General features: G+C 30.4%; 8 protein-coding genes across 17 annotated transcripts in view; 5 read left to right on the forward strand and 3 right to left on the reverse strand.

Moving 5' to 3' along the window:
* Positions 1 to 38191: 38191 nt before the first annotated feature.
* On the reverse strand, positions 38192 to 75344 carry LOC142321966 (uncharacterized). Of its 2 annotated transcripts, XM_075360528.1 has the most exons (8): positions 75208 to 75342; positions 74919 to 74970; positions 59968 to 60026; positions 55691 to 55847; positions 52507 to 52687; positions 49514 to 49670; positions 40405 to 40556; positions 38192 to 38704 (listed from the first exon to the last, which is right to left on the reverse strand). In XM_075360528.1, the coding sequence occupies exons 1-8, from the start codon at positions 75275 to 75277 to the stop codon at positions 38696 to 38698; spliced, it is 837 nt and encodes a 278-aa protein (XP_075216643.1). In that variant the 5' UTR covers positions 75278 to 75342; the 3' UTR covers positions 38192 to 38695. The 2 variants fall into 2 exon arrangements, with proteins under 2 accessions (XP_075216643.1, XP_075216644.1); XM_075360529.1 differs by lacking the exons at positions 38192 to 38704; positions 40405 to 40556 and adding an exon at positions 45560 to 45663 and having other exon boundaries at positions 75208 to 75344.
* Positions 75345 to 75346: 2 nt separating this feature from the next.
* On the forward strand, positions 75347 to 328696 carry Frmd5 (FERM domain containing). 5 transcript variants are annotated; one of them, XM_075360520.1, is made up of 12 exons: positions 75347 to 76027; positions 260185 to 260289; positions 263013 to 263055; positions 271829 to 272005; positions 273679 to 273890; positions 274365 to 274517; positions 298594 to 298608; positions 301515 to 301603; positions 303397 to 303614; positions 315011 to 315145; positions 317332 to 317391; positions 328028 to 328695. In XM_075360520.1, exons 1-12 carry the CDS (start codon positions 75932 to 75934, stop codon positions 328462 to 328464), a joined length of 1740 nt encoding a protein of 579 aa, XP_075216635.1. In that variant the 5' UTR covers positions 75347 to 75931; the 3' UTR covers positions 328465 to 328695. The 5 variants fall into 5 exon arrangements, with proteins under 5 accessions (XP_075216635.1, XP_075216637.1, XP_075216636.1 ...); XM_075360523.1 differs by lacking the exon at positions 75347 to 76027 and adding an exon at positions 175784 to 175884; XM_075360522.1 differs by lacking the exon at positions 317332 to 317391 and having other exon boundaries at positions 328028 to 328696.
* A 53558-nt stretch (positions 328697 to 382254) lies between these two features.
* On the forward strand, positions 382255 to 417087 carry LOC142321965 (uncharacterized). 2 transcript variants are annotated; one of them, XM_075360525.1, is made up of 5 exons: positions 382255 to 382576; positions 395842 to 395958; positions 402263 to 402513; positions 410228 to 410520; positions 416540 to 417087. In XM_075360525.1, exons 1-5 carry the CDS (start codon positions 382558 to 382560, stop codon positions 416700 to 416702), a joined length of 843 nt encoding a protein of 280 aa, XP_075216640.1. In that variant the 5' UTR covers positions 382255 to 382557; the 3' UTR covers positions 416703 to 417087. The 2 variants fall into 2 exon arrangements, with proteins under 2 accessions (XP_075216640.1, XP_075216641.1); XM_075360526.1 differs by lacking the exon at positions 382255 to 382576 and adding an exon at positions 391188 to 391343.
* Positions 417088 to 446872: 29785 nt separating this feature from the next.
* Positions 446873 to 466738, forward strand: ND-15 (NADH dehydrogenase (ubiquinone) 15 kDa subunit). The gene is made up of 3 exons (XM_075360530.1): positions 446873 to 447027; positions 454964 to 455170; positions 466492 to 466738. The coding sequence occupies exons 2-3, from the start codon at positions 454967 to 454969 to the stop codon at positions 466591 to 466593; spliced, it is 306 nt and encodes a 101-aa protein (XP_075216645.1). The 5' UTR covers positions 446873 to 447027; positions 454964 to 454966; the 3' UTR covers positions 466594 to 466738.
* Positions 466739 to 476606: 9868 nt separating this feature from the next.
* On the forward strand, positions 476607 to 488091 carry LOC142321968 (protein FRA10AC1 homolog). 3 transcript variants are annotated; one of them, XM_075360533.1, is made up of 5 exons: positions 476607 to 476936; positions 480685 to 480852; positions 483074 to 483239; positions 486086 to 486245; positions 487734 to 488091. In XM_075360533.1, exons 2-5 carry the CDS (start codon positions 480734 to 480736, stop codon positions 488012 to 488014), a joined length of 726 nt encoding a protein of 241 aa, XP_075216648.1. In that variant the 5' UTR covers positions 476607 to 476936; positions 480685 to 480733; the 3' UTR covers positions 488015 to 488091. The 3 variants fall into 3 exon arrangements, with proteins under 3 accessions (XP_075216648.1, XP_075216646.1, XP_075216647.1); XM_075360531.1 differs by having other exon boundaries at positions 476611 to 476936; positions 480642 to 480852; XM_075360532.1 differs by lacking the exon at positions 476607 to 476936 and adding an exon at positions 476963 to 477174 and having other exon boundaries at positions 480642 to 480852.
* A 3222-nt stretch (positions 488092 to 491313) lies between these two features.
* Positions 491314 to 537166, reverse strand: RabGGTb (geranylgeranyl transferase type-2 subunit beta). The gene is made up of 7 exons (XM_075360534.1): positions 536920 to 537166; positions 531404 to 531511; positions 520647 to 520847; positions 516959 to 517117; positions 505796 to 505940; positions 501429 to 501628; positions 491314 to 491516 (listed from the first exon to the last, which is right to left on the reverse strand). The coding sequence occupies exons 1-7, from the start codon at positions 536920 to 536922 to the stop codon at positions 491331 to 491333; spliced, it is 1002 nt and encodes a 333-aa protein (XP_075216649.1). The 5' UTR covers positions 536923 to 537166; the 3' UTR covers positions 491314 to 491330.
* A 3016-nt stretch (positions 537167 to 540182) lies between these two features.
* Positions 540183 to 562669, forward strand: LOC142321970 (uncharacterized). 2 transcript variants are annotated; one of them, XM_075360535.1, is made up of 5 exons: positions 540183 to 540365; positions 546807 to 546928; positions 555523 to 555663; positions 559126 to 559212; positions 562170 to 562668. In XM_075360535.1, exons 2-5 carry the CDS (start codon positions 546829 to 546831, stop codon positions 562598 to 562600), a joined length of 759 nt encoding a protein of 252 aa, XP_075216650.1. In that variant the 5' UTR covers positions 540183 to 540365; positions 546807 to 546828; the 3' UTR covers positions 562601 to 562668. The 2 variants fall into 2 exon arrangements, with proteins under 2 accessions (XP_075216650.1, XP_075216651.1); XM_075360536.1 differs by lacking the exon at positions 540183 to 540365 and adding an exon at positions 540704 to 540722 and having other exon boundaries at positions 562170 to 562669.
* Positions 562670 to 573974: 11305 nt separating this feature from the next.
* The window catches only part of Ssb-c31a (single stranded-binding protein c31A), a 13188-nt gene continuing 10446 nt past the window's right edge, over positions 573975 to 576716 (reverse strand). Inside the window, exon 3 of the mRNA XM_075360537.1 lies at positions 573975 to 574289. Within this exon, the coding sequence (XP_075216652.1) occupies positions 574207 to 574289 (83 nt within the window). The 3' untranslated portion in view covers positions 573975 to 574206. The remainder of the gene's footprint in view (positions 574290 to 576716) is intronic.

Below are 576716 nucleotides of genomic sequence, written 5' to 3' on the forward strand. Positions count from 1 at the left end.
AAAGGAGGTATCTGATTTGGAAGTCAAGAGTTACAGCGTTCAAGTCCTAGTAAAGCCAGTTATTTTTACACGGATTTGAATACTAGATCGTGGATACCGGTGTTCTTTGGTGGTTGGGTTTTAATTAACCACACATCTCAGGAATGGTTGAACTGAGAATGTACAAGACTACACTTCATTTACATTCATACGTAATCCTCATTCATCCTCTGAAGAATTATCTAAACGGTAGTTACTGGAGGCTAAACAGGAAAATTAAAGAAAAGTAAAGGAGGTATGAGAAACCTTAAAAAGAAAAATATGCTATATTAGTACAACTGCAAATTAATAAAAGACAGTCATTTGTGTGACCTTATATGCTATAATTTTGTTTTATAGGAGAAAAATCGTATAAATTATTTTTACTACTTAGAAAAAACATGCAGTTAAAAGTAAATTGACTCCGTGCTCTTTTATGGTAAAATGTTATATTTTTTTAATTTGTAAATTGTAGAAATTATGTTGCCTGTTTAATAAAAATTGCACTAGTAACAAGATCAGAACAAGTCTAATATCAAAAACTTATGTTTGTGGATATACTACAGATCTTGATAGTATACCAAAATTTATATGGTCAGATAAAGTTATATGGTCATTTACCTAATATGATTTAGATTGTCATTGATAAAATTAATAAAATATCAGAAAAATAATCTCGCATACAGTAATAGAAGAAAAAGACCAGCTGAAGTTATTACACATTGACTGGTATAGATATAGATTTGTCATTTGTGTGTAAAATTCATATAGTCCACCCCAAAAAAAAATGATTGTATAAATTAGCTTACATAAATGTATATTCTTAAAATATGATGTGCTTTACATATTTTTCTGTTGTGTTGCTGTTAGCTATTTTGCTTCACAAGCTACTTTAGGTTTAATGGAACGATCAAGTAATAAGGGATGGTGGGTCTAGAAATAGCATGTTTGCAGTTATCAACAAGAAATGAATTTGTTTATACAGCAACAATGGGCAAATGCCTATTAACCATTACTAATTGGTGATAATGGATTTTGTAGAATGTGAAAAATGCTGTATCTAACTGGGTCTTTAACCTGTAACTCCAGGAGAAGGCAGATCAAGATCACTCCTGCCATGATAATTCAAAGATAATGTAGCATTAATTTATTTTCTTTCTTTTTGTGAAAATCATTACTGTCATGTGAATGATTAACTTTGTCAGTGAATGATTAATGCCTTTGTCATACTCTTTTCTTTGATAAGTAAAAATTTGCAACATTCATTTACAGCTTATCGTATAAAAGTGAGTCAGAACAGAAAAAAAATTTGAGACAAGAAACGGCTTTCATTTTCAAATTGGCCTATTATGAGCAGAATACTCAATTTTGTGCATAATAAATTTTACAGTTCTTAACCCTTCACCCTACAGTTGATTTTGTTTCTGGAACAAGTAACATGCATGATTGTGTGAGTGACAATGTATTATGACCATTAGAATAAGTGTTGATTAAGTGCATTAGAATTTATATGCATTAGGATCTTTTCTGTAAAATTATTGATCATATTGTTGGGATCCTTTTAGTTATAGTACTGCCCCTGTACTATATTTTTCGCTTTATAAAGCAACTGAAGTTTGTTATAAGTGAATGGTTTCTGATTTTGTCATTAAATCAAATTAACTTTACTTTTTACAATTGTAAAAAAAATGTTCTGTATGTTTTCATCTAAATTGTACTAATTTGAATTTTTGTAAATGTAATTTGTAAACATATTTCCCATTTGTGTTATTTTTTGTATTTGGTACAATTGAGTATATTTGTTGTAATTTAGATTTTTTTGCATGATCGATGCATAGGCTTATAATTTACTTTGCAAAATGATTAGTGCTTATAAATCTTAAACCACCAAAAATGGAATACTTGATGAAAAAATTTTAGCTGTGGAAAAAATTTTAGTAAAAACAAATCTTGAGATTTCTTAAGATGTTCTCTTGTTGCATTGGAAGCCAAACCTACCTTACTTTCCACCATCATTGTCTCCCAAAAAAAGTTGTTCAAGGCTTTCCAGTTCAACTTAGAAGTATTAAGATGTGTAGTTAGATTATTATTAAATTGCTGATTAAAATGTGTTTACTATTCTTTTGAGTTGTTAGAAAGATTATTAAAGATGCATAATCTGCTTAGTAAGAAATAAATAAACATAAGAAGTTTTACTTGCATCCAAAATCTACAAAGTCTTTCGGCAAATTAAATGCCTTTATTCTGCTGATGTCTGTTTTGTTTCTTTTAAGTGGAAAATTAAGGACTATCAACTGCTATTTCATGTTTTTTTATACATCATATTTGCAGTTATGGATAAGCGAACTCCTCAAGGTTCCCTAAATAATGTTGTGCCTGTTACTATTAATAGGCTGTATTTCCCAGCTTTTCTTGACCCCCAAAAAAGAGATGCATGATATGAAAAGTTTGATTTTTGATTAAAATTGACTAAAGAATAAGGTAAATTATATTGACGCACACAAATGTTACAAAACTAAGAAGAATATTGTATTTTTGACTATACATTATAGCCAAGAATTATAACTGACAAATCAGAGAAAAGCATGAAAGTTTTGGTCAAAAAAAATGTGCCAATTTTTTTAAGTACCACAACTTATTTTTGTACCTGTTAAGAATTTACAGTATTAATGTTAATAAATAAAATCAGTAAATACACAACTTATGATTTAACCTGAATTTATTAAAATTAAATAATTAGAAGTACAAGATGTTTCTGAGATTACAGGTCTTCTCTTTATGTGGGCATGTTACCAAGGAATTTGACATAAGATGTCTGATAAAAAGAAAAGATGGAAAGTGAGTCGGTGTTCTTTAAAGCTCTTAAGACAGCTAGGTCACCTAGGATGACACCACCTACAATTTGCAGATGTTTCCATGGCAGGAATTGAGACCTCTAAACTGAATGTAGGCATGAGGAAATAGGGAGGATAGTATAGACACAAAGTTACAAATCTTAATGAATGAAGTCAAGGTAATCCATCAATCAAGAAGACGATCAAAGATTTGGTGATTCGTCTTCAAAGTTATATGCCAAACATTTGGCTGGTTTGGTGCAGGAGATCACCAGAGTGTAATATCTACGGAAGACAAATTGACAGCCAGAGTGGAACCTGTGGTGCTTAGGGAGATCCTAACACCTGACTCCACTGAGGAACTCAATGAAAGTTATTGATAAAAGGTGGCATAACATTTTTTTTTTTTTTTAAAACAAGAAGAAAAATGATTCCCTGGGAAAGATGAGGTACGGGCCAAAGTGTTTGTTTGTCTTGAATGTACAAAGTGATAAAAAATGATCATTTATGAATGTCTGTAAGACCGCTGTGGGGGCGAGAAAACACCTCAATGCGGGTGACCTCCTGCCAGGTACATTAATCAGAGGTCATGACCACTGAAATGTTAGGTGAAGAAAAATTGAAAACTACGTTCTCCTTACCTCAGGTGATAGTAATGGGAAGGTTGGTCAAATGCTGGAAGGACTTAAAGTAGAAATTGTAGTAATCGTGGACGTTGCACCATAGTTGTGGCAACAACTAGTGGTAGGCTGGGAACACTCACAAGAAAAGTCCTTGAATTCTGGCAGTTGCCCCCCTATGAACACTGTGGTTGTCAAGAGGGGGGTCTTGCATGCTGACAAACTGAAGGCATCGACTTGGCCACAGACATTGTCTGTAAAAAAGGGTAGAGGCGGTGAACTCGAGGTTAAGCTGTCGTGGCAGGAGGCCTCCAAAAACTTAGGATAAATTAGCTGCAGCCACAGATGTTATTACTTTAGACAAGGGACGTGGATCCATGAGTGTAATCTTGCATGTTAAGAGATCAAGACATTGATGCTACAAAAGAGGAGGTCGTGGAGGCCATCAGGAAAACGTTGAAGAGAGATGTAGGAATGACAATTACGTCCTGCATACGGAAGCTGGCGACAGTTATTCTACTAGGTAAGGATGCCTCTCGGCTCTGGACTTAGTAGTAATCTGGCGGCATTCCAGCAGAATTGAAGTGATCAAGCCGAACTCCAATTGCTTAAAGTGCCGGGAGCCTGGCTTTACGTCGTCGTGGTGTACAGGCCCGGAACGAACTGGTGGGTCTGGGCATAGGAAGACAAAATATAAGGATCCCCACTGTATTACAGTGAAGCTCCTCGTCCGAGCTGTTCAGTACTTCTTGGTCCTTTAACTAGAATATATAATAGGTTGCTCTTCGCCGGCCACTTTCCAGCATGTTGGAAGCGTGAAGACTTTGTGTTGTTCAAAGGTGGCGACAAAGCTACTGCTGTTAGTTTTTATCGTCCACTAACGCGATTGGAAAGGTTTTTGAGAAGGTCCTATATTTGCGTATTAATGTTAGATTGATCACTGATCATTTGCTAATGAACAACCATCCGACCGGGAAAGAGCACTGAGGATGTCATACTAAAGATGATTGATATAGTGTCCTCTAGTTCATCCAAATATGTATTGGGGATTTTTCTGGACATATCCGGGGCATTTAATAACATAGTGGCCCTCTGCTCTGTTTCAGATGCAGAACCGCATAAGTGTACACGAAATGAATTAGAAGTGTTTGAAGTTATTTCAGCCCTCTGACCATTTCCCTGCGTGATGGCGGCTCAGAAGTTCGTAAGATATTAACTAAAGGATGCCCTCTGACAGTGTTCTAAATCATAGAATTCGATTCCAAGTTGCGTTTGAGGTTGCCATGTGGTTGTGGTGTCGTAACATATGACGACGTGCTACTACTAATTGAAGTGGATTCGCGTAACGAGGGAGAGTTCCGAGCCTGGAGTCTACATAAGATGATTTTCAGCCCAGAGAAAACCACAATGATGTTGCTTAAGGACCGCTTCCCGACGAATATGAGGATCCAAGGCTGGTCTCCCCATTCCGGTACGTTACGGTTCAAAAATACCTGGGTGTTATGTATGTGGCAAAAAAGGCCGCTGATGCATTTTATGGAATCCGAAGAGTTACTTATACCGATTGGAGGTTGAATTACCGTACCATGTGTGTCCTTTACAAAAGTATCAGTGAGGTTATATGCTGCACCTGTCTGGGCTCACCGCTTGGCGTTTAGGTGTTACACTGACATTTTGCTGCGGGTCCAACGTCTGCTGTTGCAGGCGTTTATAGAACAGTCTGTGTTATGGTCGGAGTCAAACCAATAGATATCTTGGCTAATGAGCTACGGTTATTTCCAAGGTAAATAACCTTTTGATGTCAGAACGAAAGCAGGAGATTGAAGACCGGGGCCTTGCGTCTTGGAACGTCAGATGGGACGAATTCGCTACACGCATGGTATATTTACTAAATTGTCTGATGTAGGTGCGATTAGATTGGTTTCCCCAATTAGTATCGCACAGTTTATCTCCGGGCACGGGGCATTTCGGGCGAGTTTCGTGAATTCGAGTCGATGCCCGGATTGTGGGATTGATGATACAGTGGACCACGTCCTCTGTGTCTGTCCGCTATATGAGGTCGAACGTTCACGATCTGTTAGGGAACTTGAGAGTACATTCCTTTCTGGATGATCCGCAAGGAGTGGCCTAGTGGCTGGTTTTCTTTGCGGTGTGTAGGTCTGCAGAGGGAGTTTAGTCTGGTATTTGATCGTGGTAGGTTTCCGGCCTAGGTATTGGATTGGTTGGAGGTAGGCGCATAGGTATCGTTCCACGGTTATATTGGAATTGTTTATGATTAGATTTGAGGCTCCCGCTGGCGGGGTGTGGTAGCCCGTGCGACTGGGGACGTGGCTTCGTTCCGCCGGTAGCGTTCCTGATTATAATGTGGTAATGCTGCGCGAGACTACATGATGGGACCGGGTGAGGGTGCAGGTTTTGTCCCCGGCTCCTGCGCGGACTGGAATGAGGTTACGTTTCCCTTGTTAGGTGACTTAATTTGGACATAGGTCTGAATTTCTATGTTGCGTAAAACATCATTTTGATTGGTGTGAGTGTGTAGCACTGATTTAACTTTCAACTCGTTCGTTTTCTGAGGCATTCACAGTCACAAACGGTGCTGTAAAATTTTGACTAGGCGCGGGGTCCGCGGTTTCGGTTAGTTAGAGGGAATCATGTTAGGTTGGATGTGAAGTGTGCGTTTGAGGCCTACGTGAAGGCAAAATTTGATTTGTATTTTACTGATGCAATGTCTGCCGAGGCATTTACATCTGTGGCATCCTGGCCGAGGGCTGGGTGATGACTGAGATGTTATCAGTTACAGGGTCTAAAGACGACCTCTGGTAAAGCCCCTTAGGTCTCGGAACGGCCCTAAGTGTTGCGATCGGTAACCTCACAAGGTGGGTGTCTTCCCCCTATGAGGTTGGGATGTAAGGTGCTTGAGGAAGACCATTGCAGCGATTACGAGGCTGTTCTATTTGAGATAGGATATCATGAACCTAGAAGTGTGATGGCTCATACAATATGGAAACCTAGTGACAGGCCGACTCAACGGATTCTCCGCGTCATCACTGAGGACGCAGAACTGAAAAAGTCGCAAGATGAACTGCAAGATTGAGTAAGCTTCTGCAGGAAGAATGCCAGCAGAATTCCAATGTGATAACAGGATCAAGTCTACTGGTGGTCCGATGAAATTGCTGGGCTGAGGAGAGCAACATATGAGGCTAGAAGAGTACTACAGAAGATGAGAGATAGACGGTCGGATGATATTCTTGGGTGAGGCGGAGTATAAAACCGCTAGGAAGAAACTAAGCGCTGCAATTAAAAAAGCAAAATCAGATGCTTGAAATTAATTAATTTTTGACTGACTTCGACCCTTGGGGAAGAGGCTTCCAGATAGCAACTAAGAAGCTGGGTAGACGGCTCCCCTGCTTGTCTAGGGCGGCGATATTATCAGTTTTCTGTGTTGTGAAAAAGGAGTAGACCAAGATTCTCAGTAATGAGGTACACAGGTTCTCTCTTGGGGAGTTACAGTTGGCAACTAAAAAGAAAAGCCCAGATCCGGATGGGGTACCAGGGTCGGCAATAAGATTGGCTGAGTGTCATCCCTGGGTTCTGTTAGAGATGTTGAATGTGGCTCTTGGAAGGGGAGACTTCCCTTACAACTGGAAAGTTGCAAGGTTAGTTCTGGTCCCTAAACCCGGATGCAGGAGATTAAGAATTTTAGACCTATATGTCTTATTAATTCAATAGGAAAGATAGAGCTCTCCGTTGGTTTCTCAGCCAATCAGTACGGCTACATCCGGGGGCGCTCTACTGTTAATGCCATTATCTATGTGATGAAATGGGCTGCAAAACAAGGAGGAAGAGACAAATCCCGTTATTTTTCCTGGACATACGGAACGCACTGTGAGCAAATACTGATAACTTGGCAGTCATCAACAGGTATCTGCATGAACGAACTCTACTGGTGGATACAGAGGAAGGACGGGAAGATTTACTATGTACGGTGGCGTCTCACAGGGATCGGTTCTCGTGCCAGTACTTTGGAATATGACGTACAACGGCCTTCTGCGCATGAAGTTACCGGGGGACCTTGATTTAGTCGCGATGACGACGATTTGACCCTGTTGGTAGCTGCAAACACAGAGGACCGAGTTGAAGAGTTGGCCAACGAAGCTGTAAGGAGAGTCAGTGGTTGGCTCAGAGAAAGGAGGAAGGAGCTGGCTTCCAATAAGACGGCGGTGTTGCCGATGGTGGCCATCGGAAATTGAGAGATATGGTTGTTGTAGTATACGGACAAATAATAAAGGAGGATAGGGTAGTTAAGAACTTAGGGGTATATTTGGAGAGATCCAGGAAATTTACTAGCCATGCCTGGGAGGCTGTTGTAAAATCTTAGGGGACCATGATTACTTGAAAGAAACTGATGCCGACAGATTCTAAACCCAGAGGTGGTGTAAGGAAGCTTATTTTTATCAGTAGCAACATCTGTAATATTATATGCGGCCCTGGCCTGGATATAATTATATTATATGCGGCCTGGCCCTGGCCTGGTTCGAGAAATTAAGAGGAGCTGTGGACTTTTACAGTCATTCCAGCGTAGACTGGTGATCGCGTCAGCTATGGCATAACGAACAGTATCCGGGGCAGCGGTCGGAGTAATAGCCGATGTGCCACTGATCAGCCTCAGAATTAATTTGATTTCCAGAATTCACAATGGGATTCCCAAGAAACAGGCAAACCAAATAATGCTGGAAGAATGGCAGGCATCCTGGGAAGCCTCAACTACTGGAGAATGGATCAGGCGTCTGATTCCCTAACTTGAACCCTGGGTCCAGAGGGGGTGTCATACTTCCTCACACAGTTCCTCTCGGGCCACAGTGGATTTGGGGCATACTTAAACAGGTTCAAAAGAAGATCCTCACCTGACTGTATATATTGTGGAGCGAAAGATACCAAAACATGTGTTCTTTGTGACACATGGAATACTTTTCAGCTGCCTAACTAGCCAGCTTGACACCAGAAAATGTGATAGAATTTGTGTTAAGAAACTAGTCAGTGGGAACTGGTATCAAGTATGGTAGCAAATATTCTCACCACAAAGGAATAGAAGAGAGAACTGGAATGCTGGCTGACTGAACTGAGTACTCGGTAGGATTTCTACAGTGCCTCCAGCGGAATGATAGTTTCAGGGAAAAGTTCTCTGAGAGAGGCAGAAGAGCACGACTGAAGATGAAGGGGTGAAGGACAGCTTCCTGCTGAGCTGCTGTTGGTCTGTGCTTGCGTGGATCAGCGACAGTGATGATACGGGGGGACTCTGAATCCCCTGAGTCTGAAGGCTTCTGCCAGGAATGTGATAATGCTTCAATGCTGGTCTGGCCCTGGATGGGGGGTTTAGGTTTAGTCGGTAGGGTGCAGGAACACGTACGCACTTTAACACCTTGTGGAACCTGTGGCGAGTCCGTCACTGCCCCTTATAGAACATATATAACTGGTATTCCCCCTCCTCAAAAAAAAAGTAGGTATGGAAACATTAAACTCTAAATTTAAAACATTTTCTGAAATGAACAACTATAAAAAAATTAAATAACTAATCCCCTAGACAGAGAGTGTGGTCTTAGTAAAAGACTTAGAACATTAGTATTTGAAAATAATTACTTAATTAGAATAGTAATTCTAATAATTACTTATTAGAAATCCAGCATTGATTTAAAAAAAAAAAATGTTATGGTAAAGGTTGTAACTCTTAAATTAAAACCTCTGCAAATATGCTTCTCAGGTAGATTTACCATTTCTAATTGTGTAGCATTTGTATGTGAAAAGCATACAGAAATGAAATACTTTATTTGCAATCGTTCAAACTATACTACTTTACATAAAATTCTTTCTGTAAGACAATTTTTGTTATTAAATGACATATGTACATCCCCATACAATAATAAATATCTTAGAGCCCCAACCTTTTAAACATGACCTCAAATCATTCACATATTAACTACAGTGGGCAGGTAATTTATTCTAAATTAAAGAAATAAAACGATTTATTTTTTAATGTTATGAAATGCCGAAGATCATCAAATGCTGTGCATTTTTTTAAAAATTGTTATTTATTCCAAAAAGAATAATAATATCCACTTCTTTCAAACTAGACAATAAAATTATCTCTGCTCCTTACTTATAACAATTTGGTGTACAAGAGGACATTCCAAAATTAGACCGTTACCTTTTATATTCAATTACAAATTCATGTAAAAGTTAAAAATCAAGTAAAAAATATTCTCGTTACCAAAACAATATTATTTTGTGATGAGTTAAGAAAAAAAACCACTAATCATGCTTGAATTTTATGCACTCTCATGTGTACCAAAATATCTGCTGAAATAATTTTCAATTAATGCCTGTAAGTTTTTATTACATTCTTCATTGATTAGATTTATTTTATACCTTCACATACTGAAATAATTATTTTACATATGTTAATGCCAACTGCAGCTGTTATTTTGTATTTTTGTGGTTAAAGTTCAAGTTTTTTTGGTTCAGTTTTCTTCTATATTTCCTGGCAACTATTAAAGCAGTTCTTTTCATTACTGTTGATTGTACTTTCAAATTCCTTCATCATTAAATTTTATTTAAAGTTACAAAAGTTTTCAGTGATATTTCTCTTAAATAAATTCATTTAGAAAAAAAAAATATTTATTTTTTTGGAACTGATAGCCTTAAATTTTCAATAACTTAAAACTCAATTTTAAGAATAAAGATATTTGTTACCTTAATTTTTTTATATTCAAATTTTTATTCGTTTTCTTTTTTTATGAACTCCAATCTGGCATATTTTATTTCTACCTTGTAACAACAGTTTTTTTTTTTAGTTATATCTTTTATTAAGAAACAATTTATGTCACTATTTTACTATTTTAAATTAAAGTTTAGATTTTCTACTAACATGAATTTAAACAGAATATTAACACTAATGGAGCTACCTATGTTATTGACATTAGTGGAGACATCTGGTCTCTTCGGCCAGTTTTTGTTTTTTACTCATTTGTTGGTTTATATACTACTTTATATATATATATTAATTTATAGTTTTGTAAACATTAAGAAACGTAAAGATTGCCTTATGTTTTTTTAGGTTTTATTTAATATAACTGAAAGTTTTATTAATTAATTGTTTCAAAATGAGCTGTATATTAATATATTTAAAAACAAAAAGATTTTTCATGTAAATTTCAAGTAATAGACCTAAAAAATACAAAAATTATTTTATAAAAAAAAATTACAAATAAAAAATGTAAAAAACAAAACATCACTTGCAAGTTTTTATAATTGTTTGCCTTCAATTGATTGTATAATAATACTAGAAAAACAAAACAGATTTTTCATGTAAGAATACAAAAAATAAATGAAAAACTATGAATTGTTTTATAAAAATACAGAAAATTACGAACAATACCAAAAAATTAAAAATATTTTTTTATCCAGGGTAGCAAAAAGAAATTACAAATATAAAAAGTGCCGTAACATTTGCTTTTTTATAGAAAATACATAAATCTCTTGAAGACATAGATATATTTGAACTGAAAAAGATTTCTGGTTTACACACATTCTACTGCACAGTTATTACAAACCTTTCGACTACATTCCAGACAAATAGTACTGGAATACTTTATACACTTATAAAGGGGATTTTCTGCAGGTTTTCCGCTTCTGTAATCAGTCAGAAGGACTCCCTCTGGAATTGCTGGAATGGTTTGTTATCTTCTAGAGCAATTATGATGCTGTGTTTTACATTGTGCTGTAGATTAGGTGTTTCAAGCCTTCTCTTAAGGTGTGGATTGATCAAATCTTTGACAAAATTGAAATGTGTGATCATTGAACATCCAACAAAGCACATGTACAAAATAAAACTGTTGATACTAGCAAGGTTGAGAAGCCTATAGAATACAGCCAGAGACCAGCGCCTTGTTCTTCTATTAGACGAGTATATTGCATATTTCATGTCCAAGATGTCAACACTGCACTTTGATTATAAAATGATATTATTTCAGGCTTCTTCTTTTCATAATCAGTTCTCATAGAGTGATGCATTTTTGAAGTAAGTACAACAGCTCTGTTTGATTTCAGTACATACGATAATAGTGTATTTTCTGAATTAAATCCATACAAAACCAATCCCACATGCCTTTTGAGGTCAGAAAGGAACTGGTGGGGTATTTCTCTCATTCTTTTTCATAGTTACTCCAAAGGTTAGACCTCTTTTCTTCAGTTCATCAAGTAATTGAAAACTAGTAAACCAATTGCCCGCAGTCACATTTTTGTTACTGTCTTGTATATAGGCTTGCATAATCGCAAGACTGCCTGAGTTGGTATAGCAAGGTATTTTTTGGTTTCCTTCAGGCCTATTAAGTCACTTCTTTTTGCCGATATATGTACATATACATTATAAAGCTAAGATGTTTTGGCATCAGCCAGACACATTACCTTGATGCCGTTTCTTCAGTTTCTTAGGCATATATACCTTAAAAACCTACCTTCCTTTAAAATGAATGAGTATTTCGTCCACTGTTATCGAACTTGTGACACAGTATTGCAACTGGAAGTTATTAATGAACTGCATAAATATCTTATGAGATATGAGAGCAAATATCTTATGAGAGCATATGAGATATCTTGGAAAGAGCATATGCTTTGTCCTGATTTTTACGCTGAGCATGTGTTGCTGTCATCAAATCTTAAAAAAGCTATTAGAATTCTTTTTTGACATTGTGGCATGAAAAATAGGCCGATAAGTAATGTCCTGTGCAGATAGCGAAGAAATATCTTCATCGTTCAATTTCAGAACAGATGACGTTGAGAGCAACCCAATTAATCCATTGATTTCTAAAACATCGGTGTTCCTATATGTACTTTTATTTGTTTTAGAGCCTAATGTTTGTCTAATAGCAGCTGGCTTTATACTTGTGTGGGTTACAATTTTATTTAGCATAGTATTGTCAAAGAGAAGCTGCCATACTTATAATTTTTCTGGCTTGTTACCTAAGGTATGTGCAGGTCCTCTAATGCCAGGTAATCCACCCCACACCTTATTGCGAGCTGGTGTTCTGACATGTCTCTGAGGTTCATAACTACTTCACTGAAAGCCAAGTTCCTCTACACGAATATCTTATATTTTAGATTTACCGTAGTAGAAGTCAGGTTGTTGTAAATCTACATTATGCTCATCTTGGATACAATCATGGGAGTTTTCCAACAGTTCGTCATCGGTTTCTGAATAAGAAGCAGCCTCTTCTAAGTCTATTTCTTCATTTGACAAAACAAAATCCGGATCGTCATCGAAGTCATAAATAGAATCAGACTCTTCCTCACAAACTGATTCATCACCTAACAATTCATTGTCTCAACATCTTACGAACGCGATCTACAAATTGCTCATCACGCATTCACATAGACTGATTCGTAGAAGGATGATACATTTTTTGTGCAAACTAGCATGACACATTCACACCGTTACTGGAGCTATCGAGTAGCGAGGCCAGTATAGTTTTAACAATCGACGTGTCACAGCTAAACGACTAATCACAACCAAAAAACATCTTAGGTAAGGTGGTGGGTGAATCGTAGTAAGAAGGTACTGAGACAGACAACTATTGCCACATAACAGTCACTACTACAAAACGAAATTTACCTCCGATCTCGCAGACCGGTAGCTCCAATAAAATGTTAATACATGTGGTATGCTATTTACTTATTGCGGTGTCTGTGACCCAACAGTTAAGAACTATATAGCATTAATGGTCCCTACAGTTTTTTTTTTGTCTTCAGTCATTTGACTGGTTTGATGCAGCTCTCCAAGATTCCCTATTTAGTGCTAGTCGTTTCATTTCAGTATACCCTCTACATCCTACATCCCTAACAATTTGTTTTACATATTCCAAACATGGCCTGCCTACACAATCTTTCCCTTCTACCTGTCCTTCCAATATTAAAGCGACTATTCCAGGATGCCTTAGTATGTGGCCTGTAAGTCTGTCTCTTCTTTTAACTATATTTTTCCAAATGCTTCATTCTTCATCTATTTGCCGCAATACCTCTTCATTTGTCACTTTATCCACCCATCTGATTTTTAACATTCTCCTATAGCACCACATTTCAAAAGCTTCTAACCTTTTCTTCTCAGATACTCCGATTGTCGAAGTTTCACTCCCATATAAAGTGACACTCCAAACATACACTTTCAAAAATCTTTTCCTGACATTTAAATTAATTTTTGATGTAAACAAATTATATTTCTTACTGAAGGCTCATTTAGCTTGTGCTATTCGGCATTTTATATCGCTCCTGCTTCGTCCATCTTTAGTAATTCTACCTCCCAAATAACAAAATTCTTCTACCTCCATAATCTTTTCTCCTCCTATTTTCACATTCAGTGGTCCATCTTTGTTATTTCTACTACATTTCATTACTTTTGTTTTGTTCTTGTTTATTTTCATGTGATAGTTCTTGCGTAGGACTTCATCTATAACGTTCATTGTTTCTTCTACATCCTTTTTACTCTCGGCTAGAATTACTACATCATTAGCAAATCGTAGCATCTTTATCTTTTCACCTTGTACTGTTACTCCGAATCTAAATTGTTCTTTAATATCATTAACTGCTAGTTCCATGTAAAGATTAAAAAGTAACATTTTATTCCAGTCTATGTTATCGAATGCCTTTACTAGGTCTATAAACGCCAAGTATGTTGGTTTGTTTTTCTTTAATCTTCCTTCTACTATTAATCTGAAGCCTAAAATTGCTTCCCTTGTCCCTATACTTTTCCTGAAACCAAATTGGTCTTCTTCTAACACTTCCTCCACTCTCCTCTCAATTCTTCTGTATAGAATTCTAGTTAAGATTTTTGATGCATGACTAGTTAAACTAATTGTTCTGTATTCCTCACATTTATCTGCCCCTGCTTTCTTTGGTATCATTACTATAACACTTTTTTTGAAGTCTGACGGAAATTCCCCTTTTTCATAAATATTACACACCAGTTTGTATAATCTATCAATCGCCTCCTCACCTGCACTGCGCAGTAATTCTACGGGTATTCCGTCTATTTCAGGAGCCTTTCTGCCATTTAAATCTTCTAATGCTCTCTTAAATTCAGATCTCAGTATTGTTTCTCCCATTTCATCCTCCTCAACTTCCTCTTCTTCCTCTATAACACCATTTTCTAATTCACTTCCTCCGTATAACTCTTCAATATATTCCACCCATCTATCGACTTTACCTTTCGTATTATATATTGGTGTACCATCTTTTTTAACACATTATTAGAGTTTAATTTATGTACCCCAAAATTTTCCTTAACTTTCCTGTATGCTCTGTCTATTTTACCAATGTTCATTTCGCTTTCCACTTCTGAACACTTTTCTTTAATCCACTCTTCTTTTGCCAGTTTGCACTTCCTGTTTATAGCATTTCTTAATTGCCGATAGTTCCTTTTACTTTCTTCATCACTAGCATTCTTATATTTTCTACGTTCATCCATCAGCTGCAATAGATCGTCTGAAACCCAAGGTTTTCTACCAGTTCTCTTTATTCCGCCTAAGTTTGCTTCTGCTGATTTAAGAATTTCCTTTTTAACATTCTCCCATTCTTCTTCTACATTTACTACCTTATCTCTTTTACACAGACCTCTTGCGTTGTCCTCCTCAAAAATCTTCTTTACCTCCTCTTCCTCAAGCTTCTCTAAATTCCACCGATTCATCTGACACCTTTTTTTCAGGTTTTTAAACCCCAATCTACATTTCATTATTACCAAATTATGGTCGCTATCAATGTCTGCTCCAGGGTAAGTTTTGCAGTCAATGAGTTGATTTCTAAATCTTTGCTTAAACATGATATAATCTAACTGATATCTTGCAGTATCGCCTGGCTTTTTCCAAGTGTATATTCTTCTATTATGATTTTTAAATTGGGTGTTGGCAATTACTAAATTATACTTCGTGCAAAACTCTATAAGTCGGTCCCCTCTTTCATTCCTTTCGCCCAGCCCGTATTCACCCACTATATTTCCTACCTTGCCTTTTCCAATGGTTGCATTCCAATCTCCAACTATTATTAAATTTTCATCTTCTTTTACGTGTTTAATTGCTTCATCAATCTCTTCGTATACACACTCTACCTCATCATCATCATGGGCGCTTGTAGGCATATAGACGTTAACAATCGTTGTCGGTTTAGGTTTTGATTTTATCCTTATTACAATGATTCTATCGCTATGCGTTTTGAAATACTCCACTCTCCTCCCTATCTTCTTGTTCATCACGAAACCTACTCCTGCCTGCCCATTATTTGACGCTGAGTTAATTATAATTAATCCCTACAGTTAGATGACCGATACATGTAGTTAGGCTTACCATACGTCCGGGATAAGCCTGGACAGTCCTGGTTTTTTAGTTCTGTCCGGGGTTTGAGAATTTTTTTTAATTTTAGACCTATGTTCGATATCACATTTTTAAGCATTCTCTTACAGCCGTGCATCTCAGCTGATCTTGAAACGAGCGCTGACGTCGATTTTGACCGAGTTGTACCGGTCTCGCCACAACTTTTTACTTAGTCAAATGACAACACAACAGGGCCAATGTGTTTATGTTGTTTTCGTGTGAGAAGTAACTTGTCTACATGTTTTTGATCATTTTGTCTCTTCGTTTAGCAATGGGCAAAAAAATGTGTTTAATGTTTACCTGCAACAGGAATTAAAAGTTTTGAATTTGTGTAAAGACAGTAACAATGAACATGTTTATTGCACACTATTACTGGAAAATTTTCTGTTGCATATAAAGGAAAGGGTAATATTGAAGACCATGTGAAAACAGCTACACATAGAAGTGCAATTAATGCTACAGCTTCAGCAAACATAGGAGATTTTTTTAAAACCAAAGATGGGAATAACAGTAACAGTGATCTGGAGTGTGCTGCTAAAGAAGCTACATTTTCATATCATATTGTTTGACACGAACTCAGTTTCAAAACATTAGACTGCACATCTAAACTGGTTTAAAAGTTATATGATCCAAAATGTTCATCTGCTAGAACCAAAATTGAGGCAAATATTGTTAATTTTATTTCGCCATTTATATTTGATAATGTGTTGCGTTCTTTGGAAAACATTAATTATGTAACAGTAACAATAGATAGCACAAACAGAAATGAAGTAAAACTTGTTCCGATTGCTGTAAGATATTTCACTCTGGAGGAGGTAATTCAAGTTAAATTTTTAAATTTCGATGAAGTGTCAGGTGAAATGCTCAAATTTTTACTCATCTTTTGCAGTATGTGAAAAAATGCAAACTTGAAGAAAATTTGCTTTGTTATACTGCTGATAACACTAACATTAATTTTGGTGGTGTGAAGAGAAAGGGGAATGAAATGTGTTCAGAAAAGTTCCAAGTGATTTAGATAGACCTATTTTAGGAATTGGTTGTTCAGCCCACATTGTACACAATTCAGTAAAAACAGCATGTGATTCTCTACCCCTGGACATAGAAGTTATTGTTATAAAAATGTATAAATATTTTCACATATATACAGTAAGATTAACAAAATTTAAAGAGTTTGCGAATTTGTGGAAATAGATTACAAAAAAGTATTATCTCATAGCAACACTAAGTTCCTTAGTTTGTTATTTGCAATAGAAAAAGTTCTTCCATTTTTGATGTCCTAAAATCATACTTCTTATCTTGTGACAAATCCCCAAAATTATTATATGATTTTTTTGAAAATCTAAAAAGTGAACTGTGTGAAATTTTTATATGGTACTCTACAGTTATTTAATAATGTATTTCTGAAATTGGAAGCTAATTCTATCACAGCAACACAAGCATTTCAGACATATTCTGAATTAATTTGTCAAATTCAGGAAAGAAAAACCCACAAATATATACTATCTTCTGCCAAAGAATTCTTTGCACTCTAAAAGAATATGATAAAAGAATACGATAAAAGAATATGAGGAACAAAAATTCTTCTCAAGTGTAGACAATTTTATAATTCTAGTATCCAATACTTAGAGTTGTGGAGAACCAGTTTTGATAAAGTTAGTTAGTAAGTTTCAGTGGATAAATTTACGAACTGGAACTGTCTGGTCTGATTTAGAAGAGAGTGCACAAGTTAATGAAATTATAAAAGATTCCATAAATATTGATGAATGTGGATTGTTGAACAAGGTAATTCAAACCAAAGGGTATGTTGTGGTTCAAGTTAAGAAAAAGTATTAGATACTATTGAAGACAAGTGGAAAGCAATTTTTAAGGTGTTTCAAAAGACTGATATTTCATGTTGCAATATTTCTAAAGTGGTCAACCACTTGAGATGTCTCCACTTGAGACATCGTAAACTCAAGTTTGCGATGTCCTTGGAGACATCTGCTCCAGTTGAGAGAGTTTTTTCAAGTACGGGGAACAACATTTGGTCTGCAGAAAAGGGTAGACTTTCAGTATCTACTGTTAAACATCTGCTAAATGTTAAAATTAATTCGGAACTTTCTTGTTGTGAATTTTATGATTTAATTAAAACAAACAAACCATTTCTGAAAAAAGCCATGTCTAGTAAAAAATACAACTGAATAAATAAAGTTTAATGTTTCAGTAAAGTGTTAAAACTTAAGTAATTTCAAAAATATATCCTGAGTTGGGCTCAAAATAATATAAAAAGCCTATGTGTAGTGTATGATGTATAAACTGACCTTAAGATGGTATGTTAAGTTTAAAGTTACAAGAAAGTTGTTTTTGTTGGATAGATGCAAAACCTGACTACACCATTACAGTTAGGCTAATCAACCAATCTGTTCAAAGAAGAATGTGAAGAGATAGGCAAAATAGATTATGTAATTACATATGATTTTTGTAATGGGAACTGGGATACCTGTTCAACTGAAAGAGAAAGTAATGAAACAGAGCAGAACCATGCCTCCAAGGCACTTCAGTAATCACAAGATGTGTTCATTGGTTATCAAATTAATAAATGGAACTAGATTTACCCAATTTTAAGTAATTCTGTTTGTTTTCTACCTCAAGTTCTCTATATGTAGAAAATAAGGTTGAAAGAGATTGTGCAAAGCAACAAATTAAACACTTTCCCAGTGACATAGCTAGGTTCTCAGAGATCCTAGTGCACAAAGTCCAAATGGGCCCTGTAACTGCAATTGCCAAATATGAATTCAGGAATTTTAAAACTAATTTTTACATACATTATATTATACATTAGATTTAATCATACATAAACAATTATGATTACATAATTATGATTTTTAGTTCTAAAAATTTGAAGAACAATGGTATCGAATAATGAGATGTCAATTGTTTGATTTAGCTTTTTATCTGTCCAGAAATTAGGTACCCCTTTATTACAATAAGATAAACAGGATCAGAATGGGTACGGGTTTTATTTAGGACTTAAGGTCTTATCAAACTAAAACAATAATGATTTGAACTTGCATGGATAAATTAACTGAACATTTTATAAAATTAAAATCGCTTAAATATTATTTAACTACATTATGAGTAGGCATATGTAGTAAACTTAAAATAGTTTTAAAATGACTACTTCAAATTAATAAGAACTAGGACTAAAATATAACAAAGCTTAAAGTTCACATTTTCTTTATATCAGGAAAATAAACTATTATTTAACAATAAAACTATTGATTGAAATATGAAGATTTTTTTCTTAACTTCATATTGGCAAAGATATCAACAACTTTATCAAGAAGTTGTGCCTTTTCATTTTCTGTTAATAAAGACAATCCACTTAGGGGCTCTTGAGTCATAGAATTTCTAAGGTAGTTTTTGATCAGTTTAATGTAGAGAATGATCTTTCAGCTTTGGCCACTGCAATAGTAACAGTTAGGTACATACATCAGGATTGCTAGAACTCAAAGAACTATGTTCAGTCAACAGTAGATTAGCAAGCCGTTTCACATCAGTCATGTTTTTAATCACAGATCTGAAGAAACTAATAATTGATCATATCTGGGATCTAAACAAAGGTGTTATGTTGTCAAAAAAATTTTCTACAAATTTTTCAGCTTCTTTTTCCAGTTGATCATCATTAGAGCCAAAAAGAAGGGTTGAATTACCCTATATAGATTTACACCTAACTTTATGCCCTTTAACCGGTTGTCAAGTTGTGAGCATATAGTTCAATCATGGGGTAATGTGTCACCTTAAAACTTGATTTTGAGTTAGTGAGTCTTTGAGCTTCCTTGCGTCCTTTGAATTGACTCTTAGTCACTTTAAAGTTTATCTTGGTGTATCATGTTTGAAAGCAGAATTGATATTTCCATTTTCAGAAGAGTTTGGCTGCCTTTTCAACTAATAAATCTAAAGGTGCATTTATCTCTAAAAGAGCATTATCTAAAAGGTCGTAGATGGCATTTACATCTAGAAATTCGGCTTGTACTGATTTTGAGTCAGTATTTATGTTTTCTCCAATTTTACACTGAATTACTAACAGTAAAACAAATCTGAAGGATTCAAATGCATTCTTCAGGCCAATAACTTCAAATTTTTGCTCTTCAATATTTTAAGAGAGCTTTTAGAATGCTATTGAATCTTTAAGAGCATGTACAACATTGTACATTCCTGCCCAACAAGTAGGATTAAATCTTTTCAAAGTTACACTTGACATTATTTCGAACAAGCTCTTAGATTTTCCACTAAAATGCTAGGTCCAAAAAAAAGCTATAGACATCTTGAATAGTTTCAAAGAATTGCTTTATTTCCCAGTTGACCTTTACTGCATCTAAAAATTAAATTATTTAAGAACTAAATTCAGGCTAAGCTGGTGCAATGGACAAAATAAGGATGAGGTGTGATTTGTTTTATTCTTTGCTGAACTTCATTGTAAACTCCACTTATACTGCAGCTCCATCAAATCCTTGACATTGGCATTATGTTTAGACCTTTTCCCGTAATAGATTTGATGATTTGTTCTGTAAGTCCAGAAGTTGTCTGACCTTTTACAGCCATAACAGAAGTAAACGATTCACATATTTTTATTTCACAAGGTTTTCTATTCTCATCACTAATTACTTTAATATAACAAAAAACTTCACTGAACTGATCAGTTGTACTTTATCTTGCATTGTGTTAATAATTACTGAAAAAAAGGCACACTTTTTACTTCTGATACAATTTCATTCAGAACTTCATCAGCCAGTATTCATTTTGAATAGTAGAGTTCAAGCAATTTACAAAGCCACAAGGCTTTTGTGATAATTCTTTTAAAACAGGTCATATTCAGAGAGAAGTTCAATAATTGAAAGAAAGTTGCCTTTATTTGAGCAATCATGTTTGTGCTTTTTCCATGGAATAGAAGATTACATGTGGCTATCATGAATAAGACATCAGTAACAAAACATTTCTACTTTGCTCTTATGCCATACAAGAATTAGTATGGTTTTGTGAATTCTTGTTGTCTTAATTCATTAGGGTCTTTCTTCTGCGGTTATTGAAGCCGCTCATCAATCCATTCCCTGAGGTACAGGTCGAGAGAGAGTAGCTGGTTGGTGAATTCGGGACTTGACAGCGATGAAGCAGACTGTGGGCCCGCTCAGGAAAGCCGCACAACATGAGGGCAACCTTGAACGGCGTGCAGCTCTGCTTGCGGACTATCGCAAGGAACAAGCCGAACAAGGACTGAGTACTTTCATAAGAATAGGTCTTCTAAGCGAGATTCCTTGCGTTATTTTGTGAAAGAGCAGGGAAATAAGGACCCATGGGGTGTATTTTGTAGAGTTCTCGTGCATAAGAAGAAAAAAGACGTCTTCTGTCTCTCTCGGTCTGTCTTCTTCTCTCTCGACACAGGACGGCATTGTAATTAGATACGTGTTCTCAGTCTTCTGATGAATGAACTACTTCCAGATGTACTGAGGTTGGTGAAACCTCGTATCATCGCCGAGTCCGAAGGGAAGTCGCAAGTTTTGGTTCTGGATTCAGTCTTCTGAGATCACCGAGCTGGAGGTATGTCAGGTAATCTGCAGTCTACCTAGGAATAAAGCCCCCGGATATGATTATATCACGTTGGAGCTCCTTGTTCTCACATTGCCCATAATCATTCGTCTCGTTACTAGGGTTTTTAATAGAATGCTCTTCGCTGGATATTTTTCAGTTTGTTGGAAACGTGGTGTATTGAAGTTACTTTTCAAAGGTGGCGACAAGAATCCCTCGGTAAGCTCATTTTAGAGGTCGCTTACACTCTTGCCTGTAGTAGGTAAGGTCTTCGAGAAGGTCTTATACCTCCGAATAAATAGTAGGTTAACTTCCGATCATTTGTTAATGGACGATCAGTATGGTTTTCGCCCGGGCAATGGCAAGGAGGATGCAATTCTCAAGGTGTTAGACATAGCATCGTCTAGTGTTTGAAAATATGTTATTGGTGTCTTTTTGGATATATCCGGGTCCTTCAATACTCTGTGGTGGCCCTCTGCGTTGTTTCAATTGCAGAGGCGTGGTTGCACGCAAAATGAAATAGAAACTCTCTCGAGCTACTTCAGCAACCGAACCGTCGTTCTTTGCGACGGTGATTTGTTAGTAGGAAAGACCCTGTCAAAAGAACGTCCACAGGGCAGTGCTTTAGGTCCCCTCGTCTGGATTGTCGAATTCGACTCTCTGATGCGGTTGAGATTACCCAGTGGCTACCGCATCATCGCTTATGCCGATGATGGGTTGCTGCTGGTCGAAGGAAACTCGAGGAATGAGATAGATTGCTGAGCATGTAAGGTACCAAGGTCGTAGAGTCTTCAGCATAAGATGGTCTTTAGCCCAGAAAAGACCACCATGTGATTCTGAAAGGTCACCGAGCCGCGACTCGTCATCCACGAGTCGTAATGGGCAGCCTTCTCATTAGGAATGTCACCATTCAGAAATATCTGGATGTAATCCTTGATGAGAAACTTTAATTCAATAAGCACCTACAGTATGTCGCAAGGAAGGCAATAGATACTTTCTTTGGTGTTCGTAGGGTAGTCCACCCTGATCGGGGGTTGAATTTTCGTACCATGCGGATTCTTTATAAAGGTGTCTGTGAGGCCATACTGTTGTACACTCCGCCCGTCTGTGTTCATCGTATGCAATTTCAGTGTTATAGGGATATTTTATTGCGAGCCTAGAGTTATCTATTGCTAGCTGTTGTCGGAGGCTACAGAACTGTCTCACGAGAGGCAGTCTCTGTAATCGCTGGCAATAAACCCATAGATATTCTGGCTAAGGAACGTAGCAAGAGGTATGTGTTGAAGAAGGAAGGCCTTCTACTCCAAGGGCGCATGCAAGAAATTGAAGACCTAGGTTTTAACTCTTGGTAACTTAAGTGAAACGAATGTTCTACTGGTCGATATACGCATGGTATATTTCCGGATGTTAGAGAATTTAGAGTGGTTAAGAACATAACATAACACAACAGAACCCAATCAGAACATAACACAACTTCTATCGGGACATGGTGCATTTAGGGACAGTTTGGTTTGGTCAATTCAGGCCTTTGCCCAGATTGTGGAGTTGATGACACTGCGGAACATGTCTATTATGCTTGTCTCAAGTATGAGGCTGAACATACCAGAGTTGTTAGGGAACTTGAGGTAGTAAATTCCTTTTTGGATCTGCAGGTCACTTGGAAGAACTGTAGAAAATGGACAATAGTGGCTGGCTTCCTGAAGTATCTCACACGAGCAGATCAGCTGAGAGGGTATGAGTAGAGTAGTACCTTGGCTGGCTAGGGTACCGCCTGGACAGTTAGATTGGCCGGAGGTAGGTGCATTGGCATTGGACCACCGGGTTGGTCTAGTGGTGAACGCGTCTTCCCAAATCAGCTGATTTGGAAGTCGAGAGTTCCAGCGTTCAAGTCCTAGTAAAGCCAGTTATTTTTACACGGATTTGAATACTAGATCGTGGATACCGGTGTTCTTTGGTGGTTGGGTTTCAATTAACCACACATCTCAGGAATGGTCGAACTGTGAATGTACAAGACTACACTTCATTTACACTCATACATATCATCCTCTGAAGAATTATCTAAACGGTAGTTACCGGAGGCTAAACAGGAAAAAGAAAGAGGTGCATTGGCATCGCGCTTTGGTAAGTTAGAAGTATATTGGGAATTACGTAAAGAATAAGCTGTCAGTGGGATGGCGACTGCACTGCCGAGGGCATAGGTATCCATGCAGCCATGGGGTGTAGCGCCATCTTGACGATGGTTGTTTTAGTTGATGAAGTAAATGTCACACGGGACTCTGTGATGGAGCTGAGTGGGAGTCAGCGGTCTGTCCACTTCTCCGTGGTAGACCAGACCAGAGTCTGTAGTTGTAATCTAATTGAAGGCTTACATCAGAAACAGATGAGAACATTAAGGGAATTAGGAATAAATTCCGTTGTTGCAATCAACACTGCTGGTGGTATGCATTATAATTACCAAATAGACTAATACGATATGAGACATTTACAATCACAAATAGCTTATTTAAATGTTGAACTAGGTGCGGGGTTCATGCTTCTGCAAACTCGGTTAGTTAGTTCAGAGGGCAACGATGTAGGACAGTCAAGATGTCCGGAAGAGGCCTGCAGCAAAGGCAAAAGCTGAGTTAAAGATCACTGATATAAACATCTATCGAGGCATCCCAACCGAGGCCTGACTTATTACTGTGAGGTGTAATCAGTTAGAGGTTCTGAAGACGACTCCCGTTAAAGCCCGTCAGGGATAGGAACCTGAGGGGGGGGGGGTGACGACTGGAATCATCACAAGGTGGGTGTCTTCCCCTATGGTGGTTGGGATGTCTTAATTCATTCTGTTAGATGCCTGCAAACTGGTTTCCCACAGATTATGGTTTCTAGAAGTTACATTTTGAGGAAATTGCCAGCATATTTGGCAATAAACACAATCTAATGTGGAAGAGTAACACAACCAAGATCTGTTGAGTTATAGATTGGATTGCGTTACAAAAGTATAGCAATTACTGGAAAAGTATCTTCCATTCTGTTTGTCACTTGGAAACAGCCAAGCAGGTTGACTTAGTCCTGAAGCAATAATACACTTTATTATCTCTGTGGCGGTAATGGAGTTAGGAAAGTCATTTTTTTCTACATGGGAAGCATTTTCTACAGCATCACAACGTTGAACAAGTTGTATCTGTAAATCATGCACCAACTATCAGTACTTCTTGGTTTCATTTTTTTTATGGTCTATTACTTTAACACAGTAATTTATTAATTAATAAAAATGTTATTGTTAAAATAAAAATAAAAATGGGAGAAATACGTAAAGATTGTTTATTTTTTATACTAACTTTCATACTTGCTTGGATTTTATTTATGATTTCCACAACAGTAGCATCTGAATTTCAGGTTGGCACTTATCTTTAACATTTGCATTTGATTGTTGTAGGTTTTGGTTTTGATTCGTGCCAAAACTGTCATTTGTGTCAGAAATAATTAAATTAACTGTTTCCATTAGCTTAGATGAAAAAACAAAGTAACATGATTTGTTGATCTCCCAAAAAATGCTTAAAACTTTGTGAGCTGAGCTAAAGGACAGAAGAAAGGGTTTTTTTTATTTTAAACCATCTATGATGATACTTAATTGATGTGAAGGTGGTAGGTGTCCTTTGGTGGTGGTGGAATATCCTTTATGGCAAATTAGCAGTCAATCTGTGCATAAGAGATTCAGGTCACCAGATGAAATGTACCTACAAAATACTATACAATGATTCAATGAAATAATTACTTTGTCACTAAACTCACCATATTCAATTTACTACGTTTTAAAGCTATATTACATATTTTACAACAGAAGGTCTTTCAAGATTGTTATTTCATATTTTCAATATGTATTAATTCTTATAAGTTAAATTGTCATTAGTTTCTATGATGTCACCAGAAGTTGTAGAGTAGTTCAGGTCAACCATGTCAAAGAAAAGAAGTTACCTACCTGCTTGTTCATTTTTTCTTGCCTTTTTTTAAAAACACTTTGATATGTATACTTCATTATATTAGATATATTTAAAATGCTGTTACATTCACTAATGAACAATTTACCTACAATAAGTCTACAGTTCATTCATATGCATCAGCATCAACAAATATTAACTGAGATATTGACAGGCTTAATCACAGTAGTGGTGCAGTGCCACTATGGTAGCTTAGCTGACTGTCAAGTGCATAGTAAACATGCAGATGATGCAGTGTGAATCCCCCTCACTCAACCTCTGACCCACCAATATGTTCTTTATTTTTTTGAAATAATTTTCTGACATGCAATTACAGCAACTTAAGGATTGATTAAGTTTAATTAAATATTCGGTTGACTTGTAATTTGTTAAATTAATTTATTTTACCACAGATACCTTTAAAATCCTTTCAAACAGGAACTATACCTTTATTGAGGGTCCTCATTCAATGTGATGCATCAGTTACATCAGCCTAGTTATGCCCTTGCATTTTCCTTTTGCCAGAAAAAGAGATGCATAAACTGTACTTGATAGGAGAAATAAAACCTAAAATGATTAATATGTTAATAAGCATTACACAATGAGTAAAAGAAGAATGTATATATAATTTATTCTGATATACCTTTGTGACTATTTTAAATTAAGAATTTCCTTAGTTACCACAAATTGAAGTTAATCTTTTACAGTGTACATATTTATTAACTGTATAATTTTATTTGAACCTGTACTATCTTTTTGCCAGTGTCATTCCTTTGTATATTACAACCACCTTTTGTGGAGATGTGTAACAATGAATGGTGCAAAAAGGTTTTATTCTTTACACTTAGAAATTATAGTTTTATCATTCTAAAAGTATTAAATTATTCAGTTTCGGGTGTAATATGTAAAAAATATTTCCAAATAAAGACATTATATTTATTACAAATAATTTTATTTTCAATGTACAATGTAAATTTTATCGGTCTAAATAGTATAGACCATAGTCAGGAAAGAGTCAAATGAGTTGCTTCCTCATTTCAGTGTCAATTATCTTATAAAGGAACTAGAGATTATTTTAGACACAATAGCAAAATATATTTCACAATCAATTTTAATAGAGTTGCAAAAATTATACTTGATTATTTCTAATATATTACCATTAAACCAAATAATCAGGTATTGTTTCTTCTAATCTCACAGTTGATATATAATTTTTTTTTTTAAACAATTTAAAAATATACATGAGACTGACTGATGGCCTACTTTCTTTTATATAATCTAGTAAATTTCATAAAATTTATTTATTTGAAGAATTATTCATAAAACAAATTTTTTCATTATGCCATTTGTTCCATTAACTTTGTAGTATTAAAAAAGTAAAAACTACCTTTAATAGAAAAGCATTAGTTTCTTACAGGGAAGTTGCTTCACAAAGGAAATTAAACTGTCAGTGATATGGCACTAGTGCTTTCCAAATTTTTAGCATGCTGATCAAAAGGAGATGAAATCCTAACTTACAGAAAAACATCTTAAAAAATACAGAATATTTTTAACTTTTTTTTTGACATTGTACTATTATGTAATGTAGCATATTCTGAGCTACTACTTTTCACTACTTCAGCTTCTTACAATTAATCAATTTACTTTTTTGCTTTTCCTACTGAGTACAAGCAATGTATTTTTTAAAATATAACCCTGATAGTTGACAGTGAGAATTATTTAAAATATAAACTTTTATAACAAACTCAACTGACAGTGGTTTGATCTATTATAAAATTTTCAATATTGCACTTCAATACTTTTTCAATCATCTTCGACTTGAAGACTAAGAATAGGTCATAGCACAGTCCTGTTCTTACAACAGATTGTTTTTTGTTTTTTTTTAATTAGGCAGACATATTTAGAATGTGGTAAAAAGTGTATTGGATTTAAATTGTGTCTGTCCTTTTAGTATATCATGTGTACACTACATATTTCATAACTTTGAAGTGAAAACAATTTTGAAGACGTCCTATGTATTTGTGTAAAATATAAAGGTTGATATTATTATTATTGGTAAATTTGTATTTATTTAATAGTTGTCATATGTTTAATGTCATAACTTTCAAATGTTCAATATATAGTTTAAACTATATTTGAAGATATGTTACATTTGTTTATAAATGATTTCTTTGTACGAAACAGACTAAATTTGAATAGCTCACAACAAATTTACTTTTTTAAAGAGAAGATAATGAAGCTTTTACTATTTGATCAAGAATTAATCATACAGAGGACGGCAATTTAAATAAATTATCAAGTAGATGTTTTATCTGCTTTGGGGCACCAGTAAGAGCCTGTATAGATTCCAATATATATATGTAGCAATAAACTTATTAATATTTATCCTATCAACTGAATCAGTTTAATAACTTACAAATTTACAAATAATGGGTGCCTATCATGTGAATGTGCATCATAATATGTAAAACCATAAAACAAGCTTCAATTTGGAAAACGTTGCTTTTTTTCTTAACTGTAAGCTATAGAATTGTAACGATTCAAATTTGTGTAACTAACTTTATTCACACTTGAGCACTAATGACTCATTAACACATCATAGTGAAACTCCACAAGGAACTGATAATGCATCAAATATTTATGATATTTTTTATTGCTGCTATTTTACCTTCGACAGGTGGCTTATGCTACTTTATGTTGTACCATCACTCAAAAAAGTTTTTTCAATGCAACTGTTAAAACAGTCCCATGGATATCTCTACCTGGCAATTTTTTTTCAAGTGCTCATTTCATCCTAACAGTTTTCATATTTCTTGTGATGATAAGTTCATCTTTGTTTCTTTTATATAAAAACATAATATAATTAAAATATTATTTTGACCATGCTAATCATATGATGGCCTTAAAAGATAATTACCAAATGAAAAGTGATTACACTGTACACAGTATAAGACTGAAGAAAACTTTATTATTACTAGTCAAATCCAGTATTTCATTTTGCTGAATCTATTACTTTCTTAATAAAAATTATATTTCAAACAAAAAACTGCTATATACAACAGAATATGGATATAAATGTGAAGAAAAGAAAGTTCACCATGATGCGTTAATTAATCTTACAACTTTTATAAAGACATAAGGCTCAGGCACATCAAATAGCTTGTTTTCACATGCAGTCCTGAACATATAAAAAGGTTTCAGTTTTTGTATCATTTTTGCTGTTTATTGCATAAGCTGTTGAACTTATAATGAATTACAAGTTTTATACCAGTAATTTACAGTTCAGAAATTTTAGGAAAAAAATTAACCCCATAACTCAGCTTAGTATGTCTGTCAAGACAACTAGACATTGGTTAAATTGGTAGAGTACAAATTAACTTTCTCAGTTACTACCCTGTAAGCCAAGTACTATGGAAAGAAGTTTGACCTCAAAAAATTTATATTCTGCAATGGCAATGGTAGTCTTGTTATCTCTCATTTGCTTTTCTTACTTTCCACACAGGTTTCTTTCTATAATAATAAACAATTTGTGCTTATGAGATAAAGTACATTATAATATTTCCATTTGTAAGAGGATAAAGTAAAATAAAATAATAAGCACACAAAACAATAAGGTATTAACAAATTTAATTATTTTAAAATTATTGTAATTACTATAATAATTACAAGTTGGCATACATGTTAATAAAAAAAAGTAAAACCAAACTTAAAAAGATTAATCTAGGAACATATAATGCTTTTTCTTCCATTACATGATTAAGTGTATATTTTATCACATAAGCTAAAAATAAACATTATTTCAATCAAAACCTGAATAAACAGCTAAAATTTATTAAGATGTGATGTTTTTTGTTGGAACTGTAGTATATAAAAAGAAAATTAAAATTATTATACCACCTTAATTAATTGTTGACTAACCTTAAGATCACACTTTCTAACTTCATAAAAAAAATTTAAATTTTAAAATAGAATTACATTTATAAAAAAGCCAAAAATTTTATTTATTTCCAACACCATTCTATGTAATACATTTTTTTTATTAATATATTTAATGGCTTTTAAGTTATTTTAAATTGAGAATACAGTTATTGTATCAAATATAATACAACAATAGTAGCCAATAAACAAAGATTAAATATACCTTCTCCATTAAGACTAACAGTAGTAAACCCATTGACATAAACATTATTATGTAACCACGATACTTACCTTTTGTCCTATAAGATTATTTATTATGAAAGTCTTCAGAATAACACAAATCATCCTCATTATTAATAATGAATTAAAAATGAGCTTGCTTGTTTACAAGCAAGTGTAAATTAAATATATTGTAAATCTTGCCAATAAATATCAAACCATACAATTTACTCCTTTACACCAAAGTTATTTCATGGTAAATTGATTCTGTTTTTATGGAAGATAAATTTTAAAACTATTATTTTCTTGAAGTTTTTAATTTGAACAATTTACTTTTGTAATGTAATTAATTAATCTCACAGTATTTAATGAATTTTTATCACCAGTTCAACTTTTTTATAAAAGTGAAGAAATGTAAGCCTAAAATTTTAATAAAATATCTAAATCACTATCTGAATTGATGCTGTTTTGACCGATATAAAACAAAGATTATTTAATATAAAACATATACTAATATAAGGGTTAACAGTTTCTCCATATGTACTAAAAGTAACATTTATATAAGACATTAAAACCATCTCAAAGTACAGTTTACAATGGAGGTAAATAAAGAAAACTGATTTTGAATGGGAATAAAAGTAGTTAGTACTGCTCTTTTCGTGACAATCTTTACTAACAGTCATAACAATATCATGATAAACAGTATGTATTATTAACAGAGCGACAGGCTAGGAACAGATTTCAATTACGGAATTAACTAATTCAGTCCAATACCATCCACTATTGACTTATAACACAGAAAATACAGATGAGACAAAATAAACTCAATAATCTAAATCTAATTGAAACAGTTATAAGAAAACCCACATTTTAAAACTGTTATAATTCCATTATCCTTCATAAAGAATTCAGAGAGCTTAAGTGTTTGTCTTAAGCACTCAAATGGTTTATGTTTTTGACATGTATTTTTAGACCCACCATACTGAAATTAACTTCAATAAAAAATATAAATAATAGTATTTAACAATATTTCATTTCAGATCTAAAATTATTAAATATAATTGTTTTATAAAATTACTACAAAAACTTTTGTAAAAAATTATTTTATTTTTTGTGTAAAAAATATGTTGACAGCCTTCTATGACAGCAAAATGGTTTCTTGAAAGTGCATTATTAAATGATTAGGTTCATACAACCATTATAGTTACAATTATTGTACAAATTCGTAATTTTATCTCATCTCTTAATAGAACATATACCTAAAATCAACATGTGAGAAAGATAAGGAACAAATATTTACATTAATCAAGAGCTGTGATAAAATAGCTGGCAAAATTAACTTTGGCAATAATGAACAGAAAAACTGGATAAAATTAAAATCAGATGAAAACGGTAAAACCCTGGTCTGATGGGGTCCTCCAGAACAATTGTTAAAGTCTCAGGATCATAACTTTCTTGATCAAGCCCAAGAAATTATATATTTTTATTAGTTTATATATATATATATATTTTTTTTTTAGTTCCATATTCCTTTATAACTAAGTAAAAATACATTAAAAATTAATACAATTATGAAATGATTCATTTTTAAAAGATTTAATTTATAACAAAAATCTTAAAATGAATTTAGAATAAAGAATTATAAAACATTTACATAACTGTTGTATAATCGTATTAAAAATATAATAACAAACAAAATAATGAAACAAATATCTAAGAATATAACCAAACTCAAGAAATTTAATTTAATTTGCTAACAAAACTAAATTATTATAAAATTGGACACTAAAATAAATGTCTTTTATTTCACAGCAGCCCACACATAAAAAAATCTCAATTTAACAACACTTCAAATGCTTTATCAACTTTAATAACATAACTACTCAAAATAATTCAGAAATAAAACACAATGATTAAATATTAAACAATTGAGTTGACCTTTATAAAAGAGCATGATCTCAAGAACAATGTAAATTGTTGAAGTCACAGTGTAGTATAGTTCTTTAGTTGTTTTAAATAACAAAACTGCAAAAAGAATAAACATATTTTAACAATAGAAATAATATTTTACTTATTATTTTGCTTAATGTGTAATAAATACAAGCAATGTAACACAAAACATTCATTCATTCATAATAACAATAAAGTAAGTAAATAACATAATTATTAAAAAAAAGCCAAAAGTTATTCATGATTAAACAAATAACTGAACAGTCAATGTAATAACTAAATTAAGGTCTGTTTATGAAAAACAATAACAAAGAAAACATTTTTCATATTTACAAAATATTATAATGAGACTATAACATTTTAATAAATAATATTACACTCAAGTAGATAATTTACAATACCATACATTAATTATAAATTCTAATGCAAAAAAAGAATCTTCACAAAAATCAATAAACACTTTAAAATTAAAACTCAATCTATTTTATTACATGAAAAACAACAAATTAAAAATAAATTTATAGAATGGATGATAGTTGTTGCGAATAAAACAGAAAATCTCTCTGGAAATAAGTAGTGCTTAGATACTGCTTGTATCTTCCAGTTTAACTCTACTTTAAAAATAAGTAGTTTACAGTTTTAAAGGATAGAATACATTTTTCAGCTGGTATAGTGTCAAATTTAAACAATGAATTAATCTGCTTTAAAAAATAGTTAATATATTTCCTGAGTTATTCTGTACTTATTACTTTTACACTTCATTTTACATTATTATTACTCAGGAGATGATTTTTAATAAGAGATTATATCTTAATAAAGGAAATGGGATAAATGATATCATCCTTGGCAGGATTAACCTTAGACAAATTAGTTCAGAAATCAGTATGCTAAAAATACACTAAGCAGCTGATTATTAAATATTATACAAATACGATCACGATATATCATAAATCTTTATTGATCAGGATCACAAAATGTAGTTAATACTATTTAAACAAAATTAAAATGACTTGCTTTCAGAGTAAACAGAATTTTGCTTCTAGATCTTTCTTTGGAACCATTATGCAGCAACTACTCTGATTAAGTAACAAAATAATAGATTCAAAAAGACTATCTACAATTAAAATTCTATGTATTTTTAAAGAATGTAAAAATAATTAGTTCTGTTTAATAAGTATTTGTGGTAGTTTTTGTTAATTAGTGATTTGAAGCAATGACTATTCATTATCAACCAATCAATTTTACTATGTATATCTTTACCAACAAAACAGTATATACAAACAAAAGACTTTTAAGGATCTCATACAAATAAGTCTTTATAAATACAACTTTATTAATAATTTATTCATTTTAAGTATAAATGAATCTAAATTTAAGTTAACAACTGTAAAGTAGTTTCACTAATTTGCATTAATCGTTTATATGATATTTATATATATCTTTAAATGATAGTGATTCACATTTGTTATATTTTAAATTGTGCATCAATACACCACTAGTTTACACTGTCGTTAGTCACAATTTTTCAATTTTAATTTCACATCTAAATGTTAATAGGCAGTATTAACAAAGTTAATAAATTCTGTCCTTTCACAGAAAAAAACGAACAAGATAAACTGAAATGAAAGCAAACAGGGTCAGTCAAAGAAATTTTTGGGAGAATTGGAAAATCCTTATAAACAAATGAAAATCAGAAAATTCTTCTGAACACCAAAGAAGAGAAACCTGATTCTTTTAACATTTAGTATAAAAAACGGTTCCTATATTTTTTCTTAATAATAAAAAGAACAAAAGTAAACTTAAGTAAAATCTAATATTACGGTAGATTTAAGTTAATCTTAAGATTAGTAAAAGTGACTAAAACATATGAACAAGAAAGAACATCACTAATAAAATATAACCACTGTACAAACTCCATTAGTAAACCATTATAAACATTGTGATTTTTCTTAAGCAACAAGAAAATACAACAAGTAAAACACTCTTAAATACATATATGTTACACTCAAAGTAAATCTAGCCTCTGGTTTCTTCATGAATAAACCTACCAACTATCATTTGCATTTTTTCTATTCAAATCACATTACTTATATTAAATTGCTGGGATGTAACTGTATATTTTTGTGATGGAAAAAATAATGTCCTTAAAATACAAGTGACAGTAGATTTAGTATATCTTACAAATATAAAAGTTTTACATCAAGTACATAATTTTTGTTAAAATTAATTTAATTTTTATTAAAATGAATAGGTAATCCAGTTTTTTTGTGTATATTAATACGCAGTATGTTCATTAAATAATATGTAAGTAAAAACCCATAAAGTATATTTTTAATCAATAATTATGTACAAAATTATTACAAAATAAAATTATTTAATTCTTGTAATAAACAATATCGTACCACAATATTGGTTCCTGACTAAATACACTGGAAGACAAATCAGTCTTATTAACAACGTACAATGATAGTAAATAAAATCATTACTGTAATAAATAAGCATAGTATAATTTAATGTTAATTTTTTAACATTTAACAAACATATACACCATTATAATTATCATTTTACATACTAACAACATAAAAAAAAGAATATCAATCATACAATTACCACCTTATCACACAAATAAATGCATAACAGTAATATTATTATCTGGTATATCTAAAAGTAAATTCCTACATACTTATATCTTGACAGCATTCTCTAAGGATACAATATAAACATAATAGTATACTTCATCTTAACTTGTTATGTACATTAAACATTTCTACAACATTACAGTATAGTTTCTACTATTTTATTTAAACTTTAACATCAATTGAAATAAGGATGGAGAATAAACATAATGTATGAATTAAATATAACAGCTAGATTTATTCAGAAAATATACCTTGGTAAACCATACCACAAACAATATATGCCAGTTACATTTTATTATCTAACAGCTTATAATAAATCAAATACCACTCAGAATAAACCTAAAATATTTCATATATTTTACATAAGGATTTAAAACACTGATGACAAATAAATTTCATTGTTGAATAAATGAAAGAATTTATTTCATGTTTTAAAGATTGTTTTGGCTAAAAACATTACATCTATCACTCCTCATAAATTATTTATTCTTAAAAAAAATATTGTTATAATTACAACTCAAGAATTATTAAAAGAACAAAAACCTATTTGATAATTTTTAATTAAAATAGCAATTCTGTCTAACACCATGTAATAATTATAGAAAAAGTTTATTTTTTTTTAAACTTTCTGTTCTAAAGAAAAAAAATCAGATTTTTTATTAATTATTTTCAATACTCTACCTGACAAGTCTTATCTTTTGAAGTAACTTAAACACAAATAAGAAATTAATTATGGGAGAAAACGTGGAATTTTTCAACCAGAAACCATTCATTATCCCATGTTAACTCAAGGACTGTGTGTGTGTGTGTGTGTGTGTGCGTGTGTGTGTGTGTGTGTATAAAACCACAGTTAAAATAAAACAAAATATTTTTATATCAGCAAATCAACTAACATAAAACCTGCTAGATATAGACAATCACTGATGAAGCTACACAGAACCAGGTTCAAATCTAAGCAAAGATATATATTCATTTTAATATTGATGTGAATATGCATATCGGTTAAGGTTAAATTAATAAAATTACTGTGGAATGCATCAGCCTGAGCTGACCTAAAAAACCAGAAGTGCATGAGCAAAATGTCTGTCATGAGACCGGATATTGTGAAATAAAAATAAAATAATTATCATTTAATGAAGTTTACCAATTCACAATCTGTAGGGACTCTTGTGCTGACTCAAATTAAAAAAATAACACAAATTAAACGAATTTCTGGCATACTATTTTCATAGAAATAAATGTAAAACCTTAATTATAATTCAGCACATAAGTGACTTTGAGAAAAAAGAAAACTGTATATATTTCAGTCAGAAAATGGGTAAACTAGTTTCGTTTTTATATTTAAAGCCAATTTATCTCAAGTTTTTTCTTGAAAGAAACATGATTTATACAAGAAAAAAAAGGACACTAACAATTTTTTTTTTACAAATATACAAAATATACTATGGTGTAAATATTCCATGGTGTAAAAGCTACCTGTTTAATGTTTTCTCAATTTAGTATGTTAATAACATATCTACCTCTTTTAAGTGGAACTTCCTTACAATTATAATTCTTTAATTAATGAAAAGTAACAGATTTATGTTAATATATTTTCCTAGATATCTGGAAAAACCAGAATTTACTTTCATTAGATACTTCTACTATATTAAATACATAAAATTGATGGTACTTTTGATAAATTTTAATTCAGAAGTTTCCTGTTAATAAGAAATTCTTCACATAAAGTATAAAATGAATGTCAGCTGCCAACTCACATGTAACACCTGATTAATTTTTAAACAATGGTCATAATGTAAATAGCGTCCTAAAATATATGTCTTCTAATTTCCTTTCCCTTACGTAAAATATAAGTTTTTTTTTTACAACAATATGATGTAATATAATAAGATGCATGAAATGTCATATAATCAAGGTGAGAGCATTATTATTTACATTATTTGAGAATGTTGATAAAACTTAGACGCATAGGTTCTTTGCTATGTCAAGATTTACTTGACAGAGAAAAAAAGGGCAGATTTTGTATGTTTGGAGAATGGACTATTTAAATTTTAGATAAAGGAAATAAATTTTAACTAACTGATATTTTAAGTGATGTTGCATTTCAAATGACTCTGATAAATAATGACCTCAAAAATTCAAAATCAAAGTAAATTGAAAGAAATTTAAATACTGAGAATAATACTATTTTAAGTGCTTCTTTAAGAGAAAATATGTGCTTCTTTTTAAATAAACATAACTTACGTTTGTTTGCTACATGGATAAATAAACTGTTGTAGGGGATCTGAATAAAATGTAAGCCATTATCAAAATGACTCAGCTACTTTAAAGAAAAATAACCACTCTATGCTAAGCTCATAAGTAAAAGAAATTTCCCATTGTCTTCTTCACAAAGCTGAGTATACAGTGAGTCTTAAGTTTTGTAAGTATAGTTGGTTGATATATGGTAGTTCATTTTGTTTGCCTCTGGCTATGTGTTTGTGAGTGAGTAGTGGGGGTATATAGAATGGACAGCGAAATGAACTACTATGGGTAAAGGCAATGTTCTGATTTCAGTCAGAAAAACACTACCCATCCACATACTCAGACTAGTGCATGTATGTGTTTTTTCCCTTTGCCACTGAAAAAGTACAGTTCCCTCACCCATATCTAAATTACTCTTTTCAACTTGCATCAAAAATAATTATAAAACTTAAAATTACTTAACTTTTGTATATCAGCATCCCTTGCCAAAATTCAGGTGATATTTAGTGACAAGTGTCACACTTTCATTATGTTTGCTGTATACTTCATGGAATTGACCATATAATGGATATCATTATTATCAGACAAAACTACTTTACTATTAACCCTTGAACCTCAAATGAACATGTATCACAGTCATAAGAAAAATCGGGTCAGAGTAAAGCAAAAAAAAGTACAGACCCTTTTGTTGACAAACAGTACCTAAACTCAGTAATAGATGCTCAGCCACACAGAACATTACACACAATGAAATAATTCCAGTTACAATATTTATTATTTATTTCTGGAGTTCCACCTCAAAACTGTAATATCATTATAGCATAATTTTGTTTTGGATATGAAGTAATATTTAAGACATACATGATAAAATTAAAATAGCTTTCTTGCTGTACAACATTATAATGCCAATTATAAAGCCATAATAGCTTAAACTTACCTGTAATAAAATTCACATTTAACACTGTAGATTAAAACAACCACATGTTCTCATTTGGCCTCATAGTAACTTACTGGCTATGGCCATAAGTAATATGCTACTTTTTTATTATTTTATAAAAGTGTCTATTTAAATAATTCTGATGTTGAAATATCACCCTAAATACAAAAATAAGAAGACTGTTTTAATAATTAAAGAAATATTAAAAACTAATCAATGGAGCAAAATATTTTTTCTGTTTTTTTTTTTGTAATATAAACAATGATATATGTTAAAAAAAAATCAGTTATTAAAAAGAAATTTATGTGCCTGGATGAAGTATGTATAATTCGTATACCATTTTATATTACTCTAAAGTGAAGAATACCTTTTTAATTCATGATGATTTAAATAGTGCATTCATTCATTTCAAACTTTAGAATTAAGTGTCTGTACTATGGAAATGCATTTTATTGAATAGGGTGTTGACACATTGATCTGAACGGATGATTAATTACAAGTTAAAAATATAATATGACAATAGCAGTATGGCAAAATTGTCAGCCATCAGTGCAATCTTCATTTTGAGATTTTAAATGAGTATAGATAACTCATAGTTTTTTAATAAGCCACAATCAGATGAGAAAAATAACGGCATTACTCTAGTACTCATTAATCTAGTAGTATTTAATTTTTATAATTACAGATTATTTATCAACTTTTCAACATTAACAAACATCAATAATTTAGTATGCAACTTCAAGATCAAAAAAAATAAGTGGCAAAAAAAATGTAAATCAATTATTAAATATCAAATTTTTTCTTTAAATATAATGAAACTTGAGTTGACACATCGGTTAGAGGATATATAAAAAAAATAAATAGCTTTATAAATTAATTATTAATAAATAATTGTTTTTTCTTATTTTTAAATGAATATTATAATATGGATATAATATATAATCTTATGCTGATCCCTATATATTTCATAAAATTGTTTAAATATCTATCATACATGTAATATAATTAGTACAGAATAATGAATAAGGATTACTTAATTAAAACTGATTAAAAAACTCTGATTCTAAATGTGTCAATTGTTACCCATTCTGTTCTATAATAACAGAACCATTAAGTGATTAAAATGACCAGAATTACAAGTTGAGAGAGCAAATGCTGCATGAAGAATGTTGGCTGCATGGAGAATGATGTGAAGATGATTTATCTATAAGCAGTCGATGTTGCTGTAGCATTTCTCCCATATATAGCCAAGGAGCTGGAGACCACTGCAGCAAAGGGTTTGCATCAGGAGCAGTTGAAGGACCCTCCTGTGGGACTCGCTGGGAACGTCCACTGCGCCCACCCGCCATTAGGCCTGCAGCTCCTCCACCCTCTACTCACATTACCTAAAAACAATTCCTTCATAGGTAATGAAAATGTTAAATTCTACAAATCTTGTAATATAACTTTAAAATAAATTGTTTTTATTTCATTATAAAATCCAGATCATCAAGGAATGAAACTCAGGATCATTTACTTTCAGACAATATCTCTACTAATTAAGCTACCATAGAAGTTAATCTTACACAATAATAGTTACATGATCAGATAGAAATAATAAGTAACCTCTAGATATAAGAGCAATTCTCTACAGCTGTTCAAGTCTGAAACTAAAAAATTTAATTCTATAATTTTCTTTTATAACATTTTTCAAAATCGATACAACTTTTGAATACAAAACACATAACAAGATATGAAAACAATTTAAATCTCTTTATTTTGGGGTCAACTTAGAGCCCAGCCTAGAGGTCCAATTTCAGTGAGCATGCAGCTCACTGTTGTCCTAAGTGTGAAATTTTACTTGAGATCTAGTACTACAGGTGCTAACATGTCATCGGGAGCTATTAGCTTTCAGTTGCATGGTAATGACATCAAATCATCCATTGTGACAACCGATTATGGTTTAGGCTTAAGGGTGCACTAGGAGCCTTTATAATTTTAAAAGTAACTGGTAGGTTGTGGTTTCAAAGCTCAGGGTTTTAATTTTTTTTAGGGAATTATATACATGGCCAAACTTTAGCTTACAGTAACTTCAGCTAATTAGTTTATTATGCAGCTATCAGTCAGGAAACAGAGCCACCACACTGTTCCAGCAGTCTCTTCCATAAGTAAAGAAATATAGCTCTATTATCCTCAGTATGGTGGGTCTTGCAGGGTCAGACCATATCTTCAGAACCAACAATGGGAAAGATGAGAGCAAGAATAAAGAGAAGGGGTATGGAGTACAGAACAGAAAAAAGAATGATCTACACATTAGAGTAGTTAACTAGCTTTCCCAGAACCCAAACCCAGGTGGTGGGTCTTGCTCTGACTGGGTTACCTCATCTTTCAATCTGAATTGCTGAAATTAGAGTTTCTACCTTATATTGCAACCACTGAGCCAGAGCTGCGGTTTCCCCTCATATAGAGGGTGGCTCAAGGTTGGGGAAAATTGGTTACACTAGTGTAATTATTATGCATTGTGTAATAAGTGAATTGGAACTGGGCAACTACCTTTTTCCAGGTGAGTACTTGCAACCTACAATGGATGAAAAATCAGGTCCCTCATTTGACAATAAGGCATTGAGTTCACTGAAGCACTACTGAGTGCAAAGGAGGCAACTTGCACATACAGTACTTGAGAATATTGAATGCATGCTATAATTTATTTAAAGCTGGAAACTGACTCTAAACTCAGACTACACCCAATCTTCTACAAATCCAATTATAAGGAAGAGTGCTTTTTATAAGGTATTTGAATAGACATACAAGTGAAAATAAAACATTGTAAATCAACTCTAAAATACAATATGTTTTTCAATTAGTTAATAATATGCTGGGGAGGGAGGTAATAAGTTATAAATGCAGATAGACCCTGATATTAAGATTTGCAGTCTAATCAAGCACTTCTTCATTGAAAATTTTGAACATACAACACGCCTTGAAGCAAGCTGTTTCATTTAAGATTAACAGACCTAGAAAGTAGGAAAGTTTGGTTTCTGAAATACAAAGTTTACTGAAAAGTAATAGTTTTATATGATTTAAAGAAATAAAGGAAATAACCAACCTGAAGTATCTGGCTAGCTTCAAATGCAGTACCTGGAAGGAGTATCACTGGGCTAGAAACATGGCCAGCTTCAACACATACCATATTTGGATATTCATCATCCCCGAAGTCACCTAATTCCTTAGATTTTTCAACCCATGGATTCCAAACAACTGCATAAAAAATAAATATGATAGAATATATGATATACTTTAAAAAATATTTTAAAATCAACTATACAGATATTTCAATAAATTTGTTTTTAAAACGACTTATATGGGTTGATTCAATTGAGTAGCTAATCCTCAACAATGAATTATTTTCAGTACTGAATAAGGTGCCTAAAACCTCCTGAAATGTATAATGAAAAGATCATCAAACTTTACAAATATTTAAACAATTTTAATGAATACTTTCAAAATATTTGGAAATTGTGCTTTGAAATGATCTTTGTTGATAGATTATATTGGCACACACATATACACACTTAACCTTTAGACGCGTTCTGCCGTGCTATTATGGCAGTGAAAATTAAGTTCCCTGGCATTTTGCCATAATAGTACACTTCGTGTATTGCTATCAGCTGCTGTTGTGTAAAATGACTACTCAATTTATTTAGTAGTAAAGTGCAATAGTATCAGACTATTGAATATTAATCATAGGCCTAATTTCTGTAACAATTGCCAAGAGAAACAGCTGGTTTGAACATTCCTTTACTGTAGCCTGTTCCTCCCACCAAGCTGCCATCATTCCGATTTCTGCTGTGTCGTTCAGTGTTGTTCAGTTTTTGTTATAAAAACATTGTGTTTACAGTAAGTTTTCTTTCCTTAATGTAATTTATCTTGTTTTTTAGTAATGTTGTGTTTATGTAACGTTTTATTTTTCCAAATGTAGTTATAAAAACATCGTGTTTATAATATGAGTTTCCTTTCTTTACCATATTTTTTGAAGTTATACTTCTTTAGGTGCTTTAGTAGAAACTGATTAGAGTGTATTTTCAGCAAGTTACGGAAGTTGTGCATGCTGATGTAAGACCATGAAGATCTGCGCAGACCAAAGTGGATCAGTTTGCACGCACATGCATGTAGTGTCTAATTCAGTCAGTCGTTCAATGCATGTGTTGTAAACATAAGATATTGAGTCATAATAAATATATATTCATATATGCATTTATATACATGGATTTCTGAAGACAGATATTTTAAACTATGAATATTGTTGTTCATATTCATAAAACTTTATTTACATTATAGCATATATTTATTTTTTCTGTGAAAATTGTGTATCAAGATTTGAGGTTATATTTAATAGGTATTATTTTTTATGAGTAAAATTATATTTTTTAATGACAAGAAAATAGCACACATCAGATAAATTCTTGATTTTGCATAAATAATTTTAAATTTACCAAAAACAAAATTTGTTATAAAATACAATATTATACAATAAAACTATTTGTATCATATTTTTCATATCATAAGCCGCTGATAAACCTCGTGCCTATTCAATTGTCATCCGAAGAATTAATGGAACTAAACTAAATAAATATATTTGATGAACTTTGTTTTATATGACAACAGATACTTCAATACTTAATTTAATACTAATCCTAATATTTAATTTAATATTTCAATCAAACAAATTTAATTTAATCTAATACTTCAATATTTAATTTAAGTGTTATTTATTCAAACTTTTATTGAGCTTTTTTTTGTGAATTTATATGCACTTGACTTGTTTTCAATTTGTGTTTAGGGGATATTTTTTTGTAGAAAGTAAACAGTTCAAACATGACAGAAAGTAGTACTTATGTAATTGATAATGAAGTAGCAAGGTTATTAGATGACTTAGCATCAGACTCTGATTTCTATGATGCTGAACATTTCCATATTGTTACATCAGATGAGACTGATGATGAGGATGAATTTGGTAGTATAATGCATAATGGTTCTGGTGATGCAGTAGACCTACAACATGACATTTTTAATAGAATGACTGATTTATTTTCTGGAGATGCATTACAAGTCACTGATAGTAATAACTTGGGGTTTAAGTTTGCTAGCTTGTATAATTGTAAAACTGGCTTGTGCATAGATCCACGTTTTGAGATCTATCACACTAACAAAAACTCGTAAGCTAACTGTATACCTCCTTTTTCATCCTAAAACATTTATTAATCAGTATTCTAGAATGCTTATTATTTAAGTTTTAAATATCATAAACATATCTTAAGTAGAAGTTAAAGTAAATTCAACTAACATGATCGTTTCTGTACTTTTATTTTTAAAAAAACCATGCACATAGTGGGTCACAGGTACCTGCATAACAAACATGTTAAAGAGTTAACTTCAGTAATGGAAGGAATTAGTTCAATAAATTTGGCTTAGCTGTCAGCATTTTACCTTACTTCAGATACTTAAATTTTGACATCCGCATTCCTGAAATATTCATGCATCAAAGTTTACCAATACTGCTACACTTTGATGAATGTTTTAATATTTTAGCATAATTTTCACACTCTTTACCTCCTTTAATTACTACAATTATTTCATAATTGGAAGGAATTTCTAGAATTGCACTTCTTTGTTCACTTCTTAGCCATATGTTATAATATGATAATAATAAATAATTAAATACTGTTTAAATAATTTTCTCTTCAATACTATAGAGCAAAAAACAAATCTTGTAAACAGTAACTTTTGATTTAAATACCACATCCCTATGCGAAAATACCCTTCAACAACATGTATACTGTAATGTTTTTGTTACTCATTTATTGCTTATGTTATTTATTTTTTTACAACCAATTTCTGTGCTATTGTCATGAGGCTAATATACGTATGACTTAAGAACCTGGTTAAGAGAGACAGAGAGGGAGAGGGAGTGAGAGAAGAAAGAAAGAGAGAGAGAAGAGAGAGAGAGAGAGAGAGAGAGAGAGTGTGAGAGAGAGATCTAACAAAAGTTTAACAAAGAAAATTTCTAAAAAAGTCACTAAAATTATCTAAGCCATTTGTAAAATGTTATATTTGTTTCAAGTGAACAATAAGATCTTTAAATGTTAAAAATATTTTTAATCTTGAAAAGACATTCATTAACTCATACAAAATTTCTACAGTAATAGCTCTTACGTTATTTGAAATCCTGAAATCAGAAAATTTTCTACTTACATAAATTAAATGTTAGTAAAATTAAAAAAATATACAAATCCGTATGTCACCAATAAGTTAAGAGCACACATATAAACCATACACCATTTCATAATACACTCAAAATGAACAATGGATTTATTACTACTTTATCTCTCATTCCTCTCAACTCATCACTGCCTCTCATGGTGTGAGTTTCTGCCTCGGGAAGAGATTTGCTACTCTCATCACATGACAACATTTAGGCTAAATAGATATGCTAATTATTTTTTTGAAATTATTACTACACCTATACTACTGTTACATAAATTCTTTTTGAAGTAAAGGATTAAAAATACAATAACCTACGTAGGTTATTGTACATGAGTAGTATAAATAAAACAAAACTCTTACACATAAAACAACAAAAGATGCAAACTTTAACACTTGAGTAACTAAAAATACACAAAAACAACATTCTGAGCAAACAAATAATTTAAAATCAAACAAAATTATGTTTCTAAATTCAATCAAATACTATCGCAACACTCAGCACTCCCAGTGGTAATTTCTAACTTTTAAATGTTTAAAATATAATGTACATCTTAGACATCAAAATTCAAATTTTTAAACAATGTCACAAGCAAAAGGCACTGTGATTTAGTTTTACATGAATTGCGAAGATAAGATAGTTAAAAACGCATTTTTGGCAATGTACTGACAGCATTTTAACTGCATAGGTACAGAGGCAGTATTTACTATGAAAAATTACAACACAATCTTCAATTTCTGAATATAAAAATAAAATTCAGCCTATGTTCTAAATTCCACTCATAGGAACCATGTAACTCTCTCTTACAGAAGGTGATTTAATCAGCAATTCAAAATATTATTAATGAAAGATATGACATATAAAATATGACATATGTTGTTTAAATTTTATTGCTTACTCAGCATTGGAATTAACTGGATAAATTTACACCCAAAATCATTCTCATTGTTTAATAAAAATACTGGTAAAAGAATCATTCACACTGGCCTAGCAATTACTAAGTTAATTACACAATGATTGATACATAAAAGCATGTATATGAATACTGTGATTTATATATTTATAAATACTTGAGTAATTCTATTTACTATATCCTAAATAGTAAAAAATGAAACCTTTCTTTAAAACCATGTGTCTCACCAATGTATATTTATAAAGATTTGATAGATGGCTTGTTTTAAAACTTGTAAGCTTATTGTTTTCTGAATGCACATATTTGCAGTATACTTTATAAAAGTTTCTGAGATCTTTAAAAAAAAGAAAATATTTTAGTTTTACCTTTTTTCAAGTAGGTTGTCTTTGAGACATGTAACATGTCAAATTCTAAAAAAAAATTACTCTTTAGAGGAGGTACTTCTACATAGTTTCAAATCATGAAATATCAGTTTTTTAGTTAAAGCAATTATAAAAAATAGCAACTAAAAAGTTATAGTTATAGCAATTAAAAAAATAAAAATAAATAAAATATATATATATATATATATATATATATATTTAATTATATATAAAAATCTGATGTGGACACCATATAACTTCCTTGTACACCTATTAAACTGCATATACACATTTTCTGCTGCACTTCATTTAGACTTATTTCATTTGAAAGTGAGATACAATCCTTCAATAGGCTAGTTGACTGTTTTTGAAAAACCAGTTTATATTACGCCTCATGGTCTATTTTATTAAAATATAAACCTTATAACACATAGATGATCATTTACAAAATGTATTTTGCATTTTTAAAAACCAATTAAAATTTTCTCGCCAAAATGCTCTAAACTGTCATGACCTTCTCGTATGACGTCACACCTTATAAAACAATCAGATGTTTAATGGATTGTTTCAGGTGTTTCAAAAATTACTAAGTCTAAAATGAATTCCAAGTTTTACAAGTACTGTATAGTGCCTCAGTGTGAAAGTACTACCATTAAAACTACAAACATACTGTTTATTTAACTATATACATGTTTATTTAACAAACTATACAATTTCGCACGAACTTTATGTTACAGACATATTTTACATTTGTCTGTACATATTTTGCCATCACATTTTAGCTGCACATAGCTTAAAACATCATTTCCATACGACGCTCTTGAGGACCTAAAATCAAATTTAGCCATTACTATAACGTATTTCGCCATTATTTAAGAAAAACGTATCTCATAATTAATTACATTATGAGATACGTTTTTCTTTTGACAACTAACTTCAAAAACAATATGGTCAAAATCTGTTATATGCCCACTTAATAGCTGTCAACCAATAATTAGAAAGTTACTGAAAGATGGTGCCACTGAAATGCTGTATTGAAATAAGAAAATAAATAAATAACATTATAAATATAATCTAACGAAACTTAACCTATGCTCACTAGTCAAGGTTAGTGAGTGAAGCAAATGTAGGTTAAGTTTGGTTAGATTAAATTTATAATTTTATTTATTTTCTTATTTCAATATAACATTTCAATGGCACCATGTAAGAACTAACTAACTAGAGGTTGACTGGGTATTAAGTGTTACGGGCATATAACAGATTTTGACCAATAATACCTATACAGCTGACTGTAATATGAGGTAATAATTACTTAATATTACAAAAAACTAATATATGGCAATGTTTATAGTAGTGTACTTACATATTGTCTTAGAAAAAGCCTCATGAATAAAATTTAATATAATTAATAGAGCAAGACCAATTTTTTGCACCCTGCTCCATTGCAAAGGCTTGTAGTTGTCGTACTATTACAGAAAATCATATAACATGCAAAAAAATATGTTTTAGAGTACAAAATCAACAAACCACATAGACCACCGTAAACAACAATCTGACGTTTTGCAAGACATGACTTCATGCGCTCTGACTGGTGTTTTATGTCAAGTGACCAACAGGCTTTATTTTTACTTACTTATTTCTTGAAAATATTAAATAATCTTAAATAAATTAACATATTAGGTTCACTTTCAATATTTTTAGATTAAGACCAATTATAGAAAACAAAATTCTATCAGATTTTCCCTTACTGTCATCTAGCCTATTCTTCAACAAAGGGCAGTTACACAATTGCATTGTGGTGGACATCACATTGTATCACATTTTTTTGTGGTGTCCACATCAGCATTTTATATTAGTTTATATATTTTATGTTTGTTTCATGTCGCTCAAATATTATAGTGTAAGTGAGAACGTGTCGGATCCGTAACCATGAACAAATCGGTTCAAATTCAACTTCATGTACATAAATTTTCTTTTAAATTTAAATATATGATTTATTAATAATTAATAACCTCCATAAAAATCTTTGAATTAAAATTAGAAGTAATAAAATTTTATTTCACTAATAACTTCTGATTGATTTTTGTTCATTTTTTTTTATTTATTGTTATTATTGAATTATTATTTGCTGTAAATTTTTTTTTACAATCGGATGTTAATAATTATTAATATCTCTATTTAAATTAAAAAAAAAAAAAAGATAAAATAAATATATGTACATGAAGTCGGATTTGAAGTGATTTTTTTTTTTTTTTTTTTTTTTTTTTTTAAGGGCGAAAAACGGTTGAACGTTATCATCGCCCGGAAAATAAATAAATAGATAAAAAAATAAATAAATAAAAATAATTTTAGGTTTTTAGATAAAATTAAAACTTAAAACTACTATCACAGAAACAAAATCCGGAATGGGTGTAAAAGGCCCATTCTCGGATAACAAAAACACTAATATGTAACTTAAAACTCTGTTAAAAACTATCACATTAAAAATAAATAAAACTTAAAACTATGTTAAAAACTATCACATTAAAAATAAATAAAACTTAAAACTAAAAAAGGAGATAAAACTTAAAACTAATATCACAAAAATCTTATAACTAATATCACAGACGAATTTAAAATACATACAAAAAAAAACAAAAAAATCCGATAGGGAGTGTAAAAGGCTCCCTACTCGGATAACAAAAACAATACATAGGACAATACATACAATTACGAAAGAACACATACTTATTAAATTTTTTGCATTAACCCTATACTATGTAAAAATATAAACATCCGGTTTAAAACCTCCTTATCGTCACGCAAGATACCACGGATGTTACCAGGTAATTTAAATTTACGACGCAATGCCGCATAACATATGCAGTCCACGAGTATGTGGTTTGAAGTGATGTGCCTTCCCCTAGTGAGATCTAAATATTTCATTAGTTAAAATTTTACTTGGTTATAACTCTGGAACTAATGAAAATAAGTACCACTTATGATATATCGTTGAAAAGCTCTCATTGAGGGCTGATTACTGCAGTTAAGAAAATCCAAAATCCAAATATTTTGGATTTTAGGCTTTTTTGGACACTTTTGGTCCAGTCGATTGCAATGAAAAGGGAAGTGCTCAACTAGAGGTTACAACAGTCCTAAATCCAAAATTTCAACATTCTACGGCTAATGTTTTTGAGTTATGCGAGATATATATGTACGTATAGACATCATGCTAAAACTAGTCAAAATGTATTCAGGGATGGTCAAAATGGATATCTATTGAAATTTGAAAACCAAAATTTGTTACAATTACAATACTTCCTTTACTTCATACTAGATTACTCATCATTTCATTATTATACATTATTTCTCACAAAATACAAGGGCTATTCAGAAAGTAACTTCCAATTTGTTGTAAAAAAAAAAAAACACCAACTGATAAAAAACAATTTATTATATATACAACTTATAGCTGCTTTTCTACATAACTGCCATTCAAATTAAGGCACTTGTCATATCTGTAAACAAGTTTTTGAAAACCCTTATCATAAAATTCTGTTGCCTGTTAATTAAGCAAGGTAGTAACACTACACTGCTTTTCAACTCCTTGCAATATCAAGGACCGGAAGTTAATTTCCAAATATCCCAGAACTGAAATAGCACTAAAACTTACTGTGAGACATTGAAGAAATTGAGAAGGGATAAACAAAACAATTGACATGGCATGCTGAGATCAGGTATTATTTTTCTTCATGACAATGCTCATCCACATACTGCAATATACACTCACGTCAAATCAACAGTTTCAAATGGGAGTTGTTTAACCATCTTCCATACAGTCCTGGTTTGGCTCCCAGTGATTAACAAATGGTTAGGGATTCCGAGTTTTGAAAATGAAGAGGAGTTGAAAAACGGTGTTGCTACCTGGCTTAATTCAAAGGTGACAGAGTTTTGACAGAGATATTCAAAAACTTGTTTACAGATATGACAAGTGCCTTAATTTAGACAGCAATTACATAGAAAATTAGTTAAAATTCATTACTATAAGATGTATATAATAAATTTTTTATCAACTGGTATTTTCTTTTAAGAATGAATCAGAAGTTACTTTCTGAATAGTCTTCGTAGATCAAACACATCATTCTTATTATAAAAAGGCAATAAAAAAAATTTGGAAGAAATCTTAGTATAATGACTATATATCCAAAAATTACATAAATAAGCAAATTGGTAAAGTCTAAAATCGAATAATTTGAGTTATTGCAAACCAATTTAAAATATTATCACATGCAATGCTTCAAATTTTGAAATAATATGGTTAGGGATTTTAAAAGATAGATCAATCAAATTAAGGGCTTTGAAATCAGAACTTTTAAAACAGACCCTTTTTCAGATTTACCTAAAAACCTCCTATATAAAGTCTAAAAATGTTAAAAGCCAACAAAAATCAAAGTGAATAAGCCAAAATTTTATTTATATTTGAAAATCTGAATCATATTTTTTTTTTAAATGATTATCATCAAACTGAACTGTACATAATTTAATCTTATTGTCTTAATTTTATACCATAATTTATCTAATAGTGTTATGGGAAGAAGAGAGGATGAATCTTGTGATTTAGGAATTGATTGTCTGCAACATTAGAGAATAAATGCACAAGTAAAACAATAATACAATAACAACACCCAACAACTTTTACCTGTATCAGGAAAATTGTACTTTTGTATCCTCATTTTTCTCCCAGAAACAACATTGGTAATAATATGTTCTTGTGGTGTGTTTTGGTAAACTCTATCAGTCCACTCACTAATTGTGACTGATTCTCTACCTTCCTGAAACACTGCATTATCTCTGGTCTGTAAAAAATGTAAGAGTACAAACTAAATAAGAAAAGTAGATAGAAAAATTCAGTTTAATTTCAATAGAAAAAACCATTATACATAACAACATTGCAAAAATTACAACTTATAAATTTATCACTTACTGTTAATCTATCAATTAATTCTGCTCAAAAAATTTTAATTGAGTTAAATAGACTATCAGTTTCATGTATTTAATCCTGCAGTTCTTAAATAATACAAAAATTATACTAGCTTTAATTAGTTAAGTATAAATAGTTTTTTCTTTAAAATTGTATTTTCATTATCTTCATGATCTATTGACAAATAATATAAAATTGGAGATTTATTTTTAATAGAAATACACAATATGTATTAGGATGACTAGGAAGTAAGGTATAGTATACTAGAAAGGTGAAAATCATTTGACTAAATGATTTAAAAAAATAAAATGCAGAAAAAATTCCCCATTTTTGAAGTATTTGATTGCCTTTAATTACAAAAGATGAAACACCAGGTAAAGTTTTGTGCCAAACATTTTTGTATTTTTGTGAATATTCATTAATTATAAGTACCACAATTGGAAATATTGCCATCTGGTTTACTTGATGAAGTTAGACATTCTTGGAGCTGTTTTTTAGTTTCTAGATTGGCAAAAATTCATTTTCATTGTCAGATCTTTGAGCATACACTAATCCCTTCATGTGTTCCCATGCAGAGAAATCTAAAGGATTCATATTGAAGGTTATGGTCACTACACTTAATAATAACTTCTTGGTTATGAACAAATTTCTTTACAGTAATGGTCTAGATTTCGGATTAATTTATATAGTGACAAGTAAAGCACAATATTGTAAAATAAAACTGGCAACAAATTGCATAAATTTCTTGGCTTTGGTCCCAAACATATAGAATACCACCTAATAATTAAATCACAACTGAATTAGTTAAAGCTAATATTGGTTGAAATTTATATATTTGATGCTTTTGGAGGAGGGGTGATTTTAAAAAACTTTTTTCTCACAGTTATTTCTTGTACTGAAGAAGCAAAACAGTTAAGAAAATATATACTAGTAATTTAATGTTATCAGTATCTCACAAACAGAAATTACTTTCCAAATTCCAAGTTTTTATGGAAATACTATTCAAGATGTTAAGCAATAATTGAACTTTGTTACCCCTCCCACACTTAAAATATTTATCAAAAAATGACTTCAGCATTCCTACAAATGATTATACACTGATAATTAACTATTAAATTACAATAGCATTTAGAAAAAATCTGATGTGGTTACCACATACATGATTTCCTTGTATGCCTATTAAATTACATATACACATTTTTTACAATCAGGGGTTAATAAATTATCAATAAATCAATATATTTAAATTAAAAAAAAAATTGTTAAAGTTAAAAAAATTAGTTTACAATCAGAGGTTAATAGTTAATCAATACACTAAATTAAAAAAAAAAAAGGAAATGAAGTCGGATTCAACAATATGCCTTTCCCTTGTATGATACAAATATTTCATTAATTAAAAATTTATTCGGCTGTAACTCTGGAAGCAATGAAAATAAGTGCTACTTATGATATATCATTGAAAAGCTCTTAATGAGAGCTGATTACTGTAGTTAAGAGAGTAATTACTTGTAGTTAAGTCCAAAATCCATATTTTTTTTGATTTTGGGCTTTTTTGGACACTTTTGGTTCAGTCAATTACAATCAAAAAGGGAGGTACACAACTAGATGTTAAAATAGTCCTAAATCCAAAATTTCAACATTCTATGGCTAATCGTTTTTAAGTTATGTGAGATACGTATGTACAGACATCACGCCACAACTAGTCAAAATGAATTGAGGGACAGTCAAACAGTCAAAATGGATATTTCCATTGAAATCTGAAAACCAAAATATTTATGATCACAATACTTCCTTTACTTCATACAAGGAAGTAGAAAAAGAGGAAAAACCAGCTTTTATTTAAATTGCTGTGTTCATGTGTGGATGTGGATGAAGCTTTCATTTATATTCCTATCTTTTATAATGAATGGTGTTGTTTTTTTTAATTTAATGACATTAGTGTCTTATATATAAAGTCATTTATAAAATTTTAAGTCTTTATGTCAAGTTCTTCTGAAATTAAACAAAATAGAGGGCACTCGCTCTGAATATGCAAAGAGAACATTCTTTTAAGTCACACTGCAAAGAATCTTTTTCCATTTGTAATGAAAGATTTTAGTTTTGTTTGGTTTTCAATAAAAATGTATTTTTGTAATCTTATTCTGTTTTTGTCTTTAATTACACAGTTTTTAAAATTTTTATTTGTTACTGGTAATTTAACAAAGTAAACATACACCAAACCTAAAAAAGTGCACGCGCTTTTTGAATCTAACTTTTTGGGTTTTTCAACAATTTTCACAGAAATTACTGGAGATGTTTTTTTCTTTCATGTAGGGTTTTATACAAAATAATAATTTATCTCCATAGAGTCTTACTGCAGCATTATTTGAATTTTAAAGAGAAGAAATCTGGTGAAATTTTTCGTTAGGTATAACTCAAAAAAGTAGCATTTCCAGACCTGTGCTTATTTGAACTTTTTCATTATTTTGGTGTGAGGCATATGACTGTAAAGTATGCCAGAAATATCCTGAAGCGTCAATACAAACTATATCTAGCTCTCTCTCATATGTGTGTAATAATGAATGACTACAAAAAATACTCAATTTTGTTGTCTGTTGTTAAAAAGAATAATTTATCAGAAAAAACCACAAAAATATTTTACAAGTAAAAATCTTAAATTAGTTAAAATTGTATAAGAATACATAATAGATAAATTTCAAATAAAATATCACCTTATCAATAAATGTGCAACCGTGTAAACCAGTTATTTGACATCTTCGTACATCGGGAACTTTGAAGTATGTATGCAAAAGTAAATTAAAGCTGAATGTAAGATCTTTACTAGGATTATAAACTCCAATATTAAAATGCAATTCTTTTTCTCTTAATATTAATCGATAAGTAAGACGAAACCTGAAATATAAGAAAAAAATATATATTAACAGTAAAATACTTAAAAATAATCTATTTAACTTTGGTATACAGTCATATATCATACAACATTGAGCTCTGGAGATGAAATACAGTTCACAGCAAACCCATAAATCGTATTTTATTACATTAAAAAATCAAATTTAAGAAAAAACGAGCTTGAGGTTTCATCAACAAAAATTACACAACACAAAGTAAATAGATTTAACTGATGTAATATAACATAAATACAGGACATTAATTTTTGCTGTTCCTATTATAGATTCACACGAATATATATCAAATTTCCAAAAAAACACAAGAAATAAATGTAAATAAATTTACTGTTAGTCATAAAAAGACTATTATCAGAATAAAGCCTTCAACATCCTTGAATATATTTTACACATAATTAAACTTTTGTGTTGTATTTCTGTTTTCACTATAATGATACTGTATTAAATGGGATGTAATTATTATATTTTATGTGTCAGTTAAAAAGGAATATTCAAAACAATAAAAATTAAACTATTATTTTTTAAATGTTATAAGTTTCCTGAGCAATAACTGACGCGAGTGGCTAAATTCTATAAACTCATTAAAATTTGGTATGACAGAACACAATTTCTTCAAACTCTTACAACCCAAAAACTCAGCCTATTCAACAATGGCCTTAAACATAATCTACATTATTTGAATACTAACAGCAAAAATGTAAAACTCATCTTCATTAGTATGAAAGGGCCTATTAATTTGGTTGTTGATCATGACACCCCCAAACAATCACCGAAAATCGTTGCTGGAGGAAATTTGATTCAACTACAGCAAATGGGTTTTTACAGACCACTGAATTTATTTATGCCATTATGGGTAAAAGTAGCTTCATCCAAAAATAGTAAGAAAGTATGACTAAGCTGTACCATCTGAAGAATGTTTTCCCTTATATCACCATGTACGGTTGACATTGAAATGAAGCATGAGCTCTGGGAATGTACCATTCTCACAATGATTATTAAACATTTTACAAAATACTTTATGGTTTGGAACTACTTGTCCAGAACATCTATGTCAGTATTTTTCCATAAGCTGGAGCACTTTGTGCACTTAATCGCAAGATCTATACACAAAAATCATATCAGCATATTCTGCATGAGTGAAGAGATGTTACATTTTATAAAACAAAGAATTCAAAATGGTATTTCACTTTTTAAAATTCGGATTCAATTGAAAAAAGTTAGGTATAGTTTAGGGTACAATGAACACAAATCATTACATAACTTGATTCTCAAAAATAATTAAACACAATTATATGACAATTAGAGTTGTCAACCTAATTTTTTCAAATGTCTCAATTTATTGTATTAAAAACAGCCATTTTTATTTTTTTATAAATTCATAATACTTCTTTGTTACAAATAAGTTTGTTCTGTTTTGTTTTTAGTAATAAAAGTTGATTTTTTTTATAGATTTTATTACATCAATTTTCTCAGAATTAAATTCCTTATAAGTTTTGTTAATAAAATTTACACATTTATTGGTCATTTATCAAAGCTGTACTTCAGACAAAAAAAAACTTTTTATCAATAAATTTTTACGTTTTACGTTGGATATCAGAAAAACTACCAGGAGTTACAGTTCTGGAACCTGTTTTAATCTATTTTTCAGATCAAAAAACATAAGAAACTATCAAGTTTACCCCTTATATAATGCCTTAAAAATTTCAGTATGACGTTATTTCACCGGGAAAACTGAAATCCAGGCAAAATTTTTCGCTAACCATAACTTTATAACAAAGCATATTCAGACATATATCTAAATGAACATTTTCCTTATTTTAAGCTCTAGAATCAGTTCCAAAATTATTTCCCTTTCCTCCTTAATCACCAGTATTTATGTACAATGTCTAACAATGATCTGACAGCCCATTTTCACATCTTGAAAACAAGTTCTGATTTTTTAAAGCATAACAAAGGGATAGTGAATTCAGATATACATACACAGGTATAATAGATACTTAATAATGATGACAAGATTAATGTTTTATTAAGGTGCTCCTAATGCAAAACAGAATGATTTAATTTTGCTACAGATGAAATCAATTTGCTCATCACATGAAAAATTATAAAATAGCAAATTTAACAAGATACTCACAAATCTCACACTATGCAAAAGGCAATAATTAATTAATTACCTGTTAACTAATCTACATATAATCAATCAGCTACTACTTTCCTGACCAGTAATGTTTTTATCAGCTTAATTCAATCATTTAGTTGTTCATGAATAATTTTTTATTAAACCACATAATACAGAAAATTCAAGTATTATGCATTTAAATTATGAAAGTAAAAGTTTACAAAACTTTTTAATCAAAACAAATCTATGAACTATAAATAAATAAATTCAAAAACAGAAAATACCCTAGAAACATTTAAAAAAATAAAATTCTAAATCAACTATTTGTGCTCACTTTTATCAATCCCTCTTTTAAGTACAAATATTGACTGAAAATTTATTTTTTTGTCATGATGTAAGGGATGAAAATTATTTTTATTTATAACTACAGATGCTAACTTAAATATAGTTACTGGTGGTAATGATGAAAAAGTAATTTTATAGCATGTGAAAAAATGCTATGGCTGGCCGGAATTCAAACCTAGAACCCTCTGGATGAAAGGCAGAGATGCTAAAGTGAAAAATGTTGAAATGGCAAAGTTAACTAATTTTATTAATATAATTTTAGTTCATAATATTACTTCAAAAGGTTTTCACTCTTGGGGCTATCTTCAGTGTTTATAAAATTTAGTTTTTGTTTTGTCATTTCAAAAATGTATAATCATAAATGACTGTTTAACATCAAATTAAATGTCTAGTTTCAGATTTTATAAACTGTTCTTGAATGTTTTCGCTTTGCCATTTTATTTTAATAACCAATTAGCTAGCATAGGTTTTTCTCTCCATTGTAAGTTAGTTGAAACATGAAAACAAGACAATAAAATTACTTACGGATAATTCCACATGGATCTAGTCAATTCACTGTCCATTATAGAAAATACAGCTTCAACATCACCACTTGGTAAACGATCAGGTGCTTTCTCTAGGTTCCATCGAATGATTCTAGCAAAACCATGTTGAGGACCAAATGTCCAACCACCAAACTGGGCTGAAATTAAAAAAAATAAATAAATTTCCTGTTTTTATTTTCTTAGATAAAAATTTAGGTTCTATGAATCACCATCCACAAAGTGATTTATGTTTACTTACCAAGCATCCTTTTTGCAAATACATTTCAATATCCATCAAGCTCAAAAATAAATGAAAGTAACCAAAATCACAAATCATTGTTTAATCACCTTTTTTTTTAAACAATTATAAAGTTTTTAATTGTTTTTTAATGTAAGGTAAATCAGTCAGTAAAGTACCAAAATATTTTTACCAATTATTTCAATATGTTGCCAAATTGTTGTTATCAATTTGGTGGTTCATCCATTTGTTTTATCTTTGTAATTCTGATTGTAATACTTTTCAAAGAGTTTCAGTTCTTTATTATTTCAAAATATTGTAAAATAAGTATAAAACATTATAATGGTGTACAAATAGAAAGTTAAAAAGATAACAAACAAGTTTACTTGAATGGAAGTTAAATACAAGTTTACAAAGATATGGTAAAATGTAATGATTTTAGTGGTATTATTAAAGAGAATTATTAAAAAGTTTGTTTCTATTTATTAATGGAGTTATTACTATTATATAACACAGTTGAGAGTACTACAAAATCTTTAAAGATCAGCTCCATAAATATGAACCCCCCCAACCCAACTTATAAAGACTGAAAATGATAAACTGGCCCATAACAATAAAGACAATGCGGAAATCCAAGCTAAATATTTTAACAAACTCCTAAATTGCGAAGAACTGACAGAACTCCTAAACTTCAACACCAGCACCCCAATAACATCAAAAGGAAACATCAACCCTCCCACAATAAAAGAAGTCTATCAAGAACTGGAAACATACAGGAAGATTAGCAAAAGTTTGTCAACATCTGGATCAAAGAAGAACTAGGATGACAGCCCTCAACCATTTGTTTCACAAAAAAAGGAGACAAAACAGAACCTAACAATTACAGGGGAATTTCACTCCTAGACACAACATACAAAATTCTATAAAGAAAATCAAGAACAAAAACACTGGCTTCACACTCACATGTAAAAACTCACAACATGAATATTTTCAACACTAGAAAGGGCATAAAGATTGGAATATATGGAAAAGTATGAGGAGGAGTGCAAGGTCCAAACAGTACTATCAAAGAGACGTGGATAATGGACTGACTAAAGTGATTCTATGCAGTCACAAAAGATAATAATAATACAAGTAATAAAGGAGCTATTATTTAAATATTGTAGGCACTAACGTAATAAACAATTAAGAAATTGCTTTCATTTTTGGGTGCCATTATAAACAAGCATTTAATTAAGTTAAAAAAAATTATTTATTATTAATAATAATTAATAATCTTATTACTATTAATTTTTTTTCTAAAAATTGAGAAATTATGTGATAAAACACTGATAAATACTCTATTTATCAGAATTCACTCACATATATTATTTATGTCTCACAAGACAAATTACTACTACTTAAATCATATGTTTGGACAGAAAAATATTAAATGGTGCTATTTCAAGAAAACAGCATCAAAAAAATCTATCATATATATAATTTTATAAAGGAACTAGCTCCCAGTCTTGCAGCTTCGCCCATGACACTTGTGTTTCCTGTAACGGTCAATCTTTTTATTTTATGTATTTTAGTCAAGTAACCGGAGGCAGATGCAGCCAGTCACATATACAGTAATGGAGGCAGTGGCTTTGTTGGTTGAGTCACACATACCTTCACACCCCTTAAAAAAATTGGAATTCAAAAAAATACTGAAATTGGTTTTTAAATAAATATTTACCCGAAGAGTATTTGCAAGCACAAATTTACTGAATATCTCATTTAATATAATTGAGATTGGGAAAATTTACAATCACTGTTCAACATTTTTTTTTTTACTTTCTTCACCCCCTCTCAAGATCGAATTTCAAAAATTTAGAAATTCGTTTATTCGCATGAAGATTATACTCACCAAAAATCATGTTGACTTCTTCATTTGTCACTGTGAGATTAAAAAAAATTGTAGGATTTAAAAAAAATTCAAAAATCCATTTTAACCTTTGAAGCTCAGAATTTCCAAAAATGTAGAAATGGATTTGTAGATCTTCACATGAAGATTAAACTCACAAAAAATCAAGCTGATATCGTTTGTTACCGAGAAATTTAAAAAATAATAAATTTCATTGATACTCCAATTTACCCCTTTAAACTCAGAATTTCAAAAAATCATTTTTTAGTGTGCAGTTACACTGTAAGAAAAACACGTATTCAAATTTTCATCAATTTATCTTCAGTAATTTTTGCTTGTTGCTGAGTAAGAATCATTCACGATATGTTGCCTTCAATTTCAATAACACCTCTATTGAAAATATCTTTGCTGAAAAATATCTTGGGAGCGGTTCACTGTAAGAAAGAAGCATAAGAATTTAGCAACTTGCCACCTAATGGCCCGAATGAGAAATGCAGCACTGTAACGGATTATTTATTATTTACACATTTTAATAAATATTTCCATTTTTAGATAACATTTCCAAATAACGGTGAACTGTTAGATCGAGAGTACCTGATGCATGCAAAAGTTAGCCTTAACGTACTAACAAATACCCCGTTTGAATTTTGAAAATCAGACGATTGTTTGCAGAGATATTATATGAGTGCCCCATTGCAACTCCCAAAACAGCACTCCAGGGGCATGCCGTTTGTTACTACTAGTTGATGGTGATGATCGGTCTAACCTCCAACGAGATGCTCACATACCTCACCACTCTAGCCTCACACACAGTCCCCAGAGCAATTATTATTAAATAGAAATGTTTTTAATTTATTTAATATTATTTTATTTAATGTATATTTAATTCTATTATTTTTGTAATATTATTCATTCGATTGAATCGAATCATTCAGTTCAAACCCTGTTCACGTTTCATTAATTCAATTCCTTAAAGTTTGTGCTTCAACCAGCAATCTCCAATACAACATATACATATATATATATATATATATTTTTTAGAGATTTTTCGAGATGAAATATATCTAAAAACCTTCTCACTTATGCCAAGATATAAGTAAAAATTTGGTTGCGATTGATCGAGTAGTTTTTCGTTTATCTTGAACAAACAAAACCCTCTTTCTCTTTAATAATATAGATACTTATTATTGTGTTATTTTGTTATAAACAAAATAACAGAATAAACCGATTTAAAGGAAAATTGCACATCCAACCTTGACAGTTTAACTGTTATACATGAAATAACATATTTTGCATAGTAATTAACAAAAAATTAAAATAAATAATATAAAGATACTATTAACATAAATTATAATAGTACAAAATATAAATGTACGATAAACTGAATAGGCTAATTCAGAAACTAAACTGGATTTGATAGAATGTTAATATTTAAATATAGTTTTAATACTAATAGTCAAATATATAATTTCAATATTTTTTAAGGGTATAAATATATATTAGTGTGATGAAATTTTATGTAAAAAGAAAATACACTTGTATGATGTTACTTGTACTTCTACAAAAATCAGTATATATCTACGAACATGTTCAGGTGTAAAACAATGATCATTTCCCAAATTTATTTATCAACTGCAACTTTATTTACACAAATATGTGGCTATAATTAAAAATAAATTTAATCAACACATTTATATAAATCATAAACATTTGTTTTAACATACTTAATACAAGTTCAAATAAATAACATGAATTACATGATTTATAGAAATATTTATAATAGAGAAAAATTTGTAAATTAAAGCAATAAAAGGTTCAAAAAACTAGTAGTCTTATCTACTGAATATAGACATAAAAAATTTACATTTTAATAAAGAACACTCACTTTAACTAGATAAACATAGAATTATCTTCTATTGTGCTGGATTACAAAATAAGATATGTCAAAATTAGTGTTAACAATATTTGCAATCATGGTAATTATTTTAACATAGTAACAATTGTTTAGTACACTACCCAAGAACTACAATATCATTTAATACAAATAAAACTTGAATAACACTGTTATTTTATAGCACACACAACATGTAAAACCATAGCTAAATACTAATAAAACAAATTTACATTTTAAATGTTTTATGAATATACTTACGAAAAACAAATGGGATACCTCCTCTGATAGCCTTTTTTCCATCAAACACTGCTTGTTTACTGAAATTAAATAAATTACAATATAGTATATCAGTAATAGATTAGAGTAGTTATATAAAATTTGTAACAAAAAAGATGATTTAACTTTTTAGCAAAATACCTTTTATGTTAGTATATTATACATACATACATACATACATACATACATATATATACCAAAAAAAATGATAAAAACAGTTTACCACCAAGAGTACAGAATTCAATAATGCTTCTTACCTTATGCTTATTATTTTTTTTGTATTAGCGTTTTTAAGGGTTTCCCTCATTATCAATTAAAATTTTTCTTTTAAAAAATCATACAGTAAATTCAAAACATTAAATTATAAACGTAGAAATATGTAGTTATAAATATTAAAAAATTATAAAATTTAAAAAAATGTTATGTGGCTAGTCACATATACAGTACGGTACTGAAGTTATTTGAATTTATTTAAATTATATAAATGTGCTACATCTAAGGTGGTTTTGATAAGAAAGTCATTATCAAATTCTGTCTGTACATTAATTTAATTAAACTTTTCTCTATACCTGTACATATAATATTTTTCTAAAATATTTAATTTTTTATTATTATTATCACATCCTTTTAAAATGTCTACTATATGTAAATTTGTATCCAAATCGGTGATTGAATGTTTATTAATTATTAAGTGGTCTGTAAGATTGGAGAAACTTAACTTCTTGTTTTGATAAGATCTAAATAAAATGTTCTGAAAACCTTGCCCTAAATGATCTACTAGTTTTCCCAATATAAATTTTGTTACAATCATTGCATGTTATTTTATAGATATCACACAAATTATTAGGATCGTTATCATCATTATTAATTTTTAAATGTTTTATTATATGATTATATGGTCTATAAGTTATTTTATATTTTTCATCATTCTAAACGTTAACCATGTTTTTCAATAATGTTGTTAATATAGAAATATTTTCATCAACACTTTTATCATTTATAGGTATCAACGTTGTTTCATTATTAGATTTTAATTTCTGTTTTTTATAAATATTAACAATTAATGTCGTGTTATATCCATTTTTTACTGCAATACATTTTATAATATCTATTTCTGAATCCAGTTTTTCTTTATTATTATGTAAGTAATGTATTGCTCTATTTAACATGTTTGTAAATGTATTAATTTTGTGTGCCCAAGGATGATTCAAACTTCTGCTAATAGTTATTTGTTAGTTGTTGGTTTCCTAAATACAGATGTTATAATTTTATTATTTTTATTAATTTCTATGTAAACATCTAAAAAATTTATTTTTCTGTATTTGTCAGTTTCAAAGGTAAATTTTACATTATTATGATAGGAAATATGTTTTTTTTTAATTATTGTGTTCATCATTTATAACAGGTTCATAGACTACCAAAATATCATCGTGTTAAACCCATAATTGAATTTTATGAATGTGGGTAATGCCATATACTATCCTATTCTCAAATTTATGAAAATAAATTTCTGCCATAACAGCCGATAATGGAAATCCCATGGGTAAAGTATTATCTTGTGTGTAAAATTCATTGTTAAACTCAAAATAATTTTGTTGACATATATTTTTGATGATAGTCAATATAGTTAAATTTCGGGTCTTCATTGTAATTTTCAATTTTTTTTTCTTATTATACTTATAATTTGATCTACAGGGACGGACATTAGGGTGCATGTTAGTTATTGTTATAACTTATCATTTTAATATTGTCTAAAACTATTTAATTTGTTAACTAATTCGAACCAATTTTTTATAATATACTTATTAGGTAAATTGATTTTAGATCTGATTATTTTATCTATTGTTTTAATAATAAAGTAACAAGGAGTGGATTTGAAATTAATTAATGGCCATATTGGGTTATCTTTTTTATGTATTTTAGGAAGACCAATAAGTTTGGGGGCAAATGGTCTAAATGGATATTATCTAGTGTGATATCTCATATTATTATTATTATAATTAAAAACTGATTTATAATTTATTATAGTTGTAATTTTTAGAAATTTACCAGTTGGGTCTTTTACTTTTGTAAAATTATTTTCACTTATATATTTTTTTATTATTATATTCATCAACTAGCATAACAACCGATGTGTTTGTTTTGTCTGATTTAAGTACATTACAATTATTTTAGTTTAATTCTTCTTTTAAATTACACAATGCTTTTTTTAAAGTAGTTTCCTATTTATAAGTACATTATTAATTTTATAAATGTTATAACTAATAACACTATGTAATGTTTCTTTATCTTCTTCACTATGGCTAATTCTGTTAATATTCATTTCTGTATCAATAATATTATTTTTTGATAATTTTATTTTTACTGTTATCAGGTAGATTAAATTTAAAAGCATTAGATATTATCGATTTCTCATTATCATTGAATTCTACATTTGTTAGATTTACAAAATCATTATTATCAGAATTATCTAAATTTTCATGTATTTCTATATCTTTAATGTTATACTCTTTGTTAAAATTATTGTTATATAAATTATTACTATAAAAATCTATTTTTCTATTATAATTTTTTATTTTAATCAAATTGCCTATATTTTTTTTATTATGAGAGGATTTTAACTTGTCTTAATATTCACCCTAATTAAATCCATTATTAATTAAACATGACATTACCTAAAACTTTTAATAAATAAAGTTGTATACTGTACAATTTAATATTTATATTGTTTCTTTTATAATATCCCTGTTTCACTTGTTTTACTCTATATCTCTCTGTGAACATTTTTGTTTTATTTAAGGTTTTATTATATTGAGAATTCTTTATATTTATTTTAGCACATATAATATATTATATATATTAATGAAATTTAAACCACAAAAAACACAGTAAATAAATAAGTTAAACTTACCATATTAATTGCAAGAATTGATTTTCGTGGGATCCTGCATCTTCAGTTGTAATTTAATTCTATAATAACCTTAAAATAGATTATTTTTATAATTTGTGAATTTTGAATTTGTCAAAATTGTTACCATTTTTAAGATTTATTATGGGTGAATAGGCAAATTCTGCTGTCCAGTACTAGACAATAAATAAAAAAGTAACAATTTTGACAAATTCAAAAATTATAAAAACTACTTTAATTTAATTATAGAATTAAACACCAACTGAAGATGCAGGATCCTGTGAAAATAGATACTTGGAATTAATATGGTAGGTTTAACTTATCTATTTACTTTGTTCTGGTGGTTTAAATTTCATTTTATATTAAATTCTAAAGCACAGTGGTCAATATGTTAATGAATTATTTGAATTTTCAAAATTATATATATATATATATATATATATGTTGGTGTTTGTAATACATACACATATTTCATCAAAGTGAAACCAGATAAAACTGAGCAAAAGAAGTATGTATCATAAAATAAAAGAAAGCAAAATAATATCTGTGTTTTTCTCTGTATGTAATTTCATAGTAAATGACTTCATAGCCATGCTTTCTCCTCTGGTTACTTTCTGGGAGAAGAAAGCTACAGTCCCTACCAATGTGCAAACACCATCAAACTTTAACCAATGATCCTGCACACTTTCAAGACAACACAGTATATATGCATTTTATTATACTAAATTACTACTCTTAGTACAACTTAAATAATAAAAAGTAAAAAATTCCTTAGAATTTATAAAAAATTTGTATTCAGAACCTGTATCCTAAAATCTTAGTCAATGCAGAAGTTTTATACTTATGATAAAATTTCAACAAAATTAAACAGTTGATAATCTACGATGATAAAATGCAAATAAACACAAGCATCGTTAGACACTTTATACAGACAATAAAATAAATTTAATTATAATGCTTAAAAAAAACAACAACAAACAAAAATATTCTGTGTTTTAACAAAATAATCTTATAAAGTTCATACAAACAGCATGGATTACATGATTCATAATTAATACTTCCCACATTAACAGAAAGATGAAACATGGCTAGTCAAAAGCAGTAATTCATCCTCAACAAGTATGCTAGTAAGTGGGTTCCTGGAAATGTCCATAAACCGCCCTGATCTCTGAGATTCAACAAGTTCTGTGATTTAGTTGTCATCTCCCACTTGATCCATTCTGATTACATATAATTTTAGGAATTAATGATAGAAGGCAATGATGGAGTGAATGGCTGGACTTTGCCAACAATTAGCTGCAACTATTTTGTAATCTAACTGGCTGTTTTGTAAAATAAAAAAGGAAGAAATTATAACTACGCCTCTTGTTTACTTGACAGGTACTGTGAGAATTTGGTCAACCGTCATAGCATCTTTTGACTGCAAGTATTAAAAGGCATACTTGAGGAGCAGCTACTAAACTAATCTTGGTAGGTAGGTATTTCTGCTTCTATGTTTGTCAGTTGCTATTACCAGTATGTTCCAAGAGAACCCAATGGCCAATGTGTCAGATAAGTATGCTTTCCTACTCCTCTTAAAATCTAATACTAGTTAGTAATATACTAATTAGCAACAGAGATCACCTAATCATTTTTACTACATTAAAAATATAATGCAGACAAACAAACTTAAAGAGTAATAAGTGGCAGTTGCATTAAATTGGTAACATTTCCATTTGTTCTGATAATATAACCAGTAGCTTGCTCATTCTTTAACTGCCTATTTCAATAATTTATATTCCTTTAATCAGTCTAGCAGTGTTCACAAAGTTCTGTAACTCTCTTGCTAAGAGAAGAATAGTGAAATTTAAACATGTAAATCAAATTATTGTAGGAATCCAAAGTTATAAAAAAAAAATAATAATAATAATTGCCAATCTTGTAGTAACTGAGCATTTCTTACATTCATACATTGCTTTTTTCATTCTTGGAACAATTTCATTAAATTACAATAGTATTTTTGTTGACAGTTATCTAAATAAAAATTCATCAGCTATCTAAATATCTAAAAATCAGTCAGCTATCTAAAAATAAAAAGTGGGTAACTATCAAAATTTAATTCTACTGTTAAACTATATACCATACTTAAGAAAAGTAAATAGGTATTTTTTTTACTATTCTTTTTAACTGAATTTCACTTACTTTTTATTTTTTTTTATTAAATAGATATACATTATCATTCATCTGTCAATTTACTTTGACAGCCCATTATACATCTGTTATATGGAAACTCACAACCCAGTAATGTCATGCTGCAAATAATGTTTATAATGGGCAAAAACACTGCCTGGCCATAAAATGTATATGCACTGAGAAACAATGCTGGCAATGTGCAATTTTAATCTAAAAGCTCCTTAACTTATGACCATCATAATAACAGCAGTAACATACTTTATAAGCATAGGAATTTTTAATGTAATATAATTAAAATTATTTTTAATTATAATTTTTAACATCAGCTAATTTTCCTATTTTCTGTTAGAATGACAGAAAGGAATTTTTAGTACTACTCATATGGTTGAAATAGACATACATCGGTTTGGAAGTCTTTTACAGTCAACTCCTGATTATCTGCGATAATAACCAGGAGGATCGCAGATAATCCAAAATCATAGCACAATTGCAATTGATCCCAAAATAATATTTTTAGAGTAATATGTGTTAAAATGACCTAATACAGAACCGTAGTTCAGTATTTACATGCACTATAGTATTAAGTTATAACAGTAAATAATAAAATAAAATACAGTACACTTACACTATTATGTACCCGGTAAAAGTAATATACAGACGTTTACTCAAAATACGTATTAACATATAACAAATTTTCACTATTATTAATACTACACGAAAATATATTGAACATACAGTAGTGTATGCACTATGTAATGCATTAACAAACACTTATTAAAACTACAGCACCTAACAAGAAAAAATATATACAGACATTTAAAAGAAAAAGATTAATAAATTGTGCATTTTACTCTTTCGTATGTTTTTTTTAATAAAACTTTTTTACTGTTGATTTAGTGACTGAAAACACTTTCTTTTAATTGAACTTTGTAGTTTGCATAGCATTATAATACCACCTCCCTCTATGAATCATGAGACCTTGCCGATGGTGAGGGGGCTTGAGTAATCAGTAATACAGTGTAGCTGGATCACAGGTGCAACAATATCAGAGAGGTATTTGTTCAGAGCCAGGCTAAGGAATGATTCCTGAAAGAGGGCAGCAGCTCTTTCAGTAGCTGTTAAGGGTGTAGGTCAGGAGGACAAACGGCTATATCAACATTACTCAATCTTCTGAGTACTCTACAGCTGAAAACAATGGAAAACTACAGATGTTTTTTTTCTCCAAGAAAATGTAGCTGTCTGCATTTTCATGTTACAAAGATGGAAGCGCCTTCCTTGGTAAAATATTCCGGAGGTAAAGTAGTCTCCCATTTGGATCTCTGGATGGGGACTACTAGGGAAGGGGTCATCAGAAAGTTAAAAAATAACATTCTCTGAGTTGGAGCGTGGAATGTTAGAAGTCTAAAACAGTAGGTAGGTTAGAAAATTTACAGAGGGAAATGGATACAAGTGTAGATGTAGTAGGAATTAGCGAGAGGTTCAGTGGGAAGAGAAAAATGACTTTTTGGTCAGGTGATTTTAGAATAATTAACTCAGCATCAAATAAAGGGCAGGCGGGAGTTGGTTTTGTAATGAAAAAGAAGAGAAGGAAGAGAGTAGAGTATTTCACAGAGCTTAGCTATAGAATCATTGTAATAAGGATAAAATCAAAACCTAAGCCGACAACGATTGTTAACGTCTATATGCCTACAGGTGCTCATGATGATGATGATGAGGTAGAGGTGATAAGAAATTGACAAAGTAATTAAACACATAAAAGAGGATGAAAATTTAATAATAGTTGGAGATTGGAATGCAAGCATTGGAAAGGCAAGGAAGGAAATGTGGGTAAATATGGGCTGGACAAAAGGAATGAAAAAGGGGACCGAGTTATTGAGTTTTGCACGAAGTATAATTTCGTAATTGCCAACACCCAGTTTAAAAATAATAATAGAAGATACTCATGGAAAAAGCCTGGTGATACTGCAAGGTATCAGATAGATTGACTGCAAAGCATATCTTGGAACAGACATTGATAGTGCATAATTTAGTGATAACAAAATGTAGATTGGGGTTTAAAAACCTGAAGAAAAGGTGTTAGATGAATCGGTGGAATTTAGAGAAGCTTGAAGAAGAGGAGGTAAAGAAGATTTTTGAGAACATCTCAAGAGGTTTGAGTAAAAACAATAAGGTAGAAAATATAGATGAATGGGAAAATGTTAAAAAGGAGATTCTTAAATCAACAGAAGCAAACTTAGGTGGAACAAAGAGAACCGGTAGGAAACCTTGGATATCAGAGGATATATTGCAGCTGATGGATGAATGTAGAAAGTATACAAATGGTAGTGTGAAGAAGGTGAAAGGGACTATCGACAATTAAGAAATACTTACTTACAACAGGAAGTGCAAATTAGTAAAAAAAGAGTGAATTAAAAAACTGTTCAGAAGTAGAAAGAGAAATCATTATTGGTAAAATAGTAGAGCATACCAGAAAGTTAAGGAGAATTTTTTGGTACATAATTAAAATCTATTTACCAAATTATAATTTTGTATTTATAATACAAAAGAAAAGGTTGATAGGTGGGTGGAATAAATTGAAGAGTTAAAGAATTGAATTGTCGAAGAGAATTAATTGAAGAGTCGAAGAGGATTAAAAGGGAGATACAATACTGTGATCTGAATTTAATAAAGCATTAAAAGATTTGAATGGCAAAAAGGCTCCTGGAGTAAACGGGATACCTGAAGAATTACTGCGTAATGCAGGTGAAGAAGCTATAGAGAGAATATACTAACTGGTGTGCAATATTTACAAAAAAGGGGAAGTTCCGTCAGACTTCAAAAGGAGTGTTATTGTCATGATACCAAAGAAAGCAGGAGCAGACAATTCTATTTATTCTAATCTTCAATTCTATTCTTGAAACAATTATTCTGATTATTATTATTATTATTATTATTATTCTATTCTTGAGACATCTATTCTTGTGAAGAATACAGAACAATTAACTTAACTACTCATGCATCAAAAATTTTAACTAGAATTCTGTACAGAATTGAGAGGAGAGTGAAAGAAGTGTTAGGAGAAGACCAATTTGATTTCAGGAAAAGTATAGGGGTAAGGGAAGCAATTTTAGCGCTCACCTTAATAGTAGAAAGAAGATTAAAGATAAACAAGTCAACATACATAGCATTATAGACTTAGAAAAGGCATTTGATAATGTAGACTGGAATAAAATGTTCATGATTTAAAAAAAAATTAGGGTTCAAATATAAAGATACAAGAACAACTGCTAACATTTACAAGAACCAAACTGCACCAGTAATAATTGAAGAACATAAGAAAGAAGCCTTAATAAAAAAAGGATGTTCTTGCGCTTTCAGATTATTAATCCATCCTCAGGAACAATGTGTTATACATTATAATAATTTACTTCATATATCATTAATTATAAATTGAATTTTATAAAAATATAAATATAAAAATTGAATAAAAATTATTGTTTAATATTTGTTTGAGTAATACATAATTTTCAAATTTTGTTTGTTCATTTATCAAATTTTTATTATTTAAGCATATATATCCAATTTTGCTAGACATCTTAGAAAATAATCATAATTACAACCCTGATAATTCTATTAATATTCTTGAGTATTCCAATAACTTTCATAAAACAAATATTATAGAAAAATATTATATATGGCATCCTGGAATAGTGAGTCACTTTGATATTGGAAGGACAGGTAGATGGGAAAAGTGCAGTCAGGCAATTTTTGGAATATGTAAAACAAATTGTTAGGGATGTAGGGAGTATACTGAAATGAAACGACTGGCACTAGATAGGGAATCTTGGAGAGCTGCATCAAACCAATCAAATGACTGAAGACAAAAAAAAAAAAATAATAATATCACACAATGAAATATTGTCCTATCACACCCACAATGAACTATAATACAGAATTATATTAAAATAAGCACATTCAAGTAGCAAATGAATGAAGTAGTAAAACCTATCACAGAATGATGAAAAAACTTTAAATTTTTAGCTTCTTTATAAACTTTTTTCTCAAAGAGGCATCGCGGTTAAACTGCTCGTGGATAATCAGGAGTTGATTGTATTTATAATTTATTAGCATGAACAACTGAAGAGAAAATGTATAAATAAATAAACAAAAGAATTTTAGTAATAAACAACTTCACAACCAAGATTCACAAAATAATTAAACAAAAATTCACTTCAGCAAAAAGAAATTAAAATATTTTATTTAAAATTTCATTAGAAAAACAATCATAAAATTTAAAAGTTGAAAAACTTTATGAATGGCTATTAATAAAATTTATATGGTTTATAATCATCAATAACATTTTTGTAAAAAAAAAAAGATTCTTGCTGATCTTTGCTATACTTGAATATATGAGTCAGATGTGTTCTTTTACAGATATTGTTGTTCAAAAGCTAATTACCATTACAATTACCAGTAACTCCAGTGATGAAGGTGCTATAATTAGCACCAACAGGTCATTTGGAGGAACAACTTTCATTATTTTGAAAGTAGATCATTTATAATATTAAATAATTTAAAACTTTCAGTGTGTTTAAAATGTAGAGTGTATGTGGAACGAAGGGTAGAATAAGAAAGGATAAGTGTTAAATTTGAACAAATTAGTAATTTTTCACTTAAAGGCAATATGGGTAGAAAACAGACACAACAACAAAGATAAAATACATTTACATAATGAAATTCCTTATCGATACATAAATATTTACATAAGGTATATATTATATAAATTACATAACAGAACACTGATTATTTCCATAAGACAAATTTAAAAGAAAAAATGCATTCACTATAGTGAATACACACAAATAAGACAGAATGTAATAAACAAAATTACCAGCTTCATAATTTTGCCACAAAATTTTCTACACAAACCTATTAGAATGATCAAAAGTATCACTATAATTACCAGTTGGATAAAAGAATAACTTTGTTGATAATTTATGAAATAGGTAAACAGAAAAAAACTTTATCTTATCTAAGTGATTAAAAAAAACTTGACAAGTTAACAAATTAAGTCTGAAATCCAACAGATTTATCGATATTAATGTACTAATTTTAAAATCATTAACTTAAAATTGTGATAAAAACATTAACATGTCTTAGGGTTTATTTAAGAAATAAAAAAGTTAATTAATGAAAAAGAATTTCCACAAGTTTCTTTTAAGCCAATTGAATAAAAAAATTTAAATATTCATCTCAAAATTTCAATCACTCAAAAACAATTCAGGTTAATATAATTAAATAAATTCAACAAAATTTTTTTTTCTTAATTTCATTTCATAAAGATTCCAATTATGAAAAACCCTGCAGGAGACTAGTGACCTTGAAACCTTCCATTTTGAGGGGTTCCAGATTTGAATCCTAGTCAGAATTTTTATTTTTCACACGGCACAAAATTTTCATACAACTTGTCTTACACAAGTTTCCTGCTTTTATATTTTTTTTAAAATAACAAATTTAAAATCTTTAGATTTTCTCAGTCTTTTATTCTGTAGAAATGTTTTTTTGGATACGGCCCTTACTGAAGATATTAATAAAAGTATACTTGCAGATGAAATTTGCATAACTTGGGACAAAGGGAATTAGTTTTAAAATTTTGTTCACTTTTTTAGTTTTTGGAAACCCCTCTAGTGACATATTTTTTGTTCAGCTGATATTAGAGCTGAATTACTCAAATTGAAATCTTGAATTCAGATGTGGTAGCACAACTGATTACTAAATACACAGAAAAAAATGACAGAATTGTGTTTTCAAAAAGTATAAGGTGTCAAAAAAAATTTTTCGAATTTTTAAAAAATGTTCAGTGTAGTACCAAATAAAAGAATTTAATTTGCACATGACGAAAACACTACACAACATGATAAATATTTCCTGTCCACCGTAAGTAAAAATATGTTAAACCCCTAATTTTATTTTCTATATCATAAAATTGTTTTGGTACACAATCTCCTCTCACTACAGTGTATAATTATACAACAGAAATTTCTAATCAGAAAAGATTAACGGTAGAAATTCCTAATTTCGATAATACATTTCTATGTTTTTAATTAATATTTTTTAAATAATTATTTGTCAAATTTTCATTTTTCTAAGCCATCGCGAAATACAGTTATTAGCGCCGTCTGAACTAACTGTATTTTATGTAGACCACATACTATTTATACATGTATAATATACTTACGAATGTGGTAAAAACGTTTTTTAAGACTTTTCCAAGAAACTTATTACTTTCGGTCGCGTAGTGTTATCGGCGGGGGGGGGGGGGTAAAATTAATTTTACGTTTTGAGGTATGAGTTGTACGAATATACTATTCATTTAAATCGGGGTTTTATATAAATACAAATCAATTATATACAAATCTATATATGCGTTAGTAATGACGCTAAAGTTGTGCATATGAAAATTTTGTGAAGATTGGTCGAGTCGTTCTTGAGTTACGCTCAATTTAAGATCGAAAAATTGAGTGGGGCAAGTTAAGTGTGGTTCGTTATGATGCTGCAAGTGGGAACGTTAACGTTTCTTTATCTGCGGTACCTATTGTTAGCAACATTGTTATTTTTTACTGCAGTGCGTTTTGACGTATAACTTTTTTGTGGATCAAATTTTTTTGTATAACTTAAGACTGGAATGAGAGATATTTTTTCAGAAGGAAAAAAATTAAATTACGAAAAGTCGGTTTTCTTGCGCAGAACTTTTTGTTTCATATGTTTATGCAAAAGGTTTTAAAAGTATGAACCTTTTGCATATTTCACCTAAAACTCTATCACTAAAAAGATAATCGAGCACTAAAAAAATAACTGTACGAAACGAAATGGATTGAGGCCTTCGTTACATCGTATGATTTTTATTGACTTACACGAAAGTAAGTTTCTATAAAGTTTTTTAATCACGGCTGATGTTTATTAAAAACAATTATTAAATTTTGCTTTTACGTAATACTGAATTAATTATTGTTATTGGATTATTATTATTGTTGTTTTACGATAATAAAAATAATATTGTATTATTGTTCAATATATTATTATTAAATTGTTTATTGAGAAAATTACAAAAGTTTTGAATTAATTACTTTTAAGAAAATACAACATAGTGAAATAAGCAACACACAACACAAAATAATAAGCATAAACTACATCGAGCAATAAATGAAAATGTGTTATAGCTCCTAACACTTAAGGTTTTGTGTAGCATTTATAAGTAACATGGTAGTAAAATATTAGCTCTTCCTTTAACTGAAGGGCACAAAGGTTTACATTTTTTAGATGTGATAAAACCTTTAACAGTTGAAAATAGATGTTATTCTGCTTCTGCTAACGACCGAAAAACACGTTTTTTACATTTCTTTTTTTATCGGGGGGGGGGGGGGGGAAGTCAATGCAAAAAAATAAACTAAGACTAGTCATATAATAAAAAAACGTATACTTAAATTTAAATAATAGGTGGCACGTAACACATTTACGTCCGATGGAAGTGATACATTATATGGAATTAGGGGAGATTACATGTTATGGATGGATTGATCAGGTTAGCAAAACAAACTGCAATCTAACATCAACAAAATTCCATTTACTTTTTAATGTTCAGTTTAATCAATTAATTTACAGTACTCTACTACGCCAGAGTAAGCTGTCAGTTTTACGTAATATGTGCGAAGCTACTTACTACACATTTCATAAATGAATAAAACCGAACGTTTATCTTATGTTTGTTGAAATATTTAACTTATATCCCTTGTATATGTAGGCTTGTAAATAGGCGCTAGTTATCTGTAAGATGTATTTCAAGAAAAAGCCAGCAACCGGTCAAAGTTTGTATGATCCTGATTACGGAATTTTGAAATCTTTACCACTTTTCACAGAGCTGCTGATAAGAAACACATATTTTGCTGCATTTTAAATTACAAAATTTAAGTTACATTTAATAATTTTATTAATCCGTTTATTTATAAGTCTCAAGTTGAAATTAAATCAATACAAGATGGTGTTATATACTGTATTTTGAAGAAGGGGTAAGAACGACAAGGTTGAGCGGAGGATTGTTTTTGCGGGGCATTAGTCATTTGTCGTGGTAGAGGGGGCAGTCACAAAAAGCCGAAGCGGAGCGCAATGCGCAGCTTCAACACCGCTTTTTTAAAGCTCGAAAGATGGGAAACGCGGCGAGTCGCTTTTTGTGGCCGGCCGGGATACCATTCCCCAGCCTCCAAGCCGTCAGCTCGCGCGCTCAGACCCTCTCCCACATAATAGACGATCTCTCCATCTCTTTTCTTGAAAATGACAGCTCTTTCTTGTTTTTTCAAAATTCACTACTATCACTAACGAAAAAGTTTACTACGCGGACCTATTATAAATAATTTTTTTTTAATAAACATAATCGAATTGTAATAAGCCATAATTAAAAAGTAATAATAGTAAATGGTTCATAAATAATGGTAATGTTAATTAATTATTATGAAATCAATTAATACTCAAAATATGAAAAAAGAAATATCGAATACTTTTAAATACATATATTGTTATACAAAGATTTAGAAAAAAAACTTTCAAAAATATCACAACTAATTTAAATATATGAAATATCAGGATTATTTGATTATAGCATTTTTTTATTTAAGTAAACATTATATATGAGCCAATCGTCTGGGGATCATACTCTCGTCTTTTGCACGACGGTACAGAGATTTAATTGAAGAAAAATTATGAGTACTAATAAATCGCAAAAAAATATAACTTCTAAGAACCTATAACCGTGAACGTAGTTCAATTAATTAACTTGTATATGGTACAAGTTTTGGTATCATTTTGGTATAATTTTGGTATCACCAAAATTATTTTAAAGTAAATAACCTGGTTTATAATTGAAATTTATCTCAAGTCATTTTAATTCAATGAAAATGAGATAATTTAATAAAATTTCATTTAAAATTAAATATTAATTTTTTTAAAGAAATTTATTGTAAACATGTTAAAATCAACAGAAAATAAAATTAAAATTCTTGAAAATTTCAGTTAAATCTTTTAAGTTACTTCATTCTAAAAAAAAACTTGCATAAAAAGTTAACATTACAAATAAAGAAATTAAGTTAATTACCAATTAAAGCTGTAATAATTCTTAAAGTTATAATAAACCTCCTATAAATTTATAACATTTGAAAGCAAAGAAAAAATTAATTTTTCATAAAAACTTAGATTTCACGTCATGATTTTATTATAATAGTAAGCTAAATTTTTATATTTAAAATAATAATAATTTTATTGTATAAATTTTCGATTAAAAAATAAACTTAATAAAAAATTATGTCATACAGAGGTCAGAAATACTAGATCAGTCAACAATGCAGTAATAACAGAACAGTACGAGACAGGGTACAGCAAGTGCGATGACATGTCATGATAGGTTTAGGGGTAAATGATGGAATAAGAATTCGTCCTGATCAAAATTAGTAGACTGCATTTCTATTAAGTACTTTAAAATGAATATAAATTACTTAACAGATAAAATAACGATCTGAATAAATTTTTATGCAATTAATTAAAACCAAAGTCTACATAAAAGTTATATGGTATGTCCTTAAAATGTAAAATGAACAAATATATAATCAATTCTACAAAATTACATTTAACATGTAAAAATATATATGTATATTTTTTTTTGTATAAAATAAAAACATGAAAAAATTATCTCCACATTAAAGCGTACTGATCAGTAAAGTTTTAATGAATTCGAAAAGTATTTAATACACAGTTTACTTCATAAAAGTTTTGAACAAATTATTTAACTTCTTTAAATAAAGTTTTATAAATGAAAAAGTGTTCTTACCTTACAAATAATTGCTCCTGATTATTTACTCGCCAAGACACAACAGTGGCACCTACAAAAAGTAAAAGAAAATAATTAATTAACTTAAAAACATATCATTCATAACATTCCGATCAACGAACACTTCTAACGTTGATGAGCATGGCGACTTACACGTTTAAATAGTATAAGTAGTCGCAGATGAACTCTGTAATTAAAGATTAATTGAACGAAATTGATATAAATTTACCACAGAATAATAGCATGAAAACAAATCTTTTAATATCATTCAATAAAACTATTTACTTACCATGTAAATTAATGGTACAAGTGGTATTATTCCCCCTGTCCAGCACAACAACGCTAGTCGGCGCTGCCATGTTTGAATGTGAAACCGCCTGTTCTGCATCATGCCCTGCGTCGTGGAAATGGAATGTGTAGAGGGGGAATGGTATAAGAAACGGACGAACTAATTCGCTATAGTAAAAAAAGTGTTAGGTGTTATAGGACAAAAGTATTAAGAAAAGTAAACAAAAGCTCATTTATTAAACAAATAGGGAGTTTGTTTGAAATCTGATTGTTTAACTTTACAGAATAACAATCGTGTAAAAAAAATCGGAAGAACTGTGTTTCTTTAGGTTATACGCCATATTATTTGATTAATTATCAGAAGTCAAGTAAAAAACTGTTAGTTTATTTAACTTTAAGCAGATGGCGTAATATTTGTCTATTAAACTTATATAAATCAAAAAATTGTTTAAGTGGATGTGATATGAACATTAAACTAATTATAATATTTACTTACATTCATAAAAGTAACTGCGTCGTGAAAGTAGTGTTTCAATTCATAGTTCCTTATTCGCATACGGAACATCGGAACGAAAACCTGAACAGCTGATTAAGCTTCAGTGGGGTTTAGAAATGGATATGCGATGTTCGTGTTTATGATTCCTTCTGTGCAGTCGGTATAAACATACATGTGAGAAGTGGTTTAATTTTGCTTAATGTAAAAGTTTTCACATTTTTGTATTAAAATGCTAAAATTTGGAAGCAAAAGTGATGTTAATTCTACCTATAAGTGCACAGTACGATTATTAGAAGATACTGAAATTTTGGAATGCGATTTCCAGGTGAGTGTTAACTATTGATAACAAGTTCAAAAATCAGGAGTACACTTAAAGTTTAAATTAAGCTAAAATTTATTTTTATTTTTTTAAATTCATTTGAAAACAATAAGTTTTCTTTTATTTCAGTACTTGCAATTACTTTTAATTACATGATGAATTATACACCGATTGTTAACATTTTTGAGAAAATGTTTTTAATCATATTTCTCATAGTTATTATGTACCTCTTCGTAGGACTAAATCATAAACTATATTTTACTTGTATGAAATTCAAATTTCAAATTTTTTGCAGTTAGTGGGTTTTTACAAATTAATAATAGTTGTAAAACTTTTGCAAGATATGTACTGTACTGACCAATTTCTTTTATTTTACAGCATCATAGAATTGAGGGAATGGTAAATACTCATAGATCTGATATAATTTAAATAATTGTGAAAAAATATCCACATTCAATAATATAGCATTGAATATACATATTTGGATATTACTTTATTTGATATTTAGATTTGTCACTGATTTATGTCATTATTTTATCTACTTGACAAATTTAGGCCACAAAAGTTAAACTTCTCTCAGGATATAAGTTATTTCAATTTTTTATAAGTTTAAATTAATTTGTGAATATTACAGTTGAAGAATATAGTCGTTTAGTACATTGGTTGAGTCTAGTTGAAAGGCTAGATACTTGTTCTTAATTGAATTCTTTTTTAGTACATGGTCAATTATTTGGTATAACTAATGTGATATAAATTATGCACATAGAAATGAACGTGACTTCATATTTTCTCTGTTAATCAATTTTTGTTTAAAATCAATCTATTGGATACTATTTTGCATTATACCAAATTAATTATGCTGGTAAAAGAAAATCACTAATTATGTTGATAAATGATCAATTGTAGTAATAACTGATTTATTTAATCTCTATTGGCTGTGAAATGGAGCTTTTGAATCATTAGTGCATGTTTATTATATTGACCAGAAAGAAAGAACCACCCATTCCTCAGCCATCAGCATACAAACTTGCTAATATATATGTGCCATTTAGCTGTTGCTCAAGATCTTGCAGTTTATTTGTTGCAAAGATATCTTTAAAAAAAATACTGCAATTAAAAATTCCTTCTGTACTGGTAACCATTACTTTCATTTTTAATCTATATTTTACTTAACATTTTTCATTTCAATAAAATGTTTAGATTTTTAAATCTTACAATCTTTTTGTGTTTTTTTTTTTTATATTGTAATCCTTTTAAAGTCATTTTGTAAAAATGGTTTAGGCCAACCTGTGTTAATAAAAAAATATATCTTATGAGTTGATTAAAATTATATATGTGATTAATCATCATCATGACTTGGGAATCTGATTGATGTTTTGACAAATTTTTACCAAAAAAAAGAAACTTTCAATATTATGCTGAATAGAATGTACTCCATAAATTTCGTTTTTATGGGATTAGTAACATATTTGTTGATTTATTATAAGTTAAAGTTTGCTTAGTGGTGTTTTATCAGAAGATTAAAGAAAAGTTAAATTCTTTATAATGTGAAAACTTGCTGCAATAAAAACACAGCAAGTTGAGCCTCTTGGTAATATAAGTGAAGGAAAATGTAAAAAAGACAAAAAATCAAAGATTGAAAAAGTAATGAAATGGTCATTTAAATCCATATAAAATGCACGTATAATAAATAAAAAGAATGTAAAAAATAAATATTTATAAAATAGGATTATATAAAAATATTTAGGTAGTCCTTTTGTAGTAATAGTCATAATAGTAGTGATAATAAGTAGTAATTTATTACACCTAATGTAGTATAATATTGTATTATATAATAAATATTAAAAAGTATTTTTAACCAGGTTTATTTTTTATCAAGAAAGCGCTGGTTGATTCTTGTGTACATGTGAAACTTAAAATGATGAATCTTAGGATATAGATAAAGGAGTTTTTAAGGTTAAATAAGGAATTTCTAGCTTTTAAAGTATGAAGTGTGAATTGTATTTATTATTGTATGAATTGTATTTCTTGTGTAAAACGTAAACAGATTCAACATAAACAGAGTGAAATTCTTTGGCATATTAGATTATAAATACAATAAATAAAAGTTAAAACTAAGCACCAAATCATTGAAAAATTTGGATTTTAATAATTTCTTCATGTAAGAAGTATGTAGTCATGTGGGGTACCTCATTCCATATTAGGAAGTAGAAGGAACATGATTCAACCATTAAAAATCCATGATAATTTTGAATGATCACTTCTGAGATTTTTATAAAACATTGATTACCTATTTTTTCATCTTTTACAGTTATGACTTGGTGCAAATTTTTAAAGCCTAATTTATAATTTTGTTGGGTGACTGTGATGATGATAATATTATTCCAATTTTATCAAAATTTGATTAATATTTTTTGAAGAAACTTTGTTTTAATTACACTTATAAAAAGCATTTTTTACATACAATAGAATTTATTTATTAGTCAATAATAATTAGCCTGCTAACTCTAATGGAACATCAGCTAATATGAAAAAATAAAAATTATTCTGAAAAAAAGTATAGTAATTTCAGAGATTGTATTATTAAATTGTCTTTTTTGCTAGTTTGTTTACACTATTTTTTTATATACTTTTCAAAAATATAATTGTAAATCATTTTTTCATTGTAATGTTAATTTTTACTGTTTTTGTTATGTTGTTTTTCTATTCTGAAGAAAGTAGAATAGTTCTGTTATTATATAGTCTGAACATTTTTTATAACTGATATTATTATTTAATCTGTAGCCATTAAATTTTAATTACATTTAACTGGATCCGAGTGGCCTGTTTCAGTCTTTAAATCTAACTGCCAAATAGTAATTAAGCTTACAGTCTGTTAGGAAGTTTAATCTCAAAATATAAAATTAATGTAAAAAATGTAAAAAATTAGAACATACCAGTATAAGAAAATAGAATTATACAAATTATTTTAGCAAAATTTGAAACTATGTAATATGTTTGTGCCATTACCTAAGGATTATGGGTGATCTGATATAAGAAACAAGTCTTTCATAAAAATTGTATAGTTATTCCTAAGAATAAGTACCCCATTCCAGACTTACTAGGAAAAGTGAAAAGTTAAGTAAATTTTATTGCCTTCTTCAGAGATTTGAATGTTTTGTTACATTGTTTTGTTAGAATTCAAAGAACTTTGAATACAGGTGATATTCACCCCTACAGGTACCTCTTCATTTTGTTCACCAGAAGAATATATATATATATATATATATATATATATATATATATATATATATATATATATATATATTCGCCCGCTCTATACCGTTACTTCACGTTTGATTTAGCGGTCAGGTGATATTTCGCTTGCCCTTCCCGTGAAGCCACAACGCTGTGCTCCCTGGACTTCCCTGTGTTCATTAAATTCATGCTTTTGAGAATAATTATGATAAATAAAAATTAAAGCCAGTTCAATTTATAAAAACTATCAGTGAATTTTAATTTCTTCAGAGCAACAGTTTGGCCAGTACAGGACCCGAAGCTTTGAGTTATCTGAAGAAAGCGGGTTTCAGAATAATAGACCTCCATCGTAAAAATATTAGCTTCCATCGTAAAAATATTAGTTATAGCTGGTTACCCGTCTTTCGTGCGGTTAAAAATGTGTTAGCGTTATCTGACAAATACCAGTAGGAGGTGACCGTACCTCGTTTTTTTTCCATTTCTTGTTTATTTTATGTTTTTTAGTCTAGTAACTGGAGGTAGTTGCAGCCCAGTCGCGTCGTACATACAGTAATATTGGCAGTGCCTATTTTAATTGAGTCTCCGCGCCGTACACCGTCGCGCCGCTTAAAGAATCGAAATTCAAAAAAACCCGGAAGTGGTTTTTTAGAAATTTATCTGAAGAGTATTTGCAAGCCAAATCTAGGGAATATCTTGTCGGAAATTGTTAAAATTTGAAATCATTCTTCAGTTTATTTTTTTAACCATTCTTCACTCCTTTCAAAGTCTAATTTCGAAAATCTAGGACAATTTTTCGGAATTTCACAGCCAAAATTTTGTATGCAATTTATTGTATATAATTTTATTTTAACGTTAAGTAGAAGAGGTTAGCGAGCGTAGGTTATGTTTGGTTAGATTATGTTGATTCTGTGTTCTACGAATCCGACGTACATCAACTTAACATAACCTACGTTTGCTTCACTCGCTAACCTTACGTTAAATATACAAATTATATACAACTTATTAATAACAAAAGTGATATTTTAAGCAAATACAATATTGTTATTTTACATTGATTAAAATTAGTTTTTGATTTTTTTTTGGCTGTGAAATTCCGAAAAAGTATGAAATTTAAAAATTGGTTTTTATATATTCATATGAAGATCACACACATAAAAAATCAAGCTGATATAGTCGACACTTTAAACTTGGTATTTCGAAAAATCCTTTCTTAATGTGCACTTAACACTGTAAGAAGAACTTGTGCACAAATTTTCATCAATTTATCTTTGGTAGTTTTGGTAGTTGTCTATTTTGAATCGCCCACTTGTTTTTTTGTATGCACGAGTATATTCATAATGTTTATTACATTTTGAAATAAGTGCATTAATAGAAATAAAAATAGATAAGATTTTATTAATTAAAAAGTTTGGTGACTGGAAACAACCACTGTGTAATTTGTGTTCAATGATAGGATTCAATTTTATATGTATATATTTTAATGACTGATTTAGAAGTAGGTTTCCTCATTTGATTCACCTTTATTTTTCTGCTATAGTATTTTATTTATTTCATTTTCTATATAAAATTATATTCATAAACCATATACTGTAAATAAAAAAGAAATTATAACTGTAACTTACTCTTGTAATAAAGTTATTTTTTTAAACTTACTTTTTTATGGTATCATTTTTTTATTCAATGATTAGTTTTTTGTTATGTTAATTAACAATTCTTTTTGCTTTTTTGATTTTTTAATTATGTGTAGATTATTTTAAGTATCATACATAATAACTGTAAAATATAATGATCTGATGCCTATGCCTGCTTTTAAAAACTTCAACTAATAAAATTATATGCACATACATGTAACATTATCTGCAGCATTGCATCTAGCACAGGCAGTATAGGCAGCATTTTTAGTGATGATTGGCCTGAATTAACAAATTTTTAAAGTTAGCACAGGCAGTATAGGCAGCATTTTTAGTGATGATTGGCCTGAATTAACAAATTTTTAAAGTTTCTAAAATCCATTAGACTTTTATGTGAATTGTATTTGTTGTTTTTTTAATTTTTGAGGATTCCTGTATTACCCCATGCTACTTTATTGACTATATTAGCAAAATCTTTTTTGTGATATTTTTTTGTCTTATTGTCTTCGTGTACACAAAAACAATGTAAAAATCGCAATAAGTGCAAAGAGACAAAGATCTTGCTTAAAGTTTTGGATAGATTCTAATAAGATAATTAGTAAATTATTTTTTGTACACAAAAAAAAATTATTTTTTGTGTACAAAAAATAATTTACTTATTTATATAAGTGGCATGTACTTATTCCAGTACATGCCACTTTAAATCTGTTTGTAACAATCTATGTAACTTTTCTTGTTGTGTCTTTATATATGTAGAAAAATATCTCCCAGACAAATTGAGAGGTCGGAAGGGAAATATTTATTAAAATGTTCAATTTAATCTCGTAAATAGCTTTTAGCAACAATTATTTAGTGTTAACTTAAAAGTATTTAAGATTTTTCTTAAGTATAGCGTACATCAAATCAGATTGTTTTATATGTAAATATGTGCTAATGTGATATCTAATTTATTAACTTACAAGCAAGCCTAATAGAAAGTAATAATTTAATTTTTTTTTTAAATGGTAATTCCAAAATATTATATACATCTTATATGTAAAAAAAATCAGTAGAGTGCAATAGAGGTTCAACAAAGTATAAGATGGCTTACGGAAAACTTATCACATGATTGTTAAATACAACAATCATGTGATTGTTGTATTTTTGAAGTAGATTGCTTTTATTCATTACAGAAATGTTAGGATGAATTTAAAATAGTATTATTATAAAAAACTAAGTCTTTATCACATCAAGATTGTGGACCAAAATACATTCTGTTTTGAGTGATTGGAATATTAAATAATTAATCATTTTTCCAGTAGCATATTTATAATTGTTGGCACAAAGTACATTTTTGCCCAATTTAAAGTAGAACCAAAAAGTACTGCTAGACTCATAGTTAGAAGTGTGATCTTTAAGTTAAAAGCTTTTTATTCCAGTGGAGTTTTTCTTTGTCTATTCACATATCCTTAAATTAAAATATTTCAAATTTTTCTTTGTCTCTAAATTCTATTACACTTTTGCTTTTGTTTGAAAGTTCAATCTTGAGATACATATTACTTCAGAAAGTAATATGTATCTCTGTATACTGTAATTCAATTTTTTATGCGTAAAATAGTGTAATTTTCACAATAACACTTATGTGTTTTAATTTTTAAAAAAGGTTTTAATGCAAATTTTGTGAAAATTTTTAATTTTATTTACTATTTTTCTGTGTATTACGAAATCATTGTGGACATTATACTACTGAAGGATCGGTTCGTTTAACTTCCTGTAAATAGTGATTAACACGTTAAGTAAAGTAATATTGATTTGTACGTGCTTTAATAATGTAATTATTTTATTAATAATTATATTTAAATGAAGTTTTGTTATATTTGTATTAAGATTAGAGTTTCTTAGAAAGGGATTTTTTTTGTTGTAATTTTAAAATCATAGGAAATAAGAATGTAACGTGTGGATTTTTAGTAATTTATTTATTTATTGTAAAGTAATTAATTTTTTTAATAATTATTTATTTAATGTCTCTGTTATTATTTTTTAATATTTTTATAGTAAATGCTATATCTATAATTTTAATGATGTTTCTAAAAATTACTTGGTGAAAAAAAAAATTGGGAATGTGTGAAAGTATTCGAAGTAACAAACAAGAAAAGCTGTACCAGAAAAAATTAATTTTACCAAAATAATAGTTTTAAAAACTATAGTTTAAAACTTATTATTTTTAGTACTAAGTCAGTTAATTATAAATTTATATTTTAGTAATGCATTTCATTTTTAGAAATGATTGAAATTATGTGATTACGGTACAAATATTACACTTTAATTATTGCACGACTAGGCAGAAGTGAAATTTGAGTTTCGTTTGTAAATAAAAAACGTTTTGCATAAATTAAAGATATTTGTGGACACCTTATAGCGTCTTCAAGTGAAGAGAATGTAGACTTTATTCTAAGAGTTGAGTGTTTGCACTAATCGGGACTGATCAGCCTTTTTTATTTTGTTTGAGCTCGTAGAATTTATTAACCGTATCCTCGCAAAAAAAAAAAAAAAAAAATTAAAAAATTACCAACTTCATAAAGAGCTTTTGATCTTGAAAATTGTTAAAATCTAAATAAGGTCCTAGCTGAAGATTGTATCAGCTTTTCAGATATTTTTGTTAAAAAAAAATATTGCCGTAATACTTTTAATTGTATTCATCTTAATTATGGCAAGAAATTTACTAAATTTCCTTTTTTTAATAATAATTAATAAGAACCGAGCTATCTGAAAAATCAGTTAAATCCTCTTAACCAAATCCTGATTTTGCCACTGTGTTCTATAATCTGTTTTTCTTATATAATCTACAATTATTCTACTCTGATTTTGCTTGTATGAACGGGATGTTAGATTTTCATTACACTAAATAAATATTTTGTTGTATTACGTTTGTAATAATACATTGTATAAAACGTATAGTATTCCACTTCGGTAAAAGGATTCTAGGGAATTTGCCTGAATGGACCGAGAGACTATTGCAAAACGTTCATGGAGACGTCCCCAAATGCACGATTATTATAAAATAAAAAAATTGAACCCTTTGAGTGATCAGCGTCAATTTTTTTTTCATATTTTAATATACCGTAGTAAATATGTTTAGGATCAGGAAATCTCAGAATCTAAATATCGGACAGCGGATGACCCGTGCAAAGTCATGACGCGTTATCAGTACTCTAGTTAATTAGCTTCAGTTTTGGGAGTTTCTAGCAATAAAGTTAGAATCTCACAGTTAAGTTAGAATTAAAGTTAAAGTTAGAGTTTTGCGCAGAGAGGAATAAACCATAAACCACCCTTAATAGTCGTCAAGAGTTCGACTGTCTTGGAGTCAGCCGTTGAAAATGACTGACGACGCTCTTCGGTAAATAATTGTCCGTCGTACACATGACTAATAGCACATAACATATGTTACGGTCTTCCTACAATGACTATACGTTTAAATATAAATACGGCCAAGTGTCCAGTGAGATGGTGTTAAGTGTTGCTAAACCTTGAAAATTTATTTCTAATCTTAATCTTAACTCTAACTCTATAACCTTAATCCTAAACTCTCTCCACGGAACGGATTAGCATTTGAACAGGTCTCGATGACTGACAAACTGATAAGCCTGACAAAACTGATAGTTAATTGATTAGAGTTCTGATAACGCGGTTTGGACTTTGACCTTGCACGGGGGTCACCCGTTGTCCGACGTTTAGATTTTGTGTTTTCCTGATTCTAAACGTATCTGTGTTTTATTAAAGTATAAAAAAAATTTAAATTGATCAAGTAATTACCAAATACTTAAAATTATAATTAGGAAAACATACAAAGCTACTAAATAAATAAAATATCTGTGAAATAAATAATAATTTAACTATTATTTAATAGCTTGATTATTATTATTATTGATATTCAATAGACTTTAATTGAGAGGTTTGTAATCTTAACTTAACATTAAAAAGATAAAATGAATGGTGTTACGAAAAATTAACATTGATGTAATATTTTACATTGTTTAGCGCTCGAATTGAAAGAATATCATTGTATTATTTTGGGAAATATATTACCCTAACAGGTGATTAAAGGAAGAATAGAGATAGCGATAAAAGTGATTATCAAAATGACAGATTTTTACGTTTCAAAAAGTGATACAGGATTTAGAACATGAATGATGTATTTGCTCCTCGCTTTTTGATATGACGTGGAAACATTATTCTGGATACGATATGAGAAGAATCTAAACGTGGTATGTGCTATAGAAGGATGTGGTGAATATTATGGTCTGTAAGAGTAAAGATGAAGCGCTGCGGCGGAAGGTATAAACTAGAGGAAATGTCACGAGAAGAAAATTAGAATGTTTTGGTCATATAATGAATAGAGAAACTTATTCTTTGCCGAGGTTCATAATATAAGGTATGAGAAGTGTGGATCGAAGAAGAATGTCCTGATTGTAGTGTTTGACAGGATGGCTTGTCTGTAATTCCAAGGTATTTGTTGCTTAAAAGCTGTTATCGATAAAGTGAAAATTGCCATGATTATTTTATTGTCTTATAGCGGTTGGAAGTAAAATATTCTTGTTCACCATGAAAGAAGATTCTATTTATTTAAACCTAAAAGTTTAATCTAAATTTCTTTAAAACGTCTCCGAGGTTGTCCGGGAAAAAATCCAGATGTGAGTGGAGGAAATGTATTTTCAAAGACATCTTACATCCCATTGCTCTTTATGAAGTAAGAAATTGATTAACAATATCGTGGTAATTGTTAGAATTTTGTTTGCCGAGAAAAGTCTTGCAAACGTCTTTAAATGAAGCCCAAGCTGGACTATCTACATTATTTAACATCGAGTTAAATACATCATCTTTGACTAACTCTCTTATTTGAGGACCAACAAATATTCCTTCTTTAATTTTTCCTTCACTTTCATTCGGAAATTTCTACCTGATGTACAAAAGTCTGGGACTATCCTTCATTGCTTTTACAAAATTTTTCATTAGTCCTAGCTTGATATGGAGAGGGGGTAAAAATATTTTTTTTTGGTTCAACTAAGGGTTCATTAATAACATTTTTCCCATTTTGAGTTAAGTTGTCTCGTTTCTTCCACTCTTTGTTTATGTTTATCCCTAGCTCGGCTGTCCCATTCGCAAAGAAAACTCATGTATTTACTATAGCCTAAATAGCTGTAACTTTCAAATCACCACATATGTTCCAGCTATGTTTTTTATAATTTTTTATTTCAAGAACGTCTTTCATTACATCGTATGTCTCTTTCAAATTAATACCATAAGCGATTGGTATCGAAGGATATTTATTACCTACCGTTGTGTAGTAGAACTACTTTTAAACTATACTTGGACGAATCTATGAAAAGGCGCCAGTCCTCAGGTTTATGAACTTGTCCTGTACAACATAAGCTCATCAATATTTGTGCAATAAACCAAATTATTTTCATCAATAAAGTACTGAAAAAGTTTTTTTTGTCAGCTTCGAAAACCCAAAATATTTGTGTTTTTTTGAAATAAATTCTGACCTTGCAGTCTTGATCCTAACAGTTCAGCTTGATTTTATGATAAATTTAAATCCCTAACCAAGTCATTTAATTCACCTTGTGAGATGTGACTTATTGGAAGATAATTATTGGATTGTGACTTATTGGAAGATAATTCAAAATTAGAATCATTGTTGTCTTCTTCAGTAATGCCTGATTCTTCATCGTTGCTTTCAAAACATACATTCACAGGTGGCTCAGGCACTAGAATAATTTCACTGTGAGTTATAAGCCTGGTTGCAGATTGCAATGAAGGATATTTTACAGCATGTTTTAGATTTTTTAGAAATTCCACACACACACTTGTGTGTGAAAAAAGTAACAATAGGTTACATGATCCTTGGTTCACGGCAAACTATAGGTACACCAAATGGCAAAGTCTTCCAGAACAATTAGTGCATACTATATGAGGAGCCGACGTCTTATCCTTATCACAAATTTTACACTGAAAGTACAAATGGTATGCTTTTTTAATTAAAGGTGTAATGTTTTTCTATTTGATTTTACGGCGAACTCACCACATACAAAACAAAAGTCATCCACATCATTTACACAATTTCGAGGCATTATGACACTGCACTGTTAACAAACTTAAGACAGCAATAATACTGAACAAAATTAATTCATTTCTAAATCCAGTGCTTAATACAAATAATACAGCTGTGTTTTCAGCTACATGTTTTGACTTGCAAAGACATGATTAATCTTGTCCATCAAGGCTCACTCTTCATTATTAGATATGATGTCATAATTTGTACTATGGTATGATTTAATTCTTTGTCTAGTATTGTTTAACTATGTTAACTTAAAAATTAAGTTAACAAAGTTAAACAATAAAAAAGAGCTAAGAAAATAATATAGGAGCTTAAAATGCTAACTATACGTTGAAAAATGAAAAAAATCCTTTAATTAAAATTTAAAAATTTTTCAAAAATGGTGGTTGACAGAAACGTTCTGAGATCATATTCGTTTTCAGCATAAAAAACAGATTAAAATCATTTATCGCATGTTAGGAAACAAAAATTATGTTTAACAGTGCAGTTAGCTCAGATATGCTTTTACTTGTGTAAATGGTTTACTGCCTATGAAATACTTTAAAAATTAAGAAAATCTTTGGAAATTGTTTTTTTTTTTTAAATATAGTATTTAAATCGGTATTGTTAAAAGAAAAAGACAAGTATTTTTTAAAAAAATTAAGTAATTGTTAAATAAAAAGTAAAAATCATCGTTAATTGATGTATTTTTTTAACAGGTTTGCTGCATTCGAAATAGTAACACTACTACAAAATTTTCCCCCAATCTTTTTTTTCTTTTCAAGGTATACATTTTCTATACAAAATTTCTCCCTTCCTTAAATTATTTATAATAAAAAAAGTGAGTTACAAATTACTGCCTTTAAAAAAGATAAATTCAGGGAATGAGACTTAAATGAGGGTCTTATAAATTACAATATGCTGTTTTGTTCACAAGAATGAAATAAGGGAAAAAAATTGTTTCAGTCATCTGAAATAATGTAGAATTCGAGAATGTAAGTTTTTGCGGTTCACTACGAACTAGAAAAAACTTTACACCCATTTTTTTTTTTGTATTCAACTTTTTATCTCACCTTGTTTTAACATAATTTAAAAAGAATTTCGACTTGGGAAAAATAAAATATTTTTAATAAAGTAGCAGTTTATTTATTAAAGTTTTTTTATTTATATTTATTTCGATCTAACTATGATTTAGAAAAATAAAGTCGAGCCACATATGCACTGTACTTTCCCGACGCTGCATCTTAACTTGTTTGTCGATCAAAATAACAAATAATTCTACAAATTAAATTTATTTTATAGTAATTAGCTGTTATTTTATAACAATAATGTAAAAGTTGTAGTTGTTGGGAAATAAGCTAGTAATTATTGAATGAGGCAATGCCCAAAGAAGTTAAGTATACCGTTGGAATTGTCATAATATGCTCTTATGCGGTATGACGTTTTTCTTTTGAAAAATGTAACGCAGTAATGACCCCTTAACAGTTGGAAATTGATATTACTCTAAGACATCAAAACGAGTCTCATAGATTAGGTGCCACATATAACTTAAGACCCAGAATCGAGTCTCGGAGCAGTCGATATGTTAAAAAAAAAAATAAAAAAAAGGTTTGAAAAGAAATTATGAATAATATAATGTAATATTGAATTTTCATGAAATAGCGCTTCTTTTCGAGATGAAGAGTAATATTAGAGTGAATAAATTAAAAATCCTAAAAAAATATTTAATCTATGTGTAAAGTCTCTAAGTAATCTCTTCTCTGGAGAATCCCGCTATCAGAAACAATACGGTTTTCTGTTTTTTTTAAATATTGTATTTGCTCTGAATTGATATATTGACGTTACTTTGTTACTTTTGTAATTTGGTTAAACAACCATGAGAACAATACTTTATTTATAATAAACCATCTAACAATTTCAATATGTAATTAACATACAGAAAAGACTGTACTGAATCTTCCTTTTTATTCTAGTAAAATTGTTTTGTTAACACAAAAAAGAACAGATGTTAACATTGTTTCATCATTCCCCACTTGATATAAGGAAATACATTATTATCTGTATTAAACATTTTTGTAATAATAGATTTTTTATAGTAGCGTTAATTTTAGACTCCTTACAACATTTAGTTTATCATTTTATTGAGATATAAGATGGCTTTATACCGAATAAATTATTTTGCGAAGTATTACAGATGTAATACTGACTGGCTGAATTGAGGCAACTTATATCTGGTTTGCTAAGGTAGATCATCCAGCCTCCCGGCTGTCAATTTTCATTAGTTACAACACATCGCTTGCCGAAGTTCAAATATTGAGGTTTTATAATTATTTTTATTTGTAAATGCAACACTTTTTTTTTATGTCAGTCGACGTATTTTTAATCCTTAAACTATTGTTACATTAAATACGAGTAATACAATTTAAATATTGCTAAATGATTAAAGAATCTCCTAACTAGATTATGATGTTACGAGATAATTCGATAAATCTGTTTAATTTTAAAGATATAATATTTCAACTGGAACAAGAGACAAGTAATAGAATGTTGATTGACAAGCGAGGCAGTATTCCAGCCCAGGTAGGTTGCCTCAACTCAGTTTAATATTTCCTATCTTTATTTTTATGCCAGTTCTTTCTTTGTACCGACGTTAGCTTAACAATTCAGAAACCACTGGGTTCCAATGGTTATTTTACTTTTTTCTTTACTCTTTCAGAAAGGTTTTCGGTATACATTTTTGCAGGTAGTTCCATTATTGTTGAGGAATAAGGTTTAATCTGAAAGCGTGTCAAAATTACACCGTTGATTCTTCTTGTAATATTTTGACTATTTTAAGACTTGACTAATCAAATTCTGGGAGTCTATATTTTTTGCAAATGAGATTTTTAAGAAATAAGGCTGCATTTAATTTGGTATTTAGTTTATTAAAAAATCGCATTAACTCTTTTCGAGATATTAATAATTAGTAGCAAATTTTGTTGTACAACAGTTATCGTAAATAAGCGAGTGAAATAATTTTTCGTTGCAAATTATATCTGTACATTTTTACTTCCTTGTACGAAGTAAAGGAAGTATTGTGATCGCGAAAAATTTCGGTTTTCAGATTTCAACGGAAATATCCATTTTGACCATCCCTGAATCTGTTTTGACTAGTTTCGGCGTGACGTCTGTACGTACGTATGTGCATATGTATCTCGCATAACTCAAAAACGATTAGCCGTAGGATGTTGAAGTTTTTGATTTAGGACTTGCTTTTGTAACATCTGGTTGTGCACCTCCCCTTTTGATTGCAATCGACTGAACCAAAAATACCCATAAAAACCCAAAATCCAAAAAGATTTTGGATTTTTTCTTAACTGCAGTAATAAGCCCTCACTGACGGCTTTTCAACGATATGTCATAATTGGTACTTATTTTCATTGCTTCCAGAGCCAAATGATATTTTAATTAATGAAATATTTTGATCTTATAAGGGGAAGGCACATCGGTTCGAATCATACATCTATTTGTCTTTTTTTTAAATTTAAATATATTGATTTATTGATAATTATTAACCTCTGATTGTAAAAAGTTTTACGATGAATAATAATTCCATAATATCAATAAAAAAAAGCAGAAATTATTAATGAAATAAAATTTTATGTACTTTTTAATTTAAAAAAAAATGTGTATGTGTAAATTAATAGACGTACAAGGAAGTCATATGGTGTCTGCATCAGATTTTTTAAACTAGTTCCCGTATACCGGCGAGATTCAGGAACATAGGTGCTGCTGGAATTTTTTTGTTTTCGTGATAAGAAGTCAGTAATACCAATATACTCAAAAATATTAATCGTAGAAGTTAAATATCCGGAAAAACTATTGTTGTCTAATTGATTCACGAATAAATTGACTGAACACCACATTGTACAGCAGTGTTTTTAACCACTACGAAAACATTTTTAGTACGTTTTTATTTGTTGTGTAATGAGTCTAAATAATTTTTATTGTAGTAGATGTTACTACGTTTTTAATCTTTTGTATTAAAATTTATTCGTTGGTTACAGTATATTTCAATTCATTGAAATATACATGTGGTAAAGTAGGATGTTAGGTAAAATGTTTTAAACCAAGTTAAATAGTTACAAATGAGGTAGCCGGATAAAATGAAGAAAGTGTAGGTAGGTAGTATCATGAATAAATTAAGAGGCTGAATGAGTTTTTGTACGTAGTATTTGTGGTAGGAGGGTGGGTAAGATGGAACAAAGTAGAGTGTAGAGCGGATCGAGCTGTAAACTTGCAGCATTCATTGCTGAACTAATGAAATACTGCTGAAGCAGTACCGCGGGTCAGCTGGTGCCTTGCTGCAGTTACTGGTATCAGACTGTTAATACAGTTTTTCAATGCGGTTTTTTCACTGGCATATTGTACCAGTAGTAATCCTTTCACAAAGCGCACGCGCTGTTTATCAGAGCAACGTACACAATGAAAAAGAGAGACAGAATGTGTGACTAGCTCGAAACTGAGGAATATGTTTTATTTTTAATTCATACATTTACTTTGGTTTTTTGGACTATAATTTGATAAACTTTTTTTGTCTTTCGAATTTTTTCCAACTCGTACTACGCTACTACTATTACTACTACTACTACTACTACTACTACTACTTGCGCTTTGTACTACTACTCTAGAAAGAGAGGGAGAGAGAGTTAAAGAGTGAGAGATTGTGAGTGGTTGCGCGCGCGCGCCTGTGTAAGAAGGAGACAGATAAAGGTCGTCCTCGTATGATTTATTTCATACTTATACGCGTATTATATTAGTTGCATTATGTATTTTCCTGTAAGCCTTGTAATCGCTTTATAATAACGGTAAAACTAACGTGATAACATGAATTTTTATTTCGTTGCTGAGATTTGCCTTCAAAAAATTAAAGAAAAGTAACTTTATGGACTCTTAAGTTTAAACATAACTCGAATTTGTCATGTGAATTTATGCTCTATTTATGTCAACCAAAAAAATTCTATTACTATACTAAGTTTTACTAACTGCCTAATCTTTTTTTAATAGTCTTCATATTTGGGCATTTTTGAACTAATTTTTTTTGTATCGGCTATTTTTTTTGTATCGTGATAATCACACTCGGTGACACGTTTGGTTGAGACTACGGAGTAGTATACACACTGACTTTCTTTCGGGAGTTTATAACTACTATTCACAATAAAACCATTCTACTTAGCTATCGGCAGTTCATCATACCACCGCCTAAGTTATTGGTATAATTTCAACATATTGTTTTATTACACATAATGAACGGTAACTTTCAAAAGGTTAACGAATTTCAGTTGTCTGATAAAATAACAGAAATATTGCCAAATAATTTGTACAAACTAGACTAATAGTAATTTAAGGTTTCACAGAATGCAGACTTACATGTTTCTTTTTTTAATTTAGATTTAATTAATTAATTTTCAAAAAAAAAACCATCCGGATGGCTGTATTAATACAAGATACTAAATATGTTTTTCACTTTTCGGGCATTTATATTCTATTAGCACGCAAATATACGCATTTTTATACATTTACGGAATAAACTTACAATAATAATGTTACATAATAATTATCCTAAATATTTACTGTACACTAAATTTTTATTATAAAAACATAATGCTTGAGCACTCACCACCTGTATTATCATCGTCATGACTTTCAGACTCTTCGTCGTTGAGGTTAATTATGAAAGGACCTACACTGCCTTACAGGTTGCCTGCTTGCCACATTCATTTTGTACTTTTTTCATACGATTGCTGTAATTTTTCCAATGTGAAACACTTGCTGTAGCAAATGCCCTGGTTATTAGTGCTTGTGTTATATTTAGCCACAAACTTTTTAATCTGGCTTCATATGAACTCAATAGAATTATTTTCACAGTGATATGGTGGTAAACGAAGAACGATCATTTTTTTCTCCGCGGCCATTTTGTCAGTGACACGAATTTGAAATTTATGTTTAACTTTGTTTAGTTTTACAAGTTTTTTCAACTATAATACTGCCCTGAGGATTTATTTTTAAGAAATCATCATAAACATTAGCATTAGTATAATCGTTAACCTTTCCCCACTCGTAATTGGCTTTCCTTTTTTACGGGCACTTCTGTTGGCTAAACTCATTTCGGGTAAAAGTAAATTAAAAAGGAAACTAAATATACGGCATAAATGGATTAAACAATTTTTAAAGAACCTGCGCTAGGCGTCAGAGCTCAACGCCTTTTTTTCAGCTCTAAGTACAATTACCTTCATCCAGTCCTTACTGTTGCTCCATACTATTTCCCCCCCCCACCCCTTGGCGGCCTTGTCTCGTTAATTACTGCTTTTGGGCTTTGTCAGTATCATAAAACGAACAAAAATCCGGCTTTCTTACGAAACGAATTTTTTAACGTGAATCCTGATGCTATAGTTATACGGACAGCTCTAAAAACGTTAATTCTGCTGGTTGTGCTTTTGTGATCGGCAATAGAACCTACATGTTGCCTTCCCAGTATCGTCCGTATTTTCATTACAGAGCAGTATGCTACTAATAAGGCTTTAAAAATAATTAGTCCAACATTTCAACATGTACTTGTTTGCTCAGATTCCGTGAGTGCCTTCAGGCAATTAGTGACGTTACTCCAGACCCCTGTTGTCTTGAGATTCAGTGTGTTATTTCGCAAATGACTCAACGTAATACAACTTTGAACTTCTGTTGGATCCCCAGCCATATTGGAGTTTCAGACAATGAGCGCGCAGATAGCGCGGTAAAAGATGTTGTTTTTAGCCTACTTCTACCAGTCGCGTTGTAACGATCTTGTCTGTTTCTTGAAGAGGGTTGTTTACGATGGATGGCACAGTGAATGGGATGCTACTATTAACAATAAACTTCATCCAATTAAGCACACTTTGTCAACGTGGAGATCCTCATGCAGAAATAACCATCTAGAGGAGGTTATTATTTGCTTTTTGCGAATAGGGCACATTAGGCTCACTCATGGTTATCTGATGACGCAAAAAGGTGCATCCCTTTGTGCCCCCTGCGACTACCTTTTTTTTTTAATCTTGTTAACCACCCCGGGGGTAACTGGCATCACCTAACGGCATTACCTCAAGTTACACCCGTAGTGACGTGGAAGCAGATTGCCCCACCGTAGCTTAGCCACTTCATTCGGCCACCATCGGGGTCTTCCGTACGTCCTCGAGACATCCGAACCTTCCGCTTCTGGATGGTCCCAATGCCTCTCTGCAGGGAAGCTACCCACCCGGTCCCCCTGCGACTACCTACTAACAGTGCACCACATCTTTGTGGATTGTATCTGTTATGTGGCATCGCTTCGGAAGTTTAAACTAGGGGCTGACATGTGAAATATGTTGGGGAACAATGCAGTGATGTTATCGACTGTCTTGATTTATAAAGGCTGCATCTTGATCCAAGTGTTTAATTATTTATACGTTCCTTTTCGATTGTGTAGACCGTTTGGCGTATGCCGGATGCTAATTTTTATTCTTTTTAGTTACATTTTTAATTTTGTATCCGCTGTGGTTTTTATTTCGTTTTTAGCATACCTTAAAGGCTTTTTAGTTTTAAGATGTATTTTTACGTTGTTAGGTTTTAGTTTTTAATTATTTTTTAATTATTATTTTGTAACATCTATTTATCTACATCAAATATGTCGTGTCCGGGTGATGAAACGTAAAAGCGTTTATCGCTCAGAAAAAAAGTTAACTCCTAATACCAAAGTTTTATTATGAGGATCACGGCCGTACTCTAAACGAAAAGTCTACAAACAGAGTAATAACAGATCCGCTTTCATGAAAACATAACACACTTTGCTTTTTCCTGCACGTAGCCATTGCTCAACTGACGATCTCTCCTGTCGTTACACTGGGCCGGCTCGTTTATTCAAGGTCATAAGTAGCTGTAATACATACACTAATGTTGAGAAAAAAATCAACGCGCGCTACATTGCTTTTTCCGTATTTTATTAACCCCTGTAATGCGCTGAATAATTTGTGTTCATCTGTATAACAATCTGTATATCGACTAATCTTTTATTATTTTTGTATTTCTTATTCAGCTTATTCCAACTCACACCACTTCTTTGCATATTGAAATTATCCATAGCTGTTCCATCCCCGGTAGTTTCCAGATTGTTAATGTGGTTATTCTGATCCCTAAAAGTAGTCATGGTGGAGAGGAACAATTTGGGAGAAAATGTATACGAAGTCGTACGTCGTAATGCTATTATATTGGTAATTTCTTCACTTTTTTTTTACTACTTCTATTATTTAATATTCTTGAAGCCCCTCTTCTGGTCTGAAGAATTCCACTTTCATTAATCATATGGTTTCCTCTTAATTTAGTTTAATATGATTTGACATAATTTAGTCAAGATCACCGGCAATATAGAATTTTTCGTTTACCAGATTTATTTGTCAGTTATTATAATTGTGGATAATTTTATCAAAATGGTATAATACGCAAGCACCTGTTAACATGATAACGCGGATTAAAAAAAAAAAATATTTGTAAGTAATGAACATGAAGATCGTATTCAGATCAAGTAATAAGCGGTGATAAGACATGCAATCTAACAACTTTAATAGAATAATATTAATTAAACTACTTGTAAGTTTTTTTACAAATTGTATTACAAAAAGGTAATCTTAACATGTTTTATTAGAAAGTGATCTTTTTTTTAGTGATCGTAGTAGTACGATAAATTAAATTAAAAAAAAATATATATATATATATCTTAGTTAATAGAAATATGTACTATTTTACTTCATAACAAGTGTATTATTTTTCTTGTCAGTCGCTACACATCTTCCCTTAAGAGACGAAAATATATCCATCTACTGCCATAAATCCTTTTCATTAACCGTTAACGCAAAGATTCTAATTGAAAAGAAAAAAAAATTAAATAAGAATAAGAAATTTAAAAGAAGGTTTAAATAAATAAGTATTTTTATAAAATACTTCTTCGTATTGTTGGTATTGAAATGTTTTAAAGAAAGTATATTGTCCAGTAGTAATTCAAAGCTTTTGGATGATAATAGCGCCGAACAGTATGATCTTATGTTACAGTATTTTTAATGAAAATTGTAAAACTTTGTGTATGCTTCTTAATTGATATTATTAAATTACACATACTATTGATCAAGGCTAATTGAATAAATTAATTGAAAAAGACAGTAAATTTTAATAACAAAAAATTATTGTTTTTGCAAATCTAAATATTAAGATATTAAAATAAAAAAATCATTGGAAAAAATTGAACATTCTAATGCAAGTAATAAAACATCAATACTTGAAAACTTAACATTAAAGAAATAATCCCTTAGATTAATTTTGTTGATTTTAAGAGAGAGTGCTCAATATTATCGATATCGATTGCTCATTATTACTGAATATTACCGATTGTCGGTAATCTAAACCATGTTGCCCTCTCAAATAATATTCCTGATACATTACAATAAGTTTGGTTAATAGTTTATTTATTAAAAGAAAGAAATTTTTTTCATCGATAGAAAATACTGGACCCAATTTTTTGTGGTTTATCAAATGAAAAATTAAAGGATAAAGGAATTAAAGCTTAACGCCCAATCTTTTGGTTTTGTTATTAATGTATTTTATTATTAATGGCTGCCAATAAATATTTATTAAAACTCTTTTTATAATTTTTTTTATGTATGTATATTTTTATCAATAGTCCCATTAACAGTGAAAGTCTTAGTGATTTATCAGTTTAGTGTAAATGTATCGGTAAACGTATAGCTTGAAACAACTCATGCCGATCATTCCTGAGATGTGTGGTTAGTTGAAATCCGACCACGAAAGAACGCCGGTATCCACGATTTACTATTCAGATTCTAATCAAAGCAACTAGCTTTATTAGGATTTGAACCTGAGATCGCCCGACTTCGAATTCATCTGATTTACGACGACAAGTTTACCACTAGACCAACTCGGTGGGTTAATGTATTATATATATTTAATTGAGAAATAATAATAGTTCGTTCTTTAATTATTTTATATATCGTTTGTCGTTTGTAGAAAGGATTCCGCTTCGTGAATTTAACTTCAATTTTTATAAATATTCTGTAGGACAATGAAAAGAGGATTATGTAAATGAAGGAAGTTGTCAGTTTGAAAGTGATTTACAAATAGCTTTTCATTCTCGTGGAAACCTACTTTTTCTTTTTTCTTTTCTTAGAGAGAACTGCGGAATTCTTTTGATATTCTACACTTAATAATAGGAAACAAATTCCTTTTTTATAATATTTTATTGGTAGTTTCTTTTGTCTTTTGTAAGTTAGGAATAATATTTAAGGTAACTGATTTTAATGATAATTTTTAATTTAATTTTTACTATTGTTTGAATTTTATCATATAGTTTTTAGAATTTTAGTCAAAGTAGTTTGTATCTGCCTTTTACATTACTAAGTACTAGTATTATACCTTTTTCATCAGACAGTGAATTAATATTCAATTTAAATAATTAATTAATCTTCATACCTTCTGTAATTCTGATATAAAATCAGTTTCATTTTCTAATCACTTCGCCCTAAAATTAATTGTAGTAAAAATAAAGTTAAATACAGATTTTAAATCATATGGTAATGCTATCATTTATCATAAGATTTAATGATCGTCCAACTTAAGTAATTTTAGATAAGCCTGCCATAAAGTATTTTATAATAGGATATTAAGACTTTCATATTAGCTCTATTTTATATATATTTTTTTAAAAATTAAAACAAACTAATTTAATCTGATTAAAAAAAATTGAGTGAATAATAAATATAAAACAATTTGGTGTGAAGATAAATTCTTTCTTACGAAGAATAAAATTTAAATAAAAACTAAAATGATAATAAATACTTAAAACATATGCCCACCAAAATGTTTCCGCACAAGTTAATATTTGTGACAGCCATTGCTAGTACGCACATATAGATTGTTATCGTTAGTAAAAACTATGAGTCATTAAGTAAGTCATTAGGTAAGTCAAAAGTAAGGAAACCCCTCAACAACTTCAAAACCGTTCCAGATAGAATATTGTAACCTTCAGAATAAGGTATCGGTAACTATTCTACCTTTTGACGTAAAATAGAATTTCAACCCGTTATTGGGGAGTGTCCCAGGCGTTGTAATTCAAATATTTTAAATGGTCTTTGTGTGATATATAATTTTGAAGGACTCTTTCTTTAAGGCAAGAAAATGGTAAGTTGGTACGATGTCTGTACCCAAAATGGCGGCGGGATAAAGATTGGATTTTGAAAACATTACACTGATAATTTAAGGAACTGTTATCGCAAATAAATAAATTATAAAAATTTTATTAAATAAATTAAATTTATTTAAAAAAGATTGTTTAATAATCGTAACGTTCGAAATGTTCTCCTGTTGTTTGACAGTGTGCCAGTTGGTTGTAAAACAATGATATTGCAATATTTAATGATTCTCTAGTGATATTTTATGCTGATTATCGAATTCTATTTTGTAAATCATCGATATTTTTGGGTTTATTATGATAAACAGTGCTTTTAAAGTGCTCTCATAGAAAGTAATCCGATGGTGACAAGTCGGGTGATCTTGTCTGGCCATTCTATTTGACCCCCTTCGGCCAGTCCATCTTCCAGGAAACAATGCGTTTAAAATTTCACGTACATGAAAACCGGTATGAGGCGGGGCACCATCTTGTTGAAACCAAATGTTTTGGACGTTGGGGCCAACAAGATTTGGTCCAAAGTTAAATTAAAGTTTGTGTTTCAACCGGCAAATCTCCACTACTCTACTCTACTCACTCACTCATACACACGCGCGCGCGCGCGCGCGCACGTTGTGTGTGTGTGTGTGTGTGTGTGTGTGTATATATATATATATCCATATATTTATTTAGCCTATGCCACTCCCGGTAACGTAAGGATTCCAACGCGGGGTCATGCATGTAAATTGGTTCAGCTGTTGAGCTGCTATGATGGAACATACATACATATCTCTTAAATACATTACATTCCTTTTTTGGCAGTCGTGCAAAAAAAAAGAATATGACTCTCTAGCAGACAGTTTAAAACTCAAACTGATTTTATTTATTGACGATATTTAGTATCTGAATGAAGTTTTATATCGAATTTCTGATAAAAAAAGTATAATTATCTTCTTTTTTTTATCTTAAGCATTTGAAAACGTATAGTCCACACCGATGCAAATTGATTGAAAGTTAAAACTACAGACATTAACAAAAAAAAGAAACAAATTTTTATATGTTTTGCGAAACTAAAAATTTATAAAAATAACAAAAACAGTAGGTGATATTTAACATTTTATTAAAATTAAAAGAACATTATACATGAGTTTGTCTAACATTGAAACTAACTTGTAACTTAACATTGAAAATAAAAAAGGCCTTAGCTTATGTTTCTTGTTTCGTGTTTTTGAATATAGTTTATCTGCAGTATACAAAAGATGTTGCCTCATTTCTAATCCAAAACATAAATTTGAAACCAGCAAATATGTTTTTGTTTTGTAAGCAGAAAAAATGCTTAGATTTGAAATATTTTTGTACCTAAAAACATTCACACGCTAAAAAACACTACGTTTTGAAAATATTTAGTATGTTGACTACTAAAAGGTTTGCTATTTGTCGGCCATCATGATGAAAATTATCTCATTTGTCCTTTCAAATGTAGCCTAACAAATCGTGTCTTAAATTGATTTCTTACATTGACAATCCACAAAATACAAAAATTTCATGCTGCTTGCTGTTGGTATAATTTTCTCATTTCAAATTAAAAAAATAAATCCCTTTCGGCACACCGGAAGGCGGAAGTAGATTTCACCGGTGCTAAGTAGAGGATAAAAAAATGTCCACCTTAAAGTTAAAAAAAACTTCAATATGGCAATGGTTGCATGTGAAAAAAATTTCACATGTTTAGTATACACCACAAGCTCCATCTTATAATTCCAGCAATATTTTGGTCGTCCCTTGCCGTAAGGGTTGGTCATATCAAAAAAAGTTTCAGACAAAAGTTTTTGTTAATGTTTAGAGGACTAATGACCACCTTAAACTGATTCGATATTGTGCCTATTATGGTAGGTATGGGTTTTTTGTCTTCGAACCCCATTTTTTTCACCCCCTGGGCCAGTAGTTAGTGACATAAAGAAACTTTACTTAGATAAGTTTTAGTCCTCTATCCAAAGAATAGTAGGAACTTTAAACGAATTCGATATTTTACTTAATAAAAAAAGTTGTAGCAATATTTTGTTTTTTCGAAAAAGCCACCCCATTTCTACCTCCATGGTCCGATTTTCCCCGGTAACGAACTCGATCGAGATTTTGGATGGAGTTATTCTTAGGGAACAATTTGAAAGTGATTGGCAGAAAATCACGGCAGTTATCGTGTCCACAAGAATGTAAAATATATATATGTAAACTTTTGAGCTGACGGTGGTTTTGGGGTCTGGGAGATGTGAAACGCGAAGATATGTCGAAATTTTCCCGAAGTCGAATCATGGTATCCATTACAATAGCTTTTTTATGAAATCTACCTAAAAGTTTTAATTTTGACCTAAATTTTATTTTGAAATCCTCATTACATATTTTTGGCTTAACTATTTTTTTTGTTTTAAACAATGTGCGTTTAGAAAAAAAATGATTGCAAAATTAACATTTATTGTTATACATTTTTTGGACTATTGTTTATATTATTTCATAGTAAAAAAAAAAAAACGAATTATGCAATAAATACTTCATCATTAGTTCTCTTTTTGTTTTGCATGTTAGGTTAAACTAGCGTGTTTGTTCTCAGGAAATGAGATGTTGAACTGTAATTAGACTTATCTGAGAGAATCTTTGTAACGCTTCCACTTAGCAGCCAGTAGATTCTTGTTCAATTAACAACAGTCAACTATTTCCTAAAACGTAATACAAGATAATGTTTCGGTATTCGCATTTACTTAGTACAGTAGCTTTACATCACGTATGAAGATGAAGTATAACTTTCTAAATATATTCACACGCGTGCACACGTACGTATCTCTTTTTTCCCTCTACACTCGTACACCCCTTTTGGTTGAGAGCGGTTGTGGTACTCTTCAACCTTTTTATTCCTCATCTTTTATTTGCACGTTCCTTGTGAACAGTTTGAAGTAGAATGATTTTTTTCATCTACACAGAATCGTTTTGTTTTCGTTTTTTGTAATAAAAAATTTCACTTCTCGGAATGAAAGTATTTTTAATTAAATTCATATTTGCTCTGAGATGAAAAAAATATATATATCTTGAGAACTAAAGTTCTATCAATGTTTTAAGCAACGTATCGAAAATTATGGAAAAATGAATAAAACTAGTTAAATTTGTTGAAATGCTAAAAATTATAGAATTTAATTAATTTGACTTTTAAAAAATAAAAATACTGATGATGCCTTGATTCAATTTAATAACACAGTTTCGCATTACTTAAATAATAATAAAAAATATATCAGCAATGTACTTTGACCAAGGCTTTTGATACTATAACTCATAAAAATTTAATCAATAATGCCGAACATTACGGAATAAGAGGAATAGCATTAGATTTATTTCGTGATTACTTTCAACACAGATACCAGATTCTAATTTTAAATTACTCATACAGTGAACTTTTATCAAATTATGAGCTACCAAAAGAACTGTATTATAACCTATTATGTACATTTGTATGTGAATGACTTACTTGGACTTGATTTGAATAATGGAGGACTTATCTCCTTTGCAAATGATGTAATTCTAATTTTTAATAATAGTAATTCATGGCACAGTTGGTTTGCTTGGTATTTCTCCCGCCACCACCCCATTCAGTCGGTCTAAAGCATAAGACCGAATGTCTGTGCCACAAACGGCTACTGAGCCTCGAAACAGTTTAGCGACCAGTGTTCTAAATAGCTCCTAGAGCTTACCTAACAGCGTGAGCGGACACCGGCTTACGTGTTCCAACCGCTCACTTATCATATATTTACTAAAATGGGTAGGCGCACCCCGTCAACTACTAAAAATATATATGAATCCACAAATTAAAATTTACTTCGTCTAGACAAGAATTCGCTGCCACGCTTAGGTCGCTGAATGCCAGCAAGTACCCGTCCACCATATTAAAGCGCTTGGAGCCTTAATTGGCTGGTGGTCAGCCACATATTTCTAGGTTAGCTTACCAGAGCAGTGCGGTAGGAGTCTTTCCCTTAAGTAAACTACTGATGTCGGTTGAATATAGCAACCGCATCAAGGAACTCCCACACGGTCTGACAATGCGGCTCTCGCCACAATGACTCGCAGCTTGTGAGTGGCCAATTTTCCCCTTGATCTCCAGGGGAAGTTCCAGGGTGGCCCGGTCTCTGGCCCCCCCCAAGAGCAGGGCAGTCAAACATCAGGTATTCAGTTGACTGGACTACCCCGCAGACGCACAGCTCAAATATCAGATGCCAAGCGGAACCGAAACAGATATTGGTTCAAATTAACATGGTTGGTGAGCACCTGGGCGCACCCGTTGCCCTTAAAAATAAACTCGAGGCATACCGGATACCGTCCTCCCAGATCCCGTATAAACTTGTACAGGTATTTTCCCTTTGTCGTAGTGTCCCATTCCAGCTGCCATACTTCCATCGCGAGGCTCTGCAGCTTCATGGCAGGATGTTTATGATATGGCATCGAAAGGCATTTCACTGTTGTAGGATTGGTTGAACTATAATTTCCTAGTTTAAATTTAAAAAAAAAACTAAGCATATAACTTTTTCAGTCATTGTTAAAAACGAAACTCAGTTCGATTCAAGATAAATATTCACACAAAAAATTGTACTGTAATTAACTCAATACCTCCTAATACAAGTAAAAGTTCAGAAATTTAAAAAAAAAAATACGGCAATAAAATATTTGGGTCTAATTTTTATTTATTATTTATTGACGAAAATTTTAAATGGAAATCTTACATTATTTCTGTATTGGGAAGACTGAAATTTATATCACGTAAGTTTTATAAAATAAAAAAACAATTACGAATATCTCTGTATTGAAAATGATTTATTATGAGATTGTACAATCTATTTTTCAGTATGTAGAGGAAGTATATATGATACTCATATGGGTGACGTATTTTTAATGCAAAAAATGATAATAAAAAAAATTTTAAATAAACCCAGAATCTATCCAACGAACCTAATATTTAAAGAATTCAAAGTCGTGACAGTAAGACCAGTTGTATGTGATGAACATTATCATGTACTTTTATAAGTATAAAAAATGACTTTTAAGATAATGTGTAACAGTGTTTTTAATACTAAAAATAATTCAAATAATGCTCTTGTGTAACTGATTTAATTACAGTTCGGAGAACTAATTTGTATTAATTCTAAAATATTAATAATATTCCCTATGATTTAATCAACAATCAATATAGCACTAAGGTATCCACAGATGCAAACAAAAACCCACCGGGTTGGTCTAGTGGTGAACGCGTCTTCCCAAATCAGCTTATTTGGAAGTCGAGAGTTCCAGCGTTCAAGTCCTAGTAAAGGCAGTTACTTTTATACGGATTTGATACTAAATCGTGGATACCGTTGTTCTTTGGTGGTTGGGTTTCAGTTCGACATTTTAGGAATTGTCGAACTGAGACTGTACAAGACTAAACTTCATTTACACTCATACATATCACAATCCTCATTCATCCTCTGAAGTAGTACCTGTACGGTAATTCCCGGAGGCTAAATAAGAAAAATAAAGAAGAAAGATGTAAAAAAAGGGGATTAGTGATAAGTTTTTTCCAAATTAAATACTGTATAAAAGTTGGTGGTTATGTATGAATGTTTGTTACTCTATTTAAACTTAGAATTTCAAAAAACCTTTCTTAGTCTGCACTTTCGCCTGTATAAAAATCTTTATCAACTTCACTAATCTTTGCTGAGCTTGATTATCAATCGCTTACATGTTTTATTTATATATATATATATATATACATAAATTTTTTTAATTTATTTACACATTTACATTACCTTTATTATATTCTATTATTGAAGAAAATTATTTTTCCCTTTCGTTGTATGCAGTTATTTGTTTTAACTGTTTAATTAGGTATTCCCTATTTCAAGGTGTTCATAAACTATTTATGAACATGTTATTTAGCATGTTGTTTTAAAAGAGTTATTTACGTTTAAAATTATAATTCTGTGATTTTATTGAACAGTATTAAATAAACAGATAATTAATGATTATAACGATGCTCACTCACGTTTTAATAGTTTGAGTGCAGCGAACATCAAATGTGAACAGTTTGCATGTTACATGAAACCATGAGCATTACATTTGAGTTCAATAAATATCAGAAGTTCAATTTATACGTAAAATGAACACATTTACTATTGATGTTTACGATGCATTCCGTAGTTTTGTCCTGGTACTTGATGTGATGTCTGTTCTATAAATTTTTTATGTACGGTTACATAAAAAAATACTGTGCTTATGGTTTTTGTTGTGTTAACGTTTTGTTGCCTGGTGGTATGAAATCTATGAGCCGTTATTCATACAACCAGTAAAAAAATTAAGTATGAATTTAAAAAAAATAACGGTATATGTATTTTGAAAGATTATTAAACGGATTATTTAAAAATATTAATAGCCGATTTTTATAAATTATATTTATAAAACGTACTGCATAGTAAATGGAATATTTTGTAAGAAGGATTAAACGATTCTGATAACGGTATGCTCTAGCCGAAAATGGCTGTAGAACTGAAAATGTATCTGAAGTACGAAGTAAAATTTTTTAACATTGTTTTTACAAAGGATTAAATTCGAATATTTCAGTATCCAGAAACTTCTCCGAGAAAGCCCATATCGTTTGGTGAAGGTGGCTCTAAAATTAATCCATTCATAAAAGAGTTATAAGAAATAAAGAAACGCCAAACGTACAAACATAACGTAAACATCTATTCAGGCGAGCTGTCATAAGTATAAAGTGAGGAATAATCTAAGCATTTTGAAATAATTTATAAATCTTTCTTTTCTATTAAACATAAAGCATTCTACCTCAAAATTCTTTTTTCTTCCAGATTAATCCTTTTTTTATAAATTTATGGAAATCATCCTGATCCCCGTAGGGGAAGACACCCGCCTTGCGACGATTCGACACCATTCCTATCCCTGATGAGCTTTAACGATAGTCTTCTTTTAGACTATCTTTTCTATTTTTTCCTGTTTAGCCTCCGGTAACTACCGTTTAGATAATTCTTCAGAGGATGAATGAGGATGATATGTATGAGTGTAAATGAAGGGTAGTCTTGTACATTCTCAGTTCGACCATTCCTGAGATGTGTGTGGTTAATTGAAAAACCCAACCACCAAAGAACACCGGTATCCACGATCTAGTAGTATTCAAATCCGTGTTAAAATAACTGGCTTTACTAGGACTTGAACGCTATAACTCTCGACTTCCAAATCAGCTGATTTGGGAAGACGCGTTAACCACTAGACCAACCCCATGGGTTCTTTTAGACTATCTAACCTCGATAACACAACAGAATCATCAGTTTGGCCTCTGCCAGGATCCCACCGATGCAAAAGCCACGGAAAAAATTTCGATAAGTGTATTTACACAACTTACTATCGCCTTCGTATGGCCTCTTCCAGCCACGACCACTATCATAACTCACAACCTTTAACTATAAAATTAACCGATTCGCGGAAGCACCCCGCGCCTTCTGCTAACACCGACGGTTTCACACGAAAGCTTTTCCCATACATGAAAGATCTGCTATCTTTGAAGTCATTCGTAATATTCTAGTACTCTAAATACGTACGAGTAAGTAAAGATAAATAGAATACAAATTTACCAAATTAGCGTTTATTTAATGAAGGTGGATTAGAGATGTTTTAAGTGCTTTATCGGATTTTTTTTAACAATTTCGTTCAGTATGTTTCTTCACTATTTGTTAAAATCGTGACTATTTAATTTTGTGATTAAAACACCGCAAAACCAGTAGGGTGGAAAGAATATTTTTCTCTTTTGGGTTCTTTTTGTTTAATTAATTTATAAGTTTAACAGCGTAGCTTGTAAGATCTTTTCTTTAGGCTTTTCTGTGCACGCAAGCCTAAACCGTAAAATTACCTAATAAAGTTGAGATTTTTTTTTTTGTTTTACATTTTATTATGCGATTTTAGCCGTGAAGTTTTTACTGCGTCATTTTACGATAGACGTATAGCTTCATAATTCTGTTACGTAACGTTGTTGAACTTCTGTAGATTTTTACAGGGAACCCGATTGAATCAATATAACAACTCATCACAGAGTGCTTTATCATTTATTATTATTTTTATAATTGTTACACATTAAATTCTGTTACACGTCTGATAAATACGGGTAGTATTATTATTAGAATTGAAGTACGGATAGGAATATCTATCTATCTGTCATAAAGTTCTCAACGTGCCGTTTATTATGTAAATGTTTATTGCTTCACCTGGTGTACGGATAATGACGGTTTAGAGTTCATATAGTTACAAGCATATTGCTCTACGATTATTTATTTCATATTGCTCATTTCGGAAAGGAAATTATAACGGAAGTTGTCTTAAATTTCTGGCTACACGCCACCGCTCCGACGTTTTACGACAGCCACTATATCTTGTAAATCACTTTTTTAGTACTAGCAATACAAATTAGCTTGTAGCTAACATAACTTGCAGATTTTCTAATCTTTTTTGTTGACGTATATTAATCGCATTTTTTCTAGTAAATTCTTATTATTTTTACCTTTTGCCTTTTCTTCTACACTTTAGTTTTTACTTAATTTTTTCTCATTTGCTTACTTGTTACTTTTTTCTTGATAAAATTTGTAGCTCACTCTTTGGTTATGCTTTTTCAATTTTAAATGTTCTTTATTCATTGACATATTGTTTTAACGTAATCTCGTGCTCGCTCATACCTATAACCAAGAATAAAATATAATGTTTCCATTTTTCTATTTAAACGTTCCTGTAATGAATTGAGGCAGTGTGTGTAACGTATAACGTAATTTGATGCCTTAAACTCCAGTACTTGCGGCATATAAAACGCCGAAGTACAAGAAACGACCAGTCAAAGTTAGTTTCATTAAGAGTAATGATGCGACTACATTACGTGCTGCTAATCAGTTGAGTAAAGTGAACTTATCATTTATAGGGTTGAATATCTCCTGCTTTTCGAGGGGCTTGGAATGCTGATTCGCATCGCTGTATTCAGCTCTGTGAAGAATATAACTGGAAGCTGCTTCGCTCCTTACATTCCTTTGTAAGGTTGGCACGGGATGCTTGTTAATTTTTTTTTGAATAATTTTTCAAGAACGGCTGGTTAATCGTGGATATAAAATATCGTAAAATTGTTAAGCAAAATGACATCCACAAAAAAAAAAAAATTTTATGAGTCCAAGAAAATAAATAATATTAGAAAACAATACTGACTTCGTTACATTATTATAGTGTTTAAATTATAATATTAACTTAACGTTTGTAAGTATAAAATAAGTTGTATAATTTACTTATATTAATGAATTAAAAGAAAGATATTTTATTCATAATTTTTTAGTATTGATCTATTTCAAACTACTATAAAAAATATACTTTTTTAATTTTATTATTTTAGAGAAGATATTAATATTTTAATAGTGATTTTATATTTTGTTTTGTGGTTTTCGGTAACTTTATCCAGCATAGAAAAGTAATCCGGGTTTTTTTTTGTTGTATTATATTTTTTACATGTTCTGTCGAATTGTATTCTGTGACAGTATTTTATTTCACCTCCCTGGTAGATTCTTTTTCTCTCTCACTACTCTCCCTTCTCACTCGGCCTCTTTTCGCCCTTTGCTCTTCAGAAACACCCATCCTTTGGTCTCCGTTACTGACGATAGAACTTAGATGCCACCCGCAGTTTTACCACCTTTAATTAACGAAGCTTCAAATAGTTTCTGTATTGTACTTGTCTTTCATGAGAGCACCTATAAATTTGATTACTTCATCAGTTTTAATATTATTAAAAAAAAGAAAAGTGAATGATATATTTCTATAATTAGTTCTAATTAATGCAGTTTTCTTTTATTTAAGATAAATAATTAATTGCATTTACTTTAATTTTATGATATAGGTATACAAGCATGCAATGATGTCCATCCATTCCCTTGTTATTCCACTACCTCAATTCCAGATAAATTTGTTTTAGTAAGTCAATAAAAAAAATAAAAAAAATAAATTTTTTTTTAATTGTAGTAGTGCTTCTTCCTATCAATTTATTATCAACGTTAATAATAATTATACATTAATAATAAATAATACTTATTTGTTTAAAAAAATTAATCTGAATACAAAAAAACTTTGCTACTATCATCATTATTATTATTATTACTATCATATAATTGTTGATGCGTAATAATAATAATATACTACAATTGAAGATTATTTATACGAGTATTACTCGTACAATAACTATAAACCGCTTATGTATACTTCATAAGCAAAATTATTGTTTCAAGATTGTCTTTTCAAAAATCGCAGTCATTCAATTATTAATTCTTTTTTTTAATTCTTCTATTATGTTTCCGTATCTTCTCTTTTAATTTTCCGTTTGAATTCGTAATATACCCTGGTCGTTTTTTTTTTAGCAATTCTGCTTGTTTTTCCCCGTATTTTGTTTTTTTTTTCGGCCAAACATGCTACAACCCTGGTGGTAAGGTTTCGTTGTACAGAAATTACAACAAAAAAATTGTTGCAGCAACATTGTTAATTATTACTTTTTTAATAATGATATTTATTTCGAATTTCTTACAAATATTTTATGAAGAAAAATTTTGTAAGAAAAAAAATTCCAGCCTGTGGATGGCATCGATTTTGTTAAAGAAATTTATCCTGCAGTATTGCTATAAACGAAATAAATTTTATTTTAAAGAACACATTTTGGTCCAGACATTTTGTTTTCTTACTGATTAACTTCTCTCCTAAATTTAATTTTTATGACGCAGTTTGGATCTCTGTACTCAATGTGGAGATCCGTATATTATGTATTTATTTTTTTTGTACGTCTGCTATTTAGCCACGATCTTCATTGATTATCATCTTGAACGTGTAAACACAAAAAGTTCTAGAATGTTTATAATTCTCTCGTAATGAACGCTTCAGAAAAGAAAAAGAAACTACTTGTTTAACTCTTGATATAATATTGTTTGTTAAAGCTTCAGATAAGTAATTTACTGGATTATTATAATCATTGCAAGAGAACAGTGTTCAAAACATTGAGAAAACGTTTGTAAGTTTGGGAATGTGTTTTATTCAGTGGTGTTACCGACTAATCAAATAAATCGTTTATAATGGGTGTGTTGTTTAACCATTGTGCTTTCCTCATAATTTATAGCTTATAGCTCAGATGTTTGTTAACCTGATCGTATGTTTCCGATTATGCTGATTGTAAGCCGATCCGTTAAAACCGTTTAATAAGGGACTACCAATGAAATGCTTTGTCAAACAACGATTTAGATTGTTTCCCAATTCAGTACACCTACTAATAAGTTATAAACTTAGTGCTTGCAAAATGGCACCTATGATCTCTGGATTTCCTTGGTAAAACTGAAATGATAACGTGTATTTGTTTACTTTTTAAATATGCGAGTAGTTATAAATACTCTTAATCGGCATAAAAGTAATAATAATAATATATTACTTATTAATTGGCTGTTATTAGATCAAGTTACAGATTATTATACAAACAATGGAGGAAAAATTACGAATTTTATAATGTATATTAGACAACTTTCGTCTTAAATAATGTATAATTTTTACTTTGCGTTGAAATATCTGAACTTCACATTCTTTAATGGAATTACTTAATTCCATTTTTTACGGAAAAATTCTACTTTAAAAACCAGTTACACAATAACTACCCGTCTAGGAAAGTCACCGTTACTCGATCTACAAGAAATTCCTCAGCTAAGTAAAAATGGTTCGAGATCAACCATCAGGAAAGACGTTTCCGGAGAGTTAATCGAGCCTCTTTAACAGATGGTGACAGTTTTTCAAAAGATTACAAGATGCTTTATAAAACTTGACGTACACCGCTTGGCTGAGAACGGGGAATATCCAGGTCGACAAGATTTCTCGTGCTGTAGACGTGAGCATCATTCCTCTTTGGATAATTGTAAAATTGAGAGAGAAAATATAGCGAACTAAACAGTCTGAGGAAAGTATAAAGTTTTTATTTTTATACAAATAGTCTGTTTGTATAAAAATAAAAACAGTCAAACACTGGGGCCTGTATATTTAGTTTTCAGTTTAAAGTAATATGTAGTTGAAAACAGAGATGTTCAATTATGCTTGTTTTGAACATTATTTTTATTTTAAAAAAAACAGATATCATTTGTTGAGTTTTTTCTTGGTACATTAGTAGAGACAATTAACCGCAGACGAGTACTCGACTTTTCGTTGTATATTAATTAATTTTGTGAAATGTTACTATAATTATACATACAATAAAAGACATTAGCTAGTAAAACGAAAATATTTAATCATCTCGTAGCTTATGCAAATCGCTTGAAGAATTTGCTTTATTGCTTCTTAATTGCAGAAGGGTAATAATAATAAAAATAATAATGGTAATAATTAACATATACGTAAACTCATTAAGATAAAAAGATCTTTTGAGTCACCAGACTTCCTTTGTATTCCCGAAATTCGTAACCGCTACGGCAATATATCACTCGTAATTTATTTAAGGAACGTATGCTGTTAAAAGCAGCAGTTCGTTATCCGAGGTAAGCAAAAACTCCTGTGTAAGTAAGTTGCTACATTATGCAAAAGCGTGAACGTACTGATTATTTGAATCGCCCTTTATTTTTCATTACTTTACATTATGGAAGAATTGTTTCTAATAACAAAGTTTGGAATCGGATGAGCTCTAAGTCTAAATCATTTAAAATGCACTTTTTCCTTGCCCTTTATCTTTATTTTTTTAAATTACTTATAACTTAATACTCATATAGTATCAATTTTCTTCTTTTTTATTTTGCAATTAGTATACTATATTATCATTATGAATGTATAAGTGGACCGTGGCTATCCCCAGCTTCCAAAGAAATCGATTCATTTGATAGCATGTCAATAAAATTCAAATAATAATATCTACGCAAAAAAAATTGTGTTAAATCTCGTTACTTTATTGTATGTGTGTGCCTGCGTAACGCTTAACTATCTTTCTTTTTATATGTTTTTATTTATTTTTAGCCAGTAGCCATTTTTTCTAAAAAAAAATATTTTTCAAAATTTTTAATGTTGAAGTGTTTAATTTTTTTAAATTTTTGTTCTTTTTATTAGAATGAGTGTTTAAAAAAACCGGTATCGTTCAAATTTTTTTGTTACTCTTAACACTTTCTTTATCACTGTCTTCATTGCTTTTTACCTGATTTGCACTAACAAGAAAAATTTATGCTTTTTTCTATCAAACTCGCCAATTTTCGCTTCTATAGTTTAACATGGTTCTTAGCTTCTCACTGTTTTTTTTTGTGATTTGATAAAATTCTTTCTTCCAAAAACATATATCTAGTTGTATTTGTTGATAAAAATTAAACTAAAAAAAAGTAAAAATAACAAAATAAACTAAAATAAAATGGTAGAATAGAAAAAAACTAAATTTGTAAAATCTGATTTTACCTATTGCAGACGCTGTAATAGGCGCTGTGTTTTAATTTTTGCTTTTTTATAAGTTGTTTTATAGACGCAGAAACTGTTCTGTTACCGCCTGCTGAGGTGACAGTGAAAATAACATTTTTATGTAATTATCTTTTTATCATTATCTTCATGACGTAATATGGATCTATAACCTGCTTTGATATTGAGAAAGATATTCGATTTCGCTACGGGAGGAACTAAATGGCATCTCGAGTTGTTAGTTGAAGTTCATTTATAATGTTTTAAACCAGTGTTTCTCAACCTGTAAGGCGCACTGCCCTAGGGGGGCATGATTACAACAAATGGGGGGCGTGAGCATATCATAAAGAAAATATTATTTAAAAAACCCATTAATTTACTGAAAGGAAAGCAAAAAAAGTACATTCTGACATAATAAATAATAAAATAAACATTTGCATTGATATAATACACTTATAAATAGAATTGTATCACTACTGCACAATGTTTTAATAATTAACTTATCAACACTAAATTAAAAACAAGTTTAATAATTATTAGTGATTCCCTTGGGCCTGTATTGCAGAGCAAAGTTTTCGAAGGGAGCTTTAATATTAGGAATAGACACTCAGTTCTTTTTCTATATTTAGCTGAGATCTATATTTTGTGTTCTAAGCAGCCACCGCTGAAAATCCGGTTTCACAAACGTAGGATGTTGAAAATGGTAATAGTATACGAAAAGCTCTTGTTTTCAATGCAGAAAACTCATGCTCCTGCCCAAACCGCCTGCCCATAATTCAAAGAGTGATTTATTACTAAATTGTGTTTTGATTTCGCCACTTGCCGTGAAGTCTATGAAGATTTCTTCTTCGGAATGGATCCCTAATCCACTCGTAACTTGCTACCAAGTTGTTGTCAGTAAGAAAATACTTTTTAAAATTCTTTTCCGGCATGCCTAAGTGATTTTCAGTGGTTACAAAAACAATTTTCACGTATTGTTCTTCAGCCTTGAAAGTTTTAACACACTCATCCACATTTGCAAACATTTCTAGGTTTTTTGCTTATAATTTCTGCCCCACAATTCCAATTTTTTACAAAAATCATTAACTTTATCATCAGTCCTATTCTACATATGTGTATTTGCTCCTTAGAGTTGAATATTCAAGAATATGTTGACCAAGTAGCTGGAATAATTTAATCATTTCTCGAATATATTGACCAAGTAGCTCAATTCATCACAAATAAACCTCTCGAAACTACTCTGCTTCCGGTCGGTTTTCTTCTTTTAGAAAAATGGCGATTTCATCTCGTTAATTCATAAACAAGTTGCAAAAATTTCCCACTTGATAAGGAACTTGCCTTGCAATAAAATAATAACGCTGAATTTACTGCACCCATGTATTTACAAAGTGCAGAAAAGATTCTTGATTTTAGGAATCTCATCTTTATATAATTTATTACGGTTAGCACAATATTCAGATCAGGACTCATTTCTTCGGAAGTTAGAGCTTCTCTGTGGATCATGCAATGTGTCCGGACACGTTGTGGAGATTTTGGAGGCTTTTTACATCTGGCTATTTTATATGAAACTTTGTAAGAGGCATTTTCATTCACAGAGTTTTTAAAAAAATTATATTTGCTTTTCAAATGATTTTAATATTAATTCAAAGAATTCTCGGGGTTTTTTAACGTACTCACTATGAAGCGTTTCCAAATGTCGTTTAAGTTTATTAGGTTTAATGTTATCTTCTGTCAAAATCGTTGAGCAACTGACACACTGGGGCGCCTTTCTTCTTCATTTACTGGTAAACCCAAAATGTAAGTATTCTTGAGAATATTTTCTTGACTTTATTTCCGGAACCACGCTCGTCTATGTACTTGATGCTTCACTGTCGTCTAATGCTCGCTACGTCCACTTAAAAATTTATCCATGATTCTGTATAAATCTATGATTTATAAATTTGTATAAATCTGTGATTATTTAATACCGTGAATTGCAGTTTAACTCGCAAATTACAACATACACATTCACGATAGATTCGATAGCGATAAAAGGATCGACTCGTCTGAGACTGGCTGGAATTGAACGAGGTGCAGCATTTATACACCTTTGCGCAGACAGTTCTAGAATGTTCGAGACTAATCGGAACTTCTCGCGAAGCCGCTAAAATGTCTGATATGGTGGACGTAAGACGGAAAGCAATAGAGAAGCATCGATTCTGGTTTTGTCAATGCAGCGGATCGGTGTTGCCAGTTATCAATAAATATACATATTCTTGGTAATTTGTAAAGTTTGTTATTAAGGTCGTAGTGTAGCTATAATGTCAGAATACATTATTGTATGAGAGGGGGCGCGATGAAAATTATGATTGAAAATCATAATCCCAAATACTGCAAGGTTGAGAAACGCTGACTTTAATATTTTAAAGTAAGTTATAATTGTATTACAAAATTTGTATGGTTATACCTTGAAAAAGTTTAAATATATTTATTTTAAATTAATATGAATTACATTATATTTAATTAGATTTATTGTTTTTAAAATATACAAATTTTACAATTATTTTAAAATCGTTCTATAAATCTCTGCCCGTAGTTTAAGATAGAACACCGTAAAATCGTTTGGATTTGCCAAATACGAACGGTGATACAGGTCACGTCCGCTTTAGACGATCATAATTGGATTTGGTTTGTCCTTGCGAATGTTAATTTTTTAAATTAGTATCATTTTTGACCATCATATTAATATAACAGATTAATATTAGTGTATCTGATGTTTCTGAAAATAACTATAAATATCGGATGGTGAATAATAAATTACCGAAAGATACAAAATAATTCTGAGCCCTATGTGATACGAGATGAATAGCGAGTCAGATTTATATGAATAAGTTGTTTTTTTAAAGTTCTCTTGTCAGTCGATCTGTCAGCTTTCTTAAATAATACACATATGAATTGTTTACTGTGTACCATATACAGTATACAGATGTACTGTGTATACATATACAGGTGTACGAGTATGTATATGGCTGAATTTTTTGTTGGCGGTGATTGTATATCGACTTAAAGATGTATTACCATAATTGAATCGTGATGAAATTATCCTAATTTCAAATTACCGTATTTATTCGAGTACCCCCCGCCCCCGAATAAGCCCCGCACCTCGATTTTCTGGGTCGAAAATTAAAAAAAAAAATCGAGTATATACCGGTATTTTAAAGTGCAACAGATGTGATAAAAAAATACGTAAATACGGAAATATTCAGAAAGTAAAGCATTTAATTCGTTCATTTAAATTACAATATTAATATTACATTAATAATTAAATACCGTAAGTACTAGTTTAGTTCAGAATCAGTAGATCAGTAAAACGAAAAGAAAGTATCATGTTGAAAAGGATAATTTCAATACACTTTTTAATATGGGATTTTATTTTTAATTGATCACTGTCACTGTCAATGTCTGTAGAAGAGCTACCGGTAGTCTCCACGTCGCTCTGCCAAAGGTGATCGTCTTCACTGCCATCAAATTCATTAGATATTCCGCATTTTTAAAAATATTTCCTTACTAATTCCGTGGAAGTACCTTCCCAAGAATCTTTTATCCAAACACAAATCTGGTTAAAATCTGGGCGTTTGATTCTTCCTGTAGGCGTGAGAAAGAAATTTTCATCAGCCATCCATTTACTGTACAGTTGTTTTAATGCAGATTTGAACGGTTTATTAATGCAGACATCTATTGGTTGCAATAGAGATGTCAATCAGCCTGGAATTATTACTTGGTCTCTGTCATACCCTTTTTAAAAATGTCTTTCACTTTATCAGTCGTATGCCCCCGATAACTATCCAATACTAGCATACTGGTATTTTTTTTATTAAGTAAATCTCCTGATCGCTTTTGCCTTACACACCTGATCCAATCTAAAATTAAGGTTTCGTCCATCCAACCTGATTCCTGTGCTCTGATAATAACTCCATTTATCTGTACGGTAGGAAGAGTTTTTCTTTTAAAAACAATGTACGGAGGTAATTTTGATCCATCAGAAGTAATACAAAGCATAATACTACACCTTTTTTTCATTACCACCATTGCGAATCGTAACACTTCTTCACCTTTTTTGTTTAAGGTTTTGTCAAATGGCATTTCAAAATATACGTGGGTTTGATCAGCGTTTCCTATTTGAGAAGGCAAATAGCCTTCTAAATCTTTTAAATATATTAAATAAATCTTTTCTAAGATTTATTGTGTATTTGTGAAAATGTGATATTTTTTGTTCATAAGCGTCTGGAAGTCTTTGAAAATGGTCGTCTTCCTTCTTATTGACAAATCATTTCGTACAAAAAATCGTGTTATCCATCCAACTTTTTGCTTTAAAATCAACTTTATTCAATGATTTAGCGATTTCACGAGCATATGATTGACACATTTCTGTCGTGACAGCATAACCGCATTTCCTTTTTTCCATAACAAAGTCATACAATTTTTTTCTAAGTCTGTGAATTTTGGTTTTATGCCACGAAAAGCCCTTTTATTACTAGTGCCTTTCACCAGAAGTTGTTTCTTCTTACGCCAGTCTCGAATGCAGCTTTCATTCCGTCAAATTTTCTTCTTGCCGCCCGATTTCCAATTTTTTCAGCCTCTTCTATAACGCGCAGTTTTTTATTTACTGTAAAATATCGTAGACGTTGTCCTTTTATACTCATATTAATGCCGTAATTAAAATAAATCACCGTATTAAACTACAAGATAAACTAAAGAGATAAAATGCATATAACCGTCCACATATACAAACAGTACAATGACTATGGCGAATAGATAAGACGACGATGGGTAACTGATACTGTAACTGTAGTGTCATTAGAACCGGATGCTGCCTATACCGAATGAGTCAGTTTTATAAAAATACTGTAACTTCGATAATATGAACAGGATGTTAGTTATTAAGGATGAATTCTGTATAAGCGGCATCCGGTATTGATAAACGAAAGCCTAATATAACTATATTTATGTGATTGAATTTAGGTACTTCTAAGAAAACGTTTACTTTACATAAATTATCCTGGCTAAAGGCTATGTTTCAAATAAGCCCCGCACCCTTTTTTTTTCTCTCCAATTCCAAGAAAAAAAGTGCGGGGATACTTGAATAAATACGGTAAATGAAGCTTTGTTGATGAACAAGTGAAATCCCACGCAAGACATTATGATGGAACCGGGTAGGGATGCGGGATTTGTCCCCGGCTCCTGCGTGGACCGGAATGAGGTTGCGTTCCCCTTGTTAGGTGACCTAAATTGGTTGGGTGTAGGTCTGAATCTCTATGTTGCGTAAAACATAATTTTGATTGGTATGAGTGTAGCACTGATTTAACTTTAAACTCGTTCGTTCTCTGAGGCATTCACAGTCATGAACGGTGTTGTCAAATCTGAACTAGGCGCGGGGTTCGCGCTTCTGCGGTTTCGGTCAGTTAGTTTGAGGGAATCATGTTAGGTTGGATGTGAAAATGTCCGTTTGAGGCCTATGTGAAGGCGAAATTTGATATGTATTTACTTATGCAAATGTCTGCCGAGGCATTTACATCGGTGGCATACCGACCGAGGCCTGGCTGATGACTGTGAAATGAAATCAGTTAGAGGGTCTAAAGATGACCTACGGTAAAGCCCCTCAGGGCTTGGAACGGAGAGGGTGGTGTGGAGACCGGTAACGTCACAAGGTGGGTTTCTTCCCCCTACGAGGTTGTGATGATGAACAAGTTTACAAGGTCGTTTTATCTTCTTAAGATTCAAAGATGTTGCCATGACACAACCAAAACTGAAATTATAATATTAAAATTTCACTTTTATTTATCGTTTTTTTCAATTTATCCTTTTTTTCTTAATATGTTATTGTAACTTTTTTATACTCGTTAATTTTATATTTGGTAATTGAAATGGTATGATACACTTTTTGCAATATTGTTTTGCGTTCTTAAAATGAAATTATTTAAAGTCTTTAAATTTTATGAAATTATAATGAATTGTAGATTAAGAATAAAATTACCTGCGTTGTATATTATTCTCATTATTAAAAACATTGCAGCCATAAGAAATAAACAGGAAGTAATTCTAAAAGAATTACTTTCTGTTCTTCATTTTATATTACTTTTTCTTTTTATTTAATAGTTCTTCATTTCCTTTCGTATATAATGTAGAAGTTAGCGTACCTAGTAATTTGAATGAATATTTCATAACAATGTAAATTATTTGTCAAGATTAATAATGGCAGTAGTAATTATATAACTAGCAGTTTAGTAGATGTAGCTTTTATTACGTTGTATTACTCTGTAGTATAGATACTTTCTTTCTTCTTGGATATATATATATATATATATATATATATATATATATATATATATATATAAACATATTTTCAGTATTAAGGGAGAAAGAATGTCAGAAATAAACGTGGAGATATGCCATTAGTATGCTTTCAACAAGTTAAATTTGTAATAGGCATAGAAATCTTTGAAGAGTCGTTTACATTGAGATTGTAGTCGGTATTATTTAGACTTGCGATTATCGTTCATATACTTTTGACGCAGAGCAACTGCAGTATTGTGTCAGATGAGATGAGCTGCCAAGAGAACATCTTGATCGGTTAAAAACTTATTTCTATATTAAGGGTATATTTTTACCCGTTTAAGTGTTGTTTATATAGGTATTTGAAATAACTATTAGCGATATGATTGATTCACTCTATTACAACCTCGGCGATTTTTATTGCTCTCTGGTGTTCGATTTCAGTCGAACGTGTTTAATTTTCGTACATTCATAACGATTGAAGGATTTCGTAAAGGACCGTAACCATTCATCTTTGGGAATGGACCTTTTATGAATACGTTTAAATGATAAAACATTAATTCTGTTGTTTCAGTGAATTAATTTTATGTTCGTGAAACAGCTTGTGTTCGTCAAAAAGAGTATGGACTTCAGGAATTTACTAGTAATATCTTTTCTTACATTCTGTGTCGTTAAAGTAAGATTAATATCCATCTCTATTAAAGCTAGTGATTAACAATGGAAGTTGAAATCCTTTGGGAAAAATGGTAAAAAAATGATTGGATTCATAATCTTTTTTCCTTGAATGCTGAGCAAATTCATAGAAAATCTTTTTTTATTTAGCGTTTTGTGACTACTCACTAATATAAACAAGCCATGAAAGATACTGTCAATTGCGGACCTGTCGACATTTCTTTGTTCTTTTATATATTATTAGGGTCATGAAGTTATTTAGGGTTTATTTCTACTGAGAAATAATTTACGCATTTCAGGTATATTATTGTCATTTATATTGGTTATAATTTTAAAATGAAATCATTTCTGTGTAATTACAACACTAAATTATCATCAGAAACTTAGTAGAAATACATCTCGTTTTTCTCTTTAAATTATTAAAAATATATCCAAGATTTTAATTACAAAAAATATAATAATAGTAATAAATAAAAAAATTTTAATTTATAACGTATAAACTCAATGAAAAATTTAAACATTATAATAATACAAAATTGAAATTAGTAATCCTGTATAGGACAGAGACCTCTAATGTAACAAATCTAGAATCACTTTTAAAAACTGAAAGGAAAGTTTTAAGAACGATCCACGGCCCAAGAAAAACGAAAGACGGATACAGAATGAAGTCAGATAAAGGAATTTACAAAACTAAAGAAAAAAAGATAAAACGTTTGAAGAAAATCACAATCCGAAAAAGAATACTAAATTTTGTGGAAGATATGATTCGAATAGATTCAGATAGATTGAACAAAAAACTCTTTGATAAGTTTTGGATATATAACACTCCGCCTCCGTACATAAAACAAGTAAAGGAAGACCTAAATAAAGCGAATGTAGAAATGAATGATTGTCAAAATAGAAAAAGATTAAGAGAAAAAATTCGCGAAATAAAGGTTTTCGTGAATTCAAAAAAGAAAAGAGAGCCATGTGCTAGACAGAAAAAAGAAAAACACAACATAATGAAAGAATGAAAGGATTCTGGAGGAGTAAGAGGGAAAATCAGAACGGAAGGAATTAAAATTTGCGTGGTCCTTTGCAGGTCTATTCGGGAAAAACAAATTTTTTTAATTATAAAATTATTTTATATATATACACACGCGTCTATTTCTTAATAAATTTTTTTGAAAATGTATTAGGAGCATTTAGTTTGTAGAATGTGCTTCATAAGTCTGAAATTTCGTTTTTGCGTCCTTCAAGTGTTGATTGATATAAGATGCATATTTTTAGAATAATGGGGAAAAAGAATTACAGAAGGATGAAAAATTATTTTTACAAAAGATATTTTTTCAGTTGTTTTAAAAAGTATGTTCAGACAAGATGATTAAAGAATTCTTTTATTTCTTTATTTTATTTTTACCTTATTCACTTAGAAGGAAATCGATGTGTTTTGTACATATATATATTCATTTAACAAAACAGTTTTAAGATAAATGCTTCTGTTTACTGATGAAGGAAACTGTTTTTAAAGTAATGGGTTTTAAAAGCAGATTGATTGTTTTATTCCTTAATTTGCACTTAAATAGTCTACATTCAAAACTAAGTCTTAATAACTTATACTCTATTTTCACACTTTTTTTTCTTTGTTTCATGTATTTTTCGTTGTGGGACCTTTCGTAGTTTTTTCCACGAAAATTGTTGGATGAATTTAATTATGTTTGGCAGGAAAAGAAGTTGATCAATGATTGTACTGCTTTAATGAACAATAAAATCCACCTCCATCGATTTCAAAATTTTATCAGTATCTTTTTCCCCTAAAGTTTAAAAATTAACAATATTTGAATAAAGAAATGAAAGGTGTTTAGATTATTTATAATTATCCTAAACTGATTTTTAAAGCACAATTTAAAATTGTGAATGAAAATATTACACTTCATAAAGTTTTGTTGATTTTTTCCACTGTAAAGTAAAAGCTACAAAAAACCGCGTAAAGTATAAAAAATTATATATTCAGATCTGTGAAGCTGATCAATCAGAACAGATTTAACTAATAACATTATCTGGGGAATATTGACCTAGGATTTGACAAGACCACTACTGAAATATAATTATTAGACTGACAAAGTGTTGTGAAGCATACAACATTGAAAAATAAATCTGTTAAGAGTGCAATTGAGTTAGATTCACGTATATGGATCCCGGTAACTAAGGAACAGTCCTTCTGACCTTACGTAAATTACAATTTAAATAGTTGACTGGAAGGGGAGATCCTTATCCCACGTCTTGACGTAACAGTACAATTAACTTATCCTTCGGATGGCAGAGTCTGTAAAACTAGCATGACTTAATATCGGTAATGAGTTAGAAAATCTTATGTTAACAACTGAAGACCCGTTGAAGTTGTTGATGTTGGAAATACTCCGTGACGGATATCAGGGCAACGATTTTCATACCAGTTCTGTACAGAAAACAGATTTTAGTACAAAAAATTATTTTAGAAACAACTTTTATTTTCTTTGAATCTTGCTCGGTGGTAAAAAGTTTTATCTTTTTGTAATCCGAGATAATAAGAAATGACTTGTCTTTTACATTGGCCATGCTTAAAAATGACAGTTATTATTTTTGCTTTAATAAAAAGAAATAAATAACATACAGAAATGTTTGATAAACACTGAATACAGTATATCTTCAAGTTTCATTTACAGATGTACAATATAACACCTTTACGCATCTGTAATCTGTAATTACCCATCTGTAATCAGTTTCCTGCCAAATCCTATGAACCATGCCTTGATCTGTGGTGGCAACTGTTTGTGTTATCCGGTGTTGTAGCTTGTCGACATTTCCTGGAAGCGGAGGAACAAAGATTTTGTCTTTAACTAATCCCATACAGAGGTCCATTGGAGATAATCAGACATCGTGGTGGGCAGGAAATTGTTCCACGTCCAATCCAAGTCGGCACTTTGCTAATGAAATACGCGACAACTGTACAATGATAATCTGGTGGCGTCCATCTTGTAGGAAATTGAATTCTGTGCCCGTAACCTGTTGTAATGATAGGATTAGATAATGTTCCAGCATGTCCAGATACGATATGCAAGTTACAGTTGATTCGCCAAAAACGAAAGGACCGTAGATTTTGTGACAGCTTACAGAACAAAAAATAATTTACCTTAGGCGAGTCCCGTACATGTTCGTTTGTGTGACGTGGATTCCGCTCACCCCATATCCAAACATTATGTCGATTAACACCCGATTTATCTCACCCGAACATTATGTCGATTCACTTTATCGCTGGAAGGTTGCTTCCAGAGGTAAGGTTGTTTACCGCACTGATTGCTTCGTCACTGAACACAATTTTATTAACATAATCTTCAGTCTCAGTTTTGTTTAACATGTGTACTCAAAATTCAGCTCGTTTTTCTTTATTACCTTCACTCAAAGCTTGTATCAGTTGTAATTTGTAGGGTTTAAATGACAGTCGATTACGCAATACCCTCCATACTGTAACCTTAGGAATATTCAGTTCTAAGCTGACGCGTCCTGTTGATTTACCTGGACTACGAATGAATGTCTGCCGCACTTACTCGATTGCAGTTTCAGAAACTGAAGGTCTACCTTCACTTGGCGTCCTATGTGATACACAATCTGTTTCAATGAAACGATTGTATCATGCAATAACAGACTGTTTTTGAGGTGGTTGCTTGCGATATTTAGTCATGAATTTTCTCTGAAAGGTAGTAGCCGATTTGGATTCATGAAACAATAAACAATATTGATCATGCTCTGCAACGGGTATCCGACTCTTATGATGACAGATGGAATTACTCATTCGCAAGTGTCATTTAGTGATATCTTACGGTGTTAGTCGGGAATGAATACTGTATTCAGTGATTTATCAAACAGTTCAATAACTTTTTTACTTTTTTCATTGTAAAAAGATCACTTTTGTATAACTAATTTAGAAATACAATTGAATCTCGGAATGAATTTCTATTGGTTAGTATTCTATAACCCATATTTTTATTTTTTTTTTTTACGATGCCGTGATTGTTTCGTTGTTTTTTTGTATGTCTGTGGGGTATCTCGAGGATGGCTGGTTGGACAGATCTAAAATTAGTTACTTATGGATTACGAAGCTTGGCTGATAAATTCTGCACACTAGCGTGCTACACGGAGACAAAACTTACTATCGAGTTGAGCGTGGCAGCACATGTTAGCTAAAATCCCCCTCTACAAACCTGCGATAATGCGTTGAAATCCGTTTATCGTTTTATTCTCAGCAGCAGTTAAAATTGAGTCGAGTACGGTCAATATGTCAACATGGTTAAAACAGCACGCAGTGATCGAATTTTTAACACCAGAAAATGTGAATACTACGAATATTTTTCATCGTTTAAAAGCTGTTTACGGTAGTGAAACTGTTGACAAGAGTACTGTAAATAGGTGGGCGTTGAAATTTCGCTAATTTAAAGCTAGTAAAGCGATAACTAAGGATGCACCTCGCAATGGACGACTCTTGCTGACGAGATACATCGAAAGGAGATGGACGATTTGCTTCAAAGTGACCGGCTAATCATCCAGCAAAGCATTGCTATTCAGTTAGGTATCTATCTATTCAGTTAGGCATATGTATCATATTATCGAGCCATATTAGGCCATATTATCAAGCAATTGGGTTACCGTAAAATCTGTACACGATGGGTACCGCGCAAACTGACGGACGAACACAAGCATTGTCGTGTTGAATGTTACGAAGAACTTTTACTTTTTTTGCCAAAGGAAGCGACCTAATATTCAATATTGTGACCGGGGATGAGAGTTGGGCACATCATTACGACCCGGAAGAGAAAAGGCAAAGCATGTAACAGACATTGCGGATCGCCAAAACCCAAAAAATTCAAAACTCAAGTCTCGTCGAAGAAACTCCTTTTGACGATGTTTTGGGACGCCAAACACGTTTACGTGACTGAGTATCTGGAACATGGGACGACTGTGAACTCCGAAGGTACATTGAGACATTAAGACACCTCAGACGACGAGTATGTCGCATTCAAAAGACCACTATACTCGTAATCTTGTAACATGACAATGCGCGGCTTCACACAACGCACGCCAATACAGAAGCTGAAGTTTGAGCCTATTCCGCATCCGCCATACTCGCCGGATTTGGCTCCGTGCGACTTCCACTTCTTCCCTCATCTTAATAGGGATCTCAAAGGTAATCATTACATCACCGACGATGAGGTGAAGGAAGCTGTGGCCATTTGGATCCGAGAAAGACCGCCTGAAATTTTCAGTGACGTAATACAAAAGTTTGTCACACATTGGGAAAAGTGTATCGGTGTAAACGGGGATTATATTAAAAATAAATACTGTAGCTAATGATAAATAAATTTTGTAACTAAGGTATTGTACTTTTATTAATTTTTTTATTTCATTCCAATATCTCTTTTCACTCCCATGCTGCGCATATATGTGCAAAATTTATCAGCCGAGCCTCGTAATTACCGTGCCTGTAGAGTTTCTACTTGGAACATATTCCTTTAGGAGGGATGATGTTCTATCTTAATCGCAGTTGTTCGTATTCGGGTCATATTATAAGAACCAAGTAAAACTATGGCATTAAAGCCGTTCTCATTGCGGTACGGGCTTAAACATACTATAAATACAGCTTCACGATTTCTGCTGGAATGACATATTTTGGCGTATTTATTATTATCCCCTGATTACTTAGTATTGAGTATAGGATGATTCATGCAAAATTAACCTTGCTAAATGAGACAGCTTTTCTCAGATCTTGACTACCGTTTAGCTTCTAACAGATCTGTAGTATTTCAATGTGATCTCAAGAATTTTGTTATAATTTGGTTTAAATAAAATTCTGAAGAATTAAAAAAAAAACAGTTCTAATTTTTAAAATATTTTTACTCGGTAAAGAAATTATTTTAGTGAAAAATTTTATCTTAAAATTAACAAATTAATGTTTTTTATATCATGTGTAAAGTGTTTTTTTATTTTTTTATTTCTGATGTCTATCAAATAATTTACTTAAACGCTTCTAAAAAGTATCTTGTCAGTATCTAACCTACCTACCTAAACTGAAATTAACTCAATTTCAGTTATCTCTCTTTCTCCTAACCGAATCCTTATACTGCAGTTTTCTAAATAACAGTTTGTATCCCGTCGTTTTTTGTAATCCAGTCCTTTCGGAGCCAGATCTTTTGTCTGTGAATAGAATGACTTGTGTTATTCTGAAACTCTCCAAAATTAATCTGCGACCTTCCAAAAGAAGTTTTCCCTGACCCAGTATTCCACGCTTGGTTTAACAGAGATTCTTCTAGGATAAATGTGAGAGTAAAAATGGAGTGGCTGTAAGAGAACGCTACTCTTTTTTTTCTTTTATATTGCGTATCATTCCATCCCCTTTATCGGCGTGTAAGGCTTCCTTAGTAATTCTATACATACGCTGTAAAACAGATGTGTTTTAGGTTTTTATGTATATAGATTTTGCAATTAACTTATTTCATTTTTTTATATTTATTACTTAACCGGATATTTAAATCACACTATTTGTTTGCGTGTTATACAGGGAATTAGGAAGATTACGAAACAGGTAATGAGAGATTATTACTAGAGATTACGAGAGAAACAAGTCGGGCCAAATATGAAAGTTGTTTCAGCATCATTCAGGATGTACCTGCTCATGTGATTCTGAAGGATTTGTTTAATAATAAGAGTTATAATACAAATTGTGATAGAAATAACAATAATAATTATATATTTAACTGTAGTGCATTGCCCTTGTTACTTCACGGAACTTTTATAAACCTCTCATCCTTCATCAGAAGTCGTAATAATTTGTTTCGTTACTTCCATTTGTATTATAAATAATAAATATTATATTTTTAGGTTTTATTGATTTCTGTGTAGGCGTTATAAACACACAGTACGTCAGTTCGTCAATGTAGTCTTTGTTGATCCACTTACTGCAAAAAATACCAATTATTGCTGTTAAATTAAAGAAAATTGGTTTCCTAACATTACCAGAATAGAACGTGTGGGATATTTCTTTAGCTAAAAACTTATACCCCACATATTACACGTATAACAATGTATTTTACTTTGAAGAATTCTTTTTTATTGCTATTATAAGTAGACGTGTTTTTTGACGTACTGTAATCTTTTGTTGATTTTTAATTTATTTCATTAGCACTAGAGGTTTTCTTGCAAGCGATTAACAATGGTTTTAAGTATTTTGATTATAATATATAGCTGCCGTACTGCACAATCTTACATTTAATTTGACAGCTGTTTTACAGGATATTGGCGAATTATTATCATTAATATTTGTGTGATTCATTTAAAAATTTTTAGAAATATTACAAATTCACACACACAAATTCACACACATTCGGCTGTTTGGCGTTTTTATTATCTTTAGTTCGGTTCCGTTTGGATTTATATCGCCTACTCCGCGTTATACTGTGCTTAAGATGCTGGATGCTTTACATAACGCTTTTCTTCGTCTTGCTACAAGTGCCTTTAGATCAAACCCTGAGCATACTTATTGATTGCGGTGAGCCATAACTTTGGGATACGGGACCAGCTGATAGCATCTTACTCTGTCCGTCTTAAAGGACAACCAAATTACCAAGCAGTTGTCCAAGCAGTTAAAAGTAGTTCACGCAAATTCTCATTTACAACGATAAAAACCATCCACGTTGTACAGCACCAACGGGTGTTCGTGCCCGGCGTTTACTTGTACCATTTAAATTTTGACACACCTTCTGTTTCCCCAACCTATCCGTGTTTATATTCTCCGTGGAGACTCGACCCGATAAATTTTAATTATGACCTCACCATATATAATAAAAACATCAAAAACTGCTATCGTCTTTCAGTTAATGTTTTTCTAATTTCTATTGAAGACATACCCAGACGCAGATGGGTCGAAACACAATAATACCGTTGGATGCGCTTTTGCTGTAAACGAAAGAACGTATATGTTCGGTTTATCTGGTGTTACGAGTGGCTACAATGCTGAACTGTACGCTATCAATAAGGCTTTGAATATCATTAACCCAAAATACAGTCACATCCTCATTTGTAGCGATTCGTATAGTGCACTCCAAACTTTAGAAGGTTTGTATTCTAAACATCTATATTCACCGAAATTCATACTGCATTCGCTGAGTTGAACCGTCGCAACACACTAGTGAATTTCTGCTGAATCCCTAGCCATGTGGGAATTCCGAATAATGAACGTGCGGATTTCGTTGCTGAAGACGCATGTAGCCAACCGTCTTTCATCATTCGTGTTACTATTACCGATTTTATTAATTCTATTAAATACACTCTTCGAGGAAGGTGGGAAGGTGAGTGGACTATTACAATAGATAATAAGCTCCGATACATCAGGGATGCTGTGCTGCCATGGAGCCATTCCATCCGGAATAACCGTAGAGAAGGGGTTATTATTCGCCGTTTACGAATAGGGCATACTAGTTTTACACATGAACACCTAATGAGTCAGACTGATGCACCCGTTAGTATTCGCTGCAACTGTCACTAACAATGCACCACATACTTGCGGACCGTTTATGCGGCATTCGTAAATTTAAATTTGGAGCTGACATCCAAGATATTGTAGGAAACAATTTGAAATGCATCGAATATCTTGTTTCTTAAGGCCTTGCATCTGTATTCAAGGATTTAGTTATTATTTAGATATGTTTTCTTTTGTAATATTTGTATTATGTTTGTTCCACAAAAGCGCTTTTTCGCTCTCCAAAAAAAAAATCTTTTGAGTACTAGGTTCTGCACTTGAATCCCGGACAGGCTGGAATATTTAACATACTACAAAATTCTTCCCATCTTAAGAAAAAAATATATCGGTAAATTAAAATCTTTCTACAACTCGTAACATGTATTGATATTATTATGAAGCATTATTAAAATTTATTAATAATTCAGCCAAATAAGAAATTACAGTATGCCAATGTTGCATATTACTGAATTTTACATAATAAAAAAAAATTTACTTATTGCTATAATTTTATTATCTGTGGTATACTTTAATTATGTAGACGTAATCTAGTAGACGATTGTTCGACTGTACTTCTCTTTATAAGATTATCTTTATCACAAAGTTAACTACAATCACAAAGATGTTTTTTATCGAAAAATTAATGAATGCTTTTCCCTTGTGTTGATAAACGGATAGTTTTGCTGCTTTACAAAAATGAAGTGTTAATGAATTTAAAACAACCGTAGTTTATTTTTCCTCGATTATAGTAATCAAATTTTATTACATTAAATTTACTGAATTATCCATTAAAATTAAGTTTTATTTCAGTTAACATTTTGACAGTTATTTCAACAATGATTTCTTTCGGAATTAGTCACTTTTAAATATTAAAAATCTGATATGGACACCATATGACTTCCTTGTACGCCTATTAAATTACATATACAAATTTTTTTTAATGAAAGTACATAGAATTAGAATTTTATGTCATTAATAACTTTTCATTTTTTTTTTTTTGTTATTACTGAATTATTATATATTGTAAAAATCGTTTTACAATCAGAGGTTAATAATTAATAAATTAATATAATTAAATTTAAAAAAATTAAAAAGAGGAGATGAAGTCGGATTTGAACCGATGTGCCTTCCCTTTGTAAGAACCAAATATTTTATTAATTAAAATTTTATTTGGCTGTAACTATGGAACCTATAAAAATAAGTATCACTTACGATGTATCGTTGAAAAGCTCTCAGTGAGGCTTATTACTGCTGTTAAGAAAAAGTCCAAAATCCAAATTGTTTTGATTTTTTTGGACACTTTTGGTTCAGTCGATTGCAATCAAAATGGAGGTGCATAGCTAAGTGTTACAAATCCAAAATTTCAACATCCTATGGCTAATCGTGTTTTAGTTATGCGAGCGAGATACTTACGTATAGACGTCACGCCGAAACTAGTCTAAAATGGATTCAGGGATGGTCAAAATGGATATTTCCGTTGAAATCTGAAAATCGAAATTTTTCGCGATCACAATACTTCCTTAACTTCGTACAAGGAAGTAAAAATTCAGAGCATAAGTATTATTTAAAATTTGTATAATTAAAATATTTAATAAAAATAATTATTTTAGCCTATTTATCATGTTTCTATTTGTAGAAATATAAGTTTTTAACTATTTAAAAAAGATTGATGTAAATGTCCTTTTCAGTGGCACGTTATAAATTACCTTAACAAATTGTTCTGACATAGAGGATGGGGAAATCACATCTTCCGTATATTACATAATTTTGTAGTATATTAATAGTGGTTAAGTCCATGCGGCAATCTCTTTGGAAGGTTTGCAATAACTAACTGCTTGGGTAATGGCCTTTGGCCTAATCTATATTGCTTTAATGTAATAATTTATAGATCACGCAAGCTGTACAAATAGACTTAAAAATAACTTTAAATTTTTATAAATTTAATAGTTACATTTTTTTACACTTTTTTTGTGATTTAAAGATAATATTTTGTAAATATAAGTAATCATTTTTTCCTATTTAATTTTTTTATTCCCTTAAATAATAATAATTATATATCGTATTCAATAAGAATTATGATTACAATTATTCTCGTATTATGATTATTATTTATGTTTCTAGAAAAAAATTCATTTGTTTTAAAAGTTTTCAATGTTTTTTTAATTTTTTTTTCGGTTTTTTATTTTTTATATCGTTATACTTAGCGCATGTTTAAAAATTAGTTTATGTATTGTAAATTCATTGCTTTCGAGCGCTAATAACGAACCTTCGATGTGCGCCCTTCCCCAAAAAAAAATGTTCGCCCTCCCCGAAAAACGTTTTCGTGGAATAATTTCAGAATTAAATGATAAACTTTGAAAAACTTTTGTTGCTGTGATGTTTTAATTTCATTAGCTAAATAACATTTATTTCTGTTTTATTTTATTAATTTTATCTTTTAATTGTAAATTGGTTATTTTACAAAATTTAAGGAATTGTTTCATTCTCTCACTTTCCGAACAGTATAATTTTCAATCCTAAAGATTATTTTAAACATTTCATTTGGCACTAGTGAGTTGAAATATTTAAAATCTTAGAGAACAATCGGCTGTAATCTTTCTCCAGAGTTGCCTGCATGGTATAATCCTATCAATTACTTGAAAATTGGTAAATATTCTTCTAGACGGTAAGAAATACCAATAATCTTTTGCATTTTAAATTTATTTTAATGTTTTCACTGTTAGAGTTGTATTCTTACCAACTTCTTTGTTTGTTTAATTCTTTGTTTTATTTGTTAGATTACTATAAGATACCTAGTTAAAAAAAAATAACTGTACTAGTCGTTAGCCGATATTTTTAAGGATATCTGTATGTATATTCACTAATATTAAAAAAGAACAAGTTATTTTATCTGCATATCATTCATATTGCTAGCTTTAAAAATTGAATTTTTAAAGTTTCATGTTTCTGATGGTCTTCTTGTAGGAAGATTTGCATATTTTTATATGTCCATTTTCATAATACGTTGTTACCTATTTGTCAGTAGATTAAAATCTAGCCGCTGGTGTGTCATTTGATTTGAGTTTTATTACCAAACGCACCGTTTCCTATTTTGAATTATGTGATAATTTTTTTGTGAAAAAATTGGTATTCTGTTTTTAGATATCTTTGCGATAATTTCCCCCTTTTTTTAATACTTTTTGGCAAGATGTATGAACGCATTAGGAGGAATGCCCGAATCGCCAGAAAATTTCATACGAAAAGTTGGCCCCACCAAATCCCATAAATATCAAAAACGTTGCCATATACCAAGAAATTGAGAATTCTAAACTTCCTGACACCCGAACAGGGAATTATTTACAGGTAACCCAAAGAAAGCACCGACGACAAGAGTGAATACTGAAAAAGGGATAATCTATCCGGTGAGGAATCGTGAATCGAGCAAACCTCCCGAACGGGACAGAAACGTTTCAAAACGCCCTATAGCTTGTTACCATCCATTTCCCTCGCAGTTTCTCAAGAGATCGACTTATCTATTTCGATGGTGAAATCACCACATTATTGGTCGACAGTTATACCGTAACCAATCAAGTAATTTCTGAAATAATTTATTTTCATCCAAATACCAAAAAACTGTCAGAGAACAGATTCGGACTTCCTTAAGGGAAACGCATTACCAGAATTGTGTAGCACGTAATTACGAAGATGCTGTAAAAGATAAAATTCATGTAATAGAAAGTAATTTTTTCTTTCGTGCGCAGTAAATGAGATAATTGTTTTTCTAATTATTCGATTCAAAAGACTGTAGAAATTACTTCAAGGTATAATTTAATAACTTAGTTAAATTTAAGGATGTAATCTCTTTGAAACTGAATTTCAAGATCGGAATTATAATTCATCTTTTTGTGAGGTAATGGATTTACGTGATGATTTAAGTTTTACGCGTACTGAATACACGCCGAAGCACAGAGTCTGGAAAAAATTCTACTTTTGCATTGTTTGATATTCTTGATTGATCTTCATTGACTGTCTGGGAAAAATTTGAACGACTTGCTTAATGAACTTTTGTTAAGAAAAGTCAGTTTTAATAAAACTGACTGAATATTGTAAATCTTCTTAAAAATTATGTGTCGTCAGAATTTGTCTGCTAATGCAATTATTTTCTTGACGACAAAAATAGACTTAAATTTATTTTAGTAGATAGTAATTTCTTTAAACTTAATTTTATCTTATTTTATATGGAATGAAGAATATAATAAGCATTGTGTGTCTGTGTGTGTGTGTGTGTGTATGCGCGCGCGCGCGCGCGTGTGTGTAATTATTATTTTTATTTTTTAGTTATTATTGAGTGGTTCTGTTTTTTTCTTTCTTATAAAAATAAAACAACTTTTCAAGCACACAATTTTATTTTGTTCGCATTGTTCTTATTCTGCGAATAGTTGAATGAAAAATTTTATTTTTTTCCTTACATAAAATGTGATGAAAGTTCCAAGATAAAATGTTGTAAGGTTGTTATTAAATATCAGTACTTCCTGTTAGTACTGGTGCTTGGATTGTTGCTAGCGTCAGAAATATTACGGTTTTTACCATATTCATTCCTTTCTCTTCCAGTTATTTTATTATATTAACGCTTTCTTACTAAGTTCTTTTCTCTAATTTTGAGTTAAATTTTTTTTCTCTCAAGATTTCTTACAACTAAAATATTTATTTCCAATATTTTTTTTTTATTATAGTTATTTTTTTAATTTTTATAGCTTTATTTGTTTATAGATTCACCGGAATAATTTTTGTTTATAAATTTACGTTTGATATTGTTTCCTTTTTACAAAATTAAAATTAGATTAATTAGTTTTGTTTACTGGAAAATTATAGAAAGTTGTTATTTTATTATTACTGTATATTTTCTCTGCAGTATAGAACACATTAAATTATTACTCCTAATTACCTGTCTCGGTTTTTCTTATGACTTCTATTAACTAAGATTCAATAAGAGGAATCATTGAGAGGTTCTTCTGTGAGGTAATCGCATAACTATATAGCTGTTCTCTGTAGAGAACAGATTGACAATGATGAACGACCTGAGACTATACAAGACTACACTTCATTTACATTCATACATATCATCCTCAAAGTAATATCGTACGGTGGTTCCGGAAGCTAAACAGAAAAAGAAAAAAAAATATTGTGTTTGCACATTAAAATAATTGTGTTATACAAAATATGTGCCCTAATATGTTATTAGTTCTGCGTACACAAATTAAATCTAAACTGTGGATTTCAGATGCGTGTTTGCAAATATACATTTCCAAGCGTTTTTTTTTTTTCGGTTATGCGGCAGTTCGCGAGTATTATGTTTGAACGTGCACGGATATAAGAGATTCAGGTTTGCTTTTCCGTTTAAATAAGTTGTATTAGATCATAAATTAAAAATATCTTGTAAATATTAACTATGAAAAAATATTGGAAATTAAAAAAAAATTACATTAAATCTAAAAATTTAATGTAAATAGAATTTAAAAAATAAAATGTAAAAATTCTGAAATCCTGCTAGGAAGCTGGTTAGACCTAATAGACGATTAGTCTTACGGAATTTTCACGGTATGTTAAACCTTTAAATCCCCTCCTCCGTATTTCCGTTCAACCATTGCTGTCATATTTCGCCTAATATACGATCCGTGTAGATCGGTTAAGTGCCGTTACAAACTGCAGTTCGTTTACAGATTTTTAGACATATATCCTTATAATTAGCGTATTCTGTAATAAAATAAGAAAAATATTTACTGAAGAAAAACCATTTTAATAAAAGAAAATCTACTTCGAACAGTTCATTGACTGATTATATCTATTTTTATTAATTTGGATATGAATTTCTCATCTGGTATCCAATTTGAATAATAATAATAATAATAATACGATTATGCCTTAACCTTTTTATAACAAGTATGGAATTACGGTAATTGAACATTTTTAAACGATAATATACTACAACCCTTAAAAGAAGTAGTCCTGAGGTATAATTAACATATGTGTTAACAATGAAACCCCAAGATGAATATAATATTTTAATATATATAATAAAATGATAATTAGGGTCGTCCCTGTGCGTGCATCACGCAAAAACTACTGAACATATTTTAATAAAACTTTGCAGATTTATACCTTCGAGGCTTGGTCATTATTTCTAGTTATAATTATGACTATATTCCTTATAGCGGTTAAAATAATAAAGATATTTATTAAAGAAAAAGGTTAATTGTTTTACTTAATTAAATTTATGTTACCATGATAAAAGAAAAAGATCTCATGTACCAATCATCAGATCTATGTACTAATCATCTAACCTCATCTGTAAAATATTTTATTACTTTTATTATTATTATTATTGTAATCAGCTTAAATTGTTGTTTTATCAGTATTATTCTCACATAAGGATAAAAAACTCAACAGGGGTTCAGGGGGCAAAACACTGACCGGTTAATATATGTATATGTATATATATGCACGCGCGTGTGTTTTGTGATCTTTGCCTTTCCGTCTTCGTCCATCTTCTGTTATTAATCTTTTTTTCTTTTTCCTGTTTAACCTCCGGGAATTACCGTTCAGGTATTACTACAGAGTATGAATGAGGATATGTATGAGTGTAAATGAGGTGTAGCCTTGTACAGTCTCAGTTCGACCATTCCTGAGATGTGTGGACAATTGAAACCCAACCACTAAAGAACACCGTTATCCATGATCTAATATTCAAATCCTTATTAAAGTATTCAAACTGCCTTTAATAGTACTTGAATGCTGGAACTCGACTTCCAAATCGGCTGATTTGGGGAAGACGCGTTCACCACTAGAACAACGCGGTGGGTTCTCTGTTATTAATGTACCACATATTATACCTTTATCCTTTAATTTATTTTGGATCTAATTTGTTAACGATGAAACCCAAGATCAATAAATATTTTAATATATATAATAAAATGATAATTAGGGTCGTTCCTGTTTAAATAGAACTCTAAGTAAATAGTACAGTTAAATAGTACTTAATGTACTATATAATTTTTGACATTCTTTTACAACACCACATGTTAAAAACCTCTGTTTGTTTTTGTACCTTTAATACTATCACTTCGATGCTATAAAGCCGTACACTCTAAAAATATTGTTAACATATTTCTTTCTTTTCCTCATTCTCTGTAAATTAATGTCGGCAAAGTTTTGTTTATATGAAAGGGTTCACATTATTTCGTTTAAATTCATTTTATGTCCTCATACATCATGAATCCTTTGTGATTTACTGCCTTAGTAAGAAAATTTAAAACTTGCTAGTATATTATGTTCGTCTTAATATTTATTTCACCATTTATGTCACATTTTATTACCTTCTTTTATCTTTGTTACTCATATTTATTCGCAAATTGGATTTTTCCTACCGTTGGATTTCTATCGATTACTATTGCTTGTATATTATTTTTATTTTTGATTTAAACAGCAATATCATTAGTTTTATTTACATGTTATATTTTTATCCTTACTGGTTATTCATTCCTAACTTGTCGCGTTTAGTTCAGTTTCTTATTATTTCTTCTAAATAATAATAGTAAAATGTCGCTTGTTTGAATCCTATAGTTATGAATTAAAGAAAGATTTGGTGTCAGTAATAGTAATTTACAATGAAATTAAAAGCGTCCGACAGTTGATTTAAAAGTTGTATAATTGTAAATATATAAGTAAATTTTATGTCACGCTAAGAGTAGTATTATTGAAAAATTATTTCAATAATACTACTTTACTTCTCTATTTATTACGTCAAAGATGTAAAAAAGCTAGATGACTGGTTCGTGAACAGGTTTTTTATTTGCTGATGACAGCGTAGCTTCGTTGTGAATATGTATCACGGTCGGGTGCCGATTTGTTTTACCGTAGGGTAATTATCATCCTGTTTGCATGTTACTGTTTCTAAATAGGCTGCCAGTTGATTGTGTTGATCATAGCGCATAGACTTTACTGTTGTTCCTAATAAACAGATTATTATTACTACTATTACTACCTCTTGAACTATAGAGTGATAGTTAAATGTTATTTACATCTACTCGTGTTAAAATATACAGTTAGGCTATAGAACATGTAACTTTCTCTCGTCTTAATAACGCAGTTATTTACCCATAACTTTCTTAATGCTAAATTTCATAATCATATTAAACTTAAAAGTTGGATTTAATTTTAATTTGAAATTTATCATTCCACGACATATTTTTTAAATTATTTAATTTGAAATTTTAATTAATTCATTTGTTTTATAAGTTCAATTTTTATTGTTTTTTCTTTCTGAATAAATATACCAACTTTTTTAAAATGCATTGAGTTTCTTGGTGAATGGTGATATAACCAGGCTATAAAAAATGAATTTTAAAAACTTCGAAAATGTATAATAAAAGATATATTGTGAGAAATTAAATAAATTATAAAGAATTAGGGTAATTGATCGTTCACTTGATAATAAACGTTTGGGTAAAATATAAAACTTGTAATGAACGTGAAATATTAGATACTTGTAGATCGTGATTCAGGATGTAGGATATAGTTAAGTATTTTAAAAATAAACACTGAACAGAAAGGAATAGAGAATAGAGTCAAACCAGTCAATTGGCTGATGGAAAATAATTCTAGATCTATGATTCCAGGAAAGTAGAAAATCTGATGTGGGCACTACATGACTTACTTGTACGCTTATTATATTACACATACAATTTTTTTTTTTAAATGAAAAGTAAAAAATATTTTATTTCATTAATAACTTCTGATATTTTTTCATTTTTTATTGTTATTATTGAATCATTATTTATCGTAAAAATGTTTTTACAATTAGAGCTAATAATTATTAATAAATCAATATATTTAAATTAAAAAAGAAAGGTTAAAAAAAAGGATATGAAGTCTGATTCGAACCGATGTGCCTTCCCCGTATAAGATCCAAATATTTCATTAATTAAATTTTATTTGGCTATAACTCTGGAACCAGGGAAAATAAGTACCACTTATGATATATCGTTGAAAAGCTCTCAGTGAGTGCTTATTACAGCAGTTCAAAAAAAGTCCAAACTCCAAATTTTTTCATCATCGTACGGTTAATCGTTTGTTACGTGAGATACATGCGTACAAACGTCACGCCGAAACTAGTCAAAAAGGATCCAGGGATGGTCAAAATGGATGTTTCCGTTGAAATCTGGAAACTGAATTTTTCGCGATCGCAATACTTCCTTGCTTCGTACAAGGAAGTAAAAATGCTGAACTATAGATTTTTATGATGATTTAATTTTATTTTTTACTGTCTGTTTATACATTACTGACAGTCAAATATGTAGATAGCCTTCGCTATTGTGTAATTAAATTAATTGTTTATTTTTATTTTTAATCGGTATCATTTGTTATTTATATTTCTGTTGGTATCGGAAGGGCAATATTGTAATCTTAAAAATTCTTCATATGAAGGTTTCTGTAGTGCTTTATTTACGCTTTATTTCAAGCACTCTTCTGACAAAACTATTTTATACGTACATTTATTTAGAAGCATCATATTTGTGGTGCTCCTAAATTTGATGATAAAGCACAGCATTCATTTTTGTAATACAATCCTGAATAAGCATGTTGTCTAAATAAGCATTTTGATCTACCCTATTTTAAAAATCAATGTCTCTTTGACTGCCGTGTATTATAGTGAAAAATATTTTGCACATATCTTCTTAATATACAGAGATACATATTTTTCGTTTGTTCCCGATAACCGCGAAAACTACTGATCCAACCATTACGAGATTTTAACTGCAGCATCTTATGACCCCCCCTTCAGGAATGTTTATTACAGTTCAAACCTCACCAATCTTCCTATTATATAAATCATAAATAAATAAAAAATGTATAAATAAATAACCTATTTTTTTAGTTAACTTAATTCATTATCTCTATCGATTGTCTTTGTGTAATCGATCATTGTCTATGTCAATATCGACTTCTTCAGACAGTTATAATCTGATTTACTAAAATTTAATTTCATTGTCTATAAAAGATCAATTTATATTACTGTCGTAACATAGGTAAAAACAAAATAATTTGATAATAAAATTAAAGGGAATGACTACTATTTACATTAACAACTGAAAAGTTTCTATTCATTCAAATTAATGTATTTTATTTGGTAAATTGTAAATAGCGATAACTTTGAGAGCAGCAGCCCACACATAATTACTAAAATACTATTTACAGTTTTTGAAGTTCTATACGAATATAACGCAGACGGGAGATGATAGTAATTTAACAAACTGTCAAAATTGGAATAGGTTTTGAAAAGTTAATTAATATCAACATTAGTGTTTAAAATCAATAAAAGAAATATTAATTACAGAATCCAATCGATAAAGGATTCAATTTCTGTTGTCAGCATGATTGTACAAATCGTGTTTGCGTGACATCTATTAGGAAACGTACGGTGAAGTTCCTATTCCTACTACGTAAGTTAATGTTAAATGCGGTTGTATTGAATTTATGTACGTATATATGTATGTATGTATATATTGTTTGAATTACAGTCACTTATAATTAATAACTTAATATATACATTTCTATATGAATTGTATTATTAGTTGATGTAGATTAGTTTTGCTTTATTTCCCATAACATGTTCCTTTGTATTGTTCATAGGAAATTCAAGGTGGGTGAACAGGCCAAAAAAGATGTTCCGGAAGTTAAAAGTAAAACAATTCGCGTAAATTAACTGTACACAGAAACAAGTCATTTTTAGGAAAAATCTACCTTTTTTCAAATACTATATATTGGTGTGATATTTTTAGTTAAACTAGAAATCAATCAATTTCCGTTAATACTTATCATCATAATTATCCTTCAGTCATTTTATCTTTATTTTGAATATACGATTTCTGTAAGTACATTTATGAGACAAATGGTTTGTATTATACTTTAATTATTGTATTAACAAGCTTTGCAATTTATTAGTTCTAGAAATCTGCAATTGTTTGAAAACTTCAATGAATACAACAATGCTTTTAGTTTATTTTTCTTAAAAAGTATACCTTTTCAGAAAAATCAAATTTAATAGAAAAATTTTTACACATTGTATTAAAAAAAATAAAGAAGAAATCACTATAAATACGGTTTGGAGTTAATGACTTCAAAGGTTTTTTTTACAGTTTACTCGGAATATCAATGTTTTATTGGAAAGAAACTGTCTGATGACTTGATTGATGCAATTTTCCAGTTCTTACTGGTACAAGATCGCAAAAAATATACACCATGAGTATCCAGTTCAACCGGAATTTTGTAACTTGAATTGTAATTAAAAAAAAACCCTTTGTTCAAAGAGGTAATTGTTAATAATACGTTATATTAATGTTATGTTATGTAAGTAAACTCTAGGTACTGGAGGTCAACTGTAATTTTTTTTTAAAAAGTTAATTTCTTTTTCAAAAAGTTGGCTTAAGATTAACTACGATTCAAAAACCAAAAGAAATATTTTATGTAGTCAAGGTCGTTCCTCTTCGTTGAACACGAGCTACACAAAAACTGTACCCGATTACTTCTAACCGCACACCGTAACCATCGGTCCTTCCGCTGAGATGTGCGATGACTGAAACTAGTTCAACTCATTCTTGTTTTTATTCTTTTATTTATTATTATTATTTTCTATGTGAATTTTATGTATACCAAGTATGAAACAGAAACCTTTATTAGATCTTTTTTGGTAAAAAAGATGTAATTTCTGATTATATATTTTTTGTTTGGTTAATTTACCTCTAGTTTATAATTAATTTTGTTTATTTAGTTAAAGAAATGACTAACTTTATTTAGAAATTTAGCCCTTAATCATCAAGGGCTGCCGGATTTAAAGTGTTATCTACTTAAACAATCACTGATTAATTGCTTCATTTTTCCCGACTTCGTAAGGAGAAAAGAAGTATGTTTGGACTATACACATGTTAGCAAATTTGTAATTCGTTAACTACTAAACCGATTGTCATGAAATAATACTTGGTCTTAGTCATGCGAGTGATACTAGGTATAATATGATTAATTGGAGGACATAACAAGACTTTTTTTTTAGCCTGAAAAAGGAAAATAGTATAAAACTTATTAACTGACTTATTAAATTAAGTTCTGGCGATTCAAACTTAAAAAATAATAACATTTTGCAAAAAAATTAGTTCTATAGTATTACTAATGAAAAATAGTTAAAACTTAAAAAAGAAATCATCAGTTAAAATGAATTTTTAAGATTCAATAATCAATTTGTAAGATTTTGTTTAGCGTTCAACATATTAACTTTTGTATCGGTTAGTTTCAGATCTAATTCTCAGCTGAGATCTGGCATATTTTACCTTTGATTAATTTCACTTATCTCATATTTCTCGTTCAAGTACATTTGTAGCAACTCCGAGGTCATAGTAATGAAAAAAACGTTCATGCAATGTAAATTAGCTCACCGGACTGGTCTAGTGGTTAATTCATCGTCGGAAATCAGTTGTTTAACAGTTGATTTTCGAAGTCGACGAGTCTGAGGTTCAAATCCTAGTAAAAGTTAGTTTATTTTACACGGATTTGAATACTAGACGGTGGATACTGTTTTACTTTGTTGGTTGGGGTTTAATTAACCTCAACGTTTCGGGAATGGACTGAGTCTGTACTAGACTACACCTCATTTTCATGCCGTACATGTCATCCTCATCTCATTGGGCCGTAGAGAGAGTTTTGTATTGTTCACTATTTGAACAGATTGCAACGTATATTTTAGGAAAGAAGAAATATAATGTAAATTAAATATATTTTGAACTGATTTTATATTTAAGTATTGTCGAATTTTTGTGAATGGTGTATCGAAGTCATGCGTGTTACAGTGGGTACTGTTTTAAAAAATACTTAAAAACATTAATATATGTGAAGCCTCTAAAAGTCATTTTCAGACTATAGAATCCTATCATAAACAATTATACGGTTTCTTTTAATCATAATCTTTTTTTTGTAATAAGAGAAAATAAGGAACAATTAATTTAGGATAAGGGTCTAAGTATGTTGAGGCCAAAAAATTGGTTTAGAATAGAAAAGAATAGAATACTTCATCAATTAGTCAAACAAGTTAAGACCAAACAAATAAATAATTAAAAAATAATTATTCTTTCCGATTAGATGTTAGATTAATTAGAAAAGTTCCATATTTATTGTGTAAGACTCTTTTCGTGGCTGGAGCTTTCCAACCTTTGTAATTGTTTTATTAGGAAATTTCGGTTATTTATTTTTGAGCTAAAAATAAAATGCATGCAATTAACGTATTATAACTGGAGTAATACGGCGTACTATAAATTCTAATTATAATAAAAATTTCAGATTGATGATGGCCGCTGAAAAATAAAATTCTGGCGTTTTGAAAAGTTTTATGCTTTATGATACATTAATGTCGTCAAGCCTTTGTCAGTGATTGAATCCGGTCCGAATTACTGACCATTGTTATGGCAGCAGTTTTAAGGATTAACAAGTACTGAAAAACGAGTTTTTTTATTCAGTTTTCTCCATGGTAATTTAATTTATGCATTTTCTTGGTGACTAGAGCCATTGTTTTGACTCCGTTTTATTCTAAAATTTATAGGTCGGTTTAGGTTTGGCTATATGAATACATTCACTGGCTTATGTAGATAAATGCATACAGATTATTAAAACAATATAATAGCTTTTAAGGCATTCATTGTCTTTCTTTTGTAACAATTTAAGATAGCCGTAATTTTATTAGACAAACTGTACGATAGAGAGTTAACTAACAGTTTTATGTATTAATGGACTATATTTTTAAAGCGTATTATCTTGCTTATCTCATTCGACAAACGAGTCCTGACTTTTGTTTTACGTATTTATAGTACGACAGTAAAACCTTCTCCCGATTGAAAAAATAATTACATTAAAATCATTTAACTCGGCGTAGTTATTACGATGCCTTGTAATTTTATATAATTTATTTTTAACATAATCATCATTATTTATATTATTATTCTCTCTAAAGTTTCTTGTCGTTTTAAATATGCTTTTGTATTCGGCATTATTCAGTATTCTGATATATTTTTTATAGGTGTGTCTAGCCCGGTAAAAATTAATGTATTTGCATGTCAAATTCAGTCACGTTAAATTTAATTAGAGGTTATCATCACAAATAAGTGAAATTGGGTTATTTCTTGATATAATATGTGTACACGTAAAAAGAAAATGACACTCCAACTTCCTCATCAACCCTTATGTTTTGTCACTTTCTTTCCTAATTTTTATTTTGTCGTTATGAGAATGAATGAAAATTAAATTTTGTAAAAAAAAATTCATAACTTATTTTTCTACACGGTTCAAGCTATCAATGCCATCGGTAGTAAAATTTTTATTCCAAACATATCTTCCGTCAACTTAGGTTTTTTAATCCTTCTTACTACATAATGTAGACTTTGCTCATTCAATTAACTCCGTTAAATAGTGTGTATGTGGTGTTACAGCTGTACTAAATATTGACACGTGTAAACAAAAAAAGTTTTTTTTTTGTCATAATCACCAGTCATAGTTATAGGCAGAGATATTACTAGCAAACGACGTAAAGGAGGAATAATGGAAAGGGTAGAGTTCGGAAAAGGCAGTGAGAAAATAACGATCCACAAAGGAAATGCGAGTATGACAAATGAATCCATTCCAAGAAAGTGTTCCTAAGCTCCTCCAGGCAGTAGGTGCTCATCCCGCTAACTTCTCCGATCGAAGTATTTTTACCGAGAATGGAAGCAGTAAATAACTGATTAATGTTTTTGCACTTAATGCTGCTAATACGTGCTGCAACTACGCTTTTCGTCTTGAAACCAGAGGCATCAGGTTCACTGACGAACACCATTCCTCTCATTCTGCTAGATTCCTACTGGAAGTGGCTCAGAAACTGGTTGCAATATAATTTTTTACAGTATATTTATTAATTATTAATTTTTTAACTGGAATATTAATAGTAAAAGCAAAACCATTTTTTTCTTTTGTCACATTTCGTGTTATCGAAATTTAATATGAGTGAGAATAACTGCTAAATCATTTAGTGTTTTTTTCTGAAGTTGTTAAAAAAGAGTAAGCAAAGCTCTACGATAAATGGTTTCCGAAATGGAATGGTTCAAAATTAGGTAAAGAAAATTGATAAAATTGCTTAAAATGTTTCCCTAATTCAATCAAAGAAGGAGAAAATTTTTATCTCATCAATCATCCCACAGATCTGACCAAGAAAACTCGTAGGTTTTTCCTTAAATTAAACCGATTGATGAATGAGATTAAGTTCATTGAAGTAAACAGAACCAGAGATACTAAAAACTTGAGAAATAATCATTATTTTTTTATTGTATGAAAGATGTGTTCTGTTTTTCTATAAAAATTACAATTAATTCCATACGTTTATGTCTAACTCCCTGTTATCATGGAAAGTGTTGTTTCTTTCTCGTCTAATAATGCATTTTAAAAGCGTCTTATAATGTATGCGCATTTTGGTGGGTCGATGTGTGATAGGACTAACGAAACAAAATATAAATAAAACATGAATTTTTTGGTAATTTTATTGTTAAATTTGAACCGCTGCGTCCTCGACTTTATTAATAATAGAATGCTGTGCTTGCTACTTTTTTCACAAAAAAAACTGCGGAAAAGGTAATTATTTTTTAATTCAATTCAAATTATGTATATTTTGGAACATGCAGTCCTAAAAGTATAATTGTTTTCAGCTTTATTTACTTCTCGACTACAGCGATATATGATGTTACAGCAGCTATATTTATGACGGGAAAGTTAATAGATCGGTCAAAAGAAAAACTAAAAAATTGGTTTTTTATGCTTTAAGAAAATTCTTTTAAAAATTTAACAAAAAAAAATGTAGATTTAAACAAATTGTAAATAATCTGCGAAAAATTGTTTTTATTCCAATGTTCCCAATTCCAAAAAATAATTTTTGTCAGACGGACGTTTGTAGAGACGTTGGTCGGTATTTGATCTTGGAGGAGGAACCCCATTTACGAGCGCCTAGGCAGTGTCAGGCTCACTAACAGATTCCGCAAGATGTTATTACATGCGTATATATTCCTCCGCACTACCGACTAAACTTCCATCCTTCCTGGTACAGCTGGTGTGCTTTACTTCAGGAAGGAGGAAATACGTCCTCGCACACATTCGAACACCACAGTCAACAGACACCGACCTCACACACCCACAAGGTACCTCACATAAACTAAAATCACACCACACACTTCACGACATTCAATCATCACTCCGGAATACATATCTGACGACGCACACTCCACACATCACATCAATCAGTCACATCTAATCACATAAACAAACACTTCACAGGCAATTGAACACTACAACATACTTACCTCACAGGTCACTATCGGACGCGAGAGTGGGAGTGCCCACGGTCTCATCGGACCCAGGCGACCCTGGTCTTGTAACTGGATTCCGTTGACCGATTTTCTTCAAATTTGGTTGACAGCTTTGGAAAGAAAAATGTATTAATTTTTTGAAAAAATTGGAAAAAGAAGGGAAGGTGTTTTGGTCGAAATAAAATTTATATATTTTGTTTATATATCAAAAAATGACTTTATGTATTTTTCTTTTTTTAGCTATACCTAAGAAAAGAAATTAACCCACCGGGTTGGTCTAGCGGTAAACTAACTCATCGTCGTAAATCAGCTGATTTCGAAGTCGAAGTTCTCAGGTTCAAATCCTAATAAAGGTAAATACTTTTTTTATCCACTAGATCGTGGATACCGGTGTTCTTTGGTGGTTGGGTTTTCAATTAACCACACGTCTCTGGAGTAGTCGGCCTAAGGTTGTTGGACCGAGTCCCGACTTCTGAGGTGGTGCGGCTGGGAACGGCATAGCCGGGCCTGGCACTGCTCCATCCTGGTAGTTAGAGGCGATGGTACATTCCAGGGCTGTGATAATGCTTAATTGTGGGTCCGGCCCTGGGAGGAGGGGCAAAAAAAAGAAAAAAAGACTATTCATTTACCGGTACAGTTATATTACACTAATAAGTCGCTAATAACTTTAATTGTTGATGCGACTATATATAAAAGTATTAAAAAGAAAAAAAAGAAAAGGAATTAATTAGAGTTTTTCGCATTTAGTGTTCTATAGTTTTCTACGTCAAACTGATATAACTTTTTTTGGATATATGAATTCAATGTCTGTGGTAACAATTTCTTTTATCTATTTTAAATTTAAATCTATTTCGCAAGTTCTGCATTGCATTTAAAATTAATAATCTTTATTTTTTGACAACCCTTCCACTTAAGTATCTTTGGAAAAAAAATAGCCAAAGCGTATTCTAGGAAGAGAATTAATTTCTTCCTGGAAAATTACAACTCTGTTTAGAATTATGGCCGTATCTGCATTTTTTAAACAATTTAAAGAATATTTTATTTTTTATTATTACCATTTAGGGATTTTTTTCTTAATGGTTGATTTTACTCGAATGCTTACCCATGAGTATGGGATCCCCCAAAATGAAAAAAAAAAATTTCGCAATTTTAAAATTTGTAATGCTCAAAACATATTTTGTTAAACAGTTAAGTCATTAAATAACTTTATAATACCCCAGCTTCGTGGAGAAGCTACCAAATTTTTTTGTTAAGTTAATAAATTTTAATGAATATTTTAATCATAAATTAGGTCTCTGATGCATGAGCTCTCAAATTTTCAAAAAAGTATAAAACATGTTTTTCGAAATTATGATGATAATATAATAATATTAAAAATTTTGGTTATTGCTTTATTTTGTTGAGCATATTGGCTTCAAAAATTAAAAATAGAAATATAATCAAACAAGTAATTTTATATTTAACAAAACCTTTATTTTTTAAATCATTAACATGAAAATTTATTACGCTACAAATTTTTACTTCTTTGTACGAAGAAAAAAAGTATTGTGATCGCAATAAATTTCGATTAAAACGGAAAGTCCGATAGAGTTAGGGAACATTAAAACGGAAATATCCATTTTGACCATCCCTGAATCCATTTTGATTAATTTCGGCGTGACGTCTGTACGTTCGTGTATATATATATATATATATATATATATATATATATATAATATGTGCGTACGTATGTGTCTCCATAACTCATAAACGATTAGCCGTAGGTTGTTGAAATTTTGGATTTAAGACTGCTATAACATCTGGTCGTGCACCTTTCCTTTTGATTGCAATAGACTGGACCAAAAGTGTCCAAAAAAGTCAAAAATCCAAAAAAATTAGATTTTTTACTTTTTCTTAACTGCAGTAATGAGTTCTCATTGAGATATTTTCAACGAAATATCATAAGTGGTACTTCTTTTCATTGGTTCCAGAATTATAGCCAAATAACAGTTTAATTAATGAAATATCTGGATGGGAAGGCACATAGGTTTGAATCCGACTTCATCTCTTTTTTATAACTTTTTTTATTTAAATATATTGATTTATTAATTGTTAACCTTTGGTTGTAAAAAAAGTTTTACAATAAATAATTATTCAATAACAATAAAAAAATTGAAAAAATATCATAAGTTATTAATGAAATAAAATTTTATGTACTTTTCATTTTACAAAAATGTGTTATGTAATTTAATAGGCGTACAAGGAAGTCATGTGGTGTCCATATCAAATTTTTTTTTAATATGTCGATGACATATTAGAAGTAACTGAAGCGGCTAGTTGAAAATGTTTGGTAAACACTTGACGTTGTAAAAAATTTCATAATTTTGGTTATTGTTATTCAATAAAAAGGATTTATTTTATCATAAAGATACAAAGTAGAGCTTAAAATGATTGAATTGAAAGTCAGAAAGTTTTGTCAAAAATTAATTGCAAAAATTGACGGTCGTAGCCGGAATAGTTATACAGTTAATTGCTAGCTTTTTTTTTTACATTGTTCACCTTTGAATATAGATATAAGTGTAAAAAGGGCTACGGATTTGTGTTTTTTTACCATTTAATTGAAGTGCTTTTGAAATCAGTCGGCAGTCACACGCTTCTTTCTCACCCGAAATCCTACCGATCCTGATTATTCCCCTCGCCACGTTGTTTCCTATTAAATATAAATAAGAACTCGTAATATAATTAGTTAGATTAATTTTCGCTTAAGTAAATTTTCTTTAATTTTGACCTCTAATATTTTATGAAGAGACCGGTTCAAGTCCCATATTTTTACATCTTAAAACGTCAGTAGATGTGAGCATATTTCTAACATGTATTATAATGTATTAAACATCTGCCATTTAACATTGTTACAGTTATTAAACGAAAAAACAAAATAAAAATGTAATGTTTTTGTGCAGACTATTCCATTTGACGTCACATCATTACTTTTATCGATGAAAACAGTAATAACGTAACTGATAGTCAGTAGTGGTTTCCGATTTCATGTTTATATTATTAAATTTTATTATATTATTAGATATTTCATATTTGTAGTAGTCACACTCTATTTATCAATCCATGTTATGCTTGTTTTTGCGTTACAGTGCACAAAAAAAATCTGTAGTTCAGATATTCGGCGTCAATCTTAAAAATAGCTCATTTTGTGTAAAACTATTCAAAGTAATTTATACAAAATTGTTTGCTCCAATACAAGAAGAGACGGTAGCCGCGTATGATACGATACAGAGGGTTTTTTTCTGAAGCCGGTTAAATTTCTGCACCGATCAATGAAGTGACAGGCCATTTATTTGTATCCGAAAAAGAAAATCCCCCATAAAAATGGATAATTACAGATTTCTTAAAAGAAGGATTACGAGACAAAAATTTGTAGCGTATTGTTAAAAGTGAAAATGATGGTTATAAAATTTTATCGGATAAATAAAGTGAAGTCGCGCTATTATTTATTGCATATTTTATATATATTTAACAAGTTGTAATTCCTTAATATCTTTAAAATTATCTTTATAAAAAGAGCCTTATTCAATTTTAATAATGAAGAGTGTGTTTGGTTACAGTTAGAAGTAGTCAAGAAATGTAAATAAGGCTAAAGGATATTTTGTCGAGAAGAAAAAGTAACAATAAATACAAACGTTTTCTTTAACAGCATCACGAAATTAAAAAGTAATCACATTTTTCTCAATGTAATTTATCTTTTCCACATAGGATCACTTTAGTTCAATTTCTGGGCCAGTCCATTTTGTAATCTGTTCTTCTTATTTCCGAATCGTGTGAGTTATTTTATTCTTGCTTCTTTTCTTTTTGCTCACATCCTTTTGAGGCGTTCTGATCTTTGACGCCTGTCCTCATCTGAACACACCCTGTTGGATTTCTTTTAAATTTTAGGTTCAAATGTTATCGTATTAGTTTTAATTAGTTTGTCGTATTTTCTAGATTTTATAATTAGATCTTCTTTGGAGATTCTCAACTTTTCCACATCTTTTCGGACTTCTTTATCCATTTCTGTTTTGTTGTTCTTTCCCACTATAAGTTACTTATTTGGTTTGCAAGTCTGGTATTTTCTGCTCTGAGTAGGTGCCCCAAGAATGAAATTCTTTTTTCCTGAAGAAATTTGTTAGTGGGGATTCTTATTTTATATACTTTTTCATGTGGGATTATCCTCCATTATCCTTCTACTATGTTTTTCTTGTTTATGCATTTTCTGACGACCTTCCTTTCTATCTTTTCGATCATTTCTACTTCTACAATTTTGTATGGTCCGAAGTGAGTTTCGCTGGCGTATTGTATTTCTGGAAGAATTACTGTTTGGTATTGTCTGATTTTAGTTTTTGTCGATAAGCATTTTTATTGTTTATGTTTTGGGTAGTTATTAATGATTTTTTAAGCTTCTCAGTTCTTTCTTGCCAGTTTATTTTCTCATTGATGTTATGTGTTATGGTATCTCCTAGGTATTTATTTTCCCACTAGTTCCACTTTGTTTCTGTTTACGTTTACATGATTAATGCATAGTGGATCCCTGACTATAATTTTAGTTCTTTCGTATGATATTTTCAAACCTATTTTTTTTAGCAAGTTATTGTAGTGTTTCTATATGGGTACTAGCTTCTTTTATTTTGTTTGAGAGGAGGGCTAGATCGTCTGCGAAACCAGTTTACTTTAATTTTTGTTCCAATTTTTATTCTTTTCGGATTTAATTTTCTCCATTATGTAATTATACATTCTAGTGCGCAGTTAAATTTATAAATTTATCTTTTATAGAAGAGACAATTTTTAAAAACATTCTAATTTACCTGTTTATTGCCGCTTTTAAAACAGGCTTGTTTATTTTTTATTTACGTGACAAAATTTATCTGATTTTCCTTTTATTTATAGATCCCTAAAGTTAATTATAAATTTATTGATTTAGATACGTTTTATTATTCTATTGCATTAAATTTGATGTTTTATATTTCTGGTATTAAAATAACGACAATTTACGTTCTATTTTTTGTTCGATTTGTCTCTCTATTATATAAAACCTTATTCCTGTAAAATCTAAAAATCTCAATAAAGTGTGTGTGGGGGTGTGTGTGTGTGTGTGTGTGTTAACAATTTTAGAATAGGAAATGTAAAGCATGAAATAATTGAATAATACATAAGCACAATAATTTGTAAAAAGTGAGGGGAAAAAAAGCTTAATATATTATTCTATTATAATGAAGAATAAGCTTTGTTAGTAATTGTTGGCGGTAAAAGCGGATGAAGGGATGGAAAAATACCAGTGCGACCTTAACCGCCGATTCTTTTCAAACAGATTATAATTTTATGAACCGCGTCATGTTTTATTTTCAATCCGTCCATATTTTCGTTCAGAATTACAACATTAAGGGCAAAAGTATAAAAAAAAAAAATTATTGTTACGAAACCAACTATTTTTTTCAGAATTTATGTAGTTTTATAATTTAACTTTTTAAAGTTTTGCGTAGTTATTTGCTATAATCTTTTATATTTTGTTTAATCTTTAGTGAAAGTGGTTTTGAATTTATGTATTATGTAGAAATGTATATATATTTATATATACATATGTATTATGTATATATATTTATGTATGAAATTTTATAATTTTCATATCTTTGAATGGATAGTTAATTAATTACTTTAATTCACAAGTAAAATTTATTTTACCAATTTTTTTCTTGTAAAGGCTGATAAATTTATTTAAATAAAATAAACACCTCAAGCTTTTCATTAAAATTAACATCAGTTTTTTTAGGCTTTTATGTTTTTACAAGTTGGATGGAAAAAATTATGTTATTATAAAATAAAAATTCTTTAAATCCAAACTCCTTGACTAAAAAAGGGTACGATCGTTTGTAGAAAAATTTAATTTTAGCTGTAATTTAAATAATGAATTATATTACCTTTAAGTTTAATGAATTTAAATTACAACGTATTTTCTCATAACATGAATTTTACTTTTGTGTTCTTTATCCACCTTCGCTTCAATTTGTTTCAACAAAATGATTGCTTACAGTTTATATTCAAATAAATAAAAAAAATAGTAGTTAAAAAGTAAAGATCAGTAATTATGCGGAACAGTCTCTAAGGACTGGGAATGTTCTAATTACTGTATTTTAAGTTTACTTATTTTTGCTGAATTAAATTAATCTGTATATTGTTATTTTATCTTTTATTTTCGTTCGTATTCAGATGAAATCTATTTTTTGAACTTTTTTTAAAATTAATATGATTTACTTGTGCAATGATTTGTAGTAGCGTATATAATACCTTATAAGATCGTTTATTATTTACGTTTAAATTATTAAATTTATTTCATGTAAATTAATTAGACATTTTCTAAATTCGAATAGAAGAATTAGCGTGATATCTAGCAGTTACATGTACTGTGTAACGGAAATATATTATGACTGTTAATAATATTCCATTAAGTCATTGCTTGCAAAGCCCTTCATAGGCTAATAATATGTACCAATGTGTCATTTCCTTTCATGCTATACGCTATTATAATAAAGAATCTAACTTGGGCAGGGATACTCGTTACGTACTATTCTACTTTTGACCCGAATCATACTTTTATATGCGACATGAATTAAGGGGTAATTTTGTCATTATTTTTTAATTAAACTAAAACAAATAATATGTTAACGTGATACAGTTTTTAAAATAGCTTAATATAAGTGATGATTGTATCACGTATTTAATACTCACTGGCGTGTTTCAGTCTTCTACTTTTTTATAGTATTATCTGATTATTACATTTAAACCTCTTAATTAAATTAAGCTCACAAAAATTGTTCATTATATGACGTAATGTTTTAGTTTTGTTGAAATTAAATTTTGTTCGTGAAAATGTAATTGAATTCGTCCTTTTTTGGTCGGTTGGTAATTTGAAAATATTCAGCAAACATCCTTATATCAACTAGCTCCCACGTTTTTTTAAAGGCTTAGTAACTAAGAAAAATAGTAATTGAAGAGAACTGTCAAAACATTGAAACGAATCGGTACAATACGTTGAGTCATTGAACAGAAATTTCACTAAACTGCTGCAATTTTCATAAACGGAGGTTACTGTTTGAATTCTAAGTTGCGAATAAAATAAAATACGCTACAGACTTGCACGGTAATAATAGCCTAGATATATACAAATTAAAGGGGTTCAATAATAATTTTGCAGAAGTAATTATTAGTGAACTGATTACACATAGTTTGTAATTGTAGAATCTCATCTAGTATTTTTCAGCCTTTCCAAATCAACTAATCTAACCAGGAAAACACGCACACTCCCACATAGGGATAACGACGAGCACGCAAACTTTACACTTCGATTTAAAAGCCACCAATTGACAACTCAAAAAAATATAAACTTTATTCAAATTTAGAATCAAATACTCAGACGTTTTTTGGTTATACGCTTAAGGTTTTTTTTTAATCATAAGTAACATTTTCTTCAACATAAAAAACCGAAGAGATAGAAATAAAGACAAAACAGAAAAAGGGAAAACGAATAGGGTAAATTAAAAAAGCGCATAGGGAAGGAGTCGGGGATATCGAAGAAAGCGTGTCATGAAAACTATTCTATTTATTTGGGATTTGCTTCTGAACAGCAGTGGGTTTTTTTTTAAACTAGAACCAATTAGCATCTCTGTTCTACAGTACACGGGTGGTTATAGAAGCAAGAAATCGTATTTGTACTTTTAACTCTCTATTAATTTTCACTTTAATTCATTATTCCTAATAAACCAAAAACTATAGAAACGGTTTGTGAATGAACTAAATAGATATGTTTTCGAAACATAATGGTTGATTATTGCAGTAATAATTTTGGGTTTGATGCTTATCTACTATTATTCAAGGTGAGGAAATGTTCACCTCCTTTGGTCGTAATTATAAATTACGGTTTTAAGTGGTAAACAATGTTGTTTTAGACCTAAAAGATGAATAACACTTTGATGTACTCGCAAAGATTAGAGCAACTGTCCTCCGCCCGCGTATGTTTAGAGTTCTTTACATCTTTGATGTATTCGATAGTGCCTGGTGGTTTACATTAAGTTTGCAACTTTCAAAGATACAAAGGAAACAGAATAGTAAAAAAGTTATTTCTAGGATAAAAAATGAAACTTAGCTACATTTATCAAAGTTCTTCAGTAAAGTTGAAAAAAAAACGCCTCTCTATACATCTTGTAAGAAGATTACATTTGATGACGCGTTTCTGTTGATAGGGAATTTTGTTCTGAAAGGAAAGGGAGTTACATACAAATGAATTAGAAGAGGGCTTACTATACTTATATTAACTGACGTTAAACTTCTCAGAAAATACTGTGATATAGGGTGATTTGCATAGATAGGCAGTGGCGGCTCGCGTATAGACACTACGGAACTGCAGCACCCCGTCTTTTCACTTGATATTATTGGTAACATTTAATGTAATAAGTCCTTCTTTTTTTTTATTCTTTCTTTATAGTTGCACAGTATGTAATTCTTAAGCTTAATATCAATAGCTGTCCCCCTGTTTGTGAAAAATAAAAAAAATCTTTGTATGTAATTGTGCGCTTCACAGTTCCAGCAGCGTGGGGTTTGGCTCTTGTGCGCATGCATACATAGGAAGCTGCACGCGAGGGAGAGTACTGTCGCTCTCGCAGTGCCGACCCTGGCGTGCTGGTGGAAGGTAGTTTTTTTTATTCCGCTTATGTTATGCTTAAAAACCGTTTACCATATTCTTGAATGTGATATAGTGTAGAATTAGATTATTATCCTGTTATCCTGTTTCCAGGTATTCTATTTGATTGATTTTTTTTTTGGTTCTTTTATTTTACAAAAATCTTTATCCATGGCCTTGAAAAGGCCCAAGGAAAAATTTTCTGGCGCAGCATCCCAGCACCCCCACTAATTTTAGCTACGAACCGCCACTGCAGATAGGGCATCCATTAGTTAAAATATGTAAATAATAGCTGTGTTGAATTGTGGTATTTTGTTATAATTTTTGGATGAAAAATTGTCTTTAAATCCCTTTGTAGGTGATTCTAATTGGTATACGTAATTCATTTTGAAAAGTTATTAGGCCAGTATATAGGGAATTACAGTTGAATTTTATTTGTGGATACTTCTGTGATTTTTGCAACAGTTATTGCTTGTTTCATCCGATATGATCGCTGATGGGCTAGTCTAGTGATGTACATCGGCGTTCTCCGTACATTGTTCTGTGTATACGGCAGTGATTTTCAACCCTTTAGCTCTACAACCCGCAAAAAGTAAAACAAAAAAGTAATGATTATTTCACGACCCCGAACCTCTACCCACTGAAATCTAGTTAAAACTACTTAGGTGCGTTGATAGGGACGGTTATGCTTGAAGTGCATAAACATGAGAGATTTACAGTTTCCAACTTGATGTGTACGTGCTCCTTGTAATTTGGTTTGCTTGCATAATATTTGTTGCGAGAGCGTCGTGTTCGAACATGCATATGAACATGTTGGTGCTCTCAGTAGTATTAAAGAGGCGTAAGAGATTGCCGAACATCAGTTTAGTTTGAATGCGAAGCGTGCGTCTGGTGCCTTTATTTAAATTTTAAAAAGTGTAGTTTCATTGAAAATAATAATAATAATTAAGGTTTCCGTTTTTTAGTGTGCGGTCAAACGATGTAACCGTTTTTTTTTTGTTTTTTGTTTTATGCAAAATGGCTAAATTTGTGAAAAAACGAAATGAGCCATCTACATTCATTGATCGACTGGTAAAAAGACAAGATTGTAAAATGGCAGTTATTTAAATTATGGTTTTACCTTGTTAGATGGAAATCCATTGTGCGTTGTTTACTTTTAAGTCCTTTCCGATAAAAGCATAAAGCCATCAAAATTAATTCGACAATTGGAAACTAAACATCCGGATCATAAAAGCAAACCCGTGGAATATTTCGAAAGAAAATTACATACTTTTAGAAATCAACAAGCTTCTGTTTGTAAATCAAACCGTACTGATAAAAGTACACTTGAAGCATCTTATCTCGTAGCATTAAGAGTAGCTAAGATGTCCAAACCCCATACAATCGCAGAAAACATAATTATTGCCCGCTGCAGTTGATATGGTTAGTGTTTTAATAGGCTTGAAAGAAGCAAAAGAATTGAAAAAGATTCCTTTCCGTAACGACACAGTATCAAGGCGAATCGATGACGTGGCTGCCGATGTTCGCGATCAGATAATTCACTTGCTGAATTGTCTGATATGATAATTATTGATAAGTGGGTTCAAGTGATTTTTTAGTATTCAATTTGATAAAACAACAGCTGTGGCAAACATTTCTCAGTTCTTATATTTTGTGAGATAAGAATGTGATAGGAACAGATTAATCAAAGAAAATATGTTGTTTTGCAAATCAATACATGATCATGCAACAGGACAATATCTTTATAATGTTTTCTATAAAGCCATTAAAAACTATAAGATAGATTGGACAAAATTTATTGTAGCATGTAATGATAATGTAAAGGCGATATAACAGGAAAAGTAAGGACAGTTTTTTCTGAAAAAATTAAAAGATCGTCTTGTACCAAGGGCAGTGTGGACATCCTGCTTCCTTCACGGACATGCTCTTGCCTCAAAAAATCTACCGGAAAATGTCAAACAAATTCTTTGTAAAGCTGTAAAAATGGTTAATTTTATTATAAGTCGACCATTACAGATTAGGCTGTTTGGTGAAATAGGCCAAAAGAAAAAATCTCTTCCATACAGAAGTCAGATGATTATCGAGAGGGAAAAGGGGATTTGCGAATGGAAAAAGCTGATTTCGAAGTTGAGAGTTTCAACTTTCAAATCCTAGTAAAGGCAGTTGCTTTTATACGGATTTGAATACTAGATCGTAGATACCGGTGTTCTTTGGTGGTTGGGTTGCAATTAACCACACATCTCAGAAATGGTCGACCTGAGACTGTACGAGACTACACTCATACATATCATCCTCGTTCATCCTCTGAAGTAATACTTGACGGTGATTCCCGGAGGTTAAAACAGGAAAAAAATATGTAAATAAAACTGTTTTTAACAAAATGATACTGATATCAAAAAAGACACTACATTTCTATTATCAAAATCTGTTATTAATTTAGAATTTTGTTTTAAAAACAAATACATGTTAAATAAAACTCTTACCGGTTCGATTTCATTTATTAAACAACCAATAGTCATAAGAATTTTATTATCTCTGTAAATGAGATATATATTACATATAAATGAAATCGGGCCAGTAAGAGTTTTATTTAACATGTATTTTCTTAAAACAAAATTCTAAGTTAAAAAAAAAATTTGTTAATAGAAATGTAGTGTCTTATCTTTTTTTGATATCAGTATAATTTTGTTAAAAACAGTTATATTTATGTTACAGAAATTTTTGTTTTTTAAGCAGAAGAAATGATGTCTGTGAGACTTTTAACCGTACGGTTTAAAATTTCATTGTAATTTTTTTGGATCATCTTTTGTCACTTGAAAACAATTTGCTTTTGTGTGTTTCTGACATAGATCCACGTATGGAGAAACTTTTAAATGAAAAACAAACGCAATAATCTTATTAATTTTTTTTTTACATGTGTACGTATAAATTCTATGTTTTTATAATAAATTATTTTTTTCTCATAAAATGATTTCATTATTTTTTATGTGTTAAGTTGTACGTTAATTTCGCAACCCCCTTTCATATCACCGCGACCCCCAGTTGAGAAACGCTGGTGTACGGTAATCGGCGCTGGTTGATCTGCTGCTAGTCACTGTTATTTTTAACTCAGAAGTATTACGTAATTTGTTTAGTTTGTCGATCGTAAATTTGAGTTTAATTCATAAAACCAAGTCCGTATATTCTTCTATCCTTGTCGGTTTCGACTAATGTGACCTTCCTCTTGTTTAAACATGTTATTCATCGATTCTTCACTAGGGAATGAATCTACACATGACAGAAATGAATTTAAAGGTCCGCCATATGTTAGCTGTACAAAGCGCGCATCTGTTTATGTCATTCATTACAGGTTACGCTTCAACTCCAGTCACCCTCCCAATACGGTGACCCCTTTTCAGTTTATTTTCCCCTCTTATTCACTCCATCATGAAATGTGTTTTTTTCCAACACATAAGTCATGATGAAGTAATTAAGCGATCATTTCTTCTGTATACGGTAAGTTATAAACAGAAATCCGTTTTAATATACTTTCTTTATGCATTCTATTTATAATAAATTTTTCGTAAATAAAATATATTTTTAATTTTAGAAACACTGTAACGTAAAAAAAGGTATAATATTAGTAGAAATTTATAAATAAAGAATCTAAAACATGAAACTACCCGTATCCTTTCCTCTTTATTTGTTATGATATCTTCATAATCTTGTTTTCATGTTTAGTTTACGTAACCAGATAACTAACAATGTAGGCTAGATATTAGAGCTAAGAGACAAGTTGGAAAACATTTCTGTGGTCTTGACGATCTTAATATATGATGTGGTCTTAATATTTATTTTTTTCATTTTAGAATTTCTTTCTTTAAAACCGTTGTGGCGACACTACATAGCGTCTGTCTGGTCTTTTCTTTTGCCTATTTTCAGCAGAGATTCTAAGAGAACCACTCGACCTAAAAATTTGAATTTTGGCAAATGTAAGTATATGGGAAGCTTGGAGGAAAAGTAAAGTGATTTCAGTATGTTGGTGTTTGAAAAAAAATGTACTAATATGTAAATTTTTAAACAAAAATATATCCTTTAAACGTTTTATGATGTAAATTAAAGATTTTAGTAAGCGAATTATAACAGATCAAAATTATTCGCAACTTCCAAATTTTTAGAGGTAAGAATACATTTTGTTATTGTACAGCAATAATACAACAGGAATTTCTAATTAGAAAAAATAAATGGACTTTCTGTTTTTGAATATTTTATTCTTGATGTACAGTCAATAACATCGTACTTCAAAAAGTCTTGTGTATTGCGTCAACAACATTCAAACTTTACGAAATTTTAAAGAGCCTTATTAACTTAAACATGAATTTATTATGATTCAAACTTTAAATTATACTTTAGTATTTCTAAATTTGTTTATCATTTAAATGTTTCTCTTGCATTAAGTTTTTACCGAATTTTGAGGACAATTAAATTCCAGGGAATGAGTCAGGTGATAATAACTAGATAATAAAATTGGTCACTGTTAATTTTTATACCTCTTTTATTGAAAAATAAATCTGTCAAAAATCTCAGATTTACCTCTGTAAAAAATACATTCCTTTTCATCAGTCTACTTAAAAGATTATAAAGTGATATTAATTTTAATTTCTTTTAAACATAGTTTTGTTTGAGATTTTATTCTTGGAGTATATAGCCGATTACTTGGACTCTTTTATTAAATAACTTTGGAATATTGCCACTATTATAACTAAAATATTTTATTATAGTTATATTGTTAGTAACAAGATAGGACAAAATTCATTTCTTATTCTAAAAGAATATATATAATTTGTTATTATTAAAATTTGTTTATGCGTGTTTATTTTAGATTAATCTTAAATAAAAACAGGCTCATTATGGAAAAATACACCCTTCAAGAAAGAAAGAAATAATGTCATTTTACTTGGAAAGTCAGAGTAGTGTTTCTGAAACAAAATTTAGAAAGTTTTACAAAACTAGAAAATCACCTTCTGGCGCACCTATCCGCTTATTGGTTTGAAACGTGAACAGACCGGATCAGTGGAAGAAGCCAAAAGATCAGGAAGACCAAGATCTTCCAGAAATATTAAAAATATTGAGTCTGTAAGGAACAGTGTATCGGAAGATGCCATAACGTCAAGATGAAAAGTTCCATTCAATTGGACGTTAGTCGAACATCATTGCGCAGAATATTGCACAAGGATTTAAAAATGTTTCCTTACAAAATCCAATCAGCCCATAAAATGGACTCTAACGATTACGCATTACGCCTGGAATACTGTCGGCAATTTATCAATACTAATGATTCTGACGATTCCTTTTTGCCTAATAACTTTTATTAACTTTCTTTTAAAACTTCCTTTTTTATAACTTTTTGTGGATAACTAAGCCCACTTACAACTTAGTGGTTATGTCAAAAAACCCAATGCTTGTTTTTGAAGTACTGCCAATTCAAAAATTACACTTGAACGTCTTTTACAGCCACAAAAAGTTACGGTGTGATGTGCTGTTTCTCAACACATAATCATCGAGCCGTATTTTATTGAAGAAAATTGTGTTTCGGTGACAGAGAATAGCGATAGATATCGGCAAATGCTTGAGGCATTTTTCATTCTGGATCTTAGAGATGACGTCGAAGAGGCCTGGTGCCAGCAAGATTGAGCCTCCATTGCGGCTCTACTAGTGTGAGCCGCAATGGAGTTCTTTTGAAAAATGTTTTGAAATTTTATAATTTCGAGAATTTTAAATTTTCGTTGGCCTCAAATCATCGAATTTTGACGGCTCCTAATTTTTTCTTGGGACTATTTGAAAGAAAAGGTTTATGTCAATAAGTCACAAAATTTAGAAGAGTTAAAAACGAACCGAAATAACGGCAATACCGGAAGAAACACTGATATTAACTATGCAAAATGTGCTAAAAAGAGCCTAGATTTGTGAACGCTTCAGAGATCAGCATTTAAAAGATATTATTTTCAAAACCTAATTCAATAAATCATGTTTCGACTGAAATTTAATTTGTAATTTAAATTGAATTAATTTTTAATGTTTTATAAAAAAAAAAATTAAACCTGACATCACAGTTATAGGACTTTCCAGTCACGCGACTTGTTTTTAATGCACGGCTTACACATACAACTTAATTTAAAGTATTTATAATTTTATATAAATATAATATTTTTTGTGCCGCTGTACGTCAGTGTTACACTAGCACTGCTTGTGGTGACAGGGAGTACTATTGATGGAGTATACTTAGCCACTAGTTTAGAGCATTTTTTGGGGTGGGGGTGTGATGTTGAAAGTGATTTTTTGCAGATATTATTATTTTTAATTGTTAATAAATGTCCCTAAGAAAAATAAGACCTTAATTAGGCGAAATCTCGAGATGCTGAGCGTGACCTTGCTGTACAGCCTCACCCCCCTTAACCTTTTAAGTTGAAAATTTATTAGCATCAAATGCCCATTTACAGAAGTAATTGACCAAATTTGGCCCAAATAGGTCCAGCAGTTCTGGAGATATAAGGTGTGAGAAACCGAACACACGTACATACGAATATCCAAAAAATTTCCATCCGGTTTTATGTGTTCGTTAGGTTTCAAAACGTCAAGATCCGGTGAAATCCCCTTGTGCCCAAATAGGAAGATTACAATACTTTCCCTTCTACAGCTGTAGCTCTGCTATATCGCTAGACTGGAAAGTAAAAAAGAAGGTGAGAAGTTACTTTTGGCCTATCTTATACATATAATTGCAGGATTATCATAAAAGAATGGTACGGTTTTGAACATGGTTTAAATTTAAACAGAATTACTTACAGTTTATGTTTTTTATTTTTCAAATTTGTCGTCTCAAACATTTTTTTACATAATTAATAAATTTCAATATGTGCGCCCTTAGTCGCTCGACAAATGTCCAAACGATACTCAACTTTGCTCCAAACATTAGTTAACATTTCTTCCTTAATGGTTGTCATTGCTTCGTTAATCATGTATTTTAAGTGGTTTATGTCGCGAATTTTTTGTGTATAAACAACGCTTTTGATGTACCCCCACAAGAAAAAATCGCAAGGTGTCAGGTCTGGACTCCTTGGAGGCCAAAGTATGGGTCCTTGCCGGCCTATCCATCGATCTCCAGATTTTTCGTTCAAAGCGTCCGTGACCAATGCATTGAAGTGCGGGGGAGCACTATCTTGTTGGAAATGAAGTCGATGAATGTTTTCGAGTTCATCCGGCTGAGAAAAGCAATAATTGGTTAACATGTCAAGATACGCAACTCCATTAATTGTTTTTTCAGCAAAGAAGAAAGACCCTATTACACGATTTTTCATCACACCACACCAAACATTAACTTTAGGCGAATCGCGTTGTTTCTCAATAATTGCGTGTGGGTTTTCAGAGCCCCATATTCGTTAATTGTGTCTGTTAACACATCCATTCACATGGAATGTAGCTTCGTCTGTAAAAATTATATCATCTAAAAATGATTCGTTTTCACTTATTTTGTCCGACATTTCAACAGCGAAATTGTAACGTTTTACACCATCGGGTTTCAATTCCTGCAGTATCTGGATTTTATAAGCGTGTAATTTCAGTTTTTTTTATGTAAAACTGTGTGAACTGATGATTTTGGAATACCTAATTCGACGCTTCGACGGGGGATGGACTTCCCAGGAGTTCTAATTGCCGATTGTCTAATTAGTTCAACCGTTTCGTCTGGTACACTTGGTCTGCCGGTTGATTTCTGTTTCTTAACCGATCCAGTTTCTTCGAATTGTTTGAACCAACGTGTTATGTTATTTTTGTGTGGTGGATCTCTTCCGAATTCACGTCGAAACGCACGTTGAACTAAAATTATGGATTTTAATTCAGCCATCAATAAAACACACTTTGCTTTGTCTTTATCCGAGAACATAGTAACTCAAACTCACCGCAACAAACAGTTACAAGAACTAACGTTATGGTTACAACTGCTGATAAACAAACTTTTGGGTTGGACGCTTTCAGGGATACCAATATAACATCTAGAAATTTCCCTACAATCTTCCTATGAATTACTGAAATCGCACCATTCTTTTATGATAACTCTGTATATAAGTCATGTTGTATCCAATATTAACGCTACGATAAATATTATATTGTGCATCTCATTATTCAGTGTATTTTCACTATTTTTTTTAATTTTATAATTTTCGAGTAAATTTGTAAATTAGCAATGAAAATTTTGTCACTGCAATGTCGGGATTCTTGATCGCCTGATTTTAATGTTATTATTATTATCTAGTTTTTTTTTTTCATTATAAAAAACCACTTTGATTTATTAATTCTTTAAAAATTATCATTAATTCTTACTAAAAAATCAGTAATAACAGTTTTTATTTAAGGAAATAATCAGAATTAGATTCTTTGAATTACTTCCGCTGTAATTTAGATAATTATAAAAGTTTATATCTGTAATATTTGATAATAGATTTTATAAGAGCTGATTAATATATTTAAATAAAATAGTACTGTATCTAATTATACCTCTCCCATTTTTAATAAAAATCTTAAAACGTAGATTTTCCGATTCTATATCAGAAATTAAAACGATAAACTAGATCGCGTATAGCGTATCCCTACTACATGGCAGCTTGGTTGTCGTTGATAAATGTTTTACAGCTTCTGTTATTAATATTTCCACAAAATGTCATTGTATCTAATTACGTGCTATATAATTTTAATTATCATTGATCCTTACATCATTTCCCGTTCGGTTTCCCATCTGATTGTTTAATAAAACACATTTACATCACCATTTTCTTAGTCACTTTAAAGGAATACATAATTTCTCCTCCTGGTATTTTCTTCTGTGAATGAAGGTATATTTATAAGTTTTACTCAGTTTTTTCAATTGTTTTTGTAACAGGTTGAAGAAGTCAAATATTGAACTGTATGTATATTTTAATTTATTTAATTTATCCCGGACCTGCGTGGCTGAGTAGGTAGCGTCTCGGCATTTCATACGGAGGTCTCGGATTTGAATCCCGGTTAGGCATGTAGCATCTTTTCATGCACTACTAATTTCCATCGAGCTAATGATGATAGATGTTAATGCTCGCTCTTTTACTAAAAATAAAAATTCTCCATAATTTTTACATAGGTTAAATAATTTATAAAAAGGTGCTGGCCTCAGTGGCGCGAGTGGTAGCATCTCGGTTTTTTATCCGGAGGTCTCGGGTTCGAATCCCGGTCAGGCGTGGCACTTTTTCACACGCTACAAAAATTGGTCATCTCATCCTCTGAAGTAATATCTAACGGTGGTCCCGGAGAGGTTATATTATATTATATAAGGTGGTGGTTATAATAAGATGATTAGCGTAATTTTTATCTTTATTTAATATATGTTTTTGTATCTTAAATGAAGCGCTTTATTTAATTTTTAACTTTATTTTAATTTAAAATTCTGAATCATTATTGCATTAAGTGTTAATTATTTGTTATAAAGAAGTACTTCCATATACAAATTATATCCATTATTGTTACCTAACCAAATTTCATTCGGTGATATCCCTTTCATGGACAGGTTATTTTAACACTAGCTTAGTTTTAATTATTTGTAGTTATTAGATTGAAAATTTTCTTTTTCCATTCTATTTGTTAGTCTTTAAATAATATGTTTTACCGATTCGGTTGCTGGGATGAAATCTGAGACGTTTATCTTTACATTATAAAATTTGTCATTGATTGTACTAGTCATTGCTTGAACAAGCTACCAGTCGTATCAGTATTACATTAATAATCTTTTATATTTAAAATGTTCATTATTTGCTTTTGTGATAAAGATAACTTGTTTACGCACGCTTGCTCACTTACATGAGTGTTAGGTTGTAATTAGATTTTTTTGTTGTTTACAACTTAAAATAAAAAAAGCTACTGATATTCATAAAATATTTCAAATGTATTTTACTAATTGGAAATTTATTCTTCATTTAAATCTTTTTGTCTATTTTCAACAGATTTTCTTGTGGCAAACGTTGCTGAATACGAAAGTAAATTCTTTCCTTGGAATAAAACAAATACTGTATATATTACAAGCATCATAAATTTCACAAAATCAGTTAATGCATTGTTGCACTACGTTCCGTGCTAATAAAAGGTTTACTTTTCTTTCTTTTTTCTCTTTTATTGTATATATGATTGTAACATATTTCTGTTAAAAGATTTATTTAATTTGGTTAAGATTTAACAATTAAAAAAGGTATCCCTGAAGCTATTCGTCTATACTGCTTAAGTAACGTGTATACAGCTATTTAAAGAAAATAACAGGGGAACAATAAACACCATTTTTGTCGTAAAAAAAAAAATATTATCTGGGAAAAAATTGATACTATAAAAATATTGTTTAGATGTGTAAATCCCTTTAGTCATTTTCGGGCTAGAAAATCTCGCCGTAAATGTTAAATGACTTTATTTTTTCTCTTCTTTTTTATAATTTTTTTTTTCTTTTTTGATATGTTGGCATAATTTGTGAAAAATTGATTGCAATTTGGGCGTTTTCCGTAATTATATTTTATATTAATTTTTAACATACTAAGTAATAATAATTTGTTTCCGCTTTTAGTGATCTATTTCTATCATTTTAATATATTTTTATTTAAGTTACCGTAAAAAATTTTTATGAATGTTTGTAGGCTTAAACTGTTTTGGTGTTCATCGAAAATAACTTTTTACCACAACTAAGACGTAAATAGGAATATACTAATAATGATAGAAATATATCATTAGAAGCGTAAGTAAATTATTATGATAATTAACACTTCGTATGAAAATAAAGAAGAAAGAAGTTGATTCATTGAAGAAAATTGAAGTCGGCTTAATTATGTATTTTGTTTATGGAAGAATTTATCCTTCACGGTCTTTGAAAACCTTGCAATATATTTTAGCCGTCACTGTCATAATTGAAACCTTACTCATTACGGAGTTAAAACGACTTGCTGGGATGTAATAAGGCGTTCTAGGTATTGGGATGGGTTGCATGTGTATAACCATTAAGTAGAAGTGGGCGTGTCATGTGCTCTTTGTTTCCGACCTATCTCACTCAAAGTCAGGTCAAGTCTATGGACAGTAGGGTTTGTTTAGCTTTTAAATTAAGACTCCACCCCTACTCATAACATCCCAGCTTACAGTGTATATATGAGGCAGTATTTTTTTCTCAAGGTACGATGTAATAAACTAAAAAATGCAAAGCATTGAGTTACTTATTATAGTAGATCGAAAATTAATTTCTACAACAAAATACAAAAAGTCTATGTAGTGGCTTTTTTACAATATTTATGTTTCTGTGTACTTGTTGATGTAACAATAAATCCAGTAATTGTTCTCAAGAAGTAAATTAAAGCATTGTGAGATTTTTATTTTTATTTGTTCAAAAATATCAGATTTTCTTCATTATTTCCAAATTTTAGAATGTTTGATGTTTTGCCATTAAGTGTCATCTCTTATATTTTTTCAAGGTGATAAAAAACTAATCATACGTATAAGAAAGCGCTGATTTAAAAAGCATTGAGTTTAGTCTTACGTGTATATTAAACCAGAAGTATGTTATAAATTTTTATTTACAGACAACAAAGATCTAAACCGACTACAAAGCGTGCTCTTGCTAACCACAAGCACAAGTTCTGTTACGAGTATATTAAAAAATATATATATAATATTATATATAAAGTTTATAAAATTTTATTTTTAAGTAAAATCCTGTATATGTGTACGTAATTTATCATTTACAAATAATTTTGAAAAAAATATTGAAAAATTACTACTAGCTGACGACAGTTCTTTCTAAAAAGAAATATTTAAATTTAGTTTAACTTTTTTTCAATTTGGACTCCGCTTAATTGATTGCCATAACTTTAAACCGGTATGAAAGGATTGCTACACAAGTCGACACACATACGTATATATATATATATATATATATATATTTTTTGTTTTTACGAAGTTAATGTTTCATTATTGATAATCCGATATTTATAAGGCAATTTTGGTATCAGCTAAATATTACAAGCTCTTAAAAAAAGAAGTTATTTTTACCGAAATTCAGTAAAAGAAAAATATAATTCAATAAAAAAAAAAAAAATATATATATATATATATATATAAGCTTATATATATATATATATATATATATATATATATATAAGCTTCAATAATAGAAGATAGTGTTTAACTTACGTTCGGGTAACTATGTGAATACTATGTCGTTTATCTACATTCCTTTTCTTATTTTTAATAAGATGCAGGTTGTTCATCTTCACGTTCGTTCTGAGCGGCTTTTTTTATGCTGATAGAGAGCATTTTTTGCAGCCTTCTTCAAATTTTAAATAAAAATATAACTAGAAAATATAATAAAAACCTAATCAAACGGAATTATATTAAAAACAAAAATATTTTTTCTTCTCTTAATTTTTTGAAATCGACACCAAATTAACGTATATCAAGTTGATTGTTTTAATTTGATTCCGATTTTAAAAGGTTGAAATTGCAAGAAGAATAATAATATGTTTAAAAATTTAGAATTTAGTTTAGTTTGCAATCGGTTTTTGTTATTGTTATTACTATAAATATATATACAGATAGATTTGTTTGTTTTATACAGCATAGGAGTTATTTTTTGTTAAATTAAAATTCGAATAATTTACTCAAACTGTCTGTACTTCCTCCAACATTTATTTAACTTTTGATTTTTTTTTACGCAGACTGTCGCTCAGTAAATTTGGGTGAATTTTTATTTTTTCATAATCAGATATAAATAGATTAGAAAGTGAAAAAAGCTTTATTAAAAACAGATTACAATCAATAAAATTATCTACATCAATGATTACTGTCTAAATATTAACAGATGTTAAAATTTAATTATAATTCGTACAGTATAACCTATTATTTGTTGACGATTTTACATTATGTAATATTAAATATAAAATAATTTTATTTGTTTGCAATCGGTTATAATTACCGTTTCATGTTTCAAAACTAACATTGTATTGTAACGATTTTTACTTTTTCAACTATTATGTAACGGAGGTTTCTGTCAGTAATATTCTTAGACTTTACTAGATTTATATTTGCAATGATTTTCGGGTTCTTAATGGGAAACTATAAAAATTTCGGATAATATGCAAGTTTGTAAATCTGTATACTTTGCACTAAAATTTATTTGGACTTACAACTAAAGATCAGTTTAATTTGTAGTTGTGGAGTTTGGTTAGGTAGCTTGTATTGTATATTATAATCGTGATAAAAGTGTAAAACAGATGTAAAATATCAAAATAACGAAAAAACTGATGCTCTTTAAATTACTAAAGTGACTTTGTAAAACACAAAATACCCAACATTTAAAAAAATAATAATATACGCAATTGTATAAAAAAGAGAATAAACCTTTAATTAATCACATAAAAAATAAACGGAAAAGTTTATTAATAACAGTTGTATAAAAAACGATTATAATGTTATGTAGGTCAAACCAAATTTTCATTACAGACGATATACAAACAACATAAAATACTTTAAGGCCTAGTAATTGGGTCTTAACGATAATCCTGTTATGGCTATTGGTTGCAATTAAGAAAAAAATAAATAAAATATTTTTTTGCAGATACAGATATGACAGTATTAAAACGAACTGATAGAGAATATAAAGATTACATTTTTATGAAAATTTATATATATATATATATATATATATATAATCAGAAAGATAAATTATTAAAGGAACAAAATCAGGTTAGGTCCGACTCAATATTTATGTATTATATATCAATTAATATTTAATTTAAAAGTATTTTTTATAGATAGAACCATAACATGTATATGGTTTTGACTAATTTGAATTTTTTTATACATTTTTTAATGTTTTTAATTTTTAACTTCAAGATAATCGTCGACAGTTAAGTATATATTAAAAAAATAAATAAAAATAAATATAATAAATCTGTTTTTAAAATATCATTTATTTTCAGAGACCGATTAACAATGTAGCCTACGTTTTGAATGCTTTTAGGAAAGCCGGCAATGAATGGCATAACTTTCTCCGTTTTGCCCGCCAGGAAACTTTTCCATTTCAATCATTTTAAGTTCCATTTGTATCTTTGTGATAAAATAATTAATTTTTTATTGAAAAACAATATCCAAAATTATGAATTCTTTTTTCACATTTTAATGTAAGAATATTTATTTCTAATTTTATGATTTTTACTTAAATAAATAAATGCAATAAAAATTGATTATTTCTATACTTGTAGAGGTACTATTGTTTTGTATTCTTCTTTTCTAAACATATACGTAACTAGAAGTACAGCGAATAAATACTGAACCAAAAATGTTCAGTTAGCTAGCTTTAGTTATTTCTTTATCGATATATTACAAAAATCCTGGTTTGGTAATAAATTTTTGTTATTAATCTAAAAAAAAATTGTTATATATAAAATTGTTTGATTATATTTAAATGTTTTAATTTTAATTTTTGGAGCCCAAGATGACAACAAAAGCAATAACAATAATTTTTAATATTAATATATTTGCATCACAATTTCGAAAAATATATAGTCATTTTTTTGGAAAACGGGGGTAAAATTAAATAAAGTTTTTTTGGTAATTTTTGATCTTGATGAATAAAACTTCAACTTTTATAAGAGATTTGTTTTACTTAATTGCCTCATTAAAGAAAGATTTGAAATTTTATTTAGGCCAAAACAGCTCCATCGCTTTTTCCAATTTTTTCAAAAATTTAATACATTCTTCTCCTCCCCCCTTGAAGGTAGTATTGTCTACCAAATTTGAAGAAATTCGATCAACGGGGTATAGAGTTAATGTCCATCTGACAATTTGATTTCCTGAACTTAAGAGCATCGGAATAAAACTTTTTTGTTATTAAAAACTTTTTAACTTTTAATTTTTTTTGATTATTTACATTTTATTTAAATCAATTTATTTTAATGTCTCTTAAAACACAAAACTTTAAAAAAATTTTTTTTTTATTTTGTATACTTTCCCGTTATAGCTATACTTGCTGTAGTACCTTGGAAAGTAAAAATATAAATAGCGAATGAGTACTGTTTATTCTACTAAGATCTGTTTAATTACTGTAGCTTCTAGTTTATTGAAGCTGTAAACTTTGTGCTTTAGACGAGAGTAGAATATGTCTTCGATTTTTATTTTAAAGCTTAATTGTAAAAAGAATTTTTAATTAAATTTTCGTCTCTTCTGAAGACTGTTAGCTAAGTTTATAATAGGGGCTATATCAGTACTGTTCATTGTATCTTTTTTCCGATGTCTTTGAAGCTTAATAATTCGTTTGAAAATCAATAAAGCTTTATTTTACTCCCCAATGATTTTTGCGTTGTATACGCAATTTTATTTAATTTCTGAAATTTATATTCAAAAAATGAAGTAATGTAATTCAGAAACCATTCAAAAATATTCTAACAAGTGTTTATATATTTTCTTTTTTTTATTAATTTTTAAACTAATTTAAATTGTAAAGGAATTCTCTATTCTTTTAAATTTAACAAGTAAAGAAGTAGAAGTTAATATATTAACTTTTGTAGCTGTCGACTATTTTTTAAGCAACGTTTATTTCAGTCAGGCTACAAAGAAAAAAATTATTGCAATTGGGGTAAAGTGATATTTGAAAATTTAGCTGTGATTAAGTATTTAGCTCAGTACAGGCCGATGTGCAGTAATCGTCTGAAAATAATTGGCCAGCGCCTTTTCTACTGAGCAGCAGTCGGCTACAGCATCTCTGTATCTATTTTACATTATATTATTTCAGTCGTTACAATATTTTTCTCTCTCAAATATGCTCTTTTTTTGTGCCTGTTACATAAACGTAAAATCGAATTATGTTAAAAAATCGAGAAAAACTTGTTTAGTTTTCTTCTATTTTTTGAAGATAAATAGTAGTGAAAAAGAAATTGGCGTAAATCATTATGAAAGTGACTGGGGGAATAAAGCAAGATCATCCGCGATGTTATATCCTTATTATAAAATAATATTTTTAATTAGTAACTCATCGGAAAAAGTATAGCGTGACTAGTTACGCTATACCTAGTATACTCTACTACATAGTATAAGTGCATAGTATTCCTTTTTTTTTAACTTAGTTCGTGTGAGTAAAAAAGGTTCCATCCTTTATGAACCGTTTATGAGGGGAAGGGTGTGTCTCACTGTGCAGAATTTTCTTTAATCTTTTGTATTATGTTTTATTTCAATGCTTTGTTCACTTGTAGAAAAACGTTTCAGTTTTTTAGTTGCAAAAATATCGATTGTAATTCAGTTTATTCAGGATCGGTAGGGGTTCCATTAATTTTTTGGCTTTGTACACCCTGAGTGCGCACAGTTATCTACGAGATAACTGTAGTATATTAATATGGTACTATTCTGGCAACCCTCCTCTTATCATCTCCGTTCACTGTCATACTGGAACATTTTGCTCTACAGACCACCTCCTGACTCGAGAATTATCTTCCGAGTTTTATTTTGTGTTTTAAAATAGTCGTATGTTCGTGTGTTTAATCATACTGAAACATTTAAAAAAAAGGCTGTGCATACTATGTATGTCGTTTAAAAAATTAGCATTTGTATTAAATTTTCATTTTTTATTAATCTCTCTCTCTCTCTCTCTCTCTCTCTCTCTCTCTCTCTCTCTCTCTCTCTCTCTCTCTCTCTCTCTCTCACTCACTCACTCACTCACTCACTCACTCACTCACTCTCTCTCTCTCTCACTCACTCACTCACTCACTCACTCACTCAGTATAATATATTGTTTATCTATACCTGTTACTTTCTGACATTCCATAACGATTTTTTTAAAACACCAGTATGAAAAAAATGTTAAGGAATTTTAAGATAACGAAAAATATGGTGGAAAGTCAGAAAATAAACTCCATTATTTTTTCTTTAATCTATTTTTACATACATATTTACGTAAAATAGAATATTTTACATAAAATATTTAAATAATTTTACATGTTTGAAAAGATGTGTGTTGGTTAAAAATGAGTGATACAACCACGTAACGCCTGACATCATCATCATCTGCCTGGTTTTGCTTGCCGCGTTAGAAATATTTCAACTTTGGAACCAGATAAGACACCGAAGAGGCCAGATTATGATTGTAAATAGAATGCTGTCGTCTTTTGGTGGGGAAGGTAAGATGAGTGAGGGGCGCAATCGTACGGTTTTTCTGATGCTTCTTTGGGATTTGTCGAATGAACTACCTGCTTTTTACTATTCGACAGTTAAACGGTCGTGAACACTATGTAAAAGACAATTCAACTTCCAAATCTGGGTAAATATTACGTAGCGGTTACCTAGGAAATTTTTGTTCCATTATTTATCGGGGCAAGATCTGATGACCCGAAAGTAAATCCGCTTCTCTGTTTATCGGTCACACTCTACCTTTACGAATTTACGATACTGTCGTATCTGGTGCACATTCATCACATTAAGGCCATAAAATATCCAAAATTGATGATTAATTTCAATTTTTGCCCTCTCTTTTATCCACAAAAGCCGAAAAATAAATCAAAGCTGTTGTGGTGTATAGATAGATAGGTAGACGTCATGGGAGTTTATCTATCGGTATGTTCAGTGGACAATATCCGAACTGATGGTCATTTGATGTTCAAGTCGCTAGTTGTAAATTTGCAGCAGTTAAATAGGAAAAGTCTCTTTTCCGGCTTCCTCTCGTGATTGATTTTGAGCTTTAAAATGCTTATTGTATACTTGTTAATCAAATATTCCCTTGCAATTTTAGTACGTTAACAGTGAAAATCGTCTAGGAAGAAAATGCGTAATCTTTGAAATGAAATGATGTGCAAAGATTTACGATTGGTACTTACGAAGGTACGAGGGTTATTTTTTTTTCAAGATCCGATCGGTCGCGAAATAAAAACCCGTGCAAAAATCGGATGAACCTTTGCGCATATGTGTTGCGCAGCGTCTCTAGTATGGCCTTCAATCACGCCGCGTCACTTCGAGAAAATCGTCGGTTCACAATTTCTGTATTGAGTGATTCGTTTCCTGAAATTTCAAGGTCAGTTCTTTACACCATTGTGAGTGAGAGATTTCAGTACCGCAAACTGTATGCGTAGAAACATAGCTGAAAACACAGCCCCTCGTATTTTAATAAAAAATATTAATTAAAGAAATCATGAATCCCATTTTACATAATTAAATATTAATGCTTGTACTCTTCTATCAAACGCTACAGATTTTCCTTTCTTATTAATTATTAATTAATAATTTTTAAATCCTTTTTCTTTTTAATCAGTTTTCCCTTTTATTTAATTTTTTGTTAGGGGTGTGAAAAAATACTTTTTATCTGTAAAGCCGTTTTTATAATAAATTTGACTATCAACTGTCACGGTTGTTTGATGATGTAGTTGTACTTAAATTATTGATTAAAATTATCAATATATGTTTTCGTTAATTATATGTGAATTTTAAATAGCTGAATTACAAGCATAGCCACCACCTCACCCTTTTGCCATCCCCGTGCCCTTCTTAAGTCTTCTAGTGCTCATCTTTGGAATCTGTGATGAAAAAAGTTTTTTCAATAAATTTAGTTCTAATCTTATGGTAGACTGTAGAATATTATTTCTGTTAATTATAATTTAGCTTTTTAATATAATACTACATTGTAAGTACAGAAAATGTTAAACGCAGTTCGGATTATTGATCATATCCATTCTGTGGCCGATCGTTCCTATTATGACGGTGTTTTTAATTAAACCAACCGCTGCATGGATCTTAGCACAGCTTTTGAAGTAGAGTAAAAAAGATCTGTAATATTTATATTGTTCCGGAATTTTGCATCATCGTCAGTCAGCTGTATCAATTGGTGATTTTAAAGATGTTACATTTAACATTAAATATTATATTTTTTCTTAAAGTTAGTGGTGACACGTGTCACATTACTGTTTCTAGAAATAGATATATATTAATTTATTTATTTACACCACCGCTTCCAATTATCCTTAGAGTGCCTGCGAACATCAAAGGTAGAGCTGGATATTAGTCTATCTGCGTTTCAGTGGTTTTGTATACTGATATGCGATATCCATTCTATGTAGAGTATAATACATTGGGTGGGTCCTCCATTTCACTATTCGTTTTTCTTATGAAACCTGATATTGTTGTTTTGAGAACGGCAATGCCATTTTAAGGGAGGATTGTCTCACGTCAGACTACTTACAACTCTTTTAGTTATGACATTTAACTTACAAAAAATCATTTAAAAAATGAATTAAGTCACCTGATAATGTATATTTAACAATGAACTTCGTACTTTGAACTGGGTCCAGCCCTAATATTTTCATATCATTGGATTTTGCTTTGGATGTTCTACCAACTTTTATTAACAACAAATTATAACTGCAGTTCAACAAGTTAAATATTAATTACATTTTATCTGTTTTCAATTTATTTCTCTCCTTTATAGGTATAAATGTATAAAAACGAAATTTATCCTATTTTAAATTTATTGCAGTCGTCCGTTTAGTGCTTTTGACTTAGCGCTTCTTCAGTTTTTTGTTGCGGTTTTTTCCAGATGTCATCTTAAATATTTGCCTTTTTCATTTATTTTATTACTTTATTTAAATAATCATATTATTTTTATTTATTAGAAAAAATAAGGTTTGTAAAATCAGTATGTGTTATTGTTTGGCTTTGATGGGAACAGTACTGTCGCAGTTCATGTACGCGACAATACGTGATTCATTGTGTGAAGAACAGCAATTCACATAAAAAGTTAGCCTTTTTGTAAAATTTTGACTAGTTATAATATTTTTCTTTTTTATAATTAAAAAGTTGCCTTATTTTTCATAGTACATAATAAAAATACATTTAAGATTATAATGTAAAGTAATAACTTTCAAATATTTTATTTTCCTTTGTTTAAAATTTTGATTCAGGGCTTAGACTATATATTTATTTATAATATATATATAGATCATTTATTTTCAAATCGAAAATAATTTTATAATGGTTCATTATTTGGGTTAGAGTTCATAATGAAAGACATATTTATTAGTTGAATATTACATTTATATTTTAATTAATCAAATATTTTAGTTAATTTTATGTACATTAAATTGAAATTATAGTATGATAACTTAACATGTAAATGTTTCTGTATAACTCCTGGTATTGAATATAAAGTTCCTTCATTCCGGAAAATTGGTTAACGAACATCAATTAACTGTAGATAAAGAGGAGATCAGATTTTCCCGTTCTTGACGCGCTGTTAATGAGTTTTTGAGATTAGTTAGTTTACTGAATGTGTTTCGACTGTTATTTTATGCGCTGATATCTTGTTATATAACTGTAATGAAATTTCAATTTTAGTGTAAAAGTATAATATTTTTATTCATTGAAAATAATATTTTCAGAACGTTGAGAAAAATATCTTATCTCATGATTCTTAGTAATTGTATCTTCTGAAGTCATTAAAAATAGGAATATAAACTGTAATCTATGCTATTGTGATTTAGTTAACAAAAGAAGATACCGAAGTTTGAGGTATAATAACTCGGTGTTTGTAATCAAGAGGTATAATAAAACATTAATGTATACCAAATTAAAGCCTTCCCTGCTTTACATAATTTTATTAAAAACACCCTTTTATAGCAAGAAAGGAGTCTCTTATATTTAAAGAAAAACATGGGTTGAACGCCCTTTTTTTGATACGTACAATTTTTGAGGTCAATAACATCGAAAAAAATTTGATGTTTTAGCATCACATGACTTCCTTGTACACCTATTAAATTACATATATACATTTTTTTTTTAAATGAAAAGTACATAAAATTTTATTTCATTAATAACTTATTTTTCTTCTTTTTTTATTGTTATTATTGAATTATTATTTATCGTAAAAATGTTTTTACAATCATAAGTTAATAATGATTAATAAATCAATATATTTAAATTTAAAAAAAAAGTTAAAAAAAAGAAAATTATGTCTGATTCTTAACGATGTGCCTTCCCCTTCTAAGATCCAAATATTTCATTAATTAAAGTTTCGTTTGGCTACAACTCTGGAACTAATGGAAATAAGTACCACTTGTGTTATGTCGTTGAAAAGCTCTCAATGAGCCTTATTAGAAAAAGTCAAAATTCCAATATATTTTTGGATTTTGGACTTTTTTTGGACACGTTTGGTTCAGTCAATTGCAATTAAAATGGGAGGTGCACAACTAGACGTTACAACAGTCATAAATCCAAAATTTCAATATCCTACGGCTAATCCTTTTTTATTTATGCGAAATATATACGTACGTTAATACAGATGTCACGCCGAACCTAGTCAAAATGGATTCAGGGATGGTCAAAATCGATATTTCCGTTGAAATCTGAAAACCGACATTTTTCGCGATCACAATACTCCTTTACTTCGTGCAAGGAAGTAACAAGTTTGTATATTATGTTTTTTTACGTTAACTTCATCAAATTTGAAGTGGTTTTGGTAATTACTTTGGTGATAATGAGTCTTCTAAAAAAAATACACTTTATGTCTTCAGTTGTAGCGAAATTATTATTTAAAAAATTGTCAGCATTATATATAGTTATGGTATATATAATTTTCAGTAATGCTTATAATATAAATTAAAAAAGGTAATCCTTTATATATTTGAACGGGGGTTGAAAAAAAACACTTAAATGAATGAAAACAAAAATTTATTTAAAATCCTTATACGTAGTTTTTATCAAGTCCAGATGACACACCCTTTATTCTTATCTTGCTGTTCTTAAAACATGTCACTTACTTCGAGTAACTGACAGCCTCAAATGCGTCTTGGTAGTTTTAGCACTGCCGCACGTGATATGAGGCCTGGTTTGCATTATGTGTATAGAAAGGACCACCGTCCATGTATCCCAATCTAGGAGGTAGTCTCTGCCACGCATAACGCATTTAAGCTTTTTTTTTAATGTCCGGGCTAAAGGTATGCAAAAGTAATGGTCTGTATTTAGTAAACCAATCGTCGTAATTTACAAGACATGCTCAATCGACAAGAAATATCTTCAAGATTTGTTATGTACTTTCAAGGTCAGCGGAATACGCATGCGCAGGCAAGCCGGCTCGCAATGCAATTTGTAGTCTGTAGTAATCAGTCGAAATGTGAACCCCTTAGCAGAAGGTTTAGTGCTGTGCTTTCGTTAGCGAAGTTTCAATCATTTACCCGTATTCAACGGCGTGTACGAACTGAGTGGAATTTCGATTTTCCGTTATCAAAGTCTATTCATCAGTGGGATACAACAGTCTCTCTTAGAGACTGGAAGCTTGGTTTCACAAACTAGAAATCTTCCAAAAGTTTCAGTTAGTCACGGGCTATGGATAATGTTCGCGATGTATTCACTGGCAGTCCTGGAATGTCGATTAGGCGGGCTAGTTACAAACTGCAAATTCCTTTTTCCACTGTTCACGACATTGTTCATTAGCGGCTCCGTTTACGAGCGTACAAGTTGCAACACATCACTTTTTCATATTCGTAAGGAATCGCGTTATTAACCGTCTCATATGCCGTTAATAGGTCAATGAAAATAATACCTGTTCCTTGTTTTCGTTCGAAACCGTCATTAATCAGCTCTGTTAGAGGTTAATATTTACCCTGATATCCTTCGTCGTAATCCTGTTAGCTCCTTGATAATCTTTTCATCAACAAATGCAGATATACGGTTTAAAATCATTCTTTTGAATAGGTTAGCAGAAGCGATAATGAGCGGGAAATAAACGGGATTGACCGTATCTTTTCTAGGCTTTAGCAGAGCGGCTTTCAAACTTTTGGCAGTATGATCATTTAGAAATTCATCAAATTTGTTTCGTGGTATGTTAGATGCAGTCTTGCGTAATCTATTTTGTTATCTTTAGAAATGTTAAAAGTTTTCGATAAATGTTTAATATTTTCGCAATATTTAGCTTAAACAAAAAAAAAAAAAGTTAAAATACTTATTCTAAATACAGTTTTAATTTCAGTTTTCAATTAATTTGAATTGGCTTGATCGAAAATTTCCATTTAACATCTTTAGTAAATAAAGTTAGAAAAAATGTTACCTTTTTATTAAAAAAAAAAATCCATAAAAAACTCTGCGCAATATTAATCCAAGCTTTGAATATATTAGCTTCTCAACCTAAGCCTTCTGATCAGTAAGAATACAGAGTCGGGAATCTGAGATAAAAGCAGTGAATGTACACTAAATACGCTTGATAAATAGACATACATAAATTTAAAAAGTAAATCCTTGGTATTATCCTTCATCCTGACTGAAGGAAGTATACCTTTCAACTTACATATAATTCGGCAACGGGATGTCCTGATGTAGCATTATCATAATTTAAGCATCTTCGAGTTTCATAATAGTTCGTAATTATTTGCATTTGTTTTCAGTGAATTTCAAGTCTATTTTAAGATTGTTACATAAGAATGACATCACATTGTATGATTTAAGTAATATTACGATATTATTTTATCATTATAAGGAATTAGCTACATGTAGTTGTAAACCCGATGTGCTGAATGCTCGGATTATAGGGCAACGCCTTTTTTACTGCAGATAAAACTACATCCGGTATGTGTATTATTATTATTTTAGTAAAGTTATGATGGAAGTATTATATTTTTATAAAGAGTTTAAAAAGATATATGTAGTTTAGTCTATTTAATAGGCTACGAGTTTGCTTTTAGATTTCATTATTGCTTCCGGTAACGTATTTTTCACTTTATTTTATATTGATAAGGAGCACATAGCAGGCAGTAACTTCGTGTTACATAGTGGGATCGATAAGGTGACCTAATGGGTCCCTGTTCTTAATAGCTTCTGTAAATATATATAAACTATATATTTTAACATTAGTGTTCTGTTGAAGTATGCTGTATAATTTTTTTTTTTAGTTATTTTCAACTACTAACAGCTTTCAGGTATCGAACCATTGTATTTATTAAATTCCTGTAACATTTTACTTTTTACATTTTCCTGGTTGGTAAATTCTGTTATCACAGTATCAAAAAAATAGTTTTTAAAAAGAAGGTTAAAAAATGTTTATTAAAAAGGTGATTTTAAATATTCACTTTTCATAATTACAGATCGTATTCAAATTATGCTCTTTTACAAAAAAATATCGAGAAAGTGTGATTAAGTAACACTTCTGTATCATAAAGTTATCAAAATTACTTTGACAATTTTTGAATGAATTAAAACCTGAAATATGTTTTTTAACATCCGGCACCACCATTAGGTATTGCTTCAGAGGTTGAAATGAATGACAAGTTTTTTAGCGTGTGAAAATGCCATACCTGATCGGCATTCGGACCCGGGACCTCCGGATGAAAGGCCGAGATGCTACCATTCGCGCCACCGAGGCCGGCGTAACTTATAGTTTACATTAAGGAACCCTTTCATTCATAGATGAACGAAATAATTATGGTAAATTACGTTAAATAACCATGAAAACATAGGATAATTTTCTGTTGAAAAAAACTGACTCCTTGTGTTTTCTTCAATGTGAAATTTTTAATTACCGTTGTATTTATTTGCTTATAAATGAATGCTTTATTTATTTACCAGCTTGTAAATATATACTTACCAGCTGTTTAGGAAATAAGGCCCGTATCGAGGAAAGTATACAAATTTTTACTTCTATTTTCTGTGGATTTTCATAATTTTTGTTTCCAGATTTGATTCTTTATTTGAAGTGAAAATATATCGGCATTCCAAACTTTGTGCGGGTTACTTAGATTCGGGTAAATTGTAGAATATGCGATTTAGTTAGCCGATTCGTGAAAATTAATTTGTATTCTAGATTTATGAACTGATTAAAATTCTTTCAAATTAAAAAATTCAATTGAAATATATAGGGAATTAAAATATTTTTTTGTAAGAATTGGTAAGTTTCTCTTTTAACTCTGTTCTTTAAATCAAATTTGTAATTTGAATATTCAGTATTGTAAAACAATGAATTACGCCTTCAATGATCCTTACTTCGGTTACAAATAACTTTGTAGGTATAAACAGTATAAGTAGGTTGATAAACTGTCATAAATTTCGAAACAAATTATTTTTCGTATCTATGATGATTATTTGAACGAAGATAAAGATTAATAGCATGTCATTAAAAATATAATTGAAGGCTATTGAGTCCGCACACGACGTTCTAGTTAGCAATGATAAAGTAGTATTTAGCCGGTAATTAAAGAATCACACGAGTTATAAGAATTGTCAGCTGAAATAAGTCGCAAAAACCAATTAACCAAGGAATTTTTAAACGACTTGAAACACAATTTATGGGATTCAATTTATGACTCATGATAGTGTACAACTCGTCCATGAATCGCCATAATAAAAATTAAATAATATCTTCATATTGCAGAATTTATTTTTCATACTTCCGATTTTTTAATTCACTATGCGAGACTATTTTTTTTCTCTTTTGTTAATATTTTGATCGAAGGGTAGCATGTTACCTTTCATAATTACTTACTTAGAAAGAATCAATTTAAAAATCTTATTCATAAAATATTACTTCGAAAAATATTCATTTTTCAAGTAATGACTCTGTATGATTCTGTTTCGTTTATTACCAGGATATAAAAATTTATTTGTGCGTTTGGACACTGCATGTGACCCCGATCTTCTCAAAGGTTGTTGATTAAAAAAAAATAGTTGAAAAACCTATTAACGAAGTTGTAAAAAAACACCTGTTTAGAACCTTTTACCGGGAGGATGATCTGAAAATCATAATCACAATCATATATTGGTTTGCTTGGCATTTCTCCCGCCACCACCCCATTCGGTCTTCCTAAAGCATAAGACCGATGTCTGTGCCGCAAACGGCTACTGTGCCTCGAAACAGTTTAGCGACCAGTGTTCTAATAACTCTAGAGCTTTCCTAACAGTATGAGCGGACTAAGCGCGGGTTCATACACTCGAGCTTTAGTTGGCTGGTGGCCAGCCGTAATTCTCGGGTAGCTTCCCACAACAGCGAGGTAGGAGTTTTTCCCTTAAATAATCTACTGATGCTGGTTGAACAAAGCAACGGCATCAAGGAACGCCCACACGGTTCGACAGTGCGGCTCTCGCCACATTGACTCGCCGTTTGTGAGTGGCCAATTTTTCCTTTGATCTCCAAGTTTCAGGGTGGCCTGAGTTATAGCCCCCCCCCCCCCCGCAACAAGAGCTGAGCAGTCGAACAACATGTGTTCGTTCGACTGGACCTCCCCGCAGACGCACAGCTCATCAGCTGCCAGTAGGAACTGAAACAAATATTGGTTTAAATTCACATGGTTGGAGAGCGCTTGGGCTCCCGTTGCCCTTAAAAACGAACTATAGGCGTACCATCCCCTCAAGTCTTGTATAAATCTATACAAGGACCTACCCTTATTGGTGGTTTGCCATTCTTGCTGTCATGCATCCATCGCGAGGCTGTAAAGCCTCCTCCGCAAGTGGAAGGTGGGCAGCTGTTCGAAATTTAGAACCGGTCCATTGCGATCACCGTTCCGCTCCGGTGCTGGCTCGGCTCAAAACCGCATCCCAAATTCCTCGGCCTCCCTACCTCTTGGCAACTTCCACATGACTGCCCGAACTTTCACCGGTAAATCGATTTGGAGAGCCTTTCCCAACACGGTGGTAGCCTCGTAAGAGGTTGCTTCAAAAACACCAGTGCATACAATTAAAGATCTGCGCTGGGCACTCTTTAAATTTTGAACAAGTGCTCGGTTTCTGTCTAACCTATGCGCCCAAACGGACGCAACATAAAACATATGGTGTACCGGGGTGTCTTCATACTTCCGAAGACACCCCGGTACACCATTTACAAATGACGGCCCGTAATCCTTCCGAACAATCCTCCTAAGATTGTGCATCACAGAGACGGCGTCCGCTGCTACTTGTCTAATGTGGTTGCTGAACAGCAACTTTTCATCAATCAAAACACCTAGGTACTTATGTGATCAAACACCTAGTATATGACATCATATAGTTTACATTTATTTAAGGCGTAATAATTATTTTAACACATTTATTAACATTTTTGTCTTTACCACGGAAAGACGGTTCACATCCTGTTCAGCTATAGGTGAAAGAATTCCCTCTAAATTTCTTGTTTTGATTATCTTCTTGGAGTTTTATATAATATTCTTCTTATTTTAGTCATCCATTCGTATAATCCTTTATTTCTTATTAGATTATCTTTATACGTGATTTATTTTATACATTCACTCATATACGAGCATTATTAAGTAAGACAAGTTGCATACGTAATATACAAATTTAAAAATTTTATTTAATTTTTCAAACGCATAAGTTTTTATTGAAAATTGTCTAAAACGCATTCTGAATACTGTTTTATAATAAAGCTAAAATTTACAAGTTTTAAATTTTCAGCATTTAAATTAGGATAATCTTTTAAAATTGCTTATGTTGTAATTGGTACTTCTACAGTTGTTTTTTACATTAGTAAATAGTTTTATTTTTTTAATAAAAAGGCATGTTTTTAGGGTATAACGCTTGTGTGATTTCTTTTTATGTCCGTCGTATACCGTTTAAGACATGACCGTAAACTTCTAGTACCGACCTCTAAATGAATATCATCGCCATTCTGTGTGTCGTTATAGTCACTTGGGTAGGTTTCATGTTGTAAAAGGTAGTTTTTTCTGTAATGAATTAGTATGGTAATTATTGAAAATTAAATTGAATTGTTAACAATGAAAAAGTTTTATGACTTGTTAAAAGTAATAATATTGTTAGAAACTATCAGTAAAAATCATTCTTTCATGCATTATTAGCTGAAGTACTACCCTCTCCTTACGAACAGATACTGAATTTCAAGTTTCTTCTCTTTTTTATTGCCCTTTTTACACCCAATAAATTTTTTTTAATTACAAATCACTATAATTTTTGTAGTCAAATCAATTAAAAATTTAATCTGTGAACAGATTACATGAGAATGGCTTAGTATGGTTTATTAAATACTGTATGTTTAATTCTGTTATCCATTTTCAACCTCTGAAGGATGATTAGAAGGAAGTCCTAAATTGCTTTTTCTTAAAATTTTTGAAGGTGTCCTCTGTACTAAATCCTCTTTTATATATCCGCGGCAGTTAAGGATTCCATGCTTTTCCTGTTTATTTCTTTTCGGTATGGTAAAATGGAAACTCAAATTTTATTTTATTTTAGGTGGTAGTGTTACCTATAAAAATATTTGGAGATATGAAATCGACTTTTCATATAGCTTTGCCCTTTTAAAAAATATTTTAAAAGGAATCTGAAATCTGTTTTTACGGAATATTAAAATTATACCTAATTTCAAACTTTTTTTTTTTTTTAATTTAAAACTTTTATCATAGCAGAATCAACATATACATTAAAGAAAAATTATTTTTATTTTTTGTTGGGGGAATATGTAAACTCACATCGGTTTTTTTTGTTATTACAAAAAAAAACTTATTTTGTTTTCTAGTTATTTTTGATCTTGTTGGTATTCCTTTTATGTAAATTAGTAAAAATACATTAAAAATAGTAAAAAAATATGATAATTTGTTGGAAGATTTATGGATAATGTACCACTTCTTAACTTCATATATATGAAGTATATATATTTATGTATAAATATATATATTTATACAGGGTAGGTATCAAAGAATTAAAAGAAATTCCTAAATTTAAAATAAATATTACTCTTGAGTATTTTCGGATTAAATAATATTCCTGATAAATTTCAATATTCCATCTCAACTGGAATAAGATATACTGGTTTTGAAAAATCGGTTTTTATTAATTTAAAACCCCCTTAACGATAAAATAAATAAAAAATATTAAAAGTTAAAATATAAAAGGAAAAAATATCCTTTGTTAACATGAGTTTACCACAGTTTACCACTTGCAAAGAACATCACTAGTTTTCAGATCTCGCATCCTTTTCAGCCATATTACATTTAACCCGTTAGGGTTTTCTAATCAAAGTAGTCTCGTTCTTCTAAAGATCCCTTTTAGAATTACTGTTTATTTCAACTTTCTAGCTATTCGATAAATTAATGATGAGTTCATTGAGGACGTTCTCATTTATATTTGTTTTAAGCTGTTATGACACATGATAATTAAAATAAAAACACGACATTTTTGTTAACGTAGTCGTAAATTATTATTAACCTAGAGTTAAATTATCTATGCATCCAGATGTGCTAATAAAACAAAATTAAGTGATAATTAAGAAAACCCATTAACTTGTTAACTGAGCTTGTTGGGAATCCACCGGGTTTGTCTAGTGGTGAACGCGTCTTCGCAAATCAGCTGATTTCGAAGTCGAGAGTTCCAACGTTCAAATCCTAGTAAAGCCAGGATTTTAATACGGATTTGAATACTAGATCGTGGATACCGGTGTTCTTTTGTGGTTGGGTTTCAATTAACCACATATCTCAGAAATGATCGATCTGAGACTGTACGAGACTACATTTCACTTACACTCATACATATCATCCTCATTCATCCTCTGAAGTAATACCTGACGGTGATTCTCGGAGGCTAAACAGGAAAAAACTAAGTTCGTTGGGAGCTTAGTTAAAAACAATTTTTTTTTTAATTGTTAAAAATGTGTTTAAATTAACTTAATATTAGTAAGGTAGTCATGTAGCAGTTCAGGAAGAGGGAGTGTAGTAAAGAACAATCGTGAATATCAGGTTTGTTTCGCCGCTAATTGTTGTTTGAAGTGGTAATTTAATTTTTTTTAAGTCTGTGCTCATCAAGCTAACCTTTACTCTGTCTGATAGAATCGTCCTTGTTGCGCGGAATTAAAATTATTTATACTTAGATAATATGTAGGATGTGTTTCAAATTTATATATATATATATATATATATATATATATATATATATATATATTTTGTTTGCTTGCTTTAATGATATTTATCTCCAAATGGGGAAGCCAATAAAAATTATTGTTTCAAAATACGTCGCTACTTATTTGTGCAATCACGTCTCCAATAAATTTTATCACATTTTTGATGTTGGAACGTTGTTTTAAAATAACCGTAAATGTGTAGTTACTTTTACATCGGTAGCATTATTCACTTATTTCATAGGCTTATTCACTTAGTTCGATTCATTAATTCATTAACTTAAGAAAACTTAATTGATTAAAATATCTATTCACAGACTACTATCATTAAAACATTAAGAAATTTGATTAACTATTTGGAATAAAACAATAAAATTTTCTTTGATTGTTTTTCGTTTTGGAAGCTACAAACATATTGATTTTTTTCTTGTACATATGATGTTTAGAAAATAACATTTGTTTTCTATTAAAAATTTTATTTTGTATCAAATGCATTTTCTTTTTCACTTTTCAACACAATTGGAGATTGAATAAGCATTTACACCAGCGGTAAACGAGTTTATCGAATTCCTCTTGTAGAACTTTTCGTATAATTCCCGTAAGTGCATTTTGCTTTCTTTACTTTGTCATCGACGGAAAAACGCATTCAAGATGTTCCTTTAGCTTTCCGAATAAGTGAAAGCCAGTAGGATTGATGTTTGGGCGGTCAGACCTTACAGAACCGCAAGGCAGTTTCTGTGATATACGGGCGTGCATGATTGTCATCTTTGATGAATGATTACGAGGGGAATTTTGCCTGGACTCATATTTTTTAGTGCCTGACTAAAATTTGAGAGTTTTGTTAAAACGATCGCCATTGCTCATTATAAAATGAGACCGGTCTTCCGATATGTAGCTCGTCAAATATGGATGATCGTTCATTGCTGAATATTTTACACCAACGTGAATATGATGTCCATTGTATCTGGACTGTATTTTTGTATTAGTTTCTTATAAATTTGGGTTTTCAACTGCATAAAACAAATTACGGAACGCATATATCTCTTCTTGGAAGTAAAAGTAGATAATTTTAACTTATTGTCATTTTCAACTGAAAACTCTCACTGAGGCTGAAAACTCTCACAGTGTTATTTGGTCCACAAGAAATTATATTTTCCACATCGTTTAATCTTGAAAGTTCTAGGAATATACATAGCTGGATTTAAATGGGCCTTGCTTTTTAAAGATCTTCATAATTTATCTTCAATTTTTGAGGTACTATTTTGTTAGAATACCTAAAATTTGTTTGTAGTATTTTTTGGACTCGTTTTTATTAGTAATATCAATTGAGAGTTAATTTATTTTAAATACTAGACACTTTGTGTTTAGTATTTATAAACACAAACATTGCTGCTGATAATGAAGCAGCAATCTATTATTATTATTATTATTATTATTATTAGGGTCGTGTATCATTGAAACTGATAATGAATCGTTATACATAGGTCTGAATTTGTTGTCTTTCTACAAATAAATGTTATTAATCGTACGATTTACTTAAGATTATGGTTTTTTAAAATAAATTGGTAATGTAGATAATCTACAAAACCCAGTGTTTAAAAAAATAATAGTTTGTTTTGTTAAATGGGCTGTAAGATTCATTTTATTTTCATAACTTTCTCTTAAGTATGTACTTAACTAATACTTAAAATATATATTTAAGTAAATAAAGTATGTACTTAAGTAATGTCTTTTTGATTTTTGGCTAATAATATATCGCTCTCAAAATATTGGAAATGAAAGCCATATCGGGTTTTAATCGAACAAGTGCAGCACTCATTAAATGGTGTTGTTTAGTTTATACAGACAACGGCATTTTGCCCTAATGTTTAAAACATTCTCATCCATCTTACTAGATTAATGTTTGAACCCTGCAATTTGTCACCTGTATATTTAGTAGAATAATTATTGTTTAAAATTCATCGTAACTCATTAGGCCTGGTTTTTTTATAGCTACATGTTTACGCTTGTAATAACACGCCGCATAATCCAATTTTCCAGGTTTTCATTTTTTTTTTCTTTAATTTTATTCAGATATAGATCCATATTCAAGAGGCATGTTTGAAAATAGTTTAGAACCCAATAGTAATTGTTGTAAGCGCATATCACTCAATTTAATATTATTGTTTATTCATTACAATACACTTGTACAAAATGCTAACCCGACTGGAAAGTAATTATTTCTATTATGTAAATGCATTATATGTTCTGATAATGAAGCAGCAATCATTATTATAATTATTGGGGTCGTGTATCAGTGAAACTGATAATGAATCGTTATACAGAGGTCTGAATTTGTTGTTTTCCTAGAAAACATATAAGTAAATAACTCTTATCAACTAAATAAACACCTATTAAAATGTAAGTACAAAACATAAACAAAACAAAAAAAAATCAGTTTTCGTCTTTACTCCTTCATCCGTCAATTTTAAATTTGAATATAGTTTAATCAGATTTATAGTATAACATAAAAAATTGTAAGAATGTGTAGATAGCCTACAAATAAACGAACTACTTTAAATTTTTGTTCATAGAAGTTAAAAGTTACTTATGACTGTACTCGAATCTGATACAGTTCTAACTGTTCTGTACTAAAACTATTTGGTGACATCACCAAATAATTCTATTTGATGTGTAAGTAATTTTAAAGCCACTACTATAAAACTAATAATTGGTTGTGTTTCCTTATATGGTCAATATCATTCTCATAGTTCACTGTATTATTTTTACTAGAATTTTGGCAGGAATTCTTTGTGCAGAGTTTTGTTTTTCATTATTATTGCAGAGAGATAAAACGATCGAAAACCTAGTTTGGTTAAAACAAAGAAGAACTTTCAGATTGCATTAAACGAGTATTTCATTGAAATATCCATTTACAGAATTCAAATAATAGTACCCATGTTTCGTCTGGTTGTCCCATTATCCGTATCTATTTGAAAAAATATTACTATTTTATTTCATTTTAAGATCAAATATCAGAAATGCTGGTAAAGTAAGAAATAAGGTGGGCCAGGAAAAAGTAGCCCCGCCGGAATATGGAATATTGAATAGAAAATGAACATCATAAGTTTGCGCACAAGAGATTGGCATGTAAAATTGGAACAAAGGTGGGGATGTACATTCGTACGTAAGAACTCTCCTTCTGTTTCACAAAAAAACTTTGACAACAGGTTGGGATGATAGAACAACCTGCAGACGTGTCCTGAAAAGTTTGAAGTTGAAACCCTACCGTATCAGAGTTGTGCAACAATTGTAGAACCGGTCAAGGGAAAGCGTGTGACTTTGTCGCTGGTTGTTGAATATGGTTGCAGATGGTCGATTGAAACAGTTTATGTTTATCGCCTCAGAGGAGGCATGGTTTCATTTATCAGAAAATCCGCACCTAATGCACGAGGGGTCCCCTTACATGACTAGAAGATTGGTGTGCTGTTTTGTCGTGCGTTTTATTGGTCCAATATTTTTCGACATCACCGTCAACACAGATATCTGCTGTCGTTTTGGATGACTTTACTCAACAGCTGACAGAAGAAAAATGTAAGTACTGCTTTTTCCAGCAGGATGGGGCGATCAGTCGTACGTCTTAAGAGGTTATTGGTTCGTTTCATGAATTGTTTACTGCTGAACGTACAGTGAGTAGAGGCTTATGCCCACGCAGTCACCGGTCTTGTCGACGTGTAAATTTTATTTATTGGGAATGTTGAAAGGATGAGTGTATCAAAGCAAACCCCACACACTCTATAAACGGAAGGAGAGTATCAGGACATGCATTTGTAGTATTACCCCGGCGGAATTGACGCAGGTATACTTACATTTGTTAAACCGTGCATACAAGTTTTTAGTTGTTGAGACCATTTTCAGCATTTACTTTGAAGATTAGTACAGGTATGTTAGTTCTCAATATCGATCTTACATAGGTTACTGGGCGGGGATCTTACATAGGCGTTGCCGGAGCTACTTTTTCGTGGGCCAACTGTATTTTATTGAATCTAACTTTCTATTGGTTGAAGCAGTTACATCATACTATGATTGATAAAATGTTTTTGTTGGTTGATTAGTTTACCAGTTTATTTTTTTTCTACATATTTCAGTGCGTATTATATTAGTGTTTTTAACATCGGTAGTTTAATACGAATGTCGGTGGAGTTTTTTGTTTGATTGTACATCTCATGCTCACGGACAATTTATTTCGTTTGCATAATTGAAGATATTTATGAAGAATTGTATTAATTTTATTGTATTGTAGAGTTTGTACTTAAAGATTATTATATAATTTAATTATTTGAAATCGAATGAAAAAAGAGGAACAAGCTGATTCAATTAAATGATATATTATTTATATCTTCCGTACATAAATTGTTTTATATTACATGTGCGAGTAAATGAAACGATCTATCTATCGTTGTTGATAATCGTATTTGCTAGTTTGTAATCCTTGATTTCAGATTGGCTGGACCCATTTATTTAATATCATTGTGTAAATATTAAAGTTTCTATTAAAGTATTTCGATAATCGTATTTTATTTAATAAGTATATTGCGTTACACTAACGTTTTAACGATCGAACTGTGATAAGATGAGCTATTTGTTTACCCCGCACGATTGCGATATCGTATTTCGTAAAATTATTCTTTTTAGTGTTTATGTAAAAAATTGTACATATTATTTATTTAAAAGATTACTTAACCCACTGGGTAAATAACAGTTACAAGTTTCTTATAATAAGAAATTTAATTTGTTAAATTGAAATGTTGAAGTGAAAACAATAAAATATATTATTAAATTCATCAAATAAATAAGAGATCCTAGTAATAATTTATTGCAGGATCCGTATGAACACTTAGTTTAAGTAAATTTAATGTTAGGTTTTAAATACTTTAACAATTTACATCCTGGCAGCAAAAAAAAAAAAAAGATTGTTGAAATTAATTAAAAATATCACTTAACTGCTTTTTTTCTTACGGCCTCTGTTGAGTACTTATGCAGTGATTTCTGGTTTTTTTAAAATTATATATTAATTAAAAATATAATTAAAACATTTGTAAAGGTAGATGTTTTTGCTATCTCAGCCACTGATATAAAATGAATTACTGTGCTGCCATTAAATCTACTTGTATATAATGAAACCATTGTTTCGGTACCGTGTTTAAATATAAATAATACTTTTTTAATAATTTAAGTTAAATTTAATTATTCTTTAGTAAATAAAGAATTTAATATTAAATTACAAAATTTGTTCTTTAATAACATGTTCTCGCTGGTTTTTGTATTATATGTCATTTTTTAAGCGTGAAGTACTTAGATTTTGCCGCTATTGATTTCTAAAATATCTATCTCTATAAATTTATAATTTTTAATCGTTTAAAGTTTTTTTAATTGATCTATCAAAGAAATATCCATTCAGGATCTGAAAAGGCAGATATCTCTGTGAAAGTGCTTAATGAAGATTATAAATAAGAATGACTAGTAAGTTAAGCAATTTTTCAGTAATATTAACATTAATTTTGTTGAGATTAATGTTAACATTATGTATTATGCCTATAACCTGTAACTAAACCCAGCAATGATCTATTTTACATGATAATTTTGGTAAAATTCTGTGAGGGATAGCAACAAATTGTCGTTCGGGTGGTTGGGTGGCAGGTGTGTGTATATATATTGCATGGGGAAGTGATAAATGTAAATGATCATTTAAGTATCTGCGTTCCTCTCCGTTACATTACAGGAATATTTTGTTGTACATTACGTCAAGTTACATGATTGAATAGGTGCTCAATTGTCCACTTTCGAGAGGGTGGGCCAGGAGGATACTGGAATATTAATGTAGCAGGAGAATAGATGGAACCGGAACTAGGATAGATTACCGGTAGCTAAGTGTTTCTCAGACATTCCACCTCTATTTACTCGTTATCTTGATTCTTAGCGTAAATATACTTTTTACCATCTAGCATCAGTAACTGGCACCAGTCGCATTCTTTCTCTTTGCGCAGTGAATTGTAAGATAACTTTAATCTACTGTTTCAAGGATTCCGAACAAAAATAGTGTTACTTGATATAAAGTAAATGTACAAACAATGTTATCATGGTTATAATGTTTGTCATGTGGGATATTTGCTTTCATTTATATCCTAATAATATGAAGTTAGCTTTTTTTCTGGGAAATTACACTAACTTTTGTAGCATATTGTGTACACTTACAGTTTGTTTGTTTATTTAATTTTTTTTTTAATTCATCTCATTATTCCTATTCATGTGACTTTTTGAGAAATAAAAAAAATAAATTATTTATTTTGATAAAACTGATTTTTTTGCATAAAAATTTATTTTTTTGCTAATTTATCTTTGTTTTTAGTAGATATTATTTTTGTTATATGTTTCATTAGTATTTACTTACATCTAACTGTAGATTGTATATACGTACAGTAAGTTGGTAATAAATCATTTCGTAAATTTTAATATAATATTCAGGTCATAATGTACGTGTATAAAAGTTTTCCATTAGATTACATTTTACGGCACATTGTTAAAATTGTCATTGTGTTAACCTTGTGTTCTGTTTCATGTAGTAATTTAAAGATTAAATTTCACCATCGCATTGAAAAAGGTTCTTCGTTTTATAGTCACTATCTTATATAACTGAATTTTTATCTGTACATAAATTTGTTATGGCTTAGTATATTATATCTGTTTATTTATGTACGAATTTTTTATTTATATATTATATTTATTTTCTCTGCTGTTCTTGTTTACCTTTAAATATTTTTAACGTATTTTATCAGTTGGATCATACGAGTAGAATAAATGCTTAACATAGCCTATTGTTTAAAGTTTTGTATATAAAATTTTTGGGTGCGTGTAATATGAAATTAATAATTCTCTTTTAAAGCCCTGCCTGAAATTGAACCGGGATTATTACGTGTTAGAATTTTACATCCACGCATTCCTGTTCGTCGTAGCGGCTTTTAACAGATGGATCGATTTTGATGCGGTTTTTTTAAGTAGTATTAAGCCTTATAATGGTCCTCAGCTAAATTTCATTATTTTTCTGTTTTTATGGCAATTCTGTTTTTATATTAAATATTCTTAAAAAACGGGTAGATGTAACTAAAACTGAATACGTTAACTTAGCTTGAATTATATTGTACAACAATTTCAGCCGCGGTGTAATACATTGGTGGTAAAAACTGTATACATTAAGTAATTGCCGGATAACCAAATATTATTAAGCACTTCCTTTATTTACTTTGTATTAATTAATTAATTAATTACATTAAATCATAACTGTTTCATACTTTAGTTAATACACATCTTTAAATATATGTTAAACATACTGTCTAGATAGATTAGGCATGTTGTTTACTTCACATTTTAAAGGAAAATAAAATTCATACAATTAATAATTCTACAATAATTAAGATCAGCTGGTTCAATAACAGATAAGAAGATATATTTGTTTACATTAGGTCAGAGGATAAAAAAAATGAATGCATCTTAATAATATGTAATGTCACAGAGTTGCATAATTTGTATGCAATCCACCATTATTATTTTACATAAAACTTTTATGCAGCTATCTATTTGTAGCTAAATTATTATTATTATTTAAAGCAATTTGTCCATCATCAAAGCCTAGCAAAAAATACTGAGATTCTGGACTTTATTAAAGGTTTAAAATTAATTTTGAATTTTTTTTTAAACCCGGCTACGTTTTTTTTTTTTGTTTTAATTTCTCTGTAACAACTGAAGATATCAACTTAACATTAGGTATGTGTAATTTCCATGTGAATATCTAAAAAACACTTGCTAGATTTTTCGAAATTCGATCTTGAAAGGGACGAAGAGAGGAAAAAACATTTTTTAACAATTAAATGATTGAGAATTTTCTCCATTTCCTACTACAATAAACGAGATATTCACTAGATAAGGTCTTGCAAATACTCTTCAGATAAATATCTAAAAAACTATTCTCGGGCTTTTTTGAATTACGATTTTTTAAGGGGTGCGACGGTGTAGGCGCGGCGGCTCAGCCAACAGTCATTGTTGTTGTATGTGCGACGTGACCAGTTGCACCTGTCTCCGTTTACTTGGCTAAAAAACATAAAATAAAATTTTGTTTAAACGAGTTAATAACGAGGTTAGAAGTCTGTTAAAACGAACAAATTATTTTCTTTCGAATAATAAATTTGCTCCTGAATATTTAAATACGTGAATGCTTTAAAATCAGGTATAGAAATTAAATGTTAAAGTCATTAGTAATGTAAGTTTTCAATATTGAATATTATAACGACCTTGTTCAATTAGACTAGAGAGACAATGATTTCTTCACAAGTAAAAATGGATAATACGAAACAACCAGATGCAGTAGAAAACCATATTAGGTTTTGTACTGGCTATTTCTGAATTCTGGGAGATTTCATTCCTCCACTATTATGAAGCATTCTTCGATTAAAGGGCTTGATTCATCATGCATTTGCCCCAACTGGTCAAACCGTGAATTTTAAATTCTATTTGGAAGTCAAATTCAGGTAGCCGATTCTACCTAACGGGTTTGTTGCTGCTTTATACAGTATATTCGTGTTTTTAACTGGGGCTAAAGTCAATGTATTTTTTGCGAGCGTGTTTTGTGTTCTTTGATAAATTTTTATTGCCTAGAAGTCATGTCGGGCGTTAAAAAAAAAATTCTTTCCGTTTGCGATAAATTAAAAGTTATTGAGGAATTAGAAAATGGAGATCTAATTCTGACGTGTAAAACTCATGCATGACCTTTCTACTTCCACTCTCATCATTGGAATAACCGTGGTAAGTTAAGGGTAGCTTTCGAAAAAAAAAGCTAATCTCAGGTAAAGAAATAAGACTATGTGTAAAAAAAGATTTGGACGAAGCTCTTATGGCGTGCTTCAAAGTGAAGAGGAGAGAAAAAGTTCCCATAAATCGACCCATTTTGAAAATTCAGGCAGAAAACTTTGCTGACCAGCTAGGATTCAAAGGGCTTGTTTGTAGGGATGGTTGGCTGAACCGATTTAAATACAAACATCAAATCATCTTTGCAAAAACATTTTTGAGTTAGAATTTGAAGCTTTATCAGCTACTGAGTTATGATATGGGGCTTCATTACCTACCATTGACTGAGTAGGATGATAAGGAATTAACTTTTCAGATCCCCATTTTATAAAACCTCTTCATTAAATTATAAATATTATTGATGATTTCACGTGCTTGATTATGAAGTTTTTTTATTCTTAATTATGGATTTTAATTCTGCCTGTAAACTATGAAACGTAAGAAAGAGTCTGAAGTATTTATTTATATGCCTTTAAAACACAGCCCAAGTACCGCTTACAGGACACTAAAAATAAAAATAAATTCATTTATTCACGATAATTTATGAAGGAAAGTGTGCTACCGCGTTTTCATGTTTTTGTTCAGTATGATTCGAGGTGAAGTGATCCATAATCTTTTAGTTTGAAAAAAGGATATCAGTGTTAAATTTATCTTGGGAAAATAACTTGCGTGAATTTTTTGTAATCCAAACCGTAGAAAAAATTATTCTCTTATCGTAAACTTTGTATGTGTGTTTGTGTACGCGTGAACGCTCGTGAGCACGTAGAGGTTTAGGCGATTGCACTTAAACTTACGCAGTGCATGCACGTACCCACAGAAACCATCTCTTCTATAATTGAATGATGTAGTGGTTGTTTACTTTTCCTTAAATATATAAAACTTAAAAAAATCATTATTATGTTCGTACTAATTTTGATTTTGGTTTGACAAAGGAATATATAGGAGTGATTAATTACTAAATTCTAATCATTATTATATAACTCGTCGAAATAATTAAAATATTTCTCAATAATAAAAAAATCAAATAAAAGTAGTTTTGTTGCTGCAGTGATGTTGACTTCTCATTTCCGTAATGAGAATTACAGATGTTAAACGCTTTTGTTTTTAAAATGAATTTTAAGTTGATTTTACAGAGGATACCTCCCATCCGATCCTCTTATTAGCCAGAAACATAACACAAAGTTAGTCTCGTGAAGACGGGTGGAGATTTCTCACGCTTTGTAAATATAATCTTTAAACAAGTGCACTTATTGGCTCGTGTTAACTCGCCTTTCTGTTGTAGGTAGATCAATCACGTTTCCTTGCAGACACTGATTTAGGCTCGCGTAGATGCGTGGGGTTTTAATCGTAGATCATACGTTGATCGTTTTAAGCGTGCACTTTGGTAGGAAAGGGAAGGCACGAGGTAGGATTGCGCTTGTCCCGGCTTAAACGCGTAGATTAACACATTCCATTATGCAAAGAAATTCTGAGTTAAAATTAAAATTAAGTACCATAACTTTGGGTAAACAGGTGAGTATCGTACATAGCTTATACATATGGTGAAATACAGTAACACTTACAAAAGTAGGAACTCACACTAGGAGCTCACCTGTCAAATGAATGTAGAGATACTAAGTGTGTTTTAGCAGGGAGTGGACGTGACATATCCCTCGTAATTATATTAATTTATGTTTTGTTTCAAGAAATACATTCAGTAAACAAAAATATTTAAAGAAAATAATAAAGTTGCACTTACGTGTTAATTTCATCTATAACCGTAACTTTTAAAATAAATGCTTTTGATTAGTATTATTCAAAATAAATATGTAAAAATATATAAATAAAATAAATCTACGAAAAACTTGAGATAAAATTTCTTATTTACTAATGTTGTAATAAAAAGCTGACAAAAAATATAATGGTGTTCAGATATTTTTATTTATTACTAAAAACACCTGAAAAACACACGGTTGATGTAGGAGTACAATGTTACAAAAAGAGTAGTATGATGAGTATCACAACAAGCGCCTGACTGTCATAGCCAGGCTTGTGTTTTCCTCAGCGCATTGTAAAAATAACTACATATTTTTAAGATGGAATTTCGGATTCAAACTGTTGCTCTGAAGAAATTACAAACCTGATATTTTTTAAAAATTGAATAGGTTTTGATCATTATTATTCTTACAAGCATGAATATAATGAACACAAGGGGGTCTAGGGGGCAGAGCCCCTTAGCTGGACAGGAATTACATCCACTGACAGCGACGGGAATCGCAAGTAACCATATAGCGAAGCCGCGATGGAGATGCTAGTTATTTATATAATAAACTTTACATTTACATGATGGTTTGTAGTCCTAACTTAGTGATCAATTTTGAGATAATATTTTCTTTTCACAACCGTAGATTTTGCTGGGTCATTTCTTGGCTTAAATTAATTACTTTTGATGTGGAAATTGTTATATTTTTATAGATATATTATATTTTGTTTATTTGCTTCATACTCAGTAATTCTAAGTAGAAATTTTATTCACCTTTACTTTATATGCAATGTTCTTAAATTAGTAGACGATACGATAAGTAAAATAATAAATTAGCGTATAAAAAGTAAAGAATTGAAAAACCTGGAAGAAATGCGCTTGAAAAGACTAGGAATAACAGTGTGCTTTTAATCAAATGGATTTCGAAAAAAATTATTTGCTAGTCGAAATTAAACTACGCGATTCTTTAATAATATGCTCTCAGCTTATTTATAAAGATTTGTCAAAGAAAACTATAGTTTACCTTTTCTTGGATAATACTCTTAAAAAATATTTTCAATTTGTCATTTAATATTGATATAATCATCATTGAATAGCAGAACGTTAAATAGGACTGTAATATATACAATCCGTTAATAGATTAAGTTCAAAATTAAATATTTAATTTTCTCTTTTTTTAGCCTTAAATTACCGTGAAATTTAATTTATTTTTCAAGAAAATTATACCGCCTGCTTAGTGAATTTGGAAAATAGTTCCTCAAGCAAACATTTTATGTTCGAATCTCAAATATATCATTCTTGATATATTTTTTATACAAGTATTTTTTCTACGAACCGTTTGATTTCGTCAACCGTTTGTTATTAATCAAACCAGTGAAAAACGAAGAGATTTTTGTGGAATGGATTTTATTGTTGGTTACTAGAATCTTGTTAGCAAAAATATTTGCCAATTATAAAAATCACGAATTAAAATACCTTTATGAATTTTGCTGTTTCATTAATTTTCGATTTCTGTGTATATTGTTTTGTTTTTTTGATTACATGCGAATATATTTTCTATTATCTGTTTGATAAAATTTATTTTTAATGTAAATTTGTACAGAAATCACCAAGAAAAGATTATTTTCTAATGTTAGTATTATATATATATATATATATATATATATGAAGTATCAACGTTTATTGACAAGTGTTACTCTTTTATGGTTTTTAGTGCTTATAGGAAGGTCGGAGCTAAATTTCTTTCTTATGTAAGTTTACCGTGTCTTTTGGCAATACATTTCAATAAAGAGCACTATTTCTTAAATTCGATAAGTGAAAACATTTATGTGTACATATTTTATTTTAAAAAGTTTTTAATATTTATTTTTACAAACTTAGCTGATTATGTTAACCCAACTTAGATTACTTTAATGTCTTTGGTTGGCGAACTTAAGAATGAACGACACGCATGTGCATTCTGTCAGTACAATTACCTAACAAAACTTCTCTTGCCTGTTATCTTGCATGATAGTTTAGAATTTACAAGAATGGGACCCCAATGACTCGTACAACAGTGTAATTATATATATTTAATGATATTGCCTTTAGTATGTGTGCATATGTAACTTTCTCTTCCACTTATTACTTGGTAATCGTTGCAGTATTATCTAACGAGTTTTTTCGAACAGATATTGAAATGTGGTAGTTTTTTTTATGTTAACTGATGAGAAAAACAATTTTTACATTTTTTTTCGTATGGCAATCTTTTTTTCTATATTTATTATTTTAGGGAAACCAATAGTACAGAACCACAGAATAGCTAGCTCGCATAGTGTAATGTCAACATACTTCATTTTTATCTTATGTTGAAATTTTCTAAAATGTACTTATATTCGTCTAGTATTGTGCGTCTTTTTGTTCGGTAAATTTTTAACGTTAATCGAACTGTTAGATATAAAAATTAACCAAAATAAAAATTTTTTTTTAGTTTAGCGATTTTTCATTTTTAACCTAAATTTTGTTACAACATTTATCAGAAAGTGGAAAGGATAATAGAATTAACAACAATGTTGCACTATTAATTATGATAGACTGTTAATTATGATATGCTATATGATTTTCGTTTACGAACATGACGTAACACAGCTGCCTGTTTTCCAGTATACTGATTAATATTCAGGCTAACATCAAAAAGTCAATTTTGATAAATTTTTATTTGTAAGAAATTTTGTATAAATTTTGTTATGTATATATAATTTTATATACTTCTATTAATGAAATTTTGTAAAACTTTGAATCTATTTTCTCTTAGATTGGTTAAAACCTGGCGACTCCTTTATCTGACAGGAGGTTGCGAACGTCGACAATGAGAATAAGTATAACTTGGTTAGATTCTATCAGGAAGTGACTTAGCGCTACTTTCAATAACTTGACTCTTTAAAGCATTTTTTATACTTAACAACGTGTCTTGTAGTTGTAAGATTTATAGTTTTATTTTATCAAAAATGATTCTTTGAGAAGCTTTCTGTGGGATAAAATCAATTCCGAAAATTTTTCAGACGTTACAGCTATTTTCAAGGGATAACAAACATGCAGTGCATCTGTGCTTATTAGAAAAAGTGAGAAATGAAGTGGTTTCCCGTTGCGCTGTTGTACACTAGGCCGATTATTCACCGTTTGAACCAATTTGTTTGGAACTAACATATTGGGTACTCGAACAATTTTTTGATGTTGTGGGGGATATTTTCATCAAGAAAATCAAAAAAAATTCATGAAACAAAAACAAATTCCTCCAGTAGCCAATGAGCCATCAGGTGATGAAGACGACGTGGATTTATTATTTATTCGACCAGTTCGCTGGAAGAAGAAGAGGCTGGAGAATAAACTTTGGTTTTGTTCTCATCCAGTTAATGAAGATAGGAACATCTGCGGCTTTATTAAAAACTTTAGGGTTGATGAAAGAATGTTTCTTTTTTTAAGTATCCAGATGAAATAACCATGTTTAATTATTTACTAACCTTAAGAGAAGAGTAGCTTTGATAACAAAATACTAACTGGAGGAAAGAAACCACAATTTTGACGGACTGGATATTCTACAACTGAAAAGAACTTCGGTAAAACGCACAGGCACAGATTGCTTTACTGTTTCAACATCTTCGAACATATTACAGTTGAAAGTAGTGACAGTGTTTGCTGTTCAAGGAACAAAAATCGTCTATTAAAATAAACTTTTAATAGAAGATCTTCTATTTCGGGTATATTTAATTCTATTTCGGTCAGGGTGGTAACCGACTCGAGTATGCCAAGCCCACTGAAATGCGGGTGATTTCCAGCTATCCTAGTTGCATCTTCAGTCTGTTTACCATTGAATCTGATTCTTCATTGAACATCACTATTATCAGAGATAAGAACTGTAACTATTGCCTCTTTACTTCCGCTGCTTAACAAGCGTTCCATCCATTACGAAGACAGGTGATATATCACTTTTTTTTAGGAACAATGCGCGTTAGATGTATCAGCTCAATAAAAGAGTGACCTATGTATGATTTAATATTCAGGTAGGAATTGATTTACTTTAGATAATAATCTGTTATATTTTTTGTATCATATCTTATGCGTTTCTGTATGTTTTTGAACATACATTGGCTTTTTCATATTATTTATTAAGTTTTACGAAATAGAATGATGATTTCGTGACTTCTTAAGCCTCGCAGAGCTGTTGTATATTATCTGCCCACTTATTTTTATTACGATTCACATGTCATACTAAGGAAAGATTGCGGTTTCTATATCAGTAATTGTACTTAATCAATTCTGACGAGATAACAACAATAAAAAAACCGTTATATAAGTAGCACTTAATAAATTTACTAGGTTCACTGTATGGCATTCTAGCAATTGTAATGCATCCGCAGTTTTATTAACATGCTGCCTACAAAGTGTTCATCAAAAAGGAAATGTCAGTTGTCATTAACTATCCCTTCTTTTTTTTAACTAATGAAAGCAGGTTCTGCAGAAATTCCATAAGACGAACCCGCATTAAAAATTAGAAAATAATCTGATTTAGATTAAATGTAATTACTAAGATATAATTTTTACTAAAATGAATTTATATAATTAATATTATAAGTTAAAAATTTTTACATGCAGCGTTATGTAAACACATAAATTAATTTGATAATTTTTATCAATTATTAAAATAAAGGATTTTTACCGACTTTTCGGAGAAAAGTACGTGTTATTTTCGATCGCACGAGAATGGGAAGTGAAATTGAATTTTCTTTATGCTTAGAGGTCTATTTTTACAATTCTCTCGAAAATCTCAAAAACTACTAAACCAATTTCATTGAAATTTAGATATACTGTACAGTGTATCTGCAGTTGTACATGTGAAAATTTGATTAAGATTGGTTGAGTCGTTTTTCAGTTACGCTCAATTTAAAGTCGACAATAAACAATATAATCTCAATTTGAGGTTTTTTTGACGTTGTGGGGGTGTATTTTCATATGGGGTTATGCAGTGAATGACAGTGGTGAGTGAGTATAAACTTGATGTTTGTGTGTAAAAGTCTACTCGTTATTTTTGATTATTTTGTCAAATTAAGGATATAATAACTTAATTTTCTTATAAACAAAAAATATATTATAATATTAAATAAATAAAAAAATTATTCCTCTTTTAGTTTTTTCATTTCATTTATGTTTTGTACATTTTTTGAGCAAAAAATTATACAAAACAAAATAAGAAAAGTCGGTCTTCTTGTGCGGAACTGCAAGAAATTTTTTTTTTTATTATGGTAAACGATAAAAATAATTTCAAACAACAATTGTCAATTATAATTTTAAATTATTTTATTCACTTCATTAAAATTTATTTAAAACAAAATAAATCAAAATTACAAAAATATCTGAAAGAAAAATTGTTATTGCCTAAAGAAAATTTTCGTCATCAGGGCAAGTTCATATAGTTTGATTTGTTTTCTAATTCCCGAATTTTTTATACATAAATACAGAATCAAAATGTGACGGATTTTTTTAATAATTTAACAAGAGTGAAAAATTAAATGACGAGAAAAATAATTTAGAAGTAAGATAAAAAAAACCTATATATATATATATATATATATATACTCTTATACGTTTCAAAATAGCAATTATTGATTAAAAGACATTGTCTTAATTTCAGTTATTTTGAAATCTCGTAAACGTTAACAAATTTTTTACCGAATTTAAAAATAGAAATTCTCAATTTCATCCTCAATTTTTTTCATGTATATGTTCAATTCTTACTTTTTATCAACTGCATAGATTTCGATGATTTCTTTTTTTATTTTGTAAATTATGTTCTAAAATTATATAGAATGATCGGGTTATAATTTTTCCAGATCAACTTATCTAGATCTATCAAACTAAAAGTTATATTGCTTAAAATGACGATTTGAAGATTTTTTTTTGTCATTACTCGGTATTAAATTTTTGCAGCATATGATGATATACGATTTCATCTTATTGTTATATCTGAACGATTTTAACATAAAAATTTAAGAAATTTGATTAGAAAACGTTTTTAATAAATTAAAAAAATACTTCATAATCTCGTACAGAACGCCTTAGCTTGTCAGTATTTGGATTCTGTTTATGTCATGTATGAACGTTTTTCTTATTCTTCAAGACATTCGTTTCTTGCGGGCGGATTTTTTCATTGGGTAACATTTTTTGGAGACCTATAAAATAAAATCTAAATAAATCTATATAAAATAAAAATAAATTTAAAACTATAAAAACTGACATTAAGAATTGCCCGAGAAGAAATAAATAAGTAGTCTTTTTCTAGTTAACCTTTAAATATCGATTTAAAACAAGCTACAAATTAAGGGTTTGTAATTTTTAATTTGGTATTAATTTCTACTATTGGAAATTAAAAGTCATAACTTTTTAGGGCGGTTTTTTAATGACTGTTTTAATACTAATTTTTTTTTTATACATATTTTTCCACCTACTCCTCTGGAACGGATCTACAATCAAGAAATACTAATTTTTAATACATTTTAAATACTAATTTTATTGATGATTATTCAAACGTTACTTTTTATCAAACGCATTGATTTTGGTAATTACTATATATATATTTTTTTATTTTATGTAGGATATTTCTCTGGAACTCTCTAATAATCAGTTTCCTGTAGAAACTAATTACCTCAAAAATGTAATAAATCGAGGGAAATATTTTAGAAATTAAAATTTGCATGCTCTGCATAGGTAATTTATTTCTAAAATATAAACTATCATTATTTTTTATTTGTTTGTTATCATTATTGCTTTATATTGATTTGCAATAGCGTACTGATTTGTAACTTGATGTCATTCTAGTATTTATATTATTTCCCCCTGAATTTTACAGAAAATTGATTAGAAAAGAAAATTGAAAGTTGAGTTAATGAATGAAGACTTAAAATCGAATTTGAAAAAACTCTTGATTTTATATGGATATACTTGTATAAATTTAAGATATAAATTAATGCTTGTACCCAAATTCCAGAGTATCTTGGCTTACGCTTTGTAGTAGCTTCTTTACGTTGTTTCTTACGTTCTTTTCGTATTTTTGTTAAAATGTAGATTTCTTTCCGTTCATAATTCTTTTTCATACAGGCTACATTGTTTATATGTCTAATCAAATTTAAAATAAAATAAAAATAATATTAATAAATTTACAATATACTAAACATTAACGTAACTGTTTGTTTTAAACTTTGAGGCTGACTACAAAAAGGTATAATTTAAAGAAGAATTAAACAAATTTAACATCGGGTTTTTACATTTTACTGTTTTTTTTTTTTAAAACATTTAAAGATATTTTTTTAACCCCCGGGACCATCGTTAGGTATTGCTTCAGAGGATGAGATGAATTGATGAGGATGAGATGAGTCTACTTTTGTAGAATATGAAAATGCCATGCCTGACCGGAATTCGAACCCGGGATTTTTCCTTAGGATAATTTTGAATTGTTATTACTAGACATACTATAAAAATTTTTTATGAATAAAGACAGTTTCTTATATCGATGTTATGCAATAATAGTAATTTTAAAATAACTTATTTTTATCGATATAACATTTACTTCTTAATCAGATTACGTCGAGGGTTTCTATTTTTAAGGTTTTGCCGTTTCTGGATAATAATTTTCTTCTATAAAAATTATTTAAAAATGTAAAGAATATTATAAATAGCATAATGAATTGTAAAAAATAAATATATAATGAATTTAATTTAGTATAAAATATTCAGAACGAGCTGTTAAATTTAAAGAACGATAATAATTGTTTCATTTGTAGGATAGAGGCTATATTTTAGGATCATTTACAGAATTATTACATTTTATTTGAGAAATAATCATCAGCAAAATAATGCTAAAAGTTGTTTGTTTTCAAAACTTTTGTATCAAACCGATAATATAATTATTTATATGCAGGATTTCAGAGAATAAAAAATGAGAAATCTAATGGTTTAAGAGAAAACTTAAATTTATGAAAAAAAAGGATTTAAGGAGAAGCGTCTTTAGCATTATTCCGATATAGTTTTCTTCGACTTTTTTTTAGAAATCGAAATATTAAAAGGTTCTGAATGATTTCATTTGCATTTATATTAGAAACTTGAAAATTTTTCAAAAAATTCCATGATTTTGTAAATTGTAAATAACCTTTCTGCCAGAAGCTTAATTAAGTTCGGCTATTACTTTTTCTTTCACCAGTTAATATTATTTATTCATTTTCATTTATTAACCATAAATTTATGTGAAGAAAGAACTTTCATTATTTTTTTCTCTATCTTATTACAATTTAAACGAATTTCGGTACTGTAGTACATACTGGAACGGTGCCAGAAGCTTAAAGTATTATCGTGTACAGTTGTTGAACTTTTATATTTTTACTTAAATTTGTCTTTTGTTTTTGAAGAATATAGAGCCGGAGAGCTGTAAATAACTTATTCCAGTAATATTTATAATGAAACGCTTTATTTTAATATCTTGCTGTTAAAAAAGACCAAAGAATTGACTCAAAGAAGTTTAAGATATGGAAATTGAAATGCTATTATATTTTATTTTGATAATAATTTTGACTTAAGCTTTTTATCCTACGTTTCATTTATCATCACTACGTGATGTTATTTTCTTTTTCTAATTCTATTTTTTATGTTGGAGTAGAAGTTTAATCTTTTTTTTTATTTAAAATTTATTTTGACGTAAACAACAACAAATTACATTGATATGATTTATAGTTCCTATGTGGTCGGTTATCTGTTAAAATTTTGCTCCCAGATAATGATTTACAATTATTTACGAGGGAAAACTTGAACCTTTGATGGATGAGACGGGTCTAATGTCGTCGTAACCCTTCATTCATTTATTTATAGATAGTATCTTTTCTAAACGTATTCGCTGGTTTATTAACTCTCGATCGCTAATTTATTCATATCGGAACCATTATTATTATTTATATTTCACCTTTCTTGGTTTGTTTCCCTTTTTAATTTTCCTGTATTTAGTGTATTGTATATATAGCTATATAAAGTATATTGTGTGTTATTATATTACTGTAAAACTGTTATGAGATAGTATAAAGAAAAAAACTTGTTATAGTAAATTATTTATACTCTTATAACTGTGAATGGTGATTATAGAAGCATAGTGTTTAAAATGGTTTAACACGAAAACTAATATTCGTGAAATACTGAAATAATAGAATAACATAGATAAAGGAGGTACTGATGTTATTAATGGGTTGTATTATTAAAACCTTTGTAGAAACGCTTCAGTATGATGAGGATGTACAAGGTTTTCATTTGTAGAAAAATCCAGTTGAAGATTATGACTTGTGATATCAGATAATTCAGAGGAGAAGGTTTATGGGTTTTGGATGAAATGTTAAACGTTCGCCAATCTATAATCAGTTTTTATTTCACTGTAGGGCAAGACCTATTTTCATTACCATTTAAATCGGTGGTCATTTGTTATGGTTTTTACGTTATAATCCTATTTTGTTAAATTGTGGTGAGTAGTAGCCTAAAAAAATAAATTATTAAAATAATACTAAAATTACATCATAGACTAGAGCTTTATTTACGTTTTTCCTGATTCTGTTTATTACTATTATTATTTTTTAAATCAGACCCTTTTAATGTTTAAAAGAGCTCTTTAATTCATTAAAATGATCTTTTTCAAGTTGTTATAAAAATTTGAGTATGGTGGCACGAGTGAAAAAGGAAATATAAAGGTTGTGGTCCGTGGCAGTTTAGATATTGAGTAGAAAGCAAGATGAAGTTGGAATAACTGAAACGAAGAATCGTGTTTTGTACTAGGCAACAGAGTGGATTTTGATTGGTAGGACCATGTGAAGAAAAGATAGCGCGTGCTGAAAAGGAGTTGAAATGATGAATAATAGGAAGAGGAAGCTGAAAATAAAAATAAGAAATTATTTTTATAATAATTAGAAGAAATAGCGGACGTTGAATAGCTTGAAGAGTGCAATGGACAGTAAAATGTGGAAGGACAACTGCATTTTTGCTGGGCATTTATAAAGATGTTTATTAGATCAACTAACATCTACTTGTTTAGCTATTACGAAATAAGTGATTTAATCTTTATTTGCCCGGAGGAGTTTCACAGCCGTTGATGGAACTACTACCTGATTAATCTGGCTACCAATTCTAAATATTTTTAGGACCATATCTGTGTAAATCTATTGTTAAAAATTTATCAGTAAGAGACTGAACACAGACAATTGCAGATTATTAGCTCATTAAACACTTAACAAATTATTCTATTTAGAATATTATTTTTTCCTTTACCCGGGAATAAAAATGGTTTGTGCTTATATGTAGTCCAAAAAGAAGAATTTCTTGTTTTTCTTCAATTTTTGGAATTTGAATTTTAGTAATTAAATGAAGTTTCACTATTAGTAGAAGATTTATCAGTAGGAGATTAAACAAGTTTATCCGTAATTTTGTTATTATTATTTTTAAGGGATTAGTTAAGATTCCAGTTCACCAAAAAAAAATATAGTGGTCATTGTTAAAGAATAATTTATATATGCAAGTTGTTTTCGTTTTGGTCGGTAACGCATCTTTTACAGTAGCTGTCAGTTAGCTCCAATTTCGTAAGTTCATCGGACGCTATTTTTTTGTAGCATTCCATTAACAATGTCGACCATCGATCAAGCCGATTGCAAGATATGAATGATGATTCGTTTTTAATTGAAAAAAAAAATTCGTCAAATGAAATTGATCAATAACTAGTTGAAATGTATGGAGAAGGTGTTACAAAGGAGATAAGTGTGCGAAAATTGTGCTAGTTATTTCACAAAGGAAGAATAAATGTATGTAAAACAAAAACTGGACGCCCATCTGTCACTAACATCACCGATATTTTTTTTGGATCATGAAAGACATCTCTGATTGATTATTTGATTGAGAAGAAACCATCAACGGAGAAAAGTATTGCCAAGCTGTAAAGAACCATCGATGTGGTTTGCTTAATAAGAAGGTATGTATGTTGCATATAACCTGCGTTTCTCAAATTGTTTAAAACTCGGTAGAACAGTAACAGAAGTTTTGATGAGTGGTATAGTCCTGGCCTGAGAGCACCTCACATTGTCTTTTCTTGAAATTAAAGGAAATTTTTCAGAGAAGCACATGCAGTTCGGATGACGTCCGCCACATTGTTACTGATTGGTTCAAGGAATAGGAGGTACAACTAGAGATTGTCAAGTTCGTTTTTAAGTCTCAAACATTTTGGAAGTCAACAGGATTATGTTGAAAAATAGGTTAAGATATGTTTATCTAAAAATAAGGATATATCAATATCCTTATAATAGTAATCAGTATAGACTGATAACAGTTTGTCATAAACTGCGTTATCAGTTTATGGCAAAATTATTTCCAGATAAAGATGACCCTCGTAAGTTAAGTTATAACTATTACTGGTAGCCGACATTATTACGTGAGTTATATTTTTTCTTCGCTAGAGTATTTATTTAATACTACGTATAAGGGAAGTCGGTTATCAAAAAGGTTAACGTTTATTATTTGATCTCAGAAACTACTGAATTTTATATATGGAATAGTGTATTGCATTATTTCAAATTTTTTTTCTTGGTTAAATTCTTTGAATATTACATACTAACGTAATATATAAAAGTATTGTATTGGAATTTTACTGAAAATTTCATCCAATTATTTCAGACCATTTCCTTTTGATTCTAAAGTGGTAATATATATCAGTTACTTGGTAAAATAAATTTTTTAATTTCATTTACTGGAATCTGTGGTTGTAGCGAATTCTTGTGTTGATGTATTGTAATTAATAACTTAAATATTTTTATAGGAAATAATTAAAGTTAGAGAAAAAAAAATGTAGGTTAACACAGGTAATTCTGATTGAGCTACGGTGGTTGTATTTTTATTTATATACACGTGCATTGTTAAATAAAATGCTGCAGATGAGTTAATTTCCTATTTAGTAAAGCACTGGATGAAATTTATGGAATTTTTTATTTATTTTTGGATTATGTAACACAATTTTTTCTTTTATTTCTATTTCATCTACTCCTAGTCTCGCTGCTTTTCGGTAAAGTATGGTACTTCAATTTTATTATGTTCTTTTAATTTTTTTTATGAAAAAAAAATATTAGGTTAAATAATAACATTTAAATTTAAACGCACTTTTCCCTTAAAATAACTTTGTAATTAAAGCAAAATTACTAAATTGTTCAATAAAAATTCCGTCGTTAAATTGAAATATTCTTCGTTATTTTTCTATGATTTTTTTTTCCTTATATTGTCTTGCCTGTACTATTTGGTATTGGTTTTTGTTTTTTCTCCAATACAATTTATTTCATATGGTTACTTTCGATTTACTTTTATGAATTATTTATTATAAGTGTTTATGTTAGTTCTTAACTATCATTATTAATTTTTGTTTTTTAATGAAAAAAAAATTACAGCAGATTAAATTAAAATCAGTATGCCAGTGATGATATTACTTGTCTTTCTGTGTTGTCATTGAACTTCTGCTAGGATTTTACACACAGTAATAATTGTCAAGCTGGTACCGAGTTGGTGTAATTAGACTCGAGACCGTGTTCTCGTCTGCAGAGTTGTTCTACTGATTGGTTTAATGTTGTTCATTAAAGTTTGTCTTAAGTACGTCTTGTGATACGAAGGTTAAATTAATTATTACTTTTTTGTCTAATTGTTGTTTTACGATCATTTAATTTATGAGTACGACATAAGTATGAGGAAAAACTTAAGTAATTTTGTATTCACATATATATTCTTAATATTTATTTTTTTTTAAATATGAAATGAACTGAATTATACTCGTATATGAAAAAGGACGAGTAATTAACAGGAATAAAACCAAGATCCAGTCCTGCTTCCATTTTTTAATGAATTTTTTTAAGGATTTAATTAACTGCCTAAGCTTATTTTTTGAAATATAATAGATATTTTTGTGTGGGAAAGTTTTCAAAAATAACCGGAATTTTATGTCCGAAAATTAGCGGACTAGTAGCTAGCTAGTACTTTTATGATTGTGATAGAATCTGTGTAAAACATTAACTGTACGGGCGAATTTATGACCTAGCCCTATCTGGCACTGCACTGCTAGTTTACAATCGAATGCGTGTTGAACTGAGACTCCGCTGGTCCTTGGCAGTATTTATATTTTGACCTGTAGTAAAGTAGCCGACCCACCCTTTTGTTTGTTCAAGCGTAATGATGTCTATTGTTTGCACCTTCTATGCTTTTCTATAGATTCTTCCAGAAAGACTTTATTTTTGTTGTTTCTTATAGATTTTTCGTTGTTCATTTTCTTTCTCTTTCTTCTTCTGGAAGCTTCTTTACCTGTTACAGTATACATGAGTCCTCGGATTGAACCGTTGGCAGTCTGTACATAGATCATGCCACTGACGATCCATTAACTGTACCGGTTTTGCATTATTATTACGGACTGCCGTGCATCCAAAGAGCAGAAAGATTTTACAAAAGATCAAGCTTAAGGAAAAAGGAAAGATTTTTCAAAAGAGTATTCTACCCGCGTGAAACCCTAGCCTAAAACTACTGACTCCATCGAGAAGATCGGTTCTTTTCAGGTAGCTGCGCTCATCCATCTAACAATTCCTTGGTATTGAATCCAGGATTGGAACAGGACATTAGTTACTGATCAATGATTTTTTGATGACCAGCTTAAACATGTGATACAATAAGAATTGTAGTTATTAATATGTAGCTTTTGTTGCTTGTGTGATTATGTGTCAGCTTTTTTTATTCTGTTCCATACAACACAGTTGTAGGACTTTCTCGTCCGCGACTAAAGCCTCGTTCCGGGAAACGTCTACAACTCTGGCTTGTTTCTGATGCACGACTTACACACGCAACTTAATTTTAAATATTTATCATTTTCTCTATAAATAATATTTTTTCGTTTATTTAATTCAGTGATTCTAATTAAAGCGCGCGCGCATACCGTATTTAATTAGCGCGGATGGTGGTAGTAGTGGCAACGGTCGGCACTAACTAAACTAATGTAATTTCACAACTTACAACAAATTTCGCTTCTCGGTCGGCATATTGATGTAGCCGCGAGCTTAACGCACCAGGTACTGAGTCAACCGGGCGATCGAGTTCGAGACCCAGCCAGAGCGAGTTACTTTTTACACTTTAAATATTATTAATTTGTTTAATTCTGCCGCTCACCTATGACGACACAATATAGCAAACGACAACAGCATTTTTTGGGGTAGGAGTACGATTTTGCAAAAAATCTGGTAGCAGATATTGTTGTTTTTTAATCGTTAACAAATGTGCGTAAGAAAAAATATGACCTTAAGCGAAATCTCTAGATACTGAGGGTGACCTCGCTCTACAGCCTCTTTCCCTTGACCTTTTAAGTTGAAAAATTAATGGCAACAATGCTCCATATATAGAAGTAATCTGACCAAGTTTGGTCAAAATCGGTTTAGTAGTTCTGGAGATATAAGCTGATTTAGTGGCCAACATTTATCACACGTACGAACATTAACATCCGGAAAATTTTCATCCGGTTTTTTGGTTTTTTTGGTTCCTTAGGTGTCAAAATGTCAAGATCCGATGAAAACTGCATATGCCCAAATTGGACCGATTGCAATACTTTTATTCTAGAGTTATAGCTGTGCTATACCGTTATCTAGACGGGAAAGTAAAATGAGTTATTTTTTCTAGAAATTGGATTACAATATTTGGTAACTCTCTTTTCAAGATGAAAAGCCCCTAATTTTATGAAATTAAAATAGGTCTATGATAGCTTTAAAAAAAAACTTTTTCTTGTATTTTTTAAATAGAATAACAAATTTTTACTGGAAAATGTATTTTATAAATGTTGGTTTCATTCTATTAATTTGACATCGTAGGTGTTTGATGTTTCGTTCGTATGACATTGTCAAAAGAAAAAACACCGGCGCATTTATGTTTCCTGTTTATTTTAATAGGATGATAACTACTTAAATATTAATCTATTATTACTGATATTTTAAAAGATTAAAAAATTTAAAATAATTTTTTAAATAAAGATGGGTTTCCGCGCATCATAATGTTAAACTGTTCCTTCGTTTGTAAGCAAAATTTCTTGTATCATTTAAATGACACATGTTAAATCATCATCGTTACATATTTCCTAATCGCATTGTTTACTAAATTGAAAAGTAGGAGGAATTATAGAAATGTATTTGAAAAAATCAGGCAATAAGAAAAAAAACTATTGACAGATATTGTTTTCTGTTATTATTTGTTTTTGCGTTGTGGTAGTCGCTGAGCATTTAAAAAAGCGCATTTCATGCATTGGCATTGGCAATAGAATGATAATTCTGGAAGGTATTCTTAATAAAATATATAGATTATTTTTGTTATTAGTTCAATTGATAGATGCTATCATTCAAGGTTAATTTTAATTTATATATAATCGTATTTATTTTTTACTTATAGATGACAACTTTTTTGTAAGATAAGAATTATTTAACGCAAAAATTTATAATTTTTCCTTTTTCCCTTTTAACAAAAACGTAACTGCATTCAATACAGCAGTGTTGCTTGTTTTATTTTCTCTTGTCTTCGATGTCATCTTTTAAAAGGCAGCTAAAGAGTAAACGTGACCAAATAAAGTTAGCCTTCATTCTATTGATTTTGCATAAAAATTTATTTTTTATACTCGATTCTCCTTTCAATGGTCAGTCGGTCAGTCAGTTGTGCACTTTTATTTTTAACTTTACTTGCGAATATTATAAAACATAATAAAGCCTATTTTTATTTCAGTTTGTTTTTTTTTTTAATTTATTAAAGGGAACCATAAGCACGGATATCAAAATAAATTTCAAAATTGTTTTTTCTAAATTTCAAATTGTTTATTCTAGAGTGTTAAAGATAACATTATAGTATGGTCGTCATACGCTTTAATGATTTATATCGACGACTCAAGTCGTTTAATTACCGGTTTATATCGGTGAACTAATACTATACCTCCTTGTGGGTTAATTCCATATAATTATTGTATTTATTTTTTTAATTCATCAAAGTAATCCTTTTTTCATCGTTAAAGCGAAATATAACGAAGATCGCTTATAATGGTGTCTTTGGAATCTAGAATAAACAACCTTTTCGTAAGTTTAGAGAAGCCGGTAGTATATAAAACGGTAAATCTTCTGGAATGCCATAAACACTTAACAAAGTTGAACGTATTCTACAGTTTAGTCTAAAACGATCAAAAGCTATAGATTGAAAGTTAGTATTCCTAAATTCTCTGAACATTATTTTATACGGAAAAGATTACGATTATAGCTTTAAAAGAAATGAAATCAAAAAAGTCAAACAAATTTTAAAAATAAAACGCATGATTCTCCCAACGTGTCAAGCTTTATAATTTTATGCTAGATAAGAAAGTTAATGAATATTCCTTAGAAAGTGTTATTTTCAGGGATTAACAACAATCTTTGCCAGTAGTTGAGTGATTTGCCATGATTCAAGCGTAGTAGCAGTTTGAACAGCCAATTTAGATTAGTTGAATTCGACCGAGATACAATGAAAGTGTAAATTTGGTGTGTCGACTCGATTAAAAACATGAAACGGCCGTCTTTATTTTAAGAGAAACCATCACGGTCGGCAACTATTTAAATTCGTTTTTGTTTTTACTTTCTGATAGATTAATGAATAATGCAATTAGGTTTTGTACCGATTGAAGGGACTACTATGAATTTTAGAAATACGATTATCAACTGTAGATTACCTAGATCGATGAATTGGTAGAGGATATTTACTCTCTACCACGAAGTTCACATTTCTTTTAGTCGGATCTTTACCGGAATCACGTTAAGGATATCGTGTACTCTGAAAATTCGTGATTTAGACTACTTTTATGTTAGGAAAGAGGCCGGAAATGATCCAGAGAATTTGTAAACAGACTTCCTTTTTGATGTCTGCTGTGTTACAGATAGTGCTTATGTGAAAACTTTTCAATGTATAAGACACAGTTTAAAATCTTTTTTAATATTATAAAAAATAAACTTTCTACTTTCATCAATAAGAGTTACCAAAGTACCAAATGTTTTGATTTATTTTTTGATACCCTAAAAATATATAAAAATAGCTTTCGTTACAAACATATATGTGCCAATGTAAAACTTTTTTTTCCTGTTACATGTTTGTTGTAAAGGAAAGTTTGTTTTTGTTTTGTTGGGTTAGAAAGGAAATATTACTTTCATTGTAGAATTTCTTCTTTAATCGAAGTAAAAGCACTGTTTTACTATTGTGTATTTCGTTATGTTATCGCATGTGAGATTCTTGTTGCATTTTAATGTCAAGCCCACACAGAAGAAACAAATATCTTAACTTTGTAATATATGCATATTTATTACTGTTTTACTATAGTAGCATGCACTAAGAATACGAATATATAATTATAATATATATAGGTGTCTTTAAAATCTAAGGTCAGGCTCTAGGAAGTGATTTTACTTAAAATACTGAAGAAAAAATTTCCAATGAACATAGGTCCGAAAACGCATATTTTTCTATCTGTCCGCCATTTTGTATTTCATAAGAAAAAAATTATTCTTTAAGAACGGTTGGAGATAACGCAATAAAATTTTTTTCTTTATTTTAAAGTAACATTTTTTAATAGGGAAAAAATAACTATACTCTTCGTTAATAAATTTCAAAATGGCGGTAGTTTCAATTTTTTAATCTTTAATATCTTAGGAATTTTATTCCTAAGAATATTTCCTAATTTTATTAATAAATTATTATTAGAATAATTCCTAATATTATTAGATTTATAAAATTGTATTGTATTATAAAAATTATGAAACATTTTTTGTGAATAAAACGACACCTTAGTTGTAAAAATCCGACGACAACCAACAGAGTTATTGCAAAAAGCAGGCCTTAACCTATATGGCGGCCATATTGTTTTTTTTATTATCATGAGTCACTTGATAAGTAAATCAGTTTTCAATTCCTAATTTTTAGCAATTTTAATCAGAAAATTTGATTTAGTTATCAAGTGTGTCACGATAATAAAAAACAAAACAAAATGGCCGCCATATCGGTTGAGGTTTATTTTTTGCAATAATTCTGTTGTTTGTCGTAGGATGTTTACGACTACGGTGTCGTTTTATTCACAAAAAATGTTTCGTAATTTATTATTTTGCATTATAATGCAAAAATTAGACATAGACGCGACTATTATGTTAAATGGCTACGTGAATAAGCAAAACTGTCGATATTGGAGCGATAATAATCCCAGATTGATGTTGGAAGCTCACCCACAGCACCGTCAGAAAGTGAATGTTTGGCCGGGAATCGTTGGTCATTGTATTGTAGGTCCTTTTAATTTAGATGATAAGAAATGCTTACTGCAACTTGTTAGCCGATAGGATTTTACCAATATCAGGGAAAATGTTGGAGAAGAATTAAATAATAACGTATGATTTCAGCAAGATGGGGCACCATTTCATTATTATCGAAGGGCAAGGCAAATTTTAAGTGAACAATTTCCAAATCGCTGGTAGGTCGAAGAGAAGAATGGCCTGCCAGGTCCCCAGTCTTGTCTTTTCTGGACTACTATTTTGGGGGTATCTGAAACAAAATGTTTACAAAACAAAACCTGCAGACATTGACAAATTAAAAAGAAAAATAATTGACGAATCTGCTCGTGTACCACCAGACATGATACAAATTATAAACGGATATTACTTGAGGATAGCGCACTGGCAAACTGTAGAGGGGAAGCATTTTGAACATTTATTGTAGAATGGTAAGCTTTCAAAAATTATTTCATTAGTAATTTACGATCGAAAACATTTATTTAAAATTTTAAGATAAGATTGTAATATTTAAAGTAATTAATATCAGTTGATGTAGCCGTTTAGTTAGTTGTGTTGTTAATTATTGTTTTTTATTATTATTATTATAGCACTGTTTAAAGTTCGTTATTGTATGCATTATCAATGTAAATAAATGTAATAAAATTCTTCATGCTGCACGTTTTACCTCGTTTTATTGTTAAGACAATTTTACCGTCATTGCAGCCTTGATTGCTTACCACTCGATAATGAAACCATTAACAGAAAAACGGTTTTCACCATTTTTTTCTTGTAAAATTTTTTAACTCGAAATCATGTCAAATATCCATTTTCCTTTTTAAAAAAATTAAGTTTGATTCAATAGGGCGGACAGAAATTAAAATCCCACCATAATGCAAATTTTTTTTAAGTATGTAGAACCCCATTTCTTTCTGCCTTTAAATATTCTGATATGTAGTACAAACCTGTTTCCGTACTTAAATATATCACCCGGTATATAAATCGAAATTATAAAAAGATTTGTTTAAAATCTTTCGTACTAAATGTGTTTTGTACATATTGCAGCACCTTATAGCGCTAATTAGGGTAGAAAATCCGGAAATAAAAGAGCTTTTAAAATTTGATTAAGAGATCGTAGGAAATTAAATTGTACTTCTAAACGAAAAGGGTTAAAGTAGAAGAATTAGTGCTAAAAGTTTTTAAGAGAATTATTGTTAGTGTGTTAAGATATAACGGTTTCGTTAATTTCGTAATAGAGGGGAAATTTCGAGTAAGACAGAGGGTAAAGAATATAAATTAGATATGTAGCGTATTGCAGAAATGCTGAGATCAAAAGATTTTACCAAAATGGGAAATCATTAAACCAATCAAAATGTTAATGATATAAACGAATTATGGGGATGTTTTTTGCCTATATTTGTGAAATATTTATAATATATTTAATATATTATACAATAGTAATAATATGAATATACAATATATTATATTTAATATATATATATATATATATATATATATATATATATGTGTGTGTGTGGAATCTTTATTCTGTTTTGTATATGTATTTTATGTTTTATATATATAATTTGTGTAATTTTATATCATTTTGTTTTATGAACTTGCGTGTGTATTGAGTGCATTACTGCTCCGTTATCTCTGTACGTCTACATCTGTTTTATTTGTAAAAAAAAACTATTATAATATAAATGGAAACCTCTTATCTAGATTCTTTAGAAACTCTTCCAGTATTATAGATTTCTAATGCTATATCTACGTATTTTATTGAGACTACTTTTGTACTTTTTTCCATTTTATTTTTATTCTTACGATGTTTGATTATGTTTAAAATCCAATTCGTATAACTTCTGTGATGATGTATAGCGCTTGCAGAGTTTAGGAATCAGTATGCAAAAGTGTTACATCGTTGAATTCTTGTTGCCAAAGTTGGGTTACTCTCTCGATCTCATTCCCCTTTCATTTCCCTGATCGTCTTAGGAATGGTAAAAGTAGCTTAGGAAGTAAAAAAGTGGAACACCTTTTTTTAGGAAATGATAGATGAAAAATATAATGTATTAGGTATAAAAATGCGCGTTTGATTCGTACTTGGTCACCTACGTGCTGGCAGGAAAGTGACCAGCTATCGCACACACAACCAAGAAAAATTATCTCCACCTTGTCATTTATTACGTTCACGAATGCGTTACTGAAAATTAAAATACGAGATATATCCGGCAAAATTGTTGCTCTTAAAATCTTCGCTTTTTTTGTAATCTTTGTAAACACTGTAGAGTAATTAATCTTTTTGTGGTAATAATTTATGGTAAGAAAATAAAATCGGTTAACACTGTCAGTAATTTTTAATTTTATGGACTTTTTTTGGTCTAAAAAAATTATAATTAAGAAATGTATATCTTATAATTGCAAAGTGTACAAAAAATGATATTCTTATCTGTAAATAAGAATCAAGATTGCTTTTCGTCTACATCTTAATAGAAAAAATTACGGTTAATTATATTTTCATTTGATGATTGCGCATACGTAAAAAAATCAGTAGTCATGGCGAAGTTAAAAAATTGTATTCAATTTTAAAATTTGAGCGTTAAACTAACTTTTAATGTAGGCATTTATTTCATTTTTTAAAATTTCGTGAATGATAAAAGAATTTGTGTACGTTCTTTTACGTTCTTTTAAATGTTCTGATTTAAAATGATTTTAAATTACAAAAGTTACGTGCTCCTCATTAGTGTCGGAAACAGCCACGACAACTTTTATTAATGATGAGATCTTTGGAAAAAATGGTTTTTTATTCGAACTATTTGTTGAAAAAGAATAAGTGTATCGTATATATTAAATAAATTAATTATTACACTATTGTATATTTTATATGCACTTATTTTATTATTTTTATTAATTGTTCATTTTCCTGTTATGTATTCCTGTCGCCGTCAGATTACTGAACTACACGTCATTTATTGTGTCGTATTCCAGTCGCGCTCAGATACTGGAACTACACGCCATTTATTGTATCGTCCTTACCGATGGAAATATATATATATTAATAATGTATTTTTTTTATTTATGCGATTGTCTTTCTTCATAAAATCGATTATTTATGTTAAGATTCAGGTTTCATTTCCTCCTTTTTTATTTGTAAAAATAAAACTTTTTCACTTTTTTTGATTCGCTTATTAAATGAATTTGTCTAATGCTCTACTGTTAGTCAGTCTTGTAATAATTATAAAATAAATTAATAAATTTCCCTACCGTAATTCATTCATTCAATATCGTATCAGATCTTAAAACATAACTATTTTCGATACAAATAAATTGATACTGGAAATACTATAGATATACATATATATCTATATCTATAGATATAGATATATAATCGTATATATGATTTTTTTTCGGTCTTGTAGTTAGAATTAATTACAATTAAACATACATATCAAATCAAATGGTAAATAATGATGGTCAAAATTAGAAGAATTTTGAATCCTATATATCCTCCTTAGCGATTTATTGATTTTGAAGCCAATTTCTTTTTTGATGCTGTGTCAAGGAAGATTAGTTTCGTGCTACGGTAATTGTTTTCGTAAATTGAATATAATATATAAATAATAAATTAATTTAATTCATATTTAAGCTTCCAGTTCTCGTATTGAGTGAATTTGTATATGGTTATCATGGATCTTGATGAAAATGTTGAGTGTGTAATTTTTAAAAGATGCCTAAACTGATCTAAACCAGATTTAATCGAGAAGATTTGCTGATATTTTTTCTCTTTTCCTTGATCAATTTTCATCTTTCAAAAAAAAAAACCATTTTTACACGAGGTAATCAATTTTTTACACCTAATAATAGCATTCTAAGACGCCGCCCGCCAGGGCATAGCTGCGGAGGTGTGCCGTAGGCACGCCCTACAGTTAGTAATTTTACTAAATTAATAGTAAAGATTTTTTATTTTTTGAAACTCTTCTTGACCTTCCTCTAAATTATTTTAGAGGTGTCATTATAAATAATAATAATATCGGTTTTTAACGCTTTTAAATAAGAAGGAGATTATATTACTGTAAAGTATTATATATCAAAACATAAATTAAACCAGTTATTAATAAAAAATCTAGTAAGACTTTCTTGAACGAACATTCTTAGTATTATTGCTGTTCTCTCAATTATTAATTCATTCTTAAAAATGTTATTACCTCTAACTTCTACTTAACTCAGATTATTACATATCATGTTTATATTATATATTTGAGTTTTTTTTTTTGGAGGGGTGAGGTTATGTGGGCATCGACTTCTAAGACCAATGAGTATAACTCTTTTATCTAATGTAATTGCTATTTATAAATTTTATACGTATGTTTAGCATATCCGAGACAAAAAGTGTTCAAACACATAATATTGAATTCAATAACGAACTGTTCGTTGAAAATTTGTAATAGCAATAATAACAAACTTTAGCTATTGAGTAGAGTTACACATTAGGCTACTGATTCTTAACATGATCTTGGTTTTGGAACGAAATTTAATAAAATTCGGTCCTAGATCCGTAAAAATTATTTTCTTTTTATAATATTTTAACATTTTTATCGAGATTTTAAATTTTTCTGGTAACCTTAATAATATCAATATTTTTTTCTATCAAAATATTATAAAGTAAAATGTTTGTAGCAATATTAAAAAATTCTAAAAAAATAAAATAAAAATGTAATATGCAATATACATATTAAATTACAAGGATCAGTTTGTTGTAATTTTTTTACATTTAGAATAAATATATACATACTATTTTTTCCACTTTTATTTACTTTTTTCTTTTAAGTGCTTGTTCTCATTTCTCCCTCAGTGTACAGTAATTGAACACAATCCAACTTCACTTTTCCTTAATTAACACATATATCCCAGCTGGAAGCTGTAGTTTTACGTACTTGCATTTTCTTTTGTTTTCTTGAAGTTTTATTCTTACTAGCAATTAATTTTCTTTTTCTACAAATGGAATAGAAATTACGGAATTAATACGAATAATCGAAATAATAATAGAAACATGAGAACTAATTTAAAAAATAGCAGAACTCTTATTTCAGGTCAATGTTGTGTTTGCATTATTCTACATTGTAAAGTAGTTCAAGTAAATGAACGAGTGTATTTTTATTTTTACTTTTTTCCAACACTTTTGTTTTTCTTTATGACCTGAATATTTTATATTTTCTTGAAATTGGCTCTATACCAACTTTAATAAATTCTGGTTTTTATTAAATAGCATTTCCTCGACACCACTTTGGTCTTTTTCTTAAGTAACTAAGTTGAATTTTGTGTTAAGAACTTACAATTGTTCATTTTTATTATTATTAATTTTTTTTTAATACAGAAAATTTAAACTAATTGAATTAAATCATATCTTGATTCAATTAGCTGGTTTTTTTATTAGTTAATTCTAATATCTAGGTCTTAAAAAAATATAATTTTTAATATTACTTTTTTATGCTGATTATAAAACGTTTTATGTCTAACAAAATTACTGTTCTAATTAAATTAATTTGAATGCAAAACCTTGTGTTTGTTTTACACTTATTGCAGAGAGTAGACTTTTCTTACTTATAGCCTGTAGGTTATAATTTATAACCTACAAAATTTAATTTGTTATATTCACTTAATTACTATGTTTTATAGATTGATGGATTCATGTAATATTTGACGGAAGTATTCAGATACGTAATGTAGCTTTCTTGATTCATGACCCGTAGACCCTGCGTCCTTTGATCATGTAAAACGTATACATTTAGTTTGTTTACATCCATTCATAATTCAGTGTATATTATTAATTTAATCCAGTAACAGAATACGAAGCGTAGTTAACGTTAAAATGTAACTGTTACGGTCGAGCTTCGAACTTTAAATATTCGCACGAGAAGGCTAACGCTAACGATCTACAGGACTCCCGTACATAATTGATCGAGAAGTAACAATTATTGTGAAAAAAAAAAAGTTTACTTTGGCTGAAAAATAAATTAATATAATTATATAGAGTGGCCCGTAAGTAGTAGACCGTATTTTAACTTTTGCCAGTGTAGGCTCGAAAAGAAAATAGATGGCTTATTTTTTAACACAAACACTCTTTAATATCGGTTTTCCATTGTGTGATCAACTTGCATGACATTAGCGTCAATACAAGCTTGTAATCACAAAGACTTATTTTCACACGATTTTGCACACAGTTCTTGAGGAACGGCAGTAAATTCCTCAGTAATCACATTCTTCAGGTCCTGTAGGGTGTTGATGTTGCGGGAATAAATGTTGTTCTTTAAACAGCCCCACAGGAAAACGTTTGGTATGGTGAGGTCTGGAGAGCGAGTCGGCATTCAATTAGCCCGCGACGTCCGATCGAACGTCCAGGGAATGGCTGTCCAACCGATTCCATACTGTTGTGGCATAATGAGGGGGAGCTCCATTCTGCTGCCCCTACAACTGATAAAAGAGGCCTCGTTGTGTTGGAGTAAAGGGTAAACAGTGTCCCTAATGAGCTCCAGGTAATTCCCACCAGTGACGCCATTTTCAAAGAAGAAAGGCCTGATGACTCCCTGGTACGTAACACCTCCCCAGACCATGATTTTGGGACTTTTATCATCGTACTCGACTACCACATTTGGATTAGACGTACACCGGTAAACACAATTATGTCTGCTTAAGGCTTCATTAGTCCACTTCCAACTTGGTGAGCGACTCTTCAGCAAACTGCAAGCGGCGATCAGTAAAAAAAAAAAAACTCTTTTGGAACATTGCACTAAAATATCTCTCTTATATGGTAAAAGTTAAACCCGTCAGAAAATGCATTTACGCTAGACGTTATGGTGATTCAAACTGTGGTCTACTATTTATGGGCCACTCCGTATATATATGTGTACTGTAAGAGACTTGGCTTTACCGAATAAATACCTCAACGCCAATTGGTGCTTTTTGATCACCATCACCTACGAAAGAATACCGGATAGAAAGGATCTCTACATAAGATCGGTGGAAAGAGACAAACAACTCTATCCAAAGGATTATTTCAAGCATTCCTTGAACAGCGGGTTCACAATTCCTCAGTAGATCGGGTTATATTTAACAAGGGTGGGAAAGCAAAGCACTTTTTATAATAAATGTTGATTAATTTGTTCAATTATGCTATCAGCTAATATTGTCCATCCATCATCTAAGAGCCATCGGAGAACAAGCTCATGCTTCCTTACGAAAATCTTCTCCGGTGCCCGAAATAGTGTGTTGTATAGTAGTATCCAACTGTAATATAAAGATTCAATAATTATATTCTCAGTGGCCTACGAATATGTACTTTACCATATGCACTTGTTTACTTTCATTATATACTTTTATATCTGTAAATTTCAATTAGTAATAAAGGATCAAAAGTAGAGTATTTCAATCAAGAACTTTTGTCTAGAAAATAAACCTGTTAGTTTCAGGTGTAGATTTAGAAATTAATAAAACTCATTTATAAGAAATATCGCGCTTTATAGCATTGGAATATAACTTAAAAATGAAAATTAATCTTATATAAGTTGTACTGTTATAACATATTTCAAAACAAATAACAGTACATACTGAAAATCAGGTGGGTTGATAATGTTTCACTAGAAATTTCAAAATTGAAGATGAAAGAAGTGTGCGGCAAAATCAAGAAAAATCTTTTGGAGGTGAATATTTTAAGAATCCAGCATTAGTCAGGTACTAAAAGGAAAAGCAAAGAGTAAAAATTCTAAGAGAAGTTGAAGAGTAGAATGCTTCAAGCAGATATTTGGCGATATAAAGTTAAATTCATGAGAATACTATTTCACAAGGTGCAAAGGAGGAAGAAAATGCATCAAATCATTTAATTATCAGATAAAAAAAATCAATTCATAAGTTTGTTATTCTATGTAATCTAAAAGTTAAACTACTCGAAATACCTTTGATTTATAAACATTTTTGGATGAAATTCTGTCGATAAAGAAGTTTCATGAACAATTATTGCGTTGTTGGTAACAATCCTTGAAAACATAAATTCTCTATCGCCTAGAACGGAAAAAAATCTGGAGCAGGCGGTGAAAACAGCCTTAGCTCGTTTATTTCTGAGGGTTATTAAAAATCCCCCAATCGTGTTGAAAGTATCGAATTGATGTTTGTTCGGAAGATGCCGAAAAAATTCAACCATCTACCTATTAGGAATTTTGTTCTCAGATGCAGGAAGTGTTCGATGTTAATTCTTCCTGGCGTTCAAAAAATTTTACTAGTAAGTCTATCTTAAATTTGGGGTCCGTTGGTGCATCCCTTAGAAATTCATTTTGGAGGCTTTTTAGATAACGTGGACTATCTTAATGGTGTATTCTTTAGGTGACAATTATTGAAGTTTTACTCGATTAATGTAATACATGAATTAAAAGAGTAGGGGGAAAACAACTGCTTTACTGTTGGAAATTAACTGTTTCGTTGAAAACGTATTATTATTTAGGTAAAGTTTTTCTTTTACTGATTAGGCATGGTTTACATCAGTGGACATGTAAAACGTCACAATAGTAGAATTTGGATCGTTTGTTGATAGTCGGTAACGTCTGAGAATTATCAAGAAATTATCATGTGATGGTCGTTAATATGCTTCAGTTTTTCTTTTTTTAAATGTGTAGAAACAAGTTGGTGTTAATATTTGTTTAAAAAATAATATTAATAAATAATTGTTTTTATTATGTTGAAAGTATTTTTAAAGTAACACTTTTAAGATTCTTTTTTCAATTCTTTGATATCATTTTTACTGTAAATCATGTCGCGTTCCAAGTTGTATCCAAATCCTTTGAGGACTACAAATCCACTCTATCTGATGCAGTCTAAATTATTCATGTGCGTTTGTTGACCGTCATTTATTATTGGAAACAGAACAGTACAGTACTAAAATGGTTCAGCTTTATTTCAAACCTGTGTTTCTTTATTCTTTTTTCTTTAAAATTTTATTTTTTTCATTGCATCTTACCTTAATCAAAGTATATTTTACAATTTAAAATTAATGAAGCACGTTTTTTCTTTTAATCTCTACGAATTGAATTTCTTTTGAGATTTTTTTTCAAGAGATTTTGTATGCTCTTATACAATATTTTTCCCTTCCGGTATTACAGTTGTGCATATTCATGTTTGGACCCTTAAACTGACATATTATTCTAACAAAGTTGTATTTTTAATAATTATTTGTAATTAAAATAATTCAGCTTTTCTTTAAGTAATGTACCTTCATTATGAAGTTTAATATTACTGATTCAAAGAATTGTCAAAGTGTACAAATAGTTTACTATTTGATGTCTTTGTCCGCTCGTAACTCGAGAATGGGTAAACCGGTTTGAATGAATCTTTTTCCAAAATCTTTCTAGGCTGTGTCCATCCTATCTTGATTTCTAAAGAGATTGGAGCGGTACATAATGATGATTGGTTTTAATCTTTGTTACAACAGAAATTTATCTTCAAACGGGAATTAGCCACTCGAGATGTACCTTAACGAAAAAAGTTCGTAAAAAAGAGCAATCTTCATCCCCGAAATTGTATAGATTATAGAACTGTCTATGAAAGCTATGTATCTTTTAGCCGTATTCTTACCGGAGATAGAAACTTTATTATTAGAAAATAATAAAAACTTTATTATTATAAAGAATCAATTACAGTGTATATTGTTCATTGCAAACTAATGGAAGTGGTTATTGTACCAAAATAGAACCCTAAATAAATTAATAAAAAAATAAGAATTCCTAAATGAATATTTTTTTCACTTCTTAAATTGGTTCAAAATAATTACCTTTCTCGTTAAGAAGTATTTACAACATTAGAAAACCAAAGCATACATTGGGAAGATTTAAGATTAATTAAACAGTTGTACCTGAATCAGAAAACGGTTATAAATGCAGGAGATACAGAAACTATTGCTTTGATCTAGGAAGAGGTGTTTGGCAAGGGTGCTCTTTATCCCAAATTTTGTGTAATGTGTACGTTGAAGATTTGTGAAAGTGGCATTGAAGAGGAAGAAAGTATCAGCTTATGAGGAAGGAAAATGAAGAATAGTAATGGCAGCGATTCTGTAGAATAAACAGTTATTCTCTAGCAAAATGGACTGGATTTGAAGAAGCGTCTGTCTGGATATGAAATATGGACACCAAGAATAGAAAAAGGAAAGTCTGCAGACATTTGAAGTGAGTTTGAAGAAGATTTAATCAAATCAAATTTATTCCTTTAAATTAAACAGTTTTGCATCACAATTCTCATTAATGCAAACTAATTAATTTTATCTTTAAATTATTTACTTAAGTTGTAATTCTATTAAACTAATTAACATGAAATTACTTCCGAAATATGCCTTTTGGCACGTACTTTAGTAGGAGTCCTGTTTCGATTAGTACTATATAATTAAATTCACAATCATTCGAAAAATATATAACATTATTATAATAAAGTCGAACCTCTATTATGCAAATGCTTTTACTGAACCGTGACAGTTTAATATTCGTAAAGCTAGGTATAAATTTATCCTTATTTAACGTATTCCTCTGTATAACGAAATGGTGACATTGCATATTAACATAATACAGTATGCAGTAACATACAGTAATTTTTATAATATATTAAAAATAAAATAGATTTATTACATTAAATTTAGTATTTTGGACATCTCTGTGAGTTTAAGGTAGTCACTCTTTTGATTTCCGTACCTAAATGGTACCTGTATACAAACACAAAATATTATTGACAACAGTCAAGAATGACAGGTTATTTTTATTGAACTGGTAAAGCGAAAATTCCCAAGATTCTCTTATAACCCATTAACAATAAAATTCTAACAAAAGATATAAACACGTGTTCTGCAGTTACTGTCTGCCTGTCCATTAAAGTAGCAGAATTTCCCGAAATCCATTGACTAACGCAGAGCACTAAAATTACTTTGTAGACTTTTATTCATTTATCTAAACGAGTCATTTATCTACAGTACATAGACATTACAAATAGAATTTTTAGAAAACAATTAACACATAAATATTCCCTCTATTTTTCAGTGCGTACATACAGTTCAGCAATAATTTTTGTGAAGAACCTCTATTTAACGAATTCCTCCCCCCCCGGATTCTCGATTTCGTTATGTACAGATTTGACTGTAGTTACAAATGGAATATACATTGCAGTGGTGCAGGTAATATTAATATAATAATATGAATTAGTTATAAAACAATGAAAGAATATGAACAGTAATTGTAACAGTGCTTGCATATTGATTGAGGTTACGTTGTAAATTACTCATTACTCAACAGTCACAAAATTCAAGTAGATGTATTGTACAAATACAAAGTGTTAAGGTATATCGCCGATTAAATCATTAATAAAGCTTACAATTTTAGTTTCAATTGCCCGTACGCAGAGTGGATAATTCTTGCAGTCCAATTTCTAAGAGCCGTTCATTAATTTTCTTTTTATAGGTTACTAATGAATGACATTGCACCAAATACGCTTAGATTATTTGGAATATCTCTAGCGAAATTTGGACGAATTTATTTTAATGAAAGATTTAAAAATGTTTGCCTTTAATCGCATTCCTTGTAACACCGCATGTACTGTATTTATGGACAGTTGTCTCGACAATTTTTCGATCATTGTTATAAGCGAACACGAGCAGAGTCTTAAGAAATAGCTGTCTGGTTCTTAAAATTTTTAATTTGTTGAAAATACTCTCTGTGGGGTAGAAATGGTTTTTATTAAGGGTGACTTTCATAATAATCTTTGTACGATATTCAACGGTTCTATTTAATATTTAATAATTAGGAATATTAAAATGAACCTACAGTGTGAAAAATGAACGTATGAGGAAAGTGTCGGAGAATAGAAGGTAGTCAAAACGATTCAAAATAAAAATCCTAATTGGCTGGAACGTAAATTAAAACGGTGCTAGAAGGTACAAAGAAGGGAGACCGGAAAAAATTAAAAGTGATCACAGGGCAAATAACCTAACAATATGTTTAATTCATTTTTACGACTGAGTTAAGAAGTACATTTTTGAATTTCTTTATTTGAAGCTGGTTTTTACTTTGTGGAAATACAGTACCGTTAAATCTCTTTTTGTCTACTTGATACAGTGATACGAGTAAAAACACAAAATTGGGAAAAATCTGAATCATTCTTTCTTATATTCATAAAAATTATTAAATAACAGTCAATGTATATCAAACAAATATAACTTATACAAGAAATAGTTCTAACCTAAAAGTTAATACTGTTATTTAGGCCAGTCGTGAGCATGTTCAAAGAAATTAGCTATACGACCAATTTATTCTACAAAACTGAATTTGTGAGTATGAAAAGTGCCAAGACTGGCCGGTATTCGAACACAGAACCTTCCGAATCTATATTTAAAAATAATAATGATCAATACAGGTTCAATTCAGTGTTCTTTTCAGTTTTGTGAAGTTCTGCTTTTCCTGAAAAATGCACATTATGTTGATTAAGCCTGCCATTGTTTTCAATTTAAGAACTTAGTTACTTTTTTAAAATGTTGGTAAACGTTTATTCCATTAACCTAAAAAAACATATTTTTTTTACAAGTTTAAATTAAATTTATAATAGCATATAAAAAAACATACTATAATAAATTGAAATGAAACACATTTCTCGCACGTGAAAGGTGTTCTTTTTATTTGTCATTATTTAAAATTGCATTACTAATGATAAATGGTTCATTTGTGTTTTTTTCCTAATTTGATTTATTACTTGCTGGTACTTACTGATCGATTGTTAAGTGTGTTTTCATGAAGTAAATTAATGATTGCCTTTGTTAAAAGGAATATTGTCAGTTTATATTGAATAATATTAAATTAAAGTATACGGCATAAGCTTGATTAATTTATCTTTAACTACGATTTTTTTGTTGTAATTAATTGTTGATATTCTGCTTTTAATTTGAGGAGATTTTCTTGATTTTTCTATATGGATTTTTCTCAAGTAAAGGAATTTTTTTTTATATAATAGTAGAGTTCTTTTGTACTTTACGGGGTAGTAAATAAAAATATAGTTTAAGCAGCCCATTGTTTTATGTTGTCAGATTTAGATGTAACATGTAATTTTTACTAAGATAACATCAAAATAAATAAACTATGAACAGATTTTATTTAGTAATGCGTAAATACTGTGGAATACGCTTTATTTAAGAAATCGGTCATTATATGTCAATCAAATCATAGCTGGGATTCGAACCCGGAACCTAACCAGATTTATATTTTTAAATAATAATGTATTGCATACGTTAAAATTATTACGCACTATCGGCTTTTCTCGATTTGAGTTACCGGCTTTATGAGATGCCAGGTTCTCGTAGAGCCTGTAAATGATCTTCGATAAACTGTGGAATAGAACCGGTTAAAAATGTAGATTTCGATAACTTTCATTATGAATACAAACGTTTCAAAGTAAGTAAAGTAACGTTTCAAGAAGCCGTCCATTAAAACAAAATATCCAGGTTGGACGGCATGTTAATGGAGTCTGTGTAGAGAGTAAAGTTTTTAAGCGAATACAAAAATTAAAAATTCGTAAAGCAGATAAATCAATCCATACTGCAAATTGTAATAAATCTTGAGATTAAAAGAATAGTAGAGAAGAAATGGCGAGTATTATAAAGAATGAAAAATGGAATCTGATCGGTCAAATGAAAAATGATAAAAAAAACTAAAAAAATAATTTTTTTATTCAGTTACAATTTATTCCCCAAGATGTTTGGAAAATTAATACTGTAAATGAGAAAAATAGAAAAATATTTACCACATTTAAAAGCGCGGAGCCTCCTTTTATTTATATATTCTCTGATGTAGCAAACAATTTAATCCCGGTAAAAATAAGCATCTTATAAAATTGGTAATAATCCACTGAACGTTTTAAACCAAACATTAACAAAGACAGATAGAAGTGCAAACACTGAAGTGGATAAAACTAGGGGAAAAATTTAAATTACTTCTTTGTTATAAATAACATTCGAAATACTCAAAATTTCGAGATGAATTACAATGTACAAACAGACGCTACATTTTTATTACTTTTCTAAGCCAAATAATAACTTTTACTTAGATTTTTATGGAGGTATTCTATTGCTGAAGTGTACAGTTTTAGGTTATGTGAAATGTACCTATCATTTTTCGTTATCCATTCTGATATGGAAGGAACTAGCCGCTATAACTCTTTGTTGAGAATAACTTTCTGCTGTATTACGGGAAGAAATTATAAGGATTAATTGGTTCGTCTTTACTTGATAAGTATTTTAGTCCCAGGTTAGATATTTACACAGCTAACGGATAGAAAAAAACAATGGTTTACCCGTGCACAGAATCGTCCCACCTCACCACAAGGACGTAATATTTTTAAAGATATTTACCTGTAGTGTTGTTCATGTGAACACGTATATGCAACCTATAGAACAGCACTGAGAAGAAATTTTTGAAGAATATGGGAAACGGGCGATAGATTACTTAACGGGAGTTAAGTAGTCTATCTACTTAAGAACCGTGAAACGAAATAAACAGTCTATCCAAAGAAGTATCTTAACTCTTCCTTCATTCGTATCCTTTATTCAGGATGGGAGTGAGGATTATGGAATTTATTGTGTATGTGAGAATTGGTTAATTCATTTAATGATTTTGCGTTGATCACTTCGGCTAATCGTGTATGCTGCCACGAATCGCTTTTCGTCCAGATAAGAATTTTGACATGTGAAAATATTCAAATGAAAACGAACTGTATTAATTGTTTAGCCAAAATGGAGATAGGTAATGTAGTTAAAAATTGTTTATAGCTACTAATAGTAGCATTAGATTATTGAAACGAGCTCCAAACTGGATTAGCAGTTCTTGCATGATGTATGAATAAATAAATAGACTTAGATCAAGATCTTCTTAAGTTGCTTCGGATTTGAACTTTATGAAACATAAAGATCTCATCAAAAAAATGATATCTCAAATTAATTGTAGGTATTATTTTCAAGAGAAATATGACAAAGCAGTTTATGTACTCGTAGTTCAGATAGATATTTCTACATGCCACATAATTCTCCTGTACTTAGGTAGCTCTTTATTACATACGGGAGAAAAGAATTTTTCCAGCATATATTTGAACTCAATGACACTCCGTCCGATCTTCCGATGGATTATAGATAAAATGGTTGCGCATTATCTACATGGGGCCTTGAGATATTCTTTCCGGTGGCCGTTTGACTCGTTTTGTTTCCTATGGAGGAAGATCGTTCCTTATTCATCTCTTCCTTTGGGTTAACTCTCTGGATGAGTGCTAAGGACATGGAGAACTTTGGGGATACTGCGTCCTTTGTATATTCTTTTAACACCCGTGCTTTATTTTCATTATTTCATCAAATCATACCTTTAATCTTTGTAAGAACTTGTGCGAATTGTATTTGGAACAGTAAAGTTGTTAGTGTTCCAGTTTACTTGTATTTATTTTGTTAAATATTTTGATCTCTATTAATTTTTTTTTTACCTTTTGTTCACAGGTAGGAATATTAATAAATCTTGTGTCACAACACTTAAATAACAATATTCATCATTGTACGTAAGTAGCGCGATATATTGTTTCATAAAGCTATCCAAAATTAAGTATTTAATTTACTTGTAATATGTAACGAATGACATGGCTTTATTGCATAGGGGAAAAATTGAATAGACAAATTTGTTATCTTTTTTAAACATAAGTAAATCAAAGATAATAAATTGTTTCGGTTAGGTAATTTCTTTTATTGAGGAATTAAATTTTAAGATAGTAGATCACAATGTATAAGAAGTTGCTGAATTTCGTTACATAAGTAGTTGAATTCATCCCCACCATGCTAATGTAACGAATGTGAAAACTCAACTTTTCAGTAGAGCTTAACAACAGTATCAATGTTAAATTTTAAATAGGATTGCACATTCGTAAAAGTGAAAAGGTTTAAACTAGCCTTCCTATAAGGGGTACGCATTGGATAATTTAACAAGATGCACGACGTGTAGGTTATTCGTAAACTGACGGATCTGAAAAATTTGATTTTTAGCATTCGTTACTTTAGCATGGTGGTGACGAATTACAAAGGATGAACAAAGAAAAAAGATGTCAAAACAAACTTTGTACAAGCCAGGAAGGAGATTATTTATGCAGAAAAGAAATCTGTTTGTAATAAACATAGGTATAGGAACTGCAAAGAATATTTATAAATATTTAAATGTAGCGTAACGCTTATCACAACAAATAAGGACAACTAGGAAGCTAGAAAAGCAAAGAATAAATAAGAGACTTTTCAGACATATTTCTGTACAGTATTGAAAATTGAAAAAAAATTTGAGATGAACTAGAGGAGAAAAGTGTGGGGAAGAATTTTTTATTGAGTGACAATGCTGGTGGGCTACATATTAAGACATACAAATTTAATAAATTTGTACACGTCTTTCTAGAGGTGTACAAGGTCTTACCAAGAAAAGACAAAGAATATTGTACATGAAACAGATATTGAGGATATAGGATGTTTGTTGAGGCTAATAGATTGGCACAGAATAGAAATGAATTTTTTTTTTCTTCAGCCATTTGACTGGTTTGATGCAGCTCTCCAAGATTCCCTATCTAGTGCTAGTCTTTTCATTTCGGTAAACCCCCTACATACTACATCCCTAAAAATTTGTTTTACGTACTCCAAACGTTGCCTGCCTGCACAATTTTTTCCTTCTGCCTGTCCCTCCAATATTAAAGCGACTATTCCAGGATGCCTTAATATGTGGCCTATAAGTCTGTCTCTTCTTTTAACTATATTTTTTCCAAATGTTTCTTTCTTCATCTATTTGTCGCAGCACCTCTTCATTTGTTACTTTATCCACCCATCTGATTTTTAACATTCTCATACAGCATCGCATTTCAGAAGCTTCTAATCTTTTCTTCTCAGGTACTCCGATCGTCCAAGTTTCACTTCCACATAAATCTACGCTCCAAACATATACTTTCAAAAATCTTTTTTTGAAATGAATAAGTGCATTAAACCAATCAAACGGCTGAGACTCGAAGGAAACAAAATTACTTGAAAATAAAAATGTATTTAATTGGCTTCGCCGAATTACATTTCCTCTTCAAAAAAAAAAAATCCAGTTTCATTGAATAATAATGATTTGTATCGTCACATTCAACTACTAATTTGTTTTGATTAGTATATTTTATATAAAACTTCAATTATTTAAATAAAATTAAAATTATCTTTAACCATTTACTATTGCAGATTGTAGTAATTTTATAGCTGTTGTACATAAACAATATTTCTTTCATCATAGATTTCAAATTAAGAAAAATGTAATAGAATTGGTGCACTGCAGTAGGGAAGATGTTCTGCGAATTAATAGGTTGCGTTTGGTGAGCTTCGTTTTTTTAATTATGTTTTACGGTAATTTATCCCTTTTTTTTTTTCATACGTAACGTTATTAAAAATTTAAATGTGATCGTATGTTGTAAATCATTTGGTAGATGAGTACTACTATAATGATATATGGTAGTTCTTCAATACAATTCATCGTTACGCCTTTGTTTTTCCAGTTTAACGTGAGTTTATACTCGCACAAATTCTAAAATTTATACATCCGCTTCTTTCTATAAAAAAATTAGCTTAAATATATCCAAAATAAATCTTAAAATTAGCTTAGTCAACGTTAGTACGATAGATATTATAAGGTTAGGCTAACTTTTATTTGATAATTAGGGATAATAGAACACCTTAAACTCATTGTCGGCCCTAAAATGTGTTTTCCGCTTTTCATTATCCGAATTTATCTGTCTCTAATAAAAAATAACAAATTTTTATTAAAAAAAAAAAATCAAATGTAATTCGTGTACTATGTGGATTTAAATTAATAAAATAGAAGTGATCTGTTTGAAATTGCTTCTTTGGACCTTAAATCAAACTTGTCAGTCTTCCCAAATTTTGATAACATAACAGTATCAAAGAAATATTGCCTGTATTATGTTAAGTAAATCTTAAACTTAAGCTAATTATGTTAATTATGACAATTTCTGGTAATTAGATGAAATTGAAATGTTTCTGATCACATTTTGAATATTTAAATTGATTTATTGACTACTATTTGCTAATAAAATTTAATTGATTTTTAATGAACAAATGTTGCGAATTACTATAAATCATATAAATTTAATACTTTCATTAACCCTAACTTTATTGTGCGGTTTTCATATTTCTAAATGTGTTTTTTTCGTATTCGGATAATAAGTGCGTAATTCTTTATCCATTTGGAAAAGTAGTTTTAAATATAAAAAATTCTTATTTCTTTCTAAATATAGCACTAAATACGAAATTAACAAAGAAAAAAGAATGGTTAGCGAAATATCAAATGATGAAATTTATGTTAAACCTATTTAGAATGTCCGGTTTATCGAACGGCTTCGGAATATCAAAAAGTATCATGTCTTAGACGTATAATCATTTGTAAATTTTAGTATACAAAAGAAATTTAACCTTTCTCAATGATTTTAAAAAACTTCGTAGGTTAAGTACTGGTTATTCTGTTAATACTTTATTTTTTATTTTTTCGGTAAGTGAAGGCCGTTTACTAATTATACGTATTTTTTACGAGAATGATTTTTGTAGTGGTTTTTAAATAGCCAGAATAGAGAACAAAAATGTATCTCTTTTAACAAAAAAAAAAAAATAATAATTCTTTTATAATCGAAATATATTTTTAGATTTGTCGTATATAAACAAATCAAACGGTATGATCACCTACTTAGAATAGAATAAGAAATAAAGCAAAATCAAAATATGGATAAAGCATTTGCGACAGCACGAGGATGAAGGGACGATGTAAAATGAGATGGCTGGATGAAATGACAGTGCATTTGGTGAGAATGAACTTAAAGAAAACGGCGGAGTATTATAATGAATAGAGTAGGCCAAGGCTCAACTATGGGCTGTAGCACCAGAGAAGTAGCGAAAAATGAATATCTCGCTGACTGAAATTTGAACCCAGAATCTTCCGGATTAAAGGCAGTACACCACATTCGTTTATCTATTCCTCTCTTTCATGGAAAAGAAATTTGGATGAAATTTCTACTGAAATATTCATTAAAACTATTTTAGTGAATATTTTTAAATACACATAGTGTATTTGGTATATTGGGTCACCGATATATTAGGATGATAAATATCAAAATATTTCGGTGGGGGGGGGGGTTAATTTGCATTCTTTGTGATTAGCTGGACCGGCTAATCACAGTGTTCACTTTCTCACGTTCACTTTTGTCTAGCTGAGATCTAAATGCAGTCGGCTCTTATTGAAAGTGCCCAATTTAAAAAACGAAGCAGTACCTTTTGTTATGCATGAAAATCATAATTATGTTTGTAAATAATTTCGTCTTCTTAAGTGAATATTATACTTCAGCTATGAGTAGTGTTCCGGTCGAAGAGGCTAGGAATTTTCATCGGACCTAACGTACAGCCCCTTATTAAAAATATCTGACGTGGACACTGCATCACTTCCTTGTTCGCTTATTAAATTATATATACACATTTTTTAAAATGGAAAGTATATAACATTTTATTTCATTAATAACTTCTGATATTTTTCATTTTTTTTATTTTTTTTTAATTTAATTATTATTTATTATAAAACATTTTTTACAATCAGAGGTTAATAATTATTAATAAATCAATAAATTTAAATTTAAAAAAAAGGAAATAAGTCGGATTCGAACCGATGTGCCCTCCCATCGTAAGATCCAAATATTTCATTAATTAAAATTTCATTTGGCTGTAACTCTGAAACCAATGAAAATAAATACCACTTATGATATATCATTGAAAAGATCTCAATAAGGGTTAATTACTGCAATTAAGAAGAAAACCAAAATCCAAATTATTTTGATTTTGGGCTTTTTTTGGACACTTATGGTTCAGTCGATTGCAATCAAAAGGAGAGGTGCACAAGTGGATGTTACAACAGTCCTAAATTCAAAATTTCAACATCCTACGGCTAATTGTTTTTGAGTTATGCGAGATACATACGTACGTTGACGTCACGCCGAAAGTAGTTAAAATGGGTTCAGGGATGGTCATAATTGATATTTCCGTTGAAATCTGAAAACCGAAATTTTTCGCGATCACAATACTTCCTTTACTTTGTATAAGGAAGTAAAAAACATCAATTTGTTGTTTAGTGTGCAAGATTATAACCTTCACACAGTGGTTCTAAATTAAGGTTATCAAAAATTTTCAGCTATTCTCTGTGCAGGTAAAACTACATGATATTTTTTAAACTTGAATTTGTTTGGTAATAGTTTTTACATCCTAATACAAAGTAAAGGAAGTATTGTGATCGCGAAAAATTTCGGTTGTGCACGTCTCCTTTTGATTTCAATTAACTGAACCAAAAGTGTCTAAAAAAATCCAAAATCAAAAAAAAATTGGATTTTGGACTTTCTCTTAACTGCAGTAATAAGCCATCATTAAGAGCTTTTCAACGATATATAAGTGATACTTATTTTCATTGGTTCCAGAGTTACAGCCAAGTAAAATTTTAATTAATGAAATTTTGGATCTTACAAGGGGGAGGCACATCGGTTCGAATCCGACTTATTTCCTTTTTTTTTAAATTTAAATAAACTGATTTATTAACAAATATTAACCTCTGATTGTGAAACGATTTTTACAATAAATAATAATTCAATAATAACAACAACAAAAAATATGAAAAGTTATTGATGAAATAAAATTTTACGTACTTTTCATTTAAAAAAAATGTGTTTATGTAATTTAGTAGGCGTACAAGGAAGTCATGTAGTGTCCACATCAGATTTTTTTGTCTTTTACTCCGTTTTTCAAATTTTTACTGCTACGCCACGCAGAATGACATATGTTGTTCATTCAAGTATTAAATTTCTGAAAACACAAATTACAACTTTTTATCCTCCTAAATTTAAGGTCTGGTCAGAAGGAGATAAGAAAGACCTATGATGCCCTTACCCGAGTAGTAGCATCTCGCCCTTAAATTGAAAAGTTCTGAGCTCGAAAATCGGTCGGATTTGGTAATTTTTACGCTACAAAATTTCCGTTCAATTTTCCACATAAGCTTCGAACTTATTGGTTAATTAATCATATATAAAAAAGCCATTGAAACCGATTCTCCTATTTGGTGTCTATTGCTAATAGAAACAAAATCAAAAAATGATTTCTGTTACATAGTTCAGTTATTAAATCCTTCAGTAGGAAGTCTAGATACAAAAATTCAGTCAGATACTTGAGGACGAATGAGAATGTTATGTAGGCCAACTGACGGAAGTGCCCATGGAGTTAAGCCACAAGTTATTATTCTTTCTAAAAAAAATACAGTGTTCAATTATAACTGAATTATTTTTATAATTTTATAAATAAATAATTGATTTGTATAAAATAATGTGATATTCGTGGCATCACAAATTCTGGTCTTTGTTGATGCCATTTTAAGGCGTATCTGTTTTACATTGAAGAAAAAAACTAACTTATCCATGCACATAAAACTGTGTTTCAAAATGTCGAATATTATCTACACTTTTTATCATTTATTAATAATTTTTTTTTGTTACATGCATTTATTTGTACATATGTAACCATTTTTCCTCTTCTTTTTTTTTGCTTTAGAAGAAGTTTTGATTTAAACAATTTATTAAAGATAAAAGGGTATAAACAAGTTATTTAAGTCATTAGAAGATGTTTAAACGTTTTCTTACTTTAACAAAATATTTTCTCTTTTACTTTTTTATTTTTAAATATTTTAATCGAATAATTATAACACAATTTCTTAATTAAGATGAAGTTGAGAAATAATTTTTCTTCTGACAGTGCTGTTTTAGCAAACAAGAAAGAATAACCTACAAGAAGGTAGTCGGACTAAACAGTCTAAGGAAGTCGATTTTATTTATTTTTCTCATTTCTGTTTTATTTATTGAGAACGCTTTACTGTTTTGAAAGAAGGTTGTGACTGGAAAACAAAGGAATTAAAGAAATTTATTAATTATATTTAAACGAATCTGATGAAACGCATTGTTATCTAAATTAAATTCCGAATAGTTCCCTTGCATAAATTAAAGGACATACAAATAAATGTTGCAGTGAAGTCTGTAATTACAAAGGAAGGAAAATATGAATGCAGTGTGACTGTCATTGTACAATATCAGGAAAGGGAAAATTAGAATTAGCATCGCTGTCAGTACTTGTACATTGAATGTGGACGTTCGTATTATATTAACTGTAGCTCTATTTCTCGTAGTTCCTAGTGGAAGTGGATTTTGCGACGGTGTGCGTACGTAGAGTCTAGAGAATTAGTTTTCATAAAGTATAATTTGATGTACTAGATATTTATGTTCCAAATAATTAAATCGTACTTATGTCGTAAGTGGTTTAGCTGTATTTGTATAGCGTATGTTTACATTGTTTTTAGTTCTTTGTTTATAGAAATAACTGATTTTTATTAATTTGTGTCAGGTGATTTGTTTGTAGAAACAGCAGTATAATGTTAACATTATTCAGGGTGATTCAAAGAAACGGGGAATTTAAAAAATTAAATAACGTTAATGAAAAACTTTTTTAGAAAATGAATTTTATTTCATGTAATTGTACAAATGTTGCCATTTTAGGATACATACATTTTAGTTTATTTTTTAAGGATGACATCTTGCAGGTGACCTCCTCTTCTACGTACTCACGAACGAGTGAATGGGGGCTAAATTGTGACGCTAACAGTTTTCTCTTCGAGGCAATGATTTATACCCTATTGCTGAGCATAATCGGACGAGAAAAAAAGAGGAGTGATGTGGTTTCCCATTGCGTTCTTCCCTGAACCGAATATAATTTGCATATAAGCTTGCTAAACATTTCAAAATACAAATTACGTATAACCCTACCAAGATTGATTGTGTTTACGAGTGGAACTAGCTGTATAATTAAAATCATTATTTTCAGAGAAAGCAGCAATTTCTAGTGCCACTTATTTTTTAAGTGCTTCACCCGTGCCAATTATAAGAAAGATATTGTAAAGTTAAAACAAATTAATGTATCCACTGCTGGGGGAAACTGTACAACTATTTATATTTTTTCTTAATGGAGAATTTTGTTATTACCTTTTAAAGTAATAAATTAAATGATTCTGCAATTGAATGATTCCGATGTTGTACTTAAATAATATTTTTAAGATGAAATGCTTTATCTTGTGCTAGAGATCTATTGTAGATTTTTATTGCATAAATTTATGATTTTTCTTATTTATTCCATACAAAATTTATTTTATATAACAAATTTTTTATTGTTAGTAACTAAATTAAAATTTTTGTAAATTTATATAAGTTTCTACTATTTTCTGTAAGCTTTGATAATATAACGTTTTTAAAAACATCTAACTTTTGTAGCTTATTATTCTAGTCGCGCTTTTCCTTCATCTCAGAATTTAACAAAGTTAAGTTAGTATAGTACTTTAATTGAGTCTCGCAATAACATTAAGTGGAGCTTATGAAATTATTCGCTTAATTTACCAAGCAGTTAAGCGGGATTGAGTTGCGTTTCCAGTAACGGTTGTTGTTGCGTTTTTCTCATTCGGCTTTGTTTTCTGACTGTAATTATATTCATTTAAATATGAGATTTTGTATTTTATTTATTTTATTTGCTTAGCTTCGTTATTAAATTTATTTTTAACTTTATTATCATTTACTTAACGTTTAGTAATATGGTTTATTAATAATGAACGATAAATATTCACCCGTTAAAAATAATGTGACGTACATTCGATTATTTAGCAATGAAACAGACTCAACGTAGTACAGTGTAACATTATAGTTGAAAGCTGTTTGATAATCGCAAACGAGGTTACAATAAGTGCTGCATAAAACTGACGGTCTTATCAAAAATCAAACGCGATAAATTCATTTAATTTTACCCCATCGACCGAAGTACATCGTTATTATTTGTATCGATATTCGTTTAAAACTAACAATTTATACATATTTAACCGAATTCTGGTATTACTGCATGAAAAAAACAGTTTTTATAATGGCTGTTCAGCGACCATGCTAATTACCATCACACCGCCTGGTTAGTTTTTACTTACTTGTACGAAATAAAGGAAGTATTGTGATCGCGAAAATTTCGGTTTTCAGGTTTCAACAGAAATGTTTATTCTGGCTATCCCTGAATCTATTTTTACTAGTTTCGGCGTGACGTCTGTACAAACGTACGCATGTATCTTGCATAACCCAAAAACGATTAGTCGTAGGTTGTTGAAATTTTGAATTTTACTGTTGTAACATCTAGTTGTGCACCTCCCCCTTTGATTGCAATCAACTGGACCAAAAGTGTCCAAAAAAGCCCAAAATTCAAAAGATTTGGATTTTGAACGTTTTCTTAAATGCAGTAATAAGGTCTCAGCTTTTCAGCGATATATCATAAGTGGTACTTATTTTCATTGGTTCTAGAGTTATAGCCAAATAAAATTTTAATTAATGAAATATTTGGATTTTTCAAGGGGAAGGAATATCGGTTCAAATCAGACTTCATCTCCTTTTTTTATCTTTTTCTTCATTTAAATATATTGATTTATTAATAATTATTAATCTCTGTTTGTAAAAAAACTTTTGCAAATAAATAATAATTCAATTATAACTATAATAAAAAAAAAGAAAAAATATCAGAAGTTATTAATGAAATAGAATTCTATGTACTTTTCATTTAAAAAAAATGTGTATGTGTAATTTGATAGGCGTACGAGGAAGTCATGTAGTGCCCACATCAGACTTTTTTAATAATGTGAAAAAACAGTTGATTTATCTTTTTTAAGGGTCAATCCATTTGAAGTGATGGTAATCTCATGATAATCCACCCTCATGGTGGATTTATCCACATGGTAAAACGTATCCTATAAATGCTGTGGCCATTAATGTTAATATAATAATTGATCCTGATATTCATATTTTTTTTAAATTTAAAAGATCCGTAGAATATTCCTCGTCCTGTGTGTATGAAAATTAAAATAAATTGGTCCATTTGAAGTGACTCTTGGGCCACTTCAAATAGACAAATTCAAAAAAATATTTAAACTTACCCTCTTGTTTCCTTCATATTTCAGAACCTTAAAACTATTTATTTTTTTAAAATTAAAACAGTTTACCTGTGGCAGTCGTTTTTGTTGCGGTGCGCACACCTATTTTTGTTATTCTAAGGTTTTGCGGAAAAAATCATAACTAAAAAAGTATTGGTTCTGGAAGGATGAAACAAAAATAAATTTATTCATATTTTGTCAAGGTAGAATATTGGTCCAGTGGTTTATTTGCCTGTCTCTCTTCTTTCTATAAGAAAGTTACGAATAAAGTTGAACATGAAAAACGGTGAAATTTCACTTTTGGTAATTTTTTTCAAGGGGGAGAGATGACGTACACAGTTTGAATTATTTTTTTTATATGTAGGTATATGTTAGTAGTTTTACAATAAGGAATATTCATGGTGATATATTTACCCCTAAATTTTTATGAATTTTTGAAAACGAATTTTTTTTAAAAATTCAAATTTTGACTTCAAATAACTCTGATGGGGCTGCTGATAAAAATATCAAAATTGTAGTGTTTTTGTATATGTTTGTCACAAATAAAAATGTTTCTTGTGTATTGTACTAATAAAAAAGTTATAACCTCTCAAAAATCAAGAAAAACCTGTTTAAAGCTATACCATTTTCACTCGCTAAATAAATACTCCAAGAGGGTTTCTTGTCTTCTTGACACTTTAATATTTTTATACTTATTGCTATAGTTGAAATAGACATTTTTGTACCATTCAATTGCAGTGTTCATGTTATAATAGGCGCTTGAAGTCATTTCCAGTCGTCAGGAAAATTCATGTTGCAACATGCTCATTTATGCTTGTTGCATCATTTAGCTTTGCAGTTACAGACTGATGAGTCTGACATTACTCAGTGACCTGTTCATATCTTTACCGAGTGTCTCAAATTTCATCCTGTGTCTGGAAGTGTTTATTAAATAAATTTTACTTAATAATATTATATTTGCAGATTTAAAATCAATTCAATTTTTACATTATTTTCAAGTAATTTCACATAAAAAAATGGAAGAACAATGTTCCATAGGAATTTTATGTTAATGAAGAGTGTCATAGCACAGTGTATGGTACGGTGCCGAAAGAACTCATTAAAATTTGTGAATTTAGTGATGAAAACTAACAACTTATTTTTTTACGTAATAAATCAGATGTCACTAGTGTTTGTATTTATCATGAAAAAAGGTTTTTATCAAAATTCAGTCACGCGTATGAACACTTTGAAAACTCATAAAAAACAGTTAAGAATAACTTAAGAACAAATAACATTAGAGCAAGATCTTAAAGAACACTTTTTCCAAATTTAAATTTAGTTCTGGGAAAGTCTCTTTGCGTTAACTGTTTTTTCTCAGAAGAACAAAGAACTATATGAATGCGAAGGCAAAGAGCAATTCATTGCCCCACATAATAATATTGAACAATTGGATGCTGCTTGTAGGATTTTGTGTGTACACCTCCATCAAAATTGAAAAAAATTAAGCACGGATCAAAGGCCATCAACGTTAAAATTTAAAGTAAATAAGATATCTGAAAAATGATAAAATTTCATTGCTACAAAAACAGGCTATTTCATTGAAGAACAATTACATTTTGCTACAATTTATTTTTTCTTCGATAGTGTTTACAAAAATAAACCAATATAAAAATAAAAATGAATTCATGGAAAAAGATGTAGACTACTCACTGAAATCTCAGTTTGGGTAAGTTTTTGAATCAAAATTGTATTAGGTTACTGGTATCGGTTATCATTAAAATACCATCTATCATTTATAAATTATTTTTATAATAGTTTCCACTTACCTTTAAGTGGAATGTTCTTTAATACAGTAATGTTCGAGCGCTTTCGGATTATTAATCCATGCTCAGGAACAGTGATGTGTTATACATTATAATTATTTACTTCACATATATTAATTATACTAAATTGAATTTTGTAAAAATATAAATATAACAATTGATCGTCTAAAGGTAAAATAAAGTTAACGTTATCTGTCAAGTCAGTATGGTCTCAATTGTTATGTTTATTAGTATGAAGCAGTATTACCAACTTACTTATTCAAAATTATTGTTTAATATTTCGTTTGTTCATTTATCAAACTTTTATTATTTAAGTATATATAGTATTTTTCTATAATATTTGTTTAATGAAAGTTATTGGAATATTCAGTAATATTAATAAAATTATCTGGGTTGTAATTATGATCATTTTCTAAGATATGTGTAACAAAACTGGATATTTCTTATTTCCTTTATTTATACAATTAATTTGTTCATTAATTGTAATCGAAAAAGATTGGTCAGTCATCCCGACATATTCCAGATCGCAATCTGCGCATTTTAAATTATATACTCCTTGTTTATCAAAATTAAATTAATTATGTTTTATTATTCTGGAAGGATCTCTGTTATTTATATAGTTAATTTTTTCGTTGTGTATGCAGTTTTTAATTTAAAAGATTTAAATATTTTAATGATTTTTTTGTAATTTATATTATTATTCAGTTTTAGCATATTTGAATCCGTTATTATTATTTCTTAGTTTTATATTATCTTTTATATAAATTTTATTTTTTATTTTAGTATATAATTTATTTATTAGGTTTTCATTGTATCCATTAGTTGTGGCTATATATTTGATATTATTTAATTCAGTGTTTAATTTCATATTGCTGTTTTAAATATTTTATAGCCTATATATTAATGAATTAAACGTCGAAAATTTTTGATTCCAAGGATGAAACGAATTATAATGAATTATGGTCTCCTGCTTAGTAGCTTTCCTATGTATGTCGACATCAAGTTTATTATTATAATTTTTTTATCAAAAAAAGTTATTTTTTATTAAAAAACGTTTTCTCGACCTAAGGTGAATTTAGTGTCATTATTTAAGGAGTTCATTTCTTCGATTATTTTATCTTCATTTTTAAATTGTTGATCGTATATGATTAATATGTCATCCATATATCTCTTATATATTCAAAATTTATGTTTATTAAATATATGATGTAGATTATTGCTCTTTAATTGATTGATGAAAATGTTAGCTAAAGTAACTGAAAGTGGTGATCCCATAATGAGACCTTTCTCTTGCTGGTAACACTTATTATTAAATTCGAAATAATTGTTTTTAATACATCATTTTAATAAAGTTATTAATTGGTGTATATGTTATTGTCTGTTTTTAGTTTAATTAAAGTATTATTAATTATATTAATGGTTTCATTAGTATTAATATTATACATGTCTTTTGTGTCTAATGTTATTAGTATGGTTGTGTTATTTATACTTATATTATTAATTATGTCTAAAAATTCGTATCCATTTTTTAGATTATATTTATTGTCAATTTTAATGTATGTTTTTAAGGTATTAGATATAAATTTACTTAATGTTTGTAGGTGAATTAATACAATTTATTAAAGGTCTCATAGGTATATTAGGTTTATGTATTTTAGGTAGTGGTTTTAATATAGGAGCTTTTGTGTTAGTTAATTAAAATTCTAGTTTAATATATTCATCCCTGAAAATATGTTTACATTTTTAATGTTGGAAATGATATCTTTTTTAGTTTTGTTATTAGGATCCTTGATTTCCTTGAATTTATGTGTATAAATTTATTAGTTTTTTCAATGTATAAATTATTATTAATTGTTATAGGGGTATTAGTTTTATTGGACTTGACAATAAATTAATTATTTTCTTTTAATTTATTTTTTATATAAATGATAGTTTTTATTTGTATGTTTATAATAGTGATTAAAATTATTGCTTTATTTATTATTATCAATTACATTAATGAATTCATTTCTTAATTTATTTTGATTATCGATTTTAAATATATTATTTTCCATGTCTACGATGGTGTTTTAATAATTTTATTTTTATGTAAAATTGATGGATTAAACTTATATGCGTGTTTAATAATGTTGGTTTCCTTATCATTAAATCCAATATTAGTGGTGTTGATTACATCTGATCCAAACTTATGTTCCCTATTAATTGCATTATCGTGAATTGTATTATTATATTCCATACTTCAGTCATCAGTCTTTAAATTTCTTATTCATATTAGAATATTTAGTATTCATTAATTTGTTAATATTACAATCAGTTATGTTACACAATTCACAAAAAATCACAAATCCCAACTCAATGACCAAATCTGCATGTAAAATATATAGCTGTATATTTAAGTTTTGTTTCTTGTTATATAATGTTTTAATTTCATTCTTTAACCATTCTGTTTCACATTTCTTTGTAGTAATAATAGCGGATTTAGTTTTATTTTTAATTATGATATTTGTGTGTATTTAGGTATTATTTTATAATATAAACATTTTTTTATTAAATTTTATATTAGAATTGATTTGTGAAACTTTAATTTTAAGTTATAGAATTTCATAGCCATAGTTTTTCGGTTATTTAAATTAATTTTATTAAGCATGGCCCGTTGGTGTTAATATATAAATTCTTTATATAGTAGTTTCCACTTACCAACAATATTTAATAGTGATATTTATATTTTTATAAAATTCAATTTAGTATAATTAATGATATGTGAAGTAAATAATTGTAATGTATAACACATCATTGTTCCTGAGGATGGATCAGTAATCCGAAAGCGCTCGAACATTACTATTAAAGTTTTTGGTAAGTGGAAACTACTACATAAATAATTTATATATTAATAGCAACGCGCCGGGCTTAATAAAATTAATTTAAACGATAACAAAAAAACTATCATTAATAATTTTAAAAAACTATTTTATAAATATTGAAAACGTCAACTTCAACAACATAGGGGCTAAATATAAAAATATATAAAAAAATATAAAGTGCAAAGAAGACAAAAACCACCTTTGAGCACTTATTTAGTGAGTAAAAATGGTATCGTTTTTAACAGGTTTTTCAAGATTTTTGAGAGGTTATAATTTTCTTATTAGTACAATACTTATTAGTACAATACATGTAGCTTTTTATTTGCCATAAAAAGCTACAAAAACACTGCAAGTTGTGCAAATTTACGATTTTTATCACCAGCCCCATCATAGTTATTTGAATCCAAAATATGAGTTTAAAAAAAAATAGTTTTAAAAAATTCAAGAAATTTTAGGGGTAAATATATCACCATTAATATTATTTATGGTAAAATTACAACATATACCACCTCCATATAAAAAAATAATTCAAACTGTGTATGCCATTCCTGCCTCTTGAAAAAATTACCAAAAGTGAAATTTCACCTTCAACTTTATTGATAATTTTCTCCTAAAAAGAAGAGAGATAGGTAAATAAACCACTGGACCAATCTTTCACCTTGAGAAAATATGAATAAATTGCTTTTGTTTTATCCTTCCAGGACCAATAGTTTTTTAGTTATGATTTTTTCCGCAAATCCTTACAATCACAAAAATAGATGTGCGCACCGTAACATAAATGACTTCCACAGGTAAACTGCTTAAATAAAAAATTTAAAAAAATAGTTTTAAGGTCCTAAAACGTGTAAGAAACAAGTGGGTAAGTTTCTTTTTTTTTTAATTGGTCAGTGCTTTTTTTTTTGACACTTCAAATGGATTGGCCCGTAATCAGATAATGTGTATGACATGTAGTGTAATAGATATTATTTTCCTGACATTTAAGGAAAAGATCCACAAATTCGAAAGGTTTTTTTTTATTTTTGTACACCTTCCGAAGATATTTGGCGGAAAAAGAGAATCAAATAGCACTGCTCTAAGTAAATTGCAACCTACTGTTAGACAGATCAGTAGTCTTCAGTTTATATTTAGTTATCATTTAAAACAATAAATTTTCATGACGTAATGCCCGAGACAGATTAACATTAGAGCAGATGCCCCTTTTTAGTTACCATCTTTTATTGATTCTTGTATGTTTAATTCTTAAAATTTTAATGAGACACGACGAAAAACCCGCTTACGTTAACGTTTCATCCAAGATCGTATTTATAAAGAAAATGAATAAAACTGAAGGAAAGAAGTCAAGCGAAATGTTAAGAAAATTTTCTACGTTTTACTTGAGCTTAGCTACTGATCGGAAAAAAACGTATTGATGGGCCTTTGTTTTTTTTTACAGCGGTAATATTTGCTGTTGAAAAATCAACTTTAAATATTTGTTTACTTTATTTTTTTAACGAATGACTCGTCGATTAGCAAGTAAAACATTAATTGTTATTGTAATGCTGTAGACATGCTTATCATATTAATGACGTATCTATAACATTTCCTTTATACGAAATAAATATTTGTATCCGGCTGACACATTTTAATAAAAGGAGATATATATTTTTAGCTTCTTACATCAGTAATTATTCGAAATATCAATGGAATACAAATCTTTTCGCTAATAGCGATCATAAATTCAAATGAATATTAAGCTTCCATAACGAAATTAATTATAATATCTCAAGTACATGTACGTAAAATTATACTGTTACGTTGTACTAAGAATGATTGTTGTACAAAAATATTCGACTATTTATCTAGAAGCGGTTTTGGTCAGATATAAAAAATTAAATCAACCGGTATTTGCAGATTTCAACTTCAGAGTGATTTATCATAACAACCGGCAACTAATATCAATCTTAACTCCTTTGCCCGTTGATGTCAACTGGAACAAGAAAAAGGATTATTTTAGAAGCTATCTTTTTGGGAAGGCAGGGATCCTTGCTTTTCGTAAAAATATTTATCAGTTTAATCCTACGAAGTTAGATAAAATGAATATTGGAATAATGTGAATAATAAATAATCCGAGAATATTGAATATTTTATATTAATGCTTCAATATAAAATATTGAAACATTATAAGGGCTTGATTAGATACTACATAAAATAACATATAAAGAAGACATTGTTTTTATAACTTTTCATAATTTTTCAACTGTTATTGCAGTTTATAATATCAAGCTTTTTTTTAAAAAAATAATAAACATATTAAATACAACTATTACTAAAATATTCTTCTTAACATTTATGAATACGTAACTCTAATACTTGTTTAAACTCTAATTATTTTATTAAACCAGATGCAGAATGCCAGTTATCTACTTTCTGCATTTCCAAAATATGTTTTGCCCGTTAAACATTTTAAAAGTAGCCCTTGGTTAAATAAAATTTTAATTTTTTAAATAACAATTTCTTCGTATAAAAAATTATCTACCTATGTCTGATTCAGTTAGCTTGTACAGTTCAAGTAAATAAACTGCACGTACGAGTGTTCAGGTGGCCGATTCACAAGCATCTCCTGTAAATTCTGATGCATATAAATCTTCTTCTATAAGAAGAAGAAGATTTATATGCATCAAATCTTCTTCTTCTATAAGAAGAAGAGGATTAGCGACGTTAATATTCAGTAACCAAGCGCTGTTATATATTACAAAAATTATATATGTATATATTTTAAATTTAAAGAAATTAAGACATTTTATTTGAATTATGGAATTGTCAATTGTTCACAAAGAGTAAAATTTCATCACTTGTACCTTAGATTAAATTTCTATGGTAATAAACATAATAAATTCAATCCAGTTTTCGTCATGTGATTGCGAGAAATCCGTACTGCTTTCAGTATTAAAAGATACAACGAGAGGCTCACTTTTTCCTATTGTAATATTCAATTCCCAGTAACTTGGTTTAATAGTATCCGTTACATGTTTTATACGGTTTTTCCAATCCTCCTGGCCTGTTTTATCGATAGCTTGTAAGCATAAATTGTTAACGTCAGATATTTTAAAAGCAGTATTTTCTGACGCTACGTAACTTTTGATTTGTTTCCGAATTAACTCAGTCGGATTGATTACATAATGATAGGGAAGTAATCGAAGTACGGTTTTGCCGTTGGGTCTTGTTAAATCATCATTTTATATGCATTAAAATTATTTTTAATACGCGAAACCCTTTGTAATAATTAGCCCGTAAATTTTTCCTCTTCAAAAACACTTCTTTTGAACTAAACCAGATTTTTATAACGTTCTTTTTTCAAAACACGGCTGGAAAGTTTTCCTTTTTATATGAATTATAAGGGGCGTTGTCTGAATAATAACCAAATTATCTTCCAGAGGAGGTAACACATCGCTAAACCACTTCTCAATAAATAAATTCGTACTTTTTTTACGAATCGCGTTTTTATCAAAATCGTAAACTTTTTCTTCAGTTGATCTGCGGGTTTTTTGTTTTACGAAACCGTAATTAATTCATTAGTAGATTCATACTCGCGAATCACTTTTTTACAGTAAAGCAACACAACTTCCGCTTATGTTAGCACTTTATTAACGAAATCCGAGATCAACGCCGTTTCATTACTCTATAATTCGCTTCTGTAACCATTTAAAGTGTTTTTCCGTACGACTTGAGGGCTTTTTTCGCAGCCTTTTTTCGGAAGGGATATCAATAATTGTGCAGTATTATCAGTTGAATCGGTGTCAGACATGGTGTCAAAATAATGGTATTATTCAAGTAGTATAGATACAAATCTAGGAGTCTACACTACACTACACTATTCCACTAAACTTAAAAAAATTGCATTATAAATAACATTAGAGTAATTAAATAACAGAAACATAAAAATTGAACACGAGAACAAAAGAGTGATCATTTGAAAAGATCAAGGGTTTTAATAGAACTGAGAAGACATAACGTAATATAAACGTTTGATTACATTGACTACTATATGACAAATTAATTATACGGTGACTATATATGAGTAATGATTATATTGTTGTATATAGATATGGCCGTGTTGTAAATCGGCAGTAATGCAAGGGATATGACCCAGAATCATGACGAACTCACTCGCACAAAGGCAACGTTTGTTTATTCTTCATAACGCTAATTGAATACCGTATAGATGTATTTATGACTAGATTATTTATGTATACGAAAAAAAATTAGTATTAATTATTATTTGTAGAAATTACTTTTATGACTTTTTTCAATTTCCAAACAACCTGGGTGGACAAGGGGCTGTTTGGAAATGGATATCTCATTTGTTCCCATCAAAACGTTATAGAACAGAAATTAAATCTATAAATTTTCCACGATAAATATGCTTTTGCCCAACACATGTCAGTTTAGAAATGTACTCTCTTTTATTAATAAATAATTGAAGAAGTCCCCCATCACGAATACATAAATGTAAAACTACGAAACAACTTAAAAGCCTGGTCAAATCCAAATTTAAGTCGGCCCAGCATTTAGGTTGATACCTTATTTTATGGCAGAAAATGTTTGAAAAAACCTCGACCTATATTTGGTTAAGTAAGGTATTTCTTTCTACTTTCAAGATCGATGCCATGGGACTTACGCTACCTTTTTTCTGTGCTCAGACCAACTGTTATTTTTTTCCCAGTAAGTAAAGCACCTGTGTTTTAATTATCCAAATCTAATTTGGGATTTTGTCAGTCAGCTTCTCCTCCAAATATATTGTCCCAAACTATAGTCGTTGATAGAAGTACAAGGGTTATTTGGAAAGTAATTTTTGATTTGTTATTTAACAAAAACACCAATTGAAAAAAATTAAATATTTTTACCTGCAAATATCGGCCTGATGAAGTTGCGAATTGTCCACCTTGATTTTGTACAAAACAAGAAAAATGGTTTAGAGAAACGACACAGCCTTATCTTTCTACATTGGGAAAATTCCTGAAAATAATTTGTAATTTGCGTGTAGACAGGAGTAATTTTCTGTTGTTATTATACTTAACGTTTGTTATAGAAGTTTTTATTAATTAATTTGTGAATCGGAGTCGGTTAGGGCAAAAAGGAAAGGTATAAAATATATTCTCTTCTCCCTTAATTGTTTCACTTCCTTTTTTAAATCTTAAAACTTGTTCTCATATAAAAAAACGGGTTATGACAATTTCATGAAACCTTACGTATTCTTAAATTTTATTGTCGACTTGCGGACTTAGGGAATTAAGGATAGTCTTCATTGTTCTGAATGGGGCGTAAAAATAACACTGTTAGCGTGTAAATGTTTCACTTATAATAGAAAAAGTTGTGTTTATTTCATTACCATTATATTCTTAACTGTTTATTCAAGTTGATGCCTTCTTTTTTGTTGTGTTGTTTAGTTTGTTCTTTTACGTGAGATCTGATGTGAATTCTACGATTCAGACACGAGAAGATCAACACCTGCTTACTAATTCATGAAGAGGATAAAAGCCTTTCAAAAGTTTTTACTGTGACTTTAAAAATATTTTTATTTTTCGAAACTCTACAAAAAGTCTTCAATTTTACTTTTATTTTGTTCATGATGCCGTTGATTATATTTACTCAGCAAATTTAAAACATTTTATAAATTAATTACTTCGTTATGGTCACGCAGGATGCTCTCAAGAATATTGAATATCTACTTTTTTAACGTAAAAAACCACTTACAAAGTCTTTATAGAGCTTTACAAATGAACCGTGAAACACGTGACTTTTCTACAGCATCATGAAAGGCATTGAACCTTATTCATGGACACTAGTCCCTTCTTCTTGTAGTCTTAACATTATATGAACACAAAAGATAATTTATATTAAATAAAATTCTGTTAATAAATAATAGTTTGCAGTGAAACTTGTGTATACTCGTATCATGTACATTTTACATTTATCATTGATTTTCGTGCTTAACGTATAACTGAGAGACAGTTTTTGTACTTGAGATAATATATTTATGTATTGAGTAGGATTCTTATTATTCATTTCATAATAACGCTAAAAAAATCACAGGCAGCCTTATTTTATTTCCCACCAATAGCGACTATTCAGTACTTGTCCAATTAAATTTCATTCCTGAATTTATCTTCAAAAAACTGAAGAGAAGTATCGTGCCTTACTGACTTAATCTTACGTTTTGTGAATTTATAAAAAAACATACTAAAATTGTATTCTAATAACTAATTTTTTCTCATTGCCCTCACCCATTTATTTCAATTTTGAACGAACGGTTTTCGAGTTACTGACCTTGTGACTCGTTTCTTATAATAAGCTGATTGAGAAGATGCGAACAGTAACTAAATTAATCATTATTACAGAGCAATCGAGTCGATTTAAAAGGGGAAAAAATTATTGCATGAAGGAAAAAGTGTTGTAAGTAGTATAACAGATTATATCGTACGATTATTTTGTTGTAGGCTATTGCTTATAAAATAATGTAAGATAATCGTTTTCTTGACGATTACTATATAACATCCGCTCTGGCGCGAAATATTTAATCACTTTTATATTTTAAAACATCAATTTATGTATGACATAATAATGGTGTTTTTTTTAATTAATATATACATTTTCATATTCGGCTTATTAAAACGAACATACTACTTAGTTTTTAATTTTTTTAAATAAATTTTATTTATATAGTGTCCCACCCGGAGAAACTATCAGGACACGTTCTACTGGTGCAAATAATGAAAAAGGTTCATATAAACATAGGTCTGGAAAAAACTTTGTTTTCGAGTTACGGCTAGCAAAATATTTTGCCCGGAAGTCCTACTGTAATCAAATCAGCTCAAATTACATAAGAAACCACCAAGTTTACTGTTTAATTTGGGTCCTAAAAATTACAGTAGGGCTTCTTTTTATTAGAACTGAAATCCGGGCGAAATCTTTCGCTTGTCGTAACTCGAAAACTGACTGTTTCCAGACATGTGTTTATATGAACCTTTTTCATTATTTTCACCAGTAGAACATGACTTGAAAATTTCTCCGTTTCTTCGACACCCTTTATATTCAAGAATTTATTTAGTCTGTCAGGAAATGTTTTCTAACAGAAATGATCATTTATTGAAAAAGTGGTCGATAAATAAAACCAGTTCGTACATAAACTCCCAAATTTGACGAGGACACAAAAAAAGGTTATAATACGCAGTTAAAAAAAAGTCTAAAAATATGCTCTTAACATAATTTTAGACTTTATTTTGCTCGTTTCACGTGGGCTTAAAATCCAGTTAGGTTAATAAGTCGTCAGAAAAGGTTACTTTTTAATTTTATCTCCTTATTTTAATGGAAAATTTCATCTATGAAACGAAATTGCATAAGTTAATATGATGGGGTAGTAAAATGACATCGATCTTTATCATTGTTTGAAGCTATTTATTTATTTATTTTTTTTTTTTTTAAGCTACTAACTTACATATTCATCGACAATGGAATACAGGTGTCTGAGTTCACAATGAGCAGATTTGTAACCCTTTTATTTTTACCGCCAACGGAGATAAGCTCCTACATATTCTACATTTTTTTTGTTTATTTTTGGTCTGTTATCTGGAAAACGTATTGATTGATTTCTATGCAGGATGTTTTAAATGTATAGATAAATTGCGATGGATTTTTTCCTAAATGTTCAGTAATTGTCTATGATATATTTGATCCACTGTATTGAAATATCAATGCGCAGCTATCTTATTAAACTTCATTGACGTTTTACTGCTAACGGTTTGTTATATTTAGATTTACTGTTATTTCAGTGATATTAATTATTAAATTTTAATTAATAAACCAAAGATAAAGTTAAGTAACAGAAGTGTTACTGTATCTCTGGTAATGAATAAAGTAATTTTTTAACTGCTGTAAGGAAACAAGTTTTACAAATCAGTTTTACAAGAGAAATTCATAAAAAGGGATTACCTATAAAATAAGTGAAATTTTTTTTCAGAAAACTGAAGAAAAGTACTTTTTTCCTACATTTTAACATAGCTTTACTTTAAGTTCTTATAAAATGCACCAAAAATATCCCCTATTATCTGTTATTATGAACCATGCTATTAAGCTTCAGTCTCTTTGGTAATGCAACTAATTCAACCATCTACATTAATGATTGTTAATTGAGAACTGCGTCAGACTAATTTTTATATGGTGTGTTCAGGGCACTTGATTAGACTATTTAAGCTTGTAGCAGTGATGATATTTAATAGATACTATGAAGTTATAGTCTAAATTATATGAAGTAAAAAAAAGGAAATTTATTAAACTTGAACTTTTTTAATAGTATTAACTTAAGACTAGCATGGTTAAATGCCTTTATAAAATAAGGCTTACTAGGTTCAAATTACTAGATTGTAATAAACATGTTTTCATTACCCTGTGATTTTTTTTTTCTGGAATGAAATAGTACAATTTCAAATTATACTGTTTCTCAGTGCATTAACTTGTCAGATGGCTGATTATTAAATAAACATTTGGGAGATTATGATCGGTCAAATTGTTGTAGTCCAGATATGCATCATTAAATTGAAGTTGAACTTCATGTATAAAACAATAACAGGTTATTGTTCTCACCATTGGTTGATATTTTGTATTCCTTCTCAGTGAATTCTCTATTTTGTATTCTCTTTTTTGTGTTAGAACATATGTCCATTTTGATTATATGTTGTGACAATGTATTATTAACAGAAGATTCTTGTACTGAAAGTATATTTTAACTGCCCTATAACTTTCTTCCTCACAGCTTTTATTCCAACTAATTTTAATTTTTGTGACTCTTTTTGAGTTTTATAAATTTTTTTATTGATTAAAGAAGATATAAGTTAAAGGATGAAGCATGGATATATTTTATGGCTAAGTAAAGCCTTTTATTCTTTTTTATTGACAGTATTATGATGATTTATGTTACAATAATCATGTTTATTTTAAATTGCTTGTACGTACACAGTTCTAATTTTCATTATATGATTCATTAAGTAAATAATAGAAAACAGTTATTTAGACAAAAAAAAATTTAATGAAGTAAAATATTTATTTTCATTCCAATGATAGGAGGAAATGTAATCACAATTTTAGTTTTAAAAATCTGCACAGTTCAATTAATCATTTCTTTCTTATATAATTGATGCTAAATCAAATTATTTTTTTAAACAGAAGGCTTAAAAAATTAAAGAAGCTGTGTAAATCAGTTAAGAGAACCATTTTATAGGCTTTTATTTAACTTGCTTTAGTTATAATCAAATCTTGCAACTGCTATATCTTTTGATCTATCGAATGAAAATCAATGAAATTTGGTACACATATGTAACTTCGATGACAATACAATACTACGGTGTTAGAATTTGGATATGACCCCCTCCCCCGCATTTCCCCTACGCTAAATTCATGCAACTGCTATAGCTTTTGATCATATGATCATTTGATCGTATGAAAATCAATGAAATTTGGTACACGTATGTAACTTCGATGACAATACAGCACTACGTTGTCGGAATTTGATTTGACCCGTCCCCACGCTCTACCCCTACGCTAAATTCTTGCATTTAGTTGAAAATTTTCAACTAATATTTATTAAATAATATCATTTAATAATGAACAAAATATTGTTCATTAAGACTAAAAAATTTTAAAAAATACAAAAAAAATTACAAAAATATATTTGATTACATATAAAAAATTATTTTTTAAAAAAGCTTTTATTTAACTAATATTAATATTAACATTAATAAAAAAAGGAAACAAATTAGAAAAACCCTCTAAAAAGTAAAAGTAAGAATTACATCAAATTGAGAATTTTAAACAAACAAATATAATATATTAACAAATATAAAAATGCACTGAAAAGTAAAAAGTAAATTATATAAATATCTAATAAATAAATGTAATAATTATTAAATTTTAAAATTAAAAGTAATGAAAATATTTAGTTAAATAAAAGTGTGGCGCAATTTTTATAACAATCTTTTCGAATAAGTATTTATAGACATTTGCTGTATTTTAAAATATATTTTTTGTTTAATGAGGTTGTTTGGTATATGTATATACTTTTTATCTATAATAAAATAACTCAAGTTTTAATTCTTTGCACATTTGTTTCAAATTTGCACCAAGATGACCTTTAAGGGTTAATAAGATTAAAATTAAAAATTAAATTTAGAAATCTTGCACAAAGTTATTACATTTTGACGGTAATCTTAAAAATTATTAATTATTATCATTATTATAATTGTAATCGTAATCATAATTATGAATTCATTAAATAAAAATTCATAATTAATTAAAATTAAACTTTTAGCGGAAAGAGTGCGTTCAATTTGCATTTTCCTAGATTGTTACTTGTAGCTAGTCAGTCTCAACTGGAGAGGTTCCAGCAGACCTTTCCGCCTCCTTGCGTCTTTATTGAAAATGAAAATGAAGATTAATTGTTTTAAAAATAAATGTTGTGTTGTTTTAAATAAATTATAAAAACTGTGCCGTGCTTTTATTTAACTAAATATTTTCATTACTTTTAATTTTAAAATGTAATAATTATTACATTTATTTATTGAGAGTCAACTAGGGAATGATTGTATTTACACTTCTTGGTAATTTGTTTTAAGGTTGTAAAAACAATTGTTTCCTATTGTAATCCATGATGGAAAGTGATTTCTAGTTATTCCTGATATTATTATGGCTTGTAAAATTTAAAATTAGTTGCATACAATTTTAGTTAATATTAGTGCATTAGATAAAAAGTTATTTATAACATGTTACTGTATTGCATATAATTTCCCTAATGTTGACTTACTGGAATTCATAGTTGTTAGAACTCATGCTTAGAATTCATGTTGTCTTAGATATTTTATATAAGTATCATATAATATGGAATTAAAAATTTGTTACCTTAAATTTGTTATGTTAAAACAGTAGAGAGTTGTGGTGTACTTATAGAACTCTGATAATCCAATTTCCTATTGTTACAAATATCAGTGATTCAATTGTCAATGCACATCCTTTTTGTGAAACATTGTTCTGCATTGATAATGTCGTCATCCCTTTTTTTTTTCTTAAATCCACATTTTTTAAACTATACCATTTTAACATTAATACTTTTTTAAAACGTCATTACTAATAAAATATCAAATAATTACTGTTCCTTTCCTTGGATAAACAAGTAATGATGTTATGCAAATATAATATATATTATGTCATGCTGTAACCTCTAAAAAGTTAAAGTTTTAGAGGTTACAGCATGATCCATTTGTTTATTGTGTTGTTATATACATTTTTAGTGTTGATAGTTTCATTGCCTTTATTTTGGTTCTTTTATCAAAAAAATAATCACATAAAAAATATAAATCTTAAAATAAATAATTTTATGAGAAATATAATCTCTTAAAAAAATAATCAATAAATTTGATTTTTTTATGAGACATTTTAATATGTTTTATAGAACATTTTTATGAATTATTTATTCATGTACTTTTTTATTTATTTAGATATTTGCAATACCTTATTAATGTTTTAGTTAATCACAGGCAATTTAAATTTAATATGATTTCATTTTAAGTTATTATGATTGGGGTTGCCATTCATTATGCTTCATTTAACTACGGTTATGTATATTATAATTTTATATTCCATATACAGCCTATATGATTTTTAATTCAATTAGAAAGTTAAAGAAAAGGTAATAGATTTGTTTGATATAATTTTTTTACCGCATTATAAGCTTTTGATCTTCATTGTTAATTTCCTTCATTTTATCTTCGTGTTACCTTTAGCATTATTCATGCTAAGGATGAATATCAATCAATTGGACTTAAGTGTATGTATTTACCCTTCATAAATAAATAATTGGTCATGTAATAAAACAAAAATGTCAACAAAAAAAAGTTAAAAGTGGTTCTGAGTAACACTGTAAACTGCATCCTGATGAAGTTATAATACCTGAAAACTGTAAGTAGCATCTTGAAAAATGAAAGTATAAAGTAACTATAAAATAATAATGGCGGCCTAAACTTCCTTTAATAACCTGGGATGATGATCTCTGTAGCGCAGTGGTAGCATCTCAGCCTTTCATCTGGAGGTCCCAGGTTTGAATTCCTGGTTAGGTATGGCATTTTTCATATGCTGCAAATTTTCATCTGGGCTAATGACCATAGCAGTTAAGCCTAAGATCTATAAAAGAAGGTTAATAACCTGGATTTCATAGATCACCAGAGTTAAACGATGCTGTATGTTTATTGCTTGCTGTATTAGAGGATAATTATCAAAGGAGTTTATCCAAATAAAGATTACTTTAAACATTTATTTAATTTGCAAACCTCATACTTTTTATAATTTTTAATCAATTTGTTATTTGTAGTTTATAAGTTAATTTACAGTGAGGTCAGCACTCTTGTAACTTTAATTTTTTTAAAGTAAATAAATTGTTTTGTTCTTATGTACTCTGCAAATATTTAAACTATTTGTGCTATATTTATTTATTTAGTTACTTTAATCATTTTATCCAATATTTTTTTCTTTTTCTCATTAAATGTTTTTCAGTAAGTTTAATTTATTTATATTGCTATAGGTTTCTAATTTACCTGGGGTTTTCTTAATAGGAAAAGTAAAATAAGTTAAGAGTGCAATATGACACTGTAAACCACATTAGGAATGAAAATTGGAGACTACTTGTAATTTATAATATATATTTTTTATCACCATGTCTCTTCTGTCATTGAGAAAAACATTCATTGTTTAGTACAACTATTTTCTTATTAGATTGTGTATTACTATTTTTTGTTTAAATTTTAATATTTTTAATGCATGACAAATAGTTATCAGCCTTTGTGTTTTCTTTTAATTTTTATAAAAACCTTTTATTTTTTAAAATTACTTTGTTATTGAAGGTTGTCAAACTTCTTTTTATTTTAAACAGTGAATTTTATTCAAAGTTCATTCTAATATAAATTGTAAGAAGTATATTTTTCTGATACCAATTAGGATTTTTGAATTCAAAGAAAAATGTAAGTACTTGTAGCTAACATCTTTATATCAGGCTTATCTGCTACACAAATGGTTTGCAGTTCAGATTTATTTGCCTGTTAGCTAATTAGTTAGCTGTTTCATGTCATGTGTAGAACGTCATATTTATTAGCTGTTTTTGTTTTGTTTTTTTAGGTATATAAAACTTGTTTATTTTTTGTTTAACTACAAGGAACTGTATTATCAACCGTTAGTGGTTTAACTTCTTTTTATATACCTCTTAGACTTTCTGAATTTCTCTCTTTATACATATAAACTTCAGATTTGATGTATAATTATTTTAAAAATTGTTTTTTTAACAAATATCTATTTTATACAGGCTGTATTTCATTAACATAGAAGGTTATCCTATTGCTTTTTAAATTATATTTATAGAATTATGTCATTTTAGGTGCTTTTTATTATGTATTGCAGATTAGATACAAATAGTTTTTGTATAAAATATTGCATTGTTTGCCTTTGTACATCATCTACATAAGCTTATATTAGTGATTATTTTTTGGTAAACTGTTCAACAGGAAACTGAGTTCATTGGAGCATTTAATTTATTTACATTTTAAAACAATAACCATAGTATTGTTGTTAGCTTTAGTTATTTATAAACTTTTTTTTGGTAATCTACTTATACTTTAGTTGACTGTATAATCTATTGAAATTTAAAAACTATTTTTCACATCATGTTATTTATTAAATACTAAAAATAGAAGATCTTTTTTCAGTTATATGATTAGTTTCAATTTAAAAAAAGAAAAACAATGTATTTAAAAAATTTTACGTGATTAATTATTTTTTAAATTCCTTCATATTGGAATCTTCTCTGAATTCATTGCTTAATGAGTGAATGAGTTTGTATGAGTACAGACATTCATGTACACATAGGTGGTCATCTTACTATTTATTTATTTATCATAGGCAGTTGACAGTTTAAATTGCCATAAAGCTATCATTTAACTGCATATAAAATACATAAAGAACAATAAACACATTAATTGAAACAGTAAACAATAATAAAAAAACACTAGACGCATTTAAAATCTGATATATTGTATATATTCACCATTTTTTGTCAGACAAAGACAGAGGCAACCCTATTAGGAATAACAATCTTTTGAAGAGTAAAAGACCTCACGAATTAGATATTTTTCCTGATCTGTTCAAAAAAGGGAGAAATCCTTTATATGAACTGACCTGATCAATAGGCAACATAATAACTTATGGCCCTCTTATATACATTTCCTCCAGGAGATAGTAAGTGTTTTCTGAAGAGTGTAGTACATGATGAGTGGCAGAGTGAATAGAATACTAGCATCAACAATAAACTTCATTCAGTTAAGGACACTGTGTCACCTGGAGCTCTTCATGTAGGAATAACCGTCATGAGGAGGTTATTATTTACCATTTGCAAATAGGGCACATCAGGCTCATTCATAGATATCTGATGATTCAAGACTGATGCACCCATTTTTTCTCGGTGCAATTGCCAAATAATGGTACGCCACATATTAGTGGACTGTATCTTTTATGCGGCACTGCATCGGAATTTTAAATTTGGGCCTAACATCAGAGATATTTTAAGTAACAATATGACTATGTTATCAAATGTCATATGATTTCTTAAGACTGTATATCTGGATTCAAAAGTTTTTTTATTCATACAATCCTTTTCGTCTACGTATGTGATTTAGCATATGTTGAATGTGTTTATATATTACTTTTAGTATAATTTTTAGGTTAAACTTTAAAATTTATTTTTTTATCATATAAATATAGTATTCAGGTGCTAATGACAATACTTCATTTTGCGCCCAGTAAAATAAAATAATATCTCAATCCAAAACCTGTCAGCCTGACAGGGAAAGTCTTGGATTGTTTCTGGATAAGTAGTTCCAGCAGTTTATTATACCTTTTCCTTATTAAATAATACTTTTATTTATAGTTGCATCAACAATTAAAGTCGTTACCGACTTATAAGTGTAATGTAGCTGTACCAGTAAATTTGTAGCCTTGAACAAACTCAGGTTGACTACTCCTGAGATGTTTGGTTAATTGAAACCCAACCACCAAAAAACACTGGTATCCATGATCTAGTATTCAAATCCTAATAAAAGTAACTACTACCTTTATTAAGATTTGAACCTGAGAACTTCGACTTCAAAATCAGCTAATTTACAAAGCTTAAATCAGCTGATTTATTTTCCTTATTAAAAAGAAATAAAAACTGTGTTACTGTCTGTTCATTATACCTGTGAATTAAATAAAAGATTAACCATTTAATTTTTTACATGTACTGTATATATATATATATATATATATATATATATATATATATGTCATTTGATGCTTAAACTATTTTACAATACGCTGACAATAATAACTGATAAATACAAAAATATATATATATATAATATTCTAAAATCTGTTTCACTATAAAATCACTTTATAATTAATGCTCTCGCAGCTAATTTGAAAATTAAGTAGTACTATGAATGTGGCTTCCTTATAAACTGATTATGCATTGTTTCCTTAAAGATTGTTTATCACTTAATTTGATATAATTGAACAATCTATTATAAAATTTAATCCCAGAATATTTTATAATTGGAGACTTGTTTCGTACATAACCTGGTTTAGAACTGGTTTAAGATTTTGTTTCACTTTCCATGATTATTCTATCTGCTTTCCCAATTATTTTAGTCACAAAAATGTATTCAAAATAAACAAACCATTCAGTATGTGTTCATTAATAGCTATAATTTATAATTCTTTTTTAATTGTGGATGTCATTACTCTTCAAGGACAAGCCTTCTGATGAATATTATTATAAAAAAGTATATTCACAGAATAGTACCATTCACAAAAAGAAAAAGTAAGTTCTAGAGATTATAAATATATATACTTCATTAAAATTGAGTGAATAAATTATTGTATTCATTCTGATATATATCGTGTCACTCTTAAAATGCCTTTTTAAAGGCCCAAGAGTAACCCAGAATTTTAAATCGCATCTTCATCTTGAAAGAAGTGTCCTTATCTATCACTTTATTCAATTAAGGAGTGGACTTTTTAAATATACCTGTAAGCACACACTTTTTATACATTTTCAAGAAAAGAATAATCTTATCTCAGATAAATATTTTTGTATTTAAAAAGAATTAAACATTATACCTTACTGTTTGGTAGTGATAGAGCACACAATTACAAAATTCTGATGTTTCAGTAACCAACACATAGCTACTATAGTATTTAGATCAGTTGGTGGAACACTGCTAGTAGTCAGCCAGCAAAATGCCCATAAAGTGACCGGAAGACGGTTACTAACACTAAATATTTACCACTTCCTATGGGCACTGGCAAATCATTCACTTTATAACAAATTGTAACTGCTAACCTGTTTTCATACTTCAATACTTGGTAACTGCTAGCAATAACTAATAAGCCAATTTTTGTAATGCAAATGAGAATTTAATCTCATCTCTTGTAAATGTACAATACCACACCACAATGTAACTTTTCACTGTACAGTAGCTTCTCATTCAACATTCGTGGGTTCTCTGCAACTCGATATCTAAAGTTCTGCCTGTTAACATATCTGTTAAGATGAAAATGTGTTTCATGGACATAAGTAGGTGATCAGTAATTGCAGCATTTCTTTGATTAGTTGCAGCAATTGCCTGTAAAAGTCACTACGATGATTCAGATCATGTGGAATTGTTGCACTACTTGCATTTTTTAGGGATGGAATATTAAATCCTCATGTGAGATGCATCCAACAGTGCTACAGTTTATGTATAAGGCAGTTGAAAGGCGACAAGTGTAACGCTGAGGACTACATTGAAACGCTTCTGCCATTCTCTGTACATTCTCCAGGGTTCACACAGTTCGAGAGTGATCAGGCAGTTTCTTGTTGACAATAGCTGCATTAGACCAGAATTGTCTGACCCAATTCAATATTTTTGACATGTGGAAACCTTTCCATTCCTTACAATGTGAAAATGTCAAAAAACTTGTTGCATTACTTGTAGCAGAACACTTCCACTGCAAAAGTGCAATACTCCTCCAATCAATGCTACATCATGACTGAAGACTTCGGTATGGAACACAGTGATAGTAGAAAATTTATGTATCTCCTTACTAATTGCAGAACTTGAACAAAAATCTCTGGATACTGTGTCATTTTTATTTTTTGGTGGGTATTGATTAATTGGTGGTTATACATTAGTTTATTTATGAAAAGAGTAGTGGATTGCATTCCGATCCTTTAAGACCAGACTGGAATTGTTACTTGGGTTAACCTTGGTAGCCTAGCCATTTATATGCTTCATTCTCCTGACGCTCTTCCCCTTCAGTCTATCCACTGAAGGCCTGTTGGTGTTAGTGCATTTCGGCTGAGCAGGAATGCACCTCTTGGGGACCCTAGTTGTTGGAGAATGCAATTCACTCCCCTTGCTGATATTAACCTAAATTGTAAGTTGTTGGAAGAATGATTAATTAGTAATTAAACAAATTAGTAATTTGTTGGAAGGATGATTGGTGAAATGTGGGTTAGGAAACTCTTCTTCACGCTTCCCATTTTCAATATCTTCATTATCTTGCCTTGGTCGGGTCCATGCTGAGCCAGTCAATTTGCTGTAGTGAAGGCTTTAAACTGCTTTACTCAGCTATATGTGTTTCTCCCTATCACCTACACAGATGTCTTTGTGGTGACTTTTACATTTTCTGATTGTTTCTACTCCACCCGGTATGTGGGATTTTACTTAAAATTTATTTTTCAGTCAAAAGATTGGATTTTTAAAACATTTAATATAATGTTCTTTGGAATAAACATAGCTTAGTGTTAGTGCACTAGATTTCTAATCAAAATTTTGGTTAAAATCATCTCAGATTTAATGTGTACCTTAATGGTCTCAACCCAGTTGTTCAAATAGCCCAACTTCATCAGCATTTTAATACAATTGTATGAAAGTTGTATTGTATCAGAGAAAGTTGTATTTGTTTCAGTTTGATACTCTCACTACAGTAATTTTGTTTACTCTATTATTCTTATTAGGTGTTGAAATTTTGATTGGGAAGTTGATTTTTCTTTTTCTTACTGAGTACTACACTACCAACTCTGTTTTCCAGTTGTTTCAATTAAATCTGTTGAACAATTATTATGTTAGCATCTGTAAATATAATGTGAGGAAAAATATATATTAATTAGTTGTAATATGACCATGCTCAGTAATATAAAGCATGAAAAACAGAACGTTTTAATTAAAAAAGTTAAAATAAAATTTTATTTGTATTTTATATTCTATAGGAAAGTATAGGCAAATAAGTTCTGTGATCTTATTCTGTTAGGGTTCAGTTGTTTCCTATGTACAGTTATTGCTCCCTATGAAATAAATGATCAAAATTACAGGTTGGACACAACCTAGTATTCAATTGAGACTTCATTATTTTATATGTTTTCTCTTGCTGTCCATTAAAAACGTTTTGCCAGTTACACTCTTTATCTGATTTCATTTGTAAATTTTCTATACTCTGATACTTCACATCCCACTACTTGAAATTTGTATGATTCCCAAGTATATTTTTTACCTCTCTTCTCCTGGCTTTTTGTGCAGTCATAAAGGGGCACTGTTTCCAGGCATTCCCACAGGTGGCCACCATCAAACTGATTTCTGATACAAAAGCAACTTCTCTATGGCTACTAAAAGATGTCATCATGGAACCACAGATGGACCAAGGAGGAACTGATATGAGACTCATAATACCTATCCAAGGAAGGTAGGATGATGGATAACAAATGAGGAATAGTAAAGGGATAATCAGTCAACAGAAAGACTGCTTCTGATCTGGATAGGAGTATTTTCTTATTTCATTCACGATCAGATAGAGCATAATGGTCTTATTTATTTCAAGGTTATAGTGAAACATTTGTTATAAAATATACAAACATACATGCATTTATTCATAAAGATTATTCTGTATTAAATAATCAAAGTTCTCAGTCACAAACGTATTGATTTCTGTGTCATTTATTATGAAGAAACTACACATCACTTATTAATCTTTACTGGATTTAATATTATAGCACATAGCTTGTTTACATTACGGATTTACAATATACAGACATACAAATTAATGAAATTTGAGTGGATGTGTGTTTATTTTGTGTAAGGCGCTCATTAATTTATTATAATTTATTCTCTTTGTTTTAGATACATCATAAAGGAAAATACCTTGTTGAACATGTATGTCGCCAGCTTAACCTCATTGAGAAAGACTACTTTGGGCTACGATACGTTGATTCAAGCAAACAAAGGGTAATGTAATTTGCATATATAATATGTGTCATCATTGTCTTGTGTTTATTTGTTGAAGTGAATTTTCCTTTTTTTTTTAAATTGCATGTTGAATTTGTTTTGTTATATTCAGTTGTGTAAACATATTAACTAATGTATTTGTTGATTATTCTTTTATTCGTATATATTTAAATAAATGTAATGAAAATAAAGTTTGTTTGTTGATACATGTGAGTTTTATGTATATTCTCAAATGTGCCCTCAAATTTTTTGTACAAATGTTGCACCAAAAAGGAGAGTTTTATGATACCAGGTTTACTGTTAGTAGTTAGATAAGAACAAAATGAATATATTTTTTTTATTAACAAATAATAGTACAGAATAAAGATTTTTGAATTTTCTGTAGGTTAATTAAGCAGTTCCTTTACACTTTTGTTTGTTTCATTTGCATTTCATCCGTGATAGCGGTGCAATAAGCTTACTGTATAGCAAATAAGTTCTGTGATCTTATTCTGTTAGGGTTCAGTTGTTTCCTATGTACAGTTATTGCTCCCTATGAAATAAATGATCAAAATTACAGGTTGGACACAACCTAGTATTCAATTGAGACTTCATTATTTTATATGTTTTCTCTTGCTGTCCATTAAAAACTTTTTGCCAGTTACACTCTTTATCTGATTTCATTTGTAAATTTTCTATACTCTGATACTTCACATCCCACTACTTGAAATTTGTATGATTCCCAAGTATATTTTTTACCTCTCTTCTCCTGGCTTTTTGTGCAGTCATAAAGGGGCACTGTTTCCAGGCATTCCCACAGGTGGCCACCATCAAACTGATTTCTGATACAAAAGCAACTTCTCTATGGCTACTAAAAGATGCCATCATGGAACCACAGATGGACCAAGGAGGAACTGATATGAGACTCATAATACCTATCCAATGAAGGTAGGATGATGGATAACAAATGAGGAATAGTAAAGGGATAATCAGTCAACAGAAAGACTGCTTCTGATCTGGATAGGAGTATTTTCTTACTTCATTCACGATCAGATAGAGTTAATGGTCTTATTTATTTTCTAATTTGATTTATAATTCTCCTAAATTTTCATTCTCTGTTTTTTAACAATTCCATTAAATATATTATGTTGTTTCAGTGCCTGCTTTTTATCTTCTTTTATGAAGAACAAACTACATTTTTATTGTCCTTATATTCTCCTTTAAGGCCTCCTTTAGTACCTCATCTTTTATAATATTAACAATAGGAATAGAGTAACACATTTCCCTATGCAAATCCATTTTCTATTTCAACTTTCTTTCTTTTACAGAGCAGTTCTCAAGTTGCTCTCGCTCTCTTGCACATATCATACATTCCTTCAATTATCTGCACCATTTTCTCTTAGACACCTTTCCTCATACAGCCATTCAGACTTTTTTCTGTTTCTTTTTTGTAATATTAATATGAAACTGGAGGCTGACACTTTATTTCATTCTTAAAGAGTCTTTTTATCCCTTCATGTTACTCTAAAAACTGTTATCAGCTGTAATATTCCTAACTGTTCAGCTCTTGTATCATTGAATGTCAGTTAAGATGAAACTTCATAATATTTGCTAAATATTGTCATAAAGTTTGTTGTTTTATTCCTGTGCTCTTAAGGATATGAAAGTACTGCATCATACAAATCCTAGAAGACAATCAAGAATGATGAATTGCTTTGCCTGTCATTTCTATTTACCAGTATATTATTAGTGATTTGATTTTTTTTTCAGATACTAAGTCTGTTGGACAGAGCTTATTTTTATTTTAAAACTGTTCACTCTGCTAATTTCTTCAGAAAATGAATGCTTTGGTTTTGGAGACAAAGTTGTGTCAAACAAAAACATTTACTTGTTTAAGATCAATTGTTTTAATTTATTTAAATTAAATGTAAATTTATTTAAATAAATTAAAACAATTGATCTTAGATTTATTTTATAAATTTATTGTTATTTACAATAGATTTCCAAGTATTGTAAATAATAGTAAATTTATAACAAAACCCATTCCAGATAAAGTTGTAAAAAAAAAAAAATTGTGTAACCCTTTCTACAATGCAGGTAAGATGTATTCCCAGCTTTTGGGAGGAATATTATGCTGATCAGCTGTTTGACAAACTATTTTCTATTTTTGAAATTTGTTGGAGATTTAAATCGTGTAAAATTTATCTTCATCTGCGTAACGCTTATTTCATAATATTTGACTTAATATTATTGTTCACATAATTGCACACTTTTAATTAATTTGTTTGTTCAGAAACAAACAGGTGTTTTAAATTTAATGTAATAATTAACTTTTTATGCTTACTGAAGGTATAACTTTCTTTAAACAAATCGGTTTGTTACTAGTCATTACTTATTTGAAAAAAAAAATTTAATATTAATGAATATTAATATTTCATATTAATGAAATATTATTATTAAGAATACAAATAAATGAGTTTTAAAATAATAAAAGATGTTATGTGTTTGAAAACAGCGTGTTACTAACACACTGTAAAGGTAGAACTTCTTTTTTGTTACATTAACTAGCTAAATCATGAATTTAATAATGTCTTCATTTTTATAAGTATTGTTGGAACATTCATGTACGAGTATATAGTTGGAAATTCAGATTATTTATCAGTTACTGTACTACTTTTTCCTAGCTTTAGAGCAATTTTTTTTAATAATTTTTTTTTACTGTATGGGTATTTTCATTGTTTCAGCATTGGTTAGATCCTGCAAAAACAATTATTAAACAAGTTAAAGGTAAGTAATAGTTATTTTAATTCTTTATTTTTTTACATTTTTTATGAAGTGTTTCACTCTTTAATAAATTGAGTTTTTATTGTTATTTGTAGCAGTACCTGACTTCATACAGGTGCAGTTATGTTCTATCAGCATCATTGAGTAGCAGTTGGTAGTGTCCACAACAAAAAAAAACATTATAATATAAAGCATTTATGAAAATTATAATTAAATAAATTTTTTTATGAAGGAGAGATCCCGTGGGAAAAATTAAAAAGAAGTTTTCTACAAATGCATTTATGTTATTTAATTTTTTATACTTTGAAGTTTTGCCAAAATGAATCTTGAGCTAGTAATAAATAAAAAAATTGTGTTACTAAATAGGAGATAAGGGGCATCAGTCAGTTGTGACCAGCTGAAAAACATCCTGGTCAATTGTGTCCCTCGTAGTTGATTTTACCCGGTAAACTCCATCACTTGTAGGAAATTGTATCTTGTTGTTCCAAAAGATTGATCATAATAATAAGTATAGATACTAGTCTATCTTCCCTTAATCATTTGTGGTTTTAATATTCCTGTGAAAAGCAAAAATGCATTCACACTTATTAGTGATTATCAGCTGTAGATATCCTTTGAAACGAACTGCAAAAACTAAAATAGTTTTATTAATCTTCCATGCAACATTTATTTTCCTTTTTTTTCCTGTTTGTCTAGCTGTGTGTAGTAATTTTGTCAATCTTCTATGTTACTTTATTTTATTTGTACAAGTTTCATGCAGACAGCATCTACATACTGTATTCGTGAAAAGGTTTTCCTGGTGAATATATATTCATTTGTTCCCGAAGATACATTTCCTATTCTTCTATCCATTTATATTTCCTTACATTTTCTTCCCTTCTTAATCTGATGTATGTGTCAGTCTGGAAATTTTTCAAAACATCAAAAACATTGTTTATGTTAGGATAAAAAGTTTAAAGTGCGCATTTAATCAAGCATGAAATGATTCACTTTTGTTCGTCATACTGTTTGTTGAGACACTGAAATCCACCCATATTCTTGGAGGAAACATTACATCAGGAGAAATGTAATTATAGAATACATAATTTGTAAACATTCTTATATTTTCTTTTCTGTGATTGACTGTGAAACAGTCATCTATGTTGTTGCGACTAGAAGCGTAAGCCAAAAATAATTTTAAAAAATGGCTGGTTTACATGTGCAATTTATATTCAGAAGAAAACCCAAGAACTTGAATTTTTTTATATCAGTTTTGTACTAGATGAAAACGACAATCCTTGATCTTCATTGAAGGCCAAAAACCGTTTGCTGCACCATGTACTGCAGATTCAAAGTCCATATACATTTCTTCAAAATCAAGGGAAAAATTATGCGATTTGCAGTTAGTGACAATTGACTTGAATATTTTGGAGTAAGTGCTAGAGTCTTTGTCCGGTAATAGAAAAAAATTAATGGCACATATACACCATTTACATATCCATGTATTGTATTTGTTAAAAAAATTTTTGACAACTTTTAAATGTGTCATCAACATAGTTTTGGTGTTTCACAAACAATTTTTTAATTTGTCATTGTCGAAAAGAAAACATGACCTTTTTCTCAGCCTTTTATCATGAGGTCTGTCCTCCTCCTGAGAGACCTCACATCATAAACATGACAGTTTCTTTCCCATATTGTCCTTGCAGAGGACAATAAGTCCTCTATAAGTTGCACAACAACATTTTGGAAGACTTGGATAAATAGATTCTCTGGACCGTCTAGTTACTCGCTTGATTAACTTGGCGTCTTTAGTTGATAATGTTTCCTCATTTACATTATTTGTCAATTCTGTCTGTAAGAGTTTTGGTGGCCTATGCAAAATATGTTCAGCTGCTTTTATTTTCACAGAATTTGCTATTTTTGTCTATTAATTATATTTTCTTCCAAACATGCATGAGTGTGTACTTGAAAATTTTCTGTAATTTTATTTTGGAAATCAATTTTTAAGTAACATTTACAAGTCTTTGTAGTGCCCATTTAGCATGACTATTGCTGAATTCTGACCATCAGATATTTGTGAAATCTGAATTTGTAACCACCAACTACGAAGATTGATTTACCCTTCTCACTTTTCATAACTTCCATGATTGATGCACTACCCACAATTTGACAACTCTTACTAACAACAACTAATGAATCTCGAAAAGGGTAAAATACATTAAGAAGCAGGTGGGTTGGGGATGTTAAACCATCCTTCTTGTTAGCAGTAATGGGGACAGAATTGACTGGTTTGAAAAAGGGAGTCAAGTAGTGGTGGATGGAATTGGTCGAGCCTAGAGTGAAGAACATCATCACAATGTTGAAAAGTATTTTTATTAATTAACACAGGTTTTGTACCTGTATTTTGATAAAGAGAATGAGATGGATTAATTTCTACACGCAAAGAATTTCTACATGACTCAACATTCTACAAAGTACAATATGGAGGACATTATACACTCACAAACTGCATTCTTATCATGTTCAGAAACTCCAAGTCCTCCAGCTAGGTAACCATGCCAGACAACTGTAGTTTTTTTAATAGGTTAACAATAATTACCACTTAATTCTGTTCATACTATTTTCGGACAAAGCTACTTTTACCCGTAATGGCATAAACAATACATGGAATTCTCATTCGTGGTTTGAAAAACCCACTTGCTATAGTTTAATCAAATTTCCAGCAACGATTTTTTGTCAGTATTTGGTGTGGTATAATCGACAACCAAGTAATAGGCCCTTTCAAATTAGATCAACATGTCACAGGGAGAAATTATCTAAAATATTTAAACAATGAATTTCTTACAGTGCTTGAAAATTTCTCATTGGCGAAACGAATTGAAATGTACTATCAATTTGATGGCGCGTCAACACATTTCATTAATGAAGGAAGATTAAATTATTCTATTCTACACGATTTCTTCTAGATGAAAAATTTGTTGGTAAATGAATTGGACATAGAGGGTGGGTAAATTTGCCACCTAGATCACTGGATCATACTCCCGTAGATTACTGTTTATGGGGATGCACGAAATGTGAGGTATATAAGAAAAAAGTAGACACACATGATGAACTGACCACGTACATTCTCAATGCTGTTGGCCTCATCAAGGAATACAAAGATATCATTAGGTTGACGATAGAAACTGTAAGGAAGTGAGTTAAAAATTGCATCAATGTCATTGATGGAATTTTCGAACATTTATTTATTTTAAATTAATATAGATAGTTTAAACCACAGTGAGTACTTTTTTCTAAAGTATATTAAAAGTATTTCAGTTTTTCAAAGGTCTAAATTTATTGTACTAAAACAGCTGTTTTTTTTTTTTACAAATCCATAAACAGTTTTCTGTTAATTTTTGTTCTGTTTTATTTTTAATATTAGAACTTGATTTTTTTTTTTCATAAATTTTTTTTATTTTTCATTACAACATTTTTCTCTGAATTAAATTCTCTACAAGTTTTGATAATAAAATTTATTCATTTATTAGTTATTTAGCAAAGTTATTGTACTTCAAACCTATAAAAGTGTGTTTTTCATCACCAAATTTTTCGGTTTTACATTAGATATCATGAAAAATTAGTGAGATACAGTTCTGGGACCTATTTTATTCGATTTTTAGATAAAAACATGAACCATGAAGTTTATCCCTTATATAATGCCTTAAAGATTTCAGTATGACCTCAATTCATCAGGGGAGTTGAAATACGAGCAACATTTTTCAATAGTTGTAACTCTATAACAAAATATTTTCAGACATATAGTTTGTATGAACTTTTTCCCATATTTCAAGCTCTAGAATTTGTTCCCAAATTATTTCTCTTTCTTCCTGAATCACTTTGTATTTTTATGAATGTGATGTAGAAAATTGTAATTTATATCCAAACATTAAAACAAACCACTTCAGTTAGTCTCTGGTTTCTTAAAAATAAGTATTGTTTTTGTCCTTAGTAGTACTCTTGCAACTTGGCATTCACAGCTTTTATTTGAATAGTAGTAGTCTTTATTTTTGTAAATTCTACATCAGACATAAGCTTACACTTAACTCCTAAGTGGAAGCCCATGCAAGGCTTAATTGGAATTGTAGAAGACGACTTTGGCCTTACTCTGCTATCACCTAGTTTAATGACCAAAACTTATTATTTTTCTTGAAATACTGCAATAAAGCGAGTCTATTTTGGATGAATGTTTTTTTTTTAAATTTCTACCCACACCTGGAGTCAAATGTAGGATATTATCAATTTGATAATGCTGTAGGATATTATAATGTTTATCAACATTTACAGTGAACTACAATTAATACATTAATCATGTTTGTCATTTTCAAGTTTTGTTATAAAGTTTACTTCTCTCAGTAATATAGCATAATGCTGTGGCAAGAAACTGATTGTTTATTTTGATAGTGCAGTTGTCCATAGTATAATTTTAATTCATGTTTTTTATGATGTACTGAAGTTTAATTATCTGATAATCGCATTTTATCAGTCCAATGAAAATTTAATTTTTGTCACTTAAGTACAAGGCTTTGTATAAAATTTTGATATTGAGTAGAAATAAAGAGACATAATTTAAAAATATTTAAACAAATATTTATGTCCCAAAAAATACATAATAAACATGTTATTATATAATAAATTGAATTAACTATATATATGTATATATACATAAACTATATTAATTATAGTATAATTTATTAATTTATTAATAAATTATAATTATATTATAAAGGTTAATATATAATAAACATGTTATTTATATTGGAAAAACATGTGGTATGGGTGCGACCATGCATGCATGTGAACATATAAGGAAAATATATAATTTTCATTGTATTTTGTTATTGTGTGCATTAGTAGAATTATCTTTCTTTATTTTGGTTAAGCTATAATATTGTTGCGTAAATGATTTGTAGGCTTTTCTTTTAAGATTTTAACTTAGCTAACTGGAAGAAAGACATAATTTATCATTTCTTAGAAAATCATTATTCACATTATATGACTTCTATCTCTGATAAAATTGGTTTTAAAGGTAGAGATGAAATTATGAATAGACTTTGTTAAATATGTAATTAATGTGGATGCTTTGTGTTGAACTCCATTGTTATACGTACAGCAATATAAGTGAATTTCTTAACGATGCTTTCATTAGTAACTGTGTTTTGAAATAATTGAAGTGTTTCTCTTCTGATAGTTTACTATTTAGGAATTTTTTATCATCAACAGAATTAAATTGGTTTTTATGGAGTGAATTTAATTTTTACATTGTTCATTGATTTTGTCTTTTTGAATTTTCTTTTCTTTGATAGAAACACAATGTAATCTGAACCAGATCCTACTCAGAGTGAATTCTTTTGGATTATATCTGATCTAGGTTTATGAATAAAAGTTTGCATATTTCAGTAATCATCATGTGGCCTATTGAGATAACAATAATTGTCAAGTTTAAATAAGAAATTTATTTGAAATATTTTTGGTCATCTATAAATTAAAATTCACTTTTCTTACAGTAAGATCAATTGCAAAGAAAGTGTGCCTCAGTATCATCTCTATATCAGTCACATCTCTCAAACAGGGATGGAAGAGTTAAATGCAATGTTGTGTATTGTTGTATATGTTGCAGACACACATTTATATATGTTTATAATTGAATGAACTGTTCATGAATTGTATAAATGATACAATTATATATATAAACACAGTCACATTTATATACCCTACATTTGTATGTAAACATAGTCATCTAACTGAGACTGAAGCCCTGAAAATCTGTAGGCTTTAATTTACTAATGAGAGATTGAAAAGGCTACATTTTTTAGTTGAAAAAATTCATTCTGTTGCATGTATTTCATATCATTATAACAGCTTATAATTAAAAATTTGGATCAAAATTATGAAAGGAATCCTGTTCTGATGTTTAATAGAAAATGTCTGCATAAAAGCAGACAACCTTTTAAAATTTTAGATATTTTATATTAGAATATATTTATATTTTATTTTAGAATTTTGAAATATTAGATTATAATTTTTTCTGAATGATAGGATGAATACAGTACCTCCAGATTGAATGCTAGATTGTGGATACTGATGTTCTTTGGTGGTTGGGTTTCAATAAACCATACATCTCAGGACGGGTCGAACTGAGACTGTACAAGACTACACTTCATTTACACTCGTACTTATCATCCTCATGTATCCTGGGAAGTAATACTTAAACGGTAATTCTCGGAGGCTAAACAGGAAAAAGAAAAAAATATTAGTTGGTTCTTAGGGGGGGTCCAAATTCTGAAGTACAATCACCTATCACATTGATTTAAATCTTATTTAATTTGATGCAATTTTGTTTTTCAAAAAAGATATAATTGTGTTGATGTGTAAAATTTTTAATCTTTCATGTAATCATTTTTCTGCAATAGTGAGTAATTTCTTCTTGGAAAAACCTCTGCATATGAGAAAATACTATTAAGGAATCTTTCACTGTTGCTTTTTCTTGTTTATTATTCTAATTACTTATATAAATTTATTTATCAGATTACCGTATCTTAACACTGAGTACATCAACTATACATTCAGTTCATTCATTTCAGTTTTATTCTTTGCATTCAGTTATTGCTGGAAAAGGAAAATTTTACACATAAAAATAGTCTACATAAAAGAGCACTTCCAGGTTTTAGGATTTCTGTTTGATGTTTTCCTTGATCCTTTTTCTTATCTTGCAATGTACTTGCTGTGATTTTTATTATTTTAAAACTAAATTTAAAATAAATTGAATAAGATATTAATTTAAAATAAAAGTATTAAATTAGTAATTTCAGGGTTGTTCTATTATTGTTCCTAGACTATTTTTGTTTATTTTTTAATTAAATGCTTAGAAAGCAGTTAGTAATACAAATTAATGAAGTAAGACTAATGAGATTTGTAAAGTAGAAATATTTCTTATTTCTCATTAGTACATCTAAAAGTAGTGTACTAAAATAATCTCTTTTTCATTGAGCTTAATGTAAAAAAATTCTGTCCTAAAATATTGCTCAACCTGAAACAAACTAATGGGTTAATATGTGATCACCCATTGAATTATGTTTATAAGTGTTATGAATAATTCAAGGGATTAGTCACTTCCTTGTTTTATTTTCACCATAAATATTATTTTTGGTACATATTTTTGTATAAATTAGTCCTTTATGTATTATTGAAGTTGTATAAATCTACTTTTATTTTTAAATTGATCTATGGACAACAGTGCTGCCAAATATATTGTTCACTATCTCATGCATGAACAAAACAAATGCCATGTAGGAATCTCTTGGTGTTTGTATATTATAGAAGGTTGATTTGCCCTTCCTGTTTGCATACATGTGTATATAGATAGGAATAAAGAGGGGTAAGATTGTTGAAATTAAAACATAGAGCAATTTTAATTTGGAAATATTGGTCGTAAGAGGTACTATTGTCATGTATCCCAGTACTATTTTTTAAGCATACACTGTATTATGTAGTATGCCCAAAAAATCCTTAATTACTAATTTTTGTAAAGATAAAAAAACCATCAAAAACTACTCTAAGTAACTATAAAACAACAGTAGTAAGCATATCCTAGGTAAAATAAATAAATATGTAGATACACTTTATTACAAAATTTAGCTAGCTTTTTTGTGTGATTCTTAGACTAATATTGAAATCATATACATAGATAACAACCAAAATATTTTGTAATAAAAGAAAATAAAAGTGTGCAAATACAAGAACATAATATTATATCAGGGATTTTATTTATCTGCACAGTAAATTATGTAAGATTGTTAAAAACTAAGGAAAGATTTAGTACAGAATATGTGAGTGCACGCTATGTATTACTGTTAGCATGGTAAAATGTGATTGTCATCTGGATTGCTGCTGAGATCTTTATAATTGTCCATAAAAAAAAAGGAAAAAAAGACAATAATTAGTATAAAAAAAAGTTTAATTTCTTTGAGTTTTAATGCTGATTATGCTTTACTGTGCAAAAACCAATAAAATAATTTTAATAGTGGGAAATAAAATATTGAGACTGAAAAGTTAGTGACGTAAAAACAAAACTGGAGACTTGCGTGAAATCAGTCAAGTGACTGTTACACCATACAATTTTTATCAATGTAGACAAATTATCTAAATCATGTATTAGTTACACCAATTTAAAAAATAAACAATAACTATTAGTTGTATACAAGTATTTCTCCAAAGAAAGGCCAGAATCATCTGTCTTTTTTAATTTGTTAATGTTCTTTATAAACTAGTTTAAATTTAGCTTAGATTATTGATATTTTAACACTTTAATGTTTAAAATCCTTTAATATTATCTCTGAAGCAAATAAATGTTTTGGATTTGTAAGGTTGAAACAGTGTACAATTAAATATGTTGCTCAAGATCCTGTATGTTAAATTTTGTTTATTATTATTATTACTTGTTATATATACTTTACGTACATGTAAATAAATACTTATAAAAAGTATAATGTATGTGAAGTGTAATTTATTATAAAGTATACTGTATGTAAATACTTATTTACATAAAAATAAATAAATACTTATATAAGTACTTATTTTTACTTATAAGTATAAATACTTATATAAATAGATACTTAAAAATGTTACTTTTGTAAAATTAATGTTATGTTTAATTTGTAGTATTTTGGTATAGTCAGCCTAAATTTTTAATTTTATTTGTATTGTATATTTTTATTCATACAAATATATTACTAATATTTGTTGTTTATTGTTTCAGAAATGGACCCAGTATTGTTCAGTTTTCGAGTGAAGTTTTATCCACCAGATCCATTCAGATTAAAAGAAGAAATCACTCGATATCAAGTTTATTTGCAGTTAAAAAGAGATTTATTGCATGGACGTCTTTATTGCACTCCAGGGGAAGCTGCACTATTAGGAGCTTACATAGTCCAAGGTAAAATCTTCTCTTTAATAAAATTATTTTTATTGCAACTTTTAAAACATTTTTTATGGAATTTTGATTGATTTAATTTGTGATTATTTTATTTTATGGGATTCGATGAAATAGGATTTTTAATTGATTGCAATTCAAAACAGTTGTACTTATTATGTAATAATTTGTTTGAGGGTTATTAATAAGGGTAATGATTAAATAATCATTATCCAGTGATTATATAATAAATAAATCAATATATAATGAAATTCTAATAATATGGATAGCTAGGATTTTTTTGTGATGCTTGCTTGGAAATTGACTTCATGTTTTAATAAACAGTTTTGTTCAGTATCACAATTTTTAACTGGAAATTATATTCTTAAAAATAAATTATTATCTTTATCATAAATTACACTTGCATGTAGTTAGTTAAATTCTACATAACCCACCAGGTTAGTCTAGTGGTGAACGCATCTTCCCAAATCAGCTGATTTGGAAGTCGAGAGTTCCAGCTTTCAAGTCCTAGTAAAGTCGGTTATTTTTACATGGTTTCAATTAACCACACATCTCAAGAATGGTCGAACTGAGACTGTACAAGACTACACTTCATTTACACTCATACATATCATCTTCATTCATCCTTTGAAGTATTATCTGAACAGTAATTACTGGAAGCTAAACAGGAAAAAGAAAGAAAGTTCAATTCTACTTTCTCCATGTTTGGAAGATTTATAAATAAAATTTTTTAATGTTGACTTTTTTACAGTATCAATTTTTAAAATTCATAAATAAATAGTAAGTTTAGCGGTATCAGTTAAGAATCCCGTATTACATTTTTAAGTTATAATTTATTGACTTATTTGGCTAAAGAGATTTAAAATATTTGGTCTTGAAAATGCCATGATATATTTTGAAATGTATATTTCATTACTAATTAGCTTAAATTATGCATAATAGTTAAAATTTAAAAAGACAAACTTTTTAGATATTGTGATAATTATTTTAAAAATCACTAAATTTCTGCAATTGCACGAATAAATGAAAAACGACAAACTATGCATGCTTTTTTCTACTTTGTTTTATCCAAATATTATAAAATCATTTATTTTTTGTTGCAGTTAATATGTTTTTGACGTAATAAATCTATTTTATCTTAATCTTTTCAAATAATTAAAATCTTTTCCTTTTGATGTATTTGAATAATTTTTAGTTTATTTTATTTATCTTGAAATTATGCTCTGCTTGTATTTAAACAATTAATCTTGTCAAGAGCCAATATACCTAAAAATTAAAGTAAATTGTTAAAGCATGCAATAAAAGCCTGTTATAATAACTACAATTTAAATGGATTTGAATCTGGCCCCTGTAACATTAATTGTCTAGCCGGTCACTCATGTAACTTTACTGATTTAATATCTTATATATTTAAGAATTTATCCTATGTTTATGTAACTTATGATTAATTTTGTGATAGCTGTCTTGAAAAAAGAAACACATTAAACAGTGGAAAACACATACTTTGAAAAAAGATTATTTTTCTAAAAAAGAAATATTTATAAATCCAAAAGAATCCACAGTCAAACATCTAACTTATGAATCTGATTAATGTTTGTATTGTTCATTTAATTTAAATTATAGTTTTATACAAGTAAGATCTAAAACTAACTTTTATCTTTGTTGTATTTGTCTAGCGGAACTAGGAGATTATGATCCAGAAGAACACATTGAAAACTATGTTAGTGAGATGAAGATATTGTTAAAGCAGACACAATTAATAGAAGAAAAGATAATGGAATTGCATCAGACTCAAATGAAAGGACAATCTCCGGAAAGTACTGAAACTAATTTTCTTCGCAAAGCTTGCACTCTTGATACTTATGGAATTGATCCTCATCCTGTGAAGGTATTGAAGTAGCTTTTTTTTTACAGTTTTTTTTAAATAGCTTGTTTTTATTCTGATTTATACAATAACTTAAAAAAAAACCATTTTTTTTAAGGTTACTGACATTATTTTTCACATTTATCTTTTAATATCTTGCTTTTGCATACCTTTGAATATATTTTTGTGAAAGTTTTTTCACATGTGTGTTGTTTATTTCTTTGTTGGTTCCAAAAGTAATTTTTTCTAATGTAAGTTAGGTGTTTCCTGGAGAATCTTCCATTTTAAAAAAACTTTTATATGTTACTTAAATATAAAAGTGTTTGATATGGTGAAGGTGATTTAGCTTTTGAAAAATCTTGTGATCCATCATTTATTTTATTTTTAGTGATAATGCTAAAATAAATTTAAATAAACTTTCAAAGCGTTAAATTATTGTGTGTGTGTCCACATTCATTTTATATTTAAAGTTAAAAAATAAAATGTTTATGTTTTTAGGACCATCGTGGAAATCAGCTATATTTAGGAATTAATCATTTAGGCATATTAACATTCCAAGGCAGTCGTAAAACACATCATTTTAGGTGGGCTGAGGTGCATAAGATTAACTATGAAGGAAAAATGTTCATCATTCATATAATTTATAATGAGGTAATTAATTAACTTTTAGAGGTTTGAATAATGATTATAGTACCTTTAATAGTAACTAGCACATAATTAGATAGGTACTTGCACTTTTCCTTTACTATAATTAATTTTTCTCTGAAAATATTATGCTGAATGAGATTTTTTTATCTGAAGTGCAGTGGAAGTTTAATGTAACTGATAAATCAAAAAATGTTATCTGTTTGTGATTTTTTTTCAATAATTTGTTAGTTACATATGATATTAAATATTTTTTTAAATGTCATAAATAAGATTAGAAATATAATATGTTTGATTTAATATTTTAAATATATCAAATAATAGGTTGGGGAAAATGTTATTTCATATTTAATACAGAAGTAAAACAAGGTTTATTTATATTTCAAATGAAGTTTATTAGACAAAATACGAGCATTTTGATTGACCACATTTTGCCAATTTAGAGGTAAAATCACAATCCTGGCATTGTAGAACTTCTGTTTTTTCTGGCTGAAAAACTGTTATAAGTGATATGATGAATGATTTTCACAGATTTCTTTTGAAGTGAACTTATATCATTAAACTAATTTTGTAGAGACCAAAACAACTGATAATCTGCAATGGCTGTATCAAAACTTCCCAGCTAAGCTCTGTCAATTTTCGATGGGTTACCAAAGATGTGTGAGGTTTGGTAGAGTGATCTAAGACAACTCCTTTGCTACTGATCCATTTCTGCTTGCTTTATTTCAGTTGCTTTCCGTTATTTTTCTAGTTGTGGACAGTAGAGATTAGAATCAATCATTTGACGAGGTAGCAGTAGCTCATAGTGAACAGTTCATTGCCAACCCCACCACACACACTGCATCACTTTTCTTGTCATCTAATCTGGATTTGCTATGGTATGCAGAGCTTCCCATTGCTTTGACCAAGATCTTTACCATACATTACTTTCATATGTGATGCATTTTTCATCAGACAGTGAACCATTTCAGAAATGGTTCGATTTCATTTTATTTTAGAAATGATTCGCAAATGGATATTCAATTAGTTAAATTTAATTGAAACTTGAAATGATTTTACCCTATGGTTGTATTTTCATGGCCTGACAATATGTCTTCTACAGATATGTCTAGACCTATGGAAATTGCACAATTGGACATAGATATATAGAGCAGCCCAGAGAATCTTTTTATCAATCTTCAAGCTACTTAAAACACTATTCTCTAGATATAACTCCTGTGATGTTTGGATTTTCCCCAACTAAGATAGGAATTAGAGAGCTGAGAGGATATTATGAAAAGTACAGTAATGCAACTAAATGCCATTTTAAAGCACCATCAAAGTGGTTAAACAAGGTGAAAAGAGCTGACGTAAGTATATTGAACCAGAAGGATGATGTGTAAAGTAATTAAGAGCTAGTACTAAATATGTAGAATATGTTTATCTTGATGTGTTAAAGTTGCATAATTTTAAAACAAACATAATTTTCAATGTTATATTAATATCCAGTTTTCTAAACTGCTTATGAAAAAATTATTTTATTTGAAAATTTACAATTTAGTTTAAGTCCAAGCCCAAGTGTCAACGTAATAAAGTCTTAAAGAAACATTTTAAAACTTGTTTGTTTTGCTTCTGCTATAGTTTCTTTTCCAGCTGCTGTATTTATTATGTAATAATATATTTTCAGAATAAAAAAACTAACAATAAATCCCTCATTCATTCCATTTCATCTTTCTAGACACATTGTTACTTTACGTTGTAAGTTATTTACTTAACTTACAGTTAAGGAAACTTAATTTACTCCATGAAAGCTAGATAAAACAAATTTTTATAGTCTGCTTACAATTTTTTTTTGTAATTTTCTCCAGGTTAATAGATATTAACTAAACTATAATAAATAATTATTTTAATAAATATTCGTAATGATTATTATAATTTATTTATTATTCTTAGAATATGGTAAATTAGTAATTCTTCAGCTGAACTTTGTAGAGAATCATTTATATACAAATTACAAACACAGTATGCCTGAAAATTTCCCAAACTAAATTAAATAAAAATATAGATTTAAAGAGAAATGAATTTACTCACATCAGGCCTCTACCTAGAACTCTTTTCTAGTTATACACTCGTTGCAGTGCCGGTAGAGTCCGTCAAACGCTCTGGAAAAATCACTTTGTGGGATCGCTTTCAACTGCTCAGTGCAAGCCCATTGGATTGCTGGAATGTCATCGAAAAGGTGGCCTTTCATCTTCAACTTGAGTTTTGAGAACAGAAAATAGTCTGCTCGAGCAAAGTTGGGTGAATAGGGCGGGTGGGATAAGACAATGATTTGATTTATGGCATAATAAGATATTAAAACTGTTGCCATGTGTGCGGCGGCATTGTCGTGCAAGAGAGTTCAACTACCCAGATCCCAGTACTCGGGCCGAATTCGATGAATGCAACGCATCAGACGCTTCATTACCGATGTTTAGCTCTTCTGCTACAACCCAAAGGATTAGATGAGGTTGTTTGAGCAGGAGCATTCACACTTTCACAATGTTTTTGTTGTGAAAAGCTGTTGACAGCCTCCTGCTTCATTTGTCGTCATCCAATGACTACTGTCTTTAAACTGTAAAAAAAAACACATTTCCACCACGTGTATATTGTAATACGAGATGTGGCTTCATCAATGAATGCTTACGGTATCATTGAATAAATTTCAATGAAAGATTTTTGAAGTCGAATATAAAATTTTATCATGCTTCTCTGTTCCATGTCGCAAATTTTTCAGACCTACTGTGTATGACGCACATATTCATCATTACATAGATAATGTGAATAGTTGTGATACAGAACATTGATACAGTGATGCCGTTTATATATCTGACTGATACAATTACTATCCTATTATTTTAATTACTCTTTCCATCTTTTCTTTGTTTAACCCTCTCAACCATGCTTCATTGAAATGGCTGTCTGTAACACCTTTCTATTAATATTTGTTCCTTATCAGTAAAATACCAATTTATTTCGGTTTTAAAATTTTCTCAGTCTAAATAGATTAGTAATTTGTTACGTTTAATATAATTCACATTGCCTAAAAGTGATTATATTGCACAATTTTTTCTGGGTACAGTAAACCTTCCTTCTCGAACCTCATTGTTCATATCATAACCATAGAAGTAACAGTCACATTTCCATGTTTATTTGCATATAAAACTTGCCTTTTTAATGACTTAAAAATTTTTATGCATATTTCAGAAATTGGTGGTAATCAGGACATCAAATAATTGATAAATACACATCTTTAAAAATGCATTTAGTTTATTGTAGACTATTACATAAGATTGTTTTCAATGATGGATTTATCTTACTTGTGATCTTGGATAACTGCAGTCTTATGCTAATCTGTTGCATAAGATTGGCATCTGAAATGAGCAGAAACTAGGGTTAGAAATTTTTTACTTTTAAATATTAAATTCAAAATTATTTAAGTAAAATCCTTTTAACTTTATTTAAAATTCATTTATTGTCATTATAATCTTGAATGCTGTTCTTTGCTACTCTCATTACCATGTATACATTCTGAATTAGTTTTTTGAGAATTTATTTGTTTAAAATTAAATTATCAAAATGTTCTGGTTCAAGCTGAGGCAATCAATTCATATTAAACAAAGTTATTTTTCCAGTAATGCTGAAATTCATTAATGTAAAAATAAAACTATAAACACTATGGAAATAAAGCTTCATATATGACTCTTGTTACGTTCTGCTTTGTATTTGATAATTATCATTTATTCAAAATTATTATTTTTTTTAATATTAATAAACATCATTTAATGTTAAAGTAAGTTGTAGATTTGTGTGTTGTTACACACAACAATGAATTTTATTTACATACATAACAGTCTTAAATAGTTAATAGGTAGTACAGAGTGTCCCATATAAAACGCAACCCAACCTTATATTGGTAGGTATTGAAATAATAAAAAGGCATCTGTAAATGTAAATGTAATTTTTATTATTACCATCCATTACCTTACATTTAGAGTAAATGTTGGAAGTGGCCGCCATCTTCTTCAATTCTTTTTACAGCGTTTCTTGCAAATTTTTTTTAAAGTTTGTGGCTGGATATTTAATACAGCTTGTTCAATATTGACTTTCAGTTGTTCAAGTGTTCGTGATTTGTTGCTGTAGGCTTTTTCTTTGAGATAACCCTGTAGAAAAAAATCCTTCGCAGTCAAATCTGGAGATCTTGGTGGCCACAAGCCTCGACCTATAACACAATCACCAAAGAATTCCTCAACGAAATCAGAAGTTGAACCTGCATAGTGCAATGTTGCACCGTCATGTTGTAGCCAGCAGTGTCTGTCTTCCTCTTCCAAGAGTGCAATCAACTGAAATAAAATATCTTGATATCGTTCTGTATTAATGGTGTACTCGAAAAAAATAGGACCGATTATTTTCTTCCGCGATATCGCCCAACACCCAACTTCTGTGGCTGTAATTGTTTTTCGTGATAAAACGTGGGGATTTTCAGCACTCATTCTACTGTTTTGGCTGTTTACATAGCCATCCAAATGAAACCGTGCTTCATCTGTGAAAAATAACGAATCCATAATTCCCTACGCAGAATTCGACGGAACCGTTGACAATATTGTAGCCGTTTTTCTTTGTCGGGCTCAAGAAGTCGATGAACCGTTTGAATGCGATAAGGTCGTAATTGTAATTGTTTGGTCGCCCGATGAACAGTTGATTTAGACAAATTAATTTCAGCAGACAAACATCTGATCGATTTATTTGGCGAGGCGAGTAATCGATCTTTGATTTCAGTGACTGTATTTGTATTCAACACTGACGCAGATCTTTTGTGTTCCTTGTTATTAACAGAACCGGTCTCTGTAAATTTTGCAACTAACCTTAATACTGATGTTTTGTTAGAAGCTGGTTTATCTGGGTACTTATGACGCAACAAATCTTGCACTGCAACCGCTGATTTCGTACTGAAGTACGACTCGACAATGAAAACACGTTCATCTAGCGAAAACACCATCTTGTCTCTAGCAGTACACTGAACGTTATGATTGCATTGTTGTTACTATCGGTAGTGTTCTACTGCGTCGCCGCGATGTTCAGATGTTGGACGAGTCCATTTCAGTAACGAGTAGGGAAGTAAGCTTGAATTTTGAAATTTCATGAATGAGTGATTGATGGGTTGCGTTTTATATGGGACATCCTGTATAATCTAAAATATATACAAATCAATTTAAAAACCATAATTAAATAAGTAGAAACTTAGCTTCAGTGTTTCACCATTGAGTAGTGATAGTGTTTAAAATATATTGTTTGTAACAGAAAGGAATATTTTAATTTATAGCTTTATCTATATAACTTTGTCAGTCTTTTTTGTGCAGCTGTGAAAAGCATCAAAGATCCAACAGCAATATTCAAAACTGCTTTTTCAGTCAGTTGTTGATTTAACTTATTCAGTCATTTTAATCACCACAGTTCCTGTGGAAATATTCAGAATGATATTTAATTTGTAGCATGAATATCACTTACACTTTGAAGAGCTTTAAATGCTAATTTGCAGCATATATTCAGCTTTTATGTTTGTTAATCTTGGTGAGTGGATAATGCCAATTTTTAAGGGTGGCTGAGATTGCATATCAGGCCTTAGATTTAGTTATGATATCTAACCTGCATAAAACCACCATGATAATTATTTTAAAAGAATGCAATTTCTTGGATATAGTTAAAGTTACATATTATATAGTTAGTTGTTTATGCTACCCCCGAGGTTCTGCAACCTGTTAGTTATAGTTTCATTTTTGGTAGTTGAGGAGAAAATTGATAAAAGTATTTTTTTAATATTTATTTAAATATTGTAGAAGAATTTTTCTTTGATTGCAAATAATTACAGAAAAAGTCTTCAAAAAAAATTTCTCAAAAAGTGATAGCTGTAAGGAAATTGTTTTATACAAGGTCACAAATTTTGTTGTTGAAAATTTATATTTATACAGATTGTTTATAAAAGAACTTCTTGGTTTCAAGTATTATTTAAAAGCATTATATTTAAAGTGTCACTTACATGAATATTTTTTAAAGGGTAAATTCTGAAGTTTTTTTGTGTTTAATACACTTCGATATATGCGCCATTCGTTGCTCTGCACATGTTCAGATGGTAATCCCAGCTCTTCCCATGTACTCATCATTACCGTCAATCTGTGGAAAGACGTAAAGTTTGAGCATATCACAGAAAATATCCTCATTGTGCTTTCTGCAAAAATGAATGGGCCCCACAATAAATTCATTCATCAGTCCACACCAAACATTGACTTTGGGAGAATCATGTTGATGTTCAATAATTTCATGCTGTAACTCTTATCCCCAAATCCTGCAATTGTGTTGACAAACTGGTCTATTAGTGTGGAATGTTGCCTCATCTGGAAACATGATATTTTTTAGATAGTCCTCATTTTCATCAATGTATTTATTAAACATTAAAGCTGCAAATGCCAATCTTTTCACTTTGTCTACGGGTTTAATTTCATGTAAGAGTTTAACCTTATACTACTTGTGTATAAGGTTAAACTTTTAAACCACTTTTACACTGCTGATTTAAGTATTCCCAACTCTAAACTGTACCTTGCTAATGACTTTTTCGGGCTGCACATACAAGATGCTCAGATCCATTCCACATTCTGTTCAGATATGGACAGCCTTTCTTTCTTTCTTTTTCCTGTTTAGCCTCCGGTAACTACAGTTTAGATAATACTTCAGAGGATTAATGAGGATGATATGTATGAGTGTGAATGAAATGTAGTCTTGTACATTCTCAGTTCGACCATACCTGAGATATGGACAGCCTGCTTGGTAACTTCCCCTTTATGCCACTGCCTTTTTCTTAAAACTGATTAAACCACTGGAGTATTGCTTTATTCATAGGCACGGCAGTGTCATATTCATATTGAAATTATGCTGAATTGTGATAACCGATCTTGTTTTGATTATCTAAATCACATACTGAGCTTTCTGTTCTAATGTTGTCATGACTGAGAGTGAGACTGACAACCGGGTATGCAGTTAAGGTCACACAGTGGTGCCAGCTGCGATGAATATTTGGCAATGAAAAACTTAATAATATAACATAAATTTGAAACCGGATGCTTTTAACTGACCCCATTATTTCATTATGATTTTTTGGAATCAAGGTGTTCTTTTATAAATAACCCCACAATTTTTATAAAATTATTCTCCTACCTCTGAAGAAATAATTATTTGTTATTAAATCAAAACATCTGTAAAGTGATAATTTCCTCGACAATTCTTAACTAACCTGTAAAACCTGCTATTACTGCTCCCCTTTGTAAGACAACTTTTAAAGCAGTTTCTTCTTTTTTTCACTTTAAATTTATTTTAGGATCCAGGCACTTGTTCTGCACTGTATAGAATTGCTGTGTCATTTTCATTTGATGCTAGTAAGTATAATAAACAAACATGACAGAACGAGTGTAATGTATTTTCCTTTTGTTTATAATGTTATTTGTGAACTTTGTTTACTAACATGGCTTGTAATAAATTATTGGTGTTTATTACCAGTTTTATTAGTTTCTATTATGTGGTTAATATATTTGTAATGTGGTTATTTTTTAAATATTAATGTCTTTAGATGCAAGATATTTATTTTGAAAACTCTAACAAATTATACAAATAATTTTAATATCTGCTATATATGATTTTCTTACCATTTTAATTTTATCTGCAGCTGTTAATTAAAATTTTTATCCACTTTATTTACTTGGCAAAAGAAACTAAAATATTTATATTTTCTTGTGTTATTTGAATTATGTGATTATTGTATTACATGGTTTTAAATGTGTATTCCTGTTGGAATCCATACTGTTAGTTTTCCATCATTATTATGGAATGATTTCTCACTAACCATTTATATTTTTTACTAGAATTAAAACCATTTTTTAAATACGTCACAGAAGCATATAAACTGTTTTAGAAAATACTAAAGTAGAAGTTTTTATCTTAATCCTTTACCAGTAACACTATTGTATTCCCTACCACCTCTGTTTTTGTATTCAGACATGAAAAAACTTGGCTAAATTTTTGTTTTTTCATCCAGAAGATTCTGGTTTAGGCATCATTCTGCATAACACCCAAGTGGCTAATATATTACCCAAATATAATATTACCAATAATACAAGTTGGGTCATTCAAATATAAGCCAGAATTTTGCTGTGCAGACTGAGGAAGTGCAGTAAGTGTGGTGGGATGCTGTGAGTAGTAATTGGATACGTGTGGAAGGTAACCAGCCCAACCATACCCATAGGTCACATTCCCACATCAGTAGCAGAATGTCCCAGTAGGAGGTACCATCATCTATTGTGCAACAAATTATACTCTGATTTCTCACCAAGGTGTCATACCCTCTGAAATTTTGACTCTACTATAGGCATAGTTTGGAGATGCTACTCTGTCAAAAATTCAGGTGTTTAATCGAGCCAAAAAATTTTGAAGTGGCTATGTTGCAGTGGAGAATGAAAGTCACAAATGTCATCCACAGACCAGTGCCAAGGATGAAAACGTTTGGCTCATTCATGACCTTACAAGGTGACCGCCGCTTAACCTTCACTGAAATTGCAGCAGAGGTGGACATAAGTGTTGGGAGTGTGCAAATAATGTTGTCAGATGCTCTTGGATACTGCAAAGCATTAGCGAGACAGGTTCCACACCTTCTCTTTGAAGCACACAGAAATGTCCAGAAAGACATCTGTCAATGGCTTCTGAATTGCTTTGTAGAAGGAGAGGCATTTGTAGACCTTATTGTGACGTGTGACAAAACATGGATTGACCACTAAACTAAACCGTGGGAAGTAAGAGAACAAATATTGCATGGTGGAAAAGCAGAGAGGGGGGACTGAGCAAGGCTAAGAAATTCTTTCAGCTGGAAAAGTTCTGGCAGCTAGGTTTTGGGTTTCAAAAGATGTGCTGTTAATTGATTTTCTGCATGAATGAAGGATGGTAAATGCGACATACTACTGCCAGTTATTGGATTATGTCAGGCTGCTTATCGCAACAAATTATACTGGCAACTAATTCGTAGCATCCTCCTTTTCCACAACAACACATGGCCGCATACAGCAGCTCAGAATTGTGATACTTGCTAAAATTCATTTGACACCTCTTGTAAACCCACTGTTCAGTCGATTTGTCACCGTGTGATTTCCACTTGTTTGGTTTGCTAAAATAAACTTTAGGTGGGGAAAGATTTTAAGATGATGCCACAGTCGAGCAATATGTGCACAATTGATTGTTGGGGCAGCTGTATTGATTTTTAATGAGGTGGTCAGAAAGCTAACTATCCGGTTGAGAAAATGTATTTCTGTTCGGGAAATTATCTAGAAAAATAAGGTAATTTATTTGTAATTTTATCTAATATCAATAAAGCTATATAAACAGATTCTGGTTTATATTTGAATGATCCTTATATTAAAAAAGTCGTGTAAGGAAGCTTTATAGATAGAGTAAATTTCATATTAATTCTCTGATGACATTTAGTAAAAACATTCTTACTACATTTGTACTTCATACAAGGAAGTAAAAATGTTAGAAATGTTTAATCATGTTTAATGATACAACATGTGTATCTTGCATAACTCAAAAACGATTAGCTGTACAATGTTAAAATTGTGGATTTAGAACTGTTGTAACATGTAGTTATGCACCTCCCCTTTTGATTGCATTCAACTGGAGCAAAAGTTGACCAAAAGTTGTCCTTTTTGGACCAAAAGTGTCCAAAAAAGCCCAAAAGCCAGAAGATTTGGATTTTGAACTTTTTCGACAGCTTTTCAACAGTATTATCATAAGTGATACTTATTTTCATTGGTTCCAGAGTTACAGCCAAATAAAATTTTAATTAATGAAATATTTGGGTTTTACAAGGCGAAGGCACATCGGTTCAAATTTGACTTCATTTCCTTTTTTTAACTTTTTTTCTTTAATTTAAATATATTGATTTAATAATATTTGTTAACCTCTGATACAAAAAAATGTTTACAATAAACAATAATTCAATAATAATGATTAAAAAAATTAAAAATCTGAAGTTATTAGTGAAATAAAATTTGATGTACTTTTAAAAATGTGTACATGCAATTTAATAGGCGTACAAGGAAGGCATGTGGTGTCCACATCAATTTTTTTTATTTTTATATTTTACATTACCTGAAAGCTTTTGTATTAACACATTGTGGACTAGGTTTAAATGACCTTCATTTACCCTAGTTCCCGGGCATTTAAACCAGGATCTTTAAAATTATGCATGCATTTAGAAAAAAAATCATACCATCACTCACCATTGTCCAAATTCCACGAAACCTGCTGAAAATCATGAGGGGAGGTTCTAGTATTGCTTCAAGGTGTGGTGGTACTTCTGAAAGCAGCTTCCTTTATCTGGTATCTGGAAAAACTTACAAATGTACTTTGTTTCTTTTCTAAGTTTTTTGCAGCACATACTCTACATGGTCTTGTAGGATATTTTTTCCTTCCAGAACTAACAATAACATCAAGAGCTTGTTTCTTCATGTCACCACTCAGTCTATATAGGAAGGAGTCACTAAATGGGACACGTTTGGTTGGTTAGGAAGGACCTGGACGAGCACTGTAAATGTCTGAATTGGAGTCAGAATCTTGTGAGGTTTCCTTTAGTGTTGGTATCCAATTTTTTGCCACAGCCAAAAGAAAGTTCTTATATGTAATTTTTTTTGGGGGGTTCAAACAGTTGTATATTCTGAATAAATTGAAAATACCACAGTTTATTAGGAAGAGAGCCACCGTCTTGTACCATTTTCTTTTCTTTCTCATAATTGAGTATTATGACAAGTATTGATCTGCACGATCTACATCTTTTATTTGTTATTTTATTCTAAAATGCATACAGGCTTGGATATTTCATCTCCTGTTTTACTGTCCCTTTTATCAGTTGTTTTCTGTTGACTACCATGGATTGTTGAAATCATTCTGATTTCCCTTTTTTTTTGATCTCCTTCTTTTTCCACCTAACAAGTAGCACATCATCCTTACGGATAAATGTGGATTCTCCTTTTTCCAAGTTTTACAATTTAGCTTTCAAAGTGCATGGTAAACCTCTATTAGCCCTTATTCTTCCACAAACTCTGCTTTTATTTTCTAATAACCTGTCAGCAGTTGAAACACTGTTGTAATAGTTATCTTGGTACACGTGATGCCTTAAACCAAGATCACAATGAAGGACAGAAAGAATAGTTTCTTCCAATCTTTTACCTTCCCCAATGTACAATTCCATCTTACAAACATAACCTGTGTCACTTTCACATACCATTAAGATACCCCATATTTTATAATTTTAGCAGGATTTTTTGTTCGAAACCGCAGCCTACGAACCATTAGAACTAATAAGTTCTTGAAAAATATAAGACATGGCATGAGAGTTACCAATGTACTAAACCTGGTGATTCTCATGAACGGTCTTTTGACAAAACGAGACAAATCACAAGAATTCTTGCAAGCGGTGCACAATGTGTTAATTTATGTATGGAGAAATTCTCCTACTGCATTTGTCTTGATGACATGAGGTGCATTAAATTTTTTATATTTCTGTTCTTTTTTTTCGATGGCTGTAATTTTTAATTATAAATTAATTTATTTACCAGAGACACCTTCCAGGATTGCTTTCTCTAAGAGTAATGATGTTCATAAAACAGTCACTCCATATTGTTATAATATAACAGCTATGTTGTTCATTATGAATATTTGTGATTATTGTTTTTATTTTGATAATAGAATCTGCATTTCTGTTTTAAAATAGAGATTTTATATGTGTGGCTGTTTCTTGGTTTCATCATGTACAAACATGGCACTAAAGTAATCCTATACAAATCACTTATTTCCTTTTGGAAAGCTTATTAGATGAGTGTAATCTGATAAAATTGGTTCATTCTAGTAGAACAGTTATAATATTATCTGTTAATTCTGGAAGTTGAAGTAATTATTGTGAAATAATTCACAATATAATTTTTTGATATTTCAAAAATATAAATGAATTTTATTTTTCAGACTAACATCACAAAAAATAAAGTCAGAAAAATAATATAATGCTTTTATTTGTGAATATGCTCTCCTAAAAGCAATGCTTAATTACATGTACATAAACATCCCAATTACCTGGTAAGATTAACATAAACTCAAAATACTAGTAAGCTCAGAACCTCTAACACATTATACCAACTAGCTGAATATCTTATCTAGACCAGTACCAGTTTTGAATTTTAATCTTAACTTTTTCATCTTTTCAACAAATTTCTCATCTTTTTAACTTAGGCTTTGTGAAAACTACTATGCCTAGAACTAATTCATTTAATGAAGCTTAACTTTCAACCTTACTTATATCATATCCTGACTAATTTGATTTAGATTATCAAATCAGAATTAGAGATAATAACTGATTATCTTTCTTTTACAGTTTAGGATTCATTTCTTATTTTGAGACTGATTTTTATGATGTAGTTATACTATGAGGAGGGGCTTATTTAATTCACTCAACACTAGTGAGGTTATTGGGGTTAGAACTTACATTCACTGTTTGTAGATGTCTGTAGTTCAGTGGAAACTAAAAGAATATATTATTACAGTTCTACTTAACAAAAAACTTTGATTTTCATCAATGTTATTACTCTACTTCCTACAAACAAGTGATTTTGATAAATTAGTCAATGGACAAGTCAGTACACCTACAACTGTTAGTCCGGGAGGCCGTGACAGTTTTCGTGACTGATCTTCGCCCCACTTCGAATTATTTTTTTCTCATTTTACTACTAGTATACATGATCAAAACAACAGTCTGCCATCCGAAAACCCCAACAAGGAAAATTGGGAAACTCGCAAAATTTTGGAAAATTTGACTTATTTCGCCCTTGATAAAACTTTGTGTACATTTTGTCTAGATCATATACGAAGATATTTTGACAGTCTGCCAATCATTGTGTGCAACATAAGCAGTCTGCCACCCCTTTGAATACGAAAAAATTAAGCAAAATATAAACTTATTCCGCACCACTTGTAATTTTGATATTTTGTATTTGAATATATTTGAAAGCGTATGATAACAGTCTGCCAAGATTTTTGTACAACAAAACCCGTCTGCCAAGCCGATAAAGGTGTGATGCAGCAGCAGCGTTTCAGCATACATGAGTAGCGGCGATTCACCTTTATCTAGCTGACAGACTGCTTTTGTTGTATTGGATTTTTGGCAGACTGGCATATTAGTTTTTCACATTCATTGAATAATTGTTTATAATAATTTGACCCATAGCATTATGAGTGTACGTAGATTTTCATTGAAATAACTTGAGTCGTTGAACTCGATTTAAAATTTCCGTTGCTCTATCTTGTATTTGATAGTAATGAATTAACTATGTTTGAAGAAGCATAGCATTATTATGAATTATATCTAGGATTTTTTTAATAATAAGACATTAAACTTTATTAATATTACAATTTATTTATAAAAACATTTCTGAAATGGAATTAAAAAACAGATGAAGTATCTGTGTCATATTCTGACGTTTCTTCACAGATGTCTTGTTCTTCTTCTTCTTCTTCCAGATTACTTTCATTATCATCTTCATCCTCGTCATCTGAAGATTTAGTAAGCTCTTGACTCATTGGAACTAAACAGTAAAATATAATTATCAATTTTAACATGAAAAATGAAAAAAGGATATGAATTGATATTGTATGCACAGTAGTTTTCTCACCTTCAGGTTCGTCCAACTCATTCTGAATGCTTACTTCGCTGACTGTTTGAGGAACTTCATCTCCTTCAAACCATTTGAAAATGTACTTATTGTCAACTTCTTCCCAACCATATTCAACTGGAGAGAACTGTATAGGTACTGATAAATGAGAGTGCCTCCAAAGATGTGAAATGTACCCTGTTCTTTTCAAATGCTGTTCTAATTCTAACTGACAAGGTGGCAGCGTTGATCCATCAATGTTCTTGATAACAGTTGGAAACTGTTCTTTATTATAAAATTTGTAAGTCTTATTGAATGCGGCTACACGAGCCTCATTCACATCCTGAATTTTTTTGAAACCGTAAATCTCACAAGTATATTCTTGTATAATTTCAAAATTATCTTCAAAAACGTTGTTTAGATCACTAATTTTGATGAAAGCATCAATATATTTTTCTGATTTCTCTAAGATTGTAAGCGGTCTTTTCTTGCCTTTGCGGTAAAATGCAGGGTAAAAATCGCAACCAGTGAATGCGTGAAATGCTGGCAGTGCTTTGCTCAAGTTCTCTCCTAGTTTATTGTATAATTTGGTTACATTGATGAACCTTTGATGATTTCCAACTCCTAAATGCATCCATATTTGTAATTTGTTTTTGTGATACTCCATATTGCCCAATAAAATTATTAAAATATCGGTATCGGAGCATCGAATAACTACATTAGAATCATAGTCTATTGCACATAAATTATGGACAATTTTTGTGTCTGCTTCTTCATGCAATGAACAAGTATATTTACTACAAAGCGACTTTACAATTTTTCTATTTATAACTTCATATTTGTAGCATTTGTCATAATTTATATAAACATTTTTAACACCTAGAAAAGGCGCATAATGATCATTTTCCCAATCTTGTATGAAAAATTCTACTATAGCTTTTTTGAAGTTGATATTTTTAAGCTCAGCGTGGAAATTCGACGGCGCTCTTTGATCCGATCCAGTTATGTGAAAAACATGATCTTTCGAACCTCTCAACAAATGTTCAGTATCCTTGATGGATGGTGAAAAATACTGATCGAAGTTAATTATTACCGTACTAGCATTTTTTGATGCACACATCTTGAAAATTTTTTCTGATATATGACCAAAGATTAAGGGAATTTCCCTCATTAAATGAAGCATAAAGAAACCATCATAGATATACGTATCAACATTCTGTGGTTGATCATGAGCCACACGTTTTTCTAAAATTTTAACTAGAATAGATTTATCAGTCTTGCAAATTGATCCATCTGCGTGACATAATGAAAAAGGCATTGGAGTAAGAGGATACATTAAAACCTTATCAATATCTAAGGATTTTTCCAAAGATATTCTCAATAATTGTCCAAACAAATCACGTTGCATGCGAACTTCGACAACTTTTCCCGTGACAGCAATTTTTTTTTTGGGAACACAACTAGCAAAATTGAGAATCTTATTTTTTTTTTATAGGCAGTTCAAATCTCTGTTCATTTTCAAAACATTCTTGAATGAAGTTTTCTCTTTGCTAGTTTCCTTTTATTTCAATATTAATGAGAAAATCTGCTATATCTTCATTTGCCGCTTGTCCAGTAGAAATATTATACAGATAATTTTCATTAATACCTGGAGAAAATGGATTTATATTCTGACGTATATTATTCAGAAGTTTTTCAAGTTGCCTTTCACTAATTTTAATTCTTTCTGGCTGAAGATCTGCAGTAATATCTTGTCGACATTTCAAACCAACTTCATCTAAGACGTGACTAATGATCGTTGTTCGAAGGCTGTGACTTTTACACCATCGCTGTCTAGCTGAAGCTGAATTGGTTAAATTAATAATACCGGTAAGTTTATTAGCAGCATCGGCGTTTATCGTCTGTTCCAATGTTAAATCGATTGGTTGAGCGGAAAAATCTTTTTCTGTTCTTTTGATGCCAAATGATCCTTTCTCTAAATCCACTCGTAAACCAGGATGAGTTTCATCTACTTTTATAAGATTATCGTAATATCTAACTAAATATCTTGAATAATTATGTTGATTAAATATGAAAAATAAGTTGGCAAGCTTGGGTAATACATAGATAAATAATTCTAAATCCCGCATTCGGATAGACCAATTCAACATGAAATAATACTCAATAAGTTGACAGAATATCATGTAAAACTGCGGAGTTTTACCATGCTCGCCTTCGATTGTTTGTTGTGTATACTGCTGATATTCACTGAATAAATTTTCTAGTCTGCTGTTACTTATTTTTGGCTTTTCAGATTTGGACATCATAAATTCTTCTAAGTATAATTTAACTGCATTTGGTATTTCAATACTATATTTCTGAGAAAAGCTTTCAAAATGAAAAATTTTCATTGCTAAATATACAATTGGATATAATCTTTTGCATCTATTAAAATGTTTACCCTCAATGAAACCATTCATAGATCCACTAGCTAATAATTCGGAATTAATCATTATAGTGCTTATTCCACAATTGTTGATAAATTTACCAATTGCTTTGAAATATGCAAGCATTACGTGAAATGAACCAATGTGTATGAATAAATTTTTATAATCTCCCTTTTCAGTACTCTGAATTTGAAGAGCTACTTTTGCTATTGCTAAATCATACGTAACTTGCATATACTTTTCTCCACATTCTTCAGCGATTTTCAAGGCTTGTTTCATTGTTTCTAGTACTACAGTATTTTCTGTTGGTGACTTATTGATCGATGTTAAATATGATACTCTTTGCATGACAGATGAATCTTGATGAATTAAACTATTATACCCTACCCACATTGGAGTCTTTGGCACTTTTAAAATATGAGAAATAAGCCAAGAAAAATTCAATTGTTGCAGAGTTGGTAAATTACTTGCTCTTATAACGTGAAGAGGGTGATAAATAGGATACAGAGGTTCAATCAACTTGGGTTTTTTCGTATACGGCTCAAATTCAGGTGTAATTGCATCAAAAGTTCTCCTTCTTCTCTTATTCGATGAAGAATCAGTTTCAATTCCGATTTCATTCCTTCTATTTTCTGCATTGATTTCAACAGAAGCACAAACATTTTGAAAAATTATCCCAACCATATCATGAAGAGTGTCCTTTCCTGTTCTAGTATCAACAAATCTATCAAAGTTGTTGAATGCCACACCTGTGCACAAAGATGATGTTTGTAAAATATCTTCGGGACAAACTGATTCTTGACGAGTCGATGTAAATGTAGCTTCCGTTTCTAATTCTTCTAATACTGTATAGCTACAACAGTGGCCGTATCTATTACATAAATTTACTATCTATTTACTATTAGTTAAGCTTTTCAATGCCAAACCAAATGAAATATGTTTAGATGGTTTTACATTACCATTTGTAACTGCGTGTATAAGATCTGATGATAAAGATTTGGATATTCGCTTCGTTTTTGAACTACTTTTTCTACGATACGATGGACCGCTTAAAATAATATTATAGAAGTTATCTAAGCACTTAGGGATGTCACATTCTCCGTTCATCAGATCTAATACATTTAATGGATTTGGCAACTTTCTATGCTTTATACGTTTGATTTCATCTCGTAAAATGAGTGCAGCTTTCTGCAATATATTTTGTTTCTCAAGTGAATTCAAGTCACATTCTTTGATAAGAATCCCTATATAAGGCTTAATTATCTTGCGAGTATTCATTTTTACAATAGATACTTTCTTCGGAAATTTTTTCAACAATTTATCTTCAAGGTGAGAACGCGCTATTTTATCATCTAGTTCCAATTCATTTTCGATTCCCTCATTATTTAAGGCTCGGCTGTAGCTATCTTTGTATATTGTTTCTAGAGCATCGAGTAAATAACTAACTTTCTTTTGAATGATATTATCTTCAACAAAATCACAAACTTCTTCAAAAGCAATGTTGTGGGCATCGTGTTTAAAATGCCAAATCGTTCTTTCAGTCTCTTTTTTATGCAATTTTTCTAAATTGTGTTCATAATTCCTTTTACAGATCTTATGATAATAAATTTTTAAAATCATTTCATCTTCTGAAAGAGCCGAATCTATCTTATTTACCAAAGCCTGATCATCTAAATTCTTAGCTGTCAATATCAAATCATTTATCACCTCTCGTGAAGTAAACAAACTCAAATTCTGCCAGTGACCTTTATGAAACTTACGATGTTTATCGCAAATTATACATACGTTTTCAGAATTTTCTTGGCTTGGATTTTCCATAATGATTTATCCACATTTTCTCCCTCTTCCACTATTTGCTCACACTCAACAGTATTACTGAAAATAAAAGATAGTGAAAAATCAGAATATTGCAATTAGTCATAAGAAAAGAATTTTGTACAGAGGAACAATTACAGAGAGTGATAGAAATTACTGAATACCATTCAACCTGTAGCACAGGCCTTTGTAAATTATATAGTCAATAAGGCTAAGATTAAATTGATATTGAACTTACTCTGCTGAAGTTGATGGTATACACTCGACGGACGCATGTTCACTTGATTCAATCTTGCTATCACTGAAAAAATAATTAAGAGTCATGAACTATTAGTGAGAAAGAGCGCAAAAAAGCGATGAGATTAGTTTGCAAAACTAATTCATGCCTTCATGCCATTTGGTAATTCTAGTTAAGATACGAACCAGAGTGAGGAAGAAAGATGGAGAATAAGGAAGAGTGAGAGAGAAAGTGAAAAAGAGAAAGCTAAGGGACGCGGCAGGGAAAGCGAGGAAGAGAGTATGAATGAGACAGAGCGAGGGGGAGAAGAAAAAAAGCTAAAAGTAATGCATAAATTGATTCATGTGAACTTACTATGTTGAAGAATTCGATGCCGAATCACTTCCAGATAACTTATCTGAATTAGTATATTTTTATTTCACTGCGGTAAACTGACGGTAGCATGGTACGTGATATTTTTGACTATCATTCGCAACAGAAGGAAGAATAACTTCGGTATATTGCAAACCATGATTTTTGCGAACTTTCAGAATAAAATGTGCTTTCTCCAATGTTTGATCACTAAAATCTTTCAAAGCACCACTTTTTTTACTACAAAATACGCACACTGACATTTTTGAATTTTTGCTTTCGTAAACACGTGTTCGCTTGGAAACTTCCAAATGCTAACTACCAGACGGTCGGGCGTCGGTACAGGTAAGCGGCCGCGTCAGCTGCCTATTTCAAACACAATAGAGACCCAGGTAAGTCCGCCAGGTATACGAAGGGTCCAATTCACGCAGGCGCGTAGAAAATCTATATGCTAGACCAAGCGCACAGCTAGCGCCACATTTGAAAGTTATATTCAATATAATAATCAATGCTTATGAAATTTTTATAATTATTCAAATTAATTAAAAGATGCAAGAGCAACGGTAATTTTAGATCGAGTTTAACGACTCAAAATTTTTCAACAGTTATTTCAATGAAAATTTACGTAGGCTCATAATGCTATCGGTCAAATTATTATAAACAATTATTCAATGAATGTGAAAAACTAATATGCCAGTCTGCCAAAAATCCAATACAATAAAAGCAATCTGTCAGCTAGATAAAGGTGAAGCGCCGCTACTCATGTATGCTGAAACGCTGCTGTTGCATCACACCTTTATCGGCTTGGCAGACGGGTTTTGTTGTACAAAAATCTTGGCAGACTGTTATCATACGCTTTCAAATATATTCAAATACAAAATATCAAAATTACAAGTGGTGCGGAATAAGTTTATATTTTGCTTAATTTTTTTGTATTCAAAGGGGTGGCAGACTGCTTATGTTGTACACAATGATTGGCAGACTGTCAAAATATCTTCGTATATGATCTAGACAAAATGTATACAAAGTTTCATCAAGGGCGAAATAAGTCAAATTTTACAAAATTTTGCGAGTTTTGCAAAATTCCTGTCGCTTGTTGTTGTACAGGCGCGCCGGCAGACTGGCACTAATAATGTATGTGTATAAAAAGCATTCAATAGGCAAAAGATGAAGCGGTGCGAAATGAGTCACTTTTGACTGTCACGGCCTCCCGGACTATGTGCATAGTCTGAAGTAGCTACTATTTTATATAAATATCAGCTTCAGCCTTATTACTTCTGATTGATCTTACCTTACATAACTAATCTATGTATATTGTTATTATTATTAAATCAATCAGTTGAATATCTTTAATACAACAGGAATTAAAAACATAAGGAAAAAACTCTTTTACATACTTTAAATGTATGATTAAAGAAAATTGAAAGTTAAAAAAAATAAACTGTGGAAAACGAATAAATTTTTCTTATCAAACATTGTTAAACAAATTTGTTAACTGAGAGAAATCTCTAATTTGTCTTTGCTATCTTTATTCACAAGATGTAATTAGTTTTATAAATAAAAAGTTAAAGATTGTGCCATCTCTAAATCAGTTTCCTTTTTTCTTAATTTTATAAACTCCTTTTCACAGCTGACTGGATGGATTCCTTCATTACATTTTGTAATCTTTGGTGGAACTCTGTATCATTATCTTGTCTGGAATCTGTCCATAATTGTTTTCTTCATTTTGTTTTGAAGTGCTGAATGTAAAACTAAAAACATATACATTTCCTTTCTTACACATATTTCTGTCATTTTAACATACTTGCATTACTTTACATCTTCATAATATGTGGTGACATAGGCTTTCATTTAAAATACTGCTTTCACAAACACTGATGTCATTTATCATCTTTACTCTGTAAAGATGATAATTCATGTATGCTAAGAATCCTAGTTTTATAAACAAAATTATTCTAAATGAGTACAAAATGATTTGATATGCACTAAATACAAAAACAGTGCTGGTGGTTGCTTATATAATTGGATAAACAAATATCATTTGTGATATGCATTAGAATCATAAGGAAGCCATTTATCTCATTACCTTCTGTAGGTAGAGAAGGGAGAATTCCTCTGCGTAAGATTGTGAGGAAGAATACAAATTTAACACATGAACAACAAATATAATAGTTTGATAATAGTAAAAGTGTCTGTTTAGAGTTATTCAATGTAGAGAGATGTCTTTTTCTTTTACTTGAAACATGCTTTAAATTTTTGCACTTTATTTCATTAGAACCTCCATGAAGTATGAGATGATCAATTTCTCTGAGTTGGTTGATATGTATATAATGTATATATTCATATACTTATATGTATATATATATACACATAGACCTTTTGCTACTTGATTCTAGCCTTAAATCAACACTATACATCTTAATGCAAGAAATATTATAAGAAATTAAAACCCAGTAATCTTTCTCTACACCTGATCGATACTTATCTGAGATATAGAAGTTTATGTTACTGTTAGATTCTTTAACATGACAGAATATTATACATCAAAATGTTATTTTTTACTTCATTTGTATAATAGTACATTAACAAGAATAATTTAATTTTACTGTACAGTACAAGCAATACACTTGTCATTTGAAAAAAGGTCATGTACTTTTCTTTGTTTAAGACCAGGAAAATGTTTATTTCCTTTCAAATCCCACATTTCCCCTGACTTCATAATCATGAACTGAGTATTCTGCATCTGCATCTTGCAGCAATATTTAAAATTAACTTGGATTTTCTGAAGGGCTTCAGTTATTGGTGCTTTACTTGTTTAAATGCAAAGTTTTGTTGGTTAAATAATTTTAAAAGATCTTGTGATAGTCAGTTTCAGTGTGATAGGCAGCTCAAAATAAAAGTACTTTTTCAGCTTTAGAAAAAACAGAAACTTTTTTGCATTGAACTGTATACTATAAAAACATTATTACATTTTATTCATAATTTCAATTAAAAACAAATAAAGAGAAGTGTTGTAAAGGAAAGAACAATTGTCACTATAACTGCTGATAAAATCTATGCCAGTGTTTCTCAATATGGGGGTCGTGAAATTAGCTGACAACTGTACATAAATAATAATGAAATCATTTTATGAAAAAAAAATCATTATTATAAGCATTTTACTTACATTTATAAATACACTTGTAAAAAAATAGATTTGTTTTATATCTAAAAAATAGAATGAAATGGTTGCATTTGTTTTTCATTTTAAAGTTTCTCTATTCATGGATCTATGTTAGAAACACACAAAAGAAAATTGCTTTCAGGTGATAAAAGATGATTCCTATATTTAGTTTTTAGCCCAGCTATGGAAGAAAAACTATTTTCACAGAGGTAAGACCTGGCAAAAGGGATTAATATTTTCAGTGCTTCTGTGACTAAATTTCCATATTCACTTTGATGAGCAAGCCAAAACATGTCTAAATCTTGAAGTATACTTGAAGTATCTCGTGGCATTTAAAGTAGCTAAGATGTTCAAACCCTATACAATTGAAGAAAACCTCATATTGCCTGATATAATTGATATGTTAAGTGGAAGAAGCAAAAAAATTGAAAAGAATTCTGCTTTCTAGAGACACAGTATCAAGGTGAATTGATGACTTGGCTGCTGATTTTCACAATCAGATAATTCAGAAAGTGAGTTCAAGTGAATTTTTTTTATCCAGTTTAAAGAATCAACAGATGTGGCAAACATTTCTCAGTTCTTATGTTTTGTGAGATATGAATGCGATAAGGACAGATCAGTAAAAGAAAATATGTTGTGCAACTCAAAACTGGTGATGCAACACGACGATATCTTTTTGATGTTTTTTATGAAACTACTAAAAATATAGCATAGATTGAAAAAATGTATTGCAGTATGTAGTGATGGTGCAAAGGTGATAACAAGAAAGAACAGTGAATTTCTGAAAAAACTACAAGATCATCTTGTACCAAGGGTAGAACGAATGCATTGCTTCCTTCAGAGACATGCTCTTGCCACAAAAAATATGCTGGAAAATCTCAAACAAATTCTTTGTAAATCTGTAAAATGGTTAATTTTATTAAAAGTTGACCATTACATAATTAGCTGTTTGCTAAACTATGTTATGAAATGGATGAAAAGAAAAAAATCTGTTCTTTTCCATGCCGAAGTCAGATGGTTATCACAAGGGAAAGTGTTAATTTAATTATTGGAATTGTGAGATGAATTAATAATATTTTTCCAGGATAACTTGAATATGAATTTACAAGGATGTGATAAAAACATTTAATTTATGACAGACAGACAATGTTCATGCTTTCATTAAGAAGCTTGATATCTGGGTTATTTGCCTTCAAGGCAAAACTTTTTATATGTTTCCACTCACTTCCAGTTATATTGAGAAAAATTTGGATGAAGACACTATTATTCACCACAGTTTGGATAGCATGAAGCTGCATTTGTATGAGCTAAAAATTCAATTGGTGGAGTATTTCCTGGAAAATAAAAATGATTTTTCGAAGAGATGGGTATTAGAGAAAAATGTTGTTGCATCTGCTAAGTTAATCAGTTCAGATTCATGACCACTTATCAAAATCTGTGTTGATAAAACGTTACAACTACAATTAATTCATATCTGAAGATTTAGTTATGTTTTGGCTTGCTCATTGAACGATGGAAATTTAGTCATAGAAGTATTGAAAATATTAATTCCTTTCACCATGTCTTATCTCTGTGAAGGGTTTTTTGTGCTTGGTTGCACTAAAAACTATATAGGAATTGTTTCTTATCACTTGAAAACAATTTGTTTTTGTATGTTTCTAACATAGATCCACAAATGGAGAAACTTTTAAATGAAAAACAAATGCTACCATTTCATTAATTTATTTTCTTTACATGTGTATTTATAAATGTAAATAAAATGTTTTTAATTACTGATTTTTTTCTCATAAATGATTTCATTATTGTTTACGTGTAAAGTTGTAGGCTAATTTTGTGATCACCACATTGAAAAATGTTGGTCTAAGATGTAATATGATATAAGTAGACCTCTTTATTTTTTGCCTTTAACTTTAATTTAATTACATGCTTTTATAAGACCATCTAATTGTCATTTATAACCATAGATGGACCATACAAGATGAAAAACATTTGTGTTACACCTGAGATTGTTCAATTTTTAAAAGCATTTAAAATTTTTTTTCATTTTTACTTAATCTAGAAATCATATTGGAAATTTCAATTATAAATTCAATTTAAAACTGAGTTAGTAAAAGAATTATGCTTATGCTGATTTAATATTGATTTTTTAAATTACACTTATTAATCTATTTATTATGAAGTCATTAATGTGTGTAATTTATTGTTAAGGCATTGATAACTAATCAGAGTATTATTTAATATTCAGAAAAAACACACTAGTAGTAATTATTATTTTCATTTTTTGCTCTTATTAAAATCAACTAACCAGATCTTTTGTTTTGGTTTTGTTTTCTAACAGGATCCTAGAACAAAGGTATGTATTTTTATTTATCTATTTTTAACATTCATTATATTTTCCAGAATTTATAAATGTTGATTTTGTATAATTTTATTATTTGTGATAGATGATGTCATTAATTATTTTTTGTTTGTTGTTTATTATTTATATATCTATTGAATATAGTAAGCAATATAGTAAGCACTATAGTAAAGCAATTTTGTGAACAACCCTAAAAGTCGTTCTTATTACAGCAAGTTGAACCTATGTTTCTGCTTTATAACTTGCCCTCTAACTAATTTGCCCTTCGGTGATTGATTACTAGTTATACCCATTGTTAATCTAAGAATTTTTTTCATTGCTGCTTGAGGTATAGCCATAATTTTCTTGAAGTATAATTATATCATCAGTATGTCTTATTTATAACATATTTCTTAAAATCTTCTAAATAATCTTCACATGGTTGCAAGATTTCATCCATTTTTTACTTCTGATTCTGTGTAAAGCCAATGAGTTACATTTACTTTCTGAATTTAAGCTGCCAGCTTATTATATGCTGTTAACGTACAATTAATTCCTGCCCAAGCCAGACAGTTATCTTTTTGTTCAAATTGTTTCCTTTTAAAGAGGAAATATTAGCTGTAAGCTGATTATGATTAAGTATTGTTTTCCTTCTTTAATATTATTTAAAATGTGGAAGCTTGGTTTCACTGAATTCAATGAGTTATAGCAGTGTAAAGATATTTTGAGTCCCTGTAACCTAGTGGCTAAGATAATGGCATTGATTTTAGTGTAAAGAAATTGTTCGAGCTTGGCTCTTGAAGGTTTAATAAATTTACTGACTTTTATAAGATAAACAGTAAACAATAAACAATTAAAGATTTTATAAAAAGATTTAAATTTTATTTAATAATGCTTACCCAGGCTTTCAGATCCCTCTCTCTTCAACAGGGAGGAACTAATCCCATTTAGTAATAATAATAATAGTAATAATGATTCTTTTGAGAAAATTTGTCACACTAGGATAATTAGTACAAAATTATAAATAGAGAATATTTTCTACATTTAGATTTTTTCATACTGAAACAATGTAATTATTTATTTCTATTTTCTGTTTTATTAATTTATTGTTCTATTTATAATTTTATTTATCTATCAGTGTATTTTTTCTGTTTTCTTTAATGTACTTTATATATAACAATAGAAAGCTGCAAAATAGTCTGTGAATTATTGAAAAAAATTTCTCTAAATGTTTATTAAATGTGATATATGTTACTGATTCCTGAGAAATCTTTATCCCTGGTTTTGTACTTCAAGAATCAGCTATTCCAAATCATACTTGTTGATATTGCTTTCTATTAATTTTTTATGTTACTAGTTGAATAGAAAAAATTACATATGATTATAGAAATGTATAAGTAAACTTTCTGAGAAGTTAAGCTGAAGCTTAGAAATACTGTTTATTCATTTTTTAATAAGAAACCATGATGCTTTGATTATCTTTTCTTTCATCTTTTCTTGAGTGACTGAAAGCCTTGTATGAAACAGTTTACTTATACAAATCCAATGTAATATGCCCTAATTGCAACATAAACTTTCACAAATATTGTTAAGATTCCTTGTTAACTAACTGATGAACATGTAGTTAGTTATTAAATATATGTAATAAACTTAGATTTACATATTTTTATCAATTTTACATGTTATTTTATAGTGAGAGGAGATCAGCTTTAAGTCATACATACAGGCTAAAGATATTTATAAAACCATATTACCACCGTAATATATCATCAAAAAAAGTGTAGTACTTTATAAAGCTATAGTACTAACCCAAATCAGGGCGTTCGTCTTCTGTGTCATTCCACCCTTTCCTTACTCTATTCCTTCCTTTGATAAGTACCATGGAAATTGAGTCAGCCATCCTGGTTCCATCTGTGTTTTCATGCTGGAAATTTCCAATGGTTACTGCTGAAGTGGTAACTACTGCTACTTTCTGCCATCTATGTATATTTTATTTATTTTTATTTTTTTGTAACTTGTATAATTTATTAATGAATGGAATTTTTTTCTTGCAGTTTTAAAAAAATATAAACAGAAATCCTGTAATGTGCTTGCTGTTATTTTGCTTAAATTATAAAGTGTAGATTTAAATTTACTTGTTGCTTAGATTTTATGTGGTTACTTTAATAGATTTGTATGATTAGTTACTGAAATTATTATTTATTTATGGTTATTAAAAAGTTAATACTAAGCCATTAAAAGTTTTCAATTCTTTAGAATTTAAACTTATTTTGTGCAGTCATAAATTTTATTTGGTATTTAATTTATTTTCTTTGTTTTTCTTTTTAGGAAGAATACAAGGTTTTTCTTTTTATAGAAAACCAATACCTACCACCTACCTCCAAGAATCTGTTTTGCTAGCCTTACTTTACAGTTCCTCACCTTATTAACTAAACCTTTACTTGTAAATACATTATTGTTTTATACTTTATGGAATCAATACATTTCTATTAGATTTCTTGTGAGTAAAATGATAATATTATTTTCTATGAAATATTTTCACTAGCTTTTGTTTACTATTATATAATACTTTTTTTAAAGTTTTTATTTATTATTAAAAATTATCATTTATAAAAAATAACTATTGCAGCCTCTATTCTACATGATTTGTGATCATTATGGTGTCTTATTTTACACTTTCATATGAACTGGATATGAGTCTAGGAATGAAAGAACACAAAAACTCTTGTGATTGAGGTACATAGGATTATATTTGCTTCCATATATAATCTACAAACTGCATTACGGAAGCCTTTGATAAATTTTTTGGTAGATTTAATTTATATTACAATTTAAGTACATAATTTTTTATTTCGTTATTCATATTCTTAATTAAAATTATCATAAAAATATCTGTAATGGTACTTGTTATTTGTTTATAGAAAAAACATACAGTGGGTTTTAAATGTCCAACTGGTGCAGCTTGTCGACATGTTTGGAGATGTGCCATTGAACAGATGTTATTTTTTACGTAAGTATATATAGTTTTGCAGTTGTTTATTTAAAATTTTCTATGTTTATACATTTATAATTTCATAAAATTATTTAAACTGTTTATTAACTTTTCAATTTACAATAAGAGAAAAAGAAATGTATACCTTTTTTCTCTTTGTATGTTTCTACTATTGTTGATAGCACTTCTAAATACTGTTGATACATATTATGGACAATCTTCTACATAATTTTAATTTTCTGGATATTGCAATGTAGTAGATGTTGATTGTAGATATTGCAATGTAGTAGCTTTTGATTTATTTGTAGACCTCCTCACTTTTAATCATTTTTATAATGAATGCTCTAACAAGAATTTTTTTTATTAATTTATTTAAGGTAAGCATTATCAGGTTCTGCTGATTGTTTAAAAATATTTTAATTTTATCAGAAGTTAACAAATAACCAAGGTCAAATAAATGTTTAATGAAGTAATGATTTTATGTGATCTATACTTGTTGGATTATCTTGTTTTATTTTGTTTTTATTGGAGTTAAAGTTTTGAACCAATACAGTGATTTAATGGAAAACTGTGAAATTAATTCTATTCTATCAGGGTTTTGTGCAACTATGTGTTGTAATAATATGATAGATGCTGTAGTATATTTTAATTATTATTTTTTGAAGATCTAGTGTGAATTCACATTATTTGGATTCTTTTGATATTTATTATTTTTTGGATCATACATAGTGAAGAAGAACTTCTACTTTGAACAGATTTAACTTTGCCCATTGAAAGACAAATGTTAAACATGTTATCATTAATTGTGATTTGTTTTTTAGTAGCATTTCTTTTTTTGTTTTTGTAAAAAACAAATCTTTTGGCCATTGTCAAAAACCTTTTTTTTGTTAAAACTTTTGACCATTGTCAAAAGTTAAATAGTAAAGCAACAAGTTTTCAAGTTTGTAAAGCATGCTTAATTTTTTTACTCATTATTTGTAAGTAAAAGTAACTGTATAAAAAAGCTTATCAATGAGAAAATAAATAAAACTTTCCGTATGTTGTTCCTTGTTCTTCAGAAAGTAAGTCCTTGAAAATTGTGCATGGTGGGAAAATTGGTACGTACAATAGAAGATTGAGCAATAGAAGATTTGCACATTCTATTATTAAAAAGTAATAATTTAAAATATTAAACTTAAAAATAATTTAAGCAATGAAACTAAAAGTGAGCAACATTCACATGTGTGCAACAGAATCTAATATGACTCTAAAAAGTTGGTATTGTAGGTGTCTCTTGAAGTTGGATGTGCTTAACAACAACTAATTTTGGTTTAAAAAACAGCAGGATAGTGTTTAACAAAAAATAAATAATTAGTTTAGTCTAAACAAGGCAGTACTAGACTGGAATTAAATTTCCCACCTACTCCTGCAGCAACAGCTAATTTTTTTGTACATACAGAATTTCAAATTATATATTACTTACTTTTTGAAAAATATAACTAACTATTTTAATTCAATATGTATAATATTCTTCTAATTTCAATGTAAGTCCAATATAATAAAATGACTTGTATACCAGAAGTAACAAAAACTTTAAAACATATTAAAAAAGGGTGTGAAGAAAATAAAACAGATAAAAATATACAAATTGTAAATTTAATTACGAATATTACAATAATTTTAATAAAATATTTTGGTGTCATAAACGTTGCCTTAATAGCAATAATGATAAACCTTTAAGTAGTAGAAAGGTTTGTTTTTAAGATATAAGAGGATGATTGTTAGTCTTTTATGAGTTAAAAGTTGACTTTAAAATATTTGCTTTTGTTCAGGTTACCATCAAGTTCAGAAGCACCTAGTGTCGTTTCCGGAGGAAGTTTTTTCTCTTGGGGAACAAAGTTCCGTTACTCAGGACGTGTTGAACGTGAAATTTTAGAAGATATTGGTCCCTTAAGGAGAGAAGAACCTACAATCAACAGAGCTTCTAGTCTTCGGAGAAAGGCTTCCAGTGTTCCTGCTACACCATCAACACCTATTGCATCTGACCTTGGTTTGTTTTTAAATTATCTTTACTTAGTTTGACTGGTTATTTATTCACGAGATGTTCATACGATTGGTGTTTTAATAATATTATTGCTGGATTTGAATTCTAATAAGGCTTGGCATTTTTCATACGCTATAAAATTTCCATATCATATTCTAATGCAAACACTATGTCTGGCTGATGTATAAATAATCTCGGAAAAATGTAGGTAAAAGGAGAGAGATATTTATTATTAGTTTGCCATATTTTCAAAAAAGTCTAAAATTTTTTAAAAGTTTGAATACATATGAGGGGGTACCCAAAAAAAGAAAATTATTTATTTAAATTTTTTTTATTTAAGAAAATATCTTGAAGATGTCAGTTCCCTTCAAATACTACATTAGTAGTATTTTGAAGAGGATTGACAAAATATTACATTAAAAATACTATCCCTTTCAAAATACTACATTAGCGCATTAGATGATATGCACTTGTCCCAGTTTTTCCGCTCTTCAAAATATTTTTATATTCTTCTGAAATAATGATGAACCAGCGATTTTTTTCTTAACCTCTTGTAAGTTCTGAAAACGCTTTCCCTTTAGGGTTTTTCATTTTTGTGAACAAGAAGAAGTCATAGGGGGGCCAGGTCAGTGAGTAAGGGGGTGAGAAACCATCATCATGCTGGTTTTCATAAAAAAACTGATTGATTTTCAATGCTGTGTGGGCAGGCACATTGTCAAAATGAAGCAGCCAGTCCCCCAAATTGCCACAATTCAGGTTGTTTTTTTCTCATTGCCTCATGCAATAGTTTCAGCACTTCCAGATAGTAATTTTGGTTCACCATGGTTCCCTGAGCGACAAATTCAACATGAACAACTTCTTTGATGTTGAAAAAATAAATCATCATGGACTTCACTTTTGGTTTCACTTGCTGTGCTTTTCTCGGTCTGGGTGATGAAGCTGCCTTCCACTGGCTGGAATGCTGTTTTGTTTCAGGGTCATAGCCATAACACAAAGATGCATTGCCTGTTATGAATTTAAAAAAAAAATCCGGGTCAGATTTTTTTCCTCCGTTAAGCCACTACTGGCTAGGAATGGAGGGGGTGGTGTAGCAACCTGACATGCTACGAGGTGGGATCTTCTCCCCTCGGGGAGGGAATAGAGATGTGCCTGTTCTCTCACCTCCTAGCATACTCTCAGATGGTTTTCTCTCTGGTCATTGGAAAGCAGTTGTAGAACACTTTGCCATAATGCACGCATCTCATGTTCAAATCTTCATTTAGGATTCTTTGGTATGAACTCCAGGAAGTTCCAGTCATTTCCTCCATTTCATTGATTATTCTGGGATGATCAAACATGATGGCATTTCACACTTTTTGAACATTTTGGTCTGATTTAGAGATTGAGGAGTGATCTGAATAGGGTTCATCTTCACATGACATTTGACTACTTCTGAACCAGATAAATCATAAATTCTTGCCTGTTTAAAGCTTCCTTCCCATAAGCTTTCTCACGCTTTGAAATTGTTTGTACTTCTTTAACAGGAAACAGAATTTGATGTTGGCACATTGCTCCTTAAAGTTTTCTATCGCAAAATCACTAAAAAATATTTTGCAGGCTTAAGAAAACAATCAGTCTACCTACTGTGATGGTTTCTCATGAACCACTACTTGGCCAACTGACCAGGAAGAGGTCTAATAAACACATCTAGCAGGAGAGGGCAGCACTGCCAACCCACTTGGTTTACAGAAAATGATTTTTTTTTTTGGGTACCCCCATACTGTGGATCATTTAAACTGACTAAAAACTCTACAAGCATCGTTGGCAGAAAAGGATTTTTATTTTAATATAAACTTTATGAAAATAAAAACACTTTTGAAAAAAAAATTAAATGTTTTATTAAAATTAAAAAAAAAAAACATTGCATTTGACTGCATCAAAACAAGGCATTGAAAAATTAAAATTTTCTTAGCCGATTTCTGTTGGTGTTAACTGGTAACAGAATAATTGGTAACTGAATGTTTGACCAGTGTCACATGCATGATTATTATTACAATGTTAGATACTATTATTTTTTTTTTTGTCTTCAGTCATTTGACTGGTTTGATGTAGCTGTCAAAGATTTCCTATCTAGTACTAGTAATTTCATATTTATAATACCCCCTACATCCTACATCCCTAACAATTTGTTTTACATATTCCAAACATTGATTTTTACCATTCTCTACATTTCAAAAGCTTCTAATTTTTTCTTCTCAGGTACTCCTATCATCCAAGTTTCACTTCCATATAAAGCTACGCTCTAAACATATACTTTCAAAAATGTTATCCTGATATTTAAATTAATTTTTGATGTAAACAAATTATATTTCTGACTGAAGGCTCATTTCGTCTGTGCTATTTGGCATTTAATATTGCTTCTGCGTCGTCCATCTTTATTAATTCTACTTCCCAAATAACAAATTCTTCTACCTCCATAATCTTTTCTCTTCCTACTTTTACATTCAGTGGTCCATCTTCATTATTTCTACTGCATTTCATTACTTTTGTTTTGCTCTTGTTTATTTTCATGTGGTAGTTTTTGTGTAGGACTTCATCCATGCCATTTATTGTTGCTTGTATTAACTGTTTTGTAAATGTTCATGTTAGCCTGTAAATGTTAGCAATTGTTTTTCTACCTCTGTACTGGAACCCTAATTTTTTTAAAATGCTGAACATTTTATTCCAGTCTACGTTATTGAATGCCTTTTGTAGGTCTGTAAATACCAAGTATGTTGGTTTGTTTTTCTTTAATCTTCCTTCTACTATTAATCTTAGTGCTAAAATTACTTCCTTTGTTCCTATACTTTTCCTAAAACCAAATTGGTCTTCTAACACTTCTTCCACTCTCCTTTCAATTCTTGTGTATAGAATTCTAGTTAAGATTTTTGATGCATGACTAGTTAAGCTAATTATTCTGTATTCTTCACATTTATCTGTGTTCCGACTTTCTTTGGTATCATGATTATAACACTCTTTTTGAAGTCTGATGGAACTTTCCCTTTTTAGTAAATATTACACACCAGTTTGTATAATCTATCTATCATTTCCTCACCTGCAGTGCACAGTAATTCTACAGGTATTCCGTCTCTTCCAGAAGACTTTCTGCTATTCAAATCTTTTAATGCTCTCTTAAATTCAGTTCTTGGTATTGTTTCTCCCCTTTCATCCTCTTTGACTTCTTCTTCTTCCTCTATAACATCATTTTCTAATTCATTAACTCCGTATAACTCTTCAATATATACCACCCTCCTATTAACCTTTCCTTTCGTATTATAAATTGGTGTATTATAATTGCTGTGTTTAACACATTATTAGATTTTAATTTGTGTACTGCAAAATTTTCCTTAACTTTCCTGTATGCTCCATCTATTTTACCAATGCTCATTTCTCTTTCCACTTCTGAACACTTTTCTTTAATCCACTCTTCTTTCACTAGTTTGCACTTCCTGTTTATAGTATTTCTTAATTGTCGATAGTTCCTTTTACTTTCTTCATCACTAGCATTCTTATATTTTCTACGTTCATCCATCAGCTGTAATATATACTCTGACATCCAAGTTTTTCTACCAGTTCTCATTTTTTGCCTAAGTTAGCTTCTGCTGATTTAAGAATTTCCTTTTTAACATTCTCCCATTCTTCTTCTACATTTTCTACCTTATCTTTTTTACTCAGACCTCTTTCGATGTCCTCCTCAAAAATCTTCTTTACCTCCTCTTCCTCAAGTTTCTCTAAATTCCACCGATTTATTCATCTGACACCTTTTCTTCAGGATTTTAAACCCCAATATACATTTCATTATCACTAAATTATGGTCGCTATCATGTCTGCTCCACGGAAGGTTTTGCAGTCAATGAATTGATTTCTAAATCTTTGCAACGATGATATAATCTATCTGATTCCTGGCTTTTTCCACATATATATTCTTCTATTACAACTTTTAAAGTGGATGTTTGCAATTACTAAATTATACTTTGTGCAAAACTCTATAAGTCAGTCCCCTCTTTCATTCCTTTTACCCAGCCCCTATTCACCCACAATAATAATTAATTTCCTTCCTTGCCTTTTCCAGTGCTTGCATTCCAATTGCCAACTGTTCTTAAATTTTTATCCCCTTTTATGTGTTTCATCAATTTCTTTGTATACATACTCTACTACCTTATCACCAACATGGGCACTTGTAGGCATATAGACAGACGTTAACAATATTCGACTTAGGTTCTAATTTAATCCTTATTACAGTATGTTGCTATGCATTTTGAAATACTCTATTCTCTTCCCTATCTTCTTGTTCATTATGAAACTCACTCCTGCCTGTCCTTTATTTGAAGCCGTGTTAATTATTCTAAAATCACCTGACTAAAAGTCGTTTTCCTCTTTCCACCGAACCTTGCTAATTCCTACTACATCTACATTTAATCTATCCATTTTCTTTTTTAAATTTTCTAACCTACCAACCTTTTTTAGACTTCTAACATTCCACGCTCCGACTTGTAGAATGTTATTTTTTAATTTTCTGGTGATCCCCTCCTTAGTAGTCCCCACCTGGAGATCCGAATGGGGGACTAGTTTACCTCCAGAATATTTTACCAAGGAATGTACCTCCATCTTTATTATATGAAAATGCAGAGAGTTACATTTTCTTGGAAAAAAAGTAGCTGTAGTTTTCCATTGCTTTCAGCTGCACATTACTCAAAGACTGAGTGATCTTGATATGGCTGTTTAAGTCCTCCTGACTTACGCCCTTAGCAACTACTGAAAGAGCTGCTGCCCTCTTTCATGAATCATTTCTTAATCTGGCTCTCAACAGACCAAGACAAAAAAACTCCGATATGGTTGCACCTTTGGTCCAGCTACCTTGTGTCACTGAGCACTCAAGCCCCCACACCATTATCAAGGTCTCATGATTCATAGTTACTATTGTATATTTTATTTTCTTTGAAATTATATTGTCTAATAATCAGTGTTTGCAAATTATTAAACGTTAACTTGTATAACTTATCTTACACATTTCATTTTTTTTTTCACCTTTTTACCTATATAAGTTTAATTTAATATACTTTAAACTATGGGAATATGTTTTACATTGTAATAGTTAAATCTTAACTTTTAAAGTGTTACTGAAATTTTCTTCATTTTATAGAAGGCACAGAATCCACTTTGTGCTCATGTGTTTGCTGATCATTTGTCACTGGAATGGTTTCAGTGACATTTGGTAAATCCTACAGGATTTTAGAATTGTTACAAACATGTGAAGAAGGCTAGTCCATTTAGTTAGTCTGTAGATTGAAACAAAACAAATTAATTAAAGAATTTATCAAACTTTAAGTTCTTTATAATATAGATTTAATTTTTCTCTGTAGAAAAGCAAATTACTATCTAACTTTCATTAGTGAGGTTAGAAGAAGTTGATTTCAAATCAGACAACAGAACTGCTTTTGTGTAATGCAGTGCAATACTTTAGTTAATAATTATATGAAGTTATATGAAGACCTTATTATACTTCCATTGCAAATTTTAATAAATTATGAAACCAATTAAAAAATCTCACCAATTTATTTAAAATACATTTAAGAGATTTTTGTTCCTAGAAATAACATTACAGTTGTCGATGAATTCTTATTTAAAACTAATTAAAAATTTGTTTAAAAAACTAATATATGTGTATATAAAAATGTGCTCAAATAATTTTCATTAATGTTTTCTGAACTGTGATTTTTTTTTGTAGTTGTTAATATTTTCATGTATTTATCTTAAAATTATTTCATGACTTTATGTTTTAAATAATTAGTATGAGCTTATTTATTCATATATTTTTTATTCTATAATTAATTTTATATTTTGTGATGCTGCTCTGATCAAGGTATCACTGTAACATTTTCCTGATCCATCCAGTCAACAACTGGTTTAGTTCCTTTTTTTATTCATGAAGAAGCATAACTACTCATTCCTGATGTGATCTGTATAATGTACTATTATATACCAATCAGAGAAAAAGATATATTCATTTATTGTTCACTTCACAGTATGAATGATCAATTGTAATTCAGGTATTGTTTGTGTTCTAGCTATTAAACTATATGTAAATGAAACTAAAATGAATTATGAGAAGTAATGTTTTATAAGATAATTAATCTTAATGACAAACCAGACCAAATGTTTGTCTTAAATTGTAAATTTAAAAGGATTTTTTTACTGAATCTGACTAGTTTCATTCTTATCCTGTTACTAGTAAAATTCATTATTTGTACACGTTCTGCTATTTCTTAACAATATTCCTGGTCTATTTCTTCCTTTATTAATTTCCAAAATAATACTTTGTAGCAGCCTTACTGTTGGAGCTTTCATTTCCTTTCTAACTCACTTCACACGTTCCAATTATACCCATTCTTTTTAGTTTAATTTCTCTTCTAAGATTTCTGGTTTAACTTACTTGCAGAAGTATCCTTATGTTCTATGCAACTCTTTGTATCACCTTTCCATAATATATTAGATGTAAGTCAAACACATTTCAGCACATTTTGTAGTACAGCACATTAGATTTAAGCCAAATGACATAAATAAACAAAAACGATTGTATGAATAATTAAATTTTTGAATCCACATGAACAGCCTTAAGAAATCATATGACATTCAGTAACATAGTCATACTGTTACCTAAAATATTTCTGATCTTAGGCCCAAATTTAGATGCAGTGCTGCATAACTCACAGTTCACTAGTTTGTGGTCTACCATCAGTTGGCAGTCACAGTGAGCATAAATGGGTGCATGTCTTGAGTCATCAGATATGAGTGAGCCTGGTGGGCCCTATTCGCAAACAACAAATAACCTCCTCACGACTGTTATTGTTACATGAAGAGCTCCAGGGTGACACATTGTCCTTAACTGGAGGAAGTTTATTATTGATAGTAGCATGCCATTCATCACGAACCACCTTTTTCAGAAAATAGACAAGATCTTCAGATATAATGTGATCAGTGAAAGGAGACTGAAAATAAGCTTCTTATGTCGCATGATCACTGCGTTCATTGCCTGAAATTCCAATGTGACTGGAGTTCCAACAGAAGCTCATACTTGTGTTACATTGAATCATTTTGGAAATAATAGACTATCTCATTCACAATGGGGTGTTTGGAGTACTTGTGCAAGGCACTGATGGAATCTGAGCAGACAAGTATATGTCGGAATGTTGGACTAAGTATACTTAAGGCTTTATTAATAACAAACAGCTCCGCAACAAAAACATTGGCGATGCTGGTGAGGCCAAACTTGCATGTTTTTTTCCCAACCACTATAGCACAACCAACAGAGTTTTCGTGTTTAGAGTCATCTGTATTAACAATAGCATCTGGATTCAAGTTATTTGTAGAATTTTTCTTGTAAGATAACTGGATTCGTGTATTTTTTATGATATCGACAAAGAGTAATGCAATAATTTATGAATATTATTAATTTATTATTATAAAAAATCTCTCTCAACCAAGGGAGATAATAATGTTGGGTAACAGGAGGAACTGGTGGTAATTGTAGATTTAGAAATAAGAAAAGGCGATGAGCTGTAATGCCTAGCAGGGAATTAGATCTTGGCCATTCCTGATAACAATTAAGATGTTGTTTGGAGTACAGCGCATCAAAAGTCAGAAGATTTGGTTGTGCTTTAATGCATGCTACATAAGAGCAGATCATTTGGTTTCATTGATACCAAAGAGATGGCTCACCCACTAGTAGACTTACCACTGGGCTTGAACAAAATGAACATGTAGCAAGACAGATAAATGAATGACGGACTACATTGAACATCCTAAGAGCGGTGGCCCGTGTGGAAGAATTAGCCAGATAGCTGTAGTCCAAGTGGGAGCGGACCAGAGCTCGGTAGAAGTGCAACATGTATCCTTGATCAACTTCCCAATGAGTATTAGATAGAACTCTCTGCATGTCTAATATTTTTAGACATTTAACCTTCAGCTCCTTTAAATGTGTAACCCACATCAGTCATTGGTCAAACCCAATCCTAAAAACCTAACCTTCATGCATGGTTCAGTTGGTTCCTCATTTAAAAACAGTTGAGGATCAGCATGTTCCCTCAACTGGGAAAAGTAAATGCACTTCATTTTTCCCAGGGAAAAGGTGATTCCAGTAGTTTTACACTACCATTCCAAAAATGGTTATTGTAAAAGGTTACTTCTCGGCAGTAACTAAAGTTCTACAAGCAATGTAAATTGCAAAATAATCTACAAATAACGAACACATAATGGGTTTTCGCACATAGTTTGTTGTATTATTTATGGCTATGGCAAGTAAGGTAACACTTAGTACATTTCTTTAGGATATTTCATTTTCTAGTGTGAAACTTTCAAATAAGATCGTTCCAAATCAAATTCAAAAGGATCAACTTTTGAGAAACCCCTCTGATAATTCCTTTTTATGTCCATTCACATAGTGTATTTATTTATCTGTGCAGCCAATAAGACTTCCTTCAGGATAACAGCCACACCTTCTCGTCCTTTACCCTCAACTGGATGGTCGCATCTCACAGACGTATCCACAAAAAGACAATTCATCCTGGGTAGGAGGCAAGTTTCCTACAGACACAACATTAAAGGATTTTTTTCCTTTAGAAGAATTTCAATATTCCCACACTGAGTAAAATCACAGACATTCCATTGGATAATATTTGACCGCAAGATGGTGGAGGGGTCTTGGAAGGCTGGGAAGACAGATGCCGTACCGGGCGATGATGTTTTTATAGATTCCTTCATAGGGATCTTAGTAGTTTGCTGCATATTCAGTGCAGCAAACCTTATGTAGTGAGCCTTATGTAGTGATGTGCAGCAGGAGCCTTATGTAGTGATGTACCACCTGAACTAGTTTTTGGTAAACCACCTTTTTCTTGCAGAAGTTACCTTTTTGCCAGTACTCAATGCATCAATAGCAGATGTGAGGGACTTTACATGTTCTGACAAGCTTCTACCAATTTGGTCAGTTCTTTACATAATGCATATTCTTTCTCTTTATGTATGTTGTTTGAGAGAGTTTGTATGAAACTAATATCAGGTTGTATGGGATTCCTCATGCTGAGGGATTTTCTGTATTCCCGACACGCTACTGGAAAGGAAACTTTTTCCTTATAAAGGAGGCATTCCTGAGACCTTGCTGATGTGGACCTTTACAGTTTATACATTTTTCTTCTCACCACATGTGCTATCATCATGACCCATACAGCTGCAACGTGCACTAACCTGTTCCTTTTTGCAACCAATTTTAATGTGATGAAAATCCTGACATTGGAAGCAGCATTTAGTGTTTGGTATATATGGTCACACATGAACAGAAAGGTAACTAACCGTTATTTGGTCTTGAATGGTCAGAGTGAAAAGGACAGAATTAGCGGTGAATCAACACTATTTTCCTTTCTCATAATCCTCTGCATAGAAGTGACTGCCTGCTGTGATAGCTCTTCTGATATTTCTGCTAATTCAATACCTGCCAAGTCATGGTAAAAAATCACTTCCTTGCTGAAATTTGGTGTATTGTGGGGCTCTACTATTACTCCATATTTCCCTACATTCTTAAGGGCTAGGAGTTTTCAGAATTGGTCTTCAGTACATGCTTCAATCAGCAGGGCACCACTCCTAAACTTCTTAATGGATTTCAGAGATCCACAGGCTTTTATCACACACTTATTTATTAAAGAGGAAGAAACTTTTGCTAAGGATTTACCTTCCTCATTATATATAACTGCAAGGAACTGTACACTTGCTAATTTGCTATTCTGGTGCATCTCTTGTTTCTACTTAACTAGACACATCTTCTACTGACAATGTCGGTTGAAATCTCTTCATGCTCTCCAGTTTGACACCATTCCTTGATATTTGTTTTATATTACCTGACAAACTTTTCTTTTTTGGTCGTACTATAAACTTCAACATATATAGCAGTCAATCTCCTCAAGGTTGATGAGAAGTGATGCCTTGGTTACTTCTTGTTTCCAAATGTTTTTGTTATGATTATTATATCAAAATTGAGGTTTTAAGTTTTTCACTGTTAGATGAATGTATCTGATGCTGTTCTCAGTCCATGACATCATTTTGTGTATTCAAAACATCTTTTTGAACAAAAACTATTTGGCGATATATTTTAACTGAGATCACTCCATTCATCCAAAGAAATTGAATGGATGATTTTTCTTTGCAGCTGGCAGAACATTGAATTGATAACATTGCTATAATTTAGCATTATATACAGACTACATCAAACATGGTAGTGTGGTTTATTATAATCCCTCTGGGTTGGTCTAGTGGTGAACTTGTCATCGCTAATCAGCTGATTTCAAAGTCGAGAGTTCTAAGGTTCAAATTGTAGTAAAGGAACTTTTACGAATACTACTAGATCATGGCTACAGGTGTTCTGTGGTGGTTGGGTTTTGATTAATCATACATCTCAGGAATGGTCGATCTGAGACTGTAAAAAGCTACACTTTATTTCCATTCTTGCACATCACCCTCATTTGAAAAGTTAACACATTTATTATTCAACAGCTATCAGTCCCATCATATTAATGTTTGCAGGCATGTATACCATTCAGGGGGAACCTTTTTAAAATTATTTTCAAAGGGGTGGAATCCACCCACTCTCTGCACTACACCTACCCCAACTCAAAAATTTTTAATGGTAATGTTAACATTTAATTACATTAATTTATAACAAAAATAATGAATTCTGGTGAAAAGAAAATTAAAATCCACCGACTCCTTTGCATAATAGGTGCAAAGAACAATTTGGGGTAGTACTTTTTTAGATTTTAGCCCAACAAAAATAAGTATAAAATGACATGATATTACTTATTAAACCATTTGAAATAATCATACTCTGTGGATTAAAACTGTGAAAACTATTTTTTAAATTACCAACACAAAATTTTGCTCTTAAATGTTTTCTAAATTTTCAAGGGTTGAAAACTTATTTCTTTTAAATCAGACTACGTAGCTTATAACCTCATTGGAAGGCCCTTTAAATGACAAGTAATTTGGTACAAATAAAATAAAAATTGGTTCACTGGTATTGAAATTATGATTAAAAATGTGGTTTTTTAGTTTATGTTGGGATACAGTATTATTGACCCAAAGCATTAGGATTGAAATCATTCTTGTTAAAAATATGGGTTTTAGCTTTCTCCAGCATTGAGTAAATGTACCAATAAACACAGCATTATAACATCAGATAAAATATGAAAAACCAATAATAATGTACATATTTATATATATACACATGTAGGAAAATTTTTTGAATACATATTTATCCATTATTTTACATATATATAGCTCATTTTATGATTATCAACTTTTTAATGTTTGTATAGATTTATTCTGTTATGTTTCTGTAGGTTACAGTAGTTTACCAAGGTCAAACCATTCCGCTGACTGTAGATTAGATACAGCTGCTGGTAATGATATCAATGATCCTGCCTTACCGCTGGAACCTGTGGCTGAGGACCAAGAAGTTAAAGCAAGAACAGCAGGTAAAAATTATAGTTAATTTTTCTACGTTCATAGAAATTTGCTGAATAATTTTATTTTATTATTCCATCATACTTACAAGATCTTAAAATAATATGGTTTTTATTTATTTTTACTTCTAATAAATACAAGTAAGCTGAATTATTTCTTTAATATTAGTTAAGTTCCAATTTGTTATCTTAATTACATCCATCCATAAATAAATAAAAAGTTATAAATGACTATAAAAAGTTTGTAGAGTTTTTTTTATTATTAGGTTTCTTTTAATGCAGTATTATATAAATCACATTATGTATTAATTCTTGTCTAATTTTATATTTTTATTTTAGGACCAATACAAGGTATGCTATACATCAACTTCACGGTGTATATGTACAGGTATTACAGAGCTCATGTTCAGACTTAATGATCATGATTGAACATTTCTTCTCAACTGACACCTCAGGCTTTCTGTTTCTTTTCCTGTAAAAACCTTTGACAAAACCTTTTTCTGTGCTACCTATGTTATTATGCATCTTTTTCTTCTTGCTATTTGTTGATTTCTTCATATTTAATACTTCTTAATTACCCTGCATTTCTACATTTATTTTATCAGCCTCACCATTTTTCTCATTTTTTTTTTTTATGTTTTGTGTTTTTCAAACTTTACTCCCAAGACTTTTAAGATTATTAGAGTTCTTCTGCTTAATCTCATTGTTTATGTTCAGTCTACCCACAACATTTTTGTCAGCTTAGTTTCTGTTTCCTTGTCATTAAGTTTTGTCCAAAGATTGGGTGGAAAAATTATCCAGGAAAAACAATTTTCACTGTTCTAATTTTTATCTTTTAATTCCATTAAAATTCTTTTAGATATTTTCGTATGGATAATCATTTTTGTAAGCTGGTGGTTTTTACATGATATATTACTTAGGTGAGAAGTTAATCTTGGAAGCTAATTTTGGTACTTGTAAGAAGGCACTAAAATTCATAATCATTTTCTTTATGAGAATGTTTACTTCAGAATAACCACTCACTGTATCATTGCTAGATGACACACTCAGTCACCAGTGGCTGGTACAATTACTACTTTTATATTGCATAGTATTTTCTTTCATATAGTCTATTGTGTCTATCATTCAGTTATAAAAAAAATTTTCTAAAAAGAGCTTTTTAGGTGATTTTTTTTTATTGTTAATGTACCAGATTAGCTCTTTATGTGTATAGGGGTTGTGATAGTTTTTCTTAAGAGTTGATGAGATAGGTGAATTCAGTTGGAATTAACTTTAAGTTTTTACTTACATGCACATTCCTGTAGGATAGTCCACTTCACTTAGACTCAGTAGATTTTTTTTATTACAATGTTCTAGAAAATGAGTAGTTGAAATTACACATGACACAGTAGATTGAATTTGTTTTGGTTTATTATTATAAGGAAGAGGATCTACAGGGAGATTCTTTTGTATAAGGTTGTGATCGTAAGTTTCTGTCAACAATAAAGATGCATTGCTACTGTCACTGCTGTATATAAACTAAATGATTGCTACTTAAACTACTGGGAATTGTTAATGTCTAAAATTACTTTCAAAGCTGATATTTTCTGTATGAAATTTTTTTTACTAACTGAATCTATTTTTATACAGAATTAAGTTTAAGTCCTACAAGGTCCTTTAGACAGTATTATATTTGTATCATTCTCATTTTGCTTAGTTGATTGATGTTAATTTACAATCAAAACAAATCAAGTTATGTACTCTGCAAAGAGTTTTAGTGTAATATTTTTTGGACTGTTTTATAGTTGACAAGTTTTTGTTTGCTTTTATGATTTTTTTTTTTTTTGTTTGTGTTTTTGATAATTCTGAGTTATGCATTACTTATGAAAATGTTTTGTTGTACTTGTGTGTAGCAATATAAGTAATAATTATGATGATAGCTGTTTATTAAGACGTAATAATATTCAGCATTATAAGGAATTTGAACTACATATCAAATTAAAATTTATTTATTAATACTGTGTTTTTTGTGCACTTTGCATTTTAACTGAAGTTTGATTTTGAGTTAAATTAAGGATGATGACTTTTATTTTATTTTTTAGTATTTTCACTGTTGGGAAATGCACTTATTATTTTATTTCCTTTAATTTGTATTTATATTTTTAAAAATTTTAAGTTTTTGAGCATGTTTATGTGTGCTTTTTCTTGGCCTAATACAGATGAGACAATTCCAACTGACAATGAAGCTCCCATCTGCAATGGTGTTACACTGGATACAGGTGAGTTTATTATAGCAATTAATTATGAATCATCAATATACAATAAATTTTTAATCAATTTATATGTTTGAGAAAATTTTTTATTAAAAAAATTACTTTTTATTCTACTACTAATACATTTTGGACTTATTATGAACATTTTGTATTATATATTACTATAATTTCACATTTTAATTCAGTAGATAATTCAGCCTCTTTGATTCATTAGATAAAAAAATTAATTCTACTGTTACTTTGTACTTTTATATAATTCTGTTTGTATTTAGAATATTTTAATAGAAGAAATTACACACTTTTTTATATTTAGGTTTTATGCATCAAAAAGGTTTTTGTTTAATAAATTCTGAGGAAGGTTAATCTTTTTTTAACCGTGTTATTAGGAAATTGGTTCAAATTTATTTACTCAAGGGATGGTTTAAACTTGGTGGGGATTCAGTCAACTAATTCATAGAACACAGACAGCACTTCGAAGGTGTAACTAAGAGCTATGGTGTTTGGGTTCAGACTTTTTACCCATTAGAAATATATGAAAGATAATATAAAGATGAACCATAAAGAACACAACTTTTGAAATTCCCGCCATTTCTGTTCTAGTAAGTTATCAGCACTGAATGTTACACGATTTTCATCTGTTGTCTTTGTGGTTAGTAATCATAGCGCACCAAATAGCGCATGATTGTCATCTGTTTTCTGTATGGGTAGGAATGGAGCACTTCAGTAAGGAACAGCATGTTGTCATAGTGAAAACTTATTACAAATGTGGTGAATGTCGTCCAGAGACTGTTCCCAAATTCTGTGGAATGTTTGGTCAACTTAATGCACCAAATAAATCAACTGTGATGAAACTGATTCCCAAATTTGAGAAAACCGGTTCGGTTGTGAACATTAAACCCTCGGGGCGCCCTCGTGTTAGTCGTTCTGTGCATGTGCGACAACCCCATTGTGAGTGATAATGTTGCTGTAAGTCCAATGAAATTTATTTATTCATGTTCACAACAATTGAATATTTTCAGAACCAGCATAAAATGAATTCTGAAAGAAGATCTACACTGTTGGGCTTATAAACTCCAACTGACACAAAAACTGATGCCAAATGATCATAAAAAGTGCTGAACATTTGCTAATTGGGTGTTTGCAAAACAAAGAGTGGACAACAATTTCATCAAGGAAGTAATGTTCAGTGATGAGGCGCAGTTTCTGTTGAACAGCTTCATTAACAAACAGAATTGCAGGATTTGGGGCTCAGAAAACCCTCAAGTAATTATGGAGAAGTCATTACATCCACGATTGACTGTGGCATTTGGGCTGAGGGCGTAATTGGGCTGTACTTCTTTGAAGATGCTGCTGGAAACGCATTAACAGTGAACGATGAACGCTACCACAATATGTTAAGAGAATTTTTGTGGTCAGAACTGGATCGTATGCGTTCTTTATGGGACACCTATAATATAAAATTAGTATGCCTCCTTCACATATTCAGTAATTCAAAACCATGGCTTTGAGAAAGTCAAATGTATAATGAAGGTTTAGAGACTGAAAGTTAAGAATATATAGAGAACAATTTAACATTACAACTTTTTTATGTAATATATTAAAAATTTACTTATATTATATCTTCTACCAGGTGGTTATGCACATTTACCGTAAGTAGTTTATACGTACAGGATTTGAGTTCCATTGAAGTTACAGTTAGTGTCAAAGATTAAATCATTAAAAATTATTTTGTTAGTAGTTTTTTAACATAAATTTTGGTATTAGGTTTGTAACTTTTACATATAATTAATGAATGAAATGGTTTCATAGTGTCTTGCATACAGTGCAGATTACAAATGTATAACAGAAAAGTAATAAATCATCTACTGTGAATCTTTTTATTTATTACAAATCCTCTTCAAATGTTTTTGTTGTTATGAACCTCTAAACTTAACTCAAAAATCATTAATTAATGAAATATTCATTATTTAGGAAGATATAAGAGAACGAATGTATACATTTTTGTTACACTACTCTATCAAAAATTTATATTCCGATTTTATGTTACCCCTAATAGTTTGTGAAATTTTTAAGATATGCATGGAGATTTTTCACAGAAATACATAATTACTTGAGAGATCAATACTTTCAATGCCCTCTTTTATAGTACTGGAAATACATTTTCTAAGTGAGCCCAAAATTTAGAAGGAACTTTTCCTTTATCTGATATTTCAGAGTACTATCCGGATTATTTCATTAAGTTTGTCTTCTTCTGTGCATACACATTTACTAAAAATGTGGATCTCTTATTCAGTTATCAGTTGTATTGGGAATAAGGTAATCATGAAAACTATGTTACAGATATTATTAGTGTCACACACAATTTCCCTGGGACCATTCTTGGAAATGACTCTAAATTTTGATCTGGTAGGAGAGGATGCCATAATTTCTACTTTTTCATTACTGCTTTAAATTTGTCGTAAACTTGAAAATTGTTACATTCTCGTAGAAGATTTAAGCTGAACATATTTAATTGGCCAAAGATCAGATAACGTGGTAATTTTATGCACCACCAATAATATTTACATTATTATTGAAGAACATCCAACAAATACTTATTGTATTTGATGGATAAACATTTTTTTTGGTCATTAGATAATTTAAGAATCTAGTTGTTTTACTGTTCTTACTATTTATGTGCTGCATTTCTTTTTCAATATAGCTTTATTAATTTTTTATTTTACTCACAGCAAAGAGGTAGGTAGAAGTGGATTAAAGTTGCTGAAAGAAAATTAATACCCAGAACAGTTGTTTTAGAAAAAACAGTTCTTTTAAAAAAAATTAATAATAGTAGCTATTCTTTTCCATCTCATTTTACAATAAATTTTATTGATTTCTTTATAGAATTTTCAAGTTTTCTACAAAAAACATAAGTTTTATATATACTTTTGTGTTTGTCACTTATGCAGTTTATCACTTCTTCGGTGTTATACCCAATAACACATTTATTTTTGTGGTTTTAAATATCAGAAAAGTTGTAATCATTTTAATTAATTTATCATGAACATTTCATAGGATAGAATTTAGTGGATAATTTTTTCCGCTGGGAAAATGATTAAAATTTAGAGATTTATGAGGTATGTAGCGTTTGATAGTTTTAATGCATAAAATCTGTTATATTGATTTATAATATGTAACTGTATATGTTTTCATGAATTTATAAACATTTTCTATTTATGAATTATTCATAAAACATTTTTTTGAAATAATTTATTAAAGTATTTTTATGAAAGTAATTCTAAGATTCAACATGTTATCATTAAAAACAAATTGTATCATTTTTAGTTTTATACTTTTAGATTTTTTGTTAACTGCAGTTTCTTTTACACATTTAATGCTGACCTAGTGAGTGAATTTTTTAAATATGCCTTGTAGAGTATTGTAGATATATATCTTTATATACTTTTAGAGTTGCTCATAGAATGTTTGCAAATTTGCCATACTCCATATTTTTTCATTTAACATCTGTAATATTTATTTTTGTTTATTATAATCTACTAGATTAGGCTTTTTTTTGTTTGCACTTTAATTTCTTTTCTGTTAAATAATTGATATAAAGCAAACCAATTTTTTGTAAGATAATAATTAATCAAGGTATTGGTGTTCTAAGTGATTGAAAATGATAATGATGTGGTTCAAATATATTTATTATGGAATTGTATTGTAATTTACTTTGAAACCATGATAGTATTTGACTGTGGTTAATTTTTCTGCAGAATAGATTTTTGAAATTTACTCTCAACCATAGGTGTAAATGGTGGGTCAGGGTGGTGCGCTAGAAAGGATGTTTGAGTTGTGGCGGGAGTGCTGTCTGGAGAACACATGGGGAACTGGTGGTACAAGGTCTGGATGGTCTGTGATAAAACTTCAATATTATAGAATGTTCGAGGTCGGATTTAGTGGGAAAGTTCTGTTCCCTATTTAAGTGCTGCAATCAGTGCGAGTGAGTCAGTCGAATGAATTGATGCATTTGAGCTAGTTCAGACTGCAATCCCATAACAATAGCAATCTAAAACAGATATTAGAAACCGTTTTAGCACGAAAGGCATTTACCTATATTATTTTCATTTTAGTCAATGATTTGCAAAACCATCTAATTAAAGCAACCTAAAATGTTCAGGAAATTCGAAGACTGTTTTTCACTTCCATGTACGAAGTAAAGGAAGTATTGTAGTAGCAAAAAATTTTGGTTTTCAGATTTCAACAGAAATATCCATTTTGACCATTCCTGGTTACTTATCATCCATTTTGACTTGTTTCGGCGTGATGTCTGTATTTACTTATGTATCTCGCATAACTCAAAAATGATTAGCTGTAGAATGTTGAAATTTTGGACTTAGGACTGTTGTAACATCTAGTTGTGCACCATCCCTTTTGATTGCAATCAACTGGACCAAAAGTGTCCAAAAAAGCCCAAAATCCAAACGATTTGGTTTTTGGACTTTTTCTTAGCTGCACTAATAAACCCTCATTGAGAGCTTTTCAACGGTGTATCATAAGTGGATAAGTGGTACTTATTTAATTGGTTCCAGAGTTATAGCTAAATGAAATTTTAATTAATGAAATATTTGGATCTTACTATGGAAAGTCACTTTTTCTCTGGCTTAAATTTAAATATGTTGATTTATTAATAATTATTAACCTCTATTATAAAAAAATGTTTACAATAAATAATTCAATAAAAAAAAATCAGAAGTTATTAGTGAAATTTTATTTCACTTTTTACAGAGGTTAATAATTATTAATAAATCAATATATTTATATTTAAAAAAATTTAAGTTGAAAAAGAATGTATGTATATGAAGTAGAATTCGAACGAATGTGTCCATGGTTATGGATCCAACATGTTCCTCACTTACACCACATAACTGCTTAAGCGACGTGAAACAAAATTAATATATAAAAAGATATAAAATGCTGATACGGATGCCACAAAAAATGTGATGCAATGCGGTGTCCACCACAATGTAATTGTATAACTGTCCACTTTATTAAAAAATTTGAGGTTCATATCTCATTTCCTAATGAAAATAAGTTTAAATGAAGTGCAGCAAAATATGTGTAATTTATTAGGCGTTCAAGGAAGTCATGTGCTGTCCACATTAGATTTTTTGTTTTGATTTTAATGTTGTCTTTATTATTGAAATTTTAAGAAATATCATACAATACTAAATAAGAAAAAAATAACAAGAGTACACACTCGAATAATTTTAAATAACAACTGAAAATTATAATTAGGTACTTTTGCAGCAGGTTTGCTTAATTAGATGGTTTTGAATTTTGAAATGGTTGATTTTGCAACTAGCTACTTCTGCTAGTTGCAAATAATAAAACAAATTTGTACAAAATATTAGAGGTTTATTAAAAAATACCATCATTCAATAAATGATAGCTAATAAATAGTGAATGGTTCAGAATTCATAATTTTCCAATTTTTGTTGTGATCAAGTTCAATCACTACATAATTTATGTTAAACACATCACAATCTTGACACAAAAATCTCTAATCTCAAATCAGAACCATGGTTAGTTCACATTAATTTCATTCTGTACGCAGCTACAGCCTGTTAGATTTAAATTCCACCAGTTTCGTTGTGCTTTTTCCTAGTTATTCCACTATATACTTGTAGAAAAGAAAAAAATTTACTTTTGTAAATTTGAAAAAATGACAATTATATGGTTTTGAAACTTATTGACTACAGTGTTTTGAAAATCAGTTTCAAAACACTGTAACTTTGTGAAAAATTATTGTAAGGAGATGATAAAAAGACGTTTTTAAGCTTGAAGTTTCTAATAGAGAGTCTGTTCAGAAGCTTAAATTCTTAGTTGCTTTAATTTTTTTGGGAAGTGTAGTAGTAGTTATTTTTTTTAGGGAGATAGAAGAGGAAGAATCCAGATAAAAGTAGTAGCGAACGTGATAGTGATGGAAAAGAGAAATCAAAGCAGAATGTTGGTGAAATCTTCACTACCATCTGGTTCTAGTGTACAGGATCAAAGATATTTTGATAATGATGTGGTTCACTGGCTTGGACATTCGTTTAATGTAACCTCAATCTCAAAAAATGGAAGTTTTAAAAACTGTTGGTCACCAACTCCAAGCAACTCTACATTATGACTGCTAAGGATGCTGTGCAATTAAAAAGAAAATTAAAAATACAGCTGGTTGGCAGATTATGCTCCTTGGGCTGGCATATTCCAAGAAATTAAAGGGCGCATTATGCATTTACTGTGTGTTGTTTCCACCAAATAATGTGTATGGTGTTTTGGGTTATTTCATATAATAGGCCCTTTACTCCCTATATAAAGATACGCATGAATTTGCAAAATCTCACACGTCATCTCAATGGCATAAATCGGCAGCCACAGCAGCAAAATACGTTATTGATAATAAACCCATTTATGTACAGCTGATTTCAGTCCACCAACAAGAAATAGAAGCCAACAAGAAAATTGTTGCATCAATAATTTAGACTGTGATGTTTTGTGATACACGTGACCTACCTTTGAGGGGCAAAGGAAATCATGAAGGTGTTTTTGAAGAATTGATCAAATTCAAAATTGATGCTGGTGATCACATTTTAAAAGAGCACATAGAAAAGGGTGCAAAAAATGCCACTTACTTGTCACCACGAATTCAAAATGAAATAGTCGGCCTATGTGGCAATGTCACTAGAGGTGACGTCAGTACTGACGTAAAGAAAGCATGTGCTTACAGTATCCTGGCAGAGAGAGCTGTGACATATCAGGGAAAGAGCAATCTTCCATTGGGGTTACGTTTTATGAAGAAGAAAAGATGATGGTTCATGGGGAATTTCTAGGTTTTCTAGAGTTGACTGACATAGATACAAAACTGTGGCATTTGCAGTTAACAAGTTTGTAGAAAAGGTAGGCGGCCTTGATCCAGAAAAGTGTGTTGGACAAGGATATGATGGGTGTTCCAGTATCGGATGGCAGGAAAGGATGGTGATATCTAGAAAGTTATTCGAGAAAAGTATATGAGAGCGTTATACTTTCACTGTGCTGGTCACAAACTGAACTTATTTGTAAATGGCTTAAATGAAATAGCAGTGATACAAAATACAGTCTCCACAATAAAAGAAACAATAAAATTCTTCTGAGAATCGGCCCTTGATCAAAAATGCATACTGAATATACCAATGTTCTGTGAAATTGGTTGAAATGAACGTTTCTGTGAAATGTAAAAGTATCACCATATTCAAGAAACATGTGCACATTGTATGGTGCTTGTAAAGCTATCAATAGAAGATAACAATGCAATGAAAAAAGCTGCTTTTCAAATGCATTGTGCTGCTACAAAATCAGAATTCATTGTTAGCGTTCTCATAGCAAAATATTCATCACTCCTGCAACCAGTGGTGAATGCTGTTAATCAACTAGTATGAACTTACTTCAATGTGCAAATGACATATAAAAAATCACAGACATCATGAAACACTGTGGAAATGCCGTTTTGTAGAGAAAGTGTTGTAGCAGAGGTTGAAACACTCGCCAAGTATCTGGGAACAGATTTCAATATGCCACAGGTCATAAATCACAGAAACATCATGAAAATCCATTAGCACAGACTCCTAGCGAGTTTTGGAGAAGATCACTAATTATTCCATATATAGATTCATTAATAATGTCTCTGGAACAGCGTTTTTTGAGGAGAACTTGCCCACATTCTCATTGCTTAAGTTGAACCCTCATGTAATGCTTGATATGACATATGAGGATTTTTTAAAAAAAACTACAAGTTTTTACAGTTACTATAATTTGAATGATTTCCTCTGTGAAGCTGAAATTTGGTACAACCAATGGTAAGGAAAAAATATGCTAAATGCTAACCTGAAGGAGATAGAACTAGCTGCATTAGTTAAAGAAATCCAATTGTTCTACCCATCCATAAAGCAGGCGCACACAGCCACACATCTCACTTACACAGCCTTGCACAACATGCACTATCGAAAAATTCTTCAGCACCTTATGCAGGGTAAAAACTTGGTTACAGCCAACAGTGATAGGCTTGTCGATTTTTGTGTAATAAGTGTGCATAAAAAGAGGGTTCTGGAAGCTAAAAATAAATTGAGAAAGTAATTTTGTCAAGATTTACTCAGAACTCTCTTAGGCTAGTGCTGAAATACGATTTAGATAGGTTTGAATAGCATTGCAACTAATTACATTTAGCATTTTCAAATGTTCAAATAAAACCATTTTTTAACAAAAAATGTTATCTAATTTTTCTTCCCTGGAGAAAATCCTGGCTACACCTACGCTTTCAACTCTTTACTTTGTAGTTGTATGATTTATTGAATTACTTATACTTTGGATTTATATTTCAGATCAGTTTTCATGTTAAGTAATAGATTGTTATACAGTTGTCACATTCTATTTTTTTCTTAGTATAATTGATTAGTGAGTATTATTTGTTATCCCATTTTCAGTTAATTTAAAGGAAATAAGTAGGGAAGCAACTAGTATTATATTTTTATGATAATTTTGATGTTTGGTTGATGTAATCTGTATTTGAGTTTGCTTAGACTTTTTTACTTTCCCAAAACTAATTATAACTTAATTATTTTGATATTACATCATTTTATTTGCATTATAATAAGTATACTATTAAAAAAATAAATAATGGAGAAATTATGCCTGGATTGCTATTTTTCAAAAAAAAAAAAGTGCAGTTGTATTCCACATATAGGTATGTAATATTCATTCTGAGTTTGTGTTAAGCAATAAGTATATTTTTGTTAAATCATGATATAACTGTTTCATTACTGTTGTTGAGAAGAAAATACTTGGATCAATTCAGAATAATTGGTATGTAGTAGTGTGCATGAAAAAAAAATTGTTTTTTATTGCTTAATTTAATTAATTCTAGTGTTGAAGTAACTTTTTTTGTTATTTAATGGTGTGCTTATTATTTATTCATTTATTTATTTTTATGCGATAATTTCCTTAGTAGAAAATTTTCAGTATATCTTTTTCATTATTGCTTTGATAGCAGATTATCTTTGGTCTAGTTATTCACATCAGTTGTTACTTCTCATTAATTTTATTAATTATAATTTTGTTAATGTGTGTTTGTTTTTTTGTTTTGGTTAATTAATTGCACTCTGTTGTATTAGTGTATTATTATTGAATCTTGTTCCTTTTTGTTATAATTAGTGACTATTAATGTTATTTATCAAGTATTGTGAAAACATTATTTTGTTAATCTAAGATTTTATATGGTAAAATATTACTGGTTTATTGCAGAACAGTGAGGATTATTATTCTTTTTGTTAAAATTTATATTTTTAAATTTAATCTTCCAAAATTTTAGGTAGAGCCAGTCATTAGTTCAGTATTTTTATTAAAAATGATTGAGACTTCTTTTGTAGGATCTTAGACATAAATATTCTGGTTCTGCATTCCAGTCAGATTAGCAAACAGATAAAATTGAAATATTTTTTAAATTAATATTAACTCACATTTAATGAATTTTATGAGATGTATTCTTTTGTAAAATATTCTATAAAATGTTTTCTGGGAAGCTGAATGGCTGTTTGTTATCATCTATTTCAGTTACTTATTTCAGGCCAAGTCTGTAACAAAATCCTTGTGATTTTTTCCATATTTTAACATCTATCCTTCTTAGGAAATAAGCATGATGATCCACTTTCATTATGTAGATGATGTTCTTATTTTTTTTATTAGTGAAACCCACATCTACTGAATTTTCTGTGGTCTTAAGGTTAATATTAATCATTTGATAAAACTTTTTTTTTTATGTATTTTACATTAAAAGTACAATCCACATCTGTTGCTAAACTTTTATATTTAAATATTAGAGTTATTTGAACTCATGCTAAATCAGTTGGCTCTTAATAGCGACCTCATTTCCTATTTTAGATTTTGTTTATTTAGTAAGTTCTGTAACTCCATTGTCATATGCATAGCCTTGTGGTGTGCTGCCAAAAACTATGCAGCTTTTGTAGCCTATTACCTGGATGACACCTCATTCTTCCTTGATTTTTACAGTGATGATGTCTGTTATTACAATCAATCAAGCTAGTGGTTTAATTATTTTTATTAAAGCCATCTGTAGGTCTGGCTTTCAACAAGCAGCCATATTTTTTTATCAATATTTGAAATTGCAAGGCTGATTTGGAACTTTTGAATTATGCCCTCCTTAGGGTCAGAAGCAGGATTACTCTTTCAACATTTGGAATCAATATCCAGAATTAATTTTATTATTTTAATTTTTTTTTGTAATTGATTTTTGTATTTGTTTTATAATTTGTTAGAGTAATGCTTTTTCCTCTTTTATTTCTTTTTAGATAAAATAGTTTATTTTCCTGGTTTCTTAAAATCATTCATTAATTTTTCTTTTATTTGAAATAACTGTTTGCTTTGTTATTAATGGTAATAAAATTAGTGCACTACTTTCTTAAGGTGATATTTTCTGATCAAATTGATTGATTGTATTTGTTTAATTTTATATTAACTGAATGCGTGAATTATTTCAATATTATTAAAATATTAACTTAAAATGTCATGAATATTTTGTAAACATATGCATCTTTATCTTGATGTTCTTTTTTTAACTTTTTTTCAGGTTTACTGAAGGAACCTGATCAATCCTTAAGTACCAGTGAATATCTGTTCCGAGATTCTGTGGATCATTCATCTTCTGAATCGCAGCTAGTAGGAGCATCTCATTCTCATCGATCAAGTCGCAGTCAAACCCCTGTTTTGAGAGCCGGGAACAAGTTGCCACTTCCTCCTCCACGGCCATCACCAGTGCCTACCAATCCACGGTCAAAATCATTTAGCTTGTTACGAGTGTTTATACCTTCTTTCCTTTTAACAGCACTGTCATTAATTGTTATTGTAATAATTGTCTTGGAAACTGATTATGAAGTCTTAGGTGCAATCCGTAGAGCTCCTGAGATGGTGACTTTACGTCGTATTTACTATGAACCTATTAAAGAGTATTTTAAAGCAAAATTTTCTTCCAAGGTTTCTAATACTCGGACTGCTGTTGAAGCTTAGTATCCAGTTTCTATTTTTCAATAAAAAGATACATATATAAATTTATTGTCTTTTATACTGATGAATTTTTATTAAATCTAACATGACAACTAATATAATAAATTTAATGTAGTTTAAATATTGATTTATATTCTTTTTTTTTGTATAATAATTTTAATAACACATACTATATTATTCCAGATGTTTTTATTTTACTTTTTTAAGTGGCCTAACATACATTCCATTATTAGTACATTATTTATTTTAGTGTAGTTTGTTTTAACTATTAAGCTCTTTTCTTTTGAATTTTAATTATTGTTTCTTAGAAATATATATATATATATAATAAATATATATTTGCATCTAAGTAAATAAAAAATAGCTTAAAGCATTACTATAACTTTTGTATATTGGTCGATATTTACATGTGATTTATTTAAAAATGTATTTAATTTAGAATTTTTTAATTTGTATAATTAAATCTCAATTTTTCTATTGTATTAAAGATATTACTTTAAACTCCTTTTTTATTACTCGGATGTAAGATTTTTGTTGTTTGAATTTATTTCGTTTCCTTTCTGATTTTCATTATATAAAGTTTCATTCAATTTGAAGTAGCCTATCACACATTTTACTACGCCTAATTATTTAAAAATTTAATTAAAAAAAAAATTGTTTCATGTTTCTTAACTCTGTGAAATATCTAGTAAATTTAAGAACTAGTTTTTTATGAAATGTTATAAATAATGAAAGATTTATTTACAATTTTTATTTGTTTTATTTAAATAAAAGATTCTAATACATTTGTGTAAGAACTATACACTTGGCCATTGTATAATCACTGCTTAAAAAAATGGTATCCTGACCAAGCTCATTTACTTAATGTACCAGTGAATATCTGTTCCAAGATTCTGTGGATCATTCATCTTCTGAATCGCAGCTAGTAGGAGCATCTCATTCTCATCGATCAAGTCGTAGTCAAACCCCTGTTTTGAGAGCCGGGAACAAGTTGCCACTTCCTCCTCCACGGCCATCACCAGTGCCTACCAATCCATGGTCAAAATCATTAAAGAAACTGTTCATTGCACTCTAGTCTAGCAGATAAAGTCACTTAGGGGCTATCCCAGTTTTGATTGAGCCTGTCCACAGAAAAAAAGATGAAAATTTAGGAAAGATAGAGATGAAGCAACCCACTGGTCCTTTAATCTAGTTAAGGAAATAAGAAAATCCACTGAGGGGTTGCAGGGCCTTTGTGAAATTCACTTAGTTAGTTGTCTTGCCTTAGACACAAAACTGTATAATTATCATAAATCTAGGGTAAAAGACAAATTTTATTTATTTTGTTTAAATTTAAATGGCATTTTTAATGATGAAGAAGACATCTGGTATTTAAGTTGAGGTTAATGTAATTGTCATGATTGTACTGAATCAGCTCACTAAGTTCAGTCTATACACAGTGTACATAATTAAGAGTGTGTAATCTGTTTGCTAATAGCCTTGCAAAATGATACTGTTATTTAATTTTAGTTGTTTCTATTGTATGTCTAGTATTTTTAGAAGTATGCATCACAAATTGTATGAAGTATGATTTCTAATTATAAGTGTTAATAATTTGAAGAAAAAAAGCAACAAAAAAACAGTTTAGTAAGATTGATGTTATATCAGTTAAAAATTAGTTTTTTATTACCTTTAAGAATGTTTCTTTTCATATGCTGTGTGACAGGCAGAGCTTGTTGGGTTGAATTAGAGAATGTAAAAAGTGGGTACATGAAAATCAGCTTGTAATGTATTCTTACTTAACATGCTATATTATTTATCTGTATGTTTTGAAATAACAAAGATATAATCCTCAATACCAGGTCACTTAATATTAAAAAACAAAAAAAAGAATTACATTAGCAGATTAGTTTTCAGTTATTAATGTCCTTTTACTTTTTATTGTAAGAAAAAATCAGTTAATATTACAACATGTTTTTAATAAATAAAATTAGAATAATAAGGATATTTCAAGGTTTGACATACAAATATAAGTCAATTTCTAATACATAGGAATGGTAAGCAGCTGGCCAGTTGGGATGTAGTAGTTAGCTTCTAGATCATCTAGTGTTGGATTCAATTCCCAGCAAGGATCTGGCATTTTTTCATTTATAATTTCATTCATCTCATCTTTTTTAAAGTATATATGTGACATGTCCATGGTCATATTACTCAAATAAAATAAATAAAACTTAATTTGCTCTGAATTTTTTACAGTACTAATTAAAATGTGAAATTTTCATTTCATTATAATTCATTACTTCTTCAGTAATCCTAAGTTTTAAACCTTAAAATGTTAAATTAAAACAAAAACCATATACTTACTAAAAAAAAATAAAACTGTGAATTCTTAGTTATTTGTTGAAAAAGCTACATTGTATGTATATTTCTATACTCAAAATTTTAGTATAAAATTGACTGTTTCTTTTAATGTAAGGACTACATTTTAAACTTAAATTTTTTCGTTAATATCTTCATATTTTTTTTATTTTTTATCAGTGAAAATGAATTATACTTGATACAATCATAATAATATTAAAATGTGTAAATTCCTTTGTAAATATAACTCAGTTAGCTTAAGAATTCTTTAATATCAAAGAATTATGCTATTGATTTTTGTTTTAATAAAATGTAAATATATTATTATTTATTGCTTGGCACAATCATTATTTATGAATGCTGTGACATACATTCTTGTTTTTTAAAATAAAAGTCAGATGTGAAAAAGTTAGTAAATATAGTAACAATCATTCAATTTTTATATTATATGAAATTTAATCATATAATGGATTAACCTAATATTAATTGTCATGTTGGAATTTTTTTTAATAATTTTTAATGAAGAGAAGGAAAAAATTATCTTACATGCCAAATTAAAATGCTCTACAGTACTTGATTATTTTTATTGTTGAAATTTTATTTTTATTTACACTTTATTTATCCTTTATAATTATTTTGAGTGTATATTATCCTTATATATGTTAATTTTTGTTTTTGTTAATTTTTTTGGAATATGGGATTGTTATTTTATATAGTTTTTTTATTAGTAAATATATACATATTTAATATTATAATTTCAAAGAACTAGTTCATTATTTGGTGTAACGTGTTTGTAAATTTAGGCCAAGTTAACAGTATTGAAATAGAACTTTTATTTTTGTTATAATGTATCTCATTATTTTATTATTTATTTTAAATAAACATGTTGATTTTTTAAACTTTTTTGTGAATTAAAAATGAAATTGTAATTTATACATGTGTTCACCCATGTTTCCTGTATAAATATCATCTAGACTAGATTATTTTCTTATACATTAGCAACCAGTAATATTACTAGCACCTTTTTATGTGTTCATTGTGGATTTAAGGAATTAATTAAGTCACTAGTAGCTTTATTAAGGCAAAAATGACATTAGTACAATGTTCATCAGCTGAACTCAGTTTTCATTTTTTTTTTGTTTGCAGTATAAAAAAATGTCAAATTTGATCAAGTGTTTGTGCAAGCTGCAAATTCATCATACTAATAACATTTTACAGCTGTTTAGAAAAAAAATAAAAAAGTATTTTGGGAAAATTGATAAGTCTTCATTTTTCTTTAAAATCTTTTGAGCCATATTGATTTAAATTTTTTTTTTAATTCCACCTCTTATTTTTTCTGTTTGCTTAGTGATGATATCTCCATCTACGTGTTGACATTCAATTGAGAAATGGTTTTTATATTAGATTTTATTGTACAGAATCTTTTACATTCTTCAATTTCTGAGTAATACCTAAATGTTCTACACATAAAATATTTATTAATTAATTAATCTTGATAATTGATCTGCTGCCTCTTTCGTATCTCTCTCTACTTTTTTCACATGTTGGAATATTTTTGTTTCATGGGTTGGTACCATATTCTAATTTGTGGAATTAATATCAAAAGATTTAATAAAATGGTAATACTGATAAAAATAATTAAGAAATGTAATGAAGCTAGAAGCTATATACAAAATTGTGCCTTTACCTCAGGGTTTGTCTAATAGTGACACATGAATTCAAGTAGCTGCTGATAAAACTAGAATGCAGGTTTACTAAGATGCATTTTTTAGGTTGCAGGTTGTTGTCAGTCATCAGAAATTATAATAGATTTTACAATAAAGAAAATGTATAAACAATTAAGGTTAATATATGTTTATATATGTATATGTATAATCTAAATAAGTAATTTGAGTTTTGCAGTAACTGTTAACATCATTTGGATAGAGTGGATGATAATTGCCATTCTGTCCCACTGGGGGGAAGTACATCTCCCCAAGAAAGTTATGTAGTTTAGAACTTTGAAAAGTACTGGATATTTATTAGTAATGGATAGAAGTACAGGAATGATCAGTGTTATGCATTTTAAGCTTGTACAAGTTGATAGCATAAAGCCTAAATTAGAAGAAGATTTTTCTTGAGACTTGGTATTTTAGTTCCTTGATAATATTCTATATTTTGCTATTAAACTATAACAGAGCTTCCCAGTCTTTTTCAGGTTAAGGTCCTTCTAAAATATATATATATATGTCTATGTCTATTTTAGACATGAATCATTTTATGTTCTATTCTAGGATATTATTATAAGGCTTTACTAGTTTGCTACTAACTGTGTGACCACAATTTCTCATAAGCTCTGTAAATGTTGTTCCTTCAGAAAAATTGTACAGAACCAAGTATATTAAAAATGTAATTATCAATAGCAATTATTGTACTCCTTTTTTTTTAAATTCTCAAGTGTTAATTATATGTTCAATATAATTTATATAATTAAATGTTCAAGTATTTTTTAGAAAGTGTTCTCTAAATTCTTGCTAGTCAATAGTTTTAAAATATTTTTTAAATGAATACTTTTGGGGAAAAAAAATAAATGGCCTTATTTTCCTTAAAGTTTTATTAAAGCTTCTCATGTAAATTGAATTAATATGAAAAAAATTTAGAGAAAGGAATGGATTGTTAAGTTGAGTTAAAATTTCAAAAATATTTCCAGTATTATTAGAAATGTATGTCCTTAACTTTTTCTCTTCAAAGTATTGATAGAATGAATTGTAAGTAAAAAAAAAGTTGGCTTTTTTACAGTAAATGGAATCACAGACAATGACCTGCTCAGAATTTATTTGGACAAAATGTTTAACGAGTTATGCACATTCCTTCAGAGCTTTAAATGCATCCTATTTAAAAATGAGAAATATGTCTTTAAATGGAACAAAACCCTTCAAAAATTTTAAGATTATGTTTAATTTATAACTTATTTATTTTTAAGACTAAAAAAAAACTGTTAAGTTTGATTAATAATTCCACTTTAAATTTTATTTTTTTATCAATTTATATCACATAGACAAAATTTATTCCAAATAAAATATAAGAAATCACATCAAAACCTCTAATAAAACTGTCAACATGATTGTTTTGTCACGAGTACGAATAGGTGTAATAAATGCAGTTTTTTATTCTGTTTTCAAATATGTATTTGGAATTTCTCCATCACCCACAGTTTTTTTTAATTTTGTTAAATATTTTAAAACGTTTTTTGTCCATTTGTCAATTTTCAAGCAAAAGCTGGAGTATTGTAAATATGAAACCAAATGAGCTAACGCAAAAGGTAGCATTGCTACTGTTGTGCAGGTTCAGACATGTGTAGACATGTGCAAACGTGATCTAGTGTAGCACACATTCATCAGAACAATGCCAGTTGTGAGATAGCAGTGAACCAGTAAACACGTCATTGTGAGTGCTTTGTGTGTCTGAATTATTGTGTATTACATATTTACAGCTCTTTTAATTAGTCATTAGTTATAAAATGCCTATAGTTTGTTTAAATCATCCTTACAATCATTGTTATGTATGTGGTGAAGTGACGCTCAAGTCCCAAAGGTTTTTCCTTACTCCATTAGTAAAAAAGTGTTATGAACGAACTTTATTTTGGATGTAAAGTCGGGGCCCAAACAAGGGCCTGGGCCCCACATATCTGTTGTTTATTATGTTCTAGGCTTCTCACTGTATTGAAAAATGGCACATGCCACATAGCATTTGCTATCCCTATGATTTGGAGGGAATCCAAAGATCACTTTTCTGACTGTTATTTCTGCTTAATAAACATTAAAGGGATTACGTCAAAATGAAAACATACGTGGTGTACTCCAACTGTAATCTGCAATGAGACCAGTTCCACACTGTGAAGAATTGCCCATACCAAATCCTCCAGAACATGTAACATTAGATGAAGAGAGCTCAGAGTTGGATGGAAGTAAGAAAGAAAAAGAAACAGATTCTTGTGAAACAACTTTTGAACAAAGCAGTTTATCTGAATCTCATTTACTGACTCAAGAAATTCTTAACAATCTCATACAAGATTTAAAGTTATCCAAACAACAGTCTGAAATGCTTGCTTCCTAGCTAAAAGGATGGAATCTGCTTCAGAAGAATACAAAGATATGTACTTATTGTAATCGTCATTCTGAATTTAAAAATTATTTTTCTGAAGAAAATAGCTCAGTGTTTTGTAATGACATTTCTTCTCTTATGGAGACACTTTGTAATGAATGCAATCCAAAGAATGGTGCTTGTTCATTAATTCAGATTGTTTAAAAGCTGTGCTTCTGCATAATGGCAATAAATTCGCATCACTACCTGTGGCTTTCTCTGCTAGTATGAAAAAAACATATGAAAACTTAATTTAAAACATATTAGAACTTAAATTTATATAAGGAAAGCATATACAGTGTATGAATGGAATATCTGTGGTGATTTGAAGGTAATTTCACTTATTCTTGGTTACACAAAGTACAGTTGTTTTTTGTGTGAATGGGATACTTGGGACAGAGAAAACAATTTCATTAGAAAAGGATGACCTAAACACAAATCGCTCATTTTCAACAGAAAAATGTGAAACATGACCCATTGTGTAATCCTAGAAAAGTGTATCTACTGCCGTTACATATCAAACTAGAATTAATGAAGAATTTTGTCAAGGCCAGGGACAGTACACCTGGTTTCATGTACTTAAAACAGAAGTTTTATAAAATTAATGCAGCAAAAATTAAAGAAGGAATATTTGTGGGTCCACAAATATGATCACTAACGCATGATAAAAAGTTTGAGGAACTATTGAATCCGCTGGAGAAAACAGCTTGGCAAGCATTCAAAAATGTTCCTCAGAGATTTTTGGGAAATCTAAAGGTGGAAAATTACCTTGATATTGTCAATGATCTTATAACAACTTACAAAAATTTGGGTTGTAATATGCCCTTAAAAGTACAGTTCCTGCACTTAACAGTTAGATTTCTTCCCAGAAACTCTTTGTGCAGTTAGCGATGAGCACAGGGAACACTTTCATCAGGAGATTTCAGCTATGGCAAAGAGATATCAAGACAAATTGAATTCTAATATGCTTGCCGATTTTTGTTAGACCATCAAGAGGGATGCTACACAGGCAAAATATAGCAGAAAATTGTCATTTATTACTTTCTAAGTTAGTCAAATGTTTGAATATTGTATAGTTACAGATGCAGAAAGTATTAAAATGTTTGAAATTATAAATGCATGTCTCTTTGAAACCTTGTGTAATGGGGAAAAACTGATATATTTAAATTCAAATAAAAATAAAAATAAATTTTTTTTTTGTTCCTAGTATAATGTTCATAAAACAGTTTCCAAAATTTGTCATTATATAGATACTTCATAACTTTTTTTTTAGATGTAGATGAACCAGTTAAATTCAGTTTCAGAAAAACTAGAAGCAGTTTAACCCTCAGATTAATGTGAGACTGTAGATTTAAGAAAAAGCTTCTATTTAAGAAAAGGCAAATGTAAGTGTAAATGTATGTATAGTCCTGAAAAGACTCAGGTCAACTATTCCTGAACAGACTCAGGTCAACTATTCCTGAGACATGTGGTTAATTGAAACCCAACCACCAAAGAATACCAGTATCCACAGTTTATAAAGTGTACCATTTTAATCCATAACAGTTTGGAAAATTAAAACAAAGCAGTTAAAAGATATGAAACAAAAACTAGTTGACCTCATGTACTCTAAATACTGAATTTCAAATATAGTAGTTTGTCAACAAAATAGGTTAAGACTAAAGTATTAATATATGAAAAAACTCAGTTAATGTGAGGAGACTCTCTACACTGTTATCATAACCTGTAGTAGGGAGCTGCTAAGCTTCAGGAGTGTTATAAAGCGCCAGTTTTCATAATTGGTGAATTATATTAGAGTTGAGAATTCTGATTATGATAGACTTTGAAATTTGTTTAACAGTTATCTGTTTTAAACACTACCAGTTATGTCAGTTTAAAGAAAGACAATTAAAAATATGTGAGAAATTTTAAAATGTGGAAAATGTTATAAGTAAATTGGATGAGCATTATAATGGCTTTGTGCAGTAAGATCTTTTAATAAAATAGTTGTCATATTAATATCATTGATCAGCTAGTTTCAATAGCATATGCTACTTTGTTAGTTGATATGTAACTATTAGACAAATTGTAAATAAATTATAAACATCTCTATTTAGTGGTTTAACTAGGTGGTTTGTATTATTCATTTTTTCTTTCTTAGGATTTATTTATTGTTTTCAGTAAAAAATGTTTCATAGTAAAATTTACACAGTATTTTATTTTTCCACTAGGATTATTATAATTGATTTGAGTGTTATTTTCTGCTCTTCCTAACATTGTCACTCTAATATTCTTTGTTGATGTTTTGGAGTACTCCATTTTCAAATCTACTTTTAGCACTGTCTAAGAGTGCTAAGTTTTGAGAATGGAGATACTCTGAAATATGTCAACTGCAAATGTTAGACTGACAATGCTAGGAAGGGCAGAAAATAACGCCTAAATCAATTGTTTCATAGTTTTACAGTTATATTAGAATAGAAAAAAATTGTGTATATTGTTTGTCATAATAAATATGAAAAAAGATTAATTTGATTTTATATAAAAATTCAGAAAATAGGTAAAACCTATCAACTTAGTTGATATAATAAAGCAAAAAAAAATATTTAAAAAAAAATTTAAGTATCTTAAATTTACACTCTTAGACTCATCAAGCAAACAATAATCTACTTCAACTAACTAATCCAATTGTCCTTTGAATAAATTTTAAACTGTTTTGTTGATCAGCATAATCTAATTTGCTAAATCTATTAGCATATTTGCTTATCTATTAGCAAAATCTATAGCATATAGAAAGTGTTCCATAGAAAGAGGATTGTTTTATTCTTAGTAATGTGATTTTTACATTGTATTTTTCTTTTTAAACATTGTTTCCATTATTTTATTTTTTCCTTGAATTTTGATGGAATTATCTTTCTCTCACTTTTCTACATTACCATCACCATCCATGTTTATCATGCCATCAGTTGTCATTTTCATAGTCCAGTATCTGCTTAGAAGCGTTTTGTTATTATTTTTATCAACTTTTTTAATCTGAAAAAGATTGTCCAAAAGGATGAAATTAACTGTAATAAGTAAAAATTGTAATTGTTTAATGTTCTATAAAAATAACATTACACAATTTGCATGAAGACAACATGTTGAATTAATAGGTATATGTTGTTTGTTCTATGCATTGATTTTCAGATCCAAGTATAGTTTTATATAAAATAAACAATAACAGTTGTAATAACATACATTGTAATAAAATGATAACAAACAAATCTAATTGAAACATGTTGATTTGTACTATTTTATATGTAAACCAATAAAACTAGGGAGTGATAAGTATTTTTATTAATTATCATATTTATCTTCTATTGAATATTTTTTTTTTTTTGTCTTCAGTCATTTGACTGGTTTGATGCAGCTCTCCAAGATTCCCTATCTAGTGCTAGTCGTTTCATTTCAGTATACCCTCTACATCCTACATCCCCAACAATTTGTTTTACATACTCCAAACGTGGTCTGCCTACACAATTTTTCCCTTCTACCTGTCCTTCCAATATTAAAGCGACTATTCCAGGATGCCTTAGTATGTGGCCTATAAGTCTGTCTCTTCTTTTAACTATATTCTTCCAAATGCTTCTTTCTTCATCTATTTGCCGCAATACCTCTTCATTTGTCACTTTATCCACCCATCTGATTTTTAACATTCTCCTATAGCACCACATTTCAAAAGCTTCTAATCTTTTCTTCTCAGATACTCCGATTGTCCAAGTTTCACTTCCATATAAAGCGACACTCCAAACATACACTTTCAAAAATCTTTTCCTGAGATTTAAATTAATTTTTGATGTAAACAAATTATATTTCTTACTGAAGGCTCGTTTAGCTTGTGCTATTCGGCATTTTATATCGCTCCTGCTTCGTCCATCTTTAGTAATTTTACTTCCCAAATAACAAAATTCTTCTACCTCCATAATCTTTTCTCCTCCTATTTTCACATTCAGTGGTCCATCTATGTTATTTCTACTACATTTCATTACTTTTGTTTTGTTCTTGTTTATTTTCATGCGATAGTTCTTGCGTAGGACTTCATCTATGCCGTTCATTGTTTCTTCTAAATCCTTTTTACTCTCGGCTAGAATTACTATATCATCAGCAAATCGTAGCATCTTTATCTTTTCACCTTGTACTGTTACTCCGAATCTAAATTGTTCTTTAACATCATTAACTGCTAGTTCCATGTAAAGATTAAAAAGTAACGGAAATAGGGAACATCCTTGTCGGACTCCCTTTCTTATTAGGGCTTCTTTCTTATGTTCTTCAATTGTTATTGTTGCTGTTTGGTTCCTGTACATGTTAGCAATTGTTCTTCTATCTCTGTATTTGAACCCTAATTTTTTTAAAATGCTGAACATTTTATTCCAATCTACGTTATCGAAAGCCTTTTCTAGGTCTATAAACGCCAAGTATGTTGGTTTGTTTTTCTTTAATCTTCCTTCTACTATTAATCTGAGGCCTAAAATTGCTTCCCTTGTCCCTATACTTTTCCTGAAACCAAATTGGTCTTCTCCTAACACTTCTTCCACTCTCCTCTCAATTCTTCTGTATAAAATTCTAGTTAAGATTTTTGATGCATGACTAGTTAAACTAATTGTTCTGTATTCTTCACATTTATCTGCCCCTGCTTTCTTTGGTATCATAACTATAACACTTTTTTTGAAGTCTGACGGAAATTCCCCTTTTTCATAAATATTACACACCAGTTTGTATAATCTATCAATCGCTTCCTCACCTGCACTGCGCAGTAATTCTACAGGTATTCCGTCTATTCCAGGAGCCTTTCTGCCATTTAAATCTTTTAATGCTCTCTTAAATTCAGATCTCAGTATTGTTTCTCCCATTTCATCCTCCTCAACTTCCTCTTCTTCCTCTATAACACCATTTTCTAATTCATTTCCTCCGTATAACTCTTCAATATATTCCACCCATCTATCGATTTTACCTTTCGTATTATATATTGGTATACCATCTTTGTTTAACACATTATTAGATTTTAATTTATGTACCCCAAAATTTTCCTTAACTTTCCTGTATGCTCCGTCAATTTTACCAATGTTCATTTCTCTTTCCACTTCTGAACACTTTTCTTTAATCCACTCTTCTTTCGCCAGTTTGCATTTCCTATTTATAGCATTTCTTAATTGCCGATAGTTCCTTTTACTTTCTTCATCATTAGCATTCTTATATTTTCTACGTTCATCCATCAGCTGCAATATATCGTCTGAAACCCAAGGTTTTCTACCAGTTCTCTTTATTCTGCCTAAGTTTGCTTCTGCTGATTTAAGAATTTCCTTTTTAACATTCTCCCATTCTTCTTCTACATTTTCTACCATATCTTTTTTACTCAGACCTCTTGCGATGTCCTCCTCAAAAATCTTCTTTACCTCCTCTTCCTCAAGCTTCTCTAAATTCCACCGATTCATCTGACAACTTTTCTTCAGGTTTTTAAACCCCAATCTACATTTCATTATCACCAAATTATGGTCGCTATCAATGTCTGCTCCAGGGTAAGTTTTGCAGTCAACGAGTTGATTTCTAAATCTTTGCTTAACCATGATATAATCTATCTGATACCTTCCAGTATCGCCTGGCTTTTTCCAAGTGTATATTCTTCTATTATGATTTTTAAATTGGGTGTTGGCAATTACTAAATTATACTTCGTGCAAAACTCTATAAGTCGGTCCCCTCTTTCATTCCTTTTGCCCAGCCCGTATTCACCCACTATATTTCCTTCCTTGCCTTTTCCAATGCTTGCATTCCAATCTCCAACTATTATTAAATTTTCATCTCCCTTTACGTGTTTAATTGCTTCATCAATCTCTTCGTATACACATTCTACCTCATCATCATCATGGGCGCTTGTAGGCATATAAACGTTAACAATCGTTGTCGGTTTAGGTTTTGATTTTATCCTTATTACAATGATTCTATCGCTATGCGTTTTGAAATACTCCACTCTCCTCCCTATCTTCTTGTTCATCACGAAACCTACTCCTGCCTGCCCATTATTTGACGCTGAGTTAATTACTCTAAAATCACCTGACCAAAAGTCGCCTTCCTCTTCCCACCGAACCTCACTAATTCCTACTATATCCACATTCACCCTATCCATTTCCCTTTTTAAATTTTCTAGCCTACCAACCTTTTTTAAGCTTCTAACATTCCACGCTCCGACTCGTAGAATGTTATTTTTTAATTTTCTGGTGACCCCTTCCTTAGTAGTCCCCACCCGGAGATCCGAACGGGGGACTATTTTACCTCCGGAATATTTTACCAAGGAAGGCGCCTCCATTGTTGCTATGTGAAAATGCAGAGAGCCACATTTTCTTGGAAAAAAAGCAGCTGTAGTTTTCCATTGCTTTCAGCTGCGCAGTACTCAGAGGACTGAGTGATGTTGATACGGCCGTTTAAGTCATTGTGACTCACGCCCCTAACAACTACTGAAAGAGCTGCTGCCCTCTTTCAGGAATCATTCCTTAGTCTGGCTCTCAACAGATACCTCTCCGATATGGTTGCACCTTCGGTCCAGCTACTCTGTATCCCTGAGCACTCAAGCCCCCTCACCAACGGCAAGGTCTCATGATTCATAGAGGAGGCTATTGAATAATCATGTTTTATTTTTCATGTAAGGAAGCAGCTCCCATGAATGAACATTTTTTTAGGCAGAAGAAAGAAGTCGCGAGAAAACATCACATACCTAGATATAACACTTGCATTAGCCTAGGATTAAAACCAAATAAAACACACTTAACCTTGCCTTATGTTTATTCAGTTGCCAAATTTTTAAAACTTTAATTATCAATCCACTCTTGATGTGTGGAATATTCACTGATACAACATAACATGTGTTCTAACTGTGCTGATCGCATTAAATCAACAGTCACATGCACTGCCATATATATATATATATATATATATATATATATATATATATATATATATATAATATTTATAAATATGTGTATAGAAATAATAAATGCAATATTGAAAGGACTAATTAAACACAAAAGAACGTAATGACAATTACAAACATATATAATACTTTACTCACATTACTAATGAATATTTAATTTATTCTAGTTGATACTTACTCAAAACTCTTAATTTTTATTAATCCTTCTTCAGATATTCACAGTTTACATTTTTTACTGAACATGTACATAAACAACAGCAGAAATAGTTATTCACATTCTACCCTAGTTGGTTCTGGTTTTGGGAAGTTGCCATTTTTCAGTTTAATGTGTTGTATGTAGAGGACAGTTATAAATAATTAAAAAAAAAAAAAAAATTAAAAACCAATAGAAGTTTTTAGATTTAGATCTTCTCTGATGCTGAAATATTTTGTTAATTATGTGTAACAATTTAATATGATGCTAGAATAATGTTAAATTTTGATTCCTAGTATAAACTTGACGTGAATTCTTTTTTTCCATTTATCAACACAAACAAGTTATGGCAGGAACTGATTCAAATGAAAAAAAATTGTTTAAATCTCTAAAAAGTTATTTTACATTTCATTATAAAATATGAAAAATTTTTTAAAAATCCTTGAATGATCTTTTGAATTTAGTTATATCAATAAATAAATAATGTTGTGACAATAATTACAGCAGTGTAATCTGTAGAGTTGGCTAGAATCACAGCAGAATTGTAGTCAAATACCATATTAATCTAATATGTGGTGATATGGACTGTTAGGTTCTGGCATGAAACACACACAGATACACACACTAGAAGAAGTTTTAAGAAGAAAAACTTCAGTTTGCTATTATTACTGATATATTCTATTATCCTCCTAAAAAATTCTGTTGGACTCATGTACATATTTTTTCATCTTTGTTAACATAGAAATTTGCTTGGTGGTATATTTTGTAGTGTTAATATTCAAAATTTGATGATGTAATTAATTACGTTATATTCAGTGTCAAGTTTCCTTTAAATATTTTTAAGTGAAAAAATCTATAAAGATTTTCATAGTCTACATAAATCATATAAATATAGCTATTTTTTTTTTTCAGTATTTAATTTTACATTCTGATAACTTTATTAAAGAGCTGTATGTTACAGTTCTAACTCTGCTACTTATTCATGATAAAAATATTAATGGTTTATTTTAGATCAAATAATATAATAAGTAAAAAATAAGTTATTTGGTAGTATATTTTCTTTGGAAGTTAATATACACATTTTTATAAATTCTGTTTCTGCATGAAGTAATTAGTCAAAAAATCAGTCCTTTTGAGAATTTAAAGAAATGAAAGTTAAAGAAAGATAGAAAAGTAAAAAAAAATAAAATAAACTAATTAAAATCCAAGTCGGTAAATATAATGTTTAAATGCCGGAAATATCCAGTTATTACTGAATGCATGATTAGATAAAACATTTTTTTTGTATTGTTAAAATAGTAGGTTGTCAAATTATAATTGTCCCAGTAATAAAATGTACATAACATGAGGATTGTGTTGTAAAAGACCTACCTGTTAGATAACTTTTATGTTTAGAACATATTCTTAGCCAAAGATTGAAACTATGTTGTTATTTAATAACTGATTTAATACTTGTCTACTCTGTCTTAAACATGGGTGGAAATTTGGGCTCTAGAGTTATGCGCTGCTGTTCTGTTAGAATTGGAGAGAATATTGTAAAGTAAGTTTTAAACCTCCTTTATTACAGTTAGAAACATATGTTAATTTGATTCACCTTCTTTGGGGAAGATTTTTGTTGTTTAGTCTCTAAAATATAGATATTAAATTAAAATTTATTTTCTTTTCATATAATTTCAAAAATGGTATTGCTGATTCCAGTTATCTTGTAGCAAAATTAAGTATTTATATTCAACATTTTATGCTTATTTGATACAAGCTATTCCGTCAAACACGACTAAGCATTAGTTGCTTGTAATGTATGCAAATAGTTAATAATTGTACCCTTAATATGATAATCTAATATAATTTTAATATTTTTAATTTAAAATTATATATCTGATACACTATTTCTCAATTTAATAACATTAAGGAAGTTGTTTGGGATATTTTCAATACGCTCCCAAACAAATTTATTTTTAAATAAATAAATCAAATTTTTATAAGAGTTTTTATTTCATTATAGTAAATGTAAGAGAAATTATGATATTAAAATTAAATCATTTTATGTAAATGCTATCTGAAGTATTAACTATCCTACTCCAAAGATCTCCTAAAGAGAATTAAAAGGTAATAAATGTTTACACTATAGCTGACAATGCTTCAGAAGCATTGAGAGACTCCAGTGGTTGTCAGGTAGATTACCAAAAGGTGACCTAAAGTACCTTTTTTTACTGCAAAATGTCTTAATTGGATGCATATTATTTCAGTAGCTTTTGAGACTGAATTTTTAGAATCTATAATGTTTTTAACGTATTTTTTCAGTCTGATATTCAGATCCTATGATTTGTGATGCTATTTTCTCAAAAAAAAGAAGAAAAAAGTGTTTAATATAAAATATATATTTTATAGACCAGATTTATTTGGAACATTTTATCTTTATTTCTGTATTACATATTTTTTTACTGCTTGCAGAAAATTTATTGAAATCCATATTTATAGACATCTTTAATAAAATACAGAACACACCTACTGACAGGTAATACATACACTCATATACATCAACCAACGTTTGTAAAATGTTAACATTAAGAGGAAAGATATTACTGTGTTACTTGTATATTTATCATATGTTAATCATCTATGTTTAATATTGTGTATGATCTTGTATATTTTGTTTGTAGTTTCATCATAAGTTTTTCTTGTTTGTTAATAGATTTAACATAATGCACTGGTAAATGCAACCCAAGAATTACAAATTAAATTGCAGTGCCTGTACTAAATTATACAATTTAATGTATGTATCCTGGTGCTGCAGCCTAGCATGAGCTTTGGCCTCCTCCACGATTCGCTTCCAATCTTCTCTATCTCTTGCCGCTTTTCTACACCTTCTCACCCCCATGATCTATGGTACTTCTTCCACGCCAAGTCTGCACTGTTATCAACATTATTTGCATTTTCCAGGTTTTAGTATTTAAAGTTAGTTTCTGATGTTGATTGTTTTAGACATGTCCATTTTTGTTATCAATAATTCCAATCCTTAAATGAGGCTCATTGTTTGGTTTTGAAGCAGCTTTCTTCTTCTAGGATAGAGTTACTAACACCATGCCCAACCCCCAACCTGAAAGACCAGAGTATTTTCTTCTAAGAGTTCAATTCTCTTAGACAGACTGCCTCTTCAACTGCTTACAGAGCTCTTTATACCCTGGATTTTGTTCAGGTTATTATGCTCATAATAACCAGGGGCCTTATGCCCATTCACCCCTTCCACCATTGGGAAGTTTTCCTCTTCCGCCTTCACGGCCATTGGCCATCTTCACTGGGTTTTGTCCACCCCTCCAACCAAAGTTGGTGAGTATATCCCATCCAGGGGCAGCCCTTATAGCTGATTAAGCAACATCTACAGTTATACATTATAAACTGGATGCATATTCACTTGCAGATACAACCAACTTATAACTACACAGAATTACATACTTAGAAAATCACCTCATAGAAACAGAGAAAATGTACAGAAAGCATTAAACAACATATTAAATGTAAAACACAGTTCAAATGTAGTATTTGACCACATAATAAAGGGATTTTTAACCACGACAAGATGACTTTGATTAGCAATAGGAGTATGAGCATTTTTTTAAAATTCAAATTGTTTCAGGAACTGAAAACGTACATCAAAATGAAAAATTTTTACTATGTATTCAATTATTATGTATAACCGTTAAGTTATAAGGAACAGTTAGTATCATGATAATATCTGAAATATTTTTAGAAAGCAGTTAGTTTTTATCCCAATTGAGTATGGCATAATATTAAGTAATCTGGTGAAACCTATCTTTAATGCTGTAAAAAATTCCTGTGATTTTCTATTTAACCGTTTTGATTGTATTGCAAATATTAGGATTAAATAACAGCTAGTAATCTAAAAATATGAAAGGCTGAGAAATAAATCTTTAAAAAAATGTAACTTATTCATTATAGTATAAGAATAGTTATGTTATAATTTATAACATAATTATATAAATTATGAGGCAAAGTTATCAGTATGATGGTGTTAATACAAAAAAAAAACAAAAAAAAACAGAAAAATTTGTTAGCTTGGCCTAGGTAAGGTTTAGTTATTTTTTTATTTTCATTTTCAATAATTATATTGAAAAAAACAATTATTTTATACTGTTTATAATTAACACAGTTAATTTTATTAGGTGTTTATAATTAACAGTCGATTATGTACGGGTATATTGTATTCCTAAAGAATGATGAATCCATGAGTGGAGAATGTTACTACTATTAATATTGATGTAAATAAATGAGTGCCACAAATTATACTGTCAATTTTAGCAAAGTGATAATGTACTCCATATAAGATTCATTATTAATAATACTAAACATATTATCAGTTTAAAACAGTGACAGTTTTATACATTATTAATAGTTAAATTAAAATGATGTTCAGTGCCAATTTGTATTAATAACATATCTCATTATAAATAAAATAAATAATACATGAATTTATATTTAAAATATTTTTAAGCATTTTGTCTGAATCTTTTTTTATTACTAAATAGTAAATATAAAGTTACTGATTAATACTTTCATTATTGCTGCATTAATAGTAAAGTTATAGTATTCTTATTTGTATCATTATAGTGGTTTACAATTAGAAATATCACTTTTTAATCAAAGTATTATGATGACTGAACTGTAGAAAGGAACTAGCTGAATTTATTTATTTTTATAGATTGCTTGAATTTTTTTAGAAATAGCAAGAGTATCCAACTGCAATCTTTAAAGTAAATGAAACCCCTGAGAGATCTTTAGTGAAAAATATAAATATGTTTGGCTTATTGTTAAAATAGTAAACTTTTCATTTTTGCCAGTTTTCTTAAATTATTGTTCTTGCAAGCGCTTTTCCAGTAATCATCATTTTATCAGGTACAAATTACACAAAACAAAATGATAAACATTGTAGAATTTTTATATGCAGTAACTCTCATCTGTCATTTATATAAAAACTATATCATTGTGTTGTTATTTGTGACTGTGCCACTATTTGGGTGATGTTTAAAATTACTACTCTTTTTTTAATATTAATTTTTTGTCTTCTAGTAAAAGTTTTAAATTGCTTTTAAAAAATCTACAATCTCTAAGCAAATTAGTATTGCCAAACTTTCTTGCTCTTACAATACTCACTTTCGTTTCTGTATTTACAGGCTTGTTGTTACTGAAAAGGAACATTGAGTGTTTGATTATATTTATTTGTTATGCATTTTCTTATTTAACATTCAAGCAATTGTTGAAGTAATTATGATTATAAAAATGTATGATTTACAGTTATTTGTAGTAATGTTTCAAAATAAAGTAATATCATGATTGTAGATGTCAGTGTCATGTTTTCTAACTAGTTTATGGAACACAAGCATTCTCTGAATTTTGTTTTGTTACTTGAACTGATAGTATTGCACTCTATAAAACTGTATAAGTCTTGTGATTTCTCAAAAGATGATCCTGCATGTCCATTCAGAAATAGCCATTCATATTTTTTTATATTAGTTTTTTGAATACTTAAAAAAAAATTGTGATTAAAAAAAGCAATTCTATCCTGAATATTCACAAAAAAGGGGAAAAGTACATATAAGAATATAAGTATATAATGTAGAAGATCACATCATGTAACCCATATATATTGTATTATATTGGTTTTATCTAATCAAAACAGAATTTTATAGAAGATTTGGTTTTGATTAATCATAGTAATATTTGTTATTTAACATAGATTTCATTCATGACAGTATTAACAATAAGAAAATAAGTTACATTAACTTATTTTAAATAGAACAATTCAGAATTAACTGTGGGATAATGGAAGTAAATTGTTAAAAACTCTGAAATCTGAAATAAAAACTCTGAAAGTTCTGAATAAAAAACTCTTCATGAAATATTTATTTAAAAGAATAAAAATTACTTTTCTTTTGATAATAGATGCAGCTAAATAATGATGGAAATGAATACTTCAAATCTTGTTAGATAAATAAACTTAAATTGCACTAGGTTTGATTGTTATTTCGTAGCAAATGCAGTTTTGCAGCCTAGGTGTTGTTTTTTTTTTTTAATCACGACTTTTTGTACATTTTATCATATGACTGACCACTAGTATATTTATTCCATCCAACAATCAATCTTGTTTATATATAGTGAATGAGATAAATTTATAGAAGCAAGATGTAATAGTATGAAAGAATTAATTTTTTATGTGTAGACTAAAACTGAAATAAAGTATTTCAGTGGTCCCATATCTAGGTTTGGTAAATAGTATTGTCTGTAAAATATCGGAATCATGTAGAAACATTTTTATTAAGTTTTTAATAAGCTAATGCACATACACATATATAAATATAAATATTTTTTTTTAATTTAAAGGGTAAATCATTTCTGAAAAAAGCTAATTTTTAATAAAGCCAACTGAGCTTTATGAAACAAAAATTTTGACATTCTTTCTAAATTTAGAAATGTGCTAACAGAAGTTACAAAAATTACAGACTTACTGTGTACTAACAGTTTTTGAGTTTGCCCAGGTGAAGAGTAAACACTACCACCTGAAAATATTAACCGACAGTTTCTCTCATGAGCAGCTGAGTACCATATGTTATTATTTAATCATTGCAGCACATTCCTCTCTTCAAAATTTAACGAAGAGCTTATTTAAAAAATATTTTTTTAAGGTATACATAATTTCATCTGCAAAGTAATTATGTTTTAATTATGGTACTTTCTTTTTCACCAGATTGTCTTACCTTGCTAGTAAGCTAGTGCTTTACAAATGTTTCTACATTCCTGTGTATTTAATCGTGTTAATCGTATCATCTTGAAAATAATTTGATTTTGCTCTTTCCCTTAAAATAACTAATTGTAAAAACCATCCTTTCTTGCTGTTGCTGTCAAGTATTAAAACAATTTTCTAAGTGTTATTGTGCAATACACTTAAAAAAAAAACTTAACCTGAATCTGACTCAATAAAACCAAATTAAGACCATCCCAACTTTGTAATTAAGTCCTTCCTTTGATCTAAAGTATTTTAAAATGAAAAAGTTTAGTTTATCTCTCAAAACAGAATAATTATGGGTGAAATAATGAAAGAATTGCTTATTTTCTCAATAATTACGTGGCTGGATGGTTTTTATGCAGCTGTCACATTATTTTTTTTCTCTCAACTACTTTTAATAAGGAAATTGTTCATGTTATTCCTATAATTATAGGTGGATGATTCTTCTTTCCTAATTCATCTAGATGAAGTAATTGGACAGTTAACATAAGGAAAATCTGTTTGAGAGATTTTGATTTAATAATGGCAAATAATTTGTGAATTGAAAATTGTATGGACACTCTTGCTTTAGTTATATAAGCAACTTACCAAACAGAGCACAGTATTTTGATAGAAAATTAACATTTTTAATTATAGAATTTTTCTTTTTTTTAATTTATGAATTGTGGTTGGCAAGATAACTAATTAAGGTACTAAATAAAAATAAAATGAATTATTGTATTATAATAAAGTAGCTATTTCAGATACATTTATTAAGCATACGATTACTTTTTCATCCCTTAACCTAATAAGTATGATAAACTGTAGAATAAATTTGGTCTAGTAAGTAGAATTAAAACAATTATAGGTTTCATAAGGAAATAAATTATCATGTAAATAAATATTATATATTTATTATCTTGTACTATTTTTTTTTGTGTTTATTTACCTTGTTACATTAATTTATCTTGTTATTTCTACACTTGTATTAATTAATTCTAGCTGCAATTATAGTAAATCATTGTTGTTTATTTAGTTTAATAAGTTTTACAGAATTTTTCCTTACTTTTGTTGTGTAAATTTACCTTAGTAATTTAGATAAAATGGAAAACGAAAACATACTTTTATAAAGTTAATAAAATTGAAAAGTGTTTAATACAGTAAAAGAATTATGAATTGTTCCTTTTATGTACTTTTATCTGATGTGTAGTATTTAAATATAAAAAGTCTAACTTGCATAACTTTTTTGACTTTATAGGGACCTCCCAATATTATCGAAAAGTTATTTGTAAAATGAAAATTTATTAGTATCACTGCCTCAAATATAGAAGTTCTGTTACTAAATTTCAAGTTGTTGTATTAATGAAGTTCAGTGAACTAATAATTCAAATTTGTTATCTTCTTCATTTTTAAAAAAATATTCATCAAATTAAATCTTTAGCACGCATAAATTAAGTTTTAAATCAATAATTAACTATTTAATTAAAATAGAATTATTGAAAACCAGTTTGGATTGAAATTTGTGTATACAGGTGTATACACCTCCCAGATGTTTCATAACCTGTTCTCATGAAAATAATGGAAAAAGTTCATATAGACATATGACCTAAAATGCTTCATCTATGAGTTACGGTTAGTGAAAGATTTCACTCGGATTACAGCTAACCCTGTGAAATGAGATCATATTGAAATTTTTAGGACGTTGATTAAGGGACCTGAAAATCGAACAGAATAGGTCCCAGTACCATATTTGCAGTAGCTTTTTTGAGAAACCTGGGGTGAAAACCAATAAATTGGGGTAAAAAACCCTGTTGTTTATGTTTTACTCTACAATAACTTTGTTAAATGGGTAATAGACCTATAAAACTCTATATAGGCATATATATCTATTCTTAACAAATAGGTATAAGGTAATTATAATAAAATAAAGAAAAGTTAGAAAAATTTGAATTCTACTTAGAAACTACCCCACACCAAAGTGTATTATACGTACCAGTTTATAATAAATGTTCAAAAATGAGCGCGTCATTTTCAACACATTTCTTGGCACACTTCTGTACTGCTTTTGTTAATCTTTTTAGTTCTTTAGAGCTGTACTTAAGTTGCTCAGATGCATCCAAAATGCAGACAGTTAATTCCTTACAAGAATGTAGTTTTGTTTAGTACACAATATTTTTCAACCATCCCAAAATGCAAAAGTCTAAAGGTCAGGCAATATTGGTGGCCAGTAATGTTGTGGACCTCCACAACTGATCCATTTCTCAGCAAAATAATTTAGATTAGTGGAAACGACACAAGAGAAGTGCCACAGTGATAAAAGTATACTTTATGTCTCGGCACTAGAGGAACAAATCCAAGCGGCTGTGGCACTTCTTCTTGAAGAAAGTGCAACTAGATCTCAACATTTAAGTGGCCAGATAATATGAATGGTCCAAACAGCTGATTGTGAAGAAGGCTGCACCATACATCGATGCTAAATCAGTGTAGAAAATTGCCTTCCACCATTTCATGAGGATTTACTTCTACCTATGTATGCTCATTGCTTAAGTTGTTGACACCATCTCAAGAGAAATTTGCCTCATTGCAAAACAAAATACACTTGTAAAGTTGTCGATTTGTATTCCACCAGTTGTAGAACTCCAAGCAAAGCGGACCGTCTCCTAGGTGTATATGTTGTACTGGCTGTTCATGAAAAGGATAAAACTTGTTTTGTTTAAGTGCTCTCCAAACCATCGAATGTGAAACTCTGATCCGCTTAGACAGATGTCGTACTGACACCTGGACTGTGCTGAATTGCATCAATAATAATTTCATTAATAACAATGTCTTGTTGGATAGATTGGATTAAATCGGTGTTGAAAACTGTCTTCCACTGTTTGATGAAAATTTACTTCTGCCTGTGTTTGCACATTGTGTAGGTTGTTGACACATCTAGAGAGAAATTTGCCTTGTCAGTAAACAAAACATACTTGTAGAGTATTCCACCATTTATATTCCAATGATTTGTATTCTACCAACTGCAGAACTCCAAGCGAAGCTCTTCCTGGGTGTAGATGTTGAACTGGCTATTTATGATAAAGATAAAACTTATTTTGTTTAACTGTCCTGCAAACCATCGAATTCCCAAGAAAGATTTGCTTAGAAAGATGTCATGTACTGTAATGAACTACATCAATAATAATTTCATTGATAACATTGTCATGTTAGACAGATCATTCATAGCTGTTACGAATACTGCATAGTGAATTTGTTTCCCAAAGATCACACTAATTGTTTTGGGATCTGGACTCCTGCGATTCGGAAAACATATTTTCATATTCTACTGCATCAGCTGTAGCACTACCATTACACACACCCAAAATAAATGTCATATCAGCGTTTTCTCTGTTGTAAACAAGATCGTCATAACTTCAATGGCAAACTGATCACATTAAAACTAAAATTCACAGAAAATCTTTGCTAACAACAGCACAGCTCACAGTACTCTATATACTTAATGTTAAATGATTTAAATACTAATACAGTATTGCGCAGTGTTGAAGAGCTGTTGTTATTTTATTGCCAACTTTTAAATAATAAATTTTCAAATAATTTATTTATTTTTATTTTACAGTTGTGTAATTTTCAGTTTTTTTTCCAATTTTTCAGAAGCAATTTTTAACAGTAAATTTTGTTTTTACAAATTTTTCACATCACCAAAAAAGAATTTGTTTTTTTATTACATTAAATAAGTACTTTTCTGATCAATGTAGTAAGGTACTATTTCTAAATAAAATTCAAATTTTTCTAACTTTTCTTTGTTTTATTCAACTTATCTTGCACCATTTTGTTTGGAATTAAATTCTCTACAAGTGTTGTTAAAAAATTCTGTGTTTATTACCCATTTAACAAAGTTATTGTATGTCAAACATAAAAAACAGGGTTTTTTACCCCAATTTATTGCTTTTCACAACAGATTTCTCAAAACTTACTGCAGATACAAACTTGGAACCGATTTCATTTGATTTTTCAGGTAAAAAAGCATAATAAATCACTAGTTTTGTCCCTTAATTAACGTCATAAAAATTTCAGTGGTGTAGCTGAAATCAGAGCGAAATCTTTTACTAGCCGTACGTAACTCACAAACAAAGCAGTTAGGACATACAAACTTTTTTTTCATTATTTTCACAAGTAGAATAGGTTATGAAAGATTTGGTAGAACTTTGTTTTACATTCTGTATAATAACTGGCGGAGAGGGTAGAAAATCTTTATTTATAAATCTGACTTTCTTCAAAAGCACAATAAATAAGTAAGAGAAAAATGTTGGCCTTCTGTCATTTTTATTGAGATACAATCCCCAATGTTTTTAACTCTAATTCTTCAGCTGATTTAAAAAAAAAATTAAATGGCACCAATCTTATTTGTATAAAAACCATTCTTAAATTTCAGATGTTTAGTAGATTTAAAAAATGTGAAATGAAACTGAATTTACTTTATTCTCCCTCTTCTTTTGAAAAAAATCACCTTTTGAAATTTCCTTTTTTATATAATATACATATACATATATAATTAACTATAAAATTGCAACAGAATTAGTCAAAACTAGCAAAATTGAAATTTAATCATTTGATATATTAAGAAAAAGGGATAATTATTTGAGATTTTTTTTACAAGTACTGGAGGTATCAAAAGACATAAAAAGTTGATAAAAAAATTCACCCTTTTGACATTTTTGTTCAGATATGACACCCTTAACTCACTAAAAACTCCTAATCTAACTCCTTGATAGATTAAAAAAATCTAATTTCTTTGTTGTCCTGTTGTTAAGAGTAGAAGTGAAAGTGTGCGTGTGTGCACGTGCGCGCACACACAAATATATATATGTAAGCAGTTTTTTGCAGAGATAGACATATCATGGGCCTTCGAGTCAGGAAAAAATATATCTTGATGAGTCATTTTTAATGTTACACAAATATTTCCTTTATTATTTTCTATAATCTTTTTAAAAGTAAGATTAAACATATAAACAATAAAAATATAAAGTTGGAGTTATGGAAAATGAGCTAAAAATAATAGGAAGACAATATATTATTAAGTATCAAGTTAAAAAACCAGAGATATTTCATATTTATATTTCTTTAAATTTAAACAAAAGGAATATAAATGAATGAACTAAATGTAAATTAAACTTTTAACAATACTGCTGCTATCATCTGAATAATAATCATTTAATTGGACAGTAACATTCAGTTTGAATCTGATAAAGAGAAACATGAATCTTTTTAATATTGTTACTGTTCATTTGAAATTATGCATGCCATTGATGAAACAATTGAATCCATGGAAAAAAGTTAAAGCAGAATTTTAAGTTGCTAACTTAAAAAAAGTAGTAACATAAAAGTATGTTTTATTTATTTTCATTTTATTTTAATTAAAGTAGTGAAAATAAGTTGCATTATAGGATGATGCACTATATAAATTTGTTTACTAATGAAGATAAATTTATTTTATCTTGCTTTTTTCTTGGATAGTACGATTTTATATTTAGTTTTATAATTTACTCTAAATTTAGAACCGAATATTTATTAATATGAAGCAATATTGTTCCTGCAATTTTAAACATAATTTTTTTAATGTATTAATTTTAAAGCGGTAAAAAATAATTCTGTATTTAATATCAGGGCAGGTAACAATCATGTTGTAATAAACTTTTTGGTAATGGTTGACGTTTGGTTTAGTGTTATTTTTAATAAATCTTTAAAGTAAAAATTCCTTCTTTGAGCTTAATTTTAAAACACATATATTTTCTATTTCACAGTACAGCTGAGTTAATTTCCAATCTAGATGTGAACTAATCGTGCATCCTCTTTTTATAACAGTACTATTCACGGATTTCAGATGAAAAGAAATTTCTGTGTAAGTTATTGGTATAGGAGGAATGCTCTTTGATAATCCATTTGTTCTTGGATTGAAAGAATCAACTCTCTCAGTAAAGTTACTATTTAATGGAATGTTTTACTCTCACATATGAATGGCTGTCCTATTTGTATGTTTTATAAATGTGCACGCAAATAACAACCAAAATTGTATTATTTTTATGTTAAAATAGTACATTTTGCAAAAGTTATCTTACCAAAATGAGTGAATGTGCACTAGTTCACTTTCTGGAAACTATGCTAAGAGAAGGGTTGGGCATTCCTTTGTTTGGAGAGTGGGGCCAGAATAGGTTGCTGGTAACTTAATATTCATCAGTCACCTTATCATTTATTTAATCCTACTCTGACATAAACATACACTTTTCTATGCAGTGTCACCAACTGGTGTCAGTCACACTCTCTCACTCTGTGTAACTATTATAACTTTGTTATGTAAGATATACTGCATGATTTTTGACATATTCTTTACTACTTTGAAAACTGGTGTTTGTTCTTGGATTCAGGGACAGATTTTTATTAAATCATTTATGGTTGTTATTATTATTTTTGGATCTATTATACTAACTAAAAACAGGATTAATGCAATCATTCACAAGGTGTCATATGTATGAAAAAAATAAAGCTAGTGTAATCAATTTTAACTGCAGCAGGTCAATAATGACATCGGGATCACTGTTAGTCTAATAGATATAACAGTAATACAGCAGAGTATCAGTGATGCTGATTGTGTTTCAGAAATATTTAACAGTAATATAAGACACACTAATGTAGTTTGATTACATTGTTAAGATGTAAATTGATATAAAAAAAAATGTGAAAACAAACCTTTCTTCATCCCATGATCCGTTAGACTTGCATTGTAAGTAAACTTAGTTTTATTGATGTAAAAACTTGCTAATAGTATAGAGATGCTTTAAAAAGGAAACAGTTCATTCAGTTAATTATAGTTTGCAACTTTACAGTTTTTTTTTTATTATTATGTGTAAAAGTATAATAATTTTAGAATTTCATGTTTTATCCGTAGTATACGTTCTTTCACTATGTTGTATATTAATAAATTTAACAGTTTAATTATTTGATAAAAAGTAATGTTTTATTATTATTTTTTAATATATTTATTTAATTAATGTTATAGGCATCTTACTTTTATTTACAAGTATTTTGAAATTAATTCAAAAATGCTAAAATATTGCTCTTAAAATACTACTGGATATTTTACGGAACTAAAAATTAAATTTTACTCCACTCTTGGTCATGTGACCAATTTCAATGTCATTAGTTATGCACCCCCTCTTCTTTTTTAATAATAAGTTTCATGAAAGGTTTGAATAATCAGTTCAAAATATGACTTTAAGAAGCCAAACCTTTAAGTACTATAAATTAATTTTTGTTTAAATAAGATAGTGATAAAAATATAACAATAAAGCATATCTTGTCGTACATCTCATATGAGTTAATACATTGCTTATTGTCAAGATATATAAATAAATAAAGAATGTTGGTGATATTAGACAAGTTTGTCACATTTTTTTTTCAATGACATATAACTGTTTTCCCATTTAATATTGCAACAATACAATCAATCATCCCAACTATGTAGGAGAAGACACCCACCTTGTGGTGATTCCGGTCGTTGCACCACCTCCTCCATTAATACAATCCGTCAGTAAGAATTACCAGTTGTTTGAGATGTCTGATGATTTCCCAGACAGAAATCTACAAACTTAAGAACCTTCTACCAATCCATGATAGTCAAGTATAAGAAATAATTAAATCCTAGGTGTTGCTCTGTAACTATTCTAGTGTGAATATGCACCAATACACATTAACCCATTTTAAAAATCAAATGGCGTTCTTTAATTAATTTTTTCTGTTTTATTCACTATATTTGCTCAACAGGCAGGCAGAGAAAAATATTTTAAAAGCACTGTCCATAAGATGATATTTTTGGATAGCTATCAAAAGCACAAGAGCTTTTCTGAATAACTAAATGATCCTGGACTGAAGCTTGCCTGGAATTTTGTGATTACTTAGTAGGCGTTATATGACTGTAGTAACTCAGATATAGTGAATAGCATTACTCCATATTTTATCAATTCAGCATTTATTACATGGATCTCCAGCACTATGATTACTACAATTCTTTGTTACTTCCTAAAGCTAGTTTATGGTTATTTCAATGATATGACCCACTATACATTTACAGAATTTTCTTCAGTTACATCTGTCACAAGTGGTTTATCAATTCTTCTGCAATAATGCAGTTTAAGTGTCCATAATGTTTATTTCATGACCATCATATCATAGGTTTATTTTCAAATTCTTGCTTATCACAAAGATCCTTTACATCAAAACTTGTCCTAGGATTTTGGTGAGCTTATCTCATGACTGCTTTGGTATAATCAACTGCATGTCAAACTTTTTTAACTGCAGATAAACTACAGATAAAATAACTGTAGTTGGTTAAACTGTTTAACTGAACTCCTATATGATTACTTCAATTTAACGATTTTTTTATTTCTTCATTACATATCATAAAGCTTTATTTTTTTATGGAATCCCTTTTTCATACCCACAGCTTCAGCAGTTTCTTCTTCCTTAACTGTCACAGAAGTTATTCCACTATAACTCAACTTTGTTTTCAGCTCATTAGTTTCATTATTACACAATGTTAGTAGAGAACTTTTATACCTTCATTTCTTAAATGTGAAATCTTACAGGTTTTATCTAGTGGAACTCAGCCAGCAAGAGATAATGAGGACAAGCAGTCCTCATTATTATAATAGGTAAAAGCATCACCTATTAAATTTATTTGATCAACCAATCAAAAGTGATCTATAAATAAATCCACACATGAGTGACTTACATTAACAACTCAACTAATATATCTTTCGCCAGTTGTCTGTAATTTGTCTCTTACACCTATTGGTTATGGACAATTTGGGGTTATCAGTCTATTTTCTTTGCCACCCAAGTATGTTTATTTCCTTTTGATGAAGAGTATGTTTTATTTTAAATTTGGTTGAGTACAACACAGTCTCAATATATTTTCATTGAATTACTAATACAACTTGAAATTGGAAGATTTCTGACTCTTCTATTTAACTTTGCCAATGTTGTAGTTCACTTAATGTTAATAATTTTTGTAACTGTAAGATTTCCTATTTTTCCTTTTTTATAGAGCTCTTAGATTCTTTTGAAGTTGCTTCTATTTTAGTCTTACTAATATGATTCAAAAAATTACAATATTATGGTCTGTAAAATTTTTTTTAATCAGCTTTAGTCATTGAAAATGCTATTCCTCTTTTCCAACACCTTTACTACTTTGCTGTGCTTGATTGACTTCTTAATACCATGTTATACCCCTACAACTTTACCGGCTTGTATTACATTTTTGTTTCTGTAATTCTATTTTGGTTTTAGTATTCAAATTACTTTCATTCCTTTATTTCCTGCATGTTTTTCTCTTATGTCCTAAATAGCTGTTTTAATAATATCTAGTAGCTGTTTATTCTTGGTTTTTAGTAATTTTAATCTGTTTAGTCCTGCTCTAATAAAAGACTAATAAACACCTGCCAATATACAAAGATACTTGGCTGTGTTATTGGGTGCTGTGCAGGGTTAGACGAGAAGTAGGACTGTTTTATGCCTTTATCAGCCTTTTTTCTTTGTACTAGCCCCAGGTTTCATTTGGAGACCCACATTTTGAGCCTTCCATCCTCTCTGTCAGTGGTAGTTGTTGACTCTCCTATAGTTCAAATCACTGACTATACATTCTCAGTTATGCTTATTTAATGGCAAGACATAACTCTTCGCTTTTTAAATATTAAAAAAATCTTAAATTGAAAAATGAGACGTATGAGATATTTACTCACTAAAGTTTATTATTTATTAATGTAATTAAAATATATAAGAATATACTTCTATAAAGTTAATTATGTTTGTGTGTTAAAAAAATTAGGTCTCAACTCATGAGATTGTACATGCACCCAATGCAATACTAATTATTGAGAAATGAGAGATCCAACAGTAGCTTATAATATTTATAGAACAATAAAGAACTGAATTTTTAAACAATAAAGAACTGAACTGGTTTGCAGTGCTTCCTCTCAGAAAATAATAATAATATGTTTATTTGTAAATCCTATCTCTAAATATAGGCAATATAATTATATTTATTACTTATAATATGCATTTACTACCGATACAAATTTGTATAAATAATGAATCTATTTATTTATCCTATTATTCTAGTTTCTATTTTTTTCCTTGAATTATCTTAGATTTTGTTTAATATAAGATAATAAATTTTAACCACTCATCTTTATTTTATCTTGGTCAAAATGTTATTCTTTTCTCTAAGTTTTTTTTTAGCTTTGTTTTCAGAATAAAATTGTTTTTTTCCTTGATTTTATTGTACTCTATTTTTAGCTTCAATTTTGATTGAACCTTGCTGTTAAATACATCTTTTTTTTATTATAGCCAAACCTATTCTGTCTCATTAAAATTTATTTTGTTAATAAATCATAAAAAAAGATTTCTTTTAAAACATTGTTATACATTTTTTTAAATCAAGTTTTTCTAAGTAAACTTTTTTGTTGTTTCTTCTTTTTGTTTTTTTATTTAAAATATATTTTCTGAATTTCATTTGTAGATTAAAGTTCCTTTTTAAATACTTTCTTTTAAAAATTTCCTCATTATTTTTTTTTACCACTAAGTTTTATTTTGAGTGTTAGTCAGTTGACTCATTTGATGTTATTTTCCTTCCTTTTTTAATCATTTATTGTAGAATAGTATATTAATATTCTAATGTCAAAATATTTATTAAATGCTATATACTCAAGGGTCTGTTCTAATATAGATATGTTTATTTAAATACATCAATCTATGTTTTCCTCTGCAATCTTTACCTTCTACATGCCTCTCTATTGTCAAACTTGCTATACTTGGATATCTTAATACACCACCCACCAACTTAATTTTACTCTTTACAAGACTGCATTACTTCATGTATCTATGAAGAGAGATGAAGTTAATTTTTGTTATTGATTTTTTCTTTAAAATGAGGATGTGTGTTTTTACAGTTAAATTCTTTTCTTTTGAGGTCTGTTTGAAATTTAACTTCTTTTCTTTAAAAAGTTAAAGTATAATTTTCTTTTCAATTTAATTTTTTATAAATCAATTTTATATTTTATTTAGTTAATTTTTTATTTTATTTTTAAGTTTTAATTTTATTTTTTAGTCACATTTGGAGTTCTTAAAAATTTGGTGTATTAAAGAAAAATCTTTTGTTTTGCATTATTTCTTCTTGCTTTTTAAATAATTTTATTTTTACTTTCTCTTTTATTACAAAGATTTATTTTTATAATCGCTAAATAAATCTGTTTTGTTACTCCCTAAAATTTATTTTTACTCCCCTTAAAATTTCATTTTTTTTACTACTACTTTTTTCATTATGGATTTTATTCTTTAAGTTTAGTTGTATGCATTTTTATACTTTAAACCTTTTTGCAGTTCTCTTTAGTATTAATTTTTTAAATTTACTATTTTCTCTCTACTTAATTACTTTAAAATGATAATAAAGTTTATCAAACCTTTCTTTTGTCATTTTTCCATTTTTTGTTTTCTTATTAGTAATTATATATTACTGTACTTTGTAACCACTTTGGAATTTTTTCTTATTTATAGATTATCTTAATTTCAACCAATAAAATTTTGCCATTTGAATTTTGTCATTTACCAGTATTTTATTTAGATATTCACATTCAAAGTTTAATGTCATAAACTTTGTAAACTACATGCATTCCTATTGTTACAAATAACTACATATTTCAAAAATATTTATAATGTTATACAGTATAACCGAAACATAATGTATCTTAACTCAGTATTCAGTAGCATTTATTGGAGCCAATAGGTGTTGGATGCTTTCTATTAATATCATGAAACATGTTATAATTCTTAAATATAAAAACTGGCAACATTTAACATAGCTTTCAAGTGTTAGTGCTAAAAATCTAACAATACTTGTGGATTTATTGTTATATCAATTATTTGTGCACTAAAAAAAATTGGAGTACTTGTTAGCGGTACTCTATTAAAATTACTATTAGTTAAGCTGGAGTTGAATTATGAAATTAGAATAATTTTGTAAATATTTGCCATTAGTAGGTAATTTTAAGAGGAACATGGTACTGGATATGGAATTATGGTATTCTTTAAGCATGAAAGAAAAATCTAAAGTAAATACCATATTATATATTATTATCAATTAAGCTTTTTTTAAAAAAAAACAGCCGTTTTATTGAAAAACTTTTTTTTTTCATTTTTAGTTATAGATTAACCCACCAGATTAATCTAGTGGTAAATTTGTTGTAAATTAACTGTTGGTTTTTGAGTAGAGAACAGTGATTTTTGAAGCTGAAGGTCTAAGGTTCAAATCCTAGTAAAGGAAAATTACTTTGACAGATTTGACTACTAGACGATGAATAATGGTGGGACCTTGATAGCTGGGTTCAGTTAACCACATATAACAGGAATGGTCGGCCTGATTCTGTATGACTACACTTCATTTATATGTCATACACATTATCCTTATCTCATTGGGCTATGGAATTGCTTGCAAGCATACACATGAGGAATTGAAGATAAAATAGTTCTAGATTACTATTGCCTTTTTAAAAATCACTTTTTGTTGAAATGTTTTAATACTTTTTTTTTATAAAAATGTATTAGTTCTCACCTTTTTATAAAGTTGTTTTTTTTTATGAAATATGTATTTTTTTGTTGCACATGTCTTGAACTTAATATATTTTATTGTATCTTTTTATGATGGAACTATTTTTTTCACAGCTGGTTTATTTGATCATTTAAGTTTTTTCTTCTTTATTATCTTTACTTAAAAATGTATTTTTTACATCTATTTTAGTATTTTCTGCACAGTTTTGAGTAAGGTCTTTTTTATTATGAATTCTTAATTTTTCTTTTTAAATTTAATAAACTGATTTTGTTTTGCCTTTTTTCACTTTTATGAAAATCTTATACTGTTTATAAAATTTATCTTTTTTTGTTTTGTCAATTTTAATTTACAGTTTCTTTAATTCACTTATTGTTTTAAACAATTATTGATATTATTTTAATAACTTAATATTTTAGCAGTCAATGCAACTTAAAACTTATTTCTTATAAAAAGAAAAAAGTCAACAAAATGGGTTTTAATTTATTGCATCTAATGATTTTTTTGGAGATAGTTGTAAAATTATAGTTTTTTTCCTTTTTTTATTAATATATTGTGTAGTTACCGTTGTGACTAATTAACTATTCTTATATTTTCCTGGATATAAGTTTAAATGCAACTAAATGTTATTGTTACTTTTAACTGGAAATGAATGTTTAATGTTACTTGTAGTATGATTAACAAATATAAAAAGCAGTGGACATAATGTCATGCGAGAAAAGTGTATGCTTTATAAACTATTAACATTGCAAGAAATTTATGTTCATAAAGTTGCTATCTATGCTAAAAATAGTTGTATTTTAATATCCATGACTTATATTTTTTTAAATTAAAAAAAAAATTTATTAAAATTAACTGCAGTGTTCCTTTTTTAATTCTCTTACTTTTTTAATTGCAGCCTCTGACAAAGTTAAATAAAGAATGATAATGAGGTCAGAGCTAGCTCAGACCTCAGAGTAAGCTAAAGTTTTTCATAACTTCACCTGTAAAAAGAAAATTATACTGCAATGAGTTTTAAAAAACCTAAAAATAATTATTCATTTACTAGTAATAATTATCTATATCAAATAAAATAATAAAATGTTTCACATTTAATAGTGTAATATTTTAACCTAAATAAAAGAAAGGGCCTTCCTTATTCTTCTTAAATTACCAATTTAAATAATTTACCAATCCATTTAAAAAATATGTATACAGTTTTGGTTAAAATTAAAGTAAGCAATTTTGTTTACAAGATTAATATTGCTTAGTTAATCTGTTTTTAATAATGGTAATTAAAAAAGAAAAACAAATCTTTTATTCTGATTAACATTAATGCAGATAACATTTGCTCAAACATCATTTAAATAATACCCTCCAAAATATTATTTTTTTTGTCTTCAGTCATTTAACTGGTTTGATGCAGCTCTCCAAGATTCCCTCTCTAGTGCTAGTCACTTCATTTCGGTATACCCCCTACATGCTACATCCCTAACAGTTTGTTTTACATATTCCAAACATTGCCTGCCTGCACAATTTTTTTCTTCTACCTGTCATTCCAATATTAAACCGACTATTCCAGGATGCCTTAATATGTGGCCTATAAGTCTGTCTCTTCTTTTAACTATATTTTACCAAATGCTTCTTTCTTCATCAATTTGCTGCAACACCTCTTCATTTGTTACTTTATCCACCCATCTGATTTTTAACATTCTCCTATAGCACCACATTTTAAAAGCTCCTAGTTTTTTCTTCTCGGGTACTCCGATCGTTCAAGTTTCACTTCCATATAAAGCTACGCTCCAAACATATGCTATCAAAAATGTTTTCCTGACATTTAAATTAATTCTTTGATGTAAACAAATTGTATTTCTGACTGAAGGCTCATTTTGCCTCTGCTATCCGGCATTTTATATTTTCCTGCTTCGTCCATCTTTAGTAATTCTACTTCCCAAGTAACAAAATTCTTCTACTTCTGTAATCTTTTCTCTTCCTATTTTTATATTCAGTGGTCCATCTTCATTATTTCTACTACATTTCATTACTTTCATTTTGTTCTTGTTTATTTTCATGCGGTGGTTCGTGTGTAGGACTTCATCCATGTCATTCATTGTTTCTTTTAAATCTTTTTTACTCTCAGCTAGAATTACTACATCATCAGCAAATCGTAGCATCTTTATCTTTTGACCTTATACTGTTACTCCGGATTTAAATTGTTCTTTAACATCATTAAATGCTAGTTCTATGTAAAGATTAAAAAGTAACGGGGATAGGGAAATTCTTGTCGGACTCCCCTTTTTTTTAGTTTTTCTTTTGTTCTTCAATTATTACTGTTGCTGTTTGGTTTCTGTAAATGTTAGCAATTGCTCTTCTATTTCTGTATTTGAACCCTAATTTTTTTAAATGCTGAACATTTTATTCCAGTCTACGTTGTCGAATGCCTTTTCTAGGTCTATAAATAACAAGTATGTTGGTTTGTCTTTCTTTAATCTTCCTTCTACTATTTATCTGAGCACTAAAATTGCTTCCCTTTTCCCTATACTTTTCCTGGATCCAAATTGGTCTTCTCCTAACACTTCTTCCACTCTCTTCTCAATTCTTCTGTACAGAATTCTAGTTAAGATTTTTGATGCATGACTAGTTAAGCTAATTGTTATGTATTCTTCACATTTATCTGCTCCTGCTTTCTTTAGTATCATGACTATAACACTCTTTTTGAAGTCTGATGGAACTTTCTCTTTTTCGTAAATATTACACACCAGTTTGTATAATCTACCTATCGCTTCCTCACCTGCACTACGCAGTAATTCTACAGGTATTCCGTCTATTCCAGGAACCTTTCTGCCATTTAAATCTTTTAAGGCTCTCTTAAATTTAGATCTCAGTATTGTTTCTCCCCTTGCATCCTCTTTGACCTCTTCTTCCTCTATAACACCATTTTTTAATTTATTACCTCCGTATAACTCTTCAATATATTCCACCCATCTATCGACCTTTCCTTTCGTATTATAAATTGGTGTACCAATTTTGTTTAACACATTATTAGATTTTAATTTATGTACAACAAAATTTTCCTTAACTTTCCTGTATGCTCCGTCTATTTTACCAATGATCATTTCTCTTTCCACTTCTGAACGCTTTTCTTTAATCCACTCTTCTTTCTCTAGTTTGCACTTCCTTTTTATAATATTTCTTAATTGTCGATAGTTCCTTTTACTTTCTTCATCATTAGCATTCTTATATTTTCTACGTTCATCCATCAGCTGCAATATATCCTTTGATATCCAAGGTTTTCTACCAATTCTCTTTGTTCCGCCTAAGTTCGCTTCTGCTGATTTAAGAATTTCCTTTTTAACATTCTCCCATTCTTCTTCTACATTTTTTACCTTATCTTTTTTATTCAGACCTTTTGCGAAGTCCTCCTCAAAAATCTTCTTTACCTCCTCTTCCTCAAGCTTCTCTAAATTCCACCGATTCATCTGACACCTCTCTTCAGGTTTTTAAACCCCAATCTACATTTCATTTTCACAAAATTTTGGTTGCTATCAATGTCTGCCCAAGGGTAAGCTTTGCAGTGGATGAGTTGATTTCTAAATCTTTGCTTAACCACGATATAATATGTCTGATACCTTGCAGTATCACCTGACGTTTTCATGTTATATTCTTCTATTATGATTTTTAACTACTGTTATTATATGTTATACTAATTTTATTTATTACCTTCATAACTTAGGTTTATTTTTTTACTTCGCATATTTATTACATTTATGTGTTAATGTGGATTCTCTTTGCCTTTTTGTGATATATTCTGATTAACCATGTTTTACCATGAAAACTTACCCAAATTCTTACTGGCTAAAGTTTGATAATCTTTATTTTTTTATCATGGAACAGCATACCTAATTGTTGTCGTATATACAACATTTGTATATAGGACATATGTATATATGCCCTATATATACATTTGATTTATTTGATATAAATCAAATTATATATTGATTTGAATAAAATATTAACTTATCCTTCTCAAAATGCTGGCCCAGAGTACTTTAAAACTGTTGCATAGTAATTCTCCTTATATTGATAAAAAATTATCAAAATGAAATATTAAAAATATTTAATTTCAGATGCAGATAACAATTGGTTTGGTAGATGTAATCACTAATAATGGAAGAATTGTAGTGAAAAGTAGCCAGGGATGCCTGTCAACAGTACAAGTCCTCTCCTTCTTCCACAACTGTGATTAATCTAGTGAATTTTCCACTGCATAATACAGATTTTCCAAGTTTTTCAAGGCTGTAAAACTCCTTTCACATTTTTGCTTACTCTACAGGTGTCTTTTTATGTTAGTGTTTAATTAATGGTACTGTCCCAAATATGATCAGCTTGAGACTATCAAAATATAAATGTTTTAGTGTATGTTGTAGGCAACATAATTTCTGAAATAATTATACTTAAAAAATATTTAGTGAATAATAATTTTAAGTCAATATGTATTGAAAATACATTAATTTTTCCATAAATTATATTAATGTACATATTCAACCTACTGTATTTAAAAAATACTTAATGTTTATTATATTAAAATATTGTTAAATAATTTAGGTATGTCCTGTTATATTCACTGATATGTCTGGAGGACACATTATCTCACATTATCCAAAGGAATTTGAGGTGTGCTGTACCACTAAAGAAAGAAGTGCAAATGGACATGAAATTATTGTTTTGCAAATTGGTAAATAGTTTTTTAAATTATTTACTTAGCGAGTTATGAACATAGTTTATTGAAATGGATGTGGCTAAAATTTAAGTAAATGAACTGATAAATATTAATTTATACATAAATAAACTAAGTCTGTTATAATAAGAGCAAAATTTTTGATCAGTAAGTTGTAAATAGGTATATAGTTTAAAATAATATTGATTCATTAATGAATACCAGAATAGTTATTTTAGTTACATAAATACATATTTTTATGTACATTTTAAAGTGTTCAGTAAACTAAATTTATAATGCTATTAATGTGCTTTAAGTATCCTGTAAAATAACAAAATATATTGTCCATTTACTGCTCATATTTTTTTCTTAATTATAAACTCTTGTTAATTAATGACTGTTATTTTGCAAATTGTTAGGATTGCTGATTAGCACAAAATTTTCCTGTCTATCTAAACCAGCCTTTTTTATCTTTAAAAATAGCTCAAAGCTTTGTAGTATATTATTTTATTTAGTATTTTGGTATGAATTAATTGTATTTTTGTAAACATACAATAAATCAATTTATTATCAGATTTTTTGTTGGTGAATTGCTTATATTTCCCTGTACCATTAAAAACTTATGGGTTTGTAAAATGCATAAATATGACCAGGATTTTTTTAACTTATTGGTAAGACGTTACATTTAAAAATGAATAATCTCAGTATATCAATCTTTATTTAATGTTTTGTAAATATATAGTCTCTCGTTACTTATTTTAAAGTGGATAATTAAACTAACTGTGCAGAGCTGATAACATTAAAAAAATGTATTTACTGTATTAAATTTGTTGGATTAAAATTTATGAAATAATAGTAAAAACATGGGTTGTGGATTGTTGTAATAAATTAAAAAATTTATTTTGTACCTGTACCATTTTATTTAGTGCATTATTCAATTAAGTACTACAATTTCTTGTCTGAAGTACATTCCATCCTACTGTAAAATGGTTATATCCACTGTCACAAATCAAATAAATAAAATATTGCAATCTTGTATTCCTAATCTGGTATATATTTCTTATTGTTTAGCTTTGATGAAATTGTATGATATATATTAATAATTCAGCTGGAATTATTGTACAGTCTTGAGTCAATTACATATACTGATTAAACAGTGTAAGGATACTAAGATATTAATATTATTGTATTTTAATTTTTTATGTAAATCAAAATGCTTTTGGCCATTAACAATTTTATTAATCCTTTCCTTTATTTAATTTCATTACTATTAGTATTTTAAGTCATATTTTTTTTAGTAAAGACATTTTGAATGTATGAAATTAATATTTATAATGTTTAAAATTAGGAATCCTAGTTTAAAGATGGTAAATTTGTTTAAGTTCTAATTCATTTTTGGAAAGCTTTTTTTTTAATATTTTATTTTTAAATTGCAATATTTTTCTTGAAACGTGTATATTCTGGTTAAGCTATAAAATATCAGCATTGTAGTATAGTGTTTTGTGTGTTACTCATAATTACATGTATACATTTTAATACAAGAACATTGCAAGGTAGATTTATACTTATAATTACTTTTTTAAGTAATTATATAAGTTATTGCTCTTTGAAACCACTATAAGAGTCCCAATTTATCCAGCCCAGTTGTCTACTAAAATCTTCTTGTGGTTGAGTAAACTGATAAAACTTCTTACAGTTGGTTTTACGAATTTCAACATATCTGGTAACACTATTTGGCTGCTAGCTATTTCTAATATTGTTTTTTCAGTGTTTATGTGTAACTTGCAACTTTATTCTATGGTTTACTTATGATTATATTAATAGCAAAATCATTAATAATGTTCAGGTAATTTTGTTTATATTTATTCAACTTTTCAGTAAATCGGAAGTTTTGAATATGATCCTAGTAATATTGTCCAGTAGTAAGTAGTTCGTAATTTTTCTCATGAAAAATTTTGATAACGTTTTTAGAAATTGCACGATTTCACAATGAGCTATGATCACTATAACCTTTTCTTTGACAATTTTTTTTATTTTTGTAAAGGAAGAAAAATATGTTTATATTAATGGCGAAAAAGATAAGTCATGTCAGTTAAAGATAAGCAGCGTAATACATTATTTACAGTACATAACTGTATATTTTTTATGATTAACTGAACAAAATTTATTTTAAATTAATGTTACAATGCTTCCAGTTGCTCTAATGGTCATCTTCAATGACTACATGTCTTGATGTATCATGATGAGACTACTTTATATAAATTAAAAAAAAAAAAACCATTAATTTAAAATAATTTGATTCAGTGTTATCATTTAATAGTATAGTTTTACATAATTTTCATTGCAGACTATAATGAAGAAAAACATTGCAAGTATTACTTTTATTTAGAATGTCTAGACTGATCAAGTAATGTACAAAACAGCAGTTGCTTATTTCACTTTATTACGTTTTAATTCTAAAGATTTCAAAAAATATGAAAAGTGTTAGTTGATGTCAAATCCTTAAGTGTAACACAGAAATTAGCTTTAACTTAGCCCCAATCAAACTTTAACTTTAACCCCTATCAAATATCTAAAGATTAGCTCTTATTTGGCCTCAATGCTCAGACTTTGGGCATGATTTTTCAATCTTATATTGTTGTGATTGTAATTTTATCTTTTACACCACTTTTACATTTTGTGAATAATAAATTAAAAGCTATTCTACAAAGGATAGGACTTTTTAAATAAAACTTTGTGATGTGCTAAAGAGTATAGTATAAAAAATATGGAGAAATCACGTTGTGTAAAGTTCATGTAAACTTGACATCTATTTTTAAAAATATACAAATAATTTCATAAAATAACGGTTTTAATATTTTTATTTATAGTTGCATCAACAATTATAGTTATTAGGGACTTATGAGTGTAAAGTAACTGTACTGGTAAATGTGTGGTCTTGAACAAACTCATACTGACCATTCCTGTGACATGTGGTTAATTGAAACTCAGCCACCAAAGAATATCCATGATCTAGAGTTCAAATTTGAATAAAACCTTTATTCAGATTTGAACCTGAGAATTCTTAACTCCAAAATCAGCTGTTTTCCAATGAGTTTACCACTTGACCAACCTGGTGGGTTTTAAATATTTATTTTTTTGTTACACTAAATTTCAAATATTAGAAGTTGACAGAAAGAAATTTTTTTTTTATTTTGATATTACTAGATTGCAAGCAGGAGAAAAATCTGAGGAATCATGAGGAGTGGAAAAAATTAAAACTGATCTTAAAGCTGTATTCAGGTTGAGCATTATTAATATTATATGACTAAGTCATTTTCAATAAATATATTGTTCTTTAAAGGAGCAGGTGGTTTAAGAAAAAGGAAACTAAAAAATAAGTATCTGTCTATAAAGGATAGTTAAAGATTTATACAATGGAAAAAAGTAGTTCCTGTTTGTTATGTGTGTTTTTTAGCTCAGAAAATAATTTGACATCATAATTTTTGATATTACGTTAAAAATATTAACAGCAGTTGGAAAATTCAGCAGTTAGGTGCCTTGAATATATAACAAAAAACACAACCTTGAAATTAAATGTGAAGTTTTTAAAGATGAAAAATTTCACTTTTAATAATCGAATCTGAACAAAAATACAAATTTCAGAATTTCTATGTGGAAATAGTTATTATTCAGGAATCAACCTTATTTCCTACACTATTTTTCTCACATCCTTTTTTTAATTTCTCATGTAAAGAAATTAGAAAGTGATGTTATGCAAGCAACATTATTACATAACAAATGACTCATCGATCATTCACTGAAAATGTATTTATTTGCCTACAAAAAATATTATGTTCACATAGAACCATAAATAACTACGTAGAAATGTGGTGATTTTGGATGAAGAAAAGAAAAGTTCTAATGAATTAAAAATAAATTTAGTTAAGTGAATATAATGTATGACAATATACTAAAGGAAAATGAAAGTTTTAAAATTCTGTCAGTACCTCATGTCTGATGAATATCAGATATGAGGTAAATATATAGTAGTTAAATCATAGAAATCTCACGAAAAAGATAAGACCCTGGTGGTCATTAAAATCATCATTTAATACCTTTATGGATATGATTGGATCATTCCAGAGTAATCAAGAAATTTTGAATTTATCATTTGCATTAGTTGAATTAATTAGTGGCCATTTATTTATAGGTATGATAAACTAAAATTTCATAAGAAATAAAAATAATTTTAATAGTGTTTCAGAATGCTATAAGCTCCTATTTCTTGAAATTTCTGAGTTTAGAAAGTAAGATTAAGTATAAATAAAAAATTCAGCAAACAAGGCCAAGCTGGCAGATTTTTATATTACTCGGTTTACTAGCAGCTCCATGTTTATATAATGTAATTTTTTCCATTCTGTAAATAAAAAAATAATTCAAACATGGTATCAGTTTTTTTTTATTGTTAATAAATGAAGCACCTGGTGCAGTAAGAAAACTGAATTCTTTTCTCGTAACCTTGGCTCATTTAAAAACCAAGTATTCTGCATTACAGTGTATTTAACTATTTTTATAAATAGCAAAAATTCTTTCCACAATTAAAATTTATTATCATTTTGTTATATTTACGAGGTGTGAGAAAAGTAATGAGACTGACTTTTTACCAAAGTTTTTATTTTTTCAAACATTATTATCCGCTTCAAACTAGTTCCCTTGGGCAGCTACACACCGGCGGAGTCGTTCCCACTCCTGGTAGCAGCACTGGAAGGCTTCAACTGGTTGGTCACAGTCTTTTGAATGTTCTCCAGCATTCCAAAATGACGTCATTTTAAGACGTTTCAATTTCGGGAAAAGGAAAAGTCACAAGGACTCAAATCAGGTGAATAGGGGGGGGGGGGGGTTGAGGAACCGTAGGAATGCGTTTTGAGGTCAAAAATTCCCTGGTGGAATTGGCCATGTGACACGGGGCATTGTCATGATGAAGCATTCACTTGCCTGCAATGTCTGTTCTCACGCGAATCACTCTTTTCTTGAGCCTTTCAAGGACACCTTTGTAAAACACTTGGTTGGCAGTTTGTCCTGGTGGAATAAATTCTTTATGCACGATACCCCTACTGTCAAAAAAGCAAATCGGCATGGTTTTGATCTTTGATTTGCTCATTCGACATTTTTTCGGTAGAGGAGATGACGGAGTGTGCCACTCTTCGCTTTGTTTCAGGATCGTACTCAAATATCCAGGATTCATCATCTGTGATCACACGATTGAAGAATTCTTGGTCATTGTCAGTCCTCTCAAGAAGATCAACGCACACATCTCTTCGATTGTCCTTCTGTTCCGTTGTGAGGTTTTTTGGCACAAATTTCGCATGTCCAAATCGTCTGTCAAAATTTGATGTACGGTGAAAATGTTTAAATTTAACTGTTCACTCATCATCCTTATTGTTAAACGGCGGTCTGATCTCACAAGAACCCTCACACGATCAACGTTTTCGTCAAATTTTGATGTTGAAGGTCTCCCTGAGCGAGATTGATCTTCAACGTGTTCTCGGCCTTCCAAAAATGATTTGTGCCAGCGGAAAACTTGTGCTCTTGATAAAAAAATGTTCTCATAGGCCTGTTTCAACTTTTCAAAGGTCACACTAGCGGATTCCCCAAGTTTAACACAAAACTCGATTGCACAACATTGCTCTAAATTCCGATGCTCCATTTTCGTAACACAAAACAAAAACACAACTTCACTGATGGCGGTGTCAAAAATAATGTGTTGGCTGAACGGAGTTGAAACTCGTACTGAGCATTTGGAAGGGATGAACAGACCGGTAGACACAGCGTTGCCAGATCGCTCGCAGTGTTACCAATCTCATTACTTTTCTCACACACCTCGTATAATGAGTATTTGCTAATAATAATAATTAAATAATAGGCCTATACTCTACAAATTATAATAATTTATTAATAGCTTAGTCATTTTATATGTATTCATAGAATAGCTAAGTAGTTTTTCACTTTGTTTACTAATATTTAATACTATTTGTTTACTTTTCATTTTCAATAAATTGATTTAGTTCAATCCTTCAATTCTTGGCGTGTCCCGGTACGAATGGTATTATTGGTTCCTTCTCCAATGTGTGGCTTGTTAGTTAATATTTTGTGTGTATTAATGAATTAATAAATTTTTTGCGTTTTTTGTTAGTGATTTTGTTTACAATTACAGAATTTAAATCCATAGTTTAAAATAAAAAGCTCGGTAGTCAAGCTCGTTAAATAGTTAATAATGTATACGATTTTACGAAGAAAGAAGCTATAAGGAAAATTAGAAGGTGACAATTATTTAGTGCGCATTCAAAAATATGAAGAAAAAACCACTGCAGCTTGTGGGATTTCAATATCACAAGCTTAAAAACTACAAAAAGAAACGCAGGATCTTCTTAAATCCAAATCGCAGTCGCGTACATTCACCCCACAAAAAAAGTACAAACAACGTTCAAAACCAGTTAGTGGATTAGACAGTTTTGATCAAGGCGTTGTAAAAAGAATGGTTAACGAGTTTCACGCAAAACATAATGAACTGCCTGCATTAAATAAATTACAAGAACTACAAAAGCGTATTCAATTTAAAGATTCTTAAAATACGCTAGTAGCTATCTTGAAAGAGATAGGGTTTAAGTGGTATAAAACTGATAATAATAAGAAGCTTTTGGTAGAGAAAGAAGACATCCGGTGGAAGACAATAGAATATTTAAGAAAAATGACTGATTGCAGAAAAGAAAATTCTTCCATTGTTTATTTGGACGAAACGTTTAGTTTAACGGCCCATTCGGCGACAAAATCGTGGTCGGATGACAGTAGTGCAAGAGTAAGTGTCGATTAATAAAGGTTAATGATAGTCCACGCCGGAGGAGAAATGGGGTTCATTCCGAACGCGATGTGAACTCGGAAAACAAGTTCGAAAAAACAGTGACTGTCACAACAGCAACACAACAATTTCATGAAGTAAGTAGGCATCTGAAAAATTAATTCCTGGTCTTCCCCCCTCACAGTCAGTGGTTGTTATCGATTATGATCATACCTCAATTCACTTCTAGACAAGCCTCCGAATTCACCTAATAGGAAATGTGGCATGATTATTTAGTTAGAAAAAAACAATATTCCGTTTAATAAAGCATTGTTAAAACCACAGCTCTATGACGCAATTAAATCACATAGAAATCCAAAAATAAACTATCATTTTGATGAACCATTAAAAAAAAACACTGGCGTCAGGTTCTACGACTTCCACCTTTCCATTCCAATTTAAATCCGATCGATATGGTATGATCAGCTCTAAAAAGATATGTTAGTAGTAATAACGCAACAAGGTCAGATATTAAATAATTAGCTGAGGAAAAAATGAATGAATTAATAAGCATGATTGAAACCATATTGCGAACATGTAAAAAGCTGAAACTGAGTAGGAGTAGATGGAACTACTAATCTATGAAATGACATAAATTTATCATACATCTAGACAGTGGTAGTGAAAGTGATTTTTCCAATGAAGATAGAGAAGATGATGAACTTGCACAGGAACTAGACATATAATAAAAATTTCTAGTAGTGTTATAATAATAGTATAATCAACAATGAAAACAATCGTACAAAAAAGATTTACATTTTAAATAATAAGCTGTAAATATTGTAAAAAAAAGAATTGTACAATAATAATTGTACATCTGATTTGGTGTAATTACGGATACAATATATATTCAAGCACTAGTTAAGATTTTTTTAGTTTATAAATATACCTATATTAAAATCCTTGCTTTTGCAATCCTTTTTTATTGAATTAATACTAATTACGTAATAATGGATTATAACTAACAGTACATCATAGCGATACTAAATTAAACGTGCATAAATAAAAATACAACGATTATTATTGTTGTCATATTAGAGGTGTAAATGTTTTCATGTTTAGTAATGAAGTCTCGACCTTCTTCAACACGAGCTTTTATTTTCATTGTACCTACTGTACCTACTAACATTTATTCCTTATGCTAATTTCCGAAGAAATAGTGCGCAAAAACATAATGGTTACGTAAATTCTGATTGAGTTTAGCAAAATTAGACGTTCATCATAAATCGGACGTATAATTCTAAAAAAGTTGGTTAATAATTTTTAGTTATCAATGATTGCGGACTTCCAAAACGTCTGTAAAGCAGCAGATCTTTATCAGTTTTGCTAATATATGAATTTTATTTGTATAATTTTTCAGGAAATTGTTCGCTGTCACAAAATTTAACAAAACAGTCAAATTTTAGGAACTATTCTGTCTGCTTTTGAAATAATTTCAGATTACGGGGACCAGCCTGTTGGCAATTTTGGCAGTTTTTTCAGACTCATGTTATTATTTTAGTTTTTTCCTTATGTTCATTTCCAAGACAGCATGCGCGAAAATAAAATTGCTATATGAAAATTTATTTATTACAAAAAAGTGTACCTATTTTAAGAACAGTTAATCTAATTTCAACGACTGAAATCCTTGATTCACTTACTCAAAAAATGGTGGACTATTTAGCTTTGAAAAATATATGATTTTTACTTGTAGACACTTGAAAAAAATAATTGGCTTTCATAAATTCAGCACATCAATCACAATTTATGAACCAATATTATTTCTATATGACGTGGTTTAAGTTTACTCAAACAAAACGAACTTTTGTAATGTTGACTTTTTGTAAAAGTGGAGAATTTTTTGTTTCCTATGCTAACCTCCGATAGCAGAGTGTGCGAAAACGTGATTAGGAACTAAATAAGCTGGAAACTATTACATAACTTTCCCGGCTATGTTGGTCAAATCATGAACAAGATTTAAGCATCAAGTTCGTACTATTCTTTGGATAAGAACCTAAAACTTATTTAAGTAAAGTTTTTTGATATCACCAAAAATGGGGTTTTGAAGACAAAAAAAACATCATACTCCCTTAATAGGCACAGTATCAAGTTGATTTAAAGTGGTCGTTAGTCCTCTAAACATTACCTAAAACTTTTGTCTGAAACAATTTTTGATATGACCAACCCTTACGGCAAGGGATGACCAAACTCTTGCTGGAATTGTAAGAAGATGGGGCTTGTCATATGCTATATGCTACATGTGAAACTTTTTTCACATGCAACTATTGTCGTATTGAATAAATTTGAAGTTTTCTTAACTTTAAGGTGGAAATCATTTTTATCCCTTACTTAGCACCATTGAAGTCTACCTCTGCCTTCTGGCGTGCCGAAAGGGATTTTTTTTTTATTTCGGAATAATCCTTAAAAGAAGTAATTAAAATTATTAGAACAGAAATTAATTAATAATTTTTTTTTATAAACATCAATTACAGACATTTATACTTTATAATTTATAAACATTTAACTTTTAGTATATTAGGAAGCCCATATTTCCTGATAGGTCACACAAGTCTGGTTTAATCTGTTACCCCAGAATGGAAAAGTTATCACTTACAGAAACAGATTAGGAAAGAGGGAGAGGTTATAGGAAAGACCATTAACGTAAAAAGATACTACCTCTGGATCATGGTAGTTCAACATCAATCCAAACAGCATTTTTGACACAAATTAATCATGATTTTGTCATTTTATCTGGTGAAAAGAGGAAACAATGTATTTAACTCACTTTAAAAGGGATTATTAGATAACAAAATGTAGATGGTAAAAGTACAATTTTGTTATCAATAATAATGTGGGAGGCCAGTTTGAGAGAGAGGTTTGTGTAGTTAAAGTATGAAAGTTTAAAAAAATAGTTAAAATTTACTTATTGCAAATTAAATTTTATTTAATATTACTGAAATATTTAAATTTCAGTGTAATAGTTAAAATATTAGGGAATATTAAAACAATTCAATGAGTATATGAAATTAAAAAAGATTTATATGCAAAGACAGTAAAATTGTTTACCTTTGTTAACGATCATATAAATTTTGGGGTCAGTGATAACATATTAAATGCAAAGCTATCTATGTTCACTTTTTGCAATGTCTTTTCTAGTAGTTTTTTGATTTCATAATATGTTAACAGACTGAGGATCCTGTGAGATAAAATACTTTTGTTAATCTTGTATGGTATAAATTATAATGGTAATAACAATTACATACAAACTGCACAATTATGATTCCTAGGTGAATAAATGAAATGCTTATAAGTGAAAAATTAAGATATTGTTAATCTCTGAAACGATTTACAATTTTTTTTTTCAGAATGAAAGAATTAAGAAGAAAGGAAAAAGTCTAAGCTGATAGTAGAGAAATTGCTTATGTCTTGAGGGATAAAAAATTTCATTAAATGAAGATTAGAGCTATGAGTGAAAAAATGCAAGCAAAAAATAGTTTATGATAAACTAAGAAATATTAAAATTAGTAGTTATTTATTAACTACTTATTTATTAATAGGTTTATTAATGTGTGTGATTTAATGTTATTTATTATTTATTTATTAATAGGTTCAATAATGTGTGTGACTTAATATAGTTATTAATATGGTTATTAAAACGTGGACTTTCATTCAGATTAAATTTATTGATGTAATTGTTGTATTACCTATATAATTGTACAAATAAAAAACTGTGCCTATAGGGGACAGCACTATTAAAAAAGAACATGCCACTTGCTGTACCTCGACAATGGTGTGGAAATCGGCAAACAGATTTTTTAATTACTTATTAAACTAGAAATAATTTTAAAGTGTATATGTACATCATAAGTTTATGCTTACATGTCGATGACCAAAATTCTTGTGTATATCATGAGCTGTTGTATTTAATTATAAATTTTCTACCTCTTATACTCATTATTATGCTGCATAGGATCAATTTGGAATTCATAAATGTTTTACTCCATTTTGAAGGTTATTTTTAAAAACATTCAACAAAATTTGAATTAGTAGGCTCAAACATTTGCCAACACTGTGAAGAAATAGGTACTGTGGAACACATATACTACGATATACTTGTGTCACTGGTGGGATGAACTGAGGCACATATGGGCCATTCAAGGACTGAAACCAGATAATACCATACAATACATGTTAAAGGGACATCATGAATGAACTTAGTTTAGCTTAAAGTCGTTTATGTTTTGTGTAAAAATAATTACCATAGTGAATAGTTGTGATTATTCAAATATATATGCACTCTATAGTACTGATTTGTGTAAGTTATAAATCAAGTATTTGACTTTCATTTAAAAATAAGATATTTTCATAAAATAGAACTTCTTATAGGAAACATAATATATTATACAAATATGGTAAATGACATGAAAATTAGTGAATGCTGTACATTGCAGCTTAATTTATATATTACATATCAGTTTTTTTTTATTTAGGAGCAAACAAACAATTTAAGTTTTTCAGAAATCTGTTTAAAAGTAAAATGATTAAGTGGATATATTACGAACATTTTACTGAAAAGGCACTGACATAAAAATGAGAATAATTCTAAACAATTTATTGACAAAAAATTATAAAAATTGAGATTTATTTCCATTAGATATATAAGATAGATTTTACTGAAGATATCCAACAAATCAGAGCTGTATCAGAATTGAATAAAAAAAAATCCAATTTTGAAAATACTGATGTTTGTGATGCAGTGGTAGCATCTCAGCCTTTTATCTTGGGTCCCTGAGTTTGGATCTTGGTCAGGCATGGCATTTTTCATAGGCTACAAAATATCATTTCCATATTCCCCATTTAAGTTTCAAAAGCTTCTGTGACATAATAATGAAGAATTATTCATCACTTAAAAAAAATCTCCGATGAAAAAATTTAGCTAGAAAAAAAATATATAAAAATTTACTTTGTTAAAAAAAATTCATACTAAGTTGTATTAAAAATTAAGTTGTAATATTCTGTTATTCTTATATATGATCAGAGTTGATATTTATATTGAATAGCAGTATAAAAATCTTATTTCTGTACTGAATTGTAATTCACATATTACGTTATGGATTTACTATCTTGCCCATTAGCTAATTTGTCAAATTCATCTATCAGTAGATTGTAGTACAATGGTATTTATATAACTGGTATAAATCAAAGTTTGTATCAACTATAATTAGAAAAAAATCTTTTTTTCTTAACTACAGGTATATCCAAACAATGTTTAATACTAAAACACAGAGGACATTCAGTTGAAAACCATCAAAGATGGATGAAATTCTGACAAATATTTTGCCAAAATTGATTCCTTTTAGTGATTAAGAAGTATATATGCATATACTCAATGAATGTGAGTGAATAAGTGAAATTAATAGAATGTAAACATTATGTATGTTTAACATAGACATTTATCAATAAAATTAGAAATTTTTCCCAAAACTTTTATATATATATATATATATATACAATTTCGCATATATATCGAAATATATACAGTATATCAATTTATAATAATATAACAAGTATATACAACCACCACAAGATATGTACTAATGAATAGGGATTTTCTGCTAATGATCAGTACACTCTGGTGCTAAGCTAAGGGGGTTTGTGTGTATGTGTGTGCGTGCTTGTGTGCATGCATGCACACACACACAAATGCTGTTTAATAGGGTAGGATAATATGAAATAACTAGCTTTTTTCTGAATACATAAATTTGAAAACATAAAACTTAAGGTAGAGGTTCTGAAATGGTTAACATAATGGATATATTTTATATTACAATAAAATATAACAATTTTACAAAATTTCTGGTAAAAACCTGATTTATCATAAAATCTAACCAACAGATTAATGAAATAATTCTTTCTACAAAATTTCATGGCATTTGGTTAAGCTAAATCAAGAAATATTGTACAGATGTTCAAACATATCTAACTTATTGTATGGTGTACCTTTTTGGAATAGAATACAAAAACATATACACTGAGTATGCATCTAAACATGAATTAACCTAACACTACACTATGTCACAGCCTGCTGTTTACCGAGTTCAACATAACGAATACAATATTCATCTAAAATTACACTAACCAAAACTGCCAAATACACCTATAACATGGTCTATCATATTTAATCTTTCTTACTGCATGTATTAGCACCATGTTATTAAAACTAATAGTGAGTATTTACAATTAATTTAATTATAGTATATATAAAAAAAATATCTATACTATATATATTTGAATATAAAATTCTGATGAAAACAAAATAAAAACATAATAAATAAAATATGGATACTCTTCATTATTACATAACTATAAAAATGTCTTTATTATTAAATATTTACAAATAAAGAGTCTCAAAAATTAGTCTTTACGTATAACTTTGATTTATATAATATAATATCATTCATTCATAAACATAATCTGATTAATCATAATCCATGCTGGAGGAGAAATGGGGTCCATTCTGAACATGATGTTAATTTGGAAAGCAAGTTCAAAAAAACAGTGACTATAACAAGAGTATCAACACAACAATTTTTTGACGTAGGCATCTGAAAAATTAATTCCTGGTCTTCCTCCCTCCCAGTCAGTGGTTGTTATCGATTATGATCCATACCACAATTCGCTTCTAGAGAAGCCTCTAAATTTAATGATAGGAAAAGTAATATGATTAATTGGTTGGAAAAAACACAATATTCCGTTTAATAAAGCAATGTTAAAACCACAGCTGTATGACAAAATTAAATCACATAGAAATTCAAAAGAAACTGCCATTTTGATGAACCATTAAAAATTACTGGCGTCAGGTTATATGACTTTCACCTTTACATCCCAATTTAAATCCAATTGAGATAGTATGGTCAGCTTTAAAAAGATATGTTAGTAGTAATAATGCAACATTTATAAGATCAGATATTAAAAAAATTAGCTGAGGAAAAAATGAATGAATGAATAAGGATGATTGGAAACCATACTGCGAACATGTGAAAAAGCTGAAACTTACTTTAAGAAGATTGAACCACTAATCTACAAAATGACATAAATTTATCATACACCTAGACAGTGGTAGTGAAAGAGATTTTTTGATGAAGACAAAGATGGTGAACTTGCACAGGAACTGGATGTATAATGCAAATTTCAAATAAGCATTAATAATAGTACAATCACAATGAAAACAATTGTACAAAAAAAATACTATGAAAATTATAAATAATAGTAATTATAAATAATAATGTAGTAGCGGATAAAATATACAATCAAGCACTAGTTAAGATTTTTTTGGTTTAAAAATACACTTAAACTAAAATCCTTGTTTTTGCAATCTTTTTTATATTATCAATACTAATTATGTAATAATGTATTATATTAATAAAAAATAAAAGCAATAATAAATTAAATATGCATAAAGTACAATGATTATTATTGTTATCCAATTAGATGTGTGTAAATATTTCCAGGCTTGGTAATAATGCAGTGTCAACCTTCTTCAACACAAGCCTTTAATTTCATCGTACACACTGTAAATAATTGATCAACTTACAAATCTCAGAAATAGATTTTTTTAGCTTCATGTTTTCTCTTATAGCTGTGTTAGTGAACAGAGTGTAAACATTGATTCAAAAATAAATAATAAAGTTTTTTATCAATTTATGCATGTAATGATGAATTATATATAATATGAAAAATTGATTTGAAAAACAACATTAATGAATATTTAGTTAATGCTGCTAATTTGATGAAAATGCTATAATCTTATAAACTCTAAAAAGAAAAACCTGTCTATGAATTTTCAGATCACAGCTATTCTTTGAATCAAAGTGTCTATTTTTGTTATGTATAATTTAAAAAAATGTATCCTTTATCAGTGATCTGTTCATAATAGATCATTTTATATATATAAAGTTTTGTAAAAATTACATTAGAAAAGAATGTAATAAAAATTATTAGAAACATTTTAGAACTATTGTACTTAATGCATCTACTTAATGTACCTACTATATCATGTGATTAGGATTCCACTTGGACTGTTTCTTGTGACCTGATAAGCTTTGTTATAAATTTATCTAGTTCTTTAAAATGTTAATAACTTGGGTTCTTCATATATTTTCAGATTTATATTTATGCATTAACAGTCAGGTTAGTTCATTTAGAAACATAATACTATACTCCACTGCAATCATTTTTCCCCACACAATCCTAATCCTGTGCAATTATATTTTTATTTATACCTGAATATATTCTCTATTAAAATAGTCTTGAATATTTTTTGTGATATGGGGTAGTTACATAGACAAAACTTTCTGTAGTTGTATGCTATGAGTATATCATGCATCCTGCCCTTATATGTTCAGATAAAATGTAATTGAATCTTTAGTTTAACACTGTTTTTTCCCTTATGATAAATGCACATGAAATAAAATTCAGGACAGTTATAATAATATACAAGATCATAGTGCAAAATAAAAAGGAATTTTTATGAAATTTTAAGTCATTATTGTAAAACACCCCATTCAATTGAAAAATTTGTATTAAAATTGCAATCATATTAAATGAAGAACCATTTAAAAAATTGTATTCAGATTTTAATAATAAAAACAGCTTTATTTTATAATAAACTTTTTCGTGATTTATCAGTACAAAATAAAGACAAAAGAAAAAAGAATTAGGTAAGACAAAAAGACAGATTAGTTAAAAAAAACACTACGCATTCGATTAATTTAGATCCATGGAAAGTAGTTCATAAAATAATATAGGGAAATGGTTTTTTATGATGCTTCATGGGACATAAAACTTAAAAAAAGCAATTAAATTTAGTTACAATTTGGTACTAACTAAATTTAAGAATATAAGTGTATATAATTAAGGATAAACAATTTGGGAAATGATCGTCCCATCGTTGGCTGCAAGCTTGCTCTTGATAGTGGAAATTTCTGTAAAATGATATTCGAGAAGACGCTAAAATCATTTTTCTCTTATAATAATTTTAAGATAGTACAATTTTAAAAAATTATGAATTGCGTCTCATTTAAAGGAATGATTTAAAATTCCTGGAAGCATTAATTTTTTACGTTTGTATAGACCTAGGCAAACCTGACACACAATTAGATATCATGAAAACCTTAGTTTCGCGGCAAAATGTCAGAAGCAATGCAATCCGTTTGGCAGTGACGTCTCGTGCCCGCTCGTCTCTTTCTTGAGTTCAACGAGGTCTGAAAATCCTTGACTAGGAACATGTGCGTTGGGTATCATTAACAGAGACATTTTTTGTGTAATAATCATTAATTGTAACATTAAATTGTGAATTTTGGCCTAACTTTTTTAACTTAGTAGTTTTCATTTCAGAGACAGTACTTACAGTTGACAGTTAAAAGTTACCAGTGTCTTTAAGGTTGTTCAAGTTCATGTGTCACATTGACACGCCGAAGAGCTGTCTTGTTTTGAAAGTCTGATGAGTATGAAATTCGGTCGTCATGTATAAAAATAAGAATTGTAAGTAAAGTTAATTGTGTAATTGGTCATTAGTTATTATTTTATGCATTACTTCTTGTGTTATCCAAGATTGTTTCTTAGTGTTTTGACGGTTAGGCACGTGGAGGGATTACAAAGCGGTTTTTTGTTTTCATCCATGATTGATAGCAAGTTTGTTGTAATTGTATTGTTAATTAAGCCTTACCTCAATTTTTCTATACTTCTACTATTTCGAATTTTGGGTTCTTTTTCCTATTGTTATAATGAGGTTGTACATAACCTAAATTTGCTCAGTTTCATAATTTAACTACGAAACGTTATAATAGATACGTTAAAATAAGATTTGATATCTCGAGCGGTTAAATTTTTACGGAATTATTAGCTGGCATTTTAGTTTATTATTTAAAAGGATATAGTTAATGAATCTTGCCAATGTATCAATTATTTAAATGAAGTGTAAAATCTTAGAATTTGATTATGTAGTGAAGTACGTTTTTTAAATTTCGTATTTGTGTTTTGCAAGAAAAATGCTTTGTTTCTATAAATTTTCTAGTGACGTTTTCTTGAGTGAACCAAGACCCGTTTTAAAATATAGTGCTCTTTTTTTATTATTTAATTTTATTTGGTCATGCTGAAGATTTCGATCAATTTAATATTTATTAAAATGAACTAAATTTTTAACAGAAACCTTTGTAAGGATATCGCCGTACACGTAAATTAATTTGTAAATTAGTGTCAGCAATTTATTTATTTAGGGTAGTTAATCCTTAAAATTGTAAATAACTTTTTTGTTGTAATTAAAACTAATGAAGTATTCAGTTAGTTTATGTGATGAAAAAGTTAACAGGGATGTCAAATCTGGGAACTATGTTTTACTAAGTGATATTTCTAAAATTTGATTTAAATTTAATTATTCTTACAAATTGATTTACCATTATTGTGGGAATTGGATTGGTGTATCTACTTTCATCATACTTCTTGTGCATTCTATTTTATGCAAATGTAAAAGATTTTGGATTTTTCATTGGAGAAGTTTGTTTTTACTTATATTGGTAACCCTTAACAATTGCACATAGCATTGTGGAAATAAACTGGCATAGAAAATATGAATAATCCATGTGTTGGAAATATCTCAATACTCCAATTTCAAAATTATAATTTGTGGTATGTAAAAATTTTTATACCCAGTGTGGTGTAATTTTTCATTTGTGAGTAAAATTAAATTTTTTTAATAAGAATTAATTAATAATAATTCAGAGTTATTTTTGTACATTAATAGGCACATTTCACATTTAATTTCTTTTTTATTAAGTGTTATATTAATTATTTATTTTTTGTTAAACTCTTTTTTTTTAATCTTATGCATTTTGGATACTACTAATGTTTTTTATTTGTGACTGTATTTTGTGATGTTTCTGATCAATGTATTTTTTTCATTGCTATAGATTACATTGTTATACATTCTATAGATTACTACTGACAGTTATCTAAGGCATGAGAAAGAAAACTTGTGTATGTATAAAATTCATATAAAGTGCGTCAAGAAATGGAAAGTAATTTTAGGATATGCTTTTGTGAAATTAAAGAAAAAACCTCTATGTATAGATTGATATGAAAATGTTTTGTTTTGAAATTGCTAGTTAAAAATTCTTTCCTGATCTTTGTTCAAGTTGAAAGAGTTTATACTGAAATTCTTAAAATTCAGATTAAACTACAATTGATTTTATGTTTTTGACCTAAAAATTAAAAATAATAATGGGTCCTAGAAATTTTCTATGGAATCATCAAAGACTTTAAAAATTGCAGAAGAGAAATGTATGTTTTTGTGTTTTACATAAATTTACTTTGTTTAACTGATAAAAAATAATACTTAACATAATTTGCAGAGAATTTAATTCTGAGAAAATTGGTGTAAATAATGTTATCTGTAAACAAACATTAAAAAAAGGAAAAGAAATTATATTAAGCCAAACATATCAAAAACAAACATTAAAAAAAAAGGAAAGAAAAAAAAATATATTAAGCCAAATGTATCAAAATGTAACAGGAAATATATTTTATTATTTTAATTAAGTGCTGGATGTAGATGTTATTTGACGAAAATTCATTATAACAAAAAAAAAAATAAACAAAATATGTTATTAGATTTTCACAAATTTATTTAAAAAATAACAGATTTCAGTACATAGTACCTTCGTCAGGAGGACTATTATCCATTATCTGTTTACTTCTGAGCAAGGTACTGTATACCAAAACAGCTGTTGTGATTTTTTAAATAAATCTTGTGAAAATCTAATTGCATGCCTTGTTCTGTATTATTTTAAAACAAGAAAGAAGTTTTTTGCTTGCCCATGCTACCTGAACTCCATTGATTGATTATTTCATGTTTCATTTCTTGAACAAAAATTACCTCAGTAAATAAAATGAACTTATGTTATGACTTGTCTGGAAGCCAATGATCGCAATTCAAGAGCTCTAGGTAGCCAGTTTTAAATCCTCTGCAAATTGAAAGGGAAAAATTATACAAAGAATTCACCATACTTTACTTTGTAACACTGTTATTGTGGCAGATTTGAATAGTAGTTATGTTGAATTTGTCGAGTCATATTAGTTTTTTCATTGATGATTTGTTCCTGACACAATTGAATATGAAGATGAATCACACACAATATGAATATGAATCAGTCGTATGTAATACTAAAATATTGAAGCAAAGGTATATGTGTGATTTTTGATAATTATTTTTTGACATTTTTTTGATAATATATGAGCAAATTAATTACAAAAAAACACAAGCAAATTATGTTTGTGTTTCTTTTGTATTCTCGATCAGAAAAATAGAATATTTCCATTCATTTGTATAAGGTTACAAAATTTTTCAAGTTCAGTTCATAAAACTTGTCAGTTATTGTAACTCTGTAAGTGATCCGACAAATTATTGAATAACTGGTTAGTCATACTGTAAAATAATGTTTATGCTAAGCTTAATAAGATAAGTAGTGGAGTGGTTTCTTATTACCTTCTTCATTGAGCCAAAAGGTGTTGTTAGAGCATGCCAATGATGTGTAGGGTGGGATATTCAACTCTTTAAGTGACATCTTAACAGTTTTGTTTTTAATTGTAAGTTAATTAACTTAGAAGTTTCTATTAAATTAATCTTTATTTGATTTTTCATTATTTTTTAATTTATTTTGAGTTAGTTAACTTTATTACAGTTTTTTTGAAATATCAATACAATTTTAGTTTGGTTTAAAGAAATAGCATTTTCTCATATTTTCAAGTAAATTGTCGTAAAATTTTTATTTGATTTTGTTAACATCTTACTTGGTTTTGGTTTAACATTTTTGATTGACAAAGTAAACTGAAAGCATTGGCGATCTGAAAATTACATGAATTTTTGCTAAATTAAATTCTTTAAAAGTTATATTTACTATGTCTTCTTTATTCATTTATTTGATAACCTAGAAAAATTGTCTGATTTTTTATTTTTTTGTTCATTTCCTCAAAAGCTGGTATATATAGTAGGGGAACTGCATATTTTTCCAGTCAAAAATAAATCAGTTTTTTATTCTATAACTTTTGTCTCAAGGATTTTAGTATAGCCTTGTTTTATTTGTTGAAGCAGAGATCAGGAAATTGTTTTTTTAAATGTGATGAGAATGCTTATAGAAAAAAATGTGTATGAATTTTTTGTTTATTTTCAGCAGTAGTACATTCCGAAATTATTTTGATTTCCTGTGAGATACCTACTATTTATAAGAGAAATATAATTATGTAAATTGAAGTTAAAAGCACCATATAAAAACAAAAATACTTTCATTTATTTGAGTAATATCTTTTTGAATATAATTCTAGAAATAAAAATAAACTCTAAAGTTATTGGATTTAACATTTTTAATAAACAGATTTATATAAATTTTTTAATATACTTATGATATTGTTAGTAAGACATACATAAGATATTCGTGAATAGTGAATTAGTTCATAGAAAAGTGCTTAGTTGGCAAAATTGTTGAGGAAAACACAAATGAAATGAGAATATCTTTAACTTGAGAATATCTGATAGAGTAATTATGTTTTAAGTTAAAATATCAGCATAAAACAGAGAAGAATGGAAAAAGCATCAGAAGAGTCAAATGACAAGATTAAAAAAATAAATTAAGTTTTTTCATGGTCACTAGGGTGGCCCTTATTTTTTGATTTTAATTTTTATTGGTCACACCTGTGTAAATTATAACATTGTGTGAAAAAATAATTTGTGCAAAACTTCAGGATGATTGGACCAAGAGAACATGCTGCATTTGAGTTGAACTTCAGAGATTTCAATGATAACGCATTATCTCCTCATAGATATATATACACTTCCTGCATAAATATTAGTGAATATTTTACGATGCTATAACGTCTGACAATATTGATTTCATATGTATGTATTTCAATATTATATCAGAAACAAATTTAGTAATGATAAAATCTTGTGTACAACGTAGGGCCTGAGTTATAATTAGGGTTGCAGCAAAGGGGCTATAAAAAGTAGTTATCTTTTCTGCAAGCCTTTACGTTTCTTACGTATGGAGACAGTTTCCTTTAAAAATCACAAAGAATTCGTTTAGCCTCTGTATAAGAAATAAGCATCTGGCACAGTAGTGATGGTATTTCTGTTTTTGTATTGTAAAAGTGTTTCGAGGTAATAAACAATTTTGAAAAAATGGAGCATAGAAGTGATAAAATTTTTCTTGTGGACTATGACAAAAGTCAAATCATTGGCATGAAACTTTCCATAACTGGTAAGTTTTATGTGTTTTATTGTATAATTTACATAAAATTAAACTTTAGTTTTGAGTAATTGCTGTAATCTTCATAAAAGAAGTTGAAATGTTTTGGGAAAATGCATGCACTTCAAAAAAAGATACACATGGTAGTATTGAATAATTATTCATTTTACCAACATTAGTGAATGCTGTAAAAATCTCCAAAATTGCATAAGTGAGCTGCAGAGGCAGAGCAAAATATATTTTGTGGAATTGCTAAATGTTCTTTTTGATATCAGTGTCAAGGGTGCATTAAAGTCTGTGAAAATGGAAGATAAAGAAATCAAAGGAAAAAAGTTAATAAATCCATTTTCCTGTTAATTTTTTTGTAGAAATGATATATAGCTTTTCTTTTATATTGTACGAAAAATGCAACTTCAGTCAGCATCATCAAATGATTAAAGAGAAAGTGATTTGGTAAAATTAAATTGCATTTGAAGGTTCTACGATAGGTGATTTGATGTCCATAATGAAGATCCAGATCCAAGTGATCCAAAGCAGATGAGGGGAGTAAAACAGATTATCATTTTGACTGTCAACTTTGGACACATGTAAAGTTACTGAACGTGATACTGGAAATATTATTATTGCTGTTGCTTTATCATTAGGACATGACATTCATATTTAGTGATTAATCATTCATCAATTATGTGTAGTTGCCTTTGTTTGCAAGCTGAGAGAGCTATGAAATTATGAGAAGCTTTCCAACAAAACTTACCTAAGTTCATAACAATTCATTTGGAAGTAAAAATATTACTAACCTTAATGGGAAAGGACTTGCTAGAAAGGCTACCTGTTGTAATTAAGTGTGACCAAAGTGAAAAACGTTTAGGAGTTAGTAAATTATCAAGTAATGGAAGAGAACAAGTGTCAACTGTATTTAACTTGCTGAAATAATGGGATTATCCACAAAGGTGGCAAACTCTATTGCGATACAATAACAAATAATTTGGGATGATTCCATGGAGCTTGTAACATAACAGAACAGATGATTGAGCAGGATCTACAATATTTTCCTTGTCATTATATGTATGAGATGGATTTGAAATCTGTTTTTGAAAAAAAGGATAATTTTCAAGTCCAGAAATTATCATTTTCAAAGATTTTCAAAATGCATAGCCTAACATAGATTAAATAAATTTTCAATTAAGTATTAACAACCATTGTGTTTATGAAAAAACTGCAGGTTGTAGAATTAATATTAAATTTGTGTCTGAAAAATGTAGAAAAGAACATCCAAAAGATGATTATAAAGAATTTCTAGAATCAATTGTCATCTTTCTAACTTGGAGAATGTTTCTCTAGGTGAGAGTTCATCCTAGGGAATTAATTTTGCATGTCTGGAGCTTTACATAAGGCTTGGTGGATGGCTAAAGCCATTAATGAATTAAAAACATATATTTTTCGTGAACATGTTAGCGTAAGACTACTTATCAAAGATTTAGGTGTATTAATTGTTATGTGTATATTCAACCATGGTTCAATGTGTCAGCATTTTTGTGAAGTAGCATCATGACAAACTGCAACTGCACAGTATAATTTAATATCACAAAAGAAACGAATAAATGAATTAGTGTCAAATAATGCTAATGAAGACAGATACAAAAATACATTTTATGATTTTTTTTTATAATATTACCCAAGAAATCCCTGATCGCACAAGAATATTGGAAGCACACTGATTCAGCAGGTTTTGAATAACAGAGTTGATGTACTCACCATAATTATGATTAAAAATTATTATAATGTAATGAATTCTATTTTAACTGAAAAAGAAATTAAATTAATTTGTTTAGATGTACATTCTATAGTTAAGTATTATAGATGAGCAAATGAAAGTAACCTTAAGTTTGGGTGACTAAATTTTTCATGCTTATTGAAAATAAGTACAATTCTTTTCTAACATCTTAACATATTGCATTTACATTTACCTGCAATGTGTTTGCATCTTAAATATTCATTAAATTATGATGAGTTTGTGCCTGAAAACTTTTCTTTCATCTAGATCAATTGTGAAAAGATTTACAAGATTTGTCATTGTTAAAACTTTTAATTTGTTATTATAGAGTCAGTTATTATTGATGTGCCAGAGAAGTATAAAGAGGTACTGCATGTAACATGCTGATTTTGACTGCATATACATGGGCAACCATAACACAATAGAACAAAAAAAAAATTTCTCCTAAGAATGAGAAGAAAACGGTTGGTTGTACAGAGTAAATCGCGAAGAGAAAACCCTGCTTGAAAAAAGATTTTATCGGATCGTGTTAATTAGTTATTAATGATTAAAGTTAAACATTTTTTGACTCAACCATATGATTTTTTGATGTGTGTATTGGAAATTTTATACAGAATATGAATTTCTGAAAATTATATAAAAAAAAGAAAACAAGAAGAATATTGATGTCTGAAAAATAAATAAATAAATCGAGAAAAGGTGAAATCGGGAAATATCTTCAAACAAGTGCTAACGATAAGCTATAAGGGTAATAAACAGCGGGTTGCCGTAGCATTGTTGTTACCTTTTATTGCAGGGATTATGGCGGCCCGACAATGCTACGGCAAACCGCTGTTTATTACCCTTATAGCTTATCGTTAACACTTGTTTGAAGGTATTTCCTGATTTCCCCTTTTCTCGATTTATTTATTTATTTTTCAGACATCAATATTCTTCTTGTTTTCTTCTTTTTTTTTATATAATTTTCAGAATTTCATATTCTGTATAAAATTTCCAATACACACTTATAAAAAAATCATGGTTGACAGTCAAAAAATTTTTAACTTTAATCGTTTAACTAATTAACGCGATCCGATAAAATCTTTTTTCAAACAGGGTTTTTCTCTTCGCGATTTACTCTATTCAACCGTTCTCATCTTAGTTTTAGGAGAAAATCTATGTATCACTGTGTAATTATAGAAGGATAAATCCAGACTGCAGAAATGAAATTAACTAGTATGATTTATAAGAGAAAAGAAAAATAGAATCAGAAAGAGAGTGTGACTAATCAAAGGAATGGGAAATCTAAATGAAAAAAATTGAATAAGATTGCTTTAGATATGTAATGACAACAGAGAATTGAAAAATAGCTGAGAGTGTTATTTGAAATGGGCTAGAATAAAATCCAGTTGGAAAAAACATAGAAGAGATGAAACATAGAATAAAATAAAAGAGGACATATTAGGAAGAGAGTGTCTCAGGAGTATTTCACAGAGTTACAGAAAATTAGAAAAGCAAGTGAAGTATTTATGAAGGGATCTTACCCAACAGATAGGTGAAATGAAAAAAAAAGATTTTATTGTATTATAATGTAAGAAAACTTAAATAGTGTAAATTTATTAGACCTGAATTAAAGAAGGATAATCTTGCTGCCTCGATAAACATCACATAAACATCGATAAACTTATATGACATGATTTATGATTGAAATTCTTTGCTTTATAAAATTAAAAATATTCACTTTATGTTAATCTGAGAAAACTGTTTACAGCATACCTGTTGTATCTAGAAGTCATAATTTTTTAATTTTTTTTTTGTGAATAGAAAAAAACATTTATTTACTTTTTTATTATAAATGCTTTATTTTCATCCATTACTAAATTGTTTTTATTTTTAAAAAAATTTTATTAATGATAATCTAATATATTTATATATAAATACACAAGCAAAAATGGGAGTACAATTTTGATGAAAGAAAAGGTTATGATAATATTATAACCTTTGAACTATGTTGCATTATGTAATATATAAAGCAACTAACATAATGGAAACAACAATTTTATAAGTACTTAATCCGTAAAATACAATAAAAACTAATTTTATTTGTCTTATTAATCTTGACAAAAATTTAATTTGTAAATCCATCCATCAATTAAATGATATAAGATTTAATGCGAATTAATACTGGAAAACTGTTCAAAATAACATGAAGTAAAATTATCTACACTTGAATATTAATGTGTTCTTTCATCTCCATAAGGTAATTTACAGTTCTTAGTCTCTTTTTATCTACAATTCTTAGTGTGCACGTACACTGTAAGAAGAATATGTAAAATTATTTTACATATCAACTGTCAGTACCTGACAGTGGTCCCAGAGGTTAATCAAAAAAAAAAGGTTGAACATAAATATTTATATTGAAAATTTAATGACTTTTATATTGCATTGCAGTAAGTTATGTTAATGTTAATAGGCTAGTCATAATAAGACATTTTGTTATACTTCGAATTGAGGCAGTGATCCTAAAGGATGTCATTAACTGAACGCATGTGATTGATCTATGCTGGGTCACAAGCAATCTTAAAAAAATATTCTTTTCTGCTTTGAATGTGGTTCTGCAGCTTTTGCACTTCATTGAAAGCAATTCTTTCCAGTAATCTGTCAGTGGGTTGCAGAAATGAAATTTTATCTCCAGCAAATTTTTTAAGAAGTACCAGAAGTGCTTGCAGTTACATAAATTTTATCAGCTAAAATTAATTGATCCTTTGTTGATATGATAAATGAGTTACTGTTAATTTAAACCAGATGTGCAATTTTTTTTGTAGTCCCTGATATTTTTAATGTATATAGTATTAAGAGTTGGCATGATGTTTGTTATTAGTGTTAATTAGCAGATCATAGAATCATCTTGGGAGCAAACATTAAACTGGATGTGAAGTAACCAAGCTGTCTAAATGAATAAATCAGGCTTATCAATGCGCTTCATATATGTACTGACTGCACATGGCCAGCTTCTTGAATATCAAAAGATTGAACATTTTTGTTCTGAAATTTTCTTATTAACAGGAGCAGTTTATTTTATTTATCTGGGGAAAAATAGTTATATAAAACTTATTGTAAGATAGAAAAGTCTAACTTTATTCAATTTTAACTTTTGTGTGAAAACTTGTAATGCAATATATATATACATTTTTTTTTTAATTTAGTTCATTGTGATGAGGATGTGATTGTGTTTACCTACTATTTTTCAAAAAAAAAATTGAAGATATTATAGATATTGGTGTGTGTGTGTGTGTGAGAGCACGCGCTCTTTTTCAATGAAAGTAGTATTTTGAAACATTTTTACTTTCAGATGTGTATATACTGATTTATGTGTATAATTTTTTTTTTTAAATGTTTGTAAAATACATTTCTATAGTCTGAACATTTTATACGAATTAAATATTAACCATATATAGTGTAGATTTTTATTCTTAAACTACCAGCATGTAAGTCAAGATTTATCTCACTAAGATGTGCTATGTGTTGAGTAAGCATGCATTTTGCTCATAAGTAAAAGATTATTTTGAATTTTCAAGTAGAACTGTTGTAAGAGCTTCCAAAGTCTGACTATGAATCAGGTAACTGGAAATCTCTGCTAATTTAAATGAAAAATTATTTTACAATTGAAAATAATTTGAAAAATTAAGCTATTGAGACTTAGGTAGAAATTTGTTCAAAAGGTTTTTTTTTGTTAATGTATATAGCCATAAGAAGATGGGCTTTTCATAAAACTTGTTCCATTGTATGGCCTTCAAATAATAGCATATATAACAAATTATACAGTATGTGCATGGATAAATATATACCCTAGTATATGTTTTTATTAAACACATTTTAAAATTTTTTGTGTACAAGAATTGAATACTGGATAATACATGGGACTGTAAATAATTAGGGTGCTGGTATGAGAGTGGTTTACTCCTTTTTAGGTCCAATGTTGTGCTGAGCTGTTGTGCATGTTGAACTCTTATCATTCGTAACAGAAATTTAAATCCAATGAATGCAAACATGCACATCAGGTAAGGCAGTGTTTCTGTATGTATAGGAGCACCACAAATTTTAATGTTATCATGTCAGCTAGTGATATTTATAAAATTCAGTACTTGGTGCTACTAAGTACTTAACCTGTATAATTGTAGATTAGTTTTATTTATATCAGATTATTCTCATTTTAATCAAAATACGATTGTGCTAAATGTATATGTAATTGCAGGTTTATCACAAATTAGTATATTCTTTTACAAATTCTTATCAGTTAAAGTGGTGTCTAATGTAATTGTTGAGCTGTATTGTTTTTTATTTTTTTATTTTGGTAATGACATGATCAACAATACCAGTCAAACTATGTGCTGTCTGAGGTAAAAGAGAGCTGCTAATCAAGCTGAAACTCATTTAACATGAAAGCAGTCTTGCTGTGTTTTGGGGGGGGGGGGTGAGAGAGAACCTCACAGTGCAGTGTTGGATCAGCATCTTGCAATTTGCTTTGTTACAGATGATTTATATTTTTCATTTGCACGAAGTGAAAGTATGCTTGTTGAATATCATCCTGATCTTTCTGTTGATTTTATCAGACAGATTTTATTATTTATTTTTTATATTGCTGTTTATATTACACACAAAAATTCATTTGATTATATGGGATGGGTAAGTCCCTTTACAGTGCAATAAATTCAGCTTAATCACTACTGCTGCCAATTCTCACCACTGTTATTGCTCACTGCTGTTGGAAAAGGTGGAGAGAATAAGCTGTGGTGGGGATCATCTGGTGTGTTAATTTGGGTTGGGATGACCTTAGTTGTAGTCAGTGTGGGACAATGATGGATATGAGTGCATTCACTATCAAAGAGTGTTTGTTAGCTTGTTTGAGGGTCCATGAATGTACACCAATGTTCTCATACTGTAAAATATTGGAGAACAGTATGAATGACTTCTTTTTTGTGTCATTTGAGAAATTGTCACCATCATGGCAAATGTTACTGCCATTGGAGAAGAAGGCTTTTGCTACAGGAATTGTTCTTGATGCATCACCCAGTGGGAGGCCAAGCACTCGAGCTGATGTGTCCTACTGTGGAGGCATCAATGCACAAATGCTCTGCAAAGTTAGCCATTCCAAGATTGACAATGCAACACCATGTATGGAAGGACTTAAGTTAAATGTTTCCGTCCAGCCACAGTTAATGAGTTGAGTGACAATAACAGTGATCAAAATGTTTATGCATGTCAATTATTAATTGAATGTTTCCCAAGAGCAAATGATAAGAAGAACGTCATGTTCTCAGACAAGTATGTGATTTATCGAAGCTTTCACTTGGAAATATTTTTTTCTGGGCAATTTAACCCATTTTTTTTTCTGAGGAAATCGACCACCATCTACTTCACGTTTTGATTTGGATTGGGTATGAATGATCGGCAAGTGGTTGATTCCAGAAAAACCACCAGAAGGGATTGCTGACATCATTATATTTCAACAAGACTATTCCAGTGCAGTTTACTTTGAATGCCTGCAGACACCTCGTGAAATTTTTCTGAATTGCTGGATTGGACGAGGGTCAGAAGAGTTACTGGCTCAGTACAAAACCAAAGCACTTTGGTTTTGTAAAAGAAGAGATCTGAAAACACATACTTCAGCAATGAATAGCTCCAAGCTTCTTTGGTCAGCTTTTGAAGTGATCACCTCTGATATGCTATTGTGGATGAACAACCAAACTGGGGACATGTACAACTGTACTCTGAACATCGTGAACCCACACAGATGTTTTAGATTCGTAGAATGTAAACTGCACCTGTCCTAATAATTTCACAGGTAATGCAAAGAAACTTCCTGCTTATGCCTACCCTTTATAGTTAGTCAGTTATTCAGTCCATCATGATGTAAAGTATGGTATTGTATTTAGTGATGCATAAATTTATTTTCTAATAAATTCTTTAATTTTTACAGTTTCAATATTTGAGAGGTAAATTTCTTATTATGCATATTTTTGTTAGATTCTATATATAACACAAGGAAGTCTGATTAAAATTATAAAAAATAACTGATTTCCTGAATATGAAAAACTTATAATCATCAAAAAATGAAAATAGATTCACTACTATAATATTTTCTGGAAGAAAAAATCCAAATTCCTTTCTATCATGTAAGAAATTGCTTATTTATGATTTCATAAGAGCTGATACAATTTTTGTGGTCTGAAAGTGAAAGTATATCATTTTTGTAATATTTTCATTTCAAGTTTCAAGATTGTGGATGATGTTTATATGTCACTGTGAAAACTCAGTTATAATAGCATCTATCATGTTGGCCAATTAGTTAAACCATTTTTACAAGAAAGTAATCTATGTATTATAAAGTAATTGCATATAGTAACATAATCTTTTTTTTAATTTCTACTCTAAACATTTCTTGAGTGCCAGAGTGTAAAAACTTGAGGCATATGGCTACCAGATTTATTCCACCGATACTGGTGAAAGACCAAAATAATTATTAAATTGAAGTCGCCCATGACAATTTGGAAACAACCCGTAAATGTTCTAAACGGTCATTTCTGGAGATGAGTCATGGGTTTATGGTTATGATCTAGAGACAAAAGTCTATTCTTCACAGTAGAAGAAGCGTCATGAACTAAAAAAGTGCACGAAGGTTATTAAATACATTCACTTTGCTTTTTTTTCTTTTTTACACATTTCACTTTTTCTTATTTGCATTGTTTATTTTACAGCTACATCTGCCAATATTGTGGGTCACAACAATAGAACTATGATTATTGAGGTGCAGCATTCCAATGGTCATGTACTTAACTCTCGTCTTCAATCAAGACAGCCATTGTTAATTTCAGGTGTGTTTCTATATTTTATATTCTGCTTGTAAATTAATTATGCTGTTATTAATATTTATTTTTATTACTTTTTAAAATGTTTGTAATAGTTTGAAAATGTCATACTGTTAGCATTAACAGAAATAAATATAAAAACTATCTTTAGCTAATAGCTGGGATAATTAATTTTGGGGTGTAGTTTGCTGTTAAAGTTTACCACAGTTTCAAATTCATAGAATCTAAGGTCTGATGTTTCTAAAAAATAATGTGTATAAGTTGTTTAGACATTTATTTTTCATAGCAGCAAGTACGAGATATGTTAAAAAAATAACAGAGTACTTTGTAAAAGAAAAAATCTATTGAATTGCACATTATATATATATACTTTCCCATAGTCTCTTTTTCTCTGAGAAGTAACTCTGATTGTACTTTCCAAAAAATCTTTCAGATCTATTGTCTGATTTTTTGTACTTTCCAAAAAATCTTTCAGGACTATTGTCTCAAATCTTTGTCTTTTCAACACAACTTTAATTTGCAAATAAAAAACTTAGCAAAGTTTTTATGCAAAACTAGCAGAATTTTTTTTAATATAAAACTCGTGAATTAGTTGGCTATAACATTGTGAAGTAAATTAATCACAAGTTGTTAAGCCAAAGTTCAGTTTGTTAAGTTCAAAGTTCTTTCACAGAGGTGTCTTGGTAGTTTTGGCAGTTGACTGTCTTTGTTACTGGTATAAATTTATAGTGAACAATGTCTTTGATGCCAAAAATATTGACATCACCTTTCTATTTGAATGAATTTTACAATATTGGGATCATTTATCAACCCACTGAGATGACTTAGATTTAGTTTTCGCATCATACTTATACACCCATGTCTCATTGCTGGTTTTATTATCTATATTATTGGTAACAAAAAGGTTTCATTGTCATTTGCATGATTCACATTCTTGGCAGATTGCTTACTGGTTTTCTTTCTTCCCATGTGTAAAAAAGTTTCAGAATGAACTTGGTGGCTGCATACCATGCATTCTGAATGTTTTGGGTAGGATTTTGTGATATGAACCACTGAAATTTCATTATCTTCTGCTAACTCGGTGAACTGTTAAATGCTGATTTAAGTGTAGCAAATCATTCACTTTAGCAGTGTAGGGCATATTTGTTGGTCCTTTAAATTCAAACATCTAGAGTTTGTGTTAAATAAATCGCAAGATTTTATTTTTCATTTGTATTGTGATGGGTTTTTCATTGTGAAAAAGTGTCTGTTTTCTATTAATGTTTTATTGTTTCACTACAACCGTACTTTTAAAACGTATTTTTGAGTTTCAAAGTTTACTCTGAGTAACTACAAAAACCACACTAAAAAACTTGGATTGTTACTTTGAATTGAACATTTTTTCAATGAATTGTGGTTAGTGATGATGAGATGTTAAATTTTTTCCTTCATAGATTTTCATTCTAATTTATTGTAAAATTTAATTTTTATCCTAATTTTATAATGCTGAGGTTAAGATGATTGCCAAAATGATTCCCAAAACACTTTTCTCACGTACTGTTCAGACAGTTATTATATCTGTAATAGTTTTATAAACTGTATGATATATACTTTGGCCACTTCATTAAGTATAGCAGATAAAACTTCCATTGGGGTATATCTACATTTTATTATAGTTTGAAAAACTTTCATACGATTTAGTATTTGTGATTCTCTTTAGCTATTTTGGTTTCTAGAATCCTCCTATGAATGATTATTTGATTTTCTACTTGCTTTTTTTTTCAATTACGTCTTTTTTGATATTTTAATGTAACTTTGCTAGGAACCAGTTAATGTCGGTTATGTATAATCTCAACTAGAGTACATGTAATTAGGAAAATATCAAATTTATCAAAATAAATTTTTATAAACCAATTTTTCCGTAAAAACTAATGGATAAAAGCTGTTGAGAATGATTCTGGGGAACAGGCGTACTTTTTTTATATATGTAGATAATGATTCAACAAAATGTAAAGAACCAAAAAGAACATACAAATTTATAATACCTTGCTCTAAGATGCAACTTCTTAGCAGGTTCACAGAAAAAAATCAGGTTTTAAGTAATTATTAAAATTACTATTTTTTTTTTTTTTTTTTTGTGGTAATAGTTTAACTTTTACTAAACACTCTTTCCATTTTTGTATTTGTTTATTTTTAATTTTAAAAACGTTTTATATATTGAAAATGTTTTTATTATTAATTTTTTATTTTATCTTAAAAAAAAATTATTGTTGAAGATTATTTCTCATATTCTCTGAATTTAAACAAAATGGATTCATTTTTTATTCCATTTCACTTCTGACAAAATTTTTATAATTTATTTACAAACAAAAAAGTATATACATTTGGAAGAAAATGTGATGAAACTATTAGAAAAAATTGTTAAAAATGATGTTTTATAAGTATATAGAAGTGACTATGTATATTCTGTTTATATATATTGAGTTAAATCTAATAGTAATTAAAATACTGAAATAATTTAACTACACCGTGGCTTATTTTTATACATTGTGTAATGTTATAAAAGTTTGTGAAAATTCTGTTTTTAAACAAATAACCTATTACAATTTCATAAATTATTATTTTGTAAAAAAAAATTAGTATATCAAGAAAATTTATGTTACACAATGAATGTTAATGATTTAAAAAATGTTATGTTTTACTGTGTGATTACTTTTGTTTGTAAGTTTTAAATTGTTAATCTTACTAGCTGGATAGGAAGGTGAAAAAGTATTAGTGTCCTTATACTCAATGTTGTCAGGCTCACGTGTATTTGGCACTAGATATTGTCTGGCTGTTGACCCAGTTTGGTGAACAGCATGGGTTTGACATTTGCCTCCTCCTCTTCTGTGCTTTTAATAGCTCAGAAACACTACTCTGGTGTGCTGAAATAACTCTAGGTTCATCTTGCATTCTGTTCATCACACCCTGCTATGTGTTCTATAGCTTCCATACATTTCCTTTTATATATATTTTTTTCATATCTTTTTCTTTACTTGTCAAGCTTGTTATAAGATGATAATTTATTCAGAAAATATTTTTAAATTATAAATGTATTTTTTTTTAATAAATATTTATGAAAAAAATATCGGCGTATTTATGTTAAATGAACTGAATTAGTCTAAATATAACATTTGTTATAAACAATTTGTTATATAACAATTGTATATTATATACAATATGTTATAACAGTTGTATATTATATTGCTTTGCAGTTTTATTTATTAGTAAATCTGAAGAATAATTCACATTTATTATAAGGAGGGGATAATATTTTATAATGAACATAGATGAAACCCCTTAGTGTTCTTATAATAATAATAATAATGATAATGATGAGAAAGGTTGTAAATTCCTGATTTTATGTTAGACTTTTAAGTGAAAACTTCACTCATTTTTAATCCACTCTCAATATTTACATGAAGATAATTTTAATTTTTTTACTAGGAATATCTCACACTTCATAATTATTTTGTAATATATTTTATATAGTTAATTAATTTAATTTTTTTTCATCTGTACAAAATGCATGAAAAGGGTTTTTGAATAAGATTTTTTATATTATTAATTATGAGTTAATTGACATCATTATTAAATATGAATTTTTATGACATAATTTTGAATTGTCTCCAGATATGAAAGAGTAATTTTTATGAAGTTGCACTGTATATTGTTGAGTTCATGTGTTTCCATGTGCAATTTATGGTATGATTTTATTAATGATTAGTTTTTCTTGAATCTGGTTATGAATTTAGCAAAACTAAATCTGATGTACGTGAAAATCTCTTCTAATTTATTGTATTCATTTCACATTTGTTATCAGCTTCTATATATTGTGAAGAGCCAGTTGGTACTGTTGTGTCTGGTTTTTTTTATATAATTGTTCCATTCCAAATTACTATCAGATGCTTATATGATATAACATGCTAATAGCAATTGATCCATTCACAGATGGTCTTCACAATATTCTGTCATTTTGTAATTCAGTAGGTGTTTTTCAAGTAATGCTTGATGTATTCTCCAAGCATCCAGTAATTGCAGATATTCAAGCATCATCACTACCTCTTCAATAAGTGAAATACATATATCGGTTTTTACTGGATTCCTATACAGCTGTATAGGAATTTCAGGTAAGAATGAACTGATGCAGCCACTAACAAAGCTTGTACTCTACCAGTTTTTAAAAATAATATTCATTCTGATTACATGTTTTATCAAACATTAGCTGAAGGTAGTGTGGCAGAATGAGTGGATGACATGTTGTCGACTTTAATTTAAATCATATAAAATCTAGTGTAAAATAGTTGCTGTGAAGAAGTAATCCTGTGATATCTGCATTTGGGGGACATTAGGTTAATACACGAATTCTTCTTTTCATATGATGGTGTTTCAGTATGTCCCTTTGGACAATTTTTATTAATTTTGTCTTAGGTTTAAACTGGTATGCAGATCTTTTCGGATGATAGCAGAATTGAAATCTGTAATCTACAGAAGACAGCTGTCTTTGAAGGTTGTATTTTTGGATTACTAAGGCAAATCACAATTTTTAATAATCCAGATTATAACTCAACAATTTTAATCTATTCATTTTCTATAGTGTCAGTTAATGTTAGATTTTTATAAAAATATTAACTGGCATTTACTGCTTTGGTTATTGGTCACAGAATGCCAACAGAATGAGTAAATATTGCAGGTGGCATTATTTGTGCAGCCAGTTTTAATTTGGCTAGTCTTTGGCAACCTCCAAATTACGTAATTGTTTGAATTATTGATAGTTTCATTAGCTTTCGTTATGTCCTAATCTGTAAACGTATTCCCTTTCAGGTTTTGTAATTATTCAGGTTAAAGTACAAAAAAAAGCTACATTAAACAGTTATTGAAATAAACTAGAGATAGAAACTGCCTAAAAATGTTTAATAAAACATTTTTACTAAAGTGTTGGCCATTTTGATTGTTAAACAGTCATTATTGGAGGGTATTAAGCAAACAGTAGATGAATAAATGAGAAAGTAGTAATAATTAATATTTCACAAATTAATAACATTACCAAACTATTAAATGGACATTAAGTGATTATAAAGTTAAAGGTCATAAATAAACAAATTGTTATAATTTTAGACAATTACAGTCATAACCTTAAAGTCTACAGCTAAACCACTAACACCATCAATTAAAACTGCCTACTGCAGTCTATAATGCATGCTTTTTATGTAGAGTTGGACAAGGTGAAAATTTACCTTGAAAAAGAAGAAATAGTGATAGCATGACCTTAAACAAATTGATTGTATATATTCCGTGAACAAAATTAAGGGAGAGGATGATTTAATGTTCTCATGATGTGAAATTTTGAAAGAGTGTTTTAACAGTTTTAAAGTTCTAAAAGACTGTGAGATACTGATTCTCTGTTTTTTTATGGTGATAAGAAGTTTATGTTCAATTATGATAAAGGAAGCTTCCTAACTATGTAATTTATGTTAATTATAACATTTTTAAAACTCCATCTTTTAATAAAAATAATTTTATTATGGTCCCCTTCTTTATTCTGATTTCAATTTTTTTTTAATTTGCCCCACTTATTGTATATTATAATTAGTGACTACACAGATCAACTTATAAATGGCTGCTGTTTTAAGGGGTTTAATTTTTAACATTAACAAGAACTGAAACTAATTTCCTTAGTGTATAAAAGTTCTTATAGAACTTTTAATTTATTTATGCTTCTCTGTTTACACAGAATCTATAATAATTTAAAAATTGAAATGGTCATTTAGTTTTAAGATTTTAAGTAACAATTTTTATGAAGTTTTTGAATATCTTCTTTTTTTTTTTAATTTATTTATTTACAGTCACATGTTATTGCCTTATTTTATGGTTCCTGCAGTTTTTAAAAATGTTACTGATTTTTCAGTGGACTTTTGATAAAACATGGTAGGCCTAAGAATCATTTAAATTAGATGTAACTTTTATATCCGTAATCTTAGTGTAATGAGTTTTATACTCAAATTTTAGTTTCCTGTGTCTTGTAATTTCACAAGACTTGTTAAACACAGGTTTTGATTAATATTGCATATTGTGACACATTTAACTTCGGAATGTTTAATAAAAGTTTTAATAAATTGGATTGTTTGTCTTAGCTTTTCATGTCTGATTTTAAAATGCTTTATTGTAAGCATTATTCAACTATTTAAGGAAGAAAAATTTAATAAAAGCTTTTCTCATGTCATATGCTAATATCAAATGTTTGTTCTATTAGGTTACTTGTGCTTTAATGATTTTTTGTTTTTTTTAACAGCCCGTGATAGGCTTGGGTCATCCAGTAGTACAGACGATTCTTGTTCAGAACCAGAACAGGACGTTAGTCAACACATCGGTAAACCAGCTGGATTAGGACCAGCTCCAGGAGTAAGGAAACGTAGGGGAAATCTTCCTAAACATTCAGTTAAGATACTGAAACGTTGGCTTTATGAACATAGGTACAATGCTTACCCAAGTGATGGTGAAAAACTACAGTTATCTCAGGAAGCAAATCTCACTGTTCTCCAGGTTAGTTTCTCATTTTTTTTATTAATTAATTTTGTAATAGGTTTTTTTTTATAATGATATTTCAGTCAAGTGAAAGTATGATATATAGAGCATACTATCTTCTTTGTATGTAATATTTAAAAAATGACGTATCTCTAATTCTCCGTTGTTTCTAGCTACATAAGATTTAAATAAAATATTATGTTATATATGAGGGGGTGCTAAACTTAACAACTTTTTTTTTCAAAAAGTTGACAACAATTACTGTTACTTTAGTGGGAAGGTGTTGTTTTATTTGTTAATTGCCTTATTATTAGGTGTTATTTTTTAGCTGAAAGTGCCCATTTTGCTGCAGGAAAACAATGCTGAGTTCATAGGTGTGTAATAAAAATATAACATTTTTAGTGTTGAAATTCATGAAGTATTGAGGGCCTACTTTTTCAGATGTTTAATGGTGTGCCGACTCAGTGTGGATATTGAGGCTGAAAATATAACTAGTAGTTTGATTTGTCGGTGTCAATTCTTCCAGTTAGTGTTGATTTCAGGACGCTACAGAAAAAGGTCGCTGAAAAATTAACTTTATCTGGGCAGAGAGAACATTTAGTGTAATCATAATTCATGATAAGTTTTTTCATTGAAGCTGGTTAGGCTGTGGGTGCCAACAAAATATTTATTTATTTATGCCAACACATATAAGAGATGAAAACAGGCGGATTTAAAAGTAATTTTGTAACATTTAGACTTCCCAATTCATTCTAATAATTAGTTACTGATTGTGAAACATGGAAAATAGTTGGTCCAAAGGCCATTAAGTCAGCAATAAAAGTCATTTATGCTATTACTTGGTATAAGAAGGATATTTTGATGTCTTCAGAAGAGCTAAATAATTAATGAGGATTCACCATTTACTTGGCTGTATGAGTTAAAGGAGGTATTAGAGCATGATCAAGAAATCTACAAAAGGATATTCTCTTATTTTTTTTCAACGCAATTTACTGCTCACATGGCTAATATTTTGGGAAAAAAAAGAGAGTTTGTGTGTACATATCATCTACTTTGCAACCATCATCTAAGTTTGTATATCTATTTTTCTATGCATCATCAAAGTTTCCTGTTTTTTTTGGTTTTTTTTGTCAGTCATTTGACTGGTTTGATGTAGCTCTCAAAGATTCCCTATCTAGTGCTAGTCGTTTCATTTCAGTATACCCTCTACATCCTACATCCCCAACAATTTGTTTTACATACTCCAAACGTGGCCTGCCTACACAATTTTTCCCTTCTACCTGTCCTTTCAATATTAAAGCGACTATTCCAGGATGCCTTAGTATGTGGCCTATAAGTCTGTCTCTTCTTTTAACTATATTTTTCCAAATGCTTCTTTCTTCATCTATTTGCCGCAATACCTCTTCATTTGTCCACCCATCTGATTTTTAACATTCTCCTATAGCACCACATTTCAAAAGCTTCTAATCTTTTCTTCTCAGATACTCCGATTGTCCAAGTTTCACTTCCATATAAAGCGACGCTCCAAACATATACTTTCAAAAATCTTTTCCTGACATTTAAATTAATTTTTGATGTAAACAAATTATATTTCTTACTGAAGGCTCGTTTCGCTTGTGCTATTCGGCATTTTATATCGCTCCTGCTTCGTCCATCTTTAGTAATTTTACTTCACAAATAACAAAATTCTTCTACCTCCATAATCTTTTCTCCTCCTATTTTCACATTCAGTGGTCCATCTTTGTTATTTCTACTACATTTCATTACTTTTGTTTTGTTCTTGTTTATTTTCATGCGATAGTTCTTGCGTAGGACTTCATCTATGCCGTTCATTGTTTCTTCTAAATCCTTTTTACTCTCGGCTAGAATTACTATATCATCAGCAAATCGTAGCATCTTTATCTTTTCACCTTGTACTGTTACTCAGAATCTAAATTGTTCTTTAACATCATTAACTGCTAGTTCCATGTAAAGATTAAAAAGTAACGGAGATAGGGAACATCCTTGTCGGACTCCCTTTCTTATTAGGGCTTCTTTCTTATGTTCTTCAATTGTTATTGTTGCTGTTTGGTTCCTGTACATGTTAGCAATTGTTCTTCTATCTCTGTATTTGAACCCTAATTTTTTTAAAATGCTGAACACTTTATTCCAGTCTATCGAAAGCCTTTTCTAGGTCTATAAACGCCAAGTATGTTGGTTTGTTTTTCTTTAATCTTCCTTCTACTATTAATCTGAGGCCTAAAATTGCTTCCCTTGTCCCTATACTTTTCCTGAAACCAAATTGGTCTTCTCCTAACACTTCTTCCACTCTCCTCTCAATTCTTCTGTATAAAATTCTAGTTAAGATTTTTGATGCATGACTAGTTAAACTAATAGTTCTGTATTCTTCACATTTATCTGCCCCTGCTTTCTTTGGTATCATAACTATAACACTTTTTTTGAAGTCTGATGGAAACTCCCCATTTTCATAAATATTACACACCAGTTTGTATAATCTATCAATCGCTTCCTCACCTGCATTGCGCAGTAATTCTACTGGTATTCCGTCTATTCCAGGAGCCTTTCTGCCATTTAAATCTTTTAATGCTCTCTTAAATTCAGATCTCAGTATTGTTTCTCCCATTTCATCCTCCTCAACTTCCTCTTCTTCCTCTATAACACCATTTTCTAATTCATTTCCTCCGTATAACTTTTCAATATATTCCACCCATCTATCGACTTTACCTTTCGTATTATATATTGGTGTACCATCTTTGTTTAACACATTATTAGATTTTAATTTATGTACCCCAAAATTTTCCTTAACTTTCCTGTATGCTCCGTCTATTTTACCAATGTTCATTTCTCTTTCCACTTCTGAACACTTTTCTTTAATCCACTCTTCTTTCGCCAGTTTGCACTTCCTGTTTATAGCATTTCTTAATTGCCGATAGTTCCTTTTACTTTCTTCATCACTAGCATTCTTATATTTTCTACGTTCATCCATCAGCTGCAATATATCGTCTGAAACCCAAGGTTTTCTACCAGTTCTCTTTATTCCGCCTAAGTTTGCTTCTGCTGATTTAAGAATTTCCTTTTTAACATTCTCCCATTCTTCTTCTACATTTTCTACCTTATCTTTTTTACTCAGACCTCTTGCGATGTCCTCCTCAAAAATCTTCTTTACCTCCTCTTCCTCAAGCTTCTCTAAATTCCACCGATTCATCTGACACCTTTTCTTCAGGTTTTTAAACCCCAATCTACATTTCATTATCACCAAATTATGGTTGCTATCAATGTCTGCTCCAGGGTAAGTTTTGCAGTCAATGAGTTGATTTCTAAATCTTTGCTTAACCATGATATAATCTATCTGATACCTTGCAGTATCGCCTGGCTTTTTCCAAGTGTATACTCTTCTATTATGATTTTTAAATTGGGTGTTGGCAATTACTAAATTATACCTCGTGCAAAATCTATAAGTCGGTCCCCTCTTTCATTCCTTTTGCCCAGCCCGTATTCACCCACTATATTTCCTTCCTTGCCTTTTCCAATGCTTGCATTCCAATCTCCAACTATTATTAAATTTTTATCTCCTTTTACGTGTTTTAATTGCTTCATCAATCTCTTCGTATACACACTCTACCTCATCATCATCATGGGCGCTTGTAGGCATATAGACGTTAACAATCGTTGTCGGTTTAGGTTTTGATTTTATCCTTATTACAATGATTCTATCGCTATGCGTTTTGAAATACTCCACTCTCCTCCCTATCTTCTTGTTCATCACGAAACCTACTCCTGCCTGCCCATTATTTGACGCTGAGTTAATTACTCTAAAATCACCTGACCAAAAGTCGCCTTCCTCTTCTTACCGAACCTCACTAATTCCTACTATATCCACATTTGTCCTACCGATTTCCCTTTTTAAATTTTCTAGCCTACCAACCTTTTTTAAGCTTCTAACATTCCACGCTCCGACTCGTAGAATGTTATTTTTTAATTTTCTGGTGACCCCTTCCTTAGTAGTCCCCACCCGGAGATCCGAACGGGGGACTATTTTACCAAGGAAGGCGCCTCCATTATTGCTATGTGAAAATGCAGAGAGCCACATTTTCTTGGAAAAAAAAGCAGCTGTAGTTTTCCATTGCTTTCAGCTGCGCGGTACTCAGAGGACTGAGTGATGTTGATACGGCCGTTTAAGTCATTGTGACTCACGCCCCTAACAACTACTGAAAGAGCTGCTGCCCTCTTTCAGGAATCATTCCTTAGTCTGGCTCTCAAACAGATACCTCTCTGATATGGTTGCACCTTCGGTCCAGCTACTCTGTATCCCTGAGCACTCAAGCCCCCTCACCAATGGCAAGGTCTCATGATTCATAGAGGAGGGTTTCCTGTTTATAAAATTTAAAAAAAAGCAGATTTTTTATTAATTTGTGTTTGATAACAAGAGCTGAGTAGTAGTATTTTAGTTATTAAAATTTTACATTTATTTTTTAGGTTAAAGAGATTTAAGAAATGATACGATGATTTAATTAAGTTACGTTGAACTTTGGAATGAATGGAAGCATGCGGGTGGATCAGATTTATGCTTATTGTCTTATCCAAGACCCTTTGTTATGTTCATTTTCATTTTTATTTGTTGACATAATTTCAGCACTACCTTATGTATCTTCACTATAGGATGTCTAGGCTAAAGACACCCAAAAGTATGGCATACAGTTAGAAAACCAGTCATTATAATCTCTTAAATGTAGGCTCAATAGAGAGTAAATATCTCCAAGATTTTTTCTGTATATTCTCAAAATCAGTGGAATACCCATATATAGACAAACCGATTCACAATGCAATTATAATCAGTAGTAGTTAGTCGAGATGTGGATCCACATCCTCTTTGGTTAACAAAGTTTCAATCAGTTATGCATGTTCAACGGCGTATAGAAACTGAATGGAATATTGATCCTCCTACTTCCAAGTCTATTCATCAGTGGGACATGACTTTTAAGAGTGGTTTCACAAACTGAAAATCTTCCAAAAGTTTCTGTTAGTGATGAGACAGTGGATTGTGTATGCAATGCGTTCACTGCCATTCCTGGATAGTCAGTTTGGAAAGCTTGTTACGAATTACAAATTCCTCGTTAAGAACGAGAAATTGTGTACAATGCTGTACACAGCATTGTTTATAAGTGGGTCTCTTTGTGAGTGTACAAGTTACAACTCCATCACATTGAATCACATGATCGCCACCTACAATATCAGTTTGCTGCAAAGATAAAGCACCTTGTTGGAAAACAATCATAATTATCTTGATATATTGTTATTTAGTGATGAGGCAATCTTTCATACGTGTGGGAAAGTTAACTGACACAGTTGTCAAATTTGGGTACTGAAAACCCCCATACAGTAATTGAAAATGAAAGGGACACACTGAAAGTCAATATTTGGTTAGGAATGCACAAAAAATAGCATTATTGGTTCGTTTTTTCATGGAGCCCATTGTGACAGGATACACGTACCTTGATATGCTGGAGTATTTGACTGTTCCTAAGATTCCTGCAGGCTTCAGTTTCGAAACAAGATTTTGCTCCACCACACTATCGAGATTTTACCATATTGTTAAACAACACTTTCCCTGAATGTTATATTGGACAAGGAGGTTCAACTGAACAGACACCTAGATCTCCAGATATCATTCTGTTGGACGTTTTTGGTTAGGTATTTATTAAAAAGTTGTGTACAAAAATATTTTGAGATTTGGACAATTTAAAACAGAATTGTTGAAGCTGTTGGTTTAATAATGCCAGATGCTCCAAAACACATGCCAAGAGTTAAATTATCATCTAGATGTCTATCAAGCTTCAAAAATATTGAACTTAACTTGATTAACCTAAATTAAAACTTGGTGAGTTGCTATGTTTATTAAAACAAATTATTTAATTAAATTAACTGGTGTTTATAACATAAGCTGTTAACTTTTGGATACCTTTAGCCAGCCTAGACACACTGTTTAAAATTGTAACTAGCTATTTAAATCTCTTGAATCAAATGAAATACATTGGAATATAGTGGAATTTTTAAGTTAGTCTAGTCTTTACCTTGACCACCTACCTTTCTTTATTGACAGTTTTTAATGAAATTAATTATGTATTTGGAATTTCTGTTATATTGCAGTTTCCTGTAATTATTCATGTAACAACAAATTCAATAAATAAGTTATTTTTTCATCACCAATTCAATATAATGACTATATAAGGTCATTAAAATATTCCTGAAATTTGTCAATCAACCAAAGGACTTTTAAAAAAAGAATCTAATGAGAATTATGAACTATGATTGTAAGAATAAATTTGCTGATACAATTTTCTACATACTTTTATAAATAGTTCTTAAATATACTGCAATTCTTTCAAAATGTTGCGTAGGAAACCTTGTGAGAGGAAGTTAGATTAATCAGTAATATATATTTTACAAATTCTGATCACAAAGGTTATGTGCAACAACAGCATCCTGCGTACACTGGTATGCACTAGGTTATAATAGAAAGGTTGATAGTACTATTTACACATCATGACATGTTTTTGTTTCATATAAAAAAAAAGTTTATTTTATTATTAAAACAGATAATTTTGTTTTATGAATTAATGCATTTTTATGTATATGTAGATTTGTATGGTATTATTTTAATCTGGTTAATCCAAATTTTATAGTTGGCTGGTGAATATTGAATATTATTTGTATTATTATTAACAAGTGTGTTTTCATCCAACTGATGGTGTTATATTGCTTTCCTTCTGTTCCTGTCTAGTGGTTGGAGGTAGGTGTGTTGGCATTGAGCCATGGTTAGTTAGAACAAGTATGGTGATTATTAGTATATTTGTTGTCAGCGGAATGATGACTGCACTGCTGAGGGTATGGTTATCCATGCAGCTGTGAGGTATAGGGTCGTTTTGATGAGGGCAATTAATGAATGAGCAAGCATTGCTGTCGGACGGGATGGTGACTGCACTTCCAAGGGCATGGATTCCCATGCAGCCGTGAGGTGTAGAATCATCTCGACGATGGTAGTTTATGTGATAAAGTAAATGTCACGCGGGACTCTGCAATGGAGCTGAGTGAGAGTAGGAGGTCTGTCCTCTCCCTGGTAGACCAGACTGGAGTCCTTAGTTATAATCAAACTAGAGGTTTGAAACTGTAAAGTTGAGTTTACTAAGGGACCTAGGGATAAATTATGGTGTGAACATTTCTTGTGGTATGTTGTACTGAATTTGCCTCTTAATATTATGAGGCATTTACTTACAATAGCTCAATTAAATGTAGATCTAGGCGTGGGATTTATGCTTCTGCAAACTCTGTTAGCTAGTTCAGAGGGTAACAAAATAGTACAGTGAAGATGTCCAAAAGAAGCTTACAGTGAAGGCGAAGGCTGAGTCATAATTCACTGATGTAAATGTTTACCAAGGTATTTACAGGTAGCATCCCAATGATGCCTGGCTTATTTCTGTGAGATGTAAAAAATTAGAGGGTCAAAAGACAAAAGCCCATCAGAGCTAGGAAGGGTTGTATATAAGTAGCAAAAAATTTTTGTAAGCATATTTTTTTTGTATTTTTGAAGTGATTGTGTGTGTGTGTGTGTATGTGCACGCGCGCGAGCACGTGTGCTTCCCCCTCTCTCACTGTATATGTATGTGGATCACACTCTATATATATTAATTAACAAATTATGGGTAATATAATATTCCTTTTTATTGTCACACAGGTCTGTAATTGGTTTATAAATGCTAGGCGACGTATTTTACCAGAGATGATAAGGAGAGAAGGTAACGATCCCCAGCAATATACAATATCAAGGAGGAGCAGGAAGAGTTCAGATAGCATAAGGACAGGAATGAAAGGCATAGGAGATAACAGTAGTCCAGAGTATGAGAGTAGTTCATCTCCAAGTGAAGAAGAACCTCCCCAAAACAGTAATCCTGATCCTGCTCAGTCTCCTTGGCATTCTATTATTGTGTCTTCATATGATTGTACTCCTGCTACAATGACTACTACCAAGTAAGCTTAAATTGAAATATAAGTTTACTTTCTCAATATAAATTTTATGAAGTTTAACCCATGATACTTGGTCATTTTTCTTAACTGTTATGTGCTTATCATGAGTAATTGGTGACAAAATGCATGAGTTTTACTGCCCATGAGTGAGTTTATTTTGTTTTGCCTAGAATTAAAAAAAAAAATTGAAGAAATACATGTATAATTGTAACTTGTTTGCATTTCACATTTCTTTAAAAATGTTATTTGCTCAAAATGTGAATGTTAAAGCGATTAGGCTGATCTAAACTTTCATTCCAAGAGGAAATAAGTGAAATATGGTTTTTGGGCCAAGTGTAAGTGCCTAATTTACTAAGGTGATGTATTCAAAAAATAAATGGGTAATATATTGAATCACTATTTGCTAAATACAAATACCTCATTAAATTTTAAATCATTAAAAGTAGGTTTAGGAAATACATTCTTCTTTTTAGATTTCATCATAAAGAAGGATAAACATTAATTAAAAACTTGTTGTATATTGAAAACCAATATTACCAGCAGCAACAGGCAATTAATATTATGATCAGTGTACTCTTTATTACCAAAAATTAGCAGCATGTATTGTCATATTATTAACAATCAATAAACTGCATAGAATATAATTTTGGGTTAAATAAAGAATTTAATAAATTATATAGGAAACTTAAAATGGCTTTAATATAAAGGACGTTAATAAATTAACTAATGTCAATTTAAATATAAGCTTACCCTTTTGAGGGCCAAAATAATAGAATTTGATTTATGGGCTAAAAACTGTATAAATTTATAATTAAAACTCATTTAGAATAGGCATTTTTTTTAGAATGTACCTTGTATAATTTATTATGGCGTTAAATATATTGTACTGCTTTTGTTTAGCCCCTCTCAAAGACAAGAGCATAAGTAAAGGGTGGCTGTGCATTCAAAACAAATTTTGGTTGATTATATTGAGTTAAATACCACTAAGTCTCTATGAACTTATCTTGATAAAAATGCTGAAAGCATCATACTGCATATAAGGGTTTGAAAATGTATGAGGAAATTAAAAATTTCCATTAAAAATATCACAATAATTACCTTTAAGAGGATTTGAATAGCAGAGTCTCACTTATCTGACATAAATAGGCCGGCAAAACATCAGATAAGTGAAGATGTTGGATAACAGTAAGGTGTTATGAAAAAGTGTATTAAACATCAGATTGTGTTATAATGTTACACATTACAACATAATAATCATGTTTTACAACAAAACAGGAAAAGTTAACTGAAAAAATGAAATTACAGTAACAGAATTGTCTTGAGTTTAATACAGAATGTACAGTACTTCAAAAGTTCAGTCCTGTGTTGATAGAAAGAAAGTTTAACTGCAGTTTGCTTTCCTGATGAATGCTGTTTCTTCGCTGCCAAGTTTTCCTATATTTGCAGTATCACCATGGTTCCTATAGGCAGGAAAGTCAGAAAATATAAACCTAGGGATTTTTAGTCAGCAAAAAATTTCAGAGAATTCCATTCCTGATAGTAAATTAAGTTTAATAATGTTAATTGTTAGTAAAGTACTTTCAAGTATTGCCAAAATATATTTGATATATTTTCCTGGCATCGGAAAGTGAGGCAACCCTATCACCCAGCACATTGCAACTGTGTGCATTAAACAGCCATTATCATGTCCTGTTCTTACTTAACATTCCCTAATTATTTTTTTTATATTAAAGGAGGAATATTCCAAATTGCCATTAATCTTATCACTGGTGAAATTTTAACAAAAAGTTACCATTGAGAAATTTAAAAGTTAATTGTTTTCTTGAAATTTCTCTCAAACCACCATGATGCAAAATGACACACAATTATTTATTTTTGTTATAAAGAAGATGTTTCTAAGGTGGAGATTTATGTGGGTTCTCAATGTTGTAAAAAAATAAGTTGTATCAGTTAATAAGTTCGCCAGGTACTAAAGACTATGACAGTAAAGAATTGAAAGGTGAGATGAAGTTAGATCAAGCTTTCCATCTATTTTAGCAAAAAATCCAAAATATGTGGATCTCTGGGAAATAATAAAACCATGCCTGATTTTTTCACATGGAAACGCAACAGTCAAAGCTGAATTTTCCATTGAGATCTCTTGTGGAGAATTTGGACGAAGACAGTAGTTTGTTAACAAAAAGTCTTTATAGAATTGTAGATGTTGGGGGCAAGAAGAATCTTTTCATAACAAAAAAAAATTGCTCACTGCAGTGAGAAGCTGTAGAAGATGTTGTGAAGAATGATGTTATGAAATTTTGTAGAAAAAAAAAACTTTTTTCATTAAGAACAGAGTAGAGCCCTGAAAAGGAAAATGCAAGCAGAAGTGAAAAAAAACTGGAGGAAGATAGGAGAAAGTTGAGAGCTACAATCGTAGCAGAACAGATAGCCGCCAAAATTAAATATTTAGAAAAGGACAAACCATTGGCAACCTAAAGATATTGAAGAAAAGTTGCCCCATGTTTTATATGTACATAATACGTGTGTAATGAGATCTCATTTTATTTTATTTTTTTGTGTACATTAGAATAGTAATGATAAAATATTTTTCAAATGTTAATAATGTTTGTTTTCTGTATAGAATAAGGTGTTCTGTTCTAATTTTCTTATCTGTATTACTTTTAGTCACACTGCATTTAGTTTTCCTTTAAATTGTGATTTATATTGTTTGTTAAATTGAAATCTGTGTTTCTTACCATTTTTATACAAAAAAAATTATTAAATATTGTTTTTTGTTTACTTTGGAAAACAATGTAGGCTAGTTTTTTAAAAATATTTTAAACAATCTTAGGTGAGAGCCAGTTATTTTTAAAAATGCTTTAGGTAATTTTTATTTGTTTCTATTTCTTATCTGTGTTACTTTTAGTTACCATTATGTTCATTTTTATACAAAAGACATTAATTTTGTTTCTTTTGTACCTTCTTATATAATTTACTGAAACAATTTATCAGAAAAAATAGCCCAATTTTAAATGTATAATGATAAAACAAAACATTAAAAAATAAACTTTTTAAAAATGAATGTAACAGTAAAAATAATAAAAAAATTCCTTTCAGGATGCTGAAAGGCGGAGGTAAAATTCTGGTGCTAAGTAGGGGATAAAAAAGATACCTTAAAGTTAAGAAAACTTCAAATTTACTCAATATGACAATGGTTGCATGTGAAAAAAGTTTCATATGTTTAGCATACAACAAACTCCATCTTCTTACAATTCCAGCAACATTTTGATCATCCCTTGCCTTGAGGATTGGTCATATCAAAAATTGTTTCAGACAAAAGTTTTAGGTAATGTTAATGAGGACACTTTAAATCGATTCCATGTTGTGCCTATTAAGGGAGGTAAGATTTTTGTCTTTGAAACCCCATTTTTTCCACCCTGTAGGCCAATGGTTGATGATATCAAAAAACTGTACTTAATAAGTTTTAGGCCCTTATCCAAAGAATAGTAGGAACTTTAAATGAATTTGATATTTTACTTAATCAGAAAGTTTTTTGAAAAAGCCCTCCCATTTCCATTCCCATGGTTCAATTTTGCCCATTAACAAATTCTACCGAGATTTTGGGTTGTTAAATTTTATGTATCAATTTGAAAGTGATTGGCAGAAAATTACAGCAGTTATCGTGTCCACAAGAAAGTAAAATATATATATATAACATTTTGAACTGATGGTTGTTTTGGGATCTGGGGAATGTGAAATGCGAAGATATGGTGAAATTCTCTGGAAGTCAAATCAGGGTACCCATTAATAGGTTGTGTTCTTATGTAATCTACCTAAAAGGCACGAGTTGGGCAGCTATGGGGTTGGTGGAGGCTGCAAAAAAATAAAGTAAGTATATATTTTGCAAAGTAAACAGCAGTAGCATAACATTACGAGAGTATGGGAATTTTTACTAAATTGTTCAGGAAAAGTCAGTTAAAACAAATTTTAAAATTCAGTGAAAACCTTGATTATGTCAAATCCTGTACCTTCATGTTGCTCCAAGTATTTACAAGGAATGGTCAGAAAGTAAGTTACATCCCCTTTATGAAACAAACACATATTCATAAGACAATTTTTTTTTTATTGAACAAAACACTACACATTTTTATCTACTTTTTCGACATAATCACAAAGTTTTTCTGAACATTTTTCATACCTTATGACAAGTTTCTGAAATCCACCTTCATAAAAATTTTGTCTGAAATTTCCTTCAACCATTTAAGGACCGCTTCCTTCAGTTCATCATCAGTAGTGAAACGCTCCCCTCCCAGGTCTCGCTTGAGAGGACCAAACAGATGGTAGTCGCAGGGTACTTGATCAGGGCAGTAAGACAGATGAGACCACACTTCCCACTTAAATTTTTGCAGTAACTCCTTTGTCACATGAGCTGAATGAGAAGTAGCATTGTCGTGAAGAAAAACTACCCCATCTCTCAATCTTCCGGGTCTTTGATCTTTACTGGCTTAATGCAATTTTTTTAAAAGTCTCAGTAAGATTCGGCATTGATTGTTGTACCTTGGAGCATAAATTCACTGTAAATAACTCCCTCAGAATCAAAAAAGACAGCATAAACTTTTGAACATGTTTGGGATGTTTTCACTTTTTTTGGCTGCAGCCAGTTTTTGTCTCCATTCATATGATGCTTGTTTAGGCTCAGGAGACTAATGAAGGGTAACATTTTGTAATTAAAGCTTGACTAATTACAGTTAAATATCTGATCACCTGTTAGGCTTTCAGATTTGCTTAATTTCTGAAATTTATTCCTGAATGCTTCCATTTCTTCAAAATTTGATGATCATTTTTCACCAAAAACACATAAACAGATGGATATGGCAGTGTTTCTTCCATCGGTCTAGTCAACCGATACATGCTTTGAAATTTGGGTCTCCTTCATTATATTCATTATGAAAATGCAAAGCCTTCTGTTGTAAAATAGGTTCTGAAACAGGCACACCTTTGTCCCTGAACTGTGTAAATGAAGCATTCAAAGCTTCTCTCCCGTTTTCATAGTCGCATTTTTTCATCGTTTTTCTTTCTTTTAATGCATCCTTTGTGACTCTTGATGCGCATCATTTTTCTGTTTCTATTTGTTTCCTTTTCTAGTCACCTACTGTTAGCCATCTAACGCCAAAGTTGTCAGCATCTACCTTTTGCATTGTCTCTCCCACGTCCAGTCTCTTGATTGCCTCAAGTTTTTGATCCATTGATGTAATAGCTTTCTAACTTTTTGTCGCCATTCTTTCTGTGCTTGTGTAAATTTCAACTTTTAAACACTACAACAATATTTGTCAAATTAGAAACACCACACACAGACATGTATGCATGAATAGTAACAGACTATAAACTGATTCGCATATAATGATAAAATGCACTGTACTGATTGACAGACACATGAGTGATAGTATAGCCAGGTGCGCCACATGCTAGAGTCAAGAGCAACAAAAAGTAGACTACACTCACAGCTTGCAGTTCTTATTGCCAATTGATGCTTCTTTTTTTCTATGGTATATCAGATAATATGGAATGTCAGAAAAGCAAGACTATAAAAAGCATATTACAGTTTATTGTATATTTAGTGGGTAAAATACTTGTACTTGGTTGAATTTAATTTGACATTCCAATGAAGAAAACTCTGTATGTTGAGCTAATATAATGATTGATGTAACAAAACTACAAGCATTAAACTTACACATTGAGATATTTGACAATTTTTCTGAAGGAAATAATGTCTCATCTAGGACCATATGACTTCTCTAACCTGCAAGGTGTAAATCATTGAGCTAATAAAAAATGTGTATTTGTTTTAATATAAGAAGCTTATATATGCTATATTAATGTTAATTTTAATAAGTTGTTTCTGTTTTGAAGTTTTCTTTTAATGGCGTTAACTACTGCAATCATTAGTTTATATGATAAACCTCACGGTGCAGAGGATTTTCTGCTTTTTAATTGTGTGAAGTTGATGTTAACTTTTATAATATTAAAAAATTTCTTTTTACAGGAATCCAGAAGAATTCTGGAGTGCCCATATAGGTAGTGAAGTGGCAGTACGTAGTCAAGAAAGCCCTGAAGAAGATGATGATGATCAGTTCAAGTGCCTTCGTCTGCTTGTTGAAGCAGCAGTAGCAGTACGTCAACAGGAACATGAGGCATTACAGGTATAGCCTGTACCTTTGGGTATTGGTTACTCCTGATTGATGCCTTTTTGTTTTGGCAACTCGTAGTACAACGCTGAGGTTGTGCAAACACCCTGGCAACTTAAAACTCTCAACTGCCATCAGTTTTTATTTGACAATAATCAAAGTGCTGTTGTTTTTTTTTTTTTATTACAAGTACAAGTATAGTAGTAAGAGTTGAAAATTGGTTTTTCCGATTTGAATTAATTTCATTTTTTTGTCATCATTTATTTAATGTTGATTATGTTTAATGGTTGTTTGTAAGTAATTGCCTAGTATTTTAGTTATGAATGATAATCATTGCTGCATTCATTTTAGTATACTTTTAATGTTATTAAATGAGTCATTACAATTTTGTTTGTTCACCTCTGTTTTTTTTGTGTTTTTTATCAATTCCAGTTTTTCTGTTGCATTATCTATTTCTAAGTACACTATGAACCATTTTATGTGTGTAGTTAGTGATGGGATTTAATGTAATTGTTAAAAAAAATTCAATCTATTTGAGATCATCCTTCCATTATTAAATAGAATTCTTTTTCAATATTTGCTGTACAATAATTTTTAAATTTTTGTAAGAAAAGATTTTATTTTATTTTTTAAAGGCAAGTTTTTTATTGATAAATAAAATTACCAAATAAAAGTAATGTGTGATATTAGTATTCCAACACTACCTCTCAATTTGTTATTCTTGCACAATAATTTTATGATACTTTTATTAGTTATTTTGAAATATCTACAGACCCTTAATAAAATATATTTTGTATTAATTATATATTTGTCAATTTTTTTATTGAGATGTTCCAATAGTGCCTTTTTTCTTAAAAATCTATTAGAACATATTCATACAAAATTTGTTGCAACAATGTAAATTTGTGTTGTTAGTGAATGGGTGCTCTTTTTAATCAAAGTAATCAAAAACCACATATAAAAGAGAAAAGTCTAATCTTCAGTGAAATGTACTTAGTTAATACAGCCTAAGCTTTATAAAATGTGATTTAGAAACATGACAGTGCTGTTTTCTTAATAATTAAGAAAACAGCACTGTCAGGTTTTGACTAAAGTAAATGTGTATTTTATCCATAAATATTACAGTTTATTAAATTACTGCTTGGACCAGGAAATATTCAGATTGTTTTTCCTTAAATATTATTGGATTAGCTGAAATAATTTTACAGTTTTGTTTACTCTTTTAATTTTACATTTTATATTGTCCCAGCAGGTGTTAAGATTGATTATAGTTCTTTCCCAACATCAGACTAACTTCAGACGTAGTCCTAATAATTTGAATCCAGAAATCAATAACATTGGTTATATGGGCACTGAAATCAGTTAATAAATGTAAAAAATAGTTGTATATATTACAATGTACTTGATATAATATATATATATTGTTTTTTTATAATCAAAAACTAACTTGAACAATCAAAGTATAGAATTACAAAGTAAATGAAGTGACACACTTTTCTTTTCTTTTTTTTTCTCCCAAAAGCACTCTTACAGGATCTCATATCAGTTATATATAAGATATATTTATATAAAATTACATATCAAATGTAATTTGTTTTTCTAAATTAAAATGAAAAGATTAAAATTACAATCTTATATACAACATATAAAGTAAATAAAATAAAATAACTACATTTATACAAATATGTCATAATTAAAAATCAAATTTAAAAAGAAAATAAATAGAAAATTTTTACTATGTAACCTGTCCAGCCTGTGTTACATTACTGAGTGGATTTGAATTAAATTATTTATATACATTATGATTATATCTATTTTCATTTCATTTACTTTGCAATTCTGTACTTGGGTTCAAGTTGGTTTTTGATTATAAAAACACAAAATATTGGTACAAAGGAATATGGATCTTGATATAAGTATTAACTTTAGAAAAAAAAAAAATATATATATATATATATATATATATATTAATTTAGTAAAATCATTTCTTCCTTTAATGTTGTCCATATCTTCCTCTGTGCTAATTATATTAAAGACTAAGAGTAAAACTCAGCAATCCACCACAATACAGAATCTAATATTTCTTACCTTATTATTACTTCATTTGTACATCAAAAGCACTTTTGAGGATTTTCCCTTATTGTCAGTTGATAAAAAATTAAAATCTTTAAAATTACACATTAAAAAATTATACATTAAGTTAAAATTATCGCATATATAGTGTAACATATGGAGTCAAAAACTAAAATTAAATATTAAACATTCATAATACAAATTTTTTAACATTTCCTGTACATGCATGTGGCCAGCCATTACATATAGTACTGTACTAATATTTTATGAATTTTACTTAATATTTACAAAAGTGCTGCTATCTATAGCAGCTTTGATGTAAAATAGCAGCTTTGAAATCATTATCATACTGTCAGCAGATTAATCAAGCTGAATTTTTGTCTATATTTGCATATATAATATTTTTCTGAAATGTCCAATTTTTTTTATTATTATCATTTTCTTTTGTAATTTCAATTATTTTTAAATTTGTTTCCAAATCGTTAGTGGAACGTTTGCTAACTATTAAATGGTCTTCAACATTAGAAAATCCTAACTTATTGTTTTTTAATGTCTAAAATGTTCTGCAAACTTTGCCCTAAACGATCTATTAGTTTTCCCAATATAAAGTTTATTACAATCATTACATGTTTTTTATGATACCACATAAATTATTAGAATCATAATCATCATTATGGAATTTAAATGTCTGTAGTTGTTCGGCTATATTGGACGAATATTGGCCTTTATATTTTTCATCACTATACACATTAATCAAACTTTCAATAACACTATTAGTATGAGTATTTTATATAGATATTCTCCCTGCCATGTTTATTATTTAGAGGTTTCTGTGTTGTTGTATTACTAGACTTTAACCTTTGCTTTTTATAAATATTATCAATTAATGAGGTGCTATATCCATTTGTTACTGCAGTAACATTTTTGAATAGGATAATAAATAAATGTTCATTAATTAATACTTAAAACATGCACTGAAACTGAACCTAAAATTGTTTATTTTAATAATTTAACATATCTAGTTTAATAGAATTAACTACTGCAGCTAGAATATTAAACCTGACTGTCAGGTTGTTGGGTTTTACCTTAATTTACAACACTTTTGAGACTGTGTATACAGAACCATCAGTAGCAAGGGGAAAACGTATCTTTACACTTAGCACAGTTTTCCTTTGTTTATAAATTGAAGATAGAAAAGGCTTCTACTGCTCTAGTAGGTGAACTTTTCTGAAGATGTCAGTTCCTTTATAACCATCTGAACAATGTATTTAATGATGTCTTCTTATTTCCTTTACTACAATCTTATTTATTATTACTGGTGTTTCAAATTCATAAACATGTAATTGAATCTCATGACTTGAAAAAATGCCTACTTAATACAATTTATTTTTATATCATCAGAATTGATTTTTCTGGGTTTCTTAGACATTTTCCAAGCTTCACAAATCATTACTCTAATAACTACTTTTTCCAAAAAGAAGATTTAAGAGTCAATTTATTCCCTTTGTTATTGGTTTTGTAAGATATTGGCACACAACGTTTCTAGTAGGAGAATCTCTGCACGGTCTCTGCAGAAGAGATCTGCAGAAAGAGAGTGAGTTAGAAGTAATGTTTTTAGATGATTTGAGAGTATAATAATTACAAGAAGAAAGCCCACAGTTCAGTCAAAGAAATCTTTAAGCTGGCTAGACTTGGTGTTGCAGAATTGCAGGGCAAAAACTTTTACTAATCTTACCACACTTTCTTTTCCAAGGTAGTTCAACATCTTGCTACCTCAGTGGGAGCAGCTGTTTATAATATTTACTGATTTATGAGTTCAGGTTTGAATTGTATAATGGTAACACTATATGCTTAGAAACTCATTTAACCATACTTAAAATTTATCAAATTAAGTTGAAATTATTACCTTACAGGGGAGTTTTGTAAGTGGAAAAGGATTATTTCTTTCCTAGAATTATTTAAGAGTCAAAAAATCCTAATGGCATATGACCATGTTTAATTTTATTGTTCACCAGAAAAGGATGTTGGTCAATAGACAAGATCGGTGTCTGAAGAATGTAAAAGTAGCAGATTTTACACAGTGATATGACAGAGTATTTCTTAACTGAAGGTAATATATTGGGAATATTTTGAGGTGGTTTATAAATTATTATCATTTGTCAAAAATATTATAGTTCAGTTTTTCATAATGAGTACAACTGAAAGCAGAAATGTGGAGTTATTTATTTTCTTACAATATGTATATGTATGCTATGCAGACAAATCTCTCTTCCGCTCACTTTTTATCTCAGGGACTCTTTTCCACTCTCTCCTTCATAACTCTCGCTTACTTTCTGAACCTATATCTTGATAGTGCACACTGACACTAACATCCTAACTAATATTTTTTTAATTATTAATAATTTTGAACCAATAAATATAGATTTTGGTGTTGGTGTAAATCCAAATATCCCCTGCCAGTGTTTTGGATTTTGAGTGTAAAGTAGTAAACAATGATGCAACATTACTTTGTTTGGATGCAATGATCCAAACATTACTGATTGTTGTGGAACAACTAGATAATTACCAGAACCAACAAGCCATTTGATGTGATGCAAATGACGCTCCTTTCAAATACAACTTTGCTGGGCAAAAAAAAAGTACAAATCACAGATCCTGTTGAAATATTTTACAATATTTTTAATGAAACCCTTTTTAACAAAATTATAGCTTGGATAAATATTCGTGCCTTATGTGTCCAGGGAAATCCTACTACCAAACATTCGATTATGCGATGGTAGAAGGCTGTTTACATCAGATAAGGTTAAAAAGTTCTTAGGCCTATTGATGCTCATGAACAGCTTTCTTTTTCCTAGCATGAAACATTCTTGGTCTGCTTTGGAGCTTTATGAACATCCAATTTTTTGGGGAAAAAAAAACAAGTCTAAAAGTAGTTTTGAGGCAATTCAGATGTCTCTGTTTTTATGTTGCTGAGACAGATCTCAGATGAAAAGTTACATAATGTAAATAATGTCCTGAAGCATTTGTTGGGTAATTTTACTAAATTTTATAGCCCTGGAAAGAATTTTTCATTAGATGAGGTCATGGTTTTGTTTTGTGGCAGATTGTTGTTTTGGCAGTATTTAAAAAATAAATGGCACAAGTATGGAATTAATCTCTATGAGCTTTACAGTTCTGATGGTTACATTTTAAACATTGTCATTTATACAGGTAAAGTATAAACTAACCCTGAAAAAGGTCACACCTTGAAGTTGTGACTTATTTGATGCAAGATTCATCAAGAAAAGTCACTCACTTTTCTTAGATAATAGTGTCGACCCAGTGGACTAACTAATGCAAAACCAGATGAATATGTGTTACAGAAAAATCGAGCAGGAAATCCAGACGTGGTTATTAGTGCAAAGCAAAAGGAAGGAATGCATAAGCTGCCAGAAAGACTTTGTAAACCTAATGAAGTGGAAAGATGAGAAAGATGTTCTCACAGTTTCCTTAGACCTGGAAGAGGCCAAGTTATAACAAAGTCCTCCATCGTTATTGCTTATATCAAAAACATAGTGGAATAGATGATCAAATTATATCTTACTATTCCACTCCTAGAAAATCACTTTAATGGTACATCAAGTTTTTTTTACATTTCTTGATTGTGCAGTTTTGAATAGTAAATTATTATACTCCAAAAACATGGGAAATAAATGCACTTATTTGGTATTCAAAGATGTCATTATAGAACACTTATTTCAGGTACAGTCTAGGCCTATAACTCCCTGAACTGTTTTGGCCAAGGTGGGATCAACAACAACATAGATTCATGAAGAGGGACCTAAGAGTAAGATGTCGACGTTGCCACAAGACAAAAAAAAAAGAGAAAGACAGTGTATTATATTGTGACACTTGCACAGATGAGAAAAGTGTATAAGATTGGCTTTTGTCCAGCATCATGTTTTAAAATTGCTACAAGGAACAATCTAGACCTGAAATACACTTTTTTGTCGTTGATATTTTATCACACTAGGTTGTGTTTTATCTTCGTTTTTCTTTCTTTTTTATGCTAGGCTTCATGCAATTTCAAATACTTTTTCAAAAAACATGTTTGTTTTCTCAGTAAGTTATATTTAATTTTTATATACAGTATTTTTGATGTTAGTTATATGGAATTTGTAAATAAAGATTAGTTTCTTTGAATTGTGTTTTGTCATTGCATTTACTTAAATGTTAAAACATTTTACTTAATATTTGACTTTAATGATAAAGTATGCTGAATTTGCAACTTCATTCAGTTCAACAATTTCAGCATATTTCATCATCTACATAAAACTTAAGGTAAAATGTTTTTATTTGAATGAAAGCCTTGAAACTGGTAAATAACAAAAGTTTATAAAGGCCTAAAAGTATTTGTGAAATACATTTATTTTAACCATCAATATTTGTGACAGTTGCTCTATAACATATTATCTGTACTATGTTTATTCGTATTAAAAAACCCCTACATTCTGACAGAACTTTTGTATGTCACATAAGTGTGTGAGAAAAGTAATGAGATTGGAAACACTGCTAGTGATCTGGCAACGCTGTGCTAGACCGGTTTGTTCATCCCCCCCCCCACATGCTCAGTATGGGTATCAACTCCATACAGCAACACATTATTTTTGATAGCACCATCAGTGAAGTTGTGTTTTTGTTGCGTGTTACAAAAATGGAACATCGGAATGTAGAGCAACGTTGTGCATCAAGTTAGTGTTGGGGAATCCACAAGCGTGACCTGAAGTTGAAACAGGCCTATGGGGAACATTGCTTATAAAGAGCACAAGTTTTCCGCTGGCACAAATCATTTTTGGAAGGCCGAAAACATGTTGAAGATCAACCTCGCTCAGGGAAACCTTCAACTTCAAAATCTGATGAAAACATTGAGTGTGTGAGGGTTCTTGTGAGATCAGACTGTCATTCAACAATAAAAGTATGATGAGTAAACAGTTAAATTTAAACACTTTCACTGTACATCAAATTTTGAGAGATGATTAGGACATGTGAAAGGTTTGTGCGAAATTGGTGCCGAAAAACCTCACAATGGAACAGAAGGACAATCGAAAAAAGTGTGTGTTGATCTTGAGAGGATTGACAATGACCAAGAATTCTTCAATTGTGTGATGAATCCTAGATATTTGAGTATGATCCTGAAACAAAGCGAAGAGTGGCACACTCTGTCATCTCCTCGACTGAAAAAAATGTCGAATGAGCAAATCAAAGATCAAAACCATGCTGATTTGCTTTTTTGACGGTAGGGGTATCGTGCATAAGGAATTTTTTCCTCCAAGGATAAACTGTGAATCAAGTGTTTTACTAAAGGTGTTCTTGAAAAGCTCAGGAAAAGAATGATTCACGTGAGACCAGACATTGTAGGCAAGTGGATGCTTCATCATGATAATGCCCCCGTGTCACAGCCATTTCCATCAGGGAATTTTTGACTTCAAAACGCATTCCTATGGTTCCTCAACCCCCCTATTCACCTGATTTGAGTCCTTGTGATTTTTTCCTTTGCCTGAAATTGAAACATGTCTTAAAAGGACGTCATTTTGGAACCCTGGAGAACATTCAAAAGACTGTGACCTACCAGTTGAAGCCTTCCAGCGCTGCTACCAGAAGTGGGAACGACTCCGCTGGTGTATAGCTGCCCAAGGGAACTATGAAGGGGATAATATAATTGTTTGAAAAAAATAAAAACTTTGGTAAGTAAAAAGTCAGTTTCATTACCACACCTCGTATGTGTGCAGTGAGAGTCCAAGTGTTATATTGAGTCTGCTGTTAACATCATGCAACACACATAAAGACATTTGGTAGCAAACATGTTCCGGCTTATTTAAATAACAATTATATGGAGATTACTAGAAAATACTATTATTGTGATTTTGTGGATTCTTAAGTGTTAATAAATTCAAAATCTGTCATTTAATATCTTGTGTCCAAGAGATGAGAGATTTTTCAGCTATGTTCATTCTCGGTAAATCGTATTAACTAGAATGGATGTAAATCAATTTAGAGACTTTCTAGGCAGTTTGTAGTAATTTTATGGAAGTATTAAGAAGATGAAAAACTATGACATAAGATTCACATATTGCATGCATTAGAAGACAGAAATTTGTTATTGATGATTTATTATATTAGAAAACAAAACTACAGAATTTGATAAAATTCTGAGAATTCACACATCTCTCATGAGCTGTCCCTTCATTTTGTGTAAATTCAGGTTTGGTCGACTGTACTGGATAAAAGAAAAAAAAGTTCAGTTTTCTATATTGGTCCTGTTTTATTTGCAGATGTTATAAGTTTGTTAATTACATGAACTCCATTATGATGAACAGTATTGCTGAATGTAAGGTAGAGCAACAGCTAATTCAAAAGTACAAAATATTGCATGATACCTTTTGCAAACCAAAATTAATTTCTTCGTAGTTTGATCCTCTTACTCTCCAAATCTTTTGATTTACTTATGGGGATTTTTTGTTTAAATAGCCTGTAACTTGATGAATTGAAAATACAAATTTACATTCAGAACCTGTTTTTCCATCACTTTGGAAGTAACATCTATGTTACTTCCAACGCTTTGGAAAACACTGTGAAAAAACAATTCTAACATTCATTCAGGTACATGGCATGTTGATAACTGTAATATTGTAAGTAGACATTTCCATTTTTTATCAAACTTGTGATGTGTTTGAATAATTTTCTTAAAAATATTTATTGATTTACTTATTCTGAAATCATCAACAGACAACTATTGAGAGGTAGCTGTCCAATAACAGTCTCTACAATAAATGTTGTAACTAATGAAAAATGCCAAGCCTGGCCAGTTTCAAACTCATAACCTAATAAAGGATATTATTACCAAAACGAAGCAGTAAATGATGTAATTCCGAAACATTGAAATTTCTGTAACCTTTTTTTTATTTATATAATATAAAATATATTTTTTGTTGAATTGGTGATTTACTCATATGCATCTGAACAGTAGTGATTCAATTAAAATTCAACTTTTAGTAAGTAAATCATGTGATATTAATATTTTTGACATTCACATAAATCATCATTTAACAAATAAACTTTCACCTTGAATTTTTGGATATCAACCTGTAATCATGAATTTATTTTCAATATCCTTATGCTGATTAATTAACTGTGGGCGGCTTGGTTGTTGTAGTTAACAAATACTGAATTAAAATTTTAATGGTTGTTACATGGCTAATGTCACAGACTCAATTTTTATGTAACAATGATGTAAATTTAAGTAGAATAGTGAAATGTATAATTTAAATGTAAAAGAATTCCTGAAGATCTATTTTTAGGAAGTTTGAAAAGAATAAAACTTCTGTAATGAAGTTATTACATAAAGGTCTTTGAAAACTGATACAGATTGCATTTGGACCATAGTTTTTAACTTTTGCTGATTTAATGAACTTCAATATAAATTGTAATTAAATTATTGTAGTTACAAAACACTTGAAATATAGATCTTCAAATTGTTAAATTGTTTAGTTTTTAGGATTGGCAATCTTTAATAATATGTGTGAGTAATCTTATTAGTCTTAAGAAGTTTTAAAGACTGGACCATATTATGAAAAAAATAATTAAAATTATTTTGCATCTGATCTTGATTTAAATGATTTTGTAGAATATAAAATATTTATTTTTGTTTTAATTATACTTTTTGAAATATTTAGTTTTCAAAGGATGTAGGATATGCTTGTACTTTTACACTTTCTCCTGCAGTCTTTCTTATATAATGATGTTTATAAAGAGCTTGAGTTAATATTGTTTAATATTAATATTGTCTCAAGATTAATATTGTTTACTACACCAGCCTAGTGACAAAATTAATTTGTCACTAGGACTGAATGTAAACTCCATTTTGGTGGCTTTGGGATGATGATGTAAAATAATGAAGTACACTATGATTATGTCCCAGAAAGTGTTTTACTTTAGGCAAAGCTGGTTCAATCGATTTAAGTTCATATAAATATGGAGGTCACGCTGTACTCCTTTGCCCAGCAACTAGTTATAATTTATAACTGAATTTTTTTGTTACTTTTTCCACCAAGACAGAACAATATGGTATGGACAAAATGGGGCGTTCATGGTATCAATTGATCAGGAATATTAGATAATTTTTCCTTCAACCATTTCTCAAAGTTATAATTCATTTGCCCATTATTATCTCCACTACCTGTTCCATATTTATATACCAATTTGGTGCCAGCAACAAATCTTTCCTCACTTCCTGCATCTAATATTAAACGATTATCGATGTTCTAGTTGTCTGGCACTCCAAAAATATTTTTGACTGCCAACATTTTTGAAATGTTAAATTGCTATAAGTTCATGTCTCATCCAAGTAAAATATATTTTCTCAAGACTTTCATCTTCACCAAATATGTGTAATGCAAGAAAACATTATTTTTCCTTTACGCTAATGTTTTTCTTTTACTTCAGCCTTTCCTCCAATTCAGTCCCATTCTTTTTATCAGTCTCAACATTATTTTGGGCCAAAGAAAAGTGTATTCTTAGTTTCACTACTGGTAGTAACTTTGAAATGGTCGGAACATGTTTATCAGCATAAAATTTTTGCATGAACTGTAATGTTACATTTTTATCAAAATCATAAATTCTAACTATATTTTTATCCCCACTTTTCACTTTACATTTTTTCCTGGTGTAGGTAATTTTTGTTGTAAAGTCCTGAGTTTTCTTATAGCTCTTTCTTCTTATTCAACACTTCTTGTTGAATTTTCACAATAAACCTCTTTCTGATTTTCCATTGTAATAAGCAGTGTGTTTAGTCACAGTCTGTGACACAGGATACACATAAGCATCTGATTTTGCCCCGCTATTCAGTATAAAGTCAATTAATTCCCATCCTTCACTGTAAATTACTTTGTTTTATGTTTATTTACCCCTGCTTGAGCCATATATGACTTCACCTAACAGTGTTTAAAACATAAGTTAACAAATTAACTACCGCATTTATTCGAGTACCCCCCGTCGCCGAATAAGCCCCGCACCTCGATTTTCCAGACCGTAAATCTAAAAAAAAAATCGAGTGTATACCGGTATCTTAAAGTGCAACAGATATGATAAAAAAATACGAAAATATTCTGAAAGTAAAGCATTTAATTCGTTAATTTATATTACATTAATAATTAATTACCATAAGTACTAGTTCAGTACAGAATCAGTAGGCCAGTAAAACGAAAAGAAAGTATCATGTTGAAAAGGATCATTTCAATACACTTTTTAATATGGGATTTTATTTTTAATTAATCACTGTCAATGTCTGTAGAAGAGTTACCGGTAGTTTCCACGTCGCTCTGACATGTCTTCTACCATCAAGTTCATTAAATATTCCGCACTTTTAAAAACTTTTCCTTACTAATTCCGTGGAAATACCTTCCCAAGCATCTTTTATCCAAACTAAAATCTGGGCGTTTGATTCTTCCTGCAGGCGTGAGAAAGAAATTTTCATCAGCCATCCATTTACTGTACAGCTGTTTTAATGCAGATTTGAACGGTTTATTAATGCAGACATCTAGTTGTTGCAATAGAGTTGGCAATCCGCCTGGAATTATTAGTTGGTCTGTCATACCCTTTTTTTAAAATGTCTTTCACTTTATCAGTCGTATGCCCCCGATAACTATCCATTACTAGCATACTGGTATTTTTTCTATTAAATAAACCTCCTGATCGCTTTTGTCATACACGCGTGATCCAATCTAAAATTAAGATTTCGTCCATCCAACCTGATTCCTATGCTCTGATAACTCCATTTACCTATACGGTAGGAAGAGTTTTTCTTTAAAAAACAATGTACGGAGGTAATTTTGATCCATCAGAAGTAATGCAAAGCATAACACTACACGTTTGTTTTTCATTACCACCAGTGTGAATTGTAACACTTTTTTCACCTTTTTTGTTTACGGTTTTGTCAAATGGCATTTCAAATATACGGTGGTTTGATCAGCGTTTCCTATTTGAGAAGACAAATAGGCTTTATCTTTTCTAAGATTTATTATGTATTTATGAAAATATAATATTTTTTGTTCATAAGCGTTTGGAAGTCGTTGAGAAATGGTCGTCTTACTGACAAATCATTTCGTGAAAAAAAATCTCGTTATTCATCCACGATTTGCTTTAAAATCAATTTTATTCAACGATTTAGCGATTTCACGAGCATATGATTGACACATTTCTGTCGTGACAGCGTAACCGCATTTCCTCTTTTCCATAACAGTCATACAATTTTTTTCTATGTCTGTGTATTTTGGTTTTAAGCCACGGAAAGCCCTTTTATTACCAGTGCCTTTCACCAGTCTCGAATGCAGCTTTCATCTACGTCAAACTTTCTTCCTGCCGCCCGATTTCCAATTTTTTCAGCCTCTTCTACAACGCGCAGTTTTTCATTTACCGTAAAAGATCGTAGACGCTGTCCTTTTGTACTCATTTTTATGCTGTAATTAAAATAAATCACCGTATTAAACTTTACAAAATAAACTAAACAGATAAAATGCACATATACAAACAGTACAATGTCTATGGCGAATAGACAAGACGACGATGGGTAATTGATTCTGTAACTGTAGTGTCATTAGAACCGGATGCAGCCTATACAGAATGAATCAGTTTTATAAAAATACCGTAATTTCGTTCCTATCGATAATATGAACAGGATATTAATAATTAAGGATGTATTCTGTATAAGCGGCATCCGGTATTGATAAACGAAAGCCTAATAAAACTATATTTATGTGATTGAATTTAGGTATTTCTAAAAAAATGTTTACTTTACATAAATTATCCTGGCTAAAGGCTATGTTTCAAGTAAGCCCCGCACCCTTATTGTTTTTCTCCAATTCCAAGAAAAAAAGTGCGGGGGTTACTCGAATAAATACGGTAATTTGAAAAAAATTGAAAAACAAAGGAGCCTTAATAATTTGTGAAAAAGAAATAAAAATAGTGTTGTGACAGAAATGAAAAAATCAAAAAGCTGGTTTATGAAGGATCACTGCACTTACTGCATTACACAAAGGATTAGTGCCAAATTTTTCAACTAGAATAATACTAGTAAATATTGCTGTGACAAGAGAAGCACTAGCTACTTGGCATTATACAACCATGCTGTTTCGTCCTCACACCACCCTAGTCTAGGCACACTTACCAGGCCCCATCAATATTTACATAAAGCTGCATACTACTGTTAGATTAAAATAGTCGTCTCTAAAGTCCCTCGCTTCAGAGAGCGTTTTCAAGCGAGACGAGTTGCCTCGTTGAGGCAACTCGCTTGAAAGGTTGAAGTGAGAATAAAGGGTTCCCAAAAAGCAGGAGAGTTTACCACGCTGCTCTGCGACAGAGCAACAGACCTCCAAGTTGACGTCAGGACAAGGGGTGACCGAAGAACAATAGCACACGTTAAAGACTTAGAGCACGATACAACAACAGAAGAACTTAAGATAGCAGTCGAGAAAACTACTGGCACGGGTGAGAGTTTTCAAATTACTTCAATCAGGGAGGCATCAGGTAACACCAAAAATGCGATGGTAATAACGACTCGCATGGGAGCATTGAAACTAAGAGTGGTTAGTTTCAATGCCGCACCAAGAGTGAGATTAAGAGTGGGATGGGTTAATTGCCGTACCTACATACGAACGGAGACAGAGATGCTTTAGGTGTTGGGGCACCGGGCACGGAAGACGAGAATGTAACGGCCCCGATAGATCTAGCCTGTGCTTCAACTGCGGGGGGGGGGGGCAAGGTTATTTAATTAAAGACTGCCGTGAAGCCACAAGGTGTCTAGATTGCAATAGTCACGGTCACAGGACGAGAAGCATGGGATGTTGCAAACTACATGATTAAGGTACTCTTATTAAATAATAATAGGAGTATACTTTCCAACGATTTTGCAGAGGAAATAGCTGCAAGAGGAGAATACGACCTTATAGTGGCAACAGAGCCCAATGTTTACGCGGCTGCCAGACCGCAGTGGGTTCCAGACAGAAATGGGGTGGTCGCCATCAGACGAGTCGCTAACAATTCGGACTTTTTATAAGAGAAGACGATATTGTAGCCGAGGAGCTGAGTGAGGGATCTGGTTGGAATCTATATTAGCCCCAACTGTACATTGGAGCGATCCAGGAAAGAATTTTCAGCCTACAAAGCATAACCATGCAATCTACGAAACGCGTTGTAATACTAGGCGACTTTAACTGCAAGACTACTGCGGCTGGCGCAGACTCTTCCAACGCTAGTGGCAGAGTGCTGGAAGACTTTCTGGCGACTGCTGGCGCGACATGTATAAATGACGGAGAGGCTACATACAGCGCCAGAGGCCATACATCTATCTTAGACCTCGTAATAATCGACAACAGATTTAACTCGGACACAGTGGCTTTCAAAGTACTGTCGGTAGAGACAGCAAGCGACCACAAGGCAGTAGCTATTGAAATCAGAGAACAAAACATAAGAGATACGTAACATAGCGCTGTTCTATGATGGCCAAAACACTATACACAAAAGATTGTAAGGAACGCCGCAAGAAGGATCACAGAGTGCACAAATTTAAATCCAGATAGTTTCCAAAACATAATTACTGAAGAAATATCCAGAATTCCATGCACGGTATCAAGGCACCAAACAGTATATTGGTGGAACAATGACATAGCTAATCAACGAGATTACATGAGCAGATGCAAGAGAAAAGCACAAAGGCTTCGAGCTCATTCCGGCATAAGCGACGAAAACAACAGAGCCATGAATGAATACAGAACGACCAGAAAACGCCTCAACTTTCTTATAAAACAAGCAAAGCGTAAAAAATGGAATGACCTATGGAAGGAATTGGAGGAGGATCCCTGGGGGAAAGATTTTCAGATTGCGACAAAGCGGCTTGGCAGGAAAGCCCCATTGCTTAACAGTGACAAGGCTCTACAACAATTAAAAAATTTATTCCCAAGAGAAGAAACCGGATATCGAGATATGTGTGCATGCGATAGGTGCAGATTTGATCAGCAGGAAGTTCTGAGCGCGATCAAAAAACTCAGTAACAAGAAAAGCCCGGGGCCAGATGGAATCCCCGCGGCAATACTGAAGGGACTGGCAGAAACTGTCCCTTGGGAGGTGGTGGATGTGGCCAGTTTTGGATTGCAGCACTGCACTTTTCCGCGCTGCTGGAAAGAGGCCAGAACCGTCCTACTGTTTAAGCAGGGTGCGAATACTGACCTGGAGGAATATCGCCCAATCAGTCTGATTAATAACATGGCGAAGACGGTAGAAAGACTCTTACCCGGCAGACTGCAGGAGGAGCTGGAGCAAAGGAATTGCTTACATCAAGTCCAATACGGCTTCAGGAAAGGGCGATTCACAGTACAGGCCATCAAACGAGTCATGGACTGGGCATTAGTAAGCAGAGGTGGCATCTGGAGAACAAGAAACCTCCCACTACTCACATTACTCGATGTGAAGAATGCTTTTGGAACAGTACCCTGGCCAGCAATAATAGAAGCCCTAATAAACATGAACATCAGCAGATACCTGATTAACCAAATCAATCAGTACTTATTTGATAGGCATATTGAGGTTAAGACCGTAGATGGCAAGGTGAATTATCAACTGTTCGGAAGAGTTCCCCAGGGATCAATTCTGGGACCCATATTATGGAATATTTTTTACGATGGGATCTTCAGACTACCCTACCCTGAGGGCGTAGACATAGTCGGATATGCAGACGACGTGGCCGTCCTCGTAAAAGACAAGGAGATTGAGCAACTCGAAATTAAAGCAAATCAGGCCCTACAATTAATAGATAACTGGCTTAACAACAACCAATTGCAGATGTCTCCAACCAAGTCCAAATGCATCCTACTCTCGGGCAAGAGAAGAGTCAGGAGCATAAATATTGAGATAAGAGGTGAAAACATACGAGAAGTCAACAACGCAAAATACCTGGGAGTGTACTTAGACAGAAGCCTAAAATTCGGCCAACATATTAACATGGTCTGTCAAAAGGTTGCCCCAACAACCAAAGCCCTAAGAGCATTATTTAATAATCGCGGTGCACCAAAATTGGCAGTTAGGCGGCTCATTACATTAGCACTGATGTCAACTATACTATACGCAGCCCCAGTCTGGGAAAGTGCTATGAACGTAAAACGTAACAAAAGCAAAATGAGAAGCGTACACAGAGTGGCCTTAATCCGAGTAGTTCTAGGCTAGAGAACTATATCTTACGACGCATCATGTGTACTAGCTGAGATTCCTCCTATAAAGCTTCAAATAAAAGGCAGAAGAATGAGGGCGGAAGGCATGACAAAATCTGAGGTGGAAAATATGATTGTTAACAGTTGGTAAACCGTTTGGTCCGCTTCTCAAGTGGGACAGTGGACACGAAGGCTAATTCCTGATCTGAAAGAGTGGACAAACACTCCTTCAGAGGTGGATTAAATTTCCATACGACCCAACTCTTAACAGTACACGGGTCGTTTGGCAAGTATCTCTTTAGAATAGGGAAAAGGCAGATATCACAATGTTCAGATTGCCTCGTGGCAATCCTTCTCGATTGCCACGATTAGGACGACGCGGAACACACTATTTTCAACTGTCGAAAATGGGAGGGTTTCAGATATGAAATCAGGAGTAATAATCTCACACAGGATAACTTTGTCAAATGGTTATTACAAGATAGCAGGAACTGGGACTGGTTCTCTAATTTCGCGAGCTTGATCCTCAGAATCAAGGAGGAAGAAGAGAGGCATCGTGAGGAACAGGCGTAACGATAGGGCGGGGAGGACAGTCCCATCCTGGAGGGCCGGCATGCTTATGTATGTCGGTACCAGAGAAGGGGTGGGAACTCCTTGGGAGTCTAACAGGGGTCAAGTAAAGACCGAGTTCCTGGGGGCGCTTCGGCGCTTGCTGGGGCTGGTGCTATCGGTTTGAGACAGGCATGAAAAGACCGAGACCCGGTCCTCCGGGGCGGGGGGGGGAGACGGTATAGCCAGGTCTTCCTTGCGCGCGGAGGATTAGAGGCAGGCAATATGAAAAGATCCGGAACTGGGGGGGCTGACCCTCCCCGGGGAGGGTCAGCCCCCCGGGAAGGTTATATAAATGATTTAAACGAATACTATGTCACAATCATCCGGCGGCAAACTTAAATTGACAACATTATGGACCCGCTTTCGATTGAAAAATCATACCCTCGTGATGAGTCGCTGAATTACAAATAGTACCAGAGCCATTCGCCGTATGGAACTGTTACTTATAAAAACGGCGAAGAGATCCCTATATCAATCAATCAAATGTACACCTTGCAGTGCGGGAGTTTTCTTCACGGCTCGCTGGTAGATACAGCAGGTGTTACAAAAGATAAAAAGGCTACGAAATCCCGTTTGATGAACAACGCGGTCGCGTTTATGTTTGACGAGGTACGATACGAACTGAACCTAAAAGAGGTCAGTCGGGTGAAAAACCTTAGACTAACGAGCACTAAAAAGAACATGTTATAGTAATGAGCCAGCGAAAAGTACGCGGTAGGCAGTGCGGAGTGGTATACGGTACGGATTCTCCCGCTGGATGAAAATTGGTGGTTCTGTATTGATGTGCCTGGGAATGCCGATGGGATTTGCAGAATCTTTCAAAAGGGTCATTGGAAGTGTGAAACAGGAACTAGTATTAATAAGAACTAGCAGTGATGCTAATGCAACAGTGGCGGTTGAAGCCAGCCACTGGTCAAAACTGATAATAACAAGAACCACTTGGGTCGTACCGTACTTAGGCCCAGCGTTTACAGAAGCACTGGAATTGACAATATAAATTAAATCATTTAAGAAGTTACCAATTGGGACACGTTCGAATGATCGCGTGTGACGCAAACGGATAATAACACGTGAACCGTACAAACAACATCACAAGAGAAGAAGCGGCGTTGGGTGATATTAACGCCCTGGCTTACGGCCATGAAAAACGATGCCTTAAAGGATATGGCCAAGTTCTATCATTGTAAACTGAATAATATCAAAATGTTTCTTAATTCGGATTATTATCCGTACGAAGAATTTAGAGGTGAAGGCAGCAAGATGTACCGTATGTTTAAGGACATACTGGTTTAAGGACGTATCTTATTACGGTATGCGTCTTCTACAGCCGGCTTAAACTTTATAAGCCGGTCTGAATTCTAGGCGGAAGTTCCACTTTCGTAGTCGATTGACTACTCGCATCAGAACGAGTGTGAAATCTGGTCCGCTAGACTTGAAAGTATACTTTAGACCGACAACCATATTTCTGCAAAGACAACAGAACATTGCGTGGTTATATACGGAACGTTGGTAAAATACGCGCCGCTCACCGGAGAAGTGAATACAATAAATTAAAGAATACGTACAGTGTACATTACAACATATTTTAAACAGATTTATTATTTTTTTTAATAGCTTCAAATTTGTACAGCTCGTAGTATTGATATTGTTAAACTGCAGTTAAATGTCTGTCACACGATGTTAGTTTTATTAACAAGTGAAATATATATACAGAATCATATGAACCTAAAAAAATCATGCTACGAAGCGGTATTCCGTAACCTGTTCAATGGATACTATGATGAAATGGATAATCATTATCTAAGTCCAAGCCCATAGCTAAGGATATTTGGTTTACTGCCATTCTCCCGCCACCACCCCATTCAGTAGCCCTAAAGCATTAGACCGCATGTCCGTGCTACGAAGGGCTACTGTGCCTCGAACAGTTGATGCTTCCAGATTCCTAAATAGCTCCTATAGCTAGCCTATTTGCGTGAACGGTATAAGCACGATATATTCCTCCATTTGCTTCCTCCATTTGTGTCCAGCCGTTCGGTCTCGTGCCTTATATTTTCTAAATTGGGTTGGCACACCAGTCTATACTAAAATATATGATCAGTCATGGATTAAAATTTATTTCACAAATTTAATAATAAAGACAGCAATTTGCTGCCATGCCTTGGTCGCTGTATGCCAGCAAGTACCTGTCCACCATTTATAGCCGTTTGGAGCTATAGGCTGGTGGCTGACCATTTCTCAAGGGTAGCTTCTTCCTATGAGGCAAGAGTCCTCCCTTAAAATAAACTAGTAATGATGGCTGAACAAAGCAACTGCATCAAGGAACTCCCACACAGTCCGATAACGCGGCTCACGCCACATTGACTCGTCGCTTGTGAGTAGCCGATTTTCCCTTTGACCTCTTAGTTTCAGGGTGGGCCAAGTTCTGGCCCCTCCAAGAGCGGGGCAGTCATAAATCATGTGTACAATTGACTGAACCTTCCCGCAGACACAGCTCATCAATTACTAGGCGGAACCTGAACAGATATTTCTTCAAATTAATATGGTTGTTGAGCCCTTGGGCCTCCGCTGTCCATAAAAATGAAATTGAGGCGTACCATCCCCCTCCCAAGTCTTGTATAAAATTATTCAAACACTTTTCCTTAGTCCATTATTGCTGTCATACTTCCATTAATCTCTGACTTCCTTGAGTAAGTCCAGAGTGCTGTGAGTTTGGTCTATTTTCAGTGATCTTCAGGCAGTCTGGTTGAGTGTGTACCCTCCAGCAGTACTAGGACTTTCTTGAACTTCGCTGTTATCACAGTTAGCACGATTGGTGTTTAAACTTGTCACATCCACTTTTAGCGGAAGTATTAAGGTGCTGTTTTTTTTTCGAAGCGTACCCGCCTCATCGCCACTGAAAGGTGGCAACGATTCCTGGTCGTAAGTCCCCGCTACAAGCAACGGAATACTTCTTAGTCCAACTTGCGTTCTTTTTAGAATGAGGCCCGTAATCTGTGGTTAGTTTTAGTCGGTCCAGTAGCGTCCAAGAGACAGGGGAACTCAGAAGGTGCCCGCCCAGCTGTCCGTGGCAATGTGACAGTCGTCACATTCGTGGGCTTGCCCAGAGTTTATTGGTAGGAGGAAGACAGCGAGTATGTCGAAATCCTAAAGTAGTGAGGTTAGGGTAACTCTGGCCATTCCCAGCTTTTAGTTAGGCCTGGGCGGAAATTTCCCCGTACTCCTCGAGTAGCTAGAGGAATAGCTGGTTCCATGTGTCTGTCCCTGATCATCTTAGCATTCCTACGCGGTTGCATCGGGGCCGGAGCCGGTTTTTCGAGCTACAGCTACTTCTGCAGGCCGTAAGGCAACACTTTCGAACCCCTCGACGAGAGCTGTGAAAGCCGCTCGGAAGAATTCGGGCCGGGGCAATAATCTCCTCTTGGTAGCAGCACTAGTACACTTGGGGTTCGCTAAGTAGGAAGACAAGTCACGTAGTTCTGTCAAAACATTACGGGCCAAAGGAGCAGAGCTGCCAGGCCTACCCCCGGCTTGCAAAAACTCTTCACTAAGTGGCTTCATACCCACCCGTGGGGTCACCCCTATATTTACTTCTGAACTATCGTTGTTAAGACGAGTGTTTGAGGAGGTCGAACACCCCCAAGACTCCGGCCCCCTCCTCCGTCTAGGGGCTTCTTATCTACCTCAGTAACATCTGTCCTGGTCGGAGATGCCCTGACCTAAGAGTATACGAAAATAATGCTCGCTGTATTCCTTCTACTTAGATGTTGTGCACAAGCGTGACGACTATCCGCGCAGCGAACCACGGGCAGCTGGAGACCTTCTGTATTCTCCTGTCAGTCTGCACCTCTTCGCTACTGGATCAAATGTGTGAAATCAAGGAACAACATTCAGTTACAGATTACGGTCCCCGCTCTAAAAGAGCATGATCAGGACTAAGGGTAAAGGTCCGTTTGCTCGTAACAGGGACTTGCGACCAGGAGTCGTTGCCACTCTTTTCGCTGCGATGAGGCGGGTGCTCGAACAAATCGTGCGCCAAATCCTCTGAATCCCCATGAATAGGGTATGAATCGTCTAAACAGTAAGGGCGCAAAACCGTTGTAACAGTTCTCAGACAGCAAGATTGTGAAACTGGAGAAGGTACACACTTGACCACCAGCTCAAAAATAGCACTGAAAAAAACTTTGTACAACGCAACCTCAGTTCGTGAAAAGAGACCAGAGGTTTGGATATAGCGATATCTACCCGGGAAGTTAGAGGCGACCCGTTGGATGAAGAATTTAAGGCGGCACAGGACAGACCTGGCAGTTCTGTCACGATCTTGGCAATAGCGCAACAAAGCATAGATAACCTTCTTGATTTTGTCGAGAGTCCCCGTAGCGTTAGCGCGGGGGCGAGGAGTAGAATATTGTCACGTCTGCGGCATGTTAGGGGAGTTCTTTCTGCTTTGGCAGATGGTTTTGAAAAGTTGGCCTCCAAGCCCAAGGAGATCAAGGTAGTTCAGGTTACGGCGCCTGCTCCCAAACAGCCAAAGCGTTGCGCTGCCGTTGTGCGGGCCAAGAGTGAAACTAGTCAAGCCTTGAAGCAGCCTGAGGTATTGTTTATGAATAAGCCTGAGGGCTCTACTAAAACTAGTAGACAATTGAAGGAGGATTTTGAGGTCGCTCTTCGCAGTGACCGGAAAAAAACTCAGGCTTAGGGAAATTGAAGAGACCAGCAAGAGTCTGGTAGTGGTAGACAGTCCAAATCATCTCGGAGTTTCCTCAGGTACAGAAGATCGAGGTTACGGTCGACCGAAGCGAAAACTTAGGCCCCGTGTCATTGTCTACGACATTGACCGACGGCTATCCGATGAGAAGGTTCTGTCTCTCGTTAGAGAGCAGAATACCGAAATGGACGAGGTCGAATTCAGAAAAGAATGTAGGCTACTCTTCAAGACTGGTAAGCGGTATCACGGCGTGTTTGAACTTGGTTCTAGTCTCTTTAAGAAGTTTGTGTTTCAGGGTAGGTTGTATGTCGATTTAACGACCTGTAGGGTTAAGGTGTACGTGGACATACAGAGGTGCTTCAAGTGCTGTCGTTTTGGCCACCGAGCCAAATTCTGTAAGTATGCGTCGGTCTGCGCGCATTGTGGCGAGGAAGGTCACAAGCGCGACGACTGTCTGCAGAAAGCCGAAGCTCTATCTTCCGTCAACTGTAAAAGATTGCGCAAAGAGTGCAAACATTCGGTCAAAAGTAAGGACTGTGGCTGTTACGTGCGGTAGAATTGTATTTCAATTCCTTAGATAGTTAGTATCCTTCTTTGAAGCTTGATGTTTTGTACGTAGTGTTAGGTGAATTGGTATTGTGAACCTCGGGGTTGCTTTTTGCAACGCCTATCAAAAAGCTGGGTGATCTACCAGGTTATGCGGGTTCTTAGTTTTCTGTATCATTGTGATCCATTTGCTCTTCCGTGCAGAAGGCTGTAGATTTTAGGTTTTTATGCAATGCTAGCTTAATTCTCCTTTAACCTGTGCTGGCGTCTGTGGTTACTGTGTCATGGTTAATATCCCGGATGGCTAGGGTTCCGGCTGGGCAGTTAGATTGGCCAGAGGTAGGCGTGCTTGGCACCGTGCCTCGGTTGGATTAGTTCAAGTTTCAATGGGGATCGTGCCCGAGAGTGTGATTTTTACTGACTTAGCATGGCATCTTGTTGAATTGAACTGCTCACTTGCAAATAAGTAAATGTTGGTTGCGATCAACCTAGCTGCAAATCCAAGCGGTCCTCAAAGTTGCAGCTGAAGTGGGAGACTAGAGGTTATACTCAGCTCCCGAACGGACCAGACCTAAGGTGCTCTGAGACATTTATTTTCATGTTAGAAGCACTCCAATCATCAAATTAAAACGGTATACCGTCGAGGCAAATAATTTGGCTAAATTTGATATGCTGTCGTGGCATAATTTTATTTCAATCGTTTATAAAGTGGGGGTACTTACGGTTGCAGGTGGTTACAGAATTTGTAGAGATAGGCGCAGGGTCTTTGATCATCCGCGTGTAGGCTGTTAGCTTAGTTCTTGAGGGATACGTGGTAGAGTTAGATGTCTGATGTCTTCTTTGAAGGCAACCTTAACTAAGGCGGAATTTACTGATGTGGAGTTCTCTTGAGGCATCTGCATCGGTGGCATCTCACGAGGACGAACTGATGACTGTGGAATGTGATTAGTTTGAGGGCAAGAAGACATCTTCCAATTAAGCCACTCTTGTCTACGAACGGAGGAAGTGGTGTAGCGACCAGATACGCTGCGAGGCAGGTTTTCTTCTCCCTCGGGAGGGAATTGAGATGTCATATTTCCATCGCGAGGCTCTGAAGCCTCTCCCCAAGCGGGAGGTGAGCAACCCACCGGGTTGGTCTAGTGGTTAACGCGTCTTCCCAAATCAGCTGATTTGGAAGTCGAGAGTTACTGCGTTCAAGTCTTAGTAAAGCCAGATATTTTTACATGGATTTGAATACTAGATCGTGGATACCGGTGTTCTTTGGTGGTTGGGTTTCAATTAACCACACATCTCAGGAATGGTCGAACTGAGAATGTACAAGACTACACTTCATTTACACTCATACATATCATCCTCGTTCATCCTCTGAAGAATTATCTAAACGGTAGTTTAGCAAAAAAAAAAAGAAAGCGAGAGGTGAGCAACTGTATGAAATTTAGATCCGGTGCATTGGGATCCACCATTCCGCTTCAGCACACGCATAGCTCGAAACTGCATCCCATATACCTCGGTCTCTCGATTTCTTCGCTATTTCCACATGGCTACCCGTACTTTCACCATTAAATCGATTTGGAGATTCTTTCCTAGTACGGTAGCAGCCTCGTAGGAGGTTGTTTTAAAAACACCAGTGCAAACGATCAGAGTTCTGCGCTGGGCACTCCTTAAATTTAGAAATTCTCTGTTCCTATTCGTCCTGTGCGCCCAAACAGGCGCCACGTGGGTGGTCATACTTTTGAAGACACCCCGGTACACCATGTACAATTGACGGCCTGACAACCCATAGTCCTTCCGAGCAATACTCCTAAGTTTGTGCATCACAGAGACGGCATCCGCTGCTATTTGTTTAACTTGGTTTTTAAACAGCAACTTCTCGTCAAACAAAACTAGACACTTATGTACTCATACACAGCTGACTACACAGTCTTTATATTTAATGTGGGGTTATGACTGTAAGATAATTCGTCTACACTCTTCAGAGGCATATATTCGTCTTGGGCATAAAAAAATTTAAATTTTGATTGTCCATCCAGCCTTCTACTGCCGACAATTCTACTTGCACTTTTCCAACTGCGTTCGTGAATTAACACGAACTAAAAGGAGACAGCCATCGACGGAAGCCTGGGCTTTGATGAAGCCATATTGGCCTCAATTTAGAAAATCTTTCATCTCAATGCTTTCCTGGAGCCGTCCCACAGACAGCCTTTCTAGTAACGTACCGAGAACCGACAAAAGGCTGATTGGTCAGTAACTTTCCGACCTCACTTGGATCCCTTCCAGGTTTTAAGAGCACCCTCACCAAGGCCACTTTCCAACAAGTCAGAAACATTGGCCTAGGCTTCCGTAGGACTCAGTCACTGCCGGTCTTGATGGCCCGGCAAATTCGCTCAGCCACCAAATCCACCTGCTCGATGCGCTCCATGCGCCACTTCCAACACTTGTAACGTGCCGCAACCTGTCCTAATCCAGGCCCTTAGGTTGCCTTCGTATGCGATTTCATAAGTTATAATCCTTGGATCACTCACACTGGCCTCGAACCAGACACTCCAACTACTGGTACTTCTAAGGAAGTCGCCCGTCACCAAGGTGATGGGTAACTTTTACCCAGTTCGTAAGAAAAAGTCGGCGCCTGTTCTGCTTTGTTGACCAAGAAGTTCTTGACTTCTATAAATTGTTCGAGACCAGCGTCTCTGGGGTTAATGATTGGTGATCTCCAGACGGAAGACTTGGTGTTAGCGTCCAGAGCAACCAACACTGGTGCCCAGGAGATTGTCCAGATTCTTTCCCAACTTCACCAGCAAGTCATCGATACTCCACCCAAGCTGGAAGTATCCCGACACTAGTATGACATCGAACGTACACCTCATGATTCGCACGATGGTGAATTACTCAAAAGATTGGCATCCATCCTGACCCTATAGGAGAAGACACTCTCCATGTGATGGTTTTGGTCGCCATGCCAGCCCCTCTGTACCTAACCATAATGGACTTTACCTAAGGTTATCTTCAGTACTTCAGCAATGACATCTCTCAGTCAAGCCTCAGCCAGAATGCCACCAATGCAAATGCCACAAGTGACAACCCCATCAGCGCCTTATTAACCATCATTAACTCTAAACAAAACACATCTAGCTAAGTCTCAAACAATAGTGAATGAGTTTTTAAGAATGAAGAAACTAAACCCCACCCACCCCAAAGGTAAATATGAGTTCAGCACATTACGAATCATAAAACACAAAAACACTAACAAAATATAACAATAAAAATTAATAATATAACAGTAACATAAAACATAACTAATGAAAAGAAACAAATTTATAATCAAACAGAAAAAAAAAAATCACTGTTTAATAAACCATAAAACAAAATAACAACAAAACCAAACATAAATGCAAAGAAGGAAAGTCCAAGCAGAACATCACACCCTCTTTAACTATCCTTTCTTTCACCAAATATGTAATAAAACTTTCTATGATCAACCATTCGGCCTAGCTTTTCCAATGAATACGGAGATCAAGGGTCGACATGGTAATATCAAGCCGATAAAGACACCCAGTGAATCTGAACCAATCACAATCGCAGAGAGCGGCCATCCCAAACGAGAATGAATAACATCAATACAGATAAGAAGGTGATCACCTCCTTATCTCTGTTCATGTACAGCTCCTGGACCTAAAGGTTGTTCTCCTCGAGGATTCTCATAGCTAAGGCTATAATGGATTATTTAAAATCTAAAAGTTATTTATAACTCAGATTCCAGTGTTGTCTTATTAGCACGAAGATTTTCATTCATTTAGAATATACATTAGACGTGTTAAATATCATACAAAATGAAAACAAGTGCTAAACGTGAATGTGGAAATTGAACAGTATGTCAGTGAACCAGACACTAACTATGAAAAAGTTGCCTGTACAACATTACCGAAATTAATCAGCTCAATGATATTCGGTCAATAGATGGATTAATTGTGATATATGTAGACAAACCATCTTACGGTCTTCATTGTAAAGCGGTATGGAATGATTTTATACCATGTCATATATCCAACATTATTGAGTCACCAATGTGGAACTTAATAGACGAGGTATTTATATGTAGAAATAGATCTACGATGCTTATATAGTAAATTCAGGGCTACTGAATGTGTCGGTGATATTATACTTTCATTACAAGGTCGTGGCAAAGACAATAGTCCACCATTACGAAGAATCGTAAAAATATTAAACTTTACATTATCGATTTAGGTTTCAATATTGATTAAATGAAACAACAGCTAAACCATTAACAGTTATAGATTACACCAAACACGACATCAGAATAAAATTAATTTGTTCTTTTACTTTTATTAGAGTGCCAATGTATCATTGTAACACGGTGGCGAATTGTATTGTTGTATCATTGTAGTGTATCACTGTGATGTAACATTGCGATGCATTAGTGTGCTTGGCCAAAACACATCTTCTTGGAGGGAACATGTTTACCCCCAACTGTTTTAAATGATGAACCATGCACACAGGTTAGATTTTTAGGAATGTGGTTTGACTAACAATTGACATAGGTAACATTTTTAAAGAGCTGAAGGTGAAATGTGTAAAAATGCTAGACATGCTGAGAATTCTATTCTACTCGTTGGGAAGCTGATGCATGATGCAATTCTACCAAGCTCTGGTCTGCTTTCACTTAGATTATGGCTGCATGGCTTCTTCGTCTGCACTGATCACGTTCTGAGATGCTTGATGCAGTCCATCATTCATTTATCTGTCTTGCTATAGGTGCATTTTGTTCAAGTCCCATGGTAAGTCCACTAGTAGAGGTGAGCAATCTCTTTCAAATAGACAAAACAAAATGATTTGTTTCTATGTAGCTCGCATTAAAGCACAACCAAATCATCTGATCTTTGATGCGATGCTCTAACCCAAATTTTAATCGATATTAGGAACAGCAGAGATGTACTGCTGTGCTAGGAATCAGAACTCAGCGCCTGTTCTTATCTCTAAATATACAATTACCTCCAGTCCTTATTATTTCTTAATGTTATTACCAACCTTGACGGCCTTCTCTGGTAAATTACTGCTTTACCCTGTCGATACTGTGAAAAGTACACAAATCCGATTATTTTACAAGAAAAATTTTATAATATTGTAATTAGCTTGGATCCTGATGCAGCAGTTCGTACCGATTGTTCTAAACATGATAACTCTGTTGGTTGTGCTTTTGTGGTTGGCAGTAGAACATATTAGCCTTTCCAATGTTACCAGTGTTTTACTTGCATAGCTGTACAGTATTAATAAAGCCTTAAATATAAATAACCCACCACATTTAAATGTACTTCCATGCTCTGATTCCATGAATGCCTTGCAGGTGATTAGAGACATCTATTCTAAACACCCTGTTGTTAATGTGAAATATGTTAACACATTAACATATTTCACATTAAAAAAGATTTTAATGTTTCTAGTTTGAGAGCGAAACATCAAATTTAGGAATTTTCCAAGACAAACTTTGGTTTGTCTTATAGAATCTTCGATTCTATACTTGCCTTAGGCATTTAATGACATATAACTATAACTAAAACTATTTACTAATGTAACGTTGCAAATTAAATGAATCGGAAAATTGTTTAATACCAATATATTATGAAATATATTCCATTATTTATTCTAAAATAACTCCGTGTAATAAAAGTGTGAGTGTCTGCTGGATCCCCAGCCATATTGGAATTCAGGCAATAAGCACGCTGATAGTGCAGCAAAAGAGGTTTGTTTGCAGCCTCCACACAAATCACATTGTGATCTGACAATCTTATCTGTTTTCTGAAGCGGGAGGTTTGTGATGGGTGGCAAAGTGAATGGAATGACACCATAGACAATAAACTTCATCTAATTAAGAACACTATGTTACTGTGGTGCTCTTCATTCAAGAGGTTATTATTTGGGACTAAGGCACACTAGACTCACTCATGAACATCTCATGACTCAGATTAATGTACTTGTTTGTATTCACTACAACTGCCATCTAATGGTACACCACATACTTTTGAATTTTATTTGTTATGTGGTACTGCATCAGAAATTTAAATTAGAAGCTAACGTTCATAATATTTTAGGTAACAATGTGGGGATGCTATCCAATGTCTTGTTGTTTCTAAAGGCTGTGAATCTTATTCACATATTTTATTATTACCATAATATGTTTCGCTCATGTATGCTGTTTATGCGTGTTTTAATATTGTTAATATTTATTTTGGTTTTATTTCGCATTTAGCACACTTCATAGGTGTTTTTGATCTGTTTAATCTTTAAGGTAAATTTTAATTGTTTATTATTTACTATTGTAATTTTGTGTACAAGCACTAATGAACAACACCACCTTGCTCTGCACCAAAGAAAAAAAAATTCATTACTTTCTATATCACCATAGGTTTTTTCATCAATTTTTCCTTATAAGCTTCATGTTTGTAACTTAACTAAAACAGGTGTGGAATAAGTGTTTTGGCTGAAGGAAGGTTAGAATATTCAACAGCTTTCTTGAATTTATTTATGATGCCTTTGATTTCAATGATACAAAAATTTCATTCATTCTATTGGTCCTTGAACTCTCTTCATATACCAGAGGCATATGTTGTGGCCTTTTACATAGCCAGGTGCTTAATGAAGTTACTGGAGATTTCAGCAGATATAAGGAGCCTAAAACTTGACTGATCTATTTCACATTCAAAATAAAATTAATATGATTTTTTAATCATATAAGTAATTTCTACTAGGATAATTAGTACAACTATGAGGCATTTTTTATAGATTAAAAACACAAAAACAGCATGTATGAAGCACAAAAAAAAAAATATTTGTATCAGAAAATGTAGTAATAAAACAAAAAGATCAAACTCATTATGGTATTTGCATGAAAGCCAGAATGAAACCGATTCTCTGGTCTGGGTTATTCTATGGTAAAAATAATTATTGAAATGACTACATTAATTATGAATGTCATTAATGAAGACTATTAATTAAATTATAATACTGTAATAAATTTATTTTTTTAGAAGGAATGAGTAAACCAGTTTTGATGTCATTCTATGATGTAATGCTAATAAATATCAAAGTTAATGAAGTAAGTGTAGATAAGTATTAAAAACTTTGGCTCAAGATTAGAATGTATAATAAATAATACAACTTAAAATTAAACAAATCTGTTGAAATTATACAACCAAAAAAAGTGTATAAAATTTTTCAAGTTACTAATGACAAAAGTAAATAACCAATTTAATTTAAAAATGATTTTTTATTTTTCTGAATTGATTTATGTTCTGTAAATCCAGTGAAGATGTTTCTATTTTTATTAAATGCTCAGATTTTATGAAGTATAAACAATATTTCCCTTATTACATTTATTTTAAAGGTCAATACATCCTGTCAGATACTTTGAAGGTTAATTTGTGAGAAATGCAATATATATATTCACATCACCCACACTCTTTGCCCCATCCTGCAAAAATATGAAATAAATATTTCAAAACCCGCTATTTGATATATCATTATTATCACCTTTAATTTACACGATTGTTTTTGAGAAAATGAATAGGTTTATAACCTCACTTATTCGATTATATTTCGAAGTTGTACCGATGTTAAAATATACACTATTTTACTTACGAAAATGTCATTAAACAAATTTATGTATTAAATTGACAAGGGGGAATAAAATTTGAATCGTAAAATCGTTTTTGTGTATTCCATTTTTCTAGTTTGAGAGCGAAACATCAAATTTAGGAATTTTCCAAGACAAACTTTGGTTTGTCTTATACAATCTTCGATTCTATACTTGCCTTAGGCATTTAATGACATATAACTATAACTAAAACTATTTACTAATGTAACGTTGCAAATTAAATGAATCGGAAAATTGTTTAATACCAGTACCTCTTCGAAATATGATCGAGTAAGCGAGAAATCAGGTTAAAACGGATTACAGTTTTCCGTCTGCGGTGGAAATTAAAGTAATTAAAAAAATTAAAGCTGCATCGATTGGTGGGTTTTGATGTATTTACTTCCAATTTTTACAGGCTCTGACAGAAGGAATATATATCACTGAAAGAACATGTTTTAATCAGCTGATGTATTTATAATCACATCAGCTGATTCGATTTATAACCTATTGTTTAACCTTCAGTCGATTTACGTAAGTTAAAATTGTTCTATTAATTATTATTATTAGTGAATTATATTCTGTTTTTAATCCTTTATTATTAAGGCCATAAGGCTGGGAATTGCTTATTTTCCTAATAGTCGATGAAACGCCCGTAGCTAGAATATGAAACTGGATTAAATTTGCTGTCGTTTTTATGTAGTTGTCTACTTCTACTAATAACATACTAAATAGAATTCAGACCTTCATATAGTAACAAGAAAAACAGCACTTTTTTTATGACTTAATAATAAAACTATCCGTAATAATAAACTTAAAATATGTGTTACTTAATAATAACATATTTTAAGTTGAAACAAAATGTTATGTAATAACTTTTGTACCTTTCATGGACAAGAACATGAAAAAAGTATATGTAATGAATTATGTGGTGCATTAAATGTGAAAGCTTTGTCCTTTATACAGCCCTATATTTCTCCGTATTTTATTACATGCCCCAACAGCAGTCATCCTCAAAGACCTGCACTGTTATAGTTTTGATTCATCTTCAGTTTATCTATACATCGTATCTGTATATGTTTTACTGCAAAATGAATAGGCTTAATTAGTTTTATCTAACATTGAAACATATTTACCACCAAATTCAACATTTTTTTTACTTTGTGCATACATTCATCTGTTTTAATACAATTATTGTTATCTAGGGTTTTCTAACAACCTATCTATATATAATTTTGTACTTATTTTTTATGCTTTTATCTCAGTTATTTCTTTATTCTAATTATACTATTTTAGAGGTTTTAATGTTGCATAGGGTTTAAAGTTGCACACAGTTTCATGGAATACATAGTGACATGATAAGTTTTCTTTACAATATGGTTAACTAATTTAAAAAAAAAAAAAAAAAAAGTTACATGTAATAGAGATTTAAACAATTTTCTACTGTGTTAACATATTTCTTACTTCTAGACTGATTCATACAATTTAATAAATTTTAACAGATTTTTCTTTTGTTCAGTTAGTTTCTTTTGTCCCATCACTTTGTTGTACAGCTTTTTTTTTAGTTTCAGCTTTATTAACTGAATTGTAAATATTTAAACTATTAAAAAATTGTGGTCAGAATTTGTAGCTCATTTGTGGTCATTTCTAAACTGTATGATCCTTTATTTGTTTTACAGTTAATAAATTGGTTTTTAAATTTTTGTTTTAACAGGTGTGTAGCCTATTGTGTATTTCCTGACCTTGCTGTTATGTACCTTCACCATTTATCATTTTTAAAAAGGTGTTTACAATTACTAAATTTTGTTCTTCTTTTGAGACTTAATCTACAGGATATAGGTCAAATTCCCCAACTATTCTACCTTAAATTCTTTCCCCTACTATTAGGAGTTAGTCCCTTTATTAGAGTTTCATCCCCTTTTACATACTTTTGTGTGTGTGTGTTATTTTTGTGAATCTGCCACTAGCATAATTATCAGAAGTAAATGTGTTTGTTTTGGGTGTGAATCTATCTTAATTAAAGTAATCTTTTCACTCTATTACTAGTATAACATATATATTATCGAAAATTTTTATATAAGTATCCTTTATTCATGCATTCTGTTAGTTGCTTTTGTGAACATTGTAATAAAAAACCCTTTTCTTGCAACAACATTTATATCTAATTTTACCATAACTATGTCTCAATATTAAAAAAAAAAAATTTAATATATTTTTTATTCTTTTATTAGTAACAGAAATATTAATCATACATATTTGAAGTTGCATATTGTAAAAGATTCATAGTCATTATTAAATTAATTTCCTAACATGTTTTTGTTTGATAGGTTATGTTTACTTTGTTAATGTTGTTTTTAAATATTTGTAAATAATCATATTTTTATTGACAAATTATCAGCATTTTTGCAATACCACCAGATTTAGTGCTTAATGTACTGATATTGTATAAAAATGCAATTGAAATCAGAACTTAGAATTCAGAAGAGTGCTTTGTAAAATATTGTATTTTAAAAAATGTTATGTTAGAGAAAAAGCTGCTAACATTTCAAAACAATATAATCATCTTTAAGTAATTGATTAAAAAGGAGAACATTAAAGTATAAGTATTTCTTCCCCACAATAAAGGTGTAGTGTACAAAAAATCAGTAGTTCTGAAAATTAATTCATCCATAAAAATAAATTCAAAAAGTTAAACTAACTCAAATCTTCAAAATCCACAAAATTGTGTTCCATAACATCTTTTTATTGTCAAGTTTCTTTATCTGTGCATTTGTCTTTTTACTGGTTAGAAACTCCTTTTCAAGTCGTCAGATGGGTAGTCTTGTTTGGTCTATGTTTTATCATTTGATATATTTTTAAAATTGAACAATATGAAATTTACAATCATGTGTTGTATCTTTAGTGCACATTTTGATGGTTGACCTTTTGTGTGTTTCCTGCTTGTGTGAAATGATTTGCAAAGATTGATTTTGGTTTGTATGTAATGATGCTTCTTTGTTTTTTGTATTAGCAAGTGAATGTGTGTCTTGTTTTTTTAATGTAGTTTTTTTAAAATTGTTAATCTAATTTGTATTCTACTGAGTTAAAGTAATTGTCAGTGTGTTTTTCTTAATATGTTGTATTACCTTTTTTATGACCATATAATAACATGTTTCTTTTGGAAAATTTGTGCAAATATTGTTGATGTAACATGTTATTAATGTTGCATATTTTTTCACATGATTTCTTGTTATGTATGTGGTAAAATGTTTTGACCTTATTCTGGAATTTTTCTATTAAGTATGGATATGTAATATTCTCCCTTTATGGATCATGAGACCTTGCTGTTGGTGAGAAGGCTTGAGTGCTCAGTGATACAGAGTAGCTGGAACGAAGGTGCAACCATATTGGAGAGGTATCTGTTGAGAGCCAGATTAAGGAATGATTCCTGAAAGAGGGCAGCAGCTCTTTCAGTAGTTGTTAAGGGTGTAGGTCAGTACAACTTAAATGGCCATATCAACATCACTCAGTGCTCTGAGTACTGCGTAGCTGAAAGCAATGGAAAACTACAGCCGCTATTTTTGCAAGAAAATTTAGCTCTCTGTATTTTTATATAGCAATGATGGAGGCGCCTTCCTTGGTAAAATATTCCGGAGGTAAAAACTAGTCCCTTGTTCGGATCTCCGGGTGGGGACTACTAAGAAAGGGGTCAGTGTAAGTTCTATGATGTGAATCATCAGAACGAGAGTTAAAACATTTTCATTAAGAACTGTTATGTATGGTACAGCTAGTGCTTCCTGTTTCGCCACTAAATGTCTTATCCAAATTGTAAACGAAAATGAAGACAATTTTCCACTTGCATGCAGGGTAATAAGAAATGACTTTTATGTTGATCTTATTTTAAATTATTTAATTAAAATGAGACATTTGCCAATTGTTAGAGCAAAATGGCTTTCCCCTTCACAAATGGTTTTCAAACAACAAAGAAATTGCCTCATCACTTGATGACAGTTCTTGTATTTCTTTAAATAAAGGTCATAATGTACACACTTTAGGAATTTTATGGAATAACAATTCAGATACACTACTTTATGGAATCAATAATCCCAAAAATTGTACTAAAAGAAATTCTCTTTCTGTAATTGCAGACATTTATGACCCTTTAGGTCCCCATTGTATTTTCGTATAAACATTTTAGTCAGTAATTCAAGATTAAGGGGGATGAAACTTTACCCGATGCATTATTACCTCAATGGTTGGATTTGCGCAGTTAACTAAATTTGATTGGTTAAATAAATATAAATCAGTCTATTCAACCAAACAATGGTAACAGTGTTTGGTTGAAGTCATTTCAAATCCATGGATTTGCTGATGCATCTATGAAAGGCTATGGTTGTTGTATTTATGCACAAATTTTATTTGCAAATTGTGAAATTTCATCCAATTTACTTTGTTCTAAATCGAGTCACTCCTCTGAAACAAATTTCTTTGCCTAGGCTTGAGCTTCGTGGTGGTTGCTTACTTCTCACCTGTTTACTAAAAAAATTAATTTCTTCATTAATTATAAATATTGATGAAATTCATTTATATTCAGATTCCATATAGCCTTACATTGGATTCATGGACAGTCTTATAAGTGGGAAATTATCGTTGGCAATAGGGTTTCTGAAATACAGCAAAACGCTTAAAAAAACTAATTGGCATTATGTTAAGTCCCATGTTAATCCAGCTGATTTATTCTCTAGAGGTTGTCTTTCCAATAAGTTAATAGATCATCACATTGGTGGCATGGGCCACAATGGCTCTCACAAGATTTGTCCTGTTGACTAAATGATCGCAACTTTGTTTCTTGTGAGTGTGACATTGATTCTGAATATCTAATTACAAACGCTTAAACATTAATTTATCCAAAAACTTTCAATGGCTTTCATCAGACAATATAATGTATTTGTTTTAAGTCAATAAACATTGTTGCAGTTTGCTTACAATTCAGCAATTATTTACTACCTCAAACATTCTTAACAATTGCATTCCTTAAATAATCAAGGAAGGTTGTTAACAATAATTTTTGATTGTATAGAACAATTTTGTAAGAGACTCATGCATGTGGGGCAATTTGTTGATAACATTTTGGGGTTAATATCTCTAGGGGTTGGGGAGTTTTCTGGGGGTCAATTATCTCAAAATTTTGCTAACAGACCACTCTATATTAAGCTCATCAGTAAATGAGTACATCCTTATTATACCATTTTTTTAAATTTTGATCCAAAATTCTCCTTCCTGCAAAAATTGAAAATAGCTATCTTTTTATTTATTGCATATTTTTTAACCCCACTCTATGAATTATGAGACCTAGCTGATGGTCAGGGGGCTTGAGTGCTCAGTGATATAGAATAGCTGGACCGAAGGTGCAACTGTATTGGGAGAGAGGTATCTGTTGAGAGCCGGACTAAGGAATGATCCCTGAAAGAGGGCAGCAGCTCTCAGTAGTTGTTTAAGGGCATAGGTCAGGTGGACTTACCCATATCAACATCACTCATTCTTCTGAGTACAGCACAGCTGAAAGCAATGAAAAACTACGGCTGTTTTTTTTCCAAGAAACTATAACTCTCTACATTTTCATCTTACAAGATGGAGGCGCCACCCTTGGTAAAACATTCTGGAGGTAAACTAGTCCCTCATTCAAATCTCCAGGTGGAGACTACTAAGGAAGGGGTCACCAGAAAATTAAAAAATATCATTCTATGAGTCTGAGCATGGAATGTTAGAAGTCTAAAAAAGGTTGGTAGGTTAGAAAATTTAAAAAGGGAAATGGATAGGTTAAATATAGATGTAGTAGGAATTAGTAAGGTTTGGTGGAAAGAGGAAAATGACTTTTGGTCAGGTGATTTATAACAATTAACTCAGCGTCAAATAAAGGGCAGGCAGGAGTAGGTTTTGTAATGAATAAGAAATAGGGAAGAGAGTAGAGTATTTCAAAAAGCTTAGCGATAGAATCATTGTAATAAAGATAAAATCAAAACCAACAAAAATATACATACCAAAACCCTTTGATCAGTTGACCAACGACAGTTAACCCTAAAAAACTGTTATTGGTCATTTGTTGGTTAACTGTTGTTTGTTAGTTAATTTAGCTGATCAATTCAAATATGGAGCAGGATGACCGGCCATATGTAATCATACTGGCAGTTTTTATTATTCTTTATTATTATGAAAACCTAAGCCGACAAGTGATTGTTAATGTTTATATACCTACAAGTGCCCATGATGATGAGGTAGAGTGTGTGTATGAAGAAACTGATGAAGTAATTAAACACAAAAAAGGGAATGAAAATTTAATAATAGTTTGAGATTGGAATGCAAGCATCGGAAAAGGCACGGAAGAAAATATTGTGGGTGAATACAGGCTGGGCAAAAGAAATGAAAGAGGGGACCGACTTATTGAGTTTTGCACGAAGTATAATTTAGTAATTGCCAATACCCAGTTTAAAAATCATAATAGAAGAATATATACATGGAAAAAGCCTGGTGATACTGCAAGGTATCAGATAGATTATATCATGGTTAAACAAAGATTTAGAAATCAACTCGTCAACTGCAAAGCACATCCTGGAGCAGACATTGATAGTGACCATAATTTAGTGATAATGAAATGTAGATTGGGTTTTAAAAACCTGAAGAAAAGGTGTCAGATGAATTGATGGAGTTTAGAGAAGCTTGAGGAAGAGGAGGTAAAGAAGATCTTTGAGGAGGACATCGCAAGAGGTCTGAGTAAAAAAGATAAGGTAGAAAATGTAGAAGAAGAATGGTAAAATATGAAAAAGGAAATTCTTAAATCAGCAAAAGTGAAATTAGATGAAACAAAGAAACGTGGTAGAAAATTTTGTTATCAGAGGATATACTGCAGCTGATGGATGAATGTAGAAAATATAAAAATGCTAGTAATGAAGGTAAAAGGAACTATCAACAATTTTTTTTTTTTTTTGTCTTCAGTCATTTGACTGGCTTGATGCAGCTCTCCAAGATTCCCTATCTAGTGCCAGTTGTTTGATTTCAGTGTACTCCTTACATCCTACATCCCTAACAATTTGTTTTACATATTATTAACGTTGCGTACCTGCACAAATTTTCCCTCCTACACATCCCTCCTATATTAAAGCAACTATTCCAGGATGGCTTAATATGTGGCCTGTAAGTTTGTCTCTTCTTTTAACAATATTTTTCCAAATGCTTCTTTCTTCATCAATTTATCACACCTCTTCATTTGTCACTTTATCCACTCATATGATTTTTAACATTCTTTAATAGCACCACATTTCTAAAGCTTCAAAAGCTTCTAATTTTTTCTTATCAGATACTCCAATCATCCAAGATTCACTTCCATATAAAGCTACACTCCAAACATATACTTTCAAAATTGTTTTCCTGACGTTTAAATTAATTTTTGATGTAAGCAAATTATATTTCTTACTAAAAGCTCATTTTACTTGTGTTATTTGGCATTTTATCATTTATATCGTTGCTGCTTCGTCTATCTTTAGTAATTCTACTTTCCAAATAACAAAATTCTTCTACCTCCGTAATCTTTTCTCTTCTTGTTTGTAATCTTGTTCTTGTTTATTTTCATGTGGTAGTTCTAGCATAGGACTTCATCCATGCCATTCGCTGTTTCTTCTAAATCTTTTTTATTCTCAGAAAGAATTACTATATCAACAGCAAATTGTAACATCTTTATCTTTTCACCTTGCACCGTTACTCCAGATCTAAACTGCTCTTTAACATCATTAACTGCTAGTTCTGTGTAAAGATTAAAAAGTAACAGGGATAGGGAATATCCTTGTCAGACTCGCTTTTTTATTATGGTTGCTTTCTTATGTTCTTCAATTATTACTGTTGCATTTTGGTTCCTGTGAAGGTTAGCAATTGTTTTTCTATCTCTATACTTGAACCCTAAATTTTTTTAAATTCTGAACATTTTATTCCAGTCTACGTTATCAAGTGCCTTTTCTAAGTCTATAAATGCCAAGTACGTGATTTGTTTTTCTTTAATCTTCGTTCTACTATTTGCTAAGAATAAAGTTTTTATTTTAATAAGCATTAATTTCATTCAGATAAACTGTTACTTTTTCTATATGTTATTTGTAATTAATGTTTGTTAAAATCATCAGTTGTATTAAATAGTTATTTTTTAGTATAACATCAGCAAGTTTTATACAGTCATCTTTAGTATAATAAAAAATTACTAGGTCATTGAAGAAAAATTTCTCTAATTTTCTTTTTGACTTATATTACCTAGGTTCATGTATGTTTAATCGTAATTTTAGGGTTAGATACCAAAAAGGGAAATTGCCAAAAGGAAATTAAAATATTGACCTTTACTTGTTACTTTTCTTTCATTTGGAAGAAAGTAGGTTTTGGAGTGCACTCAAACTTAAAAACACTTTTTAAGTATTACTAGGAAAAAATATCTAGAATTATTATTTTTTTTCAGAAAATGGATATAGACTTCGTTCCATTAATTCGTATACCAATGACAGATCTCGGAGCATCTATTCTTAGTCATCAGCAGTTTGGTAATTGTGCAAAAATAGAATTGAAAGCAATGAGTTGTTTAGAGGCTTATGGTAAATACAGAGGAAAAGAAAAGTGTGCACAATTAATTGAAGACTATCAAGAATGCTTCACCAATGGAACTCAGGTAATTTAAAATACCTGATAAAATTTACCTGTAATATCTATTTCTTTCTTTTCATTAGTGTTGTACTAAAAAATAAGCAGTTGTACTTAAATCTTTGAAGCAATTTTTTGGGAAAAATAGATTTGATATTAGGTAATGTTTTGTTTTTAACAATTTCATTTTATTGGTCACTTTATTTATTTATCCATAATCATTAGCAACTGTTTGCAACCTACTTAAACTGTTTACAACTATTTAAAATTATGTAATCCAACTGTTAACATGCTAAATATTTGTGTATAATGAAGATGATTTGAAATGAAATTAACATTAACAATAAGTTGCCATTTTGATTATTTTATCGATGTTTAACTATGTTAATTGTTTTAAATTTGACCATAATGACATTTTGACTTAGAATTTTATGTTGAAAACTGTCTAAACATGTAAATAAATATTTAAAAATTATTGACATTAAACATACCCTTAAAATTAATTTTGAAGGACTTTTAAAACAAGTTATGTTGTACTGGAAAAATTTTCCCAAGGTTGGGCTAGTCAGTCTTCTACCAAACTTCTTTAAAACCTGGTGCTTGGAAAATTAAATTATCAAAACAACCTATACCTTTTCATAACTTCTTACTTGTTCATCAGCAATTTTTTTTCTTGTTAACTCTGGTAAAAATGTAATGTCTCGTAAGTATTATTTGTTTCTTAATCGATATATATAAAAATGTTAAGTTCGTTTGTGTACGGCTTCAAAAACTCACAATGTTCTGCACCGATTGAGCTCAAATTTTAGCGCGATATATAACCCACATCAAAGATTGTTTTCATCTATTTTTAATTTGCACAGTTTTTTAATAAATAAGCGGCTAATAAATCAGATGGAAATGTAAACAAAGGAAAACCAATTAGATCAATGTAAGATGGCCGTTGTCACGACCAATCACAAAGAACCCGTATGGCCGTTGCCAATGTAAACAACCACAAGCGTGGCACATTGTGGTTGTTAGGTTGAGAAATGATAAACAAAATAAAGCATACGTTTCATAGAAGTTTAATTTTGCAATACTTGTGGATATACAATATTTTTTGTTTTTTCACTGTCTGCGTAGATATAAAGGCTATCTGGTTTGCCGACTCGGGAACACGCAACATACAGTTGCCCATGTGAGAAGCAATCCGCATCTAAATGTAAACCACACAATTCTAAAGATTGGCTTTGAACTTTATTGATTGTGATTGCAAATGCCAATCGAATTGGGAATTGCAATCTTTTAAATTAAAATTTTGTATCGGTTGGGATTATGGGTATTCAAGGAATGAGGACATCTTCACCTTTGAAAGGCCCCGTTAAAATCGTTGCTTCCACTACGTTATTCATCAATTTCTTAACTGCAAGTCGCGTGCCGTTGCAGAGTTTTGGCTGATTAATATTCCGCAACAGGATAATTGTCATTTTTTGATCGAACCGTTGCTAGAATCAATCTAATGAGGAATGTTTTCTCAGTTCCTCCTGGCGCATCCAAGAAGAAGGTCCCCCCAACTCTGTGATTTATCATTTGCAGTATGCGATCATAAATGCCTTTCTGTTTACGCGTTAATTTGGGAATGTTTGATTGGACATATGACTGAAGATCACCAATGTTGTAACTCTGTTCATGGCGTAAATCCACATCAAATGAAGCAATCGCAGCTAGGGTGGGTGATGGGATTCCCAATTGACTAAGAACTTTATTTGCAATAGCTAAGCACTTGTCTTCAATATTTATCAATGCTTCGTTGTAAATGCCTTCTGTAAATTCCATGGTCATATTGGTATTTTCTAGGCGTACTCTATGCAAAATATCCTCAGCCATATGCGATCGATATCTTTCCCATAACTCTGTGGGAGATGAAGAGAAGCAAGCGGTCAATATAATTGCGAATAATGCGCGAATTGGGTTTTGATGTGCAGTGTTGCACGCGTCATTAATACATATATCCCACTGTTGGTCGTTTTCTAATAAATTCAGAGCTTGATGAAAATCACGACACAATCACACAAAAGTACCTCGAATAAAGTGAATATTTAATTCAGATTGTATAATAATCTGAATCAGATGCAAGTGGATACGTTTTTTTTTTTTGTTAATAAACAATGTAATTAGGAACACGTATTGTTTCACATGTGACTGCGGTTGTCGTTAGCTAGTATGGCAAATGTTCCCCTCGCTTCCGGCAGATGGCGCGGTCACTGGTACACAACTGACCGTTAAAAAAACTGTTTTCTCGCGGTCGCGGGTATGTGACTGATGCGAAAAATAGATAAAAACAATCTTTGATGCGGGTTATATATTGTGCTAAAATTTGAGCACAATCGGTGCAGAACATTTTGAGTTTTTGAAGCGTACACAAACGAACTTAACATTTTTATATATAAAGATTTGTGGGCTGCGAAAAAAAGCCCTTAAGTCGTGCGAAAAAACACATCATTTTAAATGCTTACGAAAGCAGAGTAATGCTTACAGATTAAAGAATAATCAAACGGCGTTGATTTCAGGTGTTAATAAACTGCTAACGTAAGTAGAAGTTGTGCTGCTTCAGTGTACAACGTGATTCTCGAGTATAAATCTACTAATGAATTACGGTCTCCAAAGAAAACAAAACCCCGCAGGTAAATTGAGAAAAAGGTGAAATTTTGATAAAAACGCGATTCGTAAAAAAATTACACGAATTTGAATTATTTAGAAATAGTTTAGCAGTGTATTATGTCCTTTGGAAGAGAATTCGGTTATTGTCGAAGACAACGCTTCTTATCATTAAACGAAAAGAATTTCAGCCGTGTTATAGAAAAACAATGATATCAAAATGTGGCTTAGTTCAAAAGGAATAATTTTTGAAGAGGTTTAAGTTAATGTTCAATCATTGCAAAGGGTTTTGCGTATTAAAAGTAATTATAGTCCGTATAAAATTGGTTTGACACACAACGCCATATTGGTAAGTCGTGTTTTTATTCGGCTCCTAACGAATATATTTGCCGGCCTCCGTGGCGCGAGTGGTAACGTCTCGGACTTTAATCCTGTGGTTCCGAGTTTGAATCCCGGTCAGGCATGGCATTTTCATACGCTATAAATCATATCATCTCCAACTGCGGTTGTCCTTCTTGGTGGCTTTTCTTTTTGTTTTGGTTTTTTTTTTTAATAAAATACAGATTTTTAACTGTTAAATGTAATTCAAAGAAATTTTTTTACTTAATCAGTTGTGATTTTGTTTACATTGGCAACGGCCATACGGGCTCTTTGTGATTGGTCGTTGTGTTTGACAGCGGCCATCTTGCATTGATCTGATTGGTTTTCCTTTGTTTACATTTCCATCTGATTTATTAGCCTCTTATTTATTAAAAAACTGTACAAATTAAAAATAGATAGATAGATTTATTAAAAATAAATGAAAACAATATTTGATGCGGGTTATATATCGTGCTAAAATTTTTTTTATCGTTTTTTTTTAATAATAAAATACAGATGTTTTAGCTATTAAATATAATTCAAAGAAATTTGGTCCTTGTGTTTGACAGCGGCCATCTTGCATTGATCTGATTGGTTTTCCTTTGTTTACATTTCCAAATTAAAAATGTACAAATTAAAAATAGATAGATAGATTTATTAAAAATAGATGAAAACAATCTTTGATGTGGGTTTTATATCGTGCTAAAATTTGAGCTCAATCGGTGCAGAACATTTTGAGTTTTTGAAGCTGTACACAAACGAACTTATATATATATATATATATATAACATTTTATTAATAATAATAATACATTATTATAGTAGTATAAAAATTAATCTGAACACAGATTTTATTTAATAAAAATAATTTTTATTTAGGAAAAATATCATACCTGTCCTCTAATAAACATGTCCTCCTTTATACTTAATCCCTTCATGTACACGATTTGCCAAATGTACTACAACATTTTTGATTTCTTCATCATTGATCTAACGATACCATTATTATTGCTTCAATGAGGTCAATCTTTGTGGCACATTTTATTTTTTGAGTTTTTTTTTATTATTGCCCATAGATTGTTGAGTGGGTTTAAGCCTGGGTTTGGTTCTTTGAAAAACCCTTTTCACTTTTTTGGCCGTATGGTATGGCACCAATCTCTTGTTGGAACGCTCCTTTGCTTTGTGGGAGTTTGTTTTTAAGTTGTCACAACCCTTTACTTCAGAATCTTGATATATCAATCACTTTTCAACATACCATCTGCTGGAAGTAATGAAGAAGGGCCTTCAAACATTGTTTTTCTAAGGATGTGGAACTAATTATTGGATATGAGGTGGTGATGTGTTTTCATCTGATGCTTTTCTAGTATATGAAACTCCTTGTCTCTGAAGATAAAAATGTGACTCGGAAAAAATAACATTTTCCAGCTTTTTTTGGTCAAGTTAACATGTGCTTTGGTCTGCAAGAGCCTTTTGTTGCACATTGCTGATGTAGATCTGTTCCATTGGATGCTAATTCAAAAATTCACAGCAGATAATTATGAATCAAGATTACTTGTTTTCACTAATAACTGTTCCTGTATTAGTTTTTCTTTTACAGCCATATTTGCTTTCTTTTGTGGTGTAGAGGAACCAGTTTCTTTAAATTGTTTTAAAATAGCATTCACTGTCCCTAGTTCAACACCAAACTCAGAAGCTATTTATCATCATGTCATACTGGTATACTCAGATACAGAAACAATTTTCGAACAGAGAGTTATGTCCTTTATTATATATTCAAGAAACACAGAACAAAAATGTGAAAAATAATTTTGTAATGAAAAATGAAATATACTTTCATAAAACAATATTTATAACATGAAAAATTGCTAAAAAAATCAAAGAACAATAACCTCACATTACACAGACAACTAAAAGAATGGATATGGTCAAGCAGTGTAGCCAACATAGAAATAAACAAAAAATTCCCTATGTTCAGATTAATTTGCATATTATTATACATACCAATTCCCAGTATCTACATTGTTAAACTATATCTATACTGATAATCATTTAATCATAATGGCCATCTAATCTCAGATTTGGTTACTTTTTTGTTAACAATCTTTGAGGGTGTGTTATCCTAAATTTACTCTTTAGTATATAAACACTGTAAACCATTCCAGATACTATGGTCCCTAGTGCGTCTCAGAGTATCACCGTGGTATATCTTATTATCAGTGTTCTTTTGGCTGTCGGTCGTGTGTGTACCTTCCGACAGTATCGAGGTTAGCTGGTCTTAAGGCTGTATTCACGATTCACGCATTTTAAGTTAGACTCGACATTTGTAGCTCTGCTGCGGTGTGCTTGGCGTGGACTTGTGCGACGCGTACTCGCCTCAACGCGGCGAAAAGGTGGCAACGACTGCTGGTCGTTAGTCCCCGTGACAGAAAAAAGGCTTTGCCTTTTAGTCCTTCTGCGCTCTTGTCAGAGCGAGGGTCGTAATCTGTGGTTCATTGTTGTACGTCTAGTGCACCAATCAATCGTTCCAGCAGCGGCGAAGAGGTACGAAGTGTGACAGGAGAACGCAAGGGTCTCCGGCTGCCGTACTCGCTGCGGGTAGTTGTCATTTTGTGGGCTTGCCCAAACTTGACAGTAGTAGGTAGACAGCGAGATTCTAGTTAATTTAGTAGGACTTAGGGAATCTTCGTCCATGTCGGAGTTTTAAGAGGTGAAGAAGTCCAGGCGGAAGAGGAAACCTGCGCCAGTTTCATCGACTAGCTCCTCAGAGGACGAGGTCAGCGAAGCGATGGATACAGGGACACCCGCCCAGGTGCGGTCCTCCCCTGTAGTAGAGGCCTTCAAAAATTCTAAGGGCAGACCTGGCAGTTCTGCCCTATTGTTGAAAGTAGTCCAGGAGGACCTGGACTACTTGGTAGATTTTCTTGCGCTTCCCGGCGGAGTCAGTTCGGGGGCGAAGAAAACGATTCTCCCTCGACTTGGCAAGTTGAGGGAAGCTTTCAAGGCGGTTAGTGAGGATTTCGAGGCCTTGGCCTCCAAGCCCCACGAGGTCAAGGCTCCCAAGGTGGTTGTTCAGGCCCCAGTGCAGCCCAGGCGCTACGCTGAGGTCCTGAAAACCAAACGCGAGGCCAGCAAGGCGGTGAAGAAGCCGGAGGTAGTCTTCGTGAACAACGTGGAGGGCTCGAAGACCACGAGTCAAGACCTAAAGCGCGATTTCCGTGAAGCCCTTCGTGGTTATCGGAATCGGCTTAGAATTCGAGATATTAAGGAGACCAGTAGAGGGTTAGTTGTTGTTGCGGACAATAAGGAGACGGTCCAAGTCATCAAGGACTCTCCTGCGGTACAGAAGCTTGAGGTTAAGGTGGACCCCAAGCGGTTGAGGAAGCCCCGGGTCATAATATATGACATCTAGCGGAGTCTCTCTGATGAAGAAGTTCTGGCTCTCAGTCGGGAGCAGAACACTGATTTGGACGAGGCCTCGTTCAAAGAGCAGTGTAGACTAGTCTCCGTGATACCGAGAGGCATCACGCTTGAAAGCGTGATGCCTCTCGGTATCACGGAGTTTTTGAGCTAGCTGCTGGTCTCCACCAGAAGTTTTTGTCCGAGGGTGGGGTCTTTGTTGATTTTGCCTCTTGTCGCGTCAAGGAATACCTTGACGTGCAGAGGTGCGCTTCAAGTGTTGTAGGTTTGGCCATAGGGCCAAGTTTTGTAAGTATGCGTCGGTCTGCGCGCATTGTGGTGAAGAGGGCCACAAGCGTGACGATTGTCCGCAAAAGAAGGAGGCTCCGATTTGCGTTAACTGCAAGCGGTTACGCAAAAACCATAGGCACTCCATCAATAGTAGAGTGTGGTAGCTATTTGAGAGCGGTTGAGGTCTACTTCAACTCGCTCGATGGTTAGGTTCGGTCAACTCAATGCCCAGGGTGCCTATGCGGTCCAAGTAGAGTTAGGTAACGTCGTTGAAAAGCGGAGCCTCGATGTTTTACTTCTGCAACACCCATACGTTGTCAAGGGTGACCTGCCAGATTTTTCAGGCTGGAATAAGTTCCATGTTGGTGAAAGTAAATCCGCCGTTCTGTGGAGGAAGTCTATAGATAGTGTCTTTGTGCGGCAAGCATCTGACACGCATCATGTCGTTGTTAAGCTTGCTGTGGATGGTTTCGACTTAGTTGTGGTTAGTTCGTGCTTTCAGTACAGAGATCCCACTGACTTACACTTGGAAAGATGGGATAGAATTATCAGGCTGATAGCGGGTCGCCCTATTCTTATAGTTGTTGATGCGAACGCCAAATCGATTCTTTGGCACAGTGGGATCACAGATGACGGCGGTGAACTGCTAGAAGGCTTCATCGCGCAGCACTGTTTTGAGGTTTCAATGTCGCCGGCGAGTTGGCTACCTTCGCCGGCGCGGTGGGATTGCGGAGGACCTTCCTTGGTACCAACATTGATGTTACCATAGGCAAGGATATCCCTGGTAGGATTCTAAACTGGTCTGTAGTCGAAGATTGCGAAAGCGATCATCGGCTCATAGTATTTGATTGGGTAGGTGGGCTGCGCGATGTCTCCAGGGCGGACGCCCCCGTTCAGCAGGGGCGCTTCTTGCACAGGCGGGCGGATTGGCGCAAGTTCTCTAACATTCTTGCGGCCAGGATGCGGGTGTTCACTCGTACCCTGGACGAGGTCCCCTAGATAACCTGGCAGAGAATTTCTCTTCTGCGGTGGTTGAAGCCGCAGAACTCTCAATCCCTCGGAGTACGGGTCGAGAGAGAGTAGCTGGTTGGTGGTCTCGGGACTTGACTGCGATAAAGCAGGCCTGGGCCGACTCAGGAGAGCCGCACAGCGTGCGCGTGATCCTGACCGGCGCGAGGCCTTGTTTGCGGAGTATCATCAGAAAAGGAACGAGTATTTTCATAGAATTAGGACTTCTAAGCGAGATTCCTGGCGCTCTTTTGTTCAAGAGCAGGGGAATAAGGACCCTTGGGGTGTTGTTTATCGAGTACTTGGTCACAAGCGGAAAAAGGACAGTCTTCTGTCGGCTCTCTCGACCCAAGACGGCGTTGTAGTTGAGAAAGATCGTGTTCTATCTCTTCTGATGGACGATCTGCTCCCCGATGATACAGAGGTTGGTGAGACCTCGTATCACCGGAGAGTTCGAGCGGCGGTTGTGGATTTTAATACAGACTCTGTGTTTTCGGAGATTACTGAGGCGGAAGTCCGCCAAGTAATATGTAGCCTGGCTAGGAATAAAGCCCCCGGATATGATGGTATTACGGTGGAGCTCCTTGTTCGCACCCTGCCTGTAATTTTTGGCCCATTGACTAGGGTGTTCAATAGGTGTTTATTTGCTGGGCATTTCCCGGCTAGCTGAAAGCGTGGAATCTTGAAGTTGTTATTCAAAGGTGGCGACAAGGACCCCACCGTTAGTTCTTCTTACCGTCCTCTGACGCTCTTACCAGTTGTTGGAAAAATTTTCGAGAAGGTACTTTACCTCCGCATTTGTAGCAGGCTGACTTCGAATCACATGCTGATGGACGACCAGTATGGCTGTAGACCCGGTAAGAGTACAGAGGATGCGATTCTTAGGGTCCTGGATCTGGCTTCAGGCAGTGAGTGCAAATATGTACTCGGTGTCTTTTGGACATATCCGGGGCATTTAATAACTTGTGGTGGCCCTCTGCCTTGTTTCAATTGCAGAAGCGTGGTTGCACGCAGGATGAAATTAGGACTCTCTGAGTTACTTCAGCAAAAGAACTGTTGTCCTTCGTGACGGCAGTTCGCAACTAGGAAAGACCCTGTCAAAAGGATGTCCACAGGGCAGTGTATTAGGTCCTCTCGTCTGGACCATCGAGTTTGACTCTCTCTTGCGGCTACGTTTGCCCAGTGGCTGTCGCGTTGTGGCTTATGCGGACGATGGACTGCTGCTGGTTGAGGGTGGTTCGCGTGCTGAGATTGAGCTCAGAGCGGCACAGGCATGTAGGGTTTTGCGGTTGTGGAGTCTTCAGTATAAGATGGTTTTCAGTGCGGAGAAAACCACTATGATGTTTTTGAAGGGCCGTCTAGCTGCAACTCGCCATCCACGGGTTGTGATGGACGGTCGTTCAATTAGGTATGTCACCCGTCAAAAGTATCTGGATGTTATCCTTGATGAGAGGCTTCTCTTCAAGGAGCACCTGCAGTATGTGGCGAAGAAGGCAGTTGATGCCTTCTTTAGCGTCCGTAGAGTGGTCCATCCCGATTGGGGGTTGAATTTCCGGACCATGCGGATTCTTTACAAAGGTGTTTGCGAGGCCATTATGTTGTACGCTGCGCCCGTCTGCGCTCATCGTTTGCGGTATCAATGTTATAGGGACATTCTATTACGAGCCCAGCGTCTTCTTTTGTTAGCGGTTGTCGGTGGTTACAGGACTGTCTCGCGAGAGGCAGTAACTGTGATCGCGGGCATCAAACCTGTGGATATTTCGGCTACGGAACGTAGCCAGCGGTATGTTGCAAAGAAGGGAGGCCTTCTTATTTCTGGGCGTATGCGTGAGATCGAAGAACAAGGTTTCGACTCTTGGCAAGATAGGTGGAATACTTCTTTGACAGGTCGTTATACGCATGGTATATTCCCCAATGTTAGAGAGTTGCGAGCGGTTAGCTGGGTATCCCCCAATCGGCACACTACATAGTTCCTCTCTGGACATGGTGCCTTTAGGGATAAATTGGCTAGGATTAGGTTGGTTGATTCCGGCTTCTGTCCGGACTGTAGGGTCGATGACACCGTGGACCATGTCCTACACATATGTCCCCGGTACGAAGCTGAGCGTACCAGAGTTACTAGGGAACTCGAGAGAGTAAATTCTGTTTTGGATCTACGAGTCAACTGGAGGGCTCGTAGAGAGTGGACTTAAGTTGCTGGCTTCCTTCGCTTCCTCGCCCTGAGCAGGACTGCCGAAGGGATTTAGTAGGTGATAGGAACCTGGGTGGCTAGGGACCGCCTGGGCAGTTGACTGGCCGAAGGTAGCCGCTTAAGGCAGCGTGCCTCGGTTAGATGTATTTGGTGTCTTTGTATTGGAATTAAGCTGTCGGCGGAGTTGCGGTCGCTGCCAACGGGCATGGTTATCCTTGCCCGTGGGTGCGGTCGCGCTCCGACGAGGGCATTTATGAGCTAACCACACTGTTGGCGGGGCGTCTCTGGGTACTGCTTCGGCGGTATGCAGGGGAGTCTTGACGGCGGTTTGCGAAAGATGGTGAATGTCACGCGGGACTCCGTGATGGAGCTGTGCGGGAGTAGGTGTTTATTCTCCTCTCCCGGGCGGACCGGACCGGAGTCAAATAGAAACTCATTTTGAGTAATAAGCGGGGTTCTTTAGGGAACTAGGTCTAAATTTCGCTGTGTGAAACTTTTAGTGGGAAAGTTTGTTATAGAGGCTGTTAATACGGATCTGAGACATTCAGTAATTGGCTCTTTAATAGTTAGGACTAGGCGCGCGGTCTTCATTCCGTGGTTAGGCTTCTAGCTTAGTTCCTGAGGGCGACGTGGTAGCTGCAGGTGTCCGTTGTCTTCATTCTGAAGGCATAAACACGTAAAACTATCTCGGGGTGAACTTTACTGATGCAGATGTCCCTTGGGGCATCTGCATCGGTGGCATCTCTGCGTGGCCTGGACTGAAAGCTGTGGTGCGCAATCAGTTTGAGGACGAGAAGATGTCCTCCGTTAAAGCCACTACTGGCTAGGAACGAAGGGGGTGGTGTAGCGACCAGACACGCTACGAGGTGGGATCTTCTCCCCTCAGGGGGGAAATCGAGATGTAAACCATTCCAGTTATTGTAATATCTATTTCTATAAAAAAATGTAATAAAAATACTAAGTAAGTAAGAATGTTTCATCATTATACTTCCAAAATACCAGTGTACAGCAACTTTCTGAATGCAACTATTATTATAAATGATCATGAAAAACTAACTGCATGAATAAAGGGCATTGATTAAATAAAGCTGCATTTGTTGAAAAAGCTGCATTTCAAATTAATTTTCTCATATTATTTTGAGTCTGTACTAATTTTTTTCTTGCAACCTTCATTTTTAGAGCTTTTAAATTATCTGAAAATTGCTGTTCAAACCTATGAAAAAAATTGATTATGTGTAGCATGAGAAATGGAATTCTGAACAATAAATCAAATTCCAAGGCATCAGTATTTAACTTATTTGTTATTTTATTTGTATTAAAACGAAATCACTGTTATTAATTTTTATCATTTGTATGCTTTAAAGTTGTGTCTGAACAACTTTTTATTAAAAGTGATTTAAAGTTTATTTTAAGAAAAATTATTTACAAAATGTTACTAATAATCTTGTCACCTTTGTTTTGTAGGTAAAACGTGCAAAAGCAATGAGATTAGAGAGACTTAGGCAGTATTGGTCTGGTGAACGTAAGAAACTTTTTACTGACACTGTTAATAGTACTAGTATTTAACGATGTTGTTTATGAATTCTGCAGTCATGATGTAGCTGCTATTTTTCAGTTTTGGAATTTATAATTTTTGAATATCTTTGAGAACTTATCTCCTTTAAAGTAATAGTAATTGTATTTTCAGTTGAAATAAATAATATTAAAAATTCTTTGAATCACCTTTTTTATCCTAAATGTTTTGTTATGGGATACTTTTTCCTAAGAGCGTTTTAGAGTTGTATAGTTACTGGCCTGTATTTAACCTGAATAACTTTGATAACAAAGTTATCAAAGTTCTGATGTTCTGGAACAGACTGAGCATGGAATTCATCTTCAGCAAAACATGAACAGTCAACAAAGCATGAAATTCTTATTCAATATCTGAACTGGTACCATTAAAATTTGAATCTTCAATACTTTATAAAGGATTGATACAGCACTAAAATGAGATTTATAATTCTTGTTCAAACCTAATTGTGTAGATCTTGTTGGTATAATATTTAGTATAAATAAGTATTGCAAAAATGGTGCATGATCTTAATTTTATTCCTCCCTGTACTAACGCTAAATTCATTCTGTTATTTAAAGTAAATTCAAAGTGCAAGTATTAATTGCTTATCAGTAAGCATAATTTATTTTGCCTTTTTTCTTGAGTACTACACAAGGTTTTTCAGTGGTGGGTGGACTCCACCTTACTGAATCCAAGCATACAGGCTGATTTTTCAGGGTGTGCTACTTTATTTCTCCACTTTTGAAGTCATTGACCAAAGAAGGTAAATGTAGGTTATAAAAATGGGTATGATCTAAAAAGGATAAAATGGGTACTTGCCTATTGCTGTTTATTATGCTACATACGACTTTACAAGGGTAGTATATATTTTATTAATTTACTCTTTTTGATAAGAGACATCATTATATAATGGTAATAGGTGTATGTCAAATTACAGCTACCCTCCTTTTTTATTAGAAATGAATTTTGTAGCATGAGAAAAATGCCAAGCCTGACCACTATCCTAACTCAGAACACTGTGGATGAAAAGCATAGGTGCTAACATTTCACTGTGGAGGTCAGCATATGCATTGGGCATTATGTACACTGAATGTGTAATGTTACTGCATTTTTTGGTGTCATTATTTTCTTATATATTAGAACATATTATACATTTTTTTCTCTTAGCAAGAGAGATGTTATCGTGGAAGAGAAAAGGCTTTTGATTAAAACAGTGCTAGAAGGATCAGTAGAAACTCCAAGAAGAAAGAATATAAAAGCGTAGAAACTTCAGAGTGTGAAAAGAAATTGGAATTGTTAGGAGATCAAAAGTTTTGCTGGAAATTAGGCAAAGTTGAGGTCGATGTGGTGAAAGATCTGTTTGAAGGCATATAATAATGAACTAGAACCAATTGAGAAAAGTATAACAGTATTATTAACATGTTTTATTTAAAGGAACATTTGAGCAACATAACTGGAGATATTAATTACTTCTAACAGTTACATGTTAGTTGTAATTAATACATGTAAAAATGTGATTTTATTTCAGAATTTGACTGCTTTGCTTGAAGAATAGTGCACAGACAAAACTACAGATGTTAAAACCAAAACTAAAAGCCTTTTGGTTCATGCCACAGCCAAATAAAATATATCTTGCCAAGTAAAAATTATTTTTAAAATAAAAAATTTGGTACTTTGTGGTTACCATCACACCTAACATATCAACTTAACCTACACTCGCTAACCTTGTATATAAACTTTAAATATTAAGTGCTAGGAGATAACATGAAGCAAAAACCAAATAACACTGAAAGCAAGAAAATACAAGTTTTTCAGGTAATAATTCAAAATCACACTATTACAATAATACAAAAAACATAAAATAAAATTGAATATTTATTTCTAATGAAATAATAATTATTTTAGATAATATTATCAATAAAAATAAGGTTAGCAAATGAAGAAAGCGTTAGGTTGTGCTCTGATATTGTGTTAGGTGGGATGCAACAAGTTCCAAAAATTTCAAGTGAGGGAACTAAATAAAATGTGAAACTTAAAATTACTTATATAATTTGCTTAAATTAAACATAAATACAGAACAGGAAGTTAATTGTAGAAGTAGATTTAGTAAGATTAGACAATTATATAGAATGGATGTAAGCTCTGTAAAAAGAAAAGTTAGTGAAAGATAAATAGAAAATTTTAGAACTAAATATGTAATTAAAATAGGAAAAGGTATAGCAAATAGAACTGTAAATCCATCAACTAAGAATAGAAACTTAAAATATTTTGTAAAATTAATTGAACAGCTTGTTTTAGGTCAACTGGTGGGCAATAAGTTGAAATTATTTTTTCCAAAATTATTTTACATCGAATGGGATGGTGCTAGTATAAATGATGTTTATTAAATTGTTTTAAAATTATCTGCTACTATTGAATTTTATTTAAACTTTTTAAAAGTATGATTGATCTTTATAATAAAAGTTATCTTTAGAAAATGATGTTCAGTTCATTTTCTAGTTGTTTTTAAAGGTCATACACGTCTAGTTTATAAAAAGGATGATAAATTTTGAAAAATAGTTTTCAGTACTCAGAGCATTTTTTAAGAGCTGATATAAATTCTTTAACACTTTGAAGGTGAAAATGCAATTTGTATGCCAAGAAATGTACAATTTTGTCCCAACTTCAACTGCTCTTCAATTAAAAATGGACCCTGGTTAACAATTACATTATTTCCAGATTAAATAATTTGGTTATTTATGGTGTCCATTTTTAGGAGGGTACTATGTATCTTAGGATCGTAACTCTGGTAAAAGGCCTGTTATAATGAAGTTAAGAATGAGATTAGATTCACTTAAGACGAAGTTGAGTAGTTTAAGCTTAAATGCATATTCACAGAGCAAATAACATGGTTTAAGTGAAATTTAATTGAGTTAAGTTAGTTTAAGTAACTAGCGATTCTATTTACATACGATTCTATTTACATTCTATTATTCTCATACGATACATCATCTAACGCTCGGTAACCTCATCTAATTAAAATAATAAATTGGCTGAATAAATAATTTAATTTTTTTAATTTATGGTGTCCATTTTTAGGAGGGTACTATGTAACTTACGGACATAACTCTGGTAAAAAGCCAACAAAATGGGTTCTAAATAAGATATATTCAAATTTCATCAGTCGGAGGTGAGTCCCTAATTGTATACAATTATCCAACTTTTAATTGGATAATTAGTGGAAAACTCATTTATACTTACTAGCTGAACTTTTGTGAATGAGAACATGAAATTTTGCTTAAGAGGTTAATTGCCATATGATCCAGAAAAGGTCACACCATTTATGTTCTCTGTTGATAGGACATTTTTTTCTTAACTTGCCAATTTTTTTAAAACTTTTTTTCAGTAAGAATAGCTAAAATATAATAACAGTTAAACCTACCTACTTCATTTTTTTTTTATATAACTTAAATAAAAGCAACTTCTTGTTGTGGCCCATTTTTGGATCACGTAGCATTACTGGCTTGAAACACAACAATCTAGGTCAATAGTATCTCTTCATGACCCATTTCTGTTTTGTATTGAAAAAAAAAAGGTTTTTTTAAATGATTAAAAAGTTATTTTATTACTAATCTTTCCTCAAATCTAAATTTAATTTCCCACATAGCCAACTCCTTTTGCTACTAAATCCCTCCTTACTCATTGCTGTTCTTTTTATTTATGGTACTGGTAAGATCTTCTGTTATGAGACTACCCAAGTTCTTAAATTTCACCATCTGGTCTAGTACCTCAGTCTCAATTCTTGCATTAATATTCATATTCTTACATTAATTTCTTTGCCACCTAATACCATACATTTTGTTTTCTTTTTAATAATTTTCATCCCTAGATTTTCACAAGCCTTATTTAGATCATTATCATTTCATTTAACTTTATTACACTTTCTGCCACCACCACCATGTCATCAGCAATTCATATACATTCTATCCTTCTAACATCTATTACCACCTCTCTATTACCTTTCAAACTATTGTTGATGATTTCTTCTAGATAAATATTGATTAGTGTAAGTGACATACAGCATCCTTGTCACACTTCCCTTCCTATTTCTGTCTTTTGCATTGTCATATTCATACTTTTATTTTCTGGTTCATATAAAACTCTTTCATATGTGTCTCCTAACTTTCCAATCAATTCCTTTCTTATTCAAGATTATCATTAATTTTGTCCCATCTTACTATATCAAAAGCTTTCTCAAGGTCTACAAACGCAAGATGCAGAAACGTGGACTTTAAGAAAGGAAGAGAAATGATGAATTTCGTTATTTGAGATGTAGTTGAGGTGTAAAATGGTAAATGTCTGTTGGCAGGATAGAGTAAAAAATGAGAAGGTGTTGAGAAAAGTAGAAGAGGAAAAGAATATATTAAATATCATTTTAAGCAGGAAAAAGAACTGGCTAGGACACTGTATGAGAAGAAAGTGCTTCCTAACAGATGCAGTTGAAGTACTGGTAAATGGAAAGAGAGGAAGGGAAGAAGATTTCAGTTGATTGATGGGGTTGTGGAAAGAGGAAAATGTACAGAAACAAAAATATTTGCACAGGACAGGAAAAAGTGGAGCGGTCATGGCAAAACCTGCTCTATTGGCAGAACACAATGAATGAATGAATAACTAAGAACCTATTTTTAAAATACAGGTGGCGCAAGAGTTACTTGACACTTATAAAGATACTGAATTTATTTTATTTTATATATTGCAGACAATACAATTATATTTTATGTTCAAAATGTTTTTCATCATCATTAATACATTTTTGCAGCCTTTTGGGAACACTTACACACCCCTACAGCAAAGTTCTCTATCACTGAACAAATCATTGAATGCGTCATAATTGTAATCCTTCAGTTGTCATTAGTGTGAGGCTTTCTAGAATAAACAAACTCCTTGACGACACCCTATATGAAAAAATCCATTGGCGTAATATCTGGTGAGATTTTGGAGGCATGTCAATATCTGCCTATTGATCAATCACTCTTCTGCCAAACGTTTCATTCAAATAATCGTGGACTGTGTGAGAAGATGATATTGCCCCTCAAACACTCGCACATGGTTGAGTTGTTGCTCTAACAAAAGATGTTGGTTTTCAGTAAGTCCAGTTATATGTATTAACTTGTCCACTTAACTTAAAATTGGCCTCATCAGACCACACAATTTTAATGAATAACTCGAGATCTTGCTTCTGTTTGTTAAGCATCAATTCACAAAATTGAAGATGTCGATTTGAGTCATCTTCAAGTAGTCCATGAAGTAAATGTGGAATGTTGACTCTAAATTTATGTTTGTGCAACATTCTTTGTATGCACCTTACAATTAGCCTCTGGGCTGGAGTTATAACTCAAGCCCAGAGGCTAATTGTCTTGTGGATTTTGCATCACTGCTAAATATATGTGCAATTCAATTTCCTCTGTTGCGATTGTTATTGGGTGGCCAGATATTGGTGCATCCATAGATCTATGTTGTTCAAATTTATCTCGTATTTCATACACGGTTTGCCTAAAGGGAGGGTTTGATGTAAAATGGATATCCCACTCATTAATAACTGCAGTAGCACCACTTTTATAAGAAAGTTTTTAAAATGAAAATCCTATTTTCTTTCATTAACATTGTTACAACTACTTAACACAGAAAACCAAATTGGACACTACAACACTTCAATGTGTATTGAACAGATCTAGATACAGATGTGTAGATACAAATCTAGATAGTTAGTTGTGTTTGTCATTATGTTGCCAACTTGACATGGTTGAATTATCAACATTTTGTAATGCCAGCATCATGGACTAAAATTATTGTATATTACGAGAGTCATTCAATAATTAAACAAATATTTTTAGTGAAGTAAACACTTAATGCAGGCAGTTGAAACTTTTGTTGTAAGAGTTAGTTTGGCAACTGTGTGAAGAGTGTTAATCAGCTGTTTGATTAATACTTAAGTAAACATAATTTCTTGTCTTAGTTTTGATGGCATGTCTGCTCAAAGAAAGTATTTTTGAGGAACAGTGTTCCATAATCTGATTTTTACTTTTGGAAAGCGTACAACCGTCAGAAATATTCTCTCGGATGAACAAACAATATGGCAGTAGGTGCGTGAACTGTTCAAGTTTTTATGTTTGAATGGAAAAAATTGTGAATCAAGGTATTGTGATAAGTAATATCCAAGAAGACTGACAACTTACACTTGAACAAATTGCTAAAAAAAGTCGAGTAAGTGTTGACACAACTCATTCCATCATTCAAAACAAACTGAACTACCGTAAGACTTGTGCAAGGTTGGTTCTCAGAGAGCTTACCGTTCATCACAAAGTCGAGAGATTTCGCATTTACATTGAACTTAAAAAATCATTTCAATAACGATGGTGATGCATTTTTGGACAGAATTTTAACCTGTGATGAAACTTGGATACATCATTTTGAGCCGGAGTCGAAACATCAAAGCATGCAGTTAAAATACACTGAATCACCTGTCTGTAAGAAATTCAAAACACAACCATCCAGATAAGGTCATGTTAACCATCGTTTGGAGTGCCCATAGTCCCGATTTTCTGTGATTACTTGGAGGAGCAACACACTATCATCAGCCTATACTACTCAGCTATGATGGAGAACAAAGTCAAGCCCACATTGAAGAGGAAATGTTCGGGATGGCAGAGGAAAGGCGTGCTTCTTCTTCAAGACACGCTTGACCTCATATAACACAACTGACTCTGGAAACTATTGTCAAAGTGGGTTGGGAGTTCCTAGCTCATCTTCCATACAGCCCTGAACTTGTCCCCTTTGTATTGTTATTTGTTTCATCCAATGAAAGAAGCTTTGTGTGACATCAGTTCAATGACAACGAAGAGGTAAAGAAAAAAGTACAAAACTGGCTTTGAGATCAAGGTAAAGAATTCTTCGCTGATGGGATAAGAAGGCTCATAAAAAGATGGTACAAGTGCAGAGAAATTGGTGGAGACTATGTGGAAAAGTAGACAAAAATATTGTATTTATTTAATAAACTATTTTTGCTGTAATCTCTGAAGTAATACCTTATGGTGGTTCCGGAGACTAAACAGAAAAAAGAGACATGGCAAGTAATATTCTTGTCATTAATGAATTAAATAAAAATCTAATAATTACAATGAAAACAATGCCTAAAAACAATCTTCATTGACTTAATTAAAAAGTAACATAATTTAATGCTGAATATATAAAAATTTTCAGTAAAAAAAGCTGCATCTGACAATAGCAAATGTGTGGTTTTACTCGTATGTCATTATAATGAGTCACGATCAAATAAAAACAGGAAGGTCGTGACTCAGAAATGGGGTACAACAAAAAGGCTAGAAATGTGTGACTCAAAAATGAGTCACAGCAGTAAGAACTTGATCCACAAAAATAGTGTGGCAGTTAGCCTGTTCAAAAAATTCATGCTTAGCATATGAAGAAGCCAAAATATACCCATCCAGTTCATCTTATTAGTAGATATCAGTATACAGTTTTTGTTTGCAGACTATATGTTGTATTGTTATATCTTGTAACTGTCCATTTTTTTCTACAGATTTTTGTCATATAATGAAGTAGTTATAATGGCAATTTTTCATTGCTTTTATTCATGCAACATTCACCATTAAGCTTTCGTAGTTCAGAAAATTAATTATTTATCTAAAGAACAGAAAGTTAAAAATTATTGGTTAATTTAATCAGTTCAATGATTACAAGAGTAAGTAATGAGGTTAAGTCGCTATTATCATAAGATGTTCATTCAACTTCTTGATTTGGTACAGCTTGCAGTTAATGAATATAGATCTTCTTATTCTTTCCAGTAGAGAGCATTATTGTTTATAACAATGATGGGAAAACTCAAATGTTATTAATAATCGACATATTAGTAATCGAATGATATAAATAATTGAATCACTCGTTTGAAATATGAATATTAGTAAATTTTTTTTCATATTTATAAACATTGAATAAGATTATTAGTTTGACTAATACACTTTAATAGCTGTTACTAATGGATCATTTCATAAGTTATGACTGTCTATTGGTTCTGGTGCCGCAATTAATCCCTTCCTAAAAATTATTTTCTGCAAATGCAGTAGTTTTATTAAATTATTAGCTCATTCACTAATATTTTGATATCTTTGTTTTTTGTTTATAAAACTTGCATTAATTCATATGGCATTATTTGTTGTTACTGTTTCAGTCAGTGTTAATTAATAGCACAGAAAAATAACAGCGTTTTTGAATTTAGCTTTAGTTTTTGGCTTCAGCCTACAGAATGTTTTATTTATTTTAGTATTGTAGGAGTTATTACTTTTAAAAAATTTTCTCGTTTAGAAACAATTTCGTTAAACTTTTTGGTTTTATTGAGTTTCCTTATTTTTTGTTTATAATTTAGCCATTCAGAAACTTTCTTATTTAGTTGTATTCATATAGTAGAATTATCCAAGGGGAAATCATAAATCATTTGGGCATTTTTTTATTAAAAACGAAGACAACAAAAATGTTTCCTGTAAAATTTTCAAAAAGCATTTTAAAGTTATTTGGCAGTACTACAAACCTAAAAGAGTATGTAAATGGAAACATCCTTTACAGTTAAATGAAGAATTAGGTAATAATAACGAAAGAGGAAATACTTCTGAAACTTCTACCTTTTTGATTAATCACTGACACACAGTACCAGTAATAAACAGATCCTGTTCCTTCCAGATCATTAGCCAAAACATCAGGTAGTAAAATTTAATTTAAAAAGTAAATATAGCTCTGCCTAAAAAATATGAATGTTTATTTGGACATTATGACAAAGACTTATCTATTGAAGAAAAAACTGCAATTGATAGATGCATCATTAAAATGGTAGATATTGATTTTTAACCTTTATCATTGGTTGAAATTCCTGGTTTTTTTAGAATATACAAGGAAATTGCAACCATTGTATATGCCACCTAGTAGGAAATATTTATCTTGTACAATGCTACCACAAATTTACTCTGAAATATCGGAAAAAATTAAAAATATTTTATATTCAATAAGACATGTTTCATAACCACTTTTATTTGGTCGACTTATGACAATAAATTGTTTGTTATAATGACTAGTCATTTTATACAAAGTAACAAACTGCATTCAATTGTACTCATGACTCACGAAATATTAGTTGTTCATATGGGAGGAGCAATTGGCTCTACTTTAGAAAACATTTTTGAAGAATGAAATATCACCGATAAAATAGTGACAATAGTTGCAGATAATGGATTAATAAAAAATATGATTAATGAACATTTAAATTTGCAATACTACCCATGTGAGGCTAACATCCTTAATTTATCTGTGCAATATGTTATTAAAAAGAACAGAGCTCTCAGATTTATTGAAAAAATGCATGTATCTTATTTCACATTTTAAAGATAGCGTTATAGCAATTAGCAAATTAAGGGACACACAAATGATAATAGGAAAACCTGCATTACAACAGTATAACTCTACCAGCTGGAATTCTGTTTTAGTGATGCTGTATTTACTACAATTAATTTGTCACTCTTGGATTTGGAAGTTAAGTAGACCCAATACCAACTACTAATATGAATGATGAGAGAATCTGAACTACTACTTTTTATTTTTGCTCGACTGAATATTTTAAGACAATTATCAATTCCAGCAACGAGACATATTTTATTTTCTCACTGTTTGAAAAAATAAAAGATACATTTGGAATGATTATATTGTGGCGAACTGTTAATTCCTAAGACCTGGAATCGATAACATAGAGTTCACGGTAAGTACGAATTTAAATATATATTTTTCAAATTAATTAGTTGGGTGATAGCATAGTGAACGAGGTAGCGAGAAATGAGTCAGAAAATAAATGTATGTATCATCGCTGGAATTAGTAGTAATGTGTTAAAATATTCACTCATCATTCATATTACTAGTTAGTATTCGGTCTATTCAACTTCCAAATCAGAATGAGTACGAATTAAAAAGTAGTAGTAAAATTCACTCATCATTATTAGTAGTAGTATTCGGCCCATATTGATTCCAAGGGAGAACATTCGAATGATGCAGTTGTAATTCAAGATATTTCAATAATCGAATTGTCACTTCTTTTTCATTCGAGAGATCCCTACTAGTTGTTTTACGTTCACTGTGTGCGGTTCGTGCAGATTCAAGTAATTTTATAGAGTGTTATACTACGTTGTGTGGTAAATTGTGCTATAATTTGTACTGACGTTATTTAATCTTGTTTATTTGGTGAAGTACTTTTCATTATCTACTTCATTATGTGTGACTGTTAAACTACGTTTCCAATGTGAAGTTGAGGTCTTACAATTTAATTGTAAGTAAATAACTGAGGTTAGGTTTAACCTGTTTGTGTACTGATATTGCTTCACTGAACATAAAGTGTAAAATACACCTTCCGTCCATCTTTTTTAATTTGTCATGAATGCTTATAATTTTATTTGAGATTGCTTCCTTAACATTGAAGTGTAAGTGAGGTGTCTCGGCTCTTTTGCTTTTACTTGTGGAAGGAAGGTTGGATCAAGACTTTTTTTAATCTGCGGGACCATAGTTAGGTATTGATTCAGAGGATGAGATGAATAAAAAGTAGTGTGTGAAAATTTCCTTGTTAACAAAGTTTTTCAAAATAACGAAAAACTTATATACATAGACTTAAATCATAGTTCTTTATTTTATTATTTATAGCAAAATAAAATAAAAAAACAAACATAATTAAAAAGTATATTCTGTACAAGATAAACATTTACGTTAAACTAAATATAAAACACGGTTAGGTAAGACAGTAGTTTAAAAGGAAATGACTTGTTTGTTTTGTTTTGTTTAACCTCCGGGACCACCGTTAGTTACTGCTTCAGAGGATGAGATGAATGATTTGTAGCGTGTGTGAAAATGCCATGCCTGATCGGGATTCGAACTCGGGACCTCCGGATGAAAGGCCGATACGCTACCTAGTAGTGTAAAAATATCTAAAAACAAAAGTTTAATTTGTTGGTTGCTCCTTCTCATTTTTTCCTCCAACATCCTACCCGTTTTTTGTTGTGATGTGAAAAGTTGTATGTCCAAAATAAATAATGTATTATGCTTAATATGTTGGTTTCTTTCCTTTTGTTTGGAAAATAAATTTGTACCAGACTCATCATTGTTTACATTAAATGATTGCTATATAAGCTTTTTTAAACATTTAATCTTTGTTGAGATTACGTTAAGAAAAGCATTAGATTTTTGAAAGTACACTCAGCACTTCCAAATCTGATTGTTCATTATTCATAATATTAAATATCTCAACTGAGAAAAGATGTTTAACTTATTATTTACATTAAATGCTCACAAATAAGTGATTTTTCATACCAGCATATTAGTAGTAGGGTACTGACATACAATTTTAAAGTTTGTTATAATACTTATTACTACTATGTATATAATAGTCCATTCACCAGTTAGTTCATTTTGTTTTTTGATATGTAGTATGATATTAAATTAAAAAAAAAAAAATTAATTAAATTTCATATCATCAAATTACATTTATAAAAATAATATTGTTAGAATATAATTGATGAGTTTTGTGGTAAACATTTTTTAATTAAAGAAAGACATAAAATACCTCTCATTTATTGACTGTATGAAAATAAATTATAATAAAAGAAGTTAAATTTTGAAAAGAAAAAATTAATTGTGTGGTCTTACGTTTTAATTTTAAAAAGCCCTCTTAGTAAAATTAAAATCTGGTAGTTTAATTAAAAATTGATAAAAGAAATATAAGAAGACTAGTCCCTGGTAGTTGAGTGGATAGTCCTGCTCCCATGTTATGATAATATTAGCTTTGAAATTATACTTGTGAAATTGATAATAATAAACTTAAAAATATGTATCAATCTAATTCATGTCAGGTTTGAGTTGTCATCCTGGCAGCTGCTGATGGTATCCACCATCAGGAACGATGGTGGATACCCTTGCTGCTTCTGGTGACTGACTAATTTGCAGACCCTGAATTATGACTAAGGTAGAATTTATTTATATATTTTGCAGGGGTATAAAATTTGCATGGGTTATAGTACTATTAAGCCTAGGCAAATCGAAATTGAGTAACTCAATTTTTGTTTGTTTGATATCACCACATAAGATTGAAGCTTATGAGTAGAATATGGAAATGGATATCATGTAGCGTATGAAAAGTGCCATGCCCAACTGGGATTTGAATCCAGGACCTCCAGATGAAAGGCTGAGATGCTACCTCCCTACCACAGAGATTGGCAGTTGCAGGCTATCAACTTTTCCTAATGGTTTTATAAATTAATTTTATATTAGTCTAGGAACACACTGCCCAAAAAAATATTTTAATTAATTCACTGTTAAATTAAATTAATACTGATTATTCTAATTAATGCCACTTCTGGGGCATTTTTACACCGAAGAGGCCTCAATCATAAGATTTGGTGGCATGGTCCTGGTAGTTCGTATGCAATTTAAAATCAGTTGGGAAAAGATTGTAAATATTAAAAAAAATTATTGTGATTGATATTACAATCAAACTAAAGATTGTGATTTTTTTTTAATTTTGTACCGTGTGAACAAAGTTCTTTTCTACTTCCAGAAATAACTTCAATAGATATAACATAAATCATGATTCATGCTTTTCCATTGTAAAATAATTTTTGGCAAAACAAATTTTCAATTAATTTACACCTTCTATTGTAACATATTTTATTTGTAGATAATTTATTTACTTTGAGACATTTAATTAATGTGACAACGGATTAAATACAGATTGAAAAAGTTTTTTTTTTAGTTTTTTATTGTAATGAATAAAAAGTAGAAGGTACAAAAGATAGTTGAGTTTTTACATTGTATCTTCTTCACGTATAGTTTATGGAATACAGAATACTAAATGTGAAGAATGATTAAAGCATAATTTAATAAACAAGTTAAAAAATAAATTTGCAAATAAAAACAAAAGAATTTAAAAAAAATTATATTGTTCTTTTTTAATAATTACGCTGGTCAGTCAGTCATGCAGTCTAGTTATCTAACTTAAAATTGAAAAAAAACAACAGATAAGATAGGATTGTCTATTGAATTAAATAATAAAACTATTATATTAAATGTTTCATTTGTGTGCTATTATTGGTTATTGGTTAAGTGAGATTACTTATATCTGGCAAATCTTTCTTTTTCAGGACTTCCTCATTCCTAGTTTCTTACTTCATTTTCTGTCTCTTGGCACCTTATTCTAAAACCTAACAGGTAGTTCTTTCTCAGGTACTAACTTTGGTCCTACATTACAATGCTGTTAATAAACCACTTTGCTGATGTAGTAAGTCTATCTTTTTGATCAGGTAACTGATCATTTAATCCTTATGTGTCTGTAGGCTGTGTTAATTATATTTTCCTTTTACAATTGTGTTTGTATCTACATCTTTTCTAACTCTTCCAACAATTTCTTTACATATGACCTATGTTTAGCCCAATCGGTCTTCTAGTCCACTCAGATATCTTTTATGATTTACAACGTATTGTTTCATCTTATTCTTTTGAATGTCTTTTTGCGACTGATGGAAGACAGATTTGCTTTCACTTGTAGCTTATTTCCTCAGCATTTTCTAGTTCTCTTTAATATTATCTCTTTCCTTTTAAGAACATACACTGTTCATTGGATTTTCAATTACCTTCTTATTGAGCTTGATTCTGGCTAATTATATAAAACTAAAAATTCTTAAGTACTCAAGAAAATGTATTGGTAAGTTACACGATTTAGAGTAGAGGTAGTAATGCATTTAATATTTTAAATTATTATTCATTTCATTAATATTGTAATAGAAATTATATTTTCAGCTGTCAGTTAAATGTATAGTTGAATATGGTTTTCAGCATTGTGTTGGTAATAAAATAAATTCCTTACATTGGCAACACTGATTCATAAAGCCTATCTCTCTCTGATTAATTACTGGGTGTTATATGAATAGTGTTGTAAATATGCTTATCAACTGTGATTGAATTAGTAATTTATTTGCATTTGTTTTTACAGATATTAACTGGATGTTTAACATATTATTAACTAATTTTTGCAGTTAAGTATTTTGGAATGCTGTGTTTAACTTAATTTTTGAGTTTAGTAGTATGGATTGTTCAAGTTACAATCATCTTTTGCGTCTAACTCCATATGAGCTTCATAAAAAATTAATTAATCATTATGTCCTTACTAAGAAAGGTGCCACAGCTCTTCTAAACCGAGATTCGTAAGTATTTGCAACATTATTTGTGTGAATTAATTTTAATTGCTTAGAATTTTTATGATAATTGTATGGAGTAAAGCCGTTTAGTCATTACTCAAAATAATGCTAATAACTAGTCTCAAAAGTAAATTGCAGATTATGTTAGATTTAATTAAAATTTCATTAATCTGGTAGTTTCACTGATTTTTAAATTTAACTCATCAGGTGAAATATGAATAGACATTTAAAATTTGAAAGTGTATTTTAGCACTTTATGGTCCATTCTGAGTTTGATTCAAGTCTCTAGTTACAATTGTGTCTGGAGCTTGAGTCTCATTCAATATCCTGTCTAATTAATTAGTGATCTTGATAATACCCTGAATAATTATTTAATTAAGAAAAAGGAACAACCTACAGGTTACAGCATTGTTTACAAAAATAAAAAATATGTTCTCTTTTAGTGTTATTTAATTTGCAGGTTAATCATGTTTATATAGTGAAAATGGCAGAACTTATTTTCAGAATAAAATAATTAGCCCAACTTAACCCATTTATTTAGAAATAACTAATATTGCATGTTGTGATCTTAGCCCATAAAATTATCTACATCATAAAACAATTTTAGCCTTTTTTTTTTAAAGTAAATTAATAAAATATGTAAATTTTAGAATTTAAATTACAACATTTCATAATAAATAATTTCTTTCATGAAGAAAAATTAAATTATTTGTTCTTGGGTATACAAAAGGTAAAACTGGATTTCTCAGCCCTCTGGTGATATGTCAGTGTGTTTGTTAGAAAACTACTGTATAATGATAGAATTACTAGCTCATAGAATTAGAAATGTTCTAGATGACTTGAAAAGCTATTCAACTGTTATTGAATTTTTATTTACAACATTCATTGTGTTTTTCCGCCTTAATCAGTTTTTTTTTTTTTTTTTTTTAACCTCCGGGACCATTGTTAGATATTGCTTCAGAGGATGAGATGAAGCAATTAGTAGTGTGTGTGAAAATGCCATGCCTGACTAGGATTTGAACCCGGGACCTCCAGATGAAAGGCTGAGATGCTACCACTCATGCCATGCAGGCCGGTGCCTTTATCACGCTGGAATCCGTTACACCCACCTTCATTTGTTTCAGTTTCGACCTATTTTTTATTAATTTTAAATCTCTTTTTCACTCTCTCCTTCATGATTGAGATAAATTTCCTTTATTATCGTTAGCATGGTTTGAGTGATGATGACTCGTTAATGTACATCATAATTCTGTTTTTCTTTTAATGTTTAAGAAGGGAGGGAGAGGCTGGTTTCCTTTGTAACCTCTTATTGCTGTTTTATTTTTTCTTATAATACTGCTTTGATATTTGTGGTTATTTTTGTTTTTTCTAAATTAGATATTTTTGGCCTCAGATCATTTAATGACAGCCTTCTTTTTTTTTGGGATAATCAATCATGTTTGGCTTAAAATCCATATACATAACGATAAAGTCAAATACATGTGGAATTTAAAAAAAAAGAGTATTATTATGATGATTATTTTGTATATATTAGTTTGCAGCTAAACTATCATCAGAAAAATATGAATTTTGTTTTAGAAACTTACAATTTGCAGAGAATTTATTAAAAATGAAATGCTCAATCATTAGCCATGACAATTTTGATATAATAAAAGTTTATTATATAAGCAAATTTAGAATTTACTTAATGTTATAAATGTAAAAATAAACTTAAATTTATGAATAACACAGCATTTGAAAGTTAAGGCTACTTTGTAACAGACAAAATATGAAGGATATTTGACATGAGCTGTAGGTATCAATCTTGAATAATATAGGACCTCCAGTATTGTGATAAATACAATTAAGAATAGGGTAGTAATTCAAAGTGTGCTTATTTTTTATTGTTACAATATTTTATTTATTTTTATCTATAGTTTTAAAAAGCATATATGATAACAAGGATATATATATATATATATATATATATAAATAATTAGAAAATTCTATTGATCCCATGTGTAATGGTAAAGTGTGTTGTTGAAAATGATCCTTCATTTGAACCTTAATAATTCAGTTAAGAAAGCTTGAAATTAAACATTAGTTTTGATTAGTTCACAATTTTTACCCCCAGACACCACATAAAACTAAATTTTCTTGTAAAATGTCAGTCTATGAACTGTAATAATGTGTATTTTTAGATTCATATCAACTTATGCTTATTACTTCTGACATGGGTTTTGTTCAGATCTCGTGATAAACGTGACATTGATGTTATACGAGAAAATCATCGTTTCCTCTGGAATGATGGATCTGAACCTGATACTTGGGAAGAAAGACTTGCAAGGAAATATTATGACAAATTATTTAAAGAATACTGCATTTGTGATCTGATATATTATAAAGAAAATAAGGTAAACTAGAATAAGGAATAAATACTTTTAATATTCTATTTTTCATATGAAGAAAAACATTGTGATCTGACCAGATGAAAGGATATTAAAGTGTTTGATAATTTAGGAAAAAAAATTTACACTGTATCAGCAGATTTACAGATAAAAGAGTTTATAACCATATTAATACAAAGTTTTTGTAACAAAAGCGAATGTATGATAAATAATTAAACTAATCTTGTAGTGAAACTTATGCATATAAATCCGTATTATTAGACTGCTTATCAGTGATTGAAACAGGCAGTCTTATAACCATGAGTTAAAAGATTGCTTGTTTTGATTAGATTGAAAGTAGTGTAATACATAAAACCAATAATGGTATTTTATTTTAATGAAATAATTTATCAGTTTTGAATTAATCTTGTTCTTATGCTGGATTTCTATCATCCATTCATTTGCTGCAGTTTATTTACATAAATGCATTTATTAAATCTTGATTTCTTCATTATTTTGTCTTATTTAAAAAACTTCATTATTAAAGTTGTCTTAAAATACACTAACACTTTGATAATTTATCGAAGTAGTAATGATGTTTCAACTTTTTACAACAATCTGTGAGGGCTGTCCAGAAAGTAACTGACGTTTTGAAATAAAAAAACTAACCAAAAAACAATTTATTATATCCATTTGAAAGGGACAATCTTATCTGCATAGGGACTATATTTATCTGCATAGTCGCCATTTAAATTGAGGCACTTCATAACGATGCACAAGCTTTTCAATTCCTTCTCTGTAGAAATCTGCTGGCTTAGATTTCAACCACGGTTTACATCAGCATGAAGTTTTGTGTTAACTCTCAAAGCACGGTGTTGCGAGCCAGATCTTCATCGCTGGAAAGAGGTGGTAATCGCTTGGCGCCAGATCTGGACTGTATGGTGGGAATCAAACAACTCCCATCCAAAACCTCCAAGAGTTCTCGATTACAATTAGCTGAGTTTTGATGTGAAACGAGTACAATTACCTCTGTGTTGACATGAAAAAACAACACTTTTAAGCTCAGTTTTCCCTGACACTTGTTTTGTATCGCTTGCCTTAGTTTTGTCAGAGTTTCACAATACCTTTCTGAATTAATTGTTTTGTCACGTTCAAGGAAATCAACCAGAAGCACTCTCTCAGCATCCCAAAACACAGTTGCTGTAATCTTTCTGGCTGACAATGTTTGCAAACATTTTACTGGTTTTCTGGCTGACCACTGTGGTCGTCATCATGAACATTGGTGCGGCCATTTTTGAACTGAATGCACCACTGCCTCACTCCACCTTTATTCATTATTTCATATCCATACACTTCACAAAGTTGCTGATGAATTTCAATTGGCTTGAGGTTTTTTGCCAGTAAAAACCTAATCACTGAACACACCTCACAACTCGTAGAATTTTCTATTGAAGTGCACATTTCAATAATTCACAACGAACAAAGTAGAAACATCACAGTCCACATACAACAGCTTGATGCGTACTGAGTGTAGAAACATTTTGGTGCCAAGATGGCAGCTCTATCCCCACCCATCTCCACGCTTGGCACAAACATAAGTTACTTTCTGGAATGCCCTTGTATAAGTTACATTTTGTTTAAGTAATTATCTCAATCTTAAGAGATGCATTTTGTTGAATCAAAATTTGATTGAAAATTTTTTATATGAAAAACAGTAAATGAAATTGATGGATGGATTTAAATTTTTATTTTAGTGGTCATGTTTATGTTAGTGTTTTTAAGAATCTTTATTTTTACAAAAATCAGCTGACATATGATTATCACATTGTTGTTTGTCTCGAATATTGAGTTCTTTTAAAAATTTCATAAATTATGGTTTTAAGACAGAGAGGAAATAAGTGTCTTAATCCTTTATATCTTTTTCTGGTTTTCCATCATCTCTTGTTTACAACCAAAAACCAGTTTTGAGCTTTTTATTTTTCCTTGTTGCCGCATCACTTTTCCGTAACTCATAGAAATTGCATTTTTTTGACCAGTACCAGTGCACTCGCCTATATATTTTTGTGGACTCTCCTTCTTCAGACTATATCATTTTAGTGTTTAAACCTATCTTTACTCACTCAGCTGTCATTTTTTACCTATGCCATAAGTTTTGCTGTTTCTGCTATTTTGTTGCTATATAGATAACAAACTTCTGAAAAAATTGTACTTCTGTACTTTTTTTATGCCCCAATGTTTTATTATCGCCATGCTATCTTCTAATAGTTTGTCCTAGCGTGTTTGGAGCTTCGAATTACTTTTATTGGTTTTTAATTTAGTTTTATTTTTCTCCCCAGTTATCTATCACATACAACTATCATTATACAAGGTTTGATAAAAATTACATGGAATTTTAGTTTTTCAAAAATTTTTTATTCATAAATATTGATTTTGTCACTTTCAAAGTACTCCTTTTCAGGTACAATACATTTATGCCAGTGCATTTTCCAATCTTTGGAAGGAATTTCCAGTATAGCTTTAGCGATTTTGTCTTTATCTATTCAGTGTTGGCAAAATGCCATCATTCATGGTTCTTTCCAGGTTGGAGAATAGGAAGAAGTCACAGGGGGCCATAGAAAAGATAAACTGAGCTTTTATAGGGTTTAATGTGTTTTCAAAAATATTTATATATCATTATGGACTTTGCAATTTTGGCTTTGATGGAAAAATTTTTTTGTATATAAAAAAAAAGTGAGAGATTGATTTATTATCACTTAATACTCAATATTTCTCTTTATTGGCGTCATATATTATATTAATGATAATAACCATAGCTTTTATCAGTTTGAAAGATTGTAATCACTGACACTGGTTATTGATATCTTTAATGTTAGGTTGCAATGAGATGGCAAACTGAACAAGAATTAATCACAGGTAAAGGGCAGTTTGTGTGTGGTGAAAAAAGATGTAGAAATGCAGACAATCTAAAAACATGGGAAGTTAACTTTGGGTATATTGAACATGGTGAAAAGAAAAATGCTCTTGTCAAATTACGTAAGTATGGTACATCTTTGACTTAAAGAAATTTTACCTTTTTCCTATTTATGGGAAATTTGAATAATAAATTAATTATCAATTTGTTATCTGCACTATAATGTAGTGTGAAAGTGTTTAAAAATGTACTGTAGTTTGTAACAGTATAGCTAATTTATTTAATATAGAATCTTTAAATATGCTGGAAATTTACTTGTGCTTTACATTTTATTCTTGATATTCCTGAATGCTTCAGTAAAGTTTACCATAAATGATATATTTTATACACGGATAACCTGACATTTTATATTCATATTTTGAATCTGGATATGTCAAGACATTGTATTTTAATAGAAGGTTGTGATCTTCAGTTTGTGTTTTTGCCCATTAGATACAGTCTCCGCAATCACTATGTGTTGGCTTGGTTATTATAACTAATATCCTAAAGTTTATTTGTTTTTATCATATTTTAATTTGTTACTTAATACTAGCGATACTACTTTTCTTCACCCAAATTATGAATTGTCCATCAAAAAAGAGAATGCACTTGTGAAATATCTTTGATTAAACTTGTATTAACTTGTTCATTAATCATATTTTGAAATGATTGCCTAGCTTTTGCTCATATCTATTTTCTGAGTGAAATAAATTAATAATCAAAACAAATAATATACAAAGCTGGATAATATTTGCTACAACAAATTTAAATTCCTCTGCCATAGGCAAGGTAACATCCAAAAAAATATTTTAGAAAAAGTTGTTCAAACTTTAATAAATTAAATTTTATTATTATTTTTTTTAAATTTATTGCAGTATTTACAAGAGGGAGGAAGGGTTTGATAAAAAATGAATGTGTGCTTGTGGCATATTTTGAAATCAACTTTGCTTAAGTATGAATTTGGACAAAACTAATCAACCCCCTTTTTTCCAGGATGTATGTAGAATGGATGAATTGATATTTCACAAAAATGCCTAGTATATGCATTTACATCTTTCATTACAGTTTTATATTTTGCATTATTGTTTTTCAGAATAAAGCTGACTGTATTGTTCAGGACCTTTTTGATTAATTCATAAAATCAGATAGCATTTGCAATGACTTCATCTGAATGTTTTTTACCATTTCTTACTAAATCTGAAATTTTAATTAAATATTAAAAAAAAACTAGCTGAACATGAACTATGATTCCCTCTGGAATTTGGCAATATTTTTACCTTAATTTTTGTTAAAGTGTCACATGAAAATATTTTAAAGATCAGAATTCAGACACTATAACAATCTAGTATTAAGTAACAATGATGACAAACAAAAAGTATCTTTAAACTGCCTTATATAGAGTATACATATAGACTACATCTTACGTCTGCATCTACGTTTTACATATAGACTATGTAATTTAAACATACATTAAAAAAAGCCTGAACTTCCTCCTTTTCTTAAATTTAGTTAAAAGTTTTATAACTGTTTATTTCAATACTAAAATTTAGTATTCTCTTAATTTTTTGCAGGGCTTTGTTCAGATTGTTCTGTAAAATTAAATTATAAACATAAGCGAAAAGAAATTAAAAGAAAGAGATTAAAAAAATTAGATGGGAAACATAGTATTAAAAGTGGATCTAAAATAAGGAATGAAGTAAATAATGGAACAAGTTGTACAGAAGGTGAAGATAAAGGAGAAAGTGAAGATTTAGAAGCAGAGAATAATGTATGGAAAGAGACAAATGCAAATCTTGATGAACCATCTAGAGATGAAGAATTTGAAGAGTACTTGGAACATTTATTGTTGTGAATTAATATTATTGTCTAAAAATTATTGAATTTAAACTTAATCAAAGAATATGATAAGTAGAGCTTAATTTTTCATTATGTGCAGTCTTGTTCCTATTTCCATTTTAGATACAGTATTGTTAAAAATAAGTTAAGTTACACGTTGCCTTGTTTACATATCATCCATTTAAAATCCAACTTACGACATTAATGTTATTTTAAAACACTTGAGATTAATATCAGTGTGGTTTTAAACTATGCCAAATAAATACACTTATGTTTTTGATCAGAACACTAAATATTTTTATTTAGTATTGCTGCTATAAGTTATCTCAGTAGCTAACAGCATGAGTTTGCTTTGTTGGTTTCTGTATTAATAAATTAATAAGTAGAACTGCTCATGGTCTTATGACCATGTAAATTAATAAATTACACATAACCCATAAATTAATTATGGTATGCCTTTGAATGGTATAACACAAAATTTAAAATTTAGGTTTTTAGACAATAGCAGTATAAAAATTGATGCACAAAAGATGGCATAAATGTCGCCTGGCCATTAGTAGTACTTGATATCTGAGATTATCCTTTCTATTTTTCATTAATCTTCTCTTTTGTTACATAACAAAACTCTTCTCAGTAAAATTTTTACCAATCCACTTTTAATATTGCTTATACATACCAATATTATATTTTTATAAATATATCATTTGAAAAATTAACTTTGCTTAAAATAAAATCTTTTATCGGATTGTAACTACTATCTGTATTGTTCATTTATATTTATTTGACTTTTATAATGGAGCAGTGCATGCTTTATTTTATATATTATGTTATATGTTAAATGCATATACAATACTGAAAAAAACAATGTGATTTTTACTTTCCTAACTATTGTATAGTAATGTTATAGATCTAATGTTGGGTTTGAGGTCTAAACTGGTAAAAAAGCACCAGGCAAAGTAGAAAAGGAAATTGTAGCTAAAGCAGTGCTTTCTTGTAAAAGATTTTCTTTGTAAAAATCACTTACTGTAAGTAGATAACTTTTAAATTCTTGTGATTTTTGATATATTTGAAAAAAAAGAAGGATTCTGTGCTTGTACTGTCAAATCAAAGCAATTACCAATATTAAAGGAAGACAAAAACCTGAAAAATGAAAATGCTTTCATTACAAATAAAGAACTAGCCTCTTATGGGTTGTCAAAACAGTTAAATAATCTAGAATTTAGAGGATAGTTGTATGGCGCTCTCATGGCTAAAGAGAGTTGAAGTTAGTGGTACAAAAAGACTAAACAAACAATCACAAACCTTATATTGATGCCAGTATTTGTCTAGAGCAAGCATTACACATACCTGAATATTTCATAACGATCGGTTGGGGTTGTTCTGTGTGTTGCTTTGTGTGTTGGAGAAGACGAGAACAAACTGTTTTCTTTCAATTGTCTCATCAAAGTTAAAAGTTGTCAATTTTTTTTCATGGTTTTACTTAGATTTTTAAATTATTACAAAGAATCTTCAAGAATAAAATAAATTTCTTTCAGCTATTGTCATTGTAATATAAATATTTTATTGTTGTACTAGTTATATTAATCTCAGAAGGTGGTTAGCTAAACTGAACATCACTCATAGCTTTCACAAAAATATTTGCTTGGTGGTCAACCATACTGACCTCATTTAAAGCTAAAATTTCAGGCCAGCTGGATTGATTAATTTTTAGTTTCAATGTGAATCACCTCCTATCAGTAGAATAATTTATAATATAAGAAAACTTCACACTTTTTTGAAGTATCTTGTGCAAATAAGGTAACTTATATTAGCTCTGTGCCTCAAAGAGTTTGTTGCGATGTCGACGAGACACCGTTGGTCAATAGCATTGCGGTAGATTTTAGAGCAAGTGTGGACTGTATGTGTTCATAGGTGATGAATGAAGACAACACCTTGTTAATTACTGAAGGATTGTTTAATTGTACGCTGTCTTGGCAGTTTAAAAGAATTTTGTAACATAACACTTGTAACTTATAACTTAACTTTAAAGATAGTAAACATGAGCTAAATAAAACCTAAAATAATGTTCATTCCAACAAGAATTGAGAGAGTCCATCCGGACACAACGCCTTGGGTTAGGTATGAGTGTAGACTGATTTAGATGACACTACGTACAGTGCTCAAGGGAGTAGTGAGATGGTCTAATGACCATAGTTTGCTATGGGGACCCTAGCCACTGTTAGGTTTCGGCACCCAACAGCAAGAGGGGGTGAAAATGTAACAGAGTTAATCTCTGCACGAACTTCCAGTTTTTCCACTTTTCAAAAAATGCCCTAATCCTCCAATTTGATGAACTGTAAATGCTATATTAAGTGATGCAGCGACTTCAGCTTCTTATAGTAAACTAATGAAGAATGGAATCATATGATGCTGTCAAAAAATTAAGTGTACTAATACTATCTCTGTGTGAGGCCTGGAACTTTCCACCCTGCTCTCATATTATGGGGTATATATATGGTTTTTTCTGAGTTACACATGATCATTAACTGTGTTGCCAAAAAATACTCAGGCTATTATGGCTTTACACTTGCTATTCTTACACATAAAACTTGCTGAACTTAACCATTTTGAGGATAATGGTTATCTCTTCTTTTTCTAAAGTCTGACCTGTACAGAGTCTACCTGTGATCTGAATGAGTTAGTGTCACTCTTGTATCTGAGATTGCAACACTCAAATAATCCACCTCATGAGCCACCACATTAGTTGCATCCCTGTCTGTGCCTCTCGCTGAGGAAGACCAAGCAAGACTGCACTGTATATGTGCACTAGAGGAATTAGAGCCTTCCTAACAACGTGGATATGTCGATCAGTTGGCTGTACCTCTGACTTTTAAGGTTAAGGTCTCTGTAGCAGGAGAGATTTTTCCTTTAGATACATAATGTATTAATGATCTATCTTTCAATTTTTTGTTTTATTTAATCTATTATTTTTTAATCTTTTATTCTTATTTAATCAAATATTATAAATATTAATAAAGTATTTTATATTTATTTATAGTTTATTATTATTTTCATTTAACAAATTTGTCATACTTGTAAATGATTGGAGTAAGGGACTGATAGTTCAGTAATTCTTAGTAAAATAATAGAAAAAAGTAATAAAATTTAACAGTCATGGAAACAAAATAAATATCTTTAGTGAATGTAAATGACATTAAATAATGACATAATAAAAGTGGCAATAATTTAGCTGTCCATTGGAGAAAACAGAAGTTCAGTCAGCCATCTTAAATTGATTACGGATACCATTAGAACAGGAACAGTAATAAAACAATAATAATGAAAAAAATTTATTAAATAGTAAGCATTTGTGGTCTTAGCTTTAACTTATCTATAATATACTGAGGCATACAATATGTTGGATTAACCTTAACAAGTTGTTCATTTCCAAGTAATGATAATGCAGCAATTCCAAAAAGAGTGTGAAATGGGTCAGGCAAATCACCCGGACGATCACTAAAACCTCCTGTCTCTGTATCCTGTAAACCATGAAGGAAATTAGTAGTATCAGTAAATAATTTTCTATGAACACCAAATGTTCTCAGCTAATTTGCTTACTTCTCATAGCTACTATGTGTACCTACTTAAGTAGGTACACATAAAAAAATGTTAAAATTTTTTTAGGTTTATTTCACTTTCTACACTGATCTAGTTTAAACAACCACAAAGAATATGAACAGAAATTCATATCATCTAACATTTGCTGCACATTACCATGCCAAGAGAGAGCTGTTGCTCTTTGATTCAACATATTAATGATTTTACACTCATTCTGCTTGAAGTGTCACTAGACTTCAGCAAAATTACCTTCAAAACTTAAATAAGTAAGGTTTTTGCAATTACAGTCCAAACTTCACAACCACACATCAATAAAAGTATGGAAAACCCCTTTTATAACTTGAATAATATTTTCAATTCAAAGAATGGGATGTAAAAATTCTGTGTCATGGTTCTTTCTCTCCATCCTTATCAAAATTTATTAGAAAGTTAAAGAAATGAGTTGCTATTTTATGGTATTTTCTTTTTTTTTGCAGCCATTTTGTAGAGGCATGTTGGCTAATTTTGCATTTTTTCTCCTAGTTTTTAAAATATCAACTTCAAACAAATAAAATAATGTATTTTATGTCCAGGTCATATAGTGCCAAACTATCATTTTATCTAATGTTAATACAGTACTGTACTAACAGTAAGTATAGTATAGTATAGTATAAATACAGTAAGTGTACTAAGTACAGCTTAATATATTAAATGATATATTATTTATATTTTAATATATGGTATATATTAAATGAAATTTAAACCACTAAAACACAGTGAATAGAAAAGTTAAACTTACTATAGTAATTTCAAGAATTAATTTTCGCAGGATCCTACATCTTCAGATGGTATTTAATTCTATAATTATATTAAAATAAACTGTTTTAGGAATTTGTGAATTTGAATTTATAAAAAATGGTACTGTTTTATAAATTTTGATGTTATGCACAAATATGCAAGTACTGCAAAATAGAATTTGCATAATATACTTTGTATATTACAAAGTTCTCCCAGGACTTTCATAACCTATTCTACTAGTGAAAATAATGGAAGAAGTTCATAAAAACATATCCTAAAATGCTTTGAATGCGAGTTACGGCTAGTGAAAGAGTTTGCTTGGAATTCAGGTACTCCAGTAAAATGAGGCGTACTGAAATTTTTAGGCTGTTAATTAAGGGGCAGAATTAGTGATTTCTTATGGTTTGACCTGAAAAATCGAATAAAATAAGTTCTAGAATTGTATCTGCAGTAGTTTTTGAGAAATCTGGGGTGAAAACGAAAACTGGAGTAAAAAACCCTGTTTTATGTTTGATGTACAATAACTTTGTTAACTGGGTAATTAATAAACACATAAAACTTTTAAACCAAACTTGTAGAGAATTTAATTCTGAACAAAATGGTATAAAATAGAGTTAAAAAAAGTAGAATTTTATTTAGAAACAGTATATTAGATGAAAGTGCATTATACGTATCACTTTATAATAAATGTTAAAAAATGAGCCCACCATCACATTTCTTGGTACGCTTTTGTTGCACTCCATAGTTCGTCAAGGCTGCTCTTAAGTTGCTCAACCACATCCATTACATACAATTATTACCTCATGAGAATGTATTTTTGTTTTGTTAAAATACTTATAATTCATTTCCAGACACAAAAATCGAAAGGTAAAAATCTAAAAATTAAATCAGGCGATCTTGGTGGCCAGTAATGTGGATCTCCACAACAAAGACATTTCTCAGGGAAATGATAATTCAAGTGAGTGGAAATTGCACAAGAGAAGTGGGGTGATGCACCATCATGCTTGAAGTATACTTTGCATCTCAGCACTACAGGAACATCTTCAAGCAGCTGTGGCAATTCTTTTTGAAGAAAGTGCAAGTAGAATTCAGTATTTAGGTAATATATGAACAGTCCAAACAGCTGATTTTGAAGAAGACCACACCATACACTGATGCTAAATCGTATTGAAAATGACCTTCCACTGTTTTATGAGAATTTACTTCTGCCTATGTATGAACATTGTGTAAGTTGTTGACACATCTTGAGTGAAATTTGCCTCGTTGGTAAACAAAACATACTTGCAAAGCTTCTCCTGGGTGTAGATCTTAAACTGGCTGTTTATGATAAGAATAAAACTTGTTTTGTTTAACTGTTCTCCATATTATTGAATATGAAAGAAAGAATGATCTGCTTAGAAAGATGTCATATATACTGTAATGAATTGCATTGATAATAATTTTATCAATAAGTGTCATGTTAGGCAGATCATTCGTAGCTGGTACAAATACTAGGTAGTGAATTTGTCTCTTGAAGATTGTGAAAAAGTCACGCTAATTGTTTACGAAACTGGAATTCTGTGATTCAGAAAACATATGTCATATTCTACTGCAGCAACTGTAGCATTACCATTCCGCACAGCCAAAATAAATTCCATATCAGGGTTTCCTCTGTTGTAAATAAGATCGGCATTACTTCAATGGCAAACCAATCACACTCAAATTAAAATTCACAGAAAATCTTTGCTAACAACAGTACAGCTCACAGTATCCGATATACATAATGTACCTTCCAGAATAATTTAAACACTATACACTATTGACCATTGTTGATCAGCTGTTGTTATTTTATTGCCAATTTTTAAATAATAAATTTTCAAATAATTATTATATTTCTGCCATTAATAAAAAGATTATGCAATTTTTATATTTTTTTTCTTCAGTCATATGACTGGTTTGATGCAGCTCTCCAAGATTCCCTATCTAGTGCTAGTCGTTTCATTTCAGTATATCCTCTACATCCTACATCCCTAACAATTTGTTTTACATATTCCAAATGTGGCCTGCCTACACAATTTTTTCCTTCTACCTGTCCTTTCAATATTAAAGCGACTATTTCAGTACGCCTTAGTATGTGGCCTATAAGTCTGTCTCTTCTTTTAACTATATTTTTCCAAATGCTTCATTTTTCTTCTATTTGCCGCAATACCTCTTCATTTGTCACTTTATCCACCCATCTGATTTTTAACATTCTCCTATAGCACCACATTTCAAAAGCTTCTAATCTTTTCTTCTCAGATACTCCGATTGTCCAAGTTTCACTTCCATATAAAGCGACACTCCAAACATATATTTTCAAAAATCTTTTCCTGATATTTAAATTAATTTTTGATGTAAACAAATTATATTTCTTACTGAAGGCTCGTTTCGCTTGTGCTATTCGGCTTTTATATCGCTCCTGCTTCGTCCATCTTTAGTAATTCTACTTCCCAAATAACAAAATTCTTCTACCTCCATAATCTTTTCTCCTCCTTTTTTCACATTCAGTGGTCCATCTTTGTTATTTCTACTACATCTCATTACTTTTGTTTTGTTCTTGTTTATTTTCATGCGATAGTTCTTGCGTAGGACTTCATCTATGCCGTTCATTGTTTCTTCTAAATCCTTTTTACTCTAGGCTAGAATTACTATATCATCAGCAAATCGTAGCATCTTTATCTTTTCACCTTGTACTGTTACTCCGAATCTAAATTGTTCTTTAACATCATTAACTGCTAGTTCCATATAAAGATTAAAAAGTAACGGAGATAGGGAACATCCTTGTCGGACTCCCTTTCTTATTACGGCTTCTTTCTTATGTTCTTCAATTATTACTGTTGCTGTTTGTTTCCTGTACATGTTAGCAATTGTTCTTCTATCTCTGTATTTGAAACCTAATTTTTTTAAAATGCTGAACATTTTATTCTAGTCTACATTATCGAATGCCTTTTCTAGGTCTAGAACGCCAAGTATGTTGGTTTGTTTTTCTTTAATCTTCCTTCTACTATTAATCTGAGGCCTAAAATTGCTTCCCTTGTCTCTATACTTTTCCTGAAACCAAATTGGTCTTCTCCTAACACTTCTTCCACTCTCCTCTCAATTCTTCTATATAGAATTCTAGTTAAGATTATGATGCATGGCTAGTTAAACTAATTGTTCTGTATTCTTCACATTTATCTGCCCCTGCTTTCTTTGGTATCATGACTATAACACTTTTTTTGAAGTCTGACGGAAATTCCACTTTTTCATGAATATTACACACCAGTTTGTATAATCTATCAATCGCTTCCTCACCTTCACTGCGCAGTAATTCTACAGGTATTCCGTCTATTCCAGGAGCCTTTCTGCCATTTGAATGTTTTAATGCTCTCTTAAATTCAGATCTCAGTATTGTTTCCCCCATTTCATCCTCCTCAACTTCCTCTTCTTCCTCTATAACACCATTTTCTAATTCATTTCCTCCGTACTCTTCAATATATTCCACCCATCTATCGACTTTACCTTTCGTATTACATATTGGTGTACCATCTTTGTTTAACACATTATTAGATTTTAATTTATGTACCCCAAAATTTTCCTTAACTTTCCTGTATGCTCCGTCTATTTTACCACTGTTCATTTCTCTTTCCACTTCTGAACACTTTTCTTTAATCCACTCTTCTTTCGCTAGTTTGCAGTTCCTGTTTATAGCATTTCTTAATTGTCGGTAGTTCCTTTTACTTTCTTCATCACTAGCATTCTTATATTTTCTACGTTCATCCATCAGCTGCAATATATCGTCTGAAACCCAAGGTTTTCTACCAGTTCTCTTTGTTCCACCTAAGTTCGCTTCTGCTGATTTAATAATTTCCTTTTTAACATTCTCCCATTCTTCTTCTACATTTTCTACCTTATCTTTTTTACTCAGACCTCTTGCGATGTCCTCAAAAATTTTCTTTACCTCCTCTTCCTCAAGCTTCTCTAAATTCTACCGATTCATCTGACACCTTTTCTTCAGGTTTTTAAACCCCAATCTACATTTCATTATCACCAAATTATGGTCGCTATCAATGTCTGCTCCAGGGTAAGTTTTGCAGTCAATGAGTTGATTTCTAAATCTTTGCTTAACCATGATATAATCTATCTGATACCTCGCAGTATCGCCTGGCTTTTTCCAAGTGTATATTCTTCTATTATGATTTTTAAATTGGGTGTTGGCAATTACTAAATTATACTTCGTGCAAAACTCTATATGTCGGTCCCCTCTTTCATTCCTTTTGCCCAGCCCGTATTCACCCACTATATTTCCTTCCTTGCCTTTACCAATGCTTGCATTCCAATCTCCAACTATTATTAAATTTTCATCTCCTTTTATGTGTTTAATTGCTTCATCAATCTCTTCGTATACACACTCTACCTCATCATCATCATGGGCGCTTGTAGGCATGTAGACGTTAACAATCGTTGTCGGTTTAGGTTTTGATTTTATCCTTATTACAATGATTCTATTGCTATGCGTTTTGAAATACTCTACTCTCTTCCCTATCTTCTTGTTCATTATGAAACCTACTCCTGCCTGCCCATTATTTGAAGCTGAGTTAATTATTCTAAAAAATTTTTATATATTTATTTTTATTTTACAATTGTTGTATAATTTTCAGTTTTTTTAAGTTTCAGCATTTCCAGTTTTTTGTTCAGCAATTTTTAAATTGCTGTTGAAATAGCAAATCTTGCTTTTACAAGTTTTTCACATAACCAAAAATGAATTTTCATTACATTAAATAAGTACTTTTCTGATCAATGTTTCAATTTTTTTTTAACTTTTCTTTGTTTTTTCAACATATCTTACACCATTTAGTTCAAAATTAAATTCTCTAAAAGTTTTGTTTAAAAATTCTATGTGTTTATTACCGATTTAACAAAGTTATAGTATGTCAAACAAAAAACAATATTTTTTTATCCCAATTTATTGATTCCCAGATACAAACCCGTATCTGGTAAAAATATTGATTCCCATATGGTAAAAAACCGTATGAAATCACTAATTTTGTCCCTTAATTAACATCCTAAAAATTTCAGAGCAAAATCTTTCACTACGCCATAACTCACAAAAGAAACATTTTAGGATATATGAATTTTTTTCATTATCTTCATGAGTAGAGTAGGTTATGAAAGTCCTGGAAGAACTTCATGATACATGTTACATATATATATATACTCTGTCATTCAAATAAGGACCCGCATAAATACACTGCAGATGACAGAGCACTGTGTGGAACAGTATGCCTAAAAAATATTTCATACTAAACTTACAATTTTTTGTAATTTCTCACAAAATTTTATACTCACTTTACACTTTATTTATTTAATTAATATTTACTTTATACTTAATTATAAACTAAACTTATAACTTTTTAATTCCTCACAAAATTTTTAATATAATAAAATCTATGAATAAAATAATAAATATCCCAAACAATACTACTGTATTATTAAAAATAATTTAATAGGTAAAATATATAACTTGAACAACACCTTACCATTTTGAAACATTAAGAAAACTGCTTACCTTATTCTCTGTCAGTGTCCTACAAACACTGGATTCCCTCCATTATATCTGATTTTTCATCACTCCCAGAAGTTGGTGTTGATAACGAATAATCTCTAACATGTAGAGAATTATCTAAGTCTCACATTTTATTTTCTTCTCTAACACGCTTCATGCACTGTTTCCACTTATCAGTTGATACCCCATTCATGCCTTTTTTAAGCAAGATTAACATCTTTCATTTTATACGTATTATTATTTTGGGCAACATATCCTTTTAATTGGCTCCATACTAACTCAATTGGATTAAGATTACAGTGATAAGGGGGAAGCCTTAACACACTGTATGACCTTTTATTGCAGCCAAATCATTGATTAAAAATTTATGAGATTTTTCTTGATTGTGTTTTACATGTTAAGGAGTTCTGCTTTTAAACTTTTCTCCAAAGTGGATATATTTTGATGGCAGCCATAAAGCAATTTCTTGTTTCCTCAATTAACTGTTTTTCCAGTATAACACTATGGTACGGAGCATTGTCCATTACAACAAACTATTTTTGGATAATAATGACAATACTTTTTCAAACCACTTAATATTTCGGTTCATGTCATCTTCGTAATCTCCAGATTTTTTGGATTCAAAAATGAGTAATACCTCCACTAAAAATCCATTTTCATTGCCAATATGTACCAAAAGTTTTTGGTGGTTGCAGGTCCCTGCTCAATCCTGACGAAAGTGCTGTTTTTACTGCCATATCACACCAAAATCTTGAAGTGGTGTGGCCTTCATTTACCACTTCATCCAAATAAAATATAATTCTACCAGTTTTTCTGCAGTTGTTATTTTTTTTAAAATAATTACGCTGCCAAATTATGATCTTTACTCGATCAACAATTACATTTTTTTATTTCTTTTGATAAATTTAAAATCCATCGACAACAATAATTTGTATAAACTAGTGGTCCAATCTTTGGTAAACTCTTGTCACAGCCAGCATTTTTTTTTAAGGATGGTATTTCATTTTGAAAAAAAGACATTATGCACAGTCAACTTATTACATTTTTGTAAAATTCATCCCATTTTCCTAGCACAGGTTTTCCACTTTTTCTATCTTTTAACAGGATTTTTTTTCTACCTTTCCTTTCCTATTTATTTCAATTCATAATCTACAAGGGTTATTTTTTTTCAAGGTCCGATCGGTCACGAAGTAAAAACCCGCGCAAAAATCTGATGAACCTTTGCGCATGTGTTGCGCAGTGTCTCTAGTATGGCCTTCAATCATGCTGCGTCACTTCGTTTAGTTCTGAAAATGCAGCTAGCATGTAAACATGTCTACAACAATAGCATCTCCCGCCAAGTGTGAAGTGCGTGCGGTAATTCGATTTCTTCAGGCTGAGGGGTGTAATGCAGATGAAAAGTAATGAGTACGGTGAAACTTCAATGAGTAACAGCAAAGTGAGACAATGGTGCAGAAACTTTAAAGCAGTATATGCAGATGTTCATGATGCAGGCGGTCAGGGAAGGAAGTGTGTCAACCGATGATCTCGTTGAGCGAGTGGATGAGGCAATTCGAGAAAATCGTCGATTCACAATTTCTGTATTGAGTGATTCATTAACTGAAATTTCAAGGTCAGCTCTCTACACCATTGTGAGTGAGAGACTTCAGTACTGCAAACTGTGTGTGAGATGGGTTCCCAAGATGCTGTCCGACCATCACAAAACAATGAGAATGGACGCCTCCCTAATGTTTCTCTAGCGCTACCATAATGAAGAAGATTTTTTGAACAAAATTTTCACAGGGGACGAGACATGGATCCATTTCGAAACTGAAGAAACAAAAGGACAATCCAAACAGTGGATGCATTCTCATTCTCCCAGTAAACCAAAGAAGATCAAGCAAACCTTCTCCAACAGAAGGTGTATGGCTACTGTGTTCTGGGAGTGGAATGGAGTTCTCTTGGTGGAATTCATGGAATGTGGCATGACCATCACTGCAGCCTCATATTGTGTGACTCTTCAACGTCTATGAAGGGCAATTCAGAATAAGCGGAGAGGAATGTTGTCATCAGGCATTGTCTTTCTCCATGACACTGCAGCTGTAACAAAGAAGCTCCTGCAGCGTTTTCGTTGGGATGTGTTTGATCATCCACCATACAGCCCGGACTTGGCTCCATCCGATTTTCACCTCTTTGCTCACATGAAATGCTGGCTAGGAGGACAAAATTTTGGCACAGACATCGAGCTGCAGATCAGCGTAGAAACATGGGTGAAAACACAGGTGGCTCTATTCTAATACGTGGGTATTGGAAAGTTGGTACCATGCTATGACAAATGTCTAAATCGGAGTGGCGACTATGTAGAGAAATAACTATGTTACAAATAAAAATTTTTTTATTTTCACTGCAGTTTTAATTTCGTGACTGATCGGACCTTGAAAAAAAATTAAACCTCATATTAATATTACTAACAGACACACCAGTTAATTCAGAAATAAATTTCACCACTTTCTCTTTTAACAATGTAGGATTTTTCTGTAGTAGTTAATTGAATATGTTTAAAACTCCTTTTTTTCTTCACCACTTCGCAAAATGTTCCCCTTTTCTATGCTTATTAAAAGATGTTCCTGAATTATAAGCCATAAACTATTTGAATACACATGCATATAGGCTAATCACACTATCAAATCTCACAATAATAAGTAATAATTGCTGCATAAATAGATCACACAGTAACCAAATATACAAACACACACAGTCATGCATACCAAAAAAAAAAAAAAAAAATACTGACAGAACTACAATTAAAAGAAAATTAAAAATATCCAGTTTGGAATAAGAAAATTTATACAGTTATTTTGACGTCAAGTGATAAACAATGATGTTTTGTTAATAAACATCCAGTATTTACAATAGCTCGGTGTGCACAATAGTGTGCTGTTTATATATGCACTATCACATTTGCAATTTGTTTATTTCATATCTCCTTCTAAGAATGAACAGATAATATATGTTACAGTAAATTTAATTAATCTGGTGATTGTGCATAATTATTGGTTAATATGACTAATTGCCGGTAACATATATAATTTATATATTTAATGTTAATTAGATGAGGTTAGCGAGCATTGGTTATGTTGATATACATACGATTCATCAGTACATGGAATTAGCATAATCGATGCTCATAAACCTCTACTTATTAACAGTAATGTTTTGAGTATTTAAATAATAAATTTAGTAATTGCTGCTTATAGTCGAGTTTTCATTTTCATGTATAAAATATGCTAATGTGAAGAATATGTAAAATGAGCAGTATATTTAATAAATTCCTACACATTTACTAAATTCCCCAACATTGGAGGCAATTTTAAAATTAACCAGCAATTATGAATAATCACTGGATTAATAAAATGTACTGTAACAATATATATAAATATATTCATATAAAAGAAAATAAATATTACACATCACTGAATAAGATGTAATCAAATTCTGATATAAGGTATCCTACCTGACAGGCCAATACAAATTTTTCCAGTGATTGTTTATGTACCCAATGTAATCGTCCAAGAATAGAAAGTGAAGCAAGTACCCACCAAGAATAACATACATCAGGAAGTTTTTCAGGACGTCCATTAAGTCCACCTGATGGCAATTGTCTTTCACACAGCCACCATCCTAACAGATCTCCATCTATGTTGTGTAGTCTTCCTAAAAAGTACCAGCAAATTTATTAATATTACATTAAAAAAAAAAAATGTATTTATCAGTTATAAAAAACAAAAATTTATCTGAAATAAAGTAAATTAAACATTACATCATACTGTAGTTATTTATTCTAATATATAAATAAAAAACAATCTTTTCCTACTTCCATCAAGCCATAAATTTTTTTTTTTTTAAATTTAACAACAGAAAGTAATAAAAGTACACATTTGAAAAACACAAGCACATATATAAAATAATAATTATAATCTAATAACAATATTAACAGGTATCTCCTACATTTATATGGTATTAAACTAAGGAACTTTCAATTAAATTTGATTGTTATAAAATTAAGTTTTAGTCTTTCAATGAGATATGTAGAAACATATAAATTATTAAATGAAATATGTTGATCAACAATCAAATGCAAAATTAATGTAATGTAAATAGAGCCCAAAAATATATACCTAAAGAACATCTGGCAATTCACTGCAGATAGGTTGTGTATTGTGTATGCATAAATATTCTGTACCTGGAAAAAACAAATCCATGCAGTATTGTTGAATAATTGTGGTATTGCTTGTATTAATTAATCTGTTGAACTGTATTAGTAAAGTGGCTTGAAACTGTAAACAGATTTATTTCATTTAACTAACATGTTACAGAAATAAATATGTAAATCGTGCTAATTTTCATTCCAAAGTTCTGAATTTTCAACACTTTTGAAAAAGTAAAAACAACTTGTTTTTCAGGAAAATCAATAATATAAGAAAAAAGCTCACAATGTATATACTTCTTTATATATTCATTCAAGTACTAAATATGCACGACTAAAATTACATGTACTTAATGTGCACTAATAATGAATAACATTTCTTTGAAAAAAATATTTTAAATTATCTACAAGACTTCATTAGGTGGTACTACCTAGCAATATGATTGTGATTTTTTATCTTATGTGGAGGAGTAAATAGATATTAGTTTTAGGAGGAAGAGGAAACCCTTTGAATAGATACATGAACGTTCTACACACGGAGAGTCACCACCCAGCTAAGCCCTATGTAGCACATTCTAGTTTAGATTAATAGTTGACTCAGTTCATAGTGGGGTTTTGGCAAAGGAGAGTATAGGTAGGGCAGTTTACTATTTTGGCCAGGACATTATATTAAATAACAGTTACTTACAATATATCGGCCAAATAAACGAGAAGAAAAACCAAGTTCTAAAAAAAAAAATTGAAAAAATAATTATAAATTTCCTTACAGAACTAGTTAACTATATTTTAGTAGAAGATATATTGGAAAAAGATATATTAGAAGCATTTTGTGAAGGCTATAGAATGATATTGACTAAAATATGAACAAGGACACTGTAAAAATTAAATAATATGAGGTTGGAAAGTATATAATATTCTTGAATAAAATGTAAAGGTTAGAGATTTTATAAAAACTTATACTAATAAAAGCTTATTGGGATGAAGTTAGGAATAGACAATTTAAAGATGTCTTGGTAAAGGGTATGATGAAATATTGAAAATGGGAGGCAAAAGAAAGAATAATAAAACAGCAAAAAGAAAAATGAGTTTTCTTAAATTGGAAATTAATGTGGGTTTCTTTGAAGGTGCAAAAAGGAATTGCATGGATATTGTGAGGGAAGAAAAGAAAAAGCTGGATGTAGCCTTTGTAGATGAGCTAAAGGTGGATGAAGATGCAGTAAGGAAAGTTAAGAAAAGGCAATAAAATAATAAAAATCAAGAATATTTTTAATGGAATTAATGAAGAAAAAATCAATAAAACTGAAACTCCACAAGAAAATACTGAAAGGGTAGTTATAAAATTTAAAGCATAATAAAAGAAAGGAAATTATAAAATTAATCTCAGTGTGATATGTCTTAATTAAATTCTTAACATACATTCATTTTCTGCAAGGATGGGCAAACAGATGTTATCCAATGCCATTTGGCTCCCAAGTAAATTATCAATGCAATTGTAATACATGACATTCAGAAAGTAATCTTTCTGAAGAAATGGGGAAAACTATGGTGAAATTGAAAAGATCTATTCTTTTTAAATTACAGTTATAACAATGTCTATCAAAATAATACTTGCAATATAAAATCAAACCAAAATATCTTAAAATACATCAAAATAATACTAGAGAAAAGCATTAGGGAATGAGTTGGAAATCATTAACAGAAGTGGTATTTTAGGCAAAACAGAAATCAGATTTATCATCTAGGTAAAGGTTGAAAAGATATGAATAGTTTGATGACAGTGTCATTGATAAAGCTTATGTTCTTATGTACATGGGGCTCAAAAACAAAGAAAAATTGAGATTGCAGTGGCACTGTGCAGAGAAAATGTAAGAGAAGAGCTTGATCAAAGGATGAACTTTTTGTAATACAAAGGCAAGCTTAAAATGTAGGAGTATCCTGTTACTATTCAGAATAGTTGTTAATGAGATTTACAAGACAGTACTGGAAAAACAAGATTAGTAAAAAGCAAGACAAAATGTGATCTGATACTATAGAGTTAAAAATCCACATAAAGAAAAGCCACATAAAAGAAATGCAGAGGTCAAAATGAATAAAATGTAGAACAATACAAAGAAAAAAAAATAGTTCTGACTCATAGAATGTGAAAAGGAAGAGGTACAGATTTCAATTACAAGTGGAAAAAACCTTTGTGTATGTAGGAAAACAGATGGAGGACAAAAGAATGAATGTGTAAGTTAACAAATGCATCTGAAAACTGGGAGATTTGCTAGATTGTGAAGAACTTGAAATAAAGGGTTCTTCAACATGTGTAACAAGGTATCAACATAATATTTTATTTCTTTAATGTCATAAGGCATACTATATCCAAAAAAATTACAATGAAATTGTAAATCATACAGTAAGAGTCTCGCAGATATCATTTCTTCCATTCCAAAAACAAAATCTTTGTAATATAAATAAAACTGTTTTTAACAAAATGATGCTGATATAAAAAACGGTAAGACAGTATATTTCTTTCTATTATCAAATCTGTTATTAATTTAGAATTTTGTTTTAAAAAAAATACATGTGAAATGTATGGTAATAAACAATTGATATACAATACTAGATAATAAACAATATTTAAGTGTTCCATATAATAAGCAAAAAATAGGAAAATTTATTACAAAATTCTTACCGGCCCAATTTCATTTATTAAACAACTAATAATCATAAGAATTACATTATTTCTGTAAATGTGACATGTATTATTCATTGTTTAATAAATGAAATTGAGCTGGTAAGAGTTTTGTAACAAATTTTTCTATTTTTTGCTTATTTTATGGAACCTTAAAAATTGTTTATTATCTATTATTATACACCTATTTTCTATTACATATATGTAACATGTATTTTTTAAAAACAAAATTCTAAATTAATAACAGATTTTGATAATAGAAATGTAGTGTCTTAACTTTTTTGATATCAGTATTGTTTTATTTATATTACAGAGTTTTTGTTTTTGGAGCAGAAGAAATGATATCTGCAAGACTCTTACCGTATGGTTTACAATTTCATTTTTTTTTTTAATATCACTGTGTTTTGTTAGATTCTTTTATTTTTTATGAATTACTGCATAAAGTAGTGGTATATTTTCTTTTAAATTTTATATTTGAAGTACATTATCAAGTTTTTATATGCTACCTAGTACTATCAAGAACTTCCTTGTAAATACACATTTGAATTAAATCGTGGATACCAGTGTTCTTTGGTGGTTGGGTTTCAATTAACCACACATCTCAGGAATGGTTAACCTGAGACTGTACAAGACTACAAGTCTTCTGAGTTCTCAGAGTTCTGTACCCTGAATAATACCTTATGTGGTTCCAGAGGCTAAACAGAAAAAGAAAGAAGTACTATCAAGTAATTCTTTCTTCAATTCTTTCGAATTGTACCTAGTGGCACAATTCGTTGTCACTTTAAAAAAATGAATAAAATGACATATTTGAGTCCTGCAGTTCATCAAATGTAAAAAAAAACAAAAAAACACTGTCTAACAAAATTCGAGGTATTTCTAACAAACTCCGTGATACCAGTTTTTAGCAGCAGAAACTCAAATGCAGCAAAAATAAATTAAGACTAATTTAAACAATCCAAGTTATATAAAATTAATTATGTACTTGGTATATAATTACCAGTTATTGAAAGAAATCCGACACAACAATATATTAATCCTGCATGACTTTCAGAACCTGGCTGTGAACCAAACCCTCCATCAAAGTTATAGCATGAAAGAACAAATTCAACAGCCTTATCAACGTCAATTGCATCTAACCGACCCTAGAAAAATATCAAGTTTATGATTAAAAGATATTTTACATCTATAAATGTGAATTATATAATTATGATTAAGAGATTACTTGTCCTAGTTAATATGGTTTGGGCAAATGCTGTTGTTTTCTTTTGATGACCTTATTTGCCAAATTATTTTTTTACAGGGAGATGTCCCAATTAGCTTTCCTAAAAAATACCTACAAGAAAGTGCTATTAATCATACATATTACAATGAAGTATTCATTAATTTAAAAAAATTGTTTTAATTAAATCTTTGTAAAAAATTCTTTTGGCTGAAGTTATTTCATCTATATTATTTATTTCCTTGTTAAAATTCACTGAAAGCAAGTCCAAGATCATAATAAAAAAAATGTTCTGTTCTAAATATAATAAAAATATATTTGCCCTGCTCTAAAAAGATTGGGAGCTTAGCTTCTGTAAGGATATGTCCTGGCAACAGGGCCAATAAGCATGTGGGAAGATGTTAGAGCCTTCTGGAAAATCTACACATAAACTACAAATTAAACAAAAAACATACATAACATTAAACATAAAACTCACTCCTCAAAATTGATAAGCTCTAGCATCTCATCAACACATTAAACTCCGAAAATCTCGATGACTTTGAATCAGAAAATTTTAGTATATACAAAGTTAAACAGGAATATGGATCAAAGGAAATCTGCCACATCTGGACTTAACTTTCACAGTAAACCAAAACATATAGATTCTGTGGTAGACTTTAGATCAATGAAAACATTGTCATTCCTAACATATGAATTTACAAACAAAATATACACCTTAATAAATGCACATGCCCTAAAAATGCAGATAATAAAAGGAAGCCATAAAAAGTAGAAGACTTCAAAAGAAAGCCTCCTTGAAACTGAAATGTGTAGAATCCCACAAAAGCACTTTCAAGAATCTACTAGAGAACTTAATGTCAAATTGGCAGAGACAAAATTAGAGAATTAGAAGTTGGAAAAAACATAGCCCACAAATGAATCAACAGGAATGGAGAAAGATTCATCTTTTGTAAAACAGAAAATGTCAAAGTAATGACTACACATTTTAGAGGACTACCAAAGAAGGTGAAAACATAGAGATCTTCCTGTGAGAAAATTGGAGGGTTCCAAATTGATCATACAGATATTTTCATATCAACATCAGAGAAATGATGAACATTAAAGTCAAGAAAGGTCTTGTTGACTCAGATCACCTGATGACAGTCAAAATGAAATTTTTTCCACACAGAATAAACAAAAATACGAGATCCAAAATGCTACCACGAATAGAGAAACCTAAAGATTCTTGGTAATAAGCAAATTTTCAAAAATATTAAAGGCGCCCATCAGTTGTGGAATCTTAATGGTTGGCTCTCTCATTGGAAAGAGAGAAACAATATTGATTACAAGATATCATTTGGTGAAAGATTGGATGCAGATTGACCTGCTGCAAACGACTGTAATAATAACTGCATTCCCAAGATTTAAAAAAATTTCAAACCTGATGATATTTACAATTGTGATGAACTAGGGTTGTATTTCTCAGCACTTCCTTATTTTTTCATTATGTTTGGAAAGATTGACAATTCAGGAGGTAAAAAGAAGAAAGGCTGTGTAACAGTTCTCCGCCCTTGCAACATGAGTTAAGTGATAAAAAAGAACTCCCAGCTGTAGGCAAATCAAAATATCCTAGAAGTTTCCATGGCGTTTCCTTGCTTGTAATGCAAACTACAATTCAAACAAAGATATGTGGATGACGTCTGATTTGTTTTGATAAAAAGGAATGAAAAATTAATCACTTAGAAAAAAATAGCTTTAATTTTTAGACAATTTTACAACTAATACATTAGTTTGTTACAATTCTAAAACCATATTTTTACAATGGAATATAACAGCTTTAATACAGCTCTTAGATCAGGGTATTGTAAAAACTCTTAAAGTTTTACAAAGAAAAAATATGAGAAGGATGATAACTCAAGTAATAGATGAAGCCGGACATGAGATGACTGCGAATGATACAGTAAAAAAGGTTATACTTCTAGATGCTACTCATATGTTATGCAAAGCTTGGAATGAATTAAAAATTGACACCATTCAAAACTGCTTCAAAAAAGCTGGTTTTATTGAATCCGATGATGTGGTGATAAGTTCAATCAAAGGTGTAGATGACAAAATTAATCACTGAATGACTATTGATGAGGATATTCCTATTTGTGCTCCTGTTACTGATGATGAAATTGTGTCAGAAATTATGAAAGTGGGGCTGATAGAGGAAGCAATTAAAGAAGCAAAGGAAGTTCAGCTCCAAGCACCATCATTAGAAGAAATAACCTATGGGTTTTACGGAAAAATTTGGAATTACACGTAGGAAGATCAGAACAGTTCTGTGATTTTTATGAAATGAAAAATGATGATGAATTTACATTTTACAGTATTCCCCATTTTTTAATTCTTTTTTTGAAGTAAAGGAAGTACTGTGATCGCCAAAAATCTCGGTTTTCAGATTTCAACGGAAATATACATTTTGACCATCCCTGAATCCATTTTAACTAGTTTCAGTATGACATCTGTACATACGTACATATGTACCTCGCACAACTAAAAATGATTAGCTGTAAGATGTTGAAATTTTGGATTTAGGACTGTTGTGCACCTCCCCTTTTGATTGCAATCGACTGGACCAAAAGTGTCCAAAAAAACCCAAAATCCAAACAAACTGAATTTTGGACTTTTTCTTAAGTGCAGTAATAAGAACTCATTGAGAGCTTTTTAATGATATATCGTTAAGTGGTACTTATTTTCATTGGTTCCAGAGTCAAAGCCAAATAAAATTTTAATTAATGAAATATTTGGATCTTACAAGGGTTCAAACACATTGGTTCAAATCAGACTTCATCTCATTTTTTTTAATTATTAAAAAAATTTTACGATAAATAACATTAAAAAAAAAGAAAATATGAAAAAATATTTTACGTTATTAATGAAATAAAATTTATGTACTTTTCATTCAAAAAAAATATGTATATGTTATTAAATACGTGTACAAGGAAGTCATGTGATGTCCACATCAAATTTTTTGTTTGTACTGTATTGTTTTACAACATATTTTTATAATACAGTATTGTATTTAATAGAATTAACTAAAACAAAAAATATGACAGTAAAGATAAGTTTTTATTTTTTCACTATGGATTAATTTGTTTATATGTATCATGTTATCTAACTAAATATTGTACCTTAATACATATTATTAAACTACATACATTATTTTTATGACCTTTTTACGTAAAATTAGTTTATGTTTGTAAGCATGCAGGAAAATTACCTTTGATGCTTAACTGAATCGGCCACTTTATTGATTTACTTTTATTATGTACAAAAGTGATTCTAATAAGCAGCCATCTACTGTATTTTATGAATGTAAAATAAACACGTATGATGGAGAGCAACCAGAGAAAGCTCCATCTTCAAAGACATCAAAAGATTTTATTAATGAAATAAAAATATTGTAATTGTTGAATTATCTCTTCCATTTGAAACTGATTTTCATAGACTTTTTAAACTAGTTTTTGTTAAAATTCTCTGACATTGTATGGGGTAATAGCTTTACTAAAAAAAAAATTATTAAATAAGAATTTTTATACTGTATATTTATATAAACAAAAATCTTAATTTTTCAAGGTAATTCTCGTATCTCTATCTGGTATCTTTCCCATTACCTGTGTTCATACTCATCTCCAAGAATATAAAAATAAATAATATGTTACTTAGCTACATTATTATATGTTTTCTAGGAATAAAAGTGAAATTTTGAGACATCCTAGAAAAGAGTTGTAAACAAGAAACAGTATAGTAAGATACTGTTAAAAATAATTCTAATATCAAAATAAACAGCCAGAAAGTATTTAAAAGACTCTGCTGAAGATTACATAAATGAAACTTCTGGATATAAAGTAAAGGCAGAATTCTTTCAAAAAGATTATATGGAATTAACATTTAATAATACTAAGGCAGTAAACAAAAACATAATATATTGATTACATATTTTAAATAACAGGAATATTGTGTACCTGTTAATACAAATTTCAGCACAGAAAATTAATTTTTTATAAAGTAGGTGTAGCAAATAAGCAGTATAATATTTTATAATAAGCAATAATATTATATATATATATATATATATCATATCGTATATATATATATATATATATATAATCTATCTATATATCTATAAATATTAAGAACCTCCTATTTTATAGGTATAACCATTTTATAGGTATATTTTATAGGTAAAACCAATAATAATTTAAAGATTTTATTATCATTTTAGGTATTAAAAAATAAAAAATTAGGCTTCTCTAATGTTGCAAATTACATCATAAACAATAAATATTCCGTTTCTGATGTTAATGCTAATTTAGAAATTAAAAAAGGAAACAAAATAAAAATCTAGATATTTTAGAAAACTATTATATATATAAATATAAACAAAGTTTCAACTTGATCAACTTACAGACAGATTTTGAAGGAGAGATATTCATAAATTCTGCAATATATAGCAGCACATTCGTAGACCTTATAAAATATTTATTTAAATATTATAGTATTGCAGTATTTGGCAAGCCATATACGAGGTGCGACAATAAAGTAATGAGACTGATTTTTCTTTGCAAGATGTGGCAACCCTGCAGCTTGCATAGGCACACCATCTTTGACCTTAGTCTATAAGCTACTTCTAGTCCAAGCGGCACATTGATGCAACTGCTCAGTTATGAGTTGTACTGTAATAAGTGAACACATGTTTGTCTCTCATCACAGAAATGAAACCGCAAAATATTGCGCAACGGTATGCCATTTCTTTTTGCGTTAAATTGGGTGAAAACACGACAACTTATGGTAAGCTTCAGAAGGTTTTTGGAGAGGAGGTTATGTCAAGAGCCCAAGTTTTTCGGTGGCATAAAATTTTTAGTGAAGGCAGAACGAATGTTGAAGATGAAGACTGCAGTGGACGATCATCAACCTCACGGACAGATGTCAACTTGACCAGGGTGCGTGAAATCGTACAATCTGATCGAAGATTATCCGTGAAAATGATTGCAGAAGAACTCAACATTAATCGAGAAACGAATTGTCTAATATTAACTGAAGATCTTTGTACGAGAAAGATTTGTGCAAAAATGGTTTCCAAAAATCTCACACAACAACTGCGAGAAACACGGGAAAATGTGGCAGCCGATCTGTTAGAGCAAACGGAAATCAATCCAGATTTGTTGAGCCGTGTTATCACTGGTGATGAAGGTTGGTTTTTTCAATACGATCCAGAGACAAAACACCAAAGTTCGCAATGGTGCTCAAAGGGATCACCCAGACCAAAAAAAGCTCACATGTCAAAGTCAAAAGTGAAATGCATGCTTGTGTGCTTCTTCGATTCCAAGGGAATTGTTCATAAAGAGTGGGTGCCTTCTGGACAATCAGTTAACCAATATTTCTACAAAGAAATTTTAGAAAGACTTTGTAAACGGGTTCTTCGTGTCCGTGCCAACATTGCTGATAATTGAATTCTGCATCACGATAATGCGCCATCCCATACTGCTCTGTCAGTACAGCAATTTTTAACCTCAAAACAAATTTCAGTACTACCAGATATCGCTCCGTGTGACATTTTTCTATTTCCAAGAGTCAAAATGGCAATGGGAGTCAAGGGACACCATTTTCAAACAACACAAGATGTCCAAAAAGCTGTGACGAGGGTCTTGGAGGATATTACAGAAGATGAGTTCCAGAAATGTTACCATCAATGGTAGAAGCGCTGGAATAAGTGTGTGCAATCAGAGGGGAACTACTTTGAAGGAGACAACACTAAAACATGACTAAAACGGTAAGCAACATTTTTTTTCACATCAGTCTCATTACTTTATTGTCGCACCTCGTACATGTTATTAAACATTTGTTTCATTTCATTTTATTTAATGACTTCATATACTCTTGTATATGTAATCGCATTTTAATCTTTTAATTTTATGTTTAATATGTAATTTTAAATTTTTTAAATATTATACATGACTGATGATGTGGGATTATGCAGAAGTACTTTCGTGAAAACTTATATAAATATACAAGGTAAGAGTTGCCTTATAAACTGTACTTGGGTGGATTAAGTTGACATATATATATATATATATATATATATATTTAACATTTTATTACTGTGATATGATGTGATATGGGTCTTGAAAGGATTGGTTTAAGAAATATATATATATATTTCTTTAAATTAATTTATTTAGATTAAATTTTTTATAGCCATTTTTTCACTTTCTTTCTCCTCTGTACGTTAAATAGCTATAAAAAATATAATATTTGTTTCAGCCTTTGCAAAGTACATAATTAGAGAACACTCTTACCTTTACTTTTTTATGTTCAAACCATTTTTGAGCCTAATCTCATCTTCAGTGATATTTTTTAATAATTCTTCCTCTGTTTACATTTACACATAAAATTTTATCTTTTTACTTTTATTTTGTAAAAACTGTGATTAATAAAATTAAAAAATTTACAACAAAGTTAAGAGAATGAAAAAGCATTGCAATAACTATTAATTTATCAATATTTTATTTTTGTATGTCATCTTAAATAATTTTAAATAAGAATGTCCCGATCAAATTCTGTTTGCAGATTTATAAGGCTGAATTTACGTTTATATCTACAAATATACAATTTTTCTAAAATTTCTAATTTTTTATTATTATTTATTATTTAAACCTATTTTTTTATTTTTAAATGATCCAAAATGTTCATTAAATCTATCTTTAAAGGACTTATTCGTTTTACCAATGTATATATCTTTTTGCAATTATTGCATTTTATTTTATAAATACCGAAAGAATCATATTTATTTTTTACTTTTTTTTATTATTATAATATTTTAAATGTTTTATTATATGATTATCAGGTTTATAAGCAGGCTTATATTTTTTATCATCATATGCGTCAATCAAGTTTTCTATAATTTTATTTATATAACAGTACTTTATATAAATATTTTCACTATTTTTATTTTTATTTATAGGTATTAATGTAGTAATGTTTGTGTTATTGAGAAATTCTGGATTATATTTTTTATATATATTATCAATCAATGACGTACAACATCGATTTTTTATTGCTTTACTTTTTATATTATTCGTTTCATTATAGAATTCCTGTTTATCATTTAATTATTTTATTGCTCTATTTATCATGTTTTTAGAAATATTACTTTTTTGGGACCAAGGATGATTAGAATTCTTGTTTATAATAATTCATTTGAGGTAGGTTTTTTATATGCTTCAGTTATCATTTGATTTTTTTATTTATTTTAATATTTGCATCTAAATTTATTTTTTTATTACGTTCCATTTCATATGCACATTTTAATGTTTTATGATAGGAATTTAATTTATTTAAAATTACTTCATGTTCATTATTTATAACGTGTTCATACATAACTAAAATATCATCCATGTATCTGACCCATAATAAACTTTTATGTACATGATTTTTACCATATACTATTTATTCTATTCTCAAATTCCTACAGATAAATTTCCGACATTACTGCAGTAAGGGAAATCCCATGGGTAAAACATTTTCTTGTGTATAACAGATTCCATTAAATTCAAAATAATTCTGCTTACATATATTTCTAATTATTGTTATAATATTATATATAAATTTTTGATCTTCACCTATTTTTATTAATTTGTTTTCTATTATTGAGATTGTATAATCAAAGGGTATATTTAGGTACATAGTTATACCAAAGCTAATCATTTCATTTTATTATTGATTTTTAATTTATTAATCAATTCATATCTGTTTTTTATGTTACATTTATATTATAAATTTATCTTTGATATAATTACTATATCAATAATTTTGGTAATTATATAATTTCGGGCTGTTTTGAAATTGATTAATGATCTCAAAGGGATACCTTCTTTATGTAATTATGGGAGACCTGTGAGTTTTGGGGTATAAAGTTTATATGGACATAATCTACTACGATATTTTAATTTATTATTATAATTAAATATTTCTTGGTATTTAACTATGAGATTTTTTGTAATTCTTAAAAATTTATTGGTTGAGTTATTAATTTCTTTTAAACCATTTTTACTTATATATATATATTTATTTATTAAATCATTATACTCATCAATTTAAATAATAACTGAAGTTCTAGTTTTATCAGATTTTATCATTATACAATTTCTTTTTAGTTTAAATATTTTATTTTTATTTATTATTCAATTTTTATTATGAGTTACATTTTTGTTATCATTATTTTTTTAATTTATTACTTATATTATTTTTATTTTATCTTTTTCTTCATTATTACAATTAATTTTGCCAATATTATATTCTGAATCTATTATCGCACTTTTTATAATTTTATCTGTATTATTATTTGTTAAGTTAAATTTAAATGAATTTGCAATTATTAATTTTTCTTCATCTTGTAAAACAACTTTTGTTAAGATCTACATAATTATAACTTATATTAAAGTTATCTGATTTTTTCTGTTTATTATCAACATCTATACAAACTATACTATCTTTATTTATTTCATTGTATGTTATTTGATTTATATTACAAATGTTCTCTGTTCTATATATTTTTCTTATTGTTTTTCATTTCTATCAAATCATGTATTTTTTTGTAACTTGTTTTATTATTTCTTTTTTATAAATATTAATGTTAATGTTTACAAAATAATACATATAACTGAACATAATGTTACCCAAAATTTTTAATAAATTTAAATGTAAATTGTATAATTCAATGTTTATGCAATTTCTCTTATAATAAGCGTATTTTATTTCCTGCTTTATTCTGAAACCTTCCACTTATGCCTCATTTATGATTTTATTATATTGAAAACCCTTAATGTTTATTTTTTCATACTTAGGTATTAGACTTAATTCTAAACATTTTTTATTGAAGTTTATTGAATTAATGACTCCACATCATTTTCTCTGTAAATTGTAAAATCTAAAGGACAACTCTGCCTGGTTGGCATTTATTATTAATTTATTTAAATTAAATTTTTTACAGCCCATTTTTTCTTTCTTTTTCCTCTCTCAATTAAATAACTATTATATAATATAATATTTTTTCAGCCACTGCAAAGTAGTGCCTCTGCAAAGTTTTTCTAGTTCTGTACTTTCTGCAGAGATTGATGAGTCTCTGTCCATTTTTGTTTGTTTTCTTTTGGGTAGGCCATTTTCCGATGATGTTGCGGTATCTTCTTTCTCAGCCCAGTTGAGCATTGAAATCTCAAATTAATTGTTTAATATGGTTTTTGGTGATGTTATTTAGAGTCGGGTAGAGTAGATCCCAAAACTTTTCTGTTTCTTTATGTCTTCTGGAAAGTTATTTTTACTGTTAGTGGGTGCATGGGTATTTATTATAGTGTAGATTTTATTAGATGCTTTTAGGGTGAGTGTTGAGATTCTTGGGAATTGTGTGTTGAATTCTTGTATGGAGTTTATTATTTTGAAGCTGACAAAAGCCTGTTCCAAACTGTGTGACACCTTTCATCACTCTCTTCTAAGGTATACCTTTGTAGACCCTATATCCTTGAAATTCCATGGCGTACTGGTCAGAGTTTCTTATTACCTGTAGACCCATGACGAGAATTTTGTGTTGGTCCATCAGGCCAGTTATTATTTTTAGTTTACCCCTCTGCATGAACAAGTTTACACTGTGTGTAGAAATCTGCTTTGGTTTAATTTTGGACTTTGTATTTTTCTTGTTCGTGTGTGTAATGTGGAGTATTCCAATGCTTCCGATCGCATGTTATCTTTTAAGTGGCAGCCCACCATATCCTAATGCTGCCTTCTCTGAAATCTAGTGTTGCTTGGTTCAGCTGGTGGAGTATTCCTTAAAAGACCTTTCATGAATGATTGTCCAGGAATCACCTGTGGTGGGACTAGGTCCCGAGTTACAACTCTAAATGTTATCTAACGAGGTGATATTGGAGTATGACTTGATGATGATAGATGAAGTTGTGAAGTTTGTTTAGATTCATTTCACCGAACAAATTTCTCCTATTTGTTCTGGATATATCCAGGTACACCTCATGGAGGCTCAATCTGACTTCTGTTAAAGTTGTTATTTTGGCGAAAAGTTACAAATTCTGATCCTAAACAATACGCTCCTTTTGTTCATTATTGTAATAATTTGAAAAATTTCTGTATAAAACTATATTACTCTACAAAGTTTTGTAATGATACATTAAAATCTTGACTTTGGATATTTTATTTATATATTTTTAACGTCAGATATATAGAGATTATTGAAAATAATCTAGAAAATTTTTCAGTTTATACTAGAAGCATAATAAATCACTTTTGAACTGAGTTCGAACCTTGTGTATGCATATGAATTTTTATACTTTGCACGTATTCAACAGCAAATATATAATTAGATTAAGAATTATATTTATCTCTATTTTTCAATATCTTTTTATTCCTAGACCATTATATCTGCAGTAATTAGATATATTTTATATATGCAAATATGATTTTTTACGTTACAGGATGACAATTAAAGCTATAAATTACAACATCATTGATAAAATTAAACATAATCCTCTTACTTATGACAATTCATAGAATGTAAACTAGATAAATGTTTACAAAGTCATGACATTATGATCACATAATTGTGCTATCTAAAAAACAAACAGACACATAGATAAATTGGAAAATTCATCAGATTTTGAAATTAACACATATGTTGTGCAACTGAATCATTTTATTTATTTGGCACTTAATTTCCAAACACATAGTTGGCAGTGACACTGAAAATTTTGATGAGAAAATTACTCAGTAGAAAAATACTTACTTAGAATAAATTTTAAATGAAAGAAGTACAATTTCTATTATTTCCATGTTACAAATTTTAAATTAATAACAAAAATTAACTTGACAACTAAATATAAACTGAATAGCTACGAAATGAACTATATTTACCAAAAGTGAAAGACAAGCAACAGCACAGAAAGAAAATCTTGTATCAACTTCACCCCACTTATCACCAGTAAAACTACCATCTGGCTGCTGTAATGAAGATACAAACTGCACCACTCTATCGACTGGCAATACTGACAAACCATCCAGTATACACAATATCTAGAAAAGAAAACATTAGCAAGGTTTTTTGAATTTAGTATGTTCATTTAGTTCTCATAACAGAATTTTATTTCTGTTAATCAATCCTAGATGAGTTATGAGCTACAATGAAAATGGCAATTCAATAAAGCAACTTTTCTGTTTTGATGGAATCCCATCTTCTAGCAGAAGAAAATAAAACAAGCTAGCTAGTCAAGAAGACTTTTATAAAAAAAATTCACTGTTCTTTACAATCTACAATTCTACAAGGATCAATATTTGAAAATGTTCAGCAATAACGGTACTGATAGAACATTTTTCTCCAGTTTAACCATTAATATACTATTTTTTTTTTTCAGTCATTTGGATTGATGCAGCTCTCCAAGATTCCCTGTCAAGTGCCACTTGTTTCATTTCAGTATACCCCCTACATCCTACAGCCCTAACAATTTCTTTTACATATTTGAAACATTGCCTCCCGTTTACAATTTTTCCCTTCTATCTGTCCCTCCAATATCACAGCGACTATTCCAGGATGTCTTAATATGTGGCCTACATGTCTGTGCCTTCTTTTAACTATATTTTTCCAAATGCATCTTTCTTCATCAATTTGCTGCAACACCTCTTCATTTGTCACTTTAACCACCCATCTCATTTTTAACATTTTCCTATAGCACCACATTTTAAAAGCTTCTAATCTTTTCTTCTCAGTTACTCTGATTGTACAAGTTTACTTCCATATAAAGCTACACTCCAAACAAATACTTTCAAAAATGTTTTCCTGATGTTTAAATTAATTTTTGATATAAAAAAATTATATTTCTGAGGCTCGTTTCGCCTGGCTATTCAGCATTTTATATCAATCCTGCTTTGTCCATCTTTAGTAATTCTACTTCCCAAATAACAAAATTCTTCTACCTCCGTAATCTTTTTTCTTCCTATTTTTAAATTCAGTGGTCCATCTACATTATTTCTACTACATTTCATTACTTTTGTTTTGTTCTTGTTTATTTTCATGCGGTAGTTCTTGCGTAGGACTTCATCCATGCTGTTCATTGTTTCTTCTAAAAATCTTTTTTACTCTCAGCTAGAATTACTACATCATCGGCAAATTGTAACGTCTTTATCTTTTCTCCTTGCACTGTTACTCCGAATCTAAATTGTTCTTTAACATCATTAACTGCTAGTTCTATGTAAAGATTAAAAAGCAACAGGGATAGGGAACATCCTGTCAGACTCCCTTTTTTATTACGGCTTCTTTCTTATGTTCTTCAATTATTACTGTTGCTAATATACTCTATAGTATATAGTTGCTAATATACTGTAGCCACCAGAATCATTACAATAAAATTATTATTCTCAATTTTAAAAGTTAGGGGATTTTCTAGGTTGAGTGCTTTAGTTGCCAGCGCAATAAAATCTTAAAATTATAACTTTCAGATTATAACTTTCATTAAGATAAGAAATTTTCTTAATTAGTTAAGAAAGAATTAGTTAATTAGTTAGATTAGTAAAGATTCTGTTTCAGAATCATTAGCAGAGAACTGACTCTGAATTTCATTATAATTATAAATACATTTTCCGAATTTAAAAAGAAAAATGTCTGCAACCATTTTTAGTCTTATGATTCCAAAGACAACTGAAAATGTTTGAAGTAGGTTATTAAAACCATTTTATTGTAAATGTGGTTTAGTTTGTCATATTAAAATTTTACATTTTTAAATAATTATCACTGCAGATCATAGACAAAAGTACTGAATAATTTTTAATTTTTTTTAAAACTACCATTTTCTACATGAAATAAAAAGGTTTACCAGGAATCAGTTCAGCAGCCTTGATATTTTTTTGAAAAATGTAAAGAAACAGCTTTTAGACCTCTATATAGATAATTTGAATGTTTATTAAATGAGTCACCCATACTCTTTACAGACTCAAAATTTGACAAGACAGTCTCTTAGTGATGAAAGCACCCACGTTTTCTAAGTTTGGATATTAATTATTTTAAAAAGTTCTTTATTTAATTCACTGAGTTCTAAAAAAACATTTTTTTGGGACATTCTTCATTAGAAAAGTGAACAATCTTCAAATAAAGTTCCAAAGGGCAATATTCCTTTTCTTAAAAAATAAAATTAATATGCACTAAGTAAAATTAATAAATTATAAACTAAAATATATAAATTAATAAAATTCATTTATAAAAATGTATAAATCACTTGCTTCATGAAAAACCAAATCAGAACACAAAAAGAATGTATAAATAATAAACTAATTAATTTTGAATTTCTAAAAAAGTGACGAATTCGTTAAATCAATGAAAAGATTTTAAATCAGGTGTGGTCAAGATGACTTCTCTTAATGTAAATTGAACAAATCTTGTTTGATGGTCTTTGAAAGGGGGCCATAGGATGAGGGAATATATCAGAACACATCTGTATTGCCTGTACATACTGTACAATATTATCCTGCTACTCTAATACTCCACAATGAAATTTTTGAAGTTCTACCAGATTGTACTGCTCTTTCTTTTCTCCCACAATTCAATAGTTCCTGAACAATGTCTTCATGTTAATAGTTATTTTTTTATCTACACTAATTTAATTTAAAATAAGATTTTTCTACCAAAAAAAAATTTCCCTAATGTTTGGAAAACAAAATGTATTGCAAAATACATTAATACATAATACCAAATACATTATTCCATATAAGTTTCAGGCACTAGATATTGGATTGCAAATCTCATTTTATTTTCCTTTCTTTCAGTAATTTGTAATTTCCATTTATCCTGAATAATGATTAGAGTTTTTTCAAAAAAAATCTCATCAGCTTCTCCACACAAGAAGTCCAAAGCTATCATTGGCTTGGGACTTCCAATGATAGCTTTTGCTCAATAATTTATATTTTTCAAGACTTTTTTATATATTTGTTATTTTTATTTATAAACTGTTGCCATTTTTATAATTTTTTGTATTTATTTTTAAGTAATACACCACAGTTTGGAAAAAATGTCTGCAGCAAGTCAGAAAAATTGAAGACTACTACTGGGAAAACGATTGGAAGTTGCTAGGTTAGTTTTTTCATGGCCTATGGTCAAATACATTCTGAGTAGACCTTGTAGAATGCAACTAAAATTTACTTGAGTGTTCACAAATTTTTTACCAAGCTATATTTTACAAAGTTATAAACATAAACTATAAGAAAAATTTTTAATATTATAATTGGATGGGTTTTATTTTTTTAAAAATGAGGAAGTTGCAGTGATTTTAGTGAAATGATGTAGAATGAGTGAATCAAAATTGGCAACAAAACAAAATATTAAAAAAACTTTACAAGTCATTTTTGTTTAAAACAGCTGATAAAAGTCAATTCATGGAAACGGATATCAGAAAAAACTGAATAAAATCTAAGAAACTAAAGCACACAACTATTTTATTTGGCATGAATTTGGCATGAAATGAACTAAGAATTAATAATAACAGAATAACTAAACATGAATATTATTTTTAGAAACAAAACACTAAAAATTTGCATAAAGATACATTTCATTACTCACCTGCACAGCACTAAGAGTGTATAATAAATGAGGATCATGTCCAACACTTGAAGATATTCCACCAGTTGATGGATCCACACACTGCCCAATAAATTCTATTATCTGGGTTTTATCCATATACTGCAAATGACCCATAAGATCCATAGCAGTAAGACCCCAATACATTCCAGACATCCTTAAATATTCTGTCATACAATATTCCTACAAATATGATAAACACAATTAGGAAATGAGTGTCGACACACCGTACCAGGTCCTGGCTAGAGGGCTCCGTGACACAAACCTTAAGTTATATAAAAGAGAATTACTATTTTACAGGTTTATTAAAAAATAATAACTTAAATCACACAACTTTAAATATACAGTGTTGTAGTTTCATAACGGTGAGAAACTACAAGCTTTAGTACTGTACAAAACCCAGTACTGTAGATATTGCCCAAGAGTAAGTTAGTTACACAGTTATTCAATGAAATAAATATAATAATATGATATTTTTATACTAAAAATTTTGTAATCAAATTTAACTACAACAGCCTTTATCAAATCAAACTTTGTACTTGTTCCGTTCCTAGTTTTAGCCAACTAGTGCTGTGTTCGTTTCTATTAGCACTGGCCTGCAAGTCAGTTGAATACATTCATTTGAGTGAAGAATCCCATATCATGTATTTCTTAGGTCATTTATTTCTTAGTCTAATGTGACTAGTGTTATTTAGCATTGTACAAAATAAATTCAACTGTCCTAAAAGAATATGGTTTCATTTCATTACATTTCAATCGACAATCAATACAGTCCATCCTAGCTCTAAAGACTTAACATTGCGTTTGTGGTCCACCAGCCAGGATTTTGTGGTGTCACCGAACCGTATCTTGTGGTATTTAGGATTTTATGGTATTTATAAATAGTATTAAATAGCATTACTTAATGTTTCATAAGAACTGTGTGAATGTTAATTTTATTAGACAGTGTACGTTCAAGGGTACGAGTGACATTAGTATGAAATGCACAAAATTAAATACATTTTAAATAGCTTGTAACATGCAGTTACACATAAAATTATAACACTAGTGGTTATATGCATTGTGGGTCTTCAATAATACCAGTTTTGGTGAGCTTCACTGTGTTAGAACTACACTGTTACATACGTGCACTCACAGTCACAGTTAATGTTACATTTATTGTCTTGTTTTGACCTGAAGCAAGGCCAACATCAGCAGACGAACTCATATCTAGTATACATTGAAACTGGAACAACTTTATCAACTCAACTTCTGATTATCAAAAATAATTTAATAGTATTATTTAATATTCAACATTATTTATTTTTAATAATAATTTAATTTCTTATCAATTTATTTAATATTATCTCTGTCAATACTGTGGTTCCAGTCAAAATGGAATTCAAAGATCTATTAAGAAAAGAGATATGAAAAACTGTAGAAAGAAATTAAGAACCTTCATTGATAATTTTAATTCTGAATCAGACAATTATGATCTGTTCACTATCAAATTTAATAAGCTGTTAGAATATATAAAACCTTTTTTGAAGTTCAGTCTGAAATAGAATTGCACAAAGATGCAACAGATAAAGACTTGGAGGATAGGGACATACATGATAATATTTTTGATAAACTTAAACTGAAATATAAAAAACTATAAAATCATTTCAAAAAATCATATGTAACCGATTCAAATAAAATAATTAACAAACCCAATCAAATTACATTAAAACCTATACAAATTGAGCCCTTTGATGGTGATGTGAGAGCTTGGCATAAGTTTTTTGATCTTTTTAATAGTTTAGTCCATAACTGCAAGGAATTATCAGATGTTGAAAGATTTTACTACCTTACACATTTCTTAAGGAGTAATGCTCTAGATGTAATAAAAAATTTATCAGTAACATCTGAAAATTATGAAATTGCAATAAAATTACTTAAAAGCTTGTTATGACAACAAACAGCTAATTACAGCTAAACATGCTATAGAAATTATTAATCTAAAACCATTAAAAAAAGGAAAATTCTGAAAATTTATTGATCAAATTAATTCAAATATTAATGCATTAAAGAATCTAAATATTAATAATTTAGAATTTATTCTAATACAATTAATTACTCAAAATTTAAATTTAAATACTTTAAAGGAGTGGGAAGAAACATTAGAAGATAATGAATTCCCAAAGTTAGAATAACATATTTCCTTCTTAGAATCTAAGCATAAATTACTTGAATCCACCAACACAATTCAAGGTAATGAAAAAGCACAGCTGTCTAATGTATGCTTTAGCGGCAAAAGATACGATTTTTCCAAACCTAGTTCTAATAAAACTGCATTTTATGTAAATAATTCTAATAATTTTATGTGTGCATTATGTAAAACTAGCAACCAACAACTGTATCAGTGTGATAAATTTTTAAAATATGATATTAATGAAAAAAAAAAAATTTGTATTTCTGGAAAAATTATGTCTTAATTGTTTAAGTAAACAGCATATCATAAAAGATTGCCCAAGCAATTGTAAATGTAAAATTTGCTCACAAAAGCATCATACACTGATCCATTTAGATAAAATACTGCAAGAGGCAGCAAATAAATCTTGCAAGCCAAATCATGCTCCCCCGACTAATAGTTCATACTGTACCTTAAAATCAGAACCTAACAAATCTGTTTTACTTGCAACAGCTGTAGTTAATGTCAAGGATAAACAAGGTAATTTCATTCAAGCCAGGGTTTTGCTTGATTCTGCTTTGATGATTTCATTGTGTACTGAAGGGTTTGCTGCTAAACTTGGGCTTCAAACCAAAGCTGTTTTAATGCCAATCTCAGGTATTGGTAATGTTGTTACTCAGTCTAAGTTAAGTGTTAATTTAAACATAATTCTAGGTATAAAAATTTTAATTTTAACTTGAAATGTCATATAATGCCATCAATTACAGGTTTGTTACCAAATGATTTTATAGACATAACTGACTGGGAAATTCCTTGTCACCTTTTTCTCGCCGATCCTAATTTTAATGTCCCTGGGCAAGTCGATATTCTTCTAGGAGCTCAATATTATTTTTCTTTGCTTAAGCCTGTCCAGTTAACTCATAATTCTAATCATACTATACTACAAGAAACTCATCTTGGTTTCATAGTCTCTGGTCAAATCCCAACTAAACTATTAAATGTACAAATAATTCAGACTCAATAGCACTTTTTGTTAGTAATGAACAGCTTTCCTCTCAAATAGAATCATTCTGGAGATCTGAAGAGATGGAAGATCATTTACCAACTAAGGAGGAATCTTTCTGTGAAAAACATTTCATTAAAAAATAGTGATGACCAAGGTAATTTGTTGTATCTCTTCCTTGTATGGAAAACTGTACTTTAAGAGATTCATATGAGAATGCAAGGCATTGTTTTAATTTGTTACAACATAGATTCCAGAAAAATATTAAACTTAAGGAAGATTACTTCCATTTATGAAAGAATATCCACAATTAGATCACATGCAACCAGAAGATTCATCTCAGTGTAAGGCTTTATCTAAAACTTTTTATTTGCCCCACCATGCAGTATTTTGTGAATCTTCCACCATTACCAAAACCAAAGTAGTATTTGACGGTAGTGCAAAAACATCAAATAGCCAATCACTTAATTCAATTCTTGCTACAGGTCCAGTAGTGCAACAGGATCTATTTTCAATTATAATTTGTTTTAGAACTCATACCTACATGTTATCAGGAGATATTTCAAAAATGTATTGAAAAATTCACATAAATCCTCAAGATTTCCCATTGCAAAGAATCTTCTGGTATGATAATAACTCATCAATCATTGTATACATTTTACAAACAGTTACTTACGGTTTAGCACCTTCAAGTTTTCTAGCTATGAGATGTTTGATCGAAATTTCTAATCAAAATGAAGCCTCCTTTCCTAAATCTCACCAATCAATCAAGCAGGATTTTTATGTCGATGATTTGCTCACTGGTTGTAACAACATTGATCAGTTGAAAGAATTATACAATGTTTTGCTATTGCTTAACAAATACGGATTTTCACTGCATAAATGTAATTCAAATGTGCCTGGTATGTTTGATGATTCTGATTTCTTCATCAAATTAGGCAAAGATGAAAATATCAATACACTTATATTATCTTGGGATCCCCAAGGTAATGATTTCATTTATAAAATCAAACCAACGGATACTTCTTACACGAAATGTTCTGTTTTATCAATTATTTCTTCTTTTGTTCAATCCTTTGGGTCTACTTGCTCCTGCTATCGTTCCATTTAAAGTGTTCATCCAAGAGTTATGCTGCGCTAACCTTCAACAGGATGAAGTTCTTCCTGCTCCACTATCTGAAAAATGGAATTCTCTGTATTCTCAGCTCAAATCGTCAAGTAATTTTAGGATTCCTCACTTAGTTAAAATCAGTAGTTTCAGTAAGATTTTGTGATGAAAGTAGCAGTGTGTATGATGCTTGTCTTTTCATCAGATCTGTTGACAGTAATGATCACGTTGAAATCCACCCGTGTGTTCAAAATCTAGAGTTGCACCTGTCAAACAAATCTCTATTCCAAGGCTTGAGTTGAATGCTGTTGCTCTTCTATTATCGCATTTATTTAACCTTTTCAGATCATGTAGTCATTGAACTGACTATGTACGGCGGCAGTTTTAAAACGCTGTTACAAAATCGTTTTATACGGCATCTAAGTCGGTTATTTTGTTTTATATTCACAAAGGAATCAGTTTTATTACACAATTTGAACGACGTTTATACGATGTAAAATGTTTTATTTAGACTAGAAAGAATATGACCAATTTTTTCTCTCACAAATGTGCTTGTGTGTGTGTGACTTGTGTATTATAATCGCTATGAGGGTTACGGATTTATTTATTATTTACAAAAATAGCTTATCTTACTAGCAACATATCGATGTATTGATACATAATAAATTATAATATACGGCACACAAAAAAAAGAAGGAATTTGTGGTCATAAATACGTCACTTTTACTTGAGGTCTATAAATATCTTTTCTGACAAATGATATTGGTAAACATGTAACACACATCGATTCGTAATGAATAAGAGTATACAGTAAAAATGTTTTTTTGTCAATCTGAATAGTCTTTTGGGTGGTGGGAATTTTTATAAAACATAGTTTTCTGAATCTTTCTTTTCCTGTTTAGCCTCCGGTAACTACCGTTCAGATAATACTTCAGAGGATGAATGAGGATGATATGTATGAGTGTAAATGTAGTGTAGTCTTGTACATTCTCAGTTCAACCACTCCTGAGATTGTGGTTAATTGAAACCCAACCACCAAAGAACACCGGAATCCACGATCTAGTATTCAAATCCGTGTAAAAACAACTGACTTTACTAGGACTTGAACGCTGGAACTCTCTACTTCCAAATCAGCTGATTTGGGAAGACGCGTTCACCACTAGACCAACCTGGTGGATTTAGTTTTCTGAATCTACATTCACTTATACTAATATGTTACTAATCTGTGATTTATGACATGGGTTTTTCATCATATTTTGCCCAATTTTCAACCGATTTGCTTAAAAGTATTATTTTTAAAATCAGCAAACTATGTTTCATAAACACAAAGCAAACAAAAAAAAAAAATTTTCTAATAAAAAATGCGGTAAAAATGCGCAAAAAAAATCTGCAATTAAATTATCGTAATTTTTGTACTGTTTCAATTTTTTTATTGTTACAGGCATAAAAAATATCCAATTGTAACAGTTTTTTTGTCAAAATCTGTTAAATCTCTTTAATACACTGTCATTTTTTGAAATTTTTTTCACAAGAGGGTAGCATAAGACTATGGTAAGGTAGCAATCAGATACCAACATATTTTTGCGGAGCGCTAATCAACCGCAGATCATTGTGATGGAAAAAGGTTAAGTGTATTTTAGGTATAAGATTTGATTCAATCCATTTTTGATCAGATTCTAAAGTAGTAATTTACTGGTTGTCTTCGCTTCCTAATAGATGGAAGATATTTGTCACAAATAGAGTTTGTGGAATACAAGAGCTAATTAAGGAATGCTTAAGAAACATATTCCTTTGAAAGATAACCTGCACACATCTTGTCAAGTGGTTGTGCACCAGATAAATTAACCTTGTTACCGTTTTGGTGGAATGGTCTGTCATTTCTGGAACAAGATGAGGACGTCTGGCCATCCAATCAACCTATCGTTTCTATAATTCCACCATATTCATTCAAGGAAGAGAAGAAGCCTAGCAAAACTAATGTGTTTTCAGCTGCTCTTCAAACAACAGACTAGAACTTTCAAAACCATTTTCTTCATTTGTATGAACATTAAACATATTTTCATATTGTCGTCATTTCATTTACAATTTAAAAAATAAAAATAATCGTATATTGTCAGATCTTTCACCAGAAGAAATCAAATCCACATTGGAAATTCTTTTTCGTCAAACTCAAGCATTGTATTTTGCTAAGGAGTTAAGCAATTTAAGGAAAAATATGGCTGTATCGAAGAAAAGCAAATTAGTCTCTCTTAACCCATTTTTAGATCAAAATTGTATTATTCACATCGGAGGTTGTTTAAATTTTTCAAATTTGTCATTAAATGCTGAACATCCTGTAATTTTAAGTCCTCATAGTCATCTTACTCGATTGATTATTTTCCATGAACATTTAAGATTGTAGTTTGGAGGATTGCAATTAATTGATTCGTCACTTAGACAGAAATATTGGATTGTCAATTCTAAAATCATAGTTCGTTCAGTCATTAATAAGTGTCTGACATGTTTTCATTTTAGAACTCAGCCTCAATCAGTTACTTGGATAACTGCCAAAAGAAAGAGTCACAATTTCCAGACCATTCCAGTCAACTGGTGTTGACTATGGAAGTCCAATACTAATCCGTCATGGTGGGCAGTGCACTCGATCCACTAATCCTGCGACTATTAAAGCTTACACTGCATTGTTTGTATGTCTCAACAAGAAGGCAGTACACCTTGAACTTGTAACTGCTTTATCTACAGAAAGTTTTATAGCTGCCCTACAAAGATTTATAGGATGCAAAGGATTGCATTCTCATATTTCTTCTGATAATGGAAAAGACTTATTCGGTGCAAATCATTATCTTCAAGAAATATATGATTTTCTTAAAACCGATAATGCTAATTCCAAAATTAAATCTTTCTGTACCTCAAACAGCATAAAGTGGTCTTTCATTCCTCCGTACTCTCCTAGTTGGGGTAGTTTGTGGGAAGCTGCTGTGAAGAGCACGAAATTTCAGTGTGGTTTCCGACAGGGGAGATCTTCATTGATCATTTGGTGTCGATGGAGACAGCCATACAAAACGCCTTCCTGAATCGCCAACACCTCGTTTCTATCTTCTTCGATATAAAAAAGGCGTACGACACGGCCTGGCGACGTGGCATTCTTAACACCCCTAGGAGGTGGGGGATCGCTGCCAATATGCTTGCTTTTATCCGGGGATTCTTGAATCACCGGACGTTTCGTGTTTGTGTAGACGATTCACTTTAAGACAGTGTCGTCTCAGAAAATTGGAATTGGGTACCTTAAGGTAGTGTATTAAGTGCCACCTTGTTTTCTGTGGCCATAAACAGCATTACCAATTGTGTGTGGGCTCCTGTCTCTTGTTCTCTTTTCGTTGATGATTTTGTTATTTACGTTGTGAGCTGCTCTACACCCACTGCGGAGCGACTGCTACAGAACACTATATTTTGCCTTGAGGCTTGGTCAGGAACTACTGGTTTCACATTTTCACCCAACAAGACGAAATGTGTAGTCTTTTCTCGGCTACGGAACCCTTCTAATCCATGGGTTTTTCTGAACAGAGAGCTTATTGTTGTCTCTACTTACGTCAGGTTTCTGGGTTTACTTTTTGATAGTCGTCTTACCTGGATTGAACATGTAAAGGAATTGAGGACAAAATGTTTCAAACTTTTAGATATGATGCGGGTCCTTAGTAACACCAACTGGGGGACCGATCGGTCATGTATGTTACGTTTTTACTACTCCCTTGTTCGTTCCCATTTGGATTATGGTTGTGTCGCCTATTCTTCAGCTCGTCAAACCATACTTAAAATGCTGAACGGTGTGCATCATGCTTTTCTTCGGCTTGCCACAGGTGCGTTTAGATCGAGCCCTATCGCAAGCTTACTTGTAGACAGTGGTGAGCCATCACTTTGGGATAGATGAGACCAGCTTTTGTTGTCTTATTCTGCCCTTCTCAGCAGACAGCCGAATCACCCAGCTTTTGACCCAGTTCTTAAGAATCCTAATATGAGGGAGTATGAGGATCGTCCATGTTGTACTGCGCCTGTGGGTGTCCGTACACGACGTCTGCTGCAGCGTATGAGTGTTGACTCTCCCTCATTCTTTCCATCATGTCCGTGCTCGAACCCCCCGTGGAGAATAACCCATGTAAACTTTACGTTTGATCTTACAACATTAGATAAGCGTTCCACGCCACCTATTGTTTTCCGGCAGATGTTTCAGTTTCTCCTCGCCAAGTCGAACCCAGGCGTGGTGATATATACTGATGGGTCGAAGCATGGCGGTAACATTGGTTGTGCTTTTGTTATCAGTGAACAGTCCTATATGTTTGGCCTACCCAGTGTTATGAGGAACTACTCGCTGTGGATAGGGCTGTGAGTATCATTGGCCCTAAATATAGGAGCATTCTTATTTGCAGTGACTCGTACAGTGCTCTCCAGGCGTTGGAAAACCTTTATTCCAAACATCCTGTCGTCATTGACATTTATGATAAAATCGCTGAGTTAAATAAACGCAACAGGGAAGTAGGTTTTTGCTGGATCCCCAGCCACGTTGGAATTCTAGGTAATGAAAGAGCAGATTCTGCTGCCAAGGAAGCGTGTATTCAGCCTCCTTTCACCACCCGAGTTAGTACCTTTGATTTTATCAATCATGTAAAGCAATCACTGCGAGCATGGTGGCAAAGTGACTGGACGGCTACCGTAGATAATAAACTCTGACGAATTAAGGATTCAGTGTTGCCATGGGGCTCCTCTTGCAGAAACTCTTGTCGTGAGGAAGTGGTCCTCTGCCGGTTATGGTTGGGACATACGAGGATCACACACGAATACCTAATGTCAGGAGAAGACCCGCCCTTGTGCAAATGATGCAACTGCCGCATGACTGTACACCACATTCTCGTGGACTGCATATGTTATGCGGCGTCAGTTTAATATACCCGGAACCATCCGTGATATCTTGTGCGACTATAGGGGGATTTTGGAACGGGTGTTTCTCTTTATGCATAGCACCGGGTTACTGCAAAGGATTTAATATGCTCATATATGTTTTTCTGTAAGGACAGTTTTTTTAATAATTTTAACCTTTATTTTCAATTTGATTTTTGGTTCTATGTATTTAATTTGACTGTCCGGGGAGGGGATTTTTGCACAACCCATCAGAGTTAGGTAAATTTTATATACTTTCTTTAATCTATTATTTTAACTTTTATATTTTATCAACTTTGTCTGTGGTATTAGTTTTGAGTTTTATTTTGCCTTCTTAGCTTGTTTTTGTAAATTTTTATTATATGATTGGTATTACGTTTGCGCCTTGTATAGTTTGTTATTTCGGGGTTATTTTACCCTTTTACTAATAGCCACCGGGCGATGATAACGCCCAGGCGTTTTTCGCCCACAAAAAACGAAAAAAAAAAAAAATGAAATTTCACTTACGAAGAGTCATGGGAAATTCTGTTTTAAATTACAAATAGTTATCCACTTTATTAATTCAGATAAAAGCATGATTAAACTCTAGACCATTATACTTACCATCATCTGATCCAGCTCCACTTACTCCTGGATATTTTTTAACCTTTGGTCCATTAACTTCTTTACCTGATCCTGATTTCTGAGGCATTAATAGACTTACTAGGTGGCAGCTTATTCAAAAAATATTGAAAGACTTTTGGAAAACATGGTCAAATGATTACTTACATTCCTTGCAGCAGAGGAATAAATGTAAGATCTCCAATAATAACATTTGTGTTGGCAATGTAGTAGTGAAAGAAGGGATTATTCCCTCCACTAATGTGGAAATTGGGAATAATTGTTAAGGTATATCCACATGATGATGGACTAGTTAGAGTAGCTGATGTAAAAACTAACAATACAATTGTAAAAAGAACTATTAATAGATTAATTATTCTTCCAAATTCAAATGCTTGTAATAACCTGAGTGATACTGAATGTAATGAATGAAATTTCTTTAATTTCTATTTGTATGTATTTGTTTACTTTTTAATTTTATTTGTTTTTGTAGTTTTTTGCCGTTGGCAATATTAGAATTTGTACTTAAAGTAGCTTCAAATTCTTGTGTACTTTCAAGATTTTTAAGTAATTACTTTTTGTATTTGTGATAATATATGCTAGAATTATAATTTATGTAATGATAATTGGTGGGCAGTGTGTTCTGTTCCTAGTTTGAGGCAGCTAGTGCTGCACTCTAGTTTCTATTAGTGCTGGCCTGCAAGTCAGTTGTAAAGATTCTTCAAGTGAAGAATCCCATCTGGTGCGGTCATGTATTTCTTGGTCTAACGTGACTAGTGTTATTTAGTATTGTACAAAATAAATTCAACTGTCCTAGAAGAATATGGTTTCATTTCATTTCAATCGACAATCAATACAGAACATTTTAGCTCTAAAGACTTAACATTACTCTAATATAAAACCTAATAAAATGTAGTGATATTAAAAAATAAAAATTGAGTACTTACATAATCATCTTTATTGTTCCCATATGATGCAATATATTCAATGTGCTTTTGTAACATTAATGACTTTGGATGACTATCAGTTATTGTAACATCCTTTGGAAGGTTAGCCTGAAAGTAGTACATAAAATAAATGAATACCATATGAACTTCAACTAAAATTATGCTTACTGCAAGGAAGTATACTTAAGCAAGAATTATTCTTACAGCAAAGAAGACAAAGATAACAATCAAATAGGCTTATAACACGCAAAATTGAAAATATGATACACAAGTAAATAAATTAAAAGATATCAAAATATTGAACTTTTTATTTTATATACTTTATAACCTATACCTATTCCTACAAAATCAAAATGGTGTAAAAAAAATCAAAACAAAAAAGAAAATCTAAAAGTTGAAAACGTATGTAAAAGAAACATGAGATAAAATTAAAATCACAAAAAAGTAAATAATTAATTTAACTATACTTTGTAAAATTGATGCCTCTACCAATTTAATTTTTAACTACTCCATGGATTAGGCTCAACCCAATGAATAATTGGTTTTATAATTGAGTTTACTTTAGATATAAAAGAAGAAAACAACAGATTTTTTTTTTTTATTCAGAGCTAGTCTTCTTTATAAATATTATCTCTGTCCAGATGATAAAGAATAAAAAATATATATATTTTTATTCAATATTTTAATGTGCATTAATATAGTATACTTTTAAAAACTGTGTATATTTTAATTAGAAAGGCTCAATAAAATGATCATTGCCCAAAATACATTAATTCATTTTTTTCTTTTGAGAAAAAATAAACTAGAATTTCATATACATTTTCTTTAATTTATGTTTAAAGGTAAGGAATATGTAAATAATAATAAGAGATTACTTTAAAACATTTTTGTTTAGAAGAATCACATTAAAAATATATGCACTTTGCAGTTTCCAAAAAAAATAAAAGTAAAATATTTATAAAACAAAAGTTTATTTTTCAATTATGTTAAAATTTATAGTCTTTGTACCCAAAATGGTATAATTTTATGCCACATTTTTATCCAAATGAGGCATAAAAATTGAAGAAATAAAATTTATTATCGTCTTTTTATTCAATAATTCATAATATATGAATGAGTTATATGAGTTATACTTAAATCTATTACCAATCTATGCTTACTTACCTTTTCCAATAAATACATAAATAAATTTGCAAAATAAAGTTCCATAAAAGAAAACTGAATAAAACATTATCTACTATGACTGATGCCTGAAAATTTGAATAACAGAAATGGATAAAGAAAGACAAGGAGAATGTGAGATAAAGTTTCATCTTTATAGACATTTCTGATATTTATGACAAGACAAATACAATTTAAGACAATTAATTAAAGATTACAAAATGCCAAAAATAGCGATTTTTGACATTCTGTAATTACTACTTATTTCTAATAATTAAAAGTTCATTGAAGAAAATCCATTTCCTTGAGGATCCATGGTAGATGGAATAATAACATAGGCAGCTGAGCTTCTCAGAAGCTTTTCAATTGATGACTCTAATACTGTTTTGGACGATGAAATTTACTTACACACAAGTGTATTGACCAATGTCAAGAACACATTTTAGGAAATAAATGTTAAAAGTCAGTTTCTAATTTTATTTATTTTATAGGAATAGTCCTGAAACTCTACAACCAGATCTTAATATGATCTAATCTTGAAACAGAAATAAATTATAAAAATAAATTAATTATATAGTTAAATCACCAAGTATATAGTAGCATATAATGTATTATACAATGGGTTCTCATAAAAATAATAAGTGTGCGTATTGTTTTATGTCATGGCTCCTGAAAAGACAGAGATAGTACTTGGTTTGCTTAACATTTCTCCTGTCACCACCCCATTTGGTCGCCCAAAAGCATGAGACCGAATGTCTGTGCTACAAACGGCTACTGAGCCTTGAAACAGTTTAGCGATCAGTGTCCTATCTAGCTCCTTGAGCTAACCTAAAAGCGTGAGCGGAATAAGAGTGGTACCATACACCACTCGCTTGCATGTCCTACCACCCACTTGTCATATGTCACTAAAATGGATAGGCACACCCCATCAACTACTAAAACATATATGATTATCAATAATTAAATATATTTGTCAAAGACAGCAATTCACTGCCATGCCTAGGCCGCTGAATGCCAGCAAGTACCTGTCCACCATTAAAGTACTTGGAGCCTTAATCTGGCTGATAGCGAGCTATATCTCTTGGTTAGCTTCCCATAGCAGTGAGGTAGGAGTCTTTTCCCTTAGGTAAACTACTGATGTTGGTTGAACAAAGCAACCGAATCAAGGAACTCCCACATGGTCTGACAATGCAGCTCTCACCACTTGTGAGATAGAACTTATCACCTCTAAGAAAAGACATCAAACACTGTCATTGGAAGTGGCAGGAAGGAGAGTTGATCCTAGAATGGCCATTAAATACCTTGTAATCTGGACTGATGCCCGATTGAGGTATGGAGTCAATGTTATGGAAAGTTGTGAAAGAGCGGAGAGGATAATGCGTGAGGTTGCCATCTTACTTCTGACATCAGGGGCCTGGAGAACTCAGGAGGTTATTACAAAGTGTGGTATATTCTTCCCTCTTATATGGGGCAGAGATCTGGGCATATGTTCTGATGTATAAAAGGTTACAGGAATACTTGCAGTGCTGCATAGGAGATGCTGCCTCCAGATTTCGGCAGGCTTATCGTACGATCTAAAGAGAGGCTGCAGAGGTGCTGTAGAGTGTTATGCCAATTGACCTGCTAATTGCTCACAGAAGGAAGCATAGAGAATTAAGGATGCTTCCTTCTTCAGAGAAGAAGAGATTGATTGTGGCCAATTTACAAGAGTTGATGAATATTTGGAAAGAATGGTGAGATGTGGGAAAGAAAGGTCGGTGGACTTACCGTCTGATTGGGAATATAAGGAGTTGGTGTGGTAGGACTCAGAGATCAATTGATTATAGTCTTAATGCAATTCCTGGCTGGGAATGGTGGTTACAGGTTGTAGGTTCGCTCTTGACCATTCAGACTGCTGTCTGGCTTGTGATGTGGAGGAAACTCCATACCATGTCTTCTTCTGTTGTACAACGTTCCAGGATGCACAGAGGTGCATGCTGAATGCCCTGGGTCAGGTGGACATGTTCAGACCTGAGGATTTTCAACAGATAATGCTTCAGGGTGTAAAGCAATGGACTATTATTGCAAATTATAATAGAAAAGTTTTAGAAGAACGTAGAAACACAGAAAAAAACTCGTAGGAGATGGCAAGTATTGGCCTGCATGGGAATGAAGGCCAATACTTGCCCTGTGCTGGGTTGGACAGGTCTGTGGCTGAGTGCCTCGGGGGCCCTCTCGAGCATGGTGGAGTCACTTTGGTGCTGTGAGGTCATGGACGGAGTGTCATAATCACTAAAAACATGAGCAACGCTCATGTTTTTATTGATTAAGTTTTTAGTGAAACACTCAAATACAAAATATGTAACAGTAAAAATGATGATAAACAAAACAAAAATGAAGATTAAAAAAGGCTAGGTTAAAAAAAAAAAAAAAAAAATTGGTACAATGTAACACCTAACAAACAAAATAATGTCCCTGTTATATATGAACTAAACTGTGTACTTTTCAAGAAGATGCCCGCAGAAGAAAGGTGATCTGTAGTTAGTCAGTTAGTTGTTAGATGGCATCAATGAAAAGAGAAAATAAATTAAAATTAAAATCTAACTTTATAATCTAGATTAATTTATATTTTTAATTATATAGATTTATTATATAAAGTTAGATTATAAGTTTAATTTATTTTCTCCTTTTAGTGACACCATCTAATAACTAACTACAGATCGCCTACAGGCATCTTCTTGAAAAGTACCTGAAACTGTTCTGTCTGTACGATATAATAAATTGTTCAGCAGGACCATTTCAAAGATACAATGAATACTTAAAAACCCCTCCATATCAATAAGTGTCAACATTTGGCAATTTTTCAGAGATACAAATCAATCAACAATGACAACAATCTTCATATTTTACAGATGCACAAAAAACCACATCCTAACATTTTGAAATATATAAACATACAAAAACACACATCGAGGCCAACATATAAACAAGGCCACATCACCTGAGGACCACATAAAAGAACTCAACCTACAAAATACCTAGTCCACACAAATTAAAAGAGCACTCATTAATACTTCAACAACTATATTCCAACCTACACTACCTAATTAGAAAAACCACAAACAGTAAAATAAGTAGAAAGCAGTACCAGTTGGATGAGATGGCCACACGCAAAACTCAAAATGTTTTGAAGTAAATTTTTACAACGTTTTGCCGTAAAAATTGGTTTTGTTTGTTGTTGCCAATTAATAATATTTGCAGTATACAATAATCATGTAAGTCAAAACAACTATGTACCTGTGCAATAATTAAGTCAACTGCTACTTTGTGAGAAGTATACTTAGCTTCAAACTAATATCCAACTTTACATTAGCCTTTGAGTTGTGGGCTCTCAAATATTTTTTAATGTTTTACCAAAAACATTAACTTTTTCTTAATATCTAATCAAGTGAAATGGGGTTAAAGTGAATGAAGACATGTTCCAAAAATTAATAAATGATAATATCACTAAATGGCTATTAAACTTAAATTCTGTTTGTTTTTCAACAAGCTGTCTAAATCAACCTTTATAGTTGTATTACATGAGACATAACAACACTAAAAAAAGTATACATTAAAAGTTCAATTAAGAAATTCCTACTAACATAACCTAGTCATAAACTGTATACAAGGCAACAGAATGTTACACTTTCAACATTTTCAGATAGTAAATTATGTATAACAATATCAATAAATTCTGTAATTGCTTCATAATTACATTATATGTTATCAAAAGTTCTAATTTTACCAAAACCATAAATATTACGTAATACAAAAGATAAATGGGCACTTATGCATTTTGTTCCACCCCAACGGTTAGGTTAGGCTAGGCTAGGCTATCGTAACCTTAAGGACCTTGGATACACCCATTTTACAGTCTTCAAAAAATTTCGTTGACCCTCAAATTGGTGCATGTACCAATCACATCGAATCAACATGGCAAAAGGCAAAAGAAAAGCAACGTTTTGGTAACTACAGAGAACTTTTGCAGTCATATTTGAGCGAATATATGTGGCATAAAAAGTATCCTGACAATGCTTTCTTGATTTTTTGAAACACGTTTTTGAGGAATATACTTGCAACTAGTTTTGATGTTTGTATTTTTCATATAAAATTTGGTTAAACAGGTCTTTATGCTTTCATTTAATGCGCATTAAGCATTTTAAATTGTTTTCACATTTTTGCATTGTCATAAGTACTGATAAATTTATAGGTAACTCGGGATTACTTTAAAATTAAAAAATGTACAACAAAAAATTATAAGATTAACCTACAAAATAGAAACTTCATCATACTACAAACTTTTAAGGTTATGAAGTAATACAGTTCTACCTTACCATTGTGATAAAATTGAGTTGAAGTTATCAAACTCCTATTATACACTGGCACGCACTTTTACAACTAAAACGTCTCATTAACCAATTTACAAACTAACTTTCCTTTAAATTAAAGGGTTAATACTTATTCATCTTCAAGGCTGATCAGAAATTACTCGGCATTTTCTTTCTACACACTTACTACAGATAAATTCACCATAGTAGTGTCAATTGCTGCAATTGACATCTTCTGATAAGAACAATTATCGATTCCTTTTCTAATCCAGTCGGTAATCGATATAAAATATCAATCGCTTTAATTACTGCGGTATTCGTTATATGAATTCTATATTGTTTCCCCCTTCAAATAAATATCAATTTATCTTTTTCGAAATTTTAAAGTAATATATATATATATGAATGTGTATGATGTGAGCACAAAGACAATATATAACAATAATACACCAAAAATTCGTCGAGAAATTCTCTGAAAGAAAAATTAATTAAAAAATTGTTCATTTTAGTGATTGGAGTCAAATTTAACCCAACAAGGAAATCTCCGAAATTTTTAATATATCCAGTTTACAAAAAAACAAAATTTGAACACTAATATGTTTTACGTTTATTTAGTTTTCTGAATTCTAGTTTCATTTCATTTATGGTTTTATAAAGGTTTATATACACAGTATGTCTGAAAAGTTCCCGAACTAAATTTTTGTCGTCGATACAAGTAGCGTCATCTCTAGAACAGCTAAGGAACTATGTAGTACGATGTCTAAGGAGTGTATGTACAAAATTTCATCACGTTTCGTCATTCCAGTCTCGAGTTATATTTGGCTGCGTACGTTATGTTCATGTGACCTTGTGCGAGCTCGCGACATGTAAAGAGAAACGCGATAAAATTTTGTGTTCCGAATTCAAAAATCTTTCGTTGAAAGTTATTCTATGATACAGAAAGCATTTGGTGATGAAGCCGCATCTCGAACTACAACATACAGGTGGTGGAAGCGGATTAAAGACGGTGGAGAGTCGTTGGATGACGACGAACGAAGCGGAAGACCGTCAACAGCTGTTCACGACGAAAACATTGCGAAAGTGCACACGCAACTAATCAAACTGTACCAACTGGTCAAACCGTGAATTCTAAATTCTATTTAGAATGAAACGCCTGATGCTTGGCATTCGTCGAATCCAGTCCTGGTACCGGGATCTGGGCAGTTGGACTCTCTCGCACGACAATGCCTCGGCACACATGGCAATAGTTTTAACACGTTATTATGCCGCAAGTTAAATCACCGTCTTATCCCACCCTTCTTGGCTCCAGATTATGTTTTGTTCCCGAAACTCAAGTGGAAGGTGAAAGGCCGTTTTTTCGACAACATTTCGGCCATCCAAAGGGCTTCACCGAGCAATTGAAGGCGATCCCACAAAGTGATTTCTCCAGAACGTTGGCTCTACCGGCGCTGCAACTAGTATATAGCTAGAGAAGGGTTCTATGTAGAGCTAATGCGAGTAAATTCGTTTATCTTTAAATCTGCATTTTTATTTAATTCAGTTTGGGAACTTTTCAGACATAGTGTGTATATATATATATATATATATATATATGTAATTTTTAAATTTAAAATCAATTTAAGCTAAAAAATGCTACCAATAAGAAATAAATGATTGTTTTCATGAAACTTAAAGGATGAGAAATGTGTTTTAAGAAAAAATAAGTAACAGTAAAAAACACAAGATTAATCCACTGTGTCTAATAAATACATGGTACGAACTTGTATTACTTTTCTTACTTCAATTTTAAAAACTAACTTTCTTGAAGTTTTGCAAGCAAATACTTTCAATATCTGAATGGTGACAGATTATACATAAATGATTATACAAATAATTCAGAGCTAAATAAAGATAACACGAATAAAACTTTCTTCAAATTGCTGATATAACTAGATCATTTTTAATTTAAAAAATCTTTCACTTGTTCACATTATATCTGAAAGAAACTTACTAGAAGGCTAATAAAAAAATTCCTATACAAAATGAAAACATCATAGAAGTGAAATTATCTACTGACAAGTAAAGCTTGACCACACTTAAAAATATATAAATCAAATTGAGAACTTACTTTTTCTGAAGTCTTTTAACAGTATTTAATACCAGAAAAAGTATTCATACAGATATACATTTATACTCTGAATATATGGGTGTATGTTTATTTAATATCTAGGTATATTTTTAAAAAAATGTAGAGCTGTACAGAGTGAGATACTTCATCCAAACCAGAGCCATTCCTTCAGTAGATTTATTGTTCCCTTCTTCTACCTTCATCCTTGGCTAATTTTTTGTCTTTTCTTCTTTGGATAGGCGCTACAGAAATTGTTGAGCTTCATCTGTCATCTGTGATGCTATATTGGCACCTTTTCTAGTGATTTGCCTGGGAACTACTCATTTTTTGGGGCTGTAGGAGTGGCAACCCTACTTATAGGACAGAGTTTGGGTGACCAATTCCTATATGAGGCTGCACGAAAAGCCAATTCAATGGAGATATCAGTATCAGTAAAGCAGTTCTTCCTATTAAAATCTTAATCTAAGAATTTAAAAAATAAACTAATCAAGATTTATTTTTAAAATTGTAACCTTGAATAAGATTTGGACATATTTTAGAAATGAAAATGAGATTGATGAATTAATAAGAAAAAATGCCAAAGCCTTTTCCAGGAGCTGATAATCATATTAATAATTTTATCAATATTTCTATAATTTTAAGTTATGTGTATTTGTATCAGTAAAGAAAATAAATATGAATAAAATATTATGTTAATAAATAAGTATAATAGCATAATATAAATGAATTATTAGAGGTCATTCATTCCATGACAGAAGAGAAGCACAATATAATTTTTTTCAATTCATTGTTTTATCGGCTATCCAGTATTATGTATAATTTTTTTTAAATTATATCCTTCCTGTCTGTGACCTGAACGCAAAATAAATTAATGAGTTCTTTACATTGGAAAATGTGTTTATTTGTTAAGTATTCATCTTTATATATTTGTCAATATTATTAAATATTTAAAAATAAAAATAAACATCAAAGTTATATTAAAATAAACATCAAAGTACTGTAACATGAACATTCAATCATTTAAATTCAAAGATCTGATAGATAATAATAAATATTCATTACAAAGAGTATTTAAAGCATTACAGTTTTTTATAATTAGTTTGTTTACGTTGCATTATGCTTAATTAAATTAAGGTGTAAAGCATGATGCTATTGTATTTCTAAAAAACCTGATATGAATTTTCTCTCTTGATTTACATTAATTGGTATTAATATTGTATCTTTAATAAATAACTAATAAATAGAATATTGTCAGTAGATACTATTTTGCTTTCAAATTTAAAATATAGAGCAATTTTTATCAAGCATTCTTCCACAAGATCATCTTTACCATCAATTGAATTACGTGAGTTTTTTTTAATAATTTTTTCTTTCAATCAAATGATTAAGATTTTAGTACCTTTTAGTGAATTAATTATATACTAATTTTATTTTACTTAATAGTAATTAGTTTTTTTATGTTATTGGAAAGTATTACCCTCTATTTTAGTGTCTTAATATCATTAAAAAAAAACACATAATTTTTTAATCTTATTGTTTTAATGTTTTTGCTTATGTTGATGTACAATATGTAACAGAGGTAAAGGATTCTTGATAGTCAAAAAACTTATTTTTGGATGTCTTTTTTCCCAAGTTTTAAAATCTGCTAAGCATTCCCTAAAAAAAACTAAAATCTTGGCTATATATTCTGCAAATTATGTAGGTAAGTATGTAATGTATATATTTATAATGGTATTTTATTTTGCATTATATCCCAGAAACAGGTTAATCTGCTATCATGAAATTTGATGTACTGCTTTAAAGACAATATTCTATTGGATTATCTTTTTGTTTTAATTTGGATAAGGAAGTGGAGAATGAATGATAAGTTTGACTTTATTAAAAAAAAATCTTGTATATTTTTGAAAATATTTTTAATATTCCTAAATACTATATTTTTGGAAAATAATTTCTTGTAAACTTTTACTACTTCAACTTAGTGACTTGAACATATTTATTATTTTTTCACAGGTAGAGAGTATACCATAAATGTTTTTAAAATAATTCTTTACTTAAACAGCCTAACATATTATTATTATTTGAGTCTTAACTACATTTTAAGTTATCTTAGCACAAGGTCAGCAAATGTCAGCAAATTTTTCTTAATTAATACTGGTGTAAGAAATTAAGCTAGAAATTTTTTTAAAGAAAATAAATAAGACTGTATGGGAAAAAATAATTTTCAACTTTATTTCTGGACGAGGGAATTTTATGCTCCATGCAGAAAATGAGAAAATTTAACCACACTGAATAGAAAGATAACTTATTCTACCGGTATATATATATATATATATGTATGTCTTTTTAACTCTCTGTTGTCATATAAATACAATGTTTAGAAATTTTTATTTTGACGGTTTCATAATTGCCACCTGTAACTTTTAACAGAAGTTACAAGTAATATTGAGAAAATATTAATAATATTTAATATAAGTATAATAAATTTCTAATAAATTGGAAATGCTATAATGACCTACATTATAATAATAATAATTACAGTATCTTAAAATAAAATATAAATATTACATAACCTCACAGAGGTCACATTAATTTATATATAGAAACAATATATTATTAATAAATAAAAAATAATAGGGTGTATATCTAATAACACTTTGTAGAAATATTGTACACTGAATAAGAATATATACTAGAAATACACTGTATTCTGCAAATGTTAATACAAGTTGAAGCATTGGATTGTAACTCTTGTCAAGGATTAGTAACTGTTTAATTTGAACTGTTAGTACATAGTACAAATCTGTACTAGCAGCATTAGAGATGATAAAAAGGTAATAAGGCATTTGTTGTTTAATTGCAAATAACATGATATTTAACCACAAAATCAACAAAATTATTTCAGTGTAACACTGTAGTAAATGGGTGTATGAAAAAGGACTTAATAATGATTCTGTTGCCATTTTAAGTAGGTTACTAACACATTTAAAAGATTTTACCAATTTATTTAAAATAAAATTATACAATTTTCTTTTACAGAAACAATATTTCTTTGTTGATGCGTTTTAAAAAATACTTTAAATAACCTGAATTTACTGCACTCCATTCATTGTGTACAAATAATATATGATCAAGTAATTTTATTAACTAAATTGGTTTTTACTGAATGATTTTATTTACTATTTTCTTTACTATTATTTTATATATTTAGTAGCAGAAGTACCTAGTTACACCCAGGTGGTGATGTACTACTACCACACAGCAGTAAATATTATTCAATAAAAAATTTATGAGAACAAATAAATGTTAGTATTAAAGATAATCAACCAAAATTTTGCCATGAATATTCTTCTCCAGGACTAATTGATTTACTTTAGCCCATATAAGTAATGTGGGATTAAAGTCTTGCATGTAAGGAGGTAATATCATAGAGAAATTTTTTTTTGTTGAGATTGCCAATAATGTAAACTTTTCATTTGGTGTATTCCTCATCACTAAAGGAATTCTTTTTATTTTTTCAATCATCCCATTTTTAGTAACCAGTCCACCATTTCTCATTTTGTAGAACTTTTTTTTGGAAGATTAAATTTTGTTTAGTATATTGTGTTGTTATTCTATGAACAGATATAATTTAATGTATTGTGTTTTCATAGACTATAGCAATTAATGAACTGGACACTACTATTTATTATAAAAGTAATTCATCATAGTAAGCCATCGCAGGGAATTAAATAAAAAAAACACTCATTACTTTATGAGTTAAATGAAACAAAAGATTAACAACTTACAATTCTGCATTAACAAAGTTTATTCAATTCATAATAAGTATGTTGTAAGGCAGTAATATAAGTTATCATTACTAAACCAAATTTTATGAACAAAGAACCTATTAAATTAGTGAATTAGTTAGTCACAACACAGATTAAACAGTTACTGGATGTTATCATAGTAATTTACTGTGAATTATTTTCATTCTAACTCTGGAACAAGTTGTTCGATTTCAATGATTTTTCTTTTTCATAAGAAATGTATTTATTATTATTAGTGTTTTATCAATTTTCATACAAGAGAATATTGTAATATTTTAGAAGTAAATTACTATTCTTTTTTGTAAATATTGCATATTTTTATTTAGTAATTAATGTTTAGACTGAATGGTACAAAACTTGCTGTACCATATGTAGATAATCTTATTTATACTGGTCTGCTAAAAAAACATTATTAAATATTCTAAAATTGTTGAATATAATTTTTTGTTTGATAGTTTAGCCAGGTTGAATATTTTCAGGCCAATAGTAATTAGCATGTAAAATCCAGACAATGATAGCTAACTAATTTTTATAGATGCTGTTAACAAGTGAATGAGTTGATCAGCATTAACAACTTTTTCACAAAAATAGCTTTCCAGAATTTACCGGCCTTCTTGGCTCAAGTGGTAGCGTCTTGGCCTTTCATCCAGAGGTCCTAGGTTTGAATCCTGATCAGGCATGGCATTTTAATATACTACAAAATTGTCACTTCATCTCATCCTCTGAAGCAATAACTAACGGTGGTCCCAGAGGCTGAAAAAAAAGGTATTCAGAACTTACTCCTCAAATTCACCTGCTGTATATATACCATTTACTCTAATAACCAAAAAGTTTCCCACCTACTGAATTTCAAGTATTTCCACATCATATTTAACAAATTTCTTTCCAAACTATCCTCAATAAAAAAAAAATTATCCGCTTTAAAATGTACATCATATTATTGCTATTTTGTTTAATGGAAATATTAGGAAACACCTCACAAAAGATTATGTTAATACATTGAAATGCTGTTTAGATATAGTAATTTTCTATTAAAAATAGATTAATAATTATTAACCCAAAGAGTGGATACAGTATTGAATTAATTAGTAGTTCAAGATGTAATAGAAAAGTTGTAGAGTATATTCAAACCCATTATTATTCTAATTTTGTATTTTTTAAATATTATGTGGTCATTCTTAAATTACATTCATAATACAAGTTTTTGAAATAATCTCAGAGTGGGTTTTCCCATTGAATTTTTTCATTAGCAGATCTCACACTCACAGTGTCAGTTTATTCCTAGTAGAAAAATACAAACTTTTATTATTTATTAATAGTTCTTTAATTTTTACATGAATGAATTACGAATGTATTTGTAGAGCATTAAAAATATAATGGTAAATAAGTGAAAAATACTTGAGATGATAAGAAATATTTAGTAAATATTTTTTTATTCATATCCTTTACAGAATCTCTTTTTCTGTTATTGATTTACCGTATTTTCCTATTCAAAAACATTTTTTAGAAGTAACACAGGAGAAAAGTGATTCAAGTTTAATGTACATTACCTAAAATAGATTTGCAACATTGAATTCAATGTATTTCATAAGTATATTGACCAGTCAGCTGGTTGGTGTAGTGGTCTGCATACTAACTTTTCATTAATTTAGTCTTACTGCAAAGATTTAGGATGATTTTGGTGGACATCATACTGGTATTTTCTCAGGTAAATAATTAAGTATGAATACAAGTGATGAAAACTTTTCACAATTGCTCTAATAACTCAAATCATGGAAACTACAAGAAAAATAAAAAAAGAAACAAATAATTAAAACAACCAAAAACAAATTCTTAATAAAAAAATGTAAAGAACCAAAAAGAGTATCGAAAACTTAAAAAAAAGCCGCATAAAAAAATGACCAAATCATTGTCATAATTAGAATAATTATAGCAGCCTCATCAACATCATATTTACATGAATATCAATAGAGATCAACTTATTTCATTTATACTAATATTGTATAAAATGTTTTTTTTTTAAAAAGTTTAGTTGCAATGTTTTTTGTTTTCTTTTGTTTTAATGCTTTTTTATTTAGTTAAATATACTGTGATGGGTAATTAAACTTCATTTTTAGTATCTTTTGTATCATGGTTAATTCATTTTTTATATTTATTTATTTTTTTCCCTACAGAAAAGGTTATGCAGAACACAATGCTGTCAACCACACGTCACTAAATATTCCCGTTGGCGCGTAATTAAAAAAGTTCGGTTACTTTTTGAACAGACCTGGTATATATACCGAATTTATTAGCATAAGCCCTGCAGTATTTTTCATGATTTTCTATTTAAGGGGTGCTAGTCTTATTCAAATTATTGTGATTGAATGATTATTACACATAAACGATGCATTATATTAGATTATTATTTTATAAGTGTTGTGTGTCGGCCTCCGTGGCGTGAGTGTAGCGTCTCAGCCTTTCGTCTGGAAGTTCCAGGTCAGAATCCCGGTCAGGCATAGCATTTTCACGTGCTACAAAATTGTCATTTCATCTCATCCTCTGAAGCAATACCTAACGGTGGTCCCGGAGGCTAAACAAAAATGTATTTTATACAGAGGCGCATCTACAAAACTTCCAACAAAAATGCAAATATTGCTACTTAACAGAAAAGATCCCCACCACTGCCACTAGAGGAAGTATACTACTGTTATGTCTATTACAGTTAATACTATCGTGTTTCTATTATTAGTCCTTTATTCTGTAACAAAATACATGAAATGAAAAGAGTTTCTGGAAATACCGTAATTCCAGTTTTTAGTTTTATTCATTTCAAGTGAACTTTCTTCACACTTTTCATTTAGCTTTTAGTACTCAGATGATTTCAAACATGTCACACCTCTGTTATATTCCACATTTTTTTCCTTATAACTTATACAGTTAAGCAGATGGAACAAAACTTCCACCTTTTTCTATTTTCAAGTGAAAGACTTGCCCAAAGAAAATTTCCCAAAGGGGTTAATTGCTCAATGCAATGAAAATGGATGGATACTAATTTAATGGATGAATGGTTGAAATTGGTGTGGTTTTGTAGACCCAAAAGCTTGTGAAAGGTAAAATCTATGCTCATCCTTGATAGCTTTTAGGGACACTTAACTGAAAATGTGAAAAATTCATTACCAAAAAATAATTCTAAATTAGTAATTATTTCAAGAGGATTAACTTAAAATGTTCAATTTCAAATAATACTGATGGGACAGAACATGAGTATCCTCTGGGAAAACGAAGAGGATGAAGACTGATTCTGGGTGTGAAAATGGATGTAAAGGTGAAGAAGAAGAAGATGACTAACTGGAAAGCTTAGCGATTGTAAATAGCTATTTATCCATTTACAAAGCATTAATAAATGTAAAACCAAATTGTTTATTTTTTACTAATACCAAATCTTCTATTTATTGAAGTATTTAGATGTAAATGTATATATATTCTACAATTTCTTTTCTTCCTCAGGTATTATGTGAATAAATACATCATATTTGTATATATAAAGCATATAAATATAAATATGATCCACCAAGTACAGAATAAAATTTTATTCTGTTCTTGGTGTTTTTATTTAGTTAAATAAAAAAGTTTAAGTTTTTCAATATCCACCAAGTACAGAATAAAATTTTATTCTGTTCTTGGTGGATCAAGTTATTTACTTACATTTGTATGATAGTACAGAGGAATATGAGTCTTAAAATCGACTTTAAAAAAATTATTATAAAACATATAATAATAATGACTCATTAGTCCCAAATATCTGTAAAAATATATATATATTAATAATTATTTTTACCTTACTTATTTGTAACTTTATTTTAATAAATGCCTTTACAATTGAATATTTGCAATAAGTACATTAGTATAACAATTTTTTAGCTGTAAGATTTAGTGACAAAAAACTATACTGGAATATCTGTTCAGTTAATGAGTATTCATTACTTTTTCATTCCTAGGTGAAGAACTAATAGAGCAATTATGAAATTTTACATTTTATTGGCAGTCATTTTATTTCTGAAATGTTCTATTGGAAACTGTGTGACGGATTTTAAACTTCCATCAATCGATTCAACATTAAGTAAGTACACTACAATCACTGCACTAGTCTATACATTATATAAATGCAATGACACTTTCTAAATGGTTAAATTTTAGAAGGTATATAAATAAAATCAACTTAAATCACTAAAAAAATAATACTTTCAGTTTTCTTTAAATTTAATATTTCTTAATCAGTGCCAAATTAAAAACTATCAGCTATAGCTTCATATAATTTAATTTATCACTAATTTTAAAAAGTAAAAATGTAAATAAGATTAAAATTTAATAACTCTTTTTCAAAATAATTGAATTTTTCTTCTAAAGGCTTTTGGAAGTTAATTACAGGCTCCTGTCCCGGTGGAGCATTTAACACTGTTGTAAATGCATCTTCCTTAAAAAGGATAGGAAACCTTATCCTTAAAATAACTAAAGATGTAATAAAATAATATTATACATTCTGTCAATATTTTTTTATTTATTATGTTGTTTTATGTTATTTTGTTGGTTTATGGTTGCAAATTTCATACTGTTCAAGTGTGTTGAGATCTTGATTTTTACCAGCTATGTTAACAATTGCAGTGTGACTGACATTAACCAAATAATTCTATTAAACATAATCAAACACTTATGTACAGTAGACTTGTGATTATCGAAGGTAATTGGGACCGATACCACCTCAAATACAGAAAAAATTGGATAATATAAAACTTAAGTGCTATTGGGCTGAAAATAACAAAAAAAAACTAGTTAAATATGTACAGGAATTGCTTTGTTGTAAGAAAATATGTAAAATCAACATAATTACAGACCTCTAAGCATGAAGAAACATGAGATTATTTTTTTAAAAAGTCTGATTGATTTTTAAGTCAATCTCTGTGCTCTCTTAGATGATGTGATGTTACATCAACGCTGTAGAGACAGTATATCATATGGTGTGTACTCTTCCTGTTGCTCTATGTAAGGACAGCCCATCAGAATATAATATTTTCAGGGTTATCTCTTCCATATTATCGTCCTGCTCACTATCTTCAGCATTGTTGGCCATACTGATGATTGCCTCATTGGTGATCCCATCTTTTTTTTTTTTGTTTAACTTCTGGGTCCACAAGTTAAGTATTGCTACAGAAGATGAGATGAATGATTTGTAACGTGTGTAACAATGCATGGCTGACTGGGATTTGAACCCAGGACCTCCGGGTGAAAGGCCAAGGCGCTACCATTCGCGCACGGAGGCCGACTGATGATCCCATCTGCACATCTTCATTGCAACAATCACGAATATTTTTGCTGTTGTTGATTTGATCTTCAACAGGTAGCTCACTGGCTAATTTCACTAGTTCACTTACATTGTCCTGTTCTGACACTTCTTGGAGATCCTTCTAAGCCAAATAAATTCTTCCAAGTTTTTTGAATGGTACTGGTTTTCACCTCATCCCATGCTCAACCAATCCAGTATGCTACATCTTTTAATGTGACTTTCTTTAGAGCCTCCCTAAAGTCATCCCTTCATCTAATCTTGAGATCAATGTCTGGAAAGGTCTTTGCCGGCAATTTCTAGAACCTCTTGGTCTACAGGTTGTATAAGTGATGTCACATTAGGGGATAGAAATATGGCTTTAATATCACCACTACACAGTTCTTTGGCATCTGGGTGAGATGGTGCATTGTCCAATAATAAAATAGCTTTCCTGGAGGTTACTTTTCTTTAAAAATGCTTCAGTGACAGGAACAAAGTCATTAAAAGATTAGTCACTAAAAATTTGGCTTTCCTTCCATGCACTTCTTTGGTTGTGGTACATTGTTGGCAGACAGTTAACTTTGACATTTTTAAAGGCTCTTGGGTTTTTAAATTTTCCAATAAGCAGAGGCCTTAGTTTCAAAGAACCAGAAGTATTGCAGGTAGCCAGAATTGTGACTCACTCTTTTACTTTTTTAAATCCAGGAGCAGATATTTTGGATTTTGCTTCTAAGATTTTCGAAGGTAGCATTTGAAAGTTAAGACCAGTCTTGTCAGAGTTAAAAATTTGATCTGATGTTAACCCTTCCTTGAAAACAATTTCTTCCATTTTAGACTGAAATTCTGTAACTGTAGATGAGTTAGCTGATAATTTCTCCCCATTAATATTCAGCTGTCTTATACCATATTTCTTCTTCCACCTGTCAAGCCACCCATCATTTGCAGTAAATGTTTCTTTGCCATCATTAAATACCTTGTGGAACTCAAGCGTCTTGGCTTAAAGCATTGGTCCATTCACAGGACTGGCCATCCCTTGCAGCTGTGAAAACCACAGAAAAAGGGCTTCAGATGTCTACTCGTAGTTGCCCTTCTTCAAAGTCTTCGACTCAAACCACTGCCTCCACTTGCACTTTTTTTTTACAAATTTTAAGCATAATCATTTAATTTAAACATTAAAAAAAGTCAGTTCTCCAACTCCCAAATCGGCGGTGAACTCTTTTTAATTGACTCGCCATTGTCCAACCGTTTTATCGCATTAAATTTCATTTCAAGAGAAATTACAGCTCTCTTCTAGTTTCCAAATTTTATGCAAAACAGAATTCAGTAAAAGTATGAACTTCAATACAGTAACACAACTGCGAGCGCAGAGATAACTGAAACTGGAGCTGACTGTACGAGTGTGAAGATTGATGGGTGAACTCAATGATTTCTGGATTTGGGAGGAGACACCTTGCTTGTCAAGAGTATAAACATCACTTCTCGGTGTGAATCTCCTGTTTTATTTCTGTTTTTTATCTTCCTGTGATTAGATCGGTTAACCAGGACTCAAATAATCATGAGTCTATTGTGTTAAACTATTAAAATAATCAGAATGAAAAAAAAGTTACTTAATATTTTCCTTTGTGAGTGCTTTCACTCTACCTCATGGCATATTCAAATAAAAACAGATTTTTTTACACCATAGAATATAAAACAGCAGTGCAATGAGCACTTGTTAATATGACTCTTTGATAACTGTCATTGAATCAGATAAAATATTCACTTTTTGTATAATTTACTACTGTAGTAGCAAGTGTTAGTGTCTTATTAATATTGGCTCCAATTTTAAACAATCTATGTTCATCAAATACAGTTTCTTGATTTATAAGAGTGTAGTTATTTCATGGAGATATAAGTAGTATTTTTGTAATTAAACTGATCATCAGATATGGTTCAGTGGTTTGCAATGTATGGGGATTTTTAATAAAGGTTTTAATATTGCTTAATTCTAAGATGCTCATAATTTTATTTTTATTTGATATAATGTTATCAAATAATCAACTACAACGGCAAACACTGGTTTATTAATGAAGACTTATAGTGCCCCTTAAATGTAGCCCACCGAGCTGGTCTAGTGGTTAATTCATCATCGCAAATCAACTGATTTTGAAGTCGAGAGTTCTAAGATTCAAATCCTAGTAAAGGCAGTTACTTTTATATGGATTTGAATACTAGATCGTGGGTACTGGGTGTTCTTTGGTAGTTGTGCTTCAATTAACCACACATCTCAGGAATGGGTGACTTGAGACTGTACAAGACTATATTTCATTTACAATCATACATATCATCCTCTGAAGTAAATATATTTTGGTGGTTCCAGAGGCTAAACAGAAAATTAGAGGTCCACCCAAAATAAGTCCCTTAAATGCGGTGTTAAATGACAAGTTTGGTCCTAGCTGTGTAAAAATGATTACAGTAATCATATAATATTTTCAGTCAATGATATATAGAGAATATGAAACATCCAACTAATACAGACATTTTATTACGAAACAAGATTATTTCTTTACATAATGGTTATGGAAAAATAGTGTTGATATTCTCAATAAAACATTATGCGAGTGTAAATGAACAGTATGTAAAAACAATTACCTTTTTCATACATCTCACAACAAAGGAGACAAAATAATAAAATATGATCTAATATTAAAAGTATAATTAATTTCTATAATGAAGTGTTTTATAAAACATAATAATTACTGGCATAAAAAAAATGCTGCCTATGTGAAAATAAGCTGCTAGAATATCAAAGGTGAGAAACCTATGTCTTTATAAAAAAAATAGGAATGCACAGACACCTCACAAAGAGAATATTACAAAGCATGGGTTAAGAATCCCTGGTATTGTCTATTACATTTTTTACAAAAATATTATGCCCATTCATTCATATAAAATACAGTTACATGATCTTTTACTACATTTTTGAATATACTATTTAGGGCATATTATCAAACATTTTGTTGAAGTTTCACAAGAAAATACTTCAAAAATTAGAATGATATTAGGCTATAACTTTTTACTAAAACATCCACTTTTAAATAGTGTTGAACCTTGAAAAAGGTCTATTAAGAAAACACAATTTTTTATTTTAAAAATCTTTCACCAGTTAACTATAAGAAACTTACTACAGAACAGAAAATTTCTTAACAAAATAAAAAAGGAATTATTAAAAGTAGTTCATTTGGTAAAAAGTTAGCCATTTATTGTAAAGAAAGGGAATTATTCAGCTTGAGTTGAGAATTTACTAATTTTATTGAATCTATTAAAAAGAAAGGGTCTCTACTCTGAAATCCATATAAAGTGACCTGCATCTTCAAGCTCATCAGTTAAAAATTATTTATTTTACAAAAGGTGTTAATGAATCTTCTGAACTAACTTTATTAGGGTGTTTATATCAAACTTCTTAATAAAAATGATTGGTGATACCACTCATAGAATAGTGTAACAAATTTTAGTAAAATATTATAATATTTTTCTCTGTTGGTTGATAAAAGAAATAAAAATAATTAATATCTGAGCCTTATAACCAAAGAGATGGTTCTAGGTTATACTGATTACATTCTTAGAAGCCTATAAGTTTAATAGTGTAGTAATGATGTTTTTTAATTCTGCATTTTTTTTTTACATATAAATTAAATAATTATATAGGAAAATATATCTATATAAAGAGGGAAGCATTTTAATTTTCATAATGTTTATTAAATATTGCATTAAAATGTACTATTACTTTGTATGTATAATTGTACATATTTGCAGATGAAACCCAAATTTAATACTGAAGAAAAAGCTCTAATCATGAATAGCATCTCATGATTAAGAACGTTTTGTAATGTACTTGACTTTTGCTACTAAATAGTAGTAAAAGTCAAGTGCATTACAAATTCTCATTAGAAAATTGATTAAACTAAGGTCTCTGTGAAACAGTGATTGAAAAACATTAATAATAAAATAATGAATTTATAAAAGTAAAATTTATAAATCAATGTAAGGAAGAATGAGTTTCTCTTTTATTTATATATAAACATATATGATAAATAGTAAATAATAATAAAAGGTTTTTTTTTAATGTAAGTCTATTATTACATTATCAGTTCAGAAAAATAACTGAGTTTGGGGTCTGTTTGTTGAATATTAAAAAAAAAAAAATAGTACTTGTTTGTACAGTGATTTAAATTAATAAAAAAAAATCTTTTAAGTTAAATTATTATTTAATTTAAAATATGTATGATTATGTTCTTTCTATCATGCTAAACTACTAGCATTGCATACAAAATTCATCCCTAACAAAAAAGTGACTGTAATTGGGTGTCAGTTCCTGTTTGTAAATTACCTGTAGAAAAATGAACCTGTTTCCATTCACATGTATTATACAGTATAATTCAGAAATTGATTTGCTTTATTAAAATAATACATTTCGCTTTTTAATAATACACTGCTCTACATTAATGTAAAGAGAATTCTAATCATACAACATTATGTAAAACATCATAATTTAGTTTAGTAAAACCTGAATTAATTGTAAACAAAAGAAATATGTTATTGTTTATTTACTTATGTAGCAACAGGCTCATGCACTACAACATCTGCTGGACAAAAGTAATTTTATAATCTGTGAAAAATAGCTGACCTGGAATCTCCAAATGACAGAAAGAAATATTGCCACTCTACCACACAGATTGGCAGCATTGTTGAATGTAAATAATTATGAAAACAACATGTACAGAAACAGTGGCATGTTTCTTTCACTGAAAGGAACTGTCACTGATATTTCATGGAGCTATGAAGTTGTTTATCATAAATATCACTTGAAACATCAAACTTGAAATTATGAGATCTCTGTAATGCAACAATTATTTTATTATCAATACAACTTCCATGGTGGGATAGTAAAATCTCTGCCTTTCATCCTAAAGATTCTAGGATTAAAGCCTGGTCAGCCTTTGGATATTTTTACATGCTACAAAATTAATTTATAAAAAAATGAACAGAGTAATTAAGGCTGTAGTTACTGATGAGAGACGATATAATTTTCAGAATGATACAATTATTATTTAATTAAGAAAAAAAGCAACTTTACATTATACACAACAGAAATTTACCAAGTATAGCTTTCTGGTGCTAATTAGTCTTTATGTAACAAATGGTGGAAACATTGGATTGGTAAAACTAGCCTTCAGGCTGACCACCATTATTTATTATATCTTAAATGTAACTTATGTCTTAAAGATTATTTTATTGCATAAACTCTGAAAAAGGTACACTTTAACTGTTTAAAATATGATTTTGATATAGTATTAGAAAAACATTAGAGAAGCCACTTTCAGATAAATGTAGGAGGTTGTTATTTTGTCTGCTCTCAGCCAATGAACTGAATAATATTAGAAGTACTAACAGTAAATTAGAAAAAAAATTAAATTTTAATTTAAACGTAAATAAATAAATTATAATTTTATATTTTGATTTTTCGATTCAGATAATTCAGAATTCTCTATTAGCAACATTTAAAATTTCATGCAATAAATAAATTACAATAACAATTCAAAAATGAGTCATCACATAAACTTGAATTCTTTGTGATATTTGATGCAGTTAGAGTTTGATTACAGCAATTGGCTTATCAAAATCATGTTTTATATATACACACACAAGGTCTAAAGTAATGAGACTGGTTCAGAAAAATCTTTTGTTTACAATCCAGTTATACATAGACTCTCTCACTTTCAAAATAGTTCCCTTGGGAAGCCATGCAATGTTTCAAACAGTTTTCTTACTTTTCATAGCAGTGTAGGAACTCAGAAACCAGAATATCCTTCAGATGGTCGGTTTAATTTTTTTAAATGTTTTCTACTGTTCCAAAATAGTGTCCTTTGAGGTGTTTTTTTATTCAGGAACAGGAAAAACTCACAGGGACTCAAGTCAGGTGAATAAGGTGGTTGAGGAACTACAGGAATGTTTTTCTTTGCCAAAAAACTCATTAATTGAGAGTGCAGTGTGACAAGGTGCATTGCCATGATGCAGCATTAGTTGTCTTTGATGGCTGGTCTCACATGGGCAACTCTTTTGTATAGTCTTTCAAGAACTTTGTGGTAAATATATTGATTTACAGTCTGTCCTGTAGTTCAAAAATCATTATGGACAGTGCCATTACTATTGAGGAAACAAATTTCCATAGTTTTGATTTGCTCATTTTTGCTTTTATGGGACGTGGTGACTTTGAAGTGTGCCACTCCTTGCTCTGGTGTTTTGTTTCTAGGTCCTACTCAAATATCCAAGGTTCATCACCAAACATTTTTCACAAACATTTTTTAGAGACTCAGGATCAGTTTCAATTCATCCTAGAAGATCGCAGCACACTTCCACCCTGTTGTTTTTTTGTTCAACAGTGAGGTTTTTGGGACCAATTTTGCACAGACTTTTTTCACATCCAATTTGTCTGTCAAAATTTGGTGGACTGTGGTACGGTTCAAATTCAATTGTTTTGCAATCATTTTGACAGTTAATCACTGGTCATACCATATTAAATTTCTGATTTGTTCAACATTGTCACTTTTTGAAGTTAATGATCTTCCAGAGTGTGGATCGTCTGCAACTAATTCCCAGCCATCTGAAAATGTTTTAAACCACCTAAAACCTGGGCTTGTGACAGCATCATCTACATACGCCTTTTCAATTTTGAAAAAGTTTCAGTAGCATTCTCTCTAAGATATAGTAAAATCTTGAGGTAATCAGGATATGTAAATATCTTGAGGTAAGCTAAATATGTTGGCTATATATGCCAGTATATATAGCATACAATCATGCTATATATGGTTGGCAGAGAGCAAACAGGTAACCCCCAGAGATGGTAAAGATTGATAAATCAAAAGCATGTTTGAAGTTGAAAGTCCCTTTCATTAAATCCTTTGTTAGCACCTTTAGTTATTAGCTGGAACAAATATTTGAATGTTTTACCTTTCTGCTTTTCACTTTCAGTATAAAATATGCAAAATCATCTAGTCCCTTGCTTCAAAAGCATTATTACTACAACCACATCATTCAGAATTTCTCATTTCTCTACTACATTTAATAATATTAAAAATAAAACAATATTTTTTATTTCATTCATTGCAAACTTTAAATTCCATCCAGGAATTGGCTATATATATATTTTTTATTACACTTGGCAATATGCATAATCTTTTTGGGCTTCAATTATTTTCAGACCTTGTTCACTAGGAGGTCAGTTGTAATAATTATTATTGTAATATTTATTGCTAAAATATATATATATTTTTTAATATTGTAATCTAGGCAGTTTTCAAAAGCGATATGAATTTTAGAAATCTTAACTAAAATATTTGTTTACTTTGTTTAAGAAAATATTGAAGGAAATTTACAACAGTCTAAATTTTTTCCTGGAAATTTAATAAAATTTCCAACACCATGCAAGTGTTCAGATAACAAATGCTCCTGTGAATTTTCATTTATTGTGGAAAATCCATTAAATGTTCATCATGGTAAGGTTTTTAATTCACTTCATTTAATAGCCTAGAAGTAAGAAATTAGCTATTTTCTTTATTTTTGTATTATGCTTAATGGAACAGTAATAAAATTAAATAAAAGTTTAAAAAAATATGTACTTTAGAAACTGAGTGAAATAAATTAAATTTATTTCTAAAACTCCCTCTATTATCTTACAACCTGATGGTTCTGCAAGACCCGAATCATCTTAAGGAATGTCAGTCTGTTAATTGATGGATATGAAGTAAGGATCTAATCTAATACTGCCAAATCTGTGTTTAATAAACTGATTGCTGTGGATCATCAAATTTAAATAACACTGGAAAACAAGTTGCTGTTAGCATTTATTAATTGCTAATGATCATAGCAATCAATGCCACTGTAAAAGTAAACTATTTAGTGATTTTATATAGCTACTGATAATAAAAATTGCTTAAATATTTTTGAATCTATTAGATGACAAATTGACAGTTTGTTAAATTAGAAATAAGAAAAAGAATGTTAGCAATTTAACAAAAAGAAGTTACCCAAAAGGATGGTTTATTCTTAACTATAGTAATATTAATTAATGTACAAGGCCTAGGCAGCAGTTGGTGCTTATTGATAAAACAACAACAGAATGAACTAGTTAAGTAAAAATATACATATGACGAAATTAAAATATCATCTCCTTGCCTTAACTACTTACCATCTAATCAGCAGCATTCTCTAATTAAAGAAAAAGAACTTCGTATTGTATAAAATGTAAAAGGGTCCTTGGTCACAGTCATATCTCAAAAAATTTTGTGTTCATTAACTTGGAACTTTCAATACATTCAGTAATATAGTGATATTGTATACTGTTTATCAGTATGGATTAATGCAAGTTGTAATAAAAAGATAAAAGAGATAAGAAAAATGAATTCATTGAGGTCACTATTTTTACAAAAAGAATAATTTTGATTTAACTTTCACCTGTTAAATTTGAAATTTAACAGAAAAATTTGAAATTATTTAAGCTTATTCGTCAACAAAAAAGCTGACAACACAGTTCTAGGCCTTTCCTGACGTGCGGCTTTTTTCTGATGCATGGCTTGCACACACAACTTAATTTAAAATATTTATAATTTTATTTATTTAATTCAATGATTCTGACTAAAGTGCGCGCGCACACACACACACACAGTATTCATTCACGTGAGTGTGGTGGTACTAGCGGCCTCTTTAAATACTTCTTTATACTTTAAATATTATTTAATTCTACTGCTCAACTGTGGCATCACAACATAGCGGACAACTACAGCAACTGTATGTCAGTGCTATACTAATGCTTATTGTGGTGAGAGGAAGTATTATTGACACAATGTAGCCACTAGTTTATTTAAAGCATTTTTTGGGGTGGTGGTGTGATTTTGATAAAAATTGTTTTGGCAAATATTATTTTTTAATTGTTAACAAATGTGCCTAAAAAAATAAGACCTTAATTAAGTGAAATCTAGATACTGAGGATGACCTTGTTCTACAACCTCAATCCCTTGACCTTTTAAGTTGAAAATTTAATGCCTTCAATCCCCACATATAGAAGTAATCTGACCAAGTTTGGTCAAAATCGATGCAATAGTTCTGGAGAACTACTTGATTTAGAGGGCAACACCATACACACACATGTACATATGAACATCTGGAAAATTTCCATCTGGTTTTTGGGTTTTGTAGGTGACAAAAAACGTCATCCAGTGAAAATTGCATATGCCCAAATTGACTGATTACAATATTTCTGAAGCTATATCCCTGCTATAGTACTACACGGGAAAGTAAATGTAGAATAAAATTAAAAACATTTTTCAAAATTTGCTTTATACTTTTTAGTGATACTTTAATCAAATTATTATCATACAATGCACGAGTTTAATTAGTAGGTTAATTTGGATTTCAAAAGATAACAACATATATTGAAATTTTTTAAATATTTAAAAATATCAAACATATTTTCAATCAAACATTTACTACACAAAGTAACAAAATGGTAAGTTTTTGATTGTTGAAATACAATTGTAAATTAACAAAACTTAATTTCTACCCTTAATTACCCCTGTACAGAGGGGGTTTTGCGAAAGTAATGGTGGAATATTGTATTGTCACCTGACCTTAGTAGCTGTGCAGAATTTCATCTATAGGCAATGTTGGGTAGTATGTTAAATAAAGGATGCAAGATTTGAGGAGAAACATGAAAAAAAAACATTGTGATTTAAAATAAAGCAAGTAATAAAAGTTTATAATAGTATATCACACAGGTTACAGTAAAATCCTAAACTTATTACAACATTCACTGATGTCAGTTGCTACAACTTTGTTACCTTACTCTTGCTATTGTTTGTATTATCAATACATATAAGCTAAGAAAAAATTGCAATTATTTATTTCCATTGTTGTAATATTTAACAACAATAAAATATTAACAAATTATTCTTATGACATCTGATGTTGAATCAAGAACATAAACCCTCTTTTTTTAATGTCAATATAAATATAAGAACTCTTAAAATCATATGTGCAATACATTGATCATGCACATATAACTTATATAAAATTAATGAAAGACTGCAGCACTACAGAAATGATTAAAAATTTTATTTATTTATTTTTTTTGATTGACTATTAGCATACTCATACTTTCCTTTAAAGATGAAAATTATGAAAAATTTAACTGTATTAAACTACTGGGAATGTTGTGTTATTAGGGATGGTTTGTTTGAATTAAGTTTTGAAGCTTTTTTTGTTGTTAATGATGTCTTTTAAATGTATAATTTAAATTAGATTTGTTTGTTTAGAATGCTGTTTTTGAATATTTTGAGTTAACATTTTTTAGCTGCTTAAGTTTCTAATTCACTAATTTTAAATTTCAGCCAAGCTTAGCATTTTTCATATGCTACAAAATTTAGTTATTATAAAAAGCGTAACGACTGTAATTGGGCATTGGTTTACTGTTGCCAAATAAGTAAATGATAATACTACAGAACATTATGACTACTGATATTATTACTTTGAAGCAAAGATGAATTAATGTGTACGAGTACACCTGATGATGCAAAAAACCACATGGACCTGCTGTAGTTAAACAGAAAAGTAGAAAGCAGTTCTAATGACTGATAAGACATTCAATTTTTAAAAAATGTTATTCTGTGTCAAGAACTCAGACTTACTACATATGTATTTCAATAAAGAAGATGAAAAAGACTAGACCGTTTGGTGAGAAATGAACCTAAGAACAACTGATCTAAACTTAGCTTGCTAACCACTACACCATTTGGCTGGCCAATTATACACTGATGTGATATACTGTATGTAGTTTTCTTTCAGAATAATACTATTAAAAGAATGTTTGTATAAATCAGAAAATAAATAATTTACAATATTTAAGAATTTTCTTTGTAAAGCAAAAGTTTATCAGGGAATTAAATTTATGTTTAATTCAACAGGTAAAATAGTTCTGGAGAATGATGTTGATAACAAATTAGTGGCAAGTTTAAAAATAGATGAAGTAGAAAAACGTGAAAATGTAAATGGTATGAAAAAATCAGTCATATTACTTATGTATACATATATATAATTTTTTTTTTGTCTTCAGTCATTTGACTGGTTTGATGCAGCTCTCCAAGATTCCCTATCTAGTGCTAGTCGTTTCATTTCAGTATACCCTCTACATCCTACATCCCTAACAATTTGTTTTACATATTCCAAACGTGGCCTGCCTACACAATTTTTTCCTTCTAATATTAAAGCGACTATTCCAGGATGCCTTAGTATGTGGCCTATAAGTCTGTCTCTTCTTTTAACTATATTTTTCCAAATGCTTCTTTCTTCATCCATTTGTCGCAATACCTCTTCATTTGTCACTTTATCCACCCATCTGATTTTTAACATTCTCCTATAGCACCACATTTCAAAAGCTTCTAATCTTTTCTTCTCAGATTGTCCAAGTTTCACTTCCATATAAAGCGACACTCCAAACATATACTTTACAGGAAAAATCTTTTTGACATTTAAATTAATTTTTGATGTAAACAAATTATATTTCTTACTGAAGGCTCGTTTCGCTTGTGCTATTCGGCATTTTATATCGCTCCTGCTTCGTCCATCTTTAGTAATTCTACTTCCCAAATAACAAAATTCTTCTACCTCCATAATCTTTTCTCCTCCTATTTTCACATTCAGTGGTCCATCTTTGTTATTTCTACTATATTTCATTACTTTTGTTTTGTTCTTGTTTATTTTCATGCGATAGTTCTTGCGTAGGACTTCATCTATGCCGTTCATTGTTTCTTCTAAATCCTTTTTATTCTCGGCTAGAATTACTATATCATCAGCAAATCGTAGCATCTTTATCTTTTCACCTTGTACTGTTACTCCGAATCTAAATTGTTCTTTAACATCATTAACTGCTAGATCCATGTAAAGATTAAAAAGTAACGGAGATAGGGAACATCCTTGTCGGACTCCCTTTCTTATGTTCTTCAATTATTACTGTTGCTGTTTGGTTCCTGTACATGTTAGCAATTGTTCTTCTATCTCTGTATTTGAACCCTAACTTTTTTAAATTCTGAATATTTTATTCCAGTCTACGTTATCGAATGCCTTTTCTAGGTCTATAAACGCCAAGTATGTTGGTTTCTTTTACTTTAATCTTCCTTCTACTATTAATCTGAGGCCTAAAACTGCTTCCCTTGTCCCTATACTTTTTCTGAAACCAAATTGATCTTCTCCTAACACTTCTTCCACTCTCCTCTCAATTCTTCTGTATAGAATTTTAGTTGAGATTTTTGATGCACGACTAGTTAAACTAATTGTTCTGTATTCTTCACATTTATCTGCCCCTGCTTTCTTTGGTATCATGACTATAACACTTTTTTTGAAGTCTGACGGAAATTCCTCTTTTTCATAAATATTACACACCAGTTTGTATAATCTATCAATCGCTTCCTCACCTGCACTGCGCAGTAATTCTACAGGTATTCCGTCTATTCCAGGAGCCTTTCTGCCATTTAAATCTTTTAATGCTCTCTTAAATTCAGATCTCAGTATTGTTTCTCCCATTTCATCCTCCTCAACTCTCTTCTTCCTCTATAACACCATTTTCTCCGTATAACTCTTCAATATATTCCACCCATCTATCGACTTTACCTTTCGTATTATATATATATAAAGAATAAATATAAAAAGTTATCAATTTTAAATAAAATAATTATAATTTATCAAAATTCAAACTGTTATGCAATAAAAAAAAAAAAAAAGGTTATCATATACATCCATCATTAATCAAATAAATTAAACAAGTATCATCTTTATTGTTGTTTAACTCATTTTTATTTAGCCAAATACAAAGTACCAGTTTATTGGGCAATCTTAGATTTTCGTAGGATTGTTAATGCAAGACAGTAGCAACATTGCTGTCTCATCCTTCCTATAATGTAAATTGCCTTTATAGATTTTTTAATTTATTCCAATAATCAAGGTTCTTTATAAGTAAAAATAAACGTTGTCCACTAATTATTGCTACTTCCCTTGAATTTTAAACATCAATCTGTCGGTAATATATTCCCTTTTCAAAATCTCCAAAATGGGATAAAATAGTTTTGTTGACAGTATGGTGTATCTATAATATAGTGACTGATGGCAACATATGTGGGAGTAAAGGTAGTTTGACTAATGTCTGTGAACAGGATCTTCTTACCTTACCGAGTGTTATGTTCACAGGTGATTTTGTTGTCTACTGCAAAAATTAAATGAATTTACATAAAAACGTAACATAACATTCTTCTTTATACATTCTATTTAAAAAAATAAATTAAGATTTGAGGTCCATTACCACAGATATGGATTATATATAGGATCATTCACTTGAAAGGTAGACATAAAAATTAATTTTAACATACATATAAAACAGATTCTTGCACAGCAATAAGTTTGTGTTACACTAGGTCTGTTAGCAAGCAACTGATAATTGCTTTCAAAGCTCCATAACATTATTACTTGATAAAGGGAATATTAAAAACACTTGAATTCTGTATATCATATTTATTTAGCTTAGTTAAATCACAATCTGGTTAATTCCATATTATAGGAAATAAAACATTTTGGCCACTAGAACTGAATCTTAAACAATAAACGAGGAATTAATGTTTTTTTTCCCATCAATTATGCAACTTCAGAAACAACATTTTAAATGTTGAATGATGCATGAAACAAAGACAAAAACCTGGAATTTGTTAACTCTATACAATAGTTAAAAACACAATGTATTTGTAGTTATGAATAATTATTAGCATCTTAAGAATATGCACATTACTTATTAAGTAAACTTTACTTCAAGGTCTACTGCATGTCAACCGACCAAAAAAGTTAAACAATGAACTCTGAAGTAAAATATACATTGTATGTTAAAATGTACTGCTATTCCTTAATAATTATTTTCTTTAAAATAAGTCATAATTTAACTAATAATTAAAACATTTATTTTTTACAGCAAAATCTGGAATAGATCTACCATTATGTGTGCCTGTTCCACAGTTTCCTGTTTTAGAAATCTGTCTTATATTATATGATGTAAAATTAGATTTAACTACAGGTGCACATATTTGCTTAAGTGTTGAATTAAGAATTTCGAATCCATTGGTAAAAGTCACACTTACAAGCATTTCGTTTGGCTGTGTTAATTTAAATCGATCTCAAATAGAATTTGTGTCACCAGATAAAAAGAGACCAAGTTTCATTCAATTTCATGTAGGAAATACCCCTAAAATTGAATTTTTTAGTAATATTCCTGTAGGAGCAGTGTCAGGAAACAAGTCTGGTAAAAACCCACTGTTTTTTGGTAATTTGGGATCAGCAGATAAAATCATATCTGGTACAAATGTTCTTCATGATGGGAATGCTAAACTTGCCATCAGTAATTAATATTTCAAATGTAATGTAATAATTATGCATAAAATATTAAAATAGATTAATTTGAATGAAAATGCGTTTTCTTTCAAAAAAATACACATTTTACAATGTTAATCATATGTTTTTTAAGCGAGTTGTTAGCATTGTTGCCAGTCGCCTGTCTTTTTTTGTATTTAATGCAGTTTTATATACATGGTTTAAAAGTATTTACATTTTTAAAAAAATTGCCATCACCAGTATTTTTACACCAACAGATAAATTAGATGTTCTGATAGGAACATAAAAATGATTTATACAGATTATGTCATTATAAGAAAAATTATAAATATAGAAACAAATTACAAAATAAAAAAAAACGGATGTGTTTGAACTTCATATTAATTATTTAAAAACAAACATGAAATAATCTTCAGGTAAATACGTTAAAAAAATAATTATTAAAATAATTCAGTTCAGAAGCTGCTAGTGGAAATTACTTTGAGCATGTATTTACGTACACATTGAATGGGTTGCAGATAAATTGTGTTTTTTTAAGAAATTAATATTTAAAAATTCATCAAACGATTAATTTTGTTTCTGTAAAAGAAGATTCTTAAGTTTGGAAATTTGTAAAAAATGGCTACAGAATGCATAGTAAAATCCTTTTTCATAAGCTGAAGTATTGCGATGAGTTATATGAAAGCTTTTCTGTTTTCATATTACATGAATGCAATATTGAATGAAAGTTGTTGAACCAATAAATTCTAATTGATTAATAGATTTTGTTCAGCACTATCTTTTATTTATATATTCATTGCAGTTACTATTACATTTTTTAAATACAAAGCTTCCTTTCACCAAAGTTCTTTAATACCTCCATTCTGCTTTATACCTTCTAAACTGCTTTGTTCTAATCAATATTAACACTCAAAAAATAAAATGCAATGAAAATACAGATAACACGAGGAATTTGTGAAATCTACTTGAGTACTAAAACACATTTTTTCATATATAATTTGTAGAATCTCAAAAAAAAAAGACAAAATACCAAGGTTCCCATTTCTCCTTCACTTGTGTCTTCTTTTCTCCAACCTAACCTTTACAACTAGCTTTTCTTCCATCTGCCTCTAGTTCTTCTACCACTCTTGCAATCCTTTCTTATGATCATACCATGACATTCTTATTACTTCAACTCACCCTTAACACTTTCTTGCTTAATATCATCTTTTACATCTATGTTAATTAACTTACCTCTTCATATTTTCCTTATTGTTCTCATGATTTTCATTTAATGTATAAATTGTGTTCATTTCATGAATGCCTTGATGCTACTGAATTTCAAAATCTCTGCATAAGTCAGTTTCACAGCTATGGTTTAAAACTACAATTCAAAAGGATCCACGCCATAAATTTGATAATTTTATTATTCCTTTAAACTTACTGATCAACATCATGCATTATAATTTAGTTAGTTTTTTATCTTTCTCAGTTCTTGAGATTATAAATCAGAATGAGATATAGAAACTAAAAAAAAAAAAAAAAACTATCAATGAAAAAAATAGCCAAAATAATACATCCAAGGTAAAAAAAAAACAAAAATAAATAACTCAAGGTTAACTGTTGTAGGCATTCAATAGCTTAAATAAAAAAATTAAGTTATAAATTGTAAAACAATGCTTCTTCTAATTCTTCAGGAATTTCAACTTTGGTGTTTTTTTTTTAACGAATTAATAGAGATTAAGCTTTTGGAACAAAATAACTTAAAATTAATTAAATTATTCACTATCATTATTATGCAAAAATAATACTAATTACAAACAGAATATAAATAATAATTACCACCATGATGCAGCTGTTATCAAAAAGGCTGGAGCAAGCGACTACCTATAGTATTGGGCCACTAATAGTGACCATGCTGTCTTAACACAAAAAAAGCTTTAAATCTGTAATTATTTATAATTAACAAATGAAGTGGCTGCAATTTATCATTCAAAGTTTAATCAGTACCGCTGTACAAAGAAATAAGTTTAATTTTTCAAGAAATGGTCAAAAACAAAGCTGCAGTATGTTAAAATAAGAATTTGAAATTCTATGCAGTTATTTACTTAAAACATCATTTATGATCTGATAAAGTTTCCAGTCCATTGAATAATTTTTAAACTGACTTAACCAGTTTTTATAATACACATTTTGTTAATGAATATTTCACATAAACTGATATGGCAGAATTATTGTAGTTTTGATTATAATGTTTTAAACTGCTTGTAATGAAAACAAAAACTGAATTTCAAGTGGCAACTTGTTCAGTATTAGAATGCATTATTTATTATTATTATATGACCTTTCTCAAAATGTGCCAAGCACTTTCAAATATATGTATATATATATATATAAATATGTTTGTATCAAATATTTCATAATTTGATACAAACATAATGCATACTAATGTATACATTTCAAGGAAACCACAAAAAAGTGATTGTAAGGTTGAAGTTATCATAAAGTCACAACTCTCAAGGACTTTTGCGTATATGATATAGGTTGAAAAGAAACATCGGCCTGATTTAGACAGGAATTTCATTCTTTACCAGTGTTTTGATAAAGCTCTCTAATTGATGTAATCTATTCTCATAGAGATTGCTGTTGCTTAATTCTGAAATGCATTCCTGCAAGAGATCCTTTTTAAAAATATTGCAATGAAGACAAACTTTTTCGAAGTAACTTATGGTTAAATTCCCATTCCATAAAATTCAGGAAGTCACACAAACAACAGTTAAAGCGTAATGGTTCTGTTAAAAACGATGAAATATTTGACTCTTGATAAAGTACATTTTACAGTGCTGACCACACCGTAGTGGTATCTTAAGAAAGTTACTTGGAATATACATACTGTTGCTCATACTACATATTACTTTGTGAACAAAAATCTTTATGAACTTTGTATAATCTAAAATTAACTGTGTGTACTTTCTTACTGTCCTGTCTTACTTACTTGAAGATAATGCAAATACAGCAAAAATGAATGATGATTATTGCAAATATAATTTAAACAGTTTATTCACATCTAAAATCAATTATACATCAAAATAATTTATTGAATTGAATTTATTTAATTGAGAACTAAGGTTCTCAATTAAACATAAAATCACTACCTATAATAATAAAATTATTGTTATATCAAAAAAAAAAAAAAGCTGAACAACACAATTGTAGAACTTTCCCGCCACATGGCTTTTTTGCTCAGCTTACAAACACAACTTAATTTAAAATATTTTATATTTTATTTAAATATAATATTTTTTGTTTAATTCAATGATTCTAACTGAAGTGCGTGCGCATACAGTATTTTTTTCGCACGGGAGTGGTGGCACTAGTGGACACTTTAAATAAATTTTTACAGTTTAGATTTTATTCATTTATTTAATTCTACTGCTTACCTGTGACATCACACATAGCAGAAGTCCGGTGCTAGTAATAGTGGGATGTGGCTGGCTTAAGACACCACTTTGATGGGTAACAAATTTGTGGATTCAATGAAATTCTAATAGAAAAAACTGCAATGAAAAAGACCTACTGTCTTGCCATCTGCAATGTTTCAAAATTATTACTATTTTTTGGAATAGGGGTGTGATTTGGTAAAATATTTTTTACACAAAAGATGTTTTTATATAATTTTTCATAAAAATATTAAAAAAATGCAATGAAAACCACTCCTTGTACTGCCTTATATAACTCTTTAAAATTAAAACCATTTTTAGGGGTGGGGGTGAAATTTAGAGAAAACCTTTTTTCAAAAGTTGTTTAGTTTAATATTCACAAAATTATTAAAAAAAAGTGCGAGGTTATTTTTTTTTCAAGGTCCGATCGGTCACGAAATTAAAACCAGTGAAAATAAAAAATTTGTTATTTGTAACAAGTACTTAAATAGTTACGCTATTTCTCTACATAGTCTCCACTCCAATTTAGACATTTATCGTAGCGTGGTAGCAACTTTCCAATACCCTCGTCATAGAACAGAGCCGCCTGTGTTTTCAGCCATGTTTCTATGCTGGTCTGCAGCTTGATATCTGTGCCAAAATGTTGTCCTGCTAGTCAGCGTTTCATGTGAGCAGAGGTGAAAATCAGATTGAACCAAGTCCGGGCTGTATGGTGGGTGATCAAACACTTTCCAACAAAAACGCTGCAGGAGCTTCAGCTTCTTTGTTACAGCTGCAGTGTGCGACCGAGCATTGTCGTGTAGAAAGACAATGTTCCTCTCCGCTTATTCTGAATTGCCCTTCGTAGACGTTTCACGCAGAATGAGGCTGCAGTGATGGTCGTGCCACGTTCCATGAATTCCACTATGATAACTCCATTCTGGTCCCAGAACACAGTAGCCATACACCTTCTGTTGGAGAAGGTTTGCTTGAACTTCTTTGGTTTACTGGGAGAATGAGAATGCATCTACTGTTTGGATTGCACTTTTGATAGATGCTATTGTTATAGACATGTTTACATGCTAGGTGTGTGTTCAGAACTAAACGAAGTGACGCAGCATGATTGAAGGCCATACTAGAGACGCTGCGCAACACGTATGCTCAAAGGTTCATATGATTTTTGTGCGGGTTCTTATTTTGCGACCGATCGGACCTTGAAAAAAAAATAACCCTCGTATAATTTTAATTATGCAAAATCTGGAGACGATTTTGTTTTCCCCCGCTCCCCCACCACTGACCTTTCAAATTTAAATTTAATAACATTAATGCCCTTACTCTATAGAAATATTATAGCCAAGTTTGGTGAAAATCAGTCAAGTAGTTCTGGAGATATAAGGTGATTTACATGTCAATGTATTATATAAACATATTTTATTATAACGTAAAAAGCTTTGAATCTATAATAATTGTTTACAATTAACAAATGAAGAAGCTGTAATTTATCATTTGTAGTTTAATCACAACTGCTGTACAAAGGAATAAGTTTAGTTTTTCTAGAAATGATCAACAACAATAAACTGCAGTATGTTAAGAAAAAAAAATGAGTTAAAAACTACAAAAAACAATTACAGTTATAATAAAAACGAACTAAATTTAAATCATCACTTATATACACAAGACTAAAAATAAAACACAACCTCTAATTAAAAACATAAAAGATATAAAAAACAAGAGATTCAATTAAATAAAATAAAATTTATAGCAAAAGAATTAAAAAAAAATCATATTCATATAAAAAAAAAACAAAAAAACAGCCTATCCTCAAAAAGATCTTTGATATCACAAATCAAAATTTTTAATTAAAATAAATAAGCAAAACAAAAAAAAGAAATCAAATATCATATAAAAAATTGGGAAACAATGAAGAAGTAATACATAAAATTCACGAACACAACTAATTAAAATCAAATCACTTTAATATAAACCATGCTGAGTTAAAGAAAAAATTATGATTCTATAATGTATAATGTTATGATTCATGTATTAAGATTTTAAATTTATTTTACCAAACTTTATTTAAAAACTAAAATCACTAAGCGATTCTTATAGAGAATGAATTCAACCCTAAAATTAATTTATAAATAGTTGAAGAGAAAAATGCATTTTATGTTTTTAAAAAGAAATTGAAAATTACTCATTTTCTGTTTTTCAATCAAAAGTAGCAGATAAAATGTTTTTTTTTCCAAGAAAATGTAGCTCTCTGCATTTTCATGTAACAAAGATGGAGATGCCATCCTTGGTAAAATATTCCGAAGGTAATCTAGTCCCCCGTTCAGATCTTCAAGTTGGAGCATGGAATGTCTGAAAAAGGTTAGAAAATTTAATGAGGGAAATGGATAGGTTAAATGTAGATGTAGTAGGAATTAATGAGATTTGGTGGGAAGAGAAAAATGATTTTTAGTCAGGTGATTTTAGAATAATTAACTCAGCGTCAAATAAAGGGCAGGCAGGAGTAGGTTTTGTAACGAACAAGAAGATAGAAAAGAGAGTAGAGTATTTTAAAACGCTCAGCAATAGAATCATTGTAATAAGGATAAAATCAAAACCTAAACAGACGATTGTTAACATTTATATGCCTACAAGTACCGTGATGGTGATGATGAGATAAGAGTATACAAAGAAATTGACAAAGCAATTAAACACATAAAAAGAGATGAAAATTTAATAATATTTGGAGATTGGAATGCAAATATCAGAAAAGGCAAGGAAGGAAATATTGTGGGTGAATACGGGCTGGGCAAATGGAATGAAAGAGGGGACGGATTTATTGAGTTCTGTATGAAGTACAATTTAGTAATTGCAGATACCAAATTTAAAAATCATAATTAAAGAATATACATATGAAAAAAGCCAAGTGATACTGCAAGATATCAGAGAGATTATATCATGGTTAAACCGATTTAGAAATCAACTTCTTGACTAAAAAGCATATCCTGGAGCAGACATTGATAGTGACCATAATTTAGTGATAATGAAATGTAGGCTGGGGTTTAAAAAGCTGAAGAAAAGGTGTTACGTGAATCAGTGGAATTTAGAGAAGCTTGAGGAAGAGATGGTAAAGAAAATTTTGAGGAGGACATCGCAAGAGGTCTGAATAAAGTAGAAAATATAGAAGAATGGGTGAATGTTAAAAAGGAAATTCTTAAATTAGTGGAAGTGAACTTTGGTGGAACAAAGAAAACTGGTAGGATATTTTGCAGCTGATGGTTAAATGTAGAAAGTACAAGAATGCTATTGATGAAGGTAAAAGGAATTTTCAATAATTAAGAAATATTATAATAGAAAGTGCAAATTAGGGAAAGAAGAGTGGAATAAAGGAAAGTGTTCAGAAGTGGAAAGAGAAATGATCATTGGTAAAATTGATGGAGCATATGGGACGATAAGAAGAATGTGATACATAAATTAAAATCTAATGTGTTAAATAAAGATGGTACACCAATTTATAATAAGAAAGAAAAGGTCAACAGGTGGGTGGAAGAGTTATGTGGAGGAAATGAATTAGAAACTGGTGTTATAGAGGAAGTCGAAGAGAATGAAAAGGGAGATACAATACTGACATCTGAATTTAACAGAGTATTAAAAGATCTGAATGGCTAGACAGGATACCTGCAGAATTACTGCGCAGTGCAGGTGAGGAAGCATATAGATAGATTATACAAACTGGTGTGTAATATTTATAAAAAAGGGGAAGTTCCATCAGATTTCAAAAAAAGTGTTACTGCCATGATACCAATAAAAGCAAGAGCAGATAACCATGAATGCAGAACAATTAGCTTAATTATTCATGCACCAAAAATCGTAACTAGAATTCTGTACAGAAGAAGTGTTAGAATACCAATTTGGTTCCAGGAAAAGTATAGGGAAAGGGAAGCAATTGTAGCGCTCAGTTTAATACTAGAAAGAAGATAAAGAAAAACAAACCAACATATATAGCATTTATAGACTTAGAAAAGGTATTTTATAATGTAGACTGGAATAAAATGTTCAGCATTTAAAAAAATTTAGGGTTCAAGTACAGAGACAGAAGAACAATTGCAAACATTTACAGGAACCAAAGTGCAACAGTAGTAATATAATAATAATAAGAAAGAAATAAGAATAAGAATAATAAAAAACGGACTCTGACAAGGGTGTTCCCTATCCTCGATACTTTTTAATATTTACATAAAACTAGCAGTTAATGAACAATTTAGATCCAGAGTAATAGTGCAAGGTGAAAAGATAAAGATGCTACGATTTGCTGATGATATAGTAATTCTAGCAGAGTAAAAAAGATTTAGGAGAAACAATGAATGACATGGAAGAAGTCCTACGCAAAAACTACCACATGAAAATAAATAAGAACAAAATGAAAGTAATGAAATATAGTAGAAATAATGTAGATAAGACACAATATAAAAATAGGAAGAGAAAAAATTATGGAGGTAGAAGAATTTTGTTATTTGGAAAGTATTACTAAAGATGGACAAAGCAGGATTGATATAAAATGCTGAATAGCACAAGTGAAACGAGCTTTCAGTCAGAAATATAACTTGCTTATATCAAAAATTAATTTAAACTTCAGGAAAACATTTTTGAAAGTATATGTTTGGAGCATAGCTTTATATGGAAGTGAAACTTGGACAATCAGAGTACCTGAGAAGAATAGATTAGAAGCTTTTGAAATGTGGTGCCGTAGGAGAATGTTAAAAATCAGATGGATGAATAAAGTGACAAATGAAGAGGTGTTGCGGGGAAATTGATGAAGAAAGAAGCATTTGGAAAAATATAATTAAAAGAATTTTGTTATTTGGAAAGTATTACTAAAGATGGACAAAGCAGGATTGATATAAAATGCTGAATAGCACAAGTGAAACGAGCTTTCAGTCAGAAATATAACTTGCTTATATCAAAAATTAATTTAAACTTCAGGAAAACATTTTTGAAAGTATATGTTTGGAGCATAGCTTTATATGGAAGTGAAACTTGGACAATCAGAGTACCTGAGAAGAATAGATTAGAAGCTTTTGAAATGTGGTGCCGTAGGAGAATGTTAAAAATCAGATGGATGAATAAAGTGACAAATGAAGAGGTGTTGCGGGGAAATTGATGAAGAAAGAAGCATTTGGAAAAATATAATTAAAAGAAGAGACAGACTTATAGGTCACGTATTAAGGCATCCTGGAATAGTCGTTTTGATATTGGAGGGACAGGTAGATGGGAAAAAATTTACAGGCAAGCAACATTTGGAATATGTAAAACAAATTATCAGGGATGTATAATGAAATGAAACGATTTGCACTAGATAGGGAATCATGGAGAGATGCATCAAAACAGCCAAATGACTAAATATAAAAAAAACCTCTCTTAAGAAATAATTTTTGATTCTCTGCCAGACTGACGGTTGAAATGGAAATAAAAAAACGTTTGAATTTACATGTCTGAAAAGTCATTTTGTTATGTATGTTTACACAGCTGCATTATGAAGTAAGGTGTACTCGTATGCATCATGTAATACAGGTGAGCAACATAAAACCGAACCTGTAATGTAACCGCTGCAGAATCTGTAACTACATTGGAATGAAATTTTATGAATGATACAGATAAATTACATATGTACATGGTTGAATTAAAATGTACACGTGTAATTTAAATGTTGCAAAAGCTGTTCAAAATGACCACATGAAATTTTATGAATGATAAAGATAAATTACATACGTACATGGTTGAATTAAAATGTACATGTGTAATTTAAATGTTGCAAAAGCTGTTCAAAATGACCACTCCGGGCATCGATGCACTTTTGTGCTTGAATGATCATATTGAGAGTTCCCTGATGCAAAACGTTACTGTCAATTGCGTTATTTCTCGTTAACTGTTTACCTCCAATTCATCAATATTGTGGGGACTAATGCATAAACTCTCCCCTTTAAGTAGCCCCAAAGAAAAAATTGCAAGTAGACAACTCTGGGGAACATGGATCCCACCATCCTCTGCTGACAGCTCATTGTCTGTCTCCTTCAGTTGTGCAGTATGGTTTCAATTTTAATTCATGAAGAATTTTACAAGATGTGTATTTAACACCAGACTGTTGGGATAACTTGCATAGTGATTTTTTTGGATTGTAGTAATTCTCCTTTCAATTGGAAATGGCCTGTGGTGGTGTCCTAATGGAAGGTTGCCTATTTTGTTTTGCATTTGAAACCATTTTTTAATTAAATTGTGTATGCTACTCTTCGCTGGGAAAAATCATTCAACATTTTTTCTAGAATACTTGATCTGATTCTTCAAACAATCCATAATGAATAGGCCTCAACTATAGCTATCCTCTCCTGGATTGAATAAGGCAATTTACATAAACACAACTGTACTGCAACAAAACGTATACTACACTGATATGTAACCACCTGACAAACAGCAGCAACAATCAGTAGTAACTTATATCCACTAGTTGTGCTAGTTATGCGAGTCTTTCATAGCGTTGGGTAGCAGTTTCATTATGAGTTCGGTTTTATGTTGTCACCCCTGAACTTTGTTCTGCTGTTGTGACTGATGAGTCTATCATTTTTACGATGCATTAACTGAAATGATTTAATATGTTTATGAATTGTGCAATGGAATTCATATAACATATTATCTAATTAACTACTCAGGTAGTTTAATTTATATATCTTTAAATTTTTATTGATTCTCTGTTAATTTTATAAAAATTTTTTTTGTCAACCTGAATACTCCATAGATGACTGACTATCAATAGTACAGTGAACTTGATTACAGAGAATGAAGAATTTATAATGCACATATTAATACTTTCTGTTCTGCCTTTTCAAAAGGCATTACTAAACCTTATTTCATATTAAAAATAAATATAGAGTACAAAATGAGAGTAATATCAGTGTTTTTTCATCAGTACAAGATAAGTGTAATAGATACTACGGAAAAAGTCTGCACAGTGTTCCAGGAGGGGAAAATGGATGAAATTCATTAAAAATGCTCAATAGCGTATAAAGATTAACAGATGATTGTAAGGTGTGACGTCTCTTCTTGGTTTTCCAGTGGATGTTTACTGTATTGTTTATAGTATGGTTGAATTGTGGCTTCTATATTAAACAACATGATAAATTATTATTGTAAACAAAATAGCAGTTCAGCTTAATCCCTTTAAAGCATATTGCAAGTTACAAGCCAACATTGCTATCTTATTAGATAGCAATGTGGGCTTGGGTAGAAAGGGAACACAGATGCACAGTAATTAAAAATTCTTAAATAGAATCATTGTAACTAATAAGCAAAAAAAATTATTTCACAATCACACTGTGCACACCTAATAAATTACGTATATGGACCATGTTACTACCAATGTCATCTACAATTTCTCAGACCACCAGCTGTTGATTTTCTGTAATTAAACTGCAGATGTTAATGAATCTGGATTTTGGACTACTGATACTCTACCAGGCTGGCTATCTCAATTGAAGTTCAGCCATTTTGAGAACAGTTATAATACTTAAAATAAAAATAAAACAAACATCTATGCTATTAGACTAGCACACACAATGACCACTAGACAAAATGTGATATGCTCTCAAGTTACAAAAAAAAAAGCTCTACACTAGGTCCAAGAGCTGCACTCTACCAAGTTTTACTGCTTACATTCAAATATTTTTTGAACAGATCTCATAGATACTATTACTCTGCCAGAGAGGTCAATGAGAATTTGTAACAACTTAAACATTACAAGCAGTTTACGATATTCTTATTTTCTCAGTCAAACGTCACCTTGGTTATAAATTTGTAACAAACTACAGCCTGTAAAGAAAATTAAATAAATATTTGTTTCATTGTATGTACTGTACAATTAAACCATTATGATTAAACAAAATTAATAAAATAAAAATGATTATGATTAAAGTAATGCATTGTTCAGGGATAATCAAGAAAAATCATATTAATACTAGTAATAATAAACTTTATTTTCCAGAGAGAGTAAAAAAAAATTGTCACAATCTACTGCTATTTAAAACAAACACACACACACACACACCCACAAACACTACTGTCACTCCCTCAAAAACATTTTAATTATTATTATGCATAAGATACAGTAACAAATATCAAATACGGTATATGTTATCCTAATAATAACAATAATATATAATATTAAAGTTATTACAAAAATACTTTTTAACATTTTTCCTTCACAGCTTCATCAATCTCATTCACATATGACAAAAATTTCCTCCATTGAGAAGCAGACAAAGAGATTCCTGTAACAATAAAACCAAAATCATACTTAATTAAAAAAAAAAAAAAAATACACTAATGTAGGATGTATTATATTAATTTAATTTGTCCAAAGAAAATGGAGCTTCACAGACAATTGGATAAATAATTATTCATTATATTTCAACTAACAGATTTGAATTTTCCAAAATTGTGTAAAGCAATGTTATGTGCACATCACCAGATAATACAAAAGACAGTTTATACTTTAAATAAAAGGTTTGTCAGGGAATTGGGAAAATTAACAACTTCTGTATTTAAACGTTTTTATTTTAACATGAATGTTTATAAAGTTATCTGTTAAGTAAAATATGCCATTTTATTTTTTTTAAACAACACTTGACATGTTGGTACCCTTACGATCTATGCACTCTTGTAGTCTTAGTAAAAAATTCATGCGAGCAACCAAATCAGCATCTTTTAATTCCTAACCAATCTGGATTATTCAAAATTGTTCTAAATTATAGGGTTGAAAACTTCTTAAGATTCAATGGTTCACTAATATTCAGTGCTAATGCATGTTTAATTGAAGAACATTTTGGAGTGCATGTTGGGGTAGTTCAAACTCTATCAATGTTTCTGGGTTATAAACTTTATAATGCTTCTTTATGTTTTAAATTTACTGTACACTCAGTTTCCTCAAACTTTTTAATCCACAATAAGTTAATTGCATGAACAGACAGTACTTGCCTATGACGCAGTGTATTAAAATGATTATGAAATTAAACTTTGTATAATATTGCAGTCATCATTTTTATAACAAGTTAACACAGAAAGCATGGTAACACCTGTCCACAGTTTACTAAATGGCATTAAATGAGTAAGTTCAGCACCCTCACCCAATGTCAATTGATTAACCAAGTTTTTATATTTTCCTACTTCACTGAGATGCTCTTTTACTTTGTAAATTCAATAATACTTTAAAGTTTTTACAACTGAAAAAAGGCTTTTAACAGTAGCAGAAGTAAATCAGGACCATTCATTATAATCATTCCCTCCAGTTATATTTTTTATTTAGTTGGATTTTCCAAATGGACCTCTAAGAAGTCTTTAAAAATAATTAAAAAAGCAATTTCTTAGGTCATAACTGAAAAACAGAACCATCACAATAAAAATAGAATTAAAAATATAGAAGCTATATATATATATATTTTTTTTCTAATCTGTTTTATTTAATTTATGCTGCATTTAAATAATGTAACAAAGCAATCAAATTTTTTCACTTCAGGGAAGACACCCTGAAACCAGTAAGGTAAGGTAGTGAGAGAATCAAATACTATTTAACTAGTACAAATTTAAGACTACTTGGAAGTAGTTTTATTTATAAATTAGGAGATTATTTAGAAGGTGGAAGGTATCCTTGAACTCCTTTTTATATACAAATTTATTAATTCATAGACATTTTTGAAACAGCAGGTTCCAGTTTTCCTAATTTTAAAAAATATACTTTTTTGTTAGATATTACATCATAAAAGTATATTTATTATATTAAAAAATCAACAATAATATTTAATGAAGAAGTAGGAAATTTTGAATAAAATATAGAAATTTTTTTATAACAAACGCATATCCAGGAATTTAATGTTTAGAGAAAGAGAACACTGAATGGCAAAAGTTATATTATGACAAATTTCTTCAACATTTTAAATTTTTTCATTATTTTTTAAACCCTTTCCTGTATAACTCCTGGACTACCTACATTAAATGTTAATCATAATAAAAGAAAAACATTTTCTTTTTTATCAAAATTTGGTTCTATAGTTAATTCTTTTCTGAGTGCAACCTGTCAAAGGAGAAATATTGGTGTTCTTATTCTCCACAAAATAAGAAGCAGTTTTCTATTTTTAAACATAAACTTCATTTTTGCTATCTAAGCAAGTCAATTAAATTAAAATGTTAATAGTTTTTGTTGTTGTAAGCAGTAAAATAAAATGCTTCCATTAAGGGATACTAGAATCTAACAAGACCAGGTGATTAGCTTACAACAGAGTTTATTCACATCTTTTTGCAGTGTAGTAGGAGAGGGTCCCTGTTTTAAATCCAAAATGGCACCTTCCAAATTGGACCCATTTAGGAGTAAACTCCACTTAAAGATTTTTTAATGGGATTATTCCAGTCTCAGAATCAAGATGTATTAAGTTTGAGTCTCTAACTTTTGTAAAGTTTACTCTTTTGTAAACTCTAAAGTTTGTCTTTTTTTAACTTTTAAATTTTGTCACATATACACTAATATTTATATAAATGTATGAAAATACTATGAATTTCATATTTGCAGATTATTATATTTAAATATAAAAATCTTTATAAACATGTGGAGATGCAGGTCATATGGGAATGAAGAATTAAGAAATAGCCCCCTAGACAATAAACAGAATTTGTTTTATAAAAATTGAAAAAATTAAAATAGATTT

Source organism: Lycorma delicatula, chromosome 3, assembly GCF_047948215.1.
Source record: "Lycorma delicatula isolate Av1 chromosome 3, ASM4794821v1, whole genome shotgun sequence".
NCBI lineage: Eukaryota > Metazoa > Arthropoda > Insecta > Hemiptera > Fulgoridae > Lycorma > Lycorma delicatula.

Bases quoted from the DNA above. Each gene is read 5' to 3' on its own strand.
- LOC142321966 (XM_075360528.1), bottom strand. From the start codon at position 75,277: ATGGCAGCGCCGACTAGCGTTGTTGTGCTGGACAGGGGGAATAATACC. The intron at 74,971-75,207 runs GTAAGTAAATAG...TACTTTTTGTAG, and splicing joins TTGTACCATTAATTTACATG to GTGCCACTGTTGTGTCTTGG. The intron at 60,027-74,918 runs GTAAGAACACTT...ATTTAATTTCAG, and splicing joins CAGGAGCAATTATTTGTAAG to TAAACAAGCAGTGTTTGATG.
- Frmd5 (XM_075360520.1), top strand. From the start codon at position 75,932: ATGCTAAAATTTGGAAGCAAAAGTGATGTTAATTCTACCTATAAGTGC. The intron at 273,891-274,364 runs GTATTGAAGTAG...TTATGTTTTTAG, and splicing joins TTGATCCTCATCCTGTGAAG to GACCATCGTGGAAATCAGCT. The intron at 303,615-315,010 runs GTTTGTTTTTAA...ATGTTTCTGTAG, and splicing joins ACCTATTGCATCTGACCTTG to GTTACAGTAGTTTACCAAGG.
- LOC142321965 (XM_075360525.1), top strand. The intron at 395,959-402,262 runs GTGTGTTTCTAT...TTTTTTTAACAG, and splicing joins ACAGCCATTGTTAATTTCAG to CCCGTGATAGGCTTGGGTCA. The intron at 410,521-416,539 runs GTAAGCTTAAAT...TTCTTTTTACAG, and splicing joins GCTACAATGACTACTACCAA to GAATCCAGAAGAATTCTGGA.
- ND-15 (XM_075360530.1), top strand. From the start codon at position 454,967: ATGGATATAGACTTCGTTCCATTAATTCGTATACCAATGACAGATCTC. The intron at 455,171-466,491 runs GTAATTTAAAAT...TTTGTTTTGTAG, and splicing joins GCTTCACCAATGGAACTCAG to GTAAAACGTGCAAAAGCAAT.
- LOC142321968 (XM_075360533.1), top strand. From the start codon at position 480,734: ATGGATTGTTCAAGTTACAATCATCTTTTGCGTCTAACTCCATATGAG. The intron at 480,853-483,073 runs GTAAGTATTTGC...GGTTTTGTTCAG, and splicing joins GCTCTTCTAAACCGAGATTC to ATCTCGTGATAAACGTGACA. The intron at 486,246-487,733 runs GTAAGTATGGTA...AATTTTTTGCAG, and splicing joins AAATGCTCTTGTCAAATTAC to GGCTTTGTTCAGATTGTTCT.
- RabGGTb (XM_075360534.1), bottom strand. The intron at 517,118-520,646 runs GTGAGTAATGAA...TTTCTTTTCTAG, and splicing joins ACACTCTTAGTGCTGTGCAG to ATATTGTGTATACTGGATGG. The intron at 501,629-505,795 runs GTAATTATATAC...GGTACTTTTTAG, and splicing joins CGGATTTCTTTCAATAACTG to GAAGACTACACAACATAGAT.
- LOC142321970 (XM_075360535.1), top strand. From the start codon at position 546,829: ATGAAATTTTACATTTTATTGGCAGTCATTTTATTTCTGAAATGTTCT. The intron at 546,929-555,522 runs GTAAGTACACTA...ACTTTGTTTAAG, and splicing joins ATCAATCGATTCAACATTAA to AAAATATTGAAGGAAATTTA. The intron at 559,213-562,169 runs GTATGAAAAAAT...TATTTTTTACAG, and splicing joins AAAACGTGAAAATGTAAATG to CAAAATCTGGAATAGATCTA.